At 39.6% G+C, this 576,716-nt stretch overlaps 8 protein-coding genes and 2 long non-coding RNA genes across 19 annotated transcripts; 5 read left to right on the top strand and 5 right to left on the bottom strand.

Annotated features, from left to right (window-relative positions):
* Nucleotides 1–62,108: 62,108 nt before the first annotated feature.
* Nucleotides 62,109–66,327, top strand: RPL34 (ribosomal protein L34). 2 transcript variants are annotated; one of them, XM_023924718.2, is made up of 5 exons: nt 62,109–62,930; nt 63,487–63,560; nt 63,639–63,738; nt 64,509–64,612; nt 66,201–66,327. In XM_023924718.2, the coding sequence occupies exons 2-5, from the start codon at nt 63,496–63,498 to the stop codon at nt 66,283–66,285; spliced, it is 354 nt and encodes a 117-aa protein (XP_023780486.1). In that variant the 5' UTR covers nt 62,109–62,930; nt 63,487–63,495; the 3' UTR covers nt 66,286–66,327. The 2 variants fall into 2 exon arrangements, with proteins under 2 accessions (XP_023780486.1, XP_086744114.1); XM_086887988.1 differs by lacking the exon at nt 62,109–62,930 and adding an exon at nt 62,951–63,221.
* Nucleotides 66,328–68,426: 2,099 nt separating this feature from the next.
* Nucleotides 68,427–72,472, top strand: OSTC (oligosaccharyltransferase complex non-catalytic subunit). Its single transcript, XM_023924719.2, has 4 exons — nt 68,427–68,692; nt 68,873–68,966; nt 70,522–70,719; nt 71,829–72,472. Exons 1-4 carry the CDS (start codon nt 68,554–68,556, stop codon nt 71,845–71,847), a joined length of 450 nt encoding a protein of 149 aa, XP_023780487.1. The 5' UTR covers nt 68,427–68,553; the 3' UTR covers nt 71,848–72,472.
* A 31,483-nt stretch (nt 72,473–103,955) lies between these two features.
* Nucleotides 103,956–118,136, bottom strand: ETNPPL (ethanolamine-phosphate phospho-lyase). The gene is made up of 13 exons (XM_023924720.2): nt 117,893–118,136; nt 115,994–116,112; nt 115,672–115,831; nt 114,781–114,855; nt 113,219–113,312; nt 112,052–112,168; nt 110,256–110,338; nt 109,549–109,774; nt 108,526–108,680; nt 107,695–107,784; nt 107,362–107,492; nt 106,415–106,482; nt 103,956–105,558 (listed from the first exon to the last, which is right to left on the bottom strand). The coding sequence occupies exons 1-13, from the start codon at nt 117,946–117,948 to the stop codon at nt 105,427–105,429; spliced, it is 1,506 nt and encodes a 501-aa protein (XP_023780488.2). The 5' UTR covers nt 117,949–118,136; the 3' UTR covers nt 103,956–105,426.
* Nucleotides 118,137–124,695: 6,559 nt separating this feature from the next.
* COL25A1 (collagen type XXV alpha 1 chain) lies at nt 124,696–419,975 on the bottom strand. Its single transcript, XM_086888426.1, has 37 exons — nt 419,494–419,975; nt 418,921–418,990; nt 271,865–271,909; nt 226,136–226,191; nt 225,944–225,970; nt 213,869–213,940; nt 212,893–213,000; nt 209,788–209,823; nt 197,331–197,357; nt 194,861–194,905; nt 184,923–184,976; nt 183,303–183,329; nt 181,167–181,211; nt 179,269–179,301; nt 179,077–179,112; nt 175,238–175,282; nt 162,562–162,624; nt 162,024–162,092; nt 161,070–161,114; nt 159,077–159,121; nt 158,482–158,559; nt 155,489–155,512; nt 154,548–154,592; nt 152,927–152,971; nt 152,552–152,632; nt 151,786–151,848; nt 150,194–150,244; nt 149,809–149,835; nt 147,666–147,746; nt 145,841–145,876; nt 144,942–144,995; nt 140,375–140,428; nt 139,220–139,246; nt 138,424–138,477; nt 132,881–132,967; nt 129,992–130,030; nt 124,696–129,233 (listed from the first exon to the last, which is right to left on the bottom strand). The coding sequence occupies exons 1-37, from the start codon at nt 419,884–419,886 to the stop codon at nt 129,231–129,233; spliced, it is 2,190 nt and encodes a 729-aa protein (XP_086744552.1). The 5' UTR covers nt 419,887–419,975; the 3' UTR covers nt 124,696–129,230.
* On the top strand, nt 316,918–325,619 carry LOC111928340 (uncharacterized). 2 transcript variants are annotated; one of them, XR_015287111.1, is made up of 3 exons: nt 316,918–317,040; nt 319,445–319,521; nt 325,405–325,619. It is a non-coding gene; the product is annotated as an uncharacterized LOC111928340 (long non-coding RNA). The 2 variants fall into 2 exon arrangements; XR_002864031.2 differs by lacking the exons at nt 316,918–317,040; nt 319,445–319,521 and adding exons at nt 323,040–323,193; nt 323,949–324,009.
* A 12,752-nt stretch (nt 419,976–432,727) lies between the features above and the next one.
* On the bottom strand, nt 432,728–463,174 carry LOC147653079 (uncharacterized). Of its 2 annotated transcripts, XR_015286521.1 has the most exons (8): nt 462,033–462,404; nt 461,214–461,262; nt 452,935–452,974; nt 452,486–452,676; nt 449,688–451,660; nt 437,792–437,885; nt 436,897–437,040; nt 432,728–434,616 (listed from the first exon to the last, which is right to left on the bottom strand). It is a non-coding gene; the product is annotated as an uncharacterized LOC147653079 (long non-coding RNA). The 2 variants fall into 2 exon arrangements; XR_015286522.1 differs by lacking the exons at nt 461,214–461,262; nt 462,033–462,404 and adding an exon at nt 463,054–463,174.
* SEC24B (SEC24 homolog B, COPII component) lies at nt 462,410–509,048 on the top strand. Of its 7 annotated transcripts, XM_086887868.1 has the most exons (25): nt 462,447–462,727; nt 468,179–468,486; nt 468,766–468,886; nt 476,324–476,509; nt 481,242–481,346; nt 484,303–484,383; nt 486,043–486,221; nt 487,767–487,951; nt 489,078–489,180; nt 490,028–490,154; nt 490,781–490,890; nt 491,782–491,894; nt 493,193–493,311; nt 493,713–493,768; nt 494,094–494,300; nt 494,659–494,782; nt 495,424–495,582; nt 496,010–496,183; nt 496,830–496,940; nt 498,126–498,301; nt 499,912–500,049; nt 502,136–502,240; nt 503,291–503,383; nt 505,000–505,103; nt 505,769–509,048. In XM_086887868.1, the coding sequence occupies exons 1-25, from the start codon at nt 462,607–462,609 to the stop codon at nt 505,881–505,883; spliced, it is 3,420 nt and encodes a 1,139-aa protein (XP_086743994.1). In that variant the 5' UTR covers nt 462,447–462,606; the 3' UTR covers nt 505,884–509,048. The 7 variants fall into 7 exon arrangements, with proteins under 7 accessions (XP_086743991.1, XP_086743992.1, XP_086743995.1 ...); XM_086887865.1 differs by having other exon boundaries at nt 462,410–462,727; nt 468,179–468,886; XM_086887869.1 differs by lacking the exon at nt 481,242–481,346 and having other exon boundaries at nt 462,425–462,727.
* Nucleotides 509,049–518,030: 8,982 nt separating this feature from the next.
* Nucleotides 518,031–555,958, top strand: MCUB (mitochondrial calcium uniporter dominant negative subunit beta). Its single transcript, XM_086887871.1, has 8 exons — nt 518,031–518,248; nt 548,742–548,817; nt 549,077–549,247; nt 551,987–552,091; nt 552,301–552,461; nt 553,160–553,363; nt 554,682–554,798; nt 555,756–555,958. The coding sequence occupies exons 1-8, from the start codon at nt 518,150–518,152 to the stop codon at nt 555,831–555,833; spliced, it is 1,011 nt and encodes a 336-aa protein (XP_086743997.1). The 5' UTR covers nt 518,031–518,149; the 3' UTR covers nt 555,834–555,958.
* A 384-nt stretch (nt 555,959–556,342) lies between these two features.
* On the bottom strand, nt 556,343–565,593 carry CASP6 (caspase 6). The gene is made up of 8 exons (XM_023924724.2): nt 565,332–565,593; nt 564,150–564,191; nt 563,362–563,404; nt 561,778–561,927; nt 561,262–561,338; nt 560,642–560,817; nt 558,386–558,542; nt 556,343–557,792 (listed from the first exon to the last, which is right to left on the bottom strand). Exons 1-8 carry the CDS (start codon nt 565,360–565,362, stop codon nt 557,554–557,556), a joined length of 915 nt encoding a protein of 304 aa, XP_023780492.2. The 5' UTR covers nt 565,363–565,593; the 3' UTR covers nt 556,343–557,553.
* Nucleotides 565,594–568,615: 3,022 nt separating this feature from the next.
* Nucleotides 568,616–574,213, bottom strand: PLA2G12A (phospholipase A2 group XIIA). The gene is made up of 4 exons (XM_023924726.2): nt 573,877–574,213; nt 572,178–572,254; nt 571,162–571,327; nt 568,616–570,113 (listed from the first exon to the last, which is right to left on the bottom strand). Exons 1-4 carry the CDS (start codon nt 574,103–574,105, stop codon nt 569,995–569,997), a joined length of 591 nt encoding a protein of 196 aa, XP_023780494.2. The 5' UTR covers nt 574,106–574,213; the 3' UTR covers nt 568,616–569,994.
* Nucleotides 574,214–576,716: the final 2,503 nt, after the last annotated feature.

Raw genomic sequence — 576,716 nt, 5'->3', positions numbered from 1 at the left:
TTAATCTTATGAAATGATAAGTTCACACGTGCTTGACACATCCCTATGTGAAAAAAAAAATAAAAATCACACCCTGGATCCAAACAAATATATGTAAATAGCAGGAAATATAAGTTAATTTGTCATCTGCAGCCCCAGTACAATTACAATATACAAGTTAGACAGAATGAAAATAACCCTGAAGTCCCAGCCACTGGGGAATCCTGAGCTTAAGCCAAGTCTGCTTCCTGTGCCTGCCTTCTTTGTGTGTGTTCAAGTATAAGACTGAGCACTGTGAAAAGACCTTCTGAGAGACAAACATGCAGGGTCTTTTTTCAAAACCCAGCCACAGTCTGGCAAAATGTCATCCTTCAGGGAGCTTCAGCCACTCTCTGGAACTGCCATCTTTCATGGGACTCTTAAAGTAAGACCTTTTGATCCCATTTTGTGGAGCAGATAAGCAACTATTCAGTCTCATCTGGCTTACAGTAGCAGACAGACCACTCATATCTGCCCTGTACTTCGTAGCCATTGTAGGCAGCATATCTCAAACTAGATAGTACAAATGAAATTCAGGAAGACAGAGAACCAGAATTCCATTTTTGCAGTAACTGCCAATATTTTTAACAAGGGGCTTCCTCAAGAGACTTCCAGACTTAGTCTGCGATGAAGCTTGTGGGTAGAATGTCTGTCTTCCCAGGGAGAAGGAGGGGTTTGAGAGATGTACTAATTTGTTTTTCCATTGAACATAATGATGCTTCATAACCCAATCATGGAAAGAAACAGCACCACCCAGCAAATAAACTTTGCTGAAAATGTTTCCACTCTGCTTTTGGAATTTGGTGCTTGGTTTGCCTAGGTCAATATGGCAGTAGAGAGATGTCAGGAAATGCAAAGCAGCTTCTTTTCACTGAGTACAACCTGGTCTGTTGAAAAAACATATTTCAATAGCCCTTTTGTGATTCCCTGGGCTAAATCTCTTCTGACGTAGGTGACTAAGCAACATCAGAAAGGAGGTGAGCATCAGCAGTGTAGAGGAAGTTCCCTGTTGACTTTTTGGTGAATTGTGCCCATATATTCAATTTATCATGTGGCTAAGATCATCGTCACAGAAGTATATTTTCAATGCAGAGAACCATTTTAAGCTTATTTTATCACTATCAATTTTCCCCCAGCCCATATATCCATAAATGCCTACTTCACTTGTGATGTTACAAAACGAATATGAGGGTAGATTTTGCCCAGCAAGTCAAAGTGGTCATATTATCCCTACTCATTAGTGAGGTAAGCTATTGTTAATGCCTGCAGAATCTTTCCAAGCTCAATTAAGTTGTAGCACTGTAAAACAAATGTTTGCAATAGGGCAAACTTGTTCAGCTCACATCCGGCCAAAACCGACAGTGAGTAGTCGGCAGACTGCCCATATTTAATTACATTATCCTCTGCCTGCAGTGTACCACAGGCCTCTGGAGGAAATCCAGGACCATATATATTTTGTTTATATCTGCCTGTAATTTTTAATGGTTGATTGGAGCTTTGGAAAATTGTTGCTTTTAAAAAGCCCCGGCTTTGGAAATAGATGTGTTAAGACTCTTTGTCGTGGCTTTAAGGAGTTGTGCTATGGTAAAGCTGCTGTGGAAGAAGATGGGGAAGAGATTCCTGCCATTTACACCAACACAGCTGCAAATACATTTTGTTTTGTTTGTCATCAAGTCTTGTTTTTATGTGGCCATAGTGGATGCTGTTCAAAGTTTAGCTGATGTGCAAACAGGATTACATTAGAAGTATGTAGGTTTGAGGGAAAGATGGATAACCTATGAATCCCAAAGGAGTGCTGGGCTGATAGGAGACAATTCAGATCATGGAACAGGTGTTGCTGCTGACCCCAGATATGTGTCTTTCTCAGTCTCGTTCTGCTCCTGAATCAGCACAAGAACTGTTGAAATTAACAGCTCTGGTGAAGAATTCCCAGTGACTGCCATGTTCAGACCACACTTCTTCCCTTGTGATGAAAACCATAAGATTTTGGAAGCTGGTCCCCAAGCTACACATACCCTGTAGAGAATGGGACCAGCAGCTGAGGGTGGTAACCTGCTTGGGCACTCCAGGCTAACTTGTCAGTGAGACAGGTATGTAATGAAGGGGGAAAGAAAAGAAAGAACTGCTGTTTTGAGTAGTAATTCAGTCATAGTGGTCTGGAGTCTGATTTCCAATGAGTATTTATTGCTCCCTCATGGCTGACTCAGCAGAGAGATTCAAGACTAGACTTGTATACATGTTGGAATCTGTTTTTGCCGAATATGGGACCTCCAAAAGCAAAGCTCTAGTTAGCCTCTGTCTAATGATACCACTGTAGCTTCACAGAATTCATGTGAATAGGTTGTTAAGCATCATGGAATAGGTTGCTTCTATGCTGGAGTTGCAGTATCATCCATTATTCCAAATATAAAGTTTTAAAAGCAAAATTTGGAAAAAAATAATGATTTTCACTTTCATGAAAGCCATTTTGAGGATAAATTTGTTTTGTATGGCCTTAGTGCATAAATCTATGAAAATTTCTTCCATCTGCATATGTAAATTCAATAACAGAGTGGACGTATTTACATGCAGAGTCACCAAAATTGCACGTGCTGATGTGCTGTTCTGTGGTCACCACCATCTGTCTGCAGGAAACATAAACTCCTTGAAAGATATGTCCTTTCATGCACTTCTCCAAATAGTCTTGCTGTATTTCCATCCTGTCACAGGTTAAATTGTCAGAAGGAGTGAATGAACCAGGTAAAGTCAATGCCTGGCAGATTATCATATATTGGATGGCTAAAACTGTTCTAGGACAAGAGTTCCTGAAACAAATTTTGCATGAAAGGCTTCTAGGTCTACAGCTGGAATTTACTTCTGAACAGCTCTTAAAAATGAGGGTCTATAATGATTTTGAAATAAACTTTCCAAAGTTGTACATAATTTTGTTTATGAGTAGCCTGAGGGAAAGAAGTTCAAGAATCCCTTTCTGGGTTTCTCAGATTACCTGAATTTCATCATACGTAATAAGAAAATTATTTTGTATTAAATATAAAAGGTGGTTTTCAACAGTTAGAACTTGCTATAATTTTATTATGCTATAGCTTTAAATTTTTATTGTGTGCATGTGAGTAAGATTCCCATTCTTTTTTTATTCTTAGACAAAGGGGTTTGATGTTGCTAATATCACCATGTGATGCTTGCCAGGACTAGAGCACAGTATGTTGGTGCAAAAGAAACATGTAAAAAAATCCATTCTCTGCCTGCCAGTTTGGTTTTATCTGCCTTTGTTACAGGTAGTGTGGGTCATGCCACTGTACCTAGTACAGGGTGTCAACTTTGTCTGAATTCCATGTCAGCCTTCTGGGTCAGTTTCAGGAGGAGCCTGGATGACACTTGGTCCATGAACTCATCCACTGCACGAAGACAGATATTACTCCTTGAGGACTAGCAGTGTTCACTTGTCAGCAGTGACCATGTGCTAAGAGATCTTCAAAGAGATCCTGAGATCAGTCAGTTTATTTAGAACTAAGCATATTACCATGTTCCAATAACAGTTGCAGAAAATATTTACTTCATAATTCTATTTACTTATTTATTTAAATTAATCCCACCCACTTGAACAAAAACAAACCCCCATAACGGGTTGTTTGAATGTGCATGTCCTTGTAAAACTTGAGAAAGCTTCTGGAGTTTTTAAACTACAGCAATACTATATGCAGAGAGGCAAGTGGGTGCATGTGCTGGCAAATGGAAAGATGGTAGTAAAACAAAATAACCAAAGGTAAACTTGCCTCCTTGAAAAGGTGAAAAGTGAATATAAACTATATTGTGCAAATTAATCCTCCCTTTTATCATTTGTTCTTGCTTCTGAACAGAGCTTTTCCAGTTGTCTTCCAGCACATTTGTGTATTGTTTATGTTCTTACGGTGTTCATTTTCATCAACTCATAAACCTTTCCAGAATTCAAAATTAATATCTTAAAACCTTGCTTCAGAGGAAGCTGACTGAGTAGAAAGGAACTGGGATCTTATTTCAGTTTTTCAAAGGTCAGCAGGCAGAGATATTTCTACAACTTTCAAGTGACTTTTGGAAATGCTCTTTTTCCCATAGGGATGCACATGTTTCTTAAGTGCAGAGATGCTCCAGGTGACTTGGTATGAGCTAACAGGCAGCAGGACAGTGCAACCAATTCTGCCTCTGTAGGGCATGTTTTACCATAGTTATGACTACTGATACTGAGCTGATTCTTTAGATCTCTTGAGAGAGGAGTCTCTGGCTCACGTGTATCACTGCTCAAGTATGTGGAGAGGTGCACATGGTAAAGCAGATTTAGCTGAACTTACTAACAAGCCATGGGTGCAGCTTATTCACAGCAGCACATTTTGGTCTAGAAAGAGCTGGTATGCTCCAACCATGGCTCTGTGGTGACAATACACGTATCCAAATGGCGCTAGAGGAGGTGTGTTGCTCTGAAGGGGCTGTAGATCAAGAAACCCCAGACAAATCTCCAACATTCTGAAATTCTGCCTCAACGAGACTTCCAGGGTCAAAAAAAGTGGTGTATGCAGCAGAGCCATACATTTTGTCCTAACTTCTTGGAACATAGTGCATCTGGACCTTCGTTAATATGGTTGGGATTCAGGTTTGAATGCAGTGTGAGGCAAGTCTAGGGTGAAATATTTGGTACCTCTGCATGTCATTGCCTTATGCATACTGGTCTGGTATCAGCAGTACCCCTGTTTCTCAAGAAAAAAAACAAACTGTTTTTTGAGAAACTGCAACCTAAGTCAGAGACATTTTTAACATTCTACCTGAAGCCCACTGCTGTTGCACTGTGAAATGGATTTTGTTCTTTCTCTTAGTGTGCTCTGTTTTCCCACTTTTAATCTGCTATAGATGTGTGGCAAGGGTGTTTTTATGCCCAGTTCTCTGGCTGGGATGAATAAAACAAACAGAGGTCAAGTGACTAATTCAAACCCAAACAGTGCACCAGCCCTTCAGCTAGGCTTTTGGAATGAGCTTAATGATGTTTAACTCCTTGCTGTAGCTGCTGCTTTAAAGTGTTCCCAGTTCCCAGCAGATTGGCTACCAGGTCTACCAAGCTACTAAGGACAACAGGCCTGTTCCTTGCCATTTAAACCATCATAGTACAGTTTGCCATAAAGCCAAGGGAAAGTGTTTGCACCAGTGCATGGACAAGTATAGTGCACAATTCTGTGTGCCTGTTCTCCAAATGATCCTGGTGTCAGTGTTCAGGGCTCTGCTGCCTGTGATTATCCATCAAAAAGGCAGGGTCTGCCTTATATATGGTGACTGTATGACTGATCCTCGAAACTGAGGTGGTTAGCTGAGGAATATAGTGACACATCCAGAAATAGATAGTGCCCAAAAAGCTGTTCTTTGCAACCACAGAGGCCTGTGAGAGGGGCAAGGAGGCAGAATTAAAGCTGGGAGGGTTAGAGTGCTAGACAGACAGCTAAAGCTGATGTTGTTTCAATCACAATTGGAAAAACAATAGTCTTGTATGCCACTTCACCTTCATCCCTTCTGCAGGAGCCTGGGACTTTCTTCCATGCTCTTCTTGAGGTTCACATCTCCCTCTTCTAGACAAGGCTATCTGGAATGGATAGGGATGAACAAAAACATCTTCCCTTTGCAATGCTGCTTGTTCCTTTTGACACAGCAAGGGGGTACTCCCTGCCTGCTCCCCACAGTGAATTCAGCACTCTGAGGGGAATATTGAAAAACCAGGCTGTCTTCTCCCAGTTTGGCCAGTGGCCTGTGGAGACAGTCTTTTACCAGAATTAGTAACTGTGGGGCCATGGAAGGGAAAATGCCCATAACAAGAAAGCTTTCTACATGACTCCCACCAGAGGGGTTGAGTGTAAATGACACAGCCTTGTTCGTAGCAACTTGTCTGTTCTAGTTTTATGTGACTCAACAATAGAGTTTCCACTGTTTCCCTTGCAAGACTCAAAAGAAAGCAGGTCTTACAGACCAGATAACCCTTCCTTATTCATGTGGAATAATCCCACTAAGAAGTCATTCATGGGTAAAGCAAAGAGAAGCTGTCCCTAAAACAGCTTTCTGCATATATTTGAGCCAGTGGATTCCTGCATGTACACTGTTGTGCTTGTGGAGCAGAACACACAGACTAGGGGCAGCCTGGGTATGTGAATGTAACTTCTCAGAACAAGCAAAATACCATCACAAACAACTCTCCCCTTCCTCCCCCCGACCCTGCCCCCATCTTTCTGGGTTCTGTTTGAATGGAGCAGTAGAGAAACAGGTCATGGCAGGAGTTGTGCTTGCACAAACAAGGGACAGTATCCCCCACATATAACACAACAGCGTCTGGTAGGTGTTTCAGACAGGTTGAAACCTTGAAGCCCTGTGTTTTAGGTGGTAATTATCCATCTGAAGGAAACAAATTTAGCTTCTCTGTCACTTGCACTTTTTCTCTTAGGGGTGCTGGAGTCTGTGACTCATTATGAATCCTCAACAAGAAGGAAATGTTACACACTTGAGTTTGTGAACTTTGCTGAGCTTGGACTCTCAGGTTGTGAATGCAGTGATAGTCCCAGACTCTGGGGAGAGGCCTGTAAAGAGCTGAAAGACAGGTGTCTTGTCAACCAGTTGACACAGCAGTTCCAACCTATCCTTTGGCAATCTGCACTTTGAATGAGTCAAGTGCAGTGGCCTTGATAACAGAAGTGCCTGCCTTTGGCACAGCTCGGTAGCTTTGAGCAAATACATTCTCATATACTCTGCAAAGGGATGCCAGGTAGATGATGTCAGAGATGAATCCAAAACCTGTTCCTGCTTGTATTGCAATGCTTCAGATAGATTGGGGTTGTGACGAGTGAGGCACGGTTTGATAACTTGTCCGGTGGGACAGCTTCAGGGGCTGTGTGCAAGTCAGATGAGGAGTGACATGCAGAACAATGAGGAACCCTGCAAGCCTCATCAGCCAGTCTCCCTGAATAACAGCTTGAAAGGATTAAATCTTTGGCTGGTTGCACCTTACATTCAACCAGACCATGTGCCTAGAGACAGCACAGCATGATAGTGACAGCTCAAATTAGTGTGCTTTTGGTGAAGTTCTTAAAATCACCAGAGTTAAAAGGAGATCCTAGGGTCAGATGTGACAGTATCCAGGAGTCTGTAAAGTTTCATAGTTGATAAAGAGCAGAGGAGGTTACACTGGCTGTTTGTGAGAGAGCAAAATCACCTCGAGCCTTCTCTAGATGAAAGTTAAATTGATTTCCAGTAAATCAATTGTGTTATCAGTATGGGATTTGGATCAGGATTTCTTGGACATTTTCAAAAGAAATAATACTGGAGCTTTTCTTTATGTCAAGGGTCTTGGGAAATAATTAACTCCTTTAGGACTTTTTCAGCTGGTCTCATACACAATATTAGGCCAATACTTTCATGACTATGTTTTCTTGGAGTATATTAAGATTAAAAAAGTGCCAACTAGTTTGCTTGGGAATAAGAAGATAGTGTCCCCATGCATTATGAGCAGGTAGCTTTTTTTGTTGTGTTAAAAATGAACTGCTTGGACAATTTCTTGGCTGGCTGTTCCCTAATGCCAGTGGGAACCACAGGGCAGTGTTGATTATTTGACAGTCAGTCTTGCTGCAGTCAGCATGAACAGACAAAGCGAGGAAATATTCCAGCTTGCAGTGATGATGAAGCAGCACATCTGCAGCAACATCTGCAGCTGCAGATTGCTTGGAACACTTCTGTTAGGAGCCCTTACTGGCTTGAAAAAATGATAAGATCTAGCAAAATATTTCACTTCTGCATTCATATGGGTTTAACAGGGAGTATTTTAGGAGAATCACAGGAGTGACCTGTGACTTTCATAAACCTAACGTGGACAACTCTGTATGTTAACTCTGGAAAAATTTGATTCCTGCAAGAGTAGGAAATGCTTCTCTGTCAGTCATGCAGTATTTTATTTGTTGTTATTGAATACTTTGATTGAAGCATTAAGGGTTTCATTTCTAGATAGAGGTGCATCAAGGCAGTAATACAGCTTCTCACAATTAACCAGAAGTGGTGTCTGTTTCTGTGAATTACTACTGAGATGAACATGACTTGTCAAATAATTTTAAAGGCCTCTATGTATTAGCAATTCTATTGCCATGAAAATCCCATGGAGAAAAGTTCATGAAGTCCAGCACTTCAGTCCTTTTTCTGTGGTAGGAGCTGAGATATCCAAAGAATGCCTGTCTGGGTTTTGGCACAGAGGCGTACTGGACTGTTCCTATCAGTATCTGTGAAAATGATGCCAGCTGCAATGATGCAGCAGTCTAAGAAGGATAGCACTAACCCCATCCATTTTATGTTTTCTCTCTATAACTTGGGTACTTGGTTCCTTAATAATTTCCAAAGTTGCTCAGAAACATGCGACAGGCAAACACACGAATGCACAACCCCAGGCAGAAACATTGCTAAAGAATATCTAGAGAGCAGAATGCTCACAGTTCATTGCAAAATTATTGATGGAGCAGAAATTTCAGATTGCAGATGCCTGACTGTCCACCAAACTAGTAGAGTCAGTCCTAAGAAATATGGTCACGTTGGTAGGAGTACATGGAAAAATATGATCCACTGAAAAAGTACCAGTATGGCCACTGTGAGGGGGAGAGAGTCTGATGGCATTCTGTAGAGTGTCAACAAGTCTGCAGATAAAAGGGACCCAGCCAACATGTTATGCTAGGATTTTCTGAAGATCCTTGATGATGTTCTACAACAGAACATTTTAGTAATATAAAATTGCTGTGGGGTTAGAGGAAGGGCTATTTTCAAACGGAAAGCTGATTAAAGGTGAGGAAGCTAAGAGCCACTTAGTGGCCACTTTTCACATGGAGAAAAGTGAGCAGTAACATCCTTTTGTGATTGCTTCTGGGCCCATTTTGATTCTGAAGCATCATCAGTGACAAAACTGGGAGTGAAGAGTTAAATCTATAATTTTTGGATAAGCATTTTGAGTAAATCATATGCTACACCAATAGTGAAGGACATTCAATGAACATCATAAAACTGAATGAGCAAAAAGCTGGCAGATACATTCCACCTTAGGTAAATAAGAGGAAATTAATTTAGGAAAATGTGACCTTAACCAGGATACATTGTGTTGGTCTCTGAACTGTTTGTTGTCACTTCCATAAAAGAAACTTTGCAGTCATTACCTGAATGATTGCCTGAAATTCCTGGCTTAATGTACTGAAGCTGATAAAAAGCCAATGAAGTTGTGGGCATCAGAAGGAATGATACTGTGAACAAGACTGACATTTTGCTCCCGTATAAAACTGATGTCTACATCTTGAGTGTTGGGCACAGTTTTAGTCTCTGCACCTGAAGAATAAAATAATGGAGCCGGAAAATGCCCAGAAGAGGATAGTTAAAATGATTGACACAAAAGAGCAATTGTCTTATAAGGAGAGATTAAAAATGTAGAGACTCTTCAGATTGGAAACAAAAAGGCTAAATGATTGAGATGTATATATGGGATATGAAAATTATGCATAAATGAAATGAAAAACTGCTATCACATCCTGCAACACTAAAGCTAAGAAGCATTTTTGGAAACTAGTAGGAGATAATTTAAAAGACATAAAATAATCTTTGATAAGGCAGGTAATGAACTTATGGACTTCTTACCCAGGAAATTTTGCAGGCACAATGTCAGCAAGTTCAAAAAGTGATTAGACAGATTCACAGATAAGGAATATATAAAGAGGTATTAAAAGGAATAGGCAAGGGAGTATATAGCCTCTAGCACTAATAGCACTGCAGTTCCTTAGCAGGTAAGAGGGAAGGAGACCACAGAAAGCAGTCTCCCTAAATAACATCACTTCATGTCCTGCAGTGTCCCTTCCAGTGATCTGCTTTTTGTATCCTTGAGTGGGTCTAATTTCATGGCAGGTTTTCCCTCAGCAATAACACTGTATGGCAAATTTACAACAGATGCTGATATGAAGTGTGTGTTGAGATTGGCATTAGTGCACTTATGACCACCACATGCTGCATGATACCAACTGACCTCTAACTTGGTATAATTGATGTAGCATGTTTCTTGTGGAGATTGCTTTGGGGCTTCTTTGCCAATGAGGTGCTCAAATTCTTTGTCAGGTTTTGGGTGAGGGGGAAGAGATGGACCGAAAAGGCAAGATACATTTCTATTTTCAAAAAGTACTTGCAGGAAAAAATGCTCTTTCTTAGGCGGTCTTGACTGCAGGGACATTCTTAATGTAGAAATTACAGTTTGAACAGTAATTAGCCAGAACATAACCTTGTAGCTTCCAAAGGTATCACTATCATGACCCCTGTATTGTCAGAGATAGAACAGAGGGGTATCAACCCTCCTAATCCTGAGGCTGATCCAAAAAAGGTGTCTCCATTGCCAAATGACACCCCTCAGCTGGATATGACTTCCTTTATACAGCTTTTTGCATTAGCCTGTACAAGTCACTTCCATGGACACGGAGTAAAAGTTAATTTTCTTGCTGAATAAAATAAGAATAATTGTTGTCTTTGGATCAGCAGGCTTCTGTATTTTTCATGGTTCTTTTCCTTTCCAGAAATGATTCTCAATGCCTTGTAATGACAGTCTTGCTAAATAAAGACTATCACAGATGTTGTCCCCAGCCTCAGCAGAGACTTGGGTGTTTGCTCTTGGCAGATGATACTGATGAGGCTGAGTTCCCAAAGTCCCAGTGGGTTTCTCAATGGCAACTGTGATGACAAAATGCTAGTAGGGTTTTCCAAAATAGAAATTTTCTTTCTATATATTTGCCTTCATTCAGTGCAAAAGACCTTTTCCTGGGTGACTGTGAAGTAAATCATAGAATCACAGAATGTTTTGGGTCAGAAAGGACCCTAAAAATCACCTAGTTACAGTCCCCATGCCTAGGGCAGGGGCACCTTTGACTAGATCAGGTAGCACTAAGGAAGGGGTTTCAAAAATCCCCCTCTGCCTCATCATCTCCAGAGGAGACAATATCTCACTGAGCTGCCCAAGTTTCATAGCTCAGATATATGATGCAGTACGGTAGGCAATCCAGCTAACAAGAGCCACCATAGCTTTTTCATTCCGCTTGTGAAATTGAAATCTGTGGCCAATGACTAACGATGCAGTAGGCAGCAATTGTGCCTTCAGCAAGATTACAGTTGTGCTGTTTCTCTCCATGTGAGGCAAAGTGAGAACTATGAGAAATACAATGGTAACAAATGTCTTAGTTCCAAAGAACTACAAAGGGAATAGCCTGTTTCTGATTTGGACTGTCTATCTTGTTGGCTTCAAGGTGATGTAAAAGTTATGCAGAAGAATCTCATGATACCTCTGTAATTCCTCAGTCCATCCCAGAGCTGTCATCCCAAATTGCAGGAGAGCACATTTGTTTGTATCCCACAGTGACAAAGCTTTTAGTGCAAAGACTTCCTGGCTGAAAGACTCCTTTCACCTCTCAGTGGCTCCAGAAGCCTTGCTGCTTGTTCCTATTCCTTAGCAGGACACATTCCTGATGAATAGAAATTTGACAGCTTATTTATGGGAAAGATTGCAGAGACTTGAAGCAGCAAGCAAATGTAACTTTTTCACTGACAGCACTATGAAGTGCAGCAGTGAATGAATGGCTGTCCTGATTCCCCTGGCTGCTGCTGGATGAGGAAAGAAGAAAAGGAACAGATCATGATATGATTTTTTTTTATCCTTTGGTATAAACAAGAAATAGAACATCTCAGATAGATGGGCATTAACACATAAAATTGAGGTGCTCTTACAATGATGCATATCTTACCTGAAGGAAATGTAGAAAGACTGTGAACCAAATAATTGATTATTGCTGCTTTGAAACTAGAGCAATTCAAGTGTGAGCCTGCTTAAAATACCTGTTGGAAACCTATTTCAACCTAGAAACATTTAGAGATAATTTGTCACATTGATACTTAGCATCAAGAGCCAAAGCATAAGGAGAGCTATTTTAACCTCTTGCCTTCCAGAGGGAAGTGCAAGGGGGAGAAAAATCAGTGTTTCTGTGAACAAAAGAGGAACTCACCTTGGGCTTTTGTCATCTTCTTTCAGCTGCAAAACAGTGATGAAGCAAAAGCAGGAAAACTCATTCATGTAAATGTGGAGTGGTTTGGTTCCTGCCTAGTATGTGTTTCTTAGGAAAAAAAACACAGGAGTGACTTTACTTACTATCTAGACCGTCTAACCATCTCTCCATACTGATAAGCTGGTGCACAGAAAAATTGTGGGGGATGATGCTGACAGAGGAAATAGAAGCAAAAAAAGCACACACTTTATTTATGCAGAAAGAGTAGGCCCTCCAAGCTACAAAACAGGCTAATTGTTAAATTTGATGGGAAATTGTGGGAGAAAACACTTACTGAGGTAAATTGCTACTGGGAGAACAAATTTAGAAATTTCTTGACTCAAGTGCCTTGCAAATCTGGCTGCTGCTGAAATACAGCTTTGGAATCTAACATGAAGATACCCATTTACCTTGACCTGAATGAAGAGTTCTCAGACAATCCCTAAAGCACCTGAAGAAAAGCCTTGAGGAGTGCAGAGTACATTAATTTTAAGTAGTGTGGGTTTACAAAAGTCATCAGGTGCTCTTCTCCCAAATATCCACAAAGTTCTTTCTTCAGCTTTTGTCCCTGATCCATTTCCCAAATGGTTCAAGATAATTAGGCAGGATAAAAGTTTCAGTCTCCCACAATCTTCCAAGACATTTTAAAGGAGCACATGGCAGGAAAACTCCTAGTAGCTCACTGTAATGATTTTTATCCAATGTCTAATGATGTTTGTTTATTCTAAGTGGTATTATTTTCATCTGCTTAAAGGACGTAATAAAATCCCTAAAAATTATTATGGCAGCATCCATCTTGATTAGCTCTTGGCAAGCAGGACTGCCTATTGTCACACAGACACCCTCACCTAATTGTGCCCTCGCTATAAACAGTAAAATATTTGGTCATTAAAGCCACAAGAAATATCTCATATTACTCAAATAAGACGGTACTTTCCATTTTAGTTTACCTCAGGCAAATTAAACAGGCCCCCTTGAAACAGTGACAAGAAGAGTTATAGGAGCTTAGCACCAGACACCAATTACAATTTGAGAACTAAATGCCATAATTAACAAGACGTATACTTTAATCTAAAGTAACTCAAATATGTGGCTGGATAAAGAAAAAAGGTAAGGGTAAACTCTGTAATTATAATAAATCAGTGTACTGAGAAAGTGTGTACCCTTGAGGTATATTCTTTTATTCTGCAATTAACTTTCAAGTGTTTTGCTTAATAACACCCTCTTCCATACACACATTAAAAAAAAACTTCCTTGAATTCTCATATTCCCCAGCCCTCTGAATAAGCATTCATTTCCACAGACACTTTTCCTCTTTCCTCCTGTCTGTGGGTGATAGGTGTGTGCCAGCAGTGCTGCATGGCAGTTTCTCCCCTAGCTGTGGGCTTCTTTGGATGTAATGGCCCAGGTTTGTCTTTGTGGCCAGGAGCAGAAGCAGCAGGAGAAGTATTCAGACATCCCGCTCACTGCAGAGCTGGGGCAGTGCTGAGTGCTTTTGAAAATCCCATTGCAAACTTCTTTAGCATAAAGGAAGCTTTAAAAAACCCACGGTTTCTCACTAATATATAAGTAACATGAATTCGTATACTTTATTTTCGTTATTATCTGATAAATAAAATCATGCTCCTGATATTTTTCCTTTAGTGTATTTAAATGACAGCCAAATGCATCCTCCCAAGAGCCTTGTTTATACAAACCTATGCTTTTGCCATACTTCTGTCATCTGCAATAGAATTCTAGGATGAACCATCTAGAATTTCTCAATAGTCTTGCTAACATATGTAGGTGAGAATTCTCTTGCTTTTTAAGACAGAACAGTAGCCTCTTCTAATTTAGAAAACTGTGTACCAAACCAGACAAGTGAAGAGGAAAGGAGAAGTGACTGTTAAAAGTAAAGCTTTGTGAGTATAAAATGAATGTGTCAAGGTTAAACTATTCCTCTAATCCCAGACTGAGGAAGGAAAGCTGTAGCTAATAAAGTCCATCCATGCAGTTTTATCCACTTGCATGCTCTTTACTAGAGGAAGAGGTGCAGTCTGGAGACCAATTACAAATCACTCACCTGATTCTTTTAATCCCTTTATTTCCATATCTGATCAAAATAAAGATTTAGGTTTTTTTCTTTGTCTAAGAAAAGGAAAGACATCCCAAATTTATTGTTTTCTGTTATTGACATGCAGCTTCATATTTTATTCTGAAGCTTTTCTGTTCCTCTTACTATGAGTTTCTCATAGCTCTGCATGGGTCTACATTTGTGTTTGTTCATTGTTTTTTCTGATTTGACATGGTTTGGGGAAAAATGGGACCATAAAGCTCAATTCCATTAGAAAATCCCTACTTTAGATTGACCCTTGGCAATCCCCGCTGGAACCAGGGCTGGAAATTGGAAGGACAATCATGCACAGCAGCAGACAGAGCTGATTCCTTACTGTACTGTCTGGTTATGCAAATGTGTTTCTGTTTTCAAACTACTGTAGTCTTTTCTAAAACTTTGGCCATGAATTTTGGTGCAGCTGCACCCACAGTTTCAGCTACAGGCAATCAGAGACAGCATCAAGGACTTGTGGTATTTAGAGTAAGAGCAGAGGAGGTCACTGCTTTACCACCTTCAGCATATTTGGGAATGGTACAGGGAGGAGTACAGGGCAAGGCAAGGGGGGAGTTCTCTCTTCCCACTTAAGGGCATTTTGGCTATTGCTGGTCATCAAGGAAGGCAGGGTATGGTTCAGAATCTGGACATGTTTTGTTCAGCACCGTGATGAAGAACTGAGAAAGCTAACAGAAAATCTGCAACTCGGAGTTGAGTGCAAAAGTCTGACAAAGCCTCAGTGCATGCGTCAGTGTTTGGACATGGACACTTGTTAAAGAAGGTCTTGGTTGTAAAAAGGTGGAGCTCTTAATTGAACCTCTCACTTATTAAGGATATGTAATACTATTCTCCATTTTAGAAATTTGTTTTCTTCATTTGAGTCGTTTGAGTGATTTCTTATAATCTGTTTTGTCCTACCCAAGTCTAATAGCCTATATTATCCCTAAGTAGAGCAGTGTGAGTGAACATGACAGTTACTTCTGGCATTCAGTGTGGTAGAACATGTATTTTATTCTCTTAATCATTACGCTCCAGATGCAAGAAGTGCCCCACATCAATGAAGTGAGCTTCAGCCTACGTCTGCTGTGCAGGTGCTAAGTCTGCAAGCTCTTTCTGCTCCTTATCACTCATTCCCTCCCTGTTGTTCTTTCACTCTGAGGCTGTGTTTTTAATGCTGCTCCCCAGCAATGAGAATAAAGTGGGTGCCTGCGAGACAACAAACCCTGAAGTCTGACTGTTGCAGTGCTGGTGATAAGATGTAAACTAAGATTGCATAACTCTTCCAGCAAAGAAGTCTAGCTGTGAGTGAGATTCTCTGAGCAAAGCTCATGGGGTTTGATTCTGTCCTCAGATAGGGAGAGCCCCAGTGATGCAGAGTATCTTATCAGATCAACCACCTGATTTTACAAGATTTGCAGAATGCTGTGCCCTTAAGCTAAGGCAGATGCTGAGCACTGGGTATGTGTTGCACTTTCATTCAGTGATGGTTTAATTTCTTAATACCTTCTCTGTCACTTAGAAACTGTGCCTTGTATTAGAGGAATCCAGCTGTAGTATCACACCAGTCTCCACTGCTGACTGGGCTCTGTTGAGAATTCTCTATTGAGAATTATCTGAATGCTGTGAATTGGTGAGAAAAAGCTAGGCAGGACCTGTTTGAATGCTGAAAAAGAAAAATGCAAAAAGGTTTGCGTGCAGTGTCCAGGTGTCTGCCCTGGGCTGATCTCCTTAGCACAACTTGCTTTATATGGCCAGAGAATAAATTATTATTTATTTTTATTTATTTTATTAATAAATTATTATTTAACTGATGTGCTTATGGAGCTAATGAGTAGCAGTGAATGTTACTTAAAGCTCCTATGCCATGGTTTGCTCAAATGTCTGGAGAATCCTCCTCTGGAGATGCTTACCTTTCTTTTTGCCATTTCTCTCTGCAGTACCTTATTGACCCAAAGGAACCATGAGCCTGATCCCCTGGCAGAATTGGGTTTGCAGGAACTGTCAGCTCTACTGAGTTTGATCTATTTGTATGTATATCTTAGTTAACTTCTGACAATATTTTCATTTTTTACTGTCCCTTGCATTTTCATACTACTGTGGCAAGTATGAGCCATTCTTGATTTGGCATGACTAGGCTAAAATATCATTATTAAAATGTGTCAGTGACCTACTGGTCATTCCTTGTGTGATTATATTTCTAATGTGTCTTTTTTGTTTAGAGAATTAAGTAAATTTTGTAGGAGAACAAGAAAATATATGTGGCTGGTTACTTTTGAATTTGAAGCCTGTCTTGTTACTTGTGGGAATAAATCTGGTTTGGTAGTGGGTGAAAGTTTCAAAACCATGTGGAGAATCTATTCCTTTTTGAACACACTTGTCTAAGTCTCTGCTAGAGGTTTGATGTTCTCAATCCACATCTTGAAGCACTTGCACAAAGTGGCAGTGCTGAAGCTCCTGGTCACTCCTTTCATTTTACAAAATCTCTTGACAGAAGTTTCTTAGAACCCAAACTGGTTTTGAAAGTGGGGTGAGGACCTAAAATCATTTAGATGTCTTTTCTCCCTGTCTAGTAAACGGGCAACAGATTCTGAAAAATCCAGATCAGCCTGTACCTGTGGCAATAATTCTCCACAAATCTTTTCTGTGTGCTGCTTTCTTGCTATTTCTGCACTTGCTCCAAGCGTCTGGGTTGCCTTTCTGTGTTGAATCATGTCAAGATGCTTTCCTAGCCAATTAGATCTTGCAGAACATCTTGTGAAAGGGCATTTGCAGGCTCACGTGATTTTCTTCTGCATTGCAGAGGTTGGGTTTCTGGAGAGGTCAAGGTAAAATCTCTACAAGTTGCAGTTTTTGGAATGAGATTCAAGAGTATAAATCAATATCTGCACTTAAAAGAATTTTACTTTTGCTCTTCAGTATTAGAATTTCCAGGATATTTTTGAGGTTGGTATGATTTCTTTCTTTTGCGTGCATTAAATGCTCGCCCCTATCTTTTCATGTATCTGTATTTATGCACATCCTACAAATAAAAGCAGATTTGAGGGCAAATGCTGTAGAATCTTGCCTCAGGATTTAAGCTGAGAATGTAATATGTTTCTTGAAGGCTCTGGACAATACTGCTTGAACAAAGGAACTCTTTCAATCCAAAAGGGTTTGTTTTCTGTAATGACTCTCAAACCCAATCAATATTTGTTTTATTAACCTGATGGGTGGATTCAGTTTAAAGTCTTAGTGTAGTTTGTTTGAAGTGCTTTGTACTTGGAAGCTCTGTGAGAGGTAAACAATACTGAGAGTCACAGCAACAGTGGCCCATTGTATTGAGCAAGTCCCTTTTGTACGGAGGCTGTTGACCACTTGTGTTATTTTTTGAGGATATCAGCCCGTGCTTTTTTCCTGACACAACCTCCAGCATTCAAACATCCCAAAGGTTGGTAAATATTTATCAAGATGCTTTAAAAATATTTTTCTCACAAGTGTTTTCTGGCTCTACTGTGCAGTTTTCTTCTTTTTTAATACTATGGTACAGATGCAGGAGGAGGTGAACAAGATCATTGTTTGCCAACATCAAGAGCAATGCAGCTGTGCCTGATTATATTAAATCATATGATGACGCACCATTTTTGACAGATGCAGCATCTCTTTATTGTACATTAATCACCCTAAGAATCTATTTTCATTAGTTAGAACATTAGTGTTTTGCCTCTTTATGTTTTGCATTATTTAGAATCATCATGGACCAGGATGTTTATTTACATAATTAGATACATATGCCTTCACTACAGTTAACATATGGCTGCATCTATGCAGGACTCCTGTCCCTTCAAGACTCCTGGCCCTGGAGGCAAGGCTGGGAAAGAGCCTCTGGGCATCTGCATGAGCCTGCAGTCTTCACCACCTTGAGCAGTGGTGTGGTGTAGCAGCCACTTTGCACCTCAAATACATCTTTTAACTGGGATAAAAAAAAAGAATAAAATATCCCCGCCTGCAATGGCCGGTGATAGCAGGGCTCACCAGCGGGAGGTTGTGTGGGGAGGACCAAACTGTTCTGCAAAACCCTGGTATTGTCTTAGCTGCGAGGGAGAAGCCTTCTCAAAAGCTGACTGTGGCCTCAATTCATTATGATTTTGAAGCATATGTAGTCCTGCCAGACTTTCATGTTCAAAAATCCTGAGTTACTCTCCAACATAATGTGAGGTTGATGGCAAAATCATGAGATTTAAAAAAAAAAATAAATAAAAAAAATCATCAGTTTTGGATTCTTTTATTTTCTTTGATGTTCAAGGCTTCCCATTTCCAAGCTTTTGTTTGAGAACATGAACATTAGACACTTTGCTTTAAATGAAAGCTGAGAAAAATTTAAAACTGCAGGATCCCTGGGTTCTATGACTTTGACTATGACTTCCCCTACATTCCAACTTCGGGTATTGCAGCATTTGAAATCCTGGCTCGTGGTCACTTGTTGGTTGTTTCCACGAATGCTGCCATGGGTACACCTCATAAAGCAGCCATCCTGCTCCTCTGATCCTCCATCTGCTCCTCAGCTGATCATCAAGAGGATGAAGCCTACGTGCTCTGAGCCAAGTCAGGGAAGTGCCAAGTGGAGGAATAAAGCAGGAGTGAGTTTGTAACTCAGCAGGAAGGAAAGCTGCAGACCTGCATGCAGAAAATGTGTGAAAGGGAAATATTAAAAAGGGGGCAGGCAAAGTTTAAGAGAAGGAGTATGCAAACCAAACCTGGTCAAAGAGAGACCCACATCAATTGTTTTGTTTCTGGGAAATGCCACTAAAGCAGCCTTGCTCTGGTATTGGTATTTTCTATTTCTTATCAGTTTCCCTGTGTGTCTGTGGAGAGAACGATTGTACCCAAGCACCAGCAGCACCTAAGGTGTCTGACTGAGTTTAGGCATCAGATATAATTTGGGAGTATGGCTCCCCAGCGAGTGCTTCAAAACAGTGAAGGGTGCTTAAAGGTGTGCTAGTCAGGGGATGTGCAATTTCCCTGTAGCTGCTGCTTCCTCCTGATTTTATATTCCGTTTCATGAAAATACTAACTGTGAGTGCCCCAGATCTGCAGCACATATGCTGGGTGGTTAGCAAGGGAACTCGGTGCAGCCAGGAGAGCTGTGCCAGCCATCCTCTCAATAGTGGAGCACTGCTCTGTTATTTACTGGTTTTATTCCCCGAGCCCTCAGGAATTATGGAAGAATTACTGCCCCTTTCCAAAGGATATCGACACAGGCAGATTAAAGACCTTGCTCATGGTTGCACACAAAGTCTGTACTTAACCTGACAAATGAATTTAAGCCTCTAGAGTCCTAATCCAGAGCCCTTTCTACCAGAGGAAAGATAACTAATCTGAGCTCTTGAACTCTCTGAGTGTGCGAGCACTTTCAGCAGGGCTGGCATGGGGAGGCAGCAGCCCACTGCTGGCACAGGCTGGCCAGAGCAGGCTCCCGGATGCAAGGCAGCAGAGTTAGCACTGGGGCAGCCCTCTTTGCTCCTGGTACTAAAGTGGTGGAACACACAGAGCTGTCCTATTCAGCCTTTAGAGTTTTCCCTAGGTTTCCTATCTGCTACCCCTTTGAATGGCATCTTCTCAGCCAGGGACCTGGGACACAGTTAGTGCCCCAGCTGTATTCTGGATTTATGGCATAATAAAAGGTAAGGGGATACCCACAGAAAGGAGAGGTAGGACTGTGGGCCAGGAAAGAGCTGGGGGTGAGTTGAAATACAGTCTTTCTGTCCTGTAGCACTGTCCCTAGAAGAGTTTAATATGCAGTTAGTAAAACCAGTAAATTTTGCTTCAGTGCTCTGAACTACTTTTTCTATCCTGTACATGGCTTATGTATGAATGTAGGGCAGATTTAGCCCATCAATGGCTACAAGTTATGAAGTGTACATATCTTCTCCCCCTTCTCCACCAACATGTGCTTCATCCTTGAGCTTCCAACCTGATCCTCTTTTTCTCCCCAGGCTGTAGCTCCTTTGCTCCCTTGCAGTGGCTTTGCAGGCTTGGCTGATAGACTGCTACGTGTATCTGCAGAGAAGCATATGCATGGGCATATGATCCCTGTTGTGTGAGTGAACTCATCCCAACAGCTTTAAGCAATTGGTAATCTCCCCCAGGCTCTGCCCCCTTCAAGTGTTCTTCCACCCCAGCAACAACAATAAGGCAGCAACACCAAGAATGACCTGTGTTACAAATTGACCAGAAGACACTGACCTGGGCTAAGTGCTTCTGTCAGTCATGAGCCATCCCACATCGACTCCCAGAGAACACCACAGTGGATTGTAGCATTAAATTCTCTCTCTGCAGTTATGCTGAATACCATTCATTTTGGACAATGCACAAGAACTGTTTTTGTTATTCATTACCAAGTCCTCTGAGGATATGCCTTTTTTCTCTCTTTCTTCTGGTGATTGTTCTAAAACCCTTGAATCTTTAATTGGAATGAAAATTTGCTTTATTGCTCAAGAGTCTTAACAATATAGCAGTTTGAATGAAATGCTCAGACACAGCTCAGTGTGCTCCCTTCCACACTATTCTCAGCCCCCCTCTCTACCATGTGCTATGCAGACATGTACACTTTTCTTGTCCCCTCAAAATTATTCTGTTCCAAGACTTCCACTCAGAGACTTCCACCCCCACTGCATGAACAGCTACCTTCTCCATCTGCAGCTTGCTCCTTTCTCATCGTAATTGTTCCACGTGTCCTCTTCTTTCCCCAAAACCTGCTGTGCTGAGGTGCATCCTGCCACTGAGGTCCTGACATTGTGACTGCCACTGTGGAAAAAAGAGCACAACACTTGCTTTTCCATGTCTGGGTTTTACCCCTGGCTGGAGTGGGAAGAGGAGCGTCCCTCGAACGATAAATTGGTTTGGGCTTTCAGAAGGAAGAATATTTCCAATGGATTTAAGCATAGTGTCCTAATCTCTGTGTAAATTAGTGGTTTAACAAAATAATGATCTTTATGGAAAACATATAAAATATTTTCCTTTTCCAAAAAAGCTATTTCAAAAAAAGCTCTATATAACTTGATCACCCAGCCTTTAGAAGAATGACAAAACAGCCAAGAGTCCTCAAGTCTATAGGTCACTTACCTCTTCTCCCCTGACACATAAGGATTGCTCATTCGTCAGACTTTTCCCTTCAAGTAAAAAGGGACAGGAAAAGTTGAAACAAAGATGACTTTATTCTCGTTTTCTGCTTTCTCAATGCTTTTTGTGCAGGGCTTAAGTGGGAATAGTATTCAGAAGAAAAAAAAAAAAAAAGTGTGTTTGAGTACAAGCTCCTGTTTAAACAGGATACATTTCAGGCTGCCAAGAGGACTTTTACAGAACTAAATGCAAGGTTCTTAACTGAAAAGGAAAAATAATTTAATATCTTGACAGGGCCTTTTTTATTATTTATTTTTACAAGGGACTATTCATGCGTGTGCACGATTCCTTAGCCTTACGTAAGTGACATGCTTTTTTGCATCTATAAATATTCAGGCTAGCATACGCAGGACACCGATTTCATGGGTGATACCAAGTCTTATATTTGGTACAGAAGGACAGTTCAGATGACTGGCTCGTCATTATTTATTTTTTAAACGTGTAATCCGCGCGATTCAAAAGCTGCTTTGTTGTTAGGGACACGGCCTGAATAATAAAAAATAAAATGCTCATCAGCTTGTTATTTGGCGCAGCGATGCCGGGCTTGCACCGTCGCGCAGAAAGATGAGTCCGCTGGTGATGTTTACCCACCTTGGGCCCGTGTTTGCCCAATACATATGAAAGGGATCCTGTTATCATCAGGCAGGCATTCCGGAGGAAACGCTTTGGGATCCGCGGCCAGGGAGGGGAGCGGGGGATGCTGCCTCCCTCCCTCCCTCCCTCCCTCCCTCCCTCCCTCCCTCCCTCCCTCCCTCCCTCCCTCCCTCCCTCCCTCCCTCCCTCCCTCCCTCCCTCCCTCCCTCCCTCCCTCCCTCCCTCCCTCCCTCCCTCCCTCCCTCCCTGTGTGCCTCCATCCGCGCCGGGGTCTGCCCGTCCCTCCAGCACCATCTAGCGGGTGCCGGGGCCGCGGATTCGGGGCAATGCTCCGGTGGTCTCACTAAAGAGCGTCTCGCCTTGGGGCTGGATTTTTCCCAGGCTGGGCTGGTGCCTGCCCCCTTGCCCATGGAGGCTCCTGGACACCGGGGTTCATCGGGGATCCCGCTCGGCTTTTGCTGCTGTTCTGCAGGAGCCGGGAGAAGCGCTGTGCCTATTTTTGCCTTGGCTCTCCCATCTGTGTAACACATGTCATGGTTGAGTAAGGTTAATAGGAGGCATAAATAAAGGCAAATGACCACGAAATGCTGAACTCAGATCTGCTGATAATACAGTTTTGCTACTTACTGCCTGACTTGCTCTCGGCTTTTGGTGTGGCTTTACCATCCTGCTCACCGCACACCAAGGCAAACGCTGTGCCTGCGTCCCAGGGCAGCTGTGCTGCATGTGCCCTGGCCAGAGCAGAGAGTGCTCATTTGGAGTTAAAAAGTAACATTTGGCCGCTGGGAAGGGATCGTGAGGGAAACAGACTCAGGATGCTTCTCTAGCAGAGTAAATAGGTTGCTTGAAGAGGGAGCAGCTCACCTGGGATAGGGTGACAGGATAGGGCACGTGTGCCAGGAGTATGGCCAGGGCTATGACTGCAGAACTAGAGATGCTTCAAAGCAAAAACTGTCTGAAAACTGAAGCAGGATTTCCCCTTACCTTAACTGAAGGGCAGTATTGCCTGACATACAATGTAGAATAGAATCTGACAGATTTGCACTGATGTTGCTTTAGTTTTTCTTGACCTGGCAGGGAGCAAGACTGCCCTGTAGCCTCCATGGGGATGCATAACACAGGCCATGTTCCCACCATCCCAGGACAGGAGAGCACACAATGCTGATGTTCCACTGCAGGAAGCTGCTGGTTTCAAAGAAAAATTGTAGTCACTGTGTATTTGCATAAGGCAGAGCTCAGAGACCGTCTGGCAAGCAGAAATAGAAATGTCTTTTCCCCAAATGCAAGCATCCCTTGCCAATCAACTGGTGTGTTGAACATTTAGTTGTAGCTCAAAGAGACCTTCCCAGTGAACCATGTCAGCCTATTAATAACATGAAGATGCCTACTAATAGACTGGTCATAGCTGGATCCTGGGTTAAATGTACTCAAAGGCCCTCAGGATATGATTAAAAATGTGTAAACCCCCACCATCTTAAGCTGCAATTCCACCACCTCTCTCTCCTGCATTTCCTGAAGAAAGGGACAACAATTCAGAATTTTCTTTCAAGTCACATACAGGTTCAGTTTTCAGTGCATACTATTATAAACAAGGGCTTAAGTTTACCAATGGAACAGATATGATTGTGAACAAGTCAAACTCCCTCCCAGACATGCCTTAGCTCTCATCTATCATCTGAGGCATGGTTCACACTGGGTGTCTGCTCTATTGGCAGCAACTGTGCCTGGTAGCATCAGCTGCCACGTGAGATGCATGCCTATCCAGATTAATAATTTGGAGGGCAACTAACACACATGATAAACTAATGTTTGATCTTAATTTCACAACAGAATTAGGTCTCCAGTAATTCTCAGATTTGTGCCTGGTTTAACAGAGCAACCCAGCAAGCAGTATCTTCTTCAGCATAACCTTGTGTTAGATTAGAGAATCAGGTAAACAATCTTTTGGTAGGTTACAGATGACTTCACTGAGGTTTCTCATGCCTTGAGAACTTGCTTGATTCAGGCCCACAAAGATTATCAGTTCCCTGATCTTTGTTATTTCTTTGTTAATTCAGTAGTAGTTTGGGGAGTTGTAAGTTGTCATCCAGAATTTCTACCAAATCACTTCTACCCTGGATTACTGATCTGTGTTTTTGCAGATCTGGCTGAGAACGAAATTTGCTTCTGAGCAGCTGCCAAACAGGGCATCTGTCAAGAAATTTACATACTGTTATATTTCTGTAGTTCCGTACTCTATGTAAATAATATTTGCCTCCTGGCATCTTCCTCACAGAACTGATTTCTTCCCTGTGGTTTCTTGCCAGAATCTTGGCCATTTCAATAATTGAGACTCACACTGAGACCTCAAAAATGTTAATACCCAAAAGCACTAAAATCACAGAACACTGCATGATTAAGACTGTTCTAAAAACTGCATCAACAAGAAAAACCAACATATCTACAGAAACATCATATTTGCTTGCTCTGGTTCTGTGTTCTCTCATAATACAACAGATGGAAACTGGAGCAACACCTGCTCAGCTGATATTTGTATTCTAGAGGAAACTGGATCTCCTTGGCCAGTTATGCCCGTTCCATTTCACCCAGCAGCAGAATAAGGGGATCAAGGGGTGCATGGGAGTGTTGAGAAGGTAGGCTCATCACCAGTTTCACCAATCCACATGTAATACAAAATATCCCATTACCCACAGCCAGCTAGTAGTGCTCCTCTAGCTCAGCTCAGGAAATAGCAGCAACCTGAGAGTCAGGAATTTATAACCAGCTCCCTAAGGATCTCTTTAATCTTGATCCAGGAGGGAATGCATCTCCAGCCTTTATCAGCAGGGTCTTCCTAGGCAGGGTCTGATTCTTGTCTCTCTGAGTGCTGTATCAACGAAATCATATGTGCATCTAGGCAGCTAAATAAAACAGGTCCAGGGAGCAAGCTGGACTGCAGATTGCCTTTGCTGCCTAATTATTAGCACACTCCTGACACGAACCAGGGAAAAGCGTACACCACTCCCAGCTGTGTGGTACGTTGAATGCTATACTGTCTGGCTCCTTCCAGCTTCTGTGGTTTGCTTAACTCCATCCACGACACCATCCTCCCAGGCTTTGCACCCTTGGGAGGCCCCCTCATGCCTACCTGCCCCAGGGCATGCAGGTAAAACCTCAGCATCTTGCCATGAAATCTCGGAAGCTGAAACATATTATGCGCACTCTTTGAACTGAAATAAATAGATGAAAAACAGTAATTATGTGTTAGACTTCAGGGCATCTATGGAGCCTATGAAAGACTCTGGAAAGTGCTGCATGGTGTGGGTTAGGCCATGAAAGGTCCTTGGTCCTGTTTGATTAACTTTATAGTTAAAGGTGTTGGCATTAGAAACAGTGTTGTTTTGTTTATCATGTTTCAAACAGTGTAAAAACTCGGTGAGCTGTGTAATCCACAAAGAAAAAAAGCATCAACCCATCACCATGCCCTACAAACCAGTGGAAGGGTTGTGCAGAATAGCTGTTTCTCTGGTTTTGCGTAATATTTCATATTCTCTCCCATGTTAGCTGTCCTGGTAGAGGCCCATTCTGCTTCCAAATGAAAAGCTACTTTATTACTTAAATGCATAAATCAGGGTATTATCTCTCTATCTTGATGAACTGTGTTTTCTAATGAACATATACATGTTCCATATTAATTGACACTATTGAAGGGAATTGATTCCTCATATTTTTAAAGCTGAACTGAAAGGCATTCATAATTCATTCTCATCAATTTAGCTTTGCAGAAAAGAAGTATGAGAGATAGGAACTTCTTTGCTTTCTTCTTGCCTTTTTGTGGAAGACATTTTTATGTGTGATATGCTGTGAGATACAGGGAACAAGTGTTTAGAGAGAGAAAAAAATATTGCATACATACACAGAATTGCACTGCTTTGAATCATAGTGCTACAAACCCAGACCCAACCCATTGACTCTTAGTGAATCTAGTTTGGTTTTACAGGACTATTTTCTTCTGGTCTGCTGGAGTACAGACCTGTGCAATCTGACTAGGCAAGGCACCAAATTGGGCAAAAGCATAACAAAAAAAAGCAGGGGTATGTGAGTTGGAAGCACATGGCCAGTTTGCTCCGAGAAATCTGCCTCCACGTCCTGCTGAATGTGAGACTGGAAGATCCCAGCCCAGTGGGAATCTTCAGGGAAGCAGTGTTTTGCATAGTCACAGCAGTAGAACTGGACAGGATCTTCTTCATTTTCAAAGTGTTTAAAGGAGGTGGAAAGGTTTTTATGGAGCCTCCCTCCCTCCCACATCAAGATTACCCTAGTCAGTTGAGCTCTGGGGGTCAGCAGATGTTGTTGCTCTTTGCATGACTTCCCAGGGCACAGAAGTTATGCTGGGATTCTTTGAGTGAAGACTCAGAAGCATGCTTTCTTGCCATTATATAATTATATTTTTCTCCAGAGGCTGTTTACAGTAGAATCACATAGAGTAGTGAACAACTGCCCCTCATTATTTTTATAAAAACTCCTGCTTGATCAGATCATGCTAGCAGAACCACTTCTGTCTTATCTTTTTCTTAATTAGTTTATTTTTTCAGAAGGAATTTTATTTTTTCTGCAGTTCCACTGTATTTCCTATGTATATTCTACAGCAAAAAGAAATACATTTTTTGAAGAAATTGCTTATTTCAAGAGGAAAGATCCTTTTTAAAGTGGGCTCCAGTGCATTAAGATCTGGCTGGATGCTACTAAGTTAACAGCATTTCCAAACATATTCCTTGGGTGTTTAGCAAGGTTTAGGCAGTTGCTATGGAGGCTTATTTGCCTCCAGATGAGTCAGAATTATTGAAATATGTCTGTCTGAATCAGAAGATTTTATTCCAAGTTATGAAAGGGGTGCAAACTTTCCTCTTCGAACAGCACCTCCCACTGCAGCTCCCTTTCTGCCAGCTTGCTGTCACTTCGTCCCCAAAGCACTTTCCCTTTTCAGGTCCTCTCCTGCTCTAGCAATTTTGTGAAGGTGTCTTCTCTGCTTCTTCAACTGGAATTTGAGGCAATGTGCCTTTCCACCACAGACCTGGTGGAAACTTTTGAAATTAATGGAAATATTTTCTTTCATTGTCTCTGCTAGTTGTTTGATTACTCACACCCCATCTGCCACCCTCCAGAGGAATCAGATGCATTCCCTTCTGATTCCACAGTAAATGTGCAATGACTGGAATGTCCCCTCTCTCCCTGTGCTTTTGGGCTGCCCAATTTCTGTATGACCTCATTCTTCAGAACTACGTTGTCCTCATCCAAGGATATGTAAGCAGTAGATTCAAAGAGTGATTTAGGGAAAAATTGCCTTCACTGGCATTACATCCATGATTACCTTAAAAATATGTCCCTTTATGTTAACTTAAAAATAAATCACAGACTGAATGGCGAAAGAAATATTAAGAGAAGAGTGATCAAATGTTCCCCTTTCTTCTTCCCAAGGTCTATGAACTGGAATGCATTTGAAATTCTTCAATCCCATGTCAACAGCAGAAATAAGCACTCACACCTGCCACCAGCAGGGCCCCGTGCTCTTGTGAGCTTGCAATTGCAGGAGCTCCCTTTTGTTCTCGGTGGGCTATCCTCCATCTACAGGAATCTTACATCTCCCTGAGCATCAAGATGTTCGGGGAATAATTGCTGCCTTGCTTCTTTTTATTTTTTTCCTGCATCCTCTGAACTCTTACACTACCAGAAAAGATGTTATCAGTCACCCCTTCATGCACTCCCACATTGGTTTATCTCTAGTGGGGAGTGTAGTTGCTAATGTCTGTAGAGATGCACATACAGGTACAAAGATCAAAATAGTAAGCATGTGTCAAGCATAATTATGATATACCTGTGTGCATGTCTTCATCTGTGTGGAAAAAAACAGCACCAAAAACATTTTGGTTGTCGTGTTAACCCAAATTCCCTTCACCAGCTTCAGGTTTTTACAGAGCCACTTATTGCTGATTCTGCATTACCTCAAAGCAGGCATTTCCCATTTTTGCAATGGCAGAAGCACTAATCAAATGGAAAGAGGTCTGATGCAGCCATATATAACAGCATCACCTGGGGCTGCCTGCTTTTGGCTGTGGGAAACCTTGCTCTACCTTTATGAGGAAGTCTAGAAGAAAGGAAGATGATTAAAGAGTCTGCAGCTACAGCAAGGTAGTACCTGTGGTACTGAATGCACAGAAGAGCAAGCACTCAGCTGATGTCACTATTCCCAGAGTTTTTCATTAAGTGCAATGAAATCAACTTCTTTTCCCAAATACACAGTGTTTCAAATTCCAGGCAAGACAGTGTGAGCAGAGGAGTGGTACTTGACTAGAGCAACTCTATTTCATAAGAATGGATTTTGACACATTTCTTCTGGCTAACTCCCACACCACAGAAGGTTAAATGTAATTTTTACTTTTCATTCTTAATGAAATGATGGGGTAAGGTTTGATGGGAATGTGTTTAGCAGTCTGTCTGCAGAGACCATCCTATGTACAAGCATCTTGTCTGTCTCCTACAGCTCCTGTCATCAGTGACACTTTACTTTTCCGACATAATCATGATGTCAAAATTGGTATAAAGCATATTATTGCTTCTTTTTTATGTGTCACATTGGTCTGAACTCAGCAGTGGACACTTTTACTATTTATGCAGAGTCAAACTTACTAGCCCAGGGCAGCTCATAAATTAGTGACAAACTGTTGTCATTCATATGCAGAGCCAGAAGGACTGAAATATCTGTGGAAATGTGCTAAGATTTGATTGTGCTTTTTGTTGAAAGGGTGTCTCACATCTCAGAAGATTATTTGCTCTCAAAAACTTTACTTCTATCAAAAATCTTGTAGCACCAAAAATATCGTAAAATTTAAAGGAACTGAGTGGCAAAGTTGTTACTCTCAAGGAATCTGGGAAGAAGTCACATCAATAGGATGAATCAGTGTGTGGTTCGTCCCACTTGCAGCAAAGTAAATGGTTAATAGTCCACCAAATGTCTTCCTTCCTTGGAAGGAAGCACTCAGTGTGCCACCTTTCGCAGTTTCCTCAAACATGATCTCACCCTAGTGCATGTGTTCGAAGCGCTAATAAGAAGAGGCTGATGAGGTATTCATCTTTCATCATATCCCAAGGGATCTGGAGCATTTGGTCTTGTAACACTCACAGCCTAGGTGGTCTGGGCAGTTGGGACCCTCTGGGTGTTTGTGAATGGGGCTGACCCATTTGTCTTTCCTCACCAGGATGTGACTGTCACTCATACAGGTCTTGGCAATTATTTCTCCTCTAGCAGAGTTTTCTGTGAAGATGTGGAACATCACAGCTATCAGTATTTGCCACCACAATGGTCATTGTGCTGAGGGCCTTCAGAAATGGCTTCCTGCAAGCAGAGTATCATCCAGTTTCTTCTGGAAGCTGTAAGTGTGGAGAAAAGCAAGCACAGAAAATTTAGTGACTGATTACACAGCTGCACACAGATTTACCGCTTCCATAGATTTTTAGATTTCATATATTTAAGTCAACTTCAGCTGATAATTCTATTGCTTTTAATATCCTATATTCGCTCACTGTAATGACTTTCTCGTGTTGCTGCCCGTGGTAGCTACATTAGGATCCTGTCTTTGTTATTGCTCTTTATTTGACATCCAAAAAGTACACAAACTTCTGAGCTGTAAACATTGAAACACATTAAGAGGAGAAGCAGACTAACTGAAGATTTCACTTCCACATAGAAAGGCTGTATCATCAAAATTATTGTAAAATTGAAGGGAATCAAACTTTTAATTTGTTTATGCTCTATACATTAAATTTTTTAGAGGAACTTAAGCTACAAGAGTTCAGACACCTACCTAAACTACCTAACTGAGGAAACTTGGCTCTCTCTGTAGTCAGTGAAGAGAAAGAATCATCTCCAGAGAGTAGTTCCAGCCCAAGAGATCAAAATCAGCTTATTATTTTCCATGAAGAACTAGAAATCCTCCACCATAAATACACATTGCAGGTTTTGCAATTTTCATGCATCTTTCACTTACTTAGTTCCTCACTTACTGAAAAAAACCTTTAAAAAATATCCATGAACCACAGAAACTTGTATGCAGAATTTTTCACGTGTTCTAAATCCAGGTCATGTATAAAGCTTTCTTTTTTGAGAATTTGGATTAAATATTCAAACTTTTAGGAGAGTCAACACCAGTCTCTGCAACTGAGCCTTATATCTAATGTCACACCCAATTAATGCAAAAGGCCCACAAAGTCAGCTCATCCATGCTATTTTATCTGTATGAATGGGATTTCTGGTAACCGTTTCACACACTGTTCTTCTGCTTTTTCCACCTCTTCTGCTGATTTGGCATATAAATATCAGCTTGTTTTCAGTACACACAGAAGAAATTTTGAATATTGATGAGGTTTTCTTCTGCTTTAAATGTAAAGGCCTTTGTACCATATGAAAACCCTTGCTCTCTCTTTCTAACGTGTAAATTTACACAGAAGTTAAATGACTTTTTTTTTTAAGTGACAAATGTGGCCAAAAGGTTTGAGACCCTATAAATCAAGCAAGGTTGCTTTTAAGTTGTCATCTATCTTTTGCAGTACAAGTAAAGAAAAAAAATATTGTACTATCTTCCATGACAATGAAGATACAGTTGGTAGGACTGGAAATAAGTGATAAAAAAAGAGTGTAACACCTATCTACCTTGCTCTGGGACCAAGCACAAGTCCTCTTAGCTTGCTGTTATGTTAGTGGGAATTTCTCATGTGCTGAGTAATTGGCAATGCTCTCAGAAAACCCTTGCTTCTTTCTCTGATATGCACACACATGTGTAAGAAAACTGGTCTTTTAAACAACTAGGATTTATTTTAGATCATATTTTCTCTTCAGTATTTGACAAGAAATGAAAGCAAAAATTCCCAAGATTTCTTTGGAGAATTTCAAGGTTTTTAGATCTGTAAGAATAATGGTATTTTGCTCTTAAAATTGTTTTCAGGTTTTCAAAAACATAAAAAAAATACAGAAGCAGTATTTTTCATTAAAAAGCATCTGTCTGCATTGAGACGTATTTTGTTTGCTTGTTTGTTTTCTTTACTTATCAATCTGACTCTGTTTCAGGATGTTCCTTTCAACAGATTTCAAAACTGTACAGAATGATCATGGTCATTCTTGCAATAATTTTCTGTGCAATATTACTGACTTCAGCACAGGTATTTTCTAATAGAGTTCAGATCTTAAGAATGGAGTTCACTAATTTCCAACGTATCTTAAACCTTGTTTTGTAGATTACTGCAAATTCATTGAAGAAAAAAACCAAGGAGGCATTGAAAGTTAATATTGGTGATGAGAAGGATAAGAGCAGAAACCCAGCAGCAAATACTTCACCTTTTTGAGTGAGAGATTTGAAACTTTCCCCAGCTTGTGAGTAATATCAGATTTCCCCCTCCTTGTCCCCACCCTCCTACTGAGATCAAAAGACAATATTCCAGCCTCTTTGTAAGCACTGTGCCATCTGCACAGCTCCATTTGTAGAAGCAAAGTCCGACTCTCCCTCTGTTCCCTCACTTAGATGTATGATACGGTCTCTGCTGCCAGAGATCTGATGTGGTAGGAGCAGTTTGCTTATGCGCGAGCCTAACAAATTGAAACCTGCCCCCTGTGCTCAGTCCTTGCTCAAACAGCTTTCCACAAAGCCAAACATCAAGATCACAGTCAGTGTTTTGAGGCAAAAAGTGAGGAATGCATGCTGATTTATTTTTTTGTGAGTGTGCCCCAACTGTAGTGAACAAAAATGCTATTTATTAAATATTTGTGGCCTGATGGAGTTACCTATTCTCTTCCTACACTGATAAGCCTAATGTGTATAGAAAGCCACATGAAATGTTCTTCAGATGGTGGCCTCTCTGTCACCATTCAAAGATGTGTTGAAACTCCAGCTGAGTGGGGACCTGCCTGGCCCTGGTGCTCTAGAGAACACTGATTATTTTAGTGCAGCATGACAAATCCAAGCTTCCTATGGGTATTTCCAGCCCTGGGGGTAGTGCTGAGAGAGGACATGAGATGATGCTTCTCTCAAAAAGTTGGAGGAAAGGAATTTTTAAAAAAAATAAAAATTGACAACTGAGGAGAAACATTTTTGCACATGGCCAAAAGTCAGAACTTCACATTTGGAAAAGATGATTATCCTGTTTTTCTAAATAAAATACCTGCAAATAAAATTATTAAAAAAAAATGTAGAAAAAAAAAAATTGAGACATGGATAAAAAAACCTGAAACAACTAAATTAAGGAAGTTCACAGCAATCTGTATAACTTAGAAGCTAGAAATTTAAGAATTACAGGTGAAAAGGGATTGTATCTAGATTATCTAGAATAAACATTTCTGGTAGAAATAACTCAGGAATGATTTTGTCTTTTTGGAATCAATTTATTGTGGATATATTTAAAAGTAATTTTAATAATACAGAAAAGGTGAAAATACTTAGAAATTATTTTACTTCCATGTGGGAGTGTCCAGACAATATTTTGCTTCAGTGTTGGGAAGATCCAGATCCAAATGACCCAGCTGTGGGTGAAACACTTTTCACTCCAAGCAGGAAGCCTGCATGTGGGCATTCTCAGTCTGCAGGTTTGACCATCCTGCTTTTTTGGTGAATGTAGGGCATCTCTCCATGTTTTGTAATGCCACTTGCCAGCTTTTGTTTATATGTGATCCCTTCCTGATGTTTGGACTATTTGAGGACTTCCCATGACGCTGCAGGCTCCCAGGTCAGCCATTCTCTTCGCCTCAGTGGTTTACTGTCTTGGTAAATCCATGCTATTTCTGATTTCAAGTTCCAGATTTTGCCCTTTGATGTTTCACAGAGGGAAGTTCAAAACCTTGAAACCCTTCAATGCTGCATTTCTTCCTGTGATCTTTGTATCATGCTACAGGTTTTGTATCTGCTTGAATTACAGGGAATATATATCTGCCTCTCAGACAGTATCCCAAAAGTGTGGATGTCAGTGAGACCAAGACATCCAGGTCACAGAAGTACGACCCTGTCTGAGATCCTGCAGTGGAGCTCCAAGTCTGTGGAGCTGCTTGTGGAAGAATGAGGTTATTCACTATCCCCACACAGCAAAAATGGAGCAGCCTGTTGTTCTCTATCAAGACTGAAGAGCCATGCCATAAATTGTCAGGAAAATGTCTCTTTCCAACAGCGGCAACAGCTCTGAGCAGGTCTGGAGGTGGGCTCTAAGGAACTACAGTACTCACACTGTGCCCAGCCAGGGTCTGCTCTGACTCGGCTCCCTGAGCCAGGACTAAGCTGTACCAATCTCCCCTGCTCTTCCCCGAAGCAGAGGTATGAATGGTGATGGAGTAAGTGCATCAAGCCTTCAGGTGAGCTTGTGCATCCTAGTCCTATACAAAACATACATGAATGCTGTTATGGCAGCTATTTTCAGAAAGATGCAATTTCCCTGTACCTCTATTGCATAGGAGCTTCTTCCACTCCAACAAGGAAAAAGTCTTGTCTGCAACCTGCTCTCTTGCCCCAGGCCTAGGTGAGAACCCTAGAGGTACAGAGAAAGCAACAGTACTGTGTAAATATAAATTAAATATAAATATATAAATATATCTCTCTCTCTATATATATAGATATATTTGCAGTGCTCAGCTCACGTGCTGTCCAGTTCTTCTTTAATCCGACATGCCCTGTTGCACACCAGGTCTGTGCTTGGTATATGCCATTTATATACTATTAAGAAGGGGAATTCCCCAATTAAAAAGGGGAAGTTCATCACTAGGGTTGTACAAATAGTCCTTTGAATCAGCAGGAACAAAAATAAGCTGCCTCCATTTGAAGAGAAGTAAAAACTGTCTGTATTTTCCTTCCCCTGTTCATAAAGGTCATTAGAATGCAGCATTTTCAGCTGTTAATGAGGGGTCTACAACACAGAGGAGCAAAAAAACAGTATGAGATTTGGTACTTTGGTTTACTTCTCTGCTTCAGATAAATGGGTGGAGCCAGAAACACCAGAGCCACTGTGAAGTAATGGATTTCTTGGTAAGAACCCAATACTGCTGTGCAGCACTTCACATAAAACTCAGATTACCTCTTTCCAAGGAGTGAAGATGCCTGCCTGTGCAATGGAAATCTCAAAGTGGCCTCACCTGTACAGGCTACTATTGGGCTGGTTAAGGGAGTGAGATTAACAATCTAAAATCTGTTCCTGTGGCCTTCAAGAGAAATTCATCCTGCTTTACCTGTTCAGGGCTGGTGATGTTCATGGAGCACTGCAGTAAGATCATTTATCCAGCAGCACAGCCCTGCCTGCTGTGCTGTGGCCAGAAGCAGTGCTCTCTGCTGCAGCACTCTCCCAAGTGGACACTGAGGTCAATCCTGCAGGACCCAGAGCTGGCTCCTTCCCCAGCCTCTCTTTTGGAACAGAGCTATGATGTAGGACACCACCATCAGTGAAGAGGACCACTGTTATCCACCTCCAGCACTTGGCTATGAGCCACCACAAATACACACACTGTGGGATTTTATTTTTTTAATTTAATGGCATTTTACTAATGTGCCAACAGGACTTCCAGGCCTTCAGGATGCATTGAGTTTTATTTTCAAGTTTGTTTCAAATAGAAAACTTAACTGTGTATTGTGCTTAAAGGAAACTTTTCTGTAATCCAATAGCTGTTTTTTTCAAAATGTCATATTTTTAGCCCAGAATCCCCTCTAAATCACCTTCTTCTTGGGTTTTGGTATTTTACCTTCATTTAGCTCCACCACCATCAGCAGTACTCTCTGTTTCCCCAGGGGAAGGCAGAACAGGACCTAGCCTGTTCTTCTCAAGAAACAGAACAGGAAGCCAGTGTACTAAACTCTTATTATTTCTCTGACTCTGTGTATTTCCTGATAAATCTTGAAACAGAATCATACACACAAGTTATTTAACTGGAGGTGAGCCATGAAGATAAAAATAAAACAAAATTATGTTGTGAAGGGAGTGAATGAAGATAGCATGTGATGGCTTTTGTAACAGCAGACTACAAAATGCTGCTATCTTTTATTATACATCTAGGTGTACATTACAATCAGAAAACAAATTTCTGTGCTTTAGGCTGGTCTACTTGCTCTGAAAGAAAGAATTTGACAGCTTTTGCTCTGTGAATGGGTCTCTTGGCTTTTGGGTGGGATCCAGGCAGAGCAGTCACAGATCTGTCACCAGACAAGCCTACCCTTAGGTTATTGTAATAAGACCATGGATGGGCATTTTTGGGAGTGCAAAACACACAGCTCTCTGTTAGATTTACTGGTTGTTGTGTATGCATGTGAATCCTTCAGAAGAGTAGCAGCTGAAAGAGTTTGATTCTCTTCCCATTAAAAATAAATTGCAAAAATTGTATTGATTTCAGTGCAGGAGGATTGGACCCTTAGCCTTCAAGAGGATATTTAATATATTCCGTTACTAGCATCTTAATGGGATACAGCTATACCGTGCTGCACATGGAGCTACATATGATACAGCTCCCTCAGGCTGATTGACAATATGCTCTCCACTTCAGAGACTAGAACATAAATACAACTCACATGCTCTGTCTTTAGTCATGCCACAGTTTTGTCAACCACATCACATTTTTCTGCCTCAGGCTGCGGTGTGTGCTGTTAACACATGTCTCCGGACTCAGGTCAGAGAGTGCAGGGACAGCATTGCATTGCTTCTGTTTCCATGGGACTTTCCTGTCTTTTCTTGTCATGCAATTAACTTCCCTCTTTCCTATTTTGGCTTCTTTATTATTATTATTTTTTCCTACCACACAACATCTATTTAACATAAATACAATGTAATTTGTACAATTCATTCTACTGTATTTTTCAAGTAGATGCAAAAAATGCTGAAGTGTAGGAAAAGCCTCTGTAGCATATGACTGTTCTGAGTAAGTGAAATCCACTCATTTTCTCAAATTGCAGCCAAATCTTTCTCAAGTTTTCTTCCAGAAGATTTTCAACCTGTGATTCCTTAGAATTGATTGAAAATTATCATAGGTTGAACTCTTGATTAACCTTTGAACTCTTGAGAATTAACTAGGGAAAAACCTTTGGCCCACTTACAAAAATATTTTTCCCAGTCATAGAGCTGTTTTGGAAGCTGTTTTGAAGTTCCAATGGTTTTGGAATTTCCATATGAAATTTCATAAAAATGGAGAGGGCAGGGGAAAAACCATCAATATGTCTTTTGTATTTAACTAACACCAAACACCCTGCAGCTAGACAGGCTGGACAGTGTATCAGGTCAGTGATTCTTTGTTGCTCCCTATCTTCCTGGGCAAGGTTTCTCCCAGGATGTTGGCATTATTCTGGGATTTCCTTCCCTCTCTCTCTCTGGACTGATTTTGCCATTGCCTAATGTACACAGTAATGAAGTAGATGAAAGCTGGCCAAGGGCACACAGAAGGCAGTTCAGCTGTAACTGCAAATCCCTCTTCCTCCAACCTTGTTGACTGACCCCACCCATTAGAAAAGCTTTTGTCTAAGAAAAGCAAAATCAACATAAGACTATGTAGACTGGTGACTTGCTTTGTCTCCATCAGTAGCCATAGCTGGATGAACAAAGAGACTGCTCAGCTTCCTGTACTTTCTGGATTCAAAATTGAGAATACCTTACAATAACAGTTATTTCTTTCATGTTGGACATACTTCTTCATAGGGAAAATATATCTTAAAAAATCACAATGTCTCTGGGTTTTTCTTGTAAAAATTTGGTGGCTTGCCTGTAATGTTTCTAATGCATAAGCATTCATTGTTATCATTGTAAATATTTTAAAGCAAAAGAGAGTGAGAAATGTTAATGACAAAGGGCTTATCTTTGAGAAGTTTCTTTCTCCACTGGACATCAAAACAAAATGTAAAAGGCAAATTGGTCTTCAAAACATGCAGGAAAGGAACTCAGGCAGTAGGCAGGCACACACAGCCACATTCTGGCCTCCAAATATAGTTTGGATGAAGATGAAGATGGTCATTGTATCATGGCAGAGCTTTGCTCTGGCCTTGTTCCTGTCCTTTGATTGAGGTGGCCATTTGGCCTGTCGGGGTGCATGGTGTGGTGGGACCAGAGCTCTGTGGGGATGGGCAGGGCCCTGCCTGAGTCCCCAGCTCTGCCTCGGGCTGGCAAAGGCACAAGAGGAATGTGTTAGTAAATGCTCAGGGACATTTTATCTCTTTCAATGGGGTGAGCTTAACAGAGTGATGTCTGGAGTGGTGAATTTCTCCTGGATGGTTTGAGGTGTGTGTTCAGCCCCACCACTTTGTGTTCATTATGGGAGCTTGACTTTATTTAATCTGGTTAAAAGAAACTGGAAGGGAGCCTAAGTTGCCCTTGGCAGCAAGTGAAATATGCATTGGTCCTGTTGGCCATGGTTCTGAGTGGAGAGAGAAGAGGTGCAGTAAGGAGGCTGGGGAGATGGTGGACAATAATGCTTTTCACAACAAAATCCAAGCAGCGGTGGAGATGTAGAACTCAGTTTAGCAACAGGAGAGTCACTAGTGCTGATGGTAACTTGCACATTTCTTGTAGTCAGAGTAAGGAAACATTGGAACAGGCTGCCCAGAGAAGTGGTGGAGTCACCATTCCTGGAGAGATTTTAAAGACATGGGATCATGGTGTATTTGGCAGTGCTGGGTTAATGTTTGGACCTGATGATCTTAAAGGTCTCTTCCAAAGTAAATGATTGTACAATTCCATGACTTTATGCTGGTCCTTTAATAATATGTTATTCACAGGGAGGGAAAGGATGGCCAACAGAGCTTCAAGAAATCAGTTCTAACCCCATCCTGGGCTTTTCTGCAGCTGCTAGCCCCTGCATGGGGACACCTGACACAGCTGTGACAGCCATGCCATTTATCTGTGGCCTGCTGGACTGCCTTAGGTGGCTACAGCCCTAGTGCTGTGGCCCTGCCTCTCTCTACCATTGCATGGCTGGTTTTGGCCAGGCAACTGTGAGTGCCATCTTAATTTCCCTCATTGGTGACATGACTAACGAAGCCTTTTACACACCCTTGCTGTTACAAATCTCTTCCCTGGTGCAGAGGGGGAATGTCCATATGTGAATACTGGAGAATGAAGTGGGTCTTGTCTCTAAGCAATAGTAGAAGTTCATTAAGTCCATGCTGTCCTGATTTCTCATTCTTTGCAGATAGCTCAGCATGAAGTCTCTCTCTCTGCTCTAGGCACTCTGTGGTCTGATTACAGCCATGCAGCACCACAACCCCCTCCCAGGGGATGATGGTGCTGCAGTTGTTAGTTCAAGCCCTGAAAGCCTGGTTTGGGAAAAGGCACACTAAGACTTGCAAGAAACAAAGGAAAAAAAAATCCACAAAATACAGTGGAGTAAACAAGATCTGGTTTGCAGAGGCTGACTAAAGACAGCTCGGCAGAGGCACTTCCTAAAGTCACAAATTTTCTTTGCTGCCTCTGTGCCTGTTTCCTGAAGGACCTGAAGTGTTTTCATGGACTCCAGATGTAAGACAATAGGTCATATAATTAAATACCCAAACCAAAAGCATATCACAGCTGATAAATCGTGCAGTTAACACTAAAAGTTAGTATTTTCACATCAAAGTATCATTTGGTTATAGAACCTCAGATACAAATACACAGAACAGCCTTTCTGCCAGGCAAAGCAAGTTCTAGGATTTTAATTTTGGAGGTCTTCATGTTGATTAGGCATCATGTGTGAGAAAGATAAAAGAAGTAATTTTTGTTTTGGTAAAATATGTTTATATTGGCATTTTTAATGCTCATGTATCATTGTGGAAACATTCTCAGTTTAGTCCCAGTAGTACAATGTTCATAAAACCCAGGGGGAAAAAAAGTACCCTAGTATACCATAAAAACTAAGTAGGATGTGACATTTTGTGTAAAAGAGCAGGGTGGGGTAGGAAAAAAACCTCAGTACTAATTCTGAAAAGGGAGCAGTCACTTGCTTGAGATGCCCTGATGAAACAATGGAATTTTTTGCATGAACAGCTGCTCACTGGTGTAGGCACAGGTTGCTGGATTTGGCCAGTCAGTACCAACTGAGCTTTGTTAAAAACAAGGCCCAGATTAAATTATTAAAATAATTTTTAATATTTCCCATGGGCATCCTTTCTTGTGATTTTATCTATGTGCAATTGAAAGGAAACTCATCTAGAAATAAAGAGACTGACGTGTCACATCATGATATTAGTGCAGTGTTACATTTTGTGGCCCATGTTGAGTGCAGCCCTGGAGTGATCCGTTCCAATAAAGCAGATAACAGCCAGTAGGATGATTCACCCATCAAGCAATAACGAGCAGCCATTGCATCACCTTCTGTTGTTTATTGTACCCTCAGGCTTTTCAGAATACAGTTGCCTTGATAAAAAGATAAAAGAAAGGAACATAAAACTTGGGTGAAAGAAAAATCTTATTAAACTGAATCTACTTCTTGTCTTCTCTTTCTCTGTTTTCTTTAAAGTTATTATTTAACAGGGTTAGACTGTTTGATAGTGAGCAGTGTTTGAATGAGAACCATTGCTTGTTGAGTAACACCTCTGAAGGCTCTTGGTGCTTTAGTCAATGAATAAATGAGACTCATAGAATGTAGGATGGATTAGAGCCAATTCCAGCCCAGAAGAGAGACAGGTACATTATGGGGCAGATTCTAAACACTTTGTTCCACATATTTGGCTTGTCCAGAAGTCAGTAAGAACTTTGCCAGCATAAGAGAGCTGAATAAAACCTGAGTGATCCCCACAGGCTTTGAAGCTCTAATAATGTTTATGTCTCAACCTCCTCTCAGAGTTCATAATGAGCATTAATTAAATACACCTCAGGGCTCCTTATGTAAGAGTAAAATGCTCTTACTCCCACTAAAGAGAGAGAGGAGACCAGTCCTTGCACAGGAGGGCTTGGAGTTTCTTCTGACTCTGGGTCTTATTTCAAAGGACTTTGAGTGGTCAAATGGACATCAGGTTTAGCTGTGACCACAAAGATTTAGTTGTGACATTGATCCTGTTGCTCAATTTTTGGGAACTCTGACCTCTTCCAGCTCCCCATATCTTCGGCAGAGATTTTACTTAGAGATCCATATGCCAATATTCTATTTATCTTTAAGAACATGGAGTAAAGCAGTAATCTTATTTAGTAGACAGTCAATGTAAATGATGTTGAAGATAGCTAGTGTACTTAGTTTATGTGACGTAGGCACCAAGTGCAAATTTAGTAATAAATACACCTAATTTGTTAGCCTCAAAGAACACCAGTATGAAGCCCTCTCAAATCACCAAAGAAGTAATTCAGTGAATTCATTTAAGTAGTTAAAACAAATACATTGATCTGAATGCAAAACAAGGTGCCAGACTTTGTGAGGGAACACTGACAAAGTCGTTGTCACAGAAATTGCACTGGATGTGTCAGTGTGAGCCACAGCATACAAAGAAATGAAGAGGTAGTTTATTGCCTGTGAGTGCTGAAATACTTGCAGGAACAAACCTCAACCACTGCTATTGTAGGGCCATTTGCTTACATGTGGCCCATGTGCCTAGATAAGGTCTTCTGATGAAATGATACTTCCTACCCGCTGTTTCACAACCATCACCTACAAGAACCTTGACAATAGTGAAAACCTGGAGGGCGAAGAGGGACTTACTGTACAAGTATCGTGGTTCATTCTCCCTTTTGCTGCTGCTGAACACACTCCCCATGTGACCATAATCTGCTCATGGGCATGCAGGAGGATTTCTGCTCCTTCTATGTCATGTGGTAGCACCAGCAGAGCTCTCTGTTTAAGCTCACTGGTGGAGTTTAGGCCATGACCAGCACCCAGTGACAGGTGAAGAAAGCAGAGAATCATGTTTGGCTCTTTTAAAGAGCTACATGGGAGAATCAGCAGAGAACTTTTTATCTTTAGAACAGGTTCCTCTTGGGCTGTGAGTCCTGCAATACCAGGCAAGTGTTTGCATGCAGATCCCCCACACAATCTGCCTTGGAGACTAATAACCTAAAGCAAATCATCTGCACACTCTGTGCATGTTCCCTTCATACAGACCATATAGCTCCAAAAGCATATATACACACTTGTAAGATTTTCATGCTAATTCTCATATTAATACCTTTGTATTATTCCTAAAATTTTACAGAATTAAATCACTGTCCCTTTTCCCTAGACTAAATCTAATTTGCAGCACTTCCACTTTTCTGAAGTTCTCCTGGTTTCTCCAAGTTTTCTGTGGTACACTTAAAAGTAGTGTTTGGTCTATAATTTGTGACATTTTCACCTTAGTTTTTTATGTCTAGATTATGCTGTAAAATCTCACATTCATTTAGCTGTCTAAAGTAAAGGAAAACTTTTGCCCCGTGTCTGAGACAAGACTTTCCTTATGGCAAAGTGACCGTCAGGAGGAAACTAGCCAGACAGTCTGAGTGATGACCTGTGGGGGGGTGATGGAAGCCCCTCTGGGACAATGCTTTTTCCTGCTTCTGGAAGTCCCTCCTATTTCCACGTTGGCTTCTGCATCCGGTACTTTACCAGGATTCTCTTTCACATCAAAGCATCTCTCCCCGGGCTACACATGTAGGGGCACAGCCTTAGTTTCCATGGGAAATAGTTTTATCCCAAAGGAAAGGGAAAGAAATGTTTGGTTTAAACATGCTTAACACTCCCCCTTCTGTAAAATGCATTCTGTTGTTGCACTTTCTCTGGTCCCTTGGGGTATCAACATGCTCTTTACCACACTTATGCTTATTTTTTTAGTTGAGGTGTTTAGAAGGGGCCGTGGGGAAATTTTGCTTTCATCCACATTGGTTAAATAAGCATCATCAAGCTGAAAGCTTGCTAAATTAATTGCACCAAATTATTTTTTGTTGGTTTCACCCTTAGGAAGAGCTGGTCCCAGTTCTACCATTTAGAAGAACTTCATGATGTTCACAATGTGGAATTTGTGTTTCTCTGCTAAAGTTATTAGAAATACAGAAGGAGTCAATGTTTGGGTGATAAAGCTGTTGCTTAGCTTAGTGAATAGATCTCTGAATTTATGTGGAGGGATCCATAAATTTTCCTGGAAGAGGAAGCCAAGGTGTTTTTGATAAAGAGTCCAAATCAGATATGAGTTGCCTACTCTGCATTTTGTTGAAAATTTTGTGCAACTTCAGTCAGCCCACAGAAGAAAAAGAAAATTTTGGAAATGAGACTGCTCTTGAGTCATGTTCTCCTCTTGAGTAAACAAGGTACCAGCAAAAGTTGCAAGCTTCATGATAGCAGCTACTACATCTTGAGGGTATTGATGTGATGAGGTTTGTAACTGATATCAATCTATGAAGCAGATGGGCTTTGGAGAGCACCATCCCTTTTGTAAGCTTAGGAAGAAGACAATAGCGTGTTTCTGATTTGACTGTGAGTGTGGGACCACTCCAAACTACACAAGTCTTTACTGGTAGCCATGACTGAAACCGAGGAGGAAACACCCAATGCTTTCCATGGTCAGGATTAAACCAAGCCTGGAGACTCTAACCACACATGTTCCTCCTTAACCCAAATACTTACAGAACATGTAATTTGGTAGCCCAGTTAGTCCCTTTTGAAGTCTCCTGAATTTGTTTGTTTTTCAACTGTTGATGCCATTAGTTCCTCCCCTATTTCCCTCTGTTGGCACATAATTTCTTTGGGTTGGTTGCTCATGCCTTCAGGGTTGCCGGGTTTTTTTCCATGACGGACTCTTTGATTTTGCCTCTGTTTGGGGGTGGGTAGGTTTTTAGATTATTTGAAGTGCTTTGAATATTGACTTTAATTACATTGCCTTGTACGAGGCTCTTCTACAAGGGTTGCTGGTTGCAAGGCCTCTGACTGCCTCAGTAGCCATGCTGCTGGGTGGAGAAAATGCCATGGAGCACAACTAAGTGTTTTATAAAGCCACTGAAATGCAAAACTGACAAATTGCCAAGTGTACCAAATTGCCTTCAAGAATGGGAGACTGTGTTGTTTTGTTTTACTGTATATATATATATATATATATATATATATATGTATGTATGTATGTATGTATGTATCAGTACTGACAAACTAAAATGCTTACATCTACCATGGAAGAATGCTAAATCTGGAAACAGATCTCTAGCATCTCACTCAGAAGTGTGGCATTTCTCTTAGCAGCAGATTGTCAGGCAGGGCCCAGCAGAGTTGAGGATGTAGATGAATTGGAGACTGTCCAGAAGAAAGCAACAGGAATGATAAAAGCTTTATAAAACAGGAGTGATGAGGAAATGTTAAAGAAACTGAGTTTGTTTAGTCTAGAGGAAAAAGACTATGGGGGAAAACGTATGAGTTTTTCAGTATGTAAACAATTGCTTTAGAGAGGACAGCCATCATTTGTTCTCCATGGCCCCTGTGAGAAGGATGAAAATAAATCAACGTCATTTGCAAGGAAAAAAAGTTAAGCTATGCTTTGGGAACTAGCTTTTGTCTGGATATTAGCCCTTTCATTGGCAGATTTGAGAACAGGTTAGACCAACACCTTACAGGGAGGAGGTGGCTAAACCTTATTCTAACTATTGGGAAGGTATAGGACAAAATGACTGCATGAAATTTGTTCCAAGACTTCCAGCTTTATCAGTTTATGCAGAAGCACTTTGAAGGGAAAAGATTTGAGCTGGTTAGACATTTAGACATGTAGTAGCTTTATCTAACTGGTAATTCCAGTCACCCTGGTGTCATTTCAACAGTATGAAACTAAGTCTTTGCTGCGTCAGCTTTTCTGGGAAAAGTTTTTAAAGCCATGCAGCTACTCTGTTTAGCAGAAGCTCCCATTCCTTCCTCTTTGCTCATCCTCCTAACTTTCCTCCATAAGATGTAAAATACACTTTGGTCTCCTGCTTGAAGGACTTGGAGGAGCCTCATTCAGCTTCTCTCACTGGTTTGAAAGAAATCCCCAATCTGCAGTCACAGCCAATCCAGGCTTTCCAGTAGGGAAAAGGGTTCATGGTGCCACAGTGGGATAATATAGTTGCATGTTTTAGGTATCACACCTCAGGCAAATTGTTCTGGGGCCTCACTGCCACCCTGAGGAAGTTTTCAATGCACATTAATGTGATGTTATGGTATGGGGCTTGTCAGTGTGCACCAACCACCATTGTGTGGTCAGATTTGTAGCCCTGCTCACAACAACAGAAGGAGTGTGGTGTTTGTGTGCTGGAATAACAGTGGGATTAAAATCATCTGGGGAAAGGTGCCTTCTGACCCAGCCAGCTGGTGGGTCAAGGGCAAAGTGGAGGAACAGCTGAAAAAACTGAATGTTTTAGTAAGGGTTTTAAAACCATTAGAAAACATTTATGCAGCAGAGGAGATAAACAGGGAACCTTTAGAAAATGTCTTACAGTGTTTTTTACCTTCGAAGCATTTTTCAGGGAATGATAATTCATTTATAATTAATTGCTAATGGATTTATTATTATCAATATTGATTTCACTTGACAAGGCAAGACATAAAGTTAACAAGTGTGAGGCATTGTGTGCAAAACACAAAGCACCTCCAGGTTCATTACCATGCCAAGTAGGTTGATCAAGAGCCAAGCTTGAAAAATGTGGCATCAGGGGACCCCTTACTGCCAGTCTGCCAGAGAGGACAAGAGTCCTGGAGGCAGAACTGCCATCAACAGAGGAGGCTTATGCAGGCAGCCTTGAGCAGGCCATGGGGGAGATAGTATACTTCTGAGATTAAATCCTATGTGTTTTAGCAGAGACAACTTCTCTCCACAGTATCTTTCAGGGTTCTGTTAATTAAAAAAAAAAAAAAAAAAAAAAAAAAAAAAGGACTAGGATAAATTTACAAAAATAAATAAATTAAATAGAAAGTAACTTCTGCCAAGAAATGAACTCTCATGTTCAGCTTCTGCTTGAAACTACCCAGGAGCCACTTTCTCAGGGAATAGCCTGTTATCAGATAAAGGAGGGACTAAATAAGAAAGATAATTCCTTTGTTATGAAAGTCATCCCCCTTTATCAGGACATTCTCCCCCAGCTCTTAATGCTCACTGATTTTTTTTTTGATCTCTTAGCATCTTTATATTTTCCCACCTGTCTGTCAGCCTCCTCTGAGGGTATTTTCCTTCTTGAAGCTAAACTTTGCAACACAAGTAAGAGAAAGCAAACAGAAATTTCTTCAATCACTCTCATTGCTTAAAAATTCATAATCATTTCTATAGCCAAAGGCAGAAAAGCTAATTATTTACTGTCCCAACCAGTCTTAGCACCTCCCGGGAAAATGTGCTGTTGAGCGGGCTGCACACTGCTGCACCCGCAGCAGGCAGCTCTCATCGCTGGGACCCAAGTGTACCAACATCACCAGTGGGACCTCTTCAGCTTTGAACAGATCTGCTGCAGCTGGGTAGCTACAAGGCAGAGGAACTCAGCCACCAGGGACTGGGAAGACAGCAGCATCTTGCTTCTCTCCCTGGTGAACCTTGTGGCTATCTTCATATTGGCATTTACAGAAAAGTGAGCTATTTAGCAAAAGATTGTCATTTTTTGTTTTTCAAAGTGCTGCCCATTTGAGCTTGGTATATAGGATATAATGGAAAAGGAGCACCAGCAGAATTCTGGCTGATACAAGCAAATACCTGTCCAAAAATTATTCACTGAGCGGTGGCTTTGCCTTTCTTTTTATGTGTTTGTCTTTTATGGAAAGATGCCCAGCTCTGGCTACTGCTGTGAGAGATTTGGAGGATTAGGACTTGCTATCTATCACATTATATTGCTGTCAGATTCCACTGGAAAATCATTTATACGGGCATCCTCTTCCTCATCCTTTTGAAGCAACTCTTTCCCTCTCTTTCTTATGTATCTTCCAAGGGTCTTTCACAATCTGCCTCTAAACTGAGTTCTGATCCAACATTTATGACTTCTTTGTAACATGTTCTGAACCAAAAAGACCTTCCCCTCAAAAACCTCAAATTCTTTGAACTGCCCCATACAAATTCCCAGCAGACTCTTCTTTCCTGTCCTTCTCTTGCTTTTTGTTGTCAGCTGGAGTAGTCTTGCTACATTTCTCAGAAAATACTGAGAAGCATACACCTGAATACACAGACTTTACTGAGGTCTCACCAGGGGCTACCTCAGGCACTGCCTGCTGTTCTGCACTGGAACAAGAAGAATAGTCAGAGAGCTATAATATGTAATAGTTTGCCTGGTCTCTGACAAGCTTTAATTACCATTGCTGATTAAAAAGACCTGGGAAGGCTAAGTGAGAATGGTGGGGATGTAGCAGAGGTGGGTGGTCAGGGATGATAGCTCAGGCATGACATGATGATAGTACAGTCAGCACTGGAGCTGCACGTGTCAGAACTAAAAGAAGCAGCAGATCTGAGACAACAGTGATGGGAAGGGCCCTGCAAGGCAGGGAATGAATATGAGGGAATAAGATGTGAAATGGAGAAGAGGTCATTGAGATGGCAAACATATCTACGATTGGCAAGTGCAAAAACTCATTCCTTTTCACAGGGAATGCTGTGGAAAGGACAGTGCTATTTTTAACCCTTGGAGCTGGATTAGGCTGCTGTGATATGCATCATAAGCCAACCAAGCATATGTGTAGTCCTAGCCATCCAAGACAGCCTAACTTCTGCCTAGGACACCCCACACAGGTGCTTGTGGATTAAGGCAACAGGCAGAGTCTCCATTATGGTATTTAGTCTAGACTTCAATACATCCAAAGGGCTGCTCAGAACTCTGCCCTGCTATTGCTCCACCATGGCCTTTCCCACCTTGGCTGTACCCCAGCTCCTAGATGTCCCAGCTCTTCCTTCCATCAGGCTTTGGCTTCCTTTCGCAGCCCCATCCCAAACCTCTCCCTGCCCTGAGCACAACAGCCACTGCCAAGGCCAAAGGCTCCCAGATGTTTGTGAGGGACAGTGCCACCTCCCCCAGCACCCAGCTGGGGTACCTGTCTTGCACAGCTGGGGCTGAAGCCAGCACAGTTCACCAGCTGTAAGGAAAACCTCTGTGTAGTTAAGTCTGCTTCTGGCAGAATAATTATACTGACACGGGCACAGGAAGTTTCTACCTTTTCACATGTTTTCACTGAGAGAATTCAGCGCTGTTTCCCAGGGTTATCATGAGCTAATAGACTGCAGACATGGAGCAATGATGGGATTTTTTCCCTTGTGAAGGCACAGGACTAGTGACTTTCCCCTTCAAGGCAAGCCCTATTCTCCTCTTCCCATGCTTTCACTCTCCCATCCACCCAGCACAACTTGATGTTGCATTGATGGAGTAAATTGTACAGAAGGATGCGAACATCTGGGTGTTGGCAGAGTGTCTCCCAGATGGCCAACACTCTTGCTTCCTTCTTCTTCAAGATGAAAGGGTCCCTTTTAAAGCCAGTTAAAAGAATATTAGAGAATTGATCTGAACACAACAAAGTGAATAGGCCAAGAGTTACATTTCCATCCTCTACTGCCCTCTATTGAGAATGGATAAATCTGCAGAAAAAAAAAAATCTAAACTGCAGCTATTAACAACAAAATTCAGCATAGAGTTTTATCCCCACAAAAAACCACAAGATTTTTAAAAGCCCATATGTTCAGTTCCAAACCAAGCTTATAATTTTGCTTTTTGACATATTTGTTAGTGCATTATTTGCAGATTCCATACATGAAGGCAAAATTGTAATGAATGAACCATTCAATCCCCATGGATTAACCATTCAATCCCTGGGGTATGCTTATGGAGAACCTATTATATTAATAACCCAACCAATAACCAACCTGTTACAATAACCCAAAATAATCCATTTGGGACATGATGATGCCAGGTGGAAGCTGCTAGGAGGGTTCTATGTACAGTGTGTTCCACATACATTGTGGCAAAGTCCCTTTACTTTCACACCTAATCAGCTCAGATGACAGTGGATGAAGGAGCCCTTATCTATACTAGTTATGCTTGGAAACTAGAATGACAATGCAATTACCTAAAAAAAAGAACTCAGAAGAAAATGTGCCTCTTGACCTAAAAAAAAGAACTCAGAAGAAAATGTGCCTCTTGACTTTTGAAACACTCTCTGGCAGTGTGATTCCTTGGCAATATCATACCTTCTTTGGCAGTATTTGTAGAAAAATGCAGAGGAACAGAATGAGTTATAGTGATGCTAGAAAAAAGAAGATAGAAAAGATTATCATGTCCTGTATTTTTCTACCACTTTATCATCTGAAGAGCTCTGAAGGCTTGCAAATAATTGTATACAAATTAATTATTTGCAAAGTAACGATGTGGAGGTAATTATCTGAAAAATCAGAATGGACAAGCAAAGATTAAATTTGATTTTGTTTTACATAAAGGAAAATTTGCGGAAAAAAAATCAAGCCTAACCTGTTTAAGTCTAAAGCCTAAAACTAGAATCCTCCATCTCCTCTTGTCCATTCAAACAAAAAAATTTTGATATTCACAGATGTGTAGCACTTTCAGCTATATAAAGGATGGCAGGGGATTCATATCGGTAAATGACATGACCTAGCATTTTTTGAGGTGAAAATGTCCCACTGTGACATCATCTTCATCATGGAATTTAAGAGTGAAAAATTATGTGTTCTGGATAAAGGTGTGATGATTTGAAGATGAATTTGCAAGAAAATCCCACCTATTTTGGATGCTGATTCCAGATAAGAGTGGGAGAAATTAACTTCTCTGGGCTTTCTTCATTGCCCCACTATTTTGATAGGTGCCCACTGATGTTTCTAGGCCCTCTTCTGCCAATGACAACTAACCTCTGACAGGCTTCCCCCAGCCCAATTTACTTCTTCCTCTCTTGTATACAAAACGGTGTGATTTTTATAGAAGTTGAATTTTCTTAGCTATCTTCTGCATTCCAGATCCATAAAATGACTGGCTTACATTCCAGAAACATTAGTCCTTCAGTATAAATTTGAGTACCCTGAATGGGGAGCTGGGATCTTAAAAAACAAAGCCCTCTGCTCCTAGAGCTCTTATGGCATTTCATAAAAGCAATAATCCATCTTTTGCCAAGCAAGGATTCTCTCCCACAGACCATCTATGTGGTTTCCATCTGCACATTAATTGGAAACTGCTTGGGGTAAAAAAGAATTTATATGTTTCAAACTGCAGCTGTTCCCATGCTCTGGCAAGGTGCAAGGGAGCACTTTTCCCACAGTCCAGCCCTCCAAGGAGAAACCACAAGCTGACTGCAGACCTGGAGCACTGAAACTCTGGGGCATTTGGGTGGTATCAGCTGGGCTGAGGTGGAGCCATGTGCCAACGCTCACTACAAGGAGCAGTGTGGCTGTTTTCTCTTGGGCAAAGGGCTCTCTGCTGGGTACACTCCTGCCTGCAAGTCTTCAGCAGTGTTTCCTTCTCTCTGACAGCTGTGGTTGAAGGAAAACGTATTTTGTACTGTTTCTGCTAGGTAAACATCTTTAATGACCCCAAAATTGATGCTGATGATTTCCTTCAGGCATATAAATCTTGAAACACCTGGGAGAAACCTAAAAGCACAGATGAGAACCCTCAGCACAAAAACTAAGCTGAAAAGCATCAGAGGATGAGCAGAGAGAGCACTTCTGTCTTACTCAGACCCACTCTGGAAAATGGGACTTGCCCATAGAGAAAATTACAAAGGCCCTGGAGAACAAAAGCGATAACAGGTAAATAAGCTTTGCATTGGTCTTACCGGGAATGGCCCAGCAGTGGCTTACAGTCAATCAGTTTATCAAAACAGCTTTTTTCCATGTGCAAGGGCTAACAGTTTTGGCAACATTCATCCTCAAGGAGCACTCACAGAGCAGATCTAAGGAAGATTTTACTCAAAAACTGCCCTGGCATTTCCTCACTTAGGAAATGATAGGGACAAGAAACTGGAGAAGGGGCCTAGATGGACTGTATCCTAACTGGAAAACTGTTTTTCAGATTTGCACTCTGTGCTGATCTCCCTTGCAATCTCATCTTGAGATCTGTAAAAAAAAAAATCCCCAACATTTATAAAACATCAGAGCAAGTTTATCCGTGACATGAGAAACATTCCATGGGTATTACTTTAGCAATGGATCCAGATGGTGATCTACTACACCTTAGTAACCAGAAAGACTTTTGCAGCGCTCTGAGATAAAATTTTTCTCAGGTCTGAAATCAGAGGAATTGACTGAAAGCCTCTCTACATCAAATATATAATGTAAAGAGGCAAATGGAGTAATTATTTTTATGATTAAACTAGTCAGCAGGTTAGTTTTACTATAATGTAAATGCAGGTTTTTTGGAAGGGATAGTACATAGCTAAATGCTATGCACCAGTTTTCCACTGCTACAGGGATTTCACTGCAATGTACTTAAAGCTCCATCCCATGTTTCAGCAGGGCTGAAAGCCTGCTAGTGCTTTGAAATTATAAAAGTAAATGAAATTGAATAGCAAACAAAAAAAGTCCAGACTTGATCAGTGATGATGAGAGAATTCCAACTGGGTCCACTTGGGAGCAATGATCAAGAATTAAGGTCTTGATATTTTTTTAAGCTAACAAATGAAGCTTCTTTATTCTACTTAAACGGGATAAGAAAAGCCTTATTAAAGGAACTAACATTTGTACTAATCTGCAAGCCACATCCCTATTGGCCCCAGCAGGGAAAAAAAAATGAAAGACTTCTAAAAATGTTTAACAAAATGCAGAGAAAATGAGAAAAGCAAGAGATAACTTTAAAATGTGCAACTTTGTTTCTGTGGAAGAAGGAAAAAAAGTCTGTTTTCATAACTGAGTGAAGAGGCAGGAGCATGAGATGCAGCTGTCATCCTCTGCACTCCAACCTCCAGAGTTTACAGTCTGCAGGCTGGCTGCAGAGGGGCTCTTGCCAGGTGTATGAAGGTGGCCTGGGGCTCAGGGTTTTGCCCTTTTTTGTTTTTTATTTTTGGTTCTGACTGAGGATTTGATTCCCCCAGGCACCTGCCTTACCAGGATTACTTGCATTTCTGGCACGACTGATCTCAGCAGGTGGCTCTGTGAGGGCAGCATGCCCATTCCTGAGCAAGCCGAAATATTGGCCCTCTCTGCTGTCACATTGGCAGCCTTTAATGTATGCTCATCTCCATATAAGTACTGCTTAGGCCCCAGATTTGGCCAGTGGTGAGATTACTGTACCATCTGTAATCTGTATGCTCTCCTGAATCTCTGGCTGGCCCTCTGGCTAAGGGGATCTTTCAGCACTCCTGCTGTATCTGCTCCATGTCCATGGGCTCTTGGTGGCACCGTTCAGTGTCACTGCCTTGACTCTGGCTGACAAGGGAGAGCAATAGCTGTGAAGATGTGTCAACATCTCTGGCTGCCAACATGTAGAGGCAACCTGAATGTGTGCCCAGGGCTCCTCAGGAATTAAGATGTGGCTTCTAAATCTTGTGGCTGTCTCTGCACAGCCCTGGTGACCTGCGCTGGCTGGATTAGTGACAGAGTAATGCTGTGAGGACACTTTCACAGGGCTGGTGGACTAATCCCTCAGCAGGGGAGGAGAGAGAGGAATAGCATGAGCAAGATAAGAGAGAAGATCCCTTGGCAAATGAGTAGCAGTAAGTTAGGAGGGAACCACTGCTATGAGAATTGAGGACAACATGCCCTCATTAGTCTCAGACATAAAAAAGACAGGCGGTGGCATGGGGTGTGCAGGAAAAAAGGATAAAACTTGGCCCCATTGTAGAACTATATAAAAAAATAATTGAAACAAAGTCTTACTTTAGTCTTCTTTTCATATGGACCAAGCCCACCTGTGAATTGATAACCAAAATACAATTTTGTCCTCATCTTAAGTTAGTGTTTAAATGGAAGTGATGAGAAAGAACTCCCAGTAGGACCCTGAGCTCATTAAGAAAAGAAAGCTCAAGGGTCGTTTTATCCATCTGTAGAAATACTGAGTGAGGGAGAATAAAGAACACAAAATCTTAAATACAAGTATTGAAATATAGGAAATCTAATTTGTACTTAAAACGTATTTACTGTGAAAGCGGTCAGTCACAGAAACAGGCTGCTCAGAGAGGTTGTGGAGTCACCATCTCTGGTGGTATTCCAAATCCAACTCCATGCAGTGTTTTGCAAAGTGGTCCAGCTGACCCTGCTTTGAGAAGAGGGATTGGACTAGATGGGCTCCAGAGAACCCTTCCAGCCATTTTTCCCCTTTATATCACATCTCACCATGGATTCAAGTTGTGCCCTCATGATGAGTTCAGTACAGTTCTTAAACTCCTGCTCAGCAAACACATGTGAGATATCCCATGGAGATGCATGTTTTTACATAAAGTTCACCAATTCTCCATGTCATACACTTTCAGGTAAACATCTGTCCCTAAAATTGCAAACTATGAAGTGCTTTCTGACTTGCTGTTAATGATTGCATCAAACAGAGGAGCAATGAATTCAAGGCTAAAATGGGGGGTCTCTCCATGAGCCTCAGAATTTCCAGCTGCTGCACACAAACCCCATTACTACAGAATTGTGACACAGAATAATGAAGTAACTTATCCAGGCTAAATTGGGTCAGAGTTTTGACAGTGATTTTAGTGAAAGCATGGTGAGGTTCTTTGGGCTTGGCTGTATTTTTCAAAGAACCTGATTCCTAATACAAGGAAGCATGCCCAAGTTACATGGCTCTATATTTTAAATAGAACTTCCTTTTAATAACCTGGATTTAATGCATTTTACAATGTATTTATTATCTCACACTGTGATATTTTGTAACTTAGATTTTCAGCTAACGAGTAGCTCATCTAATGAAAATAATGATTTTTTCATGCTGTACTACATGGAAACTTAAAGTATTTCAATTAAACAAACCACCTCATTAGTGTGCCTTGATAACATAGTTGAGTTTTCTTTGATATGGTCAGAAATATCTAGCATGCTTTTGGGATGCAATCAAACTCTCCAATAAACTTGTTGCTAAAGACAGCTGCCTAGCACCATGTATTTCTTGAGCAGTCAAATGACCTAGTTTAGAAGTGTTTGAAGCCATTTCATACTCTGGAAGGAGAACAAATTAACCTTGTTTAACAAGTAGTTTTCAATTTGTGTTCCAGCACTCTTCCGCACTCTACCATCTCCAGAGCAGTAGCATGGCCTTATTTCATCCTTCCATCCTAGCCTATATACCTAACGCTACAGCTTTGGGAGGCACCTCTCATCTGCTGCAAGGACCCTGGGTGGGGGTAGTGTCATTGCTCTCAAAATGCATTTGAAGCTACAAGTCTTGTTATCTGAGGTCTGCTTCAGTTTTTTTGTTCTTTATGAAGAATCAAAAGAAAATCAGGGCCATTGCTACCTTTCACTTAGATTTATTCTGCCTGTTGCTTTGAAAGGCTTGCTCAAATGAGTGTTTCTAGTATAGCAGAGAACTCTGCAGCAAAAACCCAGCTTTTGATTGAGACAAGACCAAACTGATCTTTACTGCAGAAGATTTGGCTGCAGCTTATTCTCGTTGGGGTCATACCTGTGGCTATTATAAATCAATTTATCTCTGTTCAGGGAGCTGGTTTTTATCAGATGAAGACCTGGATTCATTCACATTTCCATAGTTTCTCTGAGAATGAGACTTCTGGGTAGTACTCTTTCTGTAAGGCTAATGTACATGAAAGTTACATTAAAGTTGTCTTTTAAGCTCTTCCCTTGAAAAACTTGGTTCAGGTTTGGAATTCATTATAGGCAAAATGATTTGCAGAAAGTATCTCTAATTGTTGAAAGTAATTGGCTCCTCTTTTATCAGCTGCAATAAACCATACATTTAACACTAGGTAGCTTCACCATCTCTAAGTATTCACTATAAAGGAAAAGCAGGTGAAAGGCATTTAGTCCATGTGCCTGTAATAACCTTTCCTGTCACTCTACTCTTTTGTCAGGTCTTTCAAATAGGACTTTAGTGTGGCTTTTTATCACTGTGAAAACCACATTAAGCACCAAACAAGCAAGCTTTTCACACACAAGGTTTAACTGGTGCACTGTTACTTTTGGGAAACTGTGTGGTATCTCCCCATCTGCATTCTTTCTCCCTCAGCAGCAAAACTGAAGTGGACCTTGTTAGTTTTCTATTCAAGTTAATTTTGATGCCCTCTGCTCTCAGCAGATAAGGTCTTCATCCTGCTGCAAAGAAATACTTACATCCAACATGCAAGCTCTCATCCATCTTTGCCTGCCTGTTTCAAACCCTAAATTCTAAGATTAATGCAAGTTGGCAGTGTCCCTTTAATCAAAATTTAATGCTTGTCTTCAATCTCCTCAAAGCACTTAAAATCTAGCAGCTTTAGAAGGGAGTGAATCATTAGTGCTGCCGTCCTGCGCCTCCCATCAAGCAGGAGGTTTGACCATGGGCTGTTACAAAAATGGGAGTGCTGTGTTGCCCTCCACAGAGCACTGCTTGGGATCAGTCTGCCTGACTTCTGCTCTTTTTGCTGCTCACAGGGAAGAGGGTGCAGGGCAATCAGAAAATCTGCTCAAGAATAAGATGAAGCCAACACTTTCCTTCAGAAGTTTGGAGCAGGCCCTTCTTTGCACCTGCCATCTCTGTGCAGACAGGTACTAAAACTCACATCTGACTACGCCAGAAATACTGCATTCAGCTATCTCAGCTTCTCTCCCAGGCATATCTGCTGATCAGCCAGTTAGTCTGGGATATTCATAGGACTCAACTCCCGTTGGGTCATTCTGATTCCTGGACCTGTGAGAAGCCAAGCTTACAACCTGGCAGCCGAGTGCTTGGAAAGCTGGCTGTCAGCCCCTCTGAAAGCCTGGCCTTAAACCTGCAAATATGCAACTTGGAAACCCCTGTAAGGAGCAGCCAGTCTGATGCCAAGCATAAGCCAAGTTCACCACAGCTTCATGAAAAAATAACATCTTCTGGGATTTGTGCAATGCATAACAAAGTACAGTGTTGCAGAAATCTTTTGTAGGCAACTTTCTGCACAGTAACCTGCTGCTCTGCAGGCATGGCTACCTAGCATTGACCCAGGCATTTCTTTCAATACAGTGTCATATCTTGTGTTCTATCAGTGTGATGCTTTATGATTTAATATGCTCTGTTGTTTGCTTCTCAAACCATTTAATTTTTCTTCCAATCTCCCTTCAAACAAGGAGAATTCACATTATTTCTTTGTTCCAAACCTTCATAAATACAGAGGTATGTGGGTACCTGTAGGCCTTAATTGTTTCCTGTTGAATACCAACAAAAATGTATATGGACAGATAGATATTTTAATGTGTCCCTAATTATTCAAGTGCAGTTTAGGTTGTACGTAGCAAGGACTATCCAAAGGCCCGTGGGCACATATTTGCTTGCTCACTTTCTGCTTCTCTTCTGTTTGAATCTAAAGTGTGTAGGATTGTACTGGGCTTTTACTTTTGGAAAATTTAGCTCAATCTGACTTACATTGTAAGAAAAATTGAATCACAGAAGATCATACTAATTATTGGAAGTATTTACCTAATCTTTAGCATGTTATAGCCTGGTCATTACCATTTACAGTATATTATAGTTTTAGCTGTTAAAATATGTTCACAGCTGGGCAGTACCTTGATAGCTCCTGCAGTGAAATCTGGTGTGAGGGAAGTGTGTGCTGCATACAATAAATACAGCGTGACAGTATAAAGGGCAGGAAATTTGGTCCTGTGAAATGTGCAGCAAATCATTGTTTGAAGGTGGCTAATTTTATATGTAGCTAGCCATACAGAACACACATCCAAAGGGATTCTTACCTTCATGTCTTGTTGAAGAATGAAGGCATTTATGGAAAAGTAGGGTAAGGAGACATGGAGAGAAGACAGGAGGCAGCTCATTAATAGACTTAGAGCAAAGATATGGATACACTTAACTGAAGAGGGAAGGAAAGATGCTTTCTTCTCTCTCCATATGATGAAAATAAAAAGTGATCAGGATAGATTTTTGTTATCCTCTGGGCATTAAAAGCTTAAATGCAAAATGCATGACTTATTATATCTAGCCAAATCTTAGGGGTAAATAGGCAGTATGGGGAATTAGTTGTTGTTAATTGGACTTCTGAGCTGAATTCCCTGGGTGCTGCACTGCCAGCATATCCCTTTTGTTTTAATATTGAAACAGGGAGAAGCCAGCTCTATGATGGATTCATTCCACTATAAAACAGCAGAGCACGCTAAATCATCTTCAAAATAAGTTGCATTTGTTGAATGTAAATATTTTAGGGTTAATTTCTGCATGTACTGTAAAATGTACATGTGTGTTTCTTCACTGATCATTTTGAAACTGTAAAGTAAATCTTCAAGTAGCATAAACTGTCCAATTGTTCTGTAATATTTGAATATATGACTTGCTGTTCCTTAACCTATTGTATTTAGACCACATTTTCTATATAGTTTTGGGCAGTCAGTTCTGCTTCTGGTGAATTGAGCTCCTCAGAATTCCATGGCAGTGAGTGTGCTTTCAGTGATACTAACAAAATGTGCAATCTTGAAAATCGTATTTCATATTGTTTTATCAGCAATATACACAGTGTTCCTTCTTCAGAAAGATTTAACAATAATCACCAAAAAAGCCCCAAAACCCAAAGATCTCCCACTGATCCAGGAGACCCAGAAAAAAGTCTTTGCATCAAGCTTTTGTTGTAGCAGCCAGTCCAGTCTCACATGCTGAAAAAATTGATAAAGAACAAATCCCCAGAGCCAAGGAGAGGGCACAGGTCACGCACCTCCTTTAGCAGCCTGTTGTAGTTGATCCTCCTTGCACAGCTAATTTTCGCTGGTAATTGAGAAAAACAGGCTTCTCTCGCATGTTCAACCTGGTAAAACATCATGAAGAAATGTTTCTAGTGTTTCTGGAGTGCTCTGAAAAAAAATAGGGAGATGTTTATATGAATTATAAACTCCTCAGAGAACAGAAGGTGCAAAACCTTCCTGTACTGTTAATGTATCTTTAAATCGTTGAGACAAATATAATTTCTTTTAAAGGTACACTAATGCATAATTGACCTTTCTTCATTCTTTACCTCTCCCCTCATCCCTGTATGGTCAACATTTGCCATGGTAGGTAGCCCTTCCTATTTTAAAGAACAAAGCAACAGAAAAATGTCCAAAATTCTGGATCCCTTTGACACTTACCTCTCACTCAGTAGTTTGGTCTCAGTCAATTCAAAGGAGTTTTACTATTTATTAGACTTGAAATAGAGTCTATCCTATACCTTTCTCACCTGTTCATGGATCCATGTCAGTTTATGGCAGATGGTTTTGAATAATTTCTTGTGGAAAGCAGCAGCTACACCTGGTATTTGGTGTTCACTACTCTCCCCAAACTTGTGCAGATAAAGAATTGTACTTTAATTCTCTTTGCCTAGTCCCTGAGATTTTATTAAATAGTAACATCAATTACATTTATTTTAAAACTGGGAAAGCTGGACCCAAAATCATGGTCACCACTACCAGTGCCCACATAGCTGATTACACTGCCCTTAATTAAGTGATTGACCCAAGTCTGCCACGGGAAACTCTGGCAGTGAGAATGCTTTGCCTCTTTGATCCTGGACACAGGACACATTTTCCCTCTAATTCAGGGAAAATTCAGCCATGCCCCTTTCCTTGGGTGGCCGCTGTTGGGGGAAGGAGCAGTGTGAGGTGATGATCCCAAGCAGCTCTGGAGACATCTCCAGTGTGAGTCTTCCCAGAGATGTGAGATTCCTACAGCACAGTACACATTGCTGGGGAAGGATGGCCTCTATGCCCTTGATGCCTGGATGGTCAGAAGGCTTAGATGTGAGAAGCAGACAGGTTTAGCTTCATTTGGCACCGAGGGTGAAATGCAGATTTCAGAGCCTGGAAGAGCTGTACAGAGCCCCTTTATTTTTCCATTGCTCTGTGTGGAAGATGCATGGCCCGCCTTATCATGGTTGCACCAGGAGAACTGACACAAGGGATGTTGTAGGCCAGGGACCCTGACTTGAGCTCAGGGGCTGATGAAAAGCAAACATGAGCTGTCACCATGCAGAATTCACATCTCAGCTGCTTGTGCCGCCCACGGGCTCAGTACCCTGCTCCATCTTAAACACTTTCCACAGGGGAGGGGGAGTGCACACAAAGCCTGTTTAATTAGGCGTTGTGTAGGAAGGATGAACTCTATCCCAAGTGAGATGAAGGACTGCATGTCTCCTCCAGATGGTGAAAGTATTTTTATTCTTTAAGGCAGGAGAAAATAAGCAGGTGTGAGTATGGGGCCTACCTGTATTGGTTTTAATCAGCAACTTTAGGCAAACTCAGTGTTCTCATCAGAAAATGGGAAAAATAAACAGCTGAGCACTGTGATTCATTTACACTTCAAATATACTTTGAGTTGGTTATTCCTCAATTAATCAAATAGCTGGTGTATCCCTAAAGTAGTATAAAGTGACACGCTGTGTGAAATCAATTTTCCCTTCCAAAATCATTAAATTCAGTAGCCTGTGACTACATCCCCGCTAATTCTAGTACCGGTCCTTTCATCCTCCATTAACTTTGGCACGCCTAACAGGCTGTCAAAAATAATTTCCCAGAACGTAAATAATTCAGAAATTAAAAATTAATAAATAATAACAGAGAGCTACTGGGAGATAGACTGGGTCAATTAGTCAGCTCTGCATTCTGTTTCTTCGCAGCAGGGGGGCAGCCACATTCGTTACTAGAATCTTTCCTCCGATTCCTAGGTCTGATTTACGGCTCTTCATTACTGGATCCAGTCAGACACAATTACCTCCATCACTATCTCAGTTCCTAACTTCAAAGAAACACACATTTTCTTGTCTGCTTTTTTTCTCCTTGCAGCAGCCTCAGCTTGACGTCCCTGGAATTTCTTCCACGCGGACTAATTAATAAGACTTTGACTTATCATATTCACTTCTCTTCTTTGATGTCCTACCTTAGTCAATCATCCTATTTAATTAGAATTTCAATGATAACTTTACTTATCTCGTGGCTAGATGTAAATTAAAATAACGGGATTTTAATTCTCTTTCTTACAGGGTTATGACATTTTTGACAGAAAAAGTTTCAACCCAAATACGATATTATGTACTTCCTACGCTAGGACTGCATTCCACTAAATTGTTTTTCCCTTTGCTACAAAATAATTTTGCTTGTTTAACAAGCACCACTGAAATGGAAATGAACTACAGCTTCTCATAATGTAATTTGCACAGGTCTGTGTTGTGGAAGGTTATGTTGATAGAAATTAATATAATCAGATTGTGACACATGCCACGTAGTTAACAAGGGAAGGAAAAAAGATTTTTCAGAAAAAAATCAGCTCTGAAGAGACAGTGGAGCCGAGGACCTCTTCTTTCTCCCCTTTCCAACAGTTGATAATACTTTTCCAAGGTTTCTTGTTTCCTTTCCACATTTATGGACCTAAGCCTGTTGGTTGTATCCACGCAGCACCTGAGGCTGGATTCTGACTTCAATGAGACGTTTCTAAAACACATATTCATACACTGTTCACGGAAACAGTATCATGCCTGTGACTTAACAGGAGCAGCACACCCTCAGCCACATCTTTTTCTCTCTGCAGCACCCAGTGTGTGCTTGCCCATAGGCTCACTTTCCTCCCCATGCCTCTTAGAATTTGCCAGTCTAGACTGGTACAACAGCAAGAGACTATGAGTGAAAACATTTCGCATTTTTTAATTGAAGCTTATTGTGGAGAAAAGCCCTGGAGGGATCCATGAAGAGAAGTTAATGGGGAAGTGGAATCCTCCTGGGGCCTGGTAGATTCCTGGAAGTGGTACAGAAGTGTGAGGAAAGTATAAGGGGATCCAGCCAGGCTTATCAAGCCTTATGCCTTTGGGAACTCTCACTCTTACTCTGCTGGACCTTTCCATGTGACCAAGCAAATTGTCATGCACATAGATAGGGGCTTTCAGTAAAAAGAGAGATCAAGAGAGGACCACGTGGAAAAGAAAGAAAGGATGGTCAGCATACCAAGAATTGGTCTTAAACTGTGAACAAAGCGTTCTTCTGACGCATTAAACAGAATATGGTGACAACCTGCTGGCTGGTGCAAAATATATTCCATTACTAAACTGCCATCAGAGATGATTATCTTTCCAATTGGATCTGGTGGAAAAGAGGTTTACAGTTCTGCACTGCCAATAGGCAAGTACACCCTGGAAGCCAGCCTCCAGTTTTCTCAATGAAAAAGGCCCACAACCTCAGGTGCTATTCTTTCACTGACATCCTAGAAGGGGAAAAAAATGTATTTTATAGGATGCCACTGTTACTTTTCCACATTGTTGGACTGCGCACTTGCTAATCCATCCTCTTTGCTACGTTCAAAGAAAGAAGAAAATGCAGAAAGAGTTAATGAGACACGTTGGATGTGGAAAATGACTGCTCCCAAAAGAGACATTTTGGTCCTGTGAAGAGGTAGGAGTAGCAGAGAACATGAATCAATTGACTAATCTGTACAAAATGGGCTTAGTGAGCTTCTGCTTCAAATCTTATCCCCACATTAGATAGCATTAAACCAGTTGTCATTAAGCTAACATTTCCAGATGCTCCGGTGAGCCGTTTGCCTGATAGCCCTGTTCCTCTTTAAAAAAAAGAACTGAAAATGCTTGAAAAACTAGGCCAGTACATCATCAGAAGCAACTGGCTGGAATTTAATTGACAGTTTCTAAAATTTACACTGGTTGAGTTTAGAGCCTAAACGGGGTAAGTTCAAAAATGTATCAATACTATTGTCAATAATAAAATAGTTACCTGTTGCACTGACAACATCTAAAGTATTCTATAATAATTTAACAGTGTTGTTCTTTAACAATTGGATTCTGTTACACTTTTATATTTAGGCATGATTATTTAATCTAATTTAATTGGCTTTCTTATTCCCTTCAGGGTTCTGGGCCTAGAAAGTTCATGTTAAATACTCTAATTGCTCTGAAACGTACTTGTCTTTTAAAATATGCTCCTGTCTTAAATATACCCTAAAATCTAGTTCATACATATTTTCTCTTCTTTCATGAGTTAAAAAATAATTCTGGTGTCCATGATTTGCACTTAAAAAGAGTCAATAATTAACCAAAATTATAATTATAGATTGAAAACAGGGAGGATGCAGTACAACAAACTGTGAGTTACAAACACATAAATAAGGCCAGGAGCACACATCAAAGGATTCTGAGCACCTGCTAATCTCCAAAAGCACAGCTGAAGCCGCTAACGATGGCAGCAGCAGCAGCAGCAGCACCCTACATGTTTAATGTGTGGGTCCCTGAGTATCATTGCGGAACAGTGCTCAGGTCAGTGCAGCAAAAGAGCATTAGAGGGCTCACAGACAGTGGGCCCAACCCCATCCTCCTTGCAGATGGTGATTTCCCATTGATACTGTATGAAGATCTTGACTGTGAGAGCCAGCATCAATTATGGCAGCAGCCACAAGGCATTCACATGCACCATGAGAAGGAGGGGATGGACTTGGTGTGGCAGTGGGAACACCACCACTGCCACCAGAGGCTGGGGAGCAGAAGTGATGGAAACACGCTCTTTAAAACCTCTTTGTCCTTCATGTGTCAGAGGCAGGTGGTGGGATCCAGATCCATTAGTAAGGTCACACATGGATAGCAGAGGCCAGATGCTGATTTCAGAACACAGAGGCAGCTCTGCTTGTCAACATCCTTCTCAGCTTGGCAGGGACCCGGGGCTGTGGGATAGGAACTGGAATAAACATCTGGCAGAAGTGTAGTCCAGGGAGTGTTTCTCCTTTCCCTCCTATCAGCACAGTGTTCAATGAAAGGCAAGGGCCTGCCAGAGGGACCTTCTGTGCTTTTAGATTTAATATGGCAGATCTGGCATCACTGAAATGCTGTTCCTGGCTGCTGACAAGCCATCCTATGGTCTCTTAGCTCTTGCTATTTCCCGTATTTTATTTTTTCAGGGGTCTACCAGAGGCTATTAAATAGATGTTACAGAACATTCTGAGTTTGAAAGTGACCCACAAGGATCATTGAGTCCAACTCTTAAGAGAATGGCCCATACAGGAATTGAACCCAGAACCTTGCTGTTATCAGCACCATGCTCACACCATTTGATACAATTTCAAAAGTCAGAAAAAGTGACCCAGCTCAGGACACTTGGACAATGCTGATGGATGAACATGGGGAGGATGTATTAAGGGAGAGTTTCACTAGCTGTGTCCTTTTTTCCCTACGCTTTTCCTAGGTACTTGTGGCTTGGAAATGGGAGGACCAGCAGAGAAAGGCTTAGAACTTCCTGCTCCTGCCTGAGCACCTGCCCCAGAGCCTGTGACAAAGTGAGCAGAGCGGGAGGTGCCAGGCAGATGTGGGCATTGTGTAGCTCTCCAGAGGGCCCGGTTTCGGGATTAACCTGTCTGCCTGGTCCAGGGCCCAAGAAGGCCAGTGCTGGCCAGGAGCAAGGGCATCTCAAGGGGAACAGAGCTCGGCAAGGGCAGCCCTGCGGTGCTCCAGGCAAGGCTTTGGAGGGATTCTGGGGGACCAGCCTTTCCTTTTGGAAGTTTTGTGTAAAACACGCAGTTCCCAGGTGTGTGGCGTGCCAGCTTGCCGTGGAAAAGCGTGTATGGGTGACTTGTAATTCAGAGCTTTGAACCGCAGGATGGGGAATGGCTTCTGGGCCCACAGCTACGTAATTACCATAACGAAGCACAAACCCTTCTTTCCCAGGACAGAAGCCGATATTTTAGTAAAACAGTTTTTCGGTGAAACACTCAGTAAATAAAACGGGGTCCCCATCGCGCCCATTGCTGCTGCTCCCGATCCCGCCGCCGAGCGGCGCCCCGCCCCGCTTTAGCCGTACAACATGGCGCCACCCTGCACCTGCGTGCCGTACAACATGGCGCCACCCTGCTCCTCCGTGCCGTACAACATGGCGGTAGCCACTCGCCACCCTGCCTGGCAGACGGGTTCCAGCGCGCAGGCGCCGCTATTTCTTCCGGGCTCCAGCGCGACGTTATTTCAGTGTTGACCCGCGCGTTTCCACTTCCTCTTCCGGGTCCGGCGGCGCCAGGTATGGCGGTGGGGAACTGGGGGCTGCGGGCGCCCATCCGCCTCCATCCGCGGCCTGGCCGGCAGCGAGCGCGATCCGAGGCCCCGAGGCGCTGTGCGGAGGGACCGGCGGCGCTGCTGCCGCTGGAGCGGGGGGCAGAGCTGCCCGGCACAGAGGCCGGGCCTTCCTAGGCTTCCGCGGGGGGAGCTCCCGAGCAGGGCCCGAGTCTCCCGGGCTGCGAATGTAGCTTATGTTGACTATAAAATACGTAGCTGCTAAAGCAGCTCCTTAGGAGAGCGTGACATAATTCAGGCAAGACTGGGATGTTTGAACAGTGTTCAAGTCAGTTCGCTTGAATCTTTATTGCGGATCACGTCGTGCCCGCTGTCACGCGTTTTGTTCTTCTATAATATAGTTGTGGTGGCTGTCGCTGATCAGGGAAGGCTTTAGTTTAATTAATATCGAATCGGCAGCTGCTGATTGACAACTGGCTCAGTACGGCTGATCCTGTGAGATGAGAACTTCCGTGTCGACGTCAAGCTCTTAACTAGTGCCGCTTTGGCTTTCACTTGTTTAGGGGTGAAAAATGGTGCAGCGCCTGACATACCGCCGTAGGTTGTCCTACAACACAGCTTCCAACAAGACCAGACTGTAAGTAAGAGTTTGTAAGAAAACCTCTGTTGTAAATAAGATTGTTACGTTAACTGAGTGTTTTTCTGCTGTGCTTAGGTCCCGAACACCCGGGAACAGGATTGTTTACCTTTACACCAAGAAAGTGGGAAAGGCCCCCAAATCAGCATGTGGTATTTGCCCAGGAAGACTTCGTGGTGTAAGTATGATTATAAACACCTAAGGGTGTTCTCTGCAACAGCTTTTTTTCAGTACAAAGAACTTTTCCAAGTATACAGTGGGCCTATTTATTGACCAGTTCTTGTTGAAATAACTTTTTTATTTAAATATTCAAATCAAATGTTTTGAAGTTTAGTGGAAAAATAAGCTTTGGAAGCTCAAACATTTCTTAATGCACTTGGTTTGCATTATTATTAAACAGAAACTCATGTTTTAGAAAATCTGAAGTTTTTGAGGCTAGGCAGGGCGGTTCTATAGCAGATGTAAAAAAGTAAATTGGACCTATTAGGTTTGCAGAAAAAAGGGTAAACCAAGGTTAGAAAAGTCTCATGTTTAGAAAAAAGGAATTAAAGTTCTTAACATAGTTTGTTTTGGAATGTTTTCTTGAAGTAACACCATTGCTTTTAACAGTTATGCAAATAAATGCCTGAGTAATGTTGATATTTGAGCAGGTCCTGTCTTTGAAAAAAACGAATCTTTTTTATAACAAATTTTTTAATGAACCTCTTGGTGAACCCCTGTAGTGGGATGAAAAGATCAGCTTAGGGCTGCTGAGTATGGCACATGCAATGAGCTGTGACCTCGCTCACTTTTTCGCATCTTGAATAGTAAACTTCTGGTGTTGCTGCTGCTTTTTTTTTTTTTTTTTTAAACTATGAAAGTGATCTTGGTTTTTATGTGGCAGATGCACAAAATTGCTGTCCTATGACACACTTCTTTTTTTTTTTTTTTTTTTTTTTCTGTCTGTAGGTCCGTGCTGTGCGCCCCAAAGTTCTGATGAGGCTGTCAAAAACGAAGAAGCACGTTAGCAGAGCCTATGGTGGTTCCATGTGTGCCAAGTGTGTCCGTGACAGGTAACTTCTAGAAAGCCAGCTTTATTCCTGAGGTTGCTTCTTACAAAATTTTTATATCTCTCCATTCTCATAACGTGGTCCCAAACTTTGAAGGTTCTTGTCTGACACTGGTGTAGGGAGATGGAGAGTGTGAGGCATGTCAAACAATGATGTGTGTGATTTTGTCCCTTGGGTTTGAGGGAGCTCCTGCATGTGGAGAAACTTCATGTTCTTCAGGCTTTCTTCCTGCACTGTTGCATGGATGCTAAACAGTCTGCTCAGGCTGGATTTTTACCTTTTGTATTGACTGCCCATAGTAAAGATTATTCTTTTGTCCTGTTTTGCCTTATGCTGATTCAATTTAATTTTTCACTTCTTTGTAGTGTTTTGGGACTCAGAGATATTACTTGGCTGTGTGTTTAACAGCTTTATGTGGTTAAGCTTTAAAATGGCCTTTGCTTAACCTCACTGAACTCAGTTTTATTGTGTAGCAGTTGCATATCTTATGCTTCCTTGGCAGTTTTGAGGAAGAACATGACCACGAGTGTGTCATCTCTGTGAATGGTAAACAAAGCAGATCTCTGGGGTCAGCAGTCTAATGCCAGTTTTTTTCATCTGTAGTGACAGCATTTTTTTTCTTTTACACATGTGTAAGTTCTAAGATAAATGACATTAGGCACCACTGAAGATGAGCTGTTACAGCTGCAGAGCTGTAGCATAACTCTTCTGTGTTGAAAGCCACTTTTTTCTGAGTGTTTTCCCAAACACTTCATGAGCTTGATAGGTAGTTTATAGTGCACGAGTATGTTTTTATTCTTACTGCACTTAAACCAGAAATTAACAGCCACCTTCTTTCCTGTAGTGGTCAGGTTTTCTCCTTCACCTGCTTAGGCATCTTTGACAGGTTTCTGTGCTGCAGAAGTAGCCATACATACCAGGTACTTAGAGAAGGCATTTTAATGTTTAAGGGTAGAAGAGTGTGTGTGATACACTTGTGCTGTTAACTTGGAGCCATCAAATAGTCTGTTGGTATGTGAGTGCTGGTGCATCTGTCCTGATGGCCCTGCATGTCTTCCAGAAATATTTATTCCAGTTGTATTTGGGCATGACTACCTGCTAGGCTTTTCCTTGTTGATGTGCAAGGAGCTTTAATCCTGACAGGGAAAGTATTCCTGGTTTTGGTAACTGGATGCGTGTAGTTTCCTGTAGTTCTGAGGAAGAGATCTGACCACAACTCGTCACACCAATTCTGACTTCAACAGAATGGAATTAATTCTCCAGTTAGGAGTTCTGCTTTTTGCCTTTGAAGTTTGTGAGGATGGTAAATTTTCCCATGTTCAGCCATCAAGTATTACTTTGTTTTCCTCCAAACCATTTACCCTAAATTTGCAGGCACCGTAGGCTGCCATCCCCAAACCCCTACATTTGTACAGTGCCACTGTCCCTGTCTTTTGCTGCTGGCAAGAACAGCAGTGGGTTCCCTTTTTATGTAACCAACACCAGACATGCAATGAATATGGAAGATGTCAAAATTAATTGTAATTTGTTTTATTTTTGTGTTTATGCTTGGTAGATAGACACATATCCTAAAGTAGTTTTTCTTTTCCAGGATCAAACGAGCTTTTCTTATCGAGGAGCAGAAGATTGTTGTGAAAGTGTTGAAGGCACAAGCACAGAGCCAGAAGTCAAAGTGAATCTATTTGTAGTTTCAGCCCAATAAATGAGATCTCCACTTCCCTTGTGTCCTGTCATTCCATGTGTGACTCAAAGCTGGTAGGAACTGCTGCTTCTCACAGGTCGTACAGTGCAGAGCTGGGTTTTGCTGCAACAAAACCTGTAAGTCAGGGTGCTCTGTTCGGTGCTGCCTGCTGCCAGGTGATTTGAGCAGCTGGAAGGAAGTCTGGTTAAACAGGACTCCCAGCTCAGGCCCAGTCACGTAGAGGGATTGGAATAACTTTCAGCTGTGTAGATTTTCTTTCAGCAGCTGTCTATGAAGTCATTGGAGGAGTTGGCTCAGAAGAAAGTTAGGACTCCGTAAAAGAAGAGCTAACAAAAGAGGACAGCTAGTAAAAGCCTAAGGTAGATTTTCTTCAAAAGAAGTATTACTCAATTGAGGGTAGAGAGAATAGTCTTAACTTCTCAAAGGCAGTGCTGTGTCCACCAGACAGTTGCAAACTGCTATATTTGGATCTCCTGGAAGAAAGATGCAGCTGCTGTATCCTGTTAGGTCTTCCTGGGTCTGCAGTTACAGGTACAATACCAGCAGAGCTCCAGGGCACAGCTAGGACAGACCTTGAAAGGCTTCCTGATGTAGAGCAGCAGTTTGGGTCTCTGGTATTGAAATTTGAACCAAAGTTGTTTTCTCATCAAGGATATAATTGTAATGTAAAAAGTGAAAATGGCTTTGCTTCATTCTGTTTTGTAGAGAACTCTAAATGTGTCACTTAATGCTATCCAGGACTATTACAACACAGTTGGGATAATTCTTGCTTTGCCTGTATGTGCAGTGGTATTCCTCATCCCCAACTCTGAATTTTGAACTGCTTTTAGTATCTGATGGGCATTATTTTTACCTGGTTTTAACCAATAACTATTTTTCCAAAAAGTGAGCTCCACCATGAGAGTAAGGAAGAGAGGAGAAATAATTACTGAGCATGCAGGCTCAGTACCATGCTGGGAACTGTGGGGGTGCCACTTGAAGGGGATTCTAAGGTCACCTGTGGAACCTCAGGCTCAGGCTGTGGCTCAGAGATGTGTGCTCAGAGATCCTGAGTGCATGCTGCCTTTTCACCTGTCTTACTGTTCTAGTACAAACTTTAGTACTTTAGCCTGCTGGAAAAAAATGCAGTAGCAACTAGGGCAGGTGTGTGTAACCTGCTCCTTGTTTTGCATTAAAGATGTGAGATGAGAGTTTTCCTTCAGGCTTTTGGAGAGGAGTAGAGATGGAGGGAAAATAATTTTGGAATAATGAGGTTAAAAATCTCATAAACATCTGTTGATAGGCACTGAGAGGGAGATTATTCCAAACAGGGAGGGTATAAATAACAGCTGACTATAAATGACATGATTGCATCAGAAAGCAACTGTTAGGAGAAGTGGTATTGCCACTACAGGCAGAAATCAAAGGAGTCATTAGGCAGTGTGTTAGTGAAATGGTAATAAGGCCCGTAATTATTTTATACCTGACCGAGCAGTTGGCTGCAGTTAGGAATGGGGGCAGACGTCTGGGGAAGGGCTGTGCAACGCTGGGTAGCGTGGCGAGGTGGGCGAGTTCAGCTGGCCCGTGTGCTTTGAAAATGCGCTCCTGTAACCTGGAGTGAAGGGTTCTTCCCCGCCCCTTTCTTGAACCAAGAGGAACTTGAGAGGCTTCCACACAAAAGGGGGAGTTTTTCTGATGTGCTGCCTGGGTGCTGCTCTCCAAAGCGAGCTGAGGACGGAGGCAGGAGGGGCCTGGCTGGGCTGGGCACATTACAGGAGGGGTCCCAGGTGCAGGCAGCGTGCCGCGGCGGACCCGCCGGCAGGCCCGGTGCCACCCAGGCCACTCGCGGCTCCCGGGCGGCCACGTGGCTGCCCGGCCAGGGGCGGGGCCTGCGCACGGCCCCGCCCACAGCCCCGCCCCCGCCCGGCCGCCGGTACCCAGCGCCGACACGTCAGGGCTGCCGGGTCCTGGCAGGTGAGTAAGACAGATAAACTCTTCCACGGCGAAATGGGGTCTTTCCATACTTTTATGCAGAAAAAAAAATATCTTTCTAAGTCTGTCATTTAGTTCCTGTCTTAAATTTCTAGTGCTTTGTTTAGTTGGTCTTTTTAAGAAGTGATTCATTTTCCCCCTGTCAGGACGAGGCAGCACATTTCCGTTTCCGCCTTCGTGTCGGTGGCGGAGCGCGGCCGCGGCGGGAGGGAGCGGACGGCGGCGGGAGGGAGCAGCGGGGCCGCGGCCGCCCCGGGACCGCACGGCGGCCATGGAGACGCTCTTCCGCCTGCCCTTCGCCGTGCTCGAGTGCCCCAACATCAAGCTGAAGCGGCCGAGCTGGGTACATATGCCCTCGGCCATGACCGTGTACGCGCTGGTGGTCGTGTCCTACTTCCTCATCACCGGAGGTGAGGCCGGGGTGCAGGGGAGGCCCCGCTCACGGAGCAGCTCTCCCTCGGTCCCTGCCCCGGGTCCGGGTCGGAAGCGCCCGTAAAGCACGAGCCTCGGGCATCCCCGAGCGTGCCCGCCGTGTCGGCGCAGCTCTCGCTGCTGCGGGTCCAAGGCGGTGCTTGCTTTCCTCCCCGCAGGAATTATCTATGACGTGATCGTGGAGCCTCCGAGCGTGGGGTCGATGACAGACGAGCACGGGCATCAGAGGCCGGTGGCTTTCTTGGCATACAGGTAAGATCTTGCAGGGCCCTGTCCCCACTAGCGACGTGCTGCAAATGCCTAAGCTCAAGGGAATAAACCCCGTCTTGCCGAGCAGTGCATCTGCTTCCTGTCCTGTCCTGTCCTGTCCTGTCCTGTCCTGTCGTTTTATATCAGTTCTTGGTTTGCCAGTACTTAAAAAAATCAATGATTTCCACGTTGAAACCAGCAGAAATCAAAAAGCTTAGTCCTAAAACTTTTAAAAATGGAAGGTCTGGTAAAAACAAATAGTTTTGAGCTGGCAGTACTTATTTTTCGTGCTGTTCAAGTTGTGCTTTATGCTGGATGCAGGAACGTTTGATCATTTTTTGTTGCAGAATCCCTAATGTTTGGGAAACTTTTTGTTCTCACCTTTTTGACTCTAGTTTACTTGGGACTCTGGGGGGGAACATTGTTACGAATGTGTAACAAGAGTCTTCCTACTGCCCTTGGGTTCTATTACTGAAAATAAGCAAGAGACTCTTAGTAACAAACTGGTCTGATGGGAGTTAAACCTGCTTTTGTAACTGGGGTGAGGGGTGTCGTCTGTGTGTGTGGAAACAAATAACAATTTTTGTTAAATACCAAAGAAGTTGGTTGAATCTGTGAGGTCTGTGGCATGGTTGATGTGACAGATTTTGACTTGGACTAGATGTGTGTTTCATATTGGGTTGGTTTGTTGCAATGTCTGTTAATCCAGTTACTGCAGAGAGTTGCTGGTGCTGTCCTTTGTCAGTGTAAACAAGATGAGAGAAGACAAACTTGGGTTTTTTTCAGGATAGGAGACAGTAATGATAATCTTTATTTCTGTGTATTCACTGTAGTTTCATCAATGCCAGTTTTATAAGGTTGCTAATTAGGAGGATAGGAAAATGGCTAAATGACTGTGGGAAGCAGGAGACTCGTGATCCAGGTGCAGTATTCTTTCTGCATCTCATCTTCCTCACTCTCCATCTCTTTACATTTGTAAAAGCAAGTCCAGCTGTCTGGGCTGACAGGGAGCCCCATGGGGCACCCTCAGGCTGATTCCTGCAGAGAAAGCAAACAGGCAGCAGAACATCCTGCAGGATGTGTGCTGGAACCAGCAGATGTGCTTCATGCCCTGCCATAGTGCTTGGAGTGGAATTTGTCCTGAGAGGAGGATTCAGGAAGTCCTGCCTAAACATTGGGCTGGAAATAAGGATGTCATGGTGCCATGCCTAGGGCCCATCTGTATAACCAGGGACCTCCTTGGACCAGGGGATTTTGCAAACCAATGAGCTCAAGTGGTAGCTGTTAGTATGCACAAATATGTACAAATCCTCTTGTGTGCTTGACTGGGCACCTTGCAGACTCTCAGTTCTGGAGATAAATTGTATGTCAGAGTCTTGATGTAATTGTATAACATCAGTTTCCTACTTGCTTTAGTTTAGAAGGTCAGCCATCAAAGTTTAATCATCCTGTGTGTTTGTACAGCTAAAGCTGTTTAGTATATGGGGTTTGAAATGTAAATAATTACTTCAATCTTTTTCTGACTTTCACCTTTTTTTTTTTTTTCCTTCTCCTCTAGAGTAAATGGACAGTATATTATGGAAGGCCTTGCATCCAGCTTCCTCTTCACAATGGGTGGCCTAGGATTCATAATTCTGGATCGATCCAATGCACCAAATATCCCCAAGTTGAATAGGTTTCTTTTGCTCTTTATTGGATTTGTTAGTGTACTTTTGAGCTTCTTCATGGCCAGAGTTTTCATGAGGATGAAGTTACCGTAAGTGATTTAGTTATCTTTCAGCTTTTATTCTCTTTTGTGGCTCATGTGTGCCGTGTTAAATTTAAGAGTAGCAGAAAATATGGTGAGCTTGAATATAGGTTGCTTTTTTCACTGCTTTTTTTGGAACATGCTACCTTGAGTGAGGTGGGATGCTTTGGGAGCCAGGTGCTCTAAGATTGTGCTGTAGCTAAAAAAGGGTGACAGTTCCTGGTATGTCAGAAAATATGATTAGTGAGTCTGACTTGCTCAGCGTACCTTAAAGTCCATTGTGTGTACTGGTCAGGTAAGTAGCTACAAAACAGGGCTTTGAGGAAAACGGGGCTGTTAAAGTACCTGAAGAAAGGCAGAGGAGGAAGAGATCTGTAGCTTTCAGGGTGTGCAAAATTCGAATACAGTTTTTCCACTCTTTTCCCTCTCTGTATTTTTCAGTCTGTCTATTTAATTTAGAATAGCTGAAACCTGATGTTTACAGGTACTGGTAGCTAATTTTTGGAGTAGCTCCATGAAGTGTTGAATGAAGTCATTCTTCTATTCTTAAATATTTTTTTTGGCCTCTGCAGCGTACTTAAAAAAATCGTTTCATAACACAGAAGTGATAGCAGCAGGTATCTGGATAGAGACCTACCCTATATTTTATTGCTTCATTGATGCTATATGGGTTTTTTTTTGCTTCACTGGGTACATGTGTGTCTGTACAATAGCTCCCATTCTGAAATTCATGAAAAGAGCAGGGCTTCAGTGAAATGGAAGAGAAAGAGGGAACAGATTTGTATGGAGTATCAGAAAAGATCAGGTTGTATTGAATATCTTAACACTTGTAGTTTGTGTAAAGGGCACAAATAAAGAACATATCTTAGGGTATAATGTGGGCTTCAAAAATTCCAAACAATTACCAAAGTTAGATTGAGAACAGACAAATGCAATTTCAATGTTCATTGAAAAAAGTCAGCTGAAGAAGGAGTGTGTAGTTAAGATGGCCAAATAGCCTTGATCAGCAGAGGCTTTTGCAGTCCTAAGTTTTGGTTTAAGATTGTATGTCTCTTGATTTTTGAGGAGTGCTGCTTATGTTTGCTAACTTTTTCTCTAAATTAATTTTTTTTCTATAGGGGCTACTTGATGGGTTAGTACCTCTTGTGCTGTGTGAAAGTTTGAGCTGAATTTACTCCTCTTCACAAAGCGTTTTAAGAAGAAACAAGTCACCATCAACAGCAAAGAGACCTGGCCATGAGAAACAACTAGGGAAAGAGTGCTTTCTCTGCAAACAAACTCTCACTACCAGTGGCTGATCTGTAGTTTTCAAGCAATGTTTTATCATTTCTGATGTAGAGCTTTTGAAAAAGAGAAAGTTATATAGCTGAGTATTTCTTTTATATTCCGTCTCAATATGAAGTAGAGGCCCTACCTTTAGCTCTACCTGAAATGAGTATTCGCCATTGACGGTTCTTTGTTGCAGGTCTGTCTCCTCTTCCCTTTGTGGGACAATTATGTATGTGAATCAGAGAAGAAACGCTCAAAACATTGATTTCCAAGTTGTAATCAGAAAATTAGTAACTTTGGATGCTTTACAGCCAGAATACAATGTGTCTGAAATTATTGTGAAGGCATCTTTGGCCTTGATATTAATGATACTAATGCTCTGTGTGAGCAAATCCAGACATGCACTGGGAAGGGCGAACTGTATGAATGTGCATTTTTTTTTTTAAGAAAAAGTGTACAAAAGGAGCCAAATAAAACTTATTTTCTAAAAAAATGTTTTAATTTTGTGCAACTTGTAAAGCTTTCTCTTGTTTGCATGGACTTTTCTGCATTCAGACGTGAGGTGCCATACCATGACCACATAATTTCAGCTTTGTTTTTCACTGTTGGATAATGATTTATTTATTTTTTTTTTTAAGTATCAGGGACAAGAAGCCTCATTTTCCATGAATTTGTACTGTATGCAAATAATTATGAGTAGCCAAGAAAACTTCTGAAGCTGCTGCTTTTTTTGTGTGAGGCAAAGTTCCAGTTTAATTTGTCTTAATTTTAAAAGATTGAATGTTACTGAAATATTTCATTCAAGTTATGTATTGCATTTTGGAGGAAGGAAATATCCCTCTGAATCACCATAAACGTCTTCTCTTGCAATCCATATGTGTTTGAAGCAATATTTTACTGATGATAATAATAATACAAAGTAGAAAAGTTATTTATTCCTTTCATCGTGAAGTACGCATTACTGTTCACATACTTAATCAAATTTCTGAGCTGGCTGTTAATCATCTGCCCTCAGGATATGTCACTTCCACTGCCTTATTCTTATATACCATGTGACACATTTGCATCTATTCATTTTACACGTTTGTCATTAAGATTTAAGGTAGATTGAGCTGTTTTATGAGGCTCATCACTGCAAAATTTCCAGTCTTTTCAATGCAGTTATCTTTTGGTCACTCTGGTTTTGGTGACACACATGCTTGTCTTCAGGGAGGAGTATTGATACTATGTAAGTAAGTGGATCTTAAGTCATCTTTTTAAGTACTCTGAGAGGGAAGTCAAACCAGAAAGTCAGTTCACTGACTGTGTAATCAAGACTCTCCTGGCTCAGTGCTTGTAATGAAGTTGAGCTTCAGCCTCCCAGGTTTGCAGCTGATTCTAAAAGAGCAGGCTCTTGAGCAGTGATTTTAAAGGCACACTTCAGTGTCTGTGCTCTGTGAAGTGCCTTTCACTAATTGCACATCAGGTGATGTAACTTTAAACAACAATTGAAGCAGACGTAATTGCAAGGTAGGAAATTGTTTTGGGAGAGTAAAACTCGGTGACTAGGTGACATGACCCAACATGTAAAGGAACATTACAGGCTTTTGGTCACAGACTGCCAGCTGGGTATGATCATGTCATAGTCTGTGGCACAGAGAGGACCAGGAAAACAGAGCAGAAGATGGACTACCCAGAAATGAGGCACATGGTAGGCTGGAAGATGGCAGAATGCACTACTGGAAATTGGTTAATTTTGAGCATTGTTTGGAGGCTTCTTTGTCATCCAAGGTAAAATTTCTGAGTCAAATTGCGAAGTATTGCAGTGTGCTAGAGGAATCCCCTTTGCAGTAGAGAAAGGCTGGTATTTTCTGTAATTGCTGTTCTTTGTGGGTAACAGCAGGTGGCCTCTAAAGTAGGGGCTTGGAATAGTAATGTTTCAGTGACTGAAAGAAAGCTTCCTGTAACTAGTGACAATATCCATTTGTGTTTCATGTTTGTATCTTCAAGGTTCAGCTGAACTAGATCGTGGGTGAGAGGTTAAAAACAAGGTAAAGGTAAAGCAGAGCTCGCAGGAACACACATCTTTCCTGATAAAAACCAGAAATTTGGCCTACTTCCAAGTGCAACAGAAAGGGTCAGGCTGAAGTGTAGAGGTCTTGGTTTTCTGGCTGTCTTGATGGAGAAAATATGAATGCATGGCTTCAGTATGATCTCTGAGAGATGATGCCTAGTCAGTATGGTCAGGAAGACGTATATAACTTGTGTAGCTTTTGAAAGTTAGTATATACTTGTATGAACCCTTAAATGATCTTACACATAATTGAGTTAAGCTGAAAAATACCTCTAGATGAAAAAGAACAGACATTCTGACTTCCTTTTTTTTTTTCCCCCTCAATGCATTTTCCAGACTCCTGCATATTGTGGAGCAGTAACAGAATCACAGAATCATTTAGGTTGGAAAAGACCTATAAGATCATCAAGTGCAACAATCAACACAGCACTGCCAAGCCCATCACCAAACCATGGCCCCAAGTGCCACATTTCCATGTCTTTTGAATACCTCCAGACACAGAGGTGCTGGTAACTGATGAGAAGTGGCTCAGTGAGCAATTCTAACAATTGCCTCTACTGAGGATCCTTGGATGCATCCCATCCAGCCCCACAGATCTGTGTGTGCCCAAGCACTAGAGCAGGTCATTGACCACTTTCCCTTGGATTATGTGGGTTCATTCTGCCCCCCCATCCCTCTCTTCCAGCTTAGAGGGCTGGGTACCCACAGAATGTCCTGTTATTAGAGACCCAGGCAAAGAAGGTGTAAGCACCTCTGTCTTCTTTTCATCCTTTGTCGCTGCATTTCACTCTAGATTTAATAAAGGATGGATGCTCTTTTGTTGCAAATGTTGAGTTGTAATTTTTAGTTGTCTTTTACAGCAGTAGCCAGCTCAATTTCTGTGTGGGCTTTGACCTTTCTAATTTTCTCCCTGCATGTCCTCTTGACATTTTTATACTCCTGAGTTGCCACCACTTTTTGCAAAGGTTATAAACTCTCCTTTTTGTTGTGATTTTCAGCTAAAGATCTGTGTTCAGTCTGCTTCCTGCTTGTCCTGTCTTTAGGCATATCAGGGTGGCCTGCTTCTGCATCTTTAAGATTTCTTTCTTGAGGAATGTCAGGCATTCCTGAACTCCTTTGTGACCCAAGGGATTCTGCCAATCTGGGCCATAAGCAGGCCAAAGTCTTCTCTCTGGGAGTCCAAGATAGCAGTTCCTCTGACCCCACTCCTTACTTCTCCAAGAACCAACACGTTTGGAAGATTTGTGTCACTGAAACAGTTTGTGGAGGAAGGAGGACGATTCAGCCAGTTGGAGGAAATATGCATAAATACATCTTCTTAATATATTAATTAGGAAGCACTATGAGTTTGATTTCTTAAGAGTTACGCTCTTATAACCTGAGACAACCCTGAATTTCTTCTGCTGCCTTCAATACAGGCAGCCAATGTGCCTATGGTAAAGACAGCAATTCTCATTTATTTTCCTGACACATATGGAAATTCTGCATGCAATGGAAACTGTTTTTCTACAGCATAACAACATCTGTGCTAGTATAATTGGTATTGCACATTTGTGAATATGATTATTGTATTTTTCCTACAATGGTATGATTTTCCCAAAAAGGTTTGCTGCAATAACTGGCCTATTTTCAGAATTTCTAATTGCTACTTCTCAACACTGCAATTTCTTTAGAATATTTTTGTTCCAGAACATGGTAAGAGAGGATTGAAACAATTGGAAGAAATTAATTGGAAGAGTTATAGAAATCTCAGAAGAATGTTTTGCAATACATTGCAGTGACATTAAGATCTTTCAGCTGTACTAATGTTTGGAGAACTCTGGAGAGATCTGGATTTTAGTGCCAACAAAACATATAACTAATACATCGAACTCTTTTCAAAGGGTAATGTTTCATGGGAAGTGGCTGCTAGGAATATGAGAGTTTCTAAGTGATTTGGTTTCTTTGTTAAAAACTAATTGTGCTGGTGTCCTTTCTGTTTGACATGGATACCTGTCAGCCAAGAACTGGACTGAGACCATGAGCTCATTTTAGAGCAACAGCTGTGGCACTGTAATGGGAGTCAGGCCTGTCTGACTTCCACCACGTTTTAATCAGAGATGCAGATGCAGGGCACTGCTTTCTGCTGTCCAGTATCTTGAGTCCATAAGACAATTGGCTCAGCTCCTGTTTGATGATATCAGTTTAGTTACTAATGTTCTTCAGGCATAAGATGGAGTTACACTTCATGTAGCTGTCCCATATGGGTTCTATAAATGTCAAAGCTCTCAGACCGTTCTACCTGCAGGCTGGAAGAAATAGTATTTCTCTTCGAGTAAATCAGATCAATATGGCATCATCTGCTGCCCAATGCTTGTGAAAGAGTGCCATTTGTAATTTCCTTCTCTTATTGGCATCAGTTTTCACTTCAGAGACCGGTGTGGATGGGGGGACTGGTATCCCTTTGTTGGTGGTGGAAATGTTATGCTTTTAGCTGGAAACGGAAAGAAAAAAAATTGAAAGAACTCAGACTGGTTGTGTTATTCTAAAATAAACTGTGGAAGTTATACTTCTTCTCCATTACTTAGTAGGACAGCTTAAATAATTTCAGAACCTTTAGGTATTTCTGACAGATCCTGGATGACAGATAATACATCTTTAGATATGTAAATGATAGATAAGGTCTTTAATTGCAGATGAAGACTGTGAGGAATGGGGAATAATAAAAAACAAGATAACTTCAATTGGAAGAAGAGGTTTTGAGGTGTGGGGGAAGCATTTTAAGCACCTGGAAGAAAATGGCAAAAAGATGAGTAGCCAACTTGGATTTTTAAAGAATAAGTTATATGGAGAAAAAGGCATATGAGAGTTATGGGCCCCATGGACAGAAGAAAATCAGGTGTTTGGGCTGTAGATTTTGATACTGTCTTGTATGTTCTGGAAATTTGGCTTAGCTAAAACAGGTATAAGCTGAATTCCAAAGTACTTTGAGAAGCATTTTCAGAGAGTGTTTACTGATTAGTTGATGTCTTTGTATCAAAGTGGAAAGATATCTTACTTTTTAGGTCTGTACTTTGGCTAGTTTTGTTCAACACCCACTGACCTGTATTGAATAGGGTGTACTGACTAAATAAGCAGAAACCATAAAACTTAAAGAGTGCTGGGAGGGCGGAAAAAGGATGCATAGTGATTCTAACAAATCAATGAGTGGTCTAAAAACACTAGGCTGGTTTATTCTTTCTGGGAACAAGTCCAAAGTATCAGTGCTACTTGAAGAAAATAGCTGACAAAATGTGGGATGCCTCAGAGTAAGTCCTTGGGTTCTCCTGCATCACAAGCTGAAGAGAAGAGCAGATAGTCTTTCGTGGGCAATACAACATCACATGGAGATACTGGCAAAACTTTGAACTTCCAAGTACAGGAGGCATAAAATTAAGTGTGAAAAGGAGCAAAGCAGTTTTGTTTCTTCATCAGTAATAGACAGAGCTTTGATAGCAGCAAGGAGGAGTTGGGGTAATTCTAGAAGTATGTTTGTAAGGGTAAAATAGTTTTCTACTGGACTAGATAGTCTGTGCCAGTGATGGAATTTCTGCTTTTTGCAGCTTTAAGAATAGGCTTGGCAAAGGCCTGTTAAAATTTGCAGATACATTTGGCTTATTTTGGGAAGAGTGACTGGTTTCTTGATGTGTCTTTCAGCATTTGCCCATCTTTATTATGCCATGGCTGAGAAATAAACTTTTGACCTTCCAAACACCAAGGCTCTGTGTCTTTAAAAACAGTTGTTGAAGAGTCTTTGTAAATAGCTAAATCTGTCCTTTAAAAATATCCCTGCAATGCAGTTGTAGGACAGAATCCTGCTGCCCTGGTTCAATCTGAAAAATCAAGTGGTTATATGAGCTAGACACGACAGCAGAAAGTAGCTCCTTTAACTGCCTACTGCCAGAACAGAAAAATGAATTAGCGGTTGGGGTAAGGAAAATAGAAGTGTGTGGAGGAAAGTTTAAGGCCTTTTTCTTTTAGAATTTTCATCTTAGTCCTCCACCTAAAATGTGTTATAATTAGAGAGCTGTCACTATAGCTGTTGTATCAGAACAGGGTGATGAGTGGGAGGAAGGAACCTGTGATAGTTCTAGGAAGCATTTTCCTGATGGAGCTTTCTCTGTTTTTCCCCTCTTTGAGCTGGAGCAGCAGTAAGACACGGATACATTTCTCAGTTACACAGACTTCTCCAGACACCTCCTTTCAGCAACTGTGCTTCACTGACCTGTGGAATTTAACTTCTTTTGTGTTTTCCCCAAGTGTGTCTACCTCTGCTACAGCTGGTTGTTAAACCAGCTCTGAGTGCTGTGTTTCATCTCCTTTTGCTTGTCGGATGCTGGTCTGAGCTTATTCAAGGTCTTTATCCTATTGTCTTTCAGCAGCTGCCATCCCTTGTTTCTTTGCTGTCATTCCAGACTTCTGAGTTTCAGGATACCACTGTTGGTTTTGATTGCTGTCTTTCTAACTGCTGTGGTATTTCTGCCTTGAAAGGGTATTATTTATCAGTCTCCTCAGCTCTTCCACTTCCTTATTCCTCCTCACTGGTACTTGCTCTTTTATCACACTGAAATCCATCACTTAGCCCCACCAACCACTTGGCTGTCTATGAGCCTTGCTTCTCTTAGTATTCCTACCTCTGTTCCTTCTACTCTGACTACAGGTCCTTCAATTTTCCCTGCTGGCCATGGTTTGAGCTACTTTACCCTGCCCTGACTACACACTTCATTAGCTCCTGCTATCTGTGGCAAAGCTTAACCTCCTGGCTTCTCTCCTGCTTTCAGCCTCTCTCATCCTCTTGTTGTTTCTGTGTCTGTTCCAGTTTTCTCTTAGCTGTCTCGTATCTTTGTCTTTATTGTTCTACACTCTACACCATCTGTTGTGCTGCTGCCTGCATGACTCATCCTGAAAACAATAAAAATCCTACTGCATTCCCAACCATTACACCAGGGGGCCAACGAAGGCATGCCAAAATCTACATCAACAGCAGTCAAGCCAGGGTCCTCATGGAATTCAGGTACATAATTTTTGTTTAAATCAATATAAGTTAACTGCCAAGTACATCTGAGAATCCTGCCAAAGCTTCATCACAGCTTTAAGGAAAGGAGGCAATTGTTTCCTGGGGCTGGATTTAAAAACACCTCTGCAGGGATGACCTGCAGGTTCTTACATTTCTTAGCAAGTAACATGAAAAAAGTCTTTTTCTGCACATACAGTTACTGAGTGTTTTATGAACATAGACAACATATGGTCTGTGCACAACAGAACAAACTGAGAAAAATATGTCACAAATATCAAGATTCATACACATAGTAGACAAGGCAATAAATATGAAAGATCATAAAACCAGGGAAATGGAACATTCCACCAGATTTTCGTTAGAGCTACAGGAGGTACATAATGCTTAAAACCACTGCTAAATGACAAAATTACTAACAAGCTATATTTAAATCATAGTTTGGTTTCATAGCCTAAGGAGGAATAATTTCAGACGTATGAGGAAGTTTTTTCCCCCTCTAGTGCTTTAAAAGGCAGCAGACACACAGTAACCTTAAGTATTTTTTGGTCTCACCTAACAGCTAGGAAAACCCAGGCTACACTTCACTGAGATCAATGGAGACAGACCCGTGCAAAGAGGGAAATAATGCTTTTAGTATTCTGGATGTGTCTAAGGGCTGTGTTTAACCACAGCTGGTTTACCAGACTGTGACTGAACAAGCCTAATTTTACCTGCTTAGCATGGTCAGTACAAGGTACTGCCTTCGTGCACCTACATTTGGAAAATAAATTACTTTTACTTAAACACTGTCCATAATATCTGAAGCTGGCTGAGGAAATTCCTTCCATCATTAGTACTTCCCGCATTGTCATTAGCTACTGCTCAATCTTTTTCAGTCTTGACACCTTTAAGTTTTACCTTTCTGCAGTTCCAGTCCCCTGTTAGGCTGTCGGTTCCCCACTGGATGGCAGTCCCTGCAACCTTATTCGCTCTGGGAAGGAAAGTCCAGCTTTGAAGCAGCAAGCTGAAATCTCAGACTGCTCTGTAGATGAATATGTACGTGAAATGCCACAGCTGTGAGTATATTTTCATTCTTTTTTCTTGCTGCTACAGTATAAATGTGTGAAGAATTTTTCTTTACATGTCTTTCACTCAAGTTAATTTTCCAATTGAAACTTCAGGGCTTAAAACCATGCAAGAGGGTAATACTTCTGTGGATCAATCCAGCCAAAAATTTCAAAGCATTTTACACAGACTAGGTCAATTAAAAAGTCAATGTGTGTGTGTCTGTGTGTATGCATGTGGACTTTATACATAGCTCATAAAAGGGAAAAAAATCTGGAAAATTACAAAGTTGTATGAATTACAGAACTACAGTGCTTACCTAGAAAAAAAGTAAGGCTTCAGTGCTTTGATTGGATATCCACTGTACATCTGATGGTGGAGATGGAATTCAATGGCTAAAAGGAACAGATTACTTAAAATACAGTAGGTATTCAGAACTACATAATACTGAATTTATGACTGATGTTTTTAAATTAGAAGTCAAAGCATAGATTGCAGAGGTAGAGAAAACCATGTGGATTTTGTCAGGATTGGTTTTAGAAAAATTCCTTCCAAAACCTGGAGCTCTCTGTACTGGCATCTGCCTGGAAGCAAAAGGTAAAAAAGTATTGGTACAGCCCCCATAAAATACTTCAATCTCTAAGATGCATTTCCCTAAGGTAGGAAGGTTTTCACCCTAGTATATTTTAAGGCAATAAGAGTCTACTGTTTGACTTGGATAGAATTTTATGTAACAGCTTATTACAAATTAGTCCTGTAGAGGTCTCTTCAAAAGTGGAAAGGGAGATAAATGAAAATAGGAAGAAGAATGTTTGCCTGTAGAAAAGACTTTTAACACCTTTTACAGATGCCTATGTCTGAGCATTTCAAAGCACTGCTGTCACACAGGTAGCTGGTTTTGTGCACCTTTTAGAGATGTTGAGATGGAGAGGTGACTAGCTTAAAGTCAATGTAGCAGCTTAATCACCGTGCTAGGGATAAAATTAAGATCTAATTGTCAGTTCTGCATCGTACTAGCAGCACTAGGCACTGTCAGCAGCAAGCATTCACTGAAGTTTTTACAACATTATTTTTATTCTAGATAATTTCAGAGTAACAATGTCTTTTTAAATGTTTTTGTCAAAGGGCACTTTCTGTAGGGGAAAAAAAAAATTGCAGCAACATTTTATTGAAAGTTTAAGAACAGTACGTCCTGCTTGCTGGTTTGTTGGCAAGCTCTGTCTCTTCTGTTTCCTGAAATGTAGACTGTAAGATCATTCCTTCACCCTCCTTCACAACTCATATATTATTGAAATGGTTACTCCCAGCTCTCTCCAATTAGTTCATTGTGCTAAACTTTCTCCCTTGATAAATTTTGAAAGGAGCTCTGTCAAATTTTCGCTTCTGTTAGCCTTTTTGTTTGTGCCCCATATACCTCTGCTGAAATATCACATTACTCTTTTCCAAGCACACCTTGCTTTAGAACTGCCTCTGATCCTGTGATACCTTCAAAATTAGAGGGCTGGAGTCCAGCTCTGGTGCTGAGAGCAGCCCGATGCTGCCCCTCCATCTCCCCCTGTTGCCCGAGGGCAATTTGTAAGCTCCTTGGGACAAGGGCAGCCTCTGTTTCTGCCGCACCTTGTCCAAGTTAAGAACTCCTCAGCATTTTGGTTACACCCACAGTAGGTTTTACATTAATTAAATTTTATCAGGCGAAACCCTATCGCCAAATTCCTGACCAACTGTACTGTTTATTTCTGTCTGACTGAGGTTTCAGATTACTTTCTCTCTAAAGCTGTCTTTGCCACTTTTCCACAGTTTTCCACATCCGCCTTTCCTTTTCCTCCACCCTCCTCCCCAGCTTTCTGCTAGCAGGGAAATGCTGGTGCCCTCATTAGTGTGGCCCGTTTCTTTGCATTTCCCAGGCCTTTATTCCAACCCCGGGCCAGCAACTTTCTCCCTATTTATTCTGAGCTTTTCTGTGCCTGGGAGCGTGCCCTGACACACCCTCCACTCCTGCCCAATCCTTTTCCATGCTGACGCAATTTGTTTTTTTGGTCTGCTGCCTGTCCTGAGATAACCTTATTCACTATCCCCACGTAGTCACATCCTCTCCCTTAGGAAGAGAGTTCTCTCCTCAGCTGGACACATCTTGCTGTAATAATTTGCAGAGATAGATTAGATAGATAGACAGACAGACAGATATAGATAGGTAGATAGATAGATAGATAGATAGATAGAGAGATAGATAGATAGATAGATAGATAGATAGATAGATAGATAGATATAGATAATCTGGGAGACAAAGCACGTTGCTTTTTGTTGTACTTCAAGCTGACACCAAGGGCAGAGGTAAGTTCTGCACAGAGTAGGGCAAACAGCCACACAGCAATGAAGCTACAGCAGCTCCAGTGCAGCTGGACACGTGTGTATTCCTTCTGTGAGACTGCCCCATCAGAAATGGTGAGGAGAAAGAGAAATTGTAGGAATTTAATGATTTAGTACTTAACTGCAGGGGAGGCAGGATATTCAGTTATTGTTGATTTTGTCACTTCCTAGGCTGAGGAAAATATCCCTAAATAAAGATGTCCCACAGGGTTAGAAAGACCAGTCATCCATTGAGGATAAACTTGGAGTAAAGTCCAAAGCTTTGTTCCTGACTGAGATAGAAACTTCTTTATGGTGTGGGTACCCATGAGTCCAGGGCTTTGGTTTGGATAGCTGTAAAGACAGCCATGGCCCAGCTGTGACAGGTATCCAGAAATATATCACAGGGGCACCACGTTTGGAGATGTCATTTAAGGCTTTTCTCTCGCATGGACAAGTGTCCATAGAGTTCCCCAGTGCACACAGTGGAATCACGTGTGTGCTCTGAATTTTGGGTGGTGATCTTTGAGTTGCTGTGTTGCCCTAATAAATTCAGACCAAATTATACCTGCCTGAAAAGTCTCCTGCATTCTCTTGTGTTCATTTACGAAATGGATTTGCACATAGGTGAAGTACCAGTGCACAAAAGGAGGTTGCTGTAACTTGTACTTACTTTGCAATAACATGACTTTAAAAGATTTTATTGAGGACTTTTTGTAACTGACACTCCCTTGCCATGTACATATTTACCTGTTTTGTTCAGGGGACTTGGATGGGACTTATGCTAGGCAGCTTTGTGATAATATGTCTGCACTGCAGGAAACATCCTGCAGAGCACACTGGGCTCCCACACAAGCCTTAAGCCCCATGCTAATTGCCCTCCACACAACCTCTGACAGCAGTGGCCTTTGACAATTCCCATTTCACATCTGTATTTTCCTATTGATTACTGAGTATTCTTTTTGAGGTTACCATTATTAAAAATACATGGTCATTGCTTGTTCTGTGGCAATGCTTCGAGGAGCAAGTTCCCATTGGGTTTCACTGCTGTGGTTATGCAAACCCAGGAATGGCACTGCTGAGTTCACAGGAGGCAAATTTTTTATATCTCTGTGGGTAGGGAGGCAAGAGGAGTCTGGTGGTTAGAGAGCTCTTCCTCTAGAGGTAGTACCGGCTCCATCTCTCCAACCTGAAGGACTTGCAAACACCATGGAACTGAAAATTTTTGGTTCCTGCCAGAAGGTTGTTTCTGACACATTTCAGGAAGCACTTTCACCATACATTTGACATGTTTTCTTATATTCTTGAAAAATGCCTGCTAAGCTTTAATTCTAACCTGGTTTGGCATTTCTGGGGGACATCTCCTTTGCTGATTTTAAGATGGAACCTCATTGCTCCACATTTCGCTTGGATACATTGTCCTCTAGGGGCACATGGAAAAAATCCTTGCTGGGAATTGCTTCTGGGTGGACTGTGGGTATCTACATCTGTGACAGCTGGATGTTTTGCAGCCTGTGAACAGAGACTTCTTTTAAAGCCAAACAGTCTGAGGAATGTAATTGCATTATATTATCTGATGACTTTTGACTTTTCTTATTAATGTGGTACTTTTTCTGATGATGAAAAGAAAGACATGGGAAATGTACTATCTTGGTCAAAGATCTGTCACATGATTTCAATTCACTAGAGAGTGACCACCAGGACATCAGAGGATGTGGGTTGTTTTGAATAGCTTCTGTATATGTGTCACATGTCTGTGTGACTGCTGGTATTGTTAAGTGTGAAGGGTTAACAAAGCCCCAACAGGGCTAGAGATGTGCAGGAAGGCAGACTATACTTAACCTTGTTACTGAAGTGTTTAGTCAGCCTGTTCTGACACTGAAACATATTTTTTCTCCCCGAGTCCAAAAGAGGACATCCAGTACAGGGCAAAAGCAGAGCTATACAGCTCCAGGAGCAGCAGACTATGCTGACTGGCTGAGTCAGTCTTATCTGCTGTAACTAAGAGAGAAGAGAGGAGAATGATAAAACCTCAGGGGAAGGGCAGGAGGAGACATAGATATTTACCTCCTACTCCTTAAAAAGGAAGCTCTTTGCAGCAAGGGAACTCCATAACTAGAGGTGCTGCTTGAAGAGAAGTGCACCTTGCATTGCTGTGGAGGATGCAAAAGGCGCTGAGGAGGGTTTAAGCAGCTGAGCTGGAGTCCTGCACTCGTGTTTCAGATGCACAGAGCAGCAAGGGTAGGTATGTCTCAGGTGGTGCAGAGCTACAAGGCGGATGCTGACGTGAGTTATCCACATGCCACAAGGCAGGGCCAGGCAGAGATGCTTGCAGGAGTGCTGTAAGCAGCACAGCAATGTCAGCTTGGTGCCACAGAGATATAAAAGCTTGTTCAGTGTTTAGGTGCTAGTGTTCACTGTACTGTGCTGCTTCAAGACCTGAAAATGAGTCACTTGGTGATACCTAGATCTTAGTTGTGCTGTGTAGCATAGCCTGTCTGTTCCATTTAATCTTTCAGTAAAGCAGCTGAGGCTGAGCATTTCCTTTTGACAAATTAATTGTATGGGAGTAGAAAGGTGGAGTTTAAGCAAGAACATCTATGGACTGTGATGGAGTCCTGGAAAGTTGTGCCTTTAGGTCTTGAGGAGCCTGGCAGGAGGAAAGAAAGGACATCATTGCTGGAGTCTAGAGAATAGTTTCAGACCAGATGTAGCATCCCTGAATGAAAAGTCTTCCCAGACAGAGCAGTAGGAAACAAAATTGAGGTCTAATATAAAAATATGTTGACTGTTCACAGAATGATCTCTGCCAGTGTTGTAATAATTTTCTTGTAGTTTTTTTTCTTTTTTTTATGAGCATCATTTAGTTGTTGTTATCTCCTTGCCCTATTTTAAGGTTTATAAGAAAACTTAGATGCTTAAGCAGATTCCCATTGATAAAAAAAAAAATAAAATAAAATCAACAGCACATCAGTGAAATCCTGACCAAATAGAATTTTTCCCTGCAGCACCATTCATTTCCAAATTTATCCAAGAAATTCAGTCTTTCCTTCTTTTATTGTATAAAAATGTGTGTTCAGTTGCTTGCAGTTAGCAGCATGACAGTAATAAGCCATTAAAAGAAGGATAGCTTTGGAGATGAGCTCAGGAAACTTGCTGCTCATCAGGGACTGGGGGCAGTGATTGTGAGGGAAGCTGGCGAGAGCTCTGGCAGAACAGGTGTGGTGAGGAAATGTGGAATTAGACAGGGAGGGATAAATGGGAGGGAGGGAGGAAAGGCAGCTGTATCCTGGGATTTGTAGGTGGTGACAAGAAAACTGTATTTGCTGTGACAGTAGATAGTGAGCAAGCGGGACATCTGTCATCTTTACTTTTTAGCCTTATGGAAAATACTGTTAGAGCTTCAAAGTCATATTGCCTTTTCAAAATGAAATTATCAAATACCATGTTTCAGGGAGGATCATTGTCTACCTTAATCCCATGCATGATCTTTGCCTTTTGGCCCTGGTTTGTTAATTCTCTCAGCTGTTTTGTGCACACTTATCAGACATGTAAGAGCCAGGCCAGCATTTCTCATCGTTATCAAGGATGATACTTTGAGCTCTAAGGCAGCCACATACGTGGGTAAAAGGCTTGCAGCTTGTACTGTTTATTAGCTACTGTTTTCCAGAACATGAAAATCAGTGAAGCTTTATAACCCTACTGTAAATAGGAAAAGAGAGACTTTTAACTGAAGAAGACAGCAATGGCAACGAAATACGCATTATGAAACCACGAGCACGCTCCTTTATCACAGAGCACTGTTGGGAAATGCATTAACTGTTAACCAGCGGTTAACTGGCAGGTCAGGCAGACAAACCAAATGTAAAGGTCTATTACCTCTTACAGCAACCCTAAGAATGACAGCTCAGCTGGGAAGCTGGCATAATTCAACAAGACCTTGTCACTGTGCTTCCCCTGCTGCCATCTATTTTGTAGTGATTTGGGAAAGACCATAATTTGGTCACTGGAAATGCTAGAATGGTCAGGTACTCTCAGGAATGCTTAATCAAGGCCAATGAGTCTTCTCTATGAGTAAATATAAACTCTTTGATGTGCATCCATATAAAGAAACCCGTTTGCTCTAAAATATGACTATGAAATGTATAGAAAATAGCAGTCAGTTGTATTTCAAGTGACCATTGACAGGTTATGGCTTCATGAAAAAGAAATTTGAATCCTTGGAGAAGGGATGAATTAAAAAAGAGGATGATGATTAAAAGTAAAGAATTTTGCTAGGGAAAACTATTAGCAATTCATTAAAATACCTGAAAGGCAAAATAAGTTGGTTTTGGTTTTTAGAATGTTATGTGTAAGAGTTTTCAAATTTAGCATTGCCTTGAGTATAATTAAATGTGTTTTGGAGGTGGAGGGAAAGCAAATTATGAAGATATGTGCTAGAAGGAATCTGAGTCTTGTCCACTGAGCTTTCCAGAGCTGTCAAAATCTGGGGGTGATGTATGAGACCTGAAAAAGTGGCAAGATAAAAGTATTTCTAGTCATACCAGAAAAAGCTCTACTCTTGGCAAATAGTAAAAGTAAAGTTTCAGAAAATGTTTGAACCAGTCTAAGCGTGTGCTGCTTTTTTTAGTGTGATTCTGCAGTTTCCTGAATCCTCAGTGAATTGTTCAAACCATAAGAGCAGAAAACTAAACCATGAAAAAAGAATGATTAATTTTCTGCCAGCTAAGCTTCCTGGTTAGGTTCTCCATCGCATCAGATGGGTGCCCCTGCTGGCCAAGGGGAAGGGTGGGAAGACACAGCCAGGGATCTGAGGAGGAGGAATCATTGTTTTGAGTAAGGCACAGTTTTACAGTATGGCAAAGCCAATTAACTCAAATATTGTGCAAAGAGGAGGTTCAAAATAATGGGGTTTATCTAGCGGATAGGAACATTTCGGATCTTTTTCTGAGAATTGTGCTCGCCTCTGTGAGTTGTAGCATATAAAAAACAACACAACATTTTATATTTCAGATTAGGATAGCCACAGAAAATTGAAACAGAAAATGAAACATTTTTTATGTAAGATAAGTGGGATATGGAAACATGAATTTGGATGCACATCAGAAATCAGGAGAAACGGTGCAAATTTGTTGTTTTATTTTTAGATAGACTGAAATATATTAAATCAATAATAAAGACAGAGTTTTGCTAAAAAAATAGCAGCACTTGTCCAGTTTCCACCAACATTTTTATTCTGTGAAGCAGGCCACCAAACACTGGTGGTCAGTGCTTTAGTTCCAGATTTATCTTTTAGTTGGCACAGGTAGAACTCCCAGGGACTTTTGGTGGTGATCTTCCAGATGAGAATGACAAAATAACTCAGGTGTCCTCCCATTTATCGTATTGGCCCTTTGGATATCTTTTTGTGCTCAGCTGTGTATGTGGAGTGATGTACAGTGGCACAGTAAATAAGAAATTGCCTTTTTCTTGTTAAATACATGTGATGATTCCACAAGTGGCTTGATCTGTCTTTACTAGGTAAAATGAGAAGTTCACTAAGTGTTTTGCCCAAATAAAGACAGGAAAAAGGTGCCCAGACAGTGAATTCACTCCCCACACCACCTGGATCAGCCACCCAAAGGCAAAATGGTAATTCCCTTCACACCCCATGTGTATCCAGGGTAATTTCAGAAACCTATAGCACCATCCTAGCCTAACAGGAAACCAACTTTGCTGCTCTGTGAATCGAGGTAAGCCATGGTCCTTCCCTGTTTCTGTTGGGAAGTTCACCAGGCTTGTCATGAAAGGTTATCGGTGTAACCCAACCAGCGTCCTGGCGGGATAAACCCAGGCAATTCCAAGCAGAGGAACAAAAGGTCAGAGCACTGCAAACCCAACACCACCACCAGCATCTTGGGTTACAAGGTTATGGTACAGAGGAAGGAGGGGGATGAAGTGTAGCCTAGTAAACACTCAGTCAGCTCTCAAAAATAGAAAGTGACATGGATTCTAGGCGTAGAAATATGAAGCTACTGTACAGTGCATATTCACCTGTCATTATCACTTACATGCGCTGAGAGGTAGGGCAGCTGGCTCCAAATTTTTCCTCCAACTGAAGAGATATTTTTAAATAATGTTAATACAGTAAATTTAATTTACTTGGGCAGCAGGAGAGACCCTGGAGCTTTCATTATCATTTTGGAAATGCTTCATTTTAGACAGCAGCATTTCTTGGTTTCTCATGTTGAATCAATATTGTTCCAGCAGTTTACATTCAGGTAAAACTGTGTATAAAAATGATAAAACTCTTGTTCTGATACAGTCTTAATTCATTTGAACAGCCTTTTGGTTAAACTGCTGCACTTTTCATTTGCTGTATGCCAGAGAGCAGGTCTTTGAGGGTCTTTAATCTATATTCTTTGTTTTTTTAGGAGACCTCTAAATGGAACATGGTTCATTGAGAGTGAAATTTCCTTGGTGCCATCTTTGAGTCATGGGTACCTCCTCTTCAACATCATCTGCAAAATTCTGTGCAAGGCAACAACTTATTTAATGTTGTCTGATATAAGCATAGAGGAGAGACTGCAATTGGGATGTTTACACTGATGTTGCAGATTGTACAGGAAATAAATTATGCAGACATAGATACTTAATGCAGCAGTAATAATGTTAGTTAGAAAGCCTCACTTTGAATTTGAAAAGAAAATAGAAGACACCAGAGTAAGGAGATTGGCCAAAAGACTCTATCAAATGTTAGTCTGTGTAAGCCAGAGTCCTATTGGTCTCCAGCTATGCTTCTGAGTCAGCTTGCTGGATTAGGAGTGCCAGATCCTGCTTTGCCTCTTAGTGCATGTCAATATTGGAACAAGCCATAAAAAGGCAGGTTCTGTTTCACAAACACCTCCAAATCTTTCAAAACTTTTGAAACCTTCTGAAACTTGTAACCAGCTATGGCTGTTGAAACCTCTGCTTGCAGAGTGGAAAGGTCAGTCTTTCTATTTAAGTGTATCTCTTTTATGTACACTGGACTTGCAAAATCTAGTCAAAAACGTTGAAACTGATAATTTGAACAAATGTGTTTGGTTTGACAAAGCAGTTTCTGAAGTAAAATCTATTCTTTAAACAGTCTTGCTGTAGTTCCAACATAATAATAAGGCAGGTAAGAGGGATGGCTCTCTCATTTAAAGACTCCTGGACAGAACAGGATTTTTGTAGTGACTCCTTCTCACCACATCTCAGTCCAATGTGTCTCTCTGTGGGCCTGGAACTGGTTGTGTGGTTTTGGAACTGTTTTGATCAGAAATTTTATTGGCAGGTCATTCCTGCATGAGGGCGGTTGATGTACCTCTGCCCTGTACCTTATGGAACTATTATTAAACTCTTTTCAGACAAGACATGGGCTTTTACTCTCCTGGTAATTATGTTCCTAGTGTATTGGTGCTGCTAATGTTCCCACATAACTGGGAAAATTCCTGGGTATTTTTGTAGGAGATTTGTTATGATTCTGAATTAAGAATGAATGTAGCTACCCCATCTTAAAATCAGGCAAACCTTTTTAGATAACATGAACCAAATTACAGTAATTCTTCTATAAGTTCTTTGAAGTTTGGTTATCTCTTTATAATTTACATTTGGTCTAATGCAGTGCAAACAGTATTGAACTGGGCTTCCTGGTAACATGCAGAAATGCTTTATAAGTTATATAATCCAGGAAACCATGGTATTTGTCTAAAAACACAATTTCTACTTTTATTTTGGTATCCAAAACCAGATTGGGTTTTGCCAGTGTACTGCAGAGACTGACATTTATCAGTGATTGCTCTTTGTATTTTAGTGGCAGTTGTAGGAACCATAAGTGTAGATTAGGATTTTGATGTCCCAGGTACTACACAACTAAACACAAAAATGACAGTTCCCCAGAAATTTTCAATGAAACTTTATGAAGAATTCAGTAGTGGGATGCAGCTACTAAATATTATCCCGATAAACCCTAAGGAAATTCATAGGAGTAAAGGACCAGAAAATGCAGTTATGGTTACCTGATCTGATTTATTAATACATTCAAACCTACTTCATGCCTGAAACCTCCAGCTAAACTGGATGATTTATTTGAAAGGGACAGAAAATAAATAGAATTAAGTTGAAGAAGCAATAGAGAAAGGAATTGGAGTTACCATGGGTCACAATAATACAGCTTGGAGTAGACAGACAGACATACAGATGGATATATAGATTATGTTCATATTGTTTGGAAACTGTGACTGGAAAAATGAGCTGTATGTCAGCAGAAGGTAATTCTGTACCTCAGGACTCACCATAAAAAGTGCTGCATTCACATCCTTGTTTTAAAACAAAAGAAGAGGAAAGGGGAGAGATCAGAGACAAAATTTGCAGCAGGACAGCTCTGGAGTAAGTGACAAAACAGGGTCAATCAGCAAGATCAGTAACTGGTACAAACCATAAATGATGGAAATCCACATATACAGTAATTTATATATTTATAGCTGTGCTCCACAATAATGTCCACATTTTCCACACTGCTTATTAATTTCCTCAGTCATCAAAGACACAGAAAAAGGACACCCTTTAAATTCAAGTAGAGTATTTAATGAGTGTTTTTGCCTTTTTTGTTATTATTGACTAAACTACCTGGTAGTGTTAATAGTAACTAGCTACAAACAAATGATTACTCATGGTTGATGTAATTTGTCCTACCGGGTCGCTCAAGGTTCAGTAAGAAATTAAACATCAAGCAAGAGAACTTGCAATAGCTAAATGCAGCGAAACAGCTAAATGATAGTTTATGGGGATGGTGTTTGAGTCATGCTCTCACCACCTCTGCAGGGTGTATCTGCTCCCTCTGCCCTCTGGTTAGCCTGAATCACACACAGCCCAGGGAAAGAGCCAGCTTTTGTAACTACAGATTCTGTGAAATTCTTGCATGAGTGGGGTCAAAAGCTGGCTGCTCCTAAAGGGCATTCACTGAACTTTTGCAGTACCGGGATGGTTCAAGAACTTATGAACTGGGGAGGGGAATAAAAAAGCAATGTCAGTCACTTTAGACTGCTTGTTTCAGGTGTTGCTAGCTGTCTAATATGTGCTCAAAAAAACCTGATTACTGCATCATTTTGGGGAACACAAACAATGTGTAGAGTTCCTTGCACATCATTTTATGTTTTGTTTTCCCTATGCCTGGGGACCTTGCAGTATGAATAGAGAAATCACATACCCAGGGCTTGGGCGATATCCTCCCTGTGTTCCAGTCCAACATTGTTCCTGTCACACAATCAAAGCACAGCCACTAATTCTGTAAGCCTGCAAGGATGTTATATCACCTCCTGTGAAAGCCTGTGGTGAAGGTGACTCAACCGACGCAGTAAGCAGGTTATCCTGTTGCATAATTTGCTTTTTAGTAAAATTAGAAATGGTCTCAACAAAGAAAGTTTGCTTTGAGTTCCACATTTTTCTGAGACTCAGGTTCACTTAAGTAATTTTTCAAAAACCAATGATTTCTGCATTAACTTGTAAATTTCCATGTAAAGTTAGACCAACAATTGCAGAAGGATTTAAAGCTTATGTTTTCAATCTTAAAAGCAATAGATGTAAGAATAGTAAAAGATATAAGGGTGCAAATGACCTAGTAGTTTTATACTAAAATCTAAAAAGTCCTAATCATTTGTCACCTGCTCCTGTGACCCAGAATAACTCACATCAATGTTTTTCTCCAAGAGCAGGATGAGTGCATCCAATCTGTCACTTGGTCTGCTTGCACCAACTCCCTGATTTTATCCAGGAAAGTTTGGAAGAAAAGCTGTGGGCCATCATCATGCATATAACACACCATGAGAACTTAATAGGACATACACTGAGTTGTTTTATCATTTAGATATAAATGTTTTGTCTCAGAGCCAAAAGTTATCTGACCCTTATTTACAGCTGAAAAGAACCAGGTTGTTCCTGCAGTGCTAGTGAATGTGGTTGTTCACATTGAACGAGTTTCTTCTCATTACCAGCCTAACCAAAAGAGAAACAACCTTCCAGAGGGAAACTTGGGGTACACCAGAGCAAAAGCAGAAGCTCCTAAAAGAGTATCCTGTGTCCTGGGGCCACGGAGGGGAAGAATCTGTGCCCTGGCCACCTCCAGGCCTGGTGGCCCCGTGGCTACCTGCAAGGCTGTGGTGTTTTGGAGGGAGCAGTTGCTTCAGTGAAACAATTTCTGGTTTTTGTAAAGCAGAGCCAGTTGTGCTTTTGCAGCTAGCCCCTGTCATCCTGACAGCCTCTCTGGCCTGAGGGCTTCATGGGCAGTGAGGAGTTTCTCCTGGTGGCTCCTTGGCTTCTTAGAGGGTGGCCATGAAGAACTTTCAGCACGGAGCAGGTATGAATTTGCCTGACAAACCACGTGCTCCAGAGCGTGTCAGGCATTGTGATAGTTTGTCAGAGGGATGATGCAAGGAGGGCAGGGTGCCTGCGAGGGCTGAGAAATATTTGGTCACGTTGAACAGCACTGGGAGGGAGTAGTGCCATGGAGTGCAGCAGACACCTAACTCTACAGCAGATTCTGTGTGGGCTTGACAAGGGGTGTGGGGGATTTAGGAAGTGAGGCTTAGCCTAATGCTATGGCTCTCAAGGGTGTTTTTTGCTTTCCAAGTTGATCGTAGGTATGTGCAATAGCAGCTCTAAGTTTAACAGATGAAGCAATGCATATTGGAGAAGTTCTTTACCCAGATTTTAAAATTCAAAAGTTTAGATGTGTTCTCTGAAAGTGTGTTTCACCAGAAAGTGTTGCTTTGATCATGTCCATGCAACCAGATGATTTTTTCTGAAAAAGGTTTCTGAAGTGGCTTCGCATAAAGCTTTTGAACACACCCTGAAAGTAAAAGACAAATAAATATTCTAATATATTAATTTTTTGAGAATATGATGATTATTTGAGATCTAAACTCATAATTTTTGATAATTTGTGTTTATAAATAGAATGATGTTAGCAAAGAATGAATCAAGTAGACTTCACAGAAAAGTAGAGGTTTTTCTCTTGTGTTACATTGACAGTGAGGAAACCAGAGGGAAAAAATGAATTTTTTCAAGGTTTTGAGCAACAAAGGAAATTGATGCTAGGAATGATGTGGATTCAGCATGGTGCTTGTTTGCAAGCCAAACTGCTAACTCTTCCAACCATTTTTAAAGATTTTGTTGATACTTCACTTTTATGTTAGATTAATGCACGACAGCATAACCTGAGAGTGTGTGAGCTGCTGCAAGCAGATGCACTGTGGGTTGGTACCTCAGGCTGTGTACTTTGGGTGTAAAACACTACCTGTTTCATACAGTTGTTTGAATGTGTGGGACAGGGGATGCAGGGCTGTGAATGAAGACACTGATCCAAGGCTGTTGTGACTTGCACAACTTCACTGAGGCCAGAAGTGCCACAGTAATTAATACCAGTTGGGAATATGATACATCCTAACAAATTTAAGACTTGCTCAGTTAGAGCTGATGAACAAGTAGAAGCTTGATACATCCTTTCATGTGGAAAGCTCTGTGAGGTTCAAATATGTACATGCATGTTTCAGGATGGATGTGCACACTCTTCTCTCTCTCTTCCTCTGTGAGGTTGCTCCAGACTTTTGAAATGCTTAGATTCCTGAGGGAAGTGCTTCCCAGCATTTTAAAAATGAAGAGTCCATGGAGGCAAGGAACTAATGGTACAGGACAGGTATCAAGAGATTTCTCTGCAGAAGTAATAAGCAATGCAAATAGTCTCTCATACTCTGAAACACCTCATCTCTTTTAGCTTGATACTACTATATATTACAGATTAGTGAATATTACAAATTAGTGAAACACCAATGAAGACTTCCTGCTGTTATTCCATGTCCCTGAGTTCAGTCTGTATCATGCTCTGGATGGATATTTTCATGTGAAAATAAAGGATAGCTCATATGGGTTATTTGAAATTCCTTACAGTGGCTCCCCTACCCAAGCCATGTAGGGTTTCAAGTGCTAATGTACCTAGGTAAGCAATGTAACTGTTGTCACACGCTGAGATTTAATGTGTCTTAAAATGCACTGTTTGCTGCTGGCCATTTTACATCCAGTAATGCTGCTGAAGTGTAGAGACACTTCCAGAGATGCTTCCAGATGTATCTCTTCTTTTTCTCATTTTATTGCCTTACACTTGAAATCATCATCCTTGGCATTCAAAGCAGTGAACATGCTTTGGGTATCATCTGCAGTAGCATTCTTCACCAGCACAGTCTGAGGAGCACCTAAATCCTGGCGTGGTGATTTATACTTGCAGTTTTCCCAGAGTACTGGATGCCTTTTTTGTGCATCTCTATCAGACTGGTATCTAACTTCCTGGCCTCAGGGCACATCATCCAGGACAAGATCCTGGCTCTGTTCACTTCTGAAGCATTCTGGAGCCATGATTCCACACAGATGAGATTAATACACTTGATGATTGAATTTCTGTCAAATTCACCAAAGCACATCATATAGAGTTTATAGATCCTATGCTATCTGCACCAGGACAGTGTAAGCCTCATCCAGCACAATATTTGTCAAAATGAAATTCCGCTCTCTCTCTCCCCAAAATTTAATAAGCTGTTTACATACTGAATCAGCTCAGTGTAGCTTATGGCCACAGTGGTTTTGATCTGGTAGTAGCCAGCCCAAAATTTTCACATCAAATCCTGGCCCTAGGTGTATGTTTTGTGGTCTAGAGCAGAGTACTGAAAAATGGGCTTCCTGCCTGGCTAACCCAGGGCTAGGATGCAAACACCCATTTTGTTCAGAGCACCAGCTTTTAGAACTGTCAGATCTAGAGCCAAGGAAAAAAAAATATAGGCTGTCTTGAACAATCTGAAGTCATCTATTGACACTACTTCGAATTTTTATTGTGCTTCCTTTATATATATATATTTTTTCTTCAAACATTCTCAATAGAAAGAGTGGCTGCATACACAGAGGAATATTTTCTTTTGACTTTATGAGCCCCATTGGAGGAGGCTGATCATCCCATTCTACGAGAGTTAGAAGTTATTGTGTAAGCAGGTCTGACCTGATGGTGCTGGAAATGAGCTCATTTCTAATCTCTCTTGCAAGCAAAAAGAGCAACACACTGTCTAAAGAACCACTGGTTCTTATTCCTAGCATCATCATTGATATTCAGAGTCTCTAGAAGACTATGGCAACCAAAATCTTGAGCAAAACTATGGATATCTCTGAAAACAGTGTTATTGAATGACGTGGTCATTCATTGTGCAACTGTAGTGCCCAAGCTGGTCCTTCTCCTTTCAGAGTTGCTGAGACAAAATCTGTTATGCAAAATACAGAAGGGTCTTGGGTACTGTGATCCTGAAGTTCTAAACCTAGAGGTACAGACACCCTAAGAACAGTAGTTACAATATCTGCTGTAGAATTTAAGAATGTCAGCAGGAATTAATCAATAAGAGGTATTCTGGATGAACTAGTTTTTTTTTTTATTATTCCCTTTATCCTAACTGCAGAGCTAAATTGAATGTATGCCAAAAAGCCTACTGAAAAGGGAAGAACAGAGAGAGAAAATATCAAGCCCAAGTACATCTGAAAAAAGAGATCTCAATTCTGATACATGTCAGATCTCAAATTCTTCCTTTCAGAGTGAGTGAATCAATCTAAAATGGAATGAGGCAGACTGATTCCAGAACAGGTTTTCACACATGAGTTATTCTGCAATAGTTATTGCAATGTACGCTTACTCTGTCCTGGTCAGAATTAACTTACAAGTACAGACAAGTCATTCCATTAGACTTGAGTGAATTGCAAAAACATTTAATAAAGATAATTAGTTATAAAACCTGCAGTGGTATTTTGGTTTTGCCTTTCACAACATTTTGTGAGCTGGCACTAACCCCCCTATATTTTTTAAATAATAGAGAACCTTGTCAATTCTTCTGTGATAGTGTATACCCAAGTATTTATAACAGAACTTTTGATCTGCAAATTGTTAAGGAATCAGCAACTAAGGGACCATTTGAAACTTAAATAATGAAATCTCTGTTAACAGCACTCATAGCATTACAGAGGTAAATTATTCCAGAGCAGCCTGGTGGGTCACATGAATGTTTACGATTCTCATAAAGAGAACACAAAGAGAACTGTCGAAGGCATGAACTTACACATCCCCCTTTGCCCAAACCATGGCCATCACCAACTTCATTACCACACATTTGTCCTTCAGGGTACACTAGCACTGATCTCTAAAGCAACAGGAGAAGGACGCTCCTGGTGCATTTTATGTCAAGTTCCAAATCAATGTTGACTTTGCTGTTGACATTTCAATGGCAAGCACACCTCCCTATTCAAAGGATGAATTTTGGCACTGTCCACTTGAGTTAATCCTTTTAAAAGTTCTTCAGCATCAATGGTAGTATTTGGCTCTGCATGCATGATTTCTGGGCAACTACTCAAAACTTACTAAGCAATAATCTTTTTGTTTAATCATTCACTGCAAACATGTTACATAAAATGGTCTGATAACAGAGTCATGAGACTATTTTTTCCACTGCTATTGTACAAATTATGAGACTTAAAAATTTTTGGAAGATAGGCAGAGCAAAATTAAATTAATTTCCTGTGCTGTGAAAAACAATTGGTCTGAAATAATTTTCAGACCAATGGAATTAGGTCTTGTTAACTAGTGCACCTCTTGCCATGGTGTACTCTCTGATCATCTTTGGGAAAGGTCATGTGCTGAAGGCTTACTGCATGTTTGTTTTTTCACTGGCAGTAGGGACGAGGCAGACATGATGCACCATGAGGAGCTGCATTTGCTAGTTACATTTTATGGAGGCAACATTTGTGTGCTATCAAAAACTTAAACCAGTTCAAGAAAGCCATCATTGCATCCTCACTGGGAGAGATTCTTGGATGTGAGATGAGGCAATGCTGCTGCTCTAAAGCCCTCAGCAAGTCCATACAAGGAGCTGCATTGTATCAATCTCCACACAGACATTTGCATGGTATGGAAATACACTGGCACTGCTACATGCTCCACTGGCTGGCAGAGATTTCTCCCATCTGTCCCTCTGTTGTGCACTTAGAAGGTGCATAAAGTTGTATGGCTTTTCTGCTTCCTTGTTATTTCTTGTTTGCCTCTTTCTTCAAGGCAGAGACAACCTGTTGCCCATGGGCTGGAATGTGTCACCACTTTCTCCCCATGTGATCTGCTCTGTGCCTATGGCTCAGCTGCCCTTCTCCCTTGAGCAGCCTTCTGCAAGTCATGATCAGCCAAACTGAGCCAAAACCCATGTGTGCTCTGCAAGGAGACCTTGCAAATGAGGTACTATTCACGTAGAGAAGGCAAAAACCACAGCGGTATGAAATGCAGGTGCAACGGGTGAATGTTATTGCAGACGTGAACACTCTATTTGGGCAAGCCTTGGAGTTGATTATTGTGTAAGTATAAAGCAGTTAATTGAATAGAAACCAGTCTGGAAAAACAGGAAAGGAAGAATGGACTGTCTTGAGGTAATTCACCATTCAGCAAGCACAGGGAATTGTTACTGGACATGCCAAAGCTGCTATCTTTGACTCTCAGCTCCCTAGCAATTGGCCTAGAAGCCTGCCTTGGAACAAGGCAGAAGGGAGGGCAGTCTATGAATGGCTTTAGAAAATGCAGAAGAGGAAAGTTAGCTGTGCTTGTTTCTTTCCAGACACATTTTTTTTGGGAGGCGGTAGGAGGGTGAGAAGAAAAGCAAGCAGAAATGTGATTTTCATCTAGGCAATTTTGAAGATCCTAGGTCTTCTGGTAAATATTCCTGTAGGTGCCATAGTTTTACATGTTGAGAAAGAATTTTGTTTTCAAAGGGCTAAATAATCCATGTGGAGCACTGGCCTCAGACACCTGAGCAGCACTCTGCAGCTTGGAGCATCATTGCAGGTGCGGAGACTTAGAGCCCCACAGTCACCTCCAGAGCAGAGCCACTCTACCTTAGGAGAGCTCAAGACCATGAAGTTTGATGCCTAAGACACTGTGTTGCCAGGTTTTAGCAGGGAAGAAAAACTCTGCTGCAAGAACTGCACATAAGGTCCCAAAGCGGTTGTAGCTTCCAGCAATTTTCCTGTGTGAAGAAGCCTTGCTATTTTTGTTTACAGGCACTCTCTAGATATTTAAGGTTTCAAGGACCTCTTATGTATTTTCTGGCTGCAAGGTTTTCCACAAAAATCCATTTCTGACAGTATTAAATCTATAGGTAAACCAGGTTAATCCACGTAACATGTTTTGGTATAAAAATTTCTCAGTTTGAAGAATGGCATGCAATCAAGACCTAAACTCCTAAGTGAGGGCTTTCTTGTTGTTGTTAATGTAGTCTAATTTGTCAACTCCAACCTTAAGTCTCTGTTTTCCATGATTTGTATTTAGATGGTATTTTCTTCTTTTCCAGCACTGGACTACAGATATCTTACTGGCTTTTTCTTTTCTTTGCCATCTGTGGAGACAACTTTTCCCACAAAAGGAGTATGATGAAGTATTCTCAAAAGGTTCACCTGACAATATTTGTCTCTACTGAAGCTCCCCTTCCTCCATAAAATTAATTTTTTTTCATTTCAAAAATATGTTCAGTGGAGATTCCCTCTGTTTTATATTACATTTCTTGAGTACAAAAAGGTTGCCTCAGAGATAAATTGCTTTTGAACACGTCTGTGTGCATGTTTCTGTATGCCCTTGTGCATATATGTATATATACACAAAGACCTACTCATAGGTGCATAATGTACATGCACACATTATTTCTAGAAGAAATGCTAGTATAAACAGCTGATACTCTTTCTTCTGGGCTGTTCTTCTGGAATGTAAAATAACAAGTTTATAGAGAAGGCAGTATTGTTAGTAGCCGGAAAATTCTTGAGAGACAAGGAGGAAGAAGATGTTTAGCAACTTTATGATGCTGGAAGCAAAATGAAGTGAAGAAAAAATATACCTGGAGATGGGTACCCAGCAGCAAGCACCTGAAGGTTACGTTGCTTTGACTGTGCCATGGGAGGGGGAATGTTTCAAATATGAAGTGCTCTCTTAGAATGCTTTCCAGTGTATCCCATCCCCCTGCTCCCAAACTGAAGCTGGGAAAAGATTTGCAGTGTAGGGTTGATGTAGTAAAAAGAGAACAGGACTCTCATTGGGATGAAGCAAATAAGAAAATAGGCATGAAGGAAAAGTCTTCTGAATTTTTATATGAAGACATGCATTTCTGGGCAAATAGTTCCCTACAGTGCTTGCAGGTAACTCTCCAATCTCTCCCATGAATTGGGAAATAGTTTAAGGTACTTTAGACAAAAGAATGAAAATACAGTCCTTATGTGTATTTATGATATTTACACATCTGTGTCAAAACAAAACTTTCTTACATCAAATTTAGCTTACACTGGAAGTAATCTTTTTTCCCACTGGCACTTGGAAAAAACCCCAGTGTCTTCATTTAACTGTGAGTTAAGAAAGCAGCATTAAATGCTGTGATTATTTTTGCATAGAGGCATAATTTGGAAGGGAACCTGGTCCTGTCTCAGAGACTTGTAGGTCTCATCTGCGCTCAAATGCTGTTCTTCAAAGGTGAATGTGCAAAATATAGCCTGTCCTTGCAGTCTCATTTATTTATGATTTATAAGCTCTGTGTCCTGCCTAATAGAGAACAGAAGAAAGCTAACTTAATTGAGAGCTGGTTGTAAGCACTATGAACAGAAACCTTTGTTCTCAAGAGGCAGCCACTGGAGCGTGTTAGCAGTGCATTTTCCAGATGAACTCCTTTAAGGCCTTATTTTGTGACTAGAATGAAGAAACTAAGGAATGGATACCAAGAGACTTCTATTTGTTTGAAGAAGCATCTTGTGGCAACTGAAGATATATTTTCAGACCTTTAATCTTCCTGGGAGATGCTAGCCAGACTGCTTGTGTCCTTGTGGTTCTGTGGTTGTGTCTCTTCATTTCTTCCAGATATTTCACATAATCAGCCTCTGATTATGTCCTGCCCATCATAGGGGTTTGTTCCCTGACAAAACTGCAGGCAAGTAAGGAATAAAATGAGATAACTGCAAGTAAGTAAATAGAGCTAACTGTGCGTGGGGTCTTGCAGTCCTGTATCCTCAGTATTGTTCCTGATAAGGTGATTAACCTTTACAAACCATAATAGAGGTTATGTCAGCTGCTCTCATATGTGCAAGTAAATAGAGACATAAAGATATGAAGTCACTATCTGAGCCATGTAATGGATCAATAGTAGGCTGAAACCAGGAATCCTTTCCAGGTTTTCATGTGATCCCAGGACTTTCTGCCTTGTCGATTATTAAAGACTTAGCAATCTTCAGTGCTGTGCCAAAACATATTTTTTCATGTTCTTCCCCTTCCCCTTCCTTTAATTTAGTTTTTAATTCCATATTGTTGTAAATGTGTGTCATTGTGATATTTGAGCAGTGTTTACCTAAGACACATGGCTGGGAGCAGAGGTGGAGAGGCTGAAGACTGTTTTGCTTAGTGCACATTGGTCTTGAGCTGCAGAGCTCAGTGAAGGCTTTAAACTCTTGGTGCTTTGTATCTGGGGTTTTCATTTCAGCCCAAATGTTTTTTTGCTTTTGAGATATCAGCATGAAGAGACCTCCCCTGCAGAGCTGTCTCTCCTGGACATCTCTGGAAGCTGAAGCCTACGGAGACAACACGACACAGTCCAGGCATACAAGTCAGTGGGAAATGCAAAGGTATAACTTGCTTTTTCTAATTCAGCTTTTCTGCTGAACCACAGGCACCAACAAAATCAAATGTTCCAGGAAGGAATATACAAATGTGTGTGGATAGCAGAGATAGGGAAATCCCATCGCAGTCATTTGGCCTTGTGCTCCCTTGCATAATCCTTCTGGCACAGCTTGGCTGGCAGCAGCACAGGCCAGGTCCAGGCTGAAAAGAGACACTACTAGAACACCTGCTCAAGTCATCACTGAGAAACCTGGCAAATTAAACTGACCTTTCTGCTGCAGTGAGCTAATTTTCCCTGCTTGCAAGTTTAAGTCACTTGATTTTTTTTCAGTTATTTTGTTAAATGGAGACAAAGCCCATAGAGGCAGGTCAAGATGCAGCTACAACAGGCTTCAATGCATATACCCAGTACATAAATGTACATCCCAGCACCTTACTTGGTCTTCTCTAATATAATCTCTAATACATATTATCAGTTGCCTCTTCTTTAACACGTTCTGGTTTTTCAGCTCTTTTCAGCTGCAGCACTGGAGGCTTACTCTCCAAGAAATAGCTGTACAAATTCATTTGCAAGAGGCATCCACTTAGTCACATTTTTATTATGGGTGTTTTTGACTTTTTTTTAGATGTGGTTTTCTTTTGCATGTTGGTGCTGAAGTTGCTACAGTCAGATATTTAACTCAAATTTTACTACATTAAAAATTAATTTCTGTCCCTGTTTCACTTTTTGTTTTAAGAAAAACGTCTTGTCCTTTGCAATGACACATGTGAAATAAGTAATTGAGGCTTCATTTACCTCCTTAATTTTATGAGATATAATCAGAGCTTGCTGCTTCTGGATGTGTGTGTGTGGACTTTTCTGGACTTCGGTGTGTTGGGGCTGCCATTTCACAGCCACAGCTGTGAAGATTATAAATGTATTATCTGAGAAGAGGCTGTTGTATGTCTAAGAAACCATTAATCTAAAAAGCAACAGACAAAATACATGATTTTGCATAATTCTGCTATTCATCGTAGTCCCATTGCAATGTTTTACAGAGGTAAGGCTGCAGCTTTTCTCCTCCAGAGGAGGAGATGTGGCATACCCTGTTTCCCTGGCAGTTGTGCAGTGTTCTGCATGGCAACTCTGGATGCTGATTCTTCTCTCCAGAGCAGTGCTGTCTAAGGCACAGCTTCCTGACTCCACAGAGTCTCAGCCCTGCTTTCTTTTATGCAGCAGAATTAACAGGCAGAGGATTCAGACCCTCAGTGTCACATTTTCATTGATATTTGCAGCAAGCACAGTCCTTCTTTGCTCCCTTGTTCTAACTGGTCTGTCTATTGTATAAATGTGCAATATAAGAGCAAAGAAAACAGTGGCAAACTATGAGAATTCAATAAAACTGTCTCCATTGTGATTTGAGTAGGATGATGAGCTAGAGTGAAGGTACAACTTACTAACTCCAGCATGATGCCCACTTGGGATGGATTCCTGCCTTTCCCTCACTCCACTGCCTCCTACTCCTGTCCTTGCCCGTTCCTTAGCCTTCCAGAAAACTTGGGGGAAAAAGGTGTGGTCTTACATTTATTCTGCAAGGTTAGTGAGTGGAACTGGCTTATGGAGGTGGAGATTGGAAGGACCAGGGTGGAGGTTGAAATGCATGGCTAAAACCAGGATTTGCACAGCCAGGATAGGAGAGGTAGAAAGAAGAAAAATGACTATGGAGTCAGGAAGGGGAAAAAAAGCCTTGCCTGTTTAATGAAGGGAATATATTTGATCAGTTAACTAGAACTGTGGTCCCTGTGTTTAACCTTAATTATTTCTGCTTTCACTCTCTCATCCTTCAGCCAGGCTCTTCTAATTAATAAGGCCTTCACAGAAGGGAATGTGCATAATTGTGCATAGTGGACTCTGAGATACTGGGGAACACTGATGCAGTAATAGTAAGTCTAGGAGATCCAGCTCAAATATTGGTAACTGTTGGATTGTTTCCTTTATTTAAATGATTGTGGCTCTTTTTAGAGTGCATCATAGGAGTGATATCCTCTCTTGTTTGAAGAAAATAGGATATTCAGTTTTTCTAGGTAACCTGCACTTTCCAAAATGAACGGAGCCAACAGGTAGTGAACTTCCTGACTTGTGAAGCAGAAGCTGGGTGAAAAACAGAAATGAATTGGAGCAAAGGTTGTTCCAAAAATTTGGAGCGTGTTGAGAACCAAGGCACAGGTACAGGGAGAAGTGTGTTTATGAGTGGTGTTTATGAGGTTGCAATCTTCAAACTACCTCACCTTAGATTTAGGCTAATCAGATTTTTTAAGTCTAGTTCTTTGACATCCTTTTGAAAATTAAATATTAATGACCTGCTACAACAGCTGGTGTCGTGGTACAGACTGGCTCTGGGCTCTGTGCCTTTGGGCTTAAGCCTTCTAATAAATCTCACAAGTATTTGCTTGCTTGTTGCTGCACACAGTGGATGAGGTGAAATGTAAGTAGTGGCACTCCATAGAGGGAGTGACTGAAACTGTGCCTTTAGACATACCAAATTAAGTTCACTTTGTGAAGTTTCATTTTGGAAAAGTCCTTTGGTGTTCTTCCTGGTGCAGAGTTAGCAGGGAATGAGCTGGGACAGCTGAGGCAACATTTGGTTTGAAGGGTAAGAGCTGCCAACAGCTGAGTGCCTCAGGGAAACACAGCCTAGTCAGTTCTGCCTTGGCATGGGGACAACCTCCAGCTAAAACTGAAGTTACTTCCCTCAGCAAATAGGTGTTGCTGAAGAATACAATTAAAACAAACAAAAAAAAAGCCATCCCTCTTTGTGTAGGACATCATGATTACAAATAAGAGATTTATTTTTATGGAAGAATTATTCAAGGATCATGAAACAGAAAATAAGCCATTAAGATTGTTGGAAAAGCAACAACTGAGAATGTTGGAAAGCGTTACCAGAAACATTGATATAAATGTAGCAAATTGTGGAAAACATGAAATTAGGTAAAGTGCTCCATTTTCAGTCATATCAGTAGGACCATTAGCAGCAATTAGGAAACAGCAGAATTTAGGGTATTAAAACTGAAGAGGAAATAAATACATTTAGTATTTTTTTCTGAAATACAAACTATTTGGAAAGCCCTCAGTGTCCTCCATCACAAGGAGTTGTGCATGTATTAAGAAAGAGAGGCAGGGCTTGTGTGCTGTAATTGAAATTTAACACTGGCAATGAGGAAAGTCAGCAAAGTATCTGCAGCACAGATTGGCACTGTTTGCATGCATGGCTTATGCAGTGGCCCTCTCCTTTTAGTAACCCATCCAGCATTTATGTGCCAGGATCACCTGGCACTGGTGTGCAACTCCTCATCTCCACTGACAAAAAGTACCAGCACTGCTTTGACAGGATCAGGCAGTAATTCCCATGACTCTCAAAACAACTCAAATCCATGGGAAGACAAGCTGGATTGCCCCTGGGAACCTAATTTTGAGACACCTTCAGATTAAATTAAATAAGTGTGTCTGAAATAATACATACTTTACTTGCATATTTTATAGACTGATGCGATTCAATCTATAAACTTTAGGGAAAAAATTTTAAAATCTTACTCTATATAAATATTTATAAAAGTTGCTTTATTCATAGAAAATTAGATTATTTATTTTCCTTGAATTTATAGTGAGTGCCCTGCATAGACATCGTGTCTCAACACATAGAGATGTAGACTCTTAGCAGAGCATTGCTGACATTAGCAAAGCTATTTCAATTTACATCAGCTGGGAATATGGTCCATAGGACCTAAGTTACACTAGAAGATGATAATGATTTTTTTTTCAAGCATTGTTTAGTGAATTCAGCCATTAAAACATGGGAAGTAATTAACATCTCAATATTACATATTGAAATTGAAAATATTGTAAAAATAGCATGTTAAGCTTATATTTTTAAACTTAATAGGATTGGCATTTGCTTTATGGCAGCTAAGCAAATCAGATTCTGCACAATATGGATAAATCTGCAGTTTTCACCAAGTTTGTGTACCTACGTCACACCTGCCATTGGCACCAAGGTATTTTTGTATCGCTTGTCCATTCCATCACATCTAGATTTCAAGCCACATGGCACGGTTCTCATGTATCTGAAAAGGTATTTTAAACCTACTGAAGCTAATAGGAATTCTGCCAGTTTATGAAAGGCATGACTAGGCTTCAAACATCCTAGGACTCAGACTATTGCACTCTTCATCTCATAAGCAAGATGGACACAAATTCAAACCAAATGAAGAAACTGTCCCTCTTCATGTTCTTATTCTTTTACTTGGCACTGAGCGTTTTTTCGAATAAATCCCATTTTCTTGTCGGCAGGCAGCTCCATTCATGTGGCCATTGCTTTCACTTGCACCTTCTGGCTGAGAACTCTCTTCAGTTGTCTGAAACAAAAAGGAGATGTCAGTGGAGTCGTGTGTGTCTCTTCCACCAGGCAGCCACTGGACCTGGTTCCCATTAGGTAGCTCTGCCTGCCTCTCTATTATTGCCACAACTTAGTTCTGAAAGAAATTGAACTGATTGTGTTAAAATGTCTGTAAGAGTAGGTTTGCACTCTGAACCTTGTAAAATCAAGATATATAGCCAATTACTCATCAGGCCTCTGTTTAACTTCTACATCCCTAGGCAGCTCAGCTATTGTGTTCCCACCCCCATTTTTCCTTGGAAAACCCACCAAGGAACAGTTCAGCAAGCTTTCCTGTAGAGAGGGTGACATGTTTTTAAGGGTGTGAGAAATCATATGTGCTTCATCCAAGCTGGGTCTGCAACCAAAGAAGTCCTAATTTGGATGTGTATCAGCCATTCATACTCAAAGAGCTATGGTGGAAACAAAATCCTTGGAACTCTCTGAAAACTTGGACATCTTCCAGGCTGCAGGCTTGCTTAGAAAGCCAAATATCTTTCAGTAGCATGTAATACCAAGGACCAATAGTTGCTGACTGCTGTGCTCATGGCTTTGTGCAGCCCAAAGTCTGGTTGATCTTGTTTGCACACAAGCAGATAAGGCAAGGGGCCTGTCTGTAACATGTTGGTCTGGATTACTCAGCTCTTTTTAGATTTAGCCCAGTGAGACAGGGTAAATCCTCTCAGGTTTCTAGTAGCAAGTTACTCTCTGAGCTCAGTTTCAAGGCACAGAGCCACTCACACGACCAAAAATGAAGGCAAGCTCTACCAAAGAAATTTATACTTGCTTTGCCAAATACCTATCTGAAAAAGAGTTTTAAAAAAATTAAAACATACTTTTCTTTTACACTGTACATTTGTAGATACATTATTTTCTGCCTTCATTCCAGTGGCTTCTTCCAATTCTGAAAAAGAAAGCAATAAAATAATTAAATGAAAATGACAGGGGGTAAGTAAGCATACCATCAATTTAGTAGCTGGCAGAAGTAAAAAAAAAAAAAACCAGCTATTCCTCTGGGCATTTATCACAGAAGAATAACTGAAGAGTGATGAACACTTCCTAAAACATTTTTTGAGGCAACGTGATTAATCTATCAGGACTGTCTAGCTTGAGGGTATTTAGAGAAAAGAATAAAATTAGCAACTTGACTGAAGCACAGGGTATCAGAGAGACCTTTCAGAGTAGAATTCTGCCTTTGTAGGTTCATGGAAGTCTGACTTTAGTTGTTATATTCTCAGCAGATGGGAGCATTTAATGTATAACAGGTTCCAAGAGCCCTCTTGCTAACAGTATAACTGATGTTATTTTCCCCTGGGTTGGTTCTCAAGAAAAAAAAAAAAAAAAATTAGAGCCTGAAAACCTTCAGGCTAAATTTGAGTGAGACAATCACATTCCAGTACACTAGTTAAAAAACAAACAAAAAGAAAGAAGGAAAAGGTAGAGCACATTATGGAAAGTTACACCAGTGTATCTGCAGCGTCTTTCAGGCCTGTGCTGAATTAATATATTCACTCCTTAACAAACAGCATATGTGACCAGAAATGAGTAATAACATTGAGTCTGTAAGAGAAAGGCCCGAGAGCAGGATTTTGCCTAAAAGTTTGGATAAAGTACATATGGGGCTTTGTATTTTTTTATAATAATTGGCATTAAGAACAGCAGTTTGATGAACGGCAAGAAATGCAGTTGATGACTTTCCCTTGCAAGTAATGGCCTAGCTAACAATGGTGTTTCACTGGGAAATGAACGAAGAGTATTGCTTTGATCCCTAAAGCACACATACCTGTAAGAAGTGCATCAAGTATCTCCACTGTGTGTTTTGCATCTTCCATTGTGAAGCACATTGGCGGTTTAAATTTTAAAATATTTCTGTAGGGTCCATCGGCACTAAGAAGGATTTGACGCTCTTTGAGTCTGTGGGAAGAGGAAACACCTGTGTTAGACACAGGTATAAAACTGTGTTGTGTCCTGTCACTTCCTTCAAGCTGAGACAGATTTGAAAATTTTCCTTTTTCAGTACTGTGTCATCAAGAACTACACAAATTGAAGATAAAATTAATGCTGAAAAATATTAGGAGGGTTTGATCACTGCGCAGAATCTTTAAGAACTACTTACTTGTAAATAAGATGAAGGGCTTCTGTCGTGGCTGGTGTTCGCTTTTGCTTATCTTTCACCAGATCCACTCCAACAAACAATCCAACACCCCTGGAGTAGAAAAGAAAAGTACAGACAAGTGAAATCCAGCGTCAGTAACCCAAACCTTCGGCTGCAAATGCAATATCTTTTTCTAACAATTGTAATTCCCTTCCCTGGAGTGCAAATGGGGGAAGCAGCATGAGAGGGGAGACTTTGTCTTTGGTCACCTTTTGGCAACTACACACAATCAAATGGGATAACAGATATTTCTGGATAAATAAATTTACCTGGCTCCTTAAAGTTGCATGGCCAGATAAGAATGACAGAATAATTTTCTTTCATGCTTATACGGAAAATCGCAAGCCAGGGAGAGAAAAAAATGAAAAAAAGGAAGTATAAAAACCCTGCAACCCAACTCCTTCCCCCCAAAAAAACCTGAAGGCAATTATCAATGGAAGTAACATGAGATGAGGAAAATCCAGAGTAACATCTCCCAAGGAAATGCACCAGAGATTTGAACAATGTCTGCATGATTAAAACAGTGCGCTGACAACTTGGTTATCGCATGTGGACGGCTCTTTCTCCTACTTTCCCAGAACTTTTCTACTGGCTATGCTTGTAACTAATTAAGCAGATGGATGGAAAACTTTTTTTAAAAAAATATGGCCTTACAATACCAGTTTTGGGTAGTCCATTTTAAAGGAGAGGTGTAACAAAATCATGACACGTTTCTGTGTTCCACTCACACCAAGTTTGTTGCTTTTTCTAGCGCAGTTACTTTCTTCTCTGACATTGCTGCAATGCACCCACCTGATATCTCCCACTAAGGGATGTTTCTCCTTTTGCTCAGCCAGCAACTCCAGGAGATAATTTCCTACACGTGTGGCATTGCCTTGGAGATCTTCTTTCTCTATTACATCCAGCACAGCCAAGCCAATGGCACAAGACACTGGGTTGCCTCCAAACTGAAAGCAAAGATCAAAGAACGCATGTCATCAAAATCAAAACCTATCAAAACAAAACATTAATCTGTGGCTATCCACGTTGTTTTCACTTTCCCCCTCCTGCTTGGTGTGTCATGAGGAAAGCTTGAAAAGGTGGGGATTTGTGTCATTCAGGCTGTGGAACACCATCCCTTACATTTGGGCAAGGGAAGGGCTCCCTCTTCCTCTGCTTCAGGTTGCAGTAATTTAAAGATTTCTAGACTGAAGAATTCAGCTGATTGCAGGTGCAGGCAAAATGCTCCTGGGAAGAGCAGTGGGTGATAGATTTGATATATTTTGATCCAGAGAGTATAAACTCCATTTAAAATAGGGGAATTCATGGTAGCTGGGAAGAAGGCTGAGTCACAGGAGCAGAAAGGAGGGCTCAGTAAATGGAAGACTGAGCCTCTGTGGCATGCATGCAGGTGAAATGTTTCCTGGTAAAAGGTCACTGTTTTGTTAGGTGTCAGTTGCAGAGCAAGGTCTGCCAGCAGAGTTCCACCAGCACAGAGCCTATCCTAGAAAATGGAATTTTACATGATCAACATTTCAGAGTGGGGAGAGGGAAAGAGACATAAGGAAGAATTTATCTGTATGGATGTCAGCTGAGATGCATGACCTGCCAGAGAGCTTGTGCTGGTCAATATGATGATGTAACACTTGGTACAGAGCATATTTTAAAGACTCTCCACTTGCTTTTAGATACTAGACTGTGGTTGACTCAAGCTCTTAGTAATGTGATGCAGTGAGAGCTGCAGATGTTATCTGGACCACCTGGAAAATTTCTAACTGCTAAATGCAGATCAAAATTCTTAAAAAAAAAAGCCCAGAGTTTAACCTATGAACTTACTGTATTGAAATACTCCAGTCCAGAAGCACCAAAACCTTCAGCAATTTCCCTTGTTGTGACCACACAAGACATAGGGTGTCCATTGCCAATGGGCTTTCCCATGGTGACAATGTCAGGCACAAAGTCTTCACCTTGCAGCTGGAATGCCCAAAAATGCTTCCCAACTCTGCCAAAGCCAACCTGGACCTCATCAGCTATGAACACTCCACCCGCTGCACGCACATACCTGAAAACAAACACAATACCTTGAAAGTCTAGTGCTGCAGAACACGGGTAGGCAATCAAGGACAAGGCAGTCTGCATCACAGAAATTCTGCAGTGTGAGACCAAGTTAGGAAAAAAGGAAAGAATACAGTTATTGCTATTTTATAGCTATGAAATTTTTAGTATGCTACATGTTAAGAAAAAGATTTTGACATTTTAATGTCAAATAGTAATGGTACTGTAGAATTATAACTGGTTTAACTTCATCTTCCATCATACTTATGGCTGAGGATTAAATATAGGAAAAGAATGGCAAGTATCTAGCCAAAAAATAGCTGACATTCCACAAAAAAATTGAACTGAAATCATACACTTCAATAAGTAGAAATGAACCACAGATAGACAAGAACAGGAGAGGTTAATAGCTGAATTGATTAGATAAGTCTATAGTGAAAAAAGCTATTTCTTTGTTTAATTTCCCCATTGTGAAGTGCTATACGTACTCTGCCACTTTCTGGAAATAGCCCACAGGTGGAATTACTTGGCCTCCACAGCTCTGCATGGATTCAGCTATGAAGGCAGCAATCTACAAGAGACAAACTCATGTGAGAGCTGTGTTCATCTACTTGGCCTTGGCAGAGACATCTAACAGTCTAGAAATAAATGTCTAAATGTGGGCCTTAATTTTATCACGCAATGGGCTGGACAACTGAGAGCTCTTGAAAACAGCTATGGCTAAAGGACTTACTTATTTTGTAATTGGAGTGCCCAAATTTGCAGTAGCCAGGGACACCTTTGCAGCCTGATGGGAAAGGAAGGATCTCCATTAAGCCCTTGTGTTGAACTGGATGACACTTCCAGGTGTCCGTGGATGTTGGATTAGGCTCTTGGGAGCTACATAAATTTATTTAGAAATGCCAGTTTACAGGAGACACACAACAGTGCCAGGAGACACACAACCATCTTCCCTAAGAAGGTAACAAGGCTTGCAGGTGTATGTGGGTTTTTTGTTTAATCCTGAACACCAGGTAGAGATGGGTGGAAGTTGACCTGTAAGATGACCTGTGGCTAGCCTTTGGGCACCCCTGCCTAATGCAAATAACTACACAAATAACATGTCAGCATGAAGCACTTGATAAAAGAAGGGAAAAATTCTACAGATGAAATAATTCCAGTTGCTAGGAATGAAAAAGAAAGTTATTTCAAGTCAGGAAGGGTGAGAGCAGCAGATCAGACACACTGGAACATCAAAATTTGTTTCTTGTCAACAGCAGAGGTCTATGCAGCAGAGATACAATATTACCCCAAGGTCTCAGCATAAGTCTGCTATTTAAGGGATTGCATCCCCACACCACTTGTGAGCCCCTGCCTGAGCATCAAGGGGTCTCTGTGCTGGTGCAGTCTTCCTGGAAACAAGGCCGAGCAGTAACGTGTAAAGAACCGTACACTACATTTGAGCACACGGCCAAAGAGCACGAAGCTTCCCATAGCATGTGAGGCTTAGCCTTTAGCACAACTTGTCCTGCCACAGGTCTATGTCACCAAGACCTAAGAAATGTGCAAAAGAAAGGAAACAGGGGAAGAAAAAACAAAACTATCCGTTAGTAGAGAATAAAAAAAAAGTTGATGAAGAAACTAAAAGAGGGGTGATGTAAGTCCTTTGGACTAGAAGGGAACATGTTCCAGTCTCCGCTGAAGTCTTCTGGGACTTCAGCGGGTTTTGGATCAAGCCCTACAAGTCTCAACACACTAATGCCATCATATAAAAGATTAACAAACATTTTAGGTACACCTGTTTAGAAATTGTCTGTTTTTATCAAGGTCATACTGTGTATGAGTGAAAGTTTCACCTTTTTATATGACTTCAAAGTTATCTTAACCAAACAGGCTCAGAAATGTAGTACCAAGATTTTATTGAATAGATTTTCTCCATGACCTGGGGGTTTTTTGTATATCCTTGCTAGGATTTGTGATGTAGTTTCTCAGCTGACCTCAAACCTTTCCCTACAATATTAACAATCTTCTGATTCAATGCATAAAATAGGAATTTTAACAGCTTTGATTGTATCTGCTTATATACAACTGTATTATTGATCCTTTCATTGATGCCTAGAAAAATTATCATAAGAGCATCAGATAGAAAAATGGCCCATTTTGAACAGAACCCACCATAGGAAAATGAAGGGAAAGGGAAGTATGTGAAATTGGGAAAGAAACAAGTCCTCAGTTGCCCGTTACATGCCCCCATGCCGTAATAAACAGATGAAGCCTCAGCATTTCTAGAGCACAAAACACACACCTTGCGTCCATTCTTCTGTGCTTCCTCAATAATCTTCTTCACCTCTTCAGCATAAGCACTTGCTGGATCTGGGTGATCTTCCCTGTATTTCCCCCTGTAGATATCTGGAGAAGGAGCCTGAAAAGACCAGTTTGTTTATTTGTTTATATGAAGGCAATCCTTCCATGAAACATTTACTTTCTTTTTTATTGCTCCACTTTATTTGCTTTCCACATAAATAGGTAATAAGAATTAGTACAGCCTGAACGTTTGAATTGCAAAAATGATTACTGGAGCTTAAATTCAATCTGGGCCTGCCATGTGTTCAATATTACAGAACACAGCCATTGTAAGAACCATCATCTACCTCATCCACCTTTCAAGACTGTCCTTCCTCTCCCTCACGATACAATAATGAGTACAATTCACCACCTTATTTCAGATTCTCACAGAAGATCCATTTCTGCAACTGGAGAGTAGGGTTTTCCAGTCTGTCACTTTCCTCCAGCATTTTAGTCATGGTACAAATCTGTGTTGCATTCAAGCCTCTACAAAAGGTGCTAGGAAAGGTTCAGCAACTAAGAGAAAGGAAGTGGTATAAAAAGGTGGATGCTGCTTTGGCAGTGCAGTTAATGCACAGAGTTCTAGATAGGAAAGATCTGCTTGGTGCACATTTTTGGACTGAGAAACATTTTTGTCTTTTTAAGATACACAAGTCTATCTGAAAAATCACACTTCCTTAGACACTCATGAGTCTTATACCCAAATCTGTGTAAACCTGTGAAATCTGCCTTTCCAGTTTTTGGAACTTGACTCAAAGTCCTGCTTATCTTTAACCAAACCAACACAATGGATATTGGCTAATTGCATTGAACTGTGTAACTGTACAATGCAGTGACTGTAGCACAATGAAGGAAATCAGCCCCACAGCTGAACACCTTCTTAGAAACCCAAAATCAAACAATTTTGCTGTATTTATTCCACTGAAATCAGCCAAGCATATGTGCACTAGCATCAGCAAAACGAATGAAAGTATATTTACACCAGAAGTGGGTAATTCAATATGCTGCATAACAGGCATAAAAATGATCAAAAAAAAAAAAAACCCTAAACCAAACCAAACACCAACAAACAAACCAAAAAAAACCCACCAAAAACACCACAAAACAAACCAAAAACCATACTTACCACATGCACATACTCCTTCTTGCTGTCCTTTCCCAGCTGATTAAATTTATAGGGGCTGATGTCAATCAGAGATGTAACGTGGCCATGGTAAGCACTGTGTGAGTGTTAAATATCCAAGTCACTTTTCACCAAATGTATAGAAGAGCCAAATTTACAATTGCTCCTATCAGACAGAATAGCACCTGTATCTGCAACACTGTAGCATCGTTTGTGAAGGGATCTTGATTTGATTTGATTTACTCAGTCTTTCTCTCAAAGACAATATGAAATTGCTGTTGACTGTAACTTACTAGCGAGACTGGAAGCAGGATAAAATCAAATGCGGACATGGAGACAGACCGAGATGATGTCTGGACTGCACTGACATCAAGGTGGCTGCCCTAGCAGCCTTACCTAGAGCTGAAGGGTGTGTCCAGCTCCTTCATTTCCACCCCATGGGCCCCACTCTGGCCAGCCCAAGCTTTGCAAGCTAGGTCCCAACACCATTTTGAAAACTCAGGAGTGTGCATTGCACTGAGAAGTGAGGACCTTCAGCAGCAGCAGCCCACCACCATCTGCCCTGAAGGCACCGCAGGTGAGAGGGTTTGGCAGAAGCCACAGTCAGGAAAAGGATATTGTTTGAATATAAATGTTTTATACTGCAGAGTGTGCTAAAACTGGTTACTATTGAGGCCAACTGATTTAGAAGTGAGGAACCAGAGCCTTTAGAGACTAAAGCATGTAGCATCTTTATTCAGGGAATAATAAAAACTTTTGCTCAGCCATAAACCTGAAGCAAAGCAAACCTCAAACCAAACCAAAGACGTGTCACAACTTCTTAGTAGAACAGTTTAGTGTGTTCCTAACAAGGATCTGGATATGGCTGAGTCAAACAAGGTTTGTGCTGTTCAGACAGAAACATGTGCCTTTGCTTTTGCTCTGACTGTACTTTCTAATCACAACCTGAGAAGAAAATTCAGCACTACAGCAATGTCACCAAACCTACAGCTGCATCTAGGATAGGAAAACCCTGAAATGCAGTTAGCCACCTACCCTGTGGCTGGCAGCCCTCTCAACACCTCCTCATTTTGCAGCCACTTGGTTTTGTGTGCATAGTTGTGTCCACTGAAGGAGAGATGAGCATCATTGCAGCACTGCTGCGAAACTACAGGATCCTTCTTCTTGACCGCTGAATATTTATTTGTGCAAAATGAAACATATCCAGCAATGTGTGACGAACAGAAAGCCCTTTTCCAGAGCAGCCCAGTAGCCAGACCACTCACTGCTTTTGAAAGCAACATTTAAGTCTGGCCTGAATTGCTCTGGGAGTCTGTGGGAAATGCCCTCTAACAGGTGACCGACCTTCTGGGGTGACCAACAAGCTTATTTTTCAGAGATCTTCAAAACTTGTGTTTACCCAAATGTGAAAAAGGGATTTCCTGATCTGTTCTAATACTAAAGCAACAAAGCTTTTCTTTCAGCAGGCAGTGGAGTACAAACAGCAGGGGGTTGCTGCAAAGCTGCTTCTGAAGTAATGGCAGGAGCTGCTGGCTGCATTCACATAAGCTACTGTGTGCACTTACTTTTCCAGGGTGATCACATCTTGGTGCCCACGGTACTGCCGAGCCAGTCGTAAAGCAAGATCGTTTGCTTCAGACCTGCATAATAACAGAGCAGCAAACCAGTGAAGGAGAGCTTCCAATTAAAAGGGTATTCCGACAGAAGACAAGGCATGGGACTCATGGATATAATAAATCAACACAGTAAACTCTGTTACTCTACAGATTGCAGTGCTAAGGTTGAGACTATATGTGCCATGTAAGGGGGCAAAGATAAAACAGCCCTTTGTATAAACAACAAACAAAGAGATGCTTTATTTCCCTCCCCCAGTTTGCCTGTAGATATTTACCTCCCATTGGTACAAAAGAGGCCAGTTTGCAGCTGAGAACACAATGCATCCACTAACCCTCAAAAAGCAAAGCCCCATCTCCCACACTTTGCAAGTCCTTTCTCCAGGAAAGGAGAAAGCCTGATCTGTCACAGCCCCTCTGCTCACAGGTCCCTGCAGGTTGTCTGTTTTCAACATGTAAGTGATCACACACTACTAAACTGCCTAAAGAAGACTAACTTGATTCCAAGGTTATATGTCAATTTACAGGTGGCATTCATCAGTCTGTAAATAACATTCACCAGTTTGCAGAGTTAATTTCCTCTTCTTTTCCCCTCTTTTTTTTTTTGCATAGCATTCAGCAGGCCAGTGTCATGTTTTGCTTCTCTTGCTTTGAGCCATCACTCTAAATATGATGGCTGCAAATAGGAAGTAAGTTCTGATCAGTGCTGGATATATTTTTGTTGCATGTTACTAAGTCCTACTTAGTAAGATTTAGACCAAGCTGTCCTGAGTCTCTGTCTCAAACAGGAGCAAAATAGTAATAAAAAATATTCATATAAAAAAAAATACAATTCAGACCTACCCAGAGTTAACAAAATAGCAAACAGAGAGTTTGTCAGGCAGAGTGGCTGTGAGACGCTGTGCATACTGAACAAGGTTGTCATGCAGGAAGCGGGAGTTTGTATTGAGCAGTTCCATCTGTTTTGTCGCAGCCTTTATCACATATGGGTGGCTGTGGCCCACTAAAGAAGAAAGCAATTAGTTATTACTAGCAAGCAGTCAACTACTGAACCACAGAAGGATGTTCACAGAAGCACTGTGAGCATCATCACTTGGCAGAAATGTGCCCTGATCCCTACTGGAAATTAAGGAATGGCAGCAGTCTCACAAGTCAAACTCCTTACCATGTGCAACATTGTTGATGCAGTCCAAGTATCTTTCTCCTTTCTCATCAAACATATATTGGCCCTGAGCACGGACGATCTTCAGAGGATCTTTGGCATAGAAAACTTTGCAGGAAGGCCTAAGACATAATAAACATAACACCATTTTAATTTTCTCTTTTTTTTTTCTCCCTCCCTTGAGTGTTGAGATGGTTAATTTTTTGGAGCTCTGGAGGCAATTACCTCCTTCTGCAAAAAAAGCTTGTGAGTCATTTAGGTGGTGGTCAGGCAGGGGCTCTTGCTCACAGTGAAAACCCTTGCACCTCCCCCGGCACAGTGGGAACAGAAGCTGGGTGTTTTCAAAGCCTGACCCTGCCTGCAATTGATTTCACAGCAGAACAGTGTCTGCACGTCTTTCCAGGTCCTTATATGTCCTGCCGTGTTCCTAGGCTGTAGCTCTGCTTGTTTACATGCCTCACAGACATCTATGGCCAAATAACTCTCTGGAACTAAAGTAAGCTGTTAAGCACTGTTTCATACTATAGCCAAAATAATCATTATGCAACAGATGACTGTAGCATATAGAGGTCAGAGTTGAGAACAAAACATTAATGCCTTGCAGGCTTTATTTTCAGAGGTGCTGAGCAGGTCCTAAAACCCTCATACTCTCACTCCGTGTGCTTTGAACAAAATCTTTAAGAGCAGCATTTTATAAGCATCTAAATCTCACTGACTTATAGCAAAACTCAAGCTCCTTATAATATTAACCAAAGTATTCTTTAAGGGCTCTTTTTTCTTTCCTTCTCCCCCCTTGGAGAATGTCCCAGCTGTGTAATTACGTTGAATGATATTACTGAGCAGAAGGAAAGTCTTCTGAACATTTATCAGTGTTTATATGACCTTGGATAAACACAGTTGTTTCCAGGTAAGTCTGAGAGCTATTGTTGGGTATAGTGTGGTTATGAACTTGTAATGTCACTTGTAAATGTGACTCCTGGATAGTGAAGTAGTTTGCTTTCTTTCTCATAGCTTCTAGCCCTGATGCATAGATCTTTTCTGACATCTTCAGCTATTTCTCTGCTATACTTTTAAAGCAATGTCCATCATAATTGGCCATTCCGTGTCTACAGTTTTTTTCCCTGTAACCTGTCAGTTCATTCTGTGGAAGTTTCTCTTTGTTCACCCAGCACTGCTCAATCCTGCAATCCTTGTGCAGAGCAGGACTCTTTTAATATTGAGCTGGCCCCTAAAAAGCGGTTGATTTTCTCTCTTTATGGGGCCATGACCTTAGGGAATCTTTTGTGACTTATGGATCTTTAGTAAGATTCCTCTATATGCTACACGTTTAAATGCAATCAGCAAAATAGATCTGTTTTTACAGCCTGGACTTATTTTTCGCTTGACAACATCTACCGAAGAAATGATGAAAGCTGCACATCCCGTGGGAACTAACATTGCCCTACAGAGGGATCAGATACGTGCGCAGCCAGGATTGTCGCTCAGGACACAACCACTGGCAGCCCTCCCGCACGTCCCCCAGTTAAACTCAGCTCAGGAAATAGCAACAGGTTCATTCAGCAGACACGGCTGTTCTGCAGGTGCACGCACAAAAAAGCCCCATCCCTGCGCAGCCTCATTTTAGACACACGCCTGGGTACCACATCCCGGCCGCTTGCTTTGAGCTGCTGGAGAAGCGAACGATGCGCTCCATGTGCAGTGTTTGAATGACGGCATCCCCCGCCCGCCCAGGGAATTCCGGGCTGTCCCGACACCTGGAAACCAGGGGGATGACAGGTCCTGTGCGTGTCCGTGTCCCCCGCCAGCTCGCGGGTCCGGAGGGGCTCTGTCCCCAGAGACAGACCTTCCTCCTCCTCCTCCTCGTCCCCTCCGCCCCGCTCCCGGCCCCTCCGCCGCCCCTACCCGATGTGCTTCCTCCGAAGGGCGAGGGTCTCCGCCTTGCTGTAGAGCTCCTCCATCCCGGCGCAGGCACGGCACGGCACTGGGGAACACCGTCCGTCCGAGCCACCCAAGGCTTCCCCGCCTCTTATGCGGGCGCCGGCCCCGGCCAAACCCCTCCTCCCCGCCTCCCTCCCTCCCGCCTGCCCCGGCGGGACGGGACAGGACGGGACAGGACGGGACAGGACGGGACAGGACGGGACAGGACGGGACAGGACGGGACAGGACGGGACAGGACGGGACAGGACGGGACGTCCCGTCCCGACCGCTCCCCCAGCCCCCTGGGTTTTCCTTTCGGGGAACTCGTGTTTCCTGTTCAGCTGAGGCGGGCCAGCCGCGAGTGAGTCCTGTGCCTTAGAGTATTGTTGGTTTAAAATTAATTTGGGATTTTTTTCCCCCTTGGGGTGCAGACGGGCACAAACTCGCAAAAGAACCGACTTGGGGCGTGGGGGCGAGCGCTCGGCTCCCACTGGCCATCCTGCCATTCCTGCCACTCGTCTGTCACCCTGGCGGCCACAGCGCCACTGCCACAAACATTCGGGCTGGGGGCCTGGGGGGAGGAACACAAAGCCGATTATTTAATCAAAATCAGGGTCATAATTCGATGTCCCTCTCTGCCTCTCATGCCCCAAAATCTGCTTGTAAGAGTAGGCTGAGACTTGTATATGTCCATCGGAGCCGGTATCGGTATTTCAGCATTTCTTGTAAAGTGAGGCAAATCAGTAAGATCTACGATTTGCCAGGTTTTGTGCACGTACGTAGAACAGAGCTCAAACACATGGGTTCACTCCTAGGTCTAGGCAACATCTAAACAAACCTACTCCTTGGTCACTTTGAAAGCGCATGTAGAAGCGACTTGCTCGAACGTGGCATTTCTTCATGCTTACATTCGGTAACCATCTCGCTGGACATCAAAGCCCACAAGAAAAAAGAGGGGAGAATAAAACGGGGGAAGAAGGACAGAATTCACATCGAGAGGCATCGCATTTCAAAACAGCGAAGCTGCCGGGGGAGCATCTCAGATTTACCTTCTCTCTGGCAAGCGCTCCCCTGGAGGCAGCTCCTTGAGCTGCATGAGCAGACAGCAGAGCACTCGCCCACGGCCCTGCCACCCCATCTGTAGCTCGTCTGTGCCACCTGCAGCACTACGTTTGGAAGAGTTCTCAGAGAGCATATGTAAAGCCACACAATTTCCTGTGCTGATGGTACTTCCTTTTTCTTGATCAGTATCCAGAAAGTCATCCCAAATTCTGCAGATTGAAGAAACACACTTCCTGATTTTTTATTTTTTTTTTTTAATATCTCTGCCAGCAAGCCACCTTTCTGCTTCTCTAGACAACACTTCTTCCCATCCAGTCATTTACTAGAGTTTCCTCAGTGTTAAATTTGAAGCTTCGACATTCTACAGTCCTGCTCCATGGGAAACCTTGCCTCACCAAGCAACAGAGTAGCAGAAGTCACAGCAGCTCCACCTCTATCCCTGCAGAGACAGCTGCTGCCTGTCTTCAGTGCCTTGTCCAGGCAGAAAGACTAAAAAAGACATGAAAGAGTTGCCAAAACTGTCAGCTAGGGCAGTATTTTACTGTACAGGCAAGGATGAAATTCATTGATGGGTCCTCAAGAAGAGAATAGGCATTAGATCTGCTGACATCCAAACAGAGCAAGGCTAGAGCCTGTCAGGAACGCTCTCTGCAATGCCTCTCCATTTTGCCTGCATCTCTGAAAACCAGGCAATGGTATTTAGCATAGGGTAGATGCAGTTGAGGTTGTACTACACCTTACATAGTGATTTAGCAGCAATCCCTTTGTACCAGCAATGTACAGAAAGGCTGGGGCCAGGCAGCATCCCCATCTGTGAGTCCCAAGGCATTTCAGGAGAGATGGTTTTCTCACACCGAGCTGGTGTCTGCCCTCTGTCGGTGCCGAGCACAGCCTCGTCCCTCCCTCCAGGGCTGCTGCCGATGCCAACACTAGAAAATCTCAGCTCTTTATGCTGATCTGCCTGGTCCTGCTCATGCAGAAACCCTGGACCACAAACAGATTTAAGGGATATGCAAAATACTGTGCTACTACTTTAGAAGCATGCACTGACAGCCTGACCAAATCAGGGCTTTTGTTTCAGGTTTAGCAAAAGGAAGTTTGCTCACAGCTAGCTTAGGAACTGTTTGAAGCAATAGCAAACTTCATTGGGCAAGCTTGAAGTGACAGGTGAAGTAGAAGGGAGATGTTGCTTCTCTGTTCCTTCAAAGCCATGGGAAGGGGCTTAACAATCAAGGAAATATCCCTCCCTCTTGGCTCATTGTTCTTTCATGCTCTCTTGATACTATGAGCAGGAGCAAGCCTGTCAAGTGTCATGTGTGGAGTCTCTCCCAAGACTAGCAGAGACCCTGACCTAGACATAGGCCTTTGCAGCACCACTTGCTATCATAATGCTATGCACTAAATACTGGCAGCCATCTCTCCGTGATACATAGTAGGATTAAAATAGTTTCTTCTTCTTTTTTTTTCCAAAATACTTGTGTTTTAGGAAAAAAACAAAAATGCAACCCAAAATATGCTGTTTACTCCATCCTGTTCTGTTTGCTTTATTAACATTTTAATTTACTTTCTTTTTTCTATGCTTGTTTATGGGCTTTGTCCTGGCATGGTACCAGAAACCAGCAGCCTGGCTTCCTCTATGAAGGATGAAAAGGAGTAAATATTTCTAACAGTTACCCAGTGTTCAAGTAAGGTGCCTCTGGTTACCTATTTGACTGCAGAGGAGTTCCTCTGAAAAACAATATATTGCTGGTGCTCCCTGAGAATTAAACCCATTGCAGATGGATTTGCTGCGGAAACTGTTCTGCACTGAAGATCTGTTTCAGTACAGAAATTTAAAGATGGACAAACCATACCTGTCTGCACCTTCTCAGGGACAGGCAGCTGCTTGGCATTTGCTCTGGAAGGAGAATGGACTTGCCTGTGAGTTCATGCAGTGACCAGTCCAGAAGGGCCCTAAGCCAGTTAAGCACAGGGTGTGTTGTAAACATTTGTTTTTATCAGTTTTATCTCAACTAGAATCAATTACCTCACAACGATTTTAACATACCAAATAGAAGAGAGATCCTAAAATCTGGAAGAAAGTTACCAGGTACTTGTTAGCTCCAGGAGGGAGCAGCCAAAGGTGATGTCACAAAGACCTTGTGACAGCTCCACTGGGGTGTGGGCACTTGGGAAACTCAGTCAAGCTGTAACCTGCACATAAGAACACAATCAGGATATTTATTAGCTATTGAACATTCTGCCTTGGTGTAAGAGCATGAAAAAAACACTGCATCCTGGTTATGTGACAGGAGCTGTGTCCACCTTTGATCTGGGAGATAACTAAAGCAGCTTGAGCATACCTACACTCATGGACAGTGATCTCTCTGAAGAGGTTTGTGTACAGTATTTTCTGAACTCTACTGGTCTCATATATGTATCTATATATCTATATATCTATATATACACACATACACGTTTATATGTTCAAGTAGGCACAAGAAGACATATAAATACATATATATTTACATATATATGTATGTGAGTGTGTATCTATAAACACACATATATAGATACATACATAGGAAGCACTGTATTTTTTTACTGCGCCTAGAAGATGGGAAAGTAGAATACCCTGTGAGTACTCTGTCTGGAAATTCCCAGAAGCCAATGGTAGAGAAGACAAATTAGTAACCCTGGGAAGACAGAAAGACTGCCTGCAGCAACATGACTTAAATGTTTTGGCATTCCCTTGTTTGTTTTGTTTTAATATTTATTTGGGTGCAGTTGTTACTACTTGCTGGAACATGAAATGCTTTGTCAGCTCCCTGAGTTTTTTGTTTTTTTTTTTTTTAACTTTTGTGTGTGATTATAATTGAACCACAAGGTGAAGCTGTGTAAGGACATAAACAGCTGCTTCTGTTGCATTATTTTTTATTTGGGTAGGGATTAGCAGGTTTAGTAGGTCCACAAGGCAGAGTTTCATAATAGCCTTTCAGTATTTAATTAAAGCTCCATTATAGAAAAGAGAGGCAGAAGTGGCAGGCATTTCACATGCAGTCCTACATGTGCTTTGGCACATCACGGAATTCCGAAGGACGCGTGTGAAGAGGAGGCAATCCCAGAGGAAAGCCATGTCCCAGGAGTGCAGTAGGATGTGAAGGCTGTAGGATATTGGTTACCTGAGGTTTGGCTCTAAAGCATCTAAAGCTCTAAAGGGAGCATAGAAATGAAAAATAACAGGGATGCTGTCAAAGCACAGAATGGGAAACCCACAGGGTGTTGGCTCTGGCAGCAGTTCAGAACACATGTTTTTGTGTTTTGGCAGGACATCTAGAACTGCACTTCTCTACAAAAGCAGAAGAAAAGAGAAAGAAGGAAGTGAGAAAAGGGCAAGAGTGGCCACAACTGAAGCAAGGACATCACCTGGGGTGACAGCAGCACTCGCAGCCCTCCGAGCCACATGCTCAGCCTGGCAGAGCACAGCACATGGAGCTGGAAGTACCTCCTCTTGGAAAGGAGGAAAGATATTTTTAGTCCTTCCAAGAGTCTAAAACAGAGCTAGATAAGATTAATGGACATTTGTGGGGATTAGCAAAAGTTAATAGGAGAAGCCAAACCTTTCCACCTACAAATGATTGCATTTTTGAGGTGATGGGAAGGGAAACAATGTGGAGTGTTCTGTTTGTCTAAAATATTTTGGGATTTAGAAAATCCAAACATTTAAATAATGTGTTGAAGAAATTACAGCTGCTCCCCAGTGTTTTTTTAAACCTTTTGTTCAGGGAGTCTAATGCAAATGAATGCCTTCTTAAACAAGGGTGATGAAAAATATACCATTTTGACATAATTATTATGTTCTGTCATTTCTGAACAAGTTGGATCTGTGTAAAAGGGACACACATTTTCCAGCTTGCACTGTTACTTGTGGCACTGTAAACACCTTTCTTTCTCAGGAGTTCAGGTTTATTTTTCACCTTCAGAACGCCAGAAAAGGGAGAGTGGTGATTTTCAGCTTTATTTCTTCCCATGGTGCCTCTGAACTTGCCTAAACAATAGTTTCAACTTTTGGTTAATACACAGGTCCCTGCAACTTTTCCTGAGTGAGGAAAGGCTCCAAGCTTTGCAGCAAAGCTTCCTCCTTACATAACTTGTGGATTCCCACAGCTTGTGCTGCCTGTTTAGAAAAGATAATGGAAGAGACGCTGTTTTGAAGGGGAAAGACACATCAAGAATAGGAAGGTGAGATTTCTTACTGCGCACTGCAGGGAAATGGAACACGTGGCAGAGGCCCTCATTTTTGTGTGAATGTCTGAAACAACTTGCTCTGGACTTCCAGCTCCAGGCTGGCACAAAGCAGCATACACGTTTCCCAATCCAGACAGACTAGAAGAGTTTTTTTGCACCAACATTAAGAACTTTATAGCTATTCAAAATCAGCACCAATGGTTGGATTAATATTTTAATAATTACACACTTTTTACATTATGAAAATAAATCATAAATAGTGTAAAAATAATTCTGAAGATCAACTTCTCACAAGCAAGAAACAAAACCTGAAGTACAAAACTGAAAGAAAACAAAACAATATTCAACTGAAAAACACGGAGAAATTTTAATAGTAAAAACAAAAGCATGCTGTTTGATTGGGTTCAATTAAGTCAAGACCAGTGGCCACAAGAAAGTGGTAAATAATAACAAATTAAAATGGGTGATTAAAACCTTGACATTCTTTACACTACTCATCAAAAGAGGTCTCGTGACATATTTACAGTGATAAGACACTCAAAATATTTCTAGTATTGATAATATGATGCTGACCCATGTATTTTTCCCCCCAAGCATTGAAATCCTTGCCAAATTACTTTTCTTTGTATTTTTATCTCTTCTACTTCATTTATGAGACCATTTGCAATACAAAAATAACGGCACATATAGATGAACTTAAAAAAGTAAAAAATACAAATAAAAATATATAATATTTTCCAAAGGAAAAAGTCAGATACATACATCTTAGCAACATTTTTAAAGTTGTGTGATATTTTCCCAAACATGTACAATAATATAAGAATATCCACATATACGTTAACAGTATGTAAAACATTCTTCCACCAACCCAACTCTCCATAATACTTCAGAGAAGTGTGCAAGTACCAATGGGATCTGGGAAATTCATACAATTTCTTTTTTAAATAGAAACAAGTAAAACACTAACGGTCCCAGGTTAAGTTAAGGCCCCCTGCTTTCAAAGAAAATTCAATTTCCAAGCAGCATTGGTAATTGGATGCATTTAAAAACAAAATGAAACAAAAACAACACTCCAAATCCCTTTTAAAAAACAAACTCCACTTGTTCTGTAGAGTATCTTTTTCAGAAATGATGGTGGCAGGCACTTGTTTCTAACTAATGAATCCAACCACCACGTAAAATACTTTAATAACAGAGGGTGCATGAAAACCTTCATTTATACATTACAGCAACATTGACATCCATAAAAACAAATTGCAGAAAATTTAAAAAAAAAAAAAAAAAAAAAAAAAAAATCAGTGTTGGTTTTAATTCCAGTCACTGAAATAGAATTTTTGCAATGATTACAAATTAGACTTTCTTTTGACCACTATCTTTGCAGATGTGTTTTGTGTGAGTCTGTAGTGTGAAAATTTAAGAATCTCATTAGGTAAAATACAGAGATTTAGAAGTGTAATATAAGATGGCCAAGCAGCAGAGATCAGTAAATTTGAAGGGAAGGGCCAACTTCTGCATGCCTTGAACCTCTTCATCACTTTCAATAAACAGGCTGACAATATCTCTGCAGTTTTTACTGAAGTAGTCTTGATTTAGGCAAAACCCACTGCTGAAGGTGGTTAATACTGCCCTCATTACAAAGCTCACACCCGTGTCCTCCTCCTGCATGTCTCAAAGAGCTTTGCAAGGGGAGGATGCATCTCTGTCCCCTGGTCCTTGCTGGGGATGGGGAGGCACAGCCAGGGGAGGAGCCCTGCATGGCTGAGCCAGGTTTACAATCCCAGCTCTGGGGTGGTCAGTGGGACAGCTCATCTCCGTGGGGATCCAGGATCCCAGCCACGTGTCCTGCCACAGCCCCCAGCCTTACAAGCACGAGCAGCAAAGCTCTGCTGATCTCATCTGGGGCTGCTTTGTCTCTCCCGTGGCATAACTGAGTAACTGGTGGTCACACACACCCCGTCCATGGCTGCGATGCTCAGTGGAGCCAGTGCTAACTTTCCACACTGTACATCAACCTTTCTATTCCTTTTACAGCTCTATACTTTACACATGTGCAGATATATGGATTTGATCATTCTGAAACTCAGTATTCATACTACTTACACCATAGACTAAAAGAATATATAAACAGCTGGATGAAGAGTATCATTCTGCTTTGCTACACTATCAGAATATGGCATCACGACCAGCAATAAATAAAAATATAAATCAAAAAATACATTGTATCATTGCTCTGTGATTTAATATCTCATGCTTTATCTCAGGAAAAAATAAAAAGTTGTCCAAAGCATCCTGAAAGAAAGCTTTCCCACAGTTAGTCCATGAATATGAAGACAAGGACCACGTATGTCAGGCATATTCCATACAGTGCTTAAAAGATTTGCAGCCTCTGTAGCAGGACTTCTGCACAATGTGGTTTTAATGCACTGGAGTAACAGATAATTACAAAACTTCATATGAAACAAATACTGAAAACTCTCAAAGAAACAAGGATTAATCATACCTGGAAAAAGTCAGAGATATAGAAACTGTGTAGACTAATACCACTACACATTTCTACAACTGAAAAGACTGGTAGAGGAACTACTGTTCCTGTCACAAACTAAACAAAACAAATCATATCTATCTGGAGGAATGCCACTAAAAGATACAACAACACACTGGCAGTTCAAACTGTAGCTTTGCCATCAAAAGGAAAAAGATATACTAGCACCAGAAATAATTGCTTCTTGAACAAAATAAACACGTTGCAAGTCTTCACAGGGTGCTTTTCTTGATGAAATATTAAACCAAATTTTTTTTTTCTTGTACTGACCATGCAACTTTTAAGTTTCATTTCAATTCAATCTGAGATGCAAATATTAATGCCAAATCTATGTATGTAGTTTAACCTTTCAGATTAAATTGTCTACTGCTTGCTCATGGTTATTTAAAAGGAATGAACATTTCATGCTATTGAACAATACAAAAGCTAAAAAAGCCAAGTAAGATTATTTGGGAGAAAAAAAAAGAAAAAGGTATTCCTACTTTCCTACTTGCTGGGAATTTAATAAAGAAATTAATTTACAAGACAGAAAAGAAAGCAAATGAAGGTGCTTAAGTGTTTCTTCCGTAGGGCCCCAGTGTCAGGGAGTTAAAGGAGAATTGAGTTTTGACACTTAACTTATAGTAGTGTCTATAATTATTTCCTGAATGACAAAACCATGGACCAAAGCTTGCTAGCTTTATTGGCACATACAGAAATAGAAGCTAGGAGGGCAGTTAAAAAATATAAGTACACAAATTAAAAAAAAGAAAAAGAAAGTGCTAATGACAGCATTGTTTATCTTGTTGCTGTTTCTTAAATGAGTTGCATTTGTGGACAGTCTCAGTAAGGGGCTGATATGCCATCTAGTCAGATAATAAATATCCTACTTGATTTTACATGTAAATACTCTGAAATTTAAAAACTTTTAAAAATTATTTCATTGTACTGTATCGATTGCCAGTATTAGATATATTAAAAAACATTCAGTTTCTACTCTCTACATCTACCACATACCCAGCCAAATGTGCCAAGTCAGGACACTGACATGAGTGACTCTTTTCTGCCAGGCAGGCAGCTTGCTCATCAGCCTGCTGTGTTTTTGAGACAGTGCTGCCTAAACAAGCAGACTGAAAGTGGTGAGTCAGAGTGCTGATCCTGTCCTCCTTCTGAAAGGCCCTCAGTCACCTTTTATTGCTGTAACACTCTGGCAACATTTTATATTCTGCCTGTGCCACCTGAAGGTTTTCACTGTTGTAATCATTACTATTCAAACAGGTTGTCATTTGCATCTCTGAAAATTTAGGGAAAGCAAAGCATATTTCCTTACATCTGTGAACACTTGTTTATTTTTTACTATTGGAAAGATGGAATTGAGCAGTAAAAATACATATGTATTCAGTGTACAGTGTCAGGTTTTTGCTTTTATTAGTAGGATTTTACTAACTGGAGGCTGCTAAATTGAATTCGTGATTTAAAAATCTGTGTTTTCCTCAATGAAAAGCTGGGTTTGACTCCAATGTACCAAAATGACAACAAAGTTTCATCAAAGAGAAATTTTCCATTATAGTGGCATTTCCACTGATCTGAGATTGTGAAGCAATACAAAAAGTGTGACCCCATCTTCACATGATTTAGAAACGATGGAGCTAGGAAAAATGTGCGTTCCAAGAAGGGCATAAGGTGCCCTCATATGAATGGAGACAAGCTGCCTTCCTCAACTTTCCTTTTGGTCTACATATGAAAGACAACTCTTTGAAAAATAACTAAAACCATTTGGGATGATCCTGCTATATACATTAGGAACAGAAGCGATATAAAAAAAATTTCCATCTGCCAAATATGGCACCATTTCTCATAAATTAATCTCTCAAACTCAGTGCACCATATGAAGACTCAAAATTTAAAAAAAAATACCTCGTGGCAAAACTACAAATGTGCACAAATTACGTATTTCTAGCAATAAGAAAAAAAAAAGTGGAGAAGGAAATGTTTCTCTAGAAAGCCATCTGAACAGAAAGGGAGAAAAATCAACACATTTAACAGTGGAGCGTGGAGACAAGCGTGCAGTGATAATCACACAGAATTGTTTCTCTCCAATGTTTTTTGAGCAATAATGTCCACTAAAATCACCGTAACAACATAAAAGGAACAAGATGAATACATCATTCTGTGAAACACAAAAATAAACTCTTTCTTTTCTAGACTTAAAGACTTCAAAGACTCTGAAATAAAAGCTGTTAATACTGAAACAAGATGAATATGAGGCTTGAGTGTATTTTCTTCAATGCCGTCATCACAAATGTTGAATAGATTATTGAAATGCATTCTTTATGGCAACAGTAACAGGAAACAAAGGAAACAAAGCAAACCATTGCTTCCAAAACCCCGTAGAGAAGTTCAGCTAGTCATGTGTAATTTAAAGTGAATAACCTGAAAACCACACCATGATACTAACATCTCTGGTCAGTTCCATTGCTATCCTCCTCTGGAGGATGATCTGATTCATCCCCACCTCAAGAGTGCTTTCTCCTCCAGCATTCCAAAATCCAATATGCAGAGTATACACACTCTGTCCGTCCTCAAGTGAGGTTGAGAAGCTTCTGGTCTCAGGTGGTGTCTGCCATCAAATGATCCCTGCAGCACCTCTGTAACCTTTTCAAACAACCCACAGAGAAGTCTGGTTTCTTCTTCAACGTTCTGTCCCTCTTGATGAAGGACTCGACAGGGCCTATCGCGAATGTCTTCACGACCGTGAGCAGCGCAAGGCAAAACCGAAGCTGATCAACAGGCGGGACCCTCTCTGATCAAAGGGGCCAAGTATCCCGCAAGCCTGGAAGCCATCCACCTGCAGCTGGAATGCTATTCCCCAAAAATTCAAGGCCTCTTTCTGTGCTCCTCTGGTTTATCTCTTTCTAGCAATGAGCCATGGTGTGACTCCCTTGAGATGACAAAAGGAAATGACTCAGAAGCTGGAATCAAAGGTCACTGTGAGCAGCCACTCATGATCACACAGCAAGCAGGTCTGGCACACAAACTCATGCTTTTAGTTCATATGAGCAGATGTGGTGTCATGAATCAGTGACGTGTTTTAAGATGGACATGGAAGCCAAGTCAGTAAACTCCAACAGCAGCTGGTACAGTACATTTTATAGCATTTTGCTCTTATTTGGTCACAATTTCTTGTAAACTAGTTCATGGCACTCATGGTCCATGCATATCCACAAGCCAAAATATAAGAATTTACAGAAATATTAATTCCTATTATTGATCATTGTTTTGAGATCTCTCCCATTAGAGAGACAACCTTTGCAGGTTTGTCCTGCAGTCATTGTATCATCTAACTGCAGATGTAGGTGAAAAAAAGATGTATGTATGGACTATTGCAAACAAGTAGAAGCAGCTACATGTAAACATATCTCAGACTTGTAAAACCAAATTTTCAGTTCTCAACTATAAATAAAAAAAGTGGAGCACTATATACACAACTTCATGCTTGTAAGGTTAGATTCATCACTGCAGAGACAAAAAGAGATACAGATTAATCAAATTAGTAAGTTATTTCAGACATCTATTACAAATGCACAGATAAGGCAGAGTTGCAAATATAGATAGTTACTTCCTCAGCACCAACTACTCTTCAGAGATAAATGTATCTGGGATTTCACTTATGCTACATGTTTTCTGATGTATTATATGCCAGTGTTCCTCCAACTGTATTATTCTGAATGCTACGTTTCTAAATCAAGCACTGCCTAGGTTAAATCATTACTAAAATAATGTCGCCAGTAAAGTAATGTTGTCACAAAACCCAAAACCCAGGGGTGTTTATGGAAAAATAGAAAAGTAAGGCAAATAAAAGGTCAGGATACGCTGTCCTTCTCAGTATCCCAGAAAACCAATGTAATAATAGCTTGACCGAAACACTCGACAAAAATGCCACATCCATGAGCTTTTATAATGAATAGGAAGCACTGACCATCTGCAGAAATCAAAGGATGTGTGAGTCTCCATGTAAAAAAAAGAAAAGTCTTGGACCTTCCAGGAAACTAATGCCAACTATTTCTACAGTACTGTCTGAATGAAATATTCTACATAAATTACAACGTATCACATCAACTATTGTCATGGAGAGGTCTGATCTTGCATTGCTGGGTATGTCTGTCTAGGAGGCTTCAAAGCATATCTTGATACTGCTCAGTACGATTGTGACAGGCATTTCTGTGTGCTAAGGACATACTGCTCCTGGAAAGAAAAAGCTCTGCCCATCCTACCTTTTGCCAACAGCCAGGCATTGGTAATCCATCAGGACCCTGTTTCAAGAGGAGTAAAAGGGGAAAAAAAAAAAAAAAAGCACATAAGTAAGTTTGATAGGATAGATATTTCATCAACATCTGTTGGAAAAGCTGAAGGAGCTTTGACTTTCTATCTAAAATGTAGCTACCACTTAATTTATTTCCTCTCTTATTCTGAGAGTGAAGGAAAAGCCAAAGGCGAGAAGGTTTACACTGTAAATACATACATGCATTTCTCTGCTATAAAGATTTGTTTTTCTCTAAACCATTAGAACTTCTTTATCAGTTCCTTATTGCTGTTAGAGCTCAGGCTACATACTATTTTAAATATAAACGGTTTTATTCACAACCATCTGTACCTGAATGTACAAGATCAGTGAGAAAAAAAATACTATCACTTTTATCTGGAGAATATTATGTTTTATGGGTCCCTTGTACAAAGGTCACTCTGTGATAAGACAGCAAGACTCAAATGGGAGTAGGACCTTTTCTTTTCACTTTCAGTATCAGTTTTTGAATGGAGCAGCAAAATCTTAAGGCCTGAACATACCTTGAGTGCCACAGTGGAAGAAAACATCAGTGGTGGGAGCTGGACAGCACAGCACCACTGACTATTTCAGCACTTGGACAATATGGGCATCTAATTTCTTCTCATGTTAGTGAGAGTCACTCCTTTTCTTTCCTGTTGCCACCCTACCTTCCTGTATCTCCATGCATCCAGTAAGATCTGGGCCAGCTTTTGATCACAGTCATACTGGTTTTCATGGATTTAATTCGAATTTACATGGCTCTTCAGGGTTTATTCATGGAATTATATGCTCAGAATTAGGAGCACATACAATGTAACTATTCTAGGCAGAATAGTTTCTAAGCAGAAAAAAATCAGGCCTTTACATTTCTTAGAATTTAGAATACCAATACTTAATGTTGCCCTACATGTGAGGATAATGATCAATATGGATTTTTGAATATACTTGCATGTGGTCTGATGTGAATGGCTTGCTGCCTAAACCTGCTGCTTATTCTAGCAATTATCTAGGAACAGAGTTTTTTTTTACCTATCAACGATTGTTAGTGAATCTTCAGATATAAATGATAATACAGAGACAGAGAAACATTTTTAAATTACAAAAGCATGCTTGATTATCCCCAGCAAAATATGAGATATGGTTACCATTAATTGGAAGCAAACAACATGGACTGTGGAATAATCTTAATGGACTATGTATTTACAATTAAAAAGCAACTGACTTCAAATTAGAAGTGCTATAGTCAAAATAAAACCTACTTAATTTAACATTCATCTCAGAGAACCGTGCTTAACCACCAAACAATAGCAGAGCATGCAGATCAAATTTTACTGTGAACAACTGAAAAGAAAATTCTCCTTGTATCTTTAGGAAATGTGTATGTACTATTCATTTGGGGTTTTCTTTCTTAAATGGAAGAGTTCCAACTTCCTTTACCACTGAATAAAAATCACTGTTGCCAGATTGGTACAAGGGAGAGGGTCAAGAAGTAGCATTTTAGTATAGGTGGGAACTTGAATTCATGCTAGCATAGGGTGGGGAGTGTTGTGTGTGCTCCAGGAAGGTAAGTTCCAAGGGAAAGACCATTAAATTGAAGACATTAAATAACAAAGACAGTGAGGGTTTGGGCTGCAGACTGTTATATTCTTACAAACATCAGGTAAGCTTTTTATTTCCAGAGGTGTTTGAATACTCTGATAAACAGGCCAGACACCACAAACATTACTTGTGGATGGTGTGGAAGCCAAGCTCCAGCTTGGCTTACAGGAAACCTTGGTTTTTAGAAACAGTATTTACATCCTTCTGTTTGTGACTCTCATTTTGGCCAAATTATGAAAAGATGCCCCTAAGGTGGCAGGGATTTGGAAGGAAGACCAGGGTGCAGAGTAGCTATGGAATAGGCCAGGGTGTGGAACTGAGCAGCACAGACAGAGGTCATCAGACTTGATTAGAGGTGAACATTGTGCTGGATTTCTAGAACTTGGGTTCAGGGTGGGTAAAGCAGTGGGTATTTTGCGAGGAAAGTAACAAACCAATGATTCTCAGGGAAAATGTAGGAAGGACACAAAATTACAAATTACCAGGTGATGTGGGAGAAAATTGCTGAGAGTTAGGCTTAAGGTGTGTCAATGAAAACGTGTGTTCTCTCATTGCGGTTATGACCACTTGAAGCAGCTGGTTTGTTCATGCACATGCATGTGTTACGTGAAAAATGTAAAGTCAGCTCAGAAAAACATTACTTTACATTGAGAATGGCTGACTACAAACAAAGGAACTGCATGCAGGGTTGGTAGGAAAGAGAAATACTGTACCAATTGGCAAGGGGCATCCAGCCCATCCAGGCCAGGCTGGCCTGGCTCCCCTTTTTCCCCCTTAATTCCACGGAATCCCTGTTTGTAAAGATTAACTTGCAATGTTACTGTCAAGAAAATGCCTTCAGTATTGACTTAAATGGAGTGAACAAAAAACAACAGAGAGGCAAGAGGAACAAGCTGACTGCTTATGATTTCAACCTGTGGGGCACTGATTCTGACACATTCCAAATTTGGTTCCTTTCCAGTGTATTTTGCAGGAAAAAAAACAAACCAAACAAAACCAAAACAAAAACCCCACCATCAAACCCTCACAAACTTAGGCCAAAGGTCTTAAGTCTGGTGCTTTAAACCAAATTAGGAGGTTTATAAACAAAGTCTGCTGCAGAATTTGGACTTGAGATGAAGCTGTGCTAACAAAGGGCAACAGGTTACACAGTAGCTGCTGCTTGTTCCTCTCCCCTCACTTCTTATTCCATCAGTTTACAGCAGGATGACTAATCTCCCAACACACAAGCGAGACGTACCAATGGGCAAGGTGCATCTAATCCAGGAGCACCCTGTTCTCCTTTCTCCCCTTTAGGCCCTTTTTTGCCTTTCTTTCCCTTTTCCCCCTGTGGATACAATGGTTTGGATAAAACATGTTTCATTCTTTTTTTTTTAAAAAAAAAAAAAAAAAAAGGAAAGATTGGGTTTAAAGTTTAGGCTTTTTTCTTTTTAAGCCAATGGAGAGCTGAAAGGACACTTACCACTGTGTTCTGGTTTGGATGGTGCATTATGTGGAAAAATAAATTATATGATCACAAGCAAGAACTGCAGTCAGTCTCTATTAGTTTGTGTTGGTATTTCATATAAGTATTATGAATGTTTTGAAACCTAGAACAGGGCTTGAAATCATTGATTTCCTGAGACAGAGGCAAATCTGCAAAGCCCCCCAATCTGCAGTCCAGAATAAGAGTTCTCCTATTTTGATAAGGGATAGCACTGAAGGGCACGTGCTCACTAAGCTGTGAGCTTCCCAGAGGATTTGCCACGAGTCCGAAGTAACTTTGGGAGAGCAGAATCCATCAGCAGAGTGGCACAAACGCTTCACAGGGATGAACAAATTCCATCAGCTTCCAGGGTGTCACATCAAGGGTGATCCTGGCCAGGAGCATCCTTTGCTAACTGACCCTTTGCACTCTGGTAAGAGTTTGGAACAAATCCTGCTCTCTGTGGCACCCACAGAAACCCACAGACATCACTGAGGATGCACTGCTGTCACTCCAAACACAACACGACCATTTCAAACCCTGTTACAGGAATCAAAAGACTCCAACTGCTTGATGGAGAGGTGCTATGACACTTTTGACAATTTCATATTGTCTTGGTATCATAAAGTAATCAGAAGTGATAATCAGATTATTTATTTAAGCATTTCAACATTTAAATATTCTCTCTACTGCAGGCAATGTTTCATTATTTGTTTAACCAAAATGCAGTCCTTTGATTTCATACTGAGTTTTCTTTTTAAATCCAAAACTTCCAATGCTTTAATTCTCATGGAAATTAATTGCTACCCCTCAACCAAGTTACCTGCAAAGATGACCTCACCTTCAAGCAGTATAAGAGCTTTAGAGAATTCATTTTATAATTGATTTCACACCAGTTGATCACAATGGTAAATGAGTTTCAGGTTGCTCTCAATTTCACAAAAATCAAAAAGGGATTACTTAAAAAAAAATTAACAAATTGGACTAGGATTGTAAAAAAATGGGATAGGAAGGATGAGTAAATCAGGATATCACAAAGAAATGGGAAAAATAGTCATAGGAAAATTAGTATAACATTGGAGAACCAGCAAGTGAGGTTGTGGCTGTTGGGAGGATTTAATTTGTGAGGAAAAGGGTAAAAAAGACAGAGGAATTGTAAGGAATGAGGGTAGAAGGAGAAGGAAGGAATGCCCCTTTGGAAAGACAGATGGATTCTGGTGAAGCATATTAAATAGGCATTTAACTTGTTCCACACCAGTACAGAGAGACTTAATCCATTAAAAATAGAGAAAAATAATTTTTACACATAAGAAATAATGTATATATATAATACTTTAAAAAGGAAAGAAAACACATTAGTCATTTAATATTAAACAGCATACTTGACACGTTCAAATAAAACAAAATGTTCCATGAACAAAGCATACTGCATCCATGTCATGACAGAAGCAAAGTTACTTGTCTATCTTTTCTGTGTGCCAAAAGGTCATAGCATAATATTTGGAGAAACAGCAACCCAAACATTAGCAGTCCTCACCAAATGATAAGATTGTGATGTAAGAAGTACCTCACAAGACAAGAATCATAAATTGGCTACATTTCCATCCTAAACCTACAAAGATGACAATGTAGCAGAGGAACCAAATAGCTTAGGGTCAAATTTCATGCTATTTGTGCTCAATGTAGCACCAACGTATTTGCAATGAGTGTATGCAAGCACAAAGCATGGACATACTCCAGAAAGGATTCTGAAAATGAACAGTACAGTTTGCTTTCTGACTATTTTTTTAACTTTTAGGATTTTTATTTCTTTAACTTCTTGTTTTATAAGCCAGCAGGTTTTTCAGCTTCCCGTTTTACAGGGAGATCTTTGATGTTATTCAAACGAATGCAGCAGTCACCTGTGTAGAAAACAGCCTCAATTTCCTGGGTACTTTACTACTTTTTCCACAGACCAAGTTCTTTCTTTTTAATCTTTGATCTTTACACCTTATCCTAAACTACAGAAACCCACAGGAGTTATGGGGATTCTACATCTGACGAGGATTAAAAAAAAAAAAATTCCTTTCTGTCCTTCCTCAGTGCCTAGAGAAATAAAAAAATGTGGCACTTCTGCAACATCATTATGGTTGGAACAATCTACAATCCTCACATGCACAGATTTTCATCAATGGAGAGTGTAGGGAAAGAGGATAATGCCTTTTCATCCTCTGTTCAGACACATCATATGCCTCTGTCAAAATTCATTACAAGAGTCACAACTGTGCATCTGGGACCAGGGGCAACTTTTGTTAAAGCTTATTCATTTTTGAAAGGAATTTTTTTTTCCTATTCATACAACTTGAAAATACAAACCTTTTTTGTGATGAGTGCTCCTGGACTATAATTTTATATGAGTAATTACATGTAGAACACTTTTAAAAATATCTTTACAGCCATGTAAAGAAGACTTAATGCAAACACTGATTTGCTTTCACTGTAGCAGAACTACTGATGGGCTAAAATACAGATCAGCAGTCTAGGCCTCATCTCAAACTTAAAAAATAGATTTATTCCCTGCATGCCTATGAAAGAAAGTGTCACTGGTCCTCTTTAGCATGTTCATAATGATATGCATTTTGGCAGTGTAATCTAAGTTTCTTAACTAGAAACTCAATAATCTCATTTTGTGTGATGTCAGACCAATAGCCAATACTGTAGAAATATTTAAAAACCAAGAAATCATAAGCTAGATGGTCAACTTCTTTATCTATTATGTTAAAATGTTTTATCTGTTGAAATGGGTTCTGTTACACCAGTTTGGTCATAGATAACTAACAATTTACATAAGGAAAACCACCAGAATACAAAAGACTTGTTATAATGAGAATTTGGATTAATTGCATTACTTTGTGTCTTTTGAGTGTCAGCTTTCTATTTGGAAAAGGAACTATTGATGCAGCTAAAGCAATTTTGGTGAATTAAGTTTGCTTGCATGATACAAATATTCCTAATTTATGGGAAAAATGTGTTTGAACTGTGCAACGGAAGTGTCTTCCACAGAGGTCTCAGCTATATCTTCCCTGACTTTTCACTGAGAAAGGCCTTCCTTTGCCTCCTAGTTTTCCTTAAATACTCTGGGAATTTTTAAGGCAGGTATTCAATCTCCATTTCTGCCCTACAGACTTCCAGTCAATCCTCCTTCTGAAAGTCCACAAAACACTGTGTTTTATGAAATATGTATCAGACTCGCTAACTACTTTATCCCATGCATTCTCCTCAGGAAACAGGGTTTGCCTTTTCATGAGATTTTAGGGGGATGGAGGTCCAGAGTTCCTAGGGGATGTGTCCTGCAGCCCAAGAGAACAGGTCTCCACAGGCAGCCTAAATCACAAGTGAACTCTGAAAAGGGTGTAGCTGTGCCACACACCGTTCCCACATACAATTCCCTCACTCTCTTTCAACTCAAAGTGCCATGTTCCACTTATCTAGTCAGTCCCTGGGAATCACAAATATCCAAAAGCAGCACACTGGACTCTGGAACATAAAACATTTTTACATCCCGAGTGCTGAATCTCATCGGTTTAATTTTCACATTGTATTTGCGTAAGTGAACTTCTTACCAGCTTTCCATCTTTTCTTCCAGAAATCTTCTGGAGCTCTGGTGGCTGAAATTTGTCTGCCTATCTGCTCTAGTTGTACATGCAAACACAGACTCACAAACTCTGGCTGAAAGTGAGCTCTGGAGGTTGCCTAAGATTCCCATTGTGAGCAGGATGATTCCCAACCCTAGAGCAGGTCAGCCCAGACCAGGATCTGCAGTGCCCTTGGGCAGAGGTTCAGTCTCCTCTCTGGACTCACTGTCCCAGTGCTGTGCTGTCCTCCTTGTGAACAATTGCTCTGAACCTGTCAGGAGCAGCTTGTGGTCCCACATCTGCCATTACCCAGAAGAGTTTTGCTCTGTCATCTTATATCTCCCCTTTCAAGTAGTTTGGCCTCCCCATTGTCAAACTAAGCCAGCCCACCTCCTCCAGCCTCTGCTACGGGTTGTGTTTGCCCCAGACCCCTGCCAGCTTGGTAACCTCCTTGCTCTCTGTTTTTTTCTTGAACTGTGAGGCTCAAAAGTCCATCTGCAGTATTCAAGTGACCTCACTGGAACTGATGAGAGAGGCGTAATTATGTAATTACATAATTTTTATCCTCTGGTCACAACTCTTCGCAGGTATCCCGGGTGAGAACACACTGCTAAGCTCATTCAATCAATCTGGCACTCAGCACAAAGAGCATTTTGACCACCACCTCTCTGAGCTGTTATCAGCTACACCTCTTGAGGAGAAAAGCTGTTCACTGGTGACAGACAGACCCATACTCTGACAGCGAGCAAGGGCTCACCACCCGTTGTGATTACTCTGCCAGGTAATACTCTGCTTTTCTAATAGACATGGAGCACCTGCTTAAACAACTGCTGTTCTGCAAAATCAGTACCTTACCAGTGATCTCTGAGCTCAAAAGAAAGAGCAATATACCCAGGGACAAAAGGGAAGGAAGAAATTTATAATACTTTTTTCAATGCATTCTTGGGAAATGTTTTGCCTAACCATATTAAGAAATGGAGATGGATCCTATCACCCATGGTGATTTTTTGTGTGTGTTCTAATTCAGCAATTTTAGCAACTGGGCTTTTGTTGGCTAGAAATGGAAGAGAAATAGCTCATGAAATTTCTCTACACACATTAAATCCTGTACTGCTTTTCACTAAAGTGATTTCCAACTCACTGTGTCTGGGCACTGCAAATGAAGTCAGGCTGTTTCTGTTAACTTCACTGTCTAGCTGGTTTACCAGAATGGTAGAGTATATAATTTTAAATTTCAATCCACCAGTATAACAAAGCCCTTAATTGCAAAGAAAACATTGCCAAAAATAAAAATTCAGACAGTTCCTGTCTTAGCCACTTGGTGTGGGACAAGCAGCATGTAAAGGCATGCTACACCAGGATCAACCATTAGTCTGCAAATACTGCCAGGGAACAGAGCTGGGCTCTTCGGTATAAGATCACTGCCACTAATGTCTGCATTAAATATTTCAGAACTTTCAACAAGTGCAGGATGGATTGGAGAAAATGAGCCTAAAAAGAAGGTTGTGCTTTGGGGTCATGTTGATATTACTGGTCCTGTACATACATTTTTGTGTTTTTTCATGGGTTTGCTCTAGCACGTATCTGTGACTTGCCTTTTGGCACACAGTAAAAACAAAAGTTTTAACAGGACAATTCATAGCATAAAGACAGCAGAACTGATTAGCTGAGGAATCAAGCAACAGTTAATAACACTGTGGTCACCTTTTCTCCCTTTTCTCCTATATCACCCTTTTCTCCTCGAGGACCAGGGAAACCCTATAAAAACAAAACGGACAAAGACAAGTTGACTTTTATTAACATGCAGATTGAGTTTTCAAATGCTCTTGGAGAAACCTAAAGAGATGATTTCACTGCATGCCCTGTACATATATGTGTGTTATGTGTGGACACATGCACAGACACAAGAGTATGTGAGATGAGTAAGTCACACAGTTTGGCAGAGACATTTTGGCAGCTACAGAAAGAAATCATGCAACTCAAACTAGCAATCATCCATGCTACACAGAATATGTGCATTCTGAAAAAGACTCCTCAAGTTAGGGATTTCAGTGGAAGACTACAGAAAGAGACTTTACTGAAAGTCTTTTCAGTATGCCAAGGAAAGAGCCTATGTTTTGAAACATATCCCTTACAGGCTATGGAATTATTCTCTTCAATTAGAATAAATTTAGCTAACTAAAGTGCTAAGTGACTCCTTCTACAAATGAGTCATCTGAATATTTTCTTAGCAAGCATTTTTTTCAGCCTACTGACATCCAAAGGACCAAGTACTTGTATTGCTAAGCACAACTATCTGGTGGTGTCTGTCGATAAGGGCTGTACACTGCACGATCTTTGTCCTGTTCCCCACAGAGAAAGAGCAAACACAGCATTCACCACACTCTCTGCAGGTACTGCATGCACACTAAAGGGCAGCAGAGGTGTTGTACTCCATAAGGGATTTTTTGGCATACTCTTACCGACCCCTGAGAGTGCCCTGGTCACACACATTACTTACATCAAGGCCAGGCTCGCCGTCTTTGCCCTGCCAAAGAACCACAGGAGCTGTATTAGCTTCCCTCAGACAAGGACACTGCTGCCTACGTTTTACATTTCCAGGAACTGATAACCTGGCTGCAAAATCTTGCTTGACTGAAAAATTTTGTCTGCAGGCAGATTCCAAAAGCAAGCTAAAAATACAGGAAAAATCTATAAAATTTTATTTTTAGTTTGCAGGAATAGGAAACAGAAATAGGATTCTTTTTTCAAATTTAACTTGCAAAAGTGACTCCCACATAAAAATGTGTGGCAAGCTAATTTAACACTCCATGGAGCCTGAAAACTCTCTCCAGCCACTGACTCCTGATCCAATTAAATGGATCCAATTAAACCACAGGTTTGTATTCCAGTTTAAATTAATTAATCAAGCAGATTAGACAGGAAAGGGTATGGAAACACTGCAAGTCTCCTGGAAAGGCTGGTTGTGCCTGGCCAAGCACATTTACATGACTTTCCTTGCATCAGAGTACAGAACAGACATGTGTATATGTACACACCTGACCCAGTCATTACCAGTGTAAACAGGGCAAGTCAACTGGTTTTAATTGACCTCCTTGTCAGGCCAAAGGAAGTTCTCCCTCATATTTTAGAAATGGATAACATAATTATAATTACTGATTCAAAACAAATAATTTCCACCTATGAATTAGCAACAATGAAATTCTCACATTGCTTCTGAGTAGACAGCACAGAAATGAAAACAAAATGGGTCTCTGAAGTAACAAACAAAACAAAACCATAATGGTGAAGAAACCTTGCAGTATGGAAATCCAAGCAGCTTACTGACATTAAGAAATTCTCAGCTTTCCACAGCTCCTCCTGAACTCTTGGCACTCTCACATGGCAGCTGATGGCCAAAGGCTGCTGAACCAGGAGCACCTGCATTCTGCATCTCCTCTCTCCTGCTGGTTCATGTCAGGTCTGTTTTTTTATGTGCATGGGTAGAACCCCAAGAGTGTGATACAGACCACTGACCTTGCACTGTGTGGGTCTATTATCAATCTCTGCCTTTTCCAACTAATTCTACTGCTAGGTGAAAATCAGCCATAAAGCACACAAAGTTTAATCAGGGAGGGATGAAAAGTGCAGTGTGTACAAACTCTGTGCAACTTACAGGCAAGCCGTACGGTCCTCTGGGTCCAGGGTCACCTACAGCTCCCTTCTCACCCTAAGAAAAGATTACAGAACAAGCAAACAAAAACACTGGCTATCTCAGAAATTATCTCTACCGAGTGCTTTAGGTTAAAGTTTATTCATTCCTAAGTATTTTGATGGAAAATATCCAAGCTCATTTATTTTTATTAGATATTTAAGGGGGAAAGAGAAGGTGTGTATTAATTTCTAGGCAAAAGGACTTTTTTTAGGCATACGATATCACACTAATTTTGAAATACATTAACTGAAAATATGTTTCAACTGAACACGCACCAGTGTCAAGTTTAAGCTTTTAACAGCTTAATGTTTCTCTCAGTAAAAATCCAAAGTTGTAATGAAAGCTGAGGATATACAGCATCAAGCTGTATATATACACAGCAGCTGAGATCCAACACAGTGACAGGCAAAAATAATGAGTCAGTCAAAGCTTGATTTAAGTAGGCAATGCTATTAACAGTGACATTGTGAAGATTATCCTATGCACTGTGCTGTGTTGCTAAATCCTCTATTGGATTCTAGATAAGCAATGTAGATACCCTGGTTTATTAAAATCAAAACAACTTCAGTAATATGCAAGACAAACAAATACAGAGATTACTCCAGAAGTCTGATCTCATTCTGCACTAAAATCCACAGAAAAAATTACCAGTTTCCAGAAGGGTAATTTTGCAAAGTAATTTTGCAAGCTTAATACAGGGTAAACTTTTCCAAATGTTATGGAATTTCAAGGCGACAAATTTCAGGCTGATAGTAATAATCACCTTTGCTCTTTTAATTGTTCTTTATCAAGGCTGATATGAAGTTAAGCTTCCCAAGCCAGCCAGGACTAGCCCTTGTTACTGCAAGAACAGGTCCCTGCGAGCTTGGTAGGGAGTCAGGGCTGGGAAGAAAGTGTAGAAAGCAGCCTTACTGCAGACTGTGTTCTTTCTTCTGAATTAGACCCATCAGAAAAGCATTTCTCTCTGGAGAGAACTGAACTGCTCAAAGTGCTGATGCAGTAAAAGAAAAAAATCCTGACCACTTCTAGTTTTCAAAGTTCTTAATCTGGATTTTCTATGCAGGGTGACTTGGATCCCTTTGTCACCCCCTTTGCTGGACACACCCTAACACAGGGCTTCGTGCGAGGCTCTTGGTGTGCAGAAGTGCTGTGCTTCATCCTAGCATTTGCTGCACTTCTGCTTGTGAGATAATTCTCTGTACAACATCCTCTGGGTTATTTACAGCTTATTATTAATTCATTGATGACTCCATCATTAAAAGCAGAAGACAGAGATGTAGATTTCTGCCTAATTAATGTGTGCCAAGTACTTGGCACAGCTCTGGAAATGGGCTGCTGTGTCTAAATTTCATTGACTGAATTATACAAAAAGGCAGGTGCCAATACACGTGGGACCTTAACCTGTGGTTGAATAATCCCAGCAATAAGGAGTTTGTCAGAGTAACTGACACTTGATCTGTTTTAAATACCTTTTATGTTTCTTTGGTGGGCACTTGCTTTAGTCTAGATGTAATGAGATGTGCAGTGTCAGGTGTTTCTGGACTCTGTTACTCCTCTGCTAATTTCTGAGCAGCACTTAGGCTGGATGCCCTGGCAGGACAATAGCAGGTATTGGAAAGTAATAGCTGATGTTCAAAGCAATAAATCCCTTGAAACTTTCAAGTTTTCTGCTAAGAAGAAATTAATGTGCTGACCTACGTAGGTAAGAGCTACTCTTCGATCAGTACTTGAAATATATCAAGACTAGTTAAGCACCTTTTTTTTCTTTAATCTTCAACAGCAAGATGGCTGTACAAAGTCCTCTCAAGATAGGCTTATAGCATTACTAAACATATGGTAGACATAGAGATACTGAATGTATCAGTCTAGGAGATAATATTGTCTGTTATGTAAGAATATATTTGGAGAACCGTATCACAGAAATTTTTGCCTCCAATACAAAGCACATGCTGAAACACGTTTGGAATATCAGATGAGGTCCTGAATATCATGGATTATATGAGATTTCTGGACTGTCATGAATATACTGCCCTCAACCATCATGATTTCCTTCCAGGTAGCAGATATTAGCAAACTTCAAGATTTTTACATTTTTTTTGGTAAGACAATCCATCAGTGTCTAAAAAATAGAAACCATAACCTATGTTTTTGCCTCCTATCTCACTTCAGTCTCCTGAATCATGGACAAATATGAGTTACAATTTGCATGAATAAAGCTGAATAATCTGTGTCTCCATTAGGATAGTTAGGGAGATTTCATAACACTGTCATGGTGAGAAACATTTTAACCAAATTAAAGAGAACACACTTTACCTACTGGTACTAACTGTGTGTAATGACAGTGTTGCACAGGCTACACATCTAAAAGCCAAAATCAAGCACAAAACCAGGTCTTTGTCATCAATGAAAAAAAAAAAGAAAAAGAAAAATGTGTATTTCCAGCTCTCAGATTCCTTTAGTTGGTCAAGAAGCTGGATATACATTATGCCTGTCATCACCCTTCAGGCTTACATGTTCCTTTCCATCTGTAGTAGCTGAAGATGTCTTATCTGTTTTCCAGTGTTCTCTCCTTTCTCTCAAGACAGTATGTAAGTGAAAATAATAGGAGCACAGTGAGATTCAGAAGCCTATTACAACAATGAATTCATGATTACTTGGTAAAACAGCCCTAATGCCCTTCTAGATTTATATTGGCCCAAGGTTTTTCTTATCAATACAGACAAAATGGGGCCCTATTCAGTGACAGTGAACACTGGCCCTGTGCACTGCTTTTAATTAAAAAGTCCAAAATCCAAAGACAAAAATGTTTCACTCCTGCTTACACATAGGCAAGTTCAGCAGTTGCAAATGCAAGCTGAAAAACAGCATTAAAAAGACATGATTTGTTATTTAAATAATGAGACATATATCAATACTGGGCACCTGTTACATAACTATGCTACAAACACCTTCTCCTCCCAAATGGTACTGAATAATTACAGGAACAATTACAGCAATAATCCTGCTGGTTGCCCGCTTGTGAAAAAAAATTCCACCTGTCTTTGAACATCCTCCCATTCATTTAGCTCCACAGAAAATGGTGGGTGTGTAGGAATTTTCTGCACACCTTGGTCTCTCTATTTCTGTCAAGTTCTCCTTCTATGCTCATGCAATTACTGATTTACATCACAGCAATTCCTATCCCCTTTGTAGCTACTGCTTTTCAACAGCTACAGTAGGGCTTATTCCAGATCCAGCTGCATGAGCTCTTATGACCTTGCATACCCTTGCAAAAAAATAATAAAAAATATTAGTAGCTCTCCTCCAAAGACAAGAATAATAGTTTATATCATATTTCATTGTCAAAGACATTTCAACTGGTAGTACACATGCATATCCTTCAACATAAAAGCTCATAATGCAAGAATAAATATATGGGATTTTTATGTACTTCTATATGCCTATCTCATCTAAATTATTTACTTAAGATTAGAGGATGTTCAACTATCTTTTGACAGAGTTGACAGGAGATGTATTTTGTCCTAAACAAAGGAAAAACCTAATTGAATTGAAAATGAAAATGAAATGAATTTTTCAATGAAAAATTGAATTTAAGTAATCCCCTAGGAAAACAGAAAAAATACTCAAGTTGTTCAGGCACTTAACTAGCCTGAGTGGTAAATGCAGCCTACTGTACAGTTTAATTTGGACTATGCTGCATATAGCATTGTATTTACCCCTCAATACACAGCTCTGTAAAAATGCATCTTACCTTTCTCAGATGAAGCTAACTGGACCTCTGCAATGTGGCTGTGTCCTTAACACAGCTAGCCTGAAGTTGTTTTAGCACAGTTGTTTTGTTGAAGTGAGGAAGTCAAAGAGACAAAGTTCTGGACTGGCAAATTCTTGGAGGTTTTAGTAAGGATATCACCTTCTGGTTTGTTGTGTAAGTTGATGGTTGTATTGTTAAAGGTGACAGGCTTATAGTTAAAGATTGGAGTTCCTGTCCTATTTCTACTAGAGAAAATTTACTGTGAATATTCCAAATTAAATAGCATGGCTCCTGTCTTCTAAGCTTTGGGAAAAAAAAAAAGTTTAAATTTTACAGAGGCTGTAAGTATTTTTCCTGGATAAAATCATTTAAGTGCATATAGGAGAGAAATGCTTTTCTTTTTTTTTGCCACTGCATTCTTATATAATCAGATCACACTATCTTCTTTTGTATCAGTTTGCTGTCTCAATTTATACAACATAATGAAGCTAGTGCAAATCGTGTTCTGTTTGTGGCACCGTGAACTAGAAAAGTCCAGTCAATTTCTTAGTGATTAGTCATTTCAAAATATCAACTCCCCTGAAGTTAAGGAGTCAACCTCAAACAGATGAATGTGTGTGTAACCAGAACGCATGTAGAGTTCTGGGCTGCTCCTCTACAGGTGAGATACTGTCCTGTTCTGTAACACCTGGGCACTGCATGAGTCCCCACACGACATTTTTCCATTGTGGCAGTCACTTTGTAAGGAGAACATATACTTATGGAACATATACTTACTCTCTCTCCTTTGGGACCTGCAGGGCCATGGGGACCAACCGGGCCATCTATACCCTACAAAAAGGAACAAAGAGGGTAAGAGGGATTGTTCTCACAACTCTTCCGTTTTAACAGCTGTCTTGTACTCAAGAACTAACATGGAATCAGTCTTCACTGGTTGAAAACTTGGATTTAATTGTGGTGCACCCTATTTGGCTCTCTAAACTGCACCTATGACCTCTCCTGTTAAAGGGCAGAGCAGCTTTCTTCTGCCTGGAATTCATTACATCCATGGAAGCAATCAGATTTACAAAGACCTTAAACTGATTGGAAGAAGATGTAAGGGTCAAAAAAAGACTTTAAATTATTGTTTCATTTTTGAAATTGATTATTCTTTAAATTGAAATGTCCACCTGTAAGATGGACTTACCTATTGCAGGGATCAATAAGACTCTTACTTCCAAAATGAACCCTTCCACTGCATAGACTTCTTTATCATTAAAGAAAGCAAGAGATTTAGCACCTAGAATGTGTAATATAGCAGCGTCTGTAGATGAACCCCAGCACACCTGCATTTCCTTCACTGATTCCATATTAGCAGTGAACATCTATGCTCTCCTGTAAGCTAAATCCCTCACCTTACTCAGGAAAACCAACAACCCATCCAAGGCAGTTGCCCAACCAAAAATCAAAACTAAGCTGTCTTTTTAATGTTCGGAGCTCCTTCTGCAGAGAATTACATTCTCCTTCCCACACATACTGCCCTAAAAATCTGCTCGAAGCCCCCTCTCATGCAGCATGGAAAATGCCTGCAGTGTTTGGCCTTCCTTCCTGTGTGCAGTGAGCAAGCTTGGCTGGCAGAGCCCCTGGGGAGCACACGGACTGTCACCAAGGGGGACACAGAAAGACAAGGGACTCACCCGGGCTCCTGGCTTTCCGTCTAAGCCAGATGCTCCCTGTGTGGTTAGGTGGAAGCATGGATGATGGGCACGACACGAATGACAAGAACGTGAGATTAGTAAGTGGTGCTGATGAATAAACACAATTCAAACGTACAGTACACGCTGTGACAGGGTTCTGGAGTGGGTATCACATTACTACAACAGCATGTTAGTTAAAAATTCACATAAAACACCGAGAGCCCGATTCTGTTCTCACCTCAGCGTAACATCGCTGACCCACCCCTGCCCTGGCAGCAAGTACATTGGAGCAGAATATTGTCAGGCCATAGGAGTGCTACAAACACCAGATGTTAGGGTGTTTCTGAGCCTGAGCACACAAATATTTACTTTGTCATTTACTCGCATGTTTTCTAATTTGCAAACAGCGACAATACAGAATAGTATACACAAAGGAAGAAAAACGCGTGTTAACTGCGATAGGAAATATTCAAGTGCAAGAATACTGCATTATGCAGCCAACCAAATCGGGATCCTGAACCACAATGGGCTCATTCATTTCCAAGAGGCCGGCAGACAATCACTTTTCCTGTTTTCCCGTCCCAGCACGCCGGGCCATGAGCCTCAGCATCCTTGGGGACGGGGGGACCCCTCGTGGGTTCTGTGCGAATAACAGAGCGGCACAGGGCACAGGGAATAACCTGCACAGCACCCCTGCTTCCTAAAAACCAAACCAAACCAGCCCCAAACAAACCCAGCTAAAATCTCCAGCCAACTCCATAAAACGAGCCGTTTATTTGGAACGTCAAACGCTTGGGCTCTGCTCCTGAAAATGACATTTAGAAGTAGCAAGCAGGAGCAGTACAAGGTCTGTGTAAATTTGGAAAATGTAATAGCATATTTTGTGCTGGTCTCTTCTACTTTGTAGCCATTTTCAGGGCTCAGGTGTCCAAAGCTCACTCTCTACAGAGATGTAACTGTCAGTGTGAAAATGAGCTTTTATTTTTCTCAAAATAAATTAAAATTCTCGGTGACGCTGAGCTTGTCCAGAGGCCCTGCACATAATTCTTGAAAATATTAATCACAGAGGTTTGTGTTCCTTTGGGTCAACTAAGTCATTTTTCTCCATTTTACTGTTAACAATGTAATCACTGGGAGCAACCCTCATACAATAACAACAGCAAAGAGGAAAAATGAACTCTTTTTCTGAGAAAAAAAAAAAAAAAGCTGGATTTTCAGCATGCTTTTAAACACAAAAAGTATTTTCTATTTTATCAACCTAAATTCTAAGAACTCTGATGTTTCCGTATTTTTGAGGTTCTTCACTTGTAAGACAAAAACCATGCCAAACACTCAGAATGGGAATTTTCTAAAGAACAAGGCAAAAATAAAAATCCAGAAAAAAAACCCAACCTTGCAACTTAATTCCCTAAACCAATTTTTTAGCTTTCCTCAATTAGACCTCTCCATTTGAACTGCAGAAGTGCAATGAGAGGAAGAATAAGTGGGGAGACGGGGGAAAGGGAAGACTCCTTTTTTAATGGAAACACCAAACAACACTTGGATAACAGCACGACTAATGTAATGGGGGTGATGACATCCTTGTGACACTGAACAATCTCAACTGACACACAACAACAAGAAAAAAACCTGACAGCACTGGGTGTTACAGGACATTACTTGGGATGATAGCACAGATTTGGGACAAAACAAAACAAGAGTGATGCTCTGCTCCAACATGGTATATTCTGCATATGCCATTGAGTAAATCAGAGTTGGTCATGAGGAGTAGAAAGACACGTTTGTGATTTGCACTGAAATTGAATAGTTGGGGTTTTTTACTTACTGGAAGACCAAGGGGCCCTCTGTCACCCTTTTGACCTGGTTCACCCTTCAATCCTTTAAGACCATTTAACCCTGGTTCACCCTAAACGTAAAAGTATAAATGCCAAAGTTTTGGTGCTACAATGGGTGTTTAAGCTGGGATAGAAGAAGCCAGTCTCAGAAGTAGCTGCAAATTCCAGTTTGAACAAATTCAACCTTCTCAGCTTGTACTTTACATACTGATTAAACAGTGGGCAAAAATACTTGGGCAGTGTCTGCTGGAGTTAAAATGTGTGTTAAAAAAACCTGCAGGAAACTTATGGGTAACAGATTTTTTTAATGTTTTCCTAATAATCATCATTACAGTTAGAAGGTTTGAATTAAGCACGAGTTTCAGGGGGTTTTGGAAATTCCTCAAATCCCATAAACCACCCTATGCAGATAATTCAAACTGAAAGAAAATGTTCATAAAAATAAATGTCAAAACTGCAGGTTTCTACAGGGAGATCTCCTGAAAAGTACATTTGGTAAGGAAGCAACACTTTCCCTAACAGCAAACTGGAATTTGCAGCAAAATCTTACATAAAGATATTTTAAACCTTTAAGCATACATAATAAACAGTAACAAGTTAAAAGAAACAGTACAGGTTATACAATGCCAAGCTGTTTGGGAGGTCCACAGTTTCTGTGTTCATAAAGAGAAATTTTAACAATGTAAGATATGGCACTTGTTGTGATTGTTAAATTATGCATAGGCTATTACATTAAACATCACTAAGATGATAATACTGGGCTCAGAGCTGCCAATAAATCATTCTCTCATAATGAAAAACTGCATCAGCATGAGGGCTGCTCAGTCAAAGAGAGTATTGACCACACCTGCCTCTTCTGGGAAACAGAAATACGTGGGTATTTTATCCAGGCTGCTCCCCATGGCCTCATTGCTAGATTTCCCTTTGATGTATTATGTTACCTTATATTATATTCATATTTAAAAAAAACCCCACCAATCTCAGTAGAACCCAGTCTGCTCCTTTAAGTAACTCCAGACATCATCTGCCTGCTTTGCCCCCTTAGCAGCCATTTCTTCATCCTTATTCTATTAGACTCGATGTGACTTTCAGAGCAGTAGCACTGGAAACGCTGAAGTTTTGGAAACAGACCTGAGAAATCCCACAAAGCCTGAGTCTCAGGCCAAAAGCCTGAGGTAAAGCAGGGCTGGTGCTAAAATGGAACATACTTGATTTCAAAAAATGATTTATGACTTAGGTTTCTTGAGCCAAGGTAACACAGTCTCATAAGGGGTCAAACCTGTGATTTTCTGTCTTGCACCTTTAAAAACCCAAAACAAACCCCCAAAACTACACAGAAAACACCCTTTCCTCCTTTTCCTTATTTTTTTAAAAAGGTGTGATTAGGGAGCCATAGTGATTTAAATGATTATGCCTGATGAGATCACTGGCCTTAATGAATACAGTGTCATGCTGAATTTTAACTTACTGGTGACTACTGAATTAAAGCACAAATTAAAATATTTCAACTCTGCCAAAGTTCACTTCCACTCTCCTGAGCTGTTCTCATGGGCTAAGAGAGTCCCTAAAGAATATCTATGCAATGGAAAATGTTCAAATTGTATTGCAGACCTGTCTGATCATGAATCCAGTTTGGAAAACATGAAAATGCACACATCAGTTTGTGATGGTGAACCACATGTTCATGTGAAGGAACTGGTCAGTAAAACACCTGTCACCTAACAAAGGCCATGGAGACTGGAAGAAGCAGGAGATACAAGAGAGCCTAAATGAAGACAAGTTTATCTGGCTTCACTTCCTGAGCCTGTAACATGCTTCTGTATTCCAAAGTAATTCCAAGTGCAATGGTAGCTTGCCCATAAACAGGAAGCTAAATAATTTAGTGCCACACCCTGAGTATTCATATGAAAAATGGACTCAGTCAATGCTGAGGAGAAATACTACTCAGAAACAATCACAGAAAATTTAAAAAGCTTTTAAGCTGCTAATATTAAAATCTGCTTTAAGGTTTAAGAATATCAGAAACGTTTATTTAATGAGGCATGACAAAACATAGCTGCATGCATTCAAGAGCAAAGCGTGACACTTTGCAGGCATAAAGAGCTTGTCTATTCAAGACAGGTATTAATTTACCTTTGGGCCAGGCAGTCCATGAGGTCCCTGAAAATAAAAGTAACATTTTTCATTATGAAAATACACCACGATTTCTTGGAGTTTTTGCTTCATAGGGACACAAATTGCCTCTGTATTTCTTGACTCTCAAAATAAATGCAGCTGTCAATAAAACAATAGTAAACACCTGATTCTGAGGAGGAACCAGACCATTAGAATGTTAACAACAACAGGAATGTGCAATTCGTTTCTCCACCTCCTGTGAATTTTAAGACATGCAAAAAGATCTCCAAGTTAGGTCTCCTCTTTAATGGCAACATATTCTGTTAACATTTTCAGTAAGCAGGCAATAAAGTGGCAAGAGGGCTTAACCATTTCCAGCCCCTCTGTTCCTCCCCAAGCTTACCATAGGGCCTGGAGGACCATGTGGCCCTGGTGGTCCAGGTGGTCCTACCATCTACAGATAAAAAACAATAGTATTAAATCATGCAGAGCAAAGAACTCCCACAAAAATACCAGAAGTCAGGCTGACCCTTGTTGGCAAGCACTTACAAAAACAGCTATGCAGCAGTGAACATTGACAGCACATCTAGACAGGGCTTTAAGAATGGGAATTATTTTGATTTGAAAGACAGGGTACCCCAAGTGAAGATCTGCCTGTGCCATATGGCAGTGTGCCTGTCTCCAGATTCTTATTCCTAGGGCCTATGATACACTTTAAGGCACTATGGGGGAAAAACAATAAATCCCTGTAAAACAAACAGAACTGAGAAGGGGTGCTTGAACTTTTTATATTTTATGGTATGTGCTCTTTCATTCTCTCTTCTACTACTTAATCTACAGAGCCAGAAGGTGACGATGTGTTATTTTATTCCTTCTCAACATTGACAAATGGAAAAGATACTAAATTCAAGCTGGGCTTTGGCGTAATTTCAAAATTGCCCTTTGTCTCTCCTTTTATTTCTTTTAGCCCACTTGTACCAAAAATTCTCTAAGGTCATTAAAATAGGTAATCGGGCTGCTCGGTGTTTAGTGCACGCATATTCTGCACTGGTTTTCCGTGTTCCTAACAAATCCATGGAAAGAATTTCATGATGATATATCCAGCTTATATCCCCTCTCTTCCTGGACCTTCTCCATTCAATCCCAATGGGTTGCTGCCATAGCCTGCAGAGTGGCAGCAGGGATGCTGACACAGGTCTCCAGACTCAAGCACTGCTGTAGTAGCTGTCAGTGGTGGCAAAAGCAGCAACAAGACACACACTGAAATGTAAGACAGATTCCACCAGCTGTGAAATCTTCTGAAAACTGTAAGTCTTCCTTCAAGTGAAAATACACAGAACAGGATGAATTAGTGAATTAATTTCTAACAAACTAATCTTCTTCTCATAGAAAGAAACTCAGAGATGTGGGGTGCCTCTTGTGTCCTGCAATGGCACAGGGCAGCCTCTTTGACTTCTCAGAGCTATGGCTTCTGTCACTAACCTCTGCTCTGATAATGAAAGTCACCCACACCACAAAGGTACCATGCAGGAGTGTGTTTGGTTTTTTTGGGTTTGTTTGTCTGTTTGATGCCTTTACAATGTTTAAAAAAAAAGAAAAAAATAAAGAAATCATGAGAATGTGTGGTCTCATACAACTAGCTCACTCTGCTGGTCACATACCTAAAGTCAATCTAGGCTGGTTCTCACTGCACTATCTGAGATTCCCAGAGTATAGGGTGTTGAGAGAGATTATGGCTTGTTTGGGTTTTTTTTTCTTTCTTCCCCATTTATCTTTTGATTCATTACAGACCCAGAAGACTTTGACTGGAGCAAGCAGAACATGTTCATAGTCACAGAACAGAACAGGAATTCTATCTTTGAAATGTCTTAAACTGCATTTAGCTCTATGACCAGAAGTCTGTTCTTTCTCAGGAAAGATCAGTCATGAATATCAAGAAGCTGGAGAACCACTGCTGGATTCCTGTGTTCACTGTAATGCCACACTAGGACTTACTGAAGGACCTTGGGCACCAGGCAAACCAATGTCTCCTTTTTCGCCTTTCATGCCATTGGCTCCCTAAAAATCATTACAAAACAGCATTTATAAACTAGAAATCTAGAAATCAAACAATCTAGAAATGATAATATTTATTTGCAAGTAATTATCATTTAAAAAAAGGAAATCCTTAAAAAGATCTGGCACTACTTTAAAAATAATATAAACACATGCTTTCATATTGATAGCTATCATTTGTGGCACGATATTTATGACAATTCCTTAAACTGGCACTTCGTTCATAATGTATTGTACTATGGATACAATTTTGAAATTGTTTCTGTTTTTGCTGAGAAATGTCATGTGTATGTATGTGTATCTATATACACACACACAAAATAGGAAGAATGCATCCCATAAATAATTATGCATTTTTTCTCCCTCCTCAATCTAAGACACCTGAAACTTCCATTTGAAACACAGCTCCTTTCTCCTTGCCCATGTTGTACTATATATTACAAGAGTGGCACAATTTTGGTCAGCCTGCCAACTAACCTCTTTCTCCCCAACCCAGTATTTTTTTTTTCACTGTAAGTGGAGGAAAAGCTCTGACAATCTTATACCTCCTCCTAGACTAGCTTCAGAATGATCTCAGAATTTTCTCCCCAGTTTCTTTCCCTCCCATTTGCAATTTGTCAATACTGTTGGAAACTCCTGATAATGGAAGAGAGAAAAAAACAGAAATATTTTTGCTAAAATGAATTAATTTATTTGTCATACTCACTGGTAAGCCAGGCAGTCCAATTCCCCCTTTTTCTCCAGGCATTCCAGGATCACCTGTGTCTCCTTTTGAGCCCTTAGGACCCTAAAATATGGAATTATTCAGCAAGTCATGTAAAAAACTTAGGTACACCAACAGAATTCTAGCTTTGATCTTAATAAGCAGAAGTCATGTGCTGCATATATCTTTGCTATTAAAATGCAGAACATTATTAGATCACAGATTACGCAGCAACACTATAATGATTTTATTAAACATTATCATCATATTATTTAGATTATGAAATCTAAGTTGAAACTTGGGATCATGGAAATAATCTCTTGAAACAACCTGTGGTTGCTCACATGTCCTTCACTACATGACTTAAGCAAAATGTACCTGTTCTCCATCAGCTCCTGGAATTCCTGGGGATCCTGGTTCACCCTGTAAGAGATAAGACAGAAATGGATTATCCCAATTGTCCCAGATATTAGAGGAAAAATCCAGAAAAATTCCCATAATTAACAACAATAAAGCTAGAGAATATTCTGTTAAAAAATCCAGCATATAGATAATACCTATATTAAATAAACAGCCAAGCTGAGCATGGCATTACACAAACTTTGGCTTGTATAAAGGCCAGACAAGTGCATAAAAAGAAAGGAAAAAGAAGACAAAATCCCAGAGGTGAAAAGACCCCAATCCAATGGAAACTTTGCCTGCTACCAGAATAAATACAGAATATCATGCCCCCCAATTTATGTAAGGACAAGAGAAACTTCATGGTTTTTTTCCCTATTACAAAGCACCCAGTGAAGGAGCTCACATCCACCACATTGTCTTATGACCAGTTCCTGGGTAGCATTCTCTAAGGGAGCAAGTTATGGTGATGGATGGAGTCAATTACATTAGAAACAAACTCCTGTGATGCTGAATTCTGCTTTACATTGTAAATTTTGAATGAGAATGCTCATCTGTATGAAGGAACACAACCTCTTCCACACTCCAACTTCTCTGTTTTACAACATACTCCATATGTTGCAGAATTGCTGGATAGATGACAATGCAAAAAAGCAATTTCTGCACACTTCACTGTATATTCTACTATCAATTTTCATATAGAATGAACCTTGTTTCTCACAATTTCTAGAAACAGTGTACATGTGTATTGTGATATATTTCCATATGAAATACTGGATAAAGTCTAAAACTGAAATGTCTAGAATTGTTATTGAAGATGCACATATTTGCTCTTGGAACAGTGTAGAGACACTCTGAGAAGATGAGGTATCTAGTATTTAAGAAATAGGAAAAACATCTCAACTAGTTTAAAAACATTAAGGGAGACTCCACTAACTTCAACACCTCTTTTTTAAGTATAGGCAAATATATTATTTAAATTTTATAGAACAGTGCAGCATATGGTATTCATTGTCTCTGTGTGGGCTGCTCACTAACCTTCTGTACTACTTATGAGCACCAGCCAGGTGGTATTGGCAGGCCTGGGTTTCCAGCCAGCCTCCTGCCCACATGTGTACCTTGTAATTTTTACTGACATTAGACAACACTGCACTTATTTGGGTGGGTGCCCCCGTGATATAAAAGCTGCATTCACATGCACTCACACGGTGGCCAGTGGTCCTGCACACAGCTTTGCCCACCTCATTCCCACTCAGCCAGAAGTGAGGCATGGGAGCCTCTGTCTGGTTGGGTGGACACTTTTGCAAAGTCCTAGGGAGCAACCTGAGTGCTGATCCCTGAGTGAGATGCTTCTGCACTCTTTCAGCACTAATTCATTTTGCTGGTCCTTAGTTAAGCATCTGTGTGTGGCAATTAAAGCACCTATTCTGGAAAGCTACATCTCAAGAATCTTGCACAGAAAGTCAGAAACATGCCATATTTTTTAAATTTACAGTTAAACAACTGTGCTGGAAAGCTCCATTTACCTGTACATATACACCATTTGAAAAAAACCCAGAAAATACTCCACCCTTAAGGTACAATGAGTAAAGAAGATCACCTTTGACCCTTGCAGCCCTTGGGGTCCTGGTGGTCCTGGTGGTCCCTAAACAGAAACATACAAACCTCTCAGCTTTGAAATAAACTCCTGAAGAACTTGTCATGTAAGCACAGGGTGAATGTTAACACAGCTACTGTAACAAAATGGGTTAGATTTTTCACACAAGTGGAACCAAGACCAGTCATGGACAAGTTGTTAATCTGTGACAGCTCTCGACAACCACAACACTACCACAAAAAGCAGTGTTAAAATAACATTACAACTCATATTTTACAATAAAGTCCTCTGCTCCTATTGATGAAATGGCACTGCTTCCCTTAATGGAAGGGAGACCAAAACCCAGTCATATTTGCCAGCCCTCATTGCCTGATCCAAAACAATCTGAGACCAGGAGAAATCTCAAAGCAAAGAGGATTCTGCTCAAAGATTCTAAGTGTGTCTGGGGATACTCAGTGCTTTGTGAAATTGCCATGAAATGTAAGCATTTCCTTCACTTCCACCTCAGGCTGTGGACACAGTGTGATATATCAAACATTGGTCTGCATGGTGCATAGTGGGGATGCTTTAAAGAAACCCCACATCAACATTTAGAAATCCCCTGCATTAATAATGAAAGGGTGTGTACAGATGGGAAAGTACAGCTAACAGCAACCTTGCAGAGAAGAACTTGAAACAAAAAAGGAGAATGTGTTTTCCCAGTCTCGTACTTAAATGAACGGAAGTTTTGCCATTAATTCAAAAGGAGCAGAATTGGTTCCATTCCTGGCTTTCAACAATGGGTTCTCTGCTATGGGAACACCAAGCAAAGGAAATCAGTACATCTTATGATGAACCAGGTTGACATCCAATGAAGGCATGTCCTGAGCCAACAAAATTATGAACAGGCTGTAGCACAAAGGAGAAGTTCTACAACGCACAGTAAGTCATGCAATAGGAATTACCGTGACAGTCAGGGTGGCAATCCTCTGTTGGCAAAATGTATTAACAAAAGTTGTCAGTAGCAGAATTAAACAATGATATAAATAGTTCTGTTTGCTCTAGTTATAATCTCCACAGAACCTAGGCTGCATGTGGGAGACACCATGCCCTCAAAAACCTAGAGAAAACCTCTGTTATTTTAAATTCTTGGTGTTGAATTTGAAGCTGCTTGGTTTCTGTGGGAATTAGATGAAGACAGTATTTTTGTACAATTCAAGAGATCAAATAAACAATGACTAAACAGCAAAATCTAAGCAGAAGTCTTCAAAAAGCAGTTTTTAAGCATATTAAGAAAACATAATGTGTTGGTGTCTGAAGCCAACTGAAAGGCTACCCTATGTTTTGTAATGTCTGCAGGTTCTGCACCAATGTTTAACTAATAAATATGATTCTTGGAGTGGAGATGTAACATTAATTTTCATATAAAAATGCAGTTCTAAACCCAAAACTGCCAGCCCATAACTCATCTATGTATTCAGCTTTGAATTTGCTTGGAAAGACAAAGGATATTTTCATCATAGAAGCAGGGAAAATATCTTGACTTATCACTATTATTTTTTTGCCAAAGAATCTAAAACCAAGTGGAAAAGTATGAAAATGTAATTTAAATGCTTGTCTACATTTTTAAACAGAGTAAAACCCCCAAACATTGCAGCTTGCACATGCTTTCCTTTTGCATGTGAAGAACTTAACTGGTCTACATGGAACAAGAAATATTTTGCTTTTCTAATTTTTATCCAATGTGCAAAATAAAAGTTTGCAGATCTTCTGTTTTAAGCTGTAGAAGAACCTCTGTATGTCAGTGCAACAATACATACTGCTGGCAAAGATCTGGAACCTACTCGATGGAAAGTACTTGCACAAAATTGTTCTCTAACACATGGTTTTAATATACTCATATCCTTTGTATTTCAATGTATTAACGGAAATATATCAAGAACTTAAAAAACACTGAGAAGTTCAAGTATGAAAGTATCTAGATATGAAAACCTAAAATAACTATTGCAAAGAACTGATGTTTTTTTGCAATCACAGTAGCGGATCCCTGTATGGTGGCAAATATTTTAATATCTAATGCTGTAGTTCCTACAAAGGTTAAACTTTGGAAACTAGTGCTTTTTGCCCTGGGAAATTCTGCAGAACAGGTGTGAAGAGCAATTTCAGCAGAGAGATGAATTCTGTATTTGATCCTCCAAGTGAAAGCCACATACTCTCAGCAGTGGTCTTGTTCAAACCACAATGACAATTTTAAGATTGCACATGAGATTGAATAGGAGGCACAAGGCAAAGTAACTAAGTTTCTAGACTGCTTCATGATTTATTACCAAATTCTAACATGAGACAAGCAGCCCAGATCTTGTAAACTCTTTTCAACTTCTTAAATCTACAGGCCAAATTCTGTGCAAGTTCACAGTTCAGTGCTGAGAACTGGAAGTTCTCACGTGCTTCTGTGAGAGAACTGCAAACCTCAGAGCCCCTAAGAATTTAAGGTACCAGGAGACTTAGAAATGGGTGTTTGCCATCTGAAAGGACTGAGATGGATTTGGCAAGGATATTTTTGACTGATCCTATATAATCTTACTTACACCCTCCTTGCACAGTCATTCCCATTAATATAAATTATTTGTTGCCCTGGATCAGAAGGTGATGATATTTGGAATGATTTGCAATGGGATAAAGGCTTCTTACATGTCTCAACCACTGCAAAAGGCTTCAGTCCACTTTTAAGGCTTCTTTATGTGCTGCAGCTTTTCTGAAGAAGCTTGAAAGTAACACTGATGCCAGAGTTATGCTACAAAGACAGAATACAGGAGATGCAGGGGCTAAAGCCCCTGGTAAATCTGTGTCTGGTAATACACAACATTAATTTCAGGCTACTTTAGGCATGTAACTCAGAGAGGGATTTAGGTGACTGAAAGCTGTGTGTCTGAATTCCTTTACAAGCAAACCAAATGAGGCAAACATAATGCAGAGCCTCACAACATGCCTATGCAGACTTCTCCACAGCCACAATGAAACTGTGGACTCAGCCTTAGTGACATACAAGGCTTTTAGATTTTAGTAAAGGCAGTGAGATTTTTTTATTTTTTGCAAGTACCTTGGAAACCAAATGACTGGTCAGACTTCTACCCACTCCCACTGCGTAAATGTAAGAAAAGGGTTCAGTGGCTTCAGTGAGAAAGTGATCAGATGCACAATGAGCCAAATCCAGTCTTCAGTTTCACATAAGCAAGCCATTCACTTTGGTGGAGTTATACTGCACAGAATTTGCATCTGAGTATTCTGCAATGTAAATCACCTTGACTTCAATGACATATGTCATCTTGGTCCTTTGCTTTTATGCAAACACTCATTCATTCTTTTTGTAACCCCACTTTAATCCTCCACACTTTTCTGCACACCAGTCAAAATAGGTTTTCCAGAAATGAATAAGTGAGAAGACTGGTGCTTGGTCTACTTAATGTACTCAAGTTGCTGATTGAATCCACAGCTTGCTAATGGAACCATGTTACATGGTTTCCAAAGCTCAAATATTCTGCTCTTTTCATTTTAAAGGAAGAAGAGAAGGAAAACAAGGAAAAAAAGAAATGTCAATATTATAATACATGAACTGAAAAGCAGACACTTCTGTTGAACCTGTGTATGTGGTTTATTACATTAATTCAGCACTAAAACACCAAAGCCAGCAATGAATTAGTTTTGTCCTCATTAGGTGAAGTCAGTACTCCTCAGGGAACATGGAACTAATTCACTCAGCTCATCTGTGTCAGGGAAACAGTTCTTCTAGCACACATAACCTAGTCTCCAAATATAGAAGGTGATTCCTGATTAATAAGCTCAACAATTTTGCACACAAAATGTTTTCAAGCTCTAGGCAAAAAGAGAAACACAGTGCTGTCAAATTACTTTTTGCCAGGCCAGACTAAGCCAATTCAGCCTTGTTATGTTTGCATACCTGCAGAGCTTCATGGATATTGCCATTATAATCAATTATCTCTGTTGCACCTTGATCGCCCTTCTGTCCAGGTGGCCCCTGTAACATATTTTCCATTAGAATTATGAGACAACTGTCAAAGGCTATTTTAGACTCTTAACTACTAACACGTGCTTTGATTTGATAGTGTGGTGTTATACACTTACTGTTCTTGTAATATACTACTACAAAACATAGAATTTAAAGGAAAAAGTTTTTTTTTAGTAAAGATAAATAAGCAAGTCAGTACAAAGTAACTTGTGCTGCAGTGGGAAAGCAAATAGATGAAACCTCTGAGGGAAGACATTTAAGCAGTTCCTACACTCTAGTTCTGTATTGGCAGTGAACAATGTCAGAACACCTGGCTTGTAACATCCTGCCCACAAACTGTGGAGAGGAGACTGCTTCAAATAGTGGCAAGTGGTGTCAGTCATATTAAAGTCCAGTTAGCAACCAAGTTCCAACAGTGTCAAGTTACAAATTTCATCTGGAGTTTTAACTGGAATTACTCCTACGATTTCAGTTCACATGGACTGCATCTAAGGGTAAAAAACAAAGAGCTGAGACATAGACTTACCTGTGGACCTGCAGATCCTGTGTCACCTCTCTCACCGGTATCCCCCTGTGTAAAAATGATACATCAAAAAAACAGGTATGCCATTTGACAATATATCACATAGTTCTTCCCTTTTAAATATGTTTTCTTAAATGAACTGGTTTACAGGGTCTCTCATCCTAAACAGGATGTGAATCTTTTTTAATGAAAGGAAAAAGTCCCTCAAAATTTGTGTACCGGTAGAATCGACAATGATGCATTTTGTTCTGTGTGAATATTAGAGTGTTGTATTGCTTTGCAATAAAAAAATTTCAAAGAACCAAAAAAATGGGCAGATTAACAATTAAGCACTTTGTGTAATATCCTTATTCTTAATGACACTACTATCAAAAGCTTGAAGAGAATACTAGAGATTTATTACTCAGTCTGAAAACAGTCAAAAACTTCTTCAAATGTGTGTTTCAAAATGTATAAACTTTTCTTTCTGTAATTACGCCTCCAACTAACCTTCTGAACTTCCCTGGTCTGAGCCTTCCCTAAAAACACAACTGTACTGTCAGATTTGGAGTTTCTTGAAACCCTTTCTGTGACAGGTCTAAGATCATTACCAGTTTACACACAGCTTTTTCTTCCTGTCAATTAGTAATGTATTTCAAATGATGGAGGGAATTTCAAACATGTATGCAGTCATATCCCAGCATCCACAGTTCATTTCACAGTCACTTTCATAGCAAGGTCTTACATTTTAATATTACTCAAAATTAATATGGGTAAGGACTGAAAATTTTGCTCCTGTTGAAATTTAGAGAACTTTGGTAAAAGTCAGGGAAGAATGATTAATTTACCAGTGGTAAGAGAACACACAGAAACCAGGAAAATTCCATAGAGTCGATGAAGGCATACAGAGAGCAGGCTGGTGACAGGGCATTATCAAGGTTGTGCCATTTGCCTTTCCTTCCAGTGCTGCCTTGGCAGCAGACAGTGAACATTGGAACTGATAAAAAATGAAGTTCTCCACCACTAGATTGACTTCTGTGGGCCAGATTTTCAGGTATGCAGGGAAAATGAAAATCTTACATCCTTTTTTGATAAAAAAAACCCTTTTAATTTGGTGCATGTGGGAGGTGCCCAAGTACTGTAGTCAAACGAGAGGCAGGTTTACTCTTCTGCTCTCACTCTGATACTTTAATTCCCTTATCAGTTCCCTTGCCTTCCAACGCTTCTTTCTGGTGGGAATGAATGAGGTTAAATGGCACTTGTTTAATCACATCTTTAAGCACTTAAGGGCACCCTTCAAGGACCTTACAAGTACTGCAAACAGTTTCACACCACCTACATTGTCCTGTCACCCTTATTCTGACAGAAGAGTTGTCAATGACCACCTACACAAATACATTTTCATCCATCATATGACATGAAGGAATCCAGTGAGAACAGTATTTGCACAGCAGATAAAGTAATAGAAAACACATACATTTTATCTCTCCTTATATATGAAATAACTATATCTACATAAAGATAAATGGGTAGATATAATCAAAGTAGTCTTTTTCAAGCAGATGAAACAGTAATGCAACCAACAACTCTTGCCTTTGTAGGACTTCTGACCATCATATCTCAGCCTGAAGTACTTGGAATACCACTGACACCTAGCTCACCTAAGTGTGGATCCACAAAATTACTGCAAACCCAGTAAAAGCCAGTCAGGTGTTGGGTCCTGGCATGTGGGAGAACTAACACACACCAGATACACAGAGAGAAACCAAGTTGCATGTGGAAAGCAACAGCAGAGTGGAATGGATGTTATGACAGAAAAAAAGATTAGAATCACAGTGTTCAAAATCCATATGACTTGACTAAAATTTTTAGCTAAAATTGAAGGTCAGAAGGTTTCACTTATAAAGAATGTTGCAGATCCTTTTAAAGAGAAATATTTGATTCTAAAATACAAATAATTGATTCTAAAAATCATTGTATTAATTAGTCCCCTAAAGAAACTTTCTTTACTACTAACCTTTGACCCTTTGGGGCCTCTAGATCCAGGTTCACCTGTTTTCCCCTGTTTGAAGTGAGATAGCAGAAAAATGGTAGAGAAATGGGAGTGCAGAGAAAAAGAAATTAGTAACAACTAACTACAGTTTGGAACAGAAGAAATACTTTATATTTCTATTACCAAGATAATGAATCCTTAAAGGCATTTAATTTAATAGCACCCAGATTAATATATTCTTTAACACCAGAGTGCAATGGTTACAGATTCCTCTTTTCCAAAGCAAAAACAGTATTGGCATTAGTAAAGATAGGCATCATTATCACTGATTTTCAGGAATGAACTATGCCATTCCATTACTCCTGAGAAATGATAGCCGAGTGATAGAGAAGATAGTTAAATAGTCTAACATAAGGAAATTAAAATAAAGTGTTGCCACAACTTCTTTTCCCAACAGTTCTGGTGAATACAAACTAACTGTCCAAGGAGCAAAAAATTAACCTTATTGTTTTCAAAATGCACTAGGAAAGAAAAACTTGACAGTATCAACACCAGGGGAAATATTAAGACAATACTAAAATGTAGTTAGACCGATCTCTTTCTTAGAGAGTTAGAAAACAGCATGCAAAATGGATTTTCTCTGCATTCAATAGCTACAGTGGTCAAAGAGTTCAAACTTTGATGCTGAAAGTTAGGGACCTGGAGGTCACTACTTCAGCTGGAATGAATTAGGCCAATTCCAGGACAGTGTACGTAGGTAGTGTCTTTACTTTGCAGACCAAATAAGAGTCCATTCAGACTGCAGCTTCACAGCTGGGAACACAAAACTGCCATTGTCTTCTGGACTCAAGTAGAGCATTTGACAGCATTTTCATTTAAAAGCTCACTCACCAAGTTCTGTTCTACTTTTCAGCAGGCAAAGACGTGTCCATAGGTGTAAAACTGACAAAACATTCCCAGTGTAAAAATCAGACTGACCTTTGGTCCAGGGATTCCAGGTTCACCTCGCTCACCCTTCCCAACAGGGCCTGCCTCTCCTCGGTCACCCTATTGCAACAGACACACAGATATCATAAAATACTGGGCAGTCTTTAGCACACACTCAGCAGGATCAAAGAAACCAAGCCAACAGAAGAAACTGTGGTTTAGTCCACCTGTATTTTCAGAAGCAGCTGCACAGTATCAAAGTTCTACTTCCTGCACACACTTTCAAGACATTTTCCTAAAATGCCCCACATTTATGAAAATAGTTTCTTCAGTCATGCCTATTCTGCCTCTTGAACCAAAGTTGGGGATTCTAACATGAAAAAAGATGACTTATTAATTAAAGTCATGATGTAACATCTGCATTCACATTTTTTGAGGGTACCAATATGAATATCTATATATCTATCTCCTAGTACTGGTCCATGACTTCACATTTTCTCCAATAGTAGCCTCAGTCTCTTCTCCTTGCTGAGGGAAGTTGAATTTGACATCAGCTCAAGGAGCTTCACACCAGAGCACTGGCCCTTACCTTTGTTCCTGGTAGCCCTGGCAACCCAGGTTCTCCTTGTGGACCAATGAAACCTGGTTCACCCTTTAAAAATAAAATATGAGAAGATTGCTTATTCAGCAGTGTGCAATTATAATAACATGAGTTTATTTACAGTATTTTCCCCTGTACTGCTTACAGCTCTCCAGCTGTGATGCAACAATTACACAGAAGTACTTTTTGTCATGGGCATCAATTCCTGTAGCAAGCCACCACGCAGCAGATGAGATGCAAATGAAGCAGAAGGTGTCAAACATGGAGTTTATGAGGTTAAGGAGTGTTAATATGCAACCTAGTCTGTCATGTAACGCATCAAACTAACATCCAAGCAAGTCTGAAGGCGGGAGGAGAGAACTGAGTGTTCCTAAATTTAAGAAGGGAGAGTTCATTTCAGTCACGTGTTTTGAGGTGGTTTCCTATTGCAGCATGTGAATAGATGGGCAGAAATGGTGTGTGACAAAGCAGTGACAAATAGAGATGGTGCTGTTGTGATGTGTTGCACCTCCTTTCAAGTCAGAGACCTGCAGTACCATGGTACTTTCCCTCCTCATTCTGACAATAAAATACTTCAGTTTCCTGTGACCAGACAACTTCTCTGGCTGTGATCAGCTGGGAATGAGCCACTACTCTCCTCATTCTCTCTCTGTTCTGCCTCCTTTCTTCCCATTCATTTGTACAAACAGGACAGACAAATAGCAAGAATCAAGCAGAGTTGCAGCAGAAGCAGCACTGAGCAGAAGAGTAAGGCCATATTTTATTACCTATCTCCATGCCTGAAGAGAGGCAATGAAGAGATTAATAAGCCATATGCTTTCCTTCATACACTCTCCTGAACAAGGCTTCCTGCTATTTAATCTTGAATTTTTTTCAGATATATTTGAACCAAGAAGATACATCCGCAAGCTATTGTAAATTTTAAAATCCGCTTTGTAACCTAATTAATATTTATTTATTAGCCTTTTAGCAGTAGCTCTGAACTTAATGACTAAAAATTACCCATCAAATGCCTCCTAAAATAGCTAAAAGTCAGATAGATCCTTACCCCGTAGTGATATCCTTACTGATAATATACAGAAACAGTGCATATAAGCAGCTGAATAATATTTCTCTTCATCTCTTCCCCTCTTTAGAAACACAGGTATGCTGCACGTGGTGAGCAAATTAGGAAGTATTCTTGCACATTCATCTGTGCTCTCATCAGCAATCCATCATTAACAGTTCAAAGCCAAAGAAATCCTCCCTGTGGTTATATGAAGAACGACAGCAAACTCTCAGAGACCTCCATTTAGATTATAAAAAAATACAAGTAAATAATGAACTTTCTCATATGAAGTTCCAGCTGGCCACGGTTCAAAATATGGTAAAGAAATAAACTGAGACAAACATGTCACAGAGAGGCATGTGGGTTTTTGGTTTTTTTTCTCTCAAAAGAAAAAAAAACTTAAGAGTTTATATAAGTCTTCATATTAGTACACACCAGCAAGAGTAACGTAAGGTTGTCACTGCAGATGGAAGCACTTAGATGTCAGTGAATGAAGAACAATGCAGCTTCAATCATTTATTTTAGAATTAGAGGGTACTCAATAGCCCCATGTTGTTTTAATACTGAATTTGCCCGGGCTAATTTTTTTGGCCAGCTTATTATGACTTCAGGCAGAAAAAAAATGCAGAGACTACATGATTCTTTTCAGTGGTAAGGCTTAGAAGTGCCACTCAAAGGTTAATCAGTTTTTGAGTCAAATTCTTCTCTTTGCTGAGGACTATACCACTTGCATACCACAAGAAAACTTCTGGCCAAAGTCCAAGAAGAAGCCCCACCTTCCCCCAAAGTCTCTAAAGAGAGAAGAAAAAGATGCTTTTCAAAAGCTAGTGGAATTGATAATGGAATAAGCTGGTGGCTTAATTAGCATAAGTAGAATACAGGTCTTATATGGCACCGAGCTTTAAAATGTTTTGAGATGTGGAGTGGAAGAAGTGGTGTGTCAGCAGAGACCAGGAACTGACTGGGTGAGCAGCAGCTCTGCTGGGACAGACGCAGCAGTTACGGTGGATGCCAAGCTGAACATGATCCAACAGTGTATTCTTATCACACATGAAACAAACTGCAGTAGCTAAAACCTGGCTACATTAGGAAAAACATGCAATTCTCCCTCTATCCACTGCTAGAGAGGATAAGTAGATTAAAAAACAGATCTGATTTGCCATCTGAACTAAGCTTCTAAGTAGAAAGACGTGTTTGAATGATTTGAAACTAAGCCATGTCTTCTCTAATATTTCAAATCTCTTGAGTGTAATCACAGCATAAGGCATTAAGTAAAACGTTCACTGGGTATACTTCTGCATCCTGCCATAATATTGACGACTTCATGCTTTATGCTATCTTTTATGCCACTCAGACAGCAAAAAACCAACCAAACTAAAAAGGAATCTATCAAAATTGGCACTGCCAGTGTTGTGTCAAATGTAAAAACAACAGTCTACTCTCAGTAAGGCATGCTGGTGACCAGGTTATGCAAAGGCTAGGGAAAGACCTTTATGATTAGTCCATGACACAAACAAGATTCCAGAGCTGTACAGGAATGAGGTTAGAAAATCAAGAACTAAGGGCTTTAGCGTATTCTGTACATATATGACATGTTTGATTTAGCTGGCACATAGCTGCAGGAAAGCAAGAGTTAGGGCTTGCTTGGGAGAACACTGTGCTTTGACAAGACTGCAGCTCTGGTTCTTAAGTTCACTGAAGCACCTCCTGTTCTTAAGCCTCTTGCTTAAATGAACTCAGAATTTGTTCTAACTACCATGAAATGCTGAGAGGAACGCAAGGGATCAGAGTAATCAAGACCTATAATACTTTTCCATTTCAAACATCTCACTACATAAGCTTTATCCAGTTAGGATGTACAGCAATCTTCTTTGCCTGCTAAAGCTGGGGCAGGGAACACAGAAACTGAAATACTGCAATCTGAAATACTGTTTGGCAGCTGTACTGCCATCAGGAAATGATGACTCTGTCTTCAGTTTAACCCTCTGGCATAGTTATGAAATCACTGCTTAGAAACCACCACACTGCACAAGATGTCAACAAGGCAAATTTCAGCAAACTTCATCCACTGCTAGACTTGGAGCAATTTGTATTATTCACAACACAGGCAACTTGGTATTAAAAAAAATAAATTAACAAGCTTGCGAATTTCTTCTAGTCTACATAACTGATGTGTTTTGATACTAAGAACCATTTTTAATGCCTTTATGTGTTAATATTTTAAAAGACTAACTCCATGCATGTTCATTTTCATTCTCAAGTATTTGCTGACTGTGGAAATACTAGTGGGTCAGATAAAAAATTATATACTACCATTCACAACCATTGTTTATGTTCATTTTCATTTCTTATAACAATCTGAAGCAGAAAAGGGCCCTAAAATGCTGTAAACCTGGTTTAATGTGAGCTCAATCAGAATTTAGTATTAAAAAGTCACCTAATTTGCTTCAGAGGATAGTCAGATTTTTATGAGGATTATTATCTAGACATAATTAGAACTGGTTTTCATGAGGATCAAAGCTTTTATGGGCTGAAGCAGAGGCTAGCTTTGCTATTAGAGGTTAACCCTAAGCAGCACTTTAGTTCACTGTCATCTTTAAGTTTTACAAAATCCTTAATTGCCTAAAACTTGAACTTTTGCTTGAAAAAGGTACAGCAGTTGAAATACCATTTTCCCTGCTGGTTTCTGTTTTAAACATCATTAATTTGGCAAATGTTTATTAACAATGCAGTTCTAATATCATATTTGGTCAGAATTAGCCTCCATTGCACAGCTGGGACACACACCACCATCACTATTTGAAATTTTGTCTCACAGACACACCTAGTCCTCTCCCAGTGCCTGAAATACAAAGCTTTATGCTGATGCAAACAGCCAGCAGAGAACAGCAGTTGCTGTGTACATGGTTTTCCCACAGAAAGTCCTTCCTCCTTTAATCATTCTTCTAATGACTATACCACACATTTTCCCATCCAATCAATGAATGCCTAAAAAAGAAACCTGTGCTGCAGAAAAGCATTCAAACCACAATTTTCCTATAACAATGAAATAAAATTCTCCTCCATTTCTGAAATTACCATCCTACCTGTAAGTCTCATGGTTACCTTACTGTATTCCAGCTACATCAGATTATTACAGTATTTTTTCTCTATGCTACAGAAATGTGACTTAATCAACCTTTAGACCATGAATCTGAAAGGAGAATGTAATTTCAGTCCTTATTCTTATCTAGTGCTATGCACTAGAATTAGCCAGAGAAATTTAGATGTCTAACTCTGACCTTTATCACATTGTTCACTGGTCCTGTAGTGTTCAATGCTGGCCCCATTGCCAAGACCATGGTAGTTCTGTGCCTGGGCTGACTGGCAGGTCTGCACCAAGGCAGGACACACAAAAACACCTTTCCCTGCCATTCTCTTGGGAACCTAAATGTACTAAGATCAAGACTCCTGCAGTTGGCATATCACATCAAAGCATCCTGAATTTCTGTGGAGGATTCTGGAAAGAGGGATGCACTCCACCTTTTCCATCAACAGAAAACCTAGTGGTGTGGGCTGGAGGAAAACCACAACCATGCTTGAACACACAGCTTTGGACGGGCTTGGAGATTCCAGACTCCTGCCTGCAGGTCTAGTGGACCTCCAAAAACTCCTGTCTAGAATGGGCCACCATGCAAATTCTTCAAGAGTCACAGACTTTGAGAGATCCCAAAGTTCATTTCTCATGGGGACTGATGTGGGAGGGTTCTCATTTTAATCACATCGAGAGACCAGTGGTTGTTTGTCTTCAGTGTTGCACTGGCTCATTTATGAGCATATTTAAAACAAAAAGAGTATGATGCCCTTTCCTCGCCTAACTCCTGCAAAGGTGAGGACATATTGAAGAGCTATCAAAGAAGACCCCAAACCTAGATGCAAGACAATTTGAAGAACAGCCATGAAGCTGTAACAAATTTGCTTTGGTTCATGGGTACCTGTGTTGATTTTCTGAAAGTTGCCATCTGCTGTCCTAAAAGACTTTGTTTTTGAGGTTGCTCTCTAACCAAAACACTGCAACTCCTCCATTCTGGAAAGGAGCGAGGGCCAAATTCTCAGCATCCTGTAACAGAGCAATCCATGGTGCTCTACTATGGAGCTGCACTTGCTCATGCCCTCCCTCTGTCTGCAATTTTTGCAGAAAAGTGAAGCAATTTCTCAGAAACTCAGCTGGCCTTAGACTATACAAGTCAGTACTTTGTCACTGTGAAGGGCATTAGAGAGACTTTATATATAGCCTGATGTCCATGGGAATTTTCCTCTCAGGATGCCTACAGTATTCAGCTCCTAAGAAGGAAATGAACAAGGTACAGGGAAATCTGATAAAAAAAAATAGCTCTAACCCCATTTTATAAGGTCTTTCTTAAGGCTTTTCATATCACTTTAGAATTGGCTCCAGAAATTGCCAGTTAAAAACAGGTTGTCTGGCTCACTCATCGCATTTGAAACAATATCTTTACTCCCTAATCATTCTCTAAACTTAGAAAAACAATTGTGGTTTAGAATTTCCAAATGCGTATTTAGACTTTATGATTCATTTGGAGTTAGGGAAGTAAAACCTGGCTGAAGAACCTGGCTGAAACCCTGAGGTTTCACAGCAAGCCTCACTTTGTATGATATATATTGCTTTTTAGTGAGCCTAATTTTCTTCTTGCTTTTAAGTTCTGTCTGCTTAGAAAGTATGTTGCTTTGGGAGAGTGCTATCAGAACCAGTAATGATTCTGATTAATTCTGCACTCATTAATCATGTAAGAGACTTCTTATGTTAAGGCTAATTATAATTCAAGTCAGCATGGTAACTGTTTTTGAGGATAGAATAAAAACACTTGTTGTAATGAGCACCTAATTTTTAATTCTTTCCTATGACCAAACTGCTAAATGATGGCCCCAAATTGTTTCTGTTAAAAAAGATTTACATGACAAATCTAAGGAATTTTGTTGCTCTTCTGAAAGGTAAGGAGCTCTACTGCATGCCCTCATTTCTGACCTTACAAAAATTTGTATTTGAGAAATAATTTCAGATTACTGATGTCAAGTCCTCTTTGTGAATTACAAAATACTTGTTTTCTGAATACAGTATGATGTTGGATTCTGACATTAGTCAACTGTTTTCTTAATTTTTGATTTGCGCTTTTTTTTGTACAATAAAAAATTAAGCTATGCTATAAAACATATGCTGTGAAGTAGTTCTTTTAAGCTCAGTCTTTCAGCTATTAATAGCTTTAGAGGAAACAACATTCTGTGCTTCAGTTCCTTATGTTTCAGCTTTTTCCAGGACAGAAAATAAGAGATTTGGAGGAGAGAGTTTCTGAGAAATTAATAAGCACTCGAAGTATTTATCTTGAAGGACACCCAAGTAAGCACCTATGACACACGCATATTGTCCAATGATAATGATGATTTCATTTTCTGGCCTTGATTCTCACAATTAGTTCTGAGAAATTACATGTCTACCCTGTGCAACTGATTACTGCCATAATATATGGAAAGTAGCCAGCTAGGAATCAATGAACACAGCTAGATGTGTGATATACAGATGTATGTTTGTATACCTGCTTCCATTATGGAAAGCAAATACCCAAAACACATTGCACTTTTGTTGTGTAATGCATTTTACCTAACCATGCACAGAGATACTTCTGAAACCCAGCCTATCAAAGGTGGGTACTAAGTCCTATTTTTTTAGATCAGCTCCCATTTACACACAGAACCTGCAGAGAGGGGGGAAAAAGAGAGACAGAGAGATCCTGCAGGTTTTCTGTGAACACTACCAAGGAATAAAAACAGGAAGAAGAATGGAAATACAGAAAAGGAAAAATTCATTAGGAAAATGTGAACAGCCTTCCTAAGAACTCCTGGGAGAAGAGGGGAATTTACCAAACTTTTCTATAGGCGGTACATGGCATTGACTCCAAACCAAAATCCTTAGAACTACCATTCACTTCAGATTTTCTTTCATTTTGCTGCCAGATGGTAAGAGCAGCACTTAAAACACATATGCTTCAACAACAGTTGCTCTCTTTTCTACAAGAGTTTAAATAGGAGACTAACTTCTATGCATTCAGCTGGAAAATTCTCATTTCCTCCAAAATTTCTCTTTTCTAACAGAACTAACTGGCTGAAAGTATTATCAAGTTCTTCTAGATCTTAAAAAAATATGTTCCATGGAGCAGAGAGTCATTTAGTCTTTAGAGGGTAAAATCTCTGAATAGGTATACAAAAAAAAAAAAAAAAAAAAAAGAAATTTAGGTACAGAAAAAATCAGAAGCACTTTTGTTTTCATAAAAACAAAAATAAAAGGATATAAAATTGATTCAAACTCCCATATCCTTTTCCAGGTTTTTCTGAATCCTTGCTCAGGCATGGTCCCAGGGAAGTCAGTCCAAAGTAACTGTATAGAAAGCTGCAAGATACTGCATTCTGGCAAGTCTATTGCCAGTCTATTGAATCAGCCACTTCCACTGAATTTTAAAACACAAAAAGCTTTTCATACTTCCCAAAAGCAGAAGGGCTAAGTAGCCTTTCTCTCCTCATGTCACACCACTCAACGGTTCAGTTTTCTTGAAGACGATAAAATAAAAATTTAAATGTGCTCGTAAGCTTCGGTTCAGTATTTGTTTTAAAAACGGAGGGACAAATGCCAGAAATACCACAGCAAATCCAGATCCTGCAAAAAGTGCTGTTACTGAGAAGAGGCTTGTGTTTTGTGAAGGCTTCTCACTGCAGTGAAGAAATTGAGGACCGTACAGGCCAAATTCCGGAAAATGGAGCACAACGGTTTTGAGAGATGTCTGACATTACAGCGAACGAGGGCATGTGTGATTTTCCATTACAGGAAGCAAGTGCTGCTTTGTAGGTATCTTCCTGCAACAGTTACGAGGTAAAACAGACACATGAAGTTTGTGTTTCACAGACAGGCTTCTGTGTCAGGATAGTAGAGCGATGAGTTAATATTCTGAGTTTAGGTGGAACACATTCAGGGCTCATTAAGTTTCCAGCCATTCCAAAACAGCAACAGGTGCTTGAGAAACTTTTCTCCAGTATGTCACAGACGGCTTCTTCACTGTCTTGGAAATAACTGACTGTGCTTGTCTTTCCTCCATGGCACCAACTGACAAAGGGGAGAACGAAAAGGAACAGGAAGATCTCCCAAAACATCCGCATGTGCAAAGTGAATCGGTCTAGAAAAGTCAGCAATAAGAAACCCTGCTGCATACCCTGAATTCAGATATGATACTTGCATGTCTGTCCAATGTTGCCACTCATTCAGACTGCAGTATCACATTCAGCCAAATCTTTACAGGTTCCAAGGAACATTGATTAATTAATTTGAAATGGCATTAGAAGAAGCTGAAAGTTTCTCAGTGGTAAGTATTCATTAATCCTTTACATATGTTGAAGCCTGTTCAACCATAGGAAGAAAGATGAGTTGTAGCTGGAGAGATCTGGTCCAGTGACTGGCACAGCACTTTTGCTCACACAGGTTGGTTTACCTTTTGTGAAGAGTGCTGTGCATGTGCACAGTAACCTAAAACATTTCATAATACAGCCTGCCACTTCACAAGGAAGCAATTTTAAGTTCAACTAACAGATTTAAGGAAAAGGGGACTTAATATTTAACATTTAAGAACTACATCCAGGAATTTTCAATGTGTAGAATAAACCTGTATCTTGATCTTTCCCTTATCTCTCACAAAGTTTGGAAAAAGCCTGAAAAATCCCTGGCAACAGCTACTGGGCTGGCACACAAATGCATGAGAATAGTATAACCTGTTTGTTAGGAAAAAATTTTCCTTGTGGAAAGTTACGTTTTGTAACAAGATCTTTGATGTTGCAATGACATTGTGAGAGGTTTCTGCCACGTCTTTTTGTTACACCACTACTGCATATCACTATTAAGACAGAATAGCAAAGATGTTATCTTGGAGAGTTTTATAAAGTCCACAAGAGAACAGAACCCAAAATCCCAGAACAGAATTGTAATAAACAACAAGAATCACTCAAGAAAGAAAGGAAAGGGAGAAGAGAAAGAGAAGGAGGGGGGGAGAGGGGGGGAAGGAAGGAGGGAGGGAGGGAGGGAGGGAGGGAGGGAGGGAGGGAGGGAGGGAGGGAGGGAGGGAGGGAGGGAGGGAGGCAGGAAGGCAGGCAGGAAGGCAGGCAGGAAGGCAGGCAGGAAGGAAGGAAGGCAGGAAAGAAGGAAGGCAGGAAGGAAGGAAGGCAGGAAGGCAGGAAGGCAGGAAGGAAGGCAGGAAGGAAGGCAGGAAGGAAGGCAGGAAGGCAGGAAGGAAGGCAGGAAGGCAGGCAGGAAGGCAGGAAGGAAGGAAGGCAGGAAGGCAGGAAGGAAGGAAGGCAGGAAGGAAGGAAGGAAGGAAGGCAGGCAGGAAGGAAGGAAGGAAGGCAGGAAGGAAGGAAGGCAGGAAGGAAGGAAGGAAGGAAGGAAGGAAGGAAGGAAGGAAGGAAGGAAGGAAGGAAGGAAGGAAGGAAGGCAGGAAGGAAGGAAGGCAGGAAGGAAGGAAGGAAGGAAGGAAGGAAGGAAGGCAGGAAGGCAGGAAGGCAGGAAGGCAGGAAGGAAGGAAGGAAGGCAGGAAGGCAGGAAGGAAGGCAGGAAGGAAGGCAGGAAGGCAGGAAGGAAGGCAGGAAGGCAGGAAGGAAGGAAGGAAGGCAGGAAGGAAGGCAGGAAGGCAGGAAGGAAGGCAGGAAGGCAGGCAGGAAGGAAGGCAGGAAGGCAGGCAGGAAGGCAGGCAGGAAGGAAGGCAGGAAGGAAGGCAGGAAGGAAGGCAGGCAGGAAGGCAGGAAGGAAGGCAGGAAGGATGGAAGGAAGGAAGGAAGGAAGGAAGGAAGGAAGGAAGGAAGGAAGGAAGGAAGGAAGGAAGGAAGGAAGGAAGGAAGGAAGGAAGGAAGGAAGGAAGGAAGGAAGGAAGGAAGGAAGGAAGGAAGGAAGGAAGGAAGGAAGGAAGGAAGGAAGGCAGGAAGGAAGGCAGGAAGGCAGGAAGGAAGGAAGGAAGGAAGGCAGGAAGGCAGGAAGGCAGGAAGGCAGGAAGGAAGGCAGGAAGGCAGGAAGGCAGGCAGGAAGGCAGGCAGGAAGGCAGGCAGGAAGGCAGGCAGGAAGGCAGGCAGGAAGGCAGGCAGGAAGGCAGGCAGGAAGGAAGGCAGGAAGGAAGGCAGGAAGGAAGGCAGGAAGGAAGGCAGGAAGGAAGGAAGGAAGGAAGGAAGGAAGGAAGGAAGGAAGGAAGGAAGGAAGGAAGGAAGGAAGGAAGGAAGGAAGGAAGGAAGGAAGGAAGGAAGGAAGGAAGGAAGGAAGGAAGGAAGGAAGGAAGGAAGGAAGGAAGGAAGGAAGGAAGGAAGGAAGGAAGGAAGGAAGGGTTGCTGCTCCAAGTAAGATTCCTCTTGGTTTTGTACAAGATGACAGCACTAACTGACTCCATGTCCAGACAATTGAGTTTCCACCACACTGAAGTTTCTCATCCTGTCACTGCTATTTCAAAGTAGGTTTTGATCAACACCAGATCACTGGAAATTTGTTTCTCTATGAGATAACACTGATGTTGTTTTTGGAAATCAACATAGTGATCTTACCATGGTGGTATATAAATATTTTCTATAAGAGAGGGTAAAAAAAGGGGCAAAACTACTACTTTTCCTCTGCTGATGAGTGCCCATATTCCTAACCCCAGCTGTTCCCTGGTTTCTGCTACCACTCCTCATGCCAGAGACATAGCCTCAGTGACTCAGAAGAATCTAGTGGTTTTTCCTACAGACTGCTTAATAAATCAGAGCTTAAAAATGCCTTAAAATGAACAGCAACCATCCTGCAAGTCTGGCGTCACGAAATACGCTTTTGTCCTGTGCACCTTCTGCTTCCCTGTCACCATCCAGGTTGCAGGTAGCCACCTCAATGCAGAATTGCACTAGATGAAATTTCTTCACTGAGACACCACCAGTCTCCCTCTGGACTGGATTTTAAACAGGAGAAAGTCTTTTCCTAAATGATTAATATTTGACCGAATTATTCCATTTTGCTCTGCAGGCAACCGCACTGTTTTTCCACTGTATCCTCTCAATTTGGAAACAAATTTTCACTGGGCAAAACTCCCACACTTCATCCGTTTTTCACTTCACATTTCGTCTTTCGGGTGATTCTGGAAGCTGAGCTGTTCTTACTGCCAACAAATGATTTTCCCACAGCAGCCACTCAGATGTAGACTTTTTTTTTATTTACTGGTTATATGCATGGACATGTGGTCTGCATGAACATGGAAACCCCAAAGACCAGCCACAGCTCTGGTTGCTTCTGGCAAGCATCTCTGGGATGAGTGCCTCAGGCAAGTGCCCCACTGACCTTCAACTGAGCTACCTCTTTGCTCACTGTTAAAGTAAACAGAATAGGGATTGCTGCCAGAGGCCCTTATAAAAATAGTTTAATCACACAAGACTCCTCTCCTGCATGATCTTCACTACTCAGTATAGCGTTTATTCTTGCAGAAAATGAACAACCTCCATGGGAACTATATTTTAAGCTTTTACAACACACAAAATTTAATACACACATTCGATTTTTTCCCATAATTCACTAGTAACACAGAAGGGACATTATGCTTCAATACTGTGGCAATTCACAGGTCCCTTGAGAAAATTACTGCAAATGCTACATTCCATGAGATAAATCCTGAATCCTACCACAATGAACAAGAGTTTGGTCTCTGACTTATCCTCCTTGTCATGGGGGAAATCCTACGAACTTTCTCCTTGAGACATACACAGGCCCATGCTGGAATGCAAAGAAAAAGTTACAAAGGTATTTTGTTTTCTGAAAGGACAGTTTTTGACACAAAGGAAAAGTGGCCATTCTGCTCTGTGCTCACTCAGGATATGTGAATCTGCTCACTCCGTGCAGAATGACACAGTTACAGCTCAAACTGTGCAAGCCTCTGCAGCTCCCAGTGCAATCACTTAAGCTAGAACTAAACCAACTATGTGTGTTTTGTATCAACTTACCTAAAGATTCCAGACAAACTGGAAGCCTGGGACCAAACCAGGTATTGTGTCAGACAAAGTAGCTAATTGTAGACAATTGTGTCAGACTGCAGCTAATACTGAACAGGATATTATTAAAACATTTTGACTTGTCAGTGGAAAGCACTGCTGTGTAATGGAGCACAAAGTATTTTTGTCAACAGAGCCAGGTCTCCATTGCCTGTGTATAATTAATACAGCTCTCTTGCTGGAGGCTTGGTTAATTCAGTAGAATATTGCTACTGGAAAGCACACATGGAAGTGGAAACCAAGTAAAACTTTGATGACAAGACTTTTCCATTAAAGAAAAGAAATCTAAAAACCTCTACTACTTTAGATTTTTAAAAGAAATAACTGGAATGTTCTGCTTCACATTTGAATGTAAGATACACTGTTTGCCTTCTCACAGACAGATAACCAAGATAACTTTTTCTCAAACCCAGTTTAATACCAGAAACACAGAAAAAGATGTAACACAAGTACATTCAGTCCATTTGAGCTATATTCTTGTATTTTCCCCCTTCTCTGTGGTCCCACCCAGTCCAACAGGTACTACAGTTTATTTACCTTTATTCCAGGGAGTCCAGGAAGCCCAGGAAGGCCTGGTTCACCCTACACAGGAAAATTACATAATATTACAGACATTATCCAGTTATGGTCACTATCCATTGAACAGCCCTGTAAATTCTGCAGCAAGATAAAAGAGCATGAATGATTGCTAGTCAGCTCCAGTAGGATTGTTTTTTTTCAAAATGAGTGACTTAAATGTACAATTAGTAAGAAACATATTAAGAACTTGGATATATTCTGGGAACCTTCAATGTGAAGATGATACACAGGCTGAAAATCCATGTCAGGAAAGCCAAATATGAACTCACATTAGCCTTCAGCAAAAGAGAAGAAAACAAGCAGCACTGGTTCATTTTACACATTGCCTTTTAAGTTCCATACTTATGACAGATGTTTAATTCTGTTCCATTTCCAGCTCTGAGCTAGATACTGTGCTCTGAGACTGTCTGATTTAGCTACAAAGCAATTCAGAAGAGACAATTCAAGCAGGACTGCCTAATTATGACTGGGCCATCAGTTTTATAGAGCTATCCACAGCATCATTTCAGAGCTGGTTCTTTATCTGTGAATATACATTGTGACATGAAGGATAGTGGGAATGTAACCTTTTACTGCTTTACCCGGAAAAACCTTGCTTATTTAAAATTGCAATGGAAAGACCTATAGAACTCTATTTGCAAGGTAATTTTGAAACAAGTATTGAAAACTGAATGCATTAATTTTGGAATTAGTCTAAGACAAGAATGACAACATTCTCACAAATGGTCATTTTGAGATGCTAAATGGAAAGATGTTGTCTAGGGAAATAAAGATGATGAAGAGAAAAAAAAAAAAGAGCAATAACATGTGAATAAAACATTATTTTAAAGGCTGGGGATTTTATTTTAATACAGAGATGGATTCCAACCAGCACCTTGGATCTGAATATTCCCTGAACTTTCTGGAAGCTCAGGTTTGAACTCTGAAGCCAACTTTACCTTTATAATGAATTGAGCTATATTCCAGATTTTTTACACTCATGAGCTTTACAGAAATCCAGACTTCAACTCTGCGGTTTGGGCTGATACCTATGGGCTTGCTATTAAAATATTTTATGTGCCTGTGTACACACACGCTTACGTACATCCCTACACTCAGGTACACACGTGTGCACACACACAAACACAAACACACCTACACATAATACAGCTGCTCATCAGACTGCACTACCCAGAGACACCTCTTTGAGGCACAGATATTAAATAGACTTGAAACACTCATAACAAGATTACACTCTGCCACAAAATGAAAAACACAGTAGAGAGCCTGCAAATCACTTTACCAAATGGAGTGATTTTGCAATGGTATAGAAGGATCTGATAACAGCTTCTTTGTCTGTTTTAGCTTGTCCAAAGTTCTAACTGTCCAAATGGCCTCAAAGCACAGGAAAGATTCCAGTCTCAAAACATTAACTATAAAATCAGAAGAAAGGATGCCATTTTCAATAGACACTTTTTGGTATGTTGACTATCACCTTCTAAAGCCGAAAATGGGTTACTACTCTTGCAAAAGAATAACGCTCCACTGCACTAACAAAACTTTGAACTCCAAACCCCTACTCTGTCTTCCCACTTTTTGCATGAGCAGCCATGCATACAGCACTAAAACCATCAACTTTTCCCATCTAATTGTGGAAGCACTCAATTTCATCTGTAAGCACAGAATTGGAATATTTATAATTGATATTATATTAGAGTTGCTGCAGCAGGTTACTCTTCAGTTTTGGGACAGAGCTAACCCTCACACACTCACACACAATAAAGAGAAAGGATCCACCAGAGCCAGTTCAGAGTCACAGTAATCTAAAACAATTCAAATACCCGTAAAAGATACAACAATATGAAACACAAGGAAATCAATCCTTATTTCTTAATTACAGCTAGCATTGTAGATGAATGTAGAGTGGTATTTTCTTTATTGGACCTTTTCTAATATAAAAATTCCAAGTATGACTTATGAGAAGAATGACTTCTAAGGAAGCCAAGGCTGTACACTAACTCTATTACATAATGGCAGAGCAGGTCCTTCTGCCCCCTCAGCACACAGTGTGTCCCACAACAGCCTTGTCAGACTGCTGAAATATTGTCATGTTTCATTTCATGTAAATAATATTTGGGTGGGCAGCTCAACACATATTTGCCCTCAGAAGATGGGTAAGGGACGACTAGAAGATGATGAAAAAGGAAAATAAAAGAAAAGAAACAGGAAGGAAATATGAATGGGACACAGAGAGGGGGAAAAGCACTGAGATGATGTAGATGGCAGAGATGTGACTCCAACTGGAGAAAGAGCCTCCCACAACCTCTGGTGGGGTGAAAAAGTCCCTGCTAAGCAGGGGTGCAGGGCAGCAGACATGGGGCACATGCTGACTGCACAGGGGTTATGGGAGCTGATGTTTGGGGCTGGAACACAAGTGAAATCATGAGGTGAATGGAAGGAAGACACTAAGCCCCTCTTTGGTGTGAAAAAGAAGGTGAGAATATAGAAATTCTGAAGTGCATACTTCTCACTCATCCATGTTGTTTGAATTAGATCAAATCTGAGTGCCTGAGACTAAGAACCAGGAGCCTGCTGATAAATCACTGCTAGTTTTGCCTCCATGGCAGCCACTTAATGAGAGTCTGAATCTCCACAGGTGCTTAACTCCATTTTCTAGTTTATTTCCCAAGCAAAGCATACGCTGCAGAATGCACACACTGAATGATTCTGTGGATTAGATAGCTTTAAACTACACTTTGATTACCTTTCCTAATAAAATACTGCATTTACTAAAGAAATAATAGTCTTATTTAGTCACTGATGAGAGTTGTAATTTCTTAAATAAAAATACTTAAATTCTTATTTATATGTGGTTTGGAGTTTTGCTTAGTCACCAAAATACCTTGAGTATTAGAAAATGGTTGTCTTGCCATCTACTAGAATTTTAGCTCTTGGCTGTCTGTCTGGAGTATCTCAACTGGCAGAAGGACTCTGTTTGGCAGCAGTGCACAGTGGAAAATTTTCAGTGTTGTAAGAGGCAAGAACAGTGCCAATGGCTCCAGAGGGAAACCAAATACTGCAATGCACAAATCCAGTTCTCTCATTGTCTCTGTTCTCCCTGCACGACCTGCCCCCTGCTCTGACAAAAGGGAGCCGAGGGCACAGCACTGGCTGTGTTTGAAGTACTGTGGATTCAAAGAGCACACTCCCCAGCTCCACAGGGCTTCGTGCAGCACAGTTTTTGTAACTCCTGCAGGACCCGTCCTTGCAGAAGCAGCCTCAGCCACACAGCACCCAGGGGGATTTCTGAAGCTGGAAGGAGGAACAGAGCAGCATTACCTGGTCTGTGTCCTTCCAAACACACTACGTGCCACTGATGGTTTGATTCCCCTCACAGGCACTTGTGAATGGGATTCTAACCAGTATTTATTTTCTTCCTGATGAGATCTAACAGTGTACCACAGATTGAAGATTAATAGCCAAACATGCAGGGTTAGCTTGTGATCACTCAGGGAGCAGAGCCATTCTTTGTTAGTCTCACCAGTGGCAACGGGGTAAGCTTTTGATTCAAGAAGTGTGCTGTGGCTAGAAGGGAAGGTGGGTTAGTCAAAATTGCTTTTCATGTTAATTAGCATCATCATTCCTGTGCCTTTTTAACATACAAAATAAACATAGACAAAATGTGTACAGCCTTGGGCTGCTAATCTGTATTGCCACAGACTCATCCCAGTCCAGGTAAGTGCCACTGGTGACATGGATGTAATATCATTTATCCCAAACCCAGCAGAAAGGGAAAACTGAGCATTTCCAAGTAGTACCTTTTGCCCAGGCCGTCCGGATTCACCAGGTTCACCCTAAAAGAAAACATGAAAAACACGAGATCTGAGAAAATAAATTAAAGATGGAGCTGTGGAAAACCACTGATGATAGCCCAAATGTCTGTGACACCCTAAAGCAACATGGTACAACCACCCCTCTTCTCCTGCACAACCTCTTTAGAACTCCATTACCTTAATTCCAGCCGCAGAGGAGCCAGGGTCACCCTGATACAAAATCCACAAGAAATAATCATTCTTATTACATAAACAATCTTGCAGGAAACACATAAATCATGTAAGAGTATAGCAACATCATATAGCAAAATAACTGCATAGCAAGCCTGTTTTCTGTGCTGCTACATAGGCATTTAACTAATTAATTACATCCGTGTGATTCGGAAAAGGAACAGTATTGCTTTCAAGACCATGTAGAGAGAGATTAAGCTTCATTCACCCAAACATCTATTACACTTAACCTCAAATTTCACAACTAATAATAAATAAATAATAAATTAATAAAAATAAATAAATAACAATAAATAAATAATAAAATGCAGATGCTGTATAAATGTACTTCACACAGCCAGAATACGGGACACACTTTGACATCTCTAAATTGCTGATCTGCGTTAAAAAGAATTCACTGTTATTTACAAAGGATATGAGCGAGCATTTGACCTAATTTTATGGATGGCAAGTGTCAGGACTCAACTGATCGCAGGGCAATATGGGCATTCTCGTGGATGCAAGCTCACCCTCAAGGCTAATGAAGTAGAAAAGCAACAGGTGAAGCTGTACTAGGCTTCCCAGAGAGATTATAAACTTACCATTTACTTGTTGGAGAACTATCTATCTGAACAACAATCTCAATTCATACTCATAAAAGATTATATTCTTAAATCACATATGAGCGGATCAAGATTATGTTACCAGCATACATCATGTAAGTAAGCAAATAAGGTTCTTAGGACTTTCATCTATGATAGTAAGCATCACTGCAAATGAAGTATTATTTAAAATAACTCCAAAAATCAAGTAACTTGACTATTAAATCTAATGCCTATTTTTAATTGCTGATTTTAGAATATGCCTTAAAATCCTTGTGCTCTTCAAAGTACAGATTTACTGTACTCAAATAATAGCTCCTGAGGGATTTCCATGCACTCCTTACCAGCTTGATAAATCCATTAAAAACTTCTCCTCGCACTGAAATATTATAAGTTGGTTAAGCATTACACATGCAGGGTATAAGAAAAAGTGCTTATGCTTCTGCCCAAGTGTAGTCACTAAAAGAAATTATTTTAGAAGCCTATGAGTTCAAAAATGATGGCCAGAAGAGATCAATATGTCTGACCCTTTCTCATGTGCAACACAGCCTTTACCCTGACTGCTAGAGACTGGCTTGTTTAAAGAAACTACACTGAGAACACCAGCTCAATTTTCTGAGTGTGAGTCTCACAAAAAAGAAAACTCAGGAAAACAAAATTTTTGACAATATCTATTTTTTGGTGATTTCTACAACATCTTGATACTTTGCAACAATGAACTAAGAAGGTATAAAGTGCGGTTATTGTTGATGTCACTTGGAATAAAGATTTAAAGTGTGCTTATTGTCAACTCTTGATTTTCCAGCTTCCAATTTTGGAGGGAAGTTGCCAATCAGGATACCGTAATTTTTGTCCTGTATTGGTTTGGTCCCACTCTTCAATGGAAACACAGAAAGGGAAAATTTGAAGGGTAAATCAGAAAAAATGGCTATAGTTCAAAGGGGCATTTCCCACTGGAAGGTTGTGACCAAAGCTTCTGTATGATGCAAATTTCCACGAAGAGGAGTGCTAGCTAGAACCATGCTGATATATTCTGTACTAGAGCTACTGCTGTATAAAGTAAGAAATCTTATGCTTAGCTGGATAGAATAATGAAAATTTTTCTGCTGTTCATAAAAATGAACTCAACCAAATCACTCACCTTTAAAAAAAGCCCAGCTCAAAATGTGTTTTTCTTTTGAACAAATGATTATTTTCATTAGCTGGTTACACTATAAACATGCCTAACATGCCATTTTCTTCTCTTCTAAGAAGTGGTGTTACCTTTTCTCCTGTGTCACCCTTCATTCCATTCTCACCAGCATCCCCCTGTAATTGAAATACACATTATATTTTAATGATTTTCTGCAAGCACACAGTATGCAGAGAAGGGTCAACATTCCAACATGATTAACAATGCAAGTTGATTCTGTTATTCAGACAGTCAGTCTGTGGCTGTGTCTTATACAGACTTGACTATAGCTGCAATTCCTTTCACAGATCTGTAAAAAAATCCCCCCCACAAAGTATCAAAGTACCTGTTGGCATCATCTACCATCTTTCTCAGTTCACTGCAGTTTAGCAAGGAAGGAATGATTTAATAATTTCATGATGATTCAGCACTTTAAATTACCAATACATTTTTCTTCCCAACACAGAGACATTCGTCTAGGTGCATCTAATAAAATTCAGATGACAGTTAGACAATTCCAGTAGTTTTTACGGGGATTCTCAAGTAATTTATAGCATATACTCTCTGAGTCTGAAGTCCTTCATGAATGATTCACAAACTGAAAAAAATTCACTAAATGTCACTCCTCCAAAGAGCTACCAAATGACTTTATCTCTGCATAGATTCTATGCACTCTTTTTGTTAAAAAAATGACATTCAGATAACACCTCTTCATGGCTGAGTAGACATTTTCTACTCAAAAAATGCACAAAATTTTTAAATAAAAATTTCACAATATTTATCTATAAAAAGACCTAATTTCCACCTCATCATGCAACCATATAATAAGTCCAGACTACATCAAATATGTTATATGTTGCTATATGTTAAGAATATAGGCTAAAAATTTCTGTGTGACTTGAGGTTCATGTGAAGTGCAAGAAGTATTTAAAATGCCAAAAATATTGATAAAAACAGAGCCTAAGTAGACTAAAAACACATTCCTGGCCTTGGTCAGACAACCAGTAGTACTATTCAAATAACATTATTCAGTATCTGTCATATTGTTCTGAAAACCTTAATGTAAAATTCCATTCAGAGAGGACTTAGAAATTTATACATCACAGTCACTGGTACAAGTGGAACAATTTAGCTAAAAATCTAGCAGCACTTTAATTAAGGAAACATACATGAAACATGGAAGAGTAACAGTGAGGAATGTCATCCCAAGTTCATTTGACATGATAAAGCACATTGAGGGGATCTGTAACTACACTTTTTAGAAAAAGACAGAAGACAATTATGGAAAAATAGAATGGTTTTAAGCAACAAAAATTCAGTACATGTTAAAATTCATTGTTATTCCTTTTATACCTGAAAATAAACTAAGGATTACTGAAATACTTAAAAAATATCATCTTAACAGAAGAAATTATTTCATGATGCATATTTCATGATTACATAGTTCTGCATGTGGGGTACAGACTTTCAAGATTTCACTCAATTATTATTATGGTGTGCTTTTGAAAATGTGAAATTAATTGCCTTGGTAAAGCATGCTTCCAGCTGCTATTACACAGATTTACACAGATCTGGAAGTGAAATTCAGCTGTAGCTGCAAAGACACAGGTAAACATTTCCCAAGAGCAAATTGCACCTCAGTACAAACAACTTACTTTTTAAACGTACGCTCAGTATTACCTGCAGAGGATGAGGATGTGCAGGAGATCATGGGGCAGACTGCCTTGCTCTCATTTAAACTGACCCAAGCACAAATGGAGCATTCCATTTTTAGTGCATGGAGAACTTGTTATCCAGGCATCACTTAGAATCTATTGTTCTATCTAGAATCTATGTCGTTTTATCGTTCTGTTACCCAAGTGTTTTATTCCACACAGGTGTCAGAGCATCAAAACCAAGTTATGAGAAAAGTGTGGAGCTCTAATTTATTCAGTCAGGCTCATCATTTTCTGAGTCTCACCATAGCTAGGATTAGTTGTCTGATTGCTCAGCTGTGCAGCCTTTAACACACAATCACTGCACTCTGTGACTGATCCCACTGCAGTAATCACAGATCAATAACTTCCATTAGTAGGTTTTATCTGACCCTCAGAAAGGCTGCGCAGTGTCACTCAAATTCTAGGTAGTAGCTGTGGTTTTTTATTTTTAAGCTTGGGATCAGTGCACTGGCAATTCTCCAAGGAAGTTATCCAAAACAGAACCACAACAAAGGAAGTGAAACATCTCACCTTTTCTCCTCTTTCTCCAGGGTCACCCTGAGGAAAATAATTGGAGCAAAGAAGTCATAAGTTATTAACTCAGGCAAAAGACAAAGCGTTAGCCTTACTATCATTAGTTATTAATAATGTTATTATTACTATCATTACTAATAATTATGGCACTACTGATGACAATGTCTCAGATGATACAATACAAAAAGAAAATGTCCACTGAACAATAAAATATATAAATTTAATAGATATCAATAGACAATACAATTTCAACATTTTTTTTAAAAGCTTCAATGGTTTGCATGTGAAGGCCTCTCTCTCTCTCTCTCTCTCTGTTTTGTCCTAGAGCCTGGCTAACAGGCATGTGTCTTTGAGGAGCAGCCTGCAGGGACCTAGGTGGCTCCTACGTGTGGTTCTCCTCATTTTGGGAACAAACAAAGGAAACAAAAAGTCTGACTGTGAAGGGAAAGTCTTAAGATTTTGTCAATGGCTCGGAAGGCTCCTCATGAGAGAGAAAATGCGTTAAGTATCTTGAACTAATTCATAACTGTTTCAGAATAAAGAGCCCTCAGTGCTCCTTATATTCTCTGTAACAATCTCTGTAACAAAAAGATGGCTTATAGCCATTATTTTTTTCAAAATTAAAACGTGCTTGAGGAACTGCAAAAGCACTTTTGCACACCTGCTTGACCCTGACAACTCATCTCTGCATTTCTGGCTCAGAGCTGCACTCCAGCTCATCTTTGCCCCTTCTGATGGCTGGCAGTCGCTAGGCAACTCAGGGACTACAGCTGTGAATACGAATTAAGCATCAACTGCCATAATTTGGCTTCTTCTGTATACGGAGTAAGAAAAGGTCACGCTCCCAAATGGTTTGTTTTCATTCCTGATGGACAGGCAGCCAGTCAGTAAATGTAAAGAGGCTGCCTTGCATGTCTGTCAGCAGCAGTGTGATGCACAGAATCAGCTGAGGAGCACATGTGCACCAGAGACGCTCACTCGCAGCTGATGGGATTAGAGTTCAGCACTACCCCCTCCAAGAGGCCCACAGATCCATCATCTTGGACATGCCAAGTCTTTATCTTTAAATAAAGTTATCATAAGCTTTATGTCCTATTTCACTTGTTCAATATTAAAACAGCAGAACAAACTATGTAACAATAAATAAAGTGCAAAGAGCCATTCTGATGTAACAAACACAGGCTGAGACATGCTCCCAATGAGGCTTGTTGCTAACTTCCATAATAGCAGGATCAGCCCTCCAGACTTCACCCTGACATTTGTCAAAGAACTGACCGCAGCAGCTCTTGAAAAGAAGCCTGAAACACATTGTAAGGGGCATAAACAAAGCCTTTCTGAAAAGGTCCCCAAATTCCCAAACACTTGCAGGCATATAGCATTCAGTGGGCAGTGGATTTCTATGCGTCAGTGCCACTGACTGGAATTACACATGCACAGCAGAAGAATATGCTTCTTTATGGTGAGATGTGTAAAGCCTCTTACAGCACTGATCACTGGAGGCAGCAGATCATTAAAAGCCAGTCAGAATATAAACCCAAGATGGAAAGTGTGACTGTCATCTACATATGCACTCACATACTCTGTTGCCTCTGTTTTTATTCCATTTTCAATACTGACCTTGAGCCCCGCTTCTCCCTTCTCTCCTGCTATGCCAGGCAAACCAGGTTCACCCTAAAGGAGAAGAAAAAAAAAGATGAAGTTAAGAAAGACATGATGAAATATATGAACCTTCTCATAATGGGTAAGTAACAATAAACAAAATTTTCAAAGACTCTGAAAACATGTACTCCACAGCTGGGCACTAAAATGACTTATTTCGTCAGTTAGGGTGGATTAACTCTAACCCATGTAAGGTAAGAAATTATTCTTCTGGAGGAGGTGGAAACACACAGGTGTCACACTAAACAGAAAGGAGACTTGTGACTCCTAATTCTTAAAATCTGTCCAATTAACCTTAAAAACACAGTCTTCCCAGCAAGACTGCCAATGCTTTCCCCTCTTCCCTACAACTCAGAAATGCTGCAAGAAAGGCTTATCTTAATTTATTTTGACATTTGTGCTTCTGGTCTCAGATGGAAGACAGATAAAATAAAATGAGAAGAGCCTGTTTCAGAAATGGAAGAATTTGGAAAAACAGCTTTTCAATTTTTTAAATACACTTTGCTTGTTCATTTTTTATACTCTTATACCAGTGGCTGGAAAGTGGTTTTAGAAGACTTAAAAACTGTCAGCATTACATCAGTGCTCCAAATGTTGGGCATGTTTAATGGGTAGTATATTATTCTTCTATGGTTTAAGGTGTCTTAAGTGATTTTAGTAAGTCAATCAGGAAATAACAGTTATTTTCAATCTTCTTTCCCATCTTCAATTTTAAAAATAAAGAAGTGAACAAGGAAAAAAACCAAGTCAAACATAAAAAAAAAATCTAAAAGATATTTCTTAGTGTATGTAATTCATATTTATGGGAAAATCACAGATATTAATTTTAGATAAAATGATAATGCAATGGTTAGACTTTATTGTAAAACAACTAGGGCTTATGGCTTATTATGTAAAAGCTTTTGCAGATGTGTATCTCAGTTTCACAAGAATATCTTTGATAACCCTCACACAGAGATCAGCATCACACTTCTGACATGGAAAAGCATATTAAAATAACAGCCAAAGAAAGATTTTAAAAAGCCTGCAACTAAAAGCCCTTTGCTATTTAAATGTATAAAAATATGGAAAAGTTAAATCCAATAGCTAACATAGCAATCAAATATGGAATAGTAATTTGTATCAGATATTCAGTGAACAATTTTCACACAGTATTCAAATTTAGTACACGTGATGAACCAATCCTCTACTCAAAAGTTAGAGGCACTAAGATAAAGGCTTTTCCAAACCTAACAAGATGTATTTTCTAGTCCTCCATAAAAGCCTCTTATTAAGAACTTATCTCTTTCTTACTTTGAAGGCAGATTTAATCACAGATGTATTAAATCTTATTGTCTGAGAAAGCAAGTTCCATTGTATTTCTAAATTAGGTAACGGAATCATTAATTACATTTTAATTTCATCAAGAGTTGGACTGTTTCAAAAAAACAAACCAGAATCATCAAAGTTCTAGCAAAACTCTAGTGAGGCATTTTCCAAGCCAGAGCAGAAGCTGTTAGGCACCATTAAGCCCCCAGGGAATTAAACAGTCTCTAGACCCCTTTGTACTCCAGTGGCTGTGAGGCTGATAAAGCAGCACAGGCATTCCAAATGTGAGTGGTCAGCATCTGAAGCTGTTGGAGATTAGGTGTGAGTGTCCTAAAGGATTGACCTAAAAGGCTCTTGAAGAAAATTGCCAGTTGACAAAATGAAGCAGAAGGGACCCATGAATATACACTTGTTTCTCCTCATCCCCACACCCCAAACCACGCTCGTTTCTGTCCCCTTCATTTTCAAACAGCTGCTGTCAGCTGATGCCTGCAGGGGCTTAAATATCTAATCAAAAGGTAGAAGTTCTGAGGTTGTACTTTCCTCCCACGTTTACAGATCAGTGCCATGGATGCACAGGGCTACTGCTGTGACAAAAAGGAGACTGAAAAAATAGAACAAAAAAATTATTTTCTTCAGAAAAATGCAAAACCCTCAGCCTGTCACCTAGTCATAGCAAATCCCCATTCATACCAGCAATTGCATTTCTGACCTATATGCAACTTTGCTTAGTCAGCACTACACTTACAGTACTGAAAATACTAGGCAGAGATATTTGAAGTGCAGAAATAAGCTCTGGGAATGGGAAAGATTGAAGGCAAACCTAGAAGGATAACACAGAAATGACCTTGTGCCTTTCCATTTTGAAGTGATTATCATTCTGTCTCTTAATGTTCAGAAGAAAAGGAAAAAGATTCCTTTCCCTGTGTGAGACCTCTATTTTCTTGTCTGTACAAGGAATCAGGGAATAACAAGGTGAACTGAAAATGTACAGCCCAGAAGCTGCTCTGTGTCCTAGCCCTGACGAACAATCCCAGTGCACAGCTAAACAAGCTTTGTGCATTTGATATTTTTACAGTTCCAGTAAGCCTTAACATAAACCCCCCAAATAAACAAGAAAACCAAACCACAAAACAAAAATAAAAATGCTCCGCTCGAACTAGTTATGAAGCAAAGAGCTGTTAACTTTTGAAGATGACAGCTCTTCCCTACTCAAATATTGTGCCATTTTAGCCAGGTTGGTACCAAAAAAATGATTTTGATTCTTGGCACGAAAAGAATTTAAATATTTCTGTTAGGAAGTATAGTTAGTTATTTTTTTTTTCATTTAGTTACTTTTATTTATTTATCTATTTATTACTAAAAGCATCCATTGAAACCAGAGCGTAAAATGCTGTAAGAGGAAAACTGGAATTTAAAATGCTGTATAAATACAATTCAGCCCCACAGGTTTGAGTTTTGGAGATGAGCAAAAAGCACAGCTGACCTTTAAGAGGCTGAAGACAATGACACTGCTATTCAAGGAGCGATGCATGCAAGGGAACACCAGACATTCAACAGTCATTTGCCCCAACAATTTAAATCAGACTGCTTTTCAACCTGATAAAATGGAAGAAGCTATAAAGCTAATCCTCAGTGTCACATGTTTTTTACATTCACCAGGCCATGGCTAATGTCTTTCCTGACTGCTGTTGTAGTCTCTCTTTAATAGCATTGACAGCAAAGGTGTTAGGCAGCAGAAACAATTGTCTTCTGTACAGCTAGCTTTCAAGTCAAGGCAACATACTTTTATTTATTTTTTCTTTCACAGAATCACAGAATGCCTGAACTTAGAAGGCACCTCTGGAGATCATCTTTGAGGTCCTTACTTGTATTCCCAGTACATCCATGCCCTTCTTGTAGTGATGATCCCACAACTGAACACAGTCATTCAAGAGTGGTCCCAACAGTGGCTTTTTTTCTCATTTAAAGAGTAATTTTTTTCTATAATACATCTAACTTTAGCTCATAGCTCACCTTTCTCCAGTCATGAACTCCTGAGAAATTATCACTCAGTAACAGAGTGATGGCAATTGTTCTAAAACTTTCTGGTATCTACAGAACACAGCCCATGATCCCAGTTAGAGAATTAATGAGGGCTAAACTATACCCTTACAGAAGAAAAATATGTGAGACCCATGAAATTGTGTGAAGGTACTCTCAGAGCCTTGGAACTTTTCCCTAAAAGGGATGGACAGAAGGGAAGATGCTGTAGTGAGGTGTGAAGTGTCTTGGTACTCAATTTAAAGGAGTTGTTACTTGCCCTTTCTGCCCTTCTGCATTCTTATTCTCAGCTAAACCACACTGCAGAAGCTGTCCTGTGCAACAAACATTGTGTGGAACTACCACAATACACCAAAATAAAGACAAAATTCTCCCTCCTGGCACTGAGATGGGCTGTGATTTCCAAACACCACCTCAGCAACGTGTGGCTTAACTGTGATGGAAAGAGTAAGAGCCCTGCAGGATGCTGTGGTACCAGCACCACCCTATCTGAACATCCTGTCCACCGAGGTTCTGCTGTACCAAAGCAGCAGTGAAACCACCAGATGCACAAACATCACACCCCACACTGCTAAACATGCAAATATTGCATTAGAAATACTGTTTAGGTAACTCTTGTCTTCTTTCTCATATGAAGTTATTTTTATCTTGCCTTTGTGTAACTTGACCAACCCAAAATAAGAGTTCTGTTTTCATGACATGACCCGCTACACAAATAGATAATAAACTACTGGAAAATGATAGAAAAACTTCCCTTTCCCAAATTTCCTGCAAAAACTATGCAGCACTAGAAGGTAATTCTCTAGCTTCCAGTCTGCTGCAAAAAAATACTCTGCCACTAGAACCCTTATAGACACTGAAGTTTCCAGTGATTCACCACCAGAATCCAATTTCTTTCAGTTTTCTGACTTCACAAATGGTCTCAGAATGGTGGAAATAAAAATTTCCAGCAAACGTTCCATTTTTCACTCGCTTACCCAAAATCAATCAGCCTAACTCAGCAGGCCTGTAAATGTTCCAGTAATTCATTTAATGACTACTTAGACAGAAATATGCTGCAGACACAGTGGGCTTGTTTTGCTGTTGTTTACACGCTACGGAGAAATTCTGTCAGTGGAGTATTGACAGTTCACTTTCCAAGAGAGATGTTGTAATGATTGTTTACTGTAAATAACAGAAAGGATTGCAGGAGCAAACCTGAAGATGGGGAGCTGCCACTGACAGTTCCACGTGTTAACCTGAGATGCCCTGATAGTAGGAGGATAAGCACTTTGGCTCCTCAAAAAATAGCAGCACTCTAACAAACTAAGTTACTGTCACTGCTGCAGTGAATTGGGAAGAAGACTCTTCCAATCAGCAAACTGCAACGTTGAGGCATGACTGAATGAGTTACAAAGGTTATCAACCTTAGTTATTCAAAACCTTCTGATGATTTCTTTCTAGAAATGGCTTCAACAAAATGCTCTGAGTCTCAAAAGTGATTGGCTTTTTCTTCCAAATGGTATCAACTATCAAGGCAAACAAAATGCAAACATGTCAAGAATATACCCAACCCAACCATTCAATTCAGGAGTTTCAGATAATTTGAAACAAAAGCAGAAGGATATTCCTTTGGACACATGGACACCTTGGTTCAAGTCCTGACACTCCTGAGTCTGTATTAACTGTATAACTGTATTGACACTGACAGACTATCTTTCCTGTGTTTGGGCATAGAACAACTTTCAGCACTCTGGTCAATAAATAGGTGTAGCAGTTTCCTCAGATACTCTCGTGGTAGGGGCAGTCATAAAGCTCACACTGAAGTGAATCTGAATTTGGTGAGTAGTCAAGTGTACAGAGAATTGCTTGGGCTCTGCTGGTAATATGAGAAAAAAAATCTGTCAATTTGAACACATCGAATCTACTTCAGAACAGGTCTGAAAATGTATTACCCACTAGAGTCCATATCAAAGGAGTTGAGGCAGTTGAAAGCACTTACTGGAGTGCTTTCTGCCCTTGAGGCATATACCTTCCTATCCAGAATTAATCAGCTAAAAATAACATGGCTGGAGGCCCTAGCTTTTCTTGTTTGTAACAGAAAAACAGCCTGGAGGCTGTGGTTCTGAAATAGGTTTTGTTTTGGTGAGATGCATAACTCTGTCTGCACCAGCTGGTTGATATCCACCTCACCCTGAAAGAAAGGCTGTCAGTATTGCTATATTTTTCAGTCACTAGAATGTAATCAATTTAAGGATAAGGAAACACAAGAGGCCCCAAACCTAATCCAGTCTAATTTTACTCTAAAATACATAGATGACAGAGGGTAAAAAAATGGTTTTCAGATATGTTACTATGATTTCCATTTCAAACTAGGGTTGAATTAATTTCCTTTCAACTTTCTTTTTGCGCCCCTCAAAAGTAACTTAAAATTGTTTGTTTAAGGACTGGAAATGTGTCCTGGCCCACTCACCAACTGAAATTAAGTGGAAAGGCTCTTCAACAAGACTCAGCTGGCCTGCAAACCTGTCTGAGAATTTGTGAACTACATTTATGACGTTTCCTCCCTTTATTTGAAAAAAAAAGTTAGTACATGCATACCCTTCCCCATTTCACTGAAGAAATTGGATACTGCTGCCTTCAAAATGTGTTCCTACACAGCACAGCACACAGCAGTAAGGAAATACATGTAAATTAGAAAAACAAGAAGCACAAAGAAAACAGTAAGACATGTGCATACCCAGACTCTGAATCTACCAATAAGGAAAATTCTTCTGAGGTTTATCAAATTGCTACTGCCTATCTACCAGAAGAATTTGAAACAAAGGGATCTATCCTGACCACTCGTTGTGTTTTCAACACACTATTACAAAAAAACCCCACCAAAATATCAAGTACTACATAAGGAAAAGTGATTTATGGAAGTTTAGAGTGAGGGATTTATGCACTCCAGACAAACTCTTATTTAAAACAAAGAGAGTTATTTGCACAAACTCCAGAAACTGGGTTCCTCCAGGCCAAATGACATCTTAATTTAAGGCATCCCTGCTTTTCTCCTTGTGTCACTGCTGCAGTCACTGAGAGCCCTTATCAAATCAGCACCACTTAACAAATACCAGAATATATATTCTGTACTTCCAGAGTTGAGCTTTCCAAGAAGCCCTTTGTGGCAATTTCAACATGATTAATGTAGGGATATGATACCCTTAGATCACTGCAACCTCCTATCTCCATGCTGAACTAATGCTTTTTTGTTCTTGTCGAGTGCCTGAGGAGCTTCTGCCAAGGATGGAGAAAGGGAAGTTTATCTGCCATTGCATTGTGATAGAAAGGAACCTGTGGATTGTACAACAGTCTGCAAAGGAAAAGGAGCACTCAAAGACTCCTTATCTCTGCAGCTTTTGGTCCATCCCCGAGACAGCACTCTCTCCAGCTGCAGGTATTATTAAGCAGTTACTGTTCTCAAGATAAACTTGCTGTAGTTTCTCAAATGTAGGAACAAATGAAGATTATAAATGTGCTTGCAAGACTACCTGTAATGTTTCACTGGATTTGGCCTAATGTGTGAAGGTTTTATGGCAGTGATTTTGCTACTCTGAGTACAAGAAAAATCTACTGGTTAACAGTCCTGCAAAAACATGTGGGTTGTGTAAAATTACACTTACTCTAATATCTAGAGATTGTCTAAGAGACGTGGTTCATATGTTAAGGGATTAGAAAGCTGTTCTCAGTGCACTCAGAATTTATGATCTCATTCCCAGACCTACTGGTCAGACTTGTCAATCATCTCCCGTAACCCAGTACCTCAATTAAAGAAGAGGTGAGAAGAAAGAAAAAGGAAAATTACAGAGGCACGTAGAAGATGGAGATGACCTAACTCTGTTTTGTTCAACTGCCTGAGGACAGAGCAAAGCTAATTCACTGCCGACATTCATCGGCTGAAAAATACTTCATTGTCCAAAGGAGAAAAGCATTCATGCACTTCATTTTAAGCATGTGCTATTAACACTCACTGCCTTTTAAACTAAGGAAAAATATTAACTTGGAACTTTGTGCACTGCACATGCTGCTGCCTAACAGAGCGAGCTCAATGGCCAAAAGGCAAGCAAGAGAGTAAGGCTTTTGTAAAGTCTTTGAACTATGTAACTCCCAAAAAGGGGATGACTCGCACCACACGTGCAAGCTGAACCCAACTGCTCTGCAAGTCACCATGAATCTGAATGAGTAAAGCCAGAAGTGCCAGCAGCTGGCTCACAGTACAGCCCAAATCTTAAAATCACCACTCTGGTCCTCATGCAACATCTTGTGTGTTGGACTGCACTGAGAATCTGTTTTTTCATAGAAATTGGAAGAACTGACCTATTGATAGCAAAATAATAAGGCTATCATTATAGGCTGCACTATACTTTCTAACTTTAGACAAACACTGCTGCAGTTTAAACTTAATTTCTACCACTATTTCAAATTAACAGATTTTTTAAATCTATTTATTAGAAGAGACAGCAACATTCAACTTGCATCTGCCCAGTATTATATGAAAATTATATGTTTTGCAAATAAGGAAGTGCTTTCTAGTCAATACTGACCAACATTTGGGAAATCAAACTAAAGAATGCAGCAACAATTTATTTTTATCCGTGTGGCTTTTGTTCTGGAACCTATGTTTCACTTTAGTAATTCAGTTTTTTTCTTAAAGGTCAAAAGTAAAGCAGTCCAGCTACACTAAAAGCACACTGACATCTTTAATAAAGTGGTAATAATTTTAAAATGTCTGCAAAGTTACAGATCTTATGAATGCTAAAGTAAATCAAATAAACAGACACTCATAAATTAAAAATTTTGGAGTTTTTTTTTAAAGCACAATTTAAAATTAATAATCAGCATTTAAAGGTGTGCTTGAATCTTCCCATAACGTTAATTGTACATTTCTTTTATGCCCCCTGAAAAATGACAGCAGATAAGTCTATGTGGTCTCCTAAAAAAAGACATGAAACAACCTTGCCATAGAGCTTAAAAAAATTCCCTGTCTCCCAAAATAACACATTAATCACACATTTGACACATTTTGTTAATATCAATTTTTCTGCTCATTTGAGTGAATTTTCCTGGCTGGAGTTTGTATGACTACTACTAAAAATAATGTTCTTGAATAAAATATGAATCATCAGTTCTGCTCTGTTCAAAGTGGTTTCCAACTTCAACCCATGCAGTCTTCTTACATATTCCTATAGATAGGCTACAAAATAAATTTGCACTGGCATTTCTGTCAGGCCACAAAAATGACTTGAATTAGCAAGTAATGCAGCAACAGCATCTCAGTTGGTAAGCACTGTCTACCACTCCTGTTGCAACTGAATGCAGCTATAAAATATGGAGGAAAAAAATTTGAGGATTTAATGAAAATTTGTTTCATACTATTTTCTTAGAAATTCTGGTGTTATATATATGTATATATATATATATGTATATATATATATATATAAAATTCTAAATATTTTTTATTTTGTTGTTTCACATTAGTCATAATACTCTGAATAGCTTAAAAATAAATTCTATCAGTATCACTAAAGTGAAATGAATTATTATTTCATTATTTCTTATAACCACTCTCAAAACACAGGTCTAAGACATTTTTCTTTTTTCTTTTTTTTTTTTTTTAAATGAAAAGTAAATTATTTGAAACATCTTAGCACTTATTCCTAGGGCTCTTGGTGAGGGAAGCAGAAGAGAGGATTGTCTAATACAACCCTCATACATTACCATCTGCTGCTGCTTTAACCTGGTGAACATATATATCATACATTTTCCTTTTGGCATCCCTTGCCAGTGCTTTTGAAGTTCACCAGGAATGCTAGGGCTTGTGAGAACAACAGATGGATAATACTCTTTACAGTCAAGTATTTAAACTTCATCACCCAGATTTGCCAAGAAACCTTAGCAATGCTGTAACACAGCCCTGCTGCTTTATTATGACCTCTCCCTATGGAAGGCTGTTCTGAACCATGACTTTACTGAGAGATGACAGTGACTTGCCTAAATTAGTATTTTCTCTTGGCTGTGTTCAGAAATATTTCTTTGATTTATTCCTCTGTGTTTTCATCCCCAAAATTCAATTTCAAATGATCCTCCAGCTGCACTTCCATCTCCTTTCATTTCTCTATGTATGGGTTGTACAAACAATGTTTTGGCACCATATCAATACCCAATATCAGTGTCAGTGTTTGTATCATGGGATTGAGTTAACAAAAAGTAAAAAACCCTTTGTTTGTAAATATGCTGACTCAAGCAACACACTATTAATATGCATTTCTTTCTACAACCTATCAGTCATCATCAAATCTGAATACCAGACTTTCAGCTTAATTAATTACATTTGCTGCTTGTTCAGGTAAAACTAGAAAAAACTTACTTCAGAGCACAAAGCGTATTATACGGTCTTTTCCATGAAGCCAATTTGAAACCACAGCTCTGGATATAAGGTTGCATATTGCTCATGTGAACGAGCCCAAAATTGCTTTAATCCACTACATAAATAATGGCAGTGCTGAAAAAGTCAGAGAACTCACCACTTGTCCATCTCTCCCTGGAACACCAGGCACTCCAACAGAACCCTGGAGGGAAACAGATGCCAGTGTTTAGCAAATTAAACAGGTCATGAAACCTTTCATCTCATAATACAGTATTTAGAAATAATGCTGAATGTTTGCTTATTATAGCTGCAATAAATTTTTCAAGGACTCATTTTTATCCAAGCTGAGCTCTCCTTTCATTTGAGATTTTATACTAATTAGACATATTCTCATGTTGTACTTTTTAAAGACTGTATGGCATTTTCCAGAAACAAGCTTCAAGCTCGTGTTTTATAATATTGTGGATGCTTCAGAAGAAATGTAAGAATTAAAATGCTATTCCATACAATGCCCTCAGTAAGTTTTGAGACTGATACCATGCAATCAAATATAGCATCTGAACAAAACTATTAATGCTTTTAGAGGGATTATTCAAGCTCAATAACTTGTAGCACAAATCCATCTCAAGGCTTTTAAGAGATAATCTGCAATGTTTCAGTCTGACAGTACAAATTACAGATACACTTTTAAACTGCACCAATATTAGCACAATCAAAATTAAAAGGTCAATACAGACCAAACACAAGGGACAAAGGAAAAAAAAATTAACAATGATTTATAACATTGGAGGGATCTTTGGTACAAAGTTCTCATACTGTAAGTTTCTATGTGATGAATAATGTTTTCGAAGGACCTTGTGCAATTTGCTATGGAAGTTCAGTGAAAACACAAAGCATGAGGAAAGCAGGAAAGCTGCATCTGCTTGTACAGCATTCTCCTCTTATTTTATAAAGATGGTGGTGTTCAGCAAGGAAACTGAAAGAACTGCTGCATGGCAATTTCCCCTCTATTTCGGTTAGAGGTGTCACTAAAATTATCACCAACACCCAAAGGAAGTGCACCCAAAATGGATGCACACATTTGTCAGTTAATAGAGTTGGGAAATCCTGTGAAACAGGAAAAGGAAGCAACTCATGAGGGTCTCAAAAACCCTCCAAGAGCTAGTAACATAGCTTTGAATCAGTAAGAAATAAAACACCGCATCCCAGCATATCTTCATGGCTTCCCTTTCTCCCAAAGCTTCCTCTTTGGCATCCTTGTCATAACTTTTTGCTGGATACATGGTCATGGCTTTAAGCTACTGCAAGAGGCCCTGAGTGAACATTTTCACATCTCTGTATCAGTTTTCCAGAAAACTAGAAGGCAAAGCTCAGGAGGGCATTAAACCATCAGCCTCAATAAACTATCTTAGGTATAACAGTTCCTCCTCTCAGTGGCAGCTGATTATTTTTCTTACGAAACACAGGATGTTAGAAAGTGTAAAATGAAGCTGATTCTACTGTGGTAAGTAAATGTTTACCAGATATTCAGAAGTTCATCAGCACGTGGGCTTTGCTGATGCCATACACACTAAGTATCCTCCTCCACAATTCTCAGGGTACACCTTTGTAATGGCAACTTAGACATGAGCCACATTCCTGCATTGCCAAACACAAATGGTAGTCCTCTCCTTCAGCCTGCACACTCTATACAGCCCACAGCTGCCAAAATTCCACCAATTCGTATACTTTGGGATTATGTTTTACGTATCACAGGTTTTTCTTTCTTTTGTTAAAGTTTCATTTTAACAGATGCTTCTCTCTAAAGAACATTATTCTCAGAAGAAGAAAAGCAGGCATCCTTCTCACGTATGTCAATAGTACTTATTCCTTATTTTTTTCCTTTATACAAATTCTAGCTGTTTTATTAAATATCTTTCATACAACTTTTCAATCGTTTGAAATCAGCTAGAAAATCACCCACCTTGGTGGCATGTGAGTCAGATGCCAGAAAAGTGCCACTCACTAGCTGTTACTGCTGATATTCTGAGGACTGTTTTAACGGGGTAATTCCATAAATCCTAAACTCACTCCATCAAACTGAGGCAGCCAGCTTTAATGAGTGTAAATAACGCTGAAGGCATTCCCAGGAAGTGGGGTCTCAGGTTACCGAAGGAACAGGAAGACACGAGCAGACCACCTGAACACCACCAACCAGGCACTATTTATCAGCAACACCTACGTCCTTTGTTTCTGCTGGTCAATTCTTTAGTCATATGGCACTGATCTACTCGGCTAAAGACATGCATTTAATCAGAAACTTTATCTCCCCACCTTTCACAACGTTTTAACTTCGGTTTCCTAATCGCACCAGTGTATGAATGAGAAAATTATAGTGACCTTTTCACCTGAAAGTTAAGCAGACAGATTGAAAACAGTCTGCTCTGCATGGCTTGAACTTCTTACAATGGGGGAAATGAGAAATCTTGTGTCTCACATTATATGGCTCCATTTTGCAAAAACTAAATTCAGAACCTAAGCCAATTGATTCAATGCAGCGTACAGTAGCTTATTCCATTCACCTTTTCTGCTTGCAACTTGGCACAGGAGGAATAATCACTTTCACACCATTGTTGTTTATACTATACCTTTTGTCCTGGAGGCCCCTGAGGTCCCTGCAAAGGGAAAACAATTCAATTAACATCAAAACTCCAGCCAATTTAAACTGAAATGACTAATTAAGACTGTCTTATTGTGTAAGCACTCTGATACTGGACTGAAACCAGCTGATGTTTTATAAGTCATAGAAAAGTAAAAGTTTAAGCTCAAAACGCACAATGAATCTTTTCACTTTTGGAACTGATCTAACTACTAACTAGAATACTCAAATTTTCCCTCTTCTAATCTTTTCCAAGACATCTGCTTTTTCTAATACTGACAAATCTCCCAGCATTAAGATGACTGTGGTTTTTCTCTCTCTTATATCAGCTAACAGCCAGCTGTGTGTCCACTGTAATAAAAACAATGTTTATGCAAACAAGCGTATTTGAGATAGAGAGAATCACAAACCTCAAAATCTTCTCACCTTTTAAATATCAGCACACATGACTGTGTTACACCCAACTGGTCATGTGTGCCATCATTTGCAAGTGAAGAGAAAAATCTTTAACTTCAGAAATTGCTAAGAATGCTCTTGGGAAGCAAAGAACCACCATTTTGTCCCCATGACCTGAGAAGGCAGGAAGAGATATCTCAATTCAGGAAAGCTTAACTTTCCTCAATGTCATACAGGAGTCAAAGTCTTGTTGATGTTAAGAGGACCCATTTCTCTTCTGGTGTCTCTGAAGTACCCAGGTGGCCACAGTGGAGAGGGGAAACAGACAGAAAGTAGGTCAACCAACCATGTCTTGGACACTTTGGCAGTCTGTTTTGGTAGCAGCCAGACCATGTCTACCAGTTCTATTCACTTCTATATCCAGGTTCCTACCACGGGCGCTGGTACAAACTCTGGGTGCTGGTGCTGTATCAAGCAAGGCGAATTCAGAGCCCAGGAGGGTGCAAAGCACAGCACAAAAACTGGGGAAACCAAATCCTTCTGATGTGAGAAAGAATAAAAGAAGGACTGATTGATACCAAAACTGCAATTGCAAAAGGATTTCCGCTTCAAAATGTGATGCTGATTTTATTCTTGAATGAGTGTGAAGTTAGGCAGAATCCTCCACTGTTGGTAAATGCAGGGCTTGTTGTAATTTAACTCCAAACTGCTAACAAGGAAAAGCTCCACTGGTGGTAATTCTGAGCGCTGCATCCACTGGTGTGGATGAAAGCCTTGCAGATTTAAATGCGGATCGGTACGTCTGAGGTTTGGCATCAAACCTTGCAAAAGCAAGATCAATGCTGCTTCTTGAAACTTTTGCCTGATTGTTTCAACAGAAGGAAAGTATTGTGAGCATCTCCTTTAGACTTTAGAGAGGGATTCTGATAAAGGAAACCCAGCTGTGAGGTGGAGGGTGACAATTTTACTACCTTGCCTTCAAAAGAAAGCAGAAGCATTCAGCACTGGTGATGATCAGAGCATCTGCTTTTTCAGATGGAGAAAAATGTCCCCAGCTCAGTGTTTCACAAAAACTGCTGTTTAAATCAAGTCTTCTTTTCAGTAAGTGCCTGACAGTGAGTGATCTGCTGGGTAAGGAACCACAAATATAACACGTCCAAAAACCGTGTTCCTCCCTTTCTTTGAGTGCCTGACACCATCCTTCTCTCTTCTTCTGTGAGAAAGACACAAGTTTTTCTAGCATTTTAAAAACACCTAGAAATTAATGCTCAAACTAGTGCTTTTACTACAGCAATGTTATCAAAATAGGCTCCAAATGTCTACATCCTGGGCATCAGTTGTCTGTTGAACTGCTGCAAACTAACCTGCTACATTTCAGGGTTATTTCAGGTCTTGGGAAAAATCCTTCCATCAGCAGGCCAAAGTGAATACAGAACAACTGAAGACCCCCTTCATAGCTCATAGCAGCTCTTTGTATGTCCAAGGGATGGATATATCAGTTTCTAGATACTTAAGAAGCTATTAAAACCTTCTAAAGACCTTCAGCTATATTAAATTACCATTTGGGAGCCCTTAATAGTGCTGTATGAAGGTAAAATGATAATTCACTTACTAATGTTAGCCCCAAAGCAACCTGTTAAATATCCTTTCTGTTGAGGACATTCTGTCTGGTGCTTGCAGCTGTCAGCCTGTGGGATGGATATAATTCAAGACATTGCAGAAAACATTTTCTTCCCAGAATTTCCTCCTCATCCCTGACATCATTCCAGCTTCTCCAGATGAGTTACTGATTATAAAAATATTTACTTAGTAGCATAGTCTTGCTCTTATGGTGACTTTAAAATGAATCATTCAGAGAAAAGAAGCAGCAGATACTTATCAATAAATATCCTTTCCATTTCTGGTACTTAAGCCTTTACTCAGACTGGAAGTAGCTCTGGTGCTTCACATCCACTGAACCACTTGATGACAAGAACAGTCCTCAGAAGTACCGCTGCCTTCAGAAATGGTTTGGTGTTGACTCAAGAAAACCGATTTCAAATAAAACTTACCTAAATTGATACATTTCACAATTTACACAGGATAACAAGTCCTGCTTACCCTTAGAATGTCCTGATTGCAAAAAATACCCGGATAGAAACAATTTTCCTTTAAAGCACAGCTCCCTAGCATTAGGAAAGAAGCTCAAAGCCATTGGAAACTTAATAGCTCATTCACAGACAGCTCTCTGAGGTTAGTAACAGAAAACTTCTTTAAAAGCAGAATAAAAAAGCCTGTAGAACACTTCAGAATTGTGCTTATTTTTCTGGAATTACCTAAGATCTCTGATCAGAGCACAGAATGACACTGGAGAGACAGAAATAAGCAAATAAATAAAATCTGGTAAAAAGAAAAAATATGAAAGAATCAAATAAAAGATTAAAAACTAAAACAAAAACCAAAACAAAACACTGAACTATTAAAAAAAAACTTAAAAAACAAAAAAACCCAAAAAAAAACCCAAACCAAAACAAAAAAACCCCACAAAAAAACCAAAAACAAACAAACAAGAAAAACCCCAAACCAACAAGGCTTTAGCTTATTTCCAGAGGTATAAAAAGACAGCTTTTAAAATAATCTATGTAGAATATTCCATATGAACATTTGGATTTTCCCCCCATATTATTCTACTGAACTTGGGAGCATCCTGCTCTATCTACTTGGTGAACAGAGTGAGACCAGCAACCAAAATCTCTATGTAGGCCTTGAGAGAGAAGCAGAAGGCAAGAAATATGTGAACATTTCCAAGCAGTCCCTCAGGATGCTTTGTTTTGATGTTTTTCTCTGTTTTATTTCTGTTTTTCTGTGTCTGAATCAGCTGCAGCAATACCCTAGCCCTGCTGCTTGCTCCAGCACAACCAAAGGGATGCTTTGCAAATGCAGGGTCACCGAAGCTTCCCTCTGGACAGATATTCTGCCCCTGGGCAGAAAGATTGATCTTTCTAGTGATTTAATTTCTAGATAGCATCTATGTATAGTGCAAACAGGGATTTTGCAAGTGAAATATGTGTTGATTTGTGAGAAAAAGACAATTCATAGAGAAGTAGAATTTATTTAGTTTCGAGGATTTGCTTAGTTTAGAAACAAGTAAATCAAGTAAGATTAATTGGTGATTGAGGGTATCTACAATTTTTTAGTATCAACACATATTTAGGAATAAATACTCTACAATGTAACCCTTCACATCTTTGCCTAGTGCAGGAGAAGGTGTGAACACTACACCAGTCAAACAAATGGAAACACCAGCTGATGTCTCTTAAGTTTTATAATAATGACTTTCTTCTCAAATGTTTCACATGAATACAATATTAAAAGGAAAATGCATCATACCTTCTGTCTTTTCCTGGCCAGCTAGAGGAACTAGGGGTTGAGATCACTATGGCTAAGTAGGAATCATAATATTTGTATCAGTATGGTTCTATGTAGAAGCCATAATACTCTCTAGGCAAAAAGAATATTTTCATCCAAAAAGATGGAATAAGAGCATCTTCGAATTGGAAAGCCAAGCTGTCCACCATCAGAAAATGCCACAATTAAGTTTGCAAGCACGTCCTTCAAAATCATTCCACCAAGTCATTAACTGCCTATGATTTCCCAGTGCAAAAAGACACAGGGATATTTTTTAAGGCAGCCAGTGCAGAGCTGCTGCCACAAGTCCCCAGCTCATTCCCCTCAAGCCCAAAGCCTCGGCTCTGCAGTCACCACACTCACAGAACCTGCTGGAATCTGCACCAGCTGGAGGCTCCATCTCCAGCACAGGTAACATACTGCCCCTCTGCCACCATCCTGTCTGGCTATATGAGGGGGTAAAACAGAAAACACACAGCCCTTTGAAACCATTGGCTGACCAAGAAAACAAAACAACCCCAAAGGTAAAGAATTCTTTCACCTCCTAACTACATATACATATATATGATATCTGTCATTGATAAAAAAATCACCCCATAATAGTCTGCACAGATTACCTTGATAGAAAATATTTGTCTTTTGCCTGCATCATTGAAAACTGACAGAGTTTCACAAAGGGATGCTTAGAATCAACTCCTAAACCACTGGCAATTGATGTCAAAAAGCTCTTTTTACAAAGAACATCTGGGCTTCAAAAATTCCAAAGAAAGTTTGTGAAAACTGTTCAGGTGAAGTGACTGCTCAGCGTTTTTGAAGATTATACCACTTTTCCTCAAATTGACCCATATTCACAGAGGAACTTCAATCAAGAAAGCAAAAAACTTTGGTTTCAAGACTTGCCCAGAATAGGAAGATTACCATAATGAAAATAAAAAATAGTTCTTGCTCTTTCAGCCATCATGAACATTTCAGAAGAGCCCTTTGCCATCATGTCCATTTGAGTAAACCAGCTAGGCAGCTGTGAAAGCTTATTGCAGGGCTTCAGTGAATTAGGCTCTCATTCAAATAACTCCTCAGTAGAAAGATGGAAAAACAAGGTGTTTTGCTTCCAAGAAATTCAACTGTCCTCTGTGTTTCTCTGGAGAAGGAGAATTATCAGTAATACCTAAACACTGGGAAAACTGGGTAACTAAGGACACTAAGGACAGGCAAATGTGTACAGAAATCTTCTATTCAACTGTGTTTTCTAAAAGGTAAAATACTTCTGTTATGAGTGCCATTCTTCAATCCCTGTTTTTGGAAATTAACCAAACCTCCAGAGATTGAAGCGTGTCAAGTCTTTGCATTGTAGAAATGACTGAATGAAGTTGGACATTTCAACTGGTCCTAAACAAGTAACTGTTCAGAGCAAATTAGAAACAAAACAAACAAACAAAACCAAAAAACCAAAACACACCAAAAAACCCCACAAACAAGCAAACAATCTCCACCCCCCCACACCCCCCTCCGCCCCCCCCAAAAATAAAAAATCTAACCAAACTGAAGAGATTTACCTTAGTGTAGTTAAAACAAAGTCTGGGGTCCAGTATTCTTACTACACCTCTTTACTAATGTTACAATTATATTTCCCTTTTACACTTCATATGTTCCCTGTGTTCTATCAAGCTGCAAAATAAGAAAATGCTGCCCTGTAAATGCTGAAGCCACAGCTTCAAAGAGAGAAAGAGTAATTCAGGGTGTGATACATTAGCAACCCTCCCAAGGTACTCTTGTATTCAATTTCTAGGGACTCGGTTGCTTAATGTTTGAAGAAATGAATTAAAAAGTTGGGGCATTTCAATTTGCAGGTCTGGGGCAGGAATAAAGATTTGTTTTACAAGGTGTCAGAATTCATGGACAATGAGCACAAACACCAAATGAAAATGCCTAACAAAAACATAATGAAAACGTGAGTGTTTTTGTATACTGCATAAGTTATACAGCAAAATAGGTCACAATGGTGCAATACACTGTCATACAAGAACTCTCTTATTCCAAAGCCTTGCAAACAAAAAAAACCCCAAAAACATAACCAAAGAGCAGCAAAACAACCAGAAGAACTTTTTTTTTACTTCCATACCTTCTATGAAAGTAAAAGCTCTTTGTAACCAGAAGACCTGTGGGAAGTATCGTGTCTTTATTTGTATGAAACAAAAGAAGCTCCAGGACTGCTCCTGAGAACAGGTATTTTCCCTTTGCTGTCTGTAAGAATCATTAAACACTTAGAACAGAATCATGGAATTGTTTAGATTGGAAAATATGCTTAAGATCATGGATCCCAACTGTTAACCTAACACTGCCAAGTCCATCACTAAGCCATGTCCCTGACTGCCACATCTACACACCTCCTAAAGAACTCCAGGGGTGGTGATTCAACCACTTCCCTGGGCAGCCTGGTCCAACACTTGACAACCCTTTCCATGAAGAATTTTTTTCATAATAGCTAATCTAAACCTCCTCTAATGCAAGCTGAGGCACATTTCTCTTGTCCTATCACTTCTTACTTGGGAGAAGAGATCAAACTCACCTTCTGTAATCTCCTTTTAGGGTAGCTGTAGACAACAAGAAGGCTCCCCCAATGAGCCTCCTTTTCTGCAGGAAAAACATCCCCAGCTCCTTCAGCTGCTCCTCACAGGACCTGTGTGCTCCAGACCCTTCAGCAGCTCCACTGCCCTTCTCTGAACACTCCACAGTGCCTCAATGTCCCTCCTGTAGTGAGTGGCCCACAGCTGGGCACACCACTCTGGCTGTGGCCTCACCAGTGCCAAGCAGACGGGGATGACCCCTTCCTTTTTCCCACAAACCTACTTCTTATCAGTCTAATGGCATAAGGAACTGAAAATGGAAACCTGAACTAGCAAATATACGTGAAGACAAAGCCCATGTTTCATCCAAAGTATTCATCTGCATTTCAGTGGAGCCTGTGTCTGGATCTCATTTCCTTTGTGTAAAACTCTGAAAACATGTACCTGCATGGTTGAGGAGTGTTTCATAAAGATTACAGTTTCTAGAATGCTAGTATTGAAATTCTCAATCCTGAAATATTGATGCATTACCTAGATATAAGAATGATCAGAGATTAACTACGATGAAAAATCTTATATCTTCTTTAAGAGGAGTGACCCCCTCCCACACTCTCTACCTTATCTGATGAAAAGTGCTGCAAGATTATTAATTGGTGCTCAATAAGAGCTTCTTATCTTCATTGTTTTAGTCATTGTTGTGGCAGCCATTACCAAAGTGCAGAGGTTACAAAATGCCTGACTATTTTCCTTGAGATCTCCAGCAAGTTAAGCTCAGTGCAACTGTACTACTGAAAAAAAAAAAAGAATAGTTACTGTGAAAGGCTTAGGCTGAGAATTTCCATTTCATCTGCTAGTTCTCATAAACTTTTGCAGCTAAACAGCTTAAGAACAACACCTTATAAAATTTACTATGAACATGCTACCAGAATAAAACAAAGAAGGCACCTACAGAACTCTGGCCATTGAAAACAAAATCACAATTAGTAGCTTCCCAGAGGAGCTATGAAGATTCACAGCAGCTGAGAATCTGGCCCTGACGATTGGCCTGAAAGGCTGTATTGAAACCAGCAGAACTTCCCAGACAATTCTGTCTGGTCCCTGAGAGTTCATTTTAACCTAAGATGAAAATAGTATAATTCATTTTAAAGATGTGACATTCTGCAGACTTAACTGCAAGGTTACACTTTTCCACTGTCTTACACAAATATGGCTATATCCTTTGGAAGAACATCCCCCCTTTTCTGAATAACCAGTGAAGGCAGTAACATTATGTTTTACTTTCTTGAACAGATGCCCAGCAAGTCTGTATAAGCAGAAAAGTATTAGTTTGGAAAACACTGTATCTTAAAGCAGAGGGATTTTGCATTTGGGTTAGTCATCATAGCATAGATTTCTTTTGCAAAGAGACACCTTTACCTGAGCTCTCTGGTTATTCTGGAGTGTTCTGTTCATGTAAAACATATGCAAAATTACTTATCTGTCCTTAAGGCACATTTTGGGGAGGAAAATAATACACTGAGGTTTTCTTTCACTGACAAGAAATGGTTGTACACTGAACATGTTTAAATTTACTTTTGAAAAAAGGATCTGAAGGCATAGCATATTTTAATATTCCAGATTTTTATTAATATGAATTAGTTTAAAATAATTTACCCATAAAAGCACAAAAAATTCTCCCACATGGAAATTAGGAACAAAACCATCTCATGCACACCTTCTATCCCACTGCAGTTTATGAATCTGAACATGTTCATCTGCCAGTGTCAGCCTTTAATGTTTTCCATCACTGACTCTAAGTTCTCATGAACAGTCTGCAACCAGAAATCCTAACTCTTGGGTAGAAAAGAATCACAAATCCATCTATTATTCACTATGAAAATGAGAAAATAAACTGGAAAAACTCTTGTATGGTATTTAAGAGTCCTTATCACCAAGAATTGCAGACAAATAGCAGGGGAAGCAGGATGAATTATGAGAGGCCGGCCACAACTTTAACCAAAAAGGTTGAAAAGCTACAGAAACTACTGGCCTTCTGTCTTGAGTAGCGTGCATTTTTCTAGTTCCACATAATATTTCAAAACTTAATCCCTTTGGTCACCTCACTGCTTGGCCTCCCCTGAATTCTCTTAATCCCTTCTGCACAGAGGAATGATACCTTCAACTCTTGAAGAAAGTGCATCTGCAGGTCTTTCAAATGTCATGGAAACCAAACACAAATTTCAACCACTAGTCATTCCTTCATTCTCTTCTAACAATGAAGACACATGCAGTCACATCTTTATAACTTAAACCCCCGTCTCACCTAAAAAGAAAATGAAATTTCTTGCTGCAAAGAGCAAACATATTCTTCCTCACACAGCAACATACAGAGCCCAAAAACCCTTGCAAAGAGTTCTCCCAAACATCTCAATTGCAAGGACAAATGAGCAAAAGAATCATTGGCACTTAGACAACCTGGAATGATTTTTAGCAGAGAATGAGACACTCCTGTAAGAAACAACTGATTCTCTCACATCCTAAATTGTCCCACCACCACGGGACACCACCACCAACCCACACATTTTTCTACAATGGAAATAGGGAAAAAGAAATGCCATTCCTTGTCTCGAAGACAAATTCTCTTGAGCCAAAGCAGAACTCATGCTACTCATGACACTTTGAGAATACTCAAACACTGTCATTCTCTATATATTGTCCAAGCAAAACTCATCTGTCTGACAGGAAGGAAAGCTATTACTGCCCTCTCTCATAACATCACCCTGAAACATTAATTTCTTTTTTATTTACTAACACAGGATTTCATTAAATATGAAGCAAAACGTGGCAGCAGATTCTCAGTTGCAGCAAATTCCCATCTTTTCACTAGTCACTGGATTTCCTGTTTCACTGAAAGGAGAACATAAACGTTCCCAGAATTCCAAATGCATTAAACTAATTTTAACTTTCTGTAAATCAAGGTACACATTGTTGCAGGTGTTGGGAGGAAAGGGTTAAACCCAGAAGATGTGTTAAGGAGGAAATAATTTCACCCAACGTGACCTTGCAGCTGGGAACACTAAGAATTTTGGTGTGTGGAAACTCCAGTTATTATATCTCCTGTTGTTCATCCTCTGCCTGTTTTGAGAAGCAGAATTCCTGTGTGGAGGTAACACACTGTTACAGACATGCTTGAGCCTTCTGCTGGGAGAAAGAATGATCATGGAAGCACAGCCTTGTGCTGAACTGCTCCTGCAAGGAAACCTTTGATATATTGGGTCAGTATCAGCCCCACCCCACCCCTGCTGTGCTCTAGGATGAACTGAGCCTGTATCCCTGCCTGTCTCCTCTCACTAGGATAAACTGAGCCTAGTGCAGCTGTGTCTCTGTGTGTCTCAGCTGCCCAGTGCTGTTAGTGAGGTGATGAAATAAATCTCCTCTCTGCATTTCAGCTGAGGTTTTGTGGCTGCCCTGGGTACCTGTGTGTATCGATTCACACAGCAGGTCACACATTACTCAGCCTGTGTCACAGGCTCCTGGAACATCCCAAGGAACAAGCTGGAAAACACTGTTAGCTATTTCTGCTGCCACATCTTGTACTCTTCAAGAAATTTATTCCCCTTCTTTTGCAAGAAAATAGAAAACTAAGTAATTTCAAGATATGCCATTGTTGGTTCACAGGTTCTTACTGAAATTGTCAGCTCTGTCAGTAACGTGTACATTCATCTAGAAATACCAAGGCATGCTGCCAAATACAGGTGTAAAAAAATGCTTTTGAAAGAGAAAAATGTTCTGTCCCCATTATTATAATCCAGAGGTCAGGCATTCTGCTATCCTTTACTTGAACAGCACCATGGGATTTAAAGCCTGAGAGAGTGTGACCCTATAGGCCATAAATAGCCTTCATCTTCCACAACCTTCAGTATGTCACCCAAACTGTATGGATCCTCTCCCAGTACTTAGTGGTCTCCTTGGCTGCATCCTGACTCCATCCTTCCTCTCAGAGGAAGAATCAGAATATATGCCACAGTATTTGCTTCTTACTGGAAAGGGCCTTGGACAGGTGGGCAAGTAGGAAACCACAGCCCACTCCAACATATGGACTTTTGGGAGACCAGGACTGGTAGTACTTTATGGAACTCACTGAATTTTGAGTTTCAATTTCATCAAGAAGAAAAACAGGAAGCTAACTCAGACTGGAGACCCTTGGTGTGAAGAAAAGATAAGTCCTTACAAAAGAATTCCTGCAGAAATAACCTAAAAGCTCCTCTGGGCAGATATCTCCATTTTCCTTTACTTTGAAAAGATAAGAGGTGAAAAATGCACAAAAAGAAACTCAAGCAGGAAAAAGCTTGTGCTCCTCACCACATAATATACTATTTTTTTTAGCAATGTGATCTTACAACATACATGTTGGGAAATCAGCTATTCCTGGAGTATCTGAATTTCCAATATGGAAATTCATGAAATAAATGCATGGTGGAAATTGTCAGAAACAGCTAAACAGTCCCTGAATAATTGTAACATTTTCCACGGGGCAGACAAGTCTGCAAATCTGTACTGGCATAAAGAGTACGTCAGAAGCACCAAGAATAAAAAGGAACTAATTACCTCCCTGATACTCTGATGCTGTTTACTTGATCTCTACATAACCTAACATTTAAGCCATCAGACTGACCTTTCAAACAGACATTTGAGGCTGGAAATTCACGTAATCTGGGATCTTTCTCCAACTCAAGTTTGATGATTTGGTTTTTAAACACCTTTTCCTCCTATATAAACACATTTGCATTCAGAGAAACAGAGCAGTAGCAGATTTTTAGTTCTTACACACAGATTGTTACATTAGAGCAGTGGGAATGCTCTGTATATGGGGACTAAAATGTGATGGATTAAAAACCCTCAAGCATCCTGTGACTCTGCAGATCTGGTCTTGAACAGAAAGACACTTTTGCAGAACCTGAGTGAGTTTCTGTCCAGAGGTCAAATTGGAGAATATTCCAAATACAAGGAAACAAACCAAAAAAGCTCCCTTTCTAGCTATTGCATCTATTGTTCACAGGCACTCAGAAACCAAAAAGAACAGAGCAAAAAACCATCCAGAAGCATGCTAAAAAATGAGGTAGTACCTTTGTGAGGCTTTGATTTTAAAACAGATAAACCTTTACTGCAAAATGAAAAAGTACAGGACTTGAACCACTTGGTCACAGCAAATACTTCCAAGTCTCAGAATCTACATTTTTTTCTTTCAAAAGATACTGGATTTTGTCAATTGGAAATATTTTGCAATTTGTCAAGGTAAAATATCATGGCACCTGTTTAAATCTTCACAAATTCAGACAGCAATCATATCTGCACTGATTGTTGGCCTGATTATTACTGATAATCTTCCTCCTCAGAAGCACTCAGGAATCAAAACCACATGCCCCGTGCTAAAATTTGTCATCTCTCATAAAAATAAAAATGACTGTGTTTAGAGAGATCTTAAGGGAGAAAATGCACTACATGTTGCACTGTTCTGGGAATATGTGACAGGCAGAAATTTACGATGGCTTAATCTGTGGCTAAAGCTGATTTACAACCAGTGGAGCTTCAGTTTAATTCCAAATGAATCGGAAGTTTCTAACACACACAGTGGAAAAAACCTGAATCCTCAGAACAAAAGAACTTTCTGAGAGTTTCAGCACTGCCTCTCCACTGTTCTCCTGTGTCAGGAAAAGGTCCAGAGCCCTTGCCATAGAGACATCTTGAATTTTGGCCCATAAAACATGTAGATGGTTCCAGTGCTGCCCAGTGGTTTCAAGGTAGAAATAGCTCAGCTTCAGAGAAAGTGTTAAGAGGGTGCCAGGAACTGGGAACACCTGGCTTGCTTCTTTTTTGTTTTACTGTGCCCTTAGCTGTTTTATTTTCTTCTGCTCCTCCAAGCTGAAAGAAGTTTGCCTTATGTGACTGTATTTAAACAGAAGATGTTTTCTTTCTTGTGTTTTCTTCACAAACAAGGCCTCAAATAGCCTGTGACAAAGGAAGGTCAGGAAATACACACCCATAATGCTTTTTGGAATTTCCCATTTTAAAAGATATATGTCATGTTACACTTTCTTAGAAAACTGGAAGCATACTTACTGTCAATCCTTGTTCTCCTGGTTTTCCTGGCTCACCCTTTGAATAAAAAAATGAATTAATAATTTCAGCAACATATCTTGAATCCAGATTTCTTTCTAATAATAAAGTATCTTAAAAATTTAATTCTTAAAGAGCCATGGCAGCTAACTGCACATTAAACATATCACTTTTTTGCTTTTTAACCTGGTAGTCCAAATCACAGTCATCTTAAGAAGTACTACTTCCCAATCATGTAATGGTATAGTTCTCAATGCAAGAGTTAAGTATTGGTGTTCTGACTCTGTCCCTTGGTTCCAAATATAATATTCCATTCCACTGTGCTAAAGGACACAGAGAAAAGGTTATTTTCACATATGTGCTGTATCCCACAGTTTACATATTCCAAGGATACTGGTCTGTGTCATCACCTCAGTCAGCTGGCATAACTTACTGTTGTCAATTACCATGTTCCACAAAACCATGAATATTGGTATTTTGAAGCCATGAAATAATTACTCAGCTGCTAAATACCTGGACTGGCTTTCAAAATGATAACCCATCATTTCTCCAATGTATTCTCTTTCTGTGGGCACAACTCTACATATAAAGTCAGAATCTATCTTCTCCCCTTTTTTTCCCATATGAACTCATACATCTGTCTGTAGAGACAGTAAAAAGCATCAGTCATACAATAAGGGCTAAAAATACCCATCCAAAAAGCCAGAGCACCTATCATTTTAGTGGTCTGGTTTATGCATCACTCCCTTGAAAACCCAACTGAGCACGGGGCAGTCCATGCACTATTGTATCAGCACAGCTGCAGGGTCTCCTTTAGCAGCTTTGCCATAAAAGAAAGCCTGTCATAAAATTCATGAGAACTGTTCTGATGTCGTTGTTCCTGGCAACTGGAAAGAATCAGAGCTGCTTCTCTGGATATGTGTGCATTGCACTCAGAAGCAAACATGCAGCATCTGCAAACACACCAAGGACAGCTGGGAGGAAGGAGCCACGGAGGCACAGGGTTCTGGCCAGTCACTGCCCCAAAACACTATTTTACAGCTGTGGTAACTGTAAACCTTCTTGCTTGAGAAGGACAGGCTGAAGAGAAGCCCTGCTTTATCTAACCCTGCAGAAGAAGAATGTCTGCCCAATGGTCACTGGTCACTCTAAGGACATCCTATAGCTGTGAGATGCTGCAATGCCCAGCTCACAGCACAGAGCAGCTGCTGCTTTCAGCCTGCACAAGTCTTTATCTCAAAAACAAAGCTGCCCTTCCCTTCTCAGCTAAGTTTTCCCTGCTCTCCTGTTTGACTGTGTATCACACAGCCATGGAGGAACAAGCCTTCTGAGGATCAGGAACATTAACCTGAGGGTACAGATCAGTAGCAAGGGGCAGAAAACTCGATGGTTTCTACCTGAGAGCTTGTTTGTGTCTGATTCTAAAGCAGTATTATGAACAGATTTTCCATAATGTTATAGGGCTTAAGATAGCCACAGCTTAAAAACTATAAAAAGAAACTCTGCCTTGCCATCTAAAGTCAAATCACTGTAGAATTATTACAAAATGGAATGACCTCATTGCATAAAATGCATGACTTTTCTGTTATGAGAAACACTAATGATCCCTTTGCTAAGAAGCACAAAGCAACACACAGTCACACTGTAATCAGCAAAGCCAGCTGATTCTGACAGCCCCACGTATTGAATTATTAAAACACTGCCACTGCAGCCAGAAATGGATTCTGGTTTCAGTCTTGCCCTTACTAGATCAATCCAGCACCAACTCTGCTGACCACAGTCCATTTAACCACAGTAAAAGAACACAAGGGAGACCCAGAAGAGGCCCAGAGCCTGATGTGCCACAGAGAAATGAGAAGGTTGCCAAAGCAAAGCATCATGAGAGTGACAAACTTTTCATGTCATTTCATAACCTTGAGCTAGAACTTATGAGGGCAGGAGTGGTAAAAAAAACCAACAGCAACAGCAGCAGTAGCAGCTCTAGAGTCCTAGAGGTCTCAACAGGCCAGATTTGCTGGATTTTCACAGGAAATTTTCGGAGCATCTTACTATTATCATGCTATATATATTACATTTAGACAGTTAACACCTGACAAGGGTTAGAAGAGGAGTGTGGATATTTTCTTTCTCAGTTTTAGCTAAAAAGGACCTGCAGGAAAAATTTATGCCATCCTGGCTTCATGTAACAAGAGATGCTTTTTCTTCAAGAAACCAGTTTCTGTTTTCAGCGCTGGTCCTCACCTTGATGGTTCCCCATGTGCCTTCTTGGCCACAATCTTCACTTTCCATGGATGTGAACGTGTGTGTGCATCTGTACATGTGCCATTTCATTTTCCATGTCCCTCTCCTGTCTGTGATTCCATTTCCACACTGATAACACAGTTATCGTAAGAGTGGCACTCATGGTAAAAAGGGAGATATTTGTCTCAAAGGAAGAAAAATTACGGAGGCCACAAAATATAAAACTAAAACCAAGCACAGACTTTTTAAAAAAGTGATGTGTTTAAGCATCTGTTTAAAAAGTGTGGGATTCATCCTGTGCCTAGCATAAAATAAACAATACACAATATACTAGATTCTGCTGCTTGTCCTAATGAAGTATGGGGGCTGAGCCAAAGAAAATAGTACTGCTCTTCTTGTTTAAAGATGGCAGAATGTAACTCCAAACTTCATCATGCCTTGGGCAGCTCTAGCAGTTTATCACTTTACTCCAAGACTTTTGAGGTTAAACCATTAGGAAGTGAGAAATCAAGCACATCCATGTTACAAGGCCTCAAATTCAGTTTTATCTTGAAGTCTGAACAGAAACATTTATTACTCATGGAAAGGGGCAGACTCTCCTCACACAGCTATTAAACATCAGTGAGTGACTGAGAAACCTTAGAAAGTGTGGGGAAACTGCCAGGGGTGGGAGGAAAGGAACCTTGGTGTTACTTCTGGCCCTGCTAAACACTTGTTCTGTGTGCGTGTAACTGCAGGTACACCTTGAAACCTGCCCCTGGTTCAGCTTCTGCATCTCTTACCTGCCAGTCTTATCTCAGAGAATGTCTTTGACACTATGCTGGCTGAGAGAAAAGTTCACATCAAAGCAGCAACAGAGTAACTCACCGTTAAGCCAGGCATCCCACGAGGACCATCCTTGCCAGTATCTCCTGGGGGACCTCTGGGTCCTGGTGGCCCTGGGGGCCCAGGGGGTCCAGCTTGTCCTTGATCCCCCTAAACCAATAAAAAACTCATCACAAATTTGCTTTAGAGGCATCAACCACATAAAAACACATCAATTCACCCATGAAGAGCGCAAGACAGGCTGGAAGAAGCTGCCATGAACTGGACAGTGGCTCTTTCATTGCTTATAGCACAAACAGCACTTTTGCCTTGAAGACCAACAGTTTGTATCAGCCATAGAGCAGAAGGTTCAGATTCCAAACTGCTTGTTTTTGCACAGCACCTATGCCAAAATTTGGGATGCTCTTGAAATACTTTACTCATCTAGTTCTCCAGAGCCAGCGACTGCTTTTGATAAGCATCTGTTTGCTTCATGATTTGCATAATCATAGCAAATCTGAGATGAAAAAAAAAAGTCTCATCTTAAAATACACAGATTTGCACAGCAATTTTCCAAGCCCATGAATGATACATGGATAGATTTCAAAAGTGAGCATGAAAAATAACTGCTTCTTCATGAAGTTGTACATAACTTTCCATCTGTTTTGGGAGGCTGTTTTATAGTGACAATTAGCTAACTCTCTTCATTTTTACCTATAATTTGTAAAAGTCAATTCTCAAGACAGTTGTCAAAACATATTACCTTCCCCTTTAAAAAAGAAAAGACACCCCAAATTGGTGCTTTAGTTATTTCCAGCACATCACTGCAAACCCCTGGCAAAAGCTGCTTGCATCTCAAACGTGGATCACTTAGCAAAGCCACCCATGGTCTTTTAACTGTTAATACCATTAACAGTTGCTTCATTTCAAAGCATTTTCAAGTGAACAACCTGCCATAAGAAGGCATCTGACAAAAAGGTACAGCAAAGAGTAAACTGAATGTAAAGAAGAACCAGATTCCAGTGAGGTGAAGCACTACCTTAATGAGGCGGCGTTTAATGAGCTGCTGATCAGCAGAGAGAAACCCATGATTGATTTTAGGAAACACCATCTGATCAGGCAGGTGAGGTCAAAGGTTGAAGATCAGAGATGAGAGAATTGAAGAATAGACATCAGAAGGCCCGAGAAAGAAATAAAGACATATTCATTAGATTTGTAATAACTAATATAATACGAACTGGTGCTTCTGCCTGAAAGAAACTGTGCATTTTCTTTTGGAAAAAGATTACCTCTGTTGCACAGGATATACTGCTATGATTTAAATAATATACAATGACTTAAATGAGTAACTGTTTTCTCCCCAGATTTTGCATGAGAATTCTGCATGTGCATGAGCTTTTTCATTACCCAGGCTCTAAAAATCAGTATTTTTATACGTTGTTATTTCAGCAAAGTTTCTAGAGACAAAGCACCAGTTCAACTTTCAGTCAGATTTTCTAACCAGCATAGTGTGCCATGAAGAACAGTGTTATTTTTATAATGTCTGAAGTTCCAGCTTGACCAGATTGCTTCCTGCTTAATTTGCAAATCCACTTGGAAAAAATACGGACGTACAGATTAGATCTCTGATATCTAACATAAATATCTGACTCTACACGTAACCAGTATAGAGTTCAGTGTCATTTTTCACACTCATATATGCTTCAGGGAAGCAGAACACAAAAAACCCATCTGAAAATAAAATATTGACCAAGACTACGGGGAACATAGGCATTTCTAGAGGTACACAGTTATAGATTTGATTCCACACTCTGAATCAGGAGTACTTAGATCAATGCAAAGGCAGGGAGGGTTGGCTTAGATTCACCATGAGAATTCACTGGTATTCCATGCTAAAAAACAATTTTTCATGTGCACTGTTATGCTGATACAGAGAGACCTGACCGAACAGGGTACATGTCAGCCACAAACCTTGACGGTGAGGATCTGATTACTGTGCAGAGCAGCAACTGTGGGGAAGCCTGGCAGACCCTAGGGACACAGCACAACATGGTACGAGAACAGCACGACACAAACATCACAGAGACAATTTACTAATGGACAAACAGAACAAACACTGCGTTTAGTACACCCCGCACTGCCGACGGACAGGAAACGGCCTCTCTGTCATATGGGAAACAGAGTTAGGTCTGCACTGCACTGCAGATGCAGGTTGATACTTCACAACGAGAATATCAAGAGATTTTAGAAGGAGCAATCCCATGAAGGTGTCTTTTCTTAAAATTACAATAAATTGTCATGATCATTTGAAAATTGTTAAGACTATCAGCCAGCAGACGATCGAGCCATTTTTGATTGAAATGTACTACAGCACTTCAGGAGATCTATGCAGAAAGCCTTGACTCTGGATTGCTGCAGAAGCTGACAGCAGTGACAGCATACTCTGAAGTGCTTTGCATAATTAATATCCTGCTCCTCATATTCTGTTTAACATATGACATGCAGCACATAAACTGGCAGCACAAACACAACCATAAACACTGAACATAAATCTACTGCTAGATCTTGGGTAGTCCATAATGGCCATGGTCAAAGTTTTTGAGACATACATAGCAGTATTTTCACATCCATTTTTGCCCCTCAATTGCTGTATGCCACATATGGTTTCTCATATTCTACTCTACCACGATGTGCAGAACTTGTACTGTACTGGCACAAAAAGGGAGGAGAGTGGTGATTGTGGCCTGCTGTCACAATATAAGGGGCTGAATTTTCCTCTCAGTTCAAAACCTTTCTTGAGATACCTTGAGGTATTTCTTGAGGGAGTGAATTAAATCTTCTGATAAAGCCAAAACCTTATGCAGTTGAGCAGTGAATTCCTAAACAGGAGGAAATCCCTAAGTTCTCTCCATGCCTTTAGGACAGCACACTGCCAGAAGCAGAGGCTTGCTCAGTGGCAGAGACATTAGGCTGAGGAACATTAAATAAAACACAGCCAGGGAGCTCTAAGCCCCCTGTATGGCCACAGAACACTTTTATGAGGTAGAGTTGGTAGCACAGCCCCTCTGGGGGCTCCTCCTGGAGCAAACAGCTGCACCATGCCAGCTTAGCACCTCCTAAAAGGGAAGGCTGTGCCTGGGCAAGGGCCCTTCTGAGGAGTGTGGTGCGGAGGCTCTGCTGGTGCTGCCCATGCTGCTGTAGCACATGAGCTCCCTGCAGCCCAGCTGGTCTGCTGGGGAGCACCAACAGGCCAGGGCAGCCTGCCAGGTCTCTCAGCTGCAGCAGATTCTTTTAATGTGGCAAATATTTGCTCTGTTCATCATACCAGAGAGCCTGTGGATCACAAAGACCGCACCAGTCTTTACAAAAAAGGGAGAGTAACTTTTTGATGCGTACATGTTCTTCACTAGCGCCTTGGAGTTGCATTTAGGGTCTTTATTCCTGCTATATATCCATGATATGAAGCTGAGACCCTGCAAGTTGATCCCATAAAGCCAGTAGCTAAATTCAGCTTTCCCACTTCATTGGGATGAACTGCAGTGTGGCTAACTGCATTGCTCAGTGACCTGAAACCTCCTCTTTAGAAACAAATAAACAGAAAACAAAACCAAAAAAGGCTAAAACTCACAACATATAAAGGGACTGACTCCCAAGACACTGATAAGACTGGAATGATACATCATTTAGGAAACAGATGTATCAAGTTTGCATTTATCTTATTATGGAATATAAGTTAAAGAAGTTATTAGATAGTAATGTGTCAGAATCTTTACATCTGTGACTCATTAGCCCTGCTGTGCACATGGATCCATTTCTCCTCTAGATAAAACTACAACACCCATGTAATGGAAACGAGAACAAACAAGAAACCTACATAAAAAGTAAAATCTGAATAGCAAGCAATAAATGACATTTATTGAAAAAATGAATAAACAGAACATTTTTAAACAATTTCACTTTTACTCATCAGCTTTTAGAATTATAGGACAGGAAGTTTCAGTTACCACTAAATTAACATATTCACAATTTGAGGTTTTAAACTCATATTAATTTGGATTTATTTCATCTTCAACATAAAGGAGAACTGAGAATTAATAAAAAAAGGTGCTTATTCAGTAAATATAGCGGTTTGTCATGAAGGATTTTCTTTTTCCTTGAGAAGAAATGAAGACCTGAAAGATTTGTGTAGCTGTACACAGAACCATTTACATTCAGCACTTCACAGTCCAGCCCCAGCACTCCCAAAGCTTCCCAACACTGCACAGGCAAGCTCAAGATTAGCTGTCAGTGCTGCAGTTTTCTGCCTACATAAACACCACAGGAGAAAAGGGTCAGTCCCATTCTTCCATCTTCAGCTTAGTTACTTCTTCCAGCTTCTTCCCAAGCTTTCCTTCCTTTGCCCAAAGTGGTCATAATCTTAGACCTAACACTCAGATACGTGCAATGCCAGTTTGGACCTGGATCATCTCCCCATGAGGAGCACAAATCTTTGGAGACAGAAACATGGGAAAACTAAATGGAACCCAGCAAAGACACTACAATAGGTCCATAGTTTTTGCATGTGTGAGAGGCTTTAGGAGGCATTGCACCCTCTGGCATCCATGACAGATAATGCTGGCACACAATGAGCATCTAAAAAGGCATAAAAAAGAGCTATCCTTCCCACAAAATAGTTCCTTTCCTGTCACTGTGCTATAAATATAACCACAAATATCCCCTGGATCTGTTTTATTTTTTCCCTATCAAAAGTTGTTCTGAACGACAGATTCAAAGTTACTCAATTTTTCTCTTTATTTGGTTTGCTTCTTGAACTGCACATAGGAAGGGTTCTTGTTCTACACCCTGGGAGGCCCTAACAGAATACAAAACACTACAGTCATCAACAGCGACCACTGGTCTACTAAATTCCTCTGCTGACAGCTACTCAAGCTCACCCTGAAATGCTAGCTGGTTACAGTTTCTAAATTAGCACAGTTGCTGCATGCCTCACTGCCATTTTTGCCCAAATGCCAAGCAAAACACGATGCCTGATGGAGGCCAACAGCCATGGGACAGCATTACCCACCTGGAAGAGTAGGTAAAGCCTATTTGCCCCATACAATGGCTACTGAGAAAACCGAGGGATGCCGGAACATCGTATCATTGCCCCCCATCTGACTTTTTTCACTTGGATGAAACAGTTGTCCCGTGACATGCAGCACAGCCTCGAAGGATGCAATTCCCACTAGATGTCCTAGATTTTTCTCAGTACTCTCAGCTTTGTCCATTGGTCCACATGAGGTGAATATCCTAAGGTTGTCACGACCTTGTCAGAGGCAGGTATGGCAGCGCTAAGCAACAGCGTTACTGGTTTTACACTGTGCTGCCTACACTCCAGTCTGACTGCTGCATTTGCTCACTATAGTAAATGTCACAGTCCTCTCTAGGATTTTTCTCCTGACCTGCCAATAAACCCAAGCTGCACAAGCTTGCATGTTCCTGTGAAGACATGGTAAATGAGACAGGAATTACCACCTGCTGTTCTCTTGCACTTCCTAAGGTTACAGCCAGCTGCTGCTATTTCACATCAAATCATACAGGCTTCAGGCCAGAGTGATCCTGACACTCTTTATGGCTGCTCTGCCTCCCTCCAACACCACCTCCAGTTCTAATTAATCCCTCAGACTGAGCACCAGTCCTGTGGCTAATTATTGTACCTGCCCTGGGGAATACAGTGTTTGGTATCACCCTGTAGAGTGGCACGGACTCTCAGCAGGAGCTCTCTTATATAACCCCTTTTATCCTAACTGCTGCTTTCTCCAGCAGTAAATCTGCTAACAAAAACAGTACACCACAATAGGACAAAAATCCAGAAATTTCTTTTCACTTAGGTAAAGATTCAGCAAAGTGTTCTGATTTGGATAGATTACTTAATGATTCAGACTTCGTAAAAAAATAGTAAAAATGCAGTGTTTAAGATCTAGCATAAACAGATTACTGTAAAAGCATTATTTCCTGTAATGACCTCTGAAATCTACCTGATGCTGCATTCAAACTGAATAAAACTGGGAAAAGCCAACACTTCTCCACTTTTGTCCTAATATTAGATGAATTTTCAGTGAGGCAAATGTCCTTTCTACACAACTCAATTATGTGTTCTGATGAGTGATCACACATCTGACCTCCATAAAATATCCTTCCTGAGGGCAAACCTGCTACTCTCACTGAAAGTGGTGGCAGGCATAAAGTTAACTGCAAGATGGGCTGGTCCAGAACCAAGTTGGTTCTCAAAATAAAAATCTCTCCTGGCTTATGCTTATCTCTGAATTTTTTACCTGCTGCAGTTATGTGATGCAGGTAAGTGGTTCAAGCTTCTTCCCTGATATTTACTAGGACTAGATTAATTTTTTTTTAAGAGCTGTTTTCAATCAAATTTGTCTAATTCCAATGTTCAGTGCTGCAGTACTTGTGCGTGACAGCTGTAGTTTGAGATACAACAACTACATGATGTATTTTCAGCCACAGGACAGGGCTGTAGAAAAAGGAACAGGATGTACAGAGACTTCCTTCCTCACCATTCCTCTGGCATTACTAAAAAGGGGCAAGATGCAAACCAACTGGTGGGGAGAGAAGACACGCAGTGCCTAGCTCTGAAGACAGGAATGACAACATCCTCCTCTTGGGAGCAGGTATGTGGCACTTTCTCTGGAGTGTCACAGCTGTTCTGCATTCCCCACGGGAACCTCAGGAGCTGAACATCAAAGGCATAGCTTGGCCCTAGAGAGTCATTCACAGCCAAAAAGACACTCTTGTGAACTCTGACTCTCAAGTCTGAGTGTCCCAATGCTTCAGACAAAGTTGGCAGCCAGCACCATCTGAGTTCTTTCCTAGAGACAGAGCACCAAGTCACCTTGCTCCAGTCTGCTACCCTAGTTTTGCCTTAATGGAAAACAGGGGAGCCACAACAGCCCAACACCACTGAAGTGCACACAATTAATCCCAGGAATGGAGTAGGTAAATACCCCTGCTGCCTTCTGGCAGATAAAGAAACAAAGTCTTAGAAGTTAAATTAACTGCTCACGAACAGACTGGCATTAAACCAGGTGTCCAGGAGTTTTCTCAATGATTCTGCGTCAGAAAGTTATATTAACAGAAGGAATCACTAATGATTTTTTAATATTTCTTATTGTGGCACACTAAGGGTACAGTTTGAAACAGTAGCTAGATATATCTTAAATCTTGATCTATAATATGATGTACACAGGTCAATTAACAACAGAAGAAACAGTCATGAGTGTAATCATCCTGGTAAAGTTTGAAATTAAAGCAGCACTCTGTGTCTGCTGTATGTTTGAAGTAACATACAAGGAAACAGAAAATATGCTTTCAGACTTAAATAAGAATCATCAAGAGAAGAAATTAATAGCATTAAACAGAATTTAAATTATGCAAAACTGTATTTAATTAACATAATACTTATTTTTACTCAATGCTATACATTTTTGCTTTGACAAGATGTGGAATGAGGATAAATATTATCAGCATGAAATGTTCGGGAACAGATCTTCCTGTAACATAAGTGATCCATCTACATTAATTTCACTTAGCAATATCAACCTGACCTCACTCCAAAAAACTCAGTTTTGCTTTTGGGGAAGGCAAGAAACCAGATTAGTTTATATATTGCTATTTATTATGTATTACTATTTATATATTACTATTTATTTTGTGGAAAAAACCTGTTCCTTTCTTTAAAAAACCCAACCAAACAACAACAAATAAACCAAAACCAGAATCACCCATATAGTAAAAAAATAGGATGGCTTTAAAGGGGGGTGTAAAGTTAATGGGCATGTAACTAGTATTTTCTAATTTATGACTGAGGTACTGATTCAAAGGACATGAATACAGGTTTTCCATGCACTGTCACTTGGAGCAGGAAAAGGCTCAAAATACTTATATTTTCTAGAAATGTATTATCTAATAATAATGTACATATACTAAAAAAAAAAAGGCTTTTTAAAAGTTTCATTTAAAAAAAATCAGGTCAAAATTTACTGCTTGCACACCTTTAATTTCCCTTTAATTGGCATAGTTTATATAAGTTGTGTCTATAATAAAACAAATGAAGCAGTACTTCAATTTTAAAAGAGAGATATGTCTAGGTATACACATACACATTTGTATTTGGTTATTTCAGTAAATACACTGCTTCCAGGATTACTTCTGGAGATACTGGGTAATTTTGAAATAGTCTGTCAGCACAGAAGAGTAGAACTTGCAAAGCAATGATTTCTCTCTACCAGGAAGCAAATAAGTAACAAGTATGTTAAAAAGCAAACAGAGGAAAGGGTTAACTTGAAAAGAACATTATATCTCTATCAGAACCTAACTGTTTTAACAGGACTCAAGGAATGTTTTTAATCTTCAAGTCAATAAAGGTTAAAAAAATAAAATAAACTTCTGAGTTCCTGTCTTTTCTAGAACTTCATCTTTCCTGCTTAATATATTTTTGAGATATTATCAGTTCTGTGCCACCCCAGCCAACTGGAAAATTTACTGAAACATACCAAAAGTAAAAAAAATCATTTTATGAAAATACTTAAGTATGGCTTCTGGGTGGTATCTCATTTCACCTAGACCAAACCCAATTTAAAACCAGCTTCTAGCTAATGATTTTTAGCCCTGATAAACAAGAAATCTCTCATGTATCTGAACTAAAGGACAGAAGATGTTTATAATGTCATTTACAGAAGGATGAGAAAAGACTAAGAATCATAGAGTCACTAAAGTTGGAAAATATCCCCAAGATCATTGATTCTAACTTTCAACTCAGCATCACCCCCATCCACTAGGCAGGTCACCTGGTTATAAAAGGAGATCAGGTTGGCCAGGCAGGACCTGCCTTTCCTAAACCCATCCTGGCTGAGCCCAATCTCTGGCTGTCCAGTAGGTGCTGCACGATCACACTCAAGATGATCTGTTCCATGAGTTTTCCTGGAACAGAGGTCACATTGCCAGGCCTGTAGTTCTCTCAATCCTCCTGTAACCATTCCTGTAGCTGGGTGTCACATGGTCACCCTCCAGTCATCTGGGACCCCCACAGCTGGCCAGGACTGGTGATAAATGATGCAGAGTGGCTCAGCGAGCTCTTCCACCAGCTCCCTCAGTACCTCCATGTGAACCCATCTGGCCCCAGAGAGTTCTGAGTTCCTAAGTGGCACAGCACATCTATCTACTTCTTCTTGGATTGCAGGGGGTCCATTCTGCTCCCTATCCTTGTCTACCAGATCAGGGGGTTGGTTACCCTTGGGACAACTAGTCTTTCTGTTGAAGACTGAGGAAAAGAAGGCATTAAGTACCTCAGCCTTTTCCTCATCCTTGATTACAAAGCTCTCCTCCCTATCCAATAAGACACTCCGTACTAGCTGTTCTGTTCCAATACATTCACCTCTGAAGACCTGTTTTCATAGGTCTTCATATTTTTCTTTATTTTCATGTTTTTCAAGATGCAGTCACTACTTGGACAATCTATGCTTTGAAACCCTACCATTACGAAATTTTCAAAGGCTTTTTTTTACTGGACTAGAGCTGAACAACTGGAGCTGAGCAGCCTGATATCACCATTTATTCCTACAGTCCACAGGCTAAACTCCATCATTTTTAATTTTCTCATGGCTCAGCACAGTAAAGCAAATCTTCATAGACATTTCATGAAGCCATGCCCTCTGAAAAAAGAAGAGCATCCAAAAGACATACTAACATTACCATTTCTTACACTGGCATGAAGGAAAGCTAGCTTTGCATTTGACCTAAATGTTTAGTCAACCAGAACTTTAGTGTAATTAGAGATCTGATATAAAAATACATAAAGAGATAAAAAAAGATTTTTTTCCCAAATAAGATCAGGACTCACCATCACTACCTTTCTGGTGGTTTCATGTGATTAAAAGCTGTATTAACTTGCTGCTCAAACTCAGAGTATTAATTTCTATATCACTCACACTACTAGAACGTGTTTTGGCTCACATTTTCTATGCAGTATGGACACTGCTATATCAAGCCACATGGCATTATGAACTAGAACCCTTATGCCATCTCTGCACAATGACGGAGTCTGATCCACAGATTACTTCTGAATAATTAAGAAAACTCCTCAGATACTTAAAAAAAACCAAACAAAACCACACAAAAACCCAGCCACATTATTCTAAAAATATAAGTGCCTGGCCTCTGGGTGGTATTTGCAGGGCTGAGTTCTTAGTGTATGACCTTATTGAAGGTATTTTCAAGAAAACTTGCAAAGCAGTTCCGTATATATTCTACATGTCCAGTGACTGTGAAAATTTTGAGATAACTGGTTACTATTTTTATGGTTTTGAAATTATTTCAGAAAGAAAGATCACTCAAAAATCTCAAGGTGAAAAACTTGGGTGGGACAGAAAACAGTATCTTTGACCTCAAAAGAGTAATTTTGAAATTTCAAACATAGCTGGGAACACTAACAGTTTTTTTTAAGTTAAAAACTTGTTACAAGCGGGTATGTAAAAGTATTAACCCAAAGAAACTTCAGGCTCCATACCTGTAAAAGATGAATTAGCATTAAAATGTTCACTGCTCTTAGATATTATATCCAATCTGTCTGCAAACTTGTCAAATCCAAGTGTTAATGTCATGCCCCAGTTACTTTCAGGTATAATATTTCTCAAAAATAAAATTGTATGCCATTACCTCCAAACCCATTTATTTTACACAGGCAGTGATGGAAAACTATGTGCAAAGGTAACCAACCAGGACTAAATGGGTTTAGTTTCATTTGGTGCATGAGTGCCTTACACATAAAAATTCTATTAATTATATTGTAAATCCCCTGGCACAGCAGGTTGAGCAGACTCACCCTGAAGACTGTAACTGCTGTACCATGAAACATAAAATGGTCAGAGGCTTCATAGTACTTATTACTTGTGAAATAAGTAGGGGGGGAAAAAAAGGAGAAGAGGCTGTACAACACATTCAAAATAGATTAAGGGAAAACCAACAATACTGGGAAAATTTCCCGAGTTTAACCCATATACTTAAAAAGGAGGTATGTTACTACAACCTGCACTGACTAAAGAGTTGGTAAAGTTTCAGCTTGTCCACAAGATGCTTGTTACCATCTCTCCACTGCTGACCTTACTGAATTCCTTTTCTGTAATCAGATACAGAATTCAGTCTCAAGTGCCAACTGCAGCTGCATATACAACTTTGTGATGTCCTTATATATTAATTCCTCAGGTTGGATATTTTCTGCTTTTTATCTGCACTTGATTTACCAAACCCACAAATAGTCATAAACATTATTTGTGTGGCTCAGTAAGGACTCTACTGCCTTCCTGCATACGGAGTATGTCTTGGCAAAACAGGACACAACAATCTCTGCATAGCACAGGTCCCATTGCAGTAACACTGACCAAACCTGCATCTTCTTATTGGGCACTGCCAACACTTCCAGACCAGGTACTGAAAGCCACATATGCTTAACCACTTAATAGTTCTTACAGCTCTTCAACATTTTTCCAGGATTTCTGCGTCACCATTCCTTTGCATTGATACCACTTCATTTGTTCTCCAGCATTAAGACCTCTGGGTCTTTCCCTGAAAACTTCTCTGACAGTCGTAATTCCAGATTCTTATCCTCAGCTATGTAATGCTCTTCAAAACACTGATCTTCCCCATTTGTTATTGCATCCCTCTCTTATACTTCCATCAAATTTGCTCTCCTGTTCTTTTGGATCTACAGACACAGCTGTGAATGTAAGAACACGCCACCTTCTGCATGTAAGGCCACGTAGTGCAAGCACTTACACACGAGCCTGTCTTAGGCCACCTGAATGGAGCATCCCTTCCTAAGCCACAGGCACTGCTCTCCTTCCCTGCATCTCTCCTCACATTCCCCGTGAAACCCTGTAACACAGAACCAGACAAAATGTACAGCCTCCGTCTCTAAGAGACACTTAGCTTGCTTACAAGTTAAAAGGAAATTTTTACTTTATTCAGAACCTTTAGTTTCAGTCTGTGTGTTAGTTACCTAGAAAAAAGGCATGTTGCTCTCACTGTTACTCTCTGCTTTCTTTTATTTATTTAAGTAGTTTTCCAGCTCTTACTGAGTTTCAACTGAAATAATATTTAAAGCTGTTCACTCTCAGGCCACTGTCTTTATGATGTGCAGCCCTAGCACCAAGCATACCAGGACACCCTGGTAGTTAAGGGAACATCAAAATCAGCTGTGAAAGCATGTTGTGACTTTAGATAATCTTACTGGCTGAAAAAATGTAAAATCCAATTAAATCAAATTATATGAAACAAAACAGCAGAATGAAATAAAGCTGCGAATTCAAAATATTTAACATAGTTAACAGATGAAAATAATCCATGGAACATACTGTTATGGGAAAAATTATAAACATGTAACCGAAGAGAGTTACTATATCATTCGAACAATGTAACCAAGCGTTTTCTAATGAAGCACAGATGTAAAGAAGAGTGAGCTAGCACAGCCAATCCGTTCAAACTTACACTCCTGTATGCCTCTATTTCTCTGTTAAAATAAACATGATGTTTAGAAATTAAAAGAACCTTCTCATTTCCTAAATTAAATCATGTTTTAACTGTCTGGATTGTAACTACAAGGTGATAATATTGTTATTTTTAAAAATATTAAATACATACATGTCAGGAAAAAAGCTAATACATGCATACATTATATTTTTTTATAATTCACTAAATATTAGCTACATTTTACATCAAATCCCACTGGCCCTCTGCATTGTGGAAGCCCATGCATGGCATGAACACATTGCTGGGGAAACTGGTTTGGTTAGGAAAGCCAGCCTTATACAGCAGAGCAAAATCACTGTGGATGGAACCTGCTTCCACCCATAATGGAAACTGTACACTATGGAACCACTCAAATCTTCCCAGACACTTCCTGCTCCCGTTCAGTATTGCTGTCCTGCAGACACTTCAACATGCAGGGTAAATGCAGCTAATAAGCATAATTAGCTCAGACAGTGTGTTTTAATTTAGTTTTGCACTAAAGACTAATTGCCTACTCAGCGAAGGGGAAGTGGAACATTTTTTTTAAGATGCTTACCCGAGGGCCCTGATCACCTTGATCTCCCTGCAAAGTGGAAAGATGAGATGATAGGTTTAACACAGCATCTGTCTGCTACCCAGCTCTCTTACATAATCTAACATTTTACTGCATCAATACAAACAGTCTCTGGAGTTCATGCTGGGAGGGCTTTCCAGTCACCTTGTAAGAATCACCCGAACGCCAACTCACCTTCTCGCCTTTTGGACCAGGAGGGCCCTGAAAGAAACAAAGGCAAAGATTAATTACTGATACTGATGAAGCCCTGGGACACAGCAAGAAACAAGTCTGTGCCAATCTGCAATTTCTTCCGAACAAGGTATTTCTTTATAATTTTTAACTCCAAATGCCGGTGCTATTCCAGAGATGGCTTCTTCACTGTACTAATAATAGGAACTGCACACTATTTCTTGAATAGTTTGCTAACCCTGTGTGTTGAATCAGTCTACTCAGACAAGCAGAACTATGCCTGAAATGGCAAAATATCTACAGATTTCACTTAGGGACAATAGTTTATCTACTATCAGATAATAAAATTTTTCTTAGACTGCAAAAGTTCTTAGCAAGTACACTTAATAAATTCAAATATATATAAATCTGTCATGTATTTTGGCACCCTCCTTGTCTTAGATTGCCAAAGAAAAATGGATTTGAAATTCTAAAAGTAGGATTTTCATTCCTTTCTTTGGCAATACTGATGTTTAGTCTCGAGCAGAGTGTTTAGGCAAAATGAGCTCTTTGTGTAACATGATTTTGCAGGAGTATTACTTTTTGTTACTTACCACCCAACAAACAGTAAGGTGACAGAACCACAAATAGGAGGTCCTTTCCTATTCCATTTCTATCAAGCACTCACCAGAAAGCTAGCAGCAGGTTTCTAAACAACTAGTTTTTCAGGTTAGCATCTTGTGAGTAAAAATGCTATCAGTCTGCAAAAACCTGCCTGCTTACACAGTGCAGACTCTACCTCCAGCTTTCTGAAAGACATGCAGGTGTTTCATTACAAAGAACTTCATTACCTGAGATACATATGAAAGCAACTGTAAACAGAGAGGAAGCCATTTGAGCCAGCATGGTTCACTGTGATAACACAAAAAGAGTGTGTGGCAGTATGTGTGTGTGTGTGTGTGTTTGTGAGGGTGCACGCAGAACAGGAAAAGATCGTCACTAACAAGACTGGTAAAAATTCATGTGGTTCAAATAAATGCAATGGAATGGAGGTCAGTCTGCTGTGTATTAAAGATGTGATCAACCACAGGCAAGTCTTTGAGAATCCCTGTTGTAGCCAATTTTCTGCTTAGTTTTAAGGACTTCTGATGCATGCCAGAGAAGAGCATCTGCTGCTAAATCTTTCAAGGAATTAAAGCATATGCCTCTCCTTCCATGGCTTGCCATCTCTTCTGTCTGCTGCAGAGGACACAGAAACAAGTCTGCCTCCTGATGTCCCCACATCTCCTTCGGGAAGGACAGTTCTCACTGACAGCTGAGTGGAAACTATCTGCTCAATTAACTATGACCCCTGCCCACTTTGCATTGCCCTGCAAGCACTTGGCCTCTTTAAAAACAAATTAAACAAAACAATTTAATGAATAGATACAACCTGGCTGCACCTTTGAAGTCTCTCCATGTATTTTTTTATAATACTTTAACCCCTACTGTGCTTTCCCAGTTCACATAAATATATACTGAAAACTAAGTGCAGCACTGTCTGCTTTTAGCTACAGTCTCCACATACATGTATTGAGACGTGACTTTACAGTAGAGCAGGTCTGCTTTGAAACTCACACACACAAGCCACTGAGCTTGTGAATTTGTAAGCTCATACCATCAGTACCACAGTAATTGCAAGATGGGAAGAACTAAAATCAGTCAGTGCAGGCTGTTGCTGCCTTCTCCACCGTGAATGCGAAGCACAAGTGAAGAGCTTGTGCTCGTGTGTTCCACCTCCTTGAATTACCAAGCCATTACTGGCTCTGAATATCTTGCTGCTGCAAAGTACAAATAGCATGACCCCTATCTGCTACAGTCAGAATCCTATTTCTCAGGCCTTAGGCATGAAATTATAGATAACCTGACATGACTGAGGCTGTAAACAAATGTTGTCTTGTGGGAGCTGTTGCTGCCTTCATTTAGATGCTCAATGCCGTTCCTTTGCCCAAGAGTGGCTCTGCTGATGGGTTTTGGCTCATAACTTTTCTGAAGCATGCTTGCCACAGCTCTTCCTGTTGGTAGAGACTACAACAGGAGAGATCACATCAGCTGCCTGAACTAAGCTGGCTCACTGGAACAGAAACAACTCAGAGCTCACAGGAGGGGTTCAGCCACCAGATCTGCAGGGCCACTGCCCTGTCTCCCTGGTACCACTGGAACCACCAATGTGTTCAGCCATCTCCAGGGCACAAGTGGCCCCTTCCCCTACCTTGCATATTTTCCTCTGCCAAGAGTTCTCTGAAAGTACAATCTATACCCAGACATGCTTCTTAATAAGACTGAACCGTATCTCCCTTTCTTTGCTCATTTTTCAGTGCAGGATTTTCTGAAAACGACCTGTGGACATCATAATCAGAATTTGTTTTGTTTTTATTGCTTGTTGTTTTCTCTCCCTGAGTGGCACACACCATCACCTCTATCGAGTCATCCTTCCAGCACACAAATTTTTCATAAAAGTCTTCATAAACATCTGACAATTCTATTGTACCAGGAGTTAAAAACAGCTTTTCAAAAGCCCACAAAAGCACTTGTGGTGTAAGCATTCTCACAAGTCTCTTCGTTTGTATTTGCAATGCTTTTGCTTTCTGCAAGAGTCTTGAAAAACAAACAACTGCAAATAAAAACGGCTCTTTTGGATGCAAGTGAAGAGAACCAGCAGGGTTCCATCAAAATAAAAATTAATGGAATACTTTCATGGCTTGTTCACCCATCTCTGGCTTTTCCCCCACTGTTTCAATTGTTCTCTATTGTTTTTGCAACTTTAAACAGAAAACTCCTATCCTCAGCCTTTGACATCTTCTTTCTATTTGTGCTGCAAAATTCTCCCAAGGTTTTTTACTGCAGAGTTTATTAGTGTGTGTACACTGAGTGGAGGCAGGGAGGGAGAAAAATCTGAGGGAAAGTTGGGTTTGTGGGGGTGGGGTGTGATTAGGAGACAGATTTGTTTAAAGGAGGGCAAGGTTTCTTCTGTTTAAGGGTACAGACACAAAGCACAGAGTGAGTAAAATAACACTAGTTTTGCAGGCCACAGCATAGACTTGCTGCTTTTTTCCCAGGGAGACTTCTGTGCTTTCATTTATGAGATGGCAGAGATCAAGCCGCGAGCTGCCGAACAAATGTGAAAGCATTTTGTGTAAGTTATATGAAACGTCTGAGGTCAGAGCATTTCTGAAATAACTTTGCAGTGTTTTCACTGGAAACAGAGGCTCTTTTCTCAAAGTGTAATTATCTACTCCAGACTACTATACATTTCCAAGGAGAGTTTATAGCCTGTTTCACATAAGCAAGGCCTTGTAAATCTCAAACACATGCAAAATCTGCATTTATAATTAGGAGAAAAATACTACTGTTTTTAAAACAAGGTTTCCTAAAGCAGACTGAAAGGCCTCCAGGCACCTGCCAGCCAAAAACAAAGCTGAAATCAGAGTCAAATCCAAAAAACAGCCATATTCAGGATTACCGACAGGTGACCCCTCCCTGCCTTTTTTTTTTCCTATCAGAATCCCATTTCCATACTCTGATGATATTTTACATTATAATAAATATGTGTACAGGATTAGAAAGGAAAGTGTATGCAATACTAGAAAACAGGAGACTGATCTTTGCAGTCTTCATCATCCAACATTCCCTTAGAATTACCTGAGTGTGATCAGCATGATTTTTTTCACACTGCTGAAATTTTATAATTAATTCCCCGAAAGATGCAATTTTGTAGTTCACCCTTGAAGCCTACATAGTTTTGCAAAAGTTACATCCAGAGATCTCTTAAAAAGCCAACAGTTGACTTACATTGGTTTTACAAACATTCATAATTATTAAAATTCTCTTACAGATATATTCTCTCCACATACCTATTGCTACAGATTTGCCTTTAGCCATAATACAGGAAGCTCTGCTGCAAACCCACCCAAAAGGCTCCAAGAATTGATGGGACAGTAGAACTGAAAATAGAAGGGGATTCTCAGCCCAGACTACAAAGAAACAGCAATGCTGAAGGTTCTGTAGAAAGCTCCACAGTCAGTACAGAGGAGTGCAGATTTTTCCTGACTGTCAGACAGCCCACATGATGCCTCCAGGTAATGGTAAAAAGGACCAGCCAGCACAAGTTGGTGACAACCAACCAACCAACAGAACCCATGCCAGTCCCAGGTCCCATTGGGATCATCCACCCTCACAGCCCCTAAGGAGCATGACACGTCAAACTTGACAGCTCCCATCAGACAGAGCTAGCATGGAAGACACAGGTGACAATCACCTTTCAGACACAGTCACTGCCTTCCTACACTCCCACCACAGCAGCCACAGGCTAAGGCAAGCTGGCAGCTGGAGGACTGAATGTAGTTTGTGAGGTTCAGCCTTCATTTGCATTTGGGATCGAGGGGCACACAGTGCAGTCATCCCACAGTGTGACTGGCAGCCTAAGGCAACAGCAGCCTTGCAGAAATAAATGGAACAGTGAAGCCATTCCAACGTCACCCAGACAAATCAAAAAGGGAATCAATTTGCCAGCTTAGTTTAATCATGTTTTAACAACTAAACATCATGCCATACATTGCCTAAGTTAATTCAACATTGCAGATTACTTTAAGAGTAAAAGGTGGCTTTAGCACGTAACAACAAAATAATCAGATACAAAAGCTGAACTTTCTTTCTTTGAAACTTGACTCATGACTTCGATAAATTACAAGAATCTGACTGGAACAACAGTCCCCAGTCTATCCTATAATTGCTGCAAAATATTAGGATCAGATGTGCTGAATCATAGGAGGTTACACAGAGCATTATGAAACACCCATCGTGCTTCAGAACTATTTTAAAGTTCCTACACTCATTTCAGTCTTGTGTCCACCATACAAACCCTGAACTACTGAGGCAATGTGGTTTTGGCATCTGCTGAGCTTGGCCATGCTTTCAGCCAGTGTTTACATATGCTAGTTTACAATGCCAGCATTTCACCTTGCAACAATTTTGTAAGTACTCAGAAGAATTTTCAGTGAATCTGAAAAGTTTCTACTGCTGCAGTGCCTTCCTTTTTACATGTTTTATTCTTCCCCTGTAATATGACTGACTTGTGGTGAAAACTTCCACAAACCACCTCTCATAAGACTTACTAATATCTCATTTCCTCCCCTTATATTCTAAAGTTTTTGTTAGAAATCCTAAGGCAAAGAAAAAGAAACCTGAATTTTTGACACAATAATGGTGACTGCCTTGAACAACATTATGTTAATGATTTAAGCTGAGAAACATAAAACTGATTTATATAGCAATCTAGATAAACAGCTCCGTTAGCATTCACAACAAGCAAATTCTAAATTACTCCTGCTATAAATTCGTAAAGATGTATTCAGAAGTCAGTGATTTATAGCAAGATATAAATCAGACAAGTTTATAAACTACAGGCAGGAGAACACAGTCTACCCCAAATGTCTCAAGAAACTATTCAGACTGTAATTTAGACATTCATTTCTCATGCAGCACTCTTGCTGAGGTTGGGATGGGGTGGATTTTTTAAAGTTATGATGCTGCTCACAAAAACCAGTGTCCAGAGTCCCAAGCAAGAACCTGCCTAAAGGGGATCTCCTTTTCCTTTCCCTTCCTTCTACAGACAAACATGTTTCTCTTTGAAAGCCCACAAAACAACCTGAACAGTCCTACAAAGACTCTATGGTATAGAGGGAATGTGACTATCTACCCATTGCCTGAGCATGAAAAAACAAGGATCAGCTTTACTATTTCCACAAATTAATTTAAGTAAATATTATGATTTGAATCTACTAAGTTTCTTGTGAGTCAGGTAGCTGCTGTTTGTGACAGTAAAAACAATTATATGGCTGCAGAAAAAACCTGTCACGTTCTTAAAGAAAAGAAAATGGCTTCTGGTAAAGTCAAAAGCCTTCTGACTTTCACTTACTGCTCAACACACTGTAATACATGTATTTCCTGAATCTCAGCCCTCATTGCCCTGTCCACAATGAACCCTCCTATTCTCCTGCTTGTCAGATAAGCAGAAATTCACTGATGACGTTAGAGATTTGATGCAATACTGTAAAAAACATACAACAAAAAAACTCCACAAAGGAAATGCCACTCTTGTAAACTGGTAAAAAAGGACACAAAAATACAGATGAAAAAACCTAATACTACTGTGTCTCTCATGGTATAAGAAAACAACCAGAGCTTTTGATTTCAGTAACAGGAAGGAAGGAAGACTGTGAGGAAGATACAAACACAATCTTCATTACTTCGAAACCACAGAAACACAAATTTTTGGCTGGCACTCAGAACTGCAGGAAGACATAATAAAACACAACTGATGTGGGCTCTACAGAATCAAAATTCAGAAAGCAGACTGAACAGGGAGCTTTTTGTACTATTACTGTTATATTTGCTATTTCCACTGCAGTCTGAGGATTTTTTGGAGTTCCATCTATGATTTTTAACAATATTTTAAATTAAAACATACTATCAGCTTCAGTGTTCAATATTTGGTTTACAAAACATTTCAAAAATGAGATATTTTTGATACAGACTGGTTGAGACTTCCTACTCTTCCATCCATCCTAAAGCAGATCCTTCTCATCAGATGTCCACCTGAGACTTGAAAAAACATCACATGCTATCTTAGAATCACCAAAGAGTTTGGTTTGGAGGCCTTTGAAAGTCATTTAGTCCATCCCCCCTGCAATCAGCAGGAGCCTCATCAACTTGACCTGTGTGCTGGTCAACAAGTTGCCCATCCAACCTGACCTTAAGTGTTTCCATGGATGAGGCATCCACCACCTCTCTGGGCAACCTGTGCCAGTGTTTTACCATCTTCACTGTAAGAACATTGTTCTCTATGTATCTAGTCTCAACCTACCCTCTTTAGTTTAAAACCAGTAACCCCTGAACTATCAATATAACAGGCCCTGCTGGAAAGTGTAGTATGACCAAGATAAACTCCTCATCCTCAGTATTTCAGGTAGGCTGCTCTGCACTCCTCTACCCTCACAGAGCCTCCCTACTTCTTCCTCCTTTTCCTTTAGTCCCACTTCATCCCATCCTGAATGGCTATAGAGCAGAATTTGTTTTTTATCCCTTCTCCAATAGGAATACACATACTTAAGAGTGTGTGTGTGTGTGTGAGCATGCACATGTGAGGTGGTGGAACTTAAAAAAACAAATACTGCATTTCTATATCAGCATTCATTCAATAGTTGAAAAGTTGATATATAGCATGGTAGCTGTCAAATAGACAAGAATGAGTCTTCTGTCAATAGCAGAAAATATTTATTTTAAGTCATGGGATTCTTGATAAGATTCAATAGTTTTTAAGATTAAATAACAAAAGAAAGTGTAGTTGATTCAGTCTTGTGCCTTTTTTAATAAGTATTCACTATGTTCAACAGCAATGATGCCACAGGAATTCAATGAGTTAAAAATATATAAAAAATAATACTTGGTAAAAAAGAAGACAAGAATTAAAGGCTTCTGTCAAATTTTACAATAATAAATGCTAGAGTGCCAAGATTTTTCAACGTTGATTGCTTCACCTTTTCTTTAGAAGAACTGCATTATTTTTGTGTCAAACTACTGAAGCAGAGAAAGTTTTATAGCTCTAAACTGTTTTTATTTCTACAGATTTCATGCCTTTTATTTTGCACTAAACATTGAAAGGGATACACTGAACACTGAAACAAATGAGAAAAAGTAACTAGGACTCCTTAAAACTTCTGGTTACCTCAGTTTATTAAAATAACACTGCCACAGTACCACTCCAGAGGAGTTTTCTGCACTAGCCAGTGAGAACTGCACCTGTAAGCAACCAGTAAGCAGAATGTACAAATACAGAGCTGTTTTTCCCAAAAATACTCATATGTTTCTGGCACCCTGGTCTAAGGAGATATTTTGGGCATTAATGCCTTGAATCAAATCAAAACATTCTACTTCATGGAAGCAATTAATATGCCCCCAAATCCAATTAAGAATTTGAGGGGAAAAAAACCTAAAAAAAAAAAACCCATAAAAGAAAGAGTAGCAGAGTGAAATTTAGAGCTTATAAAACTGCATTGGGATTATGAAATTACGTTCTGTCTCTCTTTCCTAACACAACAGAAATTGAAAAGAAAAAGAATACATATTTTGCCAATCAAACTCAAGAAATTCTTTTTTCAGATTTTTGAGACAAAAACTTCACCATTAAGTACATTTGTACTTCCTTTGGTAGATTTTTATCCATAGGCCCGTTCTCTTATCTATTCCTAAAAGCTTAGTAAGAAAAAAGCTCCCCAATGGGAGTTAACAACTTTTATTTTCAGAAACAGTAGTTCATATTCCAGTGTTTCAGCTGTTTTTAACCTAAAACTTGAAAGATGGCTTCTGCAATTGAAACACCTCTGGTGTTTCCCTGATTGTTTACTAGCCTGGTAGATAATTCAGGTGAAATGAGAGTGCCCTTCACTCATTGAATCTTTTTTTGTTTGACTTAAAAGAACCTCTTTGATGAGGATGGCAGGCTGAACTTCAGATATTTTGAAGGAAACAGAAAAAGGATGAAAGCAAGGGAATGGGGGAGTTTCAGAGCAATGGTTCAGAGCAATGGAGATTCACCACTGCCACTCACTACCTACAGGAGAAGTACCTATGGTGATCAAAATACATCTTCCAAGCTCCCTTGCCTTTTGGATATTTCAGCTTTGCTGTCTGCATTACTACTGTGTGATGAAAAAGCATCCAAATATCCACCAGGCAGATCCTCCTTTGACCAGCAGCTGAGTGAAGGAGATTTATGTACTTCATTAACAGGTGCTACACAGGGTCCAACTCTACAAAAAAAGTAGTAACTACACAGAAACAGATGACTTAAATTAAAAAAAAACCAAATAAACAAACCCAAACCTCTCTGTTCATCTATTTGAAATAAGGGCTAGTTTCAAAACCAGGCTGTTTTTTGAAGAATTTTGGCCTGTACCTGCTATCGTATCAAGGCAAATTTATAAAGTAATAAAGGCTGGACTTGTGCAAACAAGCAAACCTGCATAGCTCACATCTGAAGGATTTGCAGCTAACATTTATTTGCTGTATTTTAACACTAAACCTATTTTCAGCAAGAGGATTTTATCACAAACTTTGAAAAAGGGAAGGCCAGGTCCATTCTTCCATTTACTGTGGTGCCTCCACACTGGTTTCAGTAGCAATGCTCTGAGTTTCACTCAGTATTTCAAAGGCAAGGCATACTGTCTATACAATGCTTCCTCTTTTCCAAATTTTGCTACTCAGTACAGGAGATATTTCTTCCTCCAGGGTAGTAGAATGTCAAAGAAAGATTTAGATATTCCTTTAATGTTGTCTGCAAATACTACTATAAAATGCTATTGTAAAAGTTGTGTGTTAGATTACTTAAATCATGAATGGTTAAAAGAAAATGGCAGTAAAATAGCAGTATGAAGTCAGAGCCATGCAAAAAATAGCACCAGGGGCAGAAAGGCTTCTGAGATATCTACAGATTAAGAGCAATGGAATTATTTCAAAAACTAGGTAACTTTTTAGACTTCAGGATATGCTAATGCTTGGGAAGAATTTATTTCAGCAAAAGATGATACATTCCTCTGAGAATCTTATTCTTTCTTTCCAATTACTCTTTGCAAGTTCTGTAGCTCCTTAAATTGTTCCTGTGCATGGGCTCCACTGGTACTCAAAAAAGCTTTTTCACAAGCACAGTCTGACAAATGTCATGATAAAAGCTGCACAAACCCACCTGAAGTGACCTGCAAGTATCAAGTTACTGCAAATGTTTCTGAACTATTCCAAGCACAAGGCATTGCTAAAAGAGGCAAAGCTTGACACTCTAAGTCATAACTCTAGTCTTGATGGGGGATGTGTCAACCCTTAATCAGATTAATTTATTTAATGTCAAATAGTATATTAAAAGAAAAGCACAAAAAGTAGCATATAAAATAGTATTTATGTTACAATAAGACAAACAAATGTCAGAACAAGAACTAAATCCTTCCTTTACCATCACCAATTTTCTTATCTATAAAGGAGAACACTACAATGATGTATTTCATAGGGCTATTTTGAGAACAGATTTGTGAAGTTTGAGATGGAACACTGATAAATGCAGACGATTTTTTTTATGAACTAATGTACACATATTTTATATGCAGACATATGTAAAAGTGAGATGACTGAATATATTTTTGTAACCTGTAAGGCTGGAAACATCTTTATACAGGAAGTAATTTAAGACAACATAAAGTTTATTAAAAACAAAACTGTTTTCTCCTCAAGACTAAGAATATGGACTACAAAATTCAGAACATCTTCAGGGGAAATCAAACACATATGTATATTTGTACTTAAATGGATATTCATTCTTTTTGGCAAATGATCACTAGCAGACATACTGGGCAATATAGCTGGATTGTATTTCTGAAAATACGTGATTCTCTTGCATGTTTCTCAGCAGCTCACAGCTCTTGAATATTATTGATGGATCTCAGTAAAAAACTATATTAGGAAATCCTATGGTATTGTAGGGACAGACAAAGCATTTTTGAAATTGGCAGTCTAAAGCTCACTAACAGAATGGACACTTCCATGCCATGCTCATTAGTAACATTACTGGCAGTACACAAAATACTCCAATGAAAGTAACTGCTGCATTTTCTGCCTTTTTGTTCCTTCTCAAAACTTGACTCATACTTACAGGAAAAAATAACATATCAGCACAGCTCTTCATGCATCAATTCAATATAATAAACCTAAAGCATTTCTAGTAACACAGAAATTTGCTTGAAGTAAAATTTGGTTCAGGGGAATATCATTTTATAAAGGGAAATATAAATTTTGAAGGTTTCCTCTACCAGCCTGAGATCCAAGTCTCCCAGGTCTGCTCAAGTTTACAGGACTTCCAAGCATCTAGCACAAAACATCACCTGATCTGATAGTGGCTTTCAAAGAAATTCTGATATTTTGAAACCCTTGTGAAAGACTAATGTCTTAGACATCACAACATTATCTTGAAGTCACAATAAGCCTGATGAAATACACATTTTTATAACTTCTAATTTTTATTTTTTTTTTTTAAGCTAGTGAAACTACTGGGATCTGCAACAAATTGAACTGGAATTCAAAGCTAAAATACAGCATGAAGATCACTAAAAACAATAAGCCAGCATGAGTTTAATATCAAATTAAAAACATGTGCAGCAGGATAGTAAAATACTATATAATATTCCTGAACACAGTGCAATACGTTGCTTTGACATATTCCCTAACAGAACACAGAACACACTAGTGTATTTCTGCCATATGCAGTATAAAAGGAAGAAAATACGAAGGTCATTTGATAAAGAAATGATTTAGTAATACAAGAAATATTTCAGAGCCCTTAATTATATTTTGACAACCCTTTGTAATGTCATAATGGAACCACAATACTAAGTTTGCAATCGCTTTTTTGTACTCATATGTACCCTGTTAAGCTAAGCAATGCTTTACCAAATTAAGGCTTACAAGTAATTTTTGCTTCACAGTTCCTCACTTGCTGTTAGAATATCTACTATGCCCTGGTGACAGCTGGAACTTCTAGATGGATAGATGGAATGCTAATGTGCAATTCCCCATCACATTTATATTGGCATTTGTAACCAGTGAATCAGATCTTCATGTTTATTTTATGAAAACAACCCCAATTCTTTTTAAAAATTAATGATGCCACCATGAAGAAAAGTTGGTAACATCCTACAAAGCTCTCATGCATGTTTTCTTTTAGAATTTTAAATATTAGTTTTGTGTATTATCTAATTTTAGGGCTTGCTTTTTCAGACTAACAGTATCATAAATTGTTGCTATGTGAACTATGAAGTGAGATCAACTTCTTAAAGTTTTGGGTCAAACTGTTCTCAAAGCCCATCTTCCAAGCTTTCTTTGGAAGCTACTCCCAAAGGAGATTTTCAGATTCAGTAAAAGAAGCCACCTTCATAGGAGCAGAATTTATTTTATCTAGCATATCCAGAGCTGTTAGTTATGTTGCATGAAGAGCCCTTTTCACAGAATGTACAATAAATATTCTTGATTTTCTGTTTATAGAAAATCAAAAACCTAGACTGAATCGGTAAGTATAAATTAACAGAATTCAAGTCTGATACTTTGTGAACAAAGCAAGAAAATAAGGAATAAACTATCTGTTCCAGGAAATTCCATGGAACATCTGAACATCTTGCTATTTCAGCACCAGATAGCTACTGAAATTATAACTCAAAAGCTTGCCTATCAGAGTAAGTAAAAGAACACAGTAGCACAGTTGGGGTAGGAGTCTGGCACCCTCTTGGTGTCTGACAGAGCCTGATGAGCAGAGCTCTAAAAAGTCTAATAATCCCCAACCAAGTTCACTTAGCAGGGTACTGTAGGGAAGTCATCAATCTGCCATTAGAGGCTCCTTTGCAATTTCTGACAAAAGGGTCGGAAAAGACAAGTTAAAAAATATGTTGAAAGCAGAGCATAGTCTCAAATTGCACAAGAACTTTTTTTGTTGATTCTTGGAACTTTTACTCTCCTCTGCCTTTTTAAATTATGTGTGGTGTTTCCTCAGTCTTGGTAGAACAGATAGTTCGGAACAATTTGCCCCTAAATCTCCAATTCTGCGGTCTCCATTTTACAGAGCAAAGAATCTGCTTATTTGCACTGATACTGTCTGCTTAGCCAAGAAAACTGTTTAATATTCACAGCTCTTCTGGTTTACACATGTGCATAAGTTTTATATTTGAAAGTGCTCACTGTTGTTGTCAATGCCTTTTAACAAAATTAACTTCTATTTTATTACATACGAAGCTGAGAAAGCATCATACTTAAAAAGAATTAAATGCACAATCTCCTTCTGAGAAGACACATTCTGGCTTCTTTTGTGTCATAAACACGTATACAGTAAATGAAGTTTTGAGCATGATTTCTCCTCTTCACATTCTCTGATGTGGCTCATTTTAGATACTAAGATAAAATGAAAAGCCATGAAAATGGCATTTGTTTCTTCTTGTTCACAAATCAATACGGGCTGTTTCCTAAAAAGGTCTCACAATTTCAACAGTGTTCAAAAATGCTATTACCATTTAAGAAAGGAGAATGGCAACTAAACAAAAGTTCTGCCTGCTTAAACACATATGAAACTCAGTACAACATTGTTTATTTATGTGATGCCCTCAGATTAATTTCTTATCTCAAAATTTGCAGTAAATCGTTATTAGCAGCAAAGGCATTAAGGATTTATCTTTGTTATTTGTAAAAAGAAAGGAAGAAACAGACGTTTTTACAAGTCTGCTACCTAACGTTAAAAAACTAATTGTTGAAGTTCGACAGCAAAATCTGACTTGCAACTTGTAACTCAAAAGCAGATTAGGATTTGTATAATCAGACTGAGTCATACAATTCTTCAGCTGGATCAGAAGTTTAAAAAGGAGCATAGGGTATGAATTTCTAGGAAAAATACCCCACAAGATCATTCTCAAGAGTGAGAACAGCTGATGGTCTAGCTACAACCACTGGGATTCTCCCAGGAGCAGCAATTTTACTGCACTGTGTATGTGAAAGTGAACTATATCTTCAGTCTTTGGCTGATTATATCCTTTATGAGTGTACTTCTTGCCTCCTTCCCCGACTCTCCATGCAAGTAGAGTCTTGAGGCATTCGTGAGAGCAAGCTGCTAGGAAAAAAGGAATATGGAATTTACACCTCAATTTATGGTGGTCAGAGCAACAGAAACATGTCCCACTCTAACAATCTGACAGGTAAGAGACCAATCTGCATCACTGGTCAACAGGACATTGTGTACCTTGCCCATAGCCTAGAAAGCCATAAAAAAACATACACAATCACTTGATGTTATCAACTGCCCCACTACTGAATGGCTTACATTGAGAGCAGTATTTAACAGGTTGTGGAATGCAGATGGCTATCCAAACTACCAAAGCTGAAAGGGAAGCTCGGCAGGAATTACACTACATTTTATTTATAAAACCCCTTTCTCATCCTTTCTACTGTCAGATACTATTTTCTAAGATCTAGGAGTCTCCTTACCATCACAGTGCTCTCTAGGAAGTGATAAATATCTTCCCTAGACTGCTGCCTTCCAAACCTACTCGAAACTAGAGCCTGTGGCCTGCTGTGTGTCTCTGTCCTTTGACAAAAACCAGAGAATGAAAAGTTAAACTGGTTCCCACCAGCACTGTTGACAGCACAAGCCAGTAATGGCCAGTTTAACCATGAATCAGAATCTCTGTCATCAGAAATTAAAAATACTCCAGTCACATAGCCTGATGCTTGATGGTGGAAGAGAAGACACACATACATTTGTCACCAGAATTGCTGTGGAAACCCTTTACCATGCACCAGGCACCGGAAAGTTTCAGGCTGTTCCAATGTCACATCCATGGATGCATCACATGAAGGAAAACAATTTGCTCATGAAAGCAAATATCAATCATTAATACTTTGTCCATTTCTAATGCAGACTTGGACAGCTGCCAAGGAGAAAGGAGAAGCATCTGTGAGGCTGCTGTATCTCAGAGTCCCACACAGAGAGTGCTCATGCATGCTGACATGAGAGACAAAGTATGTTCTGCTAGAGAAAGGCCAGGGAGAGGACCTTGCCCCAGAGAAGGAACAGCTTGCTGGCTGAGATGAACTCACACCAAATCACAGTCTTTAACAGTTTTACTTCAGCAAGATTTTTTTAAAGGATTATTTTGTTTTCCTTCACCATAATATTAAAAGCATGGCTTCTAGTATTTACATGAACCTTACCTCTAAACAACAAAACTAGTTTAAAATAGCCAACCTTCTTTCTTTACCCAGATAGTACATTTCTTAGAGAATTAACATCAGACTAGAAGCTAAACTTTTTCTCTGAAAAGCAGGAATACTTCCATTATTTGGAAAAGGGAAAGCATGGGCAGATTTTGGTTGTACTGATTTACTGGGAGAAGAACCCTTTCTGGTTCAAGCTAGTCCAAATACATTTTTATACTGCAGATAAGGAAAAGCAGGTATTTTTTTGGTTCGCCCAAGTCAGAATTTATTTTCAACTAAAATATTAAATATTTTATTACTTTCTTTTCTACAGAAGAACTCAGCTTACATGGTATTTTAAGTAGCTTTCTTTTTAACAGTAAACCAAAATCATATGAAGGAACTTCATTTTTTTAAAGATTAGGCTAGAAAATTATTTAGTATTTTTACTGTGGTCTTTACTTTTCAGAGATAAAATAGAACCATAAGCTTTTTCTGGAATAAAAAAAAAAAAAAAAAAAAAGGTGCCTGTAAGTTATAATGAAACTTTAAATGGGAAGATGTGAAGAAAAATTATCTTTTGTCATCTATTTTTGAAGAAAATAAGCAGTAAAACAATTAAAATGGCAGGAGGTTGTGCCCAGTAATTAGGTGTGCGTTAGGTGAATTTAGTGTGTACTTTATAAGACCATAGGAAAAAAATATAGGGGTTAGTAAAACAGTGAGTTTAGAAATTATTAGAATTTATCCTTGATCTTAGCATGGACTTGCATGGCTAGGACATCAGGAACTTTCTAAGTGCTTCTCCAATCAGCATAACAACTTTGTTCTTTGAAGTCAGGTAGCCTTTACTTATTAACCAAACTGATCAATAATTTGAATTTTCAATTTCTCATGGTGCAGTTAAGACCAGGGAAATTGCTGACAATCATAACAGGCTGGAATTTCTGCATTATTTAATGACATGCCAAGGGACTCTGAATTATTTTATCTGTATGTGAACAGATTCTGTTTTCTGTGGATAGCTTTAATTTTTAAAAGTCCTGAGATTTTTCAACCACAGCTTCCAATATTTAAAAAATGCCATTTTAATATTTAAAAAAATGCTGTCCACCAAGTTATCTGGATCTGAGTTTCAGTTTAAGGGGATAAGCTTCTAAATGTACAGCCTCCACGTAGTTTCCTGAGACAAGCAGATGTCAACACTGGCTAGAAAGCAGTTCAGCAGAAAGGTTGTTGGATTCAGGAGCTGCCTACAGTCAGAATCTGGAACTAGGAGGCACGAATGTGTGCAGCTAGTGTCATGTGAGAGATTCCCTAGGTATCCAAGACAGCTGCCTGTGACTGACAGCTACAACCACAGTCCAACACAGACTCCAGCCCCCGTACATAAAACAGCCAGCGGCTAAGGCCGGAGACACTGGATCAATTCACACAGCAACAATGCCTGAATGCAGACAGTGTAACTGAGCCCAAGCAGTTTATCATGAGCTGAACGGCTTTCTAGGGGCACTGAGCATTGACTTAGCCTTCACTGACTGCAAGGAGTGCTGAGACACCTCACAGGTCAACACCTACCCAACACAAGCTAACAGGTTTAGGCATCTTAATGTAAAGCTGAACGCGACTCTGACTGTTTTATGCCCTTATCTCTTCCCCACCAGTGCTCTCAAAAGAATTACTCCTGGACTCAATCAGCCAGTTGAAATGACTGAGTACACACATATCCTCCTGACACAATAGGAGCATCTTGAGCTGAAAAGGAGGAAAAGGCATTATTAAGAACAATGGTACGTGTTGCTGAGGTCGATGCAATGACCCAGAGGGGAGCATTTCCACTGGGAGGAATTACTGAAGTTAACATGTAAGAATTCTCTCTTAAAAAAATTTGGGGAACATTTTTAGAGGGCTTTTCATTTGGTTTGCATCTCACTTCTCGTACACCCACAATGAGATTTCTCTGCCTTTCTGCCCTTGAAACAGCACTGAACACTGCCATCTCGATGGTGGTTCCTTGCCTACAGCTACCCCAGGGCATTTCATGTAGAGATATGAGCTCCAAAGACTGAGCAGCTGTTTGCAAGCATTAGGCAAGAGACACTCCCTAAGCAACTGAAACGTGGGAGGTGGGGGTCCAAACCCAGAAGGAAAGGACACGGGTGGCAGCACAAGTTAACATCATCTAGAGGGCAACCCACAGGCTCAAGTATCAGCCTCAGGTCCTCAGCAGAGCTTGTTCAGAGCTACAGTGCCACATAGAATTACAGTCTCTCTCTTCATCAACCCCCAGCAGCAGAGAGGCTGAAGATACCTCTCTGTGTAGTCCACACATCAAGAGCCTATTGTGAAACGTGAGTGCCATGGGCAGTGGTCATCTCCAGTATCACACAGACTTCTTATGCAATTCTCTTAAACGGAGCCTGGCACTGCAAGGATACTGCGCATTCGGGCCAAGTGGTTTGAGGGTTTGTCAGTCTTTCAACAGAAAATGACATTTAGAAACTAAAAAAATCTAAAAGAAATGCTTGCTTCTTATAATGAAAATATTGACTTTAAAAAATTGCCAGTCAGTAAGGTGGCAAAGCTTTAACTTTCAATTATGATTCTGAAATATAAAAGGACATCATAGAAATCCTGGTTCGAGTAACTAACTTATGCTATGACAGCTCCACAGACTAAAGCTTATTTCCCACAAAGCATGTGCAGCATACAAAAAAGATGAGTTTCTCAAATGATTTTACTAAGTATGGCATTGGTACTGGCTTTGTAATTTATTTTTCCTTGCTCTTCCATATTTTTATAGCACTCAAATAATTCACATTTAATTTTTGCTATATATAATGTTTCCTTGCTGTTGGCCTATTTCTCCGTTAGAACTGAAGTTAGGTCCCTAGATGTCCACGTCTTCAATTACAGCTCACAAGACAAAGTTCCACTATTCTTAAATAAAGCAGAACTAATTCAAAGCAGTGTATCTAATTAATCAAAATAGCTAGCAGTGCAATATTTAAAATAACTGAGGGCTGCCTGGATTATAGCAACATTATTAGCATGTGATTAATAAGCAGTTGAAGTATTACATTTGCTACACATTTGCTAAGTTATTTTATCTTGCTTTAAAGTTTGGTGGCAAAGTTTCAAGCCACAGTTAGGAGATTTTCTCTATTCACTATTATGTTGTTAACCCCACCATCTGGTCAGACAGCTGAGGGAACTTATGCGGGGGGTATATTTCTCTCTTGGGAAATATTTCTCTTACAGAATTATGCAATGGTTACCAGTTTCTATCTTATTACAGTAGGATCAAAAAATATGGTGAAATACTTTGTAGACAACCTGAGCTTAGTGGGCTCTGTATTTAACTGTTACTTATGTAAGAAAATAAGATGGCACTTACTTGAGGACCAGGCTGACCCTGAAAAAAGAGAAAAACAAAAGATTACGGAAAGTTATGACAAGGGGGAACTCCTTAAATAGTAGAAAATAGTTGCAGTGCTCTCTAATAAGGAGTTAACAACATATACAGTGACTGCACTGAAGTCAGCTTTTGGCCTCTTGATATTGAATTGGGGTGTTTTAATTCAAACCGATGAACTTACTTGCAACTGATTCTAGAAATAAATTACAATAACATATCAAAACTACATTTGAGAAACTTCTTATTTTAGATATCCATAAAAATTTGGAAATGATAGGAAGACCTAACTGACAGTTCTCAAGTGAGAAAGAAGCCAGAGGTGCTGAGCTGATTCAGAAGCAGGTAATATGGGTTTTTTCTCTTTCATTTCTCTATTATGGCCCATCCCCGTGATTCAAGGAGATGCTAATTATTTACTATTACTGGTTATTGAATGAAAGAAGTCTCAAAACTGGAGGAACACAGTGCTGGACAAACAGTAGTCTTTTTGCCATTGCTACAGGCACCACAGTTTTAAGCAAGTGTAAACAAGTATTTAAACCAGCAACAGTGAAAGGTCTGAGATGATCTTTTCTCAGTCAATCCAAGAAGACAGCTGATACATTTCCTCTCTCTTATTTATCAGCATCTCATTTCGATCACCCCTGGAGTGGAGAGGCACCCTTTGCACACTGAGGAGCTGTATTTCTTCTTGCTGCAAGTCCTTACAGAGAAGAACTCCTATCCCTAATTTCACTAGACCATAAAAGCCAGTGAAAAACATGAATTAATTTAGTGCCCTTAATAGAAATTACTTGCATGACACAGAATTATTTTAGCAAACAGTACAGTAGCTATAAACAACATGACCTGGACAATCAGCTCACACTGTAAGACAGAGAAAAATAATTACATATTTCTCCTTAGAGAAAATTCCTTTAAATGCCTAGGGCTAGCTTAGCTTCTGGTGTTTTATAACAATTAAATAAAACTTCATTTAAACTGAAACTACATTTCCTTTTGTTGACAGAAACTAAGCACTGTGACTCCTTTTAAATCTTATAAAACCACTTCAGCTGGAAGTTACACCTACAGAGAGTTGAAACTTTTCTGTCTGAACATCAGGAAACACTTTTTTTACTGTTAACCAAGCACAGGACCATGGGAGATTGTTGAGTTTCCATTTTTGAAGATACCCAATCCAGCATCTAGACATGATGCTGGGCAAACTGCTCGAGATAGCTCTACTTGAGCTGAGAGGTTACACCAGATGACCCTTCTGACTTCAACCATCCTGTAATTCTGGGTGATTTTAGATGGGGTGAGGGGCCAAAGCATTTCAACTGGGAACCATTACCAACAAGAAAAGCAAATGAAGAAATGCTTCTTTATAGTAACTAATAAAACTTTCTGTGCCAACTAAAAATCCCAATGAAATGGTATTTAAATTCACAAAAATGTTTTAAAATGCTTTTTTTAAATATATGGAACAACGTTACACAGAAATACTGGTAAAATACAGAAATATTGTGGCTACCTAATCTTTACACTGAATTCAGCCTAAAGCATTTGTTGTTGTTGTTGTTGTTGTTGTTGTCTTCTATTTGTTCCTTAGAACAAAACTGGACCACAGAGGATATAATAAAATAACTTACTGGCTGAGGTTTGTCAGTTCAAATATTAGGCAAAACTTTCTGAGTTGGTGAGCTCTGTGAAGTTACACATCACACTGGGTTAATGAATATGATTGAGACTCCTCAGCACTCAGATTTTACCTCAATCTTCCCCTCACAGCAGGTTTTAAGATATTTTATGTTATACCTGATCTTAAAATCATCAGGAATTTCTTATTGATGCAGTACTGAGCAGCCAGTACAATAAAATTGTTTAAATTATCTAAACTAAGGTCTGTGCCTGCAAACTTTATACATAAAATTCAGAATACATTTGCTCACAATATCTAAAGTTGCAATAGATTTTGACCGAATCATTAAAGGCTGTCTCCAACATATATGTGTATATATATACATATACATACATACATACATACATATATATATATATATTAAATGAGCCAAAACTTAAATGAAGGTCTGACATTGCCAAAAAGTTTCAACAAAGTTGTTTTAAAGCAGTAGAAAGCAAATAAACAGAATATATGCATGTGTGTTTTAACAATGAGACTTGAAAATTTACTTTTTTCCTTCATTTAAGACATAGAGGCTGCTAAGTGTCCACATGGTATATGCTATATGTATGATAGAAGAGACATACACACATAACACAAACATATCCTGAATTGAATATGAGGTGAGGGTTGCAATCATCCTCCCATGAAAGTGTTTCCTGCTCTCAATCTCAACAGCATCATTACTTTGCCTTTCTGGTACCGAGCATTCACAGTTACTCTTCTTTTGTATCTCCAATACAGAAGCTGGAAAATGAATTTTTATAGGACAATGGTTTTTCATTGTAGACAGAAAACTCTTTGAGATATCGTGGAATATAATAGTTAATTATTAATTATTATTAATTAAGCATTAATCTTAGTTTATATATGCTGCCAATATTACAATTATCCTTCATTTAGCTACAAATGGAGATGGTGAATACAAAAGTACTCAAAGCAGGATGATTTTAACCCCTTGGCCATTAGCTCCTTCAGCATGGAAGGAAATTTGAGCTAGTGAAGGTAATTATTTTCTAGTTTTTACAATGGTTCCCAATCCTTCAATATTTCTGAGTGATCTTGTCTACTCCTTGCCCTACTATCCACTGCAGTTACTGCAGAATTTTCCCTTCTCACAAGTGATGCAGTAAGTGACACTACCCAGAGGGTGCAGCAAGCACTGAACTATGGAACTCATCAGCTCTTCTTACAAAGGTATGGGTAGAAAAGCATCACAACACTGACATGTTTAATTGCAAAGGGTTATTGTGACACAACAGCAATTCAAAATGTGAGACACAAAAAGGGGCTGTTAATTTTGTCTTCTCTCATTTTTGTGTGTCATGAAAGGGTCAGGAATGAAGCTCCTTGAGTTACTTTGGTATTCATTAAAAAACCCTCTAACATGAATTCAATCTGATACTGTAACTCATTGGAGCAAGCTCAATCTCAATTTATCTGCTTGTGTTCCCAAAATGGCCTCAGGACTGCTGAAATCAGTCTGGGTCATTGCTACACAAATTGCCCCCAGTCCATGTTACTTGTGGATTAAAATGTTTTAGCTGTAAGTCTTTCTCTAAATTTTAGATAGGAGAGAAAACAGGGAGAAAATACTGCTCAAGACTGAAAAGTCAGCTTTATCTGATTTTTATCTCATGAACATCTCTTTATTCAAATCTGTTACATATTCTAAAATTGATTCATTGATTCTAGCTACCAACTAACTGCTGTCTTTGCATGCATTTAGGGACCACTGACTGGTTCGATGCATTTTGGTGGCTGCTCCTTTGAACCCCAGATTGTTGCTCATGTACTTGATTATACCAACTGAATGCTGCTTTTTATTATTTTTTTAAACCTAAATTACTACAGTAGGTATAGCTGCATAGTATGTCATGGTTTCAGTAAAATCTCCAGAACAATTTTCCCTTCTATATTCGTATTTACTACCTTAATACACTATTCTGAGGCGAACAAAGGGATTTAGCAACCTATTCTAATTGCCATGATGGAAGGTCTTCTACTGTTGTCAGTTCATCCCTTCCTAGCAATTAAACCTAATATCAGCTGCTGATAGATAAATGATATTTAAACAAAAATAAAATGTCCATGGTGTAACTAAAGCCAACAGGTAAATTAACAATCCCCTAAAAGAGATTAAGGAAAAAGCTTATTGACTGTACGTTGCAAACTTTAGAGACAAGTTACTTAACAGCAGAAGAAACCTCAAGGAGCACAGGAAATAAAGAGAAGAAAATGAAAGCTGACACTGCAAGTCAACAAGTTGAGCTTGCAGAGGAAATGGGGCTTGTAGTAAGTAAATGGATAGAAAAGAAAATAGGTATCCAGGGTATCAGTGAAAAGGGGTGCCCTGGGAAGGGAGAAAAGAGGGAGCAAAAGGAATAGCAGGAGAAGGTGCCAAACCTGGATTTTCACACTTTCACCATGGTGTTAATCTCTAAAGAGCTGGGAACATAACTTCCAGGCTCATACTTCTAAACATAAAGCTATACAAATACACACACAAGTACAAATGCATTAACAAATGTGTTGTATAAAATTAAATGTTATTTCTAACTTGATTCAAGCAGCATATCCCTAACAAGTATCTGGAACGTCATACAGATGCATTTATTATGGGACATGAGGCTGTTCAGATTTAAATCAGCCAACAAAATCCAGGCACAGAAATTAAAACACAAGAATTAAGAATTTGTGAAAGAAGGAAGAGTCATAGAAATGTAGTCAGAAGCGATATCCAGAAGCGATATCCTGGTGTTTGAAAGGCACCACCACACTACCCTGGGACAGAGCACCAACATCTGCCATCCAGTCTAATTCAGATAGAAAATGTTAAGTGAACAGGAGGAGCAGAGCTGACCTCCATTTCCTTGCATAGGCACAAAAGACTGAAGCAGCTTTTCAGAAACCTGTTAAAAATCTATGCTACTGAAGTTGAACTAAGTTATGCTGAAGGAAGCCAGTATTTGACTAATACACATTTCAGCATAAGCAATTTTAAAAAGCAAAGAGGGGAATATGTGAAAGACCTAAATTACACTGGTTTTGAACAAATCACCTACCAGCTTTCCATCCATACCAATCGGACCCTGGGATAACCAAAAGTCAAAACAAAACGGAACAGTTAAATCAGAGGAACACTGCAGATGAGGGGAAAAAACAGACTTGGGGAATACTGTGGACTTTAGAAGATGAGTAACTCTATGTCAGCAGCTAATTGCAATACATTTTGAGAATGAAGGCACAGGAAAGAGACAACAAAAGAAGCAGACCTAAGACAGAATTAATAAAAACAGCATGGTGGGGAAGTAGCCAGACAATAGCGGTGTTTAACAAAAGACAGGTTCAACATGCTATGAAGGAATTGCTAGTCTGGCAAATCACAGTGGTCCAACATAACCAAACATATGAAATAATGCATCTTGCTTGTGTATTTTTTTTTAAATAATAGAAAATAGCTACTTACTTAGCCTATTCATGTGGTTTCAACATGAAATTGCACAATTAATCTGTATTTAAATTAATGTTATAGAAACGATTGTTAATAAGAAACTTTAGCTCACACCATTTACAGGGGCACTAAAGATTTCCACCTAGATCTTGTCTGAGAAGTCTTGTGCCTTACCCCACCTTCTCTTTTTTCCCTTGGGAAACATGGAATTTTCCTCACTAGTACTTCAGAAGTTGATTATTTTCTTAAGAATCCAGAAGCTGGTTGCTGTTATACAAATGCAAATTATACAAAGGATTTAAAGTGGATGTATAATGCTGTAACTGAGTAATTGGTCTTGTATCAACTGCCTGTTTAGGTGATCAGAAGAGAGAGAAGAGGGCTAAAGAAAGCTGGATTAATTTTAAATGTGATGTTTATTTGCTATGTCTTCTGACAAAGAGCAGTCAGGTTAATTTTCACTGGCAACAGAATAAGAGCAGGCAGAGTAGGTTTTTCCTGCCATTAAATTAATGTTTTAGGCTGAGCTCTCCGGTATTTACCCTATGCAAATGGGACACTACTTTGTGTCTGAAGAGAAGCTTTCTCTTAAATTCATCCAGACTTTCCCCCTGGAGCTTCATGGGCACCCTCCTCTCCAGTCTGCCCCTCCTAAGCATAGAGCTCCTTAGGGCTGACTGCTCACGCTGCTAGATTTGGATCACTGCTGCTGAGAAGAGAGCACATAGCCTATTTGCTGGTTTTATCTTGATCTATTTTATCCTTGCTGCATTTAGCCTCCTTCCTAAGCACTACTTTGGCTTGTGAGCTAACAATCAGTGTAAAAGTTCAGTCTAAATCAAGTCTGCATCCAGGAGTGTATATTCACACCTTCTGCACTATGACTAATATGTACTACATATAGGTAGATATATATTGAGTTAGTTCAACAAATAATCAAGAAAACAGCAAGTACTATGAAAAACTGCTGCCATATCATCTACTGAGTTCCCTCAGTTCCAGTCTTCTCCCACCCTAGATCCTGGACTACACCAGAAATTCCAGACATACTTAACATGAACAGGGACATCAGTTGGATGCACACATTGTCAAACTCATTATTTTTGGTACAGTATTGGCTTTGTAAGAAGCCCGTGCACTAACCTACTTGTCAGATCCAATAACAAGTTACTGTGTCTGGGAAGCCCTGTGGGAATAAAACGCCTTACCTCATTCTCCCGCCAGCCCTTGCTGTGGTTTCCTGTCACATCATGAGTGGATGACATGCTGAGAGTGTAAAACGGGTCATCAGTGTCCTGGCTGTCTGCATGACCACTACCTTATTTATGTGGTGACATCCTAGGGAAGTTTGGGACTGCTGGGATGACCTACACTACCTTTCAGATGTTATCTCTGAACAGTCCTTCCCTGGTAGCAAGGAAAAAGAAAGCAACACTGTCCAATGCATTAAAATGGTAGAACTTTTATTACTGTGTTTCCTCTGTAACTCTTGATTCCACACATGCAGCACACATAAAACACTAATTTTCTCATCATTATTTAGCAATTTTTCTAAATATGTTTCTATACACCCCAAAAATTAAGGCACTTCCAAGTTACTAGTTATCCCAGATGTTTTCAAGCTCTGGGTACTACAGGATATTTACCCATGAATATTTACACACACAGCCTGCTGCAGGTACTGAAATGAAGGCTGAGCTGAACTCTGGCTATGAATAACTTTACTTCTCAAAAACAAGCTAGAGATATTTCCAGTAAAAACACTCAACAGTGAGGTCATGGTAAGTATATAAAGTTCCCCACAGGGCTTTGTGGGACAGCAGATAAGTTTAACTGTTAGGCTCGCTGCAAGCTTAGCCCAAAAGATTTAATTGCTCTTATTATAAATGACTGCAGAAAATGATTATGCAAGTATTCGTAGAAGGAAGATTATGGGGTTAAACTGACTTACAGGGACCATTCAACAGCTCTTGCACCTCTATCAGTGCTTGTATTGTGAATGTAAGCACTGTTTTTAGGGAATGTTTCTTTATCATAGGAAAAAAAATACTATTTGTGCTCCTTTACAATGACAGGTGTTTTATAACTACTGTTGGATTTTTGCCTGCTCCTTATCCATGCTACATAGCTCTTGTACTTGAATTAAAGGACTGTATGTAGCATCTCAAAGAGTCTCTGAAAGAAGATTCAGGAATTCCCAGCAGACTGCAGAGAAGCATCTGCTTCTCCACAGGAATGGAAAGTAATAGGAATTTCTCCCATGACTCCATTTGTATCAGGGCTATTTGGTCTGACATCTCAAAATGTCTTCTGGGATTTGCTTTGTAGAATACAGGAAGAAAGCAAAATTGTCTTGAGACATACTGCCTTCCAGGAGAAAAAAATACTGTGAAACAGAATACTATTCTTTCATTATAAAAATACTGGCTCTTTAGCAGCCCAACATGGCAATTTCCTTCTTTCCTCAATTACTTCTTTCTAGTGTTAGGAAGAGAGAGAAAGCACTTTTTAAAAAACAGAAAATATTAGAATTGCCACAACAAATATGGGCTGGATGAGAAAGATGAGCTGAAATAGTACATGATGTTGCTTCAGGATGCACTGAGAAATTTATTTATTTAAATTCATTTATTTATTGAAATTCATCGCAAGATTGCACTGAAATTCCAAGTAATTTTCTTGAGATAAGGATAGTTTAATTTTTTCATTCATTTTTAGAGAAAGAATTCGAGCCATAGTCTGTCTTTGACTTAAACCTGAATGTCTTCAGAGCCAAACTACTTTCTGTTCTGTTCTGTAAAATAACTGCCACTACAGATTAGCAAGTAATTTTTGACAAGAAGTACCAAATGCATGGTCTTCCCTAACACAATCCCTGCAGAACAATTTAGAAGACTAGACAAGACAATGAATCATGAAGAAGAACTGAATGAGTAGGTTTAGACAACACACGTACACTAAGTATTTTTTCACTTACTGCAGACAGTACAGGTGGTACTGGAAGGGTTTCTTCTGGACTCTGTGTTTCCCCTCTAGGTTTCCACTATCACTTTTAAATGTATGCTATGGCTGGATGCAGCGGGTTTCACTGGAACAGAGCTGAATTTCACTTCAGTAGCTCATGTGGGGCTGTGCTTTGTGTTTCTGCTGAAAACAGTGTTGATAGTGCTGAGATGTTTCAGTGACTGCTGAGCAGTGCTTATGCAGCATCAAGGTCTTTTCAGCCTCTTGGCTCACCCCAACAGGGAGGGGATGGGGGGTGCACAAGGAGCTGGGAGGGGACACAGCTGGGACAGCTGATCCCAACTGATCCAAGGGGTATTCCACACCACAGTGCATCATGCTCAGCATATTAAGCTGGAGGAAGAAAAAGGAAGCAAACTTATACTCAGAGTGATGGCCTTTATCTTCCCAGATAACCACTAGGTGTGATGGAGCTGTGCTCTCCTGGAGACGGCAGAATGCCCATGGGAACCAGCCAGTTAATCCCTTGTTTTGCCTGGCTTGAGTGAACACCTCTTGCTTTAACTATTAAACTGTCCTTACCTCAATCTATGGGTTTCCTCACTTTTAGACTTCCAAATCTCTTCCCCATCCCACCAGGGGAGTTTGAGTGAGCAGCTGTGTGGGTGCTGAGTTGCCAGCTGGGTTTAAGCCATGACGCTATTTACTTATGTTATTACATACACCTTTTTTTCCAAAATCCTCTAAAGTTGTTTGTACATTAGATTTCCACACCCCCCCCCCCCCCCCCCCAAATAATACCTAACTATTTACTTAGCATTTAACCTGTCTAATAACTATTATGGACAGAGACAACACATGAGAGGTAGGAGAGTATGAGTGGCAGTCAGGTTTTGCACAAAGTAGCTTCCACTCATCAGGAATACTTAAAATAAGATGTCTCTCAAAGAAAAAAAAAATTTTAAGCAGATTTTCAATGCTTCACAAAATCATTTGTTTTCTATTTAAGCAATATCTTCCTTCTTTTTTGTTATTCTGTAGGTAAATATTTAAAGGATTTTAGGGGTTTTTATTAGAAAGTGACTACATTAGCAAGGGCATCAGAAACCTTTGGAGAGTTCCTGTCAAATAGATGGTAAATGCTATTACTTAAGGCAGCTTTAATGTGATAATTTCCTCAGAAATTTCTCACTGAAAAGGTAAGAAAATATATATGTTGAAGTTTACTGTGTGCAAAGAAAAAGAAGGTATGGATTATCTTACTCTGAATTTCTTCACTCATACTTCAGCGATCTTTTTCAGTTAAGGAATACTCATCAGAACACTGAGTTGTGAACCACAACAAATAATAAACAGGAAACAGATATGATTCCCTCTTTATAAGCTAAAAAAACATACCCTATATAAAGAAAGTGGGTTTTTTTGTTTGATTTTTTCTCTATTTTGGTTTGGTTTTTTCAGAAATCAGAAACTCTTATCCTGACAAAATAATAAGACTATTTTTTTCTTCCACACTTATAAACAATCTACTATAAATTTGATTGTTAGATTATTACTTGCAGGTTCCTGAAAATCTCTCATGTTAATACACACACAACTGGAGATTCAGGAGAAAGCACAAATCAGCTTCACAGCAGCTTTATGAGCTGCATGCCAGTTACCATGTCAGACTGAGCTTAAAAATACCTATGTGGAGGGGGAAAAAAAAAAATCTGTTTCAAGCTGCATGTAGGCACATCGTCCCCACTAAATTCTGGTGAGGTGAAAGATGACACATCACATTTTCAAAACACCTATTTCAGTTTTAGATTGATAAAAGTAAAAAACCCACCACTGTCAGGTTTCCCCACCATGATAGTATTAAAATTATTCATTTCTTTCTATCTTTAAATGATGTATTTCTTTCTTTTTCTCCCCTTTGTTAAATTACAAGTTGATCAAGGCTGACTTTATTAGATTTAATATAGTATTCCTAGGAAGGATATATAATTCCTAGCAAGTCTGATGAAATTTCTTTTTAGTGAAGTTTTACTTTAGAGCTTATGTGGACAATAAGCAGTTAAAATCATCAACAAGCTAAATCTCTTCTGCTTCTTTTTCAGTGACTGAAAATGATTACTGTTAAGATCAGTGGGAGACAACAGCCCAGGTACAGAAGTCACTTGCTCCATGTCTGGGAGAAGAAAAGTACACTAAATCAACCTGCAGCAAGTCTCTCTGGCCAACAGTCAAGATATTACTGAAAAAAAATCCCCAACCAAACCAGAAACAAATAATCCAGATTGTTTTGGGAGAAAAAAAAATTGCTGTAAAAAGAACTAGACTAGAAGAGTACAAGAAAGATGAGCTGAGCCTCTCTAAAACCCCTTTACTGCAAAAAGCAAAATTACTGACAATGACAAATGAAACACTAGAAGGCTCTTTCAAAAAAGCCAATTTCAGAGTTTCCTGAATTCTTCCCTCAAGCAGTTTGTATCAGTTACTACCTGAGACACAAACTTCAGCTAGATGGATCATCACCTGGAGATTGCTAAGTATTACTGTGTTCTGAGGTAGAGATGTAGAGGTTTAAATGAAGTGGGTTTCTTCAAAAACAACATTGACAGTGCTGTTAGGCTGCCTAATTTTCTTGACCAGAAACTTATATATCCTATCTTAACTACTAGAGACTTGATCACATTCAGCCTTCAAAAACATCTTGTTTTGCCTAGACTCATTCAAAACACTGGTGCAAAATTAATCATTCAAGATCTGAACTAAAATCCCTCCCAAAAACACCTCACTGATTTCATTCTTAATTCATTGACAGAATTATCCTGTAATCCCAGCCATCTCTCACTTGTTTGCAAGCCATTTATCAACTCTCTCATAAAGAAATTCCTACATGATCACCTTTATCAAACCAACAAGTTTCTCAAAGCATATCATGGAAGTACAGGAAAATCCAGGAAACCAGGTCCTGATAAAACCTGGAGAGTGATGAATTTTAGCACCATGATTAACACTCCATCAGCCAGAAAAGTTACACCATGCCTAAACTAGGTTCTAAATATTGAGACTTCAGTTCCTGAACATAATCAGAAGTTATTCATATTTATATTTTAGTCCACCTGTCAAGTGCAGTTGTGCCTTTAGTGCAGAGAAATATGCAGCATGCACATGTAAAGCAATAAGCCAATGTTAATCACTATCTGCTGAGGAAAAGTGGCAGCCGTCTAACACACATTTTGCTGATCTTGTGATAGAAAATGTCTGCTTTTTTTCTATACATATTGGTTACTTTGAATTTAAAGAAACAAATGGACGTGACCTGAAGCTATGAATGTCATGAAGTGGCTCTAGTGTCCATACCAACCTAAATTAGACAATGAAATTTTTCAATAATGGAATAATATAGAAGATAACGAACAGTTTTAAATATTCCAAAGTAAACTAGAAGTGCCAAGTACCATTTTCAAAACTTTTTTCTTGGAGCAACATAACTCTACATATCAAGACTCTTAGCTGAGAGCCCTACTTGCAGTCTGAATACTCTTATTAGCTCATTTGCAATTATAAGATGGACTGGTTATGTCTAGAAGTAAGCAATTTAAGGAAGAAAAAAATGTTCAGAGTTTGGCTATTCAGGGAGTGGCTGAAGTACAAAAAAGCTCTGCATATGGTAACAATAAGGGAGTACAAAGAGTTCTGTGCAAGAAAAATTACGGTCACAGCTTTACAAAAGCATGTTTCACAGCTGAAAAACAATTGCCAAGATACTTTTTTATTTTTATAATTTATGCAGGAGATCTGAAAGGCAGTTTCTTGTGGTGCAGATGCATTTTTTGAGTATCTCAGCACTGTGGCTGCTCTTGCTGCAGAAATGTATGTAAAAGAGCCATGAGGAAGAGCTGGACAGATCCAAGTTGGAAGGAATTTTCTCTTCTCAAAAAACTGTGAGTGGACATGTTTTTGTTTATCATGGCTAACTTTGCAGATATAGCAAATATATGTATTTAAAAAAGAGCTCTGCATGACTGTGAATCCCAAACTGTGGAGTACCTCTGTTGTCTTCATACATCAGATAGCAAGAAGATTATTTCCACTTTTCCTCCTTGTAGCCTATGCCTCTCACCAGCATCTACTACACTTGTACAAGTCATATCTGTATGACAAATTACTGCAGAGGGAAACTATTGTTGACCCCAGAAAGAGTAAGAGCAACATAGTTCAAGTCATGGTAAAGAATGGAGCCAAAATGTTTCACCCATCCATTCCATCATTGCAACAGTCTGGTGAAGTTTTGCAGAACTATGTGTTTCTGTAAAAATACTCAGTTATGCTACTGAATTCCAGCATAGCTTAACAAGTACTTGAACATGGAAAACATTCACACAGACTACAGAGAAAACTCCTACATTCTACCTAAAACTTCTCTTTTCACCCAAAGAAATTGAAATTCCTGTACCAATAGAAATAGAAAGCACATGGCTAATTCATCAATGCCAACATAACTGGGTGATTATATTTGATGTGGTTGATGCCATGTTGATGGGAAAACAATAAACTGGGAAAAATGTCACTTCTCAAAAATTAGCTGGCTAGCATTCAGTAGGAGATAGATTGTTGTAACAGCTGTGGCATGATGACTTTGATGAATTAGATTTTCGTTCTTCTGGAATAATTCTGAAGAATGTGTCTCCTCACACCACCATGGAAGCGAATCCTTTTGCTCACAGAGACCCTGTTAAAAAACAATCTTATTACCTGTGTTTTGATGGTTTTACAGAATGAGAAAAAAAATCCATTTAACTTCTTTCAGTCAACCTGTTTTTTGGCTCCTATAAATCTTTTTAGGGGGAGTAAGCTCTATTAAAGAAAAATAAAAATATAGTGGGTAATAACACAGTATCATATGGATGCAACCTTCAGAGAGCAATTTTTTCACCTTGCCTCAGTGGAAACATCAGCTTTTGAAGATTGACAAACTCAGGAGCAGGAACATAAAAACAATTTTTGCTCCATTAGGATAAAAGAATCCTACCATCATGCTCCTTTTATCTGCCTATAGAGGCAAATATACTGAATGAGTCTCCCAGGGAATTAAGAAAAAATACAGCTGCCACATAGATACATCCCATCTGAGTTGCAATGAAGAACATCAACCGGAGTGAATCCATCTCCATAAAAGAGAACAGTTACAACAAAGTGTTTAAAAGAGAACAAAACTAGGACCCAAGGTACTGAAGGAAGCATACATGAATAAACACACCAAAGATAAAACCCCAATCTCTTTCAACTAACATGAGAATGAAGAAAGCTTTGTTTGAAATATTCCAGGAAAAGGGAAAAAAGCATGTGCAGCTACTCTACATTAAAATTTAAGCTGCAAAACAGGTGCCTTCAGCTATGGGCTGCCATATGTGGTCAAATGCTGGAACGTAAAATTCTGTACATGCAAGTCCATTCAGATGCTTCTGCCATGTACCTATGAGATTTAAAAGCCACAAATATGCATGCAGCTAATGTAAAGACACTCCAGTTGTTCTAAACACATTATAGCCTAAATCACTCGTTAATGGTTGGTGCTGTATACAACTATGCCACCTCCAAAATTACTTGGAATCAGTAAATTCTCAAAAAGCATAAAACATCATGGAAAAAAAATCATAGGAAGCATACTTACAAAGGTTATTTCAATCACAGAAATAAAGCAGAATTCAGGGATGCAAGACAACTTTTTTCACTCTTTCTTCCTGAAACAACTCCCGATATATTTTTTAATGATGCACCACCTGTTCTATTTCCCCAGTTTAACTAGGAAAGAGGGATATGGATATGAAAAGAATTTGTATTTCCTGAAAAGATTATGTCTGGCTCTTGAAAAAAAGAAACTCCACACAAATCACCATCAGTTTCCATAAGGAACTTCTATTACTGTGACTTGGAAAACAAAATCATTAAGCCTGTGAAGTGCCCAGACAGGCATACAGCAGCTTTATTTCCAGGTCTGAGCTGTTATTAGATATATTAACTGGGGAGCTGTGTAGTACTTCACTTACCAACTTAATACCCTGTGCCATCAATCTAAGACCTCAGCCCTAATGGCCTGTCACACAAAACACTGGACTACTTTGATTCTAAATTCCCTTTAAACTCCAAGTACATTGCACAAAGAGAAATCTTCCTTCCTTCCTTGACAAGTGCTGCACAGAAACAAGCAAATTCAATCAACAAAACACCTAACCAAGGAAGCAAAAGTTACTGGTATCTGACCTTCAACAGAACATGGGCTACCCCACAGCCAAGAAAACTTGAAAATCCGAATGTGTTGTACCAGTGCCTTTCTGAATCATACTCCAGCAAACCATGCACTCCTCTCAGCTATCTCCCAGTTTCAGTCAAATCAGGCAAGTTAAACTGAAGTCCACCAGAGCTGAACAGGTGAATCCAAAGGCAGAATATAGTTCAACACAACAACTTAAAATCTCCAAGCATTTACTAAACTCATTATTAGTTCATTTAATCTCAAACTCTCTAGACTACTCTTTTATGTTTTGTGGATCCACACATGAATACCTTCAAATAAAAAAAAAATTCATTACTTTCTTCTGACATAACTGGTTTTCAAGATTATGAAAGGATTTTTGCAGAAGCTGGTGACAGCATAAAAAGAAATAAAAAAAAAAAATAAAAAAAAAAAAAGTGATTCTTTGCATTCCCATCTAGGGAGAAAAAATTTGGATGTGATGGCAATACCAGATTACACTTAACATACCCTAAGGGCAGAGACCCAGTATTCAGAGTGGATTAGAAAAAAATCAGGATAATTGATCCACACAGCTGGAAGTGGAAATGTTGAGGTAATTTTCTCTTTGGAGACTGGCTAATCAGTCAGAGTACCTGAATGAAAACCACAGGCCTGACTCGTGTCTTTTTCCTATTAAACAAAAGGAAGCTGCAGTTGCACTTTCTCCATGACGAGGAACACAAATACATCATGTATAACAAAAGTTACTGATAGTAACATACTGCTGTATCCTACTCTTGGTTCTTTTGGAGTTCCTTCTTTCAATGCTCCCTCTCATCAATGGAAAACTATTGTTAATATTACCCTGTGAAACTAACTGCAAGTGGCAAACTAAGATTGCTCCTATTGCTGGTATCCACAACCTCAGTATACATATTTAATACTACTGAACTAAAATATGAAATTGAATGTAAGCTTAGGTCCAGTATAGTGATACAACTCCTGTTTCACAAAAATCTCTGTACTGAGAAGTAGAATACTCTACCCTTAAAGCTTGGCTTATCTTACTTGCAATTGATCTATAAAATGAAGAACTGCTACAGATAAATAGTGCAACTTCTGAAAATTTCCAAATTTTTCCTACGTTTATTCACTTGCTAGAATTTCATCCAACAGTAGTTTCTTTTCATTGAATATCATAATGCAGAAAGAAATTGATTTCTACATCAAACTCATGAGTGCTTATGCTCACGATGGTTTTTCATGAGTCAAAGCAGCAAAGAGCTAAATTCCTCTCATTTACTCTGGAAGTAGCTACACTGAAAATGTACAAAATAACCCAAAAATAATTTTTAAGTCAGTATTTCTATGTTAGACTATCAGTACTTTGCAGATCTCAATACTAGCAAAAATAATAAATGTTAACTGCTTTACCTAAAGCCAAACTGGGAGGGCATGGAGAGGGAACCAACAAAATAAAAACAACAAAACAAAAATCTCAAAACAGTTTTCTGAGGGTGATTCATGATCTGTATCCTACAGAATCATGGAAAAATACTCCAACTGACATTCCACACTACTTGTATACATCTTTCCTTGCAGCGAACTATTATTGCTTTCTGAAATGTCTTTAGCTAATCTTGATTTCAATATGCACAGCTAGAAAGGTGAAGGAATGAAAGTAAGAAAGCCTAGAATTTTCCCTGTGCTTCAAGAGGCAAAGTTACACAGTAAATGTGCCCATCTCAAGATCCCCATAATGGAGAAAAAAGTACTTAAAAGCTTTGATCTACCAGCTAACTCCTGGCCTTGAAACAGGAATCCAAAACCACAGAGTTAAGAACCCTATTAAACTTGACAAACACTAGGCAAATAACTTTTGTGTGATAACTGAATGATGCTCACCAGTGTGGGGCCCAGTACAGGTATATCAGAGAATGATTTGATTCCCAGCAGGGAAGTAGTTCCTCACTCAAATTTGTATAGAGGAGCCAGTTCAGGTGACTGCCTGCTCCAGATGTTCCTCTGCTCAAATAGCCTCTCCCCTAAATGGAATCTGAACACTGACTGCAGGGAGAAGCAGAAACAATTCAAGGAAACACTTCCCCCTGCACTTTCTGGAAATCACAGAATCCAACCACCTAGTCTAGTAATTCAGGAACAAGTTTCTACAATGAAATTTTACACCCCTTGACCTCAGCCAGGATTAACAATGCACTTAAACTCCCACATAGGATTAGTCATCTGGGAGCTGTGTGGGTAATACAGTTTTACACATCATTCAGAGTATCATAAATCAAAATTAAAAATCCAGCATGAAAGAAAATCTCAGAATCATCTGTGTAACCCCCACCCCTACCAGGTAAGGAACTGATGACTTAAGAATTCTTAAAGGGTAGCTTAGGATTTTCCTTCTCATTTGTGACAGACATAACCTGAATCATAGCATCATTTAGGTTGGAAAAGACCTTTAAGACTGTCAAACCCAACCATTAAGTAATTAAAGACAGGATTTATACTGTAATTGATTTAACCTTGTCTTTGAATTTCTAAGCTTCTTGTGAGAAAGTGACGGTTCAGACAAATTCCAAGAGGCATTTTTAACCACCACTGGTTAATCACTCTACATCCACATCAAACTGTCAAACACAAGTAGAAAAATGAGACCTAGAATTAAAAATCTTTTGGAACATAAAATTTTGCTCCAAGGTAGTTTATTTCATAAATAAAGCTTGTTCTGTTACACCAGAGAGCTACATCATGTACTGGGAGGAAATGACTGGAAAATTTCAAGTGGCAGGCCTGACAAAAAGCAAGTATGAATGATCTTAGGTACAGTTCAAGCATTAATTAAGCCTAGCAAAGCATAAATGTGAAGATGTTAACCACAGCCTTCTGCATGGCACCTGCTAAGCTGCCAAGCTGAACTCAGTGGAGTAGTCCGGAGAGACCAGAAATGTATGTATGCTGTCAAAAAAAATGACAAACAGCTTAATTCCTTTCTCTATCTACACATGCTTTATTATGAAAGAGAGGAGGGCAATTTCTATGTCTGCAGAGGAAAGTACTGAAAAAAATACATTTAATTCTTAAATTAATCTATCTACCATCAGTTATAAATCTTTATTTATCTGATATGGGTTTGTGTCATTTTGAATTGACGTCAGCTGTGAATCAAAACTGCACTGACTCACACTAGCCTTCAGTATCCTAGCATTTTGTGCTCAGTTTTTAATCACACACTGACATCTAAAAGTCCCATGCAGAGATGAGGATTTTATAATACCAGAGTCATGCATCCAAGATGGAAATTGCTAGTTCAAAGAGGGTCTTGGTGGATCCAGCATATGGCAACAATTGTCTGTATTACTAATCATTCACTGAAGTTATTTATTATAATGTTATTTTATTTTTCTACATCTTTATTTGCAATGCTATGCATAAAATGGACCCAGATAATTTAGAAAGTTTAATGCATTAGGGTTAATCAGGTTAACTCACTGCAGCACAAATAATTTTCTTAAATCACCATGTGGACTTTCTCCTGTAGCTTATTGATGGCAATTTATTTTCATAATTTTCAGTGAAGAAATGGCTAGAGATATCTTTCTATATTTGCAGATGAGGCAGTTGTTCCTTCACCAGCACAGTCACAGAAAAGGAATAGCTTGGGGGTCTCTGAGCTTCCTCCAGGGAGTTGCAGAAATAAACACTGCCTGCTCTTATTCATGCAGTCAGCATTAGACAAATGTAATGAATGAGAGGATTCAGCCCATAGTTCACTCAAAATGGCAACTGTCTTGTAAGTGGCTAGTAAATGTGTTCTGATGTGTGGCTTTGTTCCTGTGACACAGAATTAACAGAAACTGTAATTTTAAGAGGTCTCAAAATTTTCTGTTAGAATAATATTTTATAATTATCTTTATATTATATATTAATATATAAAAATATATATTACATTAATTTATATTATTTATGTAATTATTATTACCACTGTGAAAATACTGGCATACAAAAAATTTGAAGTCACGAATTGAAATAATTATTCATAGAACCAAAGGTCATAAAAACCCATTACTGGGTATGGATGTGACTGACATTATTACAAAGGCCACAGTTAGTATTTAGCCACACAAATTCAGAGATCTTCCCACAATTTGTAGGAAGAACTGGGAGTTTTTTTGCTGAATACTATCAGTATGTCCTCAGCTACAGTATGTTTACAAGAATCACCACATTTTTACAACCTTCCTCTGGTTCTCATGGTGCAGAAATATTATAAAGGTAACCTGCAAGGCAGCAAGTTTATCACAGCACTTGTTTAACCTGAAGCATCTATTTGGAAACAGTGCTGAGGTTTGTTGAGGATACTGTTATTGTACCTGGTTCTAAACAAAGAAATCTGTAAACCCAGGTATCTTTTAAGAGGGACAGTTGACCACTTGCATCTCTTTCCAGTCCCTGAGAACAAGCAAGGAGTCTGAGGCAAAGGAACAAACTGAAAACCTCATGTCTCCTAAGCCAACCACTTGTTGTGACTGAAGACAAGGATAGAGCATATAAATTCAGAAAACACATACTAAAATCACAGTACAAAGAAGCTGTTGAGACTCCATGTGTTTTGAATTTTCTGATCATTTGAAAGGAAAAAAAAATTAAAACCTGAAATAGTTACCAGTGTTTCACTACCAAACATGAAATCTATTGCAAAAATAAACTCAGGGCAAATGCCAAAAATAAAAGGTGATCTGTGAAGACACCTGTTGAGAAAGAAAAAATTTGCTGAAAAGTGGGAAATTTCTATAGGGTCACCAAGCCAAATCCTCAGGATAAGGTCAGGAATTGAGATAGCTGCTCCTTGAGCTTAGACATTTATATTTTTTATGATTCTGAAACAGAGGAGATCTGACCAGCTACTAGAAATACAACTGTTGCAAAAATGCTTAACATTGCAACAGGCTGTGTTTAATCACAGATGAAAAATGCAAAATCTTTGCTCATTTATTCTCTTTTGATTGTTCCAATTCTATTTGTTTTACAGCAACTGAGTTTTCATTGTACCTGAGACTGAAAAACTTGCACTTGGATGAGGTTAATTTTATGCATATCCAGAGACATTGCTACTTATTACAGATTTGCCTAGGCAGCCCCAGTCTCTAACTGGAGACACAGATGAAAACAAAATATGAAGCACCATCAAAGACAAAGCAACACAGCAGGATATAAAAAAGCCTTTTACCAATTTCTCACAAGGGTGGTTTTATTTTCATCCCCACCAGGCCTATTTTTTCCAACTCATATGCCCTTCACTGTTCTATGTGGACTTCTCTTTGCTTTTTGTGACACAGGAACAGAAAATTAGGTGAGGAAAAATTAAGAGACTTGTAACAGCAGCCTGAAATTCCTTACAGATTAGGATAAGAACTTTTCTCATGGTGTACTGGGAAAAAATTTTATGGGTGTAAAAATCTGAAGTGTTATGACAAAGACATTTTGTAATCTAGAAGGAATTATATCAGGCTAAAGAATAATTGAAATTCTGTATGTGCAGTTCTAAGCTTTGCCCCTTTGTAATCCTGAGGCAAGTCTGTTGAGAGCTAGGAAAATTTTAAATTACTTGACAGGTGAAATTTCAAAGATCTACATTTCAGGTTTTATCAAGTAATGATATTTGACACTTACAGAAGTATAATCTCCAATTTAGACTTTTCTTTTATTTAAGGGAGGAATCTGTCTGTATTTCTTGAAGATGAAACAAGGATGTTAGAAGAAACGGGATTTAATACAAGGCACATGGTCACCTGGAGCAGCCATGACCCTCCACGGCTCCTGAAAGTCTTGTAAATGCATAAAGTGCTCTGCAGACTGACTGTCATGGAGAGATGAAGGAGAAATTTCTTCACTTCTCTTTTTATGAAGAAATGCTCTGTATCTGGGTATCTCCATATTCTGAAACTTAATTCTGAAGAAGTGAAGCTTTATCACCACACACGTGGCAACTTCCAGGATGGCTTTACTTGGATGTTGAGCTTGATCTGTGCCCCAGCTTGGGAAAAGTAGTAGGAAAAAAATTTGCTTCAATTTTTCAACAGAAAATAGTAAGAAGCTGCTACCCATTTAACCAACAGAGGTTTCACAAAACCCCATAGTTTGTGTATTTGGCATCCTTTGCATTCACAAGATAGATTTTTTTTTTTAGTGGCTGGGTAATTTTGGGGTAGAGGGTTTGGTCTGTGTTTTCTTTAGGGAGGAGTGTGTGTATGTACTTTTTTTCTAAGTTCTAGCATTAGTTCTGAAGTGACATTGTCATACAAAATGCCTGCAAAAATTGCCTGTCATCTCATTCTCCAGTGTTTGTGCACTCTTTTCCCTCTTTTGAGTAGATGTGATAGTCTATTTCAATTTTAAATTCAAGCTGAAAGAGTGCCAACTCTGAATTTGGTCACTGTCTGTTATACAAAGCTTGTTATGAGAAAATAAAAGGGTTGTACCAGTGTACACTCCTTAGTATTCCTGGTGCCTTAAATAATAACCAGTTAATTGTGGTTTTATAAGCCCCTTAGTAACTGTGTTACTCATTAGCAGTAAACCCCACTTATTTTATTGATTTTTGATGCTGTGTCTTCCTGGGAACTTATATTTCTCACTGTAATTCCTTTCACTGTTATAATTGTTCTTAAAGTATCTTTAAAAACTAGAATGAACACAGGCAAAGAAAACTTAAGCCTTGGAGAAAACAGCCACTTGCTTTTGTGAGAGAGCTATACCAGGTTCAGGTTTTGTGTGTTATTTACATATGTGGCAGATATACCTCACTATCCTCACAAAATATCCCATAAAGTCCAATGCAGATTTAAGCAAAAAGGCTTCTACAGGAGTTAAATAAGTTAAATAAGACTCTGGAAAAATAACTTAGAACACTAATGGCCTTCTCATAGCCCTCTACAGGGCTGTAGAAGTACTTGTAAAGCACATGGCACTTGCAGTTACATATTTCCCATTCAAAGCAGGAGGGTATAAGTGAAAACACTAAAACATTCAGCCACGTGACAACTTTCAGGAAGCAAAGCCAGATTTTATTACAAATCGTCCTCAAGCTGAAGGAGCAGCACTCAATCAAGCACTAAGCACTACTGACAGCTCACATCACACATGAGGAGAAATGCATTCAAAGGCTGCCCATAACAACACCATTACTCCCAGAAATTTCAATACCATGGCCCTGAAGTACCTCCATTGTTTTCAGATCCCAGAACAAATCTCTTCAAGAAAACAAACTTGTACTCAGTTACACAGATTAATCACTCTAAGAGAATTTGGTATGTGCACTCAGCAACCTGATAATGGTTTTAGCACACCTAAACAGATTTCTTGATACTGATGATCAGTTCCTCACCAGCTGACTTCCAACTACTTGTAACTATAAAGATGGACACTGGACAATGATCCATTGGTGACACCACTCTGCAGTTACAGAACCTGCCCAGGTAAAAGCACTGGAACAGGCTGTATCAAATGAAGTGCTGCCAGCAGGTCAAGGGAGGTGATTCTCCCTCTCTGCTCCCCTCTCTTGTGAGACCCCACCTGGAGTACTGTGTCCACAGTGTAAGGAAACACATGGATCTGTGGGAGCAGGTCCAGGGGACCACAGAGATGATGAGAGGGATGGAGCAGCTCTTCTATGCAGACAGGAAGACTGAGGAATTGGGGTTGCTCAGCAAAGGCTCCAGGACGACTTTATTGTAGCCTTTCAATACTGAAAGGGGCCCTGAGAAAAGGTGTGGAGAAATATGCTTCTTTTTAACAAGGCCTGTAGTGACAGGACAAGGGGTAATGACTTCTAACTAAAAGAAAGTTTGTACTGGATATAAGAAAGAAAGAAAGAAAGATTTTTTAGTTATGAGAGTGGTGAAATACTGGAACAGATTGTCCAGAGAAGCTATACATGACTCATCTCTAGAAGTGTTCTCAATCCCTGGAAGTGTTCAAGGCCAAGCTGGATGGGGTTTTGAGCAACCTGGTCTAGTGGAAGGTGTCCCTGCCCATGGCAAAGGGATTTGAACTAAATGATTCAATCATTTTCTTTCTCACCTAAACCATTTTTGAGAGGTTGTGATTCTAAAAATTTCTCCTGTAATTGCAGGTGCTCAAGGTATGCAATTTATATTTTACCAATGGAAACGTTTTTAAAACTCACTGAAAAATTAAATACCTTTTGTCTGAAAAACACAGGCAAATCAGTCTGGGAGGGCCCTTTAAGCTACACTACCAAGTGCTATAAATAAGATCATTACTGTACTTCAACAGTCACTATGTTGTGCACAGGTATTATGACATTTAGTCACATGGTTTCCAATACCCATGGGACAGCAGGCATGTACTTCTTTCAGTGAATGGACACCACAAACAGTTTGCCTGACTACTAGAAGAAACATATTATTAATAGATTTTAGAAAGATGCATTATTTCATATATTTTTTTTTCAGGCAATAAATCCTAAAGATATAAATGAAACTGACAGAAAGATGAATTGTATCCATTATCAAAAATTACTCTCTGATGGTCACTGCAGCCAAATGCTAGAACCTCTGTCATAAGACTTTACTTTGCTCAAAATGCATTGAACAACGCAGTCAAGTGAAACAGGAGAGATTTAGAAGAAAGGACTCAAAAGTTCTATATGGCAACACTACAGCTTTCCAATATGGAAAATTGAGATGCAGTATCTTAGTAAGTTTTTTAATTAATTGATTATGAATTTTGTATTCAAGAATGAACAAGCTCAACACAAAATATGTACAACATCAAATAATCAGTGCATCTCATTTATACATTGTAAACAGTCTGGTTCTTTTCAGAAACTTGTCACAGGCTTTTTAGTCTGCTTTTTTTTTTTAAAGAAAATCCTACATTTTCTAGGCATCTGAAACACAAAACAAAACGTCCTTTTGACAGTAATAAAGAGAAAACAAAAGATACCAACAGGATTTTAGAGTAATCGTAAGTTGCTATCATAAATGTATGATGAGTTACCGGATAGCCATTTCGCCCTGGTAGACCCTGGTTGAATGAGATGAAATGGTACGACACATTAACAACACAGTCATGACATATGACATAACAAACATGCAGAGTACATTACCAGGAAATCATAATTTGTGTATTGCTCAATTTTTTTGCATGTGATGGCATTTCAACCCAAGAAATACGAGCTAGGTACTACACAGTAAAGAAATGAGGCTTTGGCAATGGAAATCATGTGTTTCAACTTATATAAACCCTCTGATTAAAAAAGCTACTGGCTACTTCTGATATCCAGTGAAACTCTGTTTTTTTAGGAAGAGAATTATCCACATAAACCGATGGGCAACATGTAGTTATTAAAAAAAAAAAACAAAATAAGGTTTAGTGCTTAGGCAGTAAAGTATTAGACTCCACTAGAGCATAGGTGGCAAAGAAGAAATTTGAGATTGCTGTAAAAGATCATAAAATAATTCAAAATCCCCAGCCTCTGACTGCTACTACATGTGCCGCTCCATAGTCATGTACAAGGAAAATAAACAGAGCACTGTGGCAGCTTTTGAAATTAAAACATACACCTAATTCCATCCAGTTTCATGTGAGATACACAAATATTTTATATTTTAAATGAAAATTATTACCACAGTCTCCCAGGTGAAAACAATACTTAAGTTCACAACAGTTGTCCCTAGCCAGTGTCTGTGTAAATACAGACTTGAATTAGGAAGAGAAACTACCCTTTTTTATGCTTTGTAACAACCTAAACCATTGCTGCCTGTCAGCAAGATGAAGTCTTGTAGGTTTCAAGTATGAAACTTGGAATTTAAAGTTAGATACTTCTTAAAATTATTCAGTTTTGGAACCTATTTCAGGTTTGTGCTAATATTGTCAAGATTACAACTTACTTTTGGGGGGGTTGTTTGTTTGATTGTTTGGGTTTTTTATTGTACCTATACTGAAACAGTGGGGAGCTGAAGTCAGAGACATTCTTAATGAGGCATGGAGTGAACTCATGCCACATTGCCTTGGTACAGGAAAATATAATGATTTATGTTTGCTCTTTGTGTTTCATAGGAGGACTACAAAAGAAATTGGGGGGAACAGTGCTTCTTTCAAATAAACAGCAGCTTTATGCATTAACCCTGGCTTTTCACTGATGATTTGTTAAATTAATTTGTCACTATGAATTGCAGAGCACATGGTCAAAGTCTTACATGGGTAAGTAATATCACAACTCAATAGATGCAGTTTACAGTAAAATACCTAGGTCACATCAGGAATTCAACATATTAATGAAATATTCTTAAACATGAATGTAGTATAGAGTAGACAGATAGGGTCTTGAAATATTTCATCTATCAAAGACAAAAACACAGAAGTCTTCAAACTGTAAAAGAAATACTGTTTTAACAGTCACACTCCTAGACCTTTTGATGCACATGGATGGCATGACAGACACAAAGGTTTGAGACATATGTGCTTAGTCCTGCTCTTCAAATCAGACTTTTGACCTACTCTGGGAATGTACAAAAAAGCAAACCAAAGATATAAAAAAAAAAGTCCAAGCAAAAAACAAAACAACCTAAAAACCTCAGAAGAGAGAAAATGTTGTCTCACAAGAAGAATCAACACAGCATTCAGTCGACTTACTAAACTGAATAGTACTATTTAATAATAATTTTACACAAGCACTGACTTGCTTTAGTAGCAATTACAGTGAAATGAGCTGGACAGGCTGTATGCATCCAAAAAACAGGGGCTGGCACCCCATGACTTTGTGATAAATGCAGAGGAAGCTACTACCCAGCAAAAGTGCCAGGTCTGGGCTTAAGATAGGATACTCACACGTTTTTATACTTCAGTATAAATATCAGTATACTTCAGTAAAATGTCTGTTATGAAGTCACAGGCAAAATGAACGTAACATACTTACATGGAGTTGTGAGTCCAAATGGCAATCTGGAGCGCTGAACATAAAGCTTTATTGGTTCAGAGACTTTTTTCTTAACCAACTTTCTGATTAAATTATTCAGCTCCAAGACACTGTGTATGTATAAATATCAAAATTCCCTCTTGAGTATACATGATCATTTTATCATGCTGGTAACTTAACAGGATCTAACAGATTTCTCCCTGATTCTGGAAGAACCAACAATGTGTCACTGTACTTACAGGAGGTCCTGTGGGGTGGGGGAGAGGGGAAGAAAGGGTAAAAAAAAAAGAGAAAAAAGAACACGTAAGCTTATGAAATTACTGAAGAAAGACACACACACAGAGTCAAGCACAAGGCCTTGGGATTGTCATTGAGCAGCAATGGTAATACAGGGCACACATTTTCCCACTTAAGTAATCTTGAGCTTTGGTAGTGCTCTGAAACTTGTAAATATGACTACTGCCTAAATGCATGCACTTACCTTAACAAATCTTCAATTACAGTCATGCAATCTTATGAAAATTGCTTCTCCATTCATTTCCATGCAATTTCATGCCAGTCCAAAAGTACCAGCCATGGACCACAATTCATTTTGTCAGGCTCCACATAAAGCATATGTAACCAGATCACCAGTTTCAGCTAAGCACACAGTGAGCATTTGATCAGAGCTTGGCCATGGAATTGCACAAAGTACCCTTGGCATTTAACCTGGGCATCTTGTCCAGGGAGGTTTCAGTGGCCACCTGACAGTACTGAACTTTCATTTCATTGCCTTCCTCTCTCAAGGCACATATATAAAATGCTCCCCATTAAAATGTCACACTTCATGAAGTGATATTTGCACATTTTTTCAATTATTTAGACCTCAAAGACATTTGTATAGCAGTTCTTGGAAACATTATCAAAGGGCAACAAATCAAATGTACTATTTCAGTCTTATTAAGTTGAGCAGCTGCAGTTCCCAAATCAATGGCATTTCATTAAGCTTTTATGCCTCTCTCTAATTTCTGAATAAAGTGAAGTGCAAAAGGAGTATAAAACAGCAGCAGCTGTACTTTGAGATTGCTTTTAATACTGACAGCCTTTTGCTTTCAACAATGCAACTTTTATTGTCCAGGTAATTTCTTTATTCTGGCAAACATTCTTACACAGCATTTTAAGGTGCAGGTCTGTTTTTAAATGAGAGATCCGTTTCCTTTATTAATAGTTTACCATGTGTTTATTTGAGATGTAAAATGAATCAATGAGCATCCCACAAAGTGATTTCCAGGATCATTTGTAACTCAATCTTTAGCCACAGAATCTCCCTCTGTATTATAGCCTCTTTCTTTGAAGTAAATACCAAGACAGCACTGAGTGGAAACACAAAGGTGATTTGTATCAACTTTTGGCAAGGCTTGGTTCTAGCTTTGTGATTCAGGAAGATATGGAAATAGTTTTTAAGAGCCAGAATTATCATTTACACAGATAAGAAAGGCTACAGGACATTTACAGAGATCAAGTTGATTGGAAGACTTTCCTAGCTGGCAGGTTAGACAAGACAGCCAAAGAGAATTGAAATGCTCATTTTCTACTGCATTGCCTCCAGAAGGTTCACCTTGATGAAAAACTCAATCCTGCAAGGTAATTGATTCAATTCCTGTGAATGTCAACAGCAAGAAGTGCTCAGCATCTCACAACTTTGCCTCAAATGGAATTTCAAGCTACACACTACCAGCAGGTTTCTATCAACAGCAACCTCCCTGGTACAGGGTAACGAACCAACAAATGCTTTTCATACTTCTGTTAGAACTTAACTGCTCGTTTTTATCAAGCAACTTCCCTCACACAGAGCTGTCCACTTATCACATTATGTCCCTGATTATCAACATTCTTGACATAAGGAATTTTACTTCTTTATTTCCTCGTAAAACTGCTCTCCTCAAACCAAAAGGGCTGATTTAACACTGACACAGAATTCCAACTACTGCCTTACATGTGGTTGTTCTAACTTGTGCACGTGTGAGAACACCCCTAAAGGCACCGTGTCGAGCACTGTGAAGTGTGCCTACAAATTAAGGATGCCCAAGACTAGAGAAGTATCTGGAAAGCCACCAGAAAGAAACATGCCAAGGGTCACAACATTTTACCACAGAGGTTTCAGATTTCTTTTTCAGAGCACACATGCAGAACAACTAAAAATCAAGGCATGCTGGGTATGCATCCTCACAAAAACAGACATCAAGTGACAACAGATCTTATGAAATTGAAAACTTACCAGTCTCTCCTCTTCTTCCCCGCTTACCTCTTTTCCCTGGAGGACCTAAAAAGAAGATGGTGGATTTTGAAATTGCACATAAAATATAATTTGTTTGGATGTAAGGGCATTAGACTGATGTACTGCGTGAAGTTCAGAGATTTTAGCTGAGCAGGGGTAAAAGCCTGAATAATATTTAGGAAGAGTGTGATAAAGTTGACAGCTATGGTACCCACTACAGGCTCCCTGAAAAAAGCCTGGGAGAAACTTTATAGGTCATCCAGTTCATCTCTCTTTTTCAAGGAAAAAGTTAACCACATATAAATTCTTATTGCACCTTCCACAGGCTTTTTTTTTCCCCCCAATATTTCACTGTTTTGACAAGTGGAACATTTTTCTTTATGTCCAAGTCGCTGCACTGAAGTCCATCAATTCTCATGCTTTCCACCATGAACCCCATGGAAGAAATTGTTCCTTTTCTTCTCTCAAAAATATCTTTGTATTCCTCAGAATCGCTTCACCATCCCTTCAATCATCCTAAACCAAATATATTGTGGGACCTTAAGTTTTATTCAATTATTTCTGTATTAAGCCAAAAGATTAGTATTTATTCATAAAAGATTAGTATTTATTTGTGAGAGTAAATCCTCTGTAATTTGCTTTCAACCTCTATCTGAAAACGTGCAAGAGATGAAGAAATCATCACCTGGCTTGCCATCCCCCAAACATTTAACAACAATGTACATGTTTCCAGTGTATGGTGCTTTGTACGCGTTTATATTTGTTTATTTGTCAGCCAACACAATGGCTCCATCACTGTATGCTTTTTGCTTAGAAATCTTTGCTCCTCATTGCCCTTTCTCCACAAATATTTACATAATACAACCAGCATCTGCTGTCACCTCTGAAAAAAACAAAAATAAAAAGGAAAAACAATTTTTGTCCCTCATTTCTGCTTTCAATATCCTTTTCCAAAAACTGCAGATCTCGGATGTCAGACTGCAAACACTTCCCCCCGCTCTTCTTGGTGACCTTGACATACTGCTCCTGAAAATGCCAGGAAAGCACACTTGCACTTCTCCATGTCCAGCTTGGAGGAGAAGCAGCAGCTGTGGGGGTGACACAAGTTCTGAAAGTTGGCTGCTCTGAAAAGAGAACCACAGGTGGGACTCTGAAAGCTGCTGAAGAGAGGCGAGCGCGCGGGTGGAATTTCCAGAAGCAGCGACGCGTGCAGGAGCACAAGTACCTCTGCTGCGGCTGTACCTCACCGTTTGTAATAGATATGAGATGCACAGGTGGTTTTGTGCAAATGGCCTGCTACTTCAAGCTAAAAATCATCTGAAGCATCATGCCATCGCTTTTAAATAGCTTTGCATTAGATATTTGCAGCAATCTGGCTTAAAAGACTAAGATGCTGAAAAGCTGCATTAGTGAAACAATTTCAAGATATATATGAAACAGCATTAGTTCTCCAGGTGAACTGATTTAAAGAGAAAGGAAGAAGGGAAAAGGAAGAAAGGAGATGAAAAGAGAAAGAAGGGAGGAGAAAAAAGAGGAGAAAGGAGGAGAAAGAAATTAAATAAGTAGCTCTTGTCTTGAATGTAGAGAGGTTTACTCCTATCAGAGTGTTATAAATTTGACTAAAATCCTTTTTGCCTCTTCTAATAATTACAGTAGTGGTATGATGCAACAGAAGTTTAAGACAACATTATTATACAAAGCAAGAGTGGCATGGGATATTTAGAATCAATAGGACAAATACCTTGTCATGAAAAATAGCAAAAGTGTCATTTAAGTATGGAAGAATCTTGCAACTTCCTCCTGCAAGGGGTGTCTATAGAAACTTCTTACACAGGAAACAGCATGTTACAGACACAGCAAGTTTCCATATGCACCTCCTTTCTTCTCCCCCAACAAGGAATACCAAAACTTCCTAGAGTCCCCCCTGCATGCACACTGCCCTGCAGAGGCCTCTGGGGAGATTTCCTGGGCTGTACCCAAGCTCACAGCACAGATGTAGAGCAATTCGGGCTCAACATGAACGTGGATATGCACGAGAAACTGAGAATGTTCTTCTCCAGGTAATGACATGGTATTGTGAATACAGCAACAATATTCTCCTAAGCAGGGTAGTGATATTTTATTTATTAAACTTTAACTGTGCTATAGGTGTGCACACACAAAAATAGGTCTACTACCAGGTTTGCTTTTGAGAAAGGAACAGCACTTTCAAACTAAAACTTTTGGCTATACACCAGCAAAACACATTTCTGAAGTCACTAAGAGAAAATCCTGAAGGTCACTTCAAGCTATGAATTTTAGGAAGGAATGAAATCTGTCCAGAAAACCAGACTTCCATAGAGCACTATGTTGCTAGTTTAGCTGTATACAAGGACAGCAAAAAACAGGCTCCAGTTCAGCTCTTTCCTTTGACATCAAATGCCCATCCCTTCTAAGATGTTATTCTAAGATGATCAGATTTAAATGAGTGAATCATCAGAAAAATTACTGTTATTATTATGTTTCCAAAGTAACCACACTGCTGAGGTTAGGAAAATTACCCTGGACTTAGACCATTATTAATGAAACCATACCACTGCCCCTGACCATCAGTGCTTAAGGGCCACTGAGTGACATGTATCTCTTCTCTCTCTCATTAAAACTTTTTTGATTTGTGCACTTCTAAAGTCTGTCTAGGTGGTGACATTTGCAAACCTCTAATTAATTGTGAGATGAGAGATGAATCTTGCAAAGTTCCACTAGATTTTGGTGATTATTTGAGGAAAGAGTTTCTGTATATTTATCTATTTAGTTACCAATTTTTACCAATTAAAAAATAATTTTTACCAATACAAACTAAATAATTTTAAACAGTTTATCACAGATGGTTTCAATTCACAGAAAACTAACTCTGAAATTTATGGTCATGGCTAGGTGACCTACTGCTTCAGAAAGTACACAAGCTTTCATATTTTCCTGAACAGACTGCTTTCTCTAAATCTCAACTGCTAACACATCATCTGTAGCTGCAAGAATTTCAAGCTATCAAAATCTTGGGCATTTTTCTATAAATATTAATTTTCCATCTGTCCATAATTGTATAGCTTTGCACTAATTGGAGGATTTGGTGGGAACTCATCACAGCAGAAGGAGAAGCGAATAAAGCTGTATTACAGACAATGTCAGCTTACATCAAGTCCACAGATTTTAACAGCTTGCACAAAACACTCAACATGACACAACTACTCTGAACTTTCCTGCCTGCCGTAAAAAAAAATCTTTCCAAGAGTATCAGAAATGTCTATGCTGAACTGAATTTATTCCAGAGTATTTTAAGGATATTTTATTATAAAATATATTTTTGTATTAAAAATATAAATATTAGGACAAAAAATAGGAGTTTGAATCTCAGTGGAGTTAATTGGGTTAATAAACATTAATGATACCAATAAGCAAAAGCTTGTTTATAGCAGCCAACCTTGGCAAATCATTGTTTCTCCAGGATCATTACATTTACCTACCTGAAGGGGGTAAGAACAAAATGCCAGATCACCTGGCTTTCATTTTTAACTTAATTTAGTTTCAAAATGTTTGAAATTATTTTATTCTTCCAAAACCATTTATGAATCTAATTCTTATCAACAGAAAATTTGGAAATAATTTCCTTCCATTCAATTTTAAAAAAAAATAATGCCACTACTATTCCATATTTCTGAAGATAATTTTGGAATTGAAAGACACTAAAAGCTAATTGAAATTAGAAGTCAATTATCTATTTAAATTTATCTTCTCAAGCACAAAATGCCAGCCACTCAAGAAGTAGTTCTTACCTACCATAAGAGTCTGTCAAACGAACAAAAAACCACCACAAATTAAAAAAAAAAAACACCCTGCACAAAATGGACAAAACCACCTATACTCTTTAGATTTATTAATATATTTACAGCAAACAAATTCTGCATTTCAGAAACAGCAGACAAGGGGGAAAAAAGGCAAAAACCCCACCACATTTGGTGGGTGAGACATAGAGTTCCTTTATCAGGACCTGCCAGGAACATCAAATGCTTGGCCATTTGGTCACCAGCTGACCTAGAAAGCCAAGTTGGTCCTAAATTTGGAAAGAATTACAGTGGCATTATCAAGTCAAAAGAAACATCTTTGGTTATAACAAACTCCAAAAGCTATTCATTGTTGTTCCAAGAGCCACACCAAGCCATGCACCAAACTAAGAATAACACAGGAGTTTGGAATCCAGTTTTCTCTTTTACCAATGCCCAGCACATCACTCGTATGTTGTGTCATGCATAGATTCATTAAAGGTAATGTGTATTCCATGTGCACATGAGAAGAAGAGTATTTTCCTGGCTATTTCAAAGGACACCCCATTTCACATGAGTTCACAGCAACACAGGATTTTTGCCTGTCAAATCAGAAAAATGAATTAACACAGCTACATTCTCGGAAGAAATCCTGAGCAACTTTGCTAAAGGTAGCAGAATTACTTCAGTATCATCAGGCATAAAACTGTCAGCCTTGCTGAAATCATCTGGATTAAAATATCCAGAAATCAGCTGAACCATACCAACCAAATCATCCTTTCTGATTCAACTCTGCCACTGGTAAAATAATTGCTATTGGTTGCATTTCAAGCTCCATCACCCCAAGCTGTAAATGGATCCAACTCTTTCCACTTCCAGAAATCAAAACCCAGCTGTCATCATTTTATCCCACTTCACATTTCTCCCTGTCAAACTGATTCAGGAAGGAGTAGGGCACTGAAGAGAGCTAAGCCCTCACTGCTCAGAGGGGGAGCAGAGCCTCCCCAGAGCTGTGGCAGCACCAGCTGAGCGCAGGCCAGCAGTGCAGGTAGGGAGCAGAGCAGAGCGGCAGCTGCTCAGCCTGACACCTCCTTCTCACCACCACGAAATAAGCATGCCAATGAGCAGTGTTGTGGCTCCAGGAATGCTGTCCAAGTGCCCCATCCTGCCAGCCTGGGGTGGTCACCACCACCTGCAAGCAGCACTGAAGCATCCCAGTGGGCTGAGCACACACCAGTGCATGTCTGTCTGGGCAACACGAGATCCAACAGACACATCCGTGGTCCCTTCTCACAGCATGCCATCAATGGGAAGATTTCTGTCTCCGAAGCTGAGCATGTTCATATAAACTCTGCATGGATCTATTCCAGGCTACTTCATCAGCCTTTTCTGCTTTCCCCTCTTTTCTCAGCTTTTTTAACTCATGTAAAACTTGGACTCTCCTTTGCTCATACTCTGCAAAACCGCTCCACCTGACGTGTCAGTCTTCTCTGTACCTCAGTCACTCTGTGACAGGCTGCCTGAACTTCCTACCTCATAAAATTATCTATCTCATTTTGAGTCTTGGCTGGATAAATAACATCCATTGTTTCACACACAGTACATCATCTATTTGGCTCACCGTGAAGTATCATTGCATTGCAGGGCTTGGATGCATGTCAGAAGCTATTATGCAACTGGGCTGAGGAAATGTCAAAAATGAGTCTGTCTGATCCCCACAGCAAAGCAACCTGACTGCCCTAAGTCACATTTGTACCATTTCTGTACATGCTAAGTACCATCTGACTAGAGACAACTAGCATAACATAATTTCACTAGTACCAGATGCCACAGAGGAAGAATCCCATTATTATCACCTGCAAAACAGCCAGACCTGCCGACACACACACACACACACAGACACATACATATATATTTTCACAGAATCATAGAAAGGTTGGGCTTTAAAGGAACCTTAAAGATAATCAGGTTTAAAGATCAACCCCCCTGCCATGGGCAGGAATGCCACCCATGAAATCATGTGCTCAGGGCCCAGCCTGGCCTTGAATACTTCAAGAGAAGCAGCACCTGCAGCTTCTCTGGGTAATCTGTTCCAACACACCCACAGTAAAGAATTTTTTTCCCCTAACATCTCATCTAAATATCTTGGCTTTTTTCTTTTAAACTGTTGTCCTTCGTACTAGCACTATCTGCCTGTGTAAGAAGTTCTTCTTCCTCTTTTTTATAAGCTCCCTTTAGGTACTGAAAGGCTACAATGGGGGCTCCAAAGTCTTCTCTAGGTTGGAGATAACTGACAATCCAAATTTTTCAGCCCGTCTGTTCAGACTTCCAGCCCTCTGACCATCTTGGTGGCCTCTTCTGGACTCACCCCAAGAGATCCACATCCTTATGCTGGGGATCTCAGAGCTGGACACAGTGCTCCAGGCCCCTCACTCTGCTGGCCACGCTTCTCGTGATGCAGCCCAGGATACAGCTGGCTTTCTGGGCTGTGAGCACACACTGTTATTTCATGTCCAGCTTCTCATCCACCAGAATCCCCAAGTCTTGAACTCTGCATTTTTTACAGGTTACTGCATCACCACAGAGCTGTGGCAGAACACAAGTAAATGATGATAGTTAAAATACTTAGAGGTGAAGATTCACATTTATAAGGTAACCCATGAAATGATGGACGTCAGATCCCAGCATTTGTATCCATATATAATTATGATCTATTTTGCCTAAGAAGTCTGAAATGGATCCCAGTAGCCCGAGTTTGATGGTTCTTACAGACTAAATTTTATTGGTAAGGCTGTTGAACTATTTTAATGAACATATAACACTCCAAGCACACATGGTCATCTTGCAAACACAGAAATAGCTGCCATCACCTGGCTGACAAATATTGCTGAGGGACAGCTGAACCATGTAGGGATAGCTATTCTATACTAGCAAGGCATGAAAGTATTATCATTTCAACTGGCCATTCCATTGTATTATTATCATGCCATAACAATAGTTGGCCCTATGATGCAAAAAGCATATGTCATATTGAGAAAAACTATTTAACATTCATTTACCTTTTTTCAGATAATAACATGGATGAAATTATAAACAAGGTGTCAGAATTAAATTATTCTTCAGCCTCAACAGAATTGATATTAACTTTAGAAAGAAATGCAAAAACTTTTTTAGGACACAGCCAGACAGATGGTAAAGTAACTACACGGTACAATTGTAGTCATATAAAAGCAAGATCCTCATAATTAGAAGTCCTTAAAAGCTAATCCTCCATCCACCTTTAGGAAGTCATATCTCAAAGTTCTGCCATCAGGAAAATGACAAACAATTAGAATAAAACAATGACACAAAGCATCTTATCCTTCTCAAATGCAGTGTTTGGGATGCAATGGGTCTCAAGTAGAGTCAAATTATAATCTCCAAGAATGAATCATTCCTTCCCTACTACTTACAGAGTACCACCAGCTACAGGTAAGGACAGAGAAGGACTGCAGCATTCCAGGTCGTGTAGCTGTGAAATGGGGACTTCTGCATGGCAGTCAGTGCCTCCCTCAACCCCAGTGAATGGCACGTACCCTTCCCTGCAGCAGCAGGGAGCTGCCACCCATCCTGGCTGTGGCTTCAGTGCTACTTGTGTGTCTGAGTGGTTTTTCATTTCATGGCCTTGCATGTGCATGGGAGACTTTGGTCATTCCCTTCTCTGATGGCTCACTCTAACCTGAGGAAACACATGGCCTCAAAGCTTCCTCAGCTAACTAAATATGTACATCTCTCCTCTAGACAAAAGGACACCTTTCCCATGTCACAGCAGTATGATAACAGGCTTACATGTGTGGGCCACAAAAGGGCTGAAATGCCCACACCACGGTAGACTTATAAAGGCTTTTTTCTATTTCTTCACATGTCCGACATAAATTTATTCCTTCTGCTGTAACTTCCCACCACATTCCTCATGTCCTTTTCCCTTCACATTTCATCAATCTGATTTTGTTCGCTTGTTTTGCTCTCTTTTTTTTTCATTCCTTTTGCTTGCTGGCCATGTGGCTCTCAGCTGACAGACCCAGTATGGCAGCAAGCTAGGTGCAACAGCTGGAAAAAAGCCCTGCTCAAGCACCCACACCAGGATTAGACACACACTTGGTACTCGTGGTAGATGAAACACAGGCTGCTAGTTTTGCTTCGGAACAGTTGGGATAGCTCACCTCAGTGCAAACATGGGATATGTTTAGCATATGAAAAGAATGATTTTTCCAAGGCTTCTCAGCTTGGGAAAGTTGGATTGCCATCTTTTAACCACACTTGACAATAGCAGAAGGTCACATAGACCTGATATCAGCCAAGGTTAAATCTCAGTCTTTCACTGCAAATTACAGCTATGTGAGACTTAATTCACAAGGAAGAGGTAAAGCCAGAATATATTTCCTTTAGTTTTCATTCTTAAACATCTGGTCCTGCTTGCAAAGAAAAAAAAAAACAAACCAGACTGCAGTTGTTTTTTGGCAAAAAGGTAATCCACTGAAAACCCAGTCTCATAATGACAGGGAAGAGGCAATGATAACAAAACTATGTCAGGTCCTTGCAACCCTGATCAGAAGTGGTGATGTTATTTTCACTGGCAGTAATGCACATAAAATTACCTAAGGATCACAGTTCAAATTACTCTGAATGCTTATCATAAAACAGGAGTTTTGCTACTATTTTCAACAAGTACAGATTTTAATTAGTAAAAGTGCTTTTTTAATTAGTAAAAGTGACTGTAGTAATTTTCAGTTTTAGTGCATTTGTAAAACTTGGGATATTTTCATAAGGCGCCCAACTTTTCCATGCATTCTGATTTTTCTTCTCAGCTCAAGAGTAAACCTAAAATCCAAAGTATTGCCATGAACAAGTATAATTCCCATCACATAATTTGTCATATCCGTTTCATTTTATTCTAAAAATTTTCTCCTGATAAGTCACTGAATAACCTTTCCAGGTTCTTAAAGATGAAGAACAACATCAACACCATATCCAGTTAAAACTGTACAACACAAATGAAACCAATTTTTAGCATCCTAGACTATCTCCACTTACAATGTGGAGTCCAGGTGTCTCCTCTTACTGCAGATTTGATCCGCGTGCTTAACTTTTAAGCCATGATTGGCAAGAGTTCGTGATTATGATGACAGATTAAAGTGTTCATTGAATTCAGAGGGTTTTTATTTCAGTTGTGACAGTAGTGTACTGGGAGACAATGAAACACAATATCACAGGATTAAAGGCAGCACATAACTAGTCAGGCACGGGTACTGCAATCATCTTGGTCTCACACACATGCTGATCACCCATTTAAACATAAAACCCTACCCTGAGCAGAGCATATTCCTTTCAAAGTCTTACTCACGTGCCTCCTCTCATTTCTAACATAATAAATATATCATCTGACGAGGAGCTTAGTGACAGCTGCGCAAGTTAGTTCTAATTACAAAAAATAATAAGTGGTTTTAAAAATAATAAGTCTCTATTGCATAACAGCAGCAAAGCAGCACAATTATTGCTTACAAGCGGAAGTAAATATATAAATAAAAACTGTGCTAGGATTGCCTTATTATTAAACTACAAACATCAGTTTCTCCTGTATAATCTAAAAAAAAAATCCCTTTTTTGATGCACCATTCACCTATAGAAGGGGACAACAACAAACTCCAGACAAATACTACCAAATATTTTGCCTAAATTAACACAGGAGGTACACAATTGAAGAAGACCAAAAATTATAAAGAGGAAGCAATATATTCACTTTGGTCTACATCTTACAGCTGCTTGTGAACTTCAGCAGTGATAAAGGCTTTGGTTCCCAAGGAGATGCATATTCAACCTGACAGACATCAGTATTATCCTGGGCTACATCCTGTTCCTTAGTCTCAATTATTTTCTACAGCAAACTTTCCCCCGCAAAAAAGCCTTCAAAGAAAGGGTAATCTCCCATGCTTTAAATACTCTCATGAGACTACACTCATGAAATATAGCAGCTTGTCTTTCATCCACTGGGCATTACTTCAGGCTGAGATGTGAGTGGAGTGCATAATGACAATAAAAAGACTCCAGCAGATGCCAAAACAACCAGAACCTGGATTATTCTTGCTGTGCAGGTCTCTTTCATAACTTAAAAGGATAACCAAGGGAAGTTGTACTATGTCAGGCTCAGAGTAAGAGAAAATAATTAGTGCATAAAAGTCTTTTTTACTGCTGTACTGACTTGTTTCATTATATTTTTTTCAATTGTTTTTAAGTTTTAAAAGTTTTCTGATATAAATGCAAATCTTAGTACACATCTCAAGATGGAGAACTTGCAGAAAGGAGCACAAGAGAATGGATGCTCTCAGCTGCTTCTCTGTGGCCAGCTGTATCTCCGGTAGCTTGGAAACCATCCAATGCTGTAACTTTGTCAGCCAACTGTAACCCCATGTTGAACTTCAAGAACTTAATCCACTCTATTATTGCCATTTCACAGGTGGAACCTGTGCCCTTTTCTTTTATCAAGATCCTTCTCATGACATAATAAGAGACTCAAAAAATCTAATGACTGTTCATATTAATTCATATAGCTCATCCTTTATCTGTACAAAGAAAAATGAACTAGCAGCATAAATAAGTAAAAAAATTCCATCTCAAGCAAAGCACATGGAGTTGAGCTATGATTTTAGACTGCCAGACACAAAAATATACACTCAGAGTCAAGTACACACACAGAAGAGCTTTCCACTTCATAGGCAATTCCAGAGGGCCTTATCAGCTTTGACTGAGGCAAATCTTCCCCTGAAGCTGTGGGGCTTTCACTTGCACAAGTGATGAATTTGAAAGAAGCATCTTGAGATTTGGCAGAGTTTCAAAGAAAAATCCTATCATGGATACTCTTCATAATATATAGCAAGAGTAACTGTCCTCTAACATATAACAGTTTACATATGCTGCTCTGTAAATAAGATAACAAATAACACACCAGTTACACTTAACTTACCATTTATCCTGAAGATTAGGTGCAAAATTTACTCACAGTATTTTCAGGAAGTAAAATAAAGACATTAACAAAGTTTTTACATACCTACTACTAGCATGGAGCAAAAGCTGGGACTGAAGTAAATCAAATCATATAATCATATAATCAAATTACAGATAGCAGCATACTTTTCTAAACTGCATCCATGCATGATGGGGATGAGTGTAAACCACTTGCAAAGGAAATACCTCTCACTGAAAACAGGGCAATCTGCTCTTGGTCTTCTATCTACAAAACACAACTGCAGCTTTCCACCACCAGCTAGTTGCAGTAACATTTGGAGTGAAATGACAGTAACACATAACAAGCTTGGAAACAATGAGATCATGGCTTTTTACCTACAAGTCCAGCTGCAACAAGTCTGACATGTGCAAAAATATTGAAAATCTGGCTCTCAGCATCACAACTGAACCTTCAGGGAGCTGGCCATAATGGAAGGCTGTTCCTTGCACAGATGTTTGAGCAAGAGTTACAGTCTTAACCTGCCCAGATGTGACATATGCAATGTGTCACAAAAAGAATAAACCACTTTTTACAAACATCTTTCTTAGTGAAACTGGACAGCATGACTTAACACAGCCTTAAAAGAAGGGGATGTTGAAAAGCACTAGGCTCTGCATTACATCTAAAATGCTGTCCAGAGTTAATAAATTTATGTGGTGCTGTACCTAAACGTCCTGAGAGTAGAACTTACAAGAAGTTAAACATTAGCACTTTGCTATGACTAAGTGTTGCATTTTACTAGAGGCAGAGAAATGCTATATTCATCATATAATTTGTAACCCCTGTCAAGGTTAAGCAGTAATCAAAGAATCTTCTTTCAAAGTTTAAACTTTAGGACTGAGTTGGGAAGTGAGTTATCCCCATACCCCCTTATAGTTACAGCTATGTCCTAGCAAGGGCCACAGACCTGCTGAAAGTGTCCAGTCCTCTTCTTGGGAGAACATCTACACAGAGCTCTCAGGCAGGAAAAAAAAAAAAAAGGCTACAGCTTTACTTAGATCCCAAAATCAGTGGCATGAACTCATATGTTCCTAAACAAAACACTAACTTGGCAATGATGCTTGGATCATGTTATAGTTTGCATATAAACCTACTTGGCAAGCCGGACAGCAATTGGAATAATTTCTCTTGGATAAAGAGACAGACTAACTCCTCGATGCCACTCATGAACAAGCATGCTAGGGGGTCTGGCAGTATTTCTCAGATGTTACTACAAGGCCATGACCACCTGCTGAATATCAAAGCCCAAACAACAGTGCTGAATTTGGACTACAATATCTACCCTAGTTAAAGTGATAGTGAATACAATCAGCAAAAGCCTACCCATCCAAAAAGACACACTGGAAAGCCACCTGTTTGCTGTGGCCTTCCAAGTACAGCCACAAAGGAGGCAGTGCTAGAGTGCACAAACACACACAGCGAAGGAAACAAGGTTTGGCAGACCCAGGGGAGACAGCCCCTTCCTGTGGTCCACTCAACAAAAAAACCCCACAAATTTCATGACTAGTGAATGTAAGTCTCTTGTCCAATCAAGCTTAATTTAATTAGATGACAGATTCAGAAGCTGTCATGAGAAATCTTAATGGCATGTAAGAACAATTTAAAATTAGGGCAATACCCGCTTATTAGATAAAGGCAGATCTTTAACCACTGATCTATCCTTTTGAAAGACTGTATTAATTGTATTAATTCCTGTTGAAAAGAACACCCACTCAGCTACTGGTGTGATGTCAGACATTTACCATTAAAGTTGCTTTTGGATGAGGAAAGATGACAGAAATCTGCAACAGGGTCACTTAGAGTCTCAACAGGAGTTCAGTAGGGGTGGCCTATGCATTCTTAAGCTCTTGAGTTCTTGCTGAACTCACCACAAAGAGTACTTTGATACCCAGATACTGAGTCATGTGGCTGTTACCTATTAAAATCAAACATTTGGTGGGGAAAGGGAGGAGGGAGAGAAGCTTTATGCCTTTTGGGATCTCATTATCACAATAGCCAATGAAACATATTGTTTCTTCACTTACAGAACAATCAGTAAATGCAACCAGCACCCTATGATCAAACAATTAATTCTGATTATTCAGGCATTCAATAAGATGTTTTACTTCTTCTAAGGCACAAGAATATGCAAGCAAAGTTTCCTCTAAAAATAAAACCCAACAAAGACAAAAACGTATTTGTTACACAGGCTATTACAATTTCCTCTATAAAGCACCTGAGATCTAGAGAACAAAAAGCTTAAGTAAAACCCAGTTGCATTACTAGCACTGCCATTGGTACCCTGTCCATCTTAAAACTGAGTTCATGTCTGAAGCACAGTAACCTCACTTTCACCATTCAATACATGAAAAACCAAGGTAAAAATAGATACCTTTGATCTAAAAGAAAAAAAGCCACTGAGACAACAAATTCATAAGTAGCTGCCTCATTTATCAGATTGCCATGCATAGCAAAAACTTATCTCCTCTGAAGCGTTTTGCCATAGATGTTAAGGCTATTAAGTCATTATTTCTTCTTCATAATCAGGAAGTGTGCATCTCAAATTTTTTATGTTAAAGTATGCAAGTGTATGCAATCTATATAAATACTTGAGGAAAAACAAGGTTATTAATTCTGCTTGAAGAAACAGATTGAATATGGAAAACAGTGTCCTAGAACTAGTAAAATTGCAGGTACATGGAGCTTTTGGAAATCTTTATGTATTTATATTCTCTGGCTAATACAGATTTTTGAGAGCAGGATCAGCAGAGGATTAATGAAATTACCTTCCAAAGTCTTCTAAATTGCATAAACAACTCTAAGAGTTTGCTCAGTGCTGTTGTGCAGTTCTTCCACACAGTGAATCTATCACACAGAAAATCAAGATGCACTGAATTAACACTGGTACCCAAGTAATTTGCTCAGCATGCAATGTAAAATCTTGATCACCATGTTTTTCAGACATCATAGAGAGCTGAAAACTTCAGTCATGGCTACAAAAGTATCATCCCTCCACTAAGAGGTTTTGCACCATATAGACAAAACAGGGTAGAAAATAGTATACAGGAGAACAAAGTGCTCTTTCATTACAGTAAAGGTGCAAGTATTTTTCTGTTCCACCCTCTTCCTGAAATCCAGTCCTCACAGCCTCCTGCAGCCAGCACCTACTTATATCAAGGATCAGTCTCATTTTTGCTTGCTACTCAGCATAGAAACATCTTCCAGATACTTCTTTGCTTTCCATGAGATCTAAGGGCACTTGGACAGTCTTCACAGCAGACTTGAACTATGAAAATGCCAGCCATTTGACCAAAGCTATCTCAATACTTTTTCCTTGCATGAGATTGTCAAGACATCCCTTGCAGTAAAGTGCACAGGCATAAAATCTTTTATATATATGTAATGAATTTTTCAAACTCAAGATGCTGTCACGTATGTAAATTGCAAAAAAGTCAGACTGAGAGTTGTAATCTTCTTAACCCATGTTCACATTTTGTAGAACATCTCAAGCAACTGTCAGTTGGCTTTCTCAATTGCCAAACCATCTGTTGAAAACATCCTTCAGTTAATACCTGCCAGAAGAATAGGAATTTTTGATTAAAGGCTATAATATGTAGCCCTGGAAACTAGTTGCTCCTTGTTGGGTTTTTTTTTATTAAAGTAATGAAAATATGGCAAAAACACAACTGTTACTTTGCTATCTTCACATCAACACATCAACACAGCATTCTGAGGACTATACTGAAAATTTGTAGGAGTCCAATTACCTTCTCAGTCAACACAAAAAACTCAGTTTTGAAGCCTTAAAGGAATTGAGACTGAAAACAGTACCTAATTTAGAATCCCGCTGCATTTCTGAATATTCTGAAACTTTTTAGTAGCCCTAACTTCTTCACAGTAATTTATTATTTCCCTTCTATCAGGAGTCACTCATTTTGGCTCTCAGGATCAAGTCATCAACTCATGAACAGGAAAAATATAGAAGCTAAAAGCTCATATTAGAATGTGCATCGCTCAGTATCTACAGTTCCTATGCTTTGTACATGGAGATAGGAGATTTCCTACCAGCTATTGGATCAGCCACCTACTGCAAAATCTTAGTCAAGAACACTAAAAGCATCTAACCTACCTTCTGTTTTCCAGTGTGGATTGTCTCTACTTCCCCTAATATCCAAACTGTTACATTAGGGAAGAGATTAAGTGGTTCATATTCACAATTCATGATGAGCTGAATCCGGAAAGTTCATTTAATAGGATTATCATGCATGAGAATAATATTACATTACTGTGTTTATTACTGTTTCTGTCAGTGCAAGGTCAACACCTATTATCTAGAATGTTCATACTATTAATACACTACTCCACATTTCAAGCCTGAAAATACTTAATCTCCTCACAGTATTGTGGGCACTTCTGAAATTAAAATGTACGGTTTCTACCCTATCACAGCAGTCTACAGGATGTGTTTCAAGTCTAACCTTACAACAACAGGATTAAGAAATATATACTGGTATTTAATGAATTGGAAAAAAAACCCTCAAAGTTAACAAAAAACAGCCAGTCAAACAAACAGAAAAGCCAACCTCTATGTGCAGGTTTTCTTTTTCCAGCTTTAAAACCTTTTAAAAGACATTTTTCAGTCTATTTCAATGTCAAGATCTACTTCTCAGAATTCCCTAGTGCTAATCAGAGGGACCATTTACCAAGCAATGCAAGAACTTTAAAAGGCCACATCTAAACATTACCTGCTCCAGAGCAATAGTTTGTATCAGCCCAGATAGCTATGCATGTTTTCACATCGGTGACTTAACATTATCGCTACAGGAGGCATAACTATTTCCTTATTAGCCAGCTCTCTTCTTCAGGAGTTCATGCCAACTCCACAACAGCCACGTGCAAACGTGCAGACTGGGATTTTATTCCTGTCTAAAGCAATGAACTCTGAAGACATCTGCAGCTGGGCACAGTGCCCACTCTGGTACAATTACAACGCTATGTCAGCTTCTCATTGTTTAAGGTGATGGATTTCATATCTGGGCACATTATCTTGCCAGAGTCAATGGTATTTTTTTCTTGGAAGCAAGCTGGAATGGCACAGGTCTGTGCCAATTTCAAAGCACTGTAATGTGTTTCTACAGCCTTTTTCATAGGTCACATTATAAAACAATTTCTACTGTGCACCCTGCCAGCACTTTATCCTGAACAGGTGCTAAACAAACTTACAGACTATTACAGTGCAATATATTAGAGAAAATCAAGATATGAACAGCCAACCCTCTTCACAAAACAGCAATAGGAGCATGCAAGTAGAATGGCACATTAAGTTTAACAGGCCCCTCAATAGGATCCCACTTCATTTATTAGATCAAAGATCACATATTACTTCGACTGGGGCAAAAGACCATTAAAATTTGAAACAGTAGATGAAAGTCATTCATAGCAATAGTTCCCAGTTGTACTCACAACGAGAAAGAAGTCTTTTGGCTTCCAAATGCCTTTTTGTTACTCAGCTACCGCAGAATGCAGTGTGGTCCAAGATGTTTTCCCAAGGCTTACTCTTACTAATGCAACACTAATAAAATACAGTACCTGTGGTACCACAAATAAAATACAACTGCCCATTTACACACTTGAACCTCCAGTCTCTGAATAAGGTTTGTAATACTCTGTACAACAGACAGTGGAACTGAACACTAAGCAGCTGGTTGCAATGTTTTCATCAGTAACACAGACAGTGGAACTGAGATGCCTGAGGGACTGGATGCCATTCAGAGGGACCTGGACCAACTTGTGAATTGGGTCCTTGGGAACCTCATAAGCTTCAAAAGGGCCAAGAAGGTCCTTTGCTCTTGCAAGATACCCCTGCACACGGCAGGGGTGTTCAATTGGATGACCTTTGAAGTTCCCTTTCAACCAAAATGATTCTAGGATTCTATGAAAGATACAGTATCTTCATACAGCATCGTCTGGTTCACAAAATGGGGAAAAGAACCAATACAGAGTAATCTAGAAAACAGTCCTGGATAAAGAACAAGAAATAATTCATTCTTTGTCTCCCATCCCAACCAGAATTGATTGTTTAAACACGATTCACTATGGAAAAGTTCATAAATATTGAGATGCACATTTTATAGGAAAAAAAATAGTATGTGCAGCCATATAAAAAAACCTCACAAAAATCACTTTACATTAATATCTTTTTAGAAATAAATATATGTATTTCTACAAATATAACTAAATGCAAACAGCTATCTCAAAGGTAAGCACATATATAAGCTGCGAATATTTTAAATACCATAAAGGGATAACTTTCCACTACAGATCCTGCTCAGAGGGGTCACACTAAAAGGCATTAAAATCACTTGAGAAATGTTCACAATGAGACAAGAAGCTGCTTCCTCTTCTTTGCAAAGGTCTTCAGAGTGCAGCACCAACAAACCCTGAAGATTTCTACGAGGGGTACCCTTATGAAGTCTTCATTGCAGACCATCCATGTGATGTGCTGTAGCACACACTGAGGCCAGAATATCATGGAAGGAGACAATCCAGATTCTTAGTTGATTTTTTTGCTTTGTGATTGCAGGCTCCTTGTAAAACCTCCCCAGGCCCCAGGCACAATCACCGCAGACTCTGGATGATGATGGTAAATATGATGTGTGCAAAGCAGCTTGAGATATTTGATCAACACACCCCAAAAGAGCAAACTAGGACTAGCTCATCTTCAGCTGCTGCTCCATGCTCAGGAATCCAGTTTTAGTAAAACAGAAAATCACAATACTTTCATGGACCTTTCAAGGAGCCAGTAAAAGACCACCAGCATTTTCCAAGCACCTAGAGAGCATTATCTGAGTGCCACAAACAGATTCAATCAGAGGTCCAGTGGAATGGTATGTTGCATTGTGCTGGTCAGCAGGGGTTGAGGCAAGAAAAGGGTTATCAGACAGTGAGTAATGGAACACCTGCTGTCACCTATAGTCAGCTCTGAGCCCATGCTATACAGTTTCATCACTGACAGCACCAGAGTGTAAGTAATGCTGCAGGCCAAACATGGGCCTGTCAACCTCCTGGTGTTTGGACAAAATGTCCTGAGAAGCTGATGTAGTGGCGACATTCAAGAAATGCAGGAGTCATGGCTGGATCCCAGCAACTCAGCAATGGCATTAGTGATTCATGCTGTGGGTATTATTCCTGAATTCTGTGAAATCTTTCAGTGCATGAGTCCCATACATGGAGCCAATATGGTCCCTCAGGACTACTCAAAACTTTCGTCACTTTTAAAGCTTTTCAGCACTGAAAAGAATTTGGACTGATATCTCTAAACAGAACCATCAGCGCAGACAGAAGTGCTGCAAAACATCCAGACGTGCTGCCTCAGTAATACCAGCCTGATCCACTGCCACGTGCTGACCCAGTGCATTACTCCAGATCCACCTCCCGAGCCATCATTTGCACAGGTGCAGGACAGGCCTCCTGACAAAATGGAAATAACCCAAGTGCTCATTTGTCATGTGCAGGATGTGTGGTTAAGACCTAGAGGCCCTTTTCTCTACTTTGCTTCCTCAGCATCTCAAAGGAAGCAAAGGAAAACATTTACACAGGCCTACAGACAAGGATTACAGGAGCTGGATACAGAGCCCCACTAAAATCAAAAGTCTGAATTTTCTCTCTTTCCTTAAGATATTACTGTAGAGAAGGAAAAAAAATCTAATAATGATTTTGAGAGTTCCTCTTTGAATCTGAATCAGCATTTCTGTCCTAAAAAATGTAGCTCTATTTCAGGAAAGTTTCCATCCATTTTAAAGATAGGTTTCCTTGAATACGATCTGGAAGATTTCTGGTACTTACTGCATTGGTATGTTCTGCAAAAACGGTCAGACAACTCTAAACCTCTTTCCTAAATAATGTTAAATCTCAAAAACCTGAGGATTTGCATAAATATGTCCAAAGGATTCTTAGAATAGAATACCATAGAATCATACAGTTCAATATTTCTATGAATATTTCTATATATGATATGTTTGTGTTGGGTTAGGAAAAAGATAGGCATACTATGGTGCTCAGATCACTACTACACACTTAGAACAAATTAAGTATCAGCCCACAGGCAAGAAGGTCTCTGAGAAAGTGATTTTATAAGCTGGCAGTACAGACGTAGTGAGCACTGAAAGATACTGTCTTGCTTTCTAGAAAAGGATTTCAGCCAAGTGCCACTGAATTAGTAGCTACTTCTCTAATGTTCTGCAGGTTCTTCAGCCAAGTTGCTGCCTACCTAAAAAGAATAATCTTAAAATCACAAAAAAACTTATCCAAGTCAATGAAAAACACAAAACCACCTTTCAGTGCCAGTCTTAAAATAAAAGAATATTGTTTTAGGCACCCTTCCATCTTGCCAAAACTCAGTTACTGAGGAAGTACTGTATTTCAGGCAAAGATCATTGAGAAGAAAAAAGCTTCTGCAAAATACCTTTGAAAATGCAATTTTTAACCACTCAGCTACTTGAGTTTTGTGGCTCCTTTCCACATGAGGACACAGAGGTTGGCATGGATGGGATGGGAAGAGCAGAACCACAGGTGGGTTGTGCAGAATACTCCCTTTTATTACAAATTTATAACTAGTGGGCACCTGCACCACCTTACTGTGGGGCTGCCATTAGCCTCTCTGGTGAATTACTCTGCTCAGAATTCTGACTTGCACAACACACAACACCTGGTGTTAACGTACCCAAGGCATCATCTAAACAAAATGAGACATAACCAAACCTGTCCAGCTCAAACTGACCAGATGAATCCAGCATGTGCTGGATAACAAAGGCAACGTTTCTTGGATCACATATAGGCAGGTGGCCAGAGGGTGACAGAAACCACAGCAGCAACCACTGATCAGCCTCAAGGAGGGAGGGAGGCAGTCACAGAGATTGGCCTGGCGCTGTCTGACTGCACCAATGACCTAATGTAGAGAGCAATAAAAAATTAAGACAATAGTCCCTGGGCCTGCAGAGTGGTCAGAGGGGAGAAATGCAATGCCTGGAATTCAGATGCCTTGTAGGATCTTCAGTCTGAGGAGAACAACTCCTCAGGAGCTGTGCAGTACTGAGCTGTGATCCGCACACTGCGCGCATCACGCGGCTCAGCGAGTGCCCCATTCCCCCGCCACAGGACAGCTCTGAAGTGTATGACTGAAGCTCTGATTTGTGATACAAGTCTTTCTGTAGAATAAGAACCACTGCACCTACTGTATCTGTCCTGCCAAAAATGTGTACTATAGATTATATGTCAACACTGGGGTGTGATTCTCTCCCAGTGGCCACCTCGCTGATCTCCCATGACTACTTCAGTGTCTAGCAGCTCAGTATATCACATATAATGACTCAGAACCACTTTAATAAATGTTTTTAGAAGAATTAAAAAAGAGGAGGAAAAAAAATTTAAAAGAAAGAAAAAAATTGTATATAAATTACCTCATAAAAATCCAAGCAGATGAAGTCTGCAATGTTAACACACAAACATCATGTTCTCTTTTGGAAAGGCTAACAACAAAAAATCTTAAAAGAAAATGCAGAGCCTTGTGCCTCACATTTGAAAACTTGCCAGGTGTATGCTCTTACAAAAAAAAATTTCCTTTAAATGACAGAAATCACTTGTGGAGAAAGTCAAAATGTTTTTAAACTAAATGATTTCTCTTGAACAAGAAAGCCTTTCTGCAGTTATGTAAACTAAGCATTTTAGACAAACAAGAAAAACAGACATAGGAGTGTTGTCAAGCTTTTTCCAAGGTTTAGTCATTTGATAAAGCCTTTGATAATTCATTCATGAATGTTTAATACGCAGCTTTAATCTTCAAACAGCTTCCTAACTTTATTTTACTACTTTATTTCCCTTCCATATTCTAACCCACATAATTACTTTTTAGTTTGGATGAGATTTTATGCACTGATTAGCCTAGCAAGTAACAAGCCCATCATTCAAACTTAAACATGCTCATCAGAAATTTGTGAAAACTAGTGGTGAAAACAATCCCACTCATCTGTGTTAACTTAAGAGTAAATTAAAAGGCACATTTCTGGCATATGAGGCAACCACTAAAATACCACCCTTCCAACTACTGAAATGTAAATAAACACTTCATCTCTAGTTTGCTGTGATACCATTGTGGTAATTTATTCGTAAGTGTTACAAAGAAATACTTTCCCTGTCACTTTCAATTGAAATACTAACACTTCAGTTTGAATGTCTACAAGAATATGCTAGATTGAAATTATACTTGAAAGTTTATTTTCTCAATCAACATCATCTGAGCTTTTAAAACTAACATCACTCAAATGAGTGATTATTTTGGGTTGGATATGAGGTACTGGGTGGTGAAGGCAAAAGGAAGCCAACAGACACAGAGGAGGAGTTTCCAAGATCAGGAAAAACAATGCTTATGGTATTCTTGAATAATCCTTTGTAAGGTCAAACACATATTCGCCAAAAAAAGCCCCAAAGAATAAAAATACCTTCTATAACTGCACTGGCCAGTGTGTAGAATAATTTCATCATTTCTTAATGTTGTGGGGGCAAAAATAAATTAGCCAATTGCAAACTGTATTTTTAAGAGCTTTAGAAAGACAGGAAGAACTTTCACGTCACTTCTGAAGTCGCCAAATTGCTGTAGGGTCAAATGGGTCAGCTTTTCACAGCCTCAGTAAAATGGGTAGCAAAATACTCCATTCACCTTCTGTAACAAATGACAGTTCTTTAGCTAAAACAGTCATTTAACCAATTTCATTCTTTAGAAGTTGATTTAGTTGAATTAGTTACCATCTCAAACAGGCTGATGCATTTACAGCACTTACCTTGAGCAGTCTGTCGCCAGACTTGCACATAGCAAGTTGAGTAAAAGATTTTCCAAGGGCAACACTCTGCTGTTGAATATTTTAGATCAGAAATGAGCCCGAAATCTGAACACTTGCTAACAGAAACACTGAAAGTTAATGAACCCCTGATGGTACTGAGAGCCATGGTATTTATCTAGGTGCCCAAATACAGGCAGAAGAACCTAATGTCTCAGATTATTACTGAAACTGACCCTTCACCTGAATGTCAAAGCATGTGAAGAAGAAATTTCGGTATCAGTTACACACTCCTACTTCAAAAACACCTCTTGATGTAAATCTCTGTAAAAATCAGGAGTTTCATGTGAAGAAGAGATTAGGCACACATCCAGAATATTATGGAAACATAACTATATTTGGCAAACTACTTGATCAGAGGGTGGCTTAGGCTTATGCTAGGATAAAAGCACAAAACTCAAAACTGCCACACCTAGAAATTTTTTTTTAAAAACGCAGAACAAAGTCCTACATTTTGTGAAAAGAGACTATTTTTCATTTTACGTTTCAAATCTCATATTACGTATCACTAAATGCCAAGTTCTTAAGTTTTGGGGTTTTTTTAGTAATAAAATAATCCAAATACCCAAATTGGTTTCAGATATTTTTATTTTATAAATAACACTCCTTTATAAAATGTACAGTGCAATTTCCATAACACTCTGTTTTTCACTGAATTTCCTGGAATGGAAGAATTTTATGACTGCATGGAATAAGGTCAATTATATTCTTCATTATAGTACAACACAAACACTTATGGAGAGGTGAACTTGGTTATTTAGAGCAACTAGTTAAATTTATAAAAGCAGGATTGGACCCAATTTTGGTGGTCAACTTTCACTGAATCCCCTTCATCATATTTTTGCATTTCACTGTTTCTTCCACTATTTAAAATAAACTGTTTTGATATTATCCCATTCTTTGACTAATTTTTTCTTTCACAATATCATTACAGAAGACTTTTTACAGGCACAGCTGGCACATCTCACAGAAACTAATCATATAAAATATGTGATTTATCTATCAGCCTGCTGAATAGATGAAAACAAAGACACAAGGCCCTGAGGTACAAGTCAGTACCGTTGGTCTTCCCATGAAGCACAAAACCACATCACGTGATGGACTTTTGAGAAAAAACTCCCATTTCACAACTCAACTCATCCTCAGCAACTCCTGACACAGCATCCTCTCGCTGTGTCACAGCTGAAGCAGGGTCTGCAAACCCCAGGTGGAACTTTTTGAGCTCTGACAACCATAACATCATTCCTTCTATAACTACACTAAGGACCAGTCACTATTATATGCACAGCATGGACAAAGGCCACTGCACGAAAGGTACTTCTGATGCGTATGTGAAGATACAGAGACCTCATAAAGTACCAAATATCCTCCTGATTAGCATTAGGGCAATTAAACACCAGTTAATCCACCAGCTTTGCTGCCTCCTCACTTTGAAAGGTTTCCTTCCAATGCTTTACTGACCTGACAGTCAGTCCCCAGAAGGAGGGAAGCTTTCAGAAATGACCCCACAGTCAGCAAAGGATCCACCTAACAGTGGTTTTTCTGGAGATAAAAGCTACACCCTCCTGAGAAATAAATTTTCACTCTTTCAGATTTTTAACTTTATTACGAACATTTCTTCAGCATTAACAAGATTTCCCCATCTAAAAAAATCTCCAAAAACTGACAAAGTGGACTTCTACCAGAACAGGAAACCACTAATTCTGAGAAAAGGTTGTTATGCAATTTTATCTTTCCTCAGAGATAATTTGTATTTAAAAAAGACCAGTCTCTAGAGATGTGTCAGAGATGACTAGCGCTGAAAAATGCGAAGAACTGAAATCAGCATTACATTACAGACTAAATCAAAGCCGGCATGACACACAACATTCCATTTGTTGCTCAGAAGTATTCCCCTCATAATTAAAGCCTTGGCAAGGTCCCCCACACAGAACCTAAGTGCCACCCAGGTCTTTGCTGGTGAGTGACTGTGCTTCCTGGTGCTCAGACAGCCCCACAGACCAATGTCAACCACACAATAAGCAAATGTGATCTTGGTTTTACACAACTTGCAAGTAACTCAGCCAACAGGCTTCCTACAACCTTCCAGCCAAAGAGCCAAACCAAAGCTTCAAGGAAATGCAGTCAGGCATCTGGACAACAGTGTATTACCATCTCTCCCTGGCACAGGGTGGGCAGAACCCCTGAAGCACCACTATTGGGAAAAGAAGGCAGTCCAAGTGGTGCAAAGTGACAGCTCCCTAAGTGCATGGATGGGCTCATCTTTTGAGAAACACAGTCATTTCTTTTTACCAAAAGAAAATTATTTCTGATAAATTCAGCAAATAAATTAACATTTTAACAAACTTGAGAGAGGGCAGATTGCACCATTGCACAGTGTCCCGTCAGGGCTAAGACAGCCTGTGAAGTTGTTCTCCAAATGCATTTCTATGCGGAAATAACCTGGCACCTGGCCCACAAAACAAACAAATACCTTGCAGTCTCACAGTAGAGCTATTTTGGGAACCCAGAGCTATTAGAGCTATTTTATGAGTTCTAGAAGCTTCACAATAACACAGAAAATTTCTCCAGAGATTCTACTTTTTACTGCGTTTAAGAGGAACTGACTCTGGCCTCTGTCAGCAGGCTCTCTCTCTTAGTCGGTAAGGAATGATTTACTTACAGTGACACAGCAGCAGAGGATAAATAAAAGAGAAAAAAAAAACCAAAAACCCACTGAAAAAGCTTGGCAAGAGGGTGATACATGCCAAGAAACCAAAGGCACTCTCTATTTTGGGTCACTTTTTTGTTCAGAGACAGCAGACCTTCCTGACTGTCCTGTGACAGCATCCAATGGTAGCCATGCACATGTTCCTAACTTGGAGACTTACTAAGGCATCAGAATCATTTCTCCATGAAACCTAGTTTAGCTTCAGCACTGAATCACATCAGATTCTCTGAGGTACCAATTCTGGAACTGTATTCAACTGTTGTTGTTGCTTGAAAACAACATTACAGAGAAATACAAAGCAATTAAAAAATAGCTTTAAAAAAAAAAAGCATTTTAATGCTCAGTCCTTAGAAACTCTGTAACAGGCTTGTTGATCCACTAACTAAAGAAGAGTTTCAATAAAAAGGCTAGGGAGCATATACATATTTTATTTTATGCTTTGAAATATCTGTTTCTAAGACTATTCTGTTGGAACAAAGCTGCACAGTGAAAAAGCCTGGTAGAATCTAAATTTTATCCTCTTTCATTCTACAGCATGAGAACACATTACGGATGGATTTAAAAAAACTATTTTTGTGCATTTGTTCTGTTTATCTTTTAAATACTTTGTGTGATATAAATATCCTTCAGTCAAGGACAGCAAGAGAAAATATAAGTCAATTCTGACCTTAAAGAAATATTCATATTGCTTTAGATACAGCCTGACTTGTATCTGAGGGATTCTGGCAGGTTCTTTTTTGAATCTGCATTTTATTCTTTTATTTTCATTTCATAAACTATTTATGTTTTCAGATTAATTTCCTCCATAATGGCATTTTAAGCATTCATAAAAATCCTTGTGAATGTGGCTGGAAGCAAGCGCTCATCTCTCTGAGTAGTTTTAGGAGAAAAAGTCTCAGGGGAGCTCTGCAGGCTGGATGTCCCACTGTTTTCTAATCCTCTTACTATTACATGACTCCATTTTCTAGAAAACTGTGCCTTCATTTACTTTGTGTCAGCACTGTGATAGCTATTACATTTCTCCTCCTTTATCAAGAGCAGCCTTCCTGTTATCTGCTAGGATAGCTGAAGTCAGGTATTGAGCTGAAAACATTATAAGGCTGCACTGTTGGAAAAGAAAGCAGAACAGCACGTTTAGAGACAAAGCACTGTAGCTACAGAAAGAGAAGAATGTTCTGAACAAATTACATCTCTGTGTAAAAGTAACCCACAGTATCTAATACCAAACTCCAATAAAGGATAGACTTCTGCGACATTAGTCTTCACTGAGTAGAGCGAATTAAAAGCTTTTCTGGTTTTGAAAGCAATTATCCAAAGGTTATAAAAAGTCCAGCTCCAATTCTCCTTTTATTTATACTTCATAGCAGGATTCATGTATCATGTTCTCAGGTTTTATTTCTTTACCTGCCAAGAAGCAAAGAAATAGCTATTTCTACCAAACTGTTCAGCAACTGTTCACCCAGTGCATGAAAACTGCACCTTGCCATACACAGAGGCACCCTGTAACTTACCTTCACTGCTTTTCCTGAACTGCTTGCTGTAGTTACTGTAGGGTCAGGTATGCAACAGGCTAACACAGCTATCTTCTCCCCTACAGGAACAGATTCTTATTGTACTTTCATCTATTTAATACATAAATACAAACCAGATTACGCAAGTGAGGGACATTATTACACCTCATTTAAAGACCTTAGGAAATAAAAGAGGTCACTACTGAAATAACATTGACTTAGAATAACAGAGCCATTTAGGTTGGTAAAAACCTTTGAGATCAAGTCCAACCATTACCCAGCACTGCCAAGTCCACCACTGAATCATGTCCCTAAATGCCACATCTACACCTTCACAGGTGGTGGCTGAACCACTTCTCTGGACAGCCTGTTGCAGTGCCTGACAACCTTTTTAGAGAATAATTTTTTTCTAGTATCTAATCTAAACTTTGCCTGGTGCAACTTCAGGTCACTTCCTCTCATGCTACTTCTTGTTTCTTAGGAAAAGTAAAGGTTAAGAGATCAAGAAAGAGGGGTTGTAGACTCTCCTTCTTCATAAATATTCAAAATCCACCTGGACACAATCCTGTGCAACCTGCTCTAGGTGAAAGTGCTTTAGCAGGAGGATTGGACTAGATGATCTCAAGAAGTCCCTTCCAACTCCAAACATTCTGTGATTCTCTAAAAGAGCCTGACCCCAACCTTGCTACGTCCTCCTCTGAGGTACTTGTAGAGACCAATAAGGTCTGCCCTTATTTTGCCTCCTCTGCTCCAGGCTAAATACCTTCTGCTCTCTCAGCCACTCCTCATCAGAATCACAAGATCAATGAGGTTGGAAAAGACTTTTGAGATCATCAAGTCCAGCCTATGACCAATCACCACCATGTCAACCAGACCATGGCATTGAGTGCCACATCCAGCCTTTCACTGAACACTTCCAGGGACAGTGACTCCACCACCTTCCTGGGCATCCCATTCCAATGACCAATCACCCCTTCTGTGAAGAATTTCTTCCTTATGTCCAACCTAAACCTCCCCTGGTACAGCTTAAGCTGTGTTCTCTTGTTCTATTGCTGGTTGCCTGGGAGAAGAGGGTTCCCCCACCTGGCTAATGCCTCCTTTCAGGGGATTGTACAGAGAGATAAGGCCTCCCCCGAGCCTTCTTTTCTCCAGGCTAAAGACCCACAGCTCCCTCAGCTGCTCCTCACGTGTTCCAGACCTTTGCCAGCCTTTATTGCCTTTCTCTGGACACTGTCCAGTATCTCAACATCCCTCCTTTCCAGGAGGGAAAGGAGACCAGAACTGGACACAGCACTCAGGGTGCAGCCTCACCAGCAGAGTGCTGGGGAAGAATGATTTCCCTTGTCCTGCTGGCCCGCTATTCCCAATACAGGATGCTGTTGGCCTTCTTGGCCACCTGGGCACACCCTGGCTGATGTTCAGCACCCCCAGTTCCCTTTCTGTCTTGCTGCTGTCCAGCCACACCATCCACAGCTTGTAATGCTGGAGCAGATTGCTGGGGACACAGTGCAGAGCCAGCGCTTGATCTTGTTAAATCCCATATTGCTGGATTTGGCCCATGGATCCAGCCTGTCCGGGTCCCTCTGCAGAGCCCCCCTATCCTCCAGCAGATGACTGCTCTGCCCCAACTTGGTATCATCTGCAGATTCGCTAATGGTGGACTCAATCCCCTCATCCAGATCATCCATAAAGGTGTTAAAGAGCACTGTGCCCAACACTGATCCCTGGGAGACACCACTGGTGACTGACTGCCAGCTGGATGCAGCCCACTCTCTGGGCCTGGCCCTCCAGACATTTCCCAAAGCAGTGAAGAGTGCACCTGTCCAAGCCCAGGGCTGCCAGCTTCTCCAGGAGAAAAACAGTGTCAAAGGCTCTGCAGGAGTCCAGGCAGACACATCCACAGCCTTTCCCTCATGCACTAAGCAGCCTGTCCGAGGTTGGACCACTTGTACTCAGTATGGCACACTAACAGTGCCATATTGCTAATGGTTGTCCAGTGCTAATTGGTTGTCTTGTTTATAAACAGTACTAGCAGTATGTTTTTGTAACTCTTCCTGCAACATCTATGGGAACTCTTTTTCATTTATTATTACTTACAGAAGAGTTTCTCTTAATCCATATGTGTACCTAGTGCACAATGTAAGGTTTATGGTTTGGTTAGGAAGCTGACAGAGTTTAATTAAATAATTAACATCATTCAGCAGTAATACCTGCATTACTTTGTTTTGGCAATGCTTTGGCAATGCATTTCATGCCATCTGTTTGAAAAGTTTTGAGAGCTCAGAGATTAGTCAAACAGAATTACTAATTCTTACTTTGAATGCATATTGTGATACTTCATTTCCCAATATGCCACAAGGGAAAGCAAGCTTTGAAGTATTAATTCAACCTACAAAAAAAAAATTAACAAAAATAATTTGGTGGATCATCTGTAAGGTCAGGTGAGCAAACTAGAAAAAAACGAGAATTAACTTAAAACTATGAGATACCTTTTACAATTCAAGACCTTTGGAGGAAAAGATAAAAAATAAATACCACTTAGCTTGATTTCATATTGGCCATATCAATCAGGTAAAATGATTAAAAAAAATCTGACAGTATTTTAATTTTAGGCTCTGCAGCTTTTTTCTACTCATAACTTGGAGAATTTCTGAGGCAATTTTACTTTAGGCAAGGGCTCATGAAAAAAAACAAAACTCCCACAAAATAATCTCTAGAAAGATGAATTTTGTATGTAATAAAATGCAATACTAATACTAATGATAATAATACTGATGATGATAATAATAATGTGTTTATTAATTATTAATAAATTATTATTAAGTAGATTGTTAATAATATTAATAAAATTTAGAGTGGCTAATAGGTAAATTCAATGGACATGAGGGCTGTTGTGTGATAAGAGAAAAGGCCAAGGTACAAACAAGGTTTGCATTTCTCTTCAGGAGTCTCTCAACTGATTTGTTTCCTGAGGACAAGCACTTGTTTTCCTGATCTCATTACTTCAAACAGAAATCCTGTCATTTGACTTTAAACAGTATCTAGGGAAAATATCTTACTGATTAGTTATTTGTCACCTCATCTCTAGGTGTTCTAAGGCTCTACATAAGATATTTATTATTATTTATATTATTGGCAGTTCTGCACAGGAATTTACCACCACTGCAGCAATACTTCAGAGCAAGGAGCTGTTTCTGATCACAGGGCTGCTGCTGGCATGTGAACTTCCTAAACAGATACTGCATTATCCTAAGTAAATAAGAAATGCCATTTGTAGAGCAGTAAATGAAATTCATTTGAAACAAGGAGGAAACAACATCCGCAGAGGGACAGATGCTCTATTGACTTCCCAAAGACCTCCAGCATGCAGTCCTCCTCTATCACTCTATGATGGAGAGTGATAGAGCCTTCACTAAGGCATTCTTTGCTTTGGACAGTAATTTCATCAAAATCACAGTTCATCAAAAAATCACATGCTTCCTGAAAAAATCCCTGGACTTACACTTTGCTGCTTTTATTAAAGCAGATGCGGTGCTGCTGCACTGCTTAAAGCTGGCATTTGCTTTGCAAGACACAAGCAACTGAGCCTGTCTGTCCACAGAGAAAGTGGCACTTGGAAGCTGAAGTGGAATGGGCTGGTTTAACACAGAAGACCATAGGGAATAAAAGGAGCATTGGAATGCCTACAATTTTCAGAGACCTAGCTGCTGCTGAATTGTATTACCTTTTGTCAGTGCTGTTCTCTAAAAATATATTGTCCAAGCCCACACGTCCAAGGGAAGTGACTTAGGAGACACGAGGAACCACCTGCTGTGCTCTGAGCTAGGGAAATACTTCCTAATGTGCAAGCAACTATGCTTGAATCTAATTTAATTATCTTGCGCACGCCAGAATAGGTATCCTTTTCCATTTCTCTTTCTTTCAGAATAATAATTAAACTCTTTTTTTTTTTTTAGTGTGAGACTAGCTTTGATCCCAAATTTACACCAGCCGTCATCACCATCACTTGAAAGCACTCCTGCTGTTTCCAGTTCTTTGTTTAGCAAACTTGGAACACTGGCTAATCTCACTCAGATCACTTCACCTGTTTGTAAGAAATTTAATACACACAGGGAGGGAGAGACATGGATAAAGTGACATGATGCATCAAGTTCCTTATGCCAACAAGTTTTTCATGGAAATCACTGTTTGGCAAAGGAAGATGTCAGATTACTGAACAATGTGCCACCCCCACTATTTTGTCTACAGGGCATTATGTAACAGCTGCCCTACAGACAATACTTTTCCTTTCTAGGGGAAGGTAGGCAGGCCGTAGGAAAGCAGGTTTGCTTTGAGCTCAAAGGATCTTACTCCCTGGTTGGGGAAGGTAAACCTAACAGAAAAAGAGGTTACCAGCTTATTGGGTAGTGAGTGTTGAGCTTGTTCCAAAACTTCAGTGTTAGCATGAAGTTTCCAAATCCAATATTTTGATGTCTGGACAGGGAGACACAATATTTTAGCGCTGCTTACCATTAATTAAATGCTTTCCATTAATGGAAAAATAAGCTTTTCATGCAAAGTGAGTGTACTACAATCATTTCATGGAGGCAGCCATGCTAGTCTTTAGTAAAGATAATACTCTAGCCACATTTCAATACCATACATATATTACATTATACATGCAGTGAGAGAGAAATTAAGGAAGTTCCACATGAAACTGGCAAAAGCATGAAGTACAGCAGGAGTGTTTTTGGAAGGAAAACCCGTGCTCAGCCAATTCCCTTCATCGTAGTGAAGGAGAAATATATTTTTTGTCTCAGTTTAGAGTAAGCTGTGTTTTATTCCACAACTTAACAAAAACTTCAAGAAAACACACAGCTCCATTGATCCACTTGGCTTGCCTATCACAGGGTACTCAGACTCACATGTCTGAGAAGGCATGTAGTTTAATGATCAAAGCCAAGCAACTGGGAATCAAGCCATCTGGTTTATTTTACAGTGAAAAAAAATATAAAGTGGATTAATTGATTAAGGTTGGGACTGTTACTTGCTAAGAGCTCAGTTCTGCAGGAACAGCAATAACCAGGTGCAACCTCAACTTGTGCCTTCTCCCAAGGCCAAACCTGCAGAGGGGTGATATTTTGTACCTAAACCATCACAAAGGTAAGAGGAAGTTCCCCTGGAGGGTGGATAACCATACTTGCCAAGGAGGAAGTGCAGTTGAGCAGTGCCCCATCTCTGCTGGGGCAATGCTCTCCTCAGCAGTTGCCTCGTGCTCACGCTCCAAAGCCACGTGGCCTTGGAGCAGCAGATCCCAGTCCCACTGGGGGAGCAGGCACAGCAGGAACTGGCTGTTCCTGCCCTCCGTTCACCCCCTCCCACAGGCACCTCACTGCTGTGGGATGAGAAGCAAGCCAACTGGACCTTCAGCAACCTTCTCCCAGCTGCCACCTCCTCCGGGGAAAGAGAGGGAACCTGACCCTCCCTCCCCACAGTCCATGACCAGACTATGTGCCTTCAGCATCCCCAAACATGAGGCCACCACCAGCTGCGTAGAGGACCTCAGGAGGCTGCAGGAAACCGCTAAGCACCCTCAGTAAATGAGTAATTTCATCAGGAGTTTTTACATGTGCTTTACCAATGAGGGAAAGGTTATAATGGCTTAAATGGCTGATTCTGGCATGAATAGCACTGAAACAACTGACAAAGCTTTTCTGAACTCCTCTTCCAAGGAGCCACATAATTAGTGTCTCCTTCTAGGGAGATACTTAAATTAAAATCCTGTTTTCTTCAGTCAACGCCAAATACTATTCCTGATTCTCCCACCGTCATGTGAGACTGCATCTTTTATTGCTGCCTCAGTACCAACAATAAGAAATAATAACACATTTTGACACCTAACTTACTTTTCCCCTCTAGTTACAATTAGATGCTTCAGCTCACAGAGGACTGCAATGCTGGCTTTTTTTCACTACCACCGATCTCTCTTTTCAGATCTCACACAATCACCCTTGAATTTTACTAACTTATTCCTATCTCATTCTTGATCTAAAACATCTGGAAGTGGAATTCCAGATTTTGACTCGTGTAAGTGAAGAATAATTTAAAATAATAAAGCTCAAGGGCCAGATTACATGCAAGGAAAGCAACCGTGCGAGGCCCTTGGAGGGTATGAGGCTGAAGGAAGGAAGGACAGATGGGAGAAGAGGCCAGATACAGTAGTCCACATGAACGTAAAGTTTTCTTCACTCAGTTTCAAAGCAATTGTACAGTGAGATCTTTTAGTACTTAAGTATAAATGTAATTTTCCTGATTTTACAATGCACACTAAGTGTATTAATTTGTACTGTTTGTACTAAGGTCTTTATTTCGTATTTTTCAGTGTAAAAGAACAAACGAGGATAGGATCACCTACTATGGGGAGTCTTCCTTTGTGAGCAAAGGCTCTGAACGTAAATACTGCAATTCAAGAGAGGCTTCTGGTAGAATAGAAAATAAAACCTGGGGCAATAATGAACTGTTCAGATTTCAATAGCCCTTGCACTAGTTTAAAAAAAAAAAAAAAGTTTTTCTACAATTTTTATGTGAGAACCATGATACAGAACACTGTGTAAGTGCAACACGTAATGCGAAGAAGCTTTTTTCACTTAGCTACAACTAAATCAATTCTTTGGATCTGCAGTGAGCACAGGACTGTGAGGGCATTCATTCAGTCCAAAGAAAGCCCCCAACAATTTTACTGAAACTAAGTCATGAAACATACAGCACTATTGAGAGATGTTCCCCAAACAGGAAAGGAGAATATTTCATTTTGCCTCATTTGTACCATATCATGTTTGCAGCAAAACACAATTAAGACTTAAGTCCTGGATGATCTCAGACAGGAGCAAATTACATTGACAGGAAAGTTTATTTTTAGTTATATTCAACAAAGTAAGATCAGACCAAAATAGCATTTTATGTGAAGATAACAAAGAAAGATGGAATATGTAAATAGGTAGCCTTCAAAATGTACCAAAATAACAGAGAGCAGCTTTTTAAAATGGTGCCCTACTGTCTCCTTGAGTAATATAAATTGATCACCATAGTGAGCATTCTTGTTAACCATCCCAAACAGCACAGCCTATACTCTGTCTATACTACATATACTATACCACTGTGCCTAATGTGGAATGGTACTCTACTTGTGAAAGGCAATTCCTTCCAGTTGCCCAGGACAAAAACCATAGCCTCAGTTAACTTGCCAGTTTTGTCATATTTTGAAACTAATATCACAGCTCATGACATCTCAACAGACCCTGAAAAAGTGAACTAGTTCTCTTTGTCCATACATTACAGTTGTATGTAATGTATGGACAAATACATTGTCCATAGCATTACAGTTGCTACCAAACCAACAACACTGAAATACCCATCTTTCCAGGCAGGAGATGGATACTTCAGAACACAAGAATTCAAGGAATTAAAAAAAAACAAAAACACAGAAACATTAGGACTAAAAGGCCACCTGGTTCTCAATATCTCCCTACTTTGGGATGGCGCTAATTCAGCCATCCTGTTTTCTCACAACATCCCTCAACACCGCCTTTCTCTAGAATGAAGTCTAGGTGTCTTTTGACTTCATTTATGCTTTTAACTTCAAAATAACTCCCCCGTAACTTATTCCATATGTTTACTGTTCATTCTCTCATGAAACAGCCCATAACCTGAACAGAAATGGATAAAAATTTCCCCACCAAGCTGACATCTGGCTGTCTCTTTCTGCTTCTCCTGGGCCTTCCCTGCATACGCACCAGGCTGACTGAGCTACTGATAGTTTTCTTTTCTCTCCCTAGTGAAAAATTTGTAAGCAGCAGCTCTTTGTGTCTCACCTTATTGGAAATGCATGCTGAAGTTGCTACCACTTCTTCAAATAAATGTCATGAAACTTAACCTTTTGTACTATTAAATACTATAAAATATGTACTGTTTCCTTCAACAAACTCTTTGGAAGTACTGTTACCAAAGACCAGTGAAGACCAGTAATAGTCTCAGAAGCTCCAGTCTCACATTTAAGAAGAAAGTTTTCAGGGTATATGCAGGGCCTCATAAAAAAATCTGACAGATGCACAGTCTCGCATGGTTCTCCTTTACACACCAGTCTGAGGAAATTAATTCAAAACAATCCATTTAATGTTAACAGCATTAAACTCTGCCACAAGAAAAATTTAGCTTGGTCTTGAATTTTTACCAGGACCTTGGCATTCAGAAGAATCACAGAAGTTGTACATTAACCTCTTACCCATTGTAAGAGTTTCCCTGTGGGACAATGTGCTCTGTCACTCAGTGATCCACAGAGAAAATCCACAACACCTCATGGGGCTGTTTTTTGTTTCCCTTTTCTAATATAAGCTTATTTGGCTAGCTGATTTTCACTGAAAACTCAGAAGAAATGTAGGTAATATTAACAGCAGAAAACTGGTAGAAAACAACAGAATTCCATGTTGGAACTTGACTGCCAGTTTTGTGGCGCTGCAGAACACTGGCCTTCCATGTCAGAGCCATCAGAGTACATAACTCATGACAAACTGCTGTTTTTCTCTAGGAGCAGCACCAAAATAGTATCTGGCCACTCAGGACTGATGTAAACTCCTTGTATTTTCAGAACATCCATCCATTCAGGAGGTGTCCTGACTACAAGGAAATAAAAATACTGAAGTCAAGCAGAGCTTTATTTTGTATACATACTCCAGAGCAGGAAGAGAAGGAACCTACAGTAATATTTAATCACTGTTACACTGTCCCATAGTGTAGTTAATTCCATGATAGAAGCTAACCTTCCACTTGACCCAAGTGTCAGAGATTAAGATACACTAGACAAATTAAGAGAACTTGGATTTAAGAATATTTAATCTTAGGCCTTTGGAAGGGAAAAAAAAAAAAAAAAAAAATCAAGCAATTGGTTTTATCTGTTTACAGGAAAACTGCAGTTAAAATCACCAGTGATTTTACTGAGGAATGGAAGCATGAAATGCTCCTGTAGCTGATGCCTGAGACACTACTTCCTTTCTGTTTTGCCACAATACATGATGTTTTCTTTAAATACAACGCATTAAATATTGCTCTGAAAAATCCTTCAGTTACTGAAAGGGTTTCTAAGGAGCTCAGAATGCTGGAATTTCAAACCCCATAGGAGAATTTTGTTAAAAAGACAGATGTGGTCATATTCATGAGAACTTGTTTTCCATATTCTTAATGACCTCCAGACACTGCAGAAGTCATATTGTGCAGGAAAGGTACAGGAGCATATGCTTTGTTTGCTGCCTACAGTGTGTTACATTCCAACTGGGTATTAAGTATCTGGGAACCAAACAAAACCTCATGCTTTATCAATAGATAGAGAGTCCACAACTGGCAACTTTATGGAACATGCTTGAGAACTAATGGTTTCTCTGCTGCAGAGTGAAGGAATAATCATGTAATTTGGAAATCATAAATTCTACTTTACAGACGTTTGATTACATTACCCATAAAAAAAGGAAACAACCCAGACCAAATCCAGAAGTGATACCTGCACAAGTAAGTCAGGAATTAATTCCTATTCCAGCCTTCATGTGAAGCAGAGGAAAAAATCTTGTCCCTCTGATGCTCAAACTCTGTTAGTGAAGTGCTTAAAAAGTAAAAGATAAGCAAAGCCTTACGCCAAGTATTTTTGCTTAAAAACTTTGCTTGTACATAGCATAAATAATACTCAATTCTTTCTTTTCTCTGATATTTTGAAGCAAATGCTGCCAACTGAATAAACATGTGAATAAAGCTTGCTGTCAAAAACTGAATCAAGTCTGAGACTTACCAATGTTTTTTATGGGGAAAGAAATGACTAGCAGGTGAAGTAGATACTGCCTCATTAAGCTGTCACATTACATTTCATTAATGTCTTTCAGTTTCTAGCGGGATGAGAACTCTACAAGTTTACTAAATTACAAAAAAAATATGCTCAAAATGTTTCCATTAGCTAATAAAAATTTTCTCCTGCAACAAAGAGTAAACAAAGCAAAACCTGTCTGCGCGTCTTTCCTTGTTTACTTTTTGAAAAACAAAGAAAAACAAAGAAAAGTCACAAAACGGTACTCAGGTGGTACCGTTGCTAACAATTTATGTTGACAAAATGCACTAGCAAATGTATCAACAAGCATCTCCTCTACAAAATAAAAACAAGCATCAAAGAAATAATTATGTTTTTTAGAAAATTAATTCCCAGTTAGAAATGAGGTTTTAGTAGTTTTCCCTATTCAGAAAAATAGCCACAATTCATCCTAATTAAATGCTAGTCAAGTCTGTTTCTGCAAAATTTTAAGTCAGTACCTTTCAGCACCCAGATAATATTTCTAAGGAGAAAGTGTGATAAATACAGCCTTGCTGCTTGACAAGGCAATAATGTTACTGAAAAGAGATTTTCAACTTGCATTCATAATCCTCTTCCTTTCTCATGTCATTCCATTAAACAAGAAATTATAGCTCAGCCACTGAAACTGCAACCTAATTAGGCTGAAAAAAACACTCAAGTTTTGTGGAGTTTTGATACTTAACTCACAAGTTTTTCACAAAGAATGCTTCCATAAAACCTTTCTTTGATTTTAGCACCTCATGATGAATTCAGGTAGTTTTTCTGTTACAGGCTTTTTGGTTTGGCTCTGCTGAAAAATTCTGTATAACTTTGATTTATACTCTGTCCCACATATAAATTTGAGGGAACAGATCATTCCAGATGCTGTATAAGACAGTTTTCTGTTTTCCAGACAGTGCTACCTACAAGATTTCAGTTTATGTTTTCCTGTACATTCCAGTAACCAGTAACTGAAAGGTTACTTAAAGACTGATTGGAACATTGAAATATAGGTTAAAAGAGACTAATTTAAAATTAAGATTTTATGGAGCAAATGCTATGAATATGCTACAAATGCAGTTTTTCAAGATGCACAGAATACTTCTCTGGCAAGAAGAGAGAGCTTTTTTATTCCAGTCCTTACTTTCATTCATATCTGACCATCAAGGACTGTCATTCAACACCAATCTTTTGTCAGAAGTGCTACTTCAATATAAATATATCCATATCTATCTATGTATCTATCTCTCTCTAAATATATTTATCTTCAAAATACCTTAAGTTGTCACAACTCTGGCTATGGCTGTTAGCTACACCTTCAAAACTAATATAGGAAACTAGCTGCAAGTATTTTCCACCAGCTTTGTCACAAGGTGAACTGGAGGGAAATACCTGTACCTTCATTGCCTTCCAACCACACCATAAAGCCTGGATAGCCAGGCATTAACAAAACTTTGTTCCACATCTCTTGGTCATCATCTCCCATCACCTTTTATTTCCCTGTACTCTTCCCAAATACAATTCCTCGAACCATTCTCTTCAGAGGGAATAGGTGGTTTAGCGATGATTGCCATTTCTTTTCATGCCATTCATCCACTGCAAAGAGAATTCAGTCAAAAAGAGTCTACAGCTGGGGTAATTTGTCATCAGGGTTCTGGAAATAATTAACCTGTTTCTTCAATAGCTCTAAGTTTCATCACACAGATTTTTTGACACTGTGCAAGCCTGAGTGACTGCAGAACAGCACAGACCTTCCGATACAATTGCCATTGAACAGTGATGTGTTCAAGCTCCTCATCTCTCAGAATTTTTCTATGGTCAAGGGAAGTTAGACAGCTGGAGAGTGGTTCCCCACCAGGCTCCAGGGCTGGCCTCAGCAGTTTTCTATTGACCCCTGCTGATCTAAGGTCTTTGTCTGAGCGGATAGTTTCCCAGGTAAACACTTCAAAGAGCTACAAAAAGGAAAAAGCCAGACTAAGAAGCTCCATCCCATTACAGCTCATTCAACATTGGATTGGGTCCAGGCAGCTTGGCAAATGGGGCAAAAGAGAGAAGCAAGAAAAATGACAATCACCTCCAGCAGAACATGAACTATACTGTTTCTCTTTCTCTTTGGGACAGCAAAAACTGCCAGCCCAGGGCAGGCACTTCAGGGACCAAGCAACTCTCCCACCACCTGTGAGAGCAGCCCCAGGAAAGAGGGCTCTGCTGCCACTCTCACACGAGCCTGGCAGCCAGTGGAAAGGCAGGCATCCTGCCCACTGCCAGCAGATCTGTCCAGTGCAGCAGAGCTTAGATTAATGCCTAGGGACAGCCCAGAAAACTCTCTGTGCTGCTCTTGTGCCATCCTGCTCATCACTATCCCACCTCTCACACCAGCACAGTGTTACACAGAGGGCTACTACAGAGAGGTTGGTTTGGGGGGTTTTCTGATTATTTTTGTGTTGTAGGGCTTGTTTTTTGATTTGATTGATTTGGGAGGGGGAGTTGGCTGGGGTTTTGTGTATGTGTGTGTCTTTGGCAGGGTTTTTTTTTTGTAAGAGGGAGCAGTATCACTTTTGCATTGGATCAGTAAAATCATATTCGAGCCCTCAAAACAAGAAAAGTTAACTTGAATCCATATATCATGTCGGTCCATCAGAGGAAAACAAAGCCAAATCAAAGTAGAATAAAGAATTATTTAAAGCCTCAAATCAGTCATCACTTCAAGCTTTTCATTTAGTTATTTTTCTGGATGCTTTATAGTTGTGTATTTAATATTTCTAAGTAAAAATTAAAGGGTGGCAAAATCAAGAGTCACATAAGAAAATTCACAAAATATATTAGAATAAAATATACTTAGGTTCACTTCAGGTTCCATGAGAAGAAACAGACAGCAATAAAAATTCTTGCAATAGAGAATCTTTTAAATAACAATTATTCATTGTGATTATAAAATCTCTCCTAAGGTATGACTGCTCATTTTCTCAGTTCCATCAAAGGCTATGTATACATAAAGCTATACAGCTCTCATGGTAACAGCTAGGCCAGAAACATTTTTCTAAAATAAAGTATTGGTGGCAAAAAGGATTCCTTCACAGCTGCATTTAAGCAACCTGCTGGCCCCATTTAGCTGTCAGCATTCACTCTCTCACCTTTCCTGCTTCCCTTGTCTCACTGGATCCTAGTCTCAAAACAGAACCAGTACTTTTTTTAACAAGAAGAAATACAGTTAATTTCTCAGCTCATTACAACATTACAATCAGTTTCTCTGAATTGCTAGGTAATTATTACCCTTGAATCTAAACTTCCATAAGGAATTACTCCTGCTACCTGTAAGAATTCTCTCCTGAAAGTCTGAAGCCCCATACCTGAAAATAAATCATAATTTTACACCTTTTTTTTTACTTTTTTTTTCTTTTTTTTAAAGAAATAGCAACCAATGCAGTAAAGGACATCCATAAATTACTAAAAATTTATTCTCCTAAACTTCTGCTTTATCAACTGTCAAACACTCTTGCAGAGAATAATCTTCTCTGTGGTGAATCATCAATTACTGGGGCTGAAGGCATACCCAAAATGCCAGACAGCACTTTCCACGAACATCCTTTAGCCAGGCTACACACTGAAATAACCATACATCTAAAATAAGTCAGAACTCTGGAGACTACAGCATTTAGTCAAGGAGTTGTTGCCTAGCTGATGACCACATTAATTGAAAAATCTCCCATTTCTTTCAGTCAAATGATTTCACAAGTTTACCTATGAATAAAAACTGGCTCAGAAAGACAGGAAAAATAAATGAGTTCAGAAGATGACACCTAAAGTTCCATATTTTCTTAACACTGGATGAACAGAGAAAACAAAAAGACAAAATTTTAAAAGGAAATGTAATGGAAGTATTGGACAACTGTGAATAATCTCTTTACTGTGATGTATTTCCCTGAACAACTAAGGGTGGATAAAACTTCTCTGAACAGAACAGGAAGACAAGTCCTACTTTAACCCCCTGATGAAAAAATCAAGTTTTTTTGTAGCTATTAGGGGAGATCTGCCATGAATGTGCAAAACAGATCTCTCCTGCTTGACATTACACGGAACTACAGCACAGCGGTTTCCATGATCAGAGTTCTGTTTCTCCTTGGTGATACGAAGGGTTTTTCACTTTATGGAAAGTATCTATATATTGAAGTGTCCTTTACTGTTGGCCACCCCCCCCACACCCAACCTCTAAACATTGCCTACCTGGTTTTCAGTTGAATTCTTTAGCCATAAAAAAAAAATAATAGAAAAAGAAACAAAAAACCCAAAGAGATGCTGATTTAAAAAAAAAAAAAAAAAAATCTGTTTTTAAATAAACTCAATTGAAAACCATCAATATTACACGATGAAAGTTGTTATTTATTTTATGTCTGTTACTGTTTTTTCAAGTCTGTTTCCAAGCCTCTACTTCTCAAATGCACATTCAATAAAATCACTCAACTGAATGACTTCCTATTCAACACTAAGAATAAAGAGCCTACAATCTAGTTGAAAATGATTGATGTCTAAAAAGCATTTCCAATTGATGAAAAAGTTTATGTATGAACAGTAAAAACAGTGAAAGACTAATTGTAGCCATAACTTCTACATCATCAACCCACCCCAAATCACACCTTATGTTTACCTACATTACATATTTTATATGTCTGCATTATGTATGCATTCCTATAGGCTTTTTGGGTTGGGTTCTTGCTTCCCTTTCAGTAAGCAAGTTTCAAGACAGATATGAGTGGGAGAATAAGAACACATTTAGCATTCACCAGAATGCCAACTGCAGACGAAAGCTGCACTTATCCCAGTGACAAGCAAAGCACAGAAAGTGGAAAGATACGTTCCTTTTTGGTTTTTGTTCTGTCTATGGCCTTGTCATCACCAAAAAAGATCCTGTTTGTGACAGAAAACTCTGCCACAGATATCTCTGTCCAGACCTTAAACCAGTTGGTTGATTAGACAGGAGTATTAATCTATCAGTTAGATTCTTTTGTGATTTGATAGATAGTAGTTTTCTAAATTAAAATGAGGAATGAGAACACAGATATGCAGGAAGCCTCATCCTTCATGTGAAGTTTGTAGTGGAAATAATCACTTTGGCTTTCACCCTGTCTTCAACCTTCTTGCATGTGAGAACTGGAGAGATGAGACTGCCTCGGTAACCATTTGTGCTACCTCAGGTTATGCATTCCTCCGGAAAATTATGATATGCTTCCTATGATGTTAATGATTATTTCAACTCTAAGTAACAAGGTGAGGAGAAAGTGTCTAGTGCATCCATCATCTCCAGGTGCACTGTAAAATATTTTTCATTAGCATATAAAGCAGGGTTTTTGACTGACTTGTTCTGCCACTAGTTGAGCATCAAAGACAGTGAATCTGAGCCACAGGTGCTTCAGGCTCTGCTCAACTCCTGCAATGGTTTCCCACACGGATTGCAATTCATCCTGATGCATAGAGCTGGAAGAAGGATTTGGTTTAGTCGTAAAAGGAGTAATTTGCGTATTTTTTTCTTACAAGGATATTTTCTGTTCTTTGCTTCTTAACATATTCATTGGGGACCATATTTTAATTAAGGTGATTCATTTGTGGTGTATTAACTAACACCTCTCAGCTGATAGAGAAAGAAGAATTTCTAGGTCATGAGTACAAATGCCAATATCTATACATGTCTGAAATATGCCTTGATACCCACAAGATTATCACCTGTGGTATAAAAGTCAGCTGAGACTAAATAATAAAGCATTTTACAAGGGCAGAGCTTTTTTCACCCTTTTGTAGGCTAAATTAAAGGTCCAGTAAGTGTTGTTGGATATGGTGTTACAGAATGGGGACTACAACTTCCTGCCTTTTACAGACACAGTAAGAGAGTAACACTTCAGACGCCATTGCTTAACTGTTTCATTACGAATTTATTTCCTCCATCCTCCCTGTGATAATCTGATAAAGTAATTTACACTGCAAAAAGGACAGGAAGAAGCTATATCCTAAGGAATGTCAGTTCTGAAGAGCACTCTGTATTAAATAGTAATATGCCTTCCTCATATAGAGGGAAAGAAAGGAAACTATGACTCATATTTTCCACTGAATTTATACAAAGGCTTCCAACAACATAACACCAACCAAATGTGTGCAACAAGGAGAGCACACTCTGTTCCTCAGTAAACATAAACTATATGTCCACATGCACACACATCAAGAGGATGTGATTACACCCAGTGTAACCAGAAACTCTAATAGCTTGTGACATCTAAACCCAAGATGCATATGTAGTCTTAGGACCATATTCTGTCCTCAGAAAGATGCTCACATGTTGCATGGATTGCCACATTTTATTGAAACATTTAAACATATTTTGACAGCCAATTCAGTACTTCTGTAGTATTTGGCTCTAGCACATCACAACGAGAACATAATTCATGTAAAGCCTCACCCTGGAGCTCTGGGAGAGAGCATGTGGAAAAGGCCTAAGTAATTCTACAGAGAATAACATTCTGGAGTAGGATCTCTGTGGTTAAACACAATGTGCTATGAATCCCCTTGAAAGAGGCAAAGAATTTTATAATAATTAAAAATACATAAGAACACCTTTCATACCAAAGCATGTAGACTTTGCCCTGTGCCAAAAGCCAAATAAAATCCAAATAAAATTTTCCAAATATTCTTACTAAGTGTTATTACACTTACGTAGTTCTACAGATCTTAATGTTTCAAAATAAAAATGAAAACAGTATTCAGGAACAGTGTGTTAAATCGTGGCAGCAATATGTCAAAGCACAAAGGAAAAGAGATGGCTCACTATTTCTTCCTTATATTACTGAAGCACCAAACCTTGTGGTAGCCTTCAGAGCTGCCAAAATCACTTAAAATACTACTGCAACTATTACTGGCACATAGTAGTCCAAGAACGCTACCCTTGGGTTCCACATTAATAAAAAAAAATTTAAAAAATAAAAAAAAGCCCTATATCTTTTATCAGTCAAGTCAGTAAATATCATTATTATGAGCACAACTACCAAAAGGGAAAGGGTCTTAATAGAGAAACCTATATAAATCAAACAATACTTAACCAAAAGTCAGTAGACTTAATGAATTTTTCTTTAACTTCACACATTTTTCATTTCAAAATGCCCCTTTTCTTCTAGAAAAGGTCTTTATGTAAGCGGTTGTTGTTTATAATTTGCATAACAGGTACTATTCAGGTGTTTCATATACACTTGTTTACCACTAAGCATAGGAAGCAAATTTTCTGTGGAAGAGTAGAAATTTTTTTTCTAGCAAAATCAGAGGTTCAGGTAGCTCATTAAGGACCCTACAAAAGCTCACATTTCAAATGCAGTCCACGAAGTAAATTGTCAGAACCAAAGAAAAAGAGCAAGAAATCCATGCACAAATCAGCTGCATTATTCTCTCCAGTACTGCTGCTCAGAACAAGTAGTTCAATGATTACAGTTCTGTCTGTATTTAGGATAAAGCAAGCAAAAGGTGTCATGTTAAGAACAAGAAAGGGTGGAAAAAAAACCTGATCATACTTTCTGAGAAGAGCTTAGGTACAGTTGATGGAAACAGTTTTTCTTTTCCATAAGGTATATCCAAGGGGTTTGTAAACCCAAGTTTTCCTTGCTTATTCCCAGGCGGTGAGAAGCAAGAGAAACCAGACAGCTGTCCACTGGGGAAAGACATCGGTGTGTCTGCATGACTAATGAACACAGAGATAAAAAACCTCTTTCTACAAACTTTATAATCTAACATGCACCATATCCTCAGTGGAAGAGAGCTCATTACTTCAGGATGCAACACTGCAGTGGAAAGCTCTCTGAGAAAAAGCGTGGTACCTAGCTGAGCATCAGAATGAAGTGGTAATACCTGGTACATGTTTTCCTGTGCTGCCATGGAAAAGGGGGTTTTCAGGACTTCACAAAAATTTTGAAAACATGTCTTACTCAGACATATTATTCAGAAGCTTCTCCTTGACTACATACCCTTGCATTATAATTAGCTTAATTTCCCAAGCAGAAACATTTTGGGTTTTATTTTGTTTCTGTCAGTTTCACTGCATTTGAAAGGTAGTATTTCCTTTCTCACTCACAACATAATTTTGTGAGAGAGGGAGGAGGACAGACATCTTAATCTTTTACTCCAACAGCCAGCACACCTCAGAAGTAAAAGATGCTAAATCTTCTTGAGGAGACTCAGTTCATCAGCCAAAACAAACTGAAATACAAATGAACCCTACAGCTTCAGCCACTACTCATATTTTTGAACTCTCCAGCAGTCCTTCCCTCACTAGTATCACTTCAAGGGCACAAGACTCAAATGACAGAAGCTGGTGTTATAAAGGGGTTGTATCTCTTCTGCAGAAACAGATCAACTTCTCCAGAGAGTAACACACTCCTGGTTTTTAAATCCAAATTATTACTGGTCTGGCAAAATGAAACCTGAAGTTATTACAGCTCAAAAAAATACACAGAAAACATATAAACTTTCAAAACACAGCAGAAAATGTTACTTTCAGATTCATCAGGCCCTTCTCCATCCACATATAGGTTGGTCTGGTCCAAAACCTGGATCTAAAAGCAGCCATCACCCACCTTCAAAAGCCACAAGGGAAGCCAAAGCCTGGCTCCAAAGCTGTGGCAGAAACTAGTAAAATTTTGACTAAATCTGAACAAATCAATTAATTTAATTCCATCTCAGTTTCACATAACAACTGCTTCATGTTGTTACTTATTAATATGAGTCTACAATAATTGTTAAACCTACTCCAACAAAACAAGTATTTCACATACACATTCCACTTCTGGTCTTTGATACTTGATACAAAGCACGCTTTGTTTTGTATCGAAACAAAGCCACTGCATGTTAGTACCAGCATGAATGTAAATCTCCAAACAGCAAGGTATGGTGATACATAACATTTAATACACAGCTGACTAAACACCGTTAAGTGTTTACTTCAAAGTCATTGTCACCTCTGCCCACACTGAGAATATCAAATACAGCATAATCACTGTGCTATGACAACAACAGCTCCACAAAAGGCTGACCATGGAACTCACTGGCATTATAATGGATCAGGGAAGCCTGCTATGCACCTGGCTATAAAAGCCTTTGCAGAAGTCGCACTGTGTGCACGTGTGCATTTATACGTGGAAATATTTGCATGTGAGCACATGTATAGATGCCTATTTGCCCACCCTGCATCAAGATTAAGAATTCAAAGAGACTAATTTTAATCACCACTGAACATTTTAAAATAGGTTTTAAAGGACTTGACATTGCATAGATATCAAGAGAAACTTTTTATTCTCCAACTACAGTGCAGGTTGGATCTTCAGAGGATCCTGAGGGTCTAATGTGCATGGTAGAGCTACAGGAGCTGGCTCAAGGTGAATCCATTGAAGGTGTAAGACTCCATACGTGCTCCTCAGCAGGGTAAATCATCATGTATGAGTGCTCCATGACGAGCCTGATGACCTGGCTTTGCCATTGACCACAATGAGCATCTCTAAACCTGAGCACAAACTCACTGGGAGCAGAATCAGGTCAATTCAGCTTCTGAATATTCAGGCACCTGCAAACTTCTTTTGCTGTTGTTGAACTTCAAGCAGAATTGCTACTTAGCAAACTACAAAAGCATTTCAGCAAGGAATGAGGACTTTGCATTGCAGAGATTAGCCTTGTATTTCAGTTTGCTTTAAATATAAAAAAAGGCTTCAGCTATCTCCCAAACATGATCATAAGCAGGGCTTCTCTTGGACCCTATCTTCCCAGATCACACGCAGAACTTGCCAGCACTTCACTTAAAGGAACCAATTTGCTAGTACTAATCAGGAACTAGAGTGCCTCCACTGTTATGGCATGGTTTTAGCTCCCAGGTACTGCGAGAAAATAGACTGAATCAACTACTGTATACAGACACGTTTTTCCAGAGAAATATCTGGACCACTGCCAAATGCAGAGTCAGGTCCTCATGAGCAAAGCATGAGAGGCAGAGTTATGGCAGGGTAATCTTATCAGAGACAGCTATGAATTCAAAGAGACTGCCATTATTGTGGTTAATAACCCAAACAAGAGGAGCATCTGCAGATGCTGCAACTGAAGCCATTCTAGCTTACACATATAGTGAGGCAATGCTTGTACTTCACACAACATTAGTTAGATTCTTACTGAAATTAAGAGGTCTGTACTAGTATCAATTTTAAAATGTGAACCTGACTATTTGGAAACAGTTCAGAGAACAGCTAAATAGTATTAGTCAAGGCTTGGAAATGTGCCTCAGAATGAAAAGCTTAAGCACTTAATCTATTTATTTTATCAAAGAGAAGGTTAAGATGTGACCTGATTATGGTTTATAAGTAGCTACACATGAACAGACTCCTCAGATTAGACAGCCATTTACTCCAGCAGAGAAATGCATGGCTAGAACCAAGAGCTGGGAAAAAGGTGAAAGTATAAATGTTTAGGTAAGATGAGTTAACCATTATGGGTAAGACTTTTTTTTTTTTTTTTTTTTTGGTACACTGGTGCACCTAGGCATTGTCTAAATATATATTTACCAGATGAAATTATATGGCCTGTTATCAGAAGACAAGAGATGTCCTTACCACCTGAGGACATTTTGGTGACATTTTCATGTCAGGCTGCAAATCAATCAACACAAAGTGGGTACTTACACACCAGTAAGGAGATGTCAAAGAAAGAAGGCAACTCCATTATCTCATCTATATTCCATCTAAAATCAACTCCACTTCAAAGTACTGACACACAAATGCAAATAGACAAACCTGTCTGTACATGCACACATGCAGATAAAACCTCAGCAGTCTTAAAACACTTCTGCAAAGTTTACAAACTTTGCTCACTATAAAACTCTGGCCTAAAGAACAACATTACCAAGATATAAAATATGAGCAGTAAGATCCCTACCATTAAACAGTTCTGGCACCTTTTCTTTCCCTTTGCAGTATTTAACACAAAGATCACAGGGTAACATAAAGCTGTGTGACATTTCAGGATGCTGCATGCTACCGTTTCTCTGTATACCTTTATTAGCATAGCAGCAAAAAAAAACTATTTCACTCTTGAATTCTTCTGCATCACTAAGATCTGCTTTGACAAAATAGCTCTGTCTTCCTTTGAACTCTCAATCCCCACTCAGAACAACTGCCAAAGAGGATATCAGAAGGCAAAAAATAGCATAATGCATTTAAAAAACAAAGCAAATGTAATTGCTTTTGATCTGATTCCTATGGAAAAAAACAATTGAGATGTTCTGAACCATGATATCCTGCATGGCCCTGTTTGTCTCTTTAGAATACACACTTTTTATTACTTTGTACTACTATTACTATTATTAATAATAATAATTACGATGAATTAATATTAATAATAATAATAATAATAAAGGACACTGTAAAAATGGTGATGAAATTTTAATGTATAGAACTAATATTCTTAATCACGTTTGATAAAATTTAATTTTTGCATTTTTGTATGGCAGCCAGTATTTCCTTTACTTTTATTTTCAAACAGTGAAAATTCATCAGAGCATTACACTGCAACTGGAAAGTTAAAAGTGAGTTTTCCTGAGAAATCTGTTGAACCTGAAAGTGAAGAACAGTCAGATGGCAGGCTTAAGAGACAAAAAAAATGATGGAATAGAAATGCTGTGTTCTTCAACGATTAAATTCAAGGAATAACTACAACACAACATACATCTCTTCAAGGGCAAGAAATTTAAAAAAATAGCAGGAAAGCACAGGGGAAATAACATGATATTCTGTCTTTAAGTTTACAGATACAGACAATACAGGGTTGACTTGGGACCTTCAGGACTGAGAAGAATCAAAGGACTATCCTACTGTAAGGTATTTACTCCTTAACTAATTATGGTTTGCAAGAAAAGTATGAGGAGGAGGATTTTGGTGCTCATGAGGAACTGGGCAATGCTGGTGACAAAGTCCAGCAGAAGCTGATGAAAATCCATGTGGTAATAATCCGAAGGCATTCCACATTTGTGACATATTTTTGTGGTGGAACTTGCCTGTAATTAAACCCTTCCACAGGGTATATACCATGTTGGGCTTGGGCTTTGTTTTGTGTTTGGTTCCTGCATCTGCTTCTATTTCATGACTGTCTTTTGTTGCCACATGCCTCCAGGAAATATGAATAAACAGGGAAATATAGATGAGCCTGTTCGCAAGAGGATTTACAATTTTTGCAGTTCTCTGTGCTCTTCCCTTCCTCTTTTATATAGATATATAATAATCTCCCCAAAAGGTAGAGCAGAGGTGGTTCAGTGAGATTTTCCTGGATGAAAATACTCTTTTTAAGCTATCTGACTAAGCCACACAACTTCTTAGGACTTCAGACAGAAAACCTGAGTGTTGGTTTTGTTTTTGTTTTCTTTTGGAATATGGTTAGTATATATTTTCATTTAATATGTAAGAACAGTAAGTAGACAGACTAATCCTTAGTGATTTCATTATTTAAACCTTATTTTTCTGTAATTTATGGCTGTATTCATGTGTTATTACTAGACAAATAAAATCAATGAAGATGCATGTCAAGACAAAAGGAGAATTTACTCTCAGTAACGCAGCAAATAAAAATAAGACAGACAATGAAAAACAACAGTAAAATAAGTAATACAAGAAATACACTGTCCAGAATAGGAGCCACAAAATATTTTACCTTTCCCCTGCACCTTCCCTCCCTGGCAGAAGCTTATGTGGCACATTGTAAATGGTAGGGTTTTATGAAGGATGATACAACATCATTAAAGTTATATTAAAAAAATACCCTATTGGCTCCAAAACTGTGGTGTGCTGCACTCAATAAATTACAAGTGACAGCTCTTTCACTTTACCAAAAGGCCTGTTGCGTGAGACATTGTGCTGTTGCCTCACTGCCCCTGTGAAATTCCATTTACGATGTTTTCAGTGCTTCTGTTTTCGGAGGTGCAGTAGGATTACTGACAGAAGAATTAGCCATCTTCATTTATAACAGTCACGGGACGAAGATACAGAAATTAATCAAGGGTACTTATTTTTTTTAACCTCTCAAAGATACTATCATAATGACAGCTGATCATTTGCTTAGTCTATTCTGCATTCAGATCTCAGAATTATGAAAAAGAGACATGAAATCTTCTACCAGGATGACGATTATCTAACTGCTTCACCGTTGTTTCAGCAGAAACATGAAGCATTCACCTTCCTCATTCATTACTTCTGAAGAGAAACCAAGAACCAAAGTTACACATAAAATAAGGGACTCTTAAACAGAGGATTAAAATATCGATTTTCTATCATTTCTATTATATTGTCAAGAAAAATTATAATCATGTCTTGGGTTACAATGGAAAACAAACGGCACAGTAAAAATAATTGTGTTTCTAAAATATTGTGTTTCTAAAGTGCTAAAGCTAGAGTTATTTTGTATTACTCATCTTTGGACAACTTCGGCAAGAACTTCCTCTGTAGTGGGCCCCATGTTTCACTATAAGACATTTTCCTGACAGGCATTCAGTCATGAAAAGAGGACAAATGAAATAGAGAGATGCCACTTCTCTTAAAAGCATTAAGCTCCAATTTTTAACCTCTTTTTTTATGCTTTTAGTTTTCAGCAATACTGTCATTACCCCTTGTTCTTCCATTCATGTCTACAAAGAAAGGCACCTGATACATAATATATTTTCTTCAAATTCTAAGAATTAATTATATTTTGTTTTAATAAGCTCCATCTTCTTCCTTTAGCAATAGCCACAAGGATATTTGAGAGGATAGAAAGGTATTTCAATATGTTTACTGATTGTATGGCGTTCCACACACCATCCAAGTTGTCTAAATCTGTCATGCTTAGAAACCCACTCAACCTCACGCATGCATACTTACCCCTCTTACTTTTAGGCTGCTTTCTGTTGAAACAGAAATCAATGTATCAATAAGAAAAAAGTATTTAGCAGGCCATATCACCAGGAAGTGGATCTAGTAATGTCTGGGACAGAAGAACGGAGCAGTACTTTCATGTTTCGTCCTTACTGTCATTAATTAATCATGACTGCGCTCCACAGCAGGACATATTCATATTCAAGGCTGTACTAAGATTTGGTAGTGAGAATTGCCAAGATAAATTAAATTGTCAACTCCTCACACAATGTCTCTCAAGTATGTTAAAACAAGGTCTACTTAAACTCATCCTTACTTTTATCTGCATATATCTTAACCTTTGTAAGACCTTAAAAGGAATCTTGTAAGAAAGACTGTGATATCTAAGACATTTTTATCCTCCACTTCCTGGGAGAAAAAAAAAATACCAAACCCAAACAATGGCCTATTTGTGAGGAGCCCTGCTGCAGGGACGCTGCTGTCCTTTTAGCTTTGATACTTCATGATCTATGACACTCCCTGCCTATCTCCATCTAGCAAGTGCTGAAAGGGGAGAATAAAACTGGCTGTTTTGACCTCCACATGCTTGTAACACTTTGTGACATTCAGTGTGGCTGAATCTCATGCTCCAGGGCTTCAGCCAGATGTTGGCGAGGTCAGTTCCCTCAACTTGGGCAGGTCTTCCCAAGGACCATCAGAGACCAGCCACAGGTTCAAAGCAGACAGAAGATGAAGTGCCCCACTGTTCAAAAATTGCAGCAGGAATCTGCCTTTGAGATACCTGACTGGTATGTGACCAGTTCACACATCCAAGGCATTACTGGCAATCAGACCATTCCAATATAAGATTCCCCCTGTTTAAGATGAGCAAGGGCCTTTGGTTTATTTCCTTATTCCCTCCTCCAGAAGAGAACAGAGGCTTTCCTTGGGGCCACTGGGATATATTGGATTCAACCTGAACAATACACAAAGCTCAGATATTTACCAATGCATCTGTTGCTCTTGCTTACTGGTCACAGCATGCCATTTCCAGAGGGACAAAATATTTTCATTATGGTCTCTGGTACTGCCTGTAATATACAGGAAGAGGTTGGCACAGGTTATCTAAAAGCCTCTTCATGGCCTGACTGTGAAACTTTGATATTAACTACCATATTTTTTTAAGGGGGATATAAACTACCCTGTTTTTAAGGGTCTAATACAAAGTATTTTTTTCCCACAATAGCAGAAAATTAAGTAATTTACTGCTATAAGCTGCTCTTGTTTCCTTGATTAGTGTACACACACGAATGAATTTGTATACACGTTGATCCACAGCTGTATGCTCACGTGAATTAACACAGAAGTATAACTGAACAGCATACACAGCAATCTTTTTTGGTTTTTGTTGTGTTTTTTTAATGACTTGGTTTTCTTGTTCCTGAAGCAGCTTAAACCAAAGAAAAAACATGGAATAAATTGCCTGTGTGTTTGCTCTCAAACAGGTCTCTGTGCTGGACAGGAGGGTGAGACTATGAATCATCCACTGGTCATCTACTCAGATTGAAACAATAATAGACAGTCTGAGAACTGCATCCAGCATCATTGCTGGAGTTCAGGAATTGTGTTCCTATCACATGCCTCTGTTTTAAGAGGTTTTAAAAAATGGCAGTAAGTGCACTTGCTTTAGGCTAAATGTGGGCTTGAAAGGAACCAATTCAGAAGGAAACATGCTGAACAAATTAACTCCCTTCCAGTACTCTACTTAACCATTTTAATTAATGTGAACATTGAAAAGTGAAAAGTCAGCTAGTTAGGATTGTTTATCCTGAGCTTGCAAATTAACAAGAGGGTCAATTACAGAACCATAAGCAAGAAAATATGTACATGTGTGAAATGGTTCTTGATAGCATGAAATTATTTAGTGGTCCATTAAAAGCATCATCACCATTTTCTGCCTTTAGATTTCGAATAGAACTTGGTAATGGATTTGTCTACAACATTTCCTTGCTCAGGAGATACAAATCTTGAGGTTTTTACCAAGCAGCTATGCAGCCTGCTCTACAGACCAAAAAGTGGGTAAAATTAAAAATTTAAATGAGTCATTTGCACTAAGAAAGCACAAAAGAGGAAGAACAAAAGTATGTCATGGAATACAATCCCAGCCCAGTGTCTGTGGACCTATAAATTGGATTTTCGCTGTTCCTCAAACAGAGAAATATCCATAAACCTATTATTATTATTTTAAAAAATAAGAACTCTCACTTTATTTTCTCAGAGAACTAAGTTTTCACATCCCCTTTTTATTTTTCCCCTTTTTTCCTTGTTTTAATGAATATATGTAACACCAAGTAGTTCAAGTTTCAAACCTCAATCTGCAAGGTAAAATTCACATATTAAAGGCAATTTAAGATATGTATTTCCAGGATCAGATCCTTCCCAGTGACCTTGACTTCAGTCAACTATAGCACTTGTTGCAAAGAAATTGTAAGCAAAATAAAAGTTAGAATTATGCGAAGTTATATATACAATTAATATATACAAGTTACTGAGATTAATGTTCATGTGAAGTCCTCCTGTCGTTGCATACAACACTGTATTCTCTATTATATCTTGAGAAATATATGGAAAGTCACTTTGCTAAATATTACATAACAAGAAAATCCTTTTAGCTCTTGTTTGCAATCTACACTTCACTTAGACATCTTAAAATCACAAAAGCCATCCACAGAGAGGGATTTAAAAATCATTACTTTAGAATACTTGTTTAATAGAAAGTGATGGCTTAAATGCTACAGTATGTTCCTTGAATATCTTCACATTAAATGGGAACTGAACAAAAAGCTGCCTGGTCCTCTTCAAGGGCAAAGCTCCTCATTATCGTAATTTCCAATTTGGAAGCCAAACTAAATAACAAGAAGTAATTTGCCAATTAGAACTTCCTGCTCTTTTTCCCTTTATTCCTTAAACACCATTCAGGGGCTGAACCAGTCAAACACTTTTAGCTTCAAAACTGCAACCGAAAGAATTTAATTTGTGTCTCTCCACGGTGAACCTGTCAAGAGGCAGCAGTGATGCATACCATGGCCCGACACAACAGTTGCCCTTAAATACACAGAGAGTTCTCCATGTACTTGCTCTGCCTCAGGTTTCCTTTAATCATTTCCTTCATTTTGCTTCCCTTAAAATATATGCACACTTTTCCAAACTTTAAGATTTCTCATCAATGATTTCTGACATACAGAACAGTCCCACAGACAAAATTCATCTTTTGCGTTCGAGAAGCTTTTAACAAGTAAGAGGCACACAACGATAAAACCAACACAAAAGACTGCTCAGAAGAAACAAGGTTCCATTCAGCCAGTGAAAGCCACAGAGACCAGATCACTCCAGAGAGATTTACAGCTTCAAAAACAAGACCATGTGTGAGCTGTGCTGTACGCTGTCCTGAGAATTTAGAACGCTGACCAAAAATAATGAACCCTGCTTTACTTTCCAGAAGTTCGCTTGAAATGTGTGCATGCAAGGCCAAGTACAGACATAGCCATGAACAGTAATATTCATATCATGGACTATTTAAAAACTATCTGAAACAATCCCCAAAAAAAGGCATTTTCTTACGTAACAAGATACTGTATTGCTATGAAAGTTTGCCATATATATGGTCTTTAAGATGGTATGTAAGTACTAAAATAGGAACAGTAAAGCTAGAGTTAATGTGTCTCTGCAGTTTTTATATTCTTATGGTAAAATAAATACTGGATACTGAAAAAATGCTTTTTAAAATATTTTTGTCTCTATGCATATATTCTTTTAACAAAAGCCAGCGCAATTATTTGCTTAAAGGAAGCTATTTAGTTTTTTCCTTTTATTTATTTACAGAAGATTTTCCTGTCACCTTTCAGATCAGCAGCTTGATCTAAAGAGAGTCCAGTACTTCCTGCAACAGTTCATTATGTGAGAATAATGAAGAGAAGGATCTAATAGCACACAGATCAAACTGCCTTTCGAGGTATCAGGGCCCTGAGGTCAGAGCATCACATTGCCACAATGGATCCCAGGAGAAAGAAAAAATGTGTTATTTTGAAAGACATAAAAATTTGGAATGCTGTAGATTTGTGATTTTTAACATAACTGTAAGCCCTTAAATCTCTTCTGCAACTGCCATGTCCATTATATTGACTATTTAAACAGCTTTTTATGTTGCTCGGCCATTTCTGGCTAAACTCTCAGTTTTGGGGGGAAAAAATTCAACATCTCTTTAAAACCCCCACAAGGATATACTTCCCTCACACATACTGTGTGAATTAACACGGGATAGATTGCCCTGAACAGCTCTTTTCTTGGCCTTTGTGCTGCTGTCTGTGCAACTATTTTGTGGCATAAGTGGAAGACAAGATTTGAGGAAGGCTGCACTAGAGGGAAATTCAGTCTAACCTAGTCTAATGTACACTGTACAGCTTGAGTAGCTGAACTGAGTTTGAGAGAGATAGTAAGACACGGTGTTTCTGGTGGTAGACAATGCAGAAAAAGGAACACCAGCACACACACATAAGTGATATGTTTCCTGGTCACCTCTATGTACCATTAAACCTCACACAGCTAAGTTGGTGTGGACTTAGAAGTCAAAAAAAATGTACCTCGACAGCACCAGGCCTTGATCATTTCCTCACCAAAGTCTTCTCCAGCACGGGAACCTGCTGTTTTCTAGGTACATGTGGATTGTGTGACCAAAGAGATTTTCTGATTTGCAACACGGAGCATAAAATTCAGCGCTCTTGCTGCATAGTCCAGTCAAAACATTCCTTCCCTTATTAAACCTCACAGAGGCATGTGGATAACAAACCACTGCCTAGCAATCATACCTAACACACAAGGCTGTGCTATATATAAAGAAATCTGAAATGGACTCTGAGACACGAGACTAAGGGTTTGCACTCTAACACTTAAATTGCACCTCTTTCGGTCAAATTTTGCATTCAGCCTCCTGGCAAGAGGCACAACCAGAATAGGAAAAAAAAAAGACAGGAGGAAAAAAAAAAGGCATGATCAAGAACATTTAACTGGTCTACAAGATCATAAAAATATCATTAAATCACCTCCACTTAAATACAAACTACACCAGAATATAAGTTGCAACGTCATTTACAGATGAATTCTGATGGGAAAGATGAAATATAACCTCTGGTTATCTCGAACTGGAGCTTAATACAAAAAGCTGGGGAAATAAAAGGTTCATTCATAGACCATCAAGATAATATAACTGTGTGGTTCAAGAGCAGCCTTGCTGCAAATACTTTGAAAATCAGCTTACCCCAGTGCAGTTCTAAAAATAAAAAAAAAAAAAAAAAATTAATTTTAGGTTTCTTGAATTTCAAAAGTCTTTGGCAGTTCTCCTCAACTCAGTTAATCAACTAATACCTCCTAAGGGTTCTTCTGAGACATCTAAAAATCCCATTTTCATCGTATTCAAGGAATTACGACCTAGTCCTTATGCGTGGGATAAGACCCAGGAGTGAATCTATGAAACAGCACTTTGTTTGGCAAAAAGATAAATATATCCATTTGAAGAAACATCTTTGCAACTTTCTAATTTATTTTAACAGCATGCATCAGAAATAGTTCCGTTCAAAAAGAGAATGAGCAGGGGGAAATGTAATTACATGCTAAAAAAGGAAATAACTTCTCTGAGTCTACTCTGAACCTCCAAGGAACAATCTTCACAGCATGCTGAAGTCACAGACAAATATATAAATCCTTATATTAATATTCACTAGAAACCATATACCATTATGCAGTATGCATTACACCCAGAGATTTCGAAGTACATTATCAACTAAGGCAATATCCCCGTTCCATATGACATGAGCATTCCTACACTGATTTTCAGTGCAGATAAAAGGAAGATGAAACTGTTTTTTCTATTTCTTAACTAAAGAAAAGTCATTCACTGTGGTCTCACATTCTGAAAACAAGTGTTTGCCAAATGGCATATGGAGGACAGCAGTGGGCAAACTCCCTTGAACCAAACAAGTAGATCTGGAAAGGCCAGGAAAAGAACTCAGTAATGGCTATCTCCTATGCCATACACTGCACAACTTCTTAACAGGTATCATCAGTTTCACATTTAAATGACTCCACTGTCACATAATCCAGCATCATTCAAAATACTTTGTCATTCTCCTATCAGACAGCTATGAATTAATGGGACAACACCCAAAGCTGTTCATAGCAACTCAGTCATCAATTAACTGACGTTTTAAATTAAATTCTGTCAGGCTGTGAAATCTCTCTACCTAGAAGTTCAGGGAAGGTTTTTTTAAAAGCAAGCATTTTAACCTTTCATTCCTACAACAGGCTTCATATGGCCAACCTTGACTTCAGAAACAAACTGTACAAATCTCTGAAGCCCAAACGAGGAGTCCTCCAGCTCTCCACCATACTGCAAGTGTGACAGGAATATTCAAGGCACCTTTTCTGACTCACTCCTGCAGCTCATTTGGCTGATGTAAATACACAGTGATAACCTGGGTCCACAAGAGGGCTTTAAGATCAATTAGGAACACATCTGAAGTGCCATAGCAATGAAGTGATAAAATTAAACAAATATTAGAACACCGTGCTATCAGATGTGAACTGGTTTACACCATCAAGGGCCAAGGCCATGTGTTCTCTGAGTCTGTCCCAAACCATAAGACAAGCTGTCCCCCATCCCATGCTTGGGCAAAATGAAGGAATCTGAGGAAGAATACAGACAGCACTGCCTTCCTTTGCCAAAACCTCACAGAAACATCTCTTTGGGTGGTCCATATGCACTGGTCTTCATTTCTAAGGATGGTATGCACCAGGGAAATACACAAGAGGAAACAGGTAGGCTGCTACAAAATGGCCTTTCATGACTATTGTGCACTCCTGGTATCAAACTTACTCCTGCAGGGTATTAAATGGGGGAAAACTGCTCACAAACAGGAAGTACCTGTCACACAAGTTCAGCCTTACAGTTTTTTACATGTAATATATAACCAACTGCAACGTTTTCCTGTGTCAATTAAAAACATTCTCTGCAAAACTCATAACATGGTGTATAAACACTAAATACACTTAGCAATACATTTACATATAGAGCAATATTTTGGGACTCTTTTCTGTCCCTTACTGTGTCAAGTGGTTTGGTGGTCCAATTCCTCAGAACATCTGTTAGCCACGCAAAAACCACCATCATAATTTGGAGTTTATTGGCAGCCTGAGGAGGGAGGCCAATGATTAACTAGCATGAGGAATGAATTGCCCTCAGAATCCTGGAAAAGTGTCATTCTGCAATGCAGCTGAGGCAGATTGGCAGAAGTTGCCTGCACTAAACCTGCCCTGACAACGAATGTTCCTATGCAGTGAAAGTGATCAAAAAAACATGAATACAGCTTTTCTCAAGGAGCCACACAAGCAGAAGGCAAACAACAGTTGACTTCAGCACATGTGTCCAGGTCCTATTGTATCTCTTCTTAATTCAGTTCCAATAAAGCCAAAGACACGGCATATGAACAGCTAGAGAGAAACGTTCTCAGAGGGCACCCATATTAGTAATAGCCACATCTGCTCAGAAAACCCACAGCCTGTTAACTTTCACTGTCTGGACCACTTTGGACAGCAAATCTAGAACTGACACAGGCTCCTGATGCTGTGTGCAGATCCCACATCTTCATTAATTCACTTTTTTTTACTACAAAGACAGTGACAAGCTGATGGATCTTTATTTTAGGAGCCATGGAAAGAGATAATGTTTTGCTGTCATTGCAAGTACTGCAACATAAATATATTGCATATAAAATGCAAGCATTTATATATAAATATTGCCAGGTAAAGTATTGGAGGATCTGTGACTCAAGACCAGATTCTGCTGGTATTGGACTGTATTTGGAGAACAGTCTTAACTCAGAACTCGTAAGTCATATTCAGCCCACATTTGTTAAGTAATTAAGTTATTCAGCATTTAATTAGAAAATATTTTATAGGGTAAGCTACTTTTTTCTGTGTATGATGCTTGTTTCCACTTAGCATTTAGAGATAATGGTCCATGCTTTGAAGCTTGTTTGTTTCATAATACATAAAAAGTTCCGTATAAAGGATAATTAGCATATATGTAAAACTGGCTGCATAATGATTACTTGCAATTAAGGAATCATTTTAATAATGAACTTAGGGGAAAATTCATTAGCCTCACAGTTTATTTTGTTAATATCCTAGAGATGATGCTCCACTGGGATAAAAGTTATATTAGTTAGGACTCCTTGAACTTCACAAACTTCACATTACACACTTAAGAGCACAACAAAGAGTTACACTAGCTTCAGTAATACTGGAATTAATAATGTAACAAATACATAGGACAGCAGATCAAATACTATTTTGAAATAATTGTGACTCCACCAATGTTCATTTTAAAATATTGAAACTACTAGTTTCAATAGTTAGTAATTTAGTGAATAATTTAATTCTCAAATAAAGTATTTCCATCTCCTACTGTACCTCCCAGTATCAGTATTTTAAATAGCACAGATGCTAAACCTGAAACCTTTAATAGAAATAAAGAAACTAAATTACATGACTGCTTCAAAACTAAATACAAATAAAACTGAGTCAATTGCACCTGCTACATCACTTGAAATATTATTTTAGTGTCCTAAAGTACAAATATATTTATCTAGGCAATTATCAACAGCTTATTCCTGCAGAATCTATGCACTGAGAATAATAGGGCCTCAGTATTTGTGCCCATCTGGCTTACAAAAAATGAAAGGTCACCTAGAAAAATGCAGCATCCATCAAGGGTTTTTTTGAAGCAGATATACTTGTACTTAAATAAATAATCAACATGCCTCATTACAGACTGAAAATTGACTAACTGCCACTTCTGCAAACAGTGCAAAATGAGAACAAGCTTGAAATCATCTTTCAGCACTTTGGTTGATGGTACCACTGGATGGGATACTCTGCCATGTACAGACCATAACTCAGGAGCCCACAGCCTGTACCAGCCACTTCACGGTGAGCTCCATCCTGGAAAGGCAGGATGCAAGGCTGGCCACCCATCCTTCCCTGCAAGCTCATCCAGTCATCCTCTGCCAATGCAAGGAACTGCTCCAGTCTCAGTCTGTCTGTCTGGGACTCTTCTCTAACACCTGTCATGAAGGACTCAATCCACAAAGACTACTGGATGCAGATAAACACGGAAAAAGCCACAGTATGGATTTTCATTACCGATTAATGGATTCATAATGGATTCTTCACCAGTGAAATGGATTTTCATTACTAGTAGCACTTGAATTGATTTAAACAAGACTAGACAGCACATACGTAGAGAACCATGCCACCTGAGAAAGGCAGCACACAGGATGATTTTGCTTCTACAGCTTTTTTTTCCTAGCATTCCCAAACAGTAACTAATATATTAGGCAATAACTATTAGGGATTTAATAAAATCCAAGTCCACAATTTGATTTGGTGATGCTACCACAGGCAACAGGCTGGGTAATCCACAACAGAAGGCAGTAATAGTTGTAAAATTAAAATTTATCCTAGGGAAAAATAAAAGAGCCTTGAAGCAATTTCTTAAATTGTTCTGAGTCAACTGGCCTGTTTGGATTTTTGGCTTGTTTCAAATTAGAAGCTCTGAGGCATTCTACAGAAAAGGCAAGGTTGCCTGTGCAGCTTGTCTGACCTCCACAGCTAACCCTTAGCCTACCAGGAGCAGCACATTCCAAACTCCCATTTATCACTTGTTTTTACCACCATAAATTGCTTTTCATGCTATAAAACAACAGGTTATAATCCAGTAAAAATTTCAGAACTCCAGAAAGTTTATTCAAGCTTAGGTATCAATTTTAAACATCCTACCACCCCACCAAATTTGGTTATTATAAGAGTTGGTTTCAACAGCTGTAATTCATAAGTGAAGTGCCCTTGCTACAGAGAAAAGTGAAGCAGCATTTGGTAGCAAAGTTTGATCCTACATAAATAGCATTGTACAGACTAGCAGACTATGTCTAAACAAAGCATTCCATTGACCCTGCCTGCTCTTTTTGAAACAGCTATTTCATCCTGTTACTCTACTTTCATTAACACATTTTCAAACTAATGCTGAAGTACAAAAACACTACATACGTATGAATTTCAGATTTAAGTTCTACTCTTAGTTCTCCCTTTCCATACCCAGAGAAACTCCACTGGCTTTCGACTTCCTCTAGGAGTGATCCTAGATCTGCATAATAACTGAAACGCTAACTGGGTCTGTTCAGCTGAGATACATTAGTACCGTTTTACAGCATGCTATTGCTTTTGAATGCATTCATAATACTCGGAAGCAATTCTGCTTAGAATGTTAGTACAGTAGGAAAGTAGGTAAAATAAGAAAAAAGTCCAAGTATTCTTCTATATGAGGTTAAAAGAAACCATTTACAAATTTCAGGGAGCTATCCACTTCCCACCCCTTCCATTCTCTGCTTCTCTCATACCTAGACACACCCATATTCACCCCCACATACTTTATTTAAAAGGCACTACATTTACATGATCTCCCCAAATGGACAAACCCCCTTATATTTAGGGTAAGAAAACAGTCCATGGGAAAGTAAACACCAACTTGTCTGGTAGATGCACTTTCAGAGTAAGAAATTTTTTAAGGGTTACATTTCTAAAGACGCTTTTCCAAGTGTCTGCCTGAAGAGGCAGAACTGTGCTGGTTCTGTCTGTCAGTTGCCACTGTCACAGCTCAGAGTGTGCAAGCTCTAGTTTGACCCTTCTGGGAAAAAAAGTACAATTAGAAACACATAAAAGGAATGATTTAAACATCTCTGTTTAGCACGCTGGCTAAGCTGATGTGTAGGTGTCAAGTGAAACAAAAAGATAAAGAAAGTTTCTAAAGGGGTTTGTGTGTTCCAGATAAAAGCACAGACCTTTCAAGACCCAGCTTTTGAAGTAGGCTTCCCAGGGCTCAAACACAGACAAGACTAAAACATATCTTCATTTCCTCTGACCTGTAAGTATTTAAAGATCAAGTAACTGAGGAACAATGCAGTTAAGCATCTTCATGCATCTGTCATCTATCTCCAAGCACCTTGAAGTTGTACTTTTTATCACATTCATATTCTAATATGAAGTATTACAGCATCACAGACAGCTTGAGACATAAGCATTGGTTCAGCTCAGTTTTCTGATACAGCACCTTGCCAGCAATGCCACACCAATAATCAAATCATACACGTGCACAAAGCTGGCCTCCAAAAGACAGGACAGGATTTTGCACAGCATCTGAGTGACTGTGAACTGCAGACTCCAGACTGTAAACAGGTAAAAGAGAAAGAGAAGCGTATGAAATTTCAGTTATACACCTTTTTATCTGAGCCGTGACAGACAAGGAAAAACTGTTTCAGTAAGAGAAGTTTGACATGACATTACCAGATGGTCACAGCTCTTAAAGCAAGAATTGGTACACACTGTGCAGACACACAGTAAGAAACATCTTAAAGGAGTTACCATCATTGCTCTTAGTCCTAATTTTCCTTTTTTCAAAATATTTTCTGTTTCTGTTTTTGAATTATTTCCAGTAATACTATTACTATTAATATGATTACCAGATGAAAGAACTGTGCAGATGACATCTTTCAGAAACCTACACAGATTACTTGATGCAGTTCAGCAGTCAAAAATATCTTCATGACCTTCCAGTCAAACCCCACATCAAGCATTCATTTATGTTTGCCGCAGGGATTTAAGTAAAGCTTTGTTTACAAAATCCTCTTTGTCAAAGGCTAACACTGATAAATCCAACATCAAAAATTCGTAGTTTTTCAGATGTGAGAAACACCAAGAAGTCTGTGAAAACCACACAGTCACAGAGAATGAAGATTTTGTTTGTTAGGTCCCCAATATGAGAAAATGAATTAAATTTCAATGGCCTCCTGGAGTGAATTGAAGAAGTTAGCTACCAACCCAGGTTCTCCCCATTCTCACTAAAACACATGAATTTGTAGACAATGCATTAAAAGGCGAATTCATCAGATGCCAAGAGCTGTGATGACAACCATTGCCTCTTCTGTCCCTCCACACTGTCATTTTCACCTATGTAATATTAAATGTATGGTAGTAGTGTGCACTAACCAACTGCACAAGGAATTGTGAGCCATTGTTTTCATTCTGGGTAAAGAAAACATACATTTCCCTAGTATTTCCTTTACCTTTGAAAGAACATGAAATAATTTTCAAAGTTTTTCATGTAAACCTTTGTCTTACTAAAATGAAAGAATCTTAATAGTATCCTTTTCTGCTGAATGGATTATGACAATAAGACCTATTTTTATTTCAACAGTTGTACAGGATGTACTTGCTACCAGTGATTATGCATTAAACACTTGCAACAGCAGATTTATGGCAGGGTAATCCTCTAATGATCCCAATGGAGAACAGTCCATGTGATTAATACAGATTGATGTGCAGTTCTACGACAGTCTATGTGAATGCTGAATTCACAAAAAAGGTGACAATGTGCCCAATACATAAAATGGAAAAATAAGTGTCAATCCCCTTTCCTATATTCACGAAGAAGATAAAAGGACTGTTGAAGGTGGAAGAGCTGGATGGCACCCACATATATTGGGTGTTACTATCCTTTTAACCATTACTTGTGCAAGAGTTGCACAAGTGCTTATCAATATCTGTTGGGCAGAAGACCAGTGGGAATACAGTTACTCCTTAGTTTGCTGGTTTTTATCTCACTGTCCTAGGAATCAAGCTCCTTCTGTGATAATCCTTGACATGACAGATTTGGTGCATACAGGGAACTGCTTTTGACTGAATAAACAGCAGTACAGAATCCCAGAATCAGCCAAGTAGGAATGGCCCACAGTGGCTCATCTGAGCCAACCTCCCTGCTCAAGCAGGGTCATCCTAGAGCACATGGCACAGGATTGCTTGAACCAGAGGGTTCTTGAGTATCTCCAGTGAGGGAGACTCCACAGTCTCTCTGGGCAATCTGTTCCAGTGCTCAGTCACCTGCACAGTAAAGTTCTTCTCATATTCAGGTGGAACCTCTAAGCACACTGAGCCATTCTTTCTGAAGGCATCTTCAGAAATCCAGCACATGAGACAAACAGTCCATACAGGTTTTTCTAAAGGGTCTGAGATTAGATAGGTAACTGCATCCCTTTAAACAGTCCATAAAGACCTGCCCATATTGCTTGTCTTTACAACAACAACAAAAGAAAACAAAAACATCATCAACTACCAATAAAATAAGTAAAATACTTCCTTTAACCATGTTTGCCTTTTAAGGTGAACAGTGCAGTGAAAAGGCTAGGTCTGAAAACAAGCCTATTACATCACTATCTTAGGCAGCCACTGAAATTCTGAAGAACCTGATGACTGATCTTATGGACTGCACTTTCTCATTCTTCCAACTTTCCTGATTGCTCCAATAAAAAGAAATTATTTCCTGTGGTAGCGCCACACACTGCAGTTGTTCAAAGAAACCAATCTTCTGTCAATTCCCAGAAAATCATCAATCTGTAATCCTCTGTCTGTTCTTAGTTCCTGACCAGTATCTTTTCCTCTAGAAGCTGAAGTATCAGAATGTCAATAATTCAGGGGTTTTGGATCCTAAATTCACAGCTCTTCACTACGGCAGATGTTTTCTTTCACTAAAGCTGAAATGATCTTCAAATATTATACCTCGGGCAAGCACAAGGCAAACAACCAGACACAATTTTCTTTTTTATGAAGAAAAGTAATAGCTTGATCAGTCAAGAAGAAAAGCTTCAATATATCATTCATTCCACACTCTTACCTGAAAAACTTGTACTTCTCCAGCTTTTTATCCCTTAACATCATCAGTAACTCCAGACGTGACAACCTATGAAAATCATATCTATTCCATTTTATGGGCTACTATTATATGTACCAAATTATAAAATTATGTTTCTTTTCCTGTAACACTCGAATTAGTTAAATGACATACTACTTTATCTTTGTCTCATATCAATTGATCTCTGTTGCCTTGGAGGTCCAGAATCCAGTAGCTATGGTGAAGAACAGGCCTAATCTTTGGACAAAAGTGTCTGACTGGCCCAGCAACAAGGAATCCTGCACACTGTACTGCAAACACTGGACAAAGCGTCCAACACCCCACTGTGAAAGAAGAAGGGTTTTTACCTAGAACTTGTCACCACCCTGGCATGTATCATAAAGGTCAAAAGGAGTATCTGTCTTTTATCCTGTCTCCTGCTCAACACTTTTGATTCTTGTCCTTGGGCACTCAGGCCACTCCACACAGTGTGGAGAGAATATCCACTGGCAGGGGCTCAACTTCAGCATCCTCCTCTTCACACTGCTGAGCTGCTGCATGACAAAGAGAGTGAGAAGCCAGCACCAGCACTGCTCCACTATACATGCTTAAAGTGCTCATTTATCTTCCCTGGTGACATTCCTGCTCCTTAATAGGGTGCTTTAAACAGAAGAAGAAACATCAGGATGTCCTAATCAGTGAGAATGATTGACTTTTGCCTCTATATTCCATGTACTCTTACACTGCTCTTTTTTCCTCATCTGTTCTGCTTTTAGTGTATCCAAAGAAAGCCCAGTCTTTTCCTCTCTGAAGCTCTAGATAAAAAGTAGGTGTTTGGGTTTTATTCCATTTCAAAGGGGTGGTGTTTCTCATGTCACTTCCCTGCTCTTAGTGCTGCAAGCACCACTGGGGAAGATCTAAGCAACCACTCCTCTTTAACTTACAGCTTCCAAGGAATCAAACGAAGCAGCTGCAAGTGAAAAGGGAGAAGCAACTCCACAGTACAAAGACCACCAGCAACCTACTAAGCAAAATTTGAGAGCAAATGAATTTAAAAATTAAGCACTGGAATTGATTACTTTTTATTTCGGTGACTACAAATTAGCAATCTAATGTAATTACAACTAGATGTTACTGTAGAAGTGTATCTCCTCTGCAGTATGATTTTAAGGCCACAACAGCCATAAAGTGGAAAAAAATTAAGTTTAATTAATGCTATTGGGGGACCTTCACCTAAACAAAGAAATTCACAGTTCAGATTTAAATGAAAATTTTCAGGCAAAAGCAGTCAAATAATTGGTTTTGCCATAGAAATCCTGATGAGCAGTTAGAGGAGCTTTTTTCCTTTCCATTTACACCTCCTGGCAGAAATCAGAAATTAACATGATTTTATTTCAGGCTGATGGGAAGAGTGTAATGAATATAAATCTCACAGTTTCTTCTTCATAAAAAAGGCACAGCAGCATAGCCTGCATCAAGTGCCTCTGATATCACCAGGGAAAAAAAAAACAACCTCTTTTCACCATAAAGGAAACAACATCAGGCTCATTGGTAATCAATTCTTTTACAGAGACATAATCAGACTTTAAACACATTAAGGACACTTGGTATTATCACAGGAACGAAAATGTGGCAGGAAAAGTGCTTGTGATCATGTTCTCCCTTCATGCTTTCTGATACGAATTAAGAAAGTCAGTAGAGCTATTCAATCTAAATGAGAAAGAAATCATCTGTCAGAATGAAAACTGAAAAAAAGATAATACCATTTACAAATTTGAAAAAAATCTAACAGATTTCAAGTTAGTTGGCTTGTTATAATCCAGGGATTTAAAATACTCCTTAAGCCACTCTTCAAATCAAAAAAGTGTCCTTATTTCTTCCTGAAGATTTCAGAGAATGTAATATTGATCCTCTTGAGAGACAACAAAAATAGAACACACACTCAGCGTCCACATGGACCAGAACCATTAACAAAGGTGATACTTTAAACCATGTGTGATTATCTCCTCACTTATTAAACTCCTCTGTTCAGCTGACGGAACGTCATGCATTAGCAAGGGGCTTTTTTTACCGTGATGTTTGTAACATGGTGCTTATCCATATTATCAACAAATCTGCGAAACCCAAGCTTTACTACTCCAGCTGCCTTCTACATGCACAGCATGAGCAGTCATTGACACAAGAAAGTACTGAGCTGGCACCAGGCACACAACCATGTAGCCAGCACTGACACACACCGAGTTTAAATAGTGCCATACCATTCCCAACAGTGCAGCGCCAGTATCAAAGGCATGGACATAACTGAAATGCCATAGTCTATGTCTCTAAAGCTTCTGAATACCTCTATATAAAATTACAGTTATGTTGACATGCCACCTGTTAGGCCAAAGAAAAACTGAGTAACATTGTGCCCTTGTCAGGCCACCTTTCACTGCATGTCCTCCTGACATTTTTCCTCTTCCCCAGCACACCAGCCCTGCTGTGTGACTCACCATGGTGCGTGCTCGAGGCAGGGCAGAGCTGGGTGATGTTTGCTGGCAGCCTGCAGTGGCCTTGGCTCAGGCAGCACATTGCCTCACCCAGCCAGGGCGCGCTCCCTGGGCACGCACGGGTCCCGCCAACCCGCCGGCCGCTCCGCGCTCTCCCCGAGCGCTGCAGCTCCTCTCTGCTGCACTGGGACACACTGACACGGGAAGGAAAAGGCTCCCTTAACTGCCATAGGGACTTCACTGGAAAAGAAGCTTCTAAAAAAATTCACAGTCCACATCTCATGTCTTTGAGTGACCAAGACAAAACTATTAAATTATACAGCTCCGTGACTCTTTTAATTGGTAATTTTTTCAGATTCTCATCTGTCAAAGCCGCTCTCACCTTCAGGAAAGGTGCGTATCTGTTGAAAATATCATGCTTTAATGTTCTTTATTTGCTTTTCAGTAAGTTCAAATATCACTGTAGCTTTGTTCTATTAGAAGACTGAGATTTTCAAAAGGGACCTGGAAGACAATATCAGATAACTACAACACAGAACAGGAGACAATTTCAAGGAAACCCCTTGACTTTTAATTCATTGGCTTTTTAAAGTTTTAAAAGTAATGTTACAGAGCATAAAAAAAAATCTTTACCTCTTATTGGTAATTGATGCTTTCTGATCTTTAGATACTTAGATGAGGCTGTTCACTTTTTAAAAAACTACAGTTTCTGACAGAGACATCTTGATAACCACAGTAAGTGCTCTATCTCCCCTAATTTATATTTTAGGAAAGAAAAAAAAAAACCATGAGAATTATAAGCTGTATCATTTTGCCCAGTAAATTTCAATGCCAGTTTGGAGAAATAATTTTTTAGGGCTGCAGGGAAGTTTTATGCTGTAACACAGAATTTTTGCTCCTGTACAAAGGCTACTAGCTAAGCTTACAATTGTAGTAACTTTTTTGCAATGTGGACACCTGTTCAGTACAAACTGAAGTAAGACAGGCTACTCATTTCACATAAACCACCAGCTGTTAGATGGTACCAGGATTCAGTGACTACTGACCTGGGACAGATTTGAACTGGTGACCCAGGAGTGGAAGACTGTATATCCAATTACAAACCCACATTTTAAAAACTTAACCTTTTTAATTGCATTCTAACCACAAAGACCTCAGTTTTAACAAATGGCCTCATTTCAGTGAAATGCAGGCCTATCTAGGAATTTTGTTCTTTCTAATTCTGCATTTTTATTGCACATGCACTTGGTTGCATTATAATGACAGAGGGTATTTCTTGACTTGCTAGCACACTCACCATACATGTAATAAGAAGGTGCAAGTCTTTAAAATCTGTTCCTAGAACTGAATGGAATTTACAAATTCTTTGCAGTATATAGTACCACTAAAAAAGAAGGTATTTAAGCAGAACTGAGATAAATTCAGCAGTTCTGAGCTCTTGGAGGACATGGGGTTGACTAGTATGTATTAGCGGATGGTTTTCATTAAATATGCAGAACCAAAAGACTAACTACCTGCAAAAGCTAGGAACAAGCTGACCAGAAGAGCAGAGACATGGCTTGAGAAACACAATAACTGAAAGAGGCTGTAACATTTAACAAGTCTGGATGGCCCTCTTCCCCTGGTTTCTGCAGTGAAAGAAACATGGCAACTGCACTGTGTAGGATGACTGTTTACTGGGGAAGAATGGAGAGGAAGGAAAATCTCAAGAAAATAGTGGTAAATACCAGCAGCTTTCTACTAGTAGTGAAGGTCTAAATGTTGAGGGTACATCTATTTATCTATTTATGACTGAAGTGTCATAGAGGCACAGCACAGACTGCTCTACTCAGCCTGCTAGATTTTAAGCTATCTTGATCATCTTTTGTAACGCCTAGATATAATCTAAGCCTTCTGCAAAGTGTTCTCCACTCTAACTTAGGTAGTTCTGGAACAAAGGCAAAGAGACAGGAGACTTCAAGTCTGATTTCAACTCTAGAAAAGCACAGAAGTGGAAACACTTTTGTAAATACAGAAAACGGCACCTTAGATTGTAGAATTACATGTTTACTGAATACAGGGTCTTTGCAAGTGTTCTGAGCTAACAGTTAACATGGTCAGGCAGGCCTAAGAACAATCTACAAGAAAAACAGCAGCAGAGGAGAAGCAATATGCAGCAAACAGCAGCAGATGGAAGAGCAGTAGAACCAAAGATCATGAAATAACCTCCCCCCCTACAAAAAAAGCCCAAATCCACAGACTTTACTCTTGCAGAGAGAAGCTCATGCATCCCAGTATTTGAGGATTCATTTGCTCACAACATTTCTTCAATACAATACGTAATACACAATGCACAGAAGAAAAAAAAAGCAGCAGTCACTGGATTTGGATATGCTGGGGATGGAAAAGTACTACCAGTACTACTTCTTATGGAAGACATTAAAACAGCAGCAATGTGAGTCTAAGATCTGGAGTTTTCAATGAGACACACCACCTGCAAAAGGAAGTCATGGGATTGCTCAGAGGAAAAGTTTTCAGTTAGCCATTAACCACAAAGCAATGAATTAGTCTGTAAAAAAACCTGTAGGCTCAGCCCCTTGATTCTTTAAAGATCCTTTACATTTATAGTGTCACATGAATGTTAACAACTACCCTAAATCACAGGACTTTTACTTGGACTTAAAAAAAAAAAAAAAAAGCAAACCAAACAATTTATGTGTATTCTGACCCATTTAAGCGTAACTCCAGAGCTTCTCTGTATCTTGAGGCAGATATAGTGAAACTTGCATATTCATTGTGTAAAATCATTAGCTTTTCTGTAAAGCACAGATTAAAAATTGCTTGCTATTGCAGAGGAGCCTGGGTCTAACCTAGCACCATAAAGCTTGCATGATATGTCTGTGCAAAAAAATCACTTACTCTCATTACACTGCCCTTCTGCTGGCTTCACTGAAGTTAAAATAGTTATGATTGGGACTTGACAGAGTCACAAACAAATGTGAGGTGAAAGCAAGCCAGGCCAGCAAGTAAACTCACTGAATTATATGAGTATCTTTAAAAATCAGAAGTAAGAGGTAGATTTTAATTCAAAAGGAAGACTGCAAGGTTATTAAAATATGAAAATATGTTGACTGATTCACAGGCACATAAACACACACAGACACACAAATATACATACACACAGATATACCCTGAAGCATAAAAATAGGTTTGCCAAAGCACCTGATACCACACATTGTCTGCAGCCTATTTTCCTGCACATGTATTTCCTCCTTGCAGAGCCTGGCAAGTAGACTACAGAATGAAAGGCTTTGTAAATTTCTCAAGGTAATGAAAGAAATCTTAATCCACACAGCTCCTTTCAGATAGGAAAATTCCCATTTGAAATGACAGCTTGCATCACGCTGAGGCAATTTACAGGTGACAGGATACTGTGTTAGCTCCCCAAAGAGTATAATAAGTTAAACTGCAATTTGGTCTTAACTATCAGCCAACTGCTGCAAAGGGAATAAAAGGACAAGCCAAGTAAAAGTAAAACTGCACACAAGAGGGGAACTGCAGGATCAGAAGCAGCAGCGTATGGTGCACCAGCACTAGGAGCACACAGCCAGCTCTCACTCCAGGTCCTAAGTGAGTCCTGTCTGGGGCTGCTGTCCTTGTGACGGTGGGATTGGCAATCAGGGACGGGATCTGTGCTCCCACCCAGGCTGGCAGCACTCCCACCCACCTGTTCACCAGCCCCCACTGCCCCTACATGGCCACCTTGGCACGCTTCACACAGGGCAGTTTTACACCATACGGTTTTACAGCACATTTCTAACACTGCTCTCGCAAGCTCCCACATTAGTTTGCTCACTATTTGACCTTTCAAACTGTGAGTATTTGTTGGAAAGCTACGTTCCTAAAACATGATGATAGGCACACATATGATACAGGGAATTAGGGATTAGGGATCATCTAATCAACCTCGGGAAGATGACCCAAAATCTTGAGCTTCTTTTTCCTCCCACCATATGTTTCTATCAGTCAGAAGTTTAAACAAAACCCACATGAACTTACACATCTCAGATACAAGTGCATAAACAAGTGGCACTTAGATTTTTTTCTTTAAAATCACACATATTGCAATATTCTATTAAGTATGCTCAACAATATTGCGTGGTTAATATCCTCTGTCAAGGTCTATTACTGGAACCAAACACTGCCATAAAAATATTAGGATGAATACACCACATTTGATTACATAGATAGCGTAAATGCGTGAAATCAAGTGTTGTTAGTGGTATGATTTAGCAAAGTTTATTTATAAATATATTTAAATCTTCAAGGGTCAGAGCCTCAAAACAAACTAAAAACCAAAACTACGAGCAGTTTGAATTATGGGTGCCATATTTATACCAAACATGAAGCAACTGCAAAAAATATTTCAGAATAATGCAAGAAACTCTAGGTTTGAACAGGTGAGAGTGAAACTCACCTATTTACACTGCTAATTTAGCTTTTAACCACAGGTCCTGCGACTGTCTGTACATTCCCCTAAGTCTAAATCCTGGCCATTGGCACAACCTGGACACATTTCCTATAATTAGGAGAAGAGTGGTCATTTGTCAAGCCAGTGTCAACTTGCACTCTGGGCCAGCAGTGAAGCAAGAGGAGACACATGACCTTTCCACTGACCTGAATGACAAGGTGATGACCTCTGCAGTCCAGCCCATAAAGGAAAGGGGACACTGTAAAATGGTCATTATGATTAATGGTTTTCTCAAGCTAGGCAAAAGGAGTAACTACTCAATTAAAAAACCCTCAGGCCCCAAATACTTAGCTTTATTACCTGTAGATATGAGATGTCTTTTTCAACTCCCAATCGTCTTTGCTCTAACTGAGATTTACATGGAAAAAATTCTCCTTGTATTTTAGGAATACAAATTAAACTTTTTGGATGAAGGTATACACAATTAAAATACAATCTACCTGCAAAGCAAAGGTGACTTCGTTAACTCTGTTATTCTGAACTTTGGGTTCCAGCTAGTGAGCTTTGCTGGTAGCATCCCAGTATTGCTTGCAAAAACTTGAATTCCAGGGAAGATGTTTCAGAAAAAGAAATCATTAACAAGCTTTAATTGTTAGAAAATTAAGCCTGATTTCTCAAGTTGTTGTCTAGTGAGGCAACTGTCTCTTATTGTGAAGGCATTAGCAATCTGTTCTGTCAGCCCAAAATGTTTGCTGTGCCAAAAAATTGAGCAATTCAGCATTATGAATTATCAACCTTTCTTTAATACAACACAGGCAAAGTTTATATATATTGTTGCTCACAAGTTCACAACCCAAGAAAGCAGTCAATAACTGCTTGTCAGGACATTGCTAATGTTACCTTTACATGACATGACACAATTTTGTAGGCAGAACTACCCTATTCCCTTTCAAAACTCCTCTAATCTGAGAAGGGATGGCAAATTTAAGAGACAAAGACCCAAATATCCCAGTAAAACACTGGGATATCCTAGTCACCAAAAGTTAACATCACCAATAACTGCAATGAACTGCAGAAGTTATGTCATTTGATGGTAAATAGAAGACATTCAACTCCTAATCTGAAGCCACAGGGCATTAAATTTGCATTGAATTTGCATTCACATCTGCTGTATTTCAGTACAACTTACTTCAGAATCGTATCTGATACACTTCTGTTCACAATTACTTAAGCATATTTTTTGGCAAGGAGGGTGAGCAGAGCACCTGTCAGCCTTCAGGGAACACTGGCTCACAGCATGATTGTATATTAAATGGTTTCATGGCCTAGGATAAGGTCAGGGATTCTGCCATTGATGGAACAGTATAACTGTTGTCAGAAAGCATACCCTACAACAAGAGTCCAACAACAACAGTCAACTTAATGACCATATGCAAATATCTAGGAGATATACAACTAGAAAAAAGGAAAAAAAAAAAAAAAAAAAAAGAAAAAAAAAACCCCACAAACAAACAAACAAAAATATACAAAATTAAATACAAATTACATTCTGTTAAGAATTCCAGAAGTACTCAGTAGAAATTCTCTGGAACTGCTGGAGAAATTACTATGACTGGGCACCCACTATTCACTTTTACTTAACAGTCAAGTATTTTTTTCCACCTTTTTCTTTAAGCCAGAGAGGCCACCATCCCTTCTGGATATATCCATGGAGATAACTGAGTTAGCAATTGCACAACTTAATTTTAAAAAGTTTACCTGGAGAGTTTAATGGAGACTCCATACACTGCTAAACTGAGAACACGGAATCACGAAATACTGCATTCAGTCCAGGAATTCAGTATTTCATTTCCTATGAGGCCAGTGTTTAAATTGTCACAGAAAAATGCTAAGCTCTCTACAAAAGCAAAGGTTAACTGATCACTCAGGACAGAGCTGGTTGGGACCAAGTTTGACAATGCTATGTACTATAAAATATAATTTATCCATTTTCTTTTTTAGTTTTATTTAATCTTGAGTGGTATTTATAGGTGATGTCAGGAGATACATTTTACAGTCTACTAACTAAAAGCAATTAATAACAAAGAAGTTCTTTGGAAAGAAAAGTGACATTTAGAAATCTGAACCCATAAAATGATAATGCAATTGTAGTGTCTTTATGCATAATCGCTCAAACTGAAAATGAAAATATTAAAGTGCAAATGTTTAATTCCTCTTATATGCAGTTAAAAATAGCCATTTCTTTCCTTTCAGAAAGATTTATTCATTATACGATTTTTTCTTAAAAGTCAGCTTTTTATCGCTGGACTATCTTCAGGCAATCTTTGCTTAAAAGGTTCCTCTTTAAGATTGCTGCCCTTATCAACTGCTCTCTCTTCTCTGTCTTGTCAGCCTTTATAAAAGTTTAAACCCCTGACATTTTCTGCTTCTTTTTTTATGTGTAGTTCCAAACCTGTCTATATGAATTGGCTTGCATATTGGATTAGAACTTCTCCATAAAAACTGGCTTCAGAGGGAAAAAGAATGTCAGAATTGTTTTCAACTGCTATGAGTCATTACTCAGTACTATTTTTCAGCCACCTGGTTTCTTCATTTTGGTGACTGAGTTCCTGCTCCCCGTTCTAAAGTCCTAAAAGCTTCTAAATTTTTCTCCTCAGGCTACAACAGAAGGACTGGAGGTAGCAGAAAACACATCTTGCTCTACTTTCACTAGCACCATCAGCTAGTGCTCATTTTTCATAAACATTGCATTATATGATGTTTTATTCCTCTTCCCCTTATAACTCTTCTAAGTGGAGCATTTATGGCTCATTTTGTGAATCAGCTCAGTTCTATCAATATGGCTGCAGATACATTTAACTATCACCACAAAGGACAAACAATGGCTGTAAATCCATTGTTCTTCCTTCCCAACCCCCACCAAGTTTTAGGTACAAAGCATTCCATGAACTGCTGATATGCAGACACTACTAAGAGATTTCACCCATCTAATCTGGCTAAAAGCACCCTCACCCATTTATATTTTTACTTTTAGAATAGTAGAAATAGCATCTCAAATCCAAATCTTCTACGTAGATACTCAAATCTTCAAGTTCTTAGACACTTCCAACCTCCGAAGAGTGTTCCCAGTCACAGGAATACAAATTCTGCAGCTCCGTAACTTCATACAAACCTTAAGAAAGCTGTATTTGTTTAATCACACTAGTGACACTCACCATCATTCTCTCCTCCAGGCATTGAGATCTCATTTTTAATTTTGTAATTGTGCAATTGTTTCAAGCTCACCTCCATTAGACAGCTCAAATATGCTGAATGTGTTAATCCTGCAGCATTCCCACAATCTAGAACCAACACAATATCCAGTTCTACGTTCATGTGGTTATCTGACATGTTCCTTTTTTTAAAAAGGGCATCACTTTATATTTGCCTGCTAAATTCTAGAAAAAATGAGATCATTTGTATTATTACAGCAATCAGTACCCTATGCAGTACTTTGACAGACACAATGAGCAATCCAAAGCTCTAACCAGTAAATAAGCCCCTTGAAACTAAAAGTAAAGCTGAAATAATATAAATATTTATGGCAGAATAGGCTCAGTCATATGTCTTCAAAGGCTTCAATCTCTCTATTAGAGATTTGCTTTAAATGTCTGCTGAGCATAAGACCCATTCATAATGCTAAGGGATTTGCTGGAGAAAGTACATTGGTACCATTTTAATAGCCTTTAGTAGACAGTTTTGACAGCGTTCCACATGAAACTTTACCTGCTGGATGGCAGAGCAGTACTTAGTCCTGAGTTTTATCAATCCATTCAAATTCAACATGTTTACCAACCGAGAACAGTCTCAGCTGCTGGGCACATGGAGTCCAGGCACGGAATAAAAATTTAAAAGCTTCTGAAAATGCCATGATCATTGGATTCTGGTCCTGATTTTTATGTTTTCCCTACAAATACTGGACATAACCTGAATTTTAACAGCATTTAAAAAATCAATTTACTATTAAAGAGTAGTAGTCAGATTTCAGTTATTTTACTCATTCAGTTAATGTACATATTTTCTCTTAAAAAGAGCAATAAAGTAGTACAGTAGGAAAAAAAATACTTTCTTTTCCTTTCTGTCTACTATTTCTCCCCGTCCAGTGCCCTGGAGACTGAGCATGTTACTTAATTGATTTAAGCCTGCTATATCCATATTTTCAAATCACAGTGCACAAATCAGGAGTGAAATTCAAATTTGAGTGAAACAGTAATGAAATATCACATCTGACAGCACTAGTTTATTTCTTCTCTTTTAATCCTATTCTGACTGGGAGGGGCAGGGGTGAGAAGAATTCCGCAAAATATAAAGAAAAGTGAAGTTTAACAAAAAGAATACAAAAGGATGGAAGGTTATATTGTGAACTCTCTAGCAGAACTACCATCCTCTTATACCATGCTCATACCGTGACTGACAAGAATTCTGCCAGCCTATAACTAGAGTTTCTAGGCACTTCCACACTATCAAAAAAAATAATAATTACTTGGACTACTAATGATTATCCACAACCAACTGAATGGAGACTTTTTACACTTCAAGAGAGCCTGTGTGTTTGACATATCTCTGGATGCAGTGCCTCCTCAGCCTGGATGTGAGAGGTAGTAAATCTTACCCTAATTCTTTATTAAAATATAATACAAAAGCATATGTATTCACAAATTGATGCAGAAGGGAGGGGGCAAAAAATAATCAAAGAGAGTGAAATTGTTTCTTGGGAATGACTGCTGGCATAATTTTAAAATACACTTTATTTATATTAAGTTCCAAGCTGTGCTAAAGAGTTTCAGTAGCATATATTTTATTCCCTGTTGGTAACAAATGTGTTTCACTTGGCACCGCCACTACGTCAATTGCCACAGCCTCCATCCATCCGTCACTAGCTGATTTTCGAAACCTGAAAGATTTTCTTTCAGATACAGCTGTAACTCATTAGCATCTTTTTGACAACCTTGTTGCAATGCATTTCTTTAGTGCCTACCAGACACACCTTTCTCACCGAATGATAGGCTATTTTTGTCCCTTGTTTTTTGACTCTAAAGTCAGTAATATTAGAGTATCATAAGTATGCCCTCTGTAATTCTGTTATCCTTTCTGTTTCTGGCTCTCAACTGAATTACTAAGCTCTAGTTTACCAAGAAGCTTGTCAATAAATACTTCCTGTATCTTCCAAAGCCAGACCAGCTACATGTTGCCCCCACCTTGGTATCTACAGAAAAGTAAAAATGAAGTCTATAAATCAGAGCATGAAACATGCTGCCACATGAGCAATCATTCTGCACTGCAAGCTTGTCTGCAGAGTGCAGCTTAGAAGCCTAGCGATCCTCAAAATGACAATAATATTTCTTCAAGTTTTGTGCAGTGTCTGGAGCATTATGGTCTCCAGTGACAAGCAGAATAAAATACTGAGTTCCCTACAAGTCACTGTTTTCCCTCTTGCCTGTTCATGCATGAGAGTCTATAAGACCACATAACCTTCTTAAGGTGAAACACTTTTCCTGAGTTATGAATCCTTCTGTCACCAGTAAAACAGTAAAGCTAAGAGTAATACAATGCCAAAACCACTTACTATATAATACATGTACAATAACAAACTCTGTCCCCTCTGACACAAAACTCTCTTCCTTTACCCTCTATGACTTGCCCACAAAATAGGTGTACACTAACAATACCAAAAAAAGTACTGAAGACAACTCTATTCCCTACTGCCTATTTCCTCCCAGTTTTCCAGGAGACAATTTCACAGAACCAACTAGGTTGGAAAACACCTCTGATAGATTGAGTCCAAATACAATGGACTAAGGCAATCACACAGAACTGAGCATAGGCCAAAGAGGAGGAGGCGCTCCAGGCCCTGGAGCAGCCCAGAGAGGAGCCCCATGCCCAGAGCAGGTGGGTATTTCCTGAAGGAAATGGCCTCTGGAGAGGACCCATGCTGGAAATGTAGGAAATTGTGAGGGAAGGAACAAGAGAGAAGAACTGCTGTGTGATGACTGTATCCCCTCCTCAATCCCACTTGTGCCAGGCAGAGGAGTGTGGAGTAAAGGACTGAAGTTCGAATTGGGTAACAGGAGGAAATGGTGAACATTTATTTGCTTCTTACTACCCCAACCAAATTTAATTGGCAGACAGTTAATTATCCCCAAGACAAGTAACTTTTTGCCTGCAAAGGTAATCAATAAGAAATGCCCCAGCCTTTATCTTGAATCACAAGTTTTTCTTACATTTCTGTTTGTTTCCTGGTTTTCCCATCCTACTGAGGCATGGAGAGTGTGGCTATGCAGGAATTTCACTAACTCACCATGATTAATAATACAACTTCTATGGTTCTACTGAGATTATTTGATCCCTTGATGCATTTGAGAGAACATTAATTATTCATTCTACATTTTTCATTTTCATATATTTTTCTTAATCATACGATCTGTTGGATACGTGACATTTGTCCATTAAGCAGCTGTTAAGTTTCCCTGCACATTGTATTTGACAACTAATACTAAATCACCATGTCAAACATGTATTTACAGCATGCTCATTTTACCTCAGAGCAAAACATTCTCTCAACATCTGAATTGTTCTCTCTGTACTTTTCATTTACCTGCTAACACCAGAAGCTGCCCGGTATACATCTGCAAGATGTTTAATGAAAAGACATTTTTGCCTTCCCTGGTTGTTCCATTGTCTGCTACTGCATGTGCTGCCACTCTCCAAGAAGGTGTATGGGAGGACAGGTGTAGTGGATCATTTTCACTGCTTCCACTCTTGATGGGCCATACACCATCAGGACTTGGTAACACATTTGCTTCTCATTATCAGTAGCTAGATTTACTATTAACTGTATGTCTATTTCAAAAGTTTCTCCTCTTCTGGATTTCCCATTTCACTTCTCTGAAGAGCCTGAAACTGTTCCAGGATTCTCCCCTTTTGTTTTAATCATAGCTTTATTTTAGGATTCACTCAATTGCTCCAAGACAAATATCCTCATCTTCTCTCAGATTGCACTCAGGTTCTCTCAGCTCTATTCCTCTGCAGGAACAGAAACTCAGTTCTAGAACCCAGATTCATCACTTAGTTAAATTTACCATTATGTAAATTAGTTTCTCTTGCTCATATCAATGTGTTAAAGATAAAATGCATATACAGACATACACATAAATCAATAAACACTGAACCATAAGACTAAGCAGCAGTTTAGCTCCACTCCCTGAACAGTGAAAGACAAAAATTTGTTTACCTCATTTAAAACCAACCTAATTTTTTTTTATCCTGAAGTAAAACCAAATGTGTTCATATTTTAAAGTCAAGACTAAGCAAAATATGCTTGATAGGACTGAGACAACAGTTCATCGTTTTCCAGGGAAAGAATGCAGGGAGAAGGAAATTCAACAAGCATTCTTGCATATATTTCCTGATGTTATTTTCATTATGGAGAAGTAAAATTGCATTTACTCCCTTGACAGCAAAGGTCAAACAATCTGATAAAATCTAGTTAATGCACTGAGAATGATTGATGTTTAAATTAAAAAGTCATGTTATTTTATGTAGCAAAATGTGTTCTCTCTTCTTTATTCTCTCCATATCGTTAATATATTTATTCTTAATATAACAAAAAGGTCTAAAAACAAACTAAAGGTCAAAGGAGCTTTCTGATTTATGTACTCCCATATCCAATAAAGATTTAGCCATCCATGACATTTTCATAATGGTAACATACATCCTTTTTTAAGTACTTGAACTATTTAGTTCAACCACAATATGGATTTTTAGCCTAATCCTTTTCCTGTATTTGTACTCATACACCTATTTTACAAAATTCCATGTTCCTCTGAAAGAAGCAGCACTAGATACTACCAGTAATCATATGTAAAATAAAACAAATGCACCCATAACTTCTTACAGATTCTGACTTAAATCCCCCTTGGAAACCCTGAGTATGTTTTTTTAGCTCTCGGAAACCAAACAACTGGTCACTCATCAATACAGGTAAGTATCTGCTCTAGGCTTTCCTCAATGCTCTCAGATGCTATGGAAGTTTTCTACAGAGGTGCAGAAAGGCTGACAGTGTTTACTGCATGTGAAGTTCCACAAAAACATCTCATTATGCTCTAGAAAAACATTAATAAATTCTCTCCTAAGACAGACTGGGAACACCACTGTATCCACCCACCAGCTGAACAGCCATTTGCAGCCTTGACACAGCTCATGATTCCGCTCCTAGACCTTGGAAGGGGGGCAGAAAGTGGAATGATAAAAACATGAGGACCTGTCTGATTTTTTTTAAGTCATTTGCTAATTCATCTGGCAGCACTGATTTAATTTAAAGACAATGGACTGTAATGGGTGACCAGTCCTTCAGGATTCTGTATAAAAATCACAAAAGAAAGACAAGGTTGGTCAGAAACTAAACAGTGGCACACAACACAGATCTATGGCTTTAAATAAGTGCACCATTATGTTAAGCTGGAGTGACTGAAAAAATACTGATGCTCTCCCATTTATGAGTACTGTCTGTCAGACTAACAATAATTGCTTACTTTCAAATCCAGTTATCATCATCAAGGTCACATTTTCTGGTGTGGACACCTAACAGTACTAGTTTTCTGCCTAATTTTTCTCATCCTATTAAAAACCCATTTCACTTTGGCAGGTGAGATTTGAGGGTATCTCAGACTGCCAAATCACCATTATGGAATTTTATTCTTTTTTTAATTCAGGAAGACTGCCATCTGAAATGCTCTCATAGCAATCTTTTGCAGAGTCTGAGAAATGATGACTTTTCTATTCTGGGTACAGAAAAAAAGCACCTGAGGTTGATCAGCAAAATAACCTTAATTCTTTTTCTTTAAAAATAGTAGCAGTATGTGTATTAACATACATAAAATTGCTAGTTGACCTACAAAATTACTCCAAGCCTAAAATACTGCAAGGCCATACCAAATGTAAAGAGAAGTTGGCTGTTTATTTGGTACCATTCAGTTTATTCACAGTATTCAATGAATAAGCAGCAGGAGCAAGTATCTTGGGTGAGAAATTCAAGCCAGGTTTCCATTCTCTGCCAATTGCAAAGCCATTCCCTCTCATGCATATACAGTCTTTAGTCCTTCCACTTCGCCTTCCATGGATTTTCTATCACCTCCAAACCACTGACCTGACCTCCAACCCACAGAGACCACCCCTAAAAAAATTTCTTGGCTTATTTGACATAGCTTTCAGTCTCCTGTGATACTAATCAGGGTCCTGAAAAAGATTACTATAGCCCCTGATACTGCTGTAGAAAAAAAGCATTTAACTGCTCCCCATGTAACCTGAAAGAAAGCCTAAGCAAAGTCTAGACAACAGACCAAAGATTCATTTGTGGGCAGCTGCCACAACTCTGCAATGCAGAAATATTATTTGCTGAAGGAAAATAAAGATTAAATTTCATGCTTTAATTTGCTGATAAAACATCAAGCTCTGTCACAGTCAGCCATCAAACTTGCATTAAGTCTCAGTTATTTGCAGGTGTAGCCTTACCAAATAAAGCCCGAAGCAGAGAAAAAAGGATGTGGTATACAAGGAAAAAAAATCTGATCTGCACCATTTCCCTCACAGCAGACCAAAAATACCATGCAAAAGCACAATTCTGTGCTATTACATGTCTTACACAAACACCATTCTCTCATCATCCTTATAACTCATTTTAGCTGAAAATCCTGGAAGTTTTGGGATTAGTAATCTCTGGGATGAAATTCCAATTTCTCCCTATCTTTAAGTCATTGTAAAATACTCTTAGATTTCAAAATAATCAAAATTTCATTCTATATTCCAAATATATCAATATCCCTATACATCATGAAAGCCAGCACCAAGCAAAAGAGCTTTGCTGTTTGTTTCCTATTTGTGATGCCTTCAATTCTCATGCAAATTAAAATTAGACTGGCTACTGAGCTCTTGTTTCCTTGCCAAAAAAAAAAAAAGCACAACACATTAATACTTGCTTTAGACAGAAGTTATGAGAATTAAAGGGATTTTGTTTTTCATATTTAAAGTAATAAAAAACACTAGGCAATATTTTCTTAGATTTCAGACATTTATTTTAAGGATGAATTAGGTACAGGGATCACAGTAGAGCCCATGACTTCTTCACACTAGCACTGCATTCAGCCAACCAGTGACAGGTCCCCACACCACTGAAGTTTGGGCAGTTGCTCTTCAGCAGTACAAGGCAGTAAGTTCTTCCTTCTTTACCTCTGCATATTTAAATGAGTAACAAAATCATGTCCCAACCACGTCCTTGCCCTTCAGCCTGTCCCATCAACATGCAGCCCAGTTCCTCCAGAGATAAGGGAGTGGGTGCCATCTGCTATCAATACTGTCCACACACTTCCCAGTCAAGACTCGTTTCAGGCCAAGCTTCTTTCCCCAGTTAACAGAAGGTGACAAGCCTGGCAGTTTGCAAATTTTCCCTGCATGAATGATTCAGCCTGGCTGACCAGATACATGCTAATGAGAATGTGCCAGCTCACAACAAAAACATTTTTGAATAATTTAAAACTTCAGAGCTTGGTGTGCCAGATAATACAACTCGTTGTTTAATGACGGTGCCAGCAGAATGTACAGGCATCTACTACAAACACAGACTGCAAAATCATCATCAGACCTAACTTTATAAATAATGCAAAAGGAAAAAGAAGCAAAGCCAAATTAAAAACTTTGTTTTCATCTGCATCAGCAAGACTGATGACACAAGCTATATACATTTCACATAGTCTTGATTTTGAGGCTTCGTGTATTTGTGTGAATGCTTAGCTTTTTTTCAAAGATAAAGGGCACTGCTAACTAAATTTATGCCCTGAAATTTTTCAAAGGAAATACTTATCCTTATTTTCCTTTTAGCTTGCCCATGGAAATGTATCACCAACACCATCCACTCAGCAAGGCAGAAGTGATTCAAAGAGGAGCTCCAATACAAAGAAATAAATATTTAGGACATTGTCTTTGGTGATAGGTCCCATCATGCCACACTCTGCCTTTACTGCAAGTCCTTAAAACTAGTTAGACTAGTTAACTTGGAAAATATTGCCATTAACTACCTTTCTACAAATGAGGATTTTTGATAAATGCATTCTTAACTGCATGAATTGACGTCTGTTGATCCCAAATACTGCTGAAAATCCAACCATGATATCATGTTTTTTCCAGTTTAAAACAAGTTTTTAACCTAAGAGCAAGTCTTTTTTTAATGTGATTTTGTGTGTGTGCTTTGTTTTTTTGGTTTTTTTTCTTTTTAATGTTTAGTACACCAAACTTGTGACATTTTTAATCAAAGCTCGGAAGAGCAGAAGACTGTATTTAGATGCTTTGGAGCTGATGCAAATCCCTGGTGAAACACTAAGTTGGGGATGCAGGTACACTCAACATCTTTATACTATTTTTTGCAATAGCATTAGTCTGACACACATCCATTAATGACTGTAACTCCAGCACAGAAAGCCTGGCAATTTATTTGACAATTTAATAGGTGTGGACAAATAATTGTTCACTTTTGCAACTACTCACATCTTTCCACATGCCACAGAAGACTGGAGCAGTATATAGAATAGATAGTATAATAAAAGTTCAGTTGGAACAGCAGTAATGGTCACTGAGTGACCATTCTATTAAAAGAAGAAAATACACACACACTCAAGTGTTTGGGTCTGTTTTGTTTCTGCCACTACATGCTGTGCTTTGACAGCTGGCTGTGTGTTCAGAGCTCCAAAAATTATGAACTGGCCTTTCTTCCAGTCTTAATTTTGATAACTGTTTCGACTTTTTTTTTAATATGCTGCACCAGGATTAACTTGTTTCACCACTAGAGATTCATTTCATTCACAAGAGAAAATTTCTTTTTTGACAAACTAGGAACATGTTCTTCTCCACCCTCCTACAAGCACGTTCTTGTCATTCCTCATACCTAGTTAGCACTTTCTGTTCACTCCAAGTCAGCATTTGTCATGCTGTGACCACCAAAGCCAGCAGGCACCATCTGCACACTACCAGCTTCATGGCCTGGACAGCTATTTGGAAATTCCTCCAAAAGGGCAAAAACACATCTTGCACCACCTCACAGACTGCTTTCCACTGCCATGACTGGCCCCAGCTGCACCTGACACCACAACTGTTTGGACAGCTCCAGCCAGCACCATGGATTTCAAAGCCCTGTTCTGTCAAACTATGCAATGCTGGTCTCATCCTGCTCATACCGTGAGCATCCAAAACCACCCAGAGATTGCCACAATCCCAAAAATTTGATACATCTTCTTGGCACCTCAGAAACTGAATCCTGTTTAAAACTTCCACATACTAGAGCCCCTTTTACTATCAGTCTCTGTTACTCTATTATCTAAGAACTAATCTGCTATTTAAGTGTCCTATCTAATGAAAACCTAAAAACAACTTAAAATCCTAACAAATTATATATATTTCTCCTCCTCTTCTTCCTTCTCTTTAGCAAAGGTGCAAGTACAGCAGGTCAAGGGTCACATTTAAGACAGAATGTTAGATTGTTGCTTTTACTAGTATTTCAAGATTTCAGAATCTTGTCTTGCATGTTGGGGGCTAACCTCTGCTCCACCAACCATCTTTGGGGAGCCTACTAGCAGTTCTGAGCTAATTACAGAGACTATAGCCTCCCTTTGCCCTTCCTATGCTTAGCTGGAGTTGGACATGTTCTACATTAAAATAAATTCTTTTTTATGAAAGAAAGGCAAAAGTAGGCTTTCCCTTCATTTTCTGACTCATTTTTGTGTGTCTGGCCTGAAAATTCTATTGCAGAGATAAGGAAATGCATGACCTATTTAAAAAGAAATTAAAAAAAAAAAAGCTGTCAGACTTTCTGACTAATTAGTGAGAGTTCATAAATTAAGAATTTTATCCTAATACCAAGCCAGATTTTTTTGTATTAAGGGAAAACAGAGGAAGAGAAGATTGCTCATAGGAAGATGCCAAGGAAGACCAACAAAACCATGCATTCTCACATTCCTGTAAAACATTGGGCAAGAAAGTTGTGGGCCCTTCCCCTGAGGTTTGAGCTCTCACTCCCCAACTAATTGGTGAGGCCAGGTTTTCCTACCTCTCCATTTGGTTTTTTGGATCCTATTCCCACTTCAGAGGTCACCTGCCGAGTGACCTCACAGATATGGGAGGCCTAGTAAAAAACCTCTATTTTCTCAGCTGCCAACCTTGCTGTGCCCTCACATGATGTAATGTCATCAGAGGAACAAGAGAGAGAAATGAGGGGCTTGATCCCAAGAGACTTTGCATCAACATCACGCTGAGTTTGCTGCCTGGATTTGGCTCCAGTGATGGTACCTTCTTTTAAAATGATGCAGGATACAGACTCGGTAGAAGACAGCTGTTCCACGTGCCTTTTTATGAATGGAAGATACTGCAGAAGCTGCTTCTTCAGGTCTTTATGAAAATAACAGAAAACGAGCTTTTTAAGAGTAAAAGCGGCAAAATAATCAAAGCCTTCTAAAGGGGACCTGCAACAATCTCTTCCAGACAGATCACAACCAAACCATGGCAAACATGGCAGGATTATGCATGCTATCTCTGCAGCAGCCAGGATACTCTGTTTTCCCTGTCCCTCCTTTTTCAAATGCACCCCTGATAGGGCAAGCTGTGCTTTTCTTTGTTTTTGTGGTCCTGTAACCATGCAAACATATCAGTTCCAGTAGTAAGACTTCAAGGAATATTGCTTGTAGGATGATAGTGAACTAAATATTAAGTGGCTAAATACATTTTGTTAGTTTAAGAATGTCTGGTTTTATTTGGAAATTTGACTAACAGGTCTAGAATACTTGCTGAAATACTTCCCTGAAAATCAGTGGTGCTTTCAGAAGCCTATCAGTAAGATAGCCTAGCTTCTTCTCTTCTTTTTTGGCACTGGAATAAAATGGATGTACTGGCATGTAGTTTGAGGACCACAACCCCACTCTAATGAGGTGTTACAGGGCTGAGCAGAAAATAATTCTCCTTCCCAGTCCCTTGGTGTCTAATGTACAAGTGTAGTACTGGTATTTTCATAACTAAAAGCAGTCATGAGTACTTAAAGCACAGACTGAACAGGCTTCAATGTCAAAGCTTTGAGGGAAAACTAAATTTACTTGGAAGGCTCAGCAGGATCAGGATGTAGCAACTTCACGGCCATACTTCACCATGTCAAATGCGTATTCCACATTCATGACAAGATGATTTTCCAAAGCTGAGATACTTGTAGGTATGATTTCTGGGTAAGGAGCTCCCTTTCACCACAGTCTGCAACTAGGCACATGCTTACAATATTATCTGCAAGTATGAGAGACACATTTCTACACTGCCCAGCCTTTTTGAACACAAGCATCTGTTAAAGACATTGAGCTAAATGAAGAGCAGCTGAAATGTACCACGAATTCAGTGCTGGATATGAGCTCTTATTATTTATTTTTTTTTTGTTTACCAGAATTAGTTGTTAGTCAACCCTAAGCCACAAGCTAAAAGGCAAATTTCTACCCTCCTTTAATACTGAAATCTGTATACTCTTGTGAGCAAGTACTTTGGGAGCTAAAGTTGACTGCCTTTTCTAGAGGGGTACAATAGCCAGTTAGGCCTCTGAAATTTTGAAAACACGGTGTTCCACCAGCCTGCCCAAAACACTAAAGGCACAGTTAGGGTAGGTTAGAACAGCACGCTGTTGCAAACATTAAACAGGCACAACTCAAGGGCAGAGAAACCCTGCAGAGAGACCTCAGCAAATTAGAGAGATGGGAAATCACCAACAGTTGGAAGTTTAACAAGAGCAACTCCTGGACTCTGCAACTTCAGGTTAGGCAACCCTGCATGTACAGATGTGTACAGACCAGGAATGTCAAATCCCATGTGCAGCTTTGGGCACCACACTCTAAAAAAGATACTGAACTATTAGCAAGTGTCCAAAGAAGAGCCGTGAGGATGGTGAAGGGCCTTGAGGGGAAGCTGTAGGAGGAGTGCCTGAGGTCACTTCATCTGTTCAGCCTAGAGAAGAAGAGATTGAGGGGAGAAGACCTCCTTGCAGTCTACAATCTCCCTCATGAGGGAAACAGGAGGGGCAGGCATTGATCTCTTCTCCGTGGTGACCAGTGACAGGACTCACGGAAACAGCATGAAGCTGAGTCAGGGAAAGTTTAGGTCAGATACCAGAGAAGTCTTTTTCACCCAGAGGGTGGTTGGGCACTGGAACAGATTCCCTGGGCAGTGGCCACAGCACCTGACAGTTCCAGAAGTGTTTGGGCAATGCTTTCAGTGCTCTCAGGTACATGGTGTGACTCTTGGGGATGCCCCTGTTCATGGATGAGAGTTGGCTTTGACCTGATGGGTCCCTTCCAACTCAGTATGTTCTATGATACTGCTGATGGTTTGCCCTCCTGTCCATTACTCCTACCTTGGAAACTACATGGAGGAGGGAAACTCCAGTCTGTCTGCAAAAATGCAACAGGGCTCCCTTGCAAATCCAGTGGCTGTAACTGCCTCTTCTGGGATAAAGTTTAGGTCTGACTGCAGCTGCAAAAACAGCCAAAGAGTGCCAGAATACCAATTCACATGTCAGTGTGTGGCCAGTGCACATAACCATTCTGTGCCTGTGCCAAAAATAAGTTGTGAGTCGCAGCACATATCATTTCTTTAACAGCCAGGTAAGCAGATTCATTACAAGAAACATTACAGTACCTACAAGGGGGGTTGGAAATCTTCCTCCTTCAGAGTATTCATCTTGTGCTTAATATCTTGTGCTTTTACAAAATTCCTCATGCCAAAACAGTCTGAAGAGGCAACACCCAATCCCCAAAAAGCACAGGCAGAAGTACAAGAACTTCATAACTCCAAATACTAGCAGGTGATGTTCCCAAGTGGTACAAACCCCAGTAACAGCAGTGGGATTTAGCACCCATCCAAACTGGGGCAAGCTGCTGCATTAGTTGTCAAAGCAGGTAATTACTGAAGTTTCATAAGACAGTACCTAATATTAACCCTTAGTCACATTAAGAGAGGCTCCTTGTGGAACAAAAAGCTGGCATACAAAGGAAGGAAATAAATGTTTATATAAGTCTAAGAAATAAGGCATACTTTATTTTGAAATTGTATTTCTACAGCACATCTTTTTCAAGCGTTTTCCAAAACCTAAGTTTCTGAGAAATAACTGATTTTTCCAAAACAAACTCAAAATTTATGCTTGACAGAATTTTTTTAAATGCAAGCACGACTTCTGTTTTTCCCCATAGTTTAAATGGCTGGAAAAACATAGTGCCATTACACAGGAAAACCACAAGGGGCCATTACTCAAGCTCTACTTCGATACTTGCAGACCTTTTGAACCCATCTTCTCCACATAAATTACCAGCTATTGTAAACAGAGCTCTACCCACTAGAGCTACTATGCTTAATGATATGGAGAAATGCCACACTTTGCCATCTGGAAAGAACACACTCCATACATCTTCCAGCTCAAAGCCAGGGTGAGCACAATGGCCAAATCCACACTTGGTACAAGTCGGTGCCATCTCTCTTCAGCACTGGGTTTTTTCCAAGTAATTCCATTAAAATGTAGTGACATCTTTGCATTACAATCATCTGTAAGTGGAAACTGCAGCTAATGCAGCTATAGCAGAATAGAATCTAGAAGGCACTGCAGGACTGCAGACCTCGGGCCTCACAGGGCTTTTGTACAGCCCACATTCAGTACACTTTAACAGAGCCTGTGAAGTGGGCAGTGAAGAACGAGGGGTGCTCCCAGGCAGGGCTGGAGAAGGTGACAGTGTTGAGGGCAGGTAGATTCCTCGTGATACAGAGGATCAGAACCAATGTCATTTGCACCAGGAAGCAAGAAGAACCTGTGTCATTGCCCTACCATCTGCCACTATCATCAGCCAGCCAAACCATTCTGTTTGCAACATACAGCTGAAAACCTGTGGTGCTGGGCCTTTCACCTGCCTGCAGAGACAGCAGCCATCACACAGGAAAGCCAACCTTCAGCTTCCCTGCATGTGCTGTGTAGCAGTGAGGCAATGAAACACCGAGAAGTGTTGAAGAGCTCACTGTAGCTTGACAGACTTGCCAGGCTGAGTAGAAGTCGCGTTTCAAATTACTCTCCACGTGACCAGAGCAGGTGTAGACCAAAGTTCACTGCAATACCCAGTTATACATATGAGACCTTGTAGGCTGGCAGAAAGAACAACCCGTGGGAAACACAGGAGAGAATCCCAGTTATCAGATTTAGGTGCTGAACTTTAACAGGTTGTGAACCCCAATGTATCTTCATTCTCTCTCTCTGTCCCCCAAACAGATTTCATTTATCACCCAAAAAGAAACAGAGAGAAGTGAGATGAACTGAAACTGCTGTTCTGTAGAGACCAAGTACTCACAAATTAACAAGCAGGCTCTGAAGTTCCTCCAGACGCTAAATCTGTTTCTCCTTGTGAGCAACACAGAAAGACTACCCCCAGCAGCCCATCAGCCAGGATGGGCTGGATAGAATACCTTACTCCAAGTTCCAGGAATTAAAGCAGTAGATGGAAACAAAGAGCTGGTTAAGTGGAAGTTACTCACAGTATAGTTTCACTGGCAGCACCACTGTCTTTCTCCCTGTAATACTCAATTCCTACGTACCTGGATGTTGGGAAATCCTACACACTTGAAAAAGTGACTTGTGACCACCAGTGAAGGATACAGACTTGCACACCTGACCTGTGACCTCAGTAAGAGCTGGGCTGAGGTCCACACGAGTAGACTGAAAAATCTGTGCTTTTTTCTGACCTGCTGACTAGACCACTAAGTGTTCATATTCAAGTAGTATCAAATGAATCACAGAAAAGGCTGATGGACCACCATTTCTACCCTACTTTAAAGTACTTACTTTGCTAAATAAAATGCTACTAAAAGGAAAGTGACATAGAATTCCCCCATGAACTGTTCTTTGTTCAAATACAATTTGGAGGAAGTCAGTACATGCATCAGTACCTTAAAAGCCAGTAGTCCTCTCTCTCCAGCAATTTTCCTTATCTCTCTAACATTAACCTATCTTTTAAAAACCTTGCCTGCCTTTCAAAGAACTCCCCACAGATGCTGTGCTTTGCACAAGCAAGGTCCTGAAGAGCAGCACTCTGCACTGCACAGGACACAGATTTGGTTCCATGACAGCCATAAGAACACAGTCCCTCAATCACTCACCTCTGCAGCCTTCCTTAGAATACAAGTATTAAAATACAAGCAACTAGTGTTTGAATTTGTAACATATCTTTTAAGACATGAAGTCACATATTTCAGGGGTTTCTATTCTGTTATTCATTATGAAAACATCATCTTGCAAGGTCTTATATTTTTTGTTGGTGGTGGTTTTTGTTTGTTTTTGTTTTTCTAGACCACATATCTTAGCTGAACAAGGTAAAGGAACCCCATCTTCACCCCCCCAACCCTAATATCTCAAAAACAAGGCTAAAGGAAGAACAGTCATAAGGCTTGTTTCAGCTCTCAGCTCCTTAAATGGTCACAAAACAATGAGAGCACACAGATGCCCACCCACTTATCTCCATCTTTCCAACCTGCCTGGCAAACTCTGTGTACTGCACAGAAATACACCAGAATCCTGGCTTCAGCAGCACTACTGGAGTGGGATTTGCTGCTGCAGTATATAATTCTGTGAAGAGTTGCAGGCAGGCAGAGTGGAAGGCCAGCGAGACACAGCTGGGAACCCAAACAAAACTATTAACTCCAGTATTAGAGCCAGCAGCTTTGTCAGCATACCCCTAATGTAAACAAAACATAGGCTGCACAGTATACCCTCAGGAACAGAGGGAACAGCCTTCCCCCAGCTACCAGACTTCCTGCAACATGAAGACAAGGCTCAGGATTCATACTTGAGACCTAACTAAAATTTACAGTTTTCCAGGCTCTATCATCTTGAACACATCATGACACACAGAAGCCAAGGAAAACAAATGGAATTCATGTTTTACTGGGTTCCACATGCTGCGATATTTCCAAGCCTACTAGCATCCACCACGAAACATGCAGAATGCTCCGCTCTGAAAACAAATCCATTACCAGGACAAAGCGCAGAACAAAATCAGCTCAACAAGCTACTCCAGATGTTCTTCATTTAACTGCATTCTGTGGAGGAAGTGAATTTGGTACAAAATATACTTGGCTTCGGTCCATATTCTTTTTATTATTAAGCTCAGGGGGCAGGGGGACTAGTGCCCATCTTTGCAGCCAATTCCTCTTCCTTCTTGGTGTACACTCACTCCCACTCAAAGCAGATGGTACAGAAGAGTCACCTACTCAAACCTAGTTGAGGTTGCTCCTCCGGCAGTGAAGTACACATGGGGAGATAAATTAATGTGTACTGTAGACAGAACACATGCTGTACACACAGTGGATTAACAAGACATGAAGCTGGACTTGGAGGCCCTGGCAGGCCTACATGACAGCAGAGGAAAATGACAGCAACACAGGCAGGCAGCTTTCCCTTTCCCCGTAATGAGGTTAAATCAGCAACATAAAGATGACTGTACACCTTGGCTGTCACCCAAAAGTTTACTCTAAAGGGAGAAATCTGATTTACACAAAATTATGTGCTGTATAGATGCCATATGCACAGTAAACACTTATCTTCTGGAAGAATACACACCCACGCTTACTTATTTATAAGCAACTGACTGAAGTGCCATCAACCCCAGCAAGTTCAGCTTCCTTCAGTGAGATACAGGGGATACCTTTATAGAATTTACTGTCCCAGAGCACTCCACTTGCACAAATGGGGAAGCTGATGCATGTACCTCGAGCCTGAGAACCATGTGTATAAAACAAAACTGTCAGACAGTTCTCCCATGCTAAGCACAGAAAAAGGTTAAGGAAGAAAGAGGATGTAAAATTATTTTTTTCTGTGCAGTACGTTCCTCCCACCACACAGTATATCTAAGCATAGTCAAAATAACAGTATAAACAGAGCAGATTAATAGAACAGTGAGGTTTTTATTTTCGGTACTAAACTAAGCACAGTTTAAGCACAAATGTGATTAATCTGAATCACCTTTCAAAGCCTACACTCTAATGTCAAAGTTTGAAGAGAGATTTTAATAGTAGATTTGATTTCTTTGCCCAGTAATATGAACTACTACTTAAAATATCAACAAGTTATTAAAGCAAAAGAATTGTCCATCTATTTCTGTATTGTTAGCAGGATGAATCATTCATCTAATTCCTTCATTAAATGCCACCTGATTATTCACACTCCTGCCTAGCAAACATTTGTGCACTGTGCTACAAATCTAATCGCTGACAATCACCAACATGCAGCTATTCCCTAGCAAATTTGTATCCATTATTCACATACTATTTAAAGTTTCTTAACTATGAAGTTTCTACTAAAAGCAGGCTAAGTGAATATGTCAACACAACTGTGTGTACATCTCTACGTAAATAAGTTACTTCTAGGAGCTATGTCTAATTTATCTAAATAAAAAATCCTCAGTTGTGCTGGAGCAGATTCATGTTTGGGAACAGGCAACTGCAACTTGACACCCACTGAAAGCACATTTCTGGCCAGTATTCCAGGACATGATTGCAAGACAGCTAAATCTTCTGAGGGCACCCATCCAGCCTTGTGATGAAATTTTGGGAAAACTCTTCCTATCCAAATGATGTGTCATAGAAGGTGCCAAAAAAGTCACCTTATCTCCAGGGAACTAACAAGCCTGCATGGTTACAATGTAGATATATAGCCCTTGGCAAACTTCCACCTCTTCCCACCTCTGAATCTGACAAAACTAAAAAGCACCGTCCGATTTCCCTGCATATTTAAAATCTGCAGGGGAACAGCTTATTTAGGATTTATTTATTATCAGGATTTATTACTGCTATATATATATGGCTATATTCAATAGTACTTGTTATCTCCCATAGGATTTTGTTTCCATGCAAAATTAACTCAAGAATATTTTGCTATTTATTCAGGCTTTTTAAAAGAATATTCTAAATTTCTATATGCTGTGTTCCACTTCAAGTTTGCTTCCAGTTGTTTCGTTGCAGCTGTGAAAGGGTGCACGATTTCCTCATCATTTACAAAGCACCCAGAAAAGCTCTTCAGTGTGTAAGCTCCCCACACTTCAGACACACAACTAAAAACTGGGAAATGGAATTATTCCATCCTTTCCATTTAACAGTTTACTTTAATAACTAGGTCAAGTTGTACTTTCAGGCCACAACAGGATGCATTTAGGAACACAAAAATACAGGAGCACTCTCAGGTCATGAAGTTCATCACTGCACTGTTACCACTTTTACCTAACAAACTCCATTCCAAAATTCTTCGGAATTTCTTATGCAAACACTCTAATTAGAAGACCTTTGATTTAATGATGAGAAAGTTTTTTCTGATTTGCAGCCAGAACTTAAGCATGTCCATTTAAAGCCGACTTAGCAGCAACTCAAGCACCTTCAGATATCTATAACCCTAAATTAACCTCAAACCTACCTGATTACACATCAATCTGTGTAAAGCACAGTCCAGCAAGAGAGATTCCAGTGAGATTCTGCAGAGCTGAAAGGAAACACCAGCTGTAATACAGTGCTCCAAGAAGGTTGGACACAGAGAGAAGATACAACACTCTGAGGACAGATACACCACTAAAGACAGAAGCAACTTCTGTAAAGCACTGAAGGGGCTTAGAAAGGCAAAAATTACAGAATTGTCATCTGTAAGGAGGATATGAAGATGGTCACAGGGCCAACATTGTACTTTAGGGGACTTGCCTGCTTGCTGCTAAAGGATCTGGGCAAACATTTGCATAGGGCACTATACCTACACTTTTCCAGCCAGGATATCTTCTTAGTGCACAAGCCAGAGTGATGAGAGTCAAAATGTTTTGACAGCATTAAAGAAGGAGCTGCTCACGCAACCATGTTATTACATGAACACTGCCACAGAAGGATTAAAAAAATGCAGATGTTCTGTAGATATTCTTGTCCTAGAAACTCAGGGAATTTTTGTCAGTCCTTAAAAGCATGTTCTAAGCTTTTAAAACTACACTTATACACAGAAGCAGCTCAAAAGCAAATGCAGAATTTAAGCAGGCTGGAGTTAACAGACATCCCCTTTGTTCTGTCAGAGGGGGAATTGCTAAAGGTCAGCGTGTTTTCAGCGCATGCTACAATAGCTATCAGTCACAAGAGAGCTGCAATACAAATCTCTGTTTGGAAGTTGATGGCTGCAAGGATACAGTCTAAATTCCACCGTCACTGTGTTACAGTAAAAGGCATATCAAGGAGAAACTTCCACTGCCACGGCAGAATTTGTACCCCACAGCAAGCAACACGTCTTCTGTTGCTTTTATCAATGGTGAGAGTGCATAGATATCTGAGAAAGTTTTCTAAAAATAAAGTCAAAGCTTGAGGGGAGGGGGAAGATTAAAGAATTTTGACCTCTCATGTCATCAACCTAATCCTATCATAAAATGAATGATACGAAGATGAAAGAAGTTATAATGTAACTGACCAGACACAGGCAAAGCCATCAAGAAAGAACATGAAGGCTTTCAAAACAAAGTCTAACGCAATGACAGACATTCTTCAAGGCACAGACCTCCAAAAATTGTTAGAACCATATCAGAAGGTACAATTATTTCAAGTCATACACTCTCTGAAGATCTTCTAAACAAGATAAATACCGTTCTTGAGAGGTTAGAGAGTAATGGAAATGCTACTTTAGCAGCAGCTGTCATCAGTGTTGAGTCTTCTCTTTCACACAATGCAGCTCAGTTCATGCTCTCTCCTTCAGGAAAAAACTGCTTGGCAATACTCAGGAAACACAGGGTAGCCATGTAGAAGAGAAAATAAAGACTTCTCATCTTGGAAAACATGGGTATTTCATCAACACCAACTTATTACACTATTTACTCCATGCCTCAGAATTGAATATGCAGTGCAAGGCTTAAGGGGATCTTATCATCGACTGTAACCAGAAGAACAGTTTAGACAAACAGAAGACACAGTTTAAGTTATTAATTGTACTGTACTGAAAACAGAAAAGGGAATAAGTGTCATCACAAACTGGAATCTGATTTTATTATTATTATTATTATTATTACTATTATATACTGGCAGCCAGCAAGATTTAGATAGAATACCATCAAAACATAACAGAGTCAACATAATTATATCTTAATTTTTTTTTTTTACAGTCAAAGGTAACAAGAGAGTCAACAGAAGCCTCATTTTTTTTTCTCTTTTCCTTTTTTTCACCCCTCCTCTCCTATCTCAGGGGATAGCACCATTAATAAAGAACCAAATAAAGAGGGAGATCACGAATGATTAAGAAAGATAAACAAAATTATTTGGGTAAGTGAAAATCAAGAAACAGGATCAAGAACTTCAGCTAAGGCCAATCCTCAAGAAATACACAGTGAAGAAACTGAAGCGTGCATCTGTTTTCTTTTGATAAGGACAAGATTTGTATAGATTTCAGCAAACTTCTGTGGGATTTCTCTGGGGTTTTTTGAAAGTCATATTTCTTACTTACTACATTTCCTGAATAGGTGAACTGAAAAACCATGGTCCAGAACATTAGAGCTGGAGGAAGTGGTGTAGCCGAGCCAGTGTGTTTGGGGAGCTCTAAAGGCAGCTTAACTACAAACTTTCCTTCCTGTTAAGTTACATTAGACCAAGACCCCATGTGTAAGGGGAATGCCAGATAAACAGGGCTGGCTCCTTTACAGACCACCAACACGAAGATTTAGGTATACCATGGGTTGAACACTGTGGCACCACTCACAGTAGCCTGGACAGCATACAAAATACTTTCAAGGAGTAATGACAGCTACATCTCAGCTCTACCCAAATCCATCTTGAACAATTTAACAGAAACCATCCATCAAGTTATTGCAAGATGAACCTTTGTGCAAGAGCAAGTTGATTATGTCTCACTTATTGGGTCCTTTTCTGATCTAATTCCAGTGTTAGGATGATTTTACTCCAAATATTTCACTGATGAAAAAATCAGAGCATAGAAACAATACAGTGGGAGGAATTCAGGGAGATCAAACAACACTTGACAAAACATGAGTTATCTAAGGCCACAGGCAAAACCACAAATTCCTCATTCCTGAGGAAAAATCATATTTAGGGCAAGACCCAAAGTGAAGAGTGCCACCTACTGAAGTGCCAATATACCCTACCAAAAACTAGGTTTTTCCTGGAAACTTCCCAGCTGTACAGTACCAAGATAACTCTGCAAGGTCACAAAATCACAGACTAAGGAAATCTGGCTGCAGGCCATGTAAAAGTAGACACTGTACAAAGTCCAGAGACAAAGGAAGCATTTGACACTGAAAGCAGATGGAAACCAAAGAGGTCTTTGTTTGTTTGTTTTGTTTATCAGCAATTATCCCAGACACAGGAGGACTAGGATTTATCTGTTTAGAGTTATCACAGAAATCAATCTATGCTTGATCACAGATACCTGAACTTTCACAGTAAAAAATGGCATTTAAAAGAACTCATCTAGCTCAGTATGCCTTTTTATCAAGCACATACAATTTCTCAGGGCTCCCAAGAAACTTGCCATAAGGAGATCTACCTACCTAGTCCAGTTAGCCCATTTTTCCTAGTCTTGTTTCTACTGAAGGAACATGCAGAAACTCTGAACCGACAGATTCCTGGTTTCTTGCTTCAGTTCATTTGTAAACAGTTTATACCTCCTTGTTCCTGTGCCAGCATTATCCCTGAGCTTAAATATCTTTTTCTTCCCTGGTGAATAGCCCTGTTCAATTCATTTAAAGGCAGGAAGCATTTTTCTTCATATTCACTTTGCAAGGCCAAAGAAATAATTTTCTATAGCCTCTCACGAGCCAAGCTCTCTTCCCTACAGTGATTTGTATGCCCCTGCTCCAGCATGAATTCACCTTTTTGAACACGGTGGTACAATACTCCAGATAAGGCTTTGGCAACACCCTGCACAATGGAACTAGTATTTGCAAGATTTTTCTTATTTGGGGGGATTTTTGTGTGTGTTTGTTTGGGTGGGTGGGGGGGGGGGTGAATTTTTTTGGCTTTTAAAATACAGAGATGCCACAATGAAGGCTCAGTCCTTCACTGAATAAAACCCAAGTTTTTCTATTTTCCACCTGCTGGTCCCCCATCTTACAGTTGAAATTATGGTGACTGTTAGTCCCCAAATGCATGACTTTTCACTTTGAAAGAGTCTGCTCTATCTCTGATTATTCTAGTGCTGATGGTCATTCAATTCTGTATATATGGTTTTCTGATTGGATTGATACCTATTTTTTACAGGCAGAAAGCTGTACTTCTGAGCTAACTTTATTCATTTAAGTATCAAATAAAATTTAATTGAGGAGAGAATTAAAACAGTAGAATCCTGTTTACAGTATACAACTTTGTAAAATCTTGTTATCTTCATGTGTACTTTGTTACATCCATTTCCTGAACTGCATCTTCTACACTAAATTAGCAGTATCTCAGGTCCTTACCAAATTCTTGGAAGTCCACATTAGACCAATTACACCTTCTGTCTTCAACAAGACAATTGTATTATAGAGCAATTTAAGTATCATCTCTGCCAGTACTTTCTTAATCACTTTTATTAGTGCTGGTAAATACTTCATTAATCGATAAACCCATATTCTGTCCTCTGCCATTACATGCATCCATACTACTTCTCCTATTCTTGTTTTACATTGCCATTTCATGTAAAATAAATCTGGCATGGGTCTACAGAAGTAGAAGTTGAGAAACACAAGGTTAGGCAAGAATTCTGAAGCCACAGCATGTGTTCTATGAGGGAAAGGGTGTATCCCCTCCTCAATTTGTCAACTGGAAGAAGAAATAAGCTTTGTATTAAAGAAATACTTCAAATATTTCTGTAGTCCTATATAGATAATATAATAATTGAAAACTTCACTACAAAGAAAACATACAAATGGATTAGCAATAATGTGAACAGAAAATGAAATAATCAAAGGAACTTTTAGTTTAGTCCATAAATTATTGTGCATTTTACCCTTATCTGACATCTGACACCAAAGCAACTCCTGAGGCTAACATCCTGTTTACCCTCACACTGAGTTAAGTGAAAGACTTCATTACTTTTGGGTGAAGTGCCAAGTGTTTCAGTGTGCCCCGTGCTGATATCGGAAGCTGCCAAACATTGAAATTAGAAATGAGCATGCCAGCTGCCCCTGTACCTCACCCTGTGTATATGTGATACTGCCAAGTCAAAGGAGCTCACATCAGATAATCAATTAGCTGGAGGAGGGAGACTTAAAATCTTGGCATAGCCCTAAGGTATGGCCATAGAGATGTAAATAATATCAGTGCCTGCTTGAATAGCAGAAGGGACATTCAAGGTCTTACTATTAAACAGTTGCCACTCCCTTTCTTACACATGCTCTTGTTTGAGCTCTGCTACAGCATCTGCAAGAAGCTTCCAAGTCTGTGCCAAGCAAAAGTATACAGTGTCTCCCTCTCAATTTCCCAGCTGGACTTCCATTTCCGATATATCCTTCCATTCATTTCCCATTTTAACATTAATACTCCTTCCAAATACTAAGATGTTCCCAATTAACATGCCTTAAAATTTCATTTCTGAATTCAGATTCTGTCTCCCTTCACAACGAAAGAGTGAAAGATAATTAAGCTGAAATAAGAAATGAGAACTGAAATTTATGTCCTTGCCATATGAAAAAGACTGCCTTTTACAGTGAATGCATCACTATACTTACAAGCCAAACTGCAACCATCAGGGCATTCTAATTGCAGTGGCAACACCATTAGCATTGTGTCCTTTTCTGTGGTTAGTCCAAATTAAACATTATTACTCTTGGTTTTCTTGTTGTTATTTTTGCTTCTGACTGCTAAATAGTTTGGGAAATATCAGAAAAATTTCAAAAGGGGAGCAAAATTGGAAAAGCAGCATCCTGGCATAATTTAGGTGAAAGGACACTGAACCATTTACTCAGGAATTCACCCAAGTCCAACTCTGTATGCACAGCCTACACTCATGTTTCTGCTTGTTGTGTTTAGGATATGCTGGCATTTTCTGGCTAATGAAGGCCTATCCCATGCTGAAGTGCAGCATGGGCTGAGCTCTCCTGTTTAACATGTTCTTCTCAGGAAGTGGCCTGCAGTTCTGATGTCACTATTTTCCACATGAGGCTGATGGGGTCCGATCATCACGTTATGTTTACATTTCCCTAATCTCAGAGCTGGACCTGGAATCACACAGCTTTCAGGACTATTAGGGGAAGCAATCAAGGGCTGTTCAACCAACCAGAATCCTACCTACCCTTCTCATTTCTACAAACAGCTGCTACAGTTTGAATACAGCTAATGAAGCAAAGAGCAGACATTCCCATACTGCTTCCCCTGCAACTCTCTCCAAACCCACAGGGAATAGACAAAAGCTAAGTTTCAGGAAGCTCAGGAATCTCACTGTCTCCATCCTAAATTTAAAATTGCCATTGGAGTAAAGAGAGTAATACTTACAACTGTTCAAAACTACATCCAGTGGCATTATCCTCCAACAGACTGAACACATGAACGAACTCACAGGGTGGGAACTCTCAATACCTGTGCTGATGTCCATACACCATCACATCTGCTGGTGAGTCTAAGCTATACTTGAATATCTGAATAAATTCTGTATTCAGAATAAATAAGTATAAATTCTAGACTCATAATTTCCATTTGAAGAATGAAAAATGCACGCCCCAGTGACTGAGGTCCATAATACCTGTTTTAGCAGAGGAATGTTGGTGTGCTGCTTCTACAACAGTGTTTTAACTGAGCTAGCAGTGACTATGGACATGAACTGATCTTTAGAAGACAATTCCTACATCCATCCACGCCTTGTACCTTTTATTTTCACCCACAGATGAAGACAGACCTGACTGTCTGTAATGATTACGAGAAAGAATCAGACCTAAGATCTGTATGTAAGAAACAGACCAAGTTTAGCCAGCAGAGCAACAAAAAGCAGCAATGTACAGCACATTTATTCATTTATATTTTAAGAAGCAGCAACTTCTCTCTCGCTGGACAGAACTTAGTGCTATAGAATCTCAATCCTTACTGATGCATTTAAAAGCAAAACTGTAAAATCTCTCCATTTGCCATAGCAGGAGCCAGTCCTTAAACCTATTATAGCTCTACTTAGGGGAGCAAAGACTGAATTAATTAACTTCATAATGACAATTATTCAAGCAGTCACTGAAGTTGACCACATAACCTGATATATTCTTCTGCTTCTCCCTAGATATTATTCCCAGCCCCATGCACACCACCACCCCTCCTGGAGTGTTATCAGTACAGCTAACTGGAAGACATACCTAAGCACAATAGGACTAAGAGCAAAATACTACTGAAGTGCTACAATCACCCTTTGGGCTTTGGTAAGCTCTACAGTTGTGTTGGCAACTTGAACTTTTCACTTCAGGTTCACTACAGGAATGAAAAACTGATAGCTCATCTGGCTTTTTCCCCCCACAGCATTTAGATTTACTGTGAGAAATCGCTGAAAACAATATTTTCCAATTTCCCATATGCAAAGCCACTTGTAATGAAAAACATATTTCCCTAAATGCACTTTCTCTTCAACACCAACTGCAATTTCAAACCAGAAAATTGCTCATTTCTAGAGAAGCGAGACAATTCTGAAAATAGGCTCCCACTGGATGTTTTCTCCTGTCTCCTTGAAACTCTGTACTTTTTGACTGGGGTTCTATTACATCCAGAAACTTTACATGTTCATTAACATCATGGTTATAAATGACATAAGCAAGAAAAAAAGTTTTTAGGACTCTAAAAATGCACTCATAATACAAAATATGACCCATGTAATAAAAGAGACTGTAATATAATGGACTGCTGAACAATAGCTATCAGTATCAATTCAGTTCTAAATATATTCATACCATTACATTTAGAGCAGGTACCTAAGCTATTTTCCAGATAGCTGTATGCAGTATAATTCACCACTGCTCTAGGACTTCATTCTGTACTGCCTAGACATGGACTTGATCAATAATTATCATCACAATGATGTGTTATTAGCCAAAGTAACCAGCATAAAAATCACATTCCATTTATGATGATGATGGAAGTTGAATGACAAGCTACATCATGATAGATCACAACAAAGCTAATGTAAAAGCTGATCAAATTTTTGATACCTATAGCACTACATGTAACAGGACTCCTGCTTTATATAAAATAAGGTGATCTGTGGACACACAAGAACTCTTCAGACACACAGACAGAGCCCTGCTCAAACTGTTGAGTTTCTCCAAGGCTGACACTTCTGTGCAGCACAACTTCTCCAGTGACTGAAAACCAGCCATGGTCAGTGCAAACATGAACACCCAGCCTGGGAAACACAGAGGAAGCAGCTAGACAAACACTGGGGTTTTATACCTTAACTCAGAAAGTTGTTGTGGGTTTTTTTAGCACATTCAAGCTGCTGGGAAAGAAACCCTGCCACACTCTTACTTTCCTACAGCCTTCTCAAAATATTTTCTCTTCAAGGGGTGCAATCCAGATTACCAAAAAAATCCACAAAAACAAACAAAAAACCCAAACAAACAAAATACAAAAAAAAAAAAACCCAACCAGCAGGAGGACACTGGCTGAAAAGTATCACACCCCCATTTAGGAGAATAGAGCAGTTCTGACAAAAATGACAGCCCATCTTTGCTGTCCAAGAAAAGAGCTCGTAAAAGCCTCATAAGTGATTTTGGTATCCGAGAGGAGGCAATGTCTGAGACTTCTCTCTGTCTGCTGGCTGTCAACATAAACACTGAGAATGTCAGAGATCAAGCGTTCAGTCATGTTTTAAACATCAGACAGTCACAGTTTCTCAACCCGCACATCAGCTCTCCATAAACAAGCCCCAAAGGTGTCAAATGGATTGCTCACTGTGGTAAACAAGCTCAGTAACATCAGCTCTTCAGCTTCCACTCTTTTCTCACCTCTTTCCATACTGATGCTTTGTGCAGCAGGAAAATGGGTGCCTGACAGAACACACTGGAAAACGGAACACCTTCTTGTCTATTGGGCTTCTGAAGTATTTAAGTATCTCGAAATGCAAATCAGTGCCCCTAAAAATCACAAATGGGAATTAAATGCTTATGCATTATTTTTTAATCCCAAGAAATTTCTATGTGTATTAAGTACTCAAATACCTTTGAGAATTTGGACTCTGGAGCACTCAAGTCAATTGAAATCTTTGTGTCTATCAATGAAAAAAATGGATCAAACACATTAGAAAGCACAGTGTTGTCTGGGAGATACTATAGGATGATGTCAGCTATGTGAACTGTGGTTTCTTTATTTGGCTCACTACATTTTGTCTTAACCATGAACTGATTTGCTCTTCAGTAGACCCTTGTTTGAACCTTAAGGCTCCTTGAGACTGAACAGACCTCCAGATCACTCTAGGTACTTGTATTAGCAGTTTAACTCACACTGAAGAGACATTCAAGAATGGCCATACAGAAGACATGTACTAAAAACAAAAGCAGTTCAGTAGAGACAAACAGATTGTCTACAAAGGCCATTCATGCAGCACACATTGGCTTTTTTTTGGCTGTGGAATGCAAGGGGAAAAAAGTTGACCACAGAATTTTAATTATGTTAAACAAGACTCGCCTAACTCTGCCAGTGCATCAAATTTGAGTTTAATAGCCCTTAATCAGGTATACAAAGTGCTGAGCTAACAAAAGGGGCTGTTTTGTATATACTTATATTGAAATACATTGCTTGATTTGAATTGAATGAAACCTTTTCCAGAGGAAGACAAGCAGACCTGAAGTTCTCTTCAATTTATTTCAAAATCCATATAATAAAACCAAAAGCATTTACCAAGCAATCCTTTCAAAAGCACAGTTTACATTTCAGAAAATGAGGTCTAAATCAACATTTAATTTGAGCAGATGGAACCAATTTTCCCTTCTGTAGGGGCAAGCATGCAGCACTATTTAACTCTGAGTTTTTTCAACGCTTTATTGGCCTGATTACATCAGGTTACAGTATGTCCAGTTATAACAAGGCATCATCATGATCTGCAGTAAAGTCCAGTAAGCTACACATAATGAAATAATGGTACCTTCAAGGTAAAATTACATGCCTGAATTCAGTTCCTTGTGGACTGAGCTGCCCCAGCTAATTCAGCAAGTTGCTACACATTGCCAAATACTTTTTTTTTTTTTTTCCTTCAACTGCAGGTCAGCTGAAATGCCAAACTCTTTATGCAGTTGATTACTGCCAGACAAGATGTGCATGTACACAGTGCTGATGTACTCTCATTCAGATGCCCTAGCACACTCAAGTTAAATCAAGTGAGCCATTCCTAAATCCAGGCACCACTCTAAAGACAAGAACCCCTACATTTTAAATTCACCTTAACATCCTACTAAAGGGTAGATCTGTGCTTGAGAGAGCTGCACACAGGTCAGCAGATCTACCAAAATGTGACAGAGAAGCAGAGGGATGTCAAACTGGTATGACACAGAACTGTCCTTCAGGACTAATTTAGTTTACATTAGCCTGCTATGAAAAGAATCACTGGTGTAAGTTTAAATCATACATCAACTTTGCAGCTGGGGTCAGGAGTGAAGCAGGTTCCTAGAACAACACCAGTTCACCTATTCAAGTAAATAAGCACTATTTTCAAGATCTCTCCCACTTACTTTCTGGACATGGCATACTAGAAGCCTTGTTAGCAAACCAAAGTCAAACACTTGCAAAGGTATGATTCAAGAACTGCTCGGAAAAAAACCCTCCAGATTTCCATTAGACGGAATTATTTCTCCTTTCAATTGAAAAAAACGAAAAAGTTTATAGCTATTGCCAGAGCAAATAGCAATGAATAGCTTGCTGGGATTAACAATTCCATTGATTCCTCTGTGCACAGTTACCCAAAATTAATTCCTTTACTTCACACTCATATTTATGTGAATGGCAGTCATCCTTTGACCTCCTGCCGAACCCTGCACTGGAAATTCATTTACGCAGCACAATTCACACTTTGTTAGGTCTTATTCCAGAAAGCAAATCCTTATTCAGGCTGTAATCAGGGCATCCTAGGGAGGAGCTCTGTCACAGCAGTATGTTTCTGTGGCTGTTACAATGGCTTATTGCCTATTCTATGAACTTTTTCAAGAAATCTGACAGAACTGGCTGACAAAGAGCCCAGAAACTTCAATAAATTCAGATACTGAAACTTGGAAGAAAGTGTTATGGTTAACTATCTAGTTAGACCTCCTGAATTTCACCAGCTGATGCTTTGAAAAGCTCCATAATTTCTAGTGGAGATAAAGCACTTCTTCCAGAAACTCATTTGATCTTGATTCAAGTGCATCAAGTGCTGGAAAATCCACTGAATCAAAAGATACGTTCCAGTTTTTAATTGCTACTATTTTGTTTTAAATCTCTCCTTCAATGGTAGAAAATGTAGAGAATAAAAAATCCTTGACATGTGGTATAATTTCTAAGGAAGAAAAGAATGAGAGTGATGGAACAGCTCAAATTGGGTTTTCCTTCCTAAAAAAAAAAAAAATCAAATCAAGATTTTAAAATCCATTAATGCTTAGATGAGGGTGGGAAAAAAGCTAAAGAATTTTCCTCGATGACATTCTGATGATAGCAATGAGCAGACACATTTATGTACCACATAGTTTCCCAACTTAATACCTAGCATATCTAAATTAAAAATTAGAAACTCTAGAGTCATGCAATTCCATAACAGTACTCCTGTTGCTCAGAAATAAAAGAAACATTTGCAGATGTAATGCTTTCTGGCTTTTGATCTTTGGTAATTTTTATTTCATTTAAAAACAATCCTATCTCACTGCCCTTATTCTGTTAAGACAGCAAAGATCAAGATTTTTAAAATTATTTTGGTGATACGTAAGGACAGCCTTGCCTTAAATTTATAAAAAAAAATATTACTGTTTGTTCAAATTAGAAGGATTAATCAGTTATGAGAATTATTTACAAAAGCCTAAAAGTATAGGAGAGGTTGGGGATGGACTTGAGGGACTTTGATGGTTTAAGGTTCATCCCCTCTTTCAAGTATCGGAAAAATAAATACTGTTGCAATACAAAAGCAGTACCCCTGAATAAAAACTACTATTTAAAATCAATTTTGTTTCTTAGGGTATCTAATAGATTTTTTTTCCATAAAAAGATTACCAGTTTTTGTTCTCTTATTCTGTGGTTCTGTATATTGTAAATGGCATTATACTAAAAACAAAACACACAAAAAAATTCATTTTTTGTACAGCTCTAGAAGAAATTGTTTCTGAAAGCAAAATTCAAGCCTTTAGTTTACACACTGATAACAAGCATTTTTGAGCATTAAAGAAAAGTTTTAATCTAATTGCTGCACCTCACTAAGTACCCAAACTGTTTATATTCAGAAAATGGAAGTCCATCATTCAGAATTTAATTTATGGACATCAATTCATATTCTTAGCATTGGAACCATTATGTGTAGATAAACCTGCTGCTTAACACAGGTTCACACAATTTCCAGCATTAAGTTCAAACAGGAAACTCACAAATTCAACATGTCTCTAATTCACACAGAGAACTCATCTGAGTGGCTCCTGTCACAACACTTATCTCAAGATGTACCAAATTATTCCCATATGCAACTCAAGCAGAAACCTAATGCAGGTACTTAGTTTCTCTGCATGGAAGACAAGTTGGGCTGCTGTCCTACTCTTAAATGGCAGCCACTTCTAGAAATAAAAACAAAACAGAGGCATAATAGGAATAACGATTTTTGTTTCCTTCAACAGCTTCATTAAGGTGTTGTTTCTCACCAAACCAGGTCCCAGCAGGAAAAGACACATACACAGCTAAAATGAAGGCATCACATTAAACCTCTGTACTATAGAGTAAACCTTATGTGACTTGTGCCAATACATGGGAGAGGAGAAACAAAGGTTGATCCTTTGCTCTTTGGAAACTCCATGTGCAGCCAGTTAACATCACTCACCCATTTTTGTAGTGCTCTTTAAAGCCCAAGCAAAAAAGCACCTCAGAAAGTGAAAATGAATCAACTTATTTGTAGAATAGAGTTTTCTAAATCTGACTGTGTAGCTTTTTCGGCGGTACAGACATATTTTATAAACTTTTGGAGAAGTTTAAATGCGGTGTGCAATTCTGAAGACACTTCACTAGTTTCAAGCCATTAGAGAATTTGTTTATCAGAGCACAGGAGGATGTTTGGGGATAGCTGTTACAGTAGCACATAATGATGTTCTCTCAGAAAACCATCCCAGCAACACTGCAGCTCAGGCATTTTCTAAGGCAAGGGTTTATGCCTAACAGGCATAAACATTTATTTTATAAATTCATAAAGATCCTTTCTGAATCCATGCACACCATCAGCATCCATCATCCGTGGCAAGGACTTCCAGAGCTGAGCTGTGCGCTGCACAGAGGTCATTTACCTCTGCTTTCAGCTCTGACCGTGCACTGAGGAAACAAGGGCATTGCCATTACCTAGTTAGATTCTCTGGGTCACTGGAGGAGTTGCACACTCCTCATTCAACACAGTCTTTGTCATGCCCAGCACAGAACAAGCTCCACAGCTTTGGCCAGCCCTTCATCCCTTCCTGTGACTTTTCTATTTCTACCTCCTCCTTTTTCAGACAGGGGGTCCGGACTACACATGCACCCAGGAATTTTGCCATGATACAACATATTTGTTTTCTCTGTTACTTCCCACTTGATTCACCCATGTTATAACAGTAACAGAAGCCGCCATGTAAACAAGTACAGCAGAGGCAGTATTTAAACAAAAATTACTTTGTCTGACAGCTACTCTTACTGAGCTTGATAATAAACTCAAAAGAACAAACAAACAAACCCCAACCAATGCCAGTAATTAGATTGATTCTAGATCAACAAAGCTTTCCACAACACATTTATCCCCTTCAGACAAAGCTTTTATCTTCATCATTATTATTATTATTTACCAGTCTGGCACTTTTCAAATAATGTAGCTGATTCTTAGATCTTCCAATAGCAGTGACTTAGCAAAATGATTCAATTCCACACAGACAGAATATTAGGCCATGATTTTTTACTCTTCCTAAACTTGGATCTTAACTGACATCCTCAATATTAAGGTATGAAGATTTACTGTCCTGGTAGCTTGGGATCCTCTTTCTTTAGCCATTAGACTAACAGGCACTGCTGTTAGAGACAGTAATGAGCTCTCACTGCTATCCAAGACCAGTAAAATTTATGGGTTCCTTTTCCAACATATGAAATAGTTCAGTGTCAACCTAAGCTTTGTTACTCTGTAGGACTATTTCCATACAGTTAATGGGGATAGGACTGAAGGAGAGCATTTTCCTGCAGCTATGGCTGTTATTTTCACAGATCAGTAGAATGAACCTGACCCAAGCTTTACCCAGCACGAGTGCAGTGTTATTGTGACATTGTCAATGTCAGTGCACTTGACAATGCTGCAGTGACATTAGGGAGAGGAGCTCCCCTGCAAAAACTTGTTTTCACACCTCCCATGTCAAAAGAACATCCTCACATTCTGAGTCACTTTAAAAGGGTTTGCTTGAAAATTAGTTATGGCCTTCACAATTAAATCTACCAAAGGTCACTTTTATTTAATTATTTTAAATGTACAAAATAATCTGATGCTTTTTTACATCTTTCAATATTACCAGCATCCAGAACAGCCCATTAAAGACACTGCGAGCTAGTTTTCTCATTACCCCCTCACCCTTAGGCTTGGTAACACCTCTTCCCTGCACCTCATGAAAAGAGTTTTATATTATTACTATATCACCTTCTCATTATCCAAGTTTTGTTCCTCAAGCATTAAAAGCATCTCTGCAGTACAAGAGCCCATAGTGCAATTTTCAGACCTAAAAAAATGTATCAGTCTTAAGCACCTTTTTAGAAGTCTACAGTAGCTGACGAGCTTGCCAGTACATTAAGCTAATTTCTGTTGCATGCAAATCTGATTTTAAAATCCAAATTATTAAAAACTAATTATATTTTTTTAAAAGTCCATTTTATTTAACATACTGGAAAAAAATCTTACAATTTTAACTGACAGATAAATAAAATTTCAGTAAGCTTCATGCTTGTATTAGAACATGTATAGATGGCAAATCATGCACTGTGAACCAAGGTGGCAGGCACTCAATTAAAAAGTTCATCAAGAAGTGCTGGATTAACAGAGTCAGAGCTGAGGGAACCACATCCTTCATTAAAACACCACAGAAGAGATTCTCTGAATTGTTCACATTTAGAATGAGTTTTGATGCAAGAGTTAATGGGCACGGCATATGTACTACTGTAATATATTATATTCTATAGGGCATACAGTTATCTTGTTGGGTAATGGTTACTGAGGGGTAAGCCTTGAAACTTCTGTCCATCGCTGAAGAACAAAGCATTTTAAGCACTTTAAGTCATCCAGTTATTCTACTGAGGTTAGCCTTAAAATAACCTTGATGTCTTGGTTTCAGTGTGCATTCATTTTTAAAATCCACCAAGAGAAAAAAATATTAACCACACAGAGCCAAGGAAGCAGATGATACCACCACTACATGAAAAGAATGTTCCTCAAAAGTTCAAGCATCTGCATTACTATCCATCACAGTTTCCCCTTCTAATATTTCAAAGACACAGAAATGTGCTAATTGCAGTCTTAAGTGAGAACGAGGAAGTAATAGACTGCTGGAGTGAGAGAGGATATGGCTCCATCCAATTGCAGACAGACATGCCTTCTGCTTCCCGGACACTGCCAATGTCACTGACTTGCTAACAGTTAACAGAGCTCCAGAGAAAAAGAACCTGAAGGCTCACAGTTCTACAGGCTTTGACAGAACCTCCAGATGCAAAGCTTTGGTAGTTGTAGCTTCCCAAGACTCGGTCCCCAACCATCAGCTCTCCTGGGTGTACTCCAGAATATATGCTTGGATTGAAAAGTTCAGCACAAAAGTAAAAAGGGTGAAAATAGGATGCACAAAGACAGACATTTGTATCTTTGCATTTATGCTTCTAGCTTAAGATAACTAATTAAATTGATGTGTTAAAGCAAGGACCAGTTGTTTCCATCTCCGAACGACAGCTTTTTCCTCTCTCAGCACACCATTACTTGTCTTCCAGCTCTTTCCAAATATACAACAGACTTTGGGAACTGGTTTTTCAGGGCCTAACATACCTTCCTGCTTTCTTGTGGGGCAAGAAGTATCTATCATGGACTATGGCCAGAAGTGTATGGAGTCTGAACACATGTATGAACAGAACATGCATGCATCAGGAATGTACAACAGACTGCTCAGCATCAATGTAAAAAACAATATTTAGGGGATTTCTACAGCTTATTAAAAATATGGAGAAATATATGACTTCCATAACACAGGAAAACAGGAGTCACTAACATCAACAGCTCAGGCTACATTGCTGTCAGGTTGGCTAACAAGTGCCTCTCAAGCAGAGCCTTACATTCTTCACAACTCCGGACACTGCAGCATCTATCTGACAACTAATGACTCTACTAACTCCACTCTCACAATGCAGCTGCCACGTGTTCACAGCCCATTTTGGAACTGGCAAGACTGATAATAAAAGGAACCACAACCATCAGCAGCAGAATATTCCTTAGAAGATTCAGAAATCCCCTAGCCTTGTTCCCCACCTCACTGTGATCCCCGCCAGGGTATTTCATACAACTGCAGCCACTGTTTCCAAGTACACCATAGATCCATCCTTCATTACACCAGTCTGAGGCTGGGATTGATGTACGTGCTTCTGTGCTGCTTTTGGCTGGGATAGGGTTCATTTTCTTCACAGTAGCTGGTGTGGGCTATGTTTTTCATTTGTCCTGGAAACAGTGGATACGACAGGGATGTTTTCATTACTGCTGAGCAGTGCTTACAGTGTCAGGGCCTTTTCTGTCTCTCACACCACCCCACCAGTGAGGGGGCTAGGGGTATACAAGAAGTTGGAGAGGACAAAGCCTGGAGACCTGAACAACTAACACAAGGGATATTCCAATACCATAAGCCATCATGCCCAGAATATAGAGCTCAGAAAAGAAGGGAGGGAGGTTTGGAGTGATGGTATTTTTCTTCCCCAATAACCATCAGGCATGATGAGGTCCTGCTTTCCTGGAGGTGGCTGAACAGCTGCCTGCCCATGGGAAGTGGGGACTGCATTCCTTGTTTGGCTTTGCCTGTCTGCATGGCTTTTGCTTTACCTCTTAAACTGTCTTATTTCAAGCCCCAAGTTTTCTCACCTTTACTCTTTGCACACCTGCCCCATCTCACCTGGAGAAGCAAACGAGCAGCTGTGTGAGGCTGAGCTGCCATCTCAGGTTAGGCCACGACAGCTACATAAGCACAAACTAAAACACATGAGATAAAGGACCTCAAACACAGAAGGCAGACAACAGAAACCAGAACCTGAATTAGCCTTGTGTTTAGCAATATGTCAGAAAGTATAGCATATTCCTGATACGGTCTTCTGGCTATTCCATGAAAGCAGAGTATCACTTCAGCCCTTCTTTCCACACCTTGTCAAGCTTCCTGATTCACCTGAACACCAGGATTTTGTAGCAGGGCCTCCCTCCAGACCTGCCTCCCATAAAATGATGTGTGTGCCTCCCTGGACAAAGAGTGTACTACTTTGGGTAGCTGCAGCACACAAACCCACATCAAGACAAAGTTCCCCACACCTTTTTAAGACACAACTCAGAGCAGTAGTGGCACCAAGGACAGGCTGTGCCTCTGGGACATCACTGTGCCTCTGTTCACTGCACTCTCACCACAAGCACACAGCAAAAAGCACATTCTAGTCACAATCACAGTTTAAAGTCTAAATAAAAAGTCAGGGGTTTTTTTTCCATTTGGCACAAGTTAATAATGCTACCAACCTGCTATTTTTCAGTCACCTAAAAACTATTACTCTACTTTCCATTTAAGCTCTTGAACAGTTTACATTTCAAAAGAAACGGTGTCATTATAGAATAATACATTAAAATTGCCTGTAACTGCTATGAATGTGCACTCAAAATGGGATTAGTCTTTTCAAAGTGTCTGAACTTTTGGCATGGCACCCACTTTTCATCTTCTCGGAGTGCTACATGATGCATATATGTAACTGGCAAAATTTTTTGTTATTGACAAAAAATGGTTTAGTTCAGCACTCAAATATATTACATAAGAGACATACAAAACCAATTTTCTTTCAAAAAGAGATCTGTATTCCTCTAACTGCCAAAAAAATGAGGCTGGAAGGGCACTTTTAACTGAGATTTAAAACTCCCAGTACAGCTGTAACTTCTCAGACATTTTTAAAAGCCTCTGCCAGCAGTCATCACTGCCCACTGGACCTGTGTATTTCATAAATTCAGAAAGTTAGAGGGTACTAATAACTAGTACACATCCTATGAAACACTTCACAAAATTGCATCAAAACTTGAATAAGCAAAGGCTCCAGAGATCAGACCCAAAGTATCACAATTTTCTTGGCAATAGAAACACTGTTCAAACTAAGTTACAGCTCATGAGAATTAGTTTGTCAAGCAGAAATTTCCCTTCCTGACAACTGCAAATCCAAATTTATTGTAAGAAGTAGTAGCCAGGAAGTGGAGAAACTGGTGCCCTTATTCACAGTATAGACACTATGGAAACACAGTCAGTAGGTGGAAATCGGTGCTTTGATTTCAGTGACATCACTGCAATTTGTGCTAAGTGATAATCTGACATTTAATATCCTTCCTGTTCAACATCCTCAGCCCCAGGAAAGAATTAAAAACACTTAGGTCGTTTCTGTTGTTCCCAATTCAACTATCAGACAGCAGTGAGGTGAATGAGTGCTAAGAGTGCTGCAAGCCATTATAGTTATGTATTTTCACTATGGGGAAGAGAAACATGACATGATTTCAGATCCTTGCAAATTGAAGGACAGATAAAAGGAACTGTAAAGAGCTACCATTATGACCCATGTACCCTCCTCATTCTGGAAAACACATCTGCCTTAAAAAAACTTCAATCAGTATGATCTATGCCAGTCATGAAAGGAGAATAACTTAGATTGTCTTCTGTTTCACTTAATACTTCTCTAACAACACCTCTGTTCCTTAAATTGATAACCAGATAGTTGTACACTAAAAAAAAACCCAAAACTTAAAATGTGATTGATTTCTTGGAGAGATAAAAATTCTGGGTCACAGAAGGTGACTATTTGGACAATCATCACTACAACATAAAAACTAGATGGACACATTTCAATAAATCATTGTTGAACTAAGGATGAACCATACATCAAAGCACTTCTGACAGTACATTAGGAAAGCAAGCCATTGAAAAATATGTATTGGGTTATTTCAGTCTCCCATTATCTTAGAAAAGAAAATGCATATCTTCTTACTAGTGTAGGACTAAAAAAAAAAAATAAAAAAGTAAAAAAAGCATCTTTCTTACATGAAAGAGCTAGGATGCAGAGCTGCTATGATTTCCTGAGACCTCACATACAGTTCCTCTGGGTTATAACTTGTTCAGAGTAGCCAGAGAGCTACAAGTGCTAATACTGATGAATCACAGTTCTTACTAAAGCCATTCTGCAGCATGACCTGCAGGCAAACTGTACAGATGGTAAGGCTGCCAATTTGTTAGGTAGGAATTTAAGTGCAGCTTAAACTCTGCACAGCTACAGATTTGAAAACATTTTCTTTTTAAGCTTCAAAGTTATTTTCTTTCATTTATTCTTTTTTTCCCACAGCAGGACTGTCATCTTTACTCTCCTCCCAGCAACCTCAGGAACAGAAACTCCCTTCTCTGGACACAGCTTACTAGCTCCCTGCACCAGACCCTCTGTTCCCATGAAAGGAGAACTCAGCTATGGCTCAAGCCTCTTCCCCCATCCCTTTTCCTCCCCAGCTGCCCAAGAGGTAGGTTGCATGCATGATGCTTTCTGTGAGCTCTTCAGGGTGGAGGCAGGTCAGTGTCTATGGGCAGAGCTGTGATTCCGTGGCTTGAAAGGTGCAAACAAGGTCCATGACCCAGAGAATGCAAGAGAAGAGGTGGGTACACTGTGCCAAGTCCTCATGCTCATACCCAAAATTCCTTAAAGGCCTCCAGAAAGCCTGGTTTCCTACTCTACCCCACTCCAAAATCCTCTGGACTTTTTTGTGCCACCTCACCCACCAGGGATTCACCCAATTCCACCAGACAGGCACTACACCTCACTCACAGCCCAATTTGCACTACCATGACAGGAGACCCTCACCACTGAAATGCCTTTAATTAGTCCTGGGACATGTGAGCCGCTCTGTGTGTGTGTGTGTATATATATATATATATATACACACATATATTTATATGTAAGAGCACAGAAAAAGGTAGGCTCATTTAAGAATAAAAATACATGCATTTTGTAAAGCATTCTGAAACACACTGTGATTCAGACTCTGGATACTTACTGTTACCCTTACCATCACTACTGCTGCTGTTACCATGGCTATACATACTGAACAAATTCAATTTTGGTTAAGTAGCAGGGAAAACACTTCCACCCTTCTCTAAAGGCTCTCTTCTCAGGCCAACTGCTCCCCCTCATCTTTCCTGACCTTTTTCCTATGCTCCATTAAGCACAATATAAGGCAAGTTCCCTTCCTACCAGCTCCAGAAGGATCACTTCTTTTGAACAGCTAGCCTCCATCAGGATATAATCATTTCTGGAATAGGAGAGGAAACACAAGCATGGCAGGAAAAGAACTTTCAGACAATCTTTAGGGGAGCATGAGCTAAATGATGTCTTTCTATCATGCTTCTAGCCAATGGTAGCCCTTGTAAAATAGTGCAAATGAGGAAAAGTGCACTAAAAAATACTTCCTTGGCAATCAATACAGAGTATCTGACTGGACAGACAAGCAGAGGGCTTGGATGGATGGATCAAAAATAGTTTCACAAATAGTTTCTCCTTAAACATATGGTTATATCAACAGCTGATACTTGGAGCTAACATCTGGTTGGTGACCAGTCACCAGCAGTACTCACAAGGGCTAAATTCCAAGGACTAATTCTGCTCAATGTATTTATCTAAGATCTGGACACAGGAGTTGAAGGCACCATTAGTTAGTTTGCTGATCATACCACACTGGGATCTGCTGTTGGCTCTTTTGAGGGATGAGAGGCCTTGCAGAGGTATCTAAATAAACTGGACAATTAAATGGCATAAAATTGAAAAAGGAAAAAAAAAAAATACCTGATTCTACAGCTAGGACAGAGTAATGCCAGGCACAAGTACAGCCTGGGAGAGGAGTGGCTGGAGAACAGTCCTGCAGAAAGAGATCTGGGGATGCTGGTTGACAGCAGGGCCAACATGAGCCAACAGCATGCCCTGAAAGCCCAGAGGGCAAACCCCACCCTGTGTGCATCAAAGCCAGCATCACCAGGCAGTCAGGAGAGGTGACCATCCCTCTGTGCTCAGCAGTGGTGGGGCCTCCCCTGGAGCACTGTGTGCATTTCAGGGCCCCACAATTTAAGATGTGAAGATATTCAAACGCATCCAGAGAAGGGCACCAAAGCTGGAGAAAGAGCTGTGAAGAGTCCTAAAGTGGTGAGGCAGTTAAACTAGATAGCCATGGTAGGTCTCTTCCAAATGAAATAGTTTATTTAAGTCTAAAATATCTCCTGGACATACTGCTATATCAAATCTTGCCATTTTTCATATGAGAATCTAGGTCCATTTTCCCATTTCATGTCAAGAATGAAGACAAGTGCAAAAGCACATACCTATGTAATGTATCAGAATATTTTTTCCAAAGAAGTTTCAGATTGGGGAGTGTAGCAGTAATCTTGAACTATTAGTAGTACTGAATGCTTCCACCATAATTAAGATTAAAAACATTTTAACAAGATTACAACAGAAGAATTCAGCTGTTTCTCCATGTGGTTACAACCTGGATTTTACAGAACATGCATTTTGTGGTAGACTTCTATCTATGCAACAGTTGCACTTCTTTACCTAACATTTTCAATTTAATTCAGTTTTTTGACCAGGTGAGAGATATCAGATAAAAATACATTTCTGTATAACAGATGAAAAAAGCTACAGCAACACTGTACTGCCACATTGAATAGGACTGCAAAATCAAAGGACCTTTCAGACATCATTCTCCATAGATGTCTTAGTTTTTAGCTACAGCAGAGGAACTCATTTATTAAATTTAATCAGTTCATGATCCATAGAACACCTAATAAAAGCATTCCCAGTGCTGGGTCAAATGGAATTCACTGCAACAGAATTTATTGCACAAGCGTTATACAGTCAAATTAAGTAAGAGAGGGGTGGGGAATCACCTTAACTTATATCCAGTGGCAGACAAAAATCAAAATTTCAGAAAGGTATTTGTGAGGAAGAAGTAGATCCTGCATCTTAATTTTTCCCTTCCAAACACTTCTTTTAGAGCACTTCATTAAATAAACTTTATTAAACTTGTCAGCATTGCATTCCTTTATGTAAGGATACACTGTTCTTGAAAGAGGTCAACATGAAACGCACAAGCAGGCTTTCAACATCAGGAATGTGCGCCTTTTCTTCTGACTCCTCCCACAAAAAAACTTTCATTGTAAGACATTACACTGCTCATAAAAGAACCTGCAGCTTTATCTTCTCACTCTCAACTAGTCTGACTTCAGCCTTCAATCAGTTTAGGCACGCTCTGGAAGGTAGGACTTTTTTTCTTCCTATATACATATAAATACATATATCTGTGTGCCACCTTGACACTGACAATGTAGTTCTTTAAAAACTTTGGATGCCGAAGTTTTTACGCTCAGGCATCTAAGTACACATCAAAAGATACATTTTGCTTTGAAGTCAATAGGAACACTTTGAAACCAACTGCTTACGCAAGTGTCCACACACAGGGTGGCGTGCTTCATGTTAGGTGCTCAAGGTGAAAAGTTTATCTACATCCTTATTCTTGTAATGGAACCACAGAAGTGGTCTGTGATGAGGTGTAAACATCACAGAATTCTCCCCCTAAAAATACAGCCAGGCACTGTCACAAGAGTAAAGCCGTTCCATTCCGACTGAAAGACAGTGGGAATTCTGTCTACTGATAGTTATGGGACTTTTCTGGCGCTCCATCTTTCCTTCTAGAATTCTCTCTCAAAACTGCAACACCTGTCCCCCCATTCTTAGGTGAGGTGATGATATACTACAGTTTCAGAGAAAAAAAACAGTCATCTGCTCCTAGTTCTTCCACAGAATTCCCTGAAGTCAGCCTGGATTCTCATTGAACTAGCAGAAGAGAATACGCACTAAACTACAGATAAAAGGCTTGGAAAGTCTGTAAATTAATTTCAGATGAAAGCAGAAGAACAGAAACACATATGATCCTCACAGCACTAGAAGGAATAAGGCATTACATCATGAATGTGTCTGGCTCTGTGATGTAATGAGGGGGTCAGCCTTTTTTCCTATCACAAAAAGACTCATATTTTCTATATGGCTCCAGGGGCACGCACACCCACACTGCACACATTCATAAAAAACAAAACATCTGCATGTCAGCTCTTGTAAGTACCTACCCATCCTGCTGATACCTAGAAACATCCAGGTGCCCCTGCAAATCTTCTGGCAGCGAATGACCTTCAGCTACATATTAGGGGAACATGAGGGGAAATAGCCAGTGACTTAGGAGAGAGAAGTTCAGCTGACTGCAATCAGTACAGTACAACTGAAGCTGGACATATCTCAGTTGCTCTTAGCTGGGAATCTGATCCTAGCCTACAGTAAGGGCAATAATGTTTATGCTATCCATGTATGCAGATGTGCACAGAGACACAACTCCATGGACTACAACTGCAAAGTCAGTGTGTACTTACTTCAAAAACACAATAAATTCTCCATTACTCAACTGACATGAAACAGAGCAATACTGTCGTTCCCATATCCACAGGATTTAAAATACTTCCTGTTCTGCTTATCAAACCTCAAGTCTCTGTATAAACTTATCAGCTGTAGCAGGATAAGCAAACTATTGAATCTAAATAAAGAAAATTAGCTCTCAACGGTACAGTGCTTTCAGCATTAGATACACCTTGTGCTACACCAGAGAATTTGTGTGGGAAATTTAGATAAGAGGCTGCTCAGTTCTGTTCCCCCTCCTAACAGGATGGCAGCAGTGCTGAAGCTGATCTTACAAATCTGTGACTATTTCATAGTGTTATTCTTACTTTTTCACCATTTGCAATCAGGACAAGGGCATTTGGCTCAAGCAGGCAGGCTTCTCTTCAATAAATGTGGTTTCAGCCAGCTTGAAAGGATTAATGAATCCAGGTCAAATTCACTGACTAATTTCATCTGGGAAAAAAAATAAACTAAGAGCTAGTGTCACAAAACCTCCCTCAGAGGCTGGAATTGTTCCCTCTTTACCCAATGCCTCAGTCAGAGTACTGTGGGAAAACTGGGCTCCACCTCGCACTTCCAGCACAGTTAAAACAAAGCCCAAGCTATCAGATGAAAGGAGATGCCTTCCCAGCAGTTCAAATCCCCATTTTTATTCACTTGGACACACAGTGTCCGAAATGAAGTATTTGGCTTCTAGTCAGACAAACCATTCCATGGCAAGTGAAGCATTACTTTTATCTCGTCATCTAGAAGCAAACAAAAATTGATCACTACCTTTGGTTCCACATTAATAACCAAAATTAATTTTGTAATTTTACGGGCCCTGAAGCACAGATATTGAAAATACCTTTGCACCACCCTGTACACACTATTTAGTACAGCAGACTGCTCAAGACGAAATCTAAATTTCAATTACTCACCATCTAAAGGAAATATGCACATTTATGCAATATTCTCCCCAAATACAGTAAAACTGCCTGTTCACCTTTTCTAACACTATAAAATGTAAGAAAACAAACAAAAGAAAAAAAAAAAAAGGAAAAAAAGCCACAAAAAATACTCCCACAAATCTGACTACAAAATAAAATGTAATTCTTTCATTCTTTTTATTGTGCTGCTTTGGAGACAGTTCCTTCCTTGAAAACAAACTGCTATAAATATACTAAAATATTTCTTGCACCAATGTGTTGTCCCCAAATTTCAGTCCCCTTTATGTTTCCAGACAGTTGTAATTAAAGTTGATTATTGTCTAATTTATGGTAGAGGACACATTTTGCAAATGTTGTTGAAGTACTGTTAAGTGAAACCCCAATAACTCAGATCTCACCCCCAGACAGGTACATCAGTATCAATAATTTATCTTCTTAAGTTCCTGCTGGGCTCATAACTCTTCTTTACTGTAACAATTCTACTTTGCTTCCACAGCACCTTAACATCCCCCCCCACAAAACACATTTTTACATAACATGTGTGTCATCACAAAAGAGCATTTTCAATTCTTGCATCAGCATCCTTTGAGCTGTTTCAGTTCTGCAGAGTAACACGCACAGGCAACAAGCTTCATCTTGAGTGTTACTAACACAGTCTTGCTTCTTCTCTCAAGCATATCACATTTTGTAAAAACAACATCACTGCTCCAAAGCACCTAAGTGGGATACCATATGTCTTTGCAGCACACTTCTCACGCATCCCATCAGTTTGCTTTCCCTGTAAGACAACAGCCAAAGGAGAGTGCCATGTGTGCAGCTCACTAACATAAAGCACCATCAAGCTATAAGCCCTTCAGGGCTTAATGCTGATCTCCATTCTCATTTCTAGCTAGTATTTTTACCAGCAGGTAAAAGTTACTTTTGCCCAACAACAGCCACAAATCTATTAATAGGTTATGACCAAAGCTAAAAACAAGAACTTTTTTATAACAGTGCAGGTTTCCCCGATGCCTATACACACAAATCACTCCAATTATTATTAAGGTGACATGTGCAAATCACTCCAATTATTATTAAGGTGACATGAGGTTTGCTTATGTCCACAGGGAAATCCTCACAACCTGACCAAAGATGGCCTCAGGTTTGCTCATCATTGCCAAAATGACTATTAAGTGGCTTCAAGAGGCACAAAGATCTTGCTCCCTCTGGAAAACGCTTTCCATAATACACTCTCAAAGGAGATGTGGCAGATGTCTGGCTGTGTGTGCAAAAAGGAACCCAGCTTGACTGGTTTAATAACCTATCCTAAATACAAACCATAAAACAGCTGCTTTGCCTGGAATCTTGGAAAGAACTGGAAAAAAAACTCCACCACTGAATAAAAAATACCAAGCCAATTCACAAACTTGTGTATGTGTTGTCACACTCTCACTTAAAATTTCCTCTCCTAACTCATTCGCCTGCTCTATAATTCTGCTTCAGCCAAAACAGCAGAACATCAATACTTCTGACATTTGATATAAATAGAAATTTGATATTTTTATAATTTTTGAGCATCACTTAAAAAAAAAAGTACATCAAGTAATATGCTTCTGTAGCAACTGTTTCTACAACTCCATTACACAAAAGCAGGTGTGCAAACAAGATCAGAGAGCAAAAGGTAAAAGAGAAAAAGCTGAAGTGAAGGAGATCTCACAGATGTATAGTTAAGAAAAACTTCCAAGTCATTGCTGCTACAGAAGTCAGGAAGAGGCCACACAAAACCCCACTAAGCCTGCAATAAATTTATGGCACTTTTGGAGCATGGAAATAAACATACTTGCAGACATACCCAGTACCACAGGAGTTCTTTAGTCTCTCCATCCTAGGAACTGTTTTGCAAAGCTCAGCAACAAACTGCTTCCCTGAATGCATTTGCATGAAAAACATTATCTAGTTTTCAGCCCAGCTTTTCTTAAGCCATTCTTCAATCCTTTTTTTTTTTTTAACATTCTTTAATTAAAAATTTCCAACTAAACATCTAAGATAAACTACTTCTCCTCATTTATCTTTACAAAAATTTACTGGCCTTTTGGATGCTTTTGCTCTCTGAAAGGGGAGATGTGACCTCAAATAGTGACATGTTTGATAATTCAGCATTAATCAGATGATAGCCTTGAGAATGACTGTCTTGTTTAATTATTTTCTCCTCAATCCTCCTTCCCACGAAAAAAATTATGGGTCGGTGCTCTTAAACAATGTCAGAATAAATATGATACATTGCTGTCTAGATTGCTCTGTTTGGTGCCCTTTAAACTGATGCAAATTGAGTTATTAATAATGTACTATAAAGCATACTTTGGGCTTCTGGAATCACCAAATATACACAATCACTACCTACTGTTTTTTCATGGAATCCCTTTTAATAAAGGGATTCACTGAATCCTTGATGTCTAACTACAGAATAAATTTGAATTTTTTCTCTTTTCCTAGAAGCAGTCAGCTTTCTCACTTGAGACCCTGAGCAGTGACACCTGAAATTCAGAATCCCACAGGCAACAAGATCCAAAGAATGCCTCTGTTTTGCTGATGATTTAGAGAGTGTCTTTAAGTGCCCTTTGAGGACTTAAACAGCTTCATTCCTTCATGGTACAGACTTCCCATTTCCTTTCAACATTTGAAGTCTCTGTTTTTCTCTGTAGCAGATTTTTCTGTAAGGGCCAGGAACTTGGATCTGAAAATTATTTTTCATGAAAAGCTCATGAAAAAAAGTACAGCAGTAACCCTTCTTTCCCATCTCCCACAAAGCTTATAAAAAGAAAACGAAAGAGAGAGTTAATAAAGGGAACTTAAATTTTTGAAAAAGTAAGCACATGTTTGTTGATTACTGCATAAGGCATCCTGTTTGTAGGTGGATATTTTTTTCATTTTAAGGGTTAAAATTTCACATTTACAAAGTAAAGGACCTGGCCATACCAATATAATCTCATTTAACCACATCCCTAAAGCTTTCTTCCACAAAAACTTAGAGAAAAACCATACACTTCAAAACCTATTAGACCATTAAGAGATACTTTCAAATTCTTTTTTTTGTCTCCCCTATCTTCTGCATCCTCACACCATCTCTTCCAACAAGGAGTCTAATTTCTCCACTATGGAGAGGACACTGACAGAGAACTTGTTTTCTGAAACAGTTTTGGGATTCCTATCACTTTTGAAGTGTAAAACCAACAAGTATAAAGGAAATTCCCTGGAGTCATGTTAGTCAATACAGTGAAAATTCATGCTTAACACACAGAATGCTAATGAAGACAAACTATGGTTATTTGATTCTGTGCTACATCATTAAAAATTTATTAGAACTACGTATTATTTCCAAAGACTCAGTTTTAAGAGCACACAGACTGAGATGGTTAGAATAATAATGTGTCTTAAGTGATGAAAGGATTACCTCTGAGAATCCCCTCTTATTTGTCAAAGTAAGGGTAGGAACCATCTCACCCAAACTGATCGGAGAGGTATCCTGCATCCAGCTCCTTCATTTACAGGAAGAAGTATTTTGAAAATCTATTTGATCATTGACACATCTCAGGACACACATATTTCAATAGAAAAAGCATCCTATTTACAAGCAAATTATTTTCTAAGTAAGTAACTTCTGCAGCTTTATACTCTACTATATTTTTTTTTCATAGCACCACTTGAGTTTGGGTTTTTGTTTTGGGGGTTTTTTTGCACTATCCCCTTTACATCCAATATAAAGATTTATTTCACTAAGCCAGTCTCATTTGCCTAAATGATGACAAAGAGTCCTGTTGTCTGTCATTTCAAGAGTGACTTTTCTTTTTAAACTTAATTTGAAAGCTGTCTCACAATTAAATTCAAAGACAAACTTTTGCCCTCTGTCTGAAATGCAATTAAAAAGGAAATCAACTTACCATTAAGAACACTTTCAAGTCCTAGTTTAGCATTTTAATGCTGTTAACATGCACCTACAGTTATACAGATCAAAAAGACACTTTCACCCCATTCTCCAAATAATAATATAAAATGTTAATCCACAAAATAAAACATACTTGCAGTGGCTAACTTGATTTTATATATATATATGAAATAAACAAGTTGAGGAGTTCATACAGATACTCTGTGCAACTACATCTTTTATTAAAACTTAACCTAAAACCTATGTAGAACTCTCAAGGACTAGGAAAGCAAGCACATGGTTCTCGGGGATCTTAAGCTTTTAAAAAGCCATTTTTTTCCTAGCTCTCCACATGGCTGACAGAGTGTTATAGCTGCTTCCATTCAGGTCAGCTTTTATTTAGGGAAATGTATCTTTGAATTTTCCTAACGTTAACCTGACCTGTGTGGAAACCAGTGAGTTTGTCTTGTTTTACAAGGAGGCACAGGTTAATCTAAATATTTAAACTACTGACCAACAGTATTCCTGACATGTGTGTATCTGGCTAAATCTTTAGTAAATGAACAGATTCATGCTGTGACACAAATGGCAATAACCCAAAGTTAGAGATACAGAATTGACAGCAGAAGTGGTTGCACCTTTCCATGCACCAGGGACAATTAGCAGTTACCTGCAGTCAGACAAGAATTAAGGCCATTATTAATTTTTTAATGTCTTAGAGCAGACTCCAGAGCACTCTGGTTACACAAGGAGAACTGGGCATGGAAGGAAGGAAGACAACCATCATCAGTTTTCTCTATGGTTTCATAGTTCAGGAATCCTTCCAGACACATTTCCACCTACAGTACAACTTCTGGCCTGCAATCTCTTCTCTTTCATTTATGAAGCAAGTTGCTTTTATGGGCAGGCTGTCTAGTAGCACTCATATGGGCCATCTGGAGGGTCCAGAATTAGCTTGCTATTTTTTTTTCCCCCCTCTATATTCCTTGAGGAGATCTAATCAAATAACTGCATTTCCATTAAATATCATATGAACTTCCACAAGCTTTCTCTACAAAATTGCAGCAATTGTCTATGCTATGGAAATCCAGAAGTTTTTCATTATACTTCTTCCTCCTCCCACCCCATATTGTGTTTTACACATCTGGAAACAGTAGAAAAGCTATCACATTAGTGTGGCCAATAAGAATCACAGCAAATCCACTTACAGTACAGACTTGCTGCTCCAAAAAAATACTGCCAGTAATGGACTTCTTTTCCCCTCCAAAGTTCACATAATTTAGGAGGAATAATGAACCATTCTTCGCTAGCATACACAGACAGAAAGGTGTATCTCTTGACTTTTGGGCATGTCTGAAAAATCAGATCACTTAATGATCTTCAGAAATCATGCCATTCAGTAGGAGCACTAGGGCCAGTGGTAAGGAGAAATTATGTGCAGATGGAGAAAAGAAGTTTTATTTAGTTTAGATTTCTTTTTTTCCTCTTTTGAGCAGGTACTATGACTGTATCCTCCCCCCTCTTAACTTTGAGTGTCCTCATTTTAACACCCAATCATACCCATAATTGCATAAAGATTTGATTTTAACGCATTTTCCTTTCCAGCCAGAAGACTACTGTGGATAAATTTGGTTGAACAGAGACACATTTACTCTACTTTTCATCATCTCTCTGAAAAACAACCCTCAGCCTGTAAAAAACAATATATGCCTGTGAAATCTATGCACCTGAGTTAATACTGGGATTAATACTTTATAAGGCACAAATTAGTGCATCAGGCAGCGATGAGACAGATCAGGTGTGCAGAATGCTTGCTTGTTGGCATGTTTTACAGCCTGTGAGTTTTATCTGGAACTGCAGATAGGAATACAAGTTTTCCTTTCTATTCACATGTAGCACACTTACCTAAAAACAGTTTCAAGTTCAGCAATCCTATCAGATAAAACACACACAACATCCAGGGACTTATCATTACCACATCTTACTTTTGAGAAAGAGCAGTTCCAGAAGTGGGAGCAGAGAAATTGTGCTCCGTGGAACACACCTGGATCGCTGCAACACGACTCCAAGTGCATCGTTCTGTCTTCAGGTAACTAACTGTGTTAGCTCAGGGAGGTTTTGGCTGCTTGCAGTTGGCTACTTTCACAGCACCTTCCTTCACTTCCACCAGAGTGAAACAAAAAGCAAAACACTTTTTCCTGCAATACATTTTATATGTTTTAAAGCATAAAACACACAAGTTGTGGAGGAACATGCTCAAAGACATGTTATTTGCTGAGATAGTTCAAGAGATATGAGAAGTAAGTGATGACCCTTTCACTGGAATTGCCTTTACACAGAGGAAAACAAGTCAAAATTCAGAAATGTAACAGCATCTTAAACTTTCTTACTATCATAATTGGTTTTGAACATGAAGAAGCAAAATGAACTTGAGCATTCACAAATCATAAGACAAGTCACTGTCACAGTCTTTCCCCCTTTAGCTTCCCTTCATTTGTTAGAATGTATTTACAACAGCCTCTGCTACCAGCCCTACTGCTAACATCAACTTCTCATCTCATAGAATGAAAATAACTCTCAGACAGACTTTTTTTCTCAGGAAGATGAAAAACTCTTATAAAGCAAATTCAGGAAAATTCTCCCAACATAGTATCAGAAGCTACCACAGACTTTAGGTGTAACGAAACGTCACTAGCACTTTCTAGAAATTCTGTGCTCATTTGGGGTGGTCTGTTTCTTCTATAATGTCAGCTTCTTGTAATTGTGCCGATTTGTTTCAGACTGGGGCGAGTTAATTTGCCAATCACAGAGTCTGGATTCAAACTTCAGCTTGAACAAACAAAAAACCTCAGCTGCAAACACATATTCATATCATATTCAGCATATAACGCTGAAAATACACATTGGCTCAAATTCTCACAAACTCACCTCAGATTTACAGTGAGGCTTGTGAGCTGAAACTGTCAGAGAGTTCCTAGCCAGGAAAAAACCCCAACATGCTGACGTGCATCTTCACAAAAGGTCTTACAGCAACTTCATTCTCATACAAGAAGTGCTTTTTAGAAGCTTTTAATACTGCATGCAATAAATGCAGGATCTGAGGTCTGCAGGGGGTGTTTTCTCAAATCCCCTTATTCCACTCTGAGAACTCTACAGCTCAAATTTAATGAGTAAGCGTACTGCAGTTCCACGGCAAAGCTCAGCTATATTTGTACCTCCCCAAAAGAAAAAAAACAGAAAAAGCCTCTAACTCAGATCTTTCTTCTTCTGCAACTGCTCTACAGAATCCAGCCTTGAAATACTAGTTTCAAGTCATGTGCCTATGCCTCACTGTGTCTCAGATTCTGAAGTGCATTGTATTTTCAAATTATAAATATCTTCTGTTTCAGAACAAATCATGTTGTCTGTTGCATGAAGGATGTGTGAATATTCAGCAAACAAACTGATGATACATTTTGGTCTTGAACAGCAATAGGACTTCATCACAATTCCAAGCAAATCTGATCATTTGTAAACTCATTTTTTAAGAACTGTAATTAAAGTGCCATGTTCATGCATTATGGTGACATTTATGACATTTTCAATTTGAACAATGTCACTGGGAGAGGCCTGCGATATACTCATTTCAGCAGAGCCTGGTTACATGATAGCACCTGATTTAAACAGCCAGAATTTTAAGTACTAAAGTGTTGTATATCTGTGCAGCTACCTTTTGTTTGTCTTCACAGACCATTGATACCAGTTTAATATTCTGGAAGTGAAAGAGTCCAAAGCACTCAAGAGTGTAGACTAGATGCTCTTGGCTTGATGATTCTGTCATCAAGTCTGGTAAGACTGGGCTGTGCTACAGGCAAAGTATCATTGCCAATGGAACAGCAATTTTCAGCTGTGCATGAGACTGCTATGGGTAACTGGGAGCATGTTTTTTCATGTATTTGATGAAAAAAATAGATACTTGTCTCTTACATCTTGGCCCTGGTTTAACAAACTTTTGAATTGTGTGTGTCCATAAGGCAAATGTTTGACACATATAGTCATAGCAGGGACTTGTACTTGCATTGTTTCAGCACACGCTGCCCTTTACTAAGTCAGTGAGAAGCAGGCTCCAGAACTGCTTCAGAAATCCAACCTTCTCCTGGTACTTAAAATTTCAGTTCTTCTACTTTCATTAAAATGATTGGCCATGCAGCATTTGAGAAACTATACAGAAAGCAGTAACTTTAGCAAAACCAGTTAAAAACACATGAGTATTAGGAAAACACAAGAGCTTGTACAAACCAAACCCATGAAACTGAGTAAAGCATCCATCTATTACAGGCAGCCAACTTTCAAGAACAAGGTTCAGTTCAAAGGATGCTCAAAGATTTTTATCATCTTAAACCAGGCTGGCTGAGGAAACTTCTGTTTTCTTTCTTTGGTTCTTACTAATTCTACCCCCTGAGTATTTATTTATTTGAGTTGTCTCCAACTTTTCCAGTTCAACAGCATGACCAAGATGGAGAATTCCATACTGAAGTCATATCAGTCCAGGGATAGTACGTAGCATATGCCTAGCTATCTCTTAGTTCTCAGCTCAGAATACAAACAGGCATCCTGATTCTTCCCTCACAAAACTGCACTCCATGTCTCTCAATCCAGAAGCAGTGTAAAAATTCTTGGTCACTGAGGAACACAGGTAGGACATCATCTTGGATTCAAGGCAGATGTGAGGACCTGTATGGAATTCTATCCCTAAGTGCCCTGTCTCTCAGCCTCTCTGTTGGTACTCCTCTCTGTAATAGATCAATGCTTACCAATCAAGTGCTTCTACATTTCAAATAATCTCATCTCCAGAACATCAGTCTAGACACCAAAACAGCAAATAGCAGCATCTGCTGGCTTTGACTATTCCTAGTTTTCAAAACAGTACCTTTTAAAAGAGTTTCCTCCACCCTGTCCTTGCCATTTTGTAGGGCATTTTCAAAGATCAGCAAAGCTTCCTCATTATCTTTCTTGAAGTCCCCACGAGCCTTTACTGAACTTAACTTTTTCTCTTCACACTGTTTTCTGTCGGGAAGAGAAACTGCCTCTCCCTTCACCCATCCTCCCATCTCCTTTGTACAACTCTTGGGGCAGCAAGATCTTGGTCTTTAGCAGGTCCTGAGCACTGTAATACTGCTAAAAGGAATAAATACACTGTACATTAGACTATACTGATGTATCACTTGTTAATCACTGTTGTAGTCACTCCTACATAGGAAACAGCACCTTAAGAACTGCCCAGTAACCTAAACTGAATTTGAAATGGTAATATAGAATTCAGTACTATGTTTGGAAATACACCATCTCTCGACTTAGATGTTCCTACCTTTCCAAGCAGTTAGGACTGTTCTTTCAAAACTTCTCTCAGCAGCAGCTTGTTGCCAATTATACTTACTGGGATTGGGAGACGGTTTAGAGACAAACACCAAGATCTCCTATACCCAAAAAGTTACTGATGACAAATGAAAGTTTCCTTTATGCTGCACAGCTATGATCTGAGAAACCGTCTCACTTTTAAGTGATAAGCAAACTGCTGAATTCTTTAGAATTCATTAAACATCGTCAACATTCTGCTCTCTATATTAAAAGCAAAACAAAACAAAACCAACATTGAAACCACACGAAAACTGCTGACAGTCACAAAACCCTCTCAAAGCAATTTAATGAAAATCATTACTTACCTATTCAAAACTGTTACAACATAATTAAGAATTTTCTTATTTTAGACTCACATTTTTAAGACCATATAAAATAACAAGTGCTGTTCTAAGATATGCCTTCATAGAATTAAAAAAGTTAAATTGTTTAAATCATAAGGTAGGCTATAATCCACTGGTTACAAAAATCAGCCCCCTAACTGACTCATTCAAGCAATTTTTATGCGCCTTTGCACTTTCACAGAAGAGAAACAGCCACCCTCCCATTTGAATGAATCTAGATCACAAAGGCATTTCCTCTTTTCCCCTTCACACTAACAAATCCCCCAAAGACTACAGACAAGTTTCCCATCACCACAGGGCTACCAAGGGCAAAAAGCAAACTTAATGAGGCCAAACGAAGGCCTTCTCTTGCAGAAATGTTAATCTCACTTTTAAGAGAAAGGGAGGTAAGGAGAAGCCCATAAAATCTGTACAAAATCACTTGCAATAAAAACATTTACAGCATTTCTTTTGTCCAAGGTTACCATGAAGGGCTTTAATTCAGAGGAACTAGTGGGAATACAGTTCCTCTTGTTAAAATATATTAATTAGTGTAATATATACAGTTGTCTCCTTTGAAAAGCAAACCAATTGAGAGAGAAACCCGTGAGAGGAACAGCAGGGTCCTGCAAGGACCCGCCCCCAGTCTCAGATTTACTCCTCTGAGGATGGAGTCCCAGAAGCTGCCTCTGAAGCTTCATCTCTTTTCATCTTTAAAACCTTCATTTACAGGCATAAATAACAATGGCATAATCATTAGCAACAGCAAAGAATCAAACCTCAGCTAGAATTGCTATCATTCTGATCAGTATCCCAAAATAGAAAGGCCAGTCTACAAACCAGCATCTAGCTTTAAAATTGCAGATTCCTAACAAAATCCCTAAATACATTTCCCAGGTCTGAAACACAACAATTGCTAAGACACTGGTATTGATGCTTCCCTTCATATATGCACACAGTGGATATCCTGATCCTCAGAGTTTGCAGCAGCAATATAAGTACAGTTTCTCCTATCTGCTGGCTGGTTGACAAATAGCAACTTTTAGCAGTCAGCAACCACTTCTAGACTGCTTATTTCAGGTGAAAGTTTTTTAAAGCATAATTTTGGATACTAGTTTAGATGCTAAACTGTAAGTGCCCACCACAAAAGACATCAGACTCTACCTGAAACTCACTCCGAAAATATAATTATTGGAGGCTGCAAGTGTGTTTTGTGGAAAATTTACCGTGTCAATACAGCCAACAGTGATGTTTTCCATTTCATGTTTCTGATTTATACATCATAATAACTGTATCCACTCTCCGTCTTTCTGCAGATCTGCTACTGGCTAAAAGATACAGCAGTAAATGTACAGATGTTATAAAGAAGCAAAAAAAAAATAAGATCTATAACCTATTTTTAAAAAAAACTCAACACCAGACAAGATCATTCTCATTTCCATGCATACTGTTGTCATAAAGCTTGTGTAAGTCCAAACATACATTTAATTTAACATTTAATTAGCAGAGCCCTCTGCTACATGAGCTCGTGAGGGTTAGCACGGGTAAGAACCATTAGCCTTGTAACTCACACAACAATTCTGATGATGCTTAAGGAGAAACAGTAGCCAGTTTACTGCTGACAGGACTAGGAATAATCATATTTTTGTCTCTTCTGTCTATTATACTTCATATCTTCGTACACATACGGAGCAAACAGTCAGTGAAGGCGTTAATTTACAAGTCTGTTTTTAGAAGCCAGCCACGCTTTAAAGTCATGTTTGTTTAATCACTGCTGCCACCTCATATATACAGAAACTATGCCAACAGCACCATGTTTTTGACTGCAAGCACCATGTTTTTTTTCTTAAGAAGCACTGAAAGCACCAAGCTTGATCAAACTGCGACTCAAACTAAATAGAGGCTCCCTTAGCTGCGAGGCCCCCGGTTTTTCCAAACCTAAGGAGCATTTTTAGCTCTCTGGCAGTCAGCTAGCCATGCCAACTTTTTAAAGGTGTAAGGAAGACATGGGGAGAAATGAGGAAAATCTTGCAGGAAGCTTCCCACTGAAGTAAAATAATTAGTGAAGAAGGAAATAGGTAAAGGTTTGAGGGGAAAGAGGACTAAAGGAACACAGGGAGCAGACCCATTCCAGGTTCTATATATACATGAAAAGGATGGCTTGCCCAAGTGCTCCCCAAACACATTTCTGAATGTTTTTGGAAGTACTCAGGGTTTACAGAGGTGCATTCCATCCTAACTCTTATTAATGTATTTTATGTGTTATTTTAGAAGCAGAACTACATCTGCTGTATCAGTGCTCACAATTTCAATATGCACCTCAAAACAAAAATTTAAAAATTTAAAAATCAACGATTTTATGCAATTGCTCTAAACACCACTGTAGCATATTGAGCCAGCAACAGCACAGTAGAGGAAAGCACTATGAAAATTAACTTGCTGTCACATCTCCTGTGGCATGTTTGCTTTTCTGACTTGACAGTCTAACAACTAAGTACTTACTAGAGCCATACTTGCTTCACTTGCATGTAAAAATATCACTGAAGAAACACACAGCCTCAGTGAAACCAAAGTAAAATTTCTTACCCAGAAAATCCCACAAACCTGCTGGCAAGCAGGTCTATAAAACTTCAATTTCAACACTACTAAAACAAATACATGCCCAAAAAGCACTCCCCTCTCCTCCAAACTGAGTTAGCAGCAGTTTATTTTTCAGATTTAGAAAATTGCCCCTCCACTTTAAAAGTTATGAATTTCTTGAAATAAAATCATCTGACTGAAATGTTTCAACATTACCATTCTAAGCAACAGGAGAGAACTGGAAATGAGAGTGTTGCCATTCTCTCATACACAAGCAGTACTCAGCCCAGGCTTTTGAGTTTTCTTTCTCCTTTTTGAATATGGGGGAGAGAAAATACACATTTCTCATATCATCTACATCTACAAGCAGCATATCTTTTAAATTGAATTCAAGTGTAAAGATGGCAGTGAACAAATCCTGGGGCTCTAAAAAGCATGAAAAAAATCTATGAAAAAAAATCTAAAAATCTATGAAAAAGAACCGATGCAGCAATGTTATCTACCACAATGAAACCATATTTAACTTACAGGTTGTTTAAGATCTAAACAACTGAGAAGCAACACTGGAAATAATTTCCAAATATCAACTAGACTATTACTATAAAGTAAGGGCAAAAGTTATTGATACCACTCCTGGCAGATATTTACATGTCTGCTCTTGAAGACATTTTGTGATAGAGATGCTATATCCATCAAATAAAATCAGTTCCAGTGCTTACAGAAGAACTGCCTTCAGCAGAGGGAACAAGAAATAATCACACACCTTAGATTTCCTTTTTTTTTTTTTTTTTAGTTCTTTTTTAAGTCTTTGAAACCTTACTTGTACACTTGTACCCATTCTAATCTAAACCACACCAGAAGGTCCCTTTCTATCCACAGGCTTTCTTCTGATGGCAGTGGTAGCTGTGCTTGGACTCTTCTCATTGGAGCCATGTTTGCACTTAAATGCTTCCCAGAATGGGACAAAATTCTGCAAATGATACATAACAGAGAAAGAACCATTTCACAGACAGCCTCTTTTGATACATATATATGCTGTCTGCCATTTCTCAGAACAGCAGAACTTCTTATCCTGGGATTGACTACAAACCCCAGAAATTTGCATGTGACAACTGGAGATTTAAGTGCTAATCTGAATTCTGAATCCAAAAAGAAAAAAAGAGGGCTATAAGCATATATGCAGGGACAGGAGTGTGCCAGTATATTTGTATGGCTGCACAGGCAAATAAGTAGCTAAAGCACCTAGCACCTCATATATATGTAATACCTACCCTATTAACACATCCAGCCAACAGCAATATACATCTCTTTGGGGAACTTGCACCTTCATCCTAGAAATTGCAGCACAATCATTATTTTAATGGAAAACAAGAAAGTAACTTAGAAATGTCTCACTTTATTAACCAAGGCTTTCTTTCCTGCCTACATCTCCTTACATCTCAACAGCCATCTCTACATGCAAAGAAGAATACTCCTAGCAACCAAATAAACACCAGAAGTGCAAATGGCTTGTTATGCCTCCTGGTTCATCAGAAGAACCACCTCAAAAGCGTTATTACTGAAAGTGATTCCTGGCAGGAGGCAGGGAGAAGGGAAATACTTTGAATACAGCTTTGTTTTCCACTCGTTAGCATGAGTTTCAAAGTAGAGAGAAGACAAACCTTCTCTCACCTGCAAACAACACACATGTACAGAAGCTAAAGAATTCAATTCCTCAAAGCCATTTTTTTCATATATCTTAACTACACTGGCTTAAGTAAATACATTTTCTAATTCAAAATTAAGGTCAGACAAACAAGCAGTGCCACAGAACCTGTAGTACCACAGCTCTATGCAGAAGAGCAAGGCACAGAGATATTTTAAGTTGTTAAATGCACTATAAGGGGTTTAGAGTAAATGCAGTGTACTGTAAATCCATCCCAGTAACAACCCAGAACTTGTACAGTGTGCAAAGCAGATTTGTAACCCTTGAAAATTAAGCATTTCAGTATGGGCAGTACTCCATCATCAACCATTAAATTCGCAATGCCCTAACACTGGATTCATCAGCCCAACAACAAGAATCAAAAGACACCCATAAATAAAGGCCAGTATTTTTCAATGACTGCAGTGTATTCCAAGAACCCTGTAAATTGCTTCACGATATGAAGTACTGAAACTTTATCGAGCTCTCATTCATATAAAATTAAAATATTTCCATCAAATCAAGTAGTAAGAGATCAAGCCTCCAGAGAAAAATTACTTTGGATTCCATACTAATGGAAGTAAGATAAAATTTCACAAAGTTAGCTGCAAGGAACTGTTTTTCCTTGCAACTTAAGAGGACACACTTGGGTAAGAAGGTAAATAACTCCTGTAAAAAGGCAAGAAGAAAACAGTAATAGAACTCTGAGCACTCTGTGCCTCCACTCCCTTGACATCCTGTAAGACCACAAGCATCTAGGAATGCTGTACAGCACTGGGGGATGCTTTTTTGCCTATAACCAATCTCCTGTTTCACTTAGCCATTTATCAATTTTTTAATGAAAAGCTTTCTAGTAAAAATGGGGGCTTTTTTGGTTTTGGTTTGTTTAAGCTTTTCTTAAAGTTTCATGTCAAGAGAGGTATTTGCTCTCAGACAAATTTTCTATAGTTTTCAATCTTTTCACCTTTCTTGGCAAGTAAGGTTCTAAGATTTTTTTAAGTTCCAAACTTTTTATGAGTTCTATAGCTTCCAAAGGTATAATAATTTCCTAGTTATTCTTCTGTTTAAAATTTTTTCCACTGATAGTCTGGGTAACGATATATGATTGTCTATTATAGATAAACCAATTGTTTTTCTTAAAAAATATCACTGAACAAATTCCAAGTTTTCTAATAATTATCACTGAAAAATATACTAAATATGAGTACAGATTAGAAAGAGAATTTATCTATAAACACTTCTAAGTACATTATGTTCCTATAGTTCATCCCTTGGGAAGCCTCTTTTAACAATTACTTGTATTGAGTGTGTTCAGCTGTTGAAAACCAAGCAAACCAGTGAGATTTGTATTTACTCTCACTCCTGATGCACATATTGAATGGGCAAATAGAAGTGGTATCGACGTGTTATTAGTAAAAAATATTGTCACTGACCCAAATAACAGATGTCTTGTGCTAAAGAAAAAATTCATACTACCTTGTATGTCATGTCAGCATAAAATGCTACTGACTTCCATCTCATTGTTTTGAAACTGCTCTCAGCTGACAGTAGAATAAGTAATGAACTCTTTCTCCCCATAGTTAAACCAAGAAGCAGTTTTAGACCCTGGAAAGACCAATGTTATAAGATCGTATTTTGTAAACAATTGAAAAGTGATTGAAAGGTAAAATGCAGCATACATAATGAATGCAAATAAATATGAGCTGCCTGCTGCTGGTCAGTCCACCAGTAGTTGTATTTTGCAGCATGTTTAGGAAAATTAATAGATGTCCCTTCTTTGCTAATCAAAGAGAATGTAATTAACTTTCCCTGTGGAAAAAAAAAAATGTAATTTTATTCAGTTCAATCACTGGACAGCACAATTAAAATATTTTCAAAAATTGTATTTTACCAAAACACAAACATCTGGGATTTGGAACTACTGGTTCTATCCTTCCTTCTGATTGCATTTCTGAAAGAAAAATGGGGGCCAGTTATTTAGAAGGTATGTATTTACACAATGTCATTCTTCTTAAGATGGTTGTTTTATTAAGAACCCTATTTCACTTCACAAAAGAGCAGTCCTTCTCTCACCAAAGCAGCTGAAAGTAAAGTAGCAACAAGTAAATACCCCCTTGTTGTGCCTATGGAAAGTCCATGCTCCCATCATGAAGCAGCCCTGCAGCCTCACTCGGTGTGGACACGAGTGCTGCTGCTGCTGTGCTACAATCTGCACCATCTCAACAGGTGGAGAAAACCTGTAGCTTTGCTACAGCACTTGTAGCTTTGCTGGGAATATCTGGTTCTCTATTTGCTGGGAATATCTGGTTCTCTGCAGTTGTTCTCTATAACAAGTAGGTGAAACTTGTTACAGCTCCCCTGACACAAGACAAAAGGAAAAAGAAACCTGGCACGTAACTAAATTTTAATTTGGCCTAATCTTTCCAAATCCTAAATTGTGACTGTTTTGTAGTACACACTGAGAGAAAGGGAGATGGATACAGCTAAGTCTGGAAATACTTTGGAAATTCATCATTCATAAAAGAGACTCCATGAACCTCTCCTCACAAACCACTACAGATTCCTTGCAGACTTCAAACTGACGGTTCCGTGTCACCAAAGTTGTGTTTGAGCCACTTTTACTCAGCAGTTTCACAGGGGTTGCACTGAGCTGACAAATCACAGACTAACAAAAAGACCAGTGCAATACAAAAAAGACAGTGCAATACAGAGGTGTGAGTATCCCTCTGTGCCAACTTTTTCAGGTGCCCAAGAAATCTCTCTTTTTGACTGCCTTCACTGGCCCTTAAGCCGTGCTGCTGGAGATGCCTATTTGAGGGGATAGCTGTCTTCATTTGGAAGATTGTGCTCTTTGGAACCTGCAGGAATTTTCTGAAAGGGTCAGAAAAATTTTGTCTACATTATTCCCTATCCAAGTGCTATTATTGGCAACTGCCTAAGTTAAACAATTACAGTTCATCTAAAGGCATAATTAACAGCAACATAATAGTATCATACCCACCCCTCTTTTTCTGTCCAGTCCCACATTTTACAAAACAAACAAAGAAGGTGAAGCATATTTGATGAATGCAGATTAACTGCCTGCTGCTGGTCAATACATCAGTAGTCAGTTGTATTTTGCAGCATTTTTAGGAAAATGACCCATGTCAATATGTGGTCACCAGGTTACTAAGACAAACACAAACTATATGTCTGGGAAATAAAAACCTGGGAGTACAATTAAATTTTGTTTCTAGCAAAAGCACAATCCATAGGAGGCATCAGAGCTCAGGCCCTAGCTGCTGTCCTTCCTGCTCTACACAAAGCAAGTAATGCAAGAGAGAGAAAGCACTGACAGCACCATGATCAGGCAAGGAGGGGTGATAACAGCTTTTGAAATTATTCAAGTCCATCTGTGTGCCTTTAGGACCTTGACAGCAACTTCTACTACAAACCACTGGTCTTGACAATCTAACATGTTTCAACAGAGATAAAACAGTGTGATATTTCCTACAGCTTCCAAGAAACACTGCTTTCGCCACAGAGGAAACCAGCACACGCATGATTTTCATGCTTCTACCTCTGTAGTCCTGCTGCCAGACCAGAAGAGAGTGATGGAGAATTGAAAGGAATTACAATCAGTGACTTGCTTAGATAATACCTTACTGCTAGTTCCCACTAGCCTTCACCTTCCTGTAAATCCCTTGTCAGCAGCAGCACACACACAGAACCCTCTGTCACAACATCCAGGCCATGCACTCTCCCTGCTCACCACTGTCCAGAAGCTGAGGGTATGCCATGACTATTTGGCTATATTTATCCTCTAGGAGGCACCCTGTAAGTAAGGGACACTTACCCACCTTGTGCCACTGTGTAAGTCCCCAGGTGATCTGTCCCTGAAGCCACTAAATCTGGACATCTTAGATGAGAACACATCTCAGATGTGCCTCAGACATGACACCCCACAGACATGTCCCTTTTTACTCCTTCTTGACAGGATTTGTATTTGCTAATTTTTGTGGAGCCCTTCCAGCAGATTACACTTCAACATATCCTGCTATCATCCACTGCTCAGACTGAGTGAGCAGTAAGCACTGAGGTAACTCTGGAACACCAAAATCCACCCTAAGCTAACCTCTTCCAGATGCTGTATAGAATAGCTGTATGGAAAAACAGAAGGGTTTTTTTCACTATTTTTTCCTCTTCGGACTGTGTCTGTCCTGAACTCTTCTGCGTTATCTCTACAAACCAACCAGGTACCTCACTACCACGGCGTACTCCTTCTCGCTTATCTCAGTCTTTGATAACTGAATTTTCTTCCAAGTATGGATGGTCCTTTATCAGCACTGACTGAGGTATTCTCCACTCTGCTACCACACTGCTGAAGCACACTGAAGAGAACTTCAACAGCCTGGCTGAGCACCATCTTTTTCCAGAAGGAAAGTCTATGGACACTGGAACCAAGCACAGGCAACACAGGAGGACTACAGAGATGGCTGTTCAGCACCCTAAGGATATATGTGAACTCTGGGAAAGGCTGCAAAGCAGCCCTGCAGAGACAGATCGGAGAGACTGGGTTGATGGCAATTAGAATATGAGTCAACAGCAAGGTCTGGCAGCCAAAAGGGCCAAGAGTAACCTGGAATGCATCAGGCACAGCATCACCCACCAGCTGAAGGAGACAACTGCCTCACTCACTGCACTGCTGTGTGCCTCACCTCACTGTGTGCAGCTTGGGGCACCTCAACAGAAGGACATCAGACTACCTGAGTGTCCAGAGGACACAACAGTGACACAACAGTGAAAGGTCCCAAGGATAACCTTTACAAGGAGCTACTGATGTCACTTAGATTGTTCAGCTTGAAAAAAGACAACATTTGTGCTCCCTTTTCATTTTCAAGCATAGCAGCAGCAAAGTGGAGAATGAGAGATCTAGTTCACTGAGTTAAAAGAACATACAGCCTTGAACAGAGGGATCACCTCTGGCCCAAGCACGAAAATCTATTTGATTAGAAACATGCATGCATATGCAGACTTCAGTCATGTTGGCAAGGAAACTAAAATGAAGGTCCAGCTGTATACAGGGGTCTTTCTTTCCTAAACCTCAGAACTGATGTTCTGAACACCTCTGTACAATAGCTTTATCTAATCACTTTAAACAACGAACAGTCCCCTGAACAACACTCATTGTCCTGTGAACTATGAATTAAGATGCGAGAATATGTAATTTCTCCACAAAGATAAGTAAATTTAATAATTTTTACTGTTCAGATTGTCCCCAAGTGCAGCCATAACTCTTACAGTATTACAGAACTAGTTAAGTATTCCTAGAAATAGATACAGACATAATGTTCTTGCTCAGAGACTGAAAAGACTAAACAAACTGAACACAAATGAACAAGAAATAGTATTTGTATCATGGAAAAGAACTATATATCAAAGCTAAAGTAGATGGCAATGGCTGCACACATAAACAGGCATTCCCAAAGATCCAAAGGTAAGACAAAAAAACAAAAACAAAAAATAAAACACCACAACACTGAGGCCACACTTTGCTCTCAGATTCCAGATTAACCACTGATTTCAGTTAAAATCCTTGGGATTATTAATGTGCCTGAAATAATGTACATCCCCATATAAGGTCTGATTATTGTCAGTCAGAGTTTCAGTTACAAGAATCTTTTCACCTACCTTCAGCTAAAAGTGAAATACTGTTTGGGTATCAGAAATTGTGGTATCAGGAATAGCTACTTCTATGCATGGGTGATTTGAGCTGACATTGCCCACCTGTTCAACTAAAAAGAATCTTCAGAATGGGTTGTTTTTAAAACAAAAACATGCTCTAAAAAAGTTCCCAGATGGTTTTTACAAGTTTGTGATTTTACAACTACGTTCACTTGATGTCTCCCACTGATTATGTCTTGTTGTATGAATCAAAATGGAGCAGAGAACTGATTACAAGAATAAGAAAGCAGAGGCAAGGACAGAAGACAAACCTCTGCTCAACTAGATCAGATAGTAAATTTATTCAAAATTATGAATACTTGGTCATTTGCACACTTTTGTTAAGTGTTTTATATTTACATCCATCATACCTTACAGATGGAAGAACTCTGAAATTTGAAGACTCCCTAACAGTCCTGCACAGGAATATAGTCACAATACAGAACAGCTACTTAGTTTTCCCTGCTCTAATTCACTAAGCACAATATTTCCTCTAAGGTGTATTCCTTTAAACCCTCCGTGAGAGAGCTTTTTTCCAGAGTGTCTCAGTTGTTATACTACACATTGAAAACAGATTAATTTCTCCTTGTTATCCTAAAGTGGACTGTAATTGTTTGAAATACATCAAAATACAACCTTGTAGCAGCAAACCAATTTTAAGAGATAAAAAAAAAGTGAGGATTTCAGTCTTGCACTATTTCTATGTTATTGCTGGTGGCTCAGTTTTCAAGGCTCACAGTTCTTTTTAATTGGCTACTGTAATGGCTTATGTGCAGTTGCTTAATTGAATGTGATAAAAAGAAAGTCCTTCTACCACACATTAGGACATGGATCAGCATGGAATTCAAACTAAGGAATTATGCAAAGCTGTCCTAAAGTGAAATCCACAACAGTCAGACTAATCTCTCTTAAGATTACTCTCCCAACACTAAAGCAATACAGTGCACTTGCATGTTTGCTGCGCTGGAAAAACACTTCATCTCCACACAGAGAAACCTTTCCAGCCTTCTACAAACATGGTTGTCATCACTACAAAGGCACCAACTCTAAGTAAGTATTGACAATGGCTGTCTAAGCACTGGTTCACCCAAAACTGATGCCATGCCACTTTTTTCAGTCTCTCTGAATCAGTTTTTTGTGTGCCTACTCTCAGGAAACGTATTCAGGACGATCTTCACGGAACAGAGATGTCTTCATAAACACACACAGATAGCTACAGCAAACATCATCGTCCTTTTCTGTGGTAGCACTACTTTTGTAAGTGCCAGCTAAAGCTGCTCCCAGAGCTACATATTATTAGCTGACACACACTGTTGAGTACCCACCAGGACAGAGAACAAATAAAAGTTGAGTTCAAGCCCACCACCCCCATAAGGACTACCTAAACAATGACCCCACTTTGGTCTACACTTGAGTTTGTGTGCACAGAGCACATTTCCTGGTGCAACAACCAAATTAGGAACCAGAGAGGATTTTTACTGAGAAGGCTATCCCATATGAAAGGAGAAGGGTATGAAATAAACAGTACATTAATCACCTCTATGTCAAGCTGAAGTGATAGCTCTCAACATGTCTCTCTTCAACTGACAGTAATCAGCAGAGGCACTGAAAACAACATTGAAGAAGCATTTGATAAAAAGCACCAGAAGAGTTGACAGTACAGATTCTCCAGCCAACACCGAACAGTATTTGTCACATCAATGCCATTGGGCATCATCTGGATGCAAGCTCTGTGACTGGAGAAGAAAATATTAATACACAGGCTATGGAGTTTATCCTTTTAATCCCCTGTGGCCATACCCCTATGCTCAGGTATCAAGGCTTCCTCTAAGATCAAGGGAATTGGAACAGGAGCTTACTCAGACTAAGGGCATGGAGTGGAGAGGAAGAGAAGTGCCTTCAAGCAGCTGGTTCTCATATTCTCAAGAGATTATTAGATGTTCCAGCTGAAGGAAATACCTCCTCAACTTAAGATGTATACACTTTGACTTTCAGCACTGCAGTCCTCTGTGAGGACCCTACCATCATCCAGCTGAGGCACTGATACATAAGAAACCCCACATCATTTCCTAGCAATAAAACTAGTACTGCCAGCACAAGCATGACTTTCGTAGCCAGCTATGACCTTAACCATAAATATCTTTTCAGAGAGTTCAGTCAGTGTCCTTCAAGTTACAGGATGCCATTCTGCTTTCAGATACACAAATCTGTCACCACCGCAATGGCAACCTCCTTTGATAAGATATTTTGGTCTCCAATTTTCAATACAATTTCCTGTTTTCAATATTTCTACTGTGTTCCTCAAACACAGGTCCCACTCTTCCCCACACCCAATTTTATAAAGAACTTTTAAATAGCAGTTTTCCAGCATAATCTTAAGAACAGTGTGCTGAGAAAGAGACTATGCTTATCAAAGAAACCGAATTCAAAACCCAAATCTTTAACATATACTTGTGGTATGATTTTATTTCTGTACTTTTATATTCAGAGAAGGAATATTGAAAATACTCAAATGGGAGAAAAATAAATATGAGGCAGGGGGGTGTTCTTAGGATGGCACAGTCTGCAAATGGTAGAATAGCAAAGGTGTTAAAACTACAGTTTTAAGTCTTACTTTCTACAGTCCTTCTTACATTATATTTACAGCTTTTACTTTACAGCCTCTCACTCCTAAGAGCACCAAAACTATTTAAAAGGGTAGAAAGTGCCAAGTTCATGAACTTCTTTTTTAAGAACAAAACAAACAAGCAAAGAAAAGGAGATAAGAAAAACACTTTGCTCTCACAAATCTTTGCTGATCAGAGGAAGCACATCCCAGGCATCAAGAGACTGAAGCTGTACCTGGCACAAGCCTGCTATTCCAGTCAGCAGAACACAGTGGAGCCCCCTGGTTTTATGCAGGTTTTCCCTGCTAAGGTGAGCTGTGTTGTACATTGTGGCACCGTGACTTGGCAGGCAGCCTGCTGTGTGTCCAAGATAGGGCAGAGTGTGACAAACTACCAAAACCATCATGCTAAATGTATACACTGATATACAGTCCTGTGTGCAGCATTAAAAAGAGGACTGAGGTTCAGAGAGAAAGATCATTTGACACCCACCTCAATACTTGCTCAGCTGAGCTTGTAGAAGAGCCACAGAAGGGTAGGGGAAGATACTTAGACTCATTTAGAGTCCATCATTATTCCATATACAGTTTTCTTTACAGCCTCCCCATGAATCTGTTCATCTGTGACCCACTCTGTAATCCCAACCAAAATACACCAACAAAGGTAAACATCTATGAAAAAAATTTGCAAGTTATATTCTCAAAACCACAAATTTTAATTCCTAAGCACCTAAAAAATTACACAAATCTTTCAAAAAGTCTTCTAATATACTTGCCCGATATATTAATTGCAAGACTATATTAATCCATAACAAAACTAAGATAATTCTAATGCCTAACTAACCTAAATTGAACTAAAGGCACTGATTTTAATAGACCTTCATCTATGACCTTATGAAATAAAATCTATACTTTCTTCATATTTGTCAACTGACTGACCAATTTTAAAGACAGTGCAGGCTAAAATATTATTGCTTAAAAGCTGCATTGCTTCTTGGTTGAGCATGCCTAAGCAGAAGGCACTGAAATAACTGTACCAATGTTCAGAAGATTCTAAAATAAAAAGTAATATCCCAGTTTTATCACCTCTGCTATTACACTCTTTCTTCATTCAATTTATTTCCTTGCTTTATAAATGGTTGCCTTCCTATCTTTGGTAATTATAAGAACATATATTTCTATCTAGCAAAAAAAATCAGGTATCTGTGTAGTAACTTCATAATTCTTCAAAAAGTTTAAAAGGCATCATCATCATCTGGTTCAAAGCTTTCCCAGCACAAGAAGAAATAGTTACATACAAACATGCATGCAGAACTCCCAACTACGAGTAAATGCCTCCTTTTATAAACATACATCTGCACATATAAACAAGAAACAATTTTAGTACAACTCCAACCCCACGGGAAAAAAGAACAGGGGAGGAGCAGACAAAATAAGTTTTATAGTGTACATCACAGATAAGATTGTCTTCTAACATATTTTGATAGCTCTGTTAAGGAGACAGCAATGACCGGGTTTTCTTCATCAACACAACACATGGAACAAGGGTTTGCTTCACAAAGGAGGAAATTGTAGTCTGCCTCCTAAAAACTTGGTAATCTATGGAAATATTTCAGTAGTAGATTATTTTAGGCACACCTATGCACTAGCAACTTCTTGCACTGTACGTTCACCTATTTACAGAGCAGCACTTATTTTTAACTAATAAGACTATTTACATGAGGCTGCAGCACTTAATCACAAAATTAAGGCAGATCAAACAACTTGTTGAGCCATGAATGGCTACCCACTTGAGTTGTGAACCACCTGGAAGGAAACACTTCACAACCATGGCCTAGATACATTTCCTTCAGAGGCCAGTAGCATGCATCAGAGGATCTCCTGAAGTATCAACCTGACAGCATTTCTAAAGTTGTTCTGAAGTCCACAGGGCCAAAAAAAAAGCACTATTTACATGAAAGGTATATAAAAAACTTGCACTTTCAAGTTGGACACTCTGTTCTGAAAATTTGTCCTGACATTTATTTTGATTAAGCTCTCACAAACAGCTGGTTCTGCTTAACTTAATCTCATTAAATGTCCCAAGCAGATGAACTTAAGCAGGCCCTGTTCTACTGTAAGTCTAACCTGTAAAAACATGAGTCCACAAGTTTCCAAACAACGAGCCTTCAGCATCATGTTCACTGTTGTGTGTGTGTGTATCTTCTAACTGCAAGCTGCAGCTTCAGTTGCACTGAGTGAAAGTGTTTCTCTCAGCCTGTGTTATTCTATGCCTTCTTATTTGTAGTTTTAAGTAAGCAGACAGATTTCCTGTTTTGTGGCTGACTTAGGAAATCAGCTGAGATGATGAAGGGGAAAGGTGCTTTGTTTCGACCAGCCTTCCCTGAAGAGAGCGTACTTAGCAACATGACTCAAGGTCTGTGTGCACTAAAATGTGACGGATGATTTCACAGGGTTGGTAACTTGAACATATTAGTTATATGATTCTACCTGGTAATCTGAAAGGCTCTATAAAAACAGCTTCTGTCAGTCATGCTGTTTTCAGATTTAGCTGTTTCTCTGCTGTGCTAAGTATAGACAAGACAGGCAGGTGAGCTGCAGCCAGTAAATTTAGAAGGGAGTGAGAAAGAAGATGAGTGCTGTAACACAGGTTTATCAGCGCTGTTCTGGCAGTACATTTCCAAGAACACACTAAGCTTTAAGGAAAGGGACAGGGTGCAAGTATAGCTAAACAGAACTCATCTATATAAGACTTAGAGACCCTTTAAGGAAAGAGATGCATATATTTCCCAATTTAAGAAAGACAACAAGAAAAAGAAAAACCAACACCAAATCACAGATATTACAAGTATAATTCCGTAAGTGGGCTTACCAGCCACTTCTCCCACAGCAACACTCCCAGTACATGAAGTGCTTTGACACTTCAGCAGTTTGAGATGGACCAGTGCCACAAACAAGGAAATATAAGAACATATATAAGAATATGTTTAACATTATCCTTATATATTATAAGAACAGCTAGTGCAGATAATCAAGCCTTCCTTCTAACATGCCTTGTATGACATAACTGCCCAAGTCTGAATTTATTCAACTCAGGTCACAGAAAAACCTTTTGTTAATAACACTTCTGCCGTCAAATCAACCTTTGCTACAGCACCGCTGAGATCAATAATATTACAAAAGAAAGAAATCTGGTGCAGTCCACTGTCAATCAGCTCTCTTCTGAGCCACATTATGTTTCATTCAGCATGCTGCACACCCTACTTCCTTGCCCAGAGGGAAGGGAATTAAAAGGTCACCCTTTAGCCAATAAAATATATATTTAGCTATTTTGTGGGGAGGAAACAGTATCTTTAAGCAGTCATCCAAAGAAGACAGACTACCCAGAAGGTCGCATGCTGCTGCACATCAATAAACATCTTGATCTAGGAACTGAAATGAAAAATATCAAACCACTGAAGGTATGAAAGGGGGACTCAGAGACCTGTCAGAAAAATTACAAAATTAGAGCTGAGAACTGCATTCAGCAAACAGATGATACAGAGATGGCAGAAATAAGTAGTGCTGGGAGCAAGGTTTAGATAGCACACTCTGAAATTTTCAGTAACAGGAAAAGAAATCACTTTGGATACTTTTTATATCTATCTGCATTTTCTCTTAGGTATGGTAAACACGTAAGTCAGCTCCTCTTTTCTTTCTTTACCTCTTCAGTCTTTCCAGGACTGCTTCACTGTAAGCATAACAAAAAAAAAAGAGAAAAATTGAAAGAATAAAACCCTGCTGATACCTATTTCGTGATTCTTTTAATCCTGAAAATTGCTTTCTCCTCCATTCTTCCAGCCTCACTAATTGAAATGCTCCAGGGAACAGTCCTTGTGGAAGTAAGAAAAAGCACCTGATTTGTACTTGCATTGCATGTCAAAACAAACCTTAGATGCTTAAGACAACAAAAACAGCACTGGGATTCTAAGAAAATACACTGATTTTTGCCATCCATGCTGCTATCAAAATATGTATAGCAGACTCATCATCTCACTGAAGAACTCTAGCTGTAGAACACAGTTTTTGCACTAGAACTACTGTAACCAACCAAGAAAAAGACCTATTGGTACTCTATATTCCCTAAAAAAAAAATTAAAAAAATTAAAAAAAAATCCCCTTGACTTATGGCATTTCATCCTGAATGAACAGGTTTATATGCATGCAATGACACTGAAACAAACTTGATGGCAGCAAACTGCCTAGTGAAACTGGAGGTACTTCAAATGCCAAACCAAAAAGCTCTCTAGGACTGGAACAGAGGATCAAGGTGACATGATTACAAAAACAAGAAAAAATAGCTGGCTAAGAAAGAATGATCCAAGTGCTGGTGCCTAGTAAGAGTATGAAGCTACAGAAAGGAAAAGAGTCTGAAGGCCCTGAAGTCACAAGATCAAGAAAACTGTACATTTCCTGATGGGAAATATACAAGAGAAAGAACAAACAAAGAAACATTACCTATGGCATGGAAGAAAAATAAAATTTGCAGTCAACTTTGACAGGTATCCAACACTGAAGTTCAGCTAATGTTCTGGGGAGGAAAAAAAAAATCCAAAACAAATCCCAAAACCTACAGACCCCATAACTTTACATTCAAGTTATAGTGAACATTCATATACAGTGTGTTGTATAGCTATGAAGTAAAAAGATATCTCTTATGTAACTTATACTTTATCAACAGACAATTAAAGAAATGTATTCCTTTAAGGAATAAATTCACTACAAAGGTCTTCCTAAAAAGGGAAGAAGGAAAAATAAAATGTAATTGCTTCCTAGAACTGGTCCCTGGTCAAAAGGGACATACAGAACTGTACATAATCACCTGCCAGCCCTCCTGCTGAGAAAGCTTGAACTTCTTGTACCACTGGATTTGACTCCTACTCCTGTCAACATTATCTGACTCCAGGAGCAGACTCTGAGGACCACTTACACAGTGAGACATCATGGCACAGAACTGCAAGTGTCAGAACTTGACCCTTACAATGTATAAAGGATCAGATCACTAAAACACGTAAGCATATGTCCATTTTTGTTGAAGTCTACAGGTACATTCACATGTGAATGACTTTGGGATGAGGAAAATCTGCAAAAAAAACTACAAAAAAAAAAAAATCTTTGAATTCTATTGAATAAGGAGTATCCCTGTGCTTTCTGTATATCTTTCCACAACTGTGTAATTCTTGGCACTTAGTAAGAAATACCCAGCATGGTGCTGGACTGTTCCTCATAAGAGCTGATTATGCTCCCACAGCCACTTAGAGGAAGATTTAGAAGTATGAAATAAGTACCAACACACCTACATTTTCTCTTCATCTTTTTAAGTAGAAAAACATCAGCTTAAAATAAAAAATACACCTGGCAAACGAAAATTAATTTATTATGCCTAAAATTATTTTAGCCACTCAATTTGCCTCCCAGTCCTATGTGCAAAAGGCCAACTACCAGCAGTGCCTGCAGCACCAGCTAAAAGCACGAGATTTACGCTGCCACTCTTATTAGAGCTGAGGTAATTTAAGAGGAATGTCAGCACAAATTTACTTTTCAAACTTTATTACTCTGCTCTAAGAGGAGAAAGAATGCCTGCTGTTGTAATTTTTAGAATATTTACAAAATCTTTGGTATCTGATTTTAGTTGCACAGAGTTAAAACCAAAACTCTTAACATCACCTCACATCACGTTTCTTTCAGAAGAAAACAGAGCATAAGAATAAGAAAAATCGTATTTCATGAAAATAAAGTTTTTTAAGAGAAATGTGATCACTCTTCACTTTAGATAAAATTCAGGGCTACTGCTGAATTAAAAGGAGCTATACATAGACTGCTCTGCAAGCTGTAAGCTTGTGAATCTTCCACAGGTATCTGAGCCATTCAAACCCACTTCCCTTTGAATGTGCAGGTTCCTACCATGGAGAGGCAAGAGAGGATGAAAATCTCAAGCTAATCACATCTATGCCAGATGCATAACTTTAATCCTGAACCAGAGGCCACAATCTCACCTTCCTGTCCGCAGATTGAACTTCCTTCTCTTCTTTTGGTAGAGAACAATATAACCTACTTTTAAATAATCTTTATTCCTCTTAAAAGAGAAGGATGATGGAGACTGTTCCGGTGGCCATTCAGCAGTGACCTTTTCTCACACCACAGAGACATTTCAAAAATCACCTCTGTACCACGAAGGCCTTCCAAAGTCATCCCCAGCAGACATGTATTTTATTATTACAGAAACACAGGAAAGAAATTAAGAAGTTGAGCAGAATACAGAAGCAAAAGGGGGCCACGTGGGAAAGAGGCAATGTACTTTATGGCTTTGCAAATGGCAGGCAACAGAAAAACCACTGATGTACCATAATACTCTTCCTATCAAACCAAATACGTTTTTGAATGTATCTATTTGTAATAGCAGCATTAAGGATTAAAACAAAAGCCCATCCTGCACAGTCAAAAAGGAATTCTAACAGAGGAAACCAAATGAAGAAACAACGATTTATTTGCTCTATCCCCTCCTGCTCTGCCTAATGCCTGCCTTTAGGAAGGCACAGTCCTCAGGTGGTGGTGCCACTCAGCCCCTGCTCTCTCAGACAAGGCTCCCAAGATGATGCCATTTTGAGGTAGACACCTGTCCACTGGCAACAAGCGTGAGTGCATCAACTGCAAAATGAGGCTACCACATGGCAACATCTTTCAGTCACTACAAAACTTGCTTCCAAATTGAAACAGCTACCAAGAGGTGAAAAGCTCCGTATCACATTTCTAATCCCTCCTCTCTGCAATTTTTTTTTTTTTAACTTTGCAGTGATTCCTGTAAGTTTTCCTGATCTTCTAAAACTTGATCCCTCAAATACATTCCCCAAATTGTTTTGACTTTCACGTACTGAGGGTTTTTACAATGCACGTGAGAAATATTCTGCTGCTCATTATCTATTTGATAATATGCACTTAAGAAGAAAGGTCAGATAAAAATTGGTATAATGTGGAGCTCTAGTGGTAGTGAAGAAGTAAAGCAGCACATAACACCCACCATGAAAAAGTAGATATTGACCTTTAGTAGGAAAAGAGTAAGTGAAAATATCATAACAGATGGATTTAAACAAGGGAAATGAAAAAGCGAAAGATCTTAGCATCAAAATAAACATAACTTCATGCTCACAGAATGCATCACTCCAAACAACATGATGAGTAACTCTCATCTCTGTGCACAAACTTGCATCTTGTAATTCAGTGCAGTTAAGCAACAGAAAAAATAAGATCAGTTTTCTTATGTTAGCCCTAAAAGAAAAAAAAATATATATATATCCTATAGCAGGAAACCAATGTTCCTTACCAAACCTAATGGGGAGTTGAGTAATTCTGTGCACTCTTTTGAAACAGACCTAGTCAGATATATCATCCTTCCCATGATAGCCATGGCAACTCCTGCACCAGCAAGTAAGTACTCTGCTCTCAGCTGGATCATCACAAAAACAGTGTACCAACCACTGCAGGCAGCTTTAAGAGAGATTTGGTAGCCCCTTCAGACTGATGAGCTTGGCAGGAATTGAATCCTAAACAAGGAGAGCTCCTTCCCTATATACAAGCACTATCACACATCCTGCTGGCAAGCATAATCAGCTTAAGTCCTGTTGACAGGCTGATATTCCACCTGTAAAGGAGATGGTTTTTCATACGGAGTGAGAGGATACGCACAGCATCCTCTGCATCCTGTATGCCTCATCACAGGGGATGCTGAAACTCCTACACCCCCCGTGAAACACCGGCATAATTTTATTCCTAAGACGCTAAATCAACTTGGATATACGTTAAAAGTAGTTTCTAAAAGTAAAACAACACTGACAGTCAGCAGATTATCAAAAAGGAGCACAAAGCCCACAGAAACACTGCAGCGTGAATGTATGAACAACTGTGCAGTACTAGAAGGGCCCAATTCCAAAGTCAAGCAATATCCCTGGTTGCACAAGCACACACAGTTTTGAAACTTCAGTAGGAAAAACCTGCAATTCCTTCCTAGGGAAACTACTTTCCACCAAGATTACAGGAAAACAAGACTGAAAAAAGCTCATTTATATATTACTGCTAACTGGCAACAGACCCTCCACCTATTTCAATCCATGTTATAAATTGTTCAATATTTTTGCTAGCGACTTGCGCTCTACTTCCCAAGTTGAGCACACAGTGCCTTGATTCAGTACCACCCCACTTAAGACAGAATATATTTCATCTGCTAGAGTAGATCATTAACTTCTTCGCAAGTGTTCTTGTTTGGAAACATCCAGCCTAATGGGTGGGTTTTATTAGCATTAATGCCAATCTAGCGACACAATGAAAACAAATCATTCTGGGCTTTACACCTTTTCCACCCAAGGAACAGCTGTTGGTTGAAGAGGCATCCCCTGGATCCGACTTAGGTGTATTTGAAAAACACGGGATACCAAACACGCCGGAGTTAGAAGCCTCCGAGAGGAGATTTCCAAGCTGTGTCTGTTACCTGGTGGGCAGTTGCACTCTGCAGCCGCTTCTCTCGCTACTCGTATCTTTGCCAAGTGCTCGTAGGATTTCTGGGGGCGAGAGAAGCAACATGAGGGCATTTGGCGAGCGAGCCCCGTCACGGGCAGCGCTCCCGGCCGCAAACTGGAATTTAGCGCTGTGCCAGAGGCTGCGCAACCAGCGGGGGCTTCTTTGCTTGGACTCGGCCTAAGGCGTCTGGGTGACCCCACCACCCCCACACCGACAAAGCCAAGCCCGACACCTGGGGGTCTCTCCCACCGCCGCCGCAGGTGACCCCGCTCCTTCTGCCTCCTCGACGCTCTCGGCCGGGAAGCGCAGGGACGGCGGCAAGTGACAGATGAGCACAGCACCTCGGGGGCGGCGAACGCAGGGGTGCCCCGCCATCCCCATCCCCATCCCGCCCGCTCCAGCAGCCCGGGCCGCCCGCCGCCCCCTGGGGATGCGGGCTCACTTCTCCCTTCACCTCCCACCCGAGCAGCTGCCCCCGGCCGCCCCCCGCCCCGAGCATCCCGCACGCCCGCCGCACGGCAGCGGCCACCCCCGTCCCGCACACCTGGGCGAGAAGTCGCTCCACTTTCTCCTGCATCATCGCGTTCAGCTGCTCCAAGGAAAAGCCGGGCAGCGGCGGGAGCGGGGCGGCGGCAGAGAAGCCCCCTCGGGCGCCTTCGATGGCCGCGACCCTGGCCTGGAGGTCGCTGGTCCGCACCCCCAGGTAGACGCAGGAGGCCGCGGCCAGCGCCGAGAGGAGCGCGGCCAGCGCGGAGCCGAGCGGCCCGGCCCGCCGCGGGCAGCGCTCCCCGCCGCAGCCGCGCTTCCCGGGGCCGGCCTTCCCGCTGCCGCCGGCCTTCCCCTTGCCATCCTGTCCTGCGGCTCCTCGGCTCTTCCCCAGCGTGCTCGCACACCCTTCAGCTGCGGCAGCTTTGATTTCCTTTCCTCCGCCCCCCATGGAGGCAATTAGTTTACAAACAACGGAAACAAAAAACAACGGCAACGAAGTAGGAGAAAATTAAATAACAAAACGGCAAAACAGTGATTGGAAAGAAGAGAGGGGGGGGAAAAAAAAAAAAAAAACCACCCGCGGCAAGTAGAAGCCAAGCCCGCAGCCGGCTCCCGCACTTGGAGGGCGAAGCTCCGCACGGCGCACCGCCCGGCAGCGGGTGGCGACCCACCCCGCGGCACAGGCGGCGAGCCACGGGCCGGCAGCGGGGCTGGGTGCGAGGCGAGCCCCCGCGGCTTCCTGCCGCCCTTCGGAGGGAGCAGCGTGCTCTGCGAGCGCTTTGCCACTTGTCAGAGAGGTTTTCAGGCGCGGGGCGGGAAGCGCCCCCCCTCCGCCTCCCGCTCCCCTCCCCGCCGCCGGAGGACTTGTTGCTCCCGCTCCACCTGCCTGCCGGCGCCCGGCAGCCGCGCCGCGCCAGGCGGGGAAGCCCGCAGGCGGCAGGCAGCCCGCGCTGCCCCGCTCTCAGCCGCGGAGCCGCCGCCCCGCATCCCCGCCCTCCGCGGCGTAATTTATTCACCTAGGCGGAGGGGCGGCCTGCGGGCCGCGGGGGGCTCTCTTGGCTTAATGTATGCGGGCAGTGCGGGACATCGGACTCGCGAATTGGGAGGGCGAGGGTCGCAGAGGGAGGGGCGGTGCTGGGGAAGGGGCTGCAAGGGGCGGCTGGGCGCGCCGGGGCAGCTCCGGAACGCTGAGCAAATTTACGGTGGTTTATGGATGGGCTGTCGTGCCCGCGGTGCCGGCATAAAGCACGGGAGCGCTCCGTTGTCCCGTTCTCTTTTTCGGAGTGCGGAGGATAAACGTGTGTAACTCACCGTCGCAGGCAGGCGACGCGAGGGCTCGCTTCCAAAGAAGCAGCCTGCACTAACTTCTTATTGTATGAAGGTTTAATTTCAGCCAATTTCCTTTCTGCTCGTTTATTTATCGAGTTGCTTCTTCGCTGTTCCGGGCATACTGGGCAGTTTTTATTTGGGTTGGTTTGGATGACTAGAAAAGGAGCTTCAACATCCAAAGAACTGCAGGTGTGTCCTGATGGGAAGCTTGGTGGTTTCTGGTCCTTCTCTCTCTGCCTCTTACTGACCAAACGCTGCACTGACCTGCTGCAGTTTGGTTCTCACCTTGGCATTACCACAGTGCATCTCCTACAAAGCACTTTTGTGCAACATTTGTTGTGTTTGGTACACTTTTTGAACCAGAGAAACTTCTCAAAGCAGGACCAGATATTGAAAGAACACGTAGCTCACCCTATTTAGCATTTGCTTATGTGAACACTGACTACTTAGAAGATAACGGGATGAAAGAGATTTGGCCAATTATGGCACTTCCCAGACAAGATCAAGAGTGTTGGTTTATATCATGAATCAAGCCTTATGGAGTCATATTTGTGCAGCTTTATTACCTATTGTTTCCCAAGTATTTGAGCAGTCACAACAGCCATGAAGACATGGATCCAAAAAAGCTCTGTGGGTTTCAGTCTAATTACTTGGAATTTGAATAAAGTGTACCAGAAGTTCATAGCCAGTAGTTTATTCTTCATAATTTGTCTCTTCTTTCTAAACAAAAAGTTTTGCGTACTCCAGTCAGAGAGAAGAAACCATGATTACATAGCCCTAGGTGATAGTTTCTTCACAATAAACAGTTAAGAGTTGCAATGGACAGTTTACAAATTCCACCGAGCAGCACATACCTTATGGTCAGGACTTGGGAATAACAACTGCACTTTTCAAAACAACGGCTTGCTCACAGGCTATCTGCCGGCAACAAGGAATTGAAATAATATTTGGAATTAATAAACTGGCAGCAGAAAATAAGTAATAGCGACATGCTCTTATTTGGCGCGCAGCATGGGCTCCCTGAGTATGGTATGAGCAGGGCCCAGGCTGCCTCGGAGTGGCTGGCAGCACACGAGGCGCTGGAAGCCATTGGCGCCAGCTCCAGCGCTTCGCATTACCCCCTGTTGTGAGTAGCCAGCACCATTACTCAGCCCTGCTCGTGGTGACATCCAGCAAAGTAACCCTGCAAACCCTCAGAATACGATTGTCATTTTCTGCAGGGGTTAGTGAGGCGCCGCTGGGAGCAGGACGGCCGCCCGCACCCCGCTGCTGCCTCACAGCAGCACTGCCTTGCTTGTGGTGGGCAAGTGGGTGCTGCTCATCTGGGCCAGGGTGACATTTCCTCCCAAGATCAGCTCTTCTTATTTCAGGGCAGGTGCAGATATCTGTATCTGTCTGTGGGGCTGCTCCAGTGCCCCACATGGGGCACAGACAACCACATACCCACAGGTCAGTGTGACGTGGCTCAACGTTTTGCTTGGCCAAATGGTGCAATCCTTCTGCCTGAACATCTTTCTATCCCGGCATCATGCCATCCATTTGTTTTGGACCAGGCATATTCTACGTCAGAAATTTAATAGCCTGAGACAGAAAGTCCCTTGTTACATTACATTTGCAGGTCCTTGCCATCATAAAGATTGCCAAATGAGCCAGATTACCATGTTTCTGTGGGGCACAATCCAAAGCCATTTTCCTACTGAACAGCAAAACTCACTCTAGATGTTTCTTATTCTGAAGAGATATGATGGGAAACCTTTCTTTTTTTCTGTCTGGGACAAACAGAAAAATCTGACAAACTAGAATCAAAGCCTGAACCGGGAAAGCAGTAGTCTAAAATATCCAAGAAATTGTTTTCATGCTCTTTCTCACAATGGGTAGCTATACTTCTACACAACTGGGAGAAATGCTAGCCCTGCCTGGTCTCACCTCAGAAAAGCGACAAGGCCCATGCTCGTGTGTACATGGGTCTGATCAAACATATCCTCAGACAAAGGGAAAGATGATGAAGAGTGAGAGGAGAAAGACCATTGTCAAGTCTTCCTCCTTGCTCCAGCTTAAAGTCACATTTTTCTTTTTGCTAAAACTTGGTTCAGGGAAAGATGTCAGCTAAAAGTTTGTTAAAATGCTTAGAAATTACTTGATAACGGCAGAGTTCGAGAACAAATTATTTCCCATAGTTTTTTTCCTAAAGTGTTTTCACCTAGAAACAGATAACAGAGAGTCTTTGAAAATGCAAACTAGCAATGTCCTCTGCTTGCAGCAAGCCATGGTGATTTTCCTGATTGAATCATTATTTATCCACTTCACAGCAAGGTTGGTCCGGAACAGACTGGACTGGGCTGCGGAATCAGAGCAGCAAGCTAAATTATGCGCAGAGTCTGATTAAATCTAGCACAGGAGTTGTTTGTGTAGGCGAAGAACATAACACAGATGTTTTACCTGTTATAAAAATCTCCGGTCACGTCTGCCCGAGTCGAGAGCGTTAAAGCAGCCATACCCCCTCCCATGCTCAGTTACTTGATACCATCAAGTGGACAACCGGCAGCTTTGCACTACGCTCGTCCCATCTAAACACAATAAACCAGAGGAAAAAAAATGTTAAGGAGCAGAATTTGCTGCTTTTGCCAGCTTTCCACAAGCGGGAGGCAGAGCGAATCCAGGACATGCATATGTTCAGTGCCAGTGAGCCTGCTTCTTATTTTGCAGCCATGATGATGCCAGAGTCAAGAAGGCATCTACTTAGGATCATAACTAAGATTAAAACCAGATTGCTGTAGCACTTTTGAGAATGCTATCCATGCAATGAAAGAACGGGGTTTCTTTCTTTTCCCCCTCTCTCTCTTAAAAAAAGCCACTATACTTTTAATGTTTTTTATTGGTGAAGATTTATAGGTCTTGAATTAGAGGGAGTAACTTGGTCTAACGAGTTAAACTCCTTTTCCAGGAGTAAAGCAGACAGCAGTTCATATGGGCAAGCAGTAATTTAACTGCTTGCTGCCAGGAACTGTATCTCATATGTTGCTGGTCGCATTTAAGATATTACACTATACAGGCTTAGGTTACAGAACACTTAAAATGCTTTAAAAGCCTATTTTGTATCTGATAGCCAGAATACAGCAGCTCAAAGTAATAACCATACACCAGGTATATGCTAACACATATGGGTAGAGTATAAGAAATGGCAAATCTGCAGCACTCCAACTCAAACAGTAGCAAAAGGAGGAGAATATTTAGCAAGGTCTGCTGAAGTGCTCCTGCACACAGACCTGAGGCAGCCACGCTTCCCACCAAGAGGGAAGTGCTCTCACTTTAGAGATTGGAATCTCTAAACGCCACGTTTCAGCAGATCTTGTGTATGACCAGGCCAAAGGTATTGACACAAGATGCTACTGTTTGCTTTTCATGGGCCTGTGTTTGAAGATGTGGATGGTGTTTGCAGATAACAGTTTTCCACCAGACAGGACTAGTGTCTGGAGTTCTTTCCATATTTTTATGTCTACAGCATGCTGTATTCTGGCTGACCAATCCGCAGTCCACTACTGGATTTCTTTACCAGACACAACGTAAACTCGTGACTACAATTGTGCAAAAACAGATGAGTGAGAAACAAGCATTAATCTGCTGAAACAAACCATGTTCAGTTTGTGATACATATTGCATGTATGATCAGGAAGGGCAGAAGGCAGAGAATAAATACAAATAGGGACTGGAGTCTAGGACCTTGAGTTTGAGCTGAGGTGACACACACAAAGATAAACGCTCGAATGGTTAATAATGGTTATGCAAACCCTTCTTCTGCAAAGGTTCCCACTTTCAAAGGGAGCTTATATATTATTCATTCTATGTGGAGCTGAATTGTATCTGCATTCTGTTTCTTCCTCCATTCATCTCTCTCCTGCTCAGTTCAGCCTTCAAATTGGAGTGCATCTTGCACCCAAAATGAGATTTTCCTCAACTTTTGTATACTTACATGGGGAAAATGCAAGGTGGAAGCAGAATCCAGCACTTCTCTCACTTCTTAGCTCCCTGGCAGGTTAGGTAGTATGGTAGTTCTCATCAACCTGTTCATAATATCTGCCAATATAGCTCAGAATCACCAGAAAAACAACTTACTTCACTGTTTTGGAAAAGAAAGTTGAAAAAGCCTTTCACTTTCAAATATCCAAATTGATTGCTTTCTGCCACTTTAATATAAGCACATTACAGCATCCATGATGCAGTATATTAATATACTTAGCAGATGGATAGCACTTGCTCATGATTTAATACTTAGATATACTCATTTCACATCTACTGTACAAACACTTCATATATTTGAATTTTTAAGTCAGACTTATCTTCAGAGTAGAGGCAATTCAGTCACATGAGCACTGGATTTAGTTTATTAGTTTCATAACCTTACTGGTATTTTGGCAAACCTGATATTAAAAATAAAAAATAAGAAAAAAACCCAAAAAACTTACATCTGGATTTTAATATATTTCACAGCATTTCCTTTTTCAACATGATGAAACTAGCTCTCCTAGACCTACAAACTGATTCAAGACGAAATTCAGACCCTGTATGTCATTCTTTACTAAAATTCACATGAATGTGTTACAAACACTTCATAACAGATAAACCAACTGTCCTACCTTTTTCATACATTCGTATACTTGCTTTAAAATGCAGCTGATTCTTGGGAAGCTCTGGCAAGAATTTTACTGAATGGAGAGCCATCATCAGCAATTAGGATGAGGAGACCAGACCTGAGAACCTCAGATAGAAAAAAATAGATATCCTTGCCCTGGCTCCGGGCCAGTTAATATCACCAGGTTCCCTGGTCTGTTTATTTGTGTATGAATGAACACCACTGGAATTCCTGGGTCATGGTGAAAGGCTGGGAGGACAAAGTTTGGACTAAGAGTTTCTGAGCCTTCAGAGTCCTATATTAACACATAACTTCACTCACGTCTGTAGTCTGATCCAAATCAATAGGATTAGTCATGGAAGTAAACTTTCACATGTGCTGGAGTATTTGGAGGGAATAAAAATGCCAGCATGAGGGTCAAGATGAATCCAACACAAAAAAGCTAATTATACATCAGAGACCTTCTCTTCACCTTATTAGTTCCAAATTTCTTGCATGCAGAAGCAGTTACTTTTAAGAAGAGGTTTTTTTTGTTGAGATTGTTGCAGTAGGAATTCTTCCCTTGGCTCAGTGGATGGTGTCCTCCAGGTGACTTAAAGACAGATAAAGTCTGGTGATTTCCTCATACCCTTCCCCCCACCCCCTTCCAATTTGGAATTGGTATATTCTGGATAATTTACCTGGAATAAAATTTCTTCATATAACAACTGCCTATCTGACGATCAGATCTATCAGACATCCACAATTGTGCTTGACGGTGTAAAATGATGCACTGATAGTGCAATTTTAATTTCAGATTTGGTTTCCTGTGTTACAGAATTCAATGAAATGTTGATATAAAATTTTTAATAAAGGATGGCTTGCCTCAGGCAAATTTATCCAAGTCTTCTGAGGACAAACAGAATTCAGTCAGAAGATAGATTCTGGATAAAATACTGAAAATTCGAACAGATCAGACTTGCATCAACATAAATCACAATTTTGTTACTTTTTTTTCAAAGCTAATCTCCAATTTGACTAATTCTATCAATGGTGGTCCCCTCCACAGTTATTCAAGTACATTTTCAAAGTGCTCTGCCATTATCAGATGAATATTTTAATGCATTTCTTGAGGATAGAAAGTTTACTGGGAAACTGTTGCTTGCTCTTGCAAAATTGCCAAAGAAAAAGCCATTCTTTCCTCATCATGTTTAGATCAGTTGTATACAGTATCTCCTTTCCTGGGAAGAAAAAATTTCCCAGCTGGATCATGGGGTGAAAAAACCTAACACAAAGCAAAGCAAACAAGCAAGCAAACAAACAAACAGAAAAATCATTATCTTAAAGGCTTATCAACATCTGCAAAATAACTGCTTATTTTCTCTGGATCAGAACGAAGTAAATGTTAGAATGCCTGTAAGTGCATGACTAAAAAAAAAACTACACAGCGCAGCTACTACTACAAGGAGCAAATGAAGTGTGTAGCATGGATTTCACTTCTTTTTCAGAGGTTTGAGGGGGCATCCTGGTTTTTTTCACACCTTTTTTTGTCACCAAACTGCCAGCTGTCAGATCACCCACTTTCCCTCGCTTTGCCACTCTGCAGAGTGGGAGCACGGGGAGATGGTCAGCAGGCTTCCCAGAGCTCCTGACTTGGTGACTCTCTAGGCTTCTCTTTCTCTCTACAGAGAGAAAGGAGGGGGGAAAATCTCAATTCCTTGGAGGCTACAAAATTACAAAAGCTTTTTAAGGGTGTTTTGTAGTAAATGGGATTCTCAACCATTGAGGCTGATTCCAAAAATCTGTGTTTAGAGGTCTCTTTCCATCTATGAACAGCACTGTGATCTCTTCCATCTGAAATTGTCGGAGAAGGAGGATGGGGTAAGATAGCTGCAATATCTCGACAAAATTTAAGTTAGGAAAATTAGAGATCTGAGGTATCTGAGTGCAGCCTCTGAGAGCTGCAGAGCTAAAATATTAAGCTGGTGGTCAGAAAAGTGTCTGAAACCTCATCACAAACATTTAGGGCATTTTTCCTTGCTGTGAGTAGAGCGATAAAGGAGGCCAGTCAGGAGATACTATCAGCTAAAGAATCCATAGATCTCCTGTAGATTTCACAAGAATAAGCACAATAAAATAGCCCGGCTGCTTGGGATTACAGGTCCCAGCCTTGTGTCTGCATCATCTCAGCTCCATCAGGCCGCCAGCTGCCAGAGACTTTACTGAATCGTTCAGGGGCATAGATTCCTCAAATTGCTGTCATAGACTTCTTGTAGCTGTCATATTCTTTACACTACTTGTATTATTTTTAAGCCAAAGGTAAAATAGAACTATTTTGTCTTCCGTGGTTCTCATGCCTATAAGAAAATTTAATTCTTTGGTAATAATTCTCACTATGGGGGTCTAACCTAGTCAGTACTGACATAAGGGAGAGAGGGATTACTAGGTAACATCTCAATTTACCATCCTAGGTATTACTAATGCTCCTCAGTCCTGGAGCTCTTCTGCAGGGCTTCCATTTTCCACAGCCCTGCTATGCTTCTTTCTCACCCAGAGCCCTCCACATGTATACTTTCCAGAAAGTTGCACTGCTGCATTATAGATGTCTGTTTAGATGTCAACACCAACTTTCCTGCTCCTCTAACTTTCCAAGACTGCACTGTCAAAAGCAGTCAGCTGAAAGTTACACGTGAGTTAAATGCTCCCTCAGTCTCAGTCTCTTGGGGAGTTCTGAGACCCTGTCTTTAAAGGTGAGCAGGAATATATTGCAACTGCTCATATGAGATGGACAGCAAATGTGAGTATTGGTGAGGGCTGACAAAGGAGAAAGCTGGAGGAGAGGGGTAACCCTACATTAGCATTGCAGAGAGCAACAATGAGGGAAATACGAAGAAACAAATTTTACTACAGCCTTTTATTATTAAGGACAATGCTCCTAAAGGCTGTTTCTTGATGGAGCAGAAGTAGGACCAAGAGAAGAAAATGGACAGGCTTTGGTGGTGGGGATGGTAGCTTTATGTATGAAAAAGTAGAGGGGCTTAAAAGATCTGTGAGGGTGACACAGAAGACTTGTTATTCATATATACAAAGGCTTTGAGGAGATACAGGAACTTTAAAGCCCGTCTTTTACCAGCTAACTGGAAGACAGGATGAAGACATCTTGTCTGGGCTCAGTGGATTTCAAGATGAAGATGGTGCCTCTCTCGAGTAGAGAGATTTCCCTGCACACAGTGCTGTGACTGTCTTGTAGAAAGAAAGTGTTATATGGACTTAAGAAAGAGTGTCTTCCAGATGAGAGCTTTGTTCTGGACTGGTTAAAATCTCTAAAAACATGTCTTTCTGTTGTTTCTGGTTAATAGCAGCTCAAGCCTAAAATTAAAACAGTCCTTGTCTTAGAGGGACAGAAACAACCCCAGTGGGCTTTGGGAGCAGCATTCCCCCAGGGAGACAGGAAAGGGAATGTTTAGATCACTGCAACTGAAGTATTTTCTGCTTGATGTGGAAGGCCAGGTGGGTGAGCAGAGTAGCAGAGCACAGAAAGGCTCTCTGGAGAAGGATCTGTTATTTTGGGGGTTCAGTCTCCTGAATCAAAGAGAGGAAAAAAGGGTTTGGGGAGAAGTCCTCTCCCAGGGTACTTACTTGTATGTCTGCTTTCTGACACATACCTACTCAACATCAATGCTCCAGTGGTTTTTGCCTGACATCATATTTAGATAAACTATCCTCTTGAAACAGCAGGATGATTTGTGTATAATTCTTCATTTTTATTGAATGTGGACTTCTACTAATTTAAGAAATCTTGGGCTCTTAATTTTCTGTTTCATCTTGCCCTTGAGGATACTTTGGTTCTGCTGTATTTTTCTGTACTTGTCTGTCCTCTGTGATTGTAAGTGCTTGAGACTTATTAAATATAAAAGCTCTTTGATATCAGCTGGAGCACAGCTGAGGATTAAGCCTGCCCCTCAATGCTCTCTCTGCCTGCTGCTGTCATGTGTAAATCCTATGTAGGAATCACTCCCTTCCAAAGAAATCAGCTGTAGCCTGCATGAAACATAGCAGATGCTTTGCAAAACAGATCAGAAAGGAAGTGAAGATACCTTTTCCAATGAACTTGGTGGTGAATATAAAATCCGGCACCAGAGCAGCTTCCCGCAGGAAACCAGCAAATAGGCATCCACAACTCACTCATCTATAAAGTGCCTCCTGCAGTCTTTAATGGCTGTGAGCAAGCACCTGTCAGCTCCATGCTGCATGGGGAGAGCTGGAAGCAGCATGGCAGCAGTGGTGCCCACAGGAGCAGTGCTGGCAGGCTGTGCTGCTCCTGACAGGCCCTTTGCAACCACCTGAGCGTGCCAGGGAAATGCCCCAGGCGGGCATCGGGCTCAGCTGACCCCAGCTCAACCACTGAAACCAAACAAAACTGGTGGTATTGATCTTCAAAAGGTAATGAAATTTGGCTGTAAGGTAGGAATCTACCTTTTCTGGTGATGCTCAAATATTTTGCTGCCAAGATTTCTCAGCTGTACTTGACGTTTTAGTTATTTGAGTCTCCATTATTGTGTCTGTTCTGGAACTAATTTTTAGGTGGTTTACCCACAGGAATACCAGCCCATATGCTTAAAATAAAATGGGGATATATAGAAATATATATACACATGTAGAGAGAGGGAATATAATTTTTTTTTTGCAAGTGATAGCATGCCTGCCTCTATGTGATTGCAATGTGTAAAAAACACTCCAAAGCCTTCTTCTCAATCCATATTTTTAGGAAAAGTCACATGCATTTACAGAAGAGTGAAGAGTTCTGAAACTGTACAATAAATCAGCCGTAAAACTTCACAAGCTACAACTGTGATGTAAAGTTTCTTGGGCCAATATGAGAGTCCAAGGGCCTTTGCAGCCTCTTGGTTAGGTAGCTGTGCTGCACTCTAGTTGCTTCTCAGCAGTCAACCATAAGCAAACTCCTGCTCTGCTTCTCAGGGAAGCTGCATGCTGCCCTAGTGCTTTCATCTGAAGGCTGGTTTGTTTTGGTTTTTGTTCTTGTTCTTTTCATTAGAAGCTGATTTGAAAAGATATATTGACAAAGAAATGCAGATAAGCTGTATGCAGGCTCACTGCTGCTGCCATTTATACCCCTTTGAATCCCAGCACATTGGAGCAATCAGCTCTTCAAAGGAGCCTGCCTGTATGTTGCTTCTTCCAGATTTGATGTTAACATGTACTGATTTATTACAGTCAGGAGCTGGGACCCGTCAAAATCACCCTCTGTGTTTATGTCACACCTTCACTGTGATCCTCCCCTAATTAAGGGCTTGTCTCATCTGCCCCTTAGCTCAGAGACAGCATCCTTCTTTCCAGCTGTTTGTCCCCTTTCCGTCTGCAGCCGCAATGCAGCCCCATCCAAGTTCTGTAGGTCTCTCTAGAGCTCCACTGCCAAACATGCGTTGAAGACTGACCTGTTACATCTTCCTGAACACTTTGAGAAGGACTGTAGCTCAGTACAAATGTTTGCAGTGCTGTCTCTTGAGTTATTTTGATGGTGGCTGGATGAAACAGTGATGTGCTGATGGAAAGGGATATGTGTTTGCAGTTATCTCTTGGCACGAGCTCCTTGTGGGCCACATACCCAATGGCATTGCTACAGGCCAGTGAGATCTGCTACAGACAAAAATTTAGGGTATGACTCTCACACCAACTATCTCTTTATTTCCTCTGCTTCATTGGTCTTATTTTGTTTTCCCAATGGCTTATTCTGTGCATCTGAAGTCTGATTTTTTTTTAGAACTTAAGCAACTTGTTTTGTCTACCTCTTGTGCTGATGTAAATTTTGCAGGATCCTATTTAAGGGCGCAAAGATCACTGTTCTTTCCCCATGAGCTGCGTATTCAAGTCCCATTAATATTAAATAGGATTTTAGGGAATGCATTGAGGGAAATAATCCTCTTTAACACCTCTTTTAATATACCTATTTTATTTCTTTGACATTTCTCACCTCTTGAAGTTATTTTCTTACTTCCCTGTCTACACAAGCATAAACCACATCTCACTCTTCTAACATGACTCCCTCCCCCCCTCCCTCTCCTCTTGAGGACCCTCAAGGATGCCAGGCATATGTCTCTTTGTGCTGTTTTCTTCTTCACTTCCATTTAAGTGATGCTGTTTGCTTCCTCTCCAAACCCATTTTCATTCAGAGACCAAAACTGCTTCCCCTCTGTTTTGATCTGAAAAGGAACATGTATTTGCCCGAAGCCATATGATGTTCTAAGACTCCTATAAAGATTCATTTATTTATTAGCCTCCTTTGAGCTTGAAAAATACAACCCTTTTTTTTCCCAGTGTCTTTAATCCTTAAGTACTTCACAAGTTACAGCTCTAGCACTGACAGAGAAGTGCTGTGGGCTGTAGGGTTGGGCAGCCCTGTTGGAGTAGATGGCTTCATGTGGGTCCTTTTGGGAAAGGGAGTGTTTTCCCATGAAGTTCAGTCTTAGTCCATGGGTAGGGATGCTGCTTGTGGCAGGCAGAATGGGGGGGTTAGTACCCAGCTTCATGCTCTGTTTTCTTCTTGAAACGGTAGCATGACCCATCAAATGCCATTTCTACATGTCTCCAAAACAATATACAGCATTTCTGTACTCAGATGAACCATTTAGCTCCAGCCTTTGATTAAATTGTTTTTCCATTATCCAACAATGAACTGTTAAATGAGTTGGAAATCTGTTCTAGACTAAAGATGTCTTTTCTATAGTACTAATTGCCAACAAAGTGGAACCGAATACTAAGGAGGAGGAGGCTAGGTAGCTTGCATGGAATTTAGTTTTAAAGGAAAATTATGTGGGCATATATTAACCATAGCTTAGAAGTCTTAGAATGATTTAACACTTGAGATTTTGAGGATGTTGCAATTTATCATATTCTTTAGTTGCATGCAACTAGCTACCAGAAATGTCTGAATGACTGCACAGTTTACAGTTACCTGGGTAGTATGCTGGTCACAATTTCTAGTTTTGTGTGAGGATTACAAGGCACCTCTAGCATAGTCACTGCCATTTTTTGCAATGATTGTTAGTTAATCTCGGTATCTCATGCGCCTGTGATATGAATCAGTAATTGCACATGGCCAATTAACCTTTATTTCCCAGGTGAGAGAAGTAGCAGATAGGGTAATGAAGGAGTGCTTAAATAAAGTATCATTCCATCTGGAAAAGTTAGAGCACTGGAGGGTGAGAGAGAACGTGGGCCCTATCTCTGAAGACAGTACTTCAAAGGTGTACATAATAAAGGGGCTGTGTGAGCCATACACAAGCACACCAGTAATAGTCCTGGTGCTGGGGGGAAAATTACCACACCACTGTTTGCTTTTTATTCTTTTTTTTAATTATTTTTTTCCCTCTCTTGTTAACAGTGGCCTTGTGAGCACCAACAAAGTACGAGCTTTGGCTCACATTCTCTGTGCAGTTGCCACAGCTGTGCTGTGGGGCTGCACCTGGCTGGGGGCTCTGCTGCAGGCAGCTCCTGTGCAGCCAGCAGGGCCCAGCAGCACCCAAGCACCTCAGCCACCCGCAGGCAGCGTGGCAGCCCACACTAAACTTTCTCTGGAAGTAGCTGTCTGACCATCTCTTCATGCCAACACACTGACTTGTCCCTGGCCTCTGCTATTCCTTCTCAAGTCAAAATACGCAGTCATTCATGCCATGGGTTTCCACTTCAGGCTCTGTTCATGTCTTTAACTTTTCTTCTGGGTGTTCTTTCTTCAGCTGTTGAGCAGGACCGTGTAGCCAGAAATCTGGGAATGTCTCAGAGTGAAACACTGCTCTGGTCCTTTTCTGCAAGACAGCACCATGGGTGGCAGCTCCTTCAGGAGGGAGAAAGAGTGAGAAAAGTTCTTGTCCTCCAGATCTCAGAAGAGTTTGAAAATGTGAGTACTAAAGTCTCAGACCATTAGTGAATTTGAAAATAAATTAGTTCTATGTGCTTTGAAGATTTAGAGACAGTCTCATCACTTATTAATGATGACCCAACACATTTGTGCTTTTTTAATTCTTCCCACTGGTTAAACAGGTGATTTACCTTCTAGCTTGTTCTCACTGCTGCTGCCACCACAAACACATTTACTAAGGCAGGCAGACACCCCTTGCATAACAGGAGGCAGAGGGGTTGGGTCTGTCTGGGCGTTACACAGAGCCTTGTCATGCCTGACCTGCAGGCATTGTGAGGAATTGTCAGGCTGGGAAGAAGACACTCCTGGGGTGCAGCACCAGAAGGAAACAAGATGACTCCTCCTGATCTACCAGGATGGAATATTGGGGGATTATCTGCAACATCCAGGGGAGCCTTTATCCAGTGCACTATTAAATAAAATGGCATAATTGTCAAAAAGAGCACGGAGCATTTCCATGCTGCCTGCTGTGCTTCATAGGCACGTGCAGAGCTTCACAAACATGTCACTATGTACAGTGGCACTGAGCACAGGCGGGGAAGGCAGGAACCAATTACAGTTTTACTGTGTTACCAGATCACCAGCAGAGAGGCAGAGATGGAAAGGGGCACATTTGGGCTGTGTCCCTGCCTACAGTGAATATTAGAGGTGCTCAGCAGCAGCTGCCCCATCAGGCTGGGAAGACATTAATGGTCTATCTGAGACCAGGAGTGTGCTTTTCAAGTGAATTGCCTGATTGCCTTCCATTACCATCTTCCACTGGCAGTCTGGGTGCACAAGGCTGGATGTCTTGCCTTGTTCCTTGCTGGAACAGAAGGGGATGATGTGGCTGGGGATGAAGCTGGGGAGGAAGATCCTGAAGCCTGTTTAGTGCCAGTGCTGTGTCAGGAGCACCCATGACCTGCATCTTTGCAGGGATCATGACAAGGAACTGGTCTTAAACAGGTAGGAGTTTCCAGGAGCAAAGGAATATTTTGATATACACATGCTGTAGAATGCTTAATGTAGTGAAACCATTATGTTACTTTTAGGTCCAGTTTCCACAAACAAGGTGTGAACACAGGTTTTGTTTTTTAAAGGTGTGACTCTTCCTCTGCAAGCTGTTCTAAATATGTGCTTCCATGTTCAGTGTGCCAAAATAAATGTTCTGCTACGTTCTGTTTCTGGTTTGGATTTTCCTTCTGAGTTTTAAGCCAGTAATGTGCACAGTTACAAATTTGGTATCAGTGTTCAACACCATCAAATATATTCATGTTGCTTTGGTCATTTTTCCTCTTCGCCTTAAGTTGTTGGCTCATACATTGCTAAAAAAATTACAGAGAAAGGAAAGTCTTAGAAAGAACAATTAAAATAATAAGAGAAAGAATAATCAACATTTTCCTTTTTTTTTCTTTTTTTTATGGAAAAGCCTTTATTTCAGTCAGGTTTCAAAAATAAGCCTAGTTTCTTTTTTCTTTTTAACAAGACTGCTGATCATGCTGGTAAAAGTCGAGCAAGCAGTACTGGCTTTATTTAAAAACTCAGCTGCTCAGGTAGCCACCAAATATAGCTGAGCTCTTACAGGAACTGCTTGTAGGATTCTAGTATTGTTTAGTTTGAATACAAATCCTAGTTCTAGGGTTTCATACCACAACTAGATTTAATGTAAGTGAGATTCTGATCTGGAGCCAAGCTCCACATCTGACCAAATCCAAATATGTCAGAATCCCAAAATGTATTTTAAGTATATCACATAACAGATTCTCAGAACATCATAAAAAGCTACATGATAAATATAACCAAATAGGAATGTTTTCATAAATAAATGAGTCCTTGTGCCATTGAGCCCATCTGCCATGGTGTAGAGGGTCAGATCCTTATCCATCTGTGCAGAACAGGCTTGCATTGTGCTTATGCACTTGGACTGTTCCAGAGCCATGTTCGAAGGGCCCAACATCAACTGCAGAGACGAGAAAAGGAGCCAAACTTCTCAAATGCTAGGGCCAGACGGCACAGCACGAAGCTGCTGCGCAGGAGGGGCCCACATTGAGCGCTGCTGATGCTCAGGCCAGCTGTGAGGCACCCATTTGTCTGAGAGATGCGGCACCACGGGCTCCAGCGCCTGCTCTCCCCTGCTCTCCGCAGGTGGTTACCAGGCAACACCGCAGCTTCAGACCCCTATTGTCCTCCCTGCCAGGGGTGGATGCATCTGTCACTACTGCTGCTACTGGGCAGGAGAGAATATGATTTTGGAGGAGAGTGGGAGGAAGGTGGCCACAACTGAAGGAGATTTATATATCCCTTACCCCCTAGACCACTGCAGATCAGCTAGCTGGTACTTGTAGATAGTCTTCAAGGAAATTCAGGGATCTGAGTTCAGTCATTTCACAGCAAATGGGATTACTGTGAAAGGAGAAGGATTCCAGATGCTTGCTCTCTTTGCAAAAGAGCTAATGCTCTTGCCTGATTTTTTAGACAGGCAATTGTAGCACCTGCCTTTCCTGAGCTGTGCAATGACGCAGTTCACCCTTACAGTGACCTTCAAAGGCGAAAACAAAAAAAGAGGAAATAGCTTGTATGCAGAAATACCTATAACACATCTTGCAAGAAAAGACTCCGAAGAGCGCTTGCCTGCCGGCTATGGCTGATGTGATGGGGTGTGGGGCTGGAGCCTCACCCCGGATTCTCACACCATTCCTCTTTTACAACCAAAGGCTGGTTTCTGCTTTTTCTTGGCTATTTTTCTTATGGCTGGGTTCACAGCCTGAATAGTTAGGGTAGGGATCTGGTGCAGTACTTCATCCTGCTCACTGCCATAGAACCACAAATGTGCACAAGAGAAGGAGGAGGGACAGCCTGGGTGAAAGCTGAGGGAAGTGCCTTGCAGGGAGCCTTCCCTATGCCCACTCTGCCGTGGTAGCCAGTATATATGCCCAGCCTGCTGATCCCAACTTTATGCTTCTACAGAAGTGTCAACACCTTCCCCTGAGCTGTGAAGAAACATTTCTGCAGACCATGAGGGATGCAACATGAGGGAGAAAGAAGGAGTGGAGAGGATGTACTTTCCTCCATATCACATCCATGTAGACAAAGTGTAATTTAGCCCTCTGTTTCATATTTAGTTGCCCTTAGCTGCCATTCAATCAAAAGAAGCCCACTCTTGATTTATTTTCAGGCTTTCTCAGTTGTGTTATTCCTCAAAAGAGCTTCCTAATGTAGGCACACAAAGGATGTCTGTATCTAGGAGCTACCAGTGTCCTGCTATCACTTACTGGACTTACCTTGCTTCCAGGCAGAATGCGCTTCAGCAGAAGCGCACCTTTTCACACTGTGTCCTGCAAAAACTTGTGTAATATATTCCTATTAAAATCTATGTTTAAGCAAACAAGGAAACATGACAAACTATGTCTAGTTTTCATCCAATTTCCAAACTTGAAATGTTTGCAAAAAGAGATCTGATTTCTGCAAGCCCTGTTTTTTGCATATTCTTTGTTACAAGATCTGCTTGCTGCCTAAAGATGCTCAGCATCTCTCCAGGTAAGGAGCCCAGGCCCCCATTCAGGGTGAATAAGGGTAACACAAGCTGTATCTAAGGGAGGCCTCACCTGACGAGCAGGATCAGCAGCCGTGCCTGTGTTGCAATGCGGCTGAGTGATGGTGCAGGGATGCAGCACATTCTTCTTCCTGCCACAGGCATTCCCGCAGAGTCAAGGAGGCTTGGGGGCTGCCAGCTGCTCGGCCCTTTGCTGCTGGAAGAATGCAGCTGAATGTGAAAACTTGTCACCAGGCTGAAGCCACGATACACCTGTCCCTCCTGTCAGTCTCCTGCAGTAAAGTCTAACAGGGACTTAAAAACTCAAGCCATAAAAGTGGGATTTAACTGGCCTTATTCTAGAATGCAGTATGTAATATCCATGCTCCATATGTCCTGTGATGGGAATGTCCATTTAAACCATGCTATGTAAACAAGACAACAGCTGTGGAATGGCATCAGCCATCCTGTAGTAATTCAGAGAAGAGTTGGGCAAAACTTTAGAGGAACATTCCTTTTTGTTAAATACCTATGCCCAGAGAAATGGGAAGAATGTGTGATGGGGACCAGCGCCATCTCCTTTTTCTATGAAGTGGCAGAGAAACTGTGAGAAACCTGTTAGAAGGAGGAAAATGAGTCCTCCAGCAATGAGGAGGACTATTTTCCTTTTTCATGTTGTTAACACTCTTGTGTCTAACTTGGAAAGATAACACCTTGAGGAGCTACTTGCACTCACCTTTTATAGGTCAGCAGCGTGGGAGCCCTGGAGGAAAGTACTCTGCTAAATGTATGGAAACAGCTGGCTGCAGCTGAATCAGTTGTTTCCTCCCTGGAGATAAATGTTTGTCTGCCTTTTTTCCCCCCCGTTTTCTTAAAATCTAAATTAGACTGCCATAATGTAGAGAAATTTCCTGATATGTCTAGTGAAATATAGCAAATGCAATAACAAGCACTGCTCAGAGCATTACTTTTTCTGTTAGCTGAAGTGAGAGGAAAAGAGTTGTGGTTTTCCCTTCATTCCTTCAGTTGGCTTTTCTTCCACATCCAAACAAATATATTAATCTGTGGTTAAACAAAATGTTTTATTCCACTATAAATCAAACATCTTGGTTGGTTCTTTTCCCCCTCCCCCCGTGCTTTCCTTTATTAAACTCAGATAAATTGAAGCTAACCATCACTAAATTGCAGGTCAAGATGCTTGACCACTCTTAAAAAAGCAGCCCAGTGGTTTGATTAATTTGACTTTAACCTGAAAATAATTAGTTTTACCAAACTTTCATTACTGGTTAATAAAATTTCTAGCATTGCAATTTTCTTCTGTTCTAGTTACCATATATATACTGACATTTATAAAAGACACTAAGATTTAATAACCTCCTAGGCAAATATTGATGAAGACAAGAGGTCAATGTTAAACTGTCAAATCAATAAATCCAAACATTCACACTGGCAGTAGTTAATCTGCTTATACTTATTTTTAAAATAAATAAATAAATTAAAAGCCAATATTATCAAGGAAGTTAAAGTTTCTGAAGCTCAGAAACACACTTATTCATCACATTGTTTACAAAACTAGTAGTGTTTACTTGAAACATGGAAATTAAAACTGAAGACCATCATAAATCTTACCTACTTGACCTAACCAGAAACTAAGAACCATCATCACACACACACTTTTCACTTGGATATTTAAAAACTGCATTTGACTAAGACAGCTTGCAATCTCAGTGCCTGAGTGTAGGTTTGCAGGGTCAAAAGTGAGAATTGGGTACAGCCTCTTCAAAATACATGCTCTGACAAACATTCTGGCTAAACTTACTTGCATTGAGACACTGGTAGCTTTGGAAAGGGAAAAAAAAAACTCTCAGTGAGGGGAGGAGAGATTTTATAAGAGCAATTTCTTCAAAGTTCTGGATAGGAAGCCAAAATCTACATTTATGAAGGTTTTCAGCAAGGAAATTAGTACAAGGTGTCCATCTTAAAGAGCTTCCCATCTGTGGTTGCAGAGCAGTAAGTCTTCCTAGCAATGATTCCAACTTCCCCTAAAATCTGTTATTTATGATGGCCTTGTGATAAAAAGTTAGACTCCTGCCTGAATTACAGGGAAGTGGGCATGCACCTCATCAAGCTTTCAGAGAGGATTTTGAGGAGAATTTCCCGCTTACTGAGTTAATAACCCTGTATTTGAAAGAGGTACAGCGCAGAAGCAAGGAGCAGATGGGAAACAGTCTTCTTTGTCTTCTGCAGAGCACATCCTTAAATACAATACTTAAGGTCTCCCGACTTTTATTTTTTATTTCTCAACTCGAGCAATTTCCTGAGTATCGATTATCTGTGAGCTGGAAGTGTAAATCACCATGCAAATGAGTACACCACGAACCCTTATTAAGAGAAAGGCAACAAAGAGTCTTCAGGAAAAGTTAGGGGAAGCAGGAAAGGAAAAATGGTTCCCGAGGGTCAGTTTCAGGCTTAGCAGAGGGAATTCAAGGCTTGGAGCTGAACCATCAACAACCTTTCTCTACCCTCACAATGGGGCATTGTTCAAGCATTTTGGTGATGTACTCTATTAATAATGGTGTTTTCTCTTCGAGTAGCATGCCCTAGAAATTGTATGGATTAGGCATCGAGTCCCACATATTTTAGCAAGGGGGAAAGACAGAAAGTGTGGAAAAGCTAGGCTTGCTCTTGCATTCCTTCCCCATTGAGGGCAAAGGAATAACGCAAAGCATGCAGGAAAATGTTCTTAATAAGGTGTGTAATCTGGTTGTGAAAAGGGGAGGGAAAATACAACTGTAACGCTACCAGTTTCATCCTAGCTTTCAGCATTGAGATCGTGGCTGTATTCTCTGCCCTTCATCTTAGTGTAGCTGAAGTGGACAAGGTCTGCAGAGCACCGTTTATTTCAGTTGTCAGCTGTAATCACAATCACCATCACTTGTGCTGTGGCTGTGCCCCGTGTAACAGGATAGGGGTACCCCATTCTCCCAGATGCTGATGAAGTATAAAGGACATCAATCCTGTCCCAAGCAGCTTACCATACAACCAGCAGGCAACAAGCATAAAAGCCAGCAGTGGGGCAGAGCAGGTGCTAAAGGGAACTTTACAGCATTCCTGGGCTACAATGATTGGCTTTATATCCAGCCAAAGGTGTCCAGACAATTTAGAATTGTTGAGCTTTTTGTAAAATGAGTAATTAAATCATAACAGCTCTGCTCAGGCACAGTTCCACCTGGTCCCCTGAGCATGTTGCTCTCGGAATACTGGATCAGTGTGTTCACGCTTAGATTGCATTAAGACTTTGTGTTTCTCAATCAGTTCTAAAACAAGCCAGCTACAAAGGGCTGCAGAGGAGGCAGACAAAGATGAAGTTGGTTGTGGAGGATGGAGGAGGATGGCCACAGAGGAAATACTAGCTGCAGTTGGAAATATGGCAGTGGGTTTAAGTTGAGCTTTCAGCCTACAGCATCCACATTTTCAGCCTAGTGCTGAGAGCTCAGAGACCATAGGTACTACATGTGAAGGTTTGCCTCATGGGTAGCATGCAACAGATGACTCTCAAAGACAAATAGGGAGATAGATCCACAATCATATTCAGAAGAGAGGCAACTGAAGAAAAGTAGCATGGCAAGCACACAAAATAAGAAGGTGGGTAGACAGCAGGCTTGTCTACAGGGGAAATTTAGTACCAGCTAAGCTAAGGTGTGAATTTATACAGCCCTAGTTACTCCACACTAGCTCCCTGTGTGGATAGCCTTAATATGTACTAAGAACGCTCCTGTGAGCACAATGACACATTTACTACTAGGGGAGTTAATGGAGAGCAGCTAATGCGCTGCCAATTCACACCCTGGCGAGCACCATCCCGCCTGCCCCTGCTGACTGCACAGCAGTGCTTTTTGCAGCAAGGGGCACTTCAAGCCAGCTACAGTCAGGGAAAGCTTTTCCAAATGCTGATGCCCTATTGGGACTGGGCTGCCTATGCGACCTCGTGGACAGAAATCATTAACAAGGATTGAATAGGCATGCTTGTAAAACAAATAATTCTGGACTTTTTTATAAGGTTGGGAGAGTGTCCTCAGGGATTTTTTATTTTTTTCTGAGCTGTAATATTTAATATTATCAAATAACTCATTAACTATAGATATGCCAATATGCTTTATGTATCCTACAGGTATGTGGTCTTTCACCACATACAAAAGTTTATTTAACCTCTTTGTCAGAAATGGTGAAACTGAAATACAAGTGAAATGATGTGCCTGAGAGTATATGTGGAAAAGGAGTCCTTATTGCCTAAGTCCTGCTTCTAGGGAATCTGGCTATCATAAAAAAAATGATTTTGTTTCTGTGAAGGGCAGGAGATCTGAGATTTTGGTCTAGCTATGAATCTGGATCCAGATTTTGCATCTGAGGCACTGCAGTATGTGATGAACCTAGAGAAAAATTGTGCTTGTTGTAATGCATCAAAAATAACACTTTAAAGAAGGAGGCTTTTAACAAATCTCAGTCACTTCTGAAAAATGTTAGCTTTAATCCTACTGACATTACTGAGACCCTTAATCCTGGAATTGTCTCACTTACTTGAGTACATGTGGGGGGAGAACAATCTGGTTCTATGGAAACAAACATACTCTTTTTATGAGTGATAGGTTAAGCATGCAAAATCTGTCATTACCATAATGACAAGAGTGATGCTCTACGAGGAATACTAATGCATCTGTACTCATTCCATCATGGAGGGCATGCCACTTTTTTTATTGAAAGCTGCTGATGTGAATAACACAGAAAGGTTTCTCAACATTTCCTGTTTCGCTGAATAGTATGTCACATTGTCACATCACACTGTTATATGATCTGGTAATGAAACACCATAATGCACTTGTGCAAGGAAACAGACTTAAGGATATGGAGACTACATTAGCCCTCAATTATCTGGCCTTGGATGGCCTAAAGTTCAACCTTCTGGATGCTTTTACATAAATGCAAAAAGTAGCAATCAGAACTGACAACCATCACTGGCTGCAGGAATGTAACAGCACCTTCTGTGAAGGCAGACAAAACCAGTGTGCTGCTGTACACAGAATTATTGGGTGCTTATCAAGAGACATCACACCTGCTCTTAGCTGTCTGATTTTATACTAATGTTTTACAAGTAAACAAGCTTCCGTACACCCTCAGCTATGCTGTGTTACTCTACAGTTATATATAGAAGCTGCAGTGTGCTGCTTTGCAGGGATGAAGCTGTTTTATAAGGGGATGCTCCAATAAGGAAACATCTGTCCCTTTTTTATGGACATGTTTTAAGCCACTGAAGTGGTGCTTCTTTCCTCTTTCCTTTCCCCTCTCTCCTAGCAAGCTATTCTTCAATTTGCCAGCTATTTACAGTCTATTCCAAATGTCCTTCTCCTGTTTCCAGGCCTAAAATCAGCCACGATACTACTCAATATGCTGGCATTTTTGAAGCTTAGCATCTAAGGAGATGTTTGCTGATTCCCTTCCAGCTCAGTGTGGATGGGTACAGAGTGGGTAAATTCCTCAGAACTCTGTGACCACCAGTTCAGTCAGGCAGGGAATGGCTGTGTGTTACCACACCCCATCTGCAATGCTATCATTACATGGTTGAATTGCAGTTTCCATTCTAAGCCACATTTTCCAGGATTTGTAGCTCATCCGTAACTGGCCGTTCAGGTTGTCAGCCTAGCAATTAATATTTTTCTAAGACTTTGCTAGAAAATTATCCTAGCTCGCCCTTATTTTTTTCTCCTTTAAGAACTGAAGTCTAAAAATAGATTTTAGATGTGGGCTGTGAAAATCTCAACAGATCGCAATGCCCTCACCAAAATATCATGGGTACTTTGACGCACACGCTCAGCCAGCAAAGCAGCACAGACTGAAACCTTGAATTTGAATTAAGGTTAATTGAATGTCTTTCTGCATCTTGTGTGCCATACTGCTCCATTCCTGGCCTTCCAACTCTGATTAGAGGGACTGTCTATATTTAGCCTTCCCACACTGACCCCAGTCGTTCTGCATATTGGACTGGATTTCACATATTCTGCATTTAGTTTAGTCTTGCTCAATTTCAAAGGCAGAAACCAGCACTGCTAAAATCTCTGTACACCTCCAAGGAACGCAAAATAAATCCCATGCTTAGGCAGCAGTTCAGAGCATTATGACTGTTCTGGGTCTCAGCCCCCCTCTGCTACCTAACCTTATTTAATTGTTCTTCTGTGTCTCTGCTCACCAAAAGTGGAGACTCAACTCTCACGGGAAGGGTTGCAAGGAGTTACTTTCTGTCCTACTTCCCGAGAGTGAAGGAAAACCAGTGCTCATTCTCCTGTAGAGTCTTCAACTTCTGGGATCTCTAGAGGTTTATGAAGCCTAGGTACAAGAAATGCAAGCCATATTTTTTGTGATCTTTTGTCCTGCTCTGGCCTGGGGTCCCCTTTTTTTTACTGCATCTCTCAGACAATGTGTCTTCAGATGGTTTTCTTGAAATGGTTAATCTGTAGTTTGGAAGAGTCAGGTGATTCCTTCCTGAGCTTGCCTGAGCTCCTCTCCAGTCACAGAATTTCTCATTCAGATAATGTCGTTGTGGCAAGCTATCTACCATGCTGTTGAAAAAGACTTGCACCCATCCTTTGATTTAATTTGGTCCTTTGGAGCTAGGATTTAGTATCCTTGCAAAATGCTGTGACCTCTTGTGATGAAGTCAAGCAAATGGCAAAGTCTGATAAATTAGTAGCCTTTCCATTTGCCTTTGGAAACCAAGATTCAGGTGTAATTCCATTATAAAATTTCAAACTGTCAAGCTACAGTTCAAAGTCAAAGATAGTAGGGAACCTTGTGAAAATGTAAGACTGCTGTAATATTCTAATATGGCACTAATAGGGAATTTATATTTTTTCCCTCTTCCTACAGTTTACATTTTCCTGGTTTAGTACTGTGGTACACAGTTCCCAGCATGTATATCAGTGACATTCAAAAAGTTTGCTACCCCTTAAATCCTCTCTGTCCCTTTGTCAAAACTTGCTACACCAATGGCAGAGATAGAACAGCAGGCAACACATCAGCTCTGCTGGTGCCACAGTGCACAATATATCAACGTAAAGCACCACTGATTTTAGTTTATGGTAAAATACTGAGTAGTGTGCTTCTCCTGGGGAGCAGGTACAGCAGCTCCATCACTTCTGCCACAGGAGCAGCAACCTTTAAAAAAAAAAGGTAGGTCAGCCAGCTGGGGCAACTAGGATTTAGCTGCCACTGTCAACTCTGACAGGGGTCACAAACCAGAGACCTCAATTTCACCTACATTATCCACTCCTGCTGTATTAACTCATTCTTATCAGCTTTTACTGCTTTGGCTAACATATGTAGATATCATATTGCCTATTGCTTAGCCAAACTTGCTTCATGGAGAGAATTCAGAGAAAAGCAATACAATGAGTTTGGCACTAACTCGTCTGGCAATGACATACCCAGGAACAGGGCACAATTACTCCAGGATCCTGCAGAGAGGTACCACTGCCTTCTCACTCCTCATATATAAGTAAATCACATTCTCTTAAGTAAAATCAAATGCACAGTAGAAAACTGAAGTTTTTTTCCCAACTCTCCCTTTTGCTTGTTCAGTTTCTGAACTCTTATTTCTTTTTGGAATGCCACTGCTAATGTAAAGGAAATTAAATATCAACATTTCTTTCAGCACTTTTTAATCATATCCTTTGTGGCTAGAACTTAGGCTGTTAGTAACTGCATGTTAAACCTCGAGGAGATTACAGCACAGCCCTGGGATGTCAAGAAACTTCAGGGAAATAGCCATTCATTGTCCCACTGTTGTGTTACAGCTACCTATGGTGCTAGGAAACAGAAAATTAATACTGATTAATTCATTTCTCTGATTTATACTCAATACAAGAAAATGCTAACAAATTGAAATCTAAATTAATTTAGGTAGGAATGAAATTTATTCCATACAAAGACCTTATCTAAAGGTGGTAAAAATCATCTTGTAGGAAGAAATAAAAGTATCTCTAAATCCATCTCATTCCTAGATTCACAAAACCAATTCAGACCTGCCATAAGTGAACCCAGCTCTCTGAAAATAAGAAATAGATGACTCCTTCTAACAGGTCTACAATTTCAATGCACTTTGTTCTTGCTTAGATTTAAAACTAAGCAAACATTCTCTCAGGAAAAAATGTGGTCCTAGAGGGAATATAAACAGAAATGCCTCCAAGAGAGCAATTGCCTATAGCAGAGGATGAAGCAATGACCTACTAATAATGTGTCCCTGAACCAAAAAGCAACCAGTATCCTGAACAGTTCTTCTCCAGATACATTTTAATCAGGAGCCTTTTGGTATTTTCAGTCTTTGGGGCAAAACTCTCAAACAATCTGTAGCCAACTGTGAATTTAAAATGCTGCCTCAGCCAAATGTGTCTGCTGATTTGACACGTTTGTGCCTCAATAATTCACCTTGCTCCCTGCACTGCTCTTCATTATGAGACAACCCAGGTTCCTCTTTTTCTCCTAAAATCTCTGGAATGATGACTGTGCACTCCTTTCAAACACCAGCTAACAATTTAACAAGGTAGGAAACCACCACAGTTCTATCTAGCCAGCAAAAACTATCAGCCAACAGAATGACTCCCTTCCTCTTACACTTCTGACTTATGAATACACACACCTGAATCACACTAGCAGAAGTGTCCTACACTGGGATATGCACTCCTGCAAAGATCCTTTTCTGTTTTCTGCATGTAGAGTGATGGGAACCTGCAACATCCACCACAATATTTGAACTGAAATAAATAAAAAAAAAAAGGGTTTGCTACTTATAACTAAGCTGTAAGTAAGTAGAAAAGAAATAAGCATGAAATTGTGAAGTAAATTCATATTTGATGTTTTGTGGATGCAAAAGACATCAAAATGGATTCTTGTTTAATCAGAGGCTAGAAGAAAGGTAGAAAGCAGTTAATAAAATAAGTCGTACATCAGTCTGGAAGACCAATTTAATTGAAGGCAATATTTTATGTGATTTTCTTGTTAAATTCACCTATCCTTACAGAACAAAGTAATTCTTTTTTTCACATGCACTACTGTAAAATATTTAGTGCAAATAGCACTGTTTTCCCACATCCATCTATTTTTAAGTTATTTGGCACCTGAGGTACAATTTCTATTAGTACTGAAACTAATTCTTCACATTCTACTAGTGGGCTTTTTCTGTCTGTAAGTAGTTAGCACTAGGGGCTCATGGAATATAATGTATGAATATGCATCATACTGGTACTAAACTTCATTAGCATGGGGTTTATTAAAGTTTTCTTTTTCCTACCTGCTTGTTTTCATTAATTATTTCTTCAGTGTCAGCACCAAATACCATTTAACTCTACACATATTTAACTCTCAACTTTTCCATCACAGGTTTTATTTAATACAGACTTTCCATCTACCAGTAAAGAAAAGGTTGTGTAATGCCCCTCAACATTTAATACTAATGCCTCTGCATGATACTCATCAAAAAGGGAATAGTCCACTGATGGTTTGAACCTTTGGAAGATAAAGTTTAAATTTATATTTCAGGATCTAAGCTACAAAACCTATCACTATTTAACAAAATGGTGCAACTCTTCGTGACCCCTGAGAAACTAATATTGGTACATTCCCAACTGTGACCCACAGGAAGGGTCCCCAAACAGGGGAGGCTCAAGGCCAGTTGTTAGTTTTACTGAGGATTGGTTCCTGAAAAAGTACCACATGTCACTTCCACAGCTGGGGACTGATGCAATGAACTGCAGCTGCCCCCTGGGAGACCTGTAAGGTCTGGCAATAAATACCAATAATACCAAAAAATTTCCCACATGTCAGTTTGAGACCTCAGTGAGGTCTGAGCAAGCTGTGTTTAAAATCCTCACCCATGCCAAAGTGCCCATTGGAGCACCCTGCTCTAAAGCATCAGAAACATCTGTACTGAGAGACATCCTGTGGGTTTGCAAGGAATTCAGAGCTCCTCTGTCTTCCACAAAAGAAGGTAAGCAGCTCCCAGCTGTAACACATAAGTCTAAATATCCTCTAAAAATATTTTTTCTGTCTACTGCAACTGAAATACACTGCTTTCCAAATTCTCTGTGCAGGGCCAGAATATATGTTATTGATTCTTTATTAATAGCTTTGCCTAGCAGAGCTTTACTGATCCTGCAGGATAAAGAATCCAAAAAGTAAGGCTTAAAGATGGTGGAAGGTGTTTTCTTTCAAGAAAAGGGTTATAAACAAGCTGTATGCTATCTGTAACACCTTATTTTCTCATTTGTATCTGATTGCTTCCTCATGAGAAAATTTAGAGGGAACTTTGCTACCATATTTGTGGTGAAGCCACAATAAATTCAACCGGATATTCTGCTCAAGGGAGAGATCCAGGGGGGAATGATATAAATTGCCAGCAAAAGCAGAACTATTTCAGGGTGGTCTACTTAGAACTAGCTTCTCTGCTTGTTGATTATGTTGTTGACAGTTAGCCAAGATTTTTTTTCAGAAGTACCTAAAGTTAGCTCAAAAGGTCATATTTGGGAATGAGAACAAATGGTCCAAATTACATACATTCTGTGCTCCAGCAGCTCAGACAATTACAAAGCATGCTGCTTATTCATCTTCCTCAACATTTTGAAAATCTTGACCTTTGATTTTCAACCAGCTGTAATGCAGTCTTTGCCTGATCAACAGCTTTTAATCTATTCCACCAAGAAAGGAAGTAAAACTCTGTACACATGAGACTGTAAAAGGCATAAAAATTAGGAGATAAACGAATCTCCAGAATGGCCAATCCAAGAGCAAGCTGCCAACATTCTCTCTTTTCAGATGCCAGCCTGCCAAGGCAGGAGACGCTCTTTCAAGTCTTCCTAAAAAACCTTGCATGGAGGGTGTTAGCTTCACTCCTTGGTATCATGTTATTGAGAGAGCTTGCTGGAAAGCAAGTGCATAGAATTAGATAGCGAAGGAGAGACCACGGGATCTGAAACACAAGTGATGGGATCACAGTGGGATAGCACTGAAGAAGCTGGCACAGACCCAGAGAACTCTTTGCAGTAAGAGGAGAGAATTACTACAAACCCTTGTCCTCATTCCACGAGAGCAGTTGGTAGCTGTTAACTACATGCAGACTATAAAAGGAGAATGAGAACTGGCTACCTTCAGACAGAAGAAGAATGAATAAAATGCATTAGGTCTCCAACATATGAAGAATCAGAAACCTATACAAATAAACTATTTCTGCAACAAGGCACAGTGCCAGCAGCAACAGTCTGAAGTACTAGTCTGTTCTGACAGCAACGAGAAATGGCAGCTACTCAGAAGACATCACCTTAAAATCATAACAGCAAAGAGTGCCACAAATCTGCATATGTCTGGCTTTTCTAGGAAGAAAAATATTTTGGCCACAGATAGTTTCTGGGTTTGGCTTATGAATAATTGAAGAAATCAGGCAGTGATTTAAGAGGGGTGGATCACCTAATGTCTATACACAACTTGGCTATGCAAGGAGAGCTTACTGCTCTTATCTCTCTTGATTTTAAAAAGACTAATCATCAACACAGCAGGGTACATGCAGAGAACCAAAAGGCCCTGTCCCACAGTTCTCCTGTTTGCATGGGCCTGCAATAACTCACTTGACTGAGTGGTCAGTAGAAAACTGATAGGAGACAAGGATCTGACCCCATCTGGAGAGTTTAAGGCAATTAAAGGGCAGAGAAGTAGGGTTTCCATCAATGTTAAAAGCGTTTGTAAGAACAAATTCCTCCTTCTGTGAAAATGTGTTTGGATACATCTGTGTATTAAAAATAAAGAGACTCTCTATACATTTATGCACACTGAACTGAATATTGTGGTGAGGTGCAGTTAAAATAAACAGTGGAGCATAGGACAGTGGGGAAGAATGGACTTGACCAGCATCTCCAGTAAACTGTTCCAATTCCTTACTTCCTCTTACATTTTATTTTGTTTGTTCAATCAGGTTGTGTATTTTTCTTTTGCTAGTTAATCACTAAAGAAAGATGCACACCTAAGAAAATTTGAAGTGGTGCTGTCATACTTCTATAAGGCAAAGGAAAATTGTCCAAACTCCACTCCAAGAACCTTCTGATTGCTCTGATGAGCACTGGAAATACTATCATCTTCACATTAAAGGGCTCTCCATTTCCCTAGTGCTATCTTTGAAATTAATTACAAAAGGTTTCATATAACATAAATAATCGACCTGTCTGCAAGAAGAGCAGCATTGGCATCAACCACTATCTTTAGTTTCTTTCTCACTCTCTGTTACTGTAGACTGGTTAATCAAGATTCCTGTTCAACTGAGTATGTCTTCTACTTTGATACTCCTAGGAGCACTGTTAATCCTCCTTCCAAAGGAGACCAAACATTTAAGATTAACATCTGTAAGAATTCTCTGTGAAATTCTCACAAGCAGCCAAGGGACTTTTCAGGCTCGACACTTGCAGATCAAATATCCTATGATTTGTTTGGTGACACTGTTCTGAATGTCATCCTGTCATTTATGGATCAAGTATAAACATTTCATCATAACATCTCACGTGAAAAGCTCCTGCCACTTCCTCCTGCAAATCCCTCCTTAAGTGCATTTCCCTTGAAAGGCTTCCAATGTTCCTCTGCTCACCAATAACATCTGCACCCACTTTATGGTAAAGTAATATCAGCAACTCGAGCCTAAAGTAGACTTTCTGCTGCCTGTAGAAGGATCCATTCTGTTCGCAAAGTCTATATATAGATATCTTAAGATCATCCCCTTTCCTTTCCCCCAAAAAACAACCAGAAACTGATATAATCCAGGATGAAATTTTGATTGCAGACCTTCCAGCTGAATCAAACAGCACAATCTTCCAACCAGTTTCTAAAGACAAAACAAAACCCAAAATATTTATTTTGCACATAGGAACACTTTGAAGCCTCACAAATGCACTTCTCACACAAGGAATATCTACAAACCTTTTAATTTAGAAATAGCAAAAATAAAACTATTCTTCATTATGCTCCCTGTTCTATAAGACCTACTTTTCCTCAAAGCCTAGGGCTTATCAGCATAAGCTTTCTGCTCAAGAACAAGTTTTTCAGCTTAGCCATTTAAATTTAAAGTTCCTTTATCCTTTCAGTATATATTTAACTCCCTGTCTTCTCCCTGCAAAGCCTTACAGAATTACAGTTGGCTTATTGACAAGCTGACCTGGAGTTGTGCTGCAACACCTGATTACTGCTGACCCATGCAAAAATATCACATGTACCACACAGCATGAGATTTTACCAAATCAATTTCCATCTTCCCTGGAACTTTAGACCCCCACTCCCCATATCTCACCCCTGCCTCTCATGCTGCTAGTTTCGTCATGGACTGGTGCCTTGTTTCCCACAGATGCAGCTGCCAGGCCTGCCTTCAGCAGAGGCAACAAGTGGGATCTGGCAGCAGCAGTGATGGAAGCTGTGTGGAGGATGTCACTGGAGAATGTCCCCTAAAATGGCACTGTATACATTTGTTTTAGGAGCACAATATGGTATACCCAGAGGGAGGGCAAGAGGGGAGCTAATGACACAGGCAGTTGAGCCTGCCTGGGAATTGAGATACTTATTTATACACTATTCTGGACTTTTAATTCTATATATTTAAATACACAAATAAATGCCCTCTTTTTCTGCAATACTGAGAACCACATTTACTAAATATGGAAACAGTGTATCTAAAAATAAACACACAAGTATGAAGACATTAGCCTTATTCTATAAAATAGGGGCAAGAGAACTGCAGCAATTTAAATGTCCAAAATACTCCCAAAAAGAATCCCTTCTCCCACCCATACCTCAAAACTAAAAGAACTTCACAAAAATTCCCAAAGTTGAGTGAACGTGTCAAGAAAGGCACAGAGAAAGATCATTAGTGGTAAGTGGGCTCCCTGCAGATGAATAACCTTTTATGTTGCCAGAAGACAATACAAATTTGATGTTGTTTTACTAATTTTCACATTCTTCATTTTATAGCAGCAATCATCACAAGCCAGCAGAAAACAATACTGTCTGATGGTAAGTGATCAATGTTCACAGCATCCTCAGTCACTGTGCAGGGTGATAAAGCCACACAGCAGCTGGAGTTTTGCTACAGTGACAAGCAAATATAAACACGTAAATGGAGTTTTCAGTTACTCTTCATATTTGGAAGACCTTCAGCAGAGCTCCAGTAAAAGCTTTTCTAACACCTTAATTTTGAACTGGAATTACCATTAAACCTATCAAGTTTCTTCCTAGACATAAAAAATCCCCTTACTTGAATCCCAGGTGCATTTCTAATTTCTCTGTTTAATTACATCCCTGAATTTTAATTTCATTTTATCCTGGAAGTTTTTTGTCAATATATGTTGAAGTCATATTATCGAGTGGGCTAAAGTCTTGCACATACATTTTTGTTACCCAAATCCCAGCAGTCATTACACTAGATCACAGAATTAAATTCCTGGGTTAGTAATTTATATCAAACTAAAAAGCAATGCCTTTTTTAAATGCTAAAGTAGTCCTCAGAAATTACTGCAAACCGTGAGTTACTGTTTCACTCAACACAACAGTCATGTACATATTTCTGTCTCAAATTTCCCCTCTAGATGCCTTAAAAAAATAAAAACAAAAATAAAAAAATTAAGAAGTGTCATGGCTCAGCCTGGACTGGAGTATTTCTGCCTTGGTTTTTGTCTCCCGTGGCGCCGGGTGCATTCCGCGTACAGCAGCATCTCCTAGTGGCAATCCTGCATTCGCGTTTGTGCTTCCCACCGTTTATTTCCGAGTGCCTGTGCAATAAAAGGAATCAGCAGGTGATCATAATAAAAGCCCCTGAGTTACAGGACCTGGAAATGCGAGGGTTATAATCCTTCCTGCCGAAAGAGGCAGGGTGGGCTTTGCTGAACAGCCCTGTCCGAGGGTCCTCTGTGGGACCTTAAGTTTCTTCAAGGCTTGAATCTGCTATCTGATTTTATTTTTTAATTTATTTATTGATTTATTAAATAATAATAAATAATAATTAAATAAATAAATAAATAAATAATAAATAAATAAATAAATAAAATAGATTTATTAATTTAATTTATTATTTAATTTTGTGCTAATTTATACCAGCGTAATACTGGAATAATACAGGAATACTAGCGAATTCCTGACTTTTGCCAGATTATATGAAGGAGGTGTCTGCTTGCTTTCAGAGCAGTTAATAATGAAGAGTGTATTCCCACTCTATCAGGGAAAAGCACTGCATGAAGTTATAGAAGTACTGAGGACAGTTTCCAGACACACAACAATTCACAAAGGATTTGGGGAATGCTTCAGTACTTTCTGTAGACAGGACAGAGAGATGCATAGGGTTTCAGTACACTGGAGGTGGCAGATTAGAGATGCTGTTAACATTGCAGCTCTAATCTGTTGCTAGCAGGCTGGAGCTGGGTCCATCAGTGTGTGCAGAACCAAGCATGGTGTGTCCAACACTTAACAAAATGGGAGGAATCCTCTGAGCCGCTAGACACACATGAATTCCCTGTGGCCACTGCCACTGCTGGGCACAGCACAAAAATATCATATTCCAGGGAAAGTTACTATTTAGAACAGCTTAGACACTTGCTTACCTCCTGTTGAAGTCAAGATTAAATGACAGGCACAGGTCTTGGGACTTTCCAGATGGAAGTAAAGTCAGTTACTTGGACAGGAACTTGCCCACTGAATTCATTGCCAATCCAGGTCATTATATCCATTATATCCATGCTTGCAATACCCCAGTCTGCAAATGTTTAGAGCTTGGTACTGTTTTTTCTGAAGTCTGCTGAAGAACATTAAAACAGAGTAAGTATTCAATCTCCAGAGGTCAAAAAAGTAGCAAAGAAGTAACATTGAAATTGTGCAGAAGTACAATCTTGCATGGTTTCCTGCACAGATAAATCAGAGTACTTTTTTTCCATATGGGTTTTGATCTTGGCTCCACTATAACATCTCTGGCAAGGGAAACATCATACAGCAGTAAGAAAACCATCATTATTCATTTATTGAGCACTCTCTGTGTGATTGACATTTACAGTACCTGGAGGGAGACATAGGCCTTCTCTCAAGAGTCTTGCAGCCTGAAAGAACAACACATCTTAAAGTCATTGGCCAGACAATCAGAGCCAAATATGTGAACCTCAACATTTTTACTATTTACATTTAAAAGTTGCTTGCTTTTTTCTTTTTTTTTTTTGCTTTTTTTCTGCTTTTTTTTTTTCCTTCTCCCTATGGCTGTAGATAGAAAGTCTTAGAAGATGAAGAGTGTTGGGGGAAAAACATAGACCAATTTCACTGCAAAGTAGAAAAGGCAGATAAAATGCTTTTTTCATTGCATCCAGAAAGACTAAATACTCTTGAAGAACAAGGGGATAAATTTTTCAAGGGGACTGGATGTTGGTGCTTCTTAATAAGTAGAATTCAAAAAAAGTCCTGAAAATAACTGAATATCTCATCAGTCTGAAGTAAGAATTAGTAACATGTTAAGTGTTGATATGTTAAAGCCACAAAAGCTCTTCATCCTCTCTGCCTGTCTCCCTTCCTGTCTCCCTACTTGTATTTTCCTAGGTAAGTAAATTCCATCTAAATCTAAATCTGAACTGGTTCTCTAATTTTTCCTCAATGCCAAAGAATGCAGTGCAGGACAAAGGGAGCAGGATTATCTCTGGAGTCTTTGTGAAGTGGAAGGAAGCGGCTGCAGAGAAAGCAATCAGTTTTATCTGAAGTATTGTGCAACCTGTCAAACTAGGCAAATAAAAGTCCCTATATGTAATCAGTAACCAGTTTCACTGATGATGTTGCTTCAGTTCAAATATTTTTTCAAATGTGGGACATTTTACTGGTTCTCCTCTTTTATGATTGTCAGTAATCCTGACATATTTTACACTACTTCTGACATTCTATATGCTAATTGAAAGAACAAAAATAAATTCAGTAAACTGCAATTACCCTTTAAATTCCGAAAACAAGCTATAAGCTTTAAAAATTATTTCTAAAAAATAGATTTAGGATTATTCCCTGCCAGTTATTGAAAATCAATATATTTTCTAATTTAAATCTTTAAGAAGTAATGACCTCAGCACATTAAATGTGAATCCTGGAGATAGATTCATGTCCAGAGCTACCAGAATCCTTGTTGGTAACAGGTCCTGCATCTGGGAAATGCAAATACCTGGAACTATTCTCAGAGGGCAGATTATTTATGGTCCCCACTGAGCTTGACCAGATCTCTTCATGAGCATGTTTACTTGGGGAATAGCAAAATAAAATCTTTGAGGACAGTTTCTCAGCTGCTGATGGGTCTCCAAGGGGTAGGGAAAAGATGTCCCTGAATTTCTCTGCTTTCTCCACCCTCCATGAACATTGAAGTTTTGTTCCTGTGACACAACACCAGTGTGTAAAAACCAAACACTGTGCAACAAGAGCAACAGAAGTTGTCACAGCTATAGGAAGTTAACAGCATGAAATTTTGAACAGGAAAGCTAGGCTAACCTCAGCTGCCCTGTTCAAGTCTAGACTAGAGCTGGAAAAAAAACCCCACTCTTTTATGATGGTATTTGCTACTTCCTGAACATCTTCAGACTCTCAGGGCCAAACATGTGATTGCTCCCACTTTCAGGGACCTCAGAACATATTGGGTTAGTTTATCTCCTGAAAACATAATCCTCTGCTCTTAGGAACAAGCAAACTCAGGGAATGAGGCCTGTCCTGTTGATTTTTTTGGCAGAATTTGTTTTTTTTGTTTTTGTCCTCAGAAACTACACAGGTACATATTCAGACATTTACTTAACATCCTTAATCTAGAGGGCACTTAGACACATGGCTAACTTTGGACACGTTTCTGAAGGAGACCTGTTTAAAAGGGATTAAAGAAAATGGCTGGTTTGACCATCTGGCCAACATGCAAATAAATAAACAGATATTTTGAGTCACTTTGATATGACAAAAAAAGGCTTTTTGACCTCAAGGAGAAAAAGGGTGAGGGGATCTGAATTCAGTATGAATCACTGTGTTGCATTTCACATGCTACCATTCCTTCCATCACCTTTCCTTATACTGCATTACACAGCAGGCACAATGCTAAAGAAAGTGCTTTTGAAACCGAAAATATTCAGTCACATTTCTAAGTGCTGTCAGGCTAGAGCTGTCTTGTTTGCAGTTAAGTAAATAATTTGTCAGTAAATTTTCATCTACTCACAGAGCCAATCCCAAAATCTCAGTTACAATGAAAGCAATTTGATAGAGGTCAGAGGAGAAGAAAAATGGACATGTTTCTCACTATGGACTAAGAAGCAGCAATGTCTTGCTGTCCCAAGTCCTAGCAACTATCCACAGAAAAATAGTTTGCCTTAAAAAAAATGTGCTACTTGTTCTTTTGTAAACAAAATTGTTTCTGCAGGTGTGATTTGAATCTGCGCTACTTCTAATACAAAGTGAAACCACACAGCACAAGCTGCTCTTAAAAGATAAGGTAGCAGAGACCTACTTTCACTTCTTTTTAAAGCCAAAGCATCTCACCAAAAGTAAGTTGATCTTTATGTATGAAAATTTACATTCTATGTTAGAAAAAATATTTAGGTGTAGCCACTTTATTACTGAAAGGAAGTAATTGACTTTTATTGGTACTTTTATAATTTCATGTTATGGGGTCATAAATGTTGCAGTCTTAGTAAAAGATGTGCTAAACAGAGATGCTCACCCCACTGCCCCCAGTTTCAGAGAATTTGAAATTAGAATGCCAAGACTTATTTCAACAGAAGCCATTTCACAAAAATAAAATGTGCATTCCATCCACCATAAAAAATGAAATTAAATTAGGAGGCAACAGCTGGGAACAAGCTACAAACAGTAAAAAGCCAGCATTCAAAAAAAGCTTAAAGAAATATCTGAGTGATAAGGCGGTCAGAGCAGCTATAAGCCCAAAAGTGTTTTTTCAGATGGGCAGTTTACATGCCTGAAAAGTTTATAGGTAAGTATGTCTTTCTCCATGAATGCTACTACTTCGCTTGTGCTTGAAAATGAAACTAATCATTGCTGTTTAATTTTTTAATGCATATAGTGTTATATGAATCAATCAGTAAGTTTTTTATTAATTATATTTATTTATTCTTCCACACACTGAAAATCACTTTCCAGGTTCTCTTGGCTGAAAACAACACACTGCTACTCGTGAAAATAGTCTGACCTTAAATAAGTAGTACTTGATGGGGTATTGCTGTAGAGGAAAAATATGTTGCTTTATGTGATGCCTTTGAGCAATGTTTTTCCTACCAGTGCAGAGCTTCATGTGCTTCCTCCAGCTGGTCTCACGAGAGGGCAAAGGCAGTCAGTGCAGAATCTGGCCTTGGTATTTGATATACATATCAATATATTTCAATATATAAACATCTGTCGATGATATTTAATTGGCATGACAAGCCTCCCAAATACTGCCAAATATAGTGAGAAGAATTTTTCAATTTGTTTCAGAGGACAGCAGTCTCTCAGATAAAGACAGACACAATTCCAGCTTTTTATGTTGTTTCAAATGTACACAGAAACCCAGAGTTTATAAAGTGTTACTGCAAAGTCCTTGAGGTTTACAGTGTTCAGATGCTAATCCACAGCATGGGACTTTTAAGTGTGCTTCAGTGGTTTATTATCTTCTATTTTAGTTTTGGATGGTTTGATCCACAGTTCACATGAGCCTATCTCATTGCCATCATTCCTTTGAAAAACCCTTTGAAGCCAAGGGTGTTACTGTGTGACTGAGCTCCCCAGGACCAGTGGTGGATATAAACACTGGAGCCTGTGCAGTCAGCTAATGCAGAGGAGGAACTAAGTCTTCTGGTTGGGTCTGTTGGTTTCTTACTTATTATATAAAAAAAGATACATGGGAGATCAATGATGTATGCATCCAGGAAAACTATTTTTGGACACAAGTTTCCATATGTGGAGCTTGTTTCTCTTCTAAAAGTAACAGCAAGATTTGCTTCAGGAGCAAGTGGCGCAACTGGAGCCACGGGAAGAAGAAGGGAGCTCCAGTGGTTTAGATGAGTCATCGTTCATTTCATTAAGAATGTAAAATCTATAAAATATCAAACTTCCAGGGAGTAAAAGATCTTTCAGGGGTTTATTAGTTTTACAGGTAATATAAAAATTACTGGAAAACCATAAAACTTTAATAGCTGAAAACTGAAAGGGTTTTGTGAGCTTAAATTCAGCCTTTTTGGATCACAGCATCACTATGCCTCTACAGCTGGGATATGGTACATCAGCTGCAAAAATTTCCCAGACTGTCTTGCTTTGTTTAGCTGTGCCCCAAGGTCATATAAAAACTTGTGGCTAGAGTTTCCCTTTGAACATAATTTTATGAAAATATTTAGATCTCAGGATATAGCTGAGGTTCTTTCTCAGTGGTAGCTTGCCTGGTGATTTCTAAGTACTGTTGCCATAGACTGAAGTTTGCAGCTGATGAAACCACCCAGGAATATTACAACTCTAGACAGAGATGTATGTGTTTATTTACACTCTATACTCAAGAGGCTTACCAGGCATATTTGCCAATCAGGAGTACCAATTTAAGTGAGAATTTATTTCATATACCCAAATTCGAAGAGGCATCATGGAAATTATGGAGTAGGGTATGAGCAGAGACAACACCCATCATTAGGGGTTACAGAATGGAACTACTACTCTGCCTTTTGGTCTCAGACATAGAGGCCACAATGATTCACTATACCCAGCAACTATCACCTGTAGCAGTTAGCAGAGCTCATTGCCTTGGTCCAGCAAAGAACTAAACAGTTCATTTACATCATTTACAGACACCCTAGGAAGATGACAATTAGACTGTTATTGATGCCAATGTTGCAAAGGTAGCTGGGTCATCACCACTATGTTGGTAGTTGCAGACCCCTTTATCCTATAATTTGTATAGCAGTTGGGAAACATGATGTCCAAATAAAGTATGCATGTGTAAGATTTTCCTTAGAGCTGGTGAAACCACAGCCAGGTAGATCCTGCTGCTTTTTGAGTCTTTTCCATTGCAGGTATAAATACTCCAGGGGGAAAAAAAACCCACAAAAAACACAAACAAACAAAAACCAAAACAAACAAAACAAAAAACACGCTAAAAAACCCAACCAAACAAACAACAAAAAAAAAAAACCCAAAAAGAACAGTAACACAAAAAAAGCCCCCAAACCCACAAACAAACAAACTAACCATCCCTCATGAAAATTAAGCACAATTCAGTTTTGTGTACCCAGCCAGTATACATGCCAAGTGCTTCAGGCAGACAAACAGGCTCACTGCTGAGACACAAAACTCCTCTGGAGTTATCTGGATAATTAATAAAATAAACTACATGGAAAGTAAATCTGTAGAATGTGTAAGAAAACTGAGCAGCATCACAACTGATATCTTGTTCTCTGGTATGTTTTAGAAGTTTGAAAGATTTTTATTTTAAGTGGAGCATGGCTACCCTGGGGCCTCTTCTACTAATTAGCCAGCTGCAAATGAAGTATAGCCTAGCTCTCACCCAGCGGATGCAAGGATTTATCCCTCAGCCAGATGTAGAGGTCACCCAAGCAGGGGCACACTTCACAGTGACATCAAGAGTCTTGGTTTGTTGTTCTGATTCTGGAAAGCAATCACACTGCAGTGACTAGAGGCAACATACGCAAACACAGTGATGTTAACACAATTGGAGACTCTTACTGTAGAAATGCGAAGCCTCATTACTTTGCACTGAAGTGGCCCAGTTCCTGTTAGAAATACAGGACAATAATCAGAAATTTATTAGTGAGACAGAGTGACCCACAGCTATATTTTGTTGATGGAGTTTATAAAAGTACCTAATTTTGTCATTCTCTTTCTGAAGCATGTGACAAAGCAGAAGAAACTTGGCTTAGTTATGCTAAAGCTCAAAATAATTTCTGACTCTGTTTCCAATGATTTGTTCCTAGGTTTTCCTCCTCATAAAAATAACTTTTTTTTTTCTAGGTTTGGAAATGTAATGCCTCATTTACCAGGTTATGGGTAACAAGATGCACTTTCACATTTGTACTGCAAACCCAAATGGCAGAGGGACTTTTTTCAAAATATCTCTATTAGTAATTAAGTCTCATCAGCCGGCCAAAGAATTTATAATTCCTGTAATAAGCATGTTGCTAGACTAGGTGGAAGCAACAGCCTAGGTGAGACAGTTTCTGTGTTATTTGTTGCACGGTAGCATAAGAAGCAGACATTAATACTCATTTCTTGCTAATGCCTTCAGATTCATTATAAATGAGGAAAACAAAATTAATGGGTTTGAGTTTATGGTGAATTTCCATTAGGGGATTGTGTTCTAGCTGCCAACCCATCTGGATTTTCGAGGAATTAATGGGTTTAACCACAGTGTCATTGTTGTTTGTAGAAAATAATTGATCAAGCCATGTAAAAGGCTTTGTAAAAGCATTCAAAAAATGTGAAAATCCCCAGTTGCCTCCTCTTGCTTTTAGAACAATGATCTATAACTACTTCTGTTTGATCATAAATTGATGTGTAATTTTCAAAGACTGTGATATAGGATATATTTATAGTATCAGGTGTTAGAGAAATGAGACTTTGAAAAGGAAAAACTTTTGTCAAAACACAAATTCGTAGGTGCTGTGTGCTGTGACAAAATATAGTTGTAGTACAAGAAAGCAGTTGCTTGCCTTCTCAAACAGCATTGAGAATGAAAAGACAAATCAACTGCTTGTCCACATATCTGAATTTCTTTTTTCTGTCACGTGTTCATTTCTCAGAAATACTTTGTGTAGGATTTGGGTAGGAGTATGGGTTACAGAAAAAAGGGAAACATGGGTTACAGTGAAGGAAGAACAACTTTAACAGCAAAATTTGTTAACACTGTCAGAACAATACAGCCCTGGAAGGGACTTCAGGAGGTCACTTGCTGGTTGACAGTTGGATTCTAAAAATGTTTGTGTAACCCCTGCTAAGACTCCTTCTATTACAGCAATGTCACACCATTCCCATGGCACTTAGTCCTTTAATATCCTAATAAGGTTTATTTCTTAATAGCTTACCTGAATGTTGTGGAATTTTAAGCCCATTATTAGCTTATTAGGTCATGTAGAAGAAACTATTTCTTTCAGATATGGCTCTACAATCTATTAAAGGACAAATAGAGGCCTGCACAGGACACCTCTACACTGTCAGACAGGGTGTGAAGGCTGAGAAGCATTCCAATACAGTCATTTCCTGCAGTATTAAAAGATGCCCTGTGTGCTTTGTAATAACTATAAGTCAGAGCTGGGCCATATGCTAAGCATACAGGCAAAGTAATTTTAAAAGTATTTAAGGACAGACATGCATAATAACCAGTAGGAAGAACAGCATACAAACAGGGAAGGGACTCGTCAAATGTATGCAAAAAGGTGACTCTGTTCTTGGATTTAGTGTTGACAATATAAATCACCAGTACATTATAGCACTTTTGACTTCTTGCATAATTAATTAAATAACCTGAACAATTAATCCAGCCTTGAGTAGTATCTGAGTGAATGATAGGTGATAGGTGATAGACAAACAGTCAAAATTAATATGGCTTAGTGCGGCTGTGGAAGGTGCTAAACTGAACAGAAATCCTTTGTCAATGGCAGCCAATGGGGAAGGATGTGCTGGTTTTGGCAGGAGATAGAGTTCATTTTTTTCCACAGCAGCTGGTGTGGACTACATTTCGGATTTGTGCCGCAAATAGTGTTCATAACACAGAGATGTTTTCATTACTGCTGAGCAGTGCTTATACAGTGTCAAGGACTTCTCTGCCTCTAACACCACCCCACCAGTGAGGGAGCTGGACAAGCACAAGAAGTTGGGAGGGAACACAACTGGGGCAGCTGATCCCAACTCACCCAGGGGATATTCCATACCATGTGGTGGTGTGCCCAGCATATAGAGCTGGGCAAGGGAGAAGGAAGGGTGGCATATGCAGAGTAATGGTGCTTGTCTTCCAAAAAACCATTACATGTGATGGAGCCCTGCTTTCCTGGAGGTGGCTGAACACCTACCTGACCATGGCAAGTGGTGAAGGAATTCCTTGTTTTGCTTTGCTTGTGTGTGCAGCTTTTGCTTTAAACAGACTATCTCAACCCATGAGTTTTCTCACTTTTACAATTATGATTCTCTTCCCCATTGCACCCAGATGGAAGGGGGAGTGAGCAAGGGGCTGTGGGTGCTCAGGTGCTGGAGGGGGTTAAATGGCAGTGGCTCTCCAACACTTGCCTTCCTGTTTAGAGAATATGAAGTATATATTCTGCACAGAGACTGAAAAGTCTGGCCTTATCTCACCTTGCCATTTCTTGCGAAGGCCTGTCTCTATAGATAGCATATATCCACACTGGAGACAGACAGAATACTGTTAGTGAGCACTCCTAACACTGAAAGAAAAGCCTTGCCTCAGTTCACCCCATCTCACTAAGGCTTTTCTGTCTGTACAAGAATAATTACGGAGGGAGAGCTTTCACCTCACCTCACCTCACCTTGTGAGGCCTTTTCCCCTGTGCAGCACACATTACCCTCTCTGTGTGTTCCAGGGTACATTTATACCTAAAATAGCATATATTCTGAGACACAGAAATGTCTCAGGCAAAATAATGACAGGTATATATATTGTATATGTGCGTGTCTGTGCCCCAAGGCAGGGACATGGAGTAGCCTCACAGAATCAGTCAGATTCAAAGGGACCACAGTGGCTCATCTGGTCCGACTTCCCCACTCAAGCAGGATCATCCTAGAGTACATGACATAGGATTGCATCCAGATAGTTCTTGAGTACCTCCTTATACTCAAGTGGGAGAGAACCCTAAAACCTCTCTGAGAAATCTGTTCCCGTGCACAGTCACTGTAAAGTTCTTCCCCATGTTCAGATGGAACTTCCTGGGCATCAGTTTCTGCCCACTACACCACAAAGAAGAGCCTGGTTCCATCCAAGTTCCATGCACTTGGCACCACCACTTTAGGTATTTATGCATTATATAGATATGTGTTTAGATATATATTGATGAAATCCCCTATCACTCGTCTCTCCTCCAGGTTTAACAGGCCTAACTCCCTCAGCCATTGCTGCTAAGTGATGCTCCCGTCCCTCAATCATTTTTGTTGCCCTACACTGCTGCAGGAGCTCCAAGTCTCTCTTGTGCTGAGGAGCCCAGAACTGAACACAGCACTCCAGATGTGCCTCGCTTTCTGAACACCGCACTCCAGATGTGCCTGCTACTCGGCAGTAGGGGGCCAGGATCACATCCCTCGAGCCTCTCCTCGCCCTGCCCCGGCCTGCCCACAGAGTCACAGATAAGGCATAGGGCCCCGCCACACACAGACTAAGAGGGCCGGGCGGTTTCTCCCCGCCACACGGGCCGTTCCCGCGGGGACGGGATGAGGTGAAGCCCCTGCGGGATGCGAGGCCCGTCCTGCGCGCTGGGCCCACTCTCCGCGGCCGGGCCGGGCCGGGCCGGGCAGCGGCGGGCGGGGCGCGGCCTCACGGCGGAGCCGCCGCCGGGGGGCGCTGTAGGCGGCGGCGCTCGGGGCCGCGACGGCGCGCGCGGCGCTCGGGCCCTCCCGCGGCTCCCGGCCCTCACTCGGCGCCCGGCTGTGGATCGGGGCGGCGGCGGAGAAGGAGGAGCAGGAGGAGGGAGAGGAGCAGGCGGGAGCGAGACGCTGTGAAGAAGCGCTGCGAGGAGCCATGTCCGCGCCCGCCGGGATGCCACCGCGGCCCGCCGCCGCCGCCGCGTTTTCCCCGGGCGGGCCCGGCAGCTCCCTGGAGGCCGCGGCCCCTGCGAGCGGCGCGCCGCGCTGCCAGAACGGTGAGGGGCCTGCGCGGGGCCCGGGCGGGCGGGGGAAGGCCGCCCGCGGGGTCCCCGGGACCAGCCGCGCCGCTCCCGCGGGGGGTGAGGCCCCTGTGGGTGCCGGGGGCCTGCGCGCTCTCCCTTCCTCCCGGGGGGCGGGCGGGGGCCCGGTGCATCCAGCCCGCAGCGAAGCCCTATGGCCGAGAGGTAGCAGGACCCGCCGGAGCTGCTGGAGGAAGGTGCGGGCCCCCGCGGCTGCGTGCGGAAAGAACTTGAGAAGGCGCAACCTCTCCCGCTTCCCTAAAGGAGCGAGGGGAGCGGGAAGGGGAGGGGGGTATCCGCACCTTTCTCTCCTCGCGGATTTGGATCTGCCCGGTGTTGTGGCGCCTGCTTTGTGGCGTTTCAGGAAGGCTCTGGAGGCCGAGGCACCTCCAGGCCTCGACACTGGCTGTCGTGCGTGGGAATGGGCAGAAAACCGCGTATTAGGGGCGAGAGTACTCACTTCGTAGCTACATGTGAACTTAAAAGTAGTGGGTGGGTAGGCGTTCACGCAACTGGATCTTGGTATTTGAGTTGAACAGGATAATTGGACCAGTGAAATGTGGGTCACTGAAAAACAAAGGTAGAATAGTTTAAAGTCACAAAATAATGACTCCCATTTCAGGTAGAGAGGTAGTGCGACTGACTGTAGTATGAATGAAAGTAATGAGTGTACACTTCCGCATTTTTAAATTGGTGCGCTATAAATTCACTTCTTTATTGACACACCACATTAACTCTTCAAAATCCCTGTATAATCATCTCCTCCATGTAATATTGGTTTGGTATCTAAATTTGGCCTCTTACTTGCATAGAGTTGTAGCTCATACTGCTAAATCTTTTGTAGTCAGGCTGTTTTCTTCACAGGTGTGGTTTCTGTGCCGGGTAGGGACCTACAATATTTTTTACGTGAGAACTGTGAATTTTTCTCATGTCCAAAGGGGTAGTTAAGGGCTAAGGTCTTAAATGCCTATACAGTAGATATTGAGGCAGGCACCAAAGAAAATGAAGATAATTAAATGGTATCTCCTAAAAACTGATGCCTCAGTCCAAACTGGTATTGTGGTGCTGGGGTTTGTAAAAATAGTTCAGAAAATGCCAATTTTCTGCTTTTTATCAAAAAACATGCCATTATCAGAATACAGCTGCTACAGTGTGAGTAACCAGGAAGTGTTTTACATAAACAAATAGAAATTGTTATCATATTTTCTCTTTGTGTTCATAGCTTAATAATTTTAAAGACCATCTTCACTGTTAGTTGCTTTAATTAATTTATTCCATGTTGCTGCTAATATTGGTAGAAACAGCTTGTGTAAAAACAGAGCACAGACTTTTCTGCAAAACGCTCTTTCTTTCATTCTGAGAAATGTATACACTGTTCAGTGACAGTCTTAAAGGTTTATTGTATAACTTTGGGTTCTGTGTTCCTTTTGATGTTTTTGATGACTTTAGTCAATAACACTGAATTTTTAATTTTGTGACATTTAGCAATAGCATTACAAAAATTTTAGATTAGTACTAGACAACAGATAAACCAATCTCCTGAAGTTACAACACAGGACTGGTGGTTTTGGGTTGTTTTTTTTAATGGAAATAGGAGAGGAAGTAGAGGGGAATAACAATAGAAAAAAAACTAGTGGAAATTTCTGTATTAGATATAATAGAAAATAAATTTCATAAAGAAGATTGTCACTGCTTTTGAAATTTAATTTTATATCATTGGAGTGGAGTTTAAATGTAAGATCCTGAAGTGAATTGAGCTGTTCCTGTATTGGCTGAAAGAAAACACCAGTGTATCCTTTCCTTTAGAGGGCTCTGTGTTTTAATATGAAAATATATGAATTTTTCAAGTAAAACTGTGTAGTTGCTGCCATCTGATGAAAGAGAGTGCTTTTTGCAGAAAGCAAGCAGCCTGTTGTACATGTGATGGTATTAAAAAGGATGTTCAGGTTTGTTATTAGTGAGTTTTACCTGGTTCAGTGACCAAGTCCATTTGAGATCCTTGGAGACTTCAGTTTTTATTAAATTTAGGTGTGATTGTTTTGTTGGTTTCTAAAAGTAACTTCTTGTGTGTATGGGATTATTTTCTTCCTTCTCTCTTACACGTTTGGGAACTTTTTTTGTAGTCTTACAAGTGGCTTTGTAACTAAGTAGAGAATGACCTATTTCCCATTTTTGGCATAACAAAATGGTTCTTGTTAAATCAGTACTGAAGGGTGATGTATTTCTTCAGTAGTGATGGCAGACTTGAGCGCTAACAATTTAATGTATTGAAATGCAGCACTGAGAGGATAATTGTATCGAATTCCCATGGCTCTTTAGAAGAGTATTGTCTGGTGCTGTCTACAGCAGGTTTGTGAGGCTGCCATTGGTATTTCTACTGGCATTTTGGAAGCAAAATTTTCATTATTATGTTGTTTAGCCTTGTTTTTCATCCCTCCTCAGACTTGGGATAGTTTTAGTCAATTTAACAAAGAGAATGTGAAAGATGTGAAACCTCTGAGTATTTTGTGAAAATGGGAAGCTGTGTAAATGAAGAAGGAGACACCGATTCTGTGACTGAGCTGTAGTGAGAGCTCAGCACCGCTTTGATCTGCCGGTTTGTTTACCAGCAGTAAAAAAGGGGCAGTGGGGTTGTCCCCTGCCCATGGGGTAAAGGACATGTGAGGAGGCTGAGGGAGTCTTCTCTGGAGGTGGGTAAAGGGATGTTAGAAGTTTTGGAAAGCTCACAGGTGGTTTTGGATAGAAAAGAGGTTCGGTAGTATGGCATCCATAGACTCCATGTAGGTAGGGTATGTGGCAGATGGCTGAATTACACTGCCGAGGGAATGCATGGACATAAAAACCAAACGTGATGTTAGCAAACAAAACTTTACTAATTCACATAGTGGTATAGCCATAGCACTGCTTTTTTTTTATTATTATTTTTATTATTATTTTTGTGGGAGTTTGGAGTTCTTTGCGTGGTGACTCCCCCCTTCCTTAAAAAGCATTTAGATTTTTGGGGTTCAAATGTTAATGTCTGTGTAATTACACATTGTAACTTTATATAATTGCATTCTTTATATAATAAGTATTAATTTGTTCGTGGAAGGGGCGGTTCAGTGCTTTTGTTACAGAGATGATGTTCTAGAGATACACCTGCTGTGTGCAGCTGACGTTTTCAGCTCCTTTATGGAATTTTTTGAGATACTTGTCAGGTGTTTTGGAAGAATGGTAGTACCTGAGACACCAGGACAGATTGTGCAATTAGCAAGATTTCGAAATTACACTGAAGATGTATTCTGATTTGCAGTGTTGAAAACTGTCCAGTTACCTAGTCACCATTAGTAGCTTCAGCTACTAATTGCAGTGAAAAATTGCCTTCTACTCACATTCTTTGTAATCAAATGGACAAAAAACTCACTTCAGATAATGCGAATAATCTTTCATCTGTAATTGTAAAACTTGCTTTCAAAGGACCTGCAGCTTGAAATCAATGTAATTTTTCAAGTGTTGTCTCTCTCAGTGAGATTTTCATGTGTGTACTTATAGATGTTTCTACTTAAAAATGTGAATAAAAAGGACTCTGCATTTTATCATGTAGAGACTGATACGTTGTATTGATACTTTTATCTCTCTTTATGGTGTGTATTTTTAAACAAGAACTAGATACTGGAAGACTTCACAGGAGATGATTTGATATGCAGCCTTTTCAGGTGCTCCTAAACCAGTTTCTAAATTATACCTGCTCAGTTAGTTAAATCTGCATATATCAGTAGAACAGATGCACAGGATTTTCAAATAAAATATCTTTTCTTGCCACCTGAAGTGGCATAGCAGCTTAAAGCCATAATTTTCGACACTCATTGACAAAAATATAAATTATTTTTTGGTTTGTTTTTGCAGACTTTAAAAAGCAGGTCAAAAGTCTGGCAAAGATCATGTGGTTGTTAATGGCTTGCTAACTCAAAATCATTTTCCTTTAAAGGAGAAAAACACTATGCAGCTCTATGAAGCAGCTCCCCTTTTCAAGAAAAAGGTGAATCAGAAGCATAGTTACATGCTCTGTTCAGAACTTTAGATAATTTTTTTTTAATTCTTTATGCTTTTCCCCTAAGTGCCTGTCTTTGATCCAGCAGTCCAGGTTATTGTTCTGCAATTTTTTAGCTCTTCTCTCTTCTGTTCAACTTCCTGTCAGTTATGAAAGGGCATTTTTAATTTTACCAGAAAGCAATTTTGGACAGTATGTTCCTTGATTTTAGGAATCTGTTAACACATTCATTATTAAAATTGCCTTGCAAGTTATTCATAGGACATCTAGAAGCTTGTCGGAGACCAGTGATTATTCAGAATTTTAAGATAAGAGAAGTAATGCTTATGTTTTGTAATCATTGTAAATATAAGCAGAGGAATGAAGTATTCATTATTACCCCAGCTGCCATTTAATTTGTGAGTGGGCCAGTGCTGTGTTTGTGTTTTTATTGACTAAAGAGTGACAAATAACACCGTAGTCATTCTGTGTGATGTAAGCAATAGGGTGTGGGAATTTTAAGAAAGCAAGTTATCCACACAAAAGCATCTGTGGTTCACTAAAAATAAAAACAGGATTAAGGAATAGGACATAAGGAAGAACTTTGAGATTTCCCATTGAGCAGTTGGCTAAGAAAATCAGTTTAGACATAGTTGACATTTGGTCTCTAGCAGGCAAGTGCTTGTTTGACCCTTGCTGGGCCAGTATGTAATTAACCTCTAATGTTGCAGAGCCAATTGCAATGATACCAGAGGTCAGTTTCTCTGATACCAACATCTCTTACACCTGATGTAAGTATCAGGCAGTAAATGAAAATAACAGGCCTTGTCAAATACTCTGTAGTTTCGTAAAAACTTCAATTTTCCTGAAAGCATAATACATAAGGACATATAAGACAAATATAGCTGCCCTGCAGCTCTTACCTTGATCACTATATTGAAGACTTGAAGAATACCTAAATTGTTATGTATTGACTTACAGATTTGACTGCAGCTTTTCAGTTTCCATGTTCAGGCAATTTCTGTAAGGCAAACTCTTGTGTTCAAATCCTTACAAGCTTGTTGCTCACTATTTTTTTAAGTATTAACCTCCTATAAACTCTTAAAAATATTCAAAATACAAACAAGAGGCAAACAGTCTTGGCATGGAAATCTTTCAAGAATGGAAGCAACCAATTCTCTGCTACGTCTTTGTTTGCAAATTACTTCAAATACTGTATTTGCAGTATTTTTTATGTATTTGCATGTATATTGCATGTGTTGTACTTGGTTTATTCTCTCTCTGCTCATGGGAATCCAGCTCAAAAATAGTGACAGAAAAGAAGAAGAAAGCAATTGTTCGTTAGTCCAAGTGCAAAGTCCATTTGCACTACTAGCAGATGCCCCTTTAATACTTGTGATGTTTTCTCTTCATTTCAGGTCCTATGCAGAGTCAGATGCAGTTCCCCTCTGGCTATGGCTCACATCTTCCAAACTACAGTGCGCCTTCAGGACACTATTCCCAAGTGCCCAATAAAGCTGCTGCTTCACATCTGGATAATCAGTACAGAGCCAGTTACTACCCTGGTTACTATTCAGCACCAGCACAAAATGTTATGGCATCTGTGGGTAGCAACGTGTTGAATGCACAGGAATCACAGCAATTGTACAACAACACTCCTCCCCACTCAGGGGGGTCCAGTGACAGACCTGTTCAAGGAGCAGTATCGTCTGCATCCTACTTGCATGTGAGTGCTCAGCAGTCATATTCAGCATTTGATAATCACTACAGCACTTCTGTCAGTTCTTCAGTTGCATCTCAGGGATTTCCCCTTAATTCTGATCAGTACGCCATGCCTGTGGTTTCTGGTGCCATGTATCCTAATGTTTCCTATCCTCCAGTGGCTGCTGGCAGTGTGTATGGGCAGACATTTACCTCTCAGAGTCTACCTGCTGTTGGACAGTTCAAAGAGACAAATGCGTTTTCTAGCCAGAGTGCATCAGTAGTACCTCATTCCCTTCAACAGCACGTTCCTGTGGGATATAATACAACATTATCAACTGCTTCATCTGCTCAGTCTGTGCAAGACAACCTCAGCAGGAATCTCACCGGATCAGTTGCTAAAGTAAACAACCAAATAAATACAGGTATGGTGTTACTTGAAAGATAGTGAACTTCCAGATTTGTCTGGGAAACATAAGTAATCGTGTTCTCTTATTGGCTTGTTCTTGTTCACTGTGTGGAATTCTGTAATGTAGTTTTGAGTTCTGTCACTCATTCTTGTAGCTTTTCTAATTTGGTTACCACAGTCCTCACAGTAGCAGCTATTTGTTTTTATTGAGAGATGCAGAAAAAGGGTTTATTTGTGTGGTTTTCATGTGAATGGCCTCAGAAGGGAGCTTTTTCAAATAGTTCTGAAGGAATGTGTAATTTCTGAAATGTCTTTTTTTCTTTTATGGCTAGAGAATTTTTCTAAGTCATGGTTATTGTTTCTTCAAATTTTGCCTTAATGACACTGAGAGACTGAAATGTTGATGGTAATGACTCAAAACAATAAGCCATTTTTGGAGGCAGCAGGCTGCTTTGCTGATGCCAGGTTTGCACACTTTCTCCTGGAGCAGGAGGAGAGTTTCTGAGGGTGTGGTGTCTGATGGGGAAGCCTTCAATCCACACAAGACAGGGAGGGTGAGCACCCACCACCAGAGGCTACAAGCTGGGTTTTGAGCCAGATCTAAGAAGCAGGCCCTGTGGAAGCCGACTGGTACTTTTTATCATGCCAATTGTTCTTCCTTACACAACTGTCACCACTTTATTGGTGCTAAGGTGAAACAATAGCACATGCTGTGAAGTGAAACTCACAGACACACCTACAGTATCTACAAAAGTGCGGAGCGTTCTGAGGCCAGGGCCTAGGCTGTCTTCTCCTGCCTTAGAGTGACGTCTGTCAGAAGTTCATGGTTTCTATGGTACCATTTCCCCTGCACTCGGCTGGGAATGCTCACAGACAGAATGTCTGCCACGGTTGTGAGTTCCTGGGTGTGTTTGTGATGATGCTGGTATTTCTTCACTTTTTCTACAGTGGCCTCTTCTAAAGATGTGTCAGCACACTTGTATCACACAGTCACATCCACCACAAATGCTTGCATTTCCTTCACAAAAAATGTCTGGTTTGTATAACTCATTGCAGTCATCTCTTGTATGTGGTTCCTGAAATACTGTCCAATCTTGATTTTTTGCTTCCTTTGATGACATTTTACATATGTAATTGTGCCTTTTAATTCTTGTATCCTGCACAATTGGGTAGTTCCCAGTGATGTGGGAGCATGTTTCATTCTCAGCATGGCAGTGCCTGCAGGATTTGAGGTATTTTTCATGTCTACCTTCTTGTCTCTTTGATGGGTCTTAATCTGTCACTTGTCCTCTCAAATAAAATTCATACTATTGACTTTGTCATATGGTCTCGTTTGCACCATAATTCAAGCAGAGGCATCTCTGTAATAATTGTAATAATTGGATCTTAATAAACACATGCATTTTCTCACAAAGTTCAGGAAAGAAGTGGAACCCTACATGGATTTTGAGTCAGTCGGAGTTTTTTTAATTAGTATTTTTGATAAACATTTGAAAGAGTTCTCTAAGTTGTAGGTGATTTTTGCAAGCATCAACTTGATGGCTTTAGTATGGCTGTAGCTATAAAGTTGCAAAGGTGCCACTTCAGGGCAAGTGCACTCAGTCCTCTTTAATACTTTCAGCGTCTGTTTCACAGGAAAACTGAGTACCAGGTCATGAAGTAGTACTTAGTAGGTGGCATGGAAGAGATTGGAGATGTGTGAGTGAGTACCTTCACAATGAAATACCCTGCTCTGCAGAGGAGAGAGCACTAGTCTGTGCAGGAAGATTCTGATTTTATTTCTAAACTGGGAATTTTCTGACTTCATGCAGTTTTGACTTGTAAGCAGTGCTAGACTACAGCTTGCTTTCTCTGCTAAAGGCAGATGTTACATAACTGTAGTTTTTCCTTTTTATTGCTAGATGTTTCAGATTATATTGTAACACTGAAACTGTTTTAGGAGTCCTTGGAGCTGAGATTTTCTCAGACCAAGGATTTAAGAAAGAATATGACTTTGGTACAGCTTTTTTTGGGAAAAGCAGTTAAGCTTAAATGAAGCTCATTCAGTCCGCAGTCTGAATTTAGTTTCAATATTGGTTTGCCCCTTCCCCAAAGCTAGGATGTAGAGTGTCAACCTCAGCTCAGTTATTATTACTTTTAATATTGGTAGATTTGAATTCTGTGCTGATGAGTGCTCTGTGTAATTTTCTCCAGTATTTTCAAACCATGAAACAAAATAGCATTTGAAAAAGAAAAATAGGGAGCTCCTTGAAAAGCTCCTGAATTTTCATGGATGTGCGTAAAAATAGATTTTTTTCAAGGACTGGCCAAAAAAGTTGACTGTTGTGTGCAGAATCTGCAGCTGGACTTGACAGAATGCAGGTGTCTTTCCAGAATAACACAATGTGCATTAGGCATATGAAAACAACTTATTGTTTGTTCAAACTGTTGCTGTTTTGTTTCCAGAAGTTTTTAATTCCAGTGCTTGTTGATTTTGTTTCCTGTAGAGGTGTCTTGAAATGATTTTGTTCATAGTGATTATTTTGTAATGAGCAGCTGTTTTCAAGGTGGAACAGTGGAGCTGACCAGATGGTGAAGAGCAATATGGGCAGTAGTTTAATTTTTGAACTATTCAGTGCTGCTCTTTAAGGAGTGATTGGGTTAGCATATGACCTCAAGAAAAAGTAGCAATATTACACTTGAATTTCAAAGAACTAGTGATAGAATTGGCTGTGATAATGCTATGTCATGGATACTCTGTCACTTTGCAATTATGAAAATAAACACTGATCCACTGTTTCTGTTGTACTTGGGTAGTACTGCAGTCCTTGGTTGGTTTGCCAGACTGTAGGCCTCAAAAGTTAAATCACATGCAGACTCTTTCTGGGCTTGTAAAGCTGCTGATAGAAGCATGTCCTGCGCTTCATCGCAGAGTGCACTGGTTTCTGGGAGTGAATTATCTGCAAAATAACTTTTTTCTCTTCCCCCTGAATTCTGGTTTAATGTCAGCGCACAAATGATTCTGTGTTTGCTGACTAAGAAAAGTAGATAAACATAACAACTGGTAGCAAGGCTGAAGGAAGAGCTGGACAGTTTTATTACTAAACCTTGAACACTTAAAACCATTTTTGATGTCTGAAAAATGGGGGCTAGACAAACTGCCTCCAATGTTACCTGATTTATTTTACTCTAGAATTCAACATCTCGCAAAAATATATTAAAAATCCAATTGCTACAACACCTGGATAGTAAAATAGTTACATAAATAATTATAAAGAAATGCATAATAATTAAATTGTAAAGTAATTATAGTAATTGTTTGATCCTGGCATAATTGGTTTGGTTTTGAGATGCTGAGATGCTTTCTAAATTTCCCAGTGTAGTTTCACTCTTCTCAGGTGGAGTCATTTTATATATAGTATTCTAATTGTTTTCAGCCTTTAAGAAAAGAAGCTGGATTTTGAAAATTATTTGCCAGTTCTTGTACATCCTTGGAAAGTGTCTGAATACAAAACACAAGGAGCATAAGGAAATAATGAATGATCTGTTGGAAGGAAACTTTCTGAATATTTCATCCTCCCTGCTTTCTTCAGGAAGAGGCAATGATGGGAAACCGTTTCCATCTGTTCTGTGCATAGTTTTTAGCTAAACTACTTGAAAAAATTTTAAGATTTACTGTAATTCCTAAGTATGACTGTTTGTGTAAAGAAACTTTGATACAGTATTCTCCTCTTTGTCAGTGTGCCAGTAAGAGTTTGCTGTCATTGCCCCTGTGTTGTGAAAAATGCCCTTACAATCTTTGAATTATAAATAAGCAAATTGCAGACAGACTATCAGTCAGGATGCTACAGTTTTAGTGTATTTTTCCAAAGTAGTTTTGTACAGTCAGCACTGAAAGCTCTCTGATGAAAATGAAACCTTTATGTAGAAGAATGATGTGTTAATAAAATCTGTGTGTTCAAACAGGTCTCACGAAGCTTAGGCTGGTGATAATTTTTCAGAAGTTGTTTCATTTCTGGATTATTTTTTATTTGAATCAAAAAAGTTGTCACCACTGGACTTAAATTGGTTTCTTTAAAAATCCAATTTTATGTATAGCCTTGCAAAGCCTCCAGCATGTTAAATTTACTAAGCTCAAACCTCTGAACTTCTGTTTGTCCTATACTAAGGACATAGAACTGCAAGAAAGTACTTTCCTAAAACTTTAGCAGCCCCTTTCTGAAATAGCTGAAGTATTTTCAGCAAGCTTGCTGAGATTTCACTAGAAGAAACCAAATTTATTTTAAGAGGATTTTTTTGCTGGTAGTTGACTGCTCTTGATGAATAATAGGCAGTGAGAATAATTTTCTTTGCTTTAGGAAGTATAAATAAAGTAGACTATAAATATCTCTAATTTGAGATTTTTCTCCTTGGAGGTTTAAACTAGTTTAACCCTGCAAAATCACCCTCTTCTATCTTTAAAATCTGTATCTCAGCAGAATAGTATTGGTAAAAATCTGTCCAGGAGTATTACGCTATGTAAATGACATACTTTGTATTATTGAGTCCTTTTGTCTTTCTAGGTCAGTAGCTTTCTTTAATGTTTTTCCAGTTTATTTCAGCTGAAATTGGAGCACTCTCATTATTCTTGGTGCTTTTCAAGTTAGTGTGGATGTCAGCCAGGATGTCTGAATTTTACTGGACCCCTTGGTGAGGAGAAGGGAGCTGAAGAGCTCCTTCTGTGGGTGTATGGCATGTGTTTCTTTGCATCCTGGTATGGACAGTCTGCTTGAGCAGGAGACACTCTAATTTCATTATCGCTCACACATACTTCCCCTCATGTCAGATCAGGATGTAAAGTCCTTGCTGCCCCAGTTCCATAGGAATGTAGGCTATAATCCTGTAAATCTGCTAATATAGGTGTGGTTGAAAAAGGGGAAGGACTGCAGCAGTACTGAAAGTATGGGGCAAAGGATGCTGTTGGAAAACAAGCTGCAAGGAGGTGGTACATCTCTCCTTAGAAATTGTGTTACGTTTCAGGGTGCAGGGGGTGTGCAGGGTGGTTGTGAGGGTTGTGAGGTCAGGAAATCAAGATCACAGCTGAAGCAACTTAAGAAGGATGATCCTTGCATCTCTTCTGAAATTTTGAGGGGATGCTGTTGTGATACTTTTTAACTATGACCTCTTAGTCTCCAGTTAGAAATTAAATGACAACACTCTGATCTTGTATAAGGAAAAATGATGAATTACAATGCTAATTTGCTAAATTATGCAGATTCTTTCTGTAACATGCCTTTTAGCTGTAGGTCGTTATTCTTGATCATTGTTAGTGGAAGAGATGTTCATGGTTGACAGGCATGAAGGGAAAACTTCAGTACACATTGAAGGTGAGGAGTTAAATGTGAAAAACAGAAAATACTGTGTCACTGAGAGTGGGGTTTATATTTGCCCACCCTGACAAAACTCTTGACTTCCCATCACTTCTTCACTCTTTCCATCAGTTGATGGGAATATTACTTGGCCTGATTGTTTTTGTCCTGGAAAAGTTGATGGGAAACTTGTGTTCTAAACTGGTGTCCAGTCCCAACTCTTGTCTTGAGCTACAGTAAGCAATCCTAAAATGATATTTATATGACAGAACACAATCTTCTCATTGTCCAGAGGAAAAAAAATGTGATAGTATAATTTCTCTCACCATGGATTGTTTCGTATGATGATAGTTGCCGACAACGTGGTTTTAAATGTTAATTTTATTCCAGTGTTTCCTTTGGTCTTGGTTGCTTGTAGCATTTAAAACCTTTACAGAGTCACCAAATAAAGTTTAACATTTAATTTTGCAGGTTGGATTTTTGTATAAAGAAAAATTACCTTTTATTTCTCAGAGTTTAGAAACTTTTTTTTTTGCAATGCATTTAAAAGGATTCACGTAATTTTGAAGGTAATTGGATAACCTTTGCTTGAGAATAGATATTAGTACTTGGCAGGAAAGTATTACATCTTCAGCTAATCCAGGTGTAAATTGGTTTTGAGCACGTGACACTGACATTACAGCATTTAGCACTCTACAGCAGTGCTTGATGCTGCCAGCATTGCTATATTGACTTGCAATGTGGAAAATACCATCACCCTGCAAACAACTCCCTGCTACAAAATCTGGGTGAGCACGTGAATGTGGCAAAGAACCCTTGTCATCTTGCAGATCTTGCTTGAGGAAGCTACTGTAATAAGAGCATTCCTGCTGACAGGTTCTGAAGCTCCCATGGGGAATCTGCAAGTCAGTGTGTAGAAGCAGAGGTTATAGTAAGTCCATTGCAGTAAAAAAATGCTCTGTATGTTCATTGGAAGAAGACATCATTTTGATTTTGTTAAGACTTGCAAAAAAGCCATGTGTATGCTCAGCATCAGATTTTAAAATTGCAAAATATATAAAAGTTCCCTTGAGATAATAAAGATGTGTTGCTGTTAATTTTGACTGTAAATAATAAAAACAGAAGGATCATTTTAAGCTCCCTCTTCTTCTTCACCCTCTAAAGGAAACCTCAGCTTGCCCATTAAGTTCTGTGAGATATCACCTCTCAGGGACTGTATGAACTACACAGTTACATGTGCAGAAGATGCAAAGTTAATATTACCTCTGCATTCTATAACAAATTCTGTAACTTAAGTATACTACAAATAGAGAATTTTGTTCTTGCTTAATTTCTGTGTTTGTTTACTGAGTACTTTTGGTAAAACTATTTCCTTTCTCTTCTTTTTAATAGCTTGGTCAGTGAGGGCTTTTTGAGAAAGAATCATAATACAGATTTTCTCAATTTATAAGCAAAGAGCAACCCTTACTTGAGAGCTAACTTAATTGAAGTTATGTTGTCCTTGTCTGATAGGAATTTCAGCTGGACTGTCAAATCTCTCAAAGCATTAATCTGACTTTTTTTTTAGCAGATTATGTCTAGTCCAGATGTCTAAAACACATCAGAAGTTTTGTGGAATACTCAGGACTGATTGAAACAGATTGCTTGGAATATGAGTCTCATAACAGACTACCCATATTGCAAAGTGCCAAGACTGCAAGGGAGGCATAATACTGGTCTAAGTGTACAAGGTTTCCTCCTGTGGGAGGAATGTTGAGAGAGCCTATTTCAGGTGGACATTCCACTTACCTGGGAAGGGTAACTTGTAAAAGCACAGCATTGGGGTGTATCAAAAATAAGCTTCAGCTTAGTCTTGCTCTTACTGCATCACTGCATCACGCTTTCTTTTTTTTTTTTTTTTTTTGCTGTTGTCAGAGCAATTTGTTCTCTATAATGGAATTTTAGCACTGTAGGTATTGAATTTTTTAGAGCAACCAGTCTTTCCATAGACACTTGTTTGAAGGCATCTCTCTTTGAAGTACTGTATTGGTTTTTGTAGTTACTGTGGAATCAAATGTGATTGCTTGTGTTGTGTAATTGTCTGCAAGTACATACAAAGGGTTCCCGCTTTCTGCTGTTGTTTTCAGGTGGCATTGATTCTTCACAACCGGTGCGTTCAGTGAGCCATAATATTCCATTTACCAAGCCTGGAGCTGGAACATCTGCTTCCTCTGCTGTGATGTCGTCAGTAAGGTCACCTGCTCCAAGCCTGTCTTCAAAGCCACCATCTTCACCATCTGTTGCACAGTCACCAGAGCTGGCCCTTCAGGAAGGTACTAAAAGGGAATGGGAAGTCACACTACAGACTTTTGCTCTATTCCACATGCACACATGGAAATTTTATTGGTGCTTTTCTGTGTTTGGCTGGAGCACATCTCTGGCATCTCATCAGGCACCCTTAGCAGTGGTGCTTTGTCACCTTGGTTTTAGCTTCTCTTAGTGCTCGTGTTTGATTTCCTTTGTCCATGTGTTGCCTTTGGCTTGTTTGTCTTGTTGGCAGTCTTACATGTCTCTTGCTCAAAAAAAAACTTCTTTTAGTTCCCTTATTCTAAAAAGCTGCTTACTACTTTAATTTCTTAGAGGAAGATCTTAAAATTAGCTTGTAATTAGTCTGTATTGAAAGATGAAGTGTAAACTAGAAATCTGCTAGTTTGTTTGTGGAAGGAGTGAGTTGGAGGATTAAGTTCAAACTGGTAGAATTGTTTTCTTACTGCTTAGCTCTAGGCACCCATGGAAAGCTGCTGCAAGAATTCTTGTGGGAAATCAGGAGTGTTTGTGTAAGCTCCTTCCAATTCTGATGTTGGCGGCATCTTGACAAAGAATCAATTGGCTCTTGAGCCTTCTTCAGTTAAATTAAACTTTACACTGATGTTTTAGCTTGCCTTTTGATTATTACATGTTTCTGTATCTAGTATTCCAAATCTAATTGACTGCATGATTTTTGTTTTTTTTTAATTTGGCCATGTTTTCTCTTAGCAATTTCAGAATTTTAGATTCTTATGGATAAAGAACTCTGCCTGAGGGATGGAAGTAGGCATTAGTTTTGTCCAGAACAATGCGGTATCTCTAGTGTTCAAAGTAATTGGTAACCGTATGGTGTGTGATTGTCACAGTGTATTTTTTTATTCTTAAATTATAGAATCCTCTGACGTAAATAACTAAATTATCCCATTTCCTGAATTTCCTCCTTTTTCTGGTAGAATGCAGATTACAGGTTGTTCATCAATCATTTCTATATATACTAGCAGAAAAAAAATGGTTCATTTCTATAAAGTTCTATGTTAAGTGTATCATTTTAAGGAAAATACATCAATTTTGGGAACCGTGGCTCTTGCACAGTTTAATAGTTGATTTTGGTGCTAGATAGACTTTGTATTGTAGGTGTGCTTGCTACAAAAAACAGTGGTGCTGCTTCTTCCAACAAAAATGCAAACCGTGTTTTTAATGAAAGGATTTTAGCTGTTTAACAGTGATTGCCTTGGTGTGCAGTGTGTATGTTCTGGAAGCGAGTCCTGTGCAATGTGTAAACCTGGTACAGCAGCTATAGATCAGTGCAGTGGCTGCTGAACTTCCCTACATTCAAATGCTTCCACTAAGTGAAGGTGAATGCAGTAAGTAGCTGAATGAGCACATTTTAAAAACAACAATATGTTGGCAGTATAAAGATAACTTCTCAGGAATTTCTGTTGATCTAATTTTATCTATTTACATGTCATCACACGTGAATTTCCATGTTCAGATGATGGTTTTATGAGCATTGGAAGACAAACTCTTCATTAGCTTCATTTGAGGAGTCTGAAATAAATAATGTACTCTTGATTTTTTTATCAACAATATTTTTATCAAAAATCAAGTGTGGTAACTAATTGTGGAAGTGAACCTACTGAAAAAACAGAACACATGTACTGAATATTTCTCTGGCTTAGAATCCCAAGTATGTTTCTTCTGCAGAGATCAGATGGACTTGATTTTTTTTTTATATATATATATTTTTCTATTATTTTATAGAATACCAATGTCTACATGAAAGTATTCTGGAAAAAAACAGTTTGAATTAATTTTTGAAGAGAATTTCATTGTTTTAGGCTCCTCTTGGGACGTTCCTATAAAAACTAAAAAATTTTAATTGTTTACTTGGCTATCTTCTAACAGGATAAAAACCTTAAAATGTATTGAAGCCTATTTAATCTTTTATAACTATCTGTTCAAATTTAATGTACACTATGTTTTATGCTATGGGTGACTGAACTTAAAATACCTAAATAGTTGGTTTATTTCACAGGTGAATGTGTTATTATCCCAATATATCTTGTGTCCTGCTACATACATTTCTAGGTGTCTGTAAATTAGAGTGGGATAAAGCCTTAGAGTGCAATATTATTATATCACAGGTACACTGCTTGCAGGGTTTAGAAATTTCCAGTCCACAAAATTTGTGATGATTTAAGTTACGTGGTTGTATTTTAGGCCAGATTTATGGAAATAACAATTTCAAAATCGGCTTTTGCAGCTTTAAAAGTGGGAGATTTTAACACCATTATCAAATCTGTAAAAAATACTGAACAGAACTGAGTTGTCGCAGCAGAAAATATTATTAGGCACATGATGGCACTTGGAACTGCTGTCTGCAGCCACCCATTTCTGCCCCCAGTCACTTTCTCCCTTGTGTTGGCCTACTATTGGTATTGCTGGGCAGTGAGCTAGAATGGGAGACTTTGCCACCTGACACTGGCTTTTTAAACTTATGTTTTAAGCAGATCTATTCTCAGGAGGGTTTTTTTGGCTGGACAGTTGTACTAGCACAGCACAGTCTTAAAGGCAGAAATCTGTATTAGTGTTGGCAATGAAAATAAATCTGTGCAAACTCGTAGGGCTGCTTAGAATCAAACCAGCCCAGTCTTCACAGCATTCATAGTGACCTAATTCCAATGATTCCTAAACTTCTATGCTGCTAGCATATTTTTTTAATCTCTTTTCTTCCATATTGTTTCAAAGCACCTGCATCCTTAATGCATGTGACCAATAATGAGTAATCGAGTCCTTTTCTCTCATCTGTGTATGCTTGGAATTTTTACGTTGGCATGCATTTTGCAGGTAGAAACCCTTTCTTTCTTCTTCTTATCCATGTACATGTCTTTACAATCTCACACTGGGCACACTTACTTTGGTTCTTGCTTGTTACAGTGCAGCCCTTTGTCATCCTGACATTTTTCCCTTTTACCTGCATGTTAATTATTTTAAGGTAGTTTTTTTTTTTCTCTTTCACAATAATGCAGTTATTCTGTTTCAGTCCTCAGTAATTCTCCCAAGCCGGAGAAAAAAACATAGTCTGTTAGTCTGTAAGTTCCAGTCTGTTCTTGCACAGATAATGATTTTCTTGTATTACCCTTCCAAACTGCATCCAGTAAATCTATAAAAGATGGGAGTAGAAGTTATTCAAATTAGTGTTTTGGCAGTATGGAAAAACTGAAGCACTGAATCTACTCAGTGGCCTGTTTGAGTGATTTTTGATTCATTGCTGTGACTACTTGAATTACGGAGGAATTTGAATTGTACAGGAATGAATGCACTAAATAAAGGAATATAATGCCCATCTTTTCTTGCACCAGTCTCTCTATAAAAGTTTATCTTCTCAAGAATGTTGTTTTATAGTTTTGCTTTGTTTTTTTTTTTTACTTCCAGTATTTGAATGTATACTCTTCACTCTGTTAGGGTTTTTTAAGTGAAATTAAAGTGCTCCTCTTGTGTTCATTTGCTGACCCTTTTTGGAAAAGCCATGAAACTAACAGCATTTTATAGACCATATTTTAGATAAAGGTTGATACAGTTGGTTGAAGTCATGGATGGGCATATTATTTGTTTTCACGATGGTTTGAGATTATGCATAACATAGCACTTCTGTAATGCTTTATTGTATTAAAATAAAGAATGCTACTCATTGGTGCCACGGTACTTATACAGAGGGAAGGAACGCCAAATTCCCAAATATTTGAAGAGTTTTGAATACTTAGGATATTTTCTTATCGTATCAATCCATTAGATTGATTTGAGAGAAACAGTGATCACTTGCATTTATTTAGGATGTCACTGCCTGACTGAAAGCATATTTAAAACCCTTGCTAACCCTTCCTTGTCACAAGAGAAATGTAAGATTTCTTGAAGATGTTGAAAATACATCAATAGCAAGTAATGTAGGAAGTTAATTATAAGCCATTGCTGCATGCTTTACTCTGTTTTGAAATTATATGTTTATGTGTTGCTTTTGTGTATTGCTCACATATGTTTAGAGTAGATATTGTAAAAGCAAACAAACTAAAAAAACCTGGTAGGGCATGCTGTGGAGGTGGCAGCAGTTGCAGTTGGTGCATTATCACCAGATACTAGAAGTGCGTGGTGTGTAATCACTTGCTTATGAGCCCAAATTTAGGCATTCATGTAAACATAAGAGAACCCAAATTTTCAGGTTTACCTAGCTTTAATTTCGCTGATTGTGTTGGAATGTTTGTGTGTTCTCTGTATGTGTGTTTGTACTCTCGCATGTGGCAACAGCAATATATTTCATTCATTTCTGACAGAATTCCAATATTAATTATTCTTGTCCTGAAAGGGGCAGATGTGCCAAGCAAAAATTAGTACTAAACACTTTTATATCATAATTTGAATTTATGTGGAAATAACCCCTTTATTTCTGTGTATTAATTTTTGAAAATATTCCACTGGACAAACTGGTATTAAAAAGAGATGTAGGAAGTCTGTGTGTTTAATTACCTGATACACATGCACATACACACATATAAAATTATCTGCTAACTTCCATGTGCTACTAATACTTTGCTGAACTAGCCCACTAAAAACTGCTTCTAGGGTTGTAGATTTAACTTGTTGCATGCTGGGATTTTCTCTGGAACAGCTGATTTCTCTCACTTTTAATGCAATGATTTGTGACTTTCGTTTCTCGTCTTTCCTGTCTGTCTGACTCTGATGTTTGTGCTTTCCACTTCACAGGCATGCAGTATGGTGGATATGTTAATAATCAAGCTAGCTCTGCACCAGCTCCCTTGTCATCAAGTTCAGATGATGAGGAAGAGGATGAGGAGGATGAGGAAGCAGGTTGGCTTTAGCTTTACACCAGTATCTTGTTCTCTTCCTACTCAAGGTTTTCTCCATATTTCCATCCCCTGAAAGTTTTTCTTCCTTTGAGACAAAAAATCACTCCAACTCTTCAGCTTGAAATTTCCCGGCTGTTACTAGTATAGTAAACAAAAAGAACTTCAGTAGTGACCAACAAATAGGTCCTTTTTTTGTCATGTTAATATCAGATGTTTTATGACTCTAACAAAGTAATATTAACAACTTGCAAGACTCTCCTGTATTTTCAGTATTTTGATTTGCAGTGAGTTTTAACTGAGGATAACTAGTAGTAGAACTTAGACTGATAATTGTTCAGGTTAAGCACCCAAATACTATTTGTATCATTACATTAAAGAGTGTTTAACTTGTTTCTCATTTTATGCATAAGGAACTCAAACAATTAAGGTAGTAAATTTGGAGAGGTTCTAAGTGTGCTTTTTAGGACAGTAAATTAATCTGTGATGGCTTTTCTCTCCTTGTGAAGGTGTATGTCTCAATGGTCAGGCACACAGGTTCAGTTTTAATCTGCTTGCTTTGTAGAAAACTTTAAAAGTTTGTTGATTTTTTTTTTTTAAGAAGCAGTTTGTCCTAATTGATTGAAGTGTTACGTACTTGGTTGCAAGGATTCTGCCTGTGTTGTGTCAGAATGACCTGGTTTTGTGAGTTTAATGTTTCCCACCAGTTTAGTTTCTTCAATTTTGGTTACATTTTCCTTTGGAACTTAAAACAAGTCTTTACTGGCTGCATGAGTAGTAACAGTATAAAAACCTTTTTGAGATAAACATTAGACTGCTACCCTTATTGATAGCTGGAAGCACATACCTTGTACTGCTGTCTTTTAGTATTGATTTGGAATAGGAAACTATTGTAGCTGTTTCTTTATTTTTATAATTCACGTTGTCATAAAAAAAACAGTGTCAGTTTTATTAAAATAATTAAATCATCAACTAGAATACTGTGGAAATAGGGTAGGTACTCATAATCATTCTGTGAAGTATGTAACAAACCAATGATGACAGACAGGTCATAATGAAGAGTAGTGTGTTGAGTTTGCATGCCAAGGTTTCTCTTAATTGATGTTGATTGGGTTTTTTATCAATTGTAACCTTTCTCTCCTTACTTTGTTCCCTAAGCAAAGTTTCATACTCCCTATCATCATTATCTCTCAAGTTCCGTACTTCACTAAAACCTATAGCCTTGGAGGAATTTGAATGTATCTTATGGAAAAGAGTGAAAGGGCACGCAAGTTCAATGTGGAGGCTGTGTGATTAATAAGCAGCATCCTATTTTATGCCCTGTCACCAGGAGCTAATGCAAATCCTAAACAAATTTCAGTGGACAGAATTCTGGCACAGATTTTCACAGTGGTTTTTATGAAGAATAGGTGTTGAAAATCTGGTTGCTTGGGTCTGTGTAACTTCTTAATTGTTCTGCTGACCTATCAAAAGTGTATTTTGACTTTTCTGTAGTAACACTTAGCAAAGCTTTAGAAACCATAATCCTGCTCAGGGTAAAGAAAGTCATGAATCTTGTTTCCTTCAGTTTCTAGAACATAAAATAAAATCTTGCAATTATGTTCCTCCAGGAACAATTGTAATTATGTAACCTCCAGGACTGAAAAAAAGGAAAATTTACAGTGAAAATCTGAAAACTAAGATTGTATGAATGTCATAGAATTAATTTTTCCTTTAAATAATCTATTTTTGTTAGTCGTATGGATTTTTTAATAGCTTTTCTATTTCTTACTTGAATGCTTTAAAGGCAAAATGCTCAAGAGTTATTGATACTGTATGGATGGTGCCATGCTATTTCTGTGTCCTAAATGTCAGTGATGTTATGTTTTCATATGCAGGAGTCTCTTTACTTGGAAGTCTCAAATGTTCCACCATTGAAGTTCTCCCTTGAAATATTTTCAGCTTTGCAATGGGATGTGTGGTCATGGTTGTTCCTTCTGAGTAAAACAGTATCAGTGGATCTTCTCAGTCTTTTCTGCCACAGAAATTATACATACAGTTTTCATTGTTTTTCTCAATTCTTAAATAATTTGGCACTTTCTTTTCTGTCACACTTCATGGCCTGGTGTGTTTAAAAGAGAAGATACCTTTAATCTTCTTGGCCCTTTTTTCTTTGGAAATAAATGTATGTGAAATCACATTGGAAGACATGTTTTAAAATAATTCTTTATATACCAGATGTTTTACAATAAGATATTCAAGATCTGTGCATAGGTTGAGCTAATCACTAAAGGATTGAATCTCTTCAGTCCTAACAGCTATGAATGTGTGGCCAGTTAACTTTTGGTACTTACTTTTACAATTGCTTTTTACTTAGCTACTTTAGGTGAGCCAAGAGTAATTGTTTATAGGGACTGCAGTTCAGACCTCTTACCATAATGGAAAATAGAATCTTTAGACTGAAGGGAAAGCTGTGAATTTGAATGGTACAGAAAGGAGAGGAGAATTGAATACTTGTCAGGTTGTCTTGAAGGTGGGGATAGTGAATAATCACTTTGAAGATGATGGGAATCTTCTATTGCTTGCAGTTGTGAAGAAAGTCATGAATGAACTGTTTTTAAAATGTGCATGCCTCAGTTGATGTAGTCTAGAAAGAACTTTTGGTTTAATAGAAAAATATTTTTTATTTCAAGAAACAACTTTTTTCATTGTTTTTTGTCTTTTTCCCGTTGTTCTCTCTTGCTGTTTGTTGGGCATGTGCTTGTTTGTTTTTAGTATAATGATGATTATACTTTCTCCCTCTCCTCTTTGCAGTGGGGTAATAGTTTTCAAGTCTTAGGGTTGAAGTAGTGAGTTTTTTCCCCAGGATCTTTCTTGACAGTTTCTTATCAAAGGTTTATTTAAAAAACTCTCAGTCAACTTATTTATCAAAAGCTTGCTATTTCTGATGTCCCTAAAGTTAAACTATTTTCCTCCCCCAGCACTTGATAGTTCTTCTACTACAAGCAGTGCCTCTCCTGTTCTGAACAATTATGATGCCCTGGAAGGAGGTGGCTATCCAGGTAAATTGAATTATTTATTTAAGTATGTATATGTGTTCTTTTTATTGTTTCTGGTGTTAATTGTTAGTTAACAAGTGGATGAAAGGCACTGCCTATGAAAGGAATGGGAGAAATCATCAGAGGATACATACATGCCTTTTTAAATAATTTCTCACAGTTTTAACACTGAAGTTCATATAACCATTTAATAAAACTTCCTTGAATCATAAAGTCATACTTTCCATTGTAGTATTGAGGGTAGTGCTGAAAGTATGCTAAGTGTGAAAGCAGCATCTTTTTTCTAGATTATACTGTATGCCTGATTGTGTTGTTGACATTAGGAGCTGATAATAGTTGCTGACACCACAGAAGTTTTGGGAGACCAACAATATCAGCTCGCATAGATGCTTGGATCAGGTTATTTTCTTTTCTTTTTCTTCATTTAAAGAAAATGGCTGCTGTTTTGCTTACTCTTAGCTCTAAAAAAATCAGGACTGTCAGGTTGGTTCTAAATTAACCTACTGGCCAGCTACCTTGGTCTTGAAATCTTGAGAGTAGATTGCTGCCATATTGAGAGCAAGTGGAAAAGATGCTTTTCAAAGTATTTTAGCCAGTATTTTAAATTAATAATTTGATTAATTTGGAGGGTCTACCCCTTCTGGCTCCTTCCTTGTTCCATCCCCTCGGAGTGTCACAGTAATTTGCCATGGTTTGATGTGTTTCTGATAAAAGTGAGATCTCTGTTAGAAAGCTGATACTGTTATCCACATAGAATCTAGCAGGACTACAAATTCTGACCTCTGGCGTAATAACTAACCACTTTGGTTCTGCTGAAGGCATATTCTAAAAATAACTTGTTCCTTCTTTTTTTTTTTTTTCCCAAGATAAACAGAATCAACATTACGTTTCTTAAATCTGTTGTAGTTTTTAAATTGTTTTATTGGTTTTGTTCCCCCTCATGGAGTGTCCATGCCAAACATAATTTCTTGGCAGTTGGCTTCTTGAGTGTTTTGTTCCTTTGCTTGCACTTTTCCTGATTCACTTCACCAAGCTTAAATTCTTCTGAAACTTAGCTCACATTTGTAGACATTTCTAAGGAGTAGTTTCATCTCTTTACAGCTGTTAAGTTCACTGTGGATTTAGGTCTATGTTTTACTTTCAGTTTGACCTTCAAAAATAGCAGAACTAAACTGCGTTGCAGGCATATACAAGAGAAACTTGCATCAGGTTGAAACTTCAAAAGAGATGATGCTTAGTTTCTCCTCTACCATTTATGAATACTGTCAAAACAAAAGGCTAAGCCAACAGAGCTCTTCTCTAACTGTAGGCATGGCTTTTCATGAAGTAATCGTAGAATCACAGAATGATTCTAGTCATATTATGACAGTTTTCAGAAGTGGTAGAGGAGACTAAGCATGAATGGTCTCATTTGTGGTTTATATCAAATGTATGTATTGGAATAAAATGTGGTTTTATTTTTGTTTAATTCAAGTGGTTTTTTTTCAAGTTGCCTCTTTTTGTAAAATAACATTTTGTTTGTAGTGACAAAAGTTTCTGGTCATCTTTCCATACACACTTTGTCAATATTCTTGAAATAATATTCCTTTTTTTAATTTTTTTTTTCAATTTAGAAGGAAATAAGTTTATTCAATACCTATGGCATTTCTTTCGTCTTTGCAGAGACACGTTCTGTGACCAGCAGCCCAGTTCCCTCTCCATCAGTCCTTCAATCAAAAGCTTCTAAGCCCTTTGGTTATGGATATCCAGCACTGCAGCCAGGCTACCAAAACGCAACACCACCTACTCCTGTGCAGCCCAGTAATCCAGGACACCATCCTGGTTTTCAGCACTATCCACAGGCTTGTATTTTTAATTTAAAAATTATTTCATGAAATAAATTCTTGGGAAAACCCTTTTCTGTGAGATATATTTCCCCTTTGTTTTCATGCTTCGTATTTTTATAATTTCTGAGACAATAAATGTTACCTATAATATTGATGTCATAGCTCTGGTTCTAAACTTGCTGGAAGGCTTTTGACTGAAAATTTTAAGTGTGCCTTCAAGTAGTTAGGGTTAACAAGTTTGCTTCACCAGTTATTAGTAACATGCGCAGTGGTTTGATGTTTGAAGGAGCTGAACTTTATAAATAGGAAAGCATGAAGAAACATGAGGAAGTACTTGATCAGCATGTATCAGAGCATTGCTATAGGCTGTGATCTCAAGCATTAAATGACCTTATGAGCAAGGCGTGGCATAGGGTCCACTGTAGAGCATGTGCTGGCTGTGTGTAGTGGAGCAGGCTGCCTGCATCTACTCTGTCTTACTCATAAAGATAGCTCCAAACACCCAAGAAATTGTTTACAATCACCTGATTCCTGTTGTACATGTGAATTCTGTGAGAACAGTGACAGAAGAAGAGCCAGATACTGAGGCAAGACACAAATGCTAAAGAAGTGCAGAGAAATGTATGTGTGAGGGGGTCTAGAAGAAAAAACGTACTGATACACAAATCCTGCTCTCTGAAGTAAGGGCCAATCGGCAAAGATAGTGAAACTGCTGTGGTAGGTGATTTCCTTACTGCATATAACATCCAGTAATGAACGCTTTCACTGTCATAGACATAATGTAAAATGTGACTTGGAAGAAATGTTTCATTTAATTTATTTTTTTTTAATTGAAAGGGTTGTCTTCATCTTTACTATAATGGGAGATGAAGTTAGGCTCTTTTCAGGAGGACACATTGAAAGAACAGCAGCTGCTTCACGTGAATTCTGGTTGGACATATAAGGAGAAAATCCTTCAGGATGGGAGTGGGGAAACACTAGAACAGATTGTGCTGTGAAATTGTAAATCCTTAGATATTTTCAAAGCTTGTCTGGATGAATCTATATGAGCAATCTAAACTAACTTTTAAGTTATCCTTGCTTGAGTGAGGGGTTAGACTGCCAGACCTCAAAGGTGCCTCCCAACCTAACCTTTTCTTCTCTTCTATGGTGTTTTGCTTAAACTAAACATAAATATTTAAAGGCACTGTCTGTAAATTGGAAAAGTTAATTGTAACAAAAGTTAAATTGCAGAGGAGAGTGGGAGAGAAATCGTGTCAGCCTTTTTAGTAACTTCTTTTCTTTTGCCTGGAGAGATTGTAGGATTATGTGTGACTTGCAGTGTTGATTTGTGTAATGAATTTGAATTTTGTCCTGTGATACACATTTGGAGGATGTGTCACGTTGTAGCATTTTTAAATTTCTGCAGTACAACACTTCTTTTGTTTGTTTGGGTTTGTTCCTAATTGCTGCTGTCTTTTTTTAATACGTGTTTGCAAGGGAGGGTACTACAAGAAGATTGAAGGTTGTTATTTAAACATGATTGTGTGTTTACCTGTTTGTACCTCTTCCCTTTTTCAGCAATATCCAGGTGTGAACCAGTTGTCCTCTTCCTTAGGAGGATTAAGTCTACAGCATTCTCAGCAGCCAGAAAGCTTGAGACCAGTAAACCTTACACATGATAGAAATATTTTACCGGTGTCTTCAGTTCCAGCACCTGTGCCTAACTTGAATTCTGATCTTAGGAAATTAAACTGCAGTCCAGAGTAAGTTTACTTTGTCTGGGACAGTGTCTTATATTTTTTAGTGGGCAATGATTATTTAAAATGTCAAAAAATGTCTAAACTGACTTTTAATCTTAATGATGAGCTAATAAAACCCCTTTTTACTGAAAATAAGTTTATCCTCAGAATGATTACACAAATATTGTAACTGTCCTGCCATCAGAATACATTATATGCAGTAAGTGTAGCTAGTGTCTTAATATTTTAATAATTTTTCTGTATTTACGTTGTTCTATCCATTTTTAAGACAAGGTATTTTAATAAACACCTTAACATTACACAGTATGTTTCACAGAATATTTTGTAATAATGCATAGGATTTTTGCTGCAAAAGTATTATGATTATGCCTGAATACACTTAGTAATTCATGAGTATATTTTACTGTAGTAATTCTGCAGTCGCATACGCTTTTACCTCTAACATTAACTAGTATTATCAGCTATCCCAAGTCAGGTGCAGCTAAGTACAATGGAAAGTGCTATTCCCCAAAGATTTTATTTGTACTTCCAAAATAAGTATTGTTCAGTGCCCCAAACTGACTCAGGATCCTGATTGCTGTAGTGACAGTGCATGGTCCCAGAAGAAAACAGAAAACTGAAGGCCTGGAAATAATTATTACATGTGGAACACTTTGGACAGCACCGTTGGTGCACTGGGCTTTTTTAGTGTCCCTTCATGTTTCACAAACCAAAAGGTTTTGACTCTCTCAGTAATTGGGATCCTTTTCTACTGTTTTCTTATATAAATATGACACTCTGGGAACTAGTTAATTACTCTATTGGTTCGCTGGAAAAATCTTTATAATGAACAGAAAAATGCATAGTTTTCATTGAGTATTGTATCTAAAGCAGTTCTGCCTCTTAATTGCTAGTTAGTGTTGGTATACTTGCGCTGCTGAACTACTAAATTGTGGAGCAGGGCAGTATTCTTTTTGTTGTTTCTTTATGAAGCCTTTTTTAAAATATTTTGGCATTTTTTTAATTAAATCATCTTTGTAAAACATAGGATTTCTTAAATGTCTAAGTTCTTTAAAATCAGTTGTTAACGCAATGTTTCCAATATCTCTTAAAATTTCATTTTTAACATAATGTTTCTATTTCCTTTCAGCTCGTTTCGATGCACATTGACAAATATTCCACAGACACAGGCTTTGTTAAACAAAGCTAAGCTTCCTTTGGGTTTGTTGCTGCATCCCTTCAGGGACCTAACGGTAAAGTACCTTAGGTTTTTTTTGTGTGTGTTTGTTTTATATATGCATTTGTTTTGTTTTCATTCAGACAGTAAAATACAATGAACTCTGTCTGTGACTTAGAGAGGAGAGCAAAAACAGCCTTGAAATTGCTACTTCATTGAAATGCATAAGGGAGAAGCCCTTCAAGTTTCTTTTGTTGGAAATCTTTGATTGCCTGTGGTTCTCCTAAGAGTTGCCACTCTGTGTGTTGTGCTCACAACTGTCAGATACATCTTTAAAAGGTGTTTACAGAGCTTGCCTCAAGAGAGGTGCTCAGTTTGAATGTGTGACTGGCCTGATACTTGCTGTCAATAGAACATAACCACAGTATAAAATTGAAGCTATATTCATAATTGTTAAGCAGCTCCTCTCAATCTAATTTATTAGCATTTATGTGAAAATGTGAATAACTGTCTGGTATCATTTCTTTTTTTAAAATGTGTGTTCTTTGTGTAAGAAAAGCGTGTGTTCTTTGTGTGTTCCTGTTCGTCATATTTCATATAGAGGCACCTCAAAAGTTGTCCTTTCGTAATTCCTTTGCTGTAATAGCTGTAATATAAAGTAATTTCATTTAAGATCTTATTACTTCTTTAATTTTGAGATTATATTAAGACCATAGTTAAACGGGGTTTTTTTTTTGGTTTTAAGGTGGAGATTGTTTTTAATAGACATCGTAATTACTCTATGAAATTGAACTAAACAGCTAAAAGGAACGATGATAGAAAATGTAGTCTTACAAAGCTTTTTCAAACTTTACTGAACAGAGATGTTTTCCATAAAGTATATTACATACCTTTGTGACAGCTTTTCATTGTTTCCTTTTTAGCAATTACCAGTAATAACATCAAGCACAATAGTGAGATGCAGATCCTGCAGGACTTACATCAACCCTTTTGTTTCTTTCATTGATCAAAGGCGGTGGAAATGCAACCTGTGCTATAGAGTTAATGATGGTAAGTGACTGTAGCAGGAGATGCTTGCATTTATAAAATCTCTTTCAAGTATTTGCATCGTATCAGTCCGTGGAATATTTTAGATTAAAACATAGGCTACAGTGACAATGTCCTTATGATCCAGAGATATTTAAAACATCTTAAGTCAGATGTGTTGTGCTTTTTCTTGGAGCAAAAGATTGTTTTGCAGTCTTTGGAGAGATGAAGAAAATGTATTCATAATATGCTGATTACTTGTCTAATGAAATCAGCTAATCCCACTGACTGCTGTTGGGATATGCAAATGGAAACATCATGACAGCTACAATCCAGTCCAGAGGTTATGAGAAACAGTACAGATTGCTGCTTGTTGTGAGGTGCTCTGCTTGCATTGCTGTTTTATACTTTGGGATCTGTTGTTTAAAATAAACATTTTCTTTCCAATTACTGAACTTTGATGTTAAAGATACGCTTGAGATATTTGAAATGTTCCTCTTTTATATATATATTCTTAATGTGAATTTTTTGCTGTTGCAATAATCGAAGTGTGCCCTTATTATTTTGCATTTAGCTACAATAATGGTTTTTATTTTCTGATAAAAATATAACCTGTATTTGGTGGGGGGATTTTTTTTTTTTTTTAATAGTTCCTGAAGAATTTATGTATAATCCTCTGACACGGTCTTATGGAGAGCCTCACAAACGGCCAGAGGTGCAAAATTCTACAGTGGAGTTCATTGCTTCTTCAGACTATATGGTAAAAAAAAAAAAATCCACAGTAACAGCAATTGCATACTAATATAATAGTGCTTGAAGTGAATGTTGCAGATTGATCTAATGGTGTGTATTAATTTTTCTGTAAAGTTCCTCTTAATACCAAGGAATAGTTAAATTCATGTTTTGAGTTTTGGCTGATGTAAACAGTCAGAAGCTTTTGAGTTAAAAGTAATTCAGTGTGTGTTGACATCCAATGTAGTTTAATGTAGTACAGTCAGATTTCAATCATATGCAATGTGATTTCTGCCTTTCTTGTTTTGAGAGTCCAGTAATAGAATAATGAGCAAATTAATTCAGCTTCAAATTTCTAGTTAGTAATTGTGAAGAAATGGTTCTTATTAGGAGTCAGTTTACAGTTGTTGGGATGGTGGTCTTGTCTGCCTGGGAAAAGGCCTAGTTCATAATGACATTATTAGCAGCAGCAGCAAAAAAATTGTTCTTATGTCTTTGGATTGGAAACATTGTGGCAGGCATTTAACAGTGAATAAACTGAGCTTGTTACATAGTTGGGGAAAGGGTGTAGGTAGAATGCTTTAACCCTGATTCAAGGATCACATTGTCCATGTACTGAAAGCACAAGGGAATTTCAAAGTCTGTATTTTTCATCATGTTTGAATTGACTGTTGGAAGGAGGGACTAAAATATCAATTTTTTTTTCCTGAAGTTTAACATTTTATGTTTATTACAAATGATAGTTATTAACCACTGGGATTGTAGTTAAGTCTGTCTGCATATTGCTCAGTAAATTACCTTTATTGTATAATGTATGCCTTGTATTTTTCTAAGTATTCCCTGTTCCTACTTCCCTTTCTAATGACTGATTACTTTTAACATGATTTTTGAGTGGTTTTATTTTTTTTTTACTTTGTAGCTTCGTCCTCCTCAGCCTGCGGTATATTTATTTGTTTTAGATGTGTCTCATAATGCAGTGGAGGCTGGATATTTGACAATACTCTGTCAGTCATTGCTGGAAAACCTAGACAAGTAAGAGTATAAATAACCTTTTCAAATCAGCTAATATGTTATTATGAAAATTTGGAACTGAAAATTTTGAAGGGAATTTCAAAGTGTCTAAACATTTTGTCCCTAAAGGGCAGAAGTTCCATTGCCTAGAATTTCTTCCCTGCATGTGTATCTACATATAATTTAATTACTTACCTGCAAGGTATATTTAGCTGTAACTTCTAACAACATGTTCTTTGTACAAAGATTGTTAAATTGTATTCTTCCCCCCTGCCAAGACAAAAAAAAAAATTAATAAATTACAGAGGTTAAATTATCTGGGTCGTGTGCTGAAAGGTCTGAGGTGATGGAAACTGGAACATTGTTACCAAGACTGCCTAGGTGAATTGTGTTGTCAGTTTGTTTTTTTTAGATCAGAGTTACTCTGTGCCAGTTTCCATATTTTTATTTTTACACTGGGACAGCATGTATGGGATTGTTCCTGGTGCAATTTGAGCAAGGGTTAATGAGCTTCACTGTGTTCATGCCTTTTGACAAATAATCCTGTGGAGGCCTTGCCTTGAAAATTCCTTTCTGTAAGCTTTTCTTGGCAAACTTGGTTTTCTCATGAAGAAGCCAACATATACATTAAAAATCTTTGCTTCCATTTTTTGGTTCAGTCTTTCTTTGTTCAATTTTTCACGGCTATTTGGTCAACAGAATTTCTGAAACATGCTTAATTATTTTAGGAAAATTCATAAAATCCTATGCAAAGTCCACAGGAAATCAGTGCATCCACCATGACGTTTCTTATGTTTTACTTGAGAAATCCCATGTAGTCTTTCATTTGATATTATGCCATATATGAAATATGGTCCACATGAGAAATAAATATGTTGCAATGTAGTGACATTGGATTTTGCTTTAGAGCTGTAAGTACACTGTAACTAGTAAATGGGGGTTGTGAATTAGGAAAGAACAGAATGCAGTGTCTTCTACTGAAGAGCTGAGAAAGCTGCCTTCTTTCATGTGCCAGTGTAATGTTTAAATGAACTTCCTAAGTTCTCTTGTAGAAGAAAGCATCAATATATTAGTGACTACTTATCTGTAACACTTGGTCTTGATGATAATGATAAATGATGGTAATGATAAACTGTATCATTACCACAGCTTTTCAGAAAATGTTGAGGAAATATTGATTGTTTCAGATCTCCCTTCTTATATTCTCCCTTCACTTCCTTACACATGAACTGAGTTTCTGCAAACATCAGCAGGAGCCCTGAGTATATGTCTTGAGAGAGAGGTTTAGGGCTTAATAGTTTATTTTTTTAATTCTTCAGACTGCCTGGAGATTCAAGAACAAGAATAGGGTTCATAACGTTTGACAGCACTGTTCAGTTTTACAACTTGCAAGAAGGTTTATCACAGCCTCAGATGCTGATTGTCTCAGATATTGATGGTGAGTAAAAAGAAAACGGAAGCTGAATTTTTGAGAACCTATTATTTATTTTTTTCCCAGAACCAAGCTTAGAATCTCTCAACTATTTGGTATTAGGTCAATGTTATTGAATGAGAATATTTTTTTGAAAAATAGTCTTGCACTGACTACAGAGTAGGTGATGTTTAAAATGTGAAATTCAATATTTTGAATCAGACAAGCTTTGTATAGACTGTATTGCTCTCTCTAACACATGAGTACCTGTATATAATTTACTTATCTGCAATGAATATTTAACTATAACACTCATATTATGTTTCACATGTTATGTTTCATGGTGTTTGTAGCAGTTTGCAATGAAATGTTTTGTTCTATTTTAGTATTACTTTCTTCTTTAATATTTTTTTCTGTTCTCTCCACAGATATTTTCCTACCTACACCAGATAGTTTACTTGTAAATCTCCATGAAAGCAAAGAGGTATGATTGCTCAAAATACATAATTAAATATAAGGTGTTAAATATTCAAAACACACAGATGTTCCTGTTAAACTTTGAATTCAAATGTAATCCTCATAATATGAGTTCCAATGCTAATTTTTCATTATGGAAGTATTACATGTTGTTTCATTGATACATCATAGCTTTTAAAATTACATCTTTATTTTCCTTAGTGTGTTAAAACTGAACTGAAATATTTGGTAGTGATTCTGCCACTTCAGTCATGGCTGTACAGCTTTTTAGAAACAGCAGAAAATCTCAAGCTTGCAGCATCTCATAAAACACCTTTCAATCTGTTCTGCAGCTGATAAAAGATCTATTGAATGCGTTACCAAATATGTTCACCAATACAAGAGAAACACACAGTGCATTGGGCCCTGCTCTTCAGGCTGCATTTAAACTGATGTCTCCAACGGGTGGTCGGATCTCTGTGTTTCAAACTCAGTTACCATCTTTGGGAGCTGGGCTTTTGCATTCCAGAGAGGATCCCAATCAAAGGTCAAGCACAAAGGTAAAAACTTCCCTTATTACTCATTTCAGAAGACTGAGTACTGGCCATGTCCTTCTGACTTTCATAGTTCTGCAGATTAATTTCTTGGTCTTCATTTATAGCAGTGAACTAAATTTTAATTATGTCTATGTTTATGCATTTAAGATCACTGCTTTATACATGTTTGTGTAGTATTACTTATTTTGAAGTGCACAAGCTGTCTCTGGCCTTTGATCTGTAATTTTTCTTGGCAAGCAAAAGCAGCTGCAAGTATTTGTGACTCAGTTACTCAGATGCTGCTGGATAGAATGTCTTTTGTTCCATGAAGTCTAAAAAGCATAATTGTTGTCATAACTCCTCTCTGATTTATTTACTAAAGGTGGTCCAGCATCTTGGTCCAGCAACAGACTTTTATAAGAAGTTGGCACTGGACTGCTCTGGTCAGCAGACTGCTGTGGATTTATTTCTCTTAAGTTCACAATATTCTGATCTAGCTTCTCTTGGTAAGGAGTACCTGATTCCCTCTTTCTGTACTGTTGTCTCTCTTCAGAAGTGCAGGCTACCTCAGAAGTTCTTAAGTCATGTAAATATTTTAGCATTTCTGTAAGGACAGCTCATGTTGCAAAAGAATTGACCTTGAAGCTGATGGAAGTAAAGAACAGAGGTAGTACATTGAAGGTATCAGACAATTTATTCTAGGATTTCAAAGTTTTAAATGAGAAATATTCTCCTGCTCAAGAACAGGAAGCAGAAACGTGGCAAGGAATAAATTATTTAATTACAGGGGTAGAAGAGAGTCATCATCTTTCTATAATTACCCAAGATTTTTCTCTGAACATACACTTAATTTTGTCTCTACACCATTAGATATTTCTGCAAGCACTTCAATCTTAGCTGCCAAGTGTAGGATGCTTATAGAGCTTGGTGTATGATTAGGTCATTATGTGTTGGGGTGATTCATTTCTGTCTTTACTGACCTGTGTCTGGGATGCTTCCCATTGTCTTACTGGTGTGGGTGATATTGATGTGGGTGATATTGAGAAGATGAACACAGATGTGACTTGTGGAAGTCTGGACATAATTTTTATGTCTTGATTTCATGCTGCAGTTTTACTTCCTAACTGTGTCTTTCCTTCCTTCACAGCTTGCATGTCCAAGTATTCTGCTGGATGCATCTATTACTATCCATCTTTCCATCGTAGCCATAATCCTACTCAGGCTGAAAAGCTGCAAAAAGACCTGAAAAGATACCTTACAAGAAAGATTGGATTTGAAGCAGTTATGCGCATAAGATGTACAAAAGGTGTGTCTTAAATACTGATTTGTATGGAACTGTTGGTGTATATGTGTTAGCAATCATTTGGAATGTGCTTAGTCTTTAGCAAATTTAAATTGAATGTTGTTTTTCTTTCTTTGAAGAGTGAAAGAGTTACCTTCTTTATGTTAAGTTAGTTTTTTGTGTTTAATTTTTTTGTCTTGTTTCTTAGTTGATGGTACCATCTCACTATAAGTTGACGTGTACTGTGAGGGCATCATTCACTTTGGAGTGATCAGAATTGAACATGAATTCTACAGTATCATGCTGAAATGTCTAATGATTCATGTAATTGGTTCTACATGGAATTTTTACTATTTTCTTCAACCTTAGCTTGAGGGCTGGAATTTTAGATATTGGTGAGAGTTTTCCATGCTGTTTTAACTTCATTCTGAATTATTTAATCTGCTTCCAGGTCTTTCAATACACACTTTCCATGGGAATTTTTTTGTACGATCTACTGATTTACTGTCCCTTGCCAATGTCAATCCTGATGCTGGATTTGCAGTACAAATGTCCATAGAGGAAAGTCTGACTGACACATCTTTGGTTTGTTTTCAAACAGCTCTTTTGTATACTTCCAGTAAAGGTAAATTAATTCAAAATAATTGCTCAGTGGGCTTTTTGTTTCTTTTTATGATGTAATGTTTGTAAAGTTAGTTCCACAGCCTTTTGTTGTGCTCTATACCCTAAAAGAATCTTGTCAGAGCTAGTAAGCCTACTTGGCAGTTAATCACATAATCCTTATAATCACTACTTTAATGTGTAAATTTCATCTGCATCTGACATAGTGCAGATTCAGCAGTACTCTTTTACTTAAAACTCTGGCCACTGTTACAAGCAGTAACATGTTTGGCAGGCACTGTGTCCAAATACACAGACCTGTGATAGATTGGAACCAGCTGCAATTACTACAATGGGTGAGCATAAGGAATAGCAGCTAATTTCTATAATAGAACATGCCACAAAATTTTGAGAGGGATATCCTTGTACTTCATTTGTAGGATCAAAGACACTTATGGTGGATAGTGCTAGTTTGTGTTATCAATTTGTGCTGCTTTAGAGTAGAATTTGAACAGGTTGAGACAGGAACGGGAGACAGTGTTGCAGCAATTTCTCGACTGCTATGTTTCCTAGAATGGGGGCATCTTAGATGGGAGGAGATGCTGTAATGATTGAATTTGTTTACTTCTACCAGGAGAGGATGCATAATGATGTCCTCTGATTTCTCTTAGGTGAGCGTCGAATTCGAGTGCACACACTTTGCTTGCCTGTAGTGAGTTCCCTGTCTGATGTGTATGCAGGAGCAGATGTACAAGCAGTTGTGTGCCTCTTAGCAAACATGGGTGAGTACAGACCACATGTTTTTTCTTGCATGTTCCTAATTTTGCCAGCCATTTAAATGAAGTAATGAACAAAGCCTGGATATTATTAACGGTTGGAGTGCAACACACTGAAGCCTGTGATTGCAAAAGATGACAAAACCAAATGTATTCTGAAACTGTGAACTGAGATACTTCTTGTTCTGAATACTGAGTTGACTTCAGTCTTTGAAAAGGAACCTTCTTGCTTTGTTCTCTGGTGGTTAGTAAAGACAAAGAGTCATAACACACTTGGATCAAAACTCTCATTTTTGTATCATCATCATCATTATTATTCACTCAAATTTCAGTATTCTAGATTATTTAAGATACAGTGATTCAGTTTAGTGAGTTGATGGAGACTAAAAGGGAATTTCTGTCAACAGTGTGTCTGAGATACACTTTTTCTATCCTTCTGTTGTTGTGGGGTTGGGGATTCTTACTTAGCCCTTAATTGTGGGTCGTAAGTAGCTGTTTCATAGACTGATCTCTCCTGTTAAATGTGTATGACTCTCTGCAGCATTTTAGCATGTTCTATATTGTATATTAATATTGAAATCAATTAGAAGAAGTAAATTGTAATTCTGTGCCTTTTGGGATTGGAACTTAGATGATCTTTAAGGTCCCTTCCAACCCAAACCATTCTGTGATCCCCTCTTAAATGCATGTCCAGTCCAGCAGGTGGCTTCCTCCAACCAAAGGATTTGCAGCCTTTGCTCAGCAGAGACAGATGAAGCTGCATTTACACTATACTAATCACAATTATGCCACTGAAGTAATAGAAGAAATTTATTGTATGAGGGGACAAAAAAAAAATCAAAATGAATTGCTGCAAATCTTATGTTGAAAGTTGGGCAACGGCATTTCAACAATGGCTAAGTTGTTTGTATATGGTTTAAATTTATATTTAGACTTCACTGTGTATGATTGCTTTAAAAATTTCTTTCAATTCTCTAAGGGTACAAACCAGGGAGCCAAAATTAGCTACATTATATTTTTGAGCCAAAATTAGCTGCATTATATTTTTAAGTATTGTAAAGGTGAGTTTCTGTATGGACAGTCATCTAATTTACTCTTAAAAAAATTTAGGACCACAACTAAAATTTTCAAAATTCAAGGGAAATAGTCAGGCCATGTCTAGTAACTTCTTCCCTCCTTCTAACCCTCCAGCCGTGGATCGCTCAGTTTCTTCCAGCCTTGCAGATGCAAGAGATGCCTTAGTCAATGCTGTGGTGGACTCCTTGGCAGCATACATGTCAACTGCCTCAAATCTGCAGCAGTCTATGCTGATAGCACCAAATTCCCTCAAGCTCTTCCCACTCTATATTTTGGCTCTTCTCAAACAGGTATGTATGATCAAGATTACTGTTTGATGTTTAGTTCATTGTTCCATTTGAGGAATTCTTCAGTACTAGGTCAAGCAATGTCTGCACTTCTCTAAAATTATAGAAATTGGATTACCATCTTTATGCTGACTGGATTTTACTGTAGAAGATGACTGTAGAAACTTTTTTTAAATTGTTAATGTCTGAACTATTTGTTAGTTTGCTTGATTTTGGATTTCTTATGTTTTGTCTTATATTGCTTTACAATGAAAATGAATATATAATTTGCAATTAGCATTTCTCAGATATTGGCAGCTCATTAGTGTAGCCCATAAAGTTTGTTGGAAACAGCTTATTAGTACTTCCTTGTTTTTATTCTATGAAGGAAAAAAACAAGTGTTTTCCAATACATATTTTCTGTTCTTCAAAGTTCCAAGAAGAAAAATGAGTTTCCATGGAGATATGGTGAGAATTATTATAGAAATTCAAGTGATACAGTTGAAAGTTCACATAGAAATAATTACTACTTTTTTCTTTTTTACTTTTTTTTTACTTTTTTTTTTTTTTAATGATACCTTTGTTTGGGTTACTGAACATCATATTTAAAAAGAGAGAGCTTCCTGCAGGATTTTGTTATGAATAAATCTCATTGCTTAAAGGTTTTTCATGTCTCACAGTTCTTAGTTCTGTTATGATGAACAAACCTTTATATAAATCTTGTAAGAGATCTAAGCATAATGATTGCTTTTTTTTGCCTTCATGATTACTTCAGTCTCTAATACACTGATAATGGTTTTTTGACACTTGCGTAACAAATGCAGTTAATGACGGGGAAAAAGAAGACCATATATTAGCAAGGTCTGTATAAAAGACAGAAATAAGAGTGACTGGGAGAAGTTGTTTAGGTTTGGGTTTCTTATTATCTTTATTATCAATAATAAAACCTGGTATATAGAGAAACCAAAGTCAAAATGCTTGTGGCAGCCAAGAAGGAGTGATGCCCTTAGCTTTGTTGTAGAAGTGAATATGAACTTTGAATATGAATGTTCTCCACTGAGTTAGAATAAGATGTTTATTTCATTCTATTGCTTCTCACAGCAATTGTGTACCAGTTGCTTCTAAAGGAGATCTGAAAAATTCAGTACAAGAGAGTTGAAAAATAAATTTTCTCCTATGAGAGTCTGGTTTCTCCTGTAAAACATGAAAGTATGATTCCCTTCCAAAGATTTTTCCTTAACATTGAATTCTTACTACTATAAATTCAGAGTTAATCTTGTGCATGTAGATACCTTGCCTGAACTCTGCTTGTCTCATATCTTTCCTGTGATAGCTTGTATTGGTGAGCTTCACAGGCTAGTGTCACTTGTCAAGAATAAAAATGAGAAATGTTGTCCCAGTTGCATGCAAATCTTAGACAAACTGAGGGAGAAATTTATTCTCCTTCATCAATAAGGAGGGACTGGATTATGTTTTAAACATTTTACTCAAGCTCTTTGATTAAGATTCTACCAGTAAGGTGCATCTTTACAAAAGCTTTGCCACCTTTGCTTGACACTTTGAAAAGTCTGAAGTGCACTCTTACATGTGACATAAAATACAGGATTTGTTTGAGTAGTAATGTTCTCTTGCAGAAAGCCTTCCGAACAGGCACGAGTACACGCTTGGATGATCGTGTCTATGCAATGTGCCAGATGAAGAGCCAGCCTCTTGTTCATTTGATGAAGATGATACATCCCAACTTGTACAGAATAGACAAGTTGACTGATGAGGTAATGTATGAAACCTGGTTATAGCATTCTTCAGTTTTAATGGCCCATTAACTTTGGTGTTGTGCTGCAGTAATTTTGTATTGTTACTGTAATGCAAACATATCATTTCTCCTAAGTTATAAAAAATTAAGAAAAACATTATTTTCAAGTTCTGAGTTGCAAGTACGGTAGTGTGGTATGAGCAGAACTGTGCTTGTTTCAATGACCACAGTAATTCCATCATTTTTATTACCCAAAGAAAGTAAAGAAAATTGTGTGTATTGGAAACATCTTAAGTGTGTTTTTATTACTTAGAACTGTCTGTGGTACATGGGTGTAGTGAATCTGATGGTTGATTCAAGGTTTTATATACAGAAATCAGATACAGTTACCCACATTAACAACCTTGCAGCGGTTTCTCAGACTGAAGTGGATAAAACAGAATTGTTCTAGATGGTTGGATGGATGGAGAAAGTACTTCATGTACAAAACCAAGTTTTATTATTTCATCTTTTATAGACATAGCCTAGGAAATAAATACATTTTTTAATCATAAGAAGAAAGATGGGACTTGATTTAAGGTCAAAGTTAGTTATTATGGCAAAAATGAGGGATTTTATGAGGTTTTTAGTCCCTAGTTTTGGAAAAGTGTATGTAGGAATTTGTTTCTAGGTGACACATGATAAACTGAATAGTTTCTCTGGAGGTGGTATGGTGTTGTTCAGCACAACCTCTGAGCTATTTGTAGTCTTAAAGTTTCTTTTAAGGTATTTCATAAACTCAAATAGGTGAGTGTAAACCCAATGTTCTTCAGTGGAGTTGCTCTTTTTATACTCCACCACCCGTAGCAGTCTTTGAGACATCAACTTTAGCTGGCCTTGTGAAGTTCTTCATGTGGCACTTAAATTTAAACACTGTGTACAGTATGCTTGTGCTGTAAAGGATCAGCAGTGTCTTTAGGAGATCCAGTTTTATTAGCAAAAGCTTTCAGATCAGTTATTTTGAGTATAATGATACAAAAGTAGGGCTTATTTTACCAACTGAAATTAATGACAAAGCAGGTTTCAAATCGTAACAGAATGTGCCATTCTGTACTAATCTGCCTTTTAGTACAATTTCAGGTTAAAGTATTTGTGACAAAGGCTGCTCTTCAATGTCTTGTTTCTTTGAAAAATCCTGTGATACATTACAGAATTGCTTTTAAATGTTTTTGCTGGTTTTCTTTTCTCTTAACACTTGATTCTTGAGAGTATTGAGTAAAGCCTGGAACTTCCCCAAGTGGAATTCAGTAGCTTGATTTTCATAACTATGTCTAAATCCCAAAAGCTGCTAATCTGTGGCATTATCATATGAAATTTTTAAATAGTGATTTTTTTTTTTTAAATAATCTTTTACTATGTGGGCATGTGCTTAGTTGGTGGACTATTCTTTCCCTATATATTTGCAGAGCGCTTCAGAGATTCTTGGCCTGTTATTATGTTGGAGGAGGAAGCAGCTTTAATCTGAAAATGCTGGGGGCTTTGTGTTCATGGGTGTTTTTTTATTATTGTTTTTGTTTGTTTTATTGCTGGGGAGGAAGGCAGGGCATTTTTTAATAATATTAGTGCAAACAGCCATATTGTTTAATCAGATCAGTCACAGGGCTCGGTGGACAAACTCAAGGATCAGTTCAGGTAGGATGTTAAACTGGGGGACTTCCTGTTAATTAAGTGCTGAACTCTTCCTTATAGGGAGTAGAATTTGATGGTTTTCTGCTCTTGCAGCATTTCTAGTGAAATTGAATGCAATGAAAAAAAAAAGAGGTTGTTAGTAGAAAACTTAAGTGTCAACAGTAGTTTTTTTTTGAAATTTTGACATCTGTTGCATCGAAAATGCTAGATAAGCAGTTTAAATTAACTTGCATTATTGTGTTTTAGGTACTAAAGTAGCCTTTAGAATAAGAAGCTATTAGAACTGTTTGATGTACATAATCATTTTAGGCTTGACATAGTATTTTGCTATATGAGAATCCTCAGAATTTTACTAGAGATTATCAGTGTTTTTCCTGTTTTGTTTTACCTTTAAGGGTAAAATTCTAGTGTTACTGAGTATTGGATTTTTGTTACAGAGTACAATACATGTAAATGACAGAGTTGTTCCTCAGCCCCCACTTCAGAAGTTGTCTGCAGAGAAATTGACAAGAGAAGGAGCTTTTCTTATGGATTGTGGTTCCGTAAGTTAAAATATTACACGTTCCTTTTTTTTTATTTTCTAAGGGGAAAAGAAACCCCAAAAAGCAGTGCCTGCTGTGTTATTAAAACCAGTCAGCTCTCAGCAATAACAGCGCTTTGAATCAGCATTCCAGGTAACCTCACAGTCATATGTGTTCCAGTGGAAGGCTTTCATATTTTTGATCTGAGAACTATCTTTGAGCCTATAAAAGTTTGGTTTTTTTTTTCATGCACAAACTCTTGGAACCAAGAGTTCACATCAAGGTGTTTTTTATGGAATTAATGTGTTTTTATTTTCCAGAATGTCTTTTAATGGCTATTAAATTGCATATACTAGAGGATTTAACAAAACGATGTAGGAATGTTCTTGGTTATGCACAAAGACTGGGTTTATGATTTGTGGCCTGTGTTATATAAGAGTTGCACGTGAAAGGGAATTGGAGAGCAAACAAAATCTGTAGATACAGTTTAAGGTATTTGTAGAAAGTGCACTAGAACACACTCAATTGGATAAGCATTATGCTACTCCAATGACAGTCTAGAAGGTGCTTCTAACCTTGAATCACTTCAGGGCTGAGTATGAATGTAAAACTAGCTTTTGTCTCTAGACCTGTGAAATAATTACTACAATAAGATTTGGTAATTGGTGCTTTACTACAACTTGTTTAAATTGGGAATCCAGTGTGAAATAACCAACATAGTGGTGTGACTTCAAGTACTTCGAGGGGTTTAATTTAAAGAGGTAACACGTGAAGTTACTGCATTAACTGTTCCATTATAAATGTGTCCTGTGACCTCATTCTTTCAGTATTTGTATTCTGCCTTTGTTTTTTTAAATTTAATGACCTTTCTGTAAGTGTTACCAATATACTGATTATTTACACACTTACATATGAATACAGACATGTATCTATGAATTGCAACTTCAACAGTCAAGTGATTAATTTGTGTGGAAGTTGCTATTCTGGTATTATTCCTATTGCATCACCACTCACCTGTTTCTTTAAAATGTATGCAGGACCTTTTCTAAAACCGATTCTGGCATCTTTCAGATTTTTTACCTTTGGATTGGAAAAAACTGTGATAACAACTTCATAAAAGATGTCCTTGGATACCCGAACTATGCATCAGTGCCACAGAAAATGGTAGGCATTTTAATGAGCTGCTCTGTATACTGCTTATACTTGGAACATGCATTTAATCTATTTATTTCTGCATTTTCAGTTTTTAATTATGTAACCATGAGTTAAGTTGTTGGGTTTTTTTCTAGATAGATACCTTCTAACTTCTTGTCAGCTTCATAGGAGCCAGATAGAAGTTGTCAGACGTTTTCAAGGAAAGAATATAAATGTGTAAATTTCATCGTTCAAGAAATAGGATATATTTGCTCTATAACTGCTTTTATTACTTTAATGGAAGTACATGTGCACTCACAAGAATAGGAAGTAATTTCACAGGATGAATACAAAAATTATCTATTCAGATGTTTTGAGATTAGAGTTACTTCTTTGATAACATAGTTTTCGGAAGCCTTGTGTTCTGTGAACTTGGTAAGATATCAAATCTGTGGTGTGACACAGTAGGCCTGTAAGTAATGGTAAGAGTTAAGTTTTGCTCAGCCTCCAAGCCTTAACTCAATGTTAAAAAGAAACTTGCAACTATGAGAACATCTCAGACCCTTGTATGTGTGTTTTGATGGAGGGGTTTTTATGTTATAACCTGTACCTGTAGTCTAGTGCATGAAACAGAGCAGCAATTAAAGAGAAGTCTCCTCTTCAGTGAGTACTGATTCCATAATATCAACAATTAGCAGGTAAGGATGGACCTTTTTAAGACATTCTAGGAAAGTTCAGAATCAAAGGGTTATATCCAAATAATACCAAAAAATTTTAGCTTAGAAACACATAGGTAGATATTTTCTGCTTACAGTTGCATAGTATGAAGGAGGAAAGTGATGAGAACAGGTTAAGAGTGGTGAGCTATAAGACTACTATAAAACTGGACTGCTTTTTCAGAGTTTTGTGTTTTGCATGTATTAGCAATTTAGAACTGTCCCCTTTGACCAGCTGGTGGTACTAGTTAATAGAGTTTCCAGGAAGAACTTAGATAAAGGAAGGATGATCATTTTTTTCTAATGGTTATATAGCATCTATTATAATCAAAATGAGACAAAAACTTATATAAAGTTATGCCCTCATTTTACAAAGGTAGCAGTGGAACTACTTTAACTGAAATAAATTGCTTTAGGTCATGTTAATTGTCTTAAAGGATCATGTTGGCTGAAGAGTTGATATATTTAGCTCAGTGAATTGCTCAACTCTTTTTAAGTCCATTTTTTTTCAGCTTATTCCCTAACCGAATAGTCCAGTAACATCTTTCTATTGATATTTACATAATATTCAGATTTTACTTCTTGTTTCTTCAGTGATGCAATGTGCAACATCTAGAAACTTGATTGACAGAAGATAGAGGCAAGAAGACTACAAAAGCAGCATTTTGAAAAGATGACCTTGCTGTCTAAAATCTTTTGCAGTTAAAACACAGTTTAAGATGTACGCCTTACTAAATAGCAGTGCACCACAGATGTTATGAGTTATTGTCCTTTAAGCTGAAAAAAAACATCTCTATGTGTATGTAAATCAGTGATTGGTAATTTCTTAACAGAAATTGTGGCTTGAGTTGTTACAATTTTCAGGATCTGTGTTTTTCAAATGGTTTCAATAATAAAAAGTGATGGTTTCTTTTAATTACCTTCAACCAGACGCAGCTTCCTGAGGTGGATGCCCCTTCTTCAGAAAGGACACGATCTTTTATATCTTGGCTTAGAGATAGTAGACCTTTAAGTCCAGTTCTTCAAGTAATAAAGTAAGTTTTTCTGTTATGTACTGAATTGTTACTAGCAGCTTGTATTTATGATTTCTTACTAAGACTGATGAAAAATTAGTATAACTGTCTTGGAAGAAACTGAATAACATCACCTTCCCAACTGATACAGTGCTGTTTATAAAACTATCTAGTGACAAAGGTTATCTATAAATCTAGTGCAAATTCAGTTGCTTATAGTTTTATTGGTAGGTATTAGTTGCATATTTTTATATTAGGAATACACTAAACCGCAGTGGATGTTCTTATGATCAGTGGTGTTAACCAGCTTAGTTTCTGGTGTAGCTTTTATAATTTCATTATGTGTATATAAAAAAGATTCAAGTAAAGTTAGTAATCTGTACACGGTTTAGTATTTAGTTTTACATTTCCGTTTTCGTGTTTCTGCAAGATATTTTAAGTGCTGTATTTCATCTGCTTTTCTATCATTTTATATACTTAAAAAGATACTGTTGTTTGATAGTGTGTTGCAAACTTCCAGGGTTTTTTTAGACTTTGGATAATTTGTAATTGTAATATCTTTGACTGAATTTATATTCCAGATGACAGTAAGCAATTAATTAGAACTTATCCCTCTGTTTGAATTTGCAGTGGATTTTTTTTGCTCTTAAGTTGATTTTGCTCAATACCTTCCCTTCTTCTTTCAGAGACGAGAACCCTGCCAAAACAGATTTTTTTCAGCATTTAATTGAGGATCGGACAGAAGCAGCTTTCTCATATTATGAATTCCTACTTAATATTCAACAGCAGATTTGTAAGTGACCAAGGAATAGGTAGAGGAAAAAGTCTGACTTCAGACAGAAGCGTGGGCCAAGAGAAGCATATATGGGAAGTTACAGAAGTGGATGCTTGTTCTTCACAATATACAGTGACCAACACTGTTTTGGAAGCTTTACAGCTAAAGGAGTATACATTTCCAAAAGAATTTTGCCGATTTCCTTCAGTCTAAAAGTGCTACGAGTGATGAAGCTGTTTCACTAGTAAATTTTAAAATTGGTTTGTACACGTTTCCAGTTGTGCAGCAGTATGGTGCTCTGTTTATTGCAAGCTGGTGAATTTATGTAGCTATGTGGGATGATATTTCTTAACAAAATGTACAATTAGGTAAAGCCTTTTTTCTTACATTTGTTATAGTAGCCCTTCCAGATCCAAATCCTTAACAGAGATGTCAAAGGGCAGTGATACATGTCGGTTGTTTATATGAATTTCTTTTTAAAAGGAATGGATCATATTTGCTAAAGACTTCAGCAAATTCCCTGTGAAAGTTGTAGAGTTTCAGTAAAGTAAAACAACTGTAGAAATAAAATATATAATGTACATAGGTATTACATTTGTAAAGAAAATGTAAAAAATGTAACTAAAAAAAAAGGACCTAGCTCATTGTGCAGAATTGTTGAGTGCTCGATGATGATGAATTGTTTTGTCCCAGGCTAGACAATGAAGTTGACTATTAAAACATGATTAAAAAAAGTATCAGTGTAGAAGGAATATAGCTGCTGCTTCTGTTAATTTTAGGTGAATTTATTTATGATTGGCTTACTAATTAAAATATTTTGCTTTATCATGTGGTTTTATATTTATGCAACAATAATCATTTTCCAGCTACTCTTACCGAACTGAATATTGAAGTAAACATGCCTACCACCTTATTTCACAGACATATGGGAGGACAAAACACCACATAATCTGAAATGAGTTTTGATACAGAGTTCCTATACCCCTTATTATATATTATTATCCTAAAGAAGGCATATCTGTTAACCTTATTTTGCGTTTTGTAACTACTGTAGTCTTGGTCCAGGTTTCTGTAACTTGTGTTGTCTGCCATTTAGAGTAAGCATGGGTAATCACTCACTTGGAGATTCGAATTCTGCTGTGATCTAAAGAAAAACATGAAGGGATGTAAAAGTTAATTACATTACATCAGTGAAAGTAAAGGCTTTAAAATGACAAAATTCAAGATGTAATCACAGCTGCATATTTCAGAAACTTTGTCCTTGCTAATGTTTTGTTAACTGAAGGGTTTGGGATTTTTGGTAGAATTATGACAGACTTTTCCAGTTTGCTTAAGTTGGGATGGTTTACTTTGGCCTTTTTTTTTTCAGAGACACATTAGAATTAATTCATAAAGCACAATCAATCATACTTAGTTTCCCGAATTTTGTTTATCTGTTTAGTTTAATGAAATGTGACTTCAATGGAATAATTAGATATAAAAAAATAAATTATGATTAGTATGATTACATTTTAATTTAATGTAGCCTTGAAAATGCTAACATTGTATTTTAACTGCTAGCCCCTGAATCAAATAGTCAAGGAGAAAATGTACTAGCTATGGTTTGCAAATGCTTTAAAAGCTACAACAGTTAAATTGCGCAAGTAGAGTTACTCTGCATGTTAGCACAAACTCATTGTTTGGAGAAGATACCTTATATTTGTGTGTTGTCCTTAACTAAATGTATTTAAGTTACCCAAAGAATTACATAAGAGAAACTTTCCATTTAGTAAATTAATTTATCGTGTAATAAACATCTGAGGTAATGCTGAATGTTGTCCCGAAATCAGACCTTCAGGATTTCAGTGCTTGTTTGTAATGTGCATTGGGTGAAAGCTATGTGCTGCTGAAGAGTGGGGCATCTGAAAAGTCATTTGTATTTATGAAGATGAGAAGAGCATGTTAACATTGCAAATGCTCCATGAAGATGCTTCTGATTTGTGAGTTTGGTATTGATATCTGGGAACATGTTATGCTATGATTAATTGCAACATATTCTGTAAAATCATTTCTTAAAGCTTTATTCTTCTAGTATAGTTTTTGTATATAAAAATTATGAAAAACTACATCTTTAGAGCTATTTGTTGAGTAAAATTATTACACAGCACAGAGAATATAGGGGTTTTTTTTTATTGTAGAGCACATCTCCATTCTGACTGATCTTTGGTTTAAATTTAAAAAAAAAAAGTCTCATGGAAATATCTTGGATTTGAAACATCTCAGGATTCAGGGTACTGATTTTAGTCTTTTGATAAATAGAGTATCTGTTGGCATGGCAAGAGTATCTCTCTAAGAAGGACCTGGGTGTTCTGGTGGAGGACAGATTGTCCATGAGCCACCAGTGTGTCCTTGTGGCCAAGAAGGCCATTGGGATCCTGGGGTGCATCAGGAAGATCAGTGCCACAGGTCAGGATGTGATCCTGCCCCTCTGCTCAGCCCTGGTGAGGCACATCTGGAGTGCTGAGCCCAGTTCTGGGCTCCTCAGCACAAGAGGGACATGGAGCTGCTGGAGCAGGCCCAGTGGAGAACACAAGGGCGATGAGGGGACTGGAGCATCTCTTACGAGGAAAGGCTGAGGGAGCTGGGCCTGTTCAGCCTCAACAAGAGACAACAGAGAGGGGAACTCAATGTTTATAAACACCTGGAGGGAGAGTGTCAAGGGGATGGAGCCAGGCTCTGCTCAGTGATGCCCAGCAATAGGGCAAGAGGCAGCAGGCAGAAACTGATGCACAAAAAGTTCCACCTGAACGTGAGGAAGAACTTCTTTACTGTGCAGGTGACTGAACACTGGAACTGACTGCCCAGAGAGACTGTGGAGTTTCACTCACTGGAGATGATTCAAAAGCCATCTGGATACAATCCTGTGTGACGTGCCTTGGGATGATCCTGTTTGAGCAGGGATGTTGGACCAGAAAAGCCCTGGTCACTTCCAACTCCAAGCATTCTTCTGCAATTCTGTGACCTAAAAGACAGTTTCTGTTACAATGGCTTGGATCACACCACAGTAGCAGAAGATTCAAATTAAAAATGTATCCCACCAAGGGAAGTTCTGTTAAACTCAGCAAACTTGTTGCCTACTTAAATAAGGTTTGGGAGAAGAGATAAAAGCCATACTTTCATATCTGCTTAAATAAAGTGCTGAACTATCCAAAGTAGCTCTCTAGCCATTCTAGGGATTGAACTGTCTTCCACACTGCATAAATATAAATCATGTCTGTGTTTCATTAGAAATTTAAGATTTCCCAGGAAGGATGTTTCCCAGCCCCAGCTAAGTAAGTCTTTGGGTGATCAGTTCAAATGCTCAGTATTTTAAGTACTGACAGTGGGGATCCCTTTCATATCTTGGTTCTACATGCAACATTTTGTACCTCTTTCACCAAGGAAGTAGTATGGAAGTTTTGTGGGAGAAATTAGAGCCCACAAAGTTCTTACAATGGTAGGACGCATGATGCAGCTCCCTGAGAAGTGTTATTCAGCTCAATTCTTTATTTTGTTCTTAAGCTTTTTAGAAGTAAACCTGTTTATTAATCTTGGTATAGAGCGTCTTATGGCAGTGAAGGAAAGATGACTGGGACAGGTAGTTTTCTTTTGCTTTGGCTTTCTGTAAATTTTGTCAGATACTGAAAAGATAGTTTTGTCATGGCTGGTGTTTGCAAAAAGCCAAAATCAGTTGCTAGTAATCCTGAGAGTCAAGAGCTCTTAAGTAATTTTAAATGTGGAGTCAAGCTTTTTCACACCAGGGAGATTTTAAGAATTTTATGATGAAGTTTCAAGATACGGAACACAAGTGGGTAAATGAGGAATTACAACCTCAGTCATTGACTTCTCTGCAGTTAGAAGTTTTGGATTGTCCTTGCCTCTGGGGGCAGGATGTAACCCTGCAGAAATTCAGTAGCCAGTGCAGGGAGCAGGTAGGTCTGAGGTTTAGCTGGCAATGAATTTATGCAATACCCCAAATATGTGTCTGTTACTATGTATTAAATGATGTTTTGTTTAAAAGCAGTTTTTCAAATTATAATACATGTTAAAATTTTATATATTATTTTCTGGTAGTTTATTCCGTTCTACAAAAGGGTGAGAGGGTTTTATATACCCTATTGCATCTCAGATTTTCATAAAGGAGGTAGAATATAATTGGAATCACAGATACTTCTGATTTTTAGCATACCAGGATTTTTGGTAGACTTGTGTTGGGAATTTTAAAGGGAACGGGCAAACTGTAATGATTTATTGATGCAATTTCTTTACTGCTCAGCCTCTAGAATTAAAAAAAAGAAAACCATTTCTAGTACTCTTGCATGTCTTTACTTAAACTGATATTCTGTTACATTCAAATTCAGGAATCTAGAAAAGTTTGGTTACAACTTGTGCAAATAACTGGTATTGAAGTCTCTTTTTGAAAGCCTTTTATTTTTCCTCAGAAGATACTGATGATTCCTGTCCATGGAAAAATCCAAAGGCATTTCTACTTTTTGGAGTTGTGTCAAGAGAATTCTCACATGATTAGAATCATATAAATGATTATTAAAACAACAATGACAATTCAAGTAACTACATAATAGATCTTTCTTCATTTCATGCTTCAATCCAATTGCAGGGGCTTAGATGTATTTTCCTTTACAGTTTTGATAACTAGGAAAAAAGAAATATTACACAGAGTTTCTTACTTCCCTTTGGCAGACCTTAGCAAAAGGAGCTGCCTGATTAGGAGTACCAGTCATGCACAGGATTTTAGTCTTTGCACACTTCTACAGAAGATAAACAGGAGAGGTGGCAGAACTCCTGGAAATATTTCACAACCTATTAAAATAAATTATTTTTTAAAAGGAGAAAGGATTAAAGTTTCATTTTCTTGCACCTGTTTACCTTTATGATTTTCTGGGTTTTATTTACTTAAAGCTATGTTTGAGGCTTTTATCAGATGTTAAGAGAACCCTACCCTAGAGGCATATAAAATACAGATCTCCAATTACACCTTTAATCACGCTACCAATAAAAGAAATGTGGCAATTTTACAAAGGTTGAGAGTGTTGGAAGGAAGTTCTGTTTGGTTAGTAAGCAGTATAATACTTCTTTTGTTGATGTGAGTAGAACGTTTCCACTTGCAAGACACTGAGGCCTTGGGGGATTCTTGAGTAAAGTGTTTATTGCCATCCTCAAGTATGAGAAAGAGGTGGTGATAATTAGCCATCTTGGTAATTGCTAACCATAGGAAATGTTATATTGTTTGAAAATATGTTTTAAAAATTAACAAATTATTTCATGTTAGATCATCATTTGGGTGGAGAAAGTAATACTGAGGAAAATATTCTGTTAATTTCTGTAGATACAATGCTTTCAAAAATTTCTGCAGGCTTTAAGTCTCAGCTTCTATGAATACAAAATAGTGCTAAAAATTACCTAATGACCTAATGCTGAAGGGAGGAAAAAAAGGAATAAAAAGCGTAGCAGTCACCTGTACCTAAGGAATTCTATCTGCTCTTTTCTTTTTGGTGGCAGAATATGATGCCTTCATTCTGTAAAGTAGAGCGTAAAAGAGGGCAGAAGTAAAACTGGGGTCACTGGTATATGTGCTGGATGTCCTCATCCAGTTTACTGAACATGTGCAGGGTTTCTAAAAGATTAGTTTCCTATCCAGATGATCACGTTTAGGTATTTCTTACAATCTGGCTGTATTTCACAGTGCCTTATATTTACATTGAAAATAAAAAGCCATTTGAGTTTCCAAGTTTTCCCTTTTCCCTCATCCAAGCTATTATTTCAAATTACCAAAACCATGTACGTGAAAGTGTAATTTATTCTTGGAGAGCGAGCATGAAATCTTTCAGCCTTCCATACAAGTTTTGAAACTTTTGAAGTTCCTGGAAGAAGAGTGGGAACTGTCTGTGCAACGTGGACTCTGGCATCTCCAGCAATACAGCTGGATTGGTTCTGCAGGAAGAAGGCAGCCTTGGGAAAAGCAGCATGCAAGGGGTCTGTCAGCTGCTCCAGCACTGTCAGGCTGGATCATGATGATCATCATGATGATCACTGCTGGATCATCAAGCAGCGCTGCCCATCCACCTGCTCCAGCATCCTGTCTCCTTTAAGAGTGATTGGCATCCAATGGTCAGGGTTAAACATAAGAAATCCCCTGTGTGCAAGTTGCCCTACCCTGAGATACGTCTCTACCTTACATATTTAGAGATCAGCTGGTATGTAAAACCCTGTCAGCATTTTTGCTTGTTGGAGTAACTGAGTATTGTTGACCTTAGACTGAGTAATTTCTTCTAATGGATGGTTTATAATATAAATAATATTTAATATATTTACCTGTATAACTTCTCCTTCTTTCTGAAAGATTCCAAATTTTCTGTAGCTTCCTGAACTGGGGACAACAGGAGATAGCAAGTTGCTCTATACTTTTATTTAGTACCCTGTTAAATCTTCTACGTAATTTGCCTTCTGTGACTTTTAGTTTCTCAGTGTGTTTAAATTTTTGATGGCATGTTCACTTGTCTTTTTACACCATCTCTTAGGATTATACTTGACATAAGGTACCTGGAACTATGCAAGCTATCATTAACAGTGTTGCATGAACTGATTTACATGAAGGTGGGTATCACCAGCCTTTTCCCTTTCCTACTCTTTTTCATCCTGAGTTCTTGCTACTGTTTAAATAAGCAAGTGTGCTGTGTTACAAAAAATAAGTTTGGTGTCACAGCTTCATGGAGAAGTTTTTTAAAAAAACCAACAAAACAGAAGCTCTCCGCCCTCCTCAGTGGCAATTTCCTAAAACTGGAGAAAGACTTCTTTAGCTCCTTCAAAATTTAGCACTTTCCTTAAAAAAAACATCTGGAAGTTACTGAAATCTTGCAGGTATGTGTAGAAACTGCACATTGTGGAAAAGGTCCAGGCATAACTGCAAGACCTCTTGAAGCAGGAGTTAGAACTTCTAAGAATGTCCTTCAGCTTCAGATTGTGAATTTCATGTGAATCAATAATAAAATAGCTTAGGAGCCAGCCTTCTCACAAACACATTGCTATGCTTCTGACAGCCTTTCTTCCTCAGCCTAAGAAAGTAACAGAGCAGACAACATGATACCACCTTGAAGGGAGGGAGGACTATTACCCAAACAAGAATATTACTACAAAAACCCTTGAAATGCACAAACATGCTTTGCAGAACAGGCAGATGGAGTACAATGTCATGGAAGGGCATGGGGGTTGGAGTGGATACTCAGATCCCTGAATATTTGCATAAAACAGGAAGTCAGAATTTTTAGACTGAATATGGTTGTGATTCATGGCGTTTGTGCTCAGCTCTGGTGGTCTTTTGCAATGACTAGTGTGAAAAGACTTAATGTAAACTAATAAAAAGAACGTGCTTCTGTGGGTGTGCATTACTTTCTCTGGTATAATGAACATTTACTTTGAGCAGTCATTTGTTAATGCTATTTGCAAGTTTGGATTGTAAAGTGTTTTTTTCAGTTCCTCTCTTTGCCCTTGCTTCCACATTCTGTGTATTTGAGTGATGTGTGTCCAATTCCGCATAGCCATTACTCACTCTCAGTTACTAGCATGGAATGCTTAGGCAGAGGTTTCACTGAGGAGCCCTCACCACAGGGGCTGTGCTCTCTTCTGAACAGTCCTTGCTTCCTAACCAGCACAAATGACATTAAATTTGTGTGTTCTCACCTTTTAAGCCATCGGTCTTTCAGGTGTAGTGTAGGTCATTAAGGCTGCCTGAGTGGGGAAAACCACTTTCTGTGATCTCTTTAATACTGCAGGTGCCAAGCTAAAGACTTGAGCTCTGTTTCTGTGGCAGAGTGGTGCAGAAGGAACTGAGCCTGGAAACAGCCAAACCTCTGCTTTGTGGTTGATCCAGGGGAAAGGAAACAGCTGAACTTTTCCATTGTGCTACTGCTGTCTTATGACAGATGCCTTGAGCACAAGCTGGGCCTGGAATGGCTCCAGAATTGAAACTCAAAATGGGAGATCTCCACCCATATCTTTCTGGCATGTTTGTTGTGTATTTCTCCCTGGAGCTGTGGTTCCTGAGGCAGATCAGGCTGATTTCCCTGTGTAGTGGCAGCCAGAGGGGAAGTTCTGCCCTGTCTCCACACTATCCCACCAGCTCCCTCCATCCACTGTCGTGCAACGATATATTTACAAGCCAGAGGAAACATATAAGTGAAGTCTAAGCAAAAGGGGACACACAGTAAAAAGACTCAGAAAAGGGAGGAAAAAGCAATGACTATAAATGATGTCATCTCCCTTTAACTGTGACTCGGGTCTCTGCTGTATTGACTTAATATTCCATTACAATTTTGACAGTCTGGCAACTCTATAATTAGGGTGTAATTTATGAGACTCCACCTCTAAGCACTTCTTCTGCCTTAAGTAAGAATTTCTCTCTGCAATTGGAGTCCAGGTATTTTCCCATGTGATATCATGCCTTCCAGCAGTTTATTTAGGAAAACTTACTGGCATGAGCCCCTGCTCTATAAAAATTACAGACCTTTTGTTTGTGTTCTATGCTGGGCGGTGATAGGTCTCATCTCACTCTTTCTTTACCAGAGCAGGACAATTAGTGTGTTAGTACTGGCAGAGCTAATATTTTGCAATGAGCTCTTCTTTTATACCTTGAAGAGAGATTTTTTTGCTCTGTGCCATGGGACAGAACATACTTTTCCCATGGTGAAAAAGTTTTGTCTTTACACTGAATAGCACGTTGCTGATACCATGTCCAGAAGTGCTCCCCTCTTCATGAAAACATAGAAGTTTGGGGTTTCAGTCTTGTGACTTTTGGGAAAATTCAGGCTGTTTACTAATGATTTGTAAAGACCTTACCTAGAGTTCTGCAAGCAAGGCTTGAGATCTTACCTCATATTTGCTGCTGAAGAGAAAAGATTTTGCAGCAGCTTTTTATCACCAGATACAAGATCTGAGTATATATATGTTTTTTGGAAGATATCTCAGAATTTTATTCTATGTCATTACATTTTCTGTTTTGAACAGTAGTGTGCAGGAGATGTAGCTGTTGGCTTACAAGTAAGATGCATTGGAAAATTTTGTCCCAGGAGTGCTGAATCCTGCTCACTGAAGGAGCATAGAATAGAACAGCCTTAGAGTGAATGTCAAGCTTTCTGCTGTGGGTTTGGTATTGTTGGGGGACTTCAAGTTTTGTCATTAGATTTTTTTCTGCTCTCTCTCCCTTACCCACCAGATCTGGAAAAGTGCCTGTGTACAAAAAAGGAAGCATTTGAAGAACTGTGATGAATGAAACAAGTCAGAGGATGAGGAAAAGGGCTCTTGCTTCCCTGTAATCATGGCTGAAGTTACATCTAATCATATTTGTTTCCTTGAGTGGTGGGAACATCATCCTATAATTGGGGTACTGATCAGATTTGTCATTGGACTTCTATAGCTGGCTAATGAAGGTGATCACCCTGTAATTAGTCTGTGAGCCTTTCCTTTCTGTACGTATTTGAAATGTAATGCACATCACCTTCAGTCATGTTCCTTCCTGTGGGGAGGGTAGCAATCTGCCCTTGCAGGTGTGTGCTTCTGACAATACAGTTTGTGAGGCATGTTAGGACTCTGTTCTTGGCTTACTATTTGGCCCAGGGAAAACTTTTTTTAATTCAGAAGGTTATTTGTGTCCTTCTGTCCTATCTTAAAGTTTGTTTTGAAATTAATGAAACTTAGGAGACAGACCCCTCTCCATTTGGAAGCAACAGGGTCCCTCTTATTCCCTCTTAGTTTCAGGCTTCCCTAGAACTCCCTCTTGCTTTATTTTAGTAAATAGTTTTGTCTTTAAAAAATACCCCATAGAATATAACTTGAAACATAAATCTTAAGTCAGTAATAATCTGCTTGCTTTCCTAGTAATTTTCTTACTGGATCTGGGGTCAGTCATATCTGTGTGATGTGAAGAGAACACTGATGCTGTGCACACCTGAGTCACTTCCCTGGAAGTGCCATTTCCTATTGGCAGAGCACATAAATATCAGAAGGGAAGAGACGATTCTGCACCACACAGAACAAGAAAATTCCTTCAAAGATAGTTGCAGATTAACATAATTTAACTTGTTACCAACTACACTGTAGCATGGTGGGGAGGGGAACAAGCAAAAATTTGGGAACTAGCATGTCATTCTAAAAGTTGTTCCACTTGAATGCACTGCAAGTTGAGACCCTGTTTTAGCAGTTAAACTCAAGAAACTTTGCCTTTCACTCCACTGTATAGGCATTTTAATGTACCTGTGACCACAGTGATGTTTCACAGCAATTTTTATTTGTACAGTATTCAGCAGCTATGAATGGATAAATACAGTGACAGTTTTGTGTAGAATTTTCTTTGTCAAGTGTTGATTATATGACTAATTTAGACCTGAACTACAAGAAAATGCATTTTGAGGTATCATTTGGAAAAAAACCCAACTAAGTTACAGTGAACAGGGAGTACTTAGAATGGAAACTAAGACATGAAACATGTTGCTTAGCCGGCAAAGCAGGATTTGCCTCATGAGACACTAGTACAGGTGTGAAAGGTAAATTTAGGTTCGGTTTTTCAAAGAGCCAAAGTCACCTTTTTAAACTTGGCAGTGTCTAATGTTCTCTTAATTCTCCTGCCTGTATATAAAAACATAAGCCTTGACTCCTAATCCCCTCCGTAAGTTAACATTCACAAGTTGCTGTGACCATCAGTGCTCCTTTACTCCTTATCAACATTTTAAAACAAAGTACAAAAAATAAATACAGCATTGAATAATGACCAAAATTAAATCATCTTTTTTCTAGCACTGACATTATTTTTTCTTCTCCAAAGAAGGTAATTTTGATAAAGCTGTCACTATGTGGTAGAAGTGTTAAAAAAAAAACAAACACAAAAAACCAGAAAAGGAAGCCAGTTGCCATGGCCTAATTACCTCTGCTTGATAAAACCATAAATATTACAACTTGAATTAATATAGTTAGCCATTTAATCCTTATTTCACCTTTGGGAATTTTGTGGATCTTAATATAACTATGTAATAAAGTACATAAGATTAAGAAATTAACTCTTAGTTTCATAAAGGGAAAATAATAAAAAAATTCTGAGAATTTTTGCCATAGTAAATACTAATAATGAATGTTGCCTTTCAACATTTTCAACAATTTCAACAATTTTAACAAATTGTTGCCTTTAGGAGTCACTGCCTGCTAACAGTGCAGCTGCTCTTCTACTGTTTCCTGGGATCACATTCATTTTAATAGATCACAGTGACCCTGAAATGTGAGTGAATGTCTACGTGACCTAAGGTCTAAGCTGCTGGAGGTTTCCATTCCGGAGCTCAGAAGATGAACGCAAGTGGGGTCTTATTTAGTCCCCTTGAGCCATCAAGTGTGCAGTTGCAGAGTTTTTCCATGACGCTGACACTTGCAGCTCTACAACAGCCCCTTTTTCTAAGATCCTTTTCTCACCATCAGGGAAGGTTTTGTTTCGTTTCGTGCAATGCAAAGCATTGCTTTGGAGGAAAATCATCAAGGGTGGAGAAAGCAGAGGAATACAACAAAGCTTCCCGATATGTTTCCCTGATGGAGTGCCGAGGGTCTGATGTGCTTCAGTGGTTTGTAGTGAACATGAAAACCTGTCTTTGTGGGCATGGAGGTGATTCCAAAAAAATTAACAGAATAGAAAAATGTGAAGCCTTGCTAATTGCTCTACTGCTGTAAACAAAACTCTCACGTAAACTGAGTAACTACAAGAGCGTCTTCCATTGCTTTGCTGTTCATTTCTGCGGTACCTGAATGTGTGTATTTCACTGAAATATTTCACTGGAGCAGCATAGTCCCGTTGCTCAAAACAAAGGCAACACTCAGCGACAGAGGAGCCAGGTGTTCGGGTAAGACAGGCATTAACGGCTATTTTAACATTTTTTGACAGAAAACCTGTTTCAATTACGAGAGGAAGAACGACTCGGAGGAGGGGTGCCAGAGCCCGTACCCAAAGGGCGGTGGGCTGGGCACGGCGGGGCGACAGCAGCTCCCGATGGCCGCCGCCGGGGCCCGCCCGAGGCGCGGGACGGAGGGAGCGGCTGGGCCCGGCCCGGCCCCTCCGGCGGCGGGCGGGAAGGGGCCGAGGGAAGGAGCGCACACCGCCCCGGCCGCCGGCGGAGCCGCCCTCACCGCGCTCGGGCGCGCCCACGCCCGGCCCGAGGCTCAGGCCGCAGGGGCCGGACCCCGGCGGGGCAGCAGGAGGAGGAGGAGGAGGAGGAGGTGCAGGACCATGCTGGCGGGGCTGGGCCGGGCGCTGCGCGGCGACAGGCGGCGGCTCCCGCTGCTGCTGGGCAGGCGGGATGGCTGCCCGCCGCCCTCGGCGCCTCAGGTAAGGCGAGGAGCGGGCGAGGATCCCCGCGGGACAGCGGCGGGAAGAGGCGGAATTGTCCCTCGCGGCTGCTGCCCGTCTCTGCCCCGAGGTGCGGCGGGGCCGCAGGGGGACAAAGCTGGGGACAAAGCTGGGGACAAAGCTGGGGACAAAGCTGGGGACAAGCGTCACGGCGGCCGGGCCGGGGCCCCGCGGGCTGCGGGGTCGGTCCCGCCGCTCCCCTCGGCTGCCCCGGGCGGGGCCGTGCCCGGCGGGGACTGACGGGCGGCGCCGGCCGGGCCGGGGGCTCTGCCCCGAGTGACTCACGGGCTGCTCTGTCAGCAACCGGGAGTAAAACGGAGAAAAAGTTTCGCTTGCGGGCTGTCGTGCTGCTGTTGCTGCTGCTGTACGTGAAGTGCTGAAGTCCACCTGCCTCTGAGCTTCTCCGGGCTTTCAGACGTCCCAGAGATCTGTGATCAGGAACAATAAAGGCAAGCGTGAACGCACAGTCGATTTAAAGATCTGCTGGCGCCTAGGACTGTGATATTGAGAGAAATTGTGAATTGTGATATTAATTTCTGGGAGAGGAGGCAGTTTGATCCTTTTTTTAATGTTCTTAATAATAGAGATATGCCCTGCGTTTGCTTGGAAATACTGCTGTGATGGAGCACAACAAAACCCCGTCCCTGCGTCCGGGGCCCTCCCGTAGCAAGGAAGCTGCTGGGGTGTGTGGTGACATCCCAGAAGGAAGTCCAGGGCGATCTGGCGCTTGTTTTTTGAGCAGCTTCCACAACCCGTGTCTCGAAACCTGCGGCAGTGGGTGGAGTTGAGTTGTACGAAATGAACTTTCTACTTTTTCTCAGTATTTTTTTCTCAAACTATTCAAAAAGCCTATTACAAAATTCCATTGCATTAATTTGCCCCGCATCCCTTAATGCTAATAGTCCTCCTTTGCTTTCTCATGCCTGTATATGAGGACTTTTAAATAGAGAATTTAAGATAAATATTGATTTAGCCTCCTTAATCTTCTGAGGTTTCAGCGGGGCGTGCTGAAAACACCTTGCACCTCGCTGGGAGGGTTTACACTGTCATTCAGCACACACTGACACTACCTATTCAGTTTGACACCTCTGACTTCGCCAGGGTACTAGCTTTGCAGGAAAAACTTCGTGCTTTTCTAAGGCTCTAAATCGAGACTGAAAGCTGATAAAGCTTTAACAAGAAACACCAAAAATGAGAGGACAGGGAGGAGGTGGAGGAGGAGAAGCTCTTACTTTGGCAGCACTGTCATAATAAGAAAGAGCAAAAAAATGATCCTGTCTGATACTTTGTGGGATGGAACGACAGTGACATGCATTGGGAATTAAATTATTGCACCAAATAGGTGAAGCAGAGAGATGTTGAGGAAAAATCTAATAGGGAAAAGTGTTTAATACAAGATTTGATTTATTTAATAAGAGGAAATTTTTGGAATAAGTTAATATACAATACTTTTGGTGATCTCTGCAGCTTGTTTCATACTATGTTTGGTGATGGGAATCAGTCTACCCATGTGCCTTTTGGGGCCTTGACTGGAGTTTCCACTCAGAAAGCTGGAGGTGGTACATCAGTGGCCACACAAGATTGTAGGATGAGCACTTGGTCATCATATACTGCAAGTAACTCAGGTGTTGATGGGTAGGTGTGTGAATGCACAGTGTGTTTGTGTGCTGTGTTTTTGACTCATAAATACACAGCTGTGGGGATAAATGAGCCATTATTGCTAATTTGCTGTAATTTTTTACAGGATTACAGGATTACAGCAGGGATTGCTGTCCAAAGGAGCTGTGTTTTTAATCATTAACTTTTCAGCTCTACTTTTAAACGAGACCTTCAGCTCTGTCATTAGCTGCTTTGCCTTTCGGATTGATGCTTGTACAAATTCTGCATTTTGTAAAATTGCAGTTTTTGTTAGGTGGGGCTTTCTGTATTTTAAGTGGTTAGTTCTTAGTCAGACTCTGGCTGCCTGGGATGTCCTGGGATTGTTGCTTTGACAAGAATGTGTTAGAAATCTGGACAGCAGGCTATGTGCAAAAGAGAAAAGGGCTTAGCAGCGTGGGCAGTTTTTCAAACTAACTGAATCACATTGTATTGTATTCTTTGGACAGGCATTCTTATTACACATAATTTCATTCCCCAAAGGCTGCAGCTCATTTTGCTAGAGTCCTAGATTTGTAATTCTGCAGTTATTTTGTATGTGGTAGAGCCTAAAGGTTGCCAGCTCTTTTGCTTCCTCTTGACTTGCATATTTTAACTCCTGCAGCTCACGCTGAAAGAAATGCCCTGCTTGCACTGCTCTCCGTGAGGAATATCTCCCCTCACCATATCTCAGTGGAGAATGCATTTGTTAACACAGAATCAAGGCTTTAAATTGCTGGAGGTGTTTGTGGGGTTTTTTGTTTGGTTTTGTTTTGTGGGGGTTTTGTTTGGGTTTTTTGTTTGTTTGTTTGTTTTAAATTCATAAACCTTCTAAGCCAGGAAATATTGAAGGGACTGCATTTAATTATTTTTTTTCAGATGGTCCTAGTTAGTTTTCTATAGTGCTGAATCCTACTGGTCTAAAATTGTGTTTCTTTTTATGGCCATTCATGTAGGTGAGGTTTCCAGTTTAGTCTGTACTGTGGAGATCTCTACCAGCATGCCTACATCGCTTAGGATGGGTGGCAAGCATGGAAAATGAAGAAATCTGGGTTCCATGTTTTTTCTTAGCTTAAAACTGGGTTTCTTTGCAGTCACACAGCCCTGTGTCTTGCTAAAACTGTTTTTCTTCCTGTGTGAAGTTGCTGGAATAGTGACATTTCCTCTGCAAAAGTCAGGGCTTGCTTTAAACAGGTGTTAGCGAGAGAAGTAAAACGGGAAAGCTTGAATTGTTTCCAAAATTTAAATTTATTTAGCATCATTAATTCAGAATACATTCCATTTCTATGTGCAAAATTCTCTTAAAACTGTGTCTCTGGAGTATATTGGCAAGGGGAAAGATTGTGTGTAAGCTTGCAAGAGCAAATTGCAAAGGCTTCTGTGAAAAACATTATGGATTTATTTTCTTCCTTGATTGGGATATTGCATATGCTTGTTGCTGAGGGGAATTTTCTTCCTAGCTGCAAACTGCAGTCAGTAGGAGAGTCATTGGATTTATCTGCAGAAAGCAGAGTAGTGAGGGTTTTACTTTTGGGGCTTTTTTTTTTTGGTCAGTTCCCAATGTCATCCATATCTGTCAAAAATATTTTTTGCAGTGCTTTCAGCTGATAAGTTTTTGACTACCCGGTTCCTCAGACAGGCTTGAACTTTTTTCCAGTCTTTCCTGTTAGTTTTTATAGTAATTCTTACTCCTAAATTACCATAATTCTCCTAGCATTACACCTATCCAGTTTGTCCTTCAGTTTTATACTCTTATAGCAAGGATCTAAATGTGTCCTAATAGCCACTCGATAATTCCATGGAGGTTTTTAATTTTGCCTCTTTCTCTTTTGCATATGATCTGCTGCTGGGATTTCTAAGATATTCTGACAAACAGCACCCCCAGGACATCGAAACAGCAACCCCAGATCAACTACAGAGATGCAGATTGGCATTGAGTGTCTTATGCAGCCAAATATTTCACATAAATGTGTTTTAAGTCCCTGCTTTTTATTTTCAGCCCACTCAAGTCATTTGGAAATTGATGTCTAATTGGAGCCAAGAACTGGGTGTAATTTATGGCTGCTGGGCGTGTTTTCCCTTGTCTTTCCTCTACTTTGAAAGCCTTGCGCAACAAAAGTTAGCTTGTTGGTCCAAATCTTCTTCTCCAAATAGAAACCTCCTGCTTATACTGGCATATATCAACAAAAACATGCAAACTGCTGAACTGTTTGTTTATGGAAGTACTGTTCATTCTTTCAATACTAATTTCTAAATGCCTTAGAAAAGCCTATTTAGAAGATATCTGGTGCTTCTGCTGCAAAAAATTCTCCTGTCTCAGCAAGTTCATGTTTTTGACTTCACTACTGTGTCTGCCAGAATAACAGGGTGGCACTGAGATGGCTGCTAGTCATTTGCTGTTGTCTCTTCTCATCTGGCAGCTGGGAGATGACTCTAATTTCCCTGGTAAATACACTTTTGGGGAGAGAGGTGATATATAGCACAGAAATTCATCTCTCCTCATACTTCTGCAGATACTCCCATGAACTGTTTTTCTGTGTCTTCTCTCTCCAGTACAGATGCTGTAGTAACTTAGTGAGCTGTGAGATACTGTTGTACGGGCACATACGATTACCTGCAGGACACTTGTTCCCTTAGAGGTTTGGGAAGCTTCTAATAACCAGCCTCGCTCAGGGTTTGAAACACGTGTCAACAGTGAGACTTCAAACTCTTGGTGTTGTTTTCCAGTGGGGCAATTGACAAAAATTCAGCTAATTGAGATGTGTAGATCAAATCAGATTTTCTTGCATAGTGTGTTGCTTTTTGCCTACTCTGAGTATCAGCAGATGTGTGTCTTTCGTGGTTGTGTGAATATGGCAATAAGGAAAGGAAAACCAGCTTCTGCAAGGCTGGAAAGAGTGCAGTCATTCTCTTCAGCATCACAAACCTAAGGAAGTTAGAGCTTTTGTGTGCTTAGTCAGGGCTGTGTGGTACTGCAGGAAATGTAAAGGAAACTGAAATGCTGGTCTCAAATGATTGTCCATAGCAAAATCTATGTTTATGTCTGTGTTTAATTTTTAAACAGATTTCTTGAAGAGCTTTCTCATGTGTGATACAGGACTGTGCTTCCCAAAGTTTGGGAAGCACATTACTCCAAATATATTCAACAGGTTTACTGTAAAGGAAAATAAAAATGTATATAACTTCCTGTTGATAGTGACTTTTTAGATATGTAATTTAGAATGGGGATATAAATAATCATAAGGTGGTACCTGTAATGGGTGCTCCATGATGAATAAAGTAGATGACAGAGAATGATGCTGTGATTTCATTTGCAGTGCATTCTGTGATCATACAAACAATGCTGTAAGTTTTTTGTTGCTCATGAGATGAAGCTAAGTCTGACACTGTTCCTTTTAGCACTCTTAGCAAGTGTGCTAAAAGACTTCACTCACAGTCTTTATACCTGCAAAAAAAATAGTACTAAACCTCTAGAGGATGTCTGAGAAAATTGCAAGTGTCTTAGATGCTCTGAAGATTTACCACAAATCACTGAAGTGCTGAGCACTTAAGGCTGTTGACGAACCTTGTGTTAAGAATATGAGTCTCCTCTGACTTTGCTCTTTACATTTTGATGTTTGAAAGCTTATAGTGCAAAAATGTAGTCCTTATCCTAGAGTTTATATTATCTTAATTTCTGAAGGGATAGGAGAAGCGGGAAAGGGAAATTGAAGTGTTTGGGTTTTGGTTTTTGGGTTTTTTTTTTGCATTGAGGATTTCCCCTCTTCTATTCCCCCCCGCCAAAGTCCTTCTTACACAGTGAGATGTTTGGCATCAGAGAGAAAGCAAACAGCACACCTGTTCTCAACATCTAGTTAAACTGCAAAATTTTCATTTCCCCCTTCCCACTGAGGCAGAATGATCTGAAGGAAAATGGAGTAGCTGTGCTTGAGCTGGGCTTGCTTTCTTTAGGATCATCTTCACCCTGAAGACATTCTGAGAAAACAGCATCAAAGATTAGTTTCTCATTGGGTGGTTCATGGTGGGCAAGTTCCTGCACCCTTAAGAGAAGGCAGTAAACTCTTCTGAGCTTAGTCACTTCTGTGACTTTTTATAATATGTTAACTAAGTGTCTGTTAAGGGCATGTATCAGCAGCTCTTGCTCTGGGTTGGTTTCTTATCTCTTTTGCTCTTTTCCAGAAAGATGAAAGGGAGAGGCAGGTTCTCTTGTGTTTCTGTCTCATTCTTTGTCTTGCTGTCGAGATACTGAGTAATAACCTGGTCATTAGGTTTGCATAGAAAAGAGATGGATTTTTATAAGGTCACTTCTGCCATTCATATAACTACTCTCTTTGTTGTTTCTGTATCCCAGAGGAGATCTGAGGAGCCCAGAAAAAATGAAGTGTTTGTTCTGTGAACTTGCATAGCGAGGCTGGGAGGAGGACAATTTTCAGGCCTGCAAGTTATTTGTTGTGACATTTTCCATTCTCAGCTCATGCATGAGTCCTGGGTCACTAGAAGTACCTGCCATCCAGGTGTTGGGAAAGCATGGATCTATACTCTGGAGATCAGGTCCATTGCTAGGAAAATAAATCCCTCATGTTAGAATGACTCCATAGCACAGCAGCTGAAGAAGGTAAGTTAAAATGAACATTGTTTGGCTGGCTGCCTGCTAAGAATGGTAGCTTTCATCCATGAACTAATTCTCCTTAGTTCAAGTGAGGCTGGGCATAATCAGTCAGCACTGTCAGCTGTCAGCAGTCAGGGTATGGATAAACAAAAGGCTTTGTGCTTGTGTGATGGACTGGCAAGCACAACCTCCCCTTAGTGATCAGGAAATACTCAGTACTCCTTCAAATGGAAATGGAAGAAAGATGTTTACTCTATAAATGTGACATTTATACCTTTAAAAAAGTTGAATTTATCATCACGAGCACAGGCAGTGCATCTTCAAAGGGACAGAAAAATTGAGTACATTATACACAGGCAAGATGTAATTTACTTCTTTCCTTCAGATTTTGAGCAACTTTGAAAACAGTTTTGAAGCAGTTGTTTTCACATTTACTATCTGGTCATTTTTACTCCAAATTACTTCAGTCCTCACATTCCTGTCAGATGGAGAGAAATAAACTGTCTTCTTTTATGAAATATTTTGTTTATCTGCAAAGTAGGCAGCGACTTCAGCTTCCCAGCATCTTCCCGTTGTTACCTAAAACTAAAGTAAAGAGACTACAAATTGATCTAGCGATCACAAAAGCATCCTTAAATGTTTTGTATGTTTGCCAAAGTGGAGGCGAAATTACATTGCTTTTCTTCCCGGCAAGTCAAACTCAGTATATCATGAGGGTATAACTTTGGCCAGAGTGCGGTGGTGAGGAAAAGATCACAGAATCACAGAATGTTAAAGGCTGCAAAGTACCACAGGGGGTCATCTGGTCCAACCTCCTTGCACAAGAAGGGACATCCTTGAGCACATGGCACAGAATTGTGTCCAGATGGTTCTTGAATATCTTCAGTGAGGGAGACTCCACAGCCTCTGTGGGCAGCCTGTTCCAGTCTTCTATTCCAAGATGAGGGGTATTTGTACGGGGTAGTCATTGGTTGTACTTGAAGTGCTTATGCCATACTGTTCACAGAACAACATTCACTATGGGTTTGTCCAGTATTTCTTTTTTCAAGGGCCTGACCTGACCCTCTCTGCACCTTCTCATGCAAACTGTTTGTTTTTTATACTCTGTACTTGCTGTTTGAAGCAGCTGCTCTCTGCCTGTGACAGCACAGCTGCGAGCATTTTCCATTGTGCTATCTGCGGTAGGAAGACTTTTGAAAAACACCTTTATGTGTTTGCTACAAATAGAAGCATAAAGGTGCCATGCCCCTCAGTCACAGCAGAATTCACACTTCCAGGGGCCTTTGTGGCCTCAGCTGTTCCTCAGCCAGCCCCCCTAGGCTGGAGTCCCTCAACGGAGACATGGTCACAACAAGGTTCGTGATCCAGGGGCAAACTTAACACAAGTGTGGGTTCGTAGCTGTGGCCCCTGTGAAGGATGCACTGACAGGGATGGAGGGACAGTGGGTGTAGCAGTGGGATAATCTCCAGGCTGAGCTAGGTAGAGGCTGGGAACTGAGGTGATGATTCATCTGGGAGCAGGGCGCAGGTTTTGGCTAGCCTGAGGTGTGTGGTTTTAACAGGTTAATTGTAATAATGATGGGATAAACTGTCTAAAAGTGCTTTCAGAAGGTGGCAAACCCAGTGCATAACCACACAGTAGCAGCATCATTTTCTGCAGATACTGTCTCTGCCCTTCTCTAGACAAGGAAATAAGCTTAAAGAATTACTTGCAATACAAAGCTATAAGCCAAATAGAAGCTGTATATCTGTAATAAAAGAAGTGCTGTGTGAGAAGTTGAAGTTAGTGGTCTTGCTGACCTGAATGCTGGCTGGGCCCAAGGCTGGTGATACTGAGTCAGCTGAAGGTTGGAAGTCAAGGAGCTTGATCAGTGGCTCAGGTAAATTCAGCTGGAACTTAAAGGCAGCTGTATTGTAAGAGCTGTGTATCTGATCTGCATAGTATGTGTTTTAGGTAGAAGGGATATTTATGAAATGGCAAGGTGGGGAGTTTATCTGTGCTTCTCAGTGGATAAATTTCAATTTACTGGTCCCTCTCTTCGCTCTCACTTCTCAGATTTTTAAAATTCCAGATAAAACTACCAGGAAGTTACCAGTTTATTAAAAGACAGAATAAGTTTTTAAAGTTTACACTGAGTTCAGGAGTTCCCCCAGCTCTGTAAATACTTTTCCAGAGCTATACACATGCTAGTGTTTTTAACTAAAGGCAGGAAGTCTCTTAAATTTGGGAAGGGAGTGAATGCAGACACAGCAAATAGTGATCTTGAAAAATGTTATTCTGCAGCCAGAGGATGAGTATGTCTTTCCTGACTTCCCGTTTTCATTTGTCTGCTGGATGGCCACAGCTGTGTTGAAACAGGAAAACTGAATCAAGTCCTTGGAGCTCTTTTGTGAGGAGCTTTTGTGCTCAGTAACCAAATACAGTGTAAGGCTGAGTCATGGCATCTCTGTTAGATGGGACTTTGCTTTTACTTTACATGTTCTCTTTTAGTCTTACATTCTGCTGGCAATATATCCTGGATTCCTACTAGTGCTTTCCCAAAAACTGCTTTCAAATGGCTCCTGAACTATTAAAGCATCAGGTTACGTGTGTTTGTGGCACACCTTGCCTTTTGGCAGTTTGCCTGCTGGTTTTGGAAAGATTTTTAAAGCATAATGTGTTTACTGTAATATTGCAAAGCCTAAACATTGCTAAAGGTGCCCCACAAAGAGGCAGTGAGGGTTGAGAATGGGGAGGTTCCTGGGGGTTTTGCCCTTGGTTGACTTGGGAAATGACCTGCTATAGGATGAGTTGAAACTTGTTTACATGAAGAAAATGATAATAAAAATCTTGAGACACGATTCCTGACAGAATGTGTTCCCAGGCATTGGTACCACAGCATGTCTTTTGCAGTCAGTTCTGACTGGTACACTTCCTCAGGTAGCTGCATTGGATTTCAGTCAAAAGGGTTTTTTTGTGAGGCAGGTAATACAATTATTATTTGCAGAGCTGAGGCTAGTACAGATTCAATGTGCAGGGACCGAAACTTTCTGTACTGAATTGTCTGCCATTTTTTTCCATTTTAACCTGTTGGGTGTGTAATCATTCTTCAGTATTCTTTATTATGGTGATTTTCAATAACATTATTTATCTGATGCCATAGAGTTTGATAGGCTAAAGGATATGAAAGTATAATTCATATTTACATCTGTGTGCTTCAATCAGAAGCCAAAGGTGAGTGCTCAGTGTTTGTAGCCTTTCTCGTAAAATAAAACCAGGCATACTCAGAAAATTGCAGTTTGAGGGCTGACATTTCAGGCTTGCTCTTGCAGTGCCCTGTGGCTTTAGGCACACTGGAAGTATGACTGAGCTGGAGTAATTTAAAGGGATGTCAAATAAAGGCACTAAAACTGAGTTATACCTGTTAAACCATGCATGCTCCTTGGAGTACTGACCCCAAGCTGTTCTTCATGGCAGTGGAAGTGTAAAGTGAATATATTTTGCTCAGATCAGATTCTGATACGATTTTAATCTGTGCAAACCCTCACAGTGGTGCCATTCTTTAGCATTTCATAATGCTGCACAGTCTGTAGCTTGTTTCCTTGTGAGTGCCTGATTACTTCTCCTTCTGGAACAGCCATGTTAACTTTTATCATGAACAGGGATGCAGCTGTTTTTGGGGATTCCACTGAGCCAGCAGATGAAAACTGTGATCTTACTGGTGTTCTAATACAAATCAGCTTTGGGTTGTTGGGAAGTAAGACCTTGTAACTGGGTGCTCTACTGCTAACAATCAAACTGCTAACATCTTGTCTCACTTCTCATTAAGTATCAGTAGTTAATACTTTTCTTGACATATGATAAAAAAGATTTTGTGGAACTTAGGAATACTCTTAACTAATAAAAGATGTAACTGCATAAAAATACATAATCAGGTAGAAGCTATCAGAAGCTATTATCATGTTTAAAAAAATGCCAAGGTAGATATTCATATGCTGTTAAAAACTTTGAATGTCATATAGCATTTAGAATTCAAACCCCTAGATACTGCTTTTGACCTTTGTGGTGCTTCTGATTCTAGATTTTGGGTAATTCCACAGCTCAAGGACTTGACCTCTTAAGAAAATTGTACAGCACCTTGTGGCAGCAGTCAGACCAGCAAGACCCACTAGAAGAAACCAGGAGCAATGTGCTGGTTCATAGGTCAGTGCATGCTGCTGTGGCACAAGTTAGCCTTACCTGCAAGTGTGCAAGACATTAATAAGGTATTTCTGTGGCATAAATTTGAAATACTCCATATGCACAAGCAATGCAAAGTTCTGGGAGTGGTCATCATGAAAAACAGTCAGCCAGCAGCTATTCCTAGGCCTGGAGCTAGGTAGGGGATCCACTTCATCTGCTGCTTTTTTATTTTATCTGCAGCCAGACTCAGAACTGGGATGGCAAGTCACCCATTCTATTTAAATCAGTTGGCTCTTGGTGTCATAGGGCCTCTCTTGCTGCTGTAGAGGTTAGAGAGTGTGTCATTTAAAATTAATAAAAATCCCTAAGCCAGTTTATCACACTTAGTGTTGCTGAGCACAGAACTAGCCCAGCCCAATGCAGTTGGCCCTCAGTGTGCCTCTTGCTCCTGCTCCAGGCACCTCACTGCTCTTTCATTGCAGAGCAGCTCAAAGCCTTGCTGTGGGGTGAAGGTCATACCCCTGCAGTGGTGCTTTCTCAGCCTGTGCTGGGGTCATGATCTGGTTTTTGGTGTTCTCAACAGATCCACTTCAGGGGGAAGCTGCAGTTGGAGGAACTTTTGTTTTGTCCCTGACTTTCATACTCTCTCCCTGTGTCCTGGTGTAGGGACACCCCAGGACACCCTGTCTGCCCTCCACTGATGGAAGCAGAAAATTCCAGTGTGTTTGACTTCAGGGAAACACATTTGAAGCCCAGCAGCACATATTCAGAGAGGCAGAAATATGGAGCAACACTTACTCCAAGACAGTGGTGAAAGCACAGAATTAATGGACTCTTGTGTTTAGTCCAGACTATCAGTATTTACTGAGCATTTCACCTGCATTTTTGCTGGCTGTTTGGAGCATGCTGTCTACTGTAACATGCACTCTGTGGTCTTTATAACCCCTGATCAGTGCAGAACTAACTATTCAGACTATCCCTTCTTGTATAAGTTATTGTTTGATAATGTTACTTAATGCCTTCATTTAAATTTCAGTAGTGTTTGTGTGTTGCCTCAGAGCCTGCAGCTGCAACAGGTAAATATGGCAGTAGGATTTAAACTGAATTTCACTCATTCAGAGAGTGAAAGAAAATAAACATAAAGGGGAAACAACGTACAGAGACTCAGCAGTCTCAAGTGAGGAAGGAGTTTTTTAATGATGTTTATTTATCCATATCAAATCCTCACTCTTGGAACTGGAACACTGAGAAACCATATCCCAGTGAAATCCTGTGGTATCAAAGAGACTGTGACTGTGTTTTCCCTTGTATTTTCTTCCAGGATGACATGTTGCAAAGATGATTATGAGCCTCTATTCCTTACTTTTTGCTGATCAGGTATTTTTTTCTAATTTTGTAGATTTTTAATAAGCCATCCAGACACTGTTTTGCGCTCTGGGAAAACGCTCATAATAAAGGCCTTTAGGACTCAATATGTTGCTGTAGCTTCTGGAGACTGCATTCTTCTCAAGCAGTTTTATAAGGTGATAAAAATTTACAAGAATCCTTTTACTGTGTCACTGTGGGGAACTCAGATCAGCTCCCACTGTCTTCCTTCCTGACAACAAAGTAACAAGACAGTCTGAGAGCCCGGCCAATCCCGTTTTCTCCATTTCATTAAGAAGGATGTGAGATGGAATAGTCCTGGGTATCTGCTTTCATATTGCAGATGGTCTCGGATATGCAGATTGGGCTCTGTGGGCATGATTATGCTTTTCACTGTGTCTCGTTTTGAGTGGGCTGCTATATCCAGAAAAAGCTGTCCATATGGAGAGGCTAGCTGGGAGCCTGGAAGCATTGTACAGCCACTCAGTGTGATGGTGCACCTGGAGCAGAAACCCTTCCGTATTGTGTGGGGGGTGTGTGGTGTGCACCTTCTCACTGGCTGCAGAAGAGAGCAGTGAGCCACCAGGCTTTTGCCTTACTTGTCCAAGTGTCAAATTTGCAAGGTAACAGGAAAAAAAAATAAAAATTCTTAACCAAGGCAGGTTATAGGGTACAGAAACCTTTTTCCTCTCTGTATTTCTACCAAAGAATGTCGTCCATGTCTGCTTCAGTCACTTGATGGCAAGCAACTCCTTGAATATTTTGCATGTGTGTGGCTTTCTTTAATGTCATAACTTCTCAGGAACATTAGGCACTTATCTGCTAAAAAAAATACTGTGGTTCTTTGTACTTGCCTTTCGCTGAGATTTGAGCCTTCGAGATGGATGTGAGTAGTGGGTTTTTTCCAAGCTCTTTCACAATCAGGAGGATAACACATTCTTTTATAAAAACTGGGATTCTTATCCTGTAGACAAGCAATAACAGAAGGTCTGACATAAATAGCACAAGGATTTGGAGTGTGTGTGTGTCAGTGAATTGCTGATGGATATATGTTACTCACTGGGATTGGACTTTTTTGATTTTTTTAACTTGGTCAGCATTAGTGACCTAAGTTAAAGATTGACTTGACTGAATGGGAATGGTGTTGTTTCAGAAGGGAATGGGTTTCAGCATCAAATACATTTTGCAACAAAGGAAGTTTGATTATTGCTTTAGTATTTTTTCAGGTATTTTCTGTCAAAGGATTTTTGGTCTCATTCAAAAATTAAAAATACTTTCAATTTTAGTGTTCAGGCTTTCCTACATAACAGAAGTCAATAAATTGTACTAGCGTGATTTAATACAAATAAAAAAATGTGAAATTTCTACATTTTGAAACATGTAACAAGCAGCCATAGTCCTAGATTTGGTAAAAGCCAAAGAATTTGTGTTAATCTTAGTTTGAAGGAAAAATAATCAGTGTGTTTACCTGTTTTGCACATATGAGGTATTGCTATACTGAGAGTCTTTGCTGCTATAACTATACTATGAATCTTTCTTTGTGGCCACTTTGACAAGCAGGAGATATTTATTTGTTTACTTCGAAATTTCTAAGCTTATAATACTTAGAATAGCATAGTATCATCATAGAATCATAGAATGGTTTGGGTTGGAAGGGATCTGAAAAATCATCTAATTCCAACCCCCTTGCCATAGGCAGGGACACCTTCCATTAGACCAGGTTGTTCAGAGTCCCTGCCTGGCCTTGAACACTTCAGGGGTGGGCATCCACAGCTTCTCTGGGCAGCCTATTCCATTCCTGTTCATCGATCATTTTCTGTATTGCACCTGAAGACTTTAATTAATGGGGAAGAAAAGTTGAGTGGATTTTTTTTTTTAAATTAGGAACTTCTGAGCCACCAGTAATAGCTAAGGCGCTCAGAAATACACCCGTTGTCTTTGTGGAGATGTTTCCTGATGATAGCTGTATCAGTAAGTGCTTTTTAATGCTTACATTGCCTTAGCAAAGCTAATGTGAAAACATTTTAAAAATATATAACTGCATCTTTAAGTTCTTAATTACAGAGGCAGGAGCTAATGAGATGTTGAGCCAGCTGGACACTAACCACATCTATTCAGCAATGCTATGAATCAAGGTGAGCGGCTTGTCAAGAGCAGCACTTCAGGTTTTCTTTTGGCAGCTTAAATTGTCTGTTTCTTTTCTAAGGCAAAGTTTAAGAATTCTGATGGGTACTTAGTGGAAGCCAGAGGTGCTGTCTCTCAAAGAAAGCTGCTGCCAGCCAGTTAATTGGCCTTTCCATGCAGTAATGGCTCTCAGTTTCTGCTCAGTGCAGAGCTCTGTTTGAGTCAGGAGGTGGGAGTTGATGAGGACTCTGGATGCATTGGGATGCTGGCCCTGTGCCAGCCTGCCAGCGTGGCCTTCACCGCTGGCCACAGCACTTCCTTTTGCACCAGCACCATGGGATGCTGATGTCTACTTTGTGGAAAGGGCAGAGGTCAAACTGGAAGCTGTTTTTCCTTGTGCACTGCCAAATGCAACATAAACATCTGTTTTGTTGTTACTGATGCTATAAAGCAAATTTAACTCATGCTCATAAAATGCCTGCTGTGTGAGTCCTGTATTTTTAATGGAATACAGAAGTAAAACAGCTGGTGTAATAATGAGACCTGCTGCTTGTCATGGATCTGAAGGTGCATGAGTGCATGGGAGTGCAGTCCTGGCATTACTGTTATAATGGTGCTGGTGACAGTTGAGCTGGAATTACAGAAATAAATGTTTGAAATCCTCATTAAAAAAAACTAAAATGATCAACTTTCCTCTGCTGATAACAGTCTAACTAGAGTTTTTTGCTGAAAATCAGAGCTATGAAAGAAAACTGCTTTGTCCTGTCTTTGCAGTGGCACATGAAAGGCATGAAAATAAATTGCAATGTTGCTTAGACCCGCAGATATGTCCAGAAGTATACTTCATATTGGCCATTTTGATGCCTTTGTAGCATTCTAATCCTTATGGATGTATTCCATTTTCTTAGCAAATACATTTACATATTAGGACCCTGTGACTCCAGCTTTAGGGTTTTTTAGTGCCTTCAGTTTTGCTGTGAGGTGCAAGTTCCAGTGATCTCCTTTCAGTTTTGAAACGACCTGAGGATCAGAGCTTTAGAGGATTCAACTGACTCTTTTTCTTAAGGACATCTGAATATGCTGGACAAGCTAAGTGTAATTTTAGCAGGCTGAAGAGATAAAAAAAAAATGAAGAAAAGAGGAAGAAGTGATAGTTGGAATGACAGCCACTCATTTCAACTCCTTAGAGAAGGAGGTGCCTTGTTCCTGCAGTTCTTGCTGTTGGGAGCTGTGGGCACTGGAACAGACAGCTGGAACGGTGAGTGGCCAGGACTTGTCTTGCATCCTCAGAATGGTGCAAAAGTTGGGGCTGCTCTATACTTGATACTGGCCTTTCCTCTAGCTGCTGGGGCCTGGAATTGCCTGATGACTTTTTCCACATCTGCCCTTCATCAGCCTGGTCTGTGCCCAGCTGGGTAACAGTTGATCAGTAACTGTGAAATGCCACCCCTCTGTCTCCTTCAAAGAATTTCAGTGCCTAAGCATTGTTCTCTCCCTCTGGTAATAGTTGGGAAAAGTTTTTCTAATCTGCAAAGCTGAAGCTCATAAAGCAACAAGTGTGGAGCAAACATTCAGGTAATTCTTTATCTGAAGAGATAAGAGTGACCAAATTTCATTTCAGAGTAAATGCTATCATAATATATTAGTTATATAGATTAGTATCCATTCACATCCCAGAGGAGAAATGTTCATATGTTGCTAAATATGATAGACTCTCAGCTTCAGGCCATAAGAGATGAGGAAAGCAAGATTCTGAAGTAAAGTTAAAGAGAATCAAGCTGAGACATCTCTTGGCATGGTTCTGGTAGTTAAATATTTACCAGAAGCAGACAGCTCTTAGAGTCTCATTTTTCTTCAGCCATCAGTATAATGAGGTAATAAACCGTGCATAGATCATAGGTTTCCAGGGAAGTGGCTGCAAAGGGTCCTGCTTCTTGAGCAAGGACACTTAATATCCAGTTTCTTTAAGAAAGAAGCTAGAATACTTTGAGTATTTATTGAGAATAACCAGCAAACAAGTTTCTGCTTGAGCTGTGGAGTCGGTGTAGCACAGCTGGTTTCATGTGGGGTAGAGTTAATTTTCTTCACATATACCTTTCTGGTACAGGGCTAAGTTTTGGATTTGTGCTGATCACTCAGGACCTCTCTGTATCATATGTGACTTTTGCAGGAATGGTCATGAGTTTGCCAGCCTGATTTGATGTTGTCCTCCTTCCCAGTCCCCCTTATGGTCACTCTGGCTTCTCCCTCTGGACTGCAATCCTTAATGTGCTTGCAGAGGTCCAGAATCTGTGTTACTTGAAGGGAAAGAGCAACAGCAGTAGAGCAACACCTGCTGTGTCTTAACACAGCTGCCAACATTACCCTACAGCTGCTGCTGCTGGATAGAGAGGCTGTGCTTACGTGTGCCTTATGTTTTGCATAGGCAGAACACAAGATGAATTTCTGAAGTGGCTGATGGTTTTAATTTATTTTCCAGGCTATGCTGTCTCACACAGCTGAAAACAGAGCCATTTGATAAAAGTGATTAGTAACTGTAAATTCCTTTTGTGTCCCAGTGAAATCAAATGGCATAGCTGTTGAGAGAGAATCTAAAAAGCACCTGAAGAGAAATGTGAGAGGCTTTACTGAGATTAACATAGGGTTTATTTTGTAATTTTTGTTGTAATAAATTAAACCTGAAGTCACTTGATATTCCATTTCACTTGGCATTATCTCAGTGCTAATTTCTGGTCAGAAGAAAAAGAGGAATATCTTTGACATGCTCTTCCCCATCTCCCTGTGATGATACCCACTGAATTTTGGCACTCCTGAATAAAGGTTTTAAGTGAGGAATCCCTGTTAATATGCTAGGGTGGTAGGAAATGTCAGTGTAGTTGTTTTGCATGTGCAAGAGGAGTTGTTTCAGGGGACAAGAGGAGTACTGGTAGTACAGTAGTTGAAATATTATATTAATGTTCATGTTATAAAGACAGTGGTCATTGAAGAGAACTCTGAAGCAGTAAATGGGTATAGCTGTATAGATTAATTTATGAGGGAAAATGAAAGAATTAAATATGTATAACTTGCCTAAAAAGTGACTGCTCGGGTTTATAAATCTAACAAGCATGAAAGATATAAGTACACACACACAAAAAAAAGAACTCTCTATATAGTTGGGGCTATGTCTGAAATTGAAACTTTGGCATCCTATGCATGACTTCCCAAATGGATATACAGTAAATATGTATCAATGAATATCTTGTCTTCTTAGGGTGATTAGAGGTATCTATTGAGCCTGGCTTCATCCCATGACATTAGTCACGTGAACTGTCAGCCTTATTTTAGTCTAGTATTCATCTAGAGTTAGCTGTGGTCTCTGAGGTCCTACAGACAAATGCTCATACATGGACCTGACAAACTTCTCGCTCTCTTCTCATCCTTAAACACCAGGCTCAGGGAAGGAGTGTCAAAATCCTTTTCAATCTCTCAAATTTACAGGACAATGTACTCTGTAAACTAAACTTTATTTAATGAGCTTATTGTGAATGAAAGCAAACAAGTATGTCAAATGAGCTCAGTCCCCTTTGTACAGACTAGTCTAACATGATTTCACTAATTCATCACTTCATTCATAAGTGATTATCTTTTAAAGCCCTTCCAGCTAATTTGGTTATAAGTCTCTTCCTCAGAGTATAGTTAAGCATCTCTGTCTGTGATCCTCAGACAAATGCTGCAGGCAGGGAAGAGCAATTGCTTCTTTATGTGCTCTGAAAAAGCAACACGTTTAAATAATCTAAGTTAGTTAAAAGTAACGTAGGTAACATTCCCAAGTTCTCTGATTTGTAACTTGTGCACCAGTGAGTAAAGAAGTAACCTCACTGATAGTGCTGATCCTTCCTTCTCTAACACAATGTGGGCATCCTGGTGTCTCACTGAGATGAACAAAAGCCTCAGCAGTCCAGCTGCTGCTGGATCTGCTTCAAAAGTTTTTTGAGTCAGCTGAGGAAGTTACGTCTATAACATTTCCCTAGGATTCTGAGAAAACTGCCAGGCAATCATAATACAAAGGTGGTGGCTGCAGGAGACAGCAAGCTGCAGCTGATAACAGCTTCTCTTCCTTTGCCAGGGACTCTTTCTTAGACTTTGGTGTTCTTTGAGGATGTGCCAGTTGCATTTTCTGCTGATTATGGTCCCTGAAGCATGCAGGAATGACAGGAGTCTGTGTGAAGCAGGCCAGAGTGTGGAGCAGAGCTGGCTGCAGTGTGTGCAGCCCCTCTGTGCTGCATTTGTTGTTTCTGTTTGTTGCAGCTGTTTTCTATGTTTGGCAAAATAGCTGAAGCCTATGAAATTAGATCTACTAAATGCAAGTTGCTGAACGTCTTCAATACATGTGATCTTTGCAGTGATAGTTGTGAGACAAAGCAGAATCAGAGTGTGGCAGGGATGTCAAGCTGCTGCATTTTTTGAAAGCCACTTTAAAGGTACTTGTATTTTGCTCTTCCAGAGAGGAAACCTGTAAAATGGGCTGTAGAGAGAGTGAAAACATTCTTTCCTTGTTCTCATTCCTCTTTGGGTATCCCTAGGGGATTTTGAGGGGTTGTTGAGCTAGCTGGACTGTTGTTGGACCATGAGGGCCATTCCAAGGGTTTAAGAGCAGTTCTTGGTTTTCATGTGGTTCTTGTTTCTTCACAGCTGATCTGCTATGTGCTCAAAATACAGGCAGCAGATATTTTGACAACACTCCAAAAAAAACCAAACACCCTTGATAAAAATATTAAGTCAACAAAAATATGCACTAATAAAAGAAATAGATTTAGACATAAAAGATTTAAAATTCAAAAGTTGTCTGTGGATAGTTTAAAATGTAATGTTTATCTTGGTAGGGGTGTTTTTCTGTTGGGTCTTAGGACAGGGAAGCACACAGCACTCTTTCACATGTGATGCAGAGATGATACTCAGACCAGGTTTGTTCTTTCCTTTACTATCAGTTTTCTATGTTACCTTTAAGTAACTTAAATTACTTAAACTGTGTTGGTTTTCCAAAATTGATAAAGAAGTTACTGCCTGCCACAGCTGACTGAGATTCAGAGACAGTCAATTATACTGTGAAGACGAGACTTATAATCAAATTAGCTGTAAGGGCTCTAAAAGATAAGAATATATTTCCTGCCTCCAACCTTTCCCTCTTCTGCAAAGCAGTTTTTTCTAAAACATCTTTTGGCAGGCTCACTGCTCTGCTGTTGAGCTGCAGACAGTGGCAGCTGTTATGTTCTGTGCAGAGGTGCTTTTTGCTGTCTGTGCCTGAGCACCCAGCAGTTGCAAATAAAGCACTGGAAAGGACCGAGATGCCAGGTGCTCATTCTGTCTCATATTGCAGATGCCAGCTGTGATTACCACATAGGGCCAGGCTGTTGAAGCAGAGGCATCTTTCAGAGAACGTGGGGTGAGGAGCTGCAGGGGGTTGTCTTAGGGTGCTCCTTTATCCTTCCTTGGCAGGTGTCAATCAGCTGCTGTTTGTCACAGGCTGAAAGTGCAGGACCTACCAGGACAGCTGCTCCTCAGGCATTGGCTGTACTGAGACAGGAGCATGACTTTTTCCATGACAGGGACTAAACAGCAACATGAACTAAAGCTAATGGTTTGGTGTAAAGAAACAGCACTCCATGGAGACAGGAAACCTGCACCCTGTAAGAGTTTTTGCTCTTGTTTTAGTTTAATTTTCAGAAAGCTCTTCCTTCCTCTTTTCTACATTTGAGCTGTTTCTTTTTTGTTTAAATGCAGCTCGTGAAGTACATTGTTAATTTAGTCAGGTAGTTTACAGTTACTTTATAAAATTCAAATGAATTACACGGTGTAAAGTAAATACAGGCTTTCAGCACTTGGATTCATACAGGTTTGCAGTTAGCTATTGGACCATGGCTAAATCTTCATGCTCCAAGTTGATGGATATTGTTGGTAGTTATTCTAGTTCAGTCTTCCATGAAATATTCACAGATTTATAGTCAACATAGAAGTGAAACTGTCAAAACAACTTGCATGATTATGAAAGAATGTGTTTGTATTCCTGGTTGGTAAGAATAAATGTTGTACCACTTTTGGAAAACCTGATGCCACATTTTCAGGAGTTACAGATTCCAGATAGTGAGGATGCAATGCAAATGTTAATGTTTTGAAAATAACTAGCACAGTTTAGCAGCAAAACAGAAAAAGATGAAGTTGAATCAAGCCAAAATAATACTTTTGTTCCTTACTGGAAGGGAATTCTGAAGTGAACTGGGGAGTTCACTGACCAGAATCCACCTGGTTTTCAGTCTTCTCTAATTTAAGCTAAGAACAGGAAGGCTATAATTATATATTTATTTATAGATATAAGTATTTGTATATATATATATATATATATATATATATATAGGTATGAAATAGCTGTTGAAGTGCCTCTGATATCATTTTCCCATAGTTCAGGGTCTGGGTTGGCTTGTCTTGGCTCTAGGCAGAATAGGAGTGTGAGTCTCTGCCATGTGGCCTGTCATTTACCTTTAACAGTTAACATGAAGCTCTGGATAATAATTATAAAGAATAATAAAGAATAAGTATTCTTTGATTCTTTGCTTTAATCTTCCAGAGATAACATTGAGCTTTAGACTTTGCCCACCTTTCCTTAGAAAAATAATTGAGTCGTTAAGTTCTTTGAAGAGAGTAAATGGTTTACTTCTGATTCTTTTCATGTACAGGTGATTGCACCGCTTTTACTTGTAGGACATTAATTATGAAACAAAAGTGAGATTATTATTTTATTTTTTTTAATTATGGCACTAGAGACATATTACTGATTAGCTTGGAAGTCGCCTGTGGCTGGCAGCTTGGTAGTTCAAAACAGAGAAATTCAGCTATTCACTGTTTGACAAAAGCAGGGCTCTGACTGCTGTGCAATTTTGTAAGGAAACGGGTAATCACACATAATGTAACAGAGGTATGAGGTGGCAGATTAGCTTGACAGTAAGAAAGAAGTGGTGTTTTTTTTCTTTCTGATTGCAAGGGATTCTTGAGCAGTCAGTGTTTGCATGATGTGAAACCTTTTGCTGTTGTGGCTACTGCATTTTGTCTTCAATTTATATCCTTGAAGGCAAATGTCCTTGTAATATTGACTTGAAAGCTGTCTTCCTCCTTTTTGTAAAGGAGTATTCTCTGACACTGAGAAAGGTGCAATAATCCATTTCAAATTCTAAAATTTGACAGACTGGAGGTGGGAACAAGTAAGGCCTAACTGGACTCCCAGCATACCAATTACTAATACCTCCTAAAAAGAACGTCTTTAAATTGTAAAGAGGATGGCACAAAATAAACTGTGAATGCAGTGATGGCACATTTGATGTGGCTGTGTAAGAGCTCCTACCTGCTGCTGTTTGTGGTTTACTATTCTCAGTGTCTAGAGCAAAATAAGTGTCATTATTTCCATCTTAGAGGTGCAGTAACATGTTCAAGGTTTCCCAGTAAGCCACCAAACCCAGTGTTGTTTCAATACAATATAAAAATAAAATAAAATAAAATTATAAGATGTAAAAAATAAGGTCCACCATCTGGAAACATAGACTGTAAATGATAGGTATGTCCTGCAAAGTGACTGTTGTGAAAGAGGCATGAGATTAGTGATGGCTGTATTTGAACTTCATCTTCTTATACTGTTTGTGGTTGTTTCTCTTATGATAGTAAGTTTTTTTGAAAAAAACACTAGAAACCTCTACAGGAAAACTTCATTTTTTGTTTGCTTTGCCTGCTCTGTAGAAAGAGATAAATGTGCAAGCATGTTATACAGAGTAAAACTGAAGGTCAGAACAATAGCTCAGTGTATCACAACCAGTACTGGTTGTTGATTTCAGAATTTCATTTCTGTCTGTATGCTTTGTGCTTTTACTCCTGAAGGAAGAAGATAAAAATCTGTGATGGATTTGGTGTTGCAAATGAGTTCAACTCAGTCACTGGTTCAGCTAAATTATGTTTCTAAAACATTGATGCCAACAGCTGAAACACGGAAGTGGATAGTATCACCAAAGCCACAGCCATTTGATGGTTTTAGATTAAAATAGCTTCTTTAATAGCAGTGGGAAACATAGATTTTCAAAAGAAAACAAAAAATAAAGCAAAAATGTATCCTTTTTGACATCTGACAACATTTTGGTGCATCTCTGGGAATGGCAATGTTGAGACCTCTGTCCACAAGTATTTGGGAGTGATGGGTCCTTAGACACAAGTCAAGAAGTGCCAAGAACATACATGCTCATTGGACCTTTGCTGAAGTGTTGGGCTAGCGAGGCCTCTGCACTCTTGGCAGTGTTTCATGCCAGAGTGGTTGGATCTCTGCAGTGACTACTTTTTGGTCAGGATTGCTCTTGAAGCTAGTACTCCCAGCAGAACTCTCTTGCACAAGTAGATGGTTTTAAACTTCCCTGCTAGATGAATTTCCTGGTTTTAAATCTATTAATGTAGATTTCTGATAAGGACTTTGAATGAAGTTATCTTCTTCTGTAAGTTGGTCTTGCTAAACCAAATTTGTTGCAACTGCTCTGCAAAGTGTGTGTGAAGGCTGGAAGCTCTTGAAACAGCTGCATTTGTAGTTGCCCCTTTCATCTTATTCCTTAGAAATGTTTACTTCCTTTGGTTTTGTCTGATTTTGTTATGTTTGTCTGAATTCATTATGTTTCTACTGTCAGACTCTCTTACATGGCAGCTCTGTGGTTTGTGACACCACCTGTTGAAGTTTCTATGAAGTTGTGATTTTAAGTTTGCAGTTGGTTGCTCACTGTGGATGTTCTCATAGTGTCTACCCTAGACATTTTTAAAAAACATTATTCATTAGAAACTATCAAAAGGGAAAGTATTAGGATTCTCTGTTTACTTCAGTTCTTGTGCCTTTGTTTTCTTGGGTTACTTTCTAACAAGGGTAAAAAGTGTCTTCTGTACTCCCTGCAAGTAGTTTGAGCATCCACAGGAGTGTAGCAGCATATAAAGCTGGAATATAAACTAAGTTCCATTTTGGAATTGCTTTATAACTATCTGTTATAAAGGATACAGTATGTCTACATCCTAATGCCAGCTGCTAGTAGAGAAAGGCATTTGATTTGATCTAGTCTGTCAGTTTTTTGTTCTGCTCCTACTTTTTTTCTTTTTTAATTTTTTTTTTTTCTGTAGACAAGCAATCAGAAGAAATATGTGTTTTCCCTTTGGAAAGGTACCTTTTACAGCTGCCTGCAAAAAACATGGGTTCTTAGGTGTTTGGGCTAGTTTAATTGCAGACCTTTAAAGACAAAAAAAAAAAGGAAATATGGTGTTTCTAAAACCATCAATATATGATGTGCAATTTTTGAATAATGATTTAGACAATACATTTCTGGAACTGTTGTGGCAGGAGAAAAAAGTGAAACTTCTCTAATAGTACAACAACAGATAGTCCCAGTGTAATTTAAAGCAAATCTAAATTTGACTAAGCCAGACGTGGACTGTTACTGTCCTCTTTGTCTTAGGTTTGATCCCTAACATTTTCCTGCCCCTCCAAATAATAATTAACAGTCTGCATTGCCAAGAAAACTTCTGCCTTAGGGGTGATGGTGTTTGGGCAGGAGAAATTGCTAGCTGTGGGAAATGCTCTTCAAGAGAGCAAAGTTTCTCTGCTATTTCATAGAATAGTGCAGTTAAGTTTTCAGGGAGTGGAAGAAGTGATGCACTTCCGTGGGACAAATTAAAAATCCTGTCTGTGCTGGCAGATTAGTCTTTTGAGCTAGACTATTTTGGGGAACAGATGGTACAGCTCTTGTATGTAGGCTTGCTTTTGCTTTTGATAAAGCACTAATACATTTTCATGCTATAATCCCTCCCTCTCAAATTCTTAGCCCTGTGTGATTTGCAAACTACATTTGAGGTGTTGCATCCTATCTTTCCCTCTGAAAATAAAGTAGATTGGGAAGAACAGCAGCTTTCAGACAAGCAGACTTCATTGAAACTGGATGAAGATGCGATATTTCCAATAATGTAAAACTTCAGACTCAGAAGAGATTTAAAATCTGCTTTTCTTCGTAGGAAGAGAAGAAAAAATGATACTGATAAAATTGATAAAATAATAAGACACAGTGGTGCTGCTCCTAAAAATGCAACTGTCTTGTTTTTAGGCGTGTTTTTACACTGGTTTGGAGATGAGCTTGTTTTGAAAAGGGGGAATATCTGTACCTTCAGAGTAGTCTCCAGAAGATACCATAGGCAGATGCTGTCAGCTAATGTTCATCCTTCTCATCTCCTCAGCACTTGTGATGTTGCTTCTTTGCAGTGAGGATTCACTGCAGTGAGGAGTTACTGAAATAATACTTTTGGTTAGAGGAGGGCGAGGCTTAATTTCAGCCTGCTTGAAATGTCAGTGTTTTCAGCATCTATTTTTATGGCTTGTAAAATGATGTGGATGCAAATCTTGGTGCTTCCCTAGAGCTCTGCATCCACAGGTGCCTGGTGTAGTCAGATGACCTTAGTGAGATACACTTCCTCAAGAAGAGGGACTTTTGTATCTGTTGCACAATGGATTCTCTCCCCTGAATGCACCCAGTGCAGCAGGGTGTGGATATAGGCAGGGAGTGGATGAGAGAGCACAGAGGAGTAGTGAGGGAGCAGAATGCAGCTGGAGGATGCACATCTGCCCAGCAGGAGATTAGGTGGAAGGTCTCTCTGGCAAAACCCCGCTGCAGTGATGGGTGACCTGCTGGACCTTCATAAAAGAGGTTCTTGGTGGCCAGTTGCCTCAATGTACTTGTCATAGCTGTCATTTTGGTCATTGGTAGTGTTTGGCTGATTAAATCTGGTGGTAGCTGTTCTTCGAATCTGAGCAGAGGCAGGAAATGAAAGATCAGCAGGGATGATAAAGGCACAAAAAATAACAGCCACATGAAACAAAAATTTTGATTGCTTGGGCTGTTTTATTGGGTTTTAACAGTGCTGTAAGGCAAGTGAGTTTTGAGGAAAAGCAATATGAATCCTGTATTGCTCTTGCTTCTTCCAGATCACTGGAACATACATACTGCTGTTGAAGCTACTGCTTTGCTGGAAGACACCTGCTGGTTATTTCTTTTACAGTTGATTTGTACTGAGGAAGGGGTTAAAAATATTGCAGATTTCAAGTTAGATGCATTAAAAGGATTGAAATGTAAATATATTGAATTATAAATGCTGCAGTGTAGTTCCGACAGTGCCTTTTGGAACAGCTGGGAGAAGGTATTCGCTGCATGGCCCATTTGAGACAGGAAAACTCCCAGGAAAAGAAAAAAAATCTGTCCTCTTTTTGGTTTTTTTTGTCCTAGGAAAGAGAAATATATCTTAAATATTCCCAGGTGTCAAAAGTATCTTCCTTGGCTGCATCGGGGTGTGTTGGTATATAGGGGTATTATGACAGAATGAGTGATGTGTCTGTTGAAGGGATTTGGTTTGAGTTGGGCTTAATTTAAGTTGGACTTCCAGAAATCTGAGCAATGTGCTCTGAAGCTGCTGTTTGCATTGAGGCTGTTGTTGCCTGATCATCTAAATCAGTTCTGGAACCAGTGAAGAAACAATGGCAATCCTTAAAGTGTAAAGAAAGACAAATGAAAAGTTATTAAGAGAGAAATCATCTGTATCTCAAATGGGTACTTGTAAGATGATTGTAGGTGGTTGTTAGGGCTCCATATGTCTTATTCTCCTGATCATGTAGGATTGCTTACAAAACCAGCACAGAAATTTAACAGCAGATATCTCCAAAATTGTCTTAGTGACTCATTTTAAAAAGGGAAATACCTTACGTGTACTTTTTATAAACTTGGTTGGAACAATGATTCATTCTTGGTTAGCTTGGTTGTGCATGATATATAAACTTAGACTGTGGCAGCACTTCACTTTTTTTCCTCCTGTCCCTTGGTTTTAAACCATTCTGAAATGTCTGTAGATTATTCTGAAACTGCAGATTGTTAGTCTGTAATTATTTAATCTAGGTTGGTTTCCCTTGGAGAATCAGATAGGAGCCAACATAATGAATCTGCAGAGAACTTCTAAGTGTGTTTATCAGAAAAACAGGTAAGTCAATATGGAAAATAAACATAGCTATTTATAGCACATGCCTTCACTGAGACGTGGCTAACACGTACCTGCCCTCATTCTTCTCCTGCCCGTACAAGCAGGCAACATCCAGGGAGGTGACTTGTCCTGCACTCTGCTGCACAACCTGGGTGAGACCAGGATGTGAGAACAGTGGATACTGGGGATGTTGGCTTGTCGGAAAAAAAGCCCCCAAAATTCATTCTTAGGCATTGCAACTACTAGTTTCCTCCATGAATTGTCCTCCTGCTCCTTTCCTGCAGTCCTCTTCAGTAGCTGTGTGGAGGGAGCTGTACCAGGTGTTGGACAAGGACTCCAGGAGATAACTGAGCTCTCCTCTTCTGCCTGTAACACTACACTGCTACAGAAAAGCACACTGCAAGATATGTTTTAATTAGAATGTGTTTTACTGCAGTGTAATTTAGGGTAAATTGCTTGTGCTTTGTGCAGTAGGGCATTTTATTATTGTGCTTTGCCATATCGGATTCTTATCATTGCCTCAGAGAGAAGGAAATGAGAATGTGGGAGACCATTTATGTAACAGTCTGCATTATTTTTGGTGAAGACTACTCATGAGTTTGACTTGGGGCAATCTCTAAAGGATCTCACACTGACGGAATGTAGTACTTCACTTTGTAGTATTGCATGTCCCTTCAGGAAGAGGGCACAGAGTTGAGCTGACTCTGTTTTTGGTTGCTTTCTCTAATCAATGCAAATTATTGGGGACTTGAATGTTGAAGAAACATTGCAGTACTTTTGATGTTGAAATGACAATCAGAAACTATCATATCTTCCAAGATGCATATTAGCAAAGACAAAAATTTCAAAAATATGTGTGCTGGCTAGCTGCATTTTGATTCAGATTTGTTACAATATTTTGGTGTGGTAACTTAAAATTAAGTAAACAATAGTTCAGTGTTCTCAAAAAGTGTCCCAATAACATCTTTTTGTAGAATTCTGTTTTCAAAATAACTTTCTTGGTGTGAAAAATGTTTTTAATTCTATGCTCTCTCTCTTCCCACCCACATGACAATTTTCTACAGAAGTTCGGGTTCCTGATGAGGTTACTGTCTGCATATGCAGTGCTGAGGAAGATCAGAGGCTTTCATTTTGCCTTATATGATAAAGCTGGTAATGATACCAGCTTCTTAGACATAACTGGTCACAAGTGAATTTGAGCTTAAGTTTGCAGGAACAATCACTCAACATCATAAGAGGTAGGTGATTTGGAACAGCTAGCTCCAGAAACTGCAGTGTAGGTTCAGTCATTTGCCACTCCCAAAAGTGAAAAATACAGTATTTCTATTCCAGTCTCTCCCACTCATCATGTCTGGCTGCCTGGTTTTCCAGCTCAGTTAAGCTACTGCATTAGTCCATAAAGCTTTGCTGTAAACCACCAGATTGTTGAAATTTTCGTTCTTGACTTGACAGTGGCAACTTCTCTGCTGTTAGAGACCAGAGGCACCCTTAGCAGAGGAATAACTTCTTTAAACTGCTTATATGTTTTCTGTTTTATACCAACTGGTATTTTTAACAGAATATGTTGGTTTATTTTTATCACAGTTAACACTCCGTGCCTTAAATTCTCATAAGAATTCACTCCCAGGAGAGTCCATGCCTTGAACTGAGTCAAGAGATGTGGCCAATTGCTGCTCCTAGGTATTTTGCATTAGGAAGCAGATATAGCTGAGTGAGAAGGGGTGTTTCACAGCTGAATGCTGTTCCTGAGCCTTTGACTCCTGAACAAAACTGTGGTTGTGTTGGAGGTGTTTTAGCCAGATGTTCTGCCACATGTGTGTTCAAATTGCAGAAAGATGTCGAATAGTTTGCTTAGCCTTTGCATGGTTAGAGGAATTAGCCAAGAGGTTCATGCACTGGCATATAAGAGTTGTTACTAGTGTGCTGTGCTTCTTAGAGTTTCTCAGAGGTTGTGATGCAGTTAATTCAGGGTATACATTCCTGTTCCAGCTCTCACTGATGTTGTTGTGAGGGCAGTCTCATTCTTTTGGTCCTATAGTTTAAGTCTTCCTTGAGCTGCAGTGCTTGCTGACTAATATTTCTTTTCCAGGGGTAGGATAGGGGTCATTCCAAGCATCTCAAAAGGAACAGAATGATTTGCTAATAAATAAATAAAAGCTAATGTTTTAATAACTTCACTGAAAGTGGGGATTTAAGTCTAGAAACAGAGGAAGAAAGACAACCCAGCCCTTCATGCTTCCCAGTTCATCAACCTAGAGTCTTATATGGAAAGAGCTAATTATTTGGAAATTAGTTCAACTCTATGGCTTTTGCCTTTCTTATTCTTTGTGGGTGATTTTAATGGGTAGTCTGCATTTAGAGACAATCTAAAAAAAAAACCCCAATAGAACAGCTCTAGTATATAGAGATTCTTTCAGTGGATCATGAATGGTAATGTCAAAATCTAAAGAATAATGAAATGAACTACTGTAAAGATCTTATTTCAATAAACGTGATTTAATAAGTATTTTAAATTAATATATTAATATCTTGAATTTTCATTAATTGTTGAAAGCATTGTTTCTTCTATATGTAAAGTAGATAATTAATTTCTTTTGTTTGGAATATGGGTAACCTTCAAATACAGGCAGCATGCAGTTCATTGCCTGGGGTGTGTTGGATGATCAGTATCTAGATACTGATTGCAAAGTTACACATTAACTGTCTGTATTAAAATTAGTTCTTTATTATCCCTTGTATATCCCCCTGAAGAAACAGCAGTTCCTGTTATGTTCAAAGCTACTGAGTTTTCCTGTGCACTGTTCCAGATCCTTTGTTAAGGGCTGTCTCCCTCCTCCAGGCTGTGTCCTGCCCTGCTCCAGTGAAAGTCTCTTTCTCTGCTCAAGAAACAGACAAGTTACTGGGTGCATGCTAGCTCTGGGTGGCTGTCAGCATTCCTGCACTCCTACTGTCTACCTTTCTTTGAGCAATACTTTTGTGTTTAACATATTCTGCTGTTTGGTCTAGGATTCGGATTGTCTTTGATACCTGAAAATTACAACACACAAATTTCTCAGTGTTGAAAACTCCCAGAATTATACTTTCTTTAAATCCTGGAAAGTGCTTGTTCCAGGTAAAAAGTTAGGGCAGTGTCAGCATCTTTGAAACACACAGATTCATTTATAGATGATCTTTTTATTTAACCTAATAGCATATTCCTATCCAGACGTCCAAGGCTGTGTTTCTTTAAAAACAAATAAATCATGTGAATGTGGCGAGCAGTGTTCGGCATATTGAATAGCCAGGGCCTTGTGCATTTACAGTTTTGTTTTCCTGCCTTGTCAAAGAATATTATCTTGCAGCCTCTGAAATGTTTTGGCCTTCAGAAAGATGAGCTATAAAGCTCACCAGGGGAAAATCGATCCTTATCATCTCTCCACATTGTTTTCCACCCTCTCCAGCTATCATATTTCAAACCCCAGGCCTTGGTCCAGCCCATGCACAGTTTTTTTAACTGGCTTAGTCAGGAATGTGGTTTCCCTCCTTTTACCTTAGTTTACACTTAGTTTATAACAATAACATCTGTTGTGTGAAATCACTGCAATAAAATTGTCCCTCTCTTTGTGCAGGGAGATGAGCTGTAGAAGGAAATCAGCATTGCACCTTCCACAGCCTGGGTGGACAACTTTAAGTAATGGCTCTAATTAGAGCAGTTTGTCTCCTGTGTTTTGATGTGACTGTGTTGAAGTGTACTGATGGTTTTCCCCAGTGTCTCTGGAAGGGGCAAGCTTTGATATGTGACCCTTAGGCTCAAAAACTCGCTGTCATTGCTGTCCCAGGGCAGAGAGGGTACTCACTGCATCTGGCTGTGCTTCCTTCAGTGTGGTACCACAGCACAGTGATGCTGGTGGTTGCAGCAGCATCTCTCAGCATGCAGTTGAAACAGCCATTCATATTTAAAACATGAAAGATTTTCAGTCTGTATTGTTGTCACTGTCCTTTAGCAGCACAAATCTCAACAGCCAGCTTTTGCTATACAGTATGTAATTATGAAGCAACAGGTAGTGACCTAAGTCCCTTATTATTTTATTTGTGATTGTTGTTCACGATTCAGCAGTGAGTCTTCACTGAAGGAAAGTTGGAAGTTACACTGTGGAATTCTGCCTTTAGGTGCCACAAGGTAGAGGTTTTTCAAGCAGCTGTTTCGTGTGGAGAAGAGAGGAGAGGTTTATTGCAAGAGTTGCATGAAGCACTTCAGAAACACTGCAGTTTTTTTCTTTCTCTCCTTCCCCTTCCCTTTTTCCCTTGAGTTAATTAAACCACAAAAGACAAGAAGTTTTTCTATGGGCAATACCGTAATACCTTTAACGCAGTCTGGATTTGTATAAGGATGGTTTCACCTTTTACATTCAGGCAGACATCTCTGATGTCAGATCACACGGAAGCAGATCACTGTGACAGGCTGGGTGCTGTCTTTAACCAGGTACACCTTGCATCCCAACTATTCTAAGGCAAGTTCCCTTGTGTCTATGTTGCAGGTGGGACTCTGGAGGCACACCGGGGCTTGGAGGGGCCCGGAAGGAGCACCTTACAGCACGCTGGTGCCATCTGATGGTAAGCTTTCACAGCAACTTTTCCCCCTTCCCATCAGTGTCAACAAGCTTTTTATTTATTTTATGAGAGTCTGTGGCATAACATTAGTTGCATGGTTTTAGATACGTCTTCCAGAAATAGAAGTACTATATTAATTTTAAAAATATAGAAAAGTTTTGTCTAATTTTCCTTATTTATCCTTTGTTTTAGAACCAGCTTTACATGAAACTACAACCAACAACACAACTTTTTCACTTAGTTTTCTTTTTTTACCCCCCAGAAGTAACTATTAATTACAGACATGGTCTTCCTGTGATAACTCTTACACTGCCCACAAGAAGTGAACGCTGTCAGTTCACTGTCAAGCCAGTAGTGACCACTGTAGGAGCATTCCTGCAGGATGTGCAAAGAGAAGATAAAGGAATTGAGAGAGCTGAAGTCTTTGCAACAGGTATCCTGTATTTCTGTTATTCCCCAAAACAAATGCATTCCTTTTCAAATGGATTGTACTTCTGTTTTGGAGCATAAGTTCAGTCCTCCATCAGGTTTAGCACTGTTGCTGTTGAAGTAGCTCTTGAATGCTTCTAGGCTTTACTGTTGTTTCAGGTAACTGAGTCCTCTTGAAAAGGCTGATTAAAATTACAGAACTGGATCTATTACTGTAACTCTCCTTTTATGCCAGTAGTGTCCTCTGTTATCCTTTTCAATTAGCTTCTCTTTGTCATGCTCCTGATTTCCTTGGCATCTCTTTCTTTCCTCATCCTCCATGGTAAAAAGAAAGAAAAATAAGGTTACCTACATATCTATGGAAATATTTATTTAGCAGCAGATAACACATAAGCATCAGTAAGGATGCTGTCAGTGAAGGCTGGTCCGGTTTTCATAGCTGGGTGGATTCATAATGTTCTTTTCTTTCTGATTGGTACTACAGAGGGCTGCAGAGGCTTTTAAAGAAACTGAAAATAGACTGATGTTCCCAAGAGGTCAGAAAGCCACAGACCTAAGAGAAGCTGCTTTACTTTCCTTTGTGGGCACATATAGTAAAACAGGAAAATACCCCACAGAGCAATTTATTTATATCCTGTGGAGCAGTGGAGGTGTGATCTGCGTGGATCCCAGTGTGAAGTTTCAGGAGCTTCATGTACACGGGAGTTGGTGTTGGGTTTTTTTGGTCTTGTTTTGCTTTGTTTTGACAGTGTCTGCTAGGGAGCAAAAGTAGAAAATTCTCTTGAAGATAATTTCCTAAAAGACTCTTTATCTTCAGAAGCCACTCTAGGAAATGGTCATTGTGAGCAGCTGCCCTTCCCCTTAGCACAGAAGTTTTTCCCTAAAAAGGATTTCTTAGTGGGGTGAGGCAGAACTTGTGCTGACAGCAGTAAACCTTTGGGTACTGCTGTTGTGCAGACATCCCGGACAGGAGTGTTTGGGATTCACTGCTGGATCGCTTTCCTCTCTGCTGTATCAGCAAAAGCTAACTGTTCCTGCTTCAGTGCAAACATGGGTCCCTTGTGAAGCATGAGGTAATTCCTGCAAGAAACTTACAAATCTGGCATTTTTGGCATGGACAGGCAGCAGATTCCAAAGTGGAGACGAATTTGAGTTGTTTTCACCTCGTCTGATCTGTTTAAACACACTCCTATCCCCTCTGATTTGGGAATACGTAGATTAAAACAGAAGAGTTCTCTGCTCTGTATTTGTCAGGGCAATTGTAATGTTATAGAACAGCTGACATGTTTAATTTATTAGGAAACTGATACTGTAAGGAGAAACTATTGGTCAAGTACTGAGAGTTGAACTTAAACATTAATTATTAAAGAAAAATTACTAAGTTTTGATTTAGTGTAGGCACACTTCTGTGTTATTTAACCATTAAATGAAACCTAGCCTTTGCTGAATTCATCAGTACTGTGTACGATGACTCGTTTTCATTATCTGTGGATTTGGTTTTCATCCTGCAAACCTTTTGTAGACAAAAAATGACCCTTTGTCCACACTGGAACACTTGCTTTTAGGTACAGGATTGAAAGTAGCCTTTGCTTAAACCCTGTGGGGGATTTTCTAAAATAAAATACATCCCTTTCCTCAAAACCTTTCTTCTTTTCAGTTAATAAAGGGTTGCACAGGTTAATAAATCAGTGGTGTATTTTGAACATCCAGAACAAAGAGCCTGTCTGGCACTTTTGAAAAGCATTTTTCCCTTAAATGTTAGAGAAAGAGTTATAAGTGTCACCTTAATAATGTACATGCAAATGAGCCTTGATGTTTTATTACACTGGAAAAGAAAAGAGAAATGAGTGGATGGGCACATTAAAATTTTGGATTGAAAGTGATCGGCTTCTGGGTTTGCTTTGCTACCCACACAGAGTGGGGAGGCGAGCCAGCTGGGGCGTTTGCTTGCAGAGTTCAGTAGTCTAAACTTCATCAGATGGGGCCTGAGGACAGGGTTCTGGTGAACAAATAATTGCAGATGTGGGGCTGTAAGTGAAGCCTTTTATGTAGGGGATGTATGAGGACAAGTGGAGGAGCTGGGGCAGTAGCACTGTGATTAATATCTACGTACAAAAATCTTGGTATTTTGTAGCCTGTTTGGTTACACATGTTGGGAATAAAGCTGCACAACCCTTGGCAAGGGCAGGGGAAGGTGCCCTTTCTGTGTGTAGAAAATGAGAATCATCTCAAACAGTACTGTGGGGCAGCTGCTCCATAGCTTTTCAAACCCTCATGCCACAGTTTTTCAAACTCTCATGCCACAGTGATGTGTCCAGAAGCAGTGGTATGTGGCTCTGGGTGCTTTTGGGCCCTCTGAACCCCAGTGTGCTCCTGGCAGACACTGTTACATGTTCCTGCTAATGAATCCAGAGCTCCTTTTTGGTAGGAGCTGTAAAATTGCATGAAATTTTGTGGGGTACCATTAATATAAATTTCTGCATTAAAAAAATGTAGAAAAGAGTTCTTCAGAGCATCTAAGTTCAACTCCATTCCCTCCACAGGACAGCCCCAAGAATCACACCATGTGTTCTTCCTGACTGTTTAGTATTAGCTACCAGTTCTAAAAGTAGAGTTGCTTCCATTCCCATCTTCCATCTTCACATTACTAGTGAAGAACCCCAGAACTTTTCTGCAGGGTTGTCTGCTAATGTTTAAAACTCCTCATGACAAGTGATCTAGAACTGATATCTTTCTTCTGCAGATGGTAGCAAGGTCTCTGATGCAACCTTGATGGAGGTCTTATTGATGAATGACTTTAAGCTTGTTATCAACAACACAGCATACAGTGTGTCACCTCCTGTAAAAGGTAAGAGCAATTCTTAATAACTGATCATTTCACTTCATTTAGTGAAAGGCATGGGAAGCCTCAGAAAACTGGGACCTGGGAGAATGATGTTTCCCTTTGGCTTTGTCTTTTTACCATTGGATGGTCCTACTTTTGGGGTTAGAGGTGGGGAGAGAATGAAGAAGGGTGTGTTCTTGAAATGGTTTATATGACAAATATTTTCTTTTCAGATAAGCTGAGTAGTGAGCATGCTACTGAAATGGAAGATATCAAATCCTTGGTTCACAGACTGTTTGTAGCTCTACATTTAGAAGATCACCAGATCAGGAAAGAGAGAGAATTGCTACAGAAACTGGACCATCTGAAAGGAGAGCTGCTGCCTCTTGAACAGGTTGGAAAGTGGGGGTACTTTTTTTTTTTTTAACTTGTAAGCATTTCCTTTCATCAGAATTAAGTCCTGTGACAGAATAAAATCAGCATGAATGGCTAGGGTGTGTCTGTTCTGTTTGTTATGTTAACGAGGTCAACTCAAGTAGAATGCAAATTATTTTCAATTCAGTTGTTTTTCTTCCTGCTGTGGACATTAATGGGGTAGAAACACAACACCTGGAGAAAGCTGTCATGAACATGGCTAGTATTGAGATTGAAAGGCCATTTGTTGAAATGTCCTTGAAAGTCACCTGTTGCTTTATGAATTCTGAATACCCATGACAGCAAAAAAACACAGTAGTGGGGTTGACATCATCCATGGCTTAGGATAGTGGACAACAGGACTCCTGCTTTATGAGAGCCAGCCTCAGTGTTACCTAGAAATGCCTTGAATGGCAAATGGAAATCCAACAGATACAGATCCCTAGTAATCCAAAGGGGAAATTAAAAGCAGGAATTCTTGGTGCACAATGGCAAGAAGATCTGGTTGCCCTTGTACTTCAGTGCTTTTGTTTTCTCAGCAGGGTGAGTCAGTAAGAGGTGCTGGTAAGAGATCCTGAGAAAGGATCTAGTCCAGGGGAAGAAAACATAGTTGAGGAACTGTTCATCAGAGGAACACTTATGTTTAGTTGAGCAGGTTTCTGCATTTCTTTTCTTCAGATGAAAGCCAGAATCGTGGACAGTGCAGATGCAAAAACCTCCAGGCTGTTATGGGTTGGCCTAGCTCTGATGTCAACTCAGGGGGGAGCGTTGGCATGGCTCACATGGTGGGTCTACTCTTGGGACATCATGGAGCCAGTCACGTACTTTATCACCTACGGGAGTGCCATGGCTTTCTACGCCTACTTTGTTCTCACCAAGCAGGTGAGTCCTTGTCTTCTAAGTGTCTGGAACATTGAAAAGGAGGAAAACTGATTCTGTGAATCACCATGTTTGAGCTCCGATGAAGCAGAATTCAGTAAGGCCTTGCCATCAGACAGGGACTTGTTTGATCCCTAGTGTGTCTGGATACAAACGTTACATCATGCAGAATCAAGCAGGTACTGCTGCACACAAACTGCAGCTACTGGGGAATGAAAAGTGAGGAAAGAAGTCCTTCCTTTAAAATGTTTGTAGATCACTTTGCATAGTAAATGGCACCTTGGTCACTGCAGTAATGGGAGAGCAACTGGTAGTCCTGTGCCAATTTGTGAATGCTGCCTTACAGCAGCAAATCATCCAACAGTAGTTTTTATTTGCTGAAGTTCATGTATATACAGTGCAGGGTACCAAACTGTTTGGAACTCTGGCAGTTGAATTACTGAAATATACTGAAATATATTTAGTGCCTGAAAAAAATGTTACTGCTCTGCTCTTCATAATCTGGTTTTCCATGACTCAGAGTGAATAGAGGTAAATGTAGGACAGCTGAAATGGAGCAGGAAGCAGGCATTGTGTAAAAGCAAAAAGTTTGCTCATATCTTAGCTTCATAATACAGACTTGTTGTGAAATCCTGTTAAGACTTTGAGAAATGTTTCTTTGTCCTGTTTTAGCTCTGTACTTTACTCTCAAAGTGGACATCATGATGTTGAACTTTCTGTGATGTAAAACTCTTTTTGTTGTGGAATTACGTGGAAGAGTAACCAGCACTTTCTTCCATTGTACCAGTGGATCTATAGACCTTGTGAGACATTAGGTTCCTTCAGTGAAAAGGGGAGATGGATCTGTTTTTATGAAGAGCTGGCTCAGAATGTGAGTTTTACTCCTTCTGACTGGTTTTTAAGAAGGGCTAAGCCATTCCTACTTTTTGTGAGTAGATAAAGAGCTTACTACGTGGTTTTTTGAACAGCTGCTGATGCCATTGCTTAGGACTTTGAAATAAGTCCTCAAAAAGTAGTTCCTGAACTTTGTCTGACTCCTTGGAAGTAGACTCCATTGACTGAGGTGGCCCCAGTCATGAAGATGATGCTATATCTTTATTGTAACTGAAAATCCCTTCAGACATAATAGAAATGATTCTTACTATGTGTTTTAAAAGCCCTTATGGCCTTTAAGAGCATAACTTCATCTGTAGCCTCTTTACAAAACATACATGGGTGCTGGACAAGGTAAGTCCTCCTGAAACAGGCTGAGTTTCTAATGTGCTGACCTCTAGTCAGTTTCCTTGCTAATTGCAAATCGATGTTCTCCTTCCTTCCCCAGGACTACATTTATCCTCATGCTAAGGACAGGCAGTTCCTCCACTACTTCTACCGCAAATCCAAAAAGCAGCGTTTTAATGTGGAACGATACAACAAGCTCAAAGACGACCTAGCAGAGGTATTTAAGTACAGTCCTTCAATAATGACACCACTTCTGGCTTAAGACTTTTTCAGCAAACTCTCAGATAACAGAAAATTAACCTCAAGGCTTGTTATCAAAGCACTGTATTGCTTATCAGCCAGTTTCAGCTGTTCAGATAATCATACAGTGTTTGCTTTTGATGTATAAACTACTTCTGTAGGTCATCAGAAAGGGAGACCTTCATGAATTTAATTTAAAACTAGTCAGTTTATCAGCACGACATCTATTTTTTGCATACTCTAAGTAATGTTGCATTTTTAACAATTTAATACAATAACTTTATTTATTTTAGGCACAGTATGTTTGCTGCACTGCTGTGGTAAACCCATCTCCTCCCTTCTTTGGAAGGAGATTGCCTTGTAGAGTTCAGCATTTGACATCATAACCTTATTCCTTAGCTAAAAGACTTACTAGGATTTACAGAATATGGGTGATTGGACAGAAAAGGTGGTATGTGTACCTAGGAGAAATTTGATGGCCTTCATGAAATAGTTGTAGCAGATCTCTTACTCTTCAATTATTACTCCTGCATCCCATCTTGACAGCCCTATGTTCAATAATATCTCAAAAAAGAAAATGGAAACTACCTCTAATTTTAGCTCAAAACCATAGTTCAGGGTGTAATTTCATGTGCCATAATTGACATAATGTTGCAGTTTGATGCTTTTTCAGTGGCTTGGGGTATGAATTTTTTAACTGTCATTTGAAATTAATGAAAGTAATACTCTGGGGTGTGGGTGAGTGGGTTGATGGGCAGGGTTCATGCTTCTCTCTGCATGACCTGAGCAGGTCTGTCAGTGTTCCCCATCCTCCTTTTGACTGGTTTGGTTCCTTGCTGAAGACCAGTACCTTCTGAGAAAAGAGTGCATGTGTGAAAGAGGACAAAACAGAGGCTGCAGAAGGATGAACTCTCCCTCTCTCTTTCATTGGCAGGCAGAAGAATCCCTAAGGCGTCTGCGCCAACCGCTGCACCTGAGGCTTCCCATCCAGGAAATCAGTGACAAGGACTGACCTTGGTTTGGTCTAGATTGCAGATACCCTTTCGAAGCTGATACCAACATTTAGTTACTCCATAGCACCTGGGTATTTTTGACCACTAAAGTTTTAAAAATTGCAATAAATAGCTTTAAAAGTGATTTGGTCACTTGGTGGTTTGGGTTTGTTTTGCTTGTTTTTCCTTTTCTTTTAACACCCTATGAAGAAACTGCTGAAGCAAAGTTCTTAAAATATTTGTCAAATCCCATTAGTACAATGGAGGCATTCTTACTGCTGGTAAAAGGACAGAACAGGCAAGGATAGCCTTTTTAGTACCATTTACATAACACAACAGTAGCTCATAGGATAATTAACTTCTGCATGGAGTAGTAAGGATTCTTTTCCTGCAATTACTGTTTCCTTTTCCTGGTCTGTGCATTGACTCTTTGTAACACCACAGTTGAAGTTTAGATTAGCATGACAATTAAGCTTTCTTAGTAAATAGTGCTGGAAAAGTAAGGTACCTCAAACTTGTTATAAAACCATTTATATTTCACTGTTGCATTTTATTGAAAGTATTTATCAAAACATTCAAATAGACATGCTCTATAAAAAATTTAAAAGTAGGTGTAGTAAGATTCAACATCTATGACTCAGAACATAGTATATGGAAAGACTTAACTAAAGCAGAGCCAGTAAACCAATTACTTTTTTTCCCCAGGAAAGTGGATTAAGACACATTGCTGAGTTTCAATTCTCTGTTGTCCCTCAGAGGAACAGTTTATAATGTAAGAAAGCCAAAACACACAAACAAAAAAACAAAGAAAAGAAATATTTGCTTCAAGTCAGCACCACTGCAATTACTGATGCTGCAGCAGTAACAATTCCGTAGTGACTATGCACCATCACTTTTATGCACAGTGACAGAGGTATGGCTGATCTTCTCCAGGGCCGAGAGGAAGCCTGATCCACCTCAAAGGCCTGAAGTATAAAGGTTTGCACCTGTTATGTTTTGTAGAGCTGCCTAGAGATGTCCAGCAGCTTTAGCTTTAGAGATATGGACAAGGCAAGCTCACCCTGAGCAAGCTGCACATGGTCTCGTCTCATTACTGCTGTTTTTCTCCTGAGGATACAAAGCACCAGCAAGCTGTAATTGTGCCCCAAGCATAAATTATATTCAAGCAAAAGGAAACCCTTTATTAATCAACCCTACTTGATTAATCCTATATTAATGCTACAATTGTTCTCAAGGAATTAAGTTCCTTTTTAGTGTTGCAAGAAAAAAAACCAGAAAGCCTGATAAAGCAACAATAGTTGTGCATTCTGCTGTCCACAAATTTAAAAAGATGCCCTATAAACATACTCCCTGTAAACTGTGCTCTTGGAGGAAGACAAGTTAATCTAATGTAATATTAGAAATGTTTTGGAAATAGTAAAATGTGCCATAGTTAGATGGCAATCAACCAAGAAGCTTTTAAGAAAAAAGTAGTCTGGAGCATCAAATTCAATAAAATCTGAGCACCTTCTAATAGTTCAGCACCAGTCAACTTTTCCCAAATTCCCTGAGATTAATTCCCTGGTGTAATTCTAGCTTTAAAATTGCTTTAAGATTTTAGAAACTATTAGGTATACAAACTGTAATGTTTGATCCCAGTGATTTTGCAGACAATCATGCAGAATATTAAGTCTCCTCAACTAAGATAGTATTCCTTACTTCTGCAGCAAGTAGTAGTAATGGTCATCACTGCTAAATAACCTACTTAGATTTTGGATGAAAATACAACTTCTTAGTTAACATTGAGGCAAAACAAGGAATCTGTTTTTTCCCTCTAGCATTAGCGTCTCTGCAGATATCCACCCTGCGATATGACACTTTCCTGTTAACAACAGTAAGAAGTTCTGTGAACTCCAAGGAAGATCCATGCTTCCTAAGGGTCTCACACAAATCTTGGATGTACCAGGAGCCATTTACAGTATCACGATGAGAATAGTAGCCTAGAGTAGAAAAAGAACATAAAATTACATTCAAATATAAGTAGTGATAACTTCTTGGAAAAGTATTTATGAGAGTCACTGTTTGCTAGCTACCATCAATAAGGAATTACTAATGGGTGCAAATCTTACTTTGCCAATTATGTAATTTCACTGCAAATTGTAGATGGGAAATGGTTTTGGTACCACTTGTAGTGCCCAGCTAAGAGGAACGTGATTCGGGGATTGGTAGCTTACAGGACTGCATCTCTGTAAGAGCAGATGGGACTGACAATGTACATGGGGGACATGGCACATGTAGTGCAGGGAAATTTATAAGCCACCAGAATCCTGGAAAAGAGATGGATGTTTGCTGTCAGGAGGCAGCTCAGCCACAAGACTGATGACAATGCTTTTGTTTGGCAAGTTTAATGCTTCATAATTTACTTGCACTTTTCTTTAGTACATAACACTCTTCCCCAGACAAGTTGCTACTTATCAGACATGTTAATCAGATGACCTGGAACTGTTCTCATTTTTTGGACTGCAAAATGAAGAAGTGTTCAGGGTTGCTACAATGAAGTATCAGACACTGGATGTAAAATACTAGAACTTACCTTGCGCCACAGAGTAGCACATGATAAAGTCTGCACCAGCTGGCAGAGTATACACACCAGCTGCATCCACTTCAGTCTCGTTGACAAGGGATTCATTGCTGCTGTCTGTTGAGTCGTGAGCAATGACCGGATCATCATGTTTATCACCTCGACAGGCCTGTTGGTGAGAAGTGTTGTTATGCTTGCACCCCTGCTGAGCTCACTGTTGATGTGATAATTCTGACACTAACCAGAGGCACTTCTGTTCAGCTAGGTGTGCAACATCAGCATGACTCTGCCTTCAGAAAGGCCCATTTACTACTCTGTCTCTTAAAATGTTGGGGACAAAGACCACTGAAAGCTCAAAGATGATCTCAGAATCACTACAATGGGAAGGGATCTCTTGAGATCCCCACCCCCTGACTCAAGCAGTGTTAGCTGTTGTCCAGGACTGTGCCCAGTCAGCTTCTGAGGATCTTCCTAGGTGGAGACTCCACAATTTGTATGGATGACCTCTTCCAGTCTTTAACAACCTTACAGTAAAAAAAAAAAAGTGTTTTCTTGTGGTTTAATTTGTTCCAGCTGCCTCTTAACCTGTCACTTGGGTACCACTGAAAAGAGCCTGTCTCCCTCTTATTCCCTCCCACCAGGTGTGTAGAACATTGGTAAGGTTCCCCTGAGCCATCTCCTCCAAGCTGAGCAGTCCAGCTCTCTCAGCCTCTCCACATATCAAACATGCTCCAGAGTCCTGTAACCATCTTTGTAGCCCTTTGCAGGACTCACTCCAGTAAGTCTGTATTTTTCTTGAACTGGGGAACTCGGGACTGGACACAATACTTCAGATGCAGCCTCACCAGTGCTGAGTAGAGAGGAAGAATTGCCTCCCTTGCTGGCAGTGTTGAATTACTGCTCTGTTACACTTCTGCCCTTAGTGCAGTATCAAATGTATTTGTTGAGGGAGGGTTTTTTGTGAGAAGTCAGTACTGATCCCACTATTGTCAATGATGCGGAAAGGCTACAAATGGAAGTTAACAAGGTGAGAGCACACTCAAAAGATACAAAGGAGCATTACTTCAGAACTACGCTAAAAAAAAAAAAAGACTCTTCTTTACAGTGATGAAGTTCCATCTTGATGTTCTTTCTGATTTCCAGAGGTGCTGTGACAGTTGTGCTGGGAAAGAACTCAGCTGATGAACTACTTAATTAGCTTTTTCATGAGTATATATTATAAATGTTTCCAAGTATTACTTATAATTGAAATTTGAAAGTATTTTTTCCGTCTTTGGCATCAGGTTAAAAAAGAAATAAGGAAATCTGAATGAGTCCTAATGAAAGGTGAATTAACAATATGCTGCTTCTTGCAGCAACCCTGTGCCCTAAGGAAGCTTTCATTTGGGGAACAAAAAAAGGATAATACTTTTTAATCTGTAAACTACTAGAATTACAATCTGATGAAGGCCAGGTTCATATATGAGTTTGCTAATTGTAATCTGGATAAAAATGGGATTGATCAATCCCTGCATGACCTGGTTTGACCTCACGACTGCTTTGAACAGGAGGCTGGACCAGAGACCTCCTGAGGTACCTCCCAACTTTCCTTCTCCTGTGAACCAAGGAAAGAAACAGGAGGTTACACATGGTCTTTGTCTGACCACTTAGCACAAACAGTATTCCTGAGACACTAAAGACTTAATTTGATTCTTTAGATTCTACAGAGATGCCAGGTATAAGTCATAGACAAAAAACGACAACAACAAATGAAAATCACTACCACCACAAAAACCAACAACCAAAAAGTCCCACAAAAAAAAAAAAAAAGAAAAAGGCAAAAATCAAAAATCCCAAACACAAAACCCAACTTCACTAAGGATCAAGTAAAGGGACTTGCCTGGAAAGAAGCAATGAAGATGCCAAGGTTTGATGGTTTATCATCTTAGCCTAGGGCTGTGAAGTATGCCAAATGGGAACTGAGCTGAGGCTGCACAGAACTTTCTCAAAAAACCCTGGTTCTGCATTCTCTGCTATTAAATACACACTGACAGTCGATCTGACATGTCTGACATGGGCTTAATTTGCGTTTCTTTTTGTAAAATTACTTATTAAATACAGCTTTAATAATAACATTAACAGTAGTACACATTAGGGTTTCTAATAAAAATAGAAGAATCCCTGTCTTAAATGCCTTGTGGAAAGACTGCATCAGGAAAACTGACATCTGTGTTGCAGAAAGACACAAGTCAGCATTAACTACACTGAATTCAGGAATGGACATCTTACCTGAAATATAAATATCTTTGGTTTTCCTACTAAACTCTGGCACTTGTCTCCTCTGAACAGGTCTGTGATTTTCTGAATTTTGATTTTGTCATCATATGCATAAATGTGATCATCCTCACCATGACTCAGGAACACACACACAAAGCAGTCAGCATTGCTGTGGTCATCCCTAGAGGCTGAAACAGTAAAGTGGTGTTTTAATGACAAAACAGTCATATTCAGGTCTAAAAAACACTGTACATTTGTATCATATAATCTAATCCCCAATCAGTCCTTTTTCAAATGGATGTTTTTTTCAGGTAGAGCCATACTGTAGTGATTTCAAGGTGTATTGATTCAAGCTGGCTGAAGGACCACTAACCACAAAAAGAAGAATATAATTATCTTCTCCCAGCTGCATGTATCATCTTTCAGTCTTTAGTGACTTAATTAGTTCTCTCAACAGAAGCTTCACTTACATTGCAATAAAATAATCTTCAGCCTAATCTTTAAGTCCTTCTATTACTAAATTCCTTGTGCACAAAGAATTATTCCAAGTTAGATGAACAGAGAGATTGGTAGAAAAGGTATCTGGGAATTCTGCTGTAATAATTTAGACATAACAATACCTAGTCTCTTACCTTCTTCAATTTTCTGCAGCACATCTTCTGCTTTCAGATCTTCAAAAAGTCTGACTTCAAACCCAAGGTCTGTCAAACTATTGTTCGAACACATCATTATTAGTAAAATCTTGCTCAAATTATATATCAATTGCTACCAACTCAGTTTCTTTCCCTGTGGGGGGATTGACATTTTTATGCATTATTTATGAACAAAACTACTGAAGTTGGTTTTGAATTCAAACTGGTGTCAAGTACAGGTCTCACACCTAAAGTTACTTCAAAGAGTTTGTCCAGAGAAAGCTCTGGACTCACCAAAGTCACTCAGTGGACTTGTGCCAGCAGTTTCTCTGACCTAAAATAATGTGCCTTGAACCTTTTTAATTATGGCTTTCTTCATCCAAGTTGCATAGGTGCTATGTCTGCCAAATCCCCTGGTCTCTACATAAACACAAGGTTTAGGTAACTCCTTAATTTGACCACAGTTTCTAAAGCTTAGATTTTTTTAAGGGTTAGTAGAGCAACCAAGTTTCCTACCTGCGTTTCAGACTGTTTCTGTCTGCCATAGTCCCACGTCTGTCTTGCAGCATTAAACGCCAAAAAAAGTGTTCGTGATTGAAGATTAATGCAACTCCTCTTCTCTGATGGTTCATTTTGTATTCCACTGCAGGATCAAGTGATTGTTTGCTGCCACAGATGGAAAATATTCTTGGTAAATGGGGCTGCTTGGTTAAGGCACATAATGGTGCATTTCAGACATGGCTCCAATTCTCCCTGTTATGTGTTTAGCTAAATATTAACATAATTGGATAGTGCACAGGTATGTATTTGGAATTGTCTGTGATTTGCTTCAAGTTTTTCTAAGTAAATCAAGTGCTGCATTGTAATCATTGTAATTTGTGTTAGCATTCTGCAATTTTATTGGTTTATGAGCAAAACACAGCATAGGATGTGTGACAGCACACTCTGGACTTGGCTGTAGATGCAAAAGTTTGTAAGTGTTGACATGGCTGTAATTAGAAAGACAAAGCAGACAATCTTTCTGCTTTTGTACTTATTGGTGCAGAAAACAGAAACTGAAACACTTCTGGCAATGGACAGGTCCAGAGTTCGAGGTACATGGAATGACAGTCAAGGTCATGCTGCCCTAGGACTAGCTCTAGTCACAGATGTCATTTTTCCCATGTTAATACTTTCTTTCATGCTATGGAATATTCAGGTCTGGTGCAATTACAGGAGAAAGTAATTTAGAATATTTGCCTACAAATGCTCAAGATCAGAGTTTCATTGGCAAATGCTTTTGCTTCACAACAGAATTACCATCGTTACCCACAGACTATCTCTGCTTCTCCACTTTCTTATGAGAATCCTCTTAATGAAACATCTTTTTGTAACATCTACATAAGAATTCAGACAGAAAACAGGAATTTGGGATGACTGTTCAAAATCAGGGAGGTTCTACAATGTTCTACAATGTTGGCTGGATAACCAGTAAGAGAAGTTGGGTGCTTTATCACATTCTTCCCGTTCTGAGTACCAAACACGAAAATTGTGAAGATTATAAATTTTAACCTTGTAATTATGAACAATTTCACCTGTACCAGTACCAGATTTTTTTCAGATTTTTGCAATTTCTCTTCCTTAGGATTTGGCTAGGTGCATGGCTAGTAAGGATTTTGGACAGTTTGGTTGCTGGATCCTGTGAATGACCATTGAAGGATGATTCCCTAAATAGCTCTTTCTCTACTCAGCTGTATGTATGAGGCAAAGTTATCAGGCAGGTAGTTTACTGTTTTCAGGGCTTTCATGGTCCACTTCCCCTCCTTCCAGAGAAATACATTCCTGTGCTGCAGTCTACCACTTAGTCTGTCCAGTGGCTCCCTACATTGTGATAGTCTTTGCACATTGCCTAAAATAAAAAGAGAACACTCCACATAGTCCCTTCCACATGCCTTCACAATAAGGGTGCTTCTGCATCTGGTGTAGCTAAAACCAGAAACATGATTTTTAAGTGGGTGGAGTTGAATGAAATAATTCTGATGAATTCTTAACTAAAATCAGAAAACCCTGCACTGACCTGAGTCCTTTGGGACATCTCTGTCACTGCCACCAGAACTTTACCTTATATTGAATGCATCTACTTCTGTGATGTTCTCATTTCCATCTGTTAGAGAAATCAATAAGTTATTTAGCCATAAAATCATTCATTAAAAACAAACAAAACCAATTTGAACTTATGCATCCAGCCTTAAAGTTTAGCTGTTAATATGAACCAAAAGCTCATTCAGACATCAGGTAAGTAGGCATGCTCATTAGTGTTTGTCTGCACCCACAGCTTTTGGAGGCTGTTCTGGAAGTTCTGACTCCAACAGTCCGAATTTCAGGTGGTCAAGACATGCATATTTTCTATCTGTCTGTGTATCTGTCCCTATATAAACATATTCAGAGGTTATGATTTTATATATCTAACTGGCTGGCTGTATTTTTTAAAGGAACTCTAACTCGACAGTTACTATTTTACATAACTCAAAAATATGCTGGTGTTTCTTTTCTTTTAGTAATGCTGCTAATACAAAACTGAGCATTCTCTTTGAGGTTGGATGCAGCACATGAGTCACAGTTTATAGTGTTAACAGCTATAGACAACTGAGAAGGGACAAGATTTAAACCTTTTATTCTGTTGAACTGTACAGACTTTAAATACCTCCAGTACAGAACAGACATAAAAGTAACAGTGTGGCAATAACAAGGAACATGCACATCTTTGGACTGTGCAGAATTACAGATTTGCAGACAGGCCAAAATACTTGTTCCTCTCACTTAAGCATCTCAGTGGGCTATTAAATCACTACTACTACTGGTAGAGACTAATTACCACATTATGAGAACTGTATACATAAACACTGTACCTGTGGTGGGTAATGCAGGTCTGCTGTCCAGCTGGACATGGCCTGCAATTTTAAGAAGAATCACAGTTACATGTATTTTACAAACAAGCTAGTATTTTACAATACTAGCTCTTCACATCTATTTTTCAAATGTTATTAATGCCTTTTGCAAAACTAACATAGCTATGTATTGACAGAAGACAAAAGTTCTTGCGATACACTTCCCCCCAAAACAGATCATAAAATTTTATAGTCATCAAACTTTAAGGCAGAAAATGTAGACAAAGGAGGAATAGAACTCCTGAGCTACAGGAAACTAGGAAACTTTAGTTTTCCCGTTAATTTAATCCTGTTTAGTAACTTCCTATATGAGAGGGACAACTTTCATTGTCTTACACAGGAACCAGCTTGTTCCAAAATCTGATTGAGACCAACGGGACTAATTGTCTTTAATTTCGTGAAGGTGGATTGCTTCAAAGGAATCAAAAGTCAGGTATGCACCCGGATACACTGGAATCTCACAGAATCTTTCCCTGGATGCCTTTCCGACTCAGCACCGAGACCAGAGGGCACGCTGGACCAAGGCACTTCGAATGGCACACAAAAGAAGTCCCTTTAAGCCTAGCTGCATCTCCAGGAACCCGACTCGAGTTCTGCTGCCCTGACTTCTCCTTCCCTCCTGTTGCCGTGCCGGGGAGCCGGAGGGGTTTTCCCCCGGGCGGATTTACGTGCAAATCCATTTCCTCCTCGGCCGCCGCCGTCCCTCGCCACCTTCCCCGCTCCCTTCCTCCGGCAGGAGTGAAGGAAGGAATGAAGTACAGAAGTAAAGGTCCCGCTGCCCATGAGCGCCGGCAGCGCCCTCCGGGCATTGCTCCCACTCTGGGGGCAGCCGGCCTCGGTGCCCCCGCCCCTGGCAGACATTCCCCATCCCGCTCCTGCCCCGCCAGGAGCCCCATATCCCGGCCCCATATCCCGGCCCCATATCCCAGCCCCATATCCCAGCCTCATATCCCGGCCCCATATCCCGGCCCCATATCCCGGCCCCATATCCCGGCCCCATATCCCAGCCCCATATCCCGGCCCCATATCCCGGCCCCATATCCCGGCCCCATATCCCGGCCGCATCCCGGCCCCATATCCCGGCCCCATATCCCGGCCCCATATCCCGGCCCCATATCCCGGCCGTCCCCTCCGCACACGCACCCGCCGGCGGCCGCCGCTCCTCGCCCGACATGGCCAGGGACCAGCACCGGCTACACACAAACCCGTCCGAGCCTTCCCTTCTCTTCCTCTCCCCTGCCTTCCGGGGGTCGGCCCGCCTCCTCAGCCCGGGGCGGGCGCTCCTCGCCCTTTGCTCCCGGCCGGCGCCTCCGCCAGGAGCGGGGCGAGGCGCGGGGGAGCGCCGGGCGCGGTGCTAGAGCGAGCCCGGGGTTCCCTGTGCTCCCGTGCTCCTGCCTCGGCCACCGTGGGCGACTAACTGCAGCGGCTCCTACAGAAACATCCTCCTGAAGTGTGGTCACAGCCTCCTCCCGCGTTCACTTGGTTTCCATTTTTCAAACCTCTACTCAAATTCCCATTTTCAGGCGCACAGTGTTTTCTTTCTGTAAGAGTGCGTTTTCATTCGGGCACCCGCACACCACCCTTGCGAGGTTTGGATGTGTGCTTTAATCACTCTGCACATGCAAGACTCTCGCTGGAGTTCTCTTGGATGACTTGGGGACTGTGGGGACAGTGACAAGGTGCTGAGTGTGCCCACCTATCTCAAGGAGAATTCCCCAGCCGGGAATTGTGCGGCTCTTACCAGACACGATCAATTGCGTAACAAACAAGTTTCTAAACCGAAGTCAATGACAAAAACCCGTTCTTCCGTATAAGAGCTTTACAGATTGTACCCTAGAGGGATCTGAATTTTATATCCAGCCTACTTTTAGGGAGATAAACTCAGTTATGAACGTGCACTTAAGAGAATGCTGCTACAAGCACAAAAAGAAGCAGATTTAGAGTGGAATAGAGATCTTAGACAAAATGTCTCCCTTTGATTAAAGGAGCCATGGGTATTTTTGATTACCCTTGTTTGTTTTTCTCTTGTTCGGGCTTGTTGCCCTCAGACTGCCGGCAGGCAGCCGGATCAAGACAGAACTTTGTTTCCATTGTCTTTGTGCGTACTTTAGTTAGAACCCGACACTATCACGAGCTTTGCGTCTTACACCGGGTAACATTTAGACTCCCTTAGACTTATTTAGAACCATTTAGATTCATTATTTTGGCAACTGCAAATCCCAGCTCTCAGCTCAGGCCAGAGCTGCCCCTGAACCCACTGGGAGCAGGACTCTCGTGGGCAGCAGCAGCGGCAGATCCAAACCCCAGGACTCTGGGAGAGCACTTTGAACTCGAACCAGCCGTGTTCCTCAGTCCAACAGCTCGCTTCGAGCCTTGTAAGATGGAGTTTTTATCTGCTTGGTTTGGCTGGAAGCTCCGAGCAGAGTCAGGCACTAGCTTGACCGCAGTGTGGGCAGCCGGAGGCAGCGCTGGGCTGGAGCGCGTTTCCAGCTCACTGTAATAGACCAGAGTTCTATTGTCAGACGTGCCTGGGTGCTTAGAAACACTTTCCGATTGTTGCAGCGGCTCCCCGGTAGGTGGGTATTGCTTATGGATGGATCAGAACTGCAGCCTGAAGAAGGAAGGACACACTGCTGTACAGTATTGCCGACCATACAGAAACATGCAGTGCTGAGTTCAATGAGCCGCTATCGATAGAATTGCTGTGCTTTTGTCCTAACCACAGGGCTGTTCACTCGCTCCCCCTAGTGGGATGAGGGAGAGAACCAGAAAAAAGCTAGAGACAGTTTAACAGGACAGAATAGGGGGGGGAAATAATAATAGAAGGATATACAGGACGGGTGACAGAGAGTACAGTTGCCCACCACCCACTGATTGATGCTCAGCCAGTCTCCAAGGAGTGATCAGTGCCCTCCCCATGGCAGCTCCCCCCCAGTTTTATCGTTCAGCGTGATTCCATACGGTGTGGGATATCCCTTGGGTCTGCTGACCTGGCTGTGTCTGCTCCCCAATCCTCATGCACATCGGCCTCCTCAATGGCAGGGCAGCAGGAGAAGCTGTGTTTTATCAATATTGTTCTCATTCTCAAACCAAAACACAGCATTCTATCAGCTGCTAAGGAAAGCATTAAACATAACTGCCACAACCAGGACAAGCATCACATTTTGGAAATAGATATATACAAATATAGAAGTTCTTCAATGGTATGATTAATCCTGGGGGTGATAACTAGGCTTCATCTTAGGGCTATGGTCTGCAAAATGCATTTTTGTATAACTTGCAGGTAACTGTAATCAAGAATTTCTGCTACAGGAAAAGCTTGTGCAAAATAAAGACTACTGGAAGAAGTGAAATGCTTCCTGTGGTTTGCAAGCAGAACTGTCAAAGTGCTATCCAGCAGTATTAAAGCTCTTTTTAGTGTTTTACGTGGTTTGAAAAAAACTCCAGGAGGCTTTCATGGTATAATTTCAGGTCAGCACAGGAGGGAACAAAACCCAGCTCTTTCCAACAGTGGAAATTTTCTGCGTTGTCGTGCTTTAACCCCAGCCAGTGACTGAGCATATGTGTGTACACACACAGACACACACACATATGGGATGGGGAGAAGGAGAATCAGAAAAAGTAAATGGCTTTAGGTAAGAACACTTCAGTAACTTAAATAAACACATAAAAATGAGAAGGATAGAGAGATGAATAAACCCCAAGACAAACAAGTGACACACAGTACAGTTGCTCACCACCCCCTGTCCAGTCCCCAAGCAGAGCTTGGTGCCTTCCAGCTGATCAGGATATAAACTCTCCCCATATCCTATATTTACACTGGGCATGATGCTCTGTGGTGTGAAATATTCCTTTGGGCAGTTTGGGTCAGCTGTCCTGGCCTTGCATCCTTCCAGCTTCTTGTGCACCTCCTGACTGGCAGAGTGCAGTAAACTGAGAAATCCTGGATTTAAGGTAAGCACTGCTCAGTAACAACCAAATCATCAGTGTGTTACCACCATTATTCTCACACTACATCCAGAACACAGCACTGCATCAGCCACTAGGAAGAAAATTAACTCTCTTCCAACCAAACCCAGGATATGCATTCATTTAAGCACCCAGTTTGAGCCCACTTGTACAGAACTCAACAAGCCATCTAGCTGAATTATAGTGGTTTGGACTCATTATGGTACTTTTGTCATTTTCAATGAACAATGTCATTAATATTGCCTGCTTTAATGTTAAAAATATATTTAGGGTTACACCCATGGAATTCCAGGGTAATTCAGAATTGTTTCAATTCTATGGTAGAAAATAAATGTCACCAAAGTTAGGGGAACTACAAGTTCATCTAGCAAGGTTTTGTAAAACTCTACAGTAATACTTCTCTTTTGGTGCTATTTCATATCCACAAATAAGGAAAGAAACCTTGAGGCATGACCAAAGAAGTTTAGCAGAAACTTTTTGTTTATGAGGCCCTTACATTCACTGTCATGTACACTAACCTCTAGTGACAAACAAACCAAAAACACAACTGGTCAAGAAAAAACACAAAGAATTGTATCACATTATAGTCCATGAGTCCAGTGAATTTTATGCATTTAGTTTCTATTACCTGTTCATAAATGCAATATTTTCATTTTCATTCCTCTCCTGTGAATTCTAAAGCAGAATTGCTTTTTAATGAAAGCAAATCATTATCTAACAGAGGACCTAATGCAGAAGTTAACTAAGGACTGACACCTGTAGATAAGCAACAAATGCAGAGAGTACAGAGATCAAACCCCACATAATTCAGACATCAGGTGAGTTCAGCTAGACAAGTCAGAGAGGGAACAGGTGACAGAAATACAGGCTCATATATCCATCAGCCTCATAGAGGGCATCTTAAATAAGTTTTCTGGGCACACTGATCTTAACTGTGGAACTTGCTTTTAGTTTTCATCAGAACAGACTAAATGAAAGCAAAGATGAATACAATAGCCAAGTTGTGCCACAATAGAAATATAAATCAACGTATTTGTACATATATCCTTTCTGTGCATACAACACACAACACAAAATGTTTTATCCAAAAACAGGCATTTGATGAGTTTTTAAAAAATAACATAGAAACTACATTTCACCATTCTCTTAAATCAAAAGTATATCCTTAGGCTGCAAACTGTTCATTTTACTGTACAGACCTTAAAAGGATATTTGATCTGAAAAGTGCTGCAGAAGTAAGGCATTGATATTGAATCAGGTAGAAATATGTAGTGCATGGACATTGGCTTGGGCAATTTTCCTCGTTTTTTAACAACAAACCTGCAGGACCACCTATGTGAGAGAGAACTGAAGGCAATTGCAGCAGAAACAGGCAAGTACAGGCTATGTAAGGTGTCTCATATTGGTACACATAATACACTCTTTCCTGTTGAACCCATCAGATGTTTCAGCTGCTAGTAAAGCTAGGGTTTGACCTGTATTAAAAATCACCTGAGAATTCAATGTTACTCTTTGGTGCCTCTGATGTCCCCACTATGGAGTTTTCTTGGGAACATTAAAAAATGGCACCAGCATTTTACAACAGCACACCCTAGGTGGACATACACCAAAGGAAAGCAATTTCAGTTCCCAAGCTTCTGGCATAAAACGAAGAGAAGAATGACTTGTTTCTTTTTTACATGAATTAGAATATGGTAGTGATCTTCAAATCAGTCAATTCATGTCAGTGTTTAATATATCACTGTCTGAAAAGCGTAAAGGTTTGTAACCAAAGCCTTGCTTCATTTTGGCTGAATCTCTGGCTTTACTCTACACCGTGAGATCTCGGTGTCTTCTTTCAGAGATCTGTCTTGCCTTCGTAACGACACACACAAGCAGCTCTCTGGCTATCCAGGTATGGCTTGCATCCTAAATGTATAACTGCATCAAACAGCAGCTGAACAGTTGATTCACAAGCTGTAAGCAAAAAAGAGTTCAGTTAAAAGTATTCTTTGAGTGGAATATGAAACTAACAGGAGAAAACACTGGCAAACTGAGAATGACTCCAAGAAAGAAGCAATGTTCTCTGGGCACAGCAAATAGATTGTCAAATGGAAGACTGAACCAACACAGAGTCATTTAAGTTTTGAGTAAAGATTTATATGCCAAACAAAATGAAAATTCATTGCATATGGAATGTTATCTGTGCTGGAAACATACTGAGTCTTGGAAGATGAAAGAGCTGGTTTAACTCCTCACTCTTTGCATCCCAGTTTATGCAGAGGTTGTTATCTTTAACATCAGCTCAACAGAATTGAACAAATAATCATCAGTTCTGTCACTAAAGACTAACATGACAATTTATTCACAGTTAAATAAATTTGAGATGTTCAAACACAAGGTAGTTCTAAAAACCTACTGCTCTCAGTGGGAGTATTTACAGTGCAAGTGATATTGTCCAAGTTAAGTGGTTATGTCATGTACCCATCTGATGCAGGCCAACAACCAGAAGAAATACCATATGAGCTGTTACTAAGAAACCTAACATTTATTCACTAGGATACAGCATTAACTACCTCCATTATGACAGTGTATTATTTTAATACCTTATTTCATAACAGGGAAATATTCTGTATTTTCCTACAGTTTACCAGCAATCACACACAGAAGTTTAGAAATCACCTAGCAGAACAGACATGTTACAGCTATGTTACAGTAAATGCAAGAATTATACATGCATTCTGTTCAAGTTGTATTCCCATGTTCATACTCCCAAATGGGCAGCATTATTTCTTCCCCTAGAGTTAAAACTAACCTTAACTCAAAGTTAGTTTTAACCCAGATATTTTCCTATGCTGTGTCACTGCTCTGCTGTGCAAGCATCTGGGCTGCACAGCAGAGGGACAGAACAAAGCATCTTTCATCACCTGATGAAAACGTGGCCTTGCTGCGCTGCACAAAGATCCTTTGTCAAGTTAAGCTCGAGGTAAACTTGAAAAAAAAATAAAGATTTTTTCACCCTTACCCTGGACACTCTCTGAGATTCCAAGTGTTTTCTGCACATCTCTGCAAATTTTTGAGAGGCAGGTCTGAAACTGCTCATCACAGTCATTTTTTTTATTGCCACAAGTATCATAGCATCTGTCATGGTGATTACAGCACCTTGTCATTGAAGGGATGCCGATGTCAAACTGTGAAGGAAACACGTACACACCTCCATTGGTATTGCAGTATAAGGAAAAAAGGAGCCCGTGGACAGACCATTAGAAATCAAAAACTAATGTGATGGGTTGAGATAAAGACAGTTTAATAGATGAATAAAAGAAAACAAAAATGTCCCAAAATAAGCAGTGCAAAAAGCACTCACCACATTTCAGAGCAGAGGGGATGCCAAGCTGGTCTCTGAGCAACAGACACCTGGAAGTCATACACAGCTCTATCATCACCCCCTCCCCACCTCCTCCCGCTGTTTTTATTGCTGAGCACCACTATATAGGATGGAATATCCCTCTGCTCAGTGTGGGTCTGCTGCCCCAGCTGTGTCCCCACCCACCCTCTTGCTAAGCCCCAGCCAACTCTGAAGTGGTGGATGGGCAGAGTAGGGAAAAAAGAGAAAGTCCCAAAGCTGGAGGACAACAAGCTAACTCCTATTTTCTTTCTAGCATTAAGGAAAAAGGGTTAGTATCAGTAAGGACAGCAGGAGTCATAGCCAAACCCTCCACTCTCATATGGCTATAGCTGCAGTTATTCAATGCTTTCAATTCTGTGCAAGCAAAATGCTAAACCAAACACTCAAAATCAAAGAAATTTATAATCATTACATTTTATGCTTGTATTTTTTGAAAATGTTTATGCTGCGTTCTTTTAATAGACTAACACTTCCCATATTGTTCTTACCAGAGCACATAAGTGGTAAGAGCTGATAAAAACAAGGACCTTGTATATGGATGCTGTCTCAGAAGGGATGGAAAAAGTCATCTATACTGAGGAAAGCTGATGTGTGAAAGACACACAAAGAAGCCCCAAAATGGAAATACTTACCTGAACTCCAAATAGAGGGGATCCACAGCCATTTGGTGGTGATGGTTTATATCCATCGCGAGGAACAAGCCTTGATCCTGAAAAAGGTAATTTGTCATGTCTCAAATAGATTTTTTTGCACAGGATTTTAGTAGTTTTAAAGCTTATCACAGACATTTGTTTGGCTCAAGACAGTATCAGTTACATTTTTAACTTAAAAACATATATTCAGGCACCCGCATATCAACAATTCTTTCCATATTACAACTTAGGGATATTGAGGAATATTTTTTTGAGGACAAGGCACCTGAGCAAGTGTCAGTGTTTGCTTTCTAAGTTAAAAAAAATACTAAAATCAATGTGTTGGTTAAGCATACAATATATAGAACTATACTGAGAACTTTAGTGTAAGTTCATTAATATTTTTATGCTTTACATGCAGTCAACAGTAGTTCTCTGATTTTTTTATCTTAACTGGGATGAAACATAATTTTTATTTCTACAGCTGTAATATTAACAGAATTTGAATCACTAGAGACTGCTGAACTCCCATCTCCCTGAACACTCACAGCAAACCAAGGAATTCTCCATCCCAAGTTAAGAAAGACTGCGGAGTTAATATAAAAAATGACCCTCCAGTCCATTTCAGTATTGGAAACAATCTGAGGCCACAATTAAAAGTAATGAAGAGGGAAAAAAAAACACATTTGAAAGATGTATATTTTAGTACGGAGTGTAACTATGATGGTGTCCTGGCCACTCTTGTGGAGCCAGCCCGGGTGTCACCATCAGACTGACTTCCTGACTTAACAAATAATCCAACGGGGTAAACTGGGGTGATGTGATTCCACCACGGCAGGCTACGTGAGGCTGCCACTTTGGGGTGCTCTGGAAGTGCCAGTGAAAAGCCTGGAAAGAAATCCCGTTTGTGGAGCGCTGCCTGGCTGGCCCCCGGGATGGGCAGGGCACGGCAGGGCACCACAGAACGGCTCAGCCTGGGAGGCACCGCAGTCACTCACCTGGTCCAAACGCCCTGCTCAAGCAGGCTCATCCTAATAATAATAGTCTAATATAATAATAATGATAATGATGATGATGATAATAACCATCATCATCGACCAGGTCATGCCAACTTGAGCTGCCTCAATTATCGTCCAGGTAAATGAGGCAGGAGAAATGCAGGGAAGAGAGAAGCACAGATGTCCTCTGCTGGTAGCAGCAGGATCTACAAACAGCAGGATGCATTCCTTCCACTGGCAAACGCGGCTGCCATTACATTTGTTATTCAAGCGTGACTTCAAACAACATATTCCAAAGATCAAGTTTAAGCTTTTCTGTCCCACACCGAAATGCTCAGGGCTGCTGGTAAATAACCAGCCGGGAGGGAGCAATTCTTCCCACTCCAGGGTGTTTCCATGTACATATCAGCTACATATTTGACAGCGATAAGCCCTTCTCCAAGGCAAGGAGCTATTTAGAAAAAATGAAAGGAGCCGTTTAAAAGTCGCAATAAGAGAACTGCTCGCGTGTATACACGCTCCCTACAGGTTACACACGTGTTTAAACACACATACACGTGCAAGAGGCTCACACAGCTATTTCTAGGTAGGTAGGCCGCTAAGAACTCGTCGGCGAGGTCTGTCCCGGGAGCGGCGCTGGGCGGGAGCGCAGCCCCGGCCGCCCTGCCCGGGACAAGGGTCGCGCCGCCAGCCCCGCTCACCATCGCTGCACTTGTACTGGCAGAGCCCGTCCTCGCCGCCCAGCAGGTCGAGGGCCGCGTTCAGGTACATGTCGATCTTGTGCACGCCATTGCGGATCGTCTTCAGCGTCATCCGCCAGTCCGGGGTCTGCGGCGCCTCCTGGCCCCGCGCCGGCCGCCAGGCGCAGCCCGCCAGCAGCAGCAGCGGCAGCAGCAGCGGGGGCAGCAGCCGCAGCCGGGCCGGGACCATGCCGACCCGCTAAGCCACCGCCTTCTCCTCCGCCGCCCGCCCGGCCCGGCCCGCAGCCACAGCCGCCACCGCCACCGCCGCCATGGTCCCCGCGGCCCCGCCCGTGCGCCCGCCCGCCGGGAGGGACGGCCCGGCCCGGCCCGCCCGCCTCACGGCAGCGCCGCTCCGTGTCCCCTCTGCCCTGCGTCCTCCGCCGTGTCACCTGTGCCGTGTGCCCTGTCCCTTCTGCCGTGTCACCTGTGCCCTGTTCCCTCTGCCGTGTCCCCTCTGCCGTGCGCGGCCTTCCCGAGCTGGGCAGCCCCAAGCGGGGCCTGCCCCGGTACCTCGGTGCCGGCCGAGCAGGGCCCCCGGAGGTACCGAGTTCTGTGATGGTGCTGGGTGGGAAGGAAACCCAGCCGGTCGAGCTTGCACATGTTTTCAGTGGTTCTCATGGCATCGTCAGAAGTGCGAGGCGAGGTTGTAAAGCGGGGCGAAATGAAAGTGCGTCTGTGTTATAAATGAAATTAAAATGTTGACAACTCGGTCCCTTGGGTTAATGGCAGTTTAATTAAAAATGAATACAATTTAGTGAATTGAATAGTAATTTGATATAAAAAATACAGTTTAGTAAAAGAATGTAATTTAATAAAAATTTACAATTTATATATATACATATATATATATATATATATATATAAAATCTGCCAATAATTAAGTATTATTAAAGCATAAGCAATACAGACCGAGGTATGGGAGGGCTTATCACCCCAGCTCACGTACAAAACCGACCGGGGTACGGAGGAGGTTCCCCACCCTGCCTCATGTACAAAACAAAGCACTTCAAGCTAAACTCATATACTGTATGCTTATACATATTCATTAATGTTTCCCGTAAATTTCCTCCTATTTCCGATTTTTCTGACTTTACGTCACTTTTCTTCACACACATGACTCACTTGTTGTTAGGGGGTCTTCAGTCTTCTTTTGGTGGTCTTTTGGCAAAGGCTTCTCCTCTTCCTCATTGTCCTTTGCATTACCCTATAGGTTTGCATGTGCATACTAAGTGTTGTGTTATGTTAGTCTACTAATTAAGTCTTATATTTACTGATTTTTAGGCCCAATGCCTAAAGTCATTCTAATTTCGTCCATCTCAAGGCTGTTTTGGTCTTGAGACACCACTTATCTTCTAAACTACATTCTGTACCTCAGTTTTAACATGTAACATTGGTAAAGGAGTGCATCTGCCTTATAACACTGATTCTTTTGGTTGCTTCTAAAAATAACTTTAATAACAGTTACAATTTAGTTAGCACAAATCAATTCCATTTATTACAGTCTGTTAAATGATGAAAGTCTTGATTTGTTCAAAAGAAAAATCAGACCAAAATGAACTTACTTGCTTACTAAGCACCGTGTTTGGTTTTCAGAATTTAAAAAAAAAAATTATATCTAAATGCTAAATGTGCTTCACAGGTGAACTGAATTGGAACCACAAAGAGAAAATGGGTGTTTATGCTGAAAATTGTTTTAATTTTTGTAATGAAAGCTCTGATTGATGTTATGTGGAATCCCTCAGAAAACAGTCATATTTGGCTCCAGGGCAAAAGTTAAATGTGAAGAGGAAGAGGAAATGGAAAGAGAACCAAGAAACTTTCAGAACAGACAGAGCATAAAGACCCATATTCTACTGTTTTGTTGGGGTTTTTTTATTTGCAACCTTAGCATTTAATAATTATGTGTAGTTAACTAATGAAATTGGTGGGGAAAGTTCTTCACAGAAAAATTAAGCCAAACAAAAGAGGGAGCTCTTTGTACACCTGTCCAGCATTTTCCTATTTAGGACTTCTTTACCAAGATTCTAATCCAGCAAAATAATTTCTGTGTAGGAATATACTTAAATGCTTTCCTAAACAGCACACCTTGTTGAGGGTGTGTGTGTGTTTGTCAAGAGAAGGAATTAATACCCTTACTTATTTTGGTGACTGATGGTGTCTTTACATGACAAAGTCATGCTGATGTGGGGTTTTTACAAGTCTGGAAGATGAAGAAAAGTCAGTGAAAATGTAAAAATTGTTGTTGTGTGTCTGTGGTGAATTATAGAAGAGAAAGCACCACAACAACTGTGTTCGGTGAACATATGCCATTTATTCAGCGGGATAATTAATTTAGAGGAATAAAATAAAATAGATATTAAAAGTATTTGTCATCAGAATACAGTGAAAAATGTTCTACAGCTACTGATCCTTTTCATACAACTGGCTGCAGCTGTGTGAGTTTTGTGTTGAGGGTACCAGTCCACAAATCAAATTATACTGCTTCAAAAAGGATTTGTGCATGCTTTTTGTGATCAGCTCTTGCTGAATGTGAAGGTATTATGTATACACTGATGTTTTCTTCAGCAAGAAGTCTAACTTTGTATCTGCTGCTTGGTTTTGTAGAATTAAATCTATGTGTATAAGGCATTGTCTTTTATATATATTTATATTGCTATATAAAATGTATGTGTATAAGAATACATGTGCACATACAGTGCGACCACATGTAGAGTAAAATTCTACTTGGTGTTGAGAGTTTGTTGGATACCTGAAATATATATACATACACAGAGATCTTAAGATGGAAAGATGCTTTT

The sequence above is a fragment of the Cyanistes caeruleus genome, chromosome 5 (assembly GCF_971803275.1).
Source record: "Cyanistes caeruleus chromosome 5, bCyaCae1.hap1.1, whole genome shotgun sequence".
Classification (NCBI taxonomy): Eukaryota; Metazoa; Chordata; class Aves; order Passeriformes; family Paridae; genus Cyanistes; species Cyanistes caeruleus.
Note: the sequence above shows the minus strand (reverse complement) of the source record. Positions and strands in the feature narration are given on the sequence as shown.

Excerpts from the sequence above, each read along its gene's own strand:
- RPL34 (XM_023924718.2), top strand. The coding sequence starts at position 63,496 with ATGGTGCAGCGCCTGACATACCGCCGTAGGTTGTCCTACAACACAGCT. Across the intron at positions 63,561-63,638 it reads GCTTCCAACAAGACCAGACT|GTCCCGAACACCCGGGAACA; the intron begins GTAAGTAAGAGT and ends TGCTGTGCTTAG. Across the intron at positions 63,739-64,508 it reads GCCCAGGAAGACTTCGTGGT|GTCCGTGCTGTGCGCCCCAA; the intron begins GTAAGTATGATT and ends TTCTGTCTGTAG.
- OSTC (XM_023924719.2), top strand. The coding sequence starts at position 68,554 with ATGGAGACGCTCTTCCGCCTGCCCTTCGCCGTGCTCGAGTGCCCCAAC. Across the intron at positions 68,693-68,872 it reads CTACTTCCTCATCACCGGAG|GAATTATCTATGACGTGATC; the intron begins GTGAGGCCGGGG and ends TCCTCCCCGCAG. Across the intron at positions 68,967-70,521 it reads GTGGCTTTCTTGGCATACAG|AGTAAATGGACAGTATATTA; the intron begins GTAAGATCTTGC and ends CTTCTCCTCTAG.
- ETNPPL (XM_023924720.2), bottom strand. The coding sequence starts at position 117,948 with ATGGAGGAGCTCTACAGCAAGGCGGAGACCCTCGCCCTTCGGAGGAAG. Across the intron at positions 116,113-117,892 it reads CTTCGGAGGAAGCACATCGG|GCCTTCCTGCAAAGTTTTCT; the intron begins GTAGGGGCGGCG and ends ATTATGTCTTAG. Across the intron at positions 109,775-110,255 it reads TATTTCCAGAAAGTGGCAGA|GTATGTGCGTGCAGCGGGTG; the intron begins GTACGTATAGCA and ends GTTTGTTTTCAG.
- COL25A1 (XM_086888426.1), bottom strand. The coding sequence starts at position 419,886 with ATGGGGGGCGGAGGAAAGGAAATCAAAGCTGCCGCAGCTGAAGGGTGT. Across the intron at positions 225,971-226,135 it reads CTGGTCCAAAAGGCGAGAAG|GGAGATCAAGGTGATCAGGG; the intron begins GTGAGTTGGCGT and ends TCCACTTTGCAG. Across the intron at positions 194,906-197,330 it reads AGGGGCCTCCAGGACAAAAG|GGTTCTGTTGGAGTGCCTGG; the intron begins GTATAGTATAAA and ends GTTTCCCTCCAG.
- SEC24B (XM_086887865.1), top strand. The coding sequence starts at position 462,607 with ATGTCCGCGCCCGCCGGGATGCCACCGCGGCCCGCCGCCGCCGCCGCG. Across the intron at positions 494,783-495,423 it reads TTCTGATCTAGCTTCTCTTG|CTTGCATGTCCAAGTATTCT; the intron begins GTAAGGAGTACC and ends CTTCCTTCACAG. Across the intron at positions 500,050-502,135 it reads TAGACAAGTTGACTGATGAG|AGTACAATACATGTAAATGA; the intron begins GTAATGTATGAA and ends TTTTTGTTACAG.
- MCUB (XM_086887871.1), top strand. The coding sequence starts at position 518,150 with ATGCTGGCGGGGCTGGGCCGGGCGCTGCGCGGCGACAGGCGGCGGCTC. Across the intron at positions 518,249-548,741 it reads CGCCGCCCTCGGCGCCTCAG|GTGGGACTCTGGAGGCACAC; the intron begins GTAAGGCGAGGA and ends TCTATGTTGCAG. Across the intron at positions 554,799-555,755 it reads TCAAAGACGACCTAGCAGAG|GCAGAAGAATCCCTAAGGCG; the intron begins GTATTTAAGTAC and ends TTTCATTGGCAG.
- CASP6 (XM_023924724.2), bottom strand. The coding sequence starts at position 565,362 with ATGTCGGGCGAGGAGCGGCGGCCGCCGGCGG. Across the intron at positions 563,405-564,149 it reads ACCTGCATTACCCACCACAG|ATGGAAATGAGAACATCACA; the intron begins GTACAGTGTTTA and ends TTTCTCTAACAG. Across the intron at positions 558,543-560,641 it reads CAAAGATATTTATATTTCAG|GCCTGTCGAGGTGATAAACA; the intron begins GTAAGATGTCCA and ends TCTCACCAACAG.
- PLA2G12A (XM_023924726.2), bottom strand. The coding sequence starts at position 574,105 with ATGGTCCCGGCCCGGCTGCGGCTGCTGCCCCCGCTGCTGCTGCCGCTG. Across the intron at positions 572,255-573,876 it reads CCAGTACAAGTGCAGCGATG|GATCAAGGCTTGTTCCTCGC; the intron begins GTGAGCGGGGCT and ends TACCTTTTTCAG. Across the intron at positions 571,328-572,177 it reads CCCCTCTATTTGGAGTTCAG|TTTGACATCGGCATCCCTTC; the intron begins GTAAGTATTTCC and ends TTTCCTTCACAG.